The following is a 527619-nucleotide window of genomic DNA, read 5'->3' as shown; positions in this document are numbered from 1 at the left end:
TGATCAGATACTACTGTATGGCCCAAATGTAATTAAAATAAAGACCCTGACACCGCCTGCAGTATAACATATTTTTTACTTAAAGAAAGGTGTCTGCGCTGCCATTTGCTGTATTGTCATCACAATTCTCAGCCAGTGAACTCTTGTCTCTACAAATCCCCCAGCTCTGTCAAATCTGCATTCTAGTCTTTTTATAGCTGTTCAATCAGGAAGGTCTCTCCCCCAGGCGAGCAGGCAGCCTGCTAACGCAAGCAACCCTTGGCGAATGTTTGTCGGAGAACAACGTACGGTGCAGAGTTCAGCGCCTGCTAATTAATTGAGAAACATTTGGGGAGGGAAAGGGCCGTGATTGTGTTTGATAGTGATACCTCTCTTATGTCTGAATATTGCACAGAAAAGGACTTGGGTGTAATCACGCTAAGCGGCTTATTATTATCAGCTTAAGGATATAGGTCAGGTGGCGGATTTTAATTGCCACAGACACTTTCCCACAAGGAGAGAGAGATATACCCACAACACCTTTAAACTGATCTCGCTGCTAAATGTAGGCGCAGCACCTGATATAATGGAATTGCAGAACACGGGGGCGTACCTATCAAATCTTGGACAGAGATAAAGAGGAGAGCGATAAAGTACCAGCCAATCCGCTCATAACTGTAATTTTTCAAGCACAGCCTGTGATGTGACAGTTAGGAGCTAAGCATGGTACTTTGTCTCTCTCCACTTAATCTTTGATACATACAGGGCGCCCCCCAAATTAGGTGAGCGCAAATTTGTAGATCTGATTGCAGTATAAATTTGTTCCCAAAATGTGCAAAATCATGTGCACTGCAGGTGGGGCAGATGTAACGTGCAGAGAGAATTAGATTTGGGTGGGTTATTTTGTTTCTGTGCAGGGTAAATACTGGTTGCATTATTTTTACACTGCAATTTAGATTTCAGTTTGAACGCACCTCACCCAAATTTAACTCTCTGCACCTGTTACATCTGCCCCACCTGCAGTGCACATGGTTTTGCCCATTTTGAGAACAAATTTGTACTGCGATCAGATCTGAATAAGGGTCAGTATCTTAGGAAGGGTATGAGTCATTGGGTTGACCACAGGAAGGTTCATTAGGTCGGCACAAGCATTAGGTCGACATGTGGAAGGCCGACAGTTAAAGGGTCAACATAGGGTTTTCACATTTTTTGTCTTGAATGTCGACATGATCCTCACGGACACTGTATCAGGGCACAGCATCCTCTCACATGGCTCATTGCTCTCGCCATGCTTCGAGCACTGTTCTGTTATCCCTACATGTCCTGGTGGATGGTAGGGCATGAAATACCACCTGTCGGCACATGTCGGCTCAAACAAAACAGAAAAACCCATGTCAACCTTTTGACAGATGAATTTCCCCATGTCGCCTAATGCTTGTGTCAACCTAATGACCCTAATACCATGTTGACTTTTTCAGATGTCGACCTAAGTCCATATCGACCTTCAGTGGTCAACCCAATGCATTGTCAACCTTAGGTGTGTTGACCTAACGACCATATACCCATAGGAAAGTACTTTATAAAAGCTGACTCTATGACAAGACATGCTAAAGTGGTCGCCACATCATTGACTAAAGGCGTCTACACACAAGAGGGATGGACAGAACCCCCCTGCATAAAACATTGTGTGCAGCCAATTGGAATCTGATGAAGGATATTTCTCTGCATGATGGCAGCTTGGCTAGAGGGGGACCCTGTTAGAGTGTAGCGGAGCCACACAGTTAAGTGGAAAAGCCCAGCAGAGAATATCGCCAACATTTAAGAGTGTAGGTGATAGGGATGTGTTATTGATTTAACAGATAGGTGCATAGAGCATGTGAGCAAGGAGGTTAGTCCACACGATTCCAAACTAAAGTATGTTTTATTGAAGATAACAGCACTGTGATGCTCCAAAAACACAGCAACAGGCTTGTCCACATGCATACAGTACCCTTTTATCGAGTCAAGTAAACACTAAGAGACAGCTTGTGACATTTAAGCATTTAAATACATGTTAACAGTAGTGGCCTTAACAGGAGAGGGGGTTTGACTGTGAAGGAAAACATACAATATGTAGTGGGGGGCTTAGGGTTAGGCACTTAGGATAGGAGTATAGGGTTAAGGCCGCCATAAACTTATGTAATTTGGGACAACTTCACCTGATTACAATGGACTGGGCTGAGAAATTGGGTGAAATCTTCCCAAATCCCATCCGATTGAATGCCATGTGCATCGGATTGGAGTCGGATGTTAGGCCTACCTGCATTTCCAACCTTTAACTCTAACGCCATCCCGGAGGTAGGGAACGGGGTTACATGCGATACATCACATGCAAAAGGATCACATGCGATGTATCGCATGCAGTCCTGCCACCCTGGAAGGTCCAAGGGGGATCAGGTTGCCATACACTGTCAGTGTAGTAGTGTACAGCCACCTTTAGACTGCGGGGCAGGAGCATTAGGTTGCAGGTTAGGGTTAAGGGAGGGTTAAGGTTAGGCTGCGGGAAGGGAGGGTTGGGGGGGGTGCATGGGGAAGGTAAGCCTACTTACCAGGATTCCCTCCATCGGCATGCCAGTGTTGGTATTATGACCATTGGCATCTTGTCCGCTGGTCATCCAAATGTATTCCATTTAAACAAATATTATTTAAACATCAGCCAATACCATACCTCCCAACTTCTGGACGGGCCGGGCTGGAACAGGGTGCGGTTTTTCGGGGGCGTGGCCTATCGGGAAGGGGGCGTGGCCTATAATCGCGGCACTGTCGCGAGGCCACGCCCCCGTTTTTTGTCGCTGTGGGGCATGCCAACAAGCTCTATCAGCCCCCCTGCTTGCAAGAATAGATGCTGTGCGCATGCGCACAGCATCTATTCACGGACTACAAGGGGGACTCCCAACTGCCCCCCCCTGCCGGCACTGCCGGCGGCGGGAGGGAAGCGGGAATGTCCCAAAATATCGGGACGTTCCCACGATAAGCGGGACAGTTGGGAGGTATGCAATACTAACCAAGTTGCTTAATAAGTTTCTAATGCATGGTAAACTCAGCATGCTGGGACTTGTGGTGCAGCTCACTAATTAATCTGACACAATGTCTGAAAACTCATAAGCGCATCAGACTCAATGGTTTTAACAAGTTGTTTTGCAGAAATAAACAGAGCGGTTCCAGTGCTCTAATTGAATTATATCCCGCTGAAAGAGTCCGTCCCCAGATACTCATTACATCTGTTTAGCTACACAGGCTGCTTAAACATGTGGACGAATCTATTAATGAACAATTTGTTCCATCGCTTATAGAAACTGAGCGTGTCTCTGCCCATGTCCCGTCTCCCTCCGCACCGAGATTAATGTTCCCGGCTCTAGCCATACACAAGAAAGGTATATACATTACTAGGGGATTCATCGCGCCCTACGGGCGCTCTTCACACCGTCGTAAGGGGCTGCGCCCCCTTAATTTGTGAACATTTGTATATGAGAAAGATGGTTAGAATTGTAGGAAAGATGGCCTGTATTGCAACTTGAGTTATAGGTGAAATGTGTTAAATAGAGAGCATATGATGTGGAAGGGGGTGTGTATTGTTTTGTTTAATTAAAAAGCGGTTACAGAGTAAGATGTACATTGATAGTGTGGATGGTACAGTGACATTTGTGGGTGTGGGGGGGGGGGGGGCTGTGCGTGTTGTTTAGGTGTGTTTGCAATAGTATAGTAGGGTGTTTTTGAGTCAGCGGCTTCCCACTGGCGGAGGTAACGACACAGGAAATCAGGAGGCTGGGTAGTGATAGGGGTGTGTGGGCATAAGGGGGACTAAAGAGGAGGGTGGGAGATACTGTGCAGCTTCTGCCAGTGGGTGAGGGTCCAGCGTGGCAGTACAGGAGTACAGAATGGTGGCCCTGAGTCAGTGTCTCCTCCTACTGGGTGGGAGTTAGGGTGCATGAGAGCAGGAGGCTGGGCTATGAGGCATGATAGGGGCATGTGGCCAAAACAGCATCAGCGACTCCCCAGTGGTGGAAGTTACGGTTCAGGAGAGCAGGAAGCTGGGTAGTGATAGGGGTGTGTGAGTATACGGGGGACTAAAGAGGGGCTTAGGGGTGCCGTGAATTGCGGGAGGGGCGCGGGGGGGGTGCCGTGAATCAAGGGAGGGAGGGGGCGCAGGTGTCCGCGAATCGCGGGAGAGGGCGGGGGTCCACAAAGCGTGGGAAGGTGCGTGAATCGAGGGGGGGTTGCGAATTGCGGGAGGGGGGGTGCGCGGGGGGTCCGATAATTGCGGGGGGGGGGGGCACGGGGCACGATGAATCACCTAGTTGGTTATATATTCTTGTAGAAGGATGGTAGGATGTTGCTGTCATTCAGAATGCATTTACATAAATAGTAATAGTAGCAGTAAAAAATCTGACTTAAAACACCTACAGTAAAACAGAACAGGTATTATATATTATACAAAGAATTGGTTGATGATGTGTAGGTTGACGTGCACATAGTTGTCACTGGAAAAAAATTGCCACAAGAAAAAATCAACACAGAAAGGTCAACACTTGTAAATGTTGACATAAGTGTGGCACTTCATTGGTGTCCATGTCGACACATGAGAATGAATATGAAAACATTCAAAAAAAGAAAAATAAATCTTCAAAAACTCATGTCAACCTTTTTCATTGTCGACCAAAGCTGTGTCAGTGTTTTGCATGTGCCATTTAATCCTGGGGTTGCCGTGAATCGCGCGCAGGGGGGAGGAAGGAGGTGAGGGATGTCCGCGAATCACAGGAGGAGGGGTCGTGGGTGGATGCTGTGAATTGCGGGAGGGGGGGTCGCGGAGGGGTGTGGGTGCCACGATTCGTGGGAGGGGGGGGCGCGGGGGGTTGCAGTGAATCGTGGGAGGGTGGGTCGCGGGGGCGGGGGGTTGCCGCAATGACAGGAGGGGGGGTCGGGGGGGAATCGGTGTAGGGGGGTCGCGGGGGGTGGGGGTACCGCGAACCGCGGGAGGGGGGGCCTGGGGGGTTGGCGTGAATCGTAGGAGGGAGGGTCGCAGGGTGCCGCGAATCGCAGGAGGGGGGGTGTCACGGGGTGGGGCCGCAAATCGCGGGAGTTGCGGGGGGTGCTGCGAATTGCGGGGGGTGTGCTGCGAATCGCGGGAGGGGGGTCGCGGGGGGTGGCGGCAATCGCCACAAGAAAAAATCAACACAGAAAGGTCAACACATGCAAATGTTGACATAAGTGTGGCACTTCATTGGTGTCCATGTCGACACATGAGAATGAATATGAAAACATTCAAAAAGTGAAAAATAAAACTTCCAAAACTCATGTCAACCTTTTTCATTGTCAATCATAGCCATGTCAGTGTTTTGCATGTGCCATTTAATCATGGGGTTGCCGTGAATCGCGAGCGGGGGGGGGGGGAGGAGGTGAGGGATGTCCGCGAATCACGGGAGGAGGGGTCGTGGGTGGATGCCGTGAATTGCGGGAGGGGGGGTCGCGGGGGGTGTCGGTGCCGCGAATCGTGGGGGGGGGGCGCAGGGGGTTGCAGGGAATCGTGGGAGGGTGGGTCGCGGGGGCGGGGGTTGCCGCAATGACCGGAGGGGGGGTCGGGGGGGAATCGGTGTAGGGGGGTCGCGGGGGGTGGGGGTACCGCGAACCGCGGGAGGGGGGGCCTAAGGGGTTGGCGTGAATCGTGGGAGGGAGGGTCGCAGGGTGCCGCGAATCGCAGGAGGGGGGGTGTCACGGGGTGGGGCCGTAAATCGCGGGAGTTGCGGGGGGTGCTGCGAATTGCGGGGGGTGTGCTGCGAATCGCGGGAGGGGGGTCGCGGGGGGTGGCGGCAATCGCCACAAGAAAAAATCAACACAGAAAGGTCAACACATGCAAATGTTGACATAAGTGTGGCACTTCATTGGTGTCCATGTCGACACATGAGAATGAATATGAAAACATTCAAAAAGTGAAAAATAAAACTTCCAAAACTCATGTCAACCTTTTTCATTGTCAATCATAGCCATGTCAGTGTTTTGCATGTGCCATTTAATCGTGGGGTTGCTGTGAATGGGGGGGGGAGAGAGGTGGGGGGCGGGCATCTGCGAATTGCTGGGGGTCGTGGGTGTTATGCGAATCGCGGGGGGGGGGGTACCTCGAATTGCGGGAGGGGGTCGCTGGGGTGCCGCAAATCGCCACAAGAAAAAATGAACACAGAAAGGTCAACACATTAAATGTTGACATAAGTGTGGCACTTCATTGGTGACCATGTTGACACATGAGAATGAATATGAAAACAATCTTAAAATGAAAAATAAATCTTCAAAAACTCATGTCAACCTTTTTCATCGTCGACCATAGCCGTGTCAGTGTTTTGCATGTGCCATTTGATCCTGGGGTTGCTGTGAATCGCGGCGGCTGGGGGGGGGGGGTGGGGTGTCTGCGGGAGGGGGGGTCGCGGGGGTTGCAGCGAATTGTGGGAGGGGGGGTCGCGGGGCCGGGGGGTTTGCGCGAATCACGGGGGGGGTCAGGGGGGGTGCCGGGAATCGCGGGAGGGTCGCGGGGGGTGCAGGGTGGATGGGCGAGGGGGGTCGCGGGGGGGGTGGGGTGCCCCGAATCGCCGGAGGGGGGGGTCGTGGGGGCTGGGGTTGCCGCAAATCGTGGTGGGGTGCCGCGAATTGTGGTAGGGGGGGGTAGGGGGGGCGGGGGTGCGCGCAAATCGTGGGAGGGGTGGTCGCGGGGGGGCTGGGGGCCGCAAATCGCGGGAGGGGGGCGCGGGGGGAGGTTTTTGCTGCGAATCGCGGGAGGGGGGTCGCGGGGGGGTGCCGCGAATCGCGAGAGGGGGGTCGCGGGGGGTGCCGAGAATCGCGGGGTGGGTTGCGCATACCTCCCAACTTTGCCTGAGCTGGAGGCGGGACGTAGCTGTGCGCGCCGTAGACGCGTCGAAAATTTCGAGGGGCGTGACCTAATTTTGGGGGCGTGGCCTATACTCTCGGCTCTCCCGCGAGGCCACGCCCCCATTCTGCCGCTATGGGGGCATGACCCAGAGGCTCTGTGAGCCTCTAGTCATGCCCCCAGCCCCCTGGCTGCGGGAATAGACGCTGTGCGTATGCGCACAGCGTTTATTCCCCGCTGCTTAGCAGCCGACAGGGGGGACTCCCAACAGCCCCCCCTCACCGCGGGACACTGCCGGCCGCGGGAGGGACAGCGGGACAGGCCCTGATAATCGGGACTGTCCCGCTGTAATCGGGACTGTTGGGAGGTATGGTTGCGGGGGGGGTGTGTGCCGCGAATAGCGGGAGGGGGGTCGCGGGGGGGTGCCGCGAATCGCGGGAGGGGGGGTGACGGGGGTGGGGGGGTGACGCGAATCGCGGGAGGGGGGGCGGTTGGGGGGCGCTCACCTGGTGTGTCTGGTGAGTAGCTGTGTCTGAAGGGATGGGAAAGCGCCGGGATGGGGGCAGAGCTACACAGGGGAATGTTGTGTTTTGGTGGCAATGCCAGCAGGATTGTGTCCTCATGGCCACACCCCCTGCCATGCAATGCCAGAATTTCATGCATTGCACAGTGGTGGGCGGGGCTACATTGACACGATTCACGTCATTTGATCCCACGGACCGCCCCAGAGGAGAGGGTGATGAAAAACGGTCAGGATTCTGGGGGGGGGGGGGGTGTATGCGTATGGTTTGCAGCGTTCATACGCAAGCCCTCTGTGCCAACACATTTAGTGACGCAGGCCGTTCGCTGCCTGAGTAACAGGCGGCTGGTGTTTGTGGGTGGCACCCCGGCATTTCTGGGATTGCCGCGTAAAAACACAAGGAGGGAGGGCCACCAATCTCAGCAGCGTCCTGATCTCCCCACAGCCATCACAGCGCTGAGTAGGGGAAGAGGGGGCAGAGCCGAATTTCCCATTAGGCACGTGAGGCACCGGCCTAGGGGCGGCACATGTTTGGGGGCGGCACTTGGATGCCTGTGATAGTACTGTCAGCCCAAAATGTACCAATAACTGCAAAATATCCACTGTACTGTACTATATTCCATCTTAAATAGAGTGTAAATGGATAGGACATGCAGATACTGCCCCTATAAACTGTCCTACTTAGTAAACATTATTGTTGTGCCTAGGGGCGCCCTCATCCCTAAATCCGCCCCTGAGAGGGGGGGTTAATCCATTCAATGGTGAATGAATTAGGGATGGCCATGGACCATCGATGATTCACAATCATCGATGGTTTATGGCCGATGTCGAATAGTTTTGCCATCGATGGGGGAGAACCATATGGTTTCCCACCATCGATGTAAAGCTTAAACTAATAGTTTTGTTTCGTTTTTGCTTTTCCCCTAAAGTGCTGGGACACAGAGCATAGCTCCGCCCCCAACACCCGCAAAGCCCTGCCCTGCATTTTGATTGGCCCAGAGGCCACTCCATCAGAGAAAATGGATGACCATCAATATGCAAAAATATCGATGGTTATCCATTGAATAGTTATACACTATCGATGGCCAGTTGCACTTTTGCCATCGATGGTAACCATCGATTGCAAAGGCAACGATGGCCATCCCTGGAATTAATATGAATGGATTTTCATCTATTGGTACGCCTTCCATTGGCAGGATTTTATTCTGCCGGAGAGGGGCCTAACTGATTGCTGGGCTGAAAAAAGTATCCCATCGATCAGGTCTGAATCAGGCCCATTGTTCCTCTATTTGTCCTCCAAAATCCATTGTCAGTGCTTTCGGATAATGCTGCGTACTGGATACAGTCGCTTCCTGTATCTCACAACAGTAACAGACAGACAGATAAACCACAATCCTGGAGAATCCAGCTTTTCTCTCCTCACCACTGATTGACATCTGGCACTTGCCCTAGTTTCGCCACCTAGTTGCATCAATCAGCGAGGAAAGGGTTCATGACACATTATCCTCTCATCGCCCTAAGGAGAAATGCAATCATCCCCAGCCAAGATCATGTAAAAGGAGGAAGCTGAGCTTATTGACAGGCACTGGCATCTGGCAGCCCATCTAATCAGATCAGCACCGCTGCAGGGACGGGCCGTGGTGGCTCGGAGGACGCGGCACAGCGCACGAACGGTTTCCCATTGAGATTTCCTATCGTGCCTGGGTCCATGGCTTGTGACACGAAGCTGGTAACTACTGTATCACAGAATGCTCAGCTCCCTGCCCATCACGCTAGGGCAGTAATACCAGGGTGCCACAGAATGATCAGCTCCCTGCCCATCACACTCGGGCAGTAATACCAAGGTTACACAGAATGCTCAGCTCCCTGCCCATCACACCAGGGCAGTAATACCAGGGTGCCACAGAATGATCAGCTCTCTGCCCATCACACTAGGGCAGTAATACCATGGTTACACAGAATGATCAGCTCCCTGCCCATTACACTAGGGCAGAAATACCAGGGTGCCACAGAATGCTCATCTCCCTGCCCATCACACTAGGGCAGTAATACCAGGGTGCCACAGAATGATCAGCTCCCTGCCCATCACACTAGGGGAGTAATACCAGGGTGCCACAGAATGATCAGCTCCTTGCCCATCACACCAGGGCACCGGCAGTAATACCAGGGTGACACAGAATGCACAGCTCCCTGCCCATCACACTAGGGCAGTAATACCAGGGAGCCACAGAATGATCAGCTCTCTGCCCATCACACTAGGGCAGTAATACCAAGGTTACACAGAATGCTCAGCTCTCTGCCCATCACACCAGGGCAGTAATACCAAGGTGAAACAGAATGCTCAGCTCCCTGCCCATCACACCAGGGCAGTAAAACCAGGGTGACACAGAATGCTCAGCTCCCTGCCCATCACACCAGGGCAGTAATACCAGGGTGCCACAGAATGCTCGGCTCTCTGCCCATCACACCAGGGCAGTAATACCAGGGTGCCACAGAATGATCAGCTCCCTGCCCATCACACTAGGGGAGTAATACCAGGGTGCCACAGAATGATCAGCTCCCTGCCCATCACACTAGGGCAGTAATACCAAGGTTACACAGAATGCTCAGCTCCCTGCCCATCACACCAGGGCAGTAATACCAAGGTTACACAGAATGCTCAGCTCCCTGCCCATCACACCAGGGCAGTAATACCAGGGTGCCACAGAATGCTCAGCTCCCTGCCCATCACACCAGGGCAGTAATACCAGGGTGACACAGAATGATCAGCTCCTTGCCCATCACACCAGGGCAGTAATACCAGGGTGACACAGAATGCACAGCTCCCTGCCCATCACACTAGGGCAGTAATACCAGGGAGCCACAGAATGATCAGCTCTCTGCCCATCACACTAGGGCAGTAATACCAAGGTTACACAGAATGCTCAGCTCTCTGCCCATCACACCAGGGCAGTAATACCAAGGTGACACAGAATGCTCAGCTCCCTGCCCATCACACCAGGGCAGTAAAACCAGGGTGACACAGAATGCTCAGCTCCCTGCCCATCACACCAGGGCAGTAATTACCAGGGTGCCACAGAATGCTCGGCCCCCTGCCCATCACACCAGGGCAGTAATACCAGGGTGCCACAGAATGCTCGGCTCCCTGCCCATCACACCAGGGCAGTAATACCAGGGTGCCACAGAATGATCAGCTCCCTGACCATCACACTAGGGGAGTAATACCAGGGTGCCACAGACTGATCAGCTCCCTGCCCATCACACTAGGGCAGTAATACCAAGGTTACACAGAATGCTCAGCTCCCTGCCCATCACACCAGGGCAGTAATACCAGGGTGACACAGAATGCACAGCTCACTGCCCATCACACTAGGGTAGTAATACCAGGGAGCCACAGAATGCCCAGCTCCCTGCCCATCACACTAGGGCAGTAATACCAAGGTTACACAGAATGCTCAGCTCCCTGCCCATCACACCAGGGCAGTAATACCAGGGTGACACAGAATGCTCAGCTCTCTGCCCATCACACTAGGGCAGTAATACCAGGGTGCCACAGAATGCTCAGCTCCCTGCCCATCACACCAGGGCAGTAATACCAGGGTGACACAGAATGCTCAGCTCCCTGCCCATCACACCAGGGCAGTAATACCAGGGTACCACAGAATGCTCAGCTCCCTGCCCATCACACTAGGGCAGTAATACCAGGGTGCCACAGAATGCTCGGCTCCCTGCCCATCACACTAGGGCAGTAATACCAGGGTATCGCTGAATGATCAGCTCCCTGCCCATCACACCATGGCAGTAATATCAGGGTGCCACAGAATGCTCAGCTCCCTGCCCATCACACCAGGACAGTAATACCAATGTGCTGCAGAATGCTCAGCTCCCTGCCCATCACACTAGGGCAGTAATACCAAGGTGCCACAGAATGGTCAGCTCACTGCCCATCACACTAGGGCAGTAATACCAAGGTGCCGCAGAATGCTCAGCTCCCTGCCCATCACACCAGGGCAGTAATACCAGGGTGCCACAGAATGCTCAGCTCCCTCCCCTTTTCTGCACGGATTACTAGCTCCCATTCACTATTACAGGACTTTCATCTGGCTGCTTCCATCCTATGGAATGCCCTTCCACCCACAATAAGACTCTCCTCTAGCCTCCAAACTTTCAAGCGTTCCCTGAAAACTCACCTCTTCAGGTAAACCTATTATATTTAAGTACCACACGCATAACCCTCTGAGGCACTTATGTATTATATAGCTTCCCTTCTGAGGCACCACTAATATGGCCACGTAAATAAATATTCCCCCACACACCTCCCAACTTCTCCATTCTCAAAAGAAGAGAGTGTTATATGCAAATTAGTGCATTTCATATGCAAATTAGGCCATCTCCACTTCAAGCTGGGGGGAATCCCAACTGCCACCCCCCCCCCTCCCGCCGTGGGACACTGCCGGCACTGGGCGGCGGGCGAGACCATCCCAAAAAAACAGGATGGTCCAGCAAAAAACGGGACTGTTGGGAGGTATGTAAACACACACACACCAGGCTTGCTTACCCTCCTGGAATGGCCGGGAGGCTCCTGAAAATCAGGCCTCCCAGCCCCCCGGAAAGGTGGCCAAGTCTCCCTCTTGCCGGCCAGAGCCCCTGCACTCCCCTTCCCCGCTGATCGTATTACCGGCATTTACCGCAAATCACGGGTCTGCGGAGAGGGGGCGGCACTAAAATGCCGCAAATAATTTTAGCACCGCCTCCTTCTCCCGGAGCCGCGAATTGCGGTGTTTGCGTGGAGTGGGGGCATGGCTTTGAGTCAGCTGCCTTGTTCCCACCCCCCGACCATGAGATTGGGCTGGCCTCTCCGGGAGAGGCAAATGTAAAAGCCGGCAAGTTAGACAGTTAGTTTCCAGGCTGTCAAAATGAGGGAATAACATAACAGTAATGTCAGTGCTGGTGGCGCAATTGGCTTGAATTGTTCCTTTGGGAACCATCTAATGGCTTCCGGCGAGCAAAACACGTGAATTCCCCCATAGAGGTGAGGTGCAGTATTAGCCTTTTATTATATAGGATTTGTAATCTTTAATTTATCTCTCCTATGTTTTTTTATTGAGATGGGATGACTCCTATTCATATGCATATTCCTGGACATACAGTAGTTCGCCCTGTTTATGAGACCAGTAAACATTGCTGTCAGTATCTATCTTGTCATATCACTTACACTATGGTTACACTGTAAAAGTGATGTCATAGAGACTGCAGCTGGATATGTAGGCAAATGTTTCTTCAACCTCATGTGACCCACTGCTGTTACTGAGCTGCGTTGTATACAGAGGTGGATTCTCCACAAGGAAACCTAGGCCCAGCAGGTCCCATACAGATGTCCTGGCCGTCTAAAACTTTCCCAGAGGACCATTACATGTTATGACATCACACGGACCCGCCTACACTCCCAAAGTCCCTTTGATGTTCTTTGATAGGATAAGCCCGGAGAGGAGACTGTCAGCAGAACTGCGGGGGCAGGGCCTGATATCAGCATAATCAAGCCCTGCCCCATTCCTGCAAATAATGGGATTTGCGGGTCTCTGAGGAGGGGTCAGGGTGATGCCATTTTAGCCCCGCCCCTCCATGAAAAGCCACAAATTGCTGCATTTAAATACCGGGAAGGAGGGTGAATGGGAGGTTTGTCCACCTTTCCGAGGGGGCTGGTAGGGGGACCCTAAGGCAACCCTGATGTGGGCAGGCATCGATGCCGATATAGGCGGTAGAAGCTACCCGGCGGGGTGCTGGCATCGGCAAGTGCATACACACACTTGCCAATGCCGGACATTGGCGGGGGTTATTTTTAGGCGACGGTCATGCTGCGGCTGCATACCCATCATTAACGAGGACTCGGCTGAGGGAGGGGGTCATAAAGGACGCACGGGAGCATGCATCGTTAACGATATGGAGTGTACACACTAGGCAATATTGTAAAGAATATCGCTCAGAAAGCACTTCCTGAGCGATATAGTGAGCGATATCACCTAGTGTGTGTGGGACTTAAATCCACCTCTGATTGTATAGAGGACTGAGACCATTCACTGCGGTCTGTCATCAAGTAATAGTAACAATGGAGGTGATTCACATTCATAAACTCACCATCGGCAATCTTTATGCCCCACACTTTAATAAACTTATCTAAACCTTATATAACTTAACACTAAAAATAACGAGACAGACACAAGTGCTGGCGTTTCAATATGAATGTAAAATTTATTGATTGACAACTATATATATTGATCTATAAAAGGGGTGGCGGCCCTAAAGAACGATCATAGAGAAAAGAGGGGTAAGATGACATCACACCATTCACACATCGTTGGTGTTCAACTCTCCCAACGCACCCACCCGTGCGGATGGTGTAGCCCATCCCCTGTCCAAGGGGCATGGGCTAGTGACGTATCAATGTCGGAAGAGCGCACCCCACTATCCTTATACGACTTCCATTTGAACAAGGACCGTTCTTTACCGCCGCCAAGAAGATAGAAAAATAGGGAGGGAGGGTGGGGAAATCCGGACCAGAGAGGAAGATCACCTGACTTCCTGACTATTCCTAACTATAGGAACTCCTCTCCTGCTTCCTAATTGGCTAATACTGATCATCATAACCCCTAGCAAAAACACACAACCTAAAGTGCAGGCAGCTCAGAATCCTTCGGTAGTTTATGTTACCTCAAGCTTAATCAGCTTTCGGTTTACTTCCGCACGAATGAATATTCGGTCCGGGGACCGATGTTGCTGTTCTGTGCACTTGTATCTGTGAAAATAAGCAGCAGTAGCGGATGGGGCGTGTATTCGGTTGGAGCAGCATCTCAGATTCTTGGCAAGCTACGATCCTCGCAGCTTACCGAGTAAAGTAGAACCAGGCGCAATGTTCCGAGATACAAATATATTTATTTGGTCTATTCTTAATGGCTGGCTGTCACCAGTGGGAACATTTTTGAGCTCCTGAATGATAGTTCTAGAATTTTGCCTTTTACCTAAACAAATCCAACCACTGTCAGATGTTCAGAACGTAATTAAACTGATGAAAATATTGAAATAAATAGAAATCAAAGTCATTATGTAAAATAGCTGAATTATCTCTGTCTGAGGTAGTGTAATGTATGATGTTGTGCCTTGCGGTGCTGGGGTGTAAGAGCCGGGAATAAATCATTAATTAACTCGCTGTGAGTTTTGTTTGTGCTGATTTTTCATTATTTCCGTCTTTGGCAAATTAAGCATTGTCATCAGTCTGCGGATCCTGGGAGAGCGAGGATACAGGTGCGCGCCGTTATCAGATAAAGAACTCAATCACCAGTACAATAACATGACAGGAATACACAATGAGTCATGTGGTGCAAAATCAGGAACTAATTAAGTTATCCAGTTTCATACTTTCAAACATGCTTTATTCCAAGTTATTCCAGCCAGTCAGAGGTCAGGCTATCTTTTGAATTGTCAAATTCTGCCGCCGCTGTCCGCAGTCTCCGCTCACTCAATGCTTCCCCAACACTGCGGACTGCCCGCTCCGCCGCTGCACCCACAGCCCTCCGTTGCTTGATGCTGCCCGGACCCCACACTGCGCAGGTTCCACCTGCCTCCCCCTGTATCCATCCGGGACTGAGGCCACCCTTAGGAGTCGGTGCCCAGCGCGGCCGCTCCTATGGAGCGTCCCTCAAGCTGTACCTGCTCGTGACGCCCGTCCCTCCCTCCTTCCTTCCTCTTCGATGCCAGATCCAGGCAGCCATTGATATTGAATTGGCATCGATGGGTGCTGCATTGAACCACCTGTACGCCCCATCAGAGACATGTGAGATAGTGTATATGATGTAGATGTCTTCACCCCTCCCCCACCCCAGGGCTGCCACTAGGAATTTTGTGCCCCTCCGCCCCAATCTCCCCCCTCCCACATCTCCCCACCTCACTCCCCCTCCCTTCACTTACCGCCCGACTCCTGCTCCCCCCATACCCCCTTGTTGAACGCAGAAGGTCCCAAAGCACAAGCTTCTTCAATGCAGGATGTATGCAGCCAATTAAAATGCAGCACTGGCTGGTGAGCCAATTAGAGCTTGTGTACCGGCAGCCGCTCTGATTGGCTATCAGTGCACGAGCTCTGATTGGCTCAAAAGCCAGTGCAGCATTTTAATTGGCAGCCGGCGTTCTGCATTGAAGAAGCCTGTGCTTTGTTCAGTGCACCAAGCACAGTGGAGGCAAAATGAGCTGCCCGGGCCCTTCAATAGGCCTGGGCCCGGCACAGCTGTACCCACATAGGCGGCCCTGCCCCAACCCATGATGCAGTCCACTGTTAGTGCATATGTCTTGTGTGCTACGGACATTGTCCATCATTGTCTTTCCAATCTCATCCAACAGTAAAGCCCGACACACACCAGAAAATGGGCGGGATGTTGTAACATCTGCTGCCCATTATCGCCCCCCCCCCCTTCGCCGGGCATCGCATTATTAATAACGGCATATGCTGTAACATATGCGGTTATTAACGCAAGGGACAGCTCTTGCGATAAGAGCTGTCCCTTGCGATGAGGTGCCGGCACTGGACTTCCGGGTCTGTGACCCGGGAGTCCATCTGCGCATGCGCAGAGTGACAGCACCGGCCGCAGGGCACGCTGGGAGGGATCCGTGACGGATCCCTCAAACAGCGCTGCGGTAAGAAGCCCATAGGCTTCTGCAGGGAATCGCCAGCTTTTGCTGTCGATTCCCTCCGCAGCGTTGCCACTGCGGAGGGGCCAGAGAGCATACAGAAATGCGGTAAAGACCCAGATAACAGGGTTTTTACCGCATTTCTGCTTTAGAGAATCGCCCCCACAATGTTTTATGAGCCGTATCGCCAGTGTTTCGATCTGATCTCCTGAGCAAACAGTACTGAGCGTACACACTGAAGGATATCGTTAAACAATATTATTTAGTGACATCACCGGACCCTGCTGAACATGCGGCCATTGGCTAAAATCGACCTGATGGTTTGTTAACAATGTGCGAGACTGAGCATCATTATTGATATTTAGCATACACACTAGCGCTCAGAAAAGCCGTTCTGAACGATATCTTTTAAATTCTTGTCTAGTGTGTGTGGGCTTCACTTTTTGTCAGTCTTCCATTTTGACAGGTTTTTTATTAGAATTTGCTTATAGAAGCAAAATCTCATCGATATCGAATGTTAAAGTGCAGATCGAATGCTAAATCGAATGGAAAGCAAAGGCCAAATCGAAAGGGGTTGGAATTGCGGAAATCGAAAGCAAATCGAATCGACAGTAAAATCGATGCGTGTGTACACACCTTAATATGTATTCATTGGTTGTTTTTCGAATATGAAAATTTGTAACATTGTCTCATTGTACTGTATATCATTCTCCTAGATGAGGATCAGCCCCCAGCTCATGAGGGGCACCAGCTACAGAAGTGCGCTACCGCTATCTGGGTGACTCCTAGAGACCACACTGAGCTGCAGGACTTGCAGAACATGACAGAGCACAGACTTCCATGCAGGGATCCACCAGACTGACTGATCCAGGGGATTGTAATCCGGCAACGAGAGTAATTGCAGATACTGGCTTAGCTGTAGCAGCCTTGCTAGATAGACTGGCTTCCTAGGACAATAGAACTGCCAGCCTGGCAACACATGCCCCAGTAAGTACCACGCAGATCAGAAGATGCCCCATCAGAGGCGGAACTAACATTGGTGCAGCAGGTGCAGTGCACTGGGGGCCCGGAGGACTAAGGGGCTCACTGCTGTCTGTGCCACCCTCTGCCTCTCTCTGCCACTGCCATCTTGCCTATTGTGAGCTTCGGTTGGGGTGGAGAAAGGAGCCCAAATTATATTTTTGCACATGGGCGCACCACCCACAAGTTCCGTCACTGTGTCCCATTTGCCTGTACTAGCAGCTACTAGTGCCTGGCTCACAAATGGGTCTCATAATAAATACATTCATTAAAGAAATTGTTTGTTGGTTGAATTCATTTAGATTTCTTTTTTTGTAGTTGTGGAATTGTATGGCATTGCAGGCCACATGTGTTACCCTATAGAAAAAAAATTAAGAAACGCCATTTCTGTAACTCCCTTCCCCAGGCTCAGCCCCCCTCAAAAAAAACAACACTTGAATCTCTATGTAGGCAACCCCAAATCACAAAGAAGCTCATCTCAACCATCTATCAGATATTGCTTTCTTTTAACCAACCCCAAAAGGAAAAACACGAATCTGATTGGGAGGCTGACCTGGGTGAAGAACTCAGCTTAAACACATGGGCTAACATCAGAATGGCTGTTGCAAAAAGCTCTATTTCAACGCGAATTAAAGAAAATGCGCATAAGGTCTATTATAGGTGGTATATGGTACCAACCAAACTGCACTCTATTTACCCCTCTTCCTCTCCCCAATGTTGGAGATCATGCGGTCAAGAAGGATCCTTTCTCCACACGTGGTGGGGCTGTCCAATTATTCAGTCCTCCTGGCGGGAAGCCCATGAGCTAATCAACTCGGTGCTGGACATACAAATACCCACCTCTCCCTCTTTCTCCCTGTTACTAAGACCAATCCCACGCTCCCAACCTGCATCACAAAAACTGATCAACCATATTCTCAACACAACTAAATGCCTGATCGCGAAAAACTGGAAGAGCCCTACAGCTCCTTCCAAATCTACCATAATTAATGCGGTTTGGTCCACCTACAAGGTGGAAAAGATTACCGCATTCTTACATGACTCCACCCCTTCTTTTATTAAAACCTGGTCCCCATGGACAACCTACTTTCAATCTGAACCCCCGTTGACATATCTATAATGTTCTGGATTATTTTTCCTTGAAGCTCACTTGGAGATTGCCGGCTTCCCTTCCCCACCTCCCTCCCCCATCTTCCCCTCTCTTCTTGCTTCTCTCACTCCCCCTTTTATTTCTCCCACCTATACTCCTCCTGGCCCTGCCTCAGGTTCCCTCCCCCCCCCAATTCCCTTTTCCCCTTATTGCCCATGCCCCCCCCCCCCCTCTCCTTCCTAACCATGTTCAACCTTTAGGTCTTTATACGCAAAGAAGTGTATTTAGCTTCTGATAAAAATATATTTTCTCAGACCGCTCTCAAATTTCAACCAGCACCCATTGATATGTAATCTCTGTGTCTGTTATATTGGTTGTAATGTTTGTTTGATTATTGATTTGAAAAACTCAATAAAAAAAAAATTTCAAAAAAAAAAAAAAAAAAAAAAAGAAAAAAAATTAAGAAAACCTCAACAAAACAAAAAAAACACATTAAATGTAATGGGGTGAGAGTTTCAGAAAGTGAGAGATTTTGGGAGAGTTTTCCCATGTTTTTTAAAGCAGCAATCAATTACATGACAAAATCAACCTGGTTTTGCAGTGTTATTGATTGCTGCTTTAAAAAACATGGGAAAACTCTCCCAAAATCTCTCATTTTCTGAAACTCTCACCCTATTACATTTGGCCCATTGTTTTGTTGCTAAGGACATTTGAAGGAATTTTGGGGTTGCTGAATTCAAAAAATTAAATAATACATTTTTTTATTTTATATAATTTTATATAATTTTATATAATATTCTTGAGATAAAGGATAAGGTACCCTCAATTAATGCGCAATTTCGCCATAATGCGTGCAGTTAGGAATCTACGGAACACTCCAGAATGTGATAAATTAGAAAATTCTAGTTGTTTACTCCGCAATCATTCTAGAATATTTACCCTCCATGTATAAGTGATCAGCGACTGTAGAGTGTTTGCGTTTTATTTTTGTTTCCCGTGTATCTAAAAAATCAGCATCACAATGTTTCCCAAAAAAGATTTAATATGATTGGCAATAAAATGAGTGTTGATGATGATCATATTACAAGTTGGGTATTCCTTATCCGGATATCCCAAATCCCAAATTTTGCGAAAAAAGTAAGTTTTTTATTGTTGTCATTCCCAGCCCCACCCCCCTCCCCGTGCCAATTTTTTAATACTTACCTCGTCCCTGGGTGTCCGCGGCGGCCATCAGTATCCCCAGTCCTAAGGATGCATTGCACAGGCACGCCGGTGACATTACTGGTGCACCCACGCAATGCATCCTTGGGACCGGGGATGCCGCTGAAGAGGATTCTGATGTCCGCCGTGGATGCCTGACACACCGTGGAAGTCGGGGGACCATCGCAGCACCACCAGGTAAGTATAAAAAAAATATTCTGAAACCTGCAAAAATTCCTTATCCAAAATTCTCGTGGTCCCGAGCATTTCAAATAAGGGATACTCAACCCGTAATAATAATAATAATATCATCCATCGGACATGCATGCTGTCTCTCTTTGGAAACGTGACTCAGATAAGAGTTGAATTCAGGTAACAGAATTCCCAGATGATTTGCCGCACGGAGACTCGGCATATGTGGGGCCGCAGTATCTGTACGAAGAGGCATCTGGCTATTTCCTCTGCAATCATTTTCCTTTTAATAAAAGGTTGTCTCAATATTTTCACATTTGCACACGACACTGGTGAATCTGAACATAAGGAAACCAAAATGGTAATGTTTTACCCCTCTCTTCTGTCTTGTAGCATCTGGAATAAATGTATATATTATATTTGATGATAGAAATGTTAAAATTAAATCGGTAACAATAAACATTTGAGAAAGTTAAAAAGGTGTAACCAAACATTGCAGCTTTAAGTGGTTTTAGAGCGCTGGAAGATTTTGGCTTGGAGCAAGTTTAGCCATTTGGAAAACGTTTGGAGCTGGGAAACTCTTTTTCAAGTCTATGAATGTTAATCCTACATAGATTTTTGGGTAAAAAAAAAGTGGTTTCTGTTGTTTGACAAAAGTTTGCATCATGGTTGCAGGATTTGGGTAAGTTTAGTGCAGAGCTGGATTAAGAAGGGAGGGGGCACAGTAGATTCTGTACCACGGGCTAAGAAGGCCCTCGAGCCAGAGCTTACGTGCTTAACTGACTCTCCCTCTTGTGCAGCAGCAGAAGTCAGTAACTGGCAGCCTGAATTCAAGCAGGATAGCATGTAAAAGAGTTTTTTTTACATCTTAAAGTGGATGGAAAAGGTGATGTGGGCGCCAGGGGCGGTAGCTGACATAACCGGATGTCAGCTGCCCGACCACTTCCTTCAGAATGTGCACGCACATCTAAGGTTGCTCTGAGAAAAAAAGCAATAAATACTTTAATGGTTTATTTAAGTCAAACTGGAGAAAATATTTTCATAGGCTGTTACGGAGCTGGTAACACGTGCGGTGTAGGTAAAACCAAGCAGGGCAGAATTTCTCTCCATTGTTTCACCTATGTGTCTCAGGTGTAATTTTGAGGGGTGTCACAAGTCCCCAAAGTTGTGTTCAAAAAAGTTGTCACAGGGGCAGTTGCAAGTTACCAGGAAGACCCCCTTGATCCGCCCACAAACAAACATTTTGAGTTGACACTTTTTGAAGTTTCTGTAACACATTAACAAAGAGAGAAAGAATAAAAAGCTTTGGAGACTCTACTGGGCCCTCGTTGCCGGGGACTACAATCTTGAGATGTGCAGTTCAGTTCTACAGAAATCCGAAAACCACCCTAGTTTTTGGATCCAAACTTTACCAATATCCAATCCTGATCTCTCATAAATATCCGATCCAAGCCGAGACCTGGATCGGATCTTTCCGCCGTTTGGAATTTTAATTTTAAATCTGAATTTCAGTTTTTGGATGGCAAAAATTATGTTTCTAAATATTTTTTAAATCTCATTATTTCACAATAAACCACTTGACTTGATACACACAGAGTTGCGTTCATGTGAATAATGTACAAACAAAACAACAATAATTATTATTATTATCATTATTATAATAAAAAATAGTTAAATGCATCAACTTTATTCTTTCACTTTTTTTTTGAAGTGACCATTTAATGAGAGCAGTTGCAGTATTCAGCTACCACCGACCACCCCTTGACCATCCCGCTGTGTATGTAACAGGAGCAGTCAGCCAGGCTGTTGCTGACTGCATAGCTGTAAGCAGGTCATCCTCTGTATGAGGCACAAGCCTGGAACATAGGAGAAGAGCTACAGAAAAAATGCAGGAGGGAAGAGATGGAGTTTGTGAGAGGCAGAGTGAACCAACAATCTTCTTATGAAGCTTCCCACACAAAGCAGGGATTAAACACAGACACCCAGCTCCAAGTAATGCTCTGTTCCTGACCTAGAGGTCACACTTAGGAAAATTACAGCTGATACATTCAAAGCTTTTTCCATTGTGAATCTCTTGGACGTGGATTTGTTAAAAACAAAAAAACAAACAAGCAAATGGGCTTTAATCAGCGCTTTTTTTGCAAGACGTGAAAGAATCAAGGACCATCGCTCAATCCATACGGGACCATGATGTATAAACAATTGAAGAATTATAATGCTAAGTAATCCATTCGCTATACTTCACTGTTGGAAATATTCCTAGGTTGCCAATTATGGTTTTCGGTTCATTTACTTTAATTGCTGGAACCATGGTTTATTGACATGGAATTTGCTGACTACCTCATTAACGGTAAAGGAGATAAGCAGAGACCTGACGGATACAGGACACAGGAGGGAGACCAGGCTTCTGGCGCTGGAGAGTGGACAGAGCGGGGAAATGAGGCCAGGACTGAAGACTGTTTGAAGGGCTTCGTAGGGAGTTGTCCTTGGTGCTGAAACGTTGGTCGCTTGAGTAGAGATAGACGACGCCGGATGCTGGCTTTGAAGTTGGTCTATACTGTATGCTCCCTATAACGTCCTACATACCAACTCTACGATGGTCTCTTGAGTGGTAAGTTGAATCCATTTCCAAAACCCTTGGATAGTTACCGATATTCAAACTGTTCTATAAAAACCAAAGGGTATATCACAATTAAATATAAAAGGACAGAAGAAGGGGACTGGTGTGAAACCAATTATTAGTGTTTTTAGTTTAACTGCTCAACACCGTAAAGGACACATATTTAATGTTTTTTTTTTTAGATTACATTGATGATGATGATAATGATAACAGTATGGGGGCCTTAGATTCATGAGCTCAAATTTAATATCTAATATTGAATATATAATACAGTATGCCAAAATGGAACACTAAATATAATAAGTGTACATCAAATAACTCAGGGTGTGTGAAATCTGTAATTCAAGATAAATGTGTAAGTGATTTGTTTTAGCTAGCATGTACTATGCGAATGGTTCCCAACTACAGTCCTCAACAGTCCACGTTTTAAGGCTGCCCATGATTAGGCACAGGCGACTTAATTAGAACCAATTTCGGCATACCATCTGGGCACAAGCAGGTTAAACCTAAAAGCTGGACTATTGGGGTGCCTTAAGGACCACCACGATTGGGAACCAGTGCAATATGGTGTATAAACTTGCCACTGGGAAGAGCAGTCGAGCTCCTTAACTTTCACCCTAAAAGTTGCAGGATGACATATAAATACAATCAGTGGATGATTACAATGACAGACGTCTAATAAGTATATAACCAAAAAAGTTACTATGAGGAGAGCCTGCAAACCACCATTGGTCAAAGACTTATGTGGGGTACGGACCAGGACGACCCGCTCACGATGCACATTGTAAGCGGGTCGTCAGTGTTTCTTCAGACCCGCTCACGATGATGCGGGGGGGCATGACCCGCTCACGATGTGCACCGTGAGCGGGTCAGATCCGATGGCGACCCGCACCCAGGAGTATGGTCATTTCTAGATCCTACCCGCTGCAGGTAGGATCTGAATAACGACCGTCCGACCAGCGGGACCGCGCATCGGATCGGTATCGGTCCACACCAGGACAGAAAAGGGCCCAATCACCACACAATCTATATCCATTCGGTCGGAATTGGATATAGATTGATGGGATCGGGCCCTAGTCGTCCTGGTGTGTACCCAGCATTAAAGGACCGGTAAGATCTACAGTTCAAAGTTATGAGGGTCATCATGTAACGTTACAACAATATACAGTATGTAACTGTTCCATTGGAAGGTGATGTGATTGGATTAACCAGATAAGGGCAATCTATTGTTCTCTGTAATTTCTGGTTACCGTTAGGTAATAAATGTGCTTGGAGATAGATTGCATGTCATACACGCAACATATCCTTACCCCCAACAGTCACAGGCTTTATCGTAGACATCTTCAGTTCTCAAAATGTTGACAAATAGACTTGTGAGAAATTAAGGCAATTCTTTTCCTTATTGCAATGATAAAGCCGCCTGCTGTGCAATAGTTCGCTGAGGCCAGGGGGGATTGTGAACTTCTCCTTTCAAACTCAGTGACACGAGTGTGACCTTGGTAAGAGATTAGGGGCCTCACCTGGAGTTAGGAGCAAATTTAAAAACCACATTCAAATGTTACAATGTTATTGGGGGTCATCCAGACCTGATCGCAAAACATTTTTGTTAGCACCTGGTCAAAACCATGTTGCACTGCAGGTGGGGCAGATGTAACATGTGCAGAGAGAGTTAGATTTTGGTGAGGTGTGTTGAAACTGATATCTAAATTGCAGTGTAAGAATAAAGCAGTCAGTATTCACTCTGCATAGAAACAAAATTACTCCTCTAAATTTAACTCTCTCTGCACATGTTTAATTTGCCCCACCTGCAGTGCAACATGGTTTTGTCCATTCTCTAAAAAAATGTGCTGCAATCAGGTCTGAATAACCCCCAGTGAGAGGAAGGGGTGTTCCCTGGCTTCGTTCTAAATTTCAGTGTAAAAGGATTAATATTTGTGGGCTACATGCAGAAGCAGCCAGTATCTTCCCTGCATGCGAAAAATAATAAATGCTTTTGCTCCCCCTTGTGCTGCCACATGGTTCATTCCAGGAACAAATCCTCCTATTTTGCTCCCTTTTATATTGGTCCCTAATTATGAATCAGGCCCAAAGTCAGCATCAATCAGCTGCACTCAGATATCAGGAATTAGGCCCATTATTCCATATACAAATGAAATCACAAGTGATTTTAGCTGAGTGTGGATTAGCTCAAAGACAATGGCCCTTATCCTGGTTCACTCGCAAAGGCAAATTCCTTCTCAAATGGACAAAACCATGTGCACTGCAGGTGGGGCAGATGTAACATGAGCAGAGAGAATTAGATTTGGGTGGAGTTTTGCGTCAAAGTGAGATCTTTATTGCAGTGTAAAAATAAAGCAGTCAGTATTTTCCTTGCACAGAAACAAAATAACTCACCCAAATCGAACTCTCTCTGCACACGTTACATCTGCCCCACCTGCAGTGCACATGGTTTTTGTCTTTTTATACACTGGATACAGTATGTAATACAGTAGTAATATTTAACAGTACAGATGGTCTATAGTCTAGGCCAGGCATGTCCAAAGTCAGGCCTGGGGGCCAATTGCAGCCCGTGCCATCATTTCAAGTGGCCCGCAGCCTCCAGCCAGAAGCGGGCAGAGCATCAGATGCAGGATGCACAGGACAGGACACTAAAAGTGGGGTCCCGGTGAGCGCGCCTTTACCTTGCTGTCTGCAGCAGTGAGGAGGTGCCGGCCGCCACAGTGAGATGTGTTTGGCGGCTTTCGGGTGAGTGTGCGTCCAACCCCTGACATTCAGAGAAGGGGGAGCAAGCTACGGGACAGAGTGAATGGGTGCAAAATGGGGAACATACAGTGAATGGGGGGCATACAGTGGAGGAGGGGCAGGCTGGGGGACATACAGAGAAGGATGGTCAGGCAGGGGAATATAATGTGAAGGGGGTAGAGTGGAGGACATACAGTGAATGGGGGCACACAGGGGGACCATTCTGATGTGATTAATGATTCAAAGAATGTCAGGCTGAATGGTCGGCCCCCACACATTTTTACCTCACCAAATCTGGCCCTCGTCGCAAAAAGTTTGGACACCCCTGGTCTAGGCTGTTTCAAACATTTAAATAAGATAAGTGGTCAGGAAAAGGTTAAACGTATCATAATAAATAAATACACAAACAGAATAGAACCAGTACTGCACTTTCTAAGCTCACAATCTCCCACCTCATGTTAAGGCTCCTGTCTCTTCCTCTTGGCAGCTACTCTCTGTTCCAGTGCACCGATTGAGAGCTCAGATCCACACATACAGTAAATGTGGTAGAAGAAGCTGGTACACTGGGCATGTGCAGCAGCTCCGCTCTGTCCCTTACACTGCATGGTGTGGTGGCAGCTCTAGGGATCATATTATATACCAGTGCTATCGTTGTCACAATTGAAGGCACTTGCCCCCTACAATGAGCAGGCCCCCAATTTGCACTTACTACAGAAGGAGTATAGGAGTAAGGAGTATAAGCACCCAGGTTACACCATACACCATATACATCTGATACTGCACTTCTCCATGACATCAGGAAAACTTCTGAAGGCCTATGAGAAATAACATTTGCTTAAAACCACAGAACATTTATAAACAGCCAATCACAACCAGTTCCCAAATGCTGCCCGCTATTACTTCCTTATCAGTGGCGTAACTATAGAGAGTGCAGGGGGTGCAATTGCTATGGGGCCCGGCCCCAGCAGGCTATCCCCTGCACCCCTTGATCTTTTTCTTTTCTGCATTTTTTTTTTAAATATTTCAGCGTGGGCAGTTACTGCGCTGCCCTCTTGTAATACACAATTCAGAGGCGCCGGGGAGCATTGGAGCTCAGGGCCAGGAAGCAGTACATCCTGGCTCCGCCCTGTGGAGCCCGGCGCCGTTCTCTATCATCCAGTAATTGCACTCGCCCTGGCCACAATGAAAATGGCTTTCTCATGCGGATATGGGCTTGTATCATGGCATGTATGTAGGGACGTACCGAAGGGTCTGGGTGTTCCTGGCCAGGTAAATGACTTTGTGCAGCTTTGCGAGTGATTTAAACTCCACCCTAATGGCCATCCGCTGATGTCAACTGCCCGCCCCCTGCATGTGCGTCATGGGAATGTTCAGCGTTTTCATGGGAATGCTCATCGTTCTTGTATACTGGTCTGTGTGCAAATCTCCATTGGACTCTGGAGAACTGCAGAAGTGTGTCTTTATTCACTGCAATCATGCCAACAATGACTGCAGCAGAACTTCCTGTATAACATCACTTCCTGTGCAACAAGGGGATGGCAACGTTGCAACTTCTGCCTATATAATAAAGCATATATCTACTGTACATCCCCGTTTCAGAATAGAGACCAGTAACCAAGGGCCTGATTCAGACCAGGTCATTAGTCATCGGCCAGCCCGGTGTCCGCCCCCGCCCCATCTGGAGAAAAAGGTTCAGCGAGTGTGAAACTCGACAAAACCATTTGCTCCCAGGGTTTGCACATGTGCATAAACGTGCATGCGCAGACCTCCGACCATCGGAACAGGGCAGAATTCGGCCCTTTCTTATCATGTCTGAATTAGGCCCCAAGTGTGTGGGTGTGAGACAGTGTGACAGGTGCCGAATGCAGGGACAGAGAGCAACAAAGAACATAAACAGAATCAATGGAAGATTAAGTAACATAGGGCCTTATCCTGATTCACTCTCAGAGGCAAATTCCTTCTCAAATGGACAAAACCATGCGCACTGCAGGGGGGGGGGGGGGCAGATGTAACATGTGCAGAGAGAATTCAATTTTGTTTCTGTGCAGGGAAAATACTGACTGCTTTATTTCTACACTGCAATATAGATCTCGCTTTGAAGAAAAACCCCACCCAAATCTAGCTCTCTCTGCACATGTTACATCTGCCCCCCCCCCCCCCCCCCCTGCAGTGCATATGGTTTTGTCCATTTGAGAAGGAATTTGCCTCTGAGCATGAACCAGAATAAGGCCCTAGGTTTGTTGGCTCACACACCCCTTATACCATTTTCACATTGCAAAATGCCGGGTCAGCACATTCACTTTAAACCCGGGTTACCCATTATACACAGGCTGGTTGACCTGGGTTACTCGGCAACAACCCAGCAGCAATAACCCAGGTTTAAAGTGCAGTTTGAAAGGGGTATTAGAGGCGGCGGCTGTCACACTCATAAAAAACACTGTCAGATTATTCCAAATGTCTTTTGGGCCCTTTCCAAAATCACTGTAAATACCCATCTCTGTGAAACCCCACAAGGATCTAGACGTGGACAGTCTGCCTCAGGGATAACTGTCTTAAGCAATGGGAAGTTTTCTGGTGAGTGACTTTGAGCCGCAATGTGATGTTCTTCAGAGCATCTATGCATGAGAGACCTTGTGCCATCAAGGCCATGTGGTCTGTGTGCAAATCACCATGGGACTGTGAAGCACTGCATAAGTGTTTCTTTACTCACTGTAATCATGCTAAATAAAGGCTGTTAAACAAGCACTTCCTGTATAAGATGGGGAAGGCAATGATGTCACTTCCACGATCAACATACAGCTCAATGTGGTGACATTGTGGATGTGAGTGCCTATTTGGCACCCCAAGTTGCAACCTTGGGGGGAAGGGGGAGGTTAGGTTAAGGTTATGGGGCAGGGGGGTTAGGTTTAGGTGGCGGGGTACACTATGGAGGTTAGGGTTAGACACTAGCAGGAATGGTTGGGGTCAGGCTGTGGGGGATGATGGTTGGGGTTAGCCTGCAAGTGGAGGGGGTTATTGGGGTAGGGGGAGAGGGTTAAGGGGCAAGAGATAAACTGGAGAAGAGATAAACTGGAGATAAAGTGGAGATAACTTGGAAGAGTTAATGCACCAGCCAATCAGCTGTGTTTGAAATATGACAGTTGGGATCTGATTGGCTGTGCGTTATCTCCTTCCACTTTATCTCCAGTTTATCTCTTCACCAGGCTTAATACATCTGCCCCTTTGTTACTTATGGAGCCCCTGTCTGGATTTTAAGTATCAGTCTTTTGACTGCCGGTATCCCCACTGCCGGGATATCGTAAGCACCCCATCTCAACCTAAAAATGCAATCTCCTTAGAGATGTACGGTCAGGGCCGTATCTAGTGTGGAGCGTGCCACCACACACAGCGCTGCAGGGTAAGGGGGGCACTTGGCAGCACTTGTTAAGTATCTGATTTAATTTTACTTTCACTTGTAAGTCCAGTATATCATGTCTCCTTCCCCCGCCCCTTGCTAATACCTTAACAATATTCATGAGCTTAACTGCAGAGCTCTATGTTATTCAGTCACACTGTCCTTTATTGAATTTCATCATGCTGTCATACCCGAGATTCAAACCCATCGTCTATGGCATGGCAGTCAGACATTCTACTCATGAGCTATCCAACCCTTCATAGAAAGCTAGCGATTTCTAAATTTGAAAAAGTGATCGGCATTTGTAGCTGAGCAGATCTATGTAGTGTGTGCACATGATTGGATGTGTGGCTGCACACTACATAGATCTGCTCAATTGCACTGCTGATTATTTTTTTCCAAAAGTATTATATAGTGCAAATTCTCTTATTGTTTTTATGCAGGGTCAAATGACACAATGAGTAGGGTGTTTTACTGCAATGCAACAGGTTATGGGTTTGAATCCTGGGTATGGGAGCATATTGAAGTATGTTATTTAATAAAGAGCATTGTTAATGTATAATAAAGATGAAAAAGAGCTTTTAGGTTCATCTTTTCTTTCTCCTGATCCGTTATACTGCGTTCCAGTGATCAGTAGCATTTGGCGAAGCAGCCCCCGATAATATGCATGCCCTAGTCACAGTGCCTGTCATCTGCACTGAACAGATGCGGGACTGCGGCGGCATTGTGGCCAGCTGCAGACCCCCACCTACAATCCAGTAGCAGCCGCTGCTGATTAAAATGTATATATACCAGCACAACGTACAATGGGCCTAATTCATATTTGTGCATAGTTCCGACGGGTTACATACAAGTTTGATGGTTGCGGGTCTTTCGATATCACTTGCAGCCCCCTGGGGAGTGGAGCATAGACACCACCTGGCACAGTTCTTCAAAACGGGGGGCATGTTGCCACAGTTATGAAGGCATGATTGGTCCATGAACTGCACCGCCATACTTATTGGACTCTGGTGTCTGGATTTGACAGCAAGCTTGATTGATTGGTACTTTACCTGTCCCCGCTTTATCTCTTTTCAAGATTTGATAAATCTCTCCCAATTTGCACCGATTCAGAGCTCACAGCCCAAATATTTTAATAGACTGGTTTTGGGGAGAGATCTACTGGTCTGTAGTTGCAGGGATGGACCTTGTAGGTCTCAGAACCTCAGTGGATCACATTGCAATATAGACACAGAAAATCTCCACTATCTACACAAGTCTTTATAATCTAAAGGCCCCCATTCACTTGTCCGAGGGAATTGCCAATTGCCTGCCGGCAGGGCCGGATTAACAATGGGCCTGATGGAGCTACAGCTCCAGACCCACTCTACAAATAGTCCCATTTTGTAGCTGAGGGCCAGGGCTTTCCAACTAGCCCAACCCCGTGTCTCTAGCCCCCCGGGAACCGGAGATACCGCCAGGCAAACCTGGAACGTTTTCCCCATAGGATAACATGGGACCCGCTAATTCTGACCTCCACCTGGTTCCAACGGCTGCCAGTTCCCCCTCCGGCATCACAGAAGCTCGAGGTTGATCTCAATTGAACCCAAATCGCTGGGCCTTCAATCTGATACCTGGTCCATATGGGTTCATTGGCTCTAGAGATACGGTGGGTAAACCAATTTTTTTTTTTCATTTCTGAAGTGTAATTTTATGGCTGTTCATGTTGTTTGAGGACAGAGGAACCAAACGGGTTTTACGGGACCAAAATCATTTGAAGCCTACATGTAAATGGGTCAGTTGGTTCCAAAGATATAGCTGGTTGTTTAAAGGGGGACGGGGGTGGTTTTCTCTCCCCTCACATCAGAAAATGCAGGGACTAGGCTGGCGTAAAAGGGGCCAGTCCGGGAATGTCCCTGCATGATCCTGGGACCATATTCCCAGGTAAATCCCTGCATTTTCTGGTATGAAAGGGGTATTATTTCAAATAGCCGGGACATGCAGTGCTCTGAATAAATCCGGGCAGCCCCCTAGTCTCTGCCCGGCTTACAATGGATGTAATTTCTGCCCGGTGGCGGCTGTCCCCCAGTTACCACGAGCGTGTATTCCCCCTTGGCAATGAGCATGTGATCCCACATGGCAATGAGCATGGAACCCCTGGCAATGAACATGGAACCCCTGGCAATGTACAATGACATGTAGGTAAGCAACAATTATGTAGCATCATTTTTAATAGGCATTAGGGTGTTTGGCATAATACGTAATGGAGATTATGGTGTGAGGCTTAACATGTAATAGGCATTATGATGTAAATTTTTAATGCGCGCCTTTGGTGCGCAATGCCCCTATTTATGAAGCATTTTGTGCATTATTGGTCAATCTGTTTGGTATAGTGCAGGCATGTCCAAACTATGGCCCTCCAGCTGTTGTGAAACTACAAGTCCCATCATGCATTGCCACAGTTTTGCTATTAGGGAATGCTAAAACTATGTCAAGGAATGCTGGGAAGTTTAGTTTCACAACAGCTGGAGGACCACTGTTTGGACATTCCTGGTATAGTGTGTATTTCGGCTCAATCCATGTGGCAAAATGTGAATTTTGCCTTAATCTATGTGGCATAGTGTGGATTTTGGCTCAATCAGTGTGAAGTTTGGCTCATTCCATGTGGCATTATGTGTAAGAGGCAAGTAAGGTGGTTACTATTGTGTTGCATGATTTGTATAAGGGGTATATGGTGTGGTAAACTTAGGTGACCACATAAAAGGTGCTGAAATGTTGTCTACCAAGTTTCGGCTTTCAGTATTTTTTTATGACTGGAGTGCCGCCTCACCCCGCAAGTATCTTAGGACATCGGCGTCCTGCGGGTGCACCTGTGGAGGGCACCCACCAATATATCTCCCTCCATTTTTCCTATGCCTTTTCCAGGTATATATAATGATGGCCACGGGGCATGCTGGGAGGGATCCGTGGCGGATCCCTCACACAGCAGCGCTGCGAAGAGAAGCTCATAGGCTTCTATGAGGTTACGCCAGCTATAGCTATAGATGGCGTAACCCCCGCAGCGAAGCCCTACCGGGAGGGGCTTCAGGGAATTTGAAAATGCGGTAAAAACTCAGAAGACACATTTTTTTGTACATCCTGCCCTATTAGTGCAGATGCACCTGTATTATTACCCGATTAATAAACAGCGTCTGATTGGTGGGGTGAATTCATGTAATCATTGAGTATACCTTTAATGTCGGATGTAATTTAACTCTTTGTGTGCCAACATCTCTGCGATAGATATGAAAAATGGACCTTATTCTGCTCCGTTCGCTCGCATGCGAATTCGCATGTGAGCGCGATTTTTTTTGCATTGTGCATGTTCTGGGTGCGTACGGATACGGCGAACAGTTTGTTCACTGGGTGTATGCACCCAGCATGCGGCTGGTGGGCGGGGGGCCAGGTGACACGCCATGGGAACGCCCAGCATTTCATAAGCGTTCCCATGGAAATCGCCAGGTGACGCGGGCGCCAGCGGTGGGTAGCTGACATCACCAGATGTCATCTGCCCTGGGAATGGGTTGCAGCCTGGCCACCATTCGCAAGGTAGGGTTTGGCGTACTCGCAAAGCGGCAAATTCGTAGCCTTGCAAATCAACCAGAAAAACCCCCAATATCCGCTAACATTTGTTATATAAATTCAAATAAAAAATGTGTAAAAGAGATTCTATTTCCTATATACAGTAAGGTAACATTACAGGTCATTATTATGAATACAAATGATTGCTTGCCAATTTTCACACCTATTTTTACAAATTCACTTGGCACTCGGAGGGTTAATGGGCGGTCAGACTGGGAGCCTGGCAGTCCCGCCCCTTACACTCACATACAGTAGGAATTTTGGAGCTATCAGTTGTATTGAGCCCAATGTTGTTTTCACCTTGTTCTTAGATAATCCTGAATGTCGTGTAGATGTTGGATCTGATGTCCTGAATGTAGGCGGTGATAGTCCCCAGCAAATCCTACAGGCTTGTGCTGACCAAGCGCTGAGCACTAAGACGCTTATAATCCATTCACTTAATTGAGGTGTTATGTATTCTGCATCACCCTATGACACTGCCGGCACTGAGGCATCATGGGAGTTTTTAAAGTAAACGTCCACTTGCCGTTTTCTGGGTGTGTCAGAAAAAAATGCAGGCATGCCCAGGCATTTTCGGGGAGGGTGTGTGATGTCAGCGCTGACCACGTCCAGCCTGACTCAGTCGCAGATTAGTGGAAGCCTCAGATGGGAGCGCAATGTTTTTGTTCTGCGCATGCATGTGCTGTGTGCGAGCAGCCACTGTGAATAGTGTTTGCTGGGCGCTCGCACACAACAGAAAGGGTGGGGGGCGTGGGGCGGCTGGCCGGTGGGGTTTCCCATGAAAACGCTGAGCATACTCATGGTAGTGACCCCAGGGCAGGCGACAGGGGGGGTCAATGGGGACAAGTGTGACAGGCCCCAGCAATCTGAAGGGCCCCAGAGCTTCCATGCCCCATCACGGCCACCGTCTGTTCTAGCTGGCCTGTCAGTGACCCTCGCGGCCCGGCCGTCTACTGTGTACCATCTGTGTGTGGCTGAGACTGACTGACTCACTGTGTGCCACTGCTGTCTACTGTGTGTGTGCCCTGCCGTTCGGCACTCAGAGTAATCTACTCTGTGTGCACACGGATTGGGTCTGCAGCCGCACAGTCATACCCGCTGCAGGCACTGTGGCTTCAGTCTCTGGCTTCTGTATTTTATAGTGCATGTGCAGGTCGTCTGTTCCGTGCCTGCTTGTGATGCTCGGCATTCTTTTGTGAAAGTGACAGGCCAGCAGAAGGCAGCAGCCAGGAGCCATGCCAGCAGGACTGAGAACGAGAGAAGTCCGCACCTGAAAGCAGGATCTGGAGCAGCGAAAGGTTAAATGAGGCTCGTGCAGAAGAGGGTTGTGAGGTTTTGGGATTAGGTTGGGCCCCAGAAATATCATTGTACAGGGCCCCAAGATTTCTATTGCCAGCCCTGAGTGACCCGATGACGCGGGTGCGGGGGGCAGGCAGCGGACATCACCGGATGTCCTCGCACTGGGCACACGCAAAGCATGTCTTAGTTTTGCATGTACATTCCACATCATTCGATGGTCTGCGACCATTGAATGATGTGGGTTTGGCCCCGTAGGCTGCAAATGAATGTTTATGCAAAACATCCATTCACAGCCGTGCGGGCAAATTTGCAATGCGAAGGGGGGCGGGGGGAGGCAATGCGAGCGGTGGGTGGCCTTAAAAAGACACGCAGCGCTGTGTGTCAACCAGAATAGGGTCCATTGAGCCTTAATGGAAATATTTCTTGAAAAGGCGTACCCCACTCAAAGTGAGAATACAATAGAAAGTGCATAAAGGTTTCTTTTAACAAAGTGCATACCTCCCAACTGTCCCGCTTATTGCAGGAAGGTCCCGTTTTTTTGGGAGTCCCCCGTCACCTTGAATAGACATTGTGCGCATGCGCACAGCGTCTATTCCTGCAGCCGGAGGGGCTGGGGGCATATCCAGCAGCTCACGGAGCTGCTGGGCATGCCCCCACAGCGGCGCAAACGGGGCATTGCCTCACGGGGGAGCTGCGAGTATAGGCCATGCCCCCTTTTGTTAGGTCACGCCCCTGAAATTTTAGGCATGCCTACGGAGCGCATTCCGCTGTCCCTACTCCTGAAGAAAGAAAGTTGGGAGGTATGAAAGTACCTGGTAGTCCCTTCACCCAAAGTGGTTTTTGGTATGGTAGCGTACCCTAACTCACAAAGAAAGTAGTGATGTTCCTCACATAAAGGTATCTTTAAGTGTTTATAATATAGCGTACCACACTTTCAGAAGGTGTAGTAACTCCTATCTTTTCGTTGTGTTATAATGGGTGAACTCCAAATGTTCCCAAAGGTGTCGATTTTTCACATAAAAACATCTAGAAAATAATATGGGCCTTATTTTGGTTCATTCTTTCTGACAAAATCCTTCTTAGATGGTCAAAACCATGTGCATTGCAGGTGGGGCAGATGTAACATGTGCAGAGGGAATTAGATTTGGGTGGGGTTTTACTCCAAAGTGAGATCTATATTGCAGTGTAAAAATAAAGCAGTCAGTATTTTCCCTGCACAGAAACAAAATTACTCACCCAAATCTAATTCTCTCTGCACATGTTACATCTGCCCCCCCCTGCAGTGCACATGGTTTTGTCCATCTACAGTAAGAAGGATTTTGTCAGAAAGAATGAACCAAAATAAGGCCCATAGTTGTCGTGTTTAAAAATGTATGTATACCAATAAGAGTTCCATAGTTGGAATAAAATGTTCGAAGCGACTGCAATGAATTACAGATGTATCAGATGTAGCATTGTGGAAATTCTTTTTGAAATCCACTAAAAGTAAAAGAAATCCCTACTATTTTTATTTATATACCTGTGTGTAGCGGTACTTTACCTATACTTACCTGATTTTTTGTAAAAAAAAATTTGTATTTATTTTATTCCCAAAAAACATTTTTGTGAAACATTTTTTTCAATCTGATACATCTGTAATTCATTGCATTCGCTTTGAACATTTTATATTCTTTGATTCCAACTATGGAGCTCTTATTTGTATAAATACATTTTAAAAAACTACAACATTGGTATTATAATCTATATTTTTGTTCGGGATGTTCTTTTGTGAAAAATCGACACCTGTGGGAACATTTGGAGTTATAACACAAAGAAACCCAGATAGGAGTTATTGTACTACACCTTCTGAATTGTGAGTATGGTATGCTATATTATAAACACTTAAAGATACCTTTATGTGAGGAACATCACTACTTTCTTTGTAAGTGAGGGTACGCTACCATTCCAAAGGCCTCTGGGTGAATGGACTACCAGGCACTCCATTAAAAGAAACCTTTATGCAGTTTCTATTGAGTATTCTCACTGTGAGTGGGGTACGCCTATTGCAGAACAATTTCCACTAAGGCTCAATATCTCATCTTAATCTTTGCACATTCTAACGAATATACACATTAGAGAAAATATATGGAACAGCGAATGAACCTGATGTTGAAGATTCACCTTTACCACTGAATAAAGATCCATAAGGAATGTACAGTATTTTACTTTAGCCCATTGAGGTGTTATTTGTCCGTTTTTTATTATATTCGGGTTTTCTTTCTGTCTGGGTGGTGGCTATCTGCTCATATTCAATTGTGAGTTCCATGATGAATTAACGCCATAGATCTATATAGACCTATCCCTACAGATGTGTCACATACAGATATGTTTCATCTTCTGTTAAATGGGTATAGATAACCCCCTGTGTGTACCTGGCCTTTACTGCATAGGGCACATTGGGTATGAAATGAGTAGTGTGACTGCAAGATGACACAGCAGTGGGGTTGTACACAGAAAGCTCAGAGCCCCCATTATTCTGACACCTGGCGTCATTGGGTATGAAATGAGTAGTGTGACTGCAAGATGACACAGCAGTGGGGTTGTACACAGAAAGCTCAGAGCCCCCATTATTCTGACACCTGGCGTCATTGGGTATGAAATGAGTAGTGTGACTGCAAGATGACACAGCAGTGGGGTTGTACACAGAAAGCTCAGAGCCCCCATTATTCTGACAAAGAACTGAAGAAGCATTCAGGGCTAGATACATTCTCCCCAAAACATGAGGCTCATGGATGAGGCCAGTGATACGCTGCTGGACATCCCCATCATTAACTAGTCCCCATATCACTCATTAAATATACCTTCACAGGGTTGCAGCAGGGAACCCTACTGGACATGTGATGACATAAAGTGGGGCTGCCGGTACCAGGAAAAATCTGATCCGACGGATCTGTAGGTTGCAGAAGACCGTTCTAGGCACCTTATATGCCAACCTTAGTTGCCACTTGGTAGCGATGGGTACTGCCCCAAAAGCCCTGCACCATGGCTAGCGGCACCCCTGGCCAGGGGAACCCAGCAAAGTCCAACAGATAAGGAAAGCATACTAGCTGTCCACCAACTCTGCTGCACCCTCGTTCAGAACCCCACTTTTCTCTATTTCCTGCCCTTTTACAAATCCGTATGCATTCATGCCTGCATTTCCTTTACCACCTTGCCTGTTGCCTGTTTATTTATTTACAGTTTCTTATATAGCGCAGCATATTCCGTTGCGCTTCACAATTGGAAACAACAGTGCTTAAACAAACTGGGTAGATACAAACCGACATGGAGGTAGGAGGGCCCTGCTCGCAAGCTCACAATCTATAGGGATAATAGGAGGGATACATAAGGATAGGATTCCATAGCATGGCAGTCCCATCAGATTACTAGACAGTCCTGATGGCATGCAATTAGATATGAATGCTACTGGAGGTTGTGTGGGTGTTCCTGAATATGATAGGCTTGCCTGAAGAGGTGAGTTTTCAGGGAACGCTTGAAAGTTTGGAGGCTAGAGGAGAGTCTTAGTGTGCGTGGAAGGGCATTCCATAGGGTGGGTGCTGCCCGACAAAAATCCTGCAAGTGTAAGTGGGAGCGAGTAATGAGTGTGGATGAGAGACGCAGATCTTGTGCAGAGCGGAGAGGATATATTTTGAGATAAGCGAAGAGATATAAGTCGGTGTAGTCAGAGTAATGGCTTTGTATGTAAGTAGAAGTATTTTATATTGAATGCGGTAATATACAGGCAACCAATGGAGGGACTGGCAGAGCAGATCAGCTGACGATGAACGTCTAACCAGGAAGATCAGCCTCGCAGCTGCATTCAAAATGGATTGTAGTGGTGAGAGTCTTTTCTTAGGAAGATCGGTAAGGAGGCCATTGCAATAGTCAAAGCGTGATATAATGAGTGCATGGATTAGAGTTTTTGGTCTTGTGTAAGATATGGATGAATTTTGGATATGTTTTTTAGATGCATGTTACACGATTTAGAGACAGATTGAATGTGAGGAATGAAGGACAGTTCAGAGTCGAGGATGACCCCTAGGCAGCGAGCTTGTGGAGTAGGATTAATTGTTGTGTTTTCAACAGTGATAGAGATCATAGGCGAATCTAGGGGGTGGTCCGGGGGTGCACAGGACCACCCATTAGCTGAGGGATGGGGCTTTCCAACGAGCCCAGTCCCGTGTCTCTAGCCCCCTGGGAACCGGAGATACGACCAGGCAAAGCTGGAACGTTTTCCCTATAGGATAACATGGGACCCGCTAATTCCGACCCCCACCCAGTTCAACGGCTGCCAGTTCCCCCTCCGGCATCACTGAAGCTCGAGGTTGATCTCAAATCCCCAAATCGCTGGGCCTTCAATCTGATACCAATCTGGATCCATATGGGTTAATTGGTTCCAGGGATATTGAGGTTAAACCGTTTTATTTCATTTTTTAAATGTAATTTCATGACTGTTTATGTTCTTTGAGGAGAGATTTCTCTGGAACCAAACAGCCCAGTTTCACGGGACCAAAATCATTCGAAGTCAACTCAAAAGTTCTTCAATATGATACTGGTCTCATGTAATGGGTCAGTTGGTTCCGAAGATATAGCTGGTTGTTTAAAGGGGGGTAGGGAGAGGGGAGTGGTTGTCTCTCCCCCTCACACCCGAAAATGCTGGGACTAGGCTGGTGTATAAGGGGTCAGCCTGGGAATGTCCCTGCATGATCCTGGGACCATATTCCTGGGTTAATCCCTGCATTTTCTGTTGTGAAAGGGCTATTATTTCAAACAGCCGTGACCTGCAGTGCTCTGAATACAGCCGGGCAGCCCCCTGCTCTGTGCCCAGCTGTCAATGACTGTCACCCCTGCAGCTTCCGCTCCAATTCTTCTCCCCGCTTTCACCTCAGCCCGCCCCCCCTTTAATCATGTGGTGCCGGCGCCCAGCATTCTCCCCCGACGTCACGCACAACAACAGCGCGCACAATATTTCAAATGTCCACTCGGCTAGAGGGGACACCAGGAGGGGATTGGGAGCGTGCTCTGCGCTGCGCTCTGCTCCTCTCCCCATAGAAGCAGCTGCACCGCTCTCCATCTATCCCTGCGGCAGCAGCAAAGGCTCATATAAAAATTTACAGTAAGTGGCACTTTTGGGGGCATTGCTTAAGGGACGCTACAAGTGGCGGTATGTGGGGGCATTACGCATAATGTGTGGCTTAATGTGTAAGGGTCATTATGGTGTGCAGCATCATGTGTAAGCGGCATTATATGTGCAGCATCATGTGTAAGGGACATTATGTGTGCAGCATCATGTGTAAGGGGCATTATGTGCGCAGCATCATGTGTAATGGGTACTAAGGTGTGCGGCATCATGTGTAATGGGTACTATGGTGTGCAGCATCATGTGTAATGGGTACTAAGGTGTGCGGCATCATGTGTAATGGGTACTATGGTGTGCGGCATCATGTGTAATGGGTACTATGGTGTGTGGCATCATGTGTAATGGGTACTATGTTTTGCGGCATCATGTATAATGGGTACTATGGTGCCATCAAGCAAGAACCCCCTAGCAATGAGCACGTAGGTAAGCAGCACTTATGTGGCAAATATGTAATGGGCATTACGGTTTGTTATATAGTATGTAATGAGCATCATGATGTGTGGCACAATGTGTAATGGTCATTATGGTGTGTGGCCTTATGTGTAATTGGCATTATGGCGTGTGGCTTTGTGTAATGGGTATTACGGAGTTTGCTAAAATGTGTAATGGGCATTACTATGTATGGTTGAAAGTGTAATTCCACACCACTTTATGTGATGCCACGCCTCCTTCCCATGAGACCACGCCGCGCAAAGGTCCCCCTGCTGTTGTGTCTGGATCTGGGACCACCCATTACGATAATTCTAGATTCGCCTATGATAGAGATATCCGGTTGGTAACTACTCTTGGCTGGTGGGAATAGAATTAATTCAGTTTTGGACATTTGAGTTTGAGGTGGCGATATGACATCCAAGATGAAATGGCAGAAAGACATTCAGAGACACGAGCAATACCGAAGGTGACAATTCCGGGGAGGATAGATAGATTTGAGCGTACAGGTGATACTGAAATCCAAAAGAGTTGATTAGTTTCCCAAGTGAGGAGGTATAGATTGAGAAAAGCAGAGGACCTAAGACTGAGCCTTGTGGTACTCCAACGGACAGAGATAGTGAGGAGGAGGTAGAATCAGAGAAAAGAACACTGAAAGAGCGATTAGATAAGTAGGAAGAGAACCAAGAAAGAGCTGTGTTCTGAAGACCTAGGAATTGTAGTGTTTGTATGAGAAGAGAGTGGTCGACAGTGTCAAAGGCAGCTGAGAGATCCAGAAGATCTGAATGTCTGAATTTCCCCACTGCAAGTACTATGGAGCCTTGCAAATCAAGCATCAATATGATATGATATTTATAGTTGATTATTATTTGAATATTAATAGAAATAGATAATAAAAATCTTGCTAAAAAAAAATCTGTATTCACTATTTTATAGGCAAAATAAACTCAATATACATTATTCATATTCAGTTCAGGCACCGGTGCTTGGTGCCTAAATAATGTTAAAATAACATGTTCTGAATTATTTAATTCATAAATATATATACACACGCATACTGTAGCTCGTCCCTATTAAATATTCAGTCTGTGTATACAGAGCCAAACGATTGAACATTCATTAATATACGTGAAGGAGGTGGTGCGCCCTCCATAATATAGTATTTGATAGTAAAACAAGCTGAGTGAGTTGGCATAAATTGTGTGTATTTGCTTTGTGAATGCCAAAAACAATGTACATTTGCATACAGTAGTTCTGATACTTTTGCCTACCTGCGTCTGAATGGTTGTAACAGGGTTACACAGGATAGGACAACAAGCATTGAGGATGCTCTGGGGGGCTGTACAGGACAATGTGCATGTTTGAACTGAAGCCTCCACATGACACTCCGGGAAGCATCAAAGAAGCGATTATGGCCATCCGGGGCATCCTTAGCCAGAGCCAGGGGTCGTAGTACAATAAGGGATGAGGGATGGAACCACTTCCTCTAGTTGAGGCCATGCTGTATAATAAAGGTGCCAGTAGACTGGGAGAACTATGCAAATACAGTCTCTGGGGGGAGATTCTCTAAACAAGAAATGCGGTAAAAACCCTGTTATCAGGTTTTTACCGCATTTTGGGATGCTGTAAGCATCCCCCGCCGCCGCCGCCGGGTTCAAAATCTGGCGATGCCCCATAGAAGCAAATGGGCTTCTACCGCATCCCTCCGCCGCCCCGCGACGACCCCCCGCCGCCCCGCATTGCCCCCTCACCTGTGTCCGGGCAGCACAGCGCAGTGCTGCCCGGACCTGTGACCTCCTCCCTGCACTGATCCTCTTCCGGGTGCAGGGAGGAGGAGAGCCCGGCGCAGCAGCGCCGGGTGTGTGAGGGAGGGGGGAGCCGCCGGGACCTGCTGGGACCCGGCGACTCTCACCGCAAAGGACAGCTCTTAACGCAAGAGCTGTCCTTTGCCTTAATTATCGCATATGTTACAACATATGCGATAATTAAGTATGCGATGGGCGGCGAAGGGGGGCGGAGATTCTTAGAGAATCTCCCCCTCTAGGAGAGAGCTGTCATACCCTCTAACATCTGAAGAGCAAAACCGGTACAATTCGGAAAGGGGGTGGGGCCAAGGGTAAAGGGGGAGTAGTCGCGCCTTCTTTCTTTTACTTACAATGGGCAGTTGGAGACCCCCCAAAATTGTACAGGCCATTAAAATAGCGAGTCGGTCCTGCTGTAATCGGGACATATCAAATACATTTTAGGCAGCAAATATATTTGGGTACTTTGTTATAATAGAGAGAGAATACAGATACAGCAAACGCAGTACTGTGGCACTAACTCTGGCGTGTGTATACTTGGTATCCAGGATCATTTAGAGACTATTACAAATATATTTAAACAAAATTGGGTGGTAATTACATTTGGATACATTATTAGTTATACACTATGTGGAAGAAAGTCATTGGACACCCTGGTTTAACTCTGAAATAATGGAATCTTCCTGACAAAGTGAATATGGACTCTTCCTACATGTATAAATATGGAAGCAAGCGTCGTAGCAGATTATTTGCTGATAAAATGACGGACAGGAAACGCACTCGGGTATCATGGTCGAGCTGCGGCTCACAAGCCTCTGATCACAAAAAACCAATACACGACAGAGACTTTGTTGGTGTAAGGAGCGGAAAAACTGTACGGTGGAGCAATGGAAACAAGTTCTATGGAGCGATGAATCACGCTTCACATTGTTTCCATCAGATGGGAGAGTGTGGGTATGGCGATTGCCTGGTGGAGGCATCATGTTCTGGGGTTGTTTCTGCTGGCATAATGTGGTCCCACTCGTACAGGTGCATGGGAACATGACATCGGCGATCTACCGAGATATTCTGGATAACTCCATGTTACCTACGTTGTGGCGTTTCTACGATTGTGTGTTCCAGGACGACAATGCGACGTGTCATGTTTCGAGGGCTAAAATGGAGTGGTATGATGACTAGCGTGGCCTGCGCAAAGCCCTGATTTGAACCCCATAGAACATGAGTGCAGGTTGCGGTCGCGATCGTCTCACCCTTCTACACTACCACAGTTGGTGACTGTACTGCAGGGGGAATGGCACAATATCCCACTATGTGTGCTACACGAACTTGTGGAAAGTTTACCAGGACGAGTAGCTGCTGTTATTTCTGCAGAAGGTGGACCTACCCCCTATCGATTGTAAATAACCGCATGGTTTCTGTTGACATGTGGTTGACTGCTGGTAGCTACGCCCCCTCTAGCTGCACTTCCTCTGCCGCCGGCAGCTCCACCCCCTTTTCAGCATACTCTTTCACAGTCCTAGGGCCAGCAGCATCAGGACAGCAGCAGGGAGAATGCCAGCCCTGGTAATGGGGGTGCCAGACATAAAGGTGTGCCTGGGCACACCCACACCTATCCTTAATAGTATTTAGGTACTCTTTACCTAGATGGGCGCCCGTCGCGGTCATCGCGGGTACATTTATGTCTGCCCGCGACGCGACCGACGCGATGCCCGCGATTTCCCATTGAAACCCATGTTAAACATGGAAATCGTGTCGGTCGCGTCGCGGCCGGCCATAAATGTACCCGCGATGCCCGCGACGCGATGCTCCCGATTTACCATAGGAATCAATGTTAAAAGGCGCGATGGACCCGATTTTACTGTTAAATGGCTCAATGGACCCGATTTGGCCATAGGAATCAATGTTAAATGGGCCACAGAGCCCATTAACCCTTAAATGTCCCCCCCCCAATTTTTAACGCCAACCCACGATCCACGCCAACCCGAAGCGTGGCGAGCGCAGCGAGCCCGCGAGGGGCGGCGGTACGCGTCCTCCGACCTTTTCATGCCCTACTATCCACTAGGGCGTGGAGTGAGAATATAATAGTGTGGCGAGCGCAGCGAGCCACCGAGCCCGAAGCGTGGCGAGCGCAGCGAGCCCCGCGAGGGGACGCGGATACCTTCACAGTTATACGCGTCCCCTCGCGGGCTTCACAGGTGTCCGTGGCGACGCCGACACCTGTGAAGCCCGCGAGGGGACGCGTCTACCTGTGAAGGTATCCGCGTCCCCTCGCGGGGCTCGCTGCGCTCGCCACGCTTCGGGCTCGGTGGCTCGCTGCGCTCGCCACACTATTATATTCTCACTCCACGCCCTAGTGGATAGTAGGGCATGAAAAGGTCGGAGGACGCGTACCGCCGCCCCTCGCGGGCTCACTGCGCTCGCCACGCTTCGGGTTGGCGTGGATCGTGGGGTGCCGTTAAAAATTGGGGGGGACATTTAAGGGTCAATTGTGCCTATTTGGGCTCTGTGGCCCATTTAACATTGATTCCTAGGGCCAAATCGGGTCCATTGAGGCATTTAACAGTAAAATCGCGGTCAATCAGCCTTTTTAACATTGTTCCCTATGGGAAAATCGCGGTAATCGCGGTCATCGCGGTCATCGCGGGCATCCCGATTTACCCGCGATGCCCGCGATGACCGCGATGACCGCGATTTTTACCCCCGACGACCGCGATTTCAATCGCTGGCGCCCAACTAAGTAAAGAGTACCAGTATTTATATGTGGCAGAGAACTGGCTGTTTTTCTATGATAGCTTAATATTAATCTGTATATCAAAAAATGTCTCCCTTCAGAATTGGAGACAAAAACTCCTTAAAAATGGCCGCTGTGTTCCATTGAAATCAATGAGTTACAATATCACTATTTATATATAACTAGGTTGACTACACTTATGTTGCGATTTTCTGGGGGAGGATGTGTGGACCGCTGCACGGATGCGGGGGTGCGGTTGTGAGTGCAGATCTGTTTGGTGTCACCCTACCGAAGGGTGACACATGGGTGCGGGTCGCACCCCCCTAGTGATGCAACTGTCTCAAACTTTTGTACCTGTTGACCATAAACACAGTCAACCCTTTATCTTTGACTATATTGACCTTTTGACCATGTCGATCATATGAGGTTGACAACTGACAACTGTCTAAAGCTGGCCATACATCTACAGATCGATTGTCAGATCTGGCTGGTTGGAACAAAATCCTGGTAATGGCAAATGACAGTTGTCCATTAGCTTTAAAATGCTGGAAAACTGCTAAAAACTGTAACTCAGATATTATCAGGTTTTTGTTCCAACCAGCCTAATCTGCCAATCGATCTGTAGATGTATGGCCACCTTTACCAGACTTTGTCTATCCATCTTCTGGAACCCAGTGCACACATTGGAGTTTATTTACTAAGGTGGGAGTTCTATTGAAGATAGGATGTTGCTATAGGCAACCACTCAGAATCTACTTCTTATTTATTTACCACCCTCTAGAAGATAAAATATATAATCTGATTGGCTTGGCCATAGCAACATCCCATCTCTGTGCAATGTGTCTCTACAAGCAGGACAGCCAAGGGGTATGCTGGGCCCCGGTAACATTTGGGGGCGTGGCCTAATCACAGGAGCCGTGTCCACCTTGCGCAATTAGGCCATTCCCCCAAAAACACACTTTAAAGTTGAGGGAGGAGTGTTATTGTCTCCACCCCCCTCAGCCTCAGCAGCACACACCTACAGCATGTGCTTTGCTGACAGCAGGCTCAGCATGAGCTCTCGCGCTGTCATTAAGACGCTCATGCTGAGCCTGCTGTCAGCACAGCACATGCTGTAGGTGTGTGCTGCCCGGGAGGGACGGAGGGGTAAGAGAGGGCGGACCCAGGGCTGTCTTAACAGCAGTGTGGGCCCCTGGGCGAAGCAATGCACTGGGGCCCTTAGCCATTCTCCCCTCCTAGAGGTGCTATCAGCAGCAGCTTAGATGTCCCACGGGTGGCAGGGGGTGCTCTATCTTCCACTCAACATGTAGGACCTGGAGCAGTAACTTCTGCTAATTACTCCTTTACTGCACAGGTGGTGGGAGGGAGAACACTAATGTGTGGAAGGGGGCACTGAGCTGAATGAAGGGTCCCTTGTAAATGACTTCCAGGGAGGTAGGGGGTGTTTTATACGCAGTGGAGGTTTGGATAATGGAGTGGGCTTAATATTCGTCATTTTCCGGTGGAAGGGCAGCTTGTTTGACTGCAGATATCGTCATTATCTGGAAATATATTTCTTAGCCTTCAATAGTATAAAAACCTAGAGTCCCAACTTTCAGGAGGTGCTGGGGACTTGGGGATCAGAGATCAGGAGCCAGAGCAATCCAGTGACAAAAATATAAAACTGTACACCAGACGTTTGGAGTTGGAGCAGGGACCGGCTGCTGGACCGGCTGCTGGAAGGTTGATTTCTGATTCTGGGCATGATAAAGACAAGCCGCTAGTGTCGACAGAAAGGGGAGAGTCCCAGGTTTTGGAATATACTGTCAGAAAAACTCTAAGTCAGAAAGAACCTGATAAATATGACTGGGAAACGCAATTAACAGGTCGGATGTGGACTGCTGCTTTGAAGTTTGAGATCTCCAGTTCCCCAGGGCCGATTTTCAAAATTCTGGTATCCCTGGAAAAAGGGGATCCTCAGCTATCAGGATAGGGCCCCTGAGCAAGTGCCCATTAAGCCCATACGAATATACGGCCCTGGGCGGACCAGTGCCTCCGCCGGGCCCCTCCAGCAAGCCCGGACCTGGGAAGTTAGTACCCGCCCCCTGCTCTCGGCGGCCCTGTTTACAAGAGCTTCGCACAGCAGTCAGCTCTCGTCTGGTAACCCCTCTTGCTCTGTTCATCCCGCTCAGCCCTCCCTGTAAGGCTGTGTAGAATTGGACACAAACATCATTTGTGTCTTGTTCTGAAAGCACTAAACTAATCTGTCCATACTCCATACCAACTGAGCTGTATTGAAAGACTCCTTGGACTAAGGGGGGGTGTCATGAGTTTGCCTTCTGCCTTGTAAAGTAGAGTAATTGACAAGAGGACTTCTGCACTGGATAAGGTTAGGACAACCGCTAGGATCCAATATGCAATACATTCTGCTCATTACTGACAAACGTCTTGTCTCATCTTTAACAGATGTTTAATCTTAAAAAAGTGTCTATTCATGTTTTCAGCCCCAGAAACAAATGAAAAGATAATCTTGACATCTGATTTGAATGAGATTTTTCAGATCACGCTCTGGACTGTTTTCACCCAGCGGTATTATTAACCCTTTTGCCTCCAGCTGCGGAACTGAATTCTTTTACTGTATTTTGTCAATCAACGCTAGGCGGTGACATTTTAAACTGTTTTCCAAAACATTGTGTATTTCTATATTGAGGAGTTGAATGCTATTGAGCTAAATAAAGAGTGGATACATTGCTTCCCGGTTGCAGTTGCTATCTACAGGCACGCAGTAGGTCAAAGTAGGATGCATACGTTATTTTCTACCATTAAAATTTTATATTTACCTTTTTTTCTTTGCAGGTAATACCGTGGTTATAGATTCATGGCCTGTGACGGACTTTAGCTTGACTGTAACAAGCTACAAGACAATGTTTTATCTCTTCACAAATCTTGGAGACTTCTTGTTGCAGAGATCGAGGCTCCAAGGTTCACATCGACTCCAAACACAAAGATCTTCAAGAACGTTTCCCTTTTATGTGGTTGTTTGGTGCTCTCTAATGGGACCACTCATGAAGCCTTTGGGGGTACAGGGCGTGGACTTTACAGTGGGCATTGTCGGCCCGTGGAAATGTGATCCGCTCTTCTCTAAGGCCTTACCGGAATTGGCTGCGCATTTGGCAGTGAGCAAAATCAACAACGACTCCTCACTAGAACTCAACCACAAGCTGGACTACAAAATCCTGGAGGAGAATTGTGAAACCGCTAAAGCATTGGTGGAGTTTGCAGAATTCGATAAACTGTCTTCGGCGTTTATAGGTCCGCAGAACCCGGGTTACTGCGATGCAGCGTCGCTTTTGGGTAAACACTGGAACAAAGCGATATTTTCTTGGGCTTGTGTAAACCATGACTTGGACAATAAAAATAGTTTCCCCACATTTGCCAGAACTTTGCCAACGCCCATCAAAGTTTTGTATCACTTTATGAAGTATTTTAGATGGGCTCATGTTGGGATTGTGTCCTCTAATGAGGATATATGGGTGGAAACAGCACAGAAAGTGGCTAGTGCACTTAGAAATCAAGGACTTCCTATTGGTATAATAACAAATTTGGGCAACGGAGATAAAGGTATGGCAGCTACATTGACTGCTATAAAGGAAACTCATGCTCTCCGAGGTAAGTGGAACTCTTTACATTTAATGGTTGAAAATCTGGGTTAATGCAAAATTATATGAAATAGACATTATTGTTGTTGGATTGCCAATTTTAGTGAGATGTATCAAGCCTTAGAAATATATAAAGTGGAGTAGTTACCCAAAGCAATCACCTCTAAAACTGCCTTGTCCAAATCTCATCCAATACAACCTCCGACCAACCAGTTGACCAGAAATTGGAGTGTGTACGCTTACAAGACCTCTGGTTTCTGAATCCAATCCTGGTCATCCGGTTTTGTCGAAAGATTTTTAAACTTGATGAAAAATATGGAGACCAGATCGCCATTTACCAACCAATAAAGAAGTGTAAACAAAACGTTCTTGAAACTGATTTGTCCAATTATTGACCTGATTCATCCCTGGTCTTCCAAAGTTTGGAAGAGTGTGAATGGGGACTCAAAAAAGTAGTGTCCCCCTATATTTAAAGAACCAGCACTGGACTCTTGGGCCGGTCCTGGTTCCAAAAATATCGGGCAAAAAGGACAAAGGGGTCCCTTGTATTTTTAAAACCTGCACCGGGCTCCACTAGTCAGTAAGGTAATTCCACCGCTGGAGGACACATTTATATTGGTCCCTGTAGTGATGGCATTACCCCCAACCAATCAGCACTGGTCGCGGTCCCTGGGGAGTGGGGTCTACCCAATAATGGATTCCCCCTCCTCCAGGACACTGTGAAAGTAAAGGTTTACCACTCATGCACACTTAAACACTCACATACTCACCTACTGTAAATTCCCACATCACCCTTTGGTCCTCTTCTCTAGTAAAATATATATGGGTACCTGTTTTTTAAAAAATACTCACATATACCCGGTGTAGATTGGTCCTCTTCAGTCCATGTAAGTATCACAGGGTATTAAAAAATGCATGTTACCCATTCCATCCAAACTGAAGAGAGCCCATGTATACACATGGGTTCTCTTCCCCGACTGCCAAGATTATCGTTGGCTTCTTTCACTTGGAGACCCAGGAGCCAATCAGGGAGTGCCATGTATTAGCACTCTCCTGATTGGACTAGCTCCACTGAGCTGTCACTCAAGCGGAGCTCAGCCGATACTATGAGGAGAAATCCCCATACAAAGTATCTGTGGGAACTTTGCGATTAGCGATAACCCACAAGGTCAGTTATTAAGTATTGTGTGTGTCAATGTTGTCACCTGAGCATGTGAACCCCAATTAAAGAACCTTGTACCCTTGCATGCCTTGTTACGATCACTATGCTTCAGGCCAAATTTACCTTTCCTGTTTGGTGTCCACATGGATGGTAAAGTGAAATGGATGATAGGGCAGCCCGTCAACGTCATGGTTAACATTACTGCCTCACAGCACTGAGGTCATGGGTTTGATTCCCACCATGGCCCTAACATTGGCCACACCCCTGCAATGGTTTTTTAGTTGGGAATGTTGGAGGGTATGCCGTGTATGGGCACCTTGACTGTCCAACTTCTAGGTGAATGTACTACCAACTCTAAATCAGACTAATGCCGGTTATAATACTATGTGGTGTTACCAAATAATACAATCAGGGGACCTGGTGGGGGAGTTCACTAATGAAATACAGTAAATACAAAACTACTAGGTATTTGGACATCCTTAAAGAAACATGTTGGTAAAAGCATCTGGGCACATGGTTTTGGGTGGCTACCTACCCCACGCATTTCTCCATGCATCTTGTGAGGAATACTAGTCATACTGTGACATAGTATTGGTCTTACGTCAAAAGTTCCAGATATCCTCCCTCCAGAGTCCAGCCACTGCCTCTTCATTATAATCTGGTCCCTGGAGCTCGACCAACCTCTAATTTGTTGACTGGCAATTTGATATACGGCAAAGCTCGATAACTTCAAAGTCAGCCATAGTCTTCCCGATATCCAGATATTACAGGTTACTCCCTCTGTTGTGATCATCTCAGTGGGCATGGTGGTGGAAATGGGCGTGAGGAATGGTTTGCCATAGCGCTTTAATCCCTGAACATAGATATAATATGAGATCTGTCAAAGCTTAGAGAGCGTTAAATTGGAGAGAGATAATTTAAACCAATCAGCTCCTAACTGCCTTGTTTCAAACACCGAGGTCTACGTACTTAGCCTTGGAGAGAGATAAAGTGGTCAGATTGGCTAGTACTTTATCACCAACAACTTTCTCTATCTCCGACGCTTAGTACATAGAGTCCATTGTGTTTTAACGTGGCAGTTAGTAGCTGACTGGTTGATTGCGTGATACTTTACCTTTCTCCTCTTTATCTCTCCATGGTTTGATAAATATCCCCTTTATGCCCCTACAGGCCTCCATTTAAATAATAATGTCTAGGTTCATTTTAATAAGGGTATCACTATATAAAATGCTAAATCATCAATTTGGAGTGAGATAAAGTGGAGAATTTGCCAAAATCATCTTATTCGCTCCCGTAATTCCAGACTGTGATAGATAAATAACAGTTAATGGTAAATTTACTAAAGCCTCAAAAAGTAAAAAAAAGTGTTGTTGCCCGTAGCAACCAATCTGTCTATTCTTTCTCTATTGCATCTTAGTAAATTATAGACATAATATGATTGGTTGCTATGGGAAACATCACCTCTGTTTCATTTTTAGAAGCTGTCATAAATGTACCCCTTAGAGGCTGATTGGTTGCCTTTGGCAACTGATCCACTTTATCCCTCTCGCTAAGGATAAATACATCTCCCCCTGGGATTTAAATGCCCCCTTTTGGTCCTGGTCACGTTCACGCACATTGTTTTGGTTGTTATTCATGCCGTGAACTTTATATAATTGATAGACTGAAGATCTCTGAGATAGGAAATTCACCGTAACCTTTGGCTGCAAAATGCTTATTTTTCCTACCGATGTCTTTCTCCCATAAATGTCAAATCAGGCAGCAGGTGTGACGCTGGGGCGCTGAACAGCATAAGTACAGGCAAAAATAGAAATCCCTAGATCACCGAAAGTGAAAGGAATCAGTATGTCACTTAAGTGTCAGAAAGAAAATGGACATGACAAATATGACCTGAAGGTTGGCCAATATACCAAGGGACTCATTGTTCGTGCAATTCTATATACTGTATTGACGGATTTTGCAATTACATTATACTGCTTTATTGCATTCAGTGGCGTAACTATCGTCCCGCAGCCCCCGCGATTGCGGGGAGGCGCTGAGGGTATGTGGGCGCCGGGGGGGCTGCGGGATGATAGTTGCCTTCTGCCGCCGGACCGGTGGTTTTATTTGCACCACCGGGTCCCAGCTCTCCCGAGTCCCGGCAGCCGCAGCGCTGTTCTAATACAAAAAGGTGACACTTGGAAAATGGCTGCCCCCATACCGCAGACAGTTTTTCGTCTGTAGTATGGGGGCAGCCATTTTCCAAGTGTCACTTTTTCATTAGCAGCAGTAACGGGAGAGCCGCTCGGGACCCGGCGCAGACGGATGCGGCCAGCCGGCCACGCCGGCCAGAGGTAACACACACACACATACACACAAACACGTCACACATACATACAAACACACACACACACACTCACAGAAACACAACCCCCCCTCCCCACCGCCATACCACGGCTCCCCTCCGCTCCGTTTTTTTTTTACCGGGGGGCGCCTCCTGCATTGTCGGCAGGGGGGCGCCGAAAATCTAGTTACGCCGCTGATTGCATTAACTGTGTACCAAGCAATCAGAAACAAGACTAAAAGTACAAACTGATCAACCCCCAAGTTACAAGGTGTAGCTACCACCTCTCCCTCCCTACCATTTAGTATACAGGCCAATGGACTGTATCAGGGGGACAAAGGAATACCGGATCTTAATGGCAATAGGGATTTTATTAAGGTGCCTACAAGGTAAGATTTTTAAAACGATTTTTTAAATGACCAATCATTTCAAAACTTACCATGTGTGGGCATGATGACGATCCAATGCGGGTTCCCACTGGTCATTCATCAAACCTGATAATACCTTCAGCAGGTGGAAAGTTGAACCCCATATCGTGGAGGATCATGGCCACATCATTCCATGGGTAGGCAAAATCAACGATGTTGACATGTCCGGGAACCACGCATCTTCGCCCGCTGCCACACCTCTTCACCCCACCGCCACTCCTCCGCACCCCGCAGACGTAGGGGCAGACCCCGAACACCCATGAACAATTGGTGTGTGGCCATGATCAGGGGTGTTCTGGATTTCATAGGAAACTGGATAGATTATTTACTTAGTTTCGAAATCTATCAATGTGTGGACACCTTTATACTGCTAGATAAATGACAGAAACTGATTGGTTACTTTGGGCACCTTTTCCACTTTACTTAACGGGGAGAGAGATAAAGTACTGACCCATCAGCTCTGAACGTTCATTTTAAAGGCTGTGCTAGCAAAATTATATTTTTCTCTTTCTACAAGATTTGATAACTATTCCCCTAAGGTTTGCTACATCCACCATTAAGTCATTCAAAAAATGACAGTGAGTGCCAGGCCGTTATAGGTTACAGCTGTGTGTGCTGTTATTAGTTCTCCATTGGAGGAAAAAACCTGATTTCTAGAAGTATTGTGGCTGTACTTGTACGTGTGTCTTATAAATAATCTATAAATACATAAAAGGCTAAATACTCCTCACCGCTAAGGTGAAGTACCCCCAGTGACCACTGGAGGTCACTCCATGGACCAAATTACTCCTTAACAGAAAGAGAAAGCAAAATGATCAAACTTGCTGGATAGACAGAGATTGGAGGTAGGAGCAGATATGGACTAAGCCATCATTTTGACAGGCTTTTAACCAGTCAGTTATAACTAGATATTTATTGTGTAGCAAGTCATTGTAGGTGCCATACGTTCTGCGGGTGAGCACCAAGCCCACTTAGCAAAACATATAAAATACACCTATTCCACACCCCAGATTATATATTAGTGCCCTTCTCAATCCTAAATCAGAATACAAAAACATACTCTTTCTAACCCCCAATTCCTGCAGCCCAACCCTAATACCCCCCCTAATGTGCTATTGTATGAGTAAGCACCTGGATTTTTACTGTGTGAAATACGGACCAGCAGCCCAACCAATGGCTGACTTCCTGATGAGGAAATTCTGTAGGGTGTAATGGATTGTAATAATCTGTGCTCATGTCTACAGTTCAGTTGGATCTCACCGCCTTCAGATAAAAAAGACTTATCGCTAAATATTTTTTGGATCCAGAACCCCCTCTAAATGAGGCTGGGGTTGTGTTGGTACCAGATTAGTAGCCTGGCTTCATCACATTGAGGGTGTGTTATTAGCACTGCTAGAATACCGAGCACCATAGTCTGTCTTCTCTCCAAACCTCCCTCTGGTGGCATGTCAACCTGTAGTGTCCTAGCCTGTACAATCTCTCCACCTGCCCTGGAGTCTGACCTAGCCTATCCACTCTCCTAACCTCCCTCTGGTGGCATGTCAACCTGCAGTGTCCTAGTCTGTATACTCTCCTAACCTCCCTCTAGAGGCATGTCAACCTGTAGTGCCCTAGCCTGTATACTCTCCTAACCTCCCTCTGGTGGCATTTCAACCTGTAGTGCCCTAGCCTGTATACTCTCCTAACCTCCCTCTGGTGGCATGTCAACCTGTAGTGTCCTAGCCTGTACAATATCTCCACCTGCCCTGGAGGCTTATCTAGTGACCTATCATGTCCACTCTCCTAACCTCCCTCTAGAGGCATGTCAACCTGAAGTGCCCTAGCCTGTATACTCTCCTAACCTCCCTCTGGTGGCATTTCAACCTGTAGTGCCCTAGCCTGTATTCTCTCCTAACCTCCCTCTGGTGGCATTTCAACCTGTAGTGCCCTAGCCTGTATTCTCTCCTAACCTCCCTCTGGTGGCATGTCAACCTGTAGTGTCCTAGCCTGTACAATATCTCCACCTGCCCTTATCTAGTGACCTAGCCTATCCACTCTCCTAACCTCCCTCTGGAGGCATGTCAACCTGTAGTGCCCTATCCTATCCACTCTCCTAACCTCTCTCTAGATGCATGTCAACCTGCAGAGTCCTAGCCTGTATACTTTCCTAACCTCCCTCTGGTGGCATGTCAACCTGTAGTACCCTTGCCTGTCCACTCTCTTCACCATACCCGGAAACATATTTAGTGTACTAGTCTGTCCTTTTCTCCCCACCACCATCTGGAGGCATAAATACAGTATCTCTAGTGCCCTAGCCTCTGCACTCTCCCCACCTCACCTGGAGGCATATCTATTGCCCTAGTCTGTCATCTGTCACCACAAACCTCTGGAGTCCTGTCTAAAGTACATGTAGTGCCCTAGCCTGTCCACTCTCCCCACCTGCCCTGGAAACATATCTAGTGTCCTAGCCTGTCCACGCTTCCTACCTCCCTCTGGAGGCATGTCAACCTTTAGTGTCCTAGCCTGTCCACTCTCCCTACCTCCCTCTGGAGGCATGTCAACCTTTAGTGTCCTAGCCTGTGCACTCTCCCCACCTGCCCTGGAAACATATGTAGTGTCCTAGCCTGTGCATTCTCCCCACCTCCCTCTGGAGGCATGTCAACCTTTAATGTCCTAACCTGTGCACTCTCCCCACCTGCCCTGGAGGCTTATGTAGTGTCCTTGCCTGTCCATTTCTCCCCACCACCCTCTGGAGGCATGTGTACAGTATCTCCACTGCTTCGTAAATATACCCCTTATTATCTTTCTTGCCCTTGGATATATCAACAAATCAGCTGACAATAAACAATCATGACTTTATGGGGGAAATTTACTAAAGGAAATTTGTAAAAAAAAATAGGTGTATTTGTATCCAGAAATACACTCATTTTTGACATTTACTATCCCGAGAATACGGCAATTCGTAGTCCTATTGATGTGCTATCAATACGAATACGAATTGCCGCATTTTTGGGATAGTAAATGTCAAAAATAAGTGTATTTCTGGATACAAATACACCTATTTTTTACAAATTTCCTTTAGTAAATTTCCCCCTATATGTTGCGTCTAAGAACTTTTAAAATAAATCTGATTGGGCAGCCCGATTCTCTGAAGGCAGAGTTCCCTTTCATGCATCACCCATTACTGTATTTATTTTTGCCTATCAGTAGCGTGCTCATTCTCCCGCAGAGCTTGCCATTCATTAACCATGTCTGTTATTTTTGTGTTCTAGTCATTATTATGTGCATGCATTCTGTACTGGTTGGAGGGGAAGAACAAGGCACCTTTCTAACAAAAGCACACGAAATGGGACTAACAGATGGAAGATATGTCTTTATACCATACGACACTTTACTTTACAGCCTTCCTTACAAAAACAACTCATTGTCCATCTTTGATAAAAACAGCAAACTGCAAGGGGCCTACGATGCCGTGTTGACCATCACCATGGATTACGAGGAAAAGTCCTTTTATGACGTCTTCAGTGAGTTAAAGGCAAAAGGAGAAATAAAAACTGATCTGGAACCTCATCAAGTAAGTAACCGAAATGTCTTAAGCTGCCCCCTAGTGGACAATGATGATCATAGCACACAGCCAAACCCTTCAACTCTGCATATATGTCATACGCTGAAATGGCTGTTAACGATTATTGCTCATGAAATGATAGCAGGAGGTAGATTTACTAAAGCTTCTAAAACATACAAGTGTTAACATATCTGAATCAGACTCTAGATTTGTTATATATGGGGATGAGATGATTGGATCAGGGACAACAAAGGAATATAACCCAGTACAGAAAGCGCCACCTTACCTTGCCCCGATATTTATAAATGTCCCCTATTGAATGTCTGGCTATCCAGTCTTTTTTTTGGATCAAGTGGCCACAACCAATAAATCTATTTCTACAGGTCTCACCTCTATTTGGAACAATCTACGACTCTATGTACTTATTGGCCAAAGCAATGAGCGCTGCTTGGAAGCAAGGGGTATGGATCTCAGGAACGAACCTTGTGGAATATACCAAAAACCTGGATTACCCTGGATTTACACAGATGCTGTACACGGATGGGAAGGGGAACGGGCTGAGCAACTTTGTGGTCTTAGACACCGATGGGAAAATGAACCAGCTCTTCCCAACCTACTCAGTGGAGATGTCTTCCAGTTTGGTGCGTTTTTTGGGAAAGACCATTCGGTTCCCTGGTGGAACACCCCCTCCTGCAGACTCTAGCTGTTGGTTTGATCCTGACACACTGTGCATAGGAGGTAAGTCATAATGATGACGATGATGAATCATTGGAAAGTTAATGCAATGTTATGAATAGTAACTGAGAAGTTATGTTTTCATATGCGAAATAAATTAAGACACAATTCAAACCCAAGTTACTAAAATATATGGTTTTCATAGCAGTATAATTATTGTGATGATTGTCAGCAAGTATAGCGCACTCGGCATAAGCCTGGTCACCTCGGTTCGCCTGTCGTTCTACCTCATCACGCCTCCTGCTCTGTCCCATCCTCTTTTAAATACATTTTAAAAGATCTTCTTAACTTGTGATACACACAGGATCCTGGGATCCAGTGTGGCCCACACGACAAATTATGCACCCATTTTCTTAATAATTACCCTAAAATGGCTTTTTTCCTTGAGTTTTGTACATGCGCAGTAGGAAAATCACAGGGAAAATGGCGTGGTGGACATTTTCATGGAGACTTGCGCATTAGACTCTATTGTATGAAAAAAACATTTAGGAATTGCAGCCATTTTTAGACAGAGTGCCCTGTTTTCAGGGGCTCAAATGTAATTGAACAAATCTAAGTAATCATAATTAAAATGTTCACTTTTAATACTTTTGATGAGTATACTTTGCAGGCAATGACTGCCTGAGGTCTGGAACCCATGGACATCACCAAATGCTGGGCTTCCAGATGTTTATGTCTTTTTCCACATCACCGATAAACACTAGTGACCAAGTTCTATTGGAAATCAAGTAGGAACGTGCCACCACACCGCTCCACCACACGTTAAAGAAGATGTGGTAGACTTCAGATCATGAGCAACTCTCAAGCCATCTCCATACTTTCTTCTTCCCATTACTCTAGACAGGTTTATATTATTTTTCCTGTCTTAAGGATAGTGAATGGTTTGCACCTTGTGGTGACTCTTCTGTATTTGCTCTCGTGAAGTCTTCTCTTTACAGTAGACTTGGATAATGATTTACCCACCTCCTTCGAATTGTTCTTCAGTTGACTGGATGTTATGTAGGAATTTTCCTTTACCATGGAAAGTATCCTGTGATCATTCAACTCTGTTGTCCACTTGTTGCTGAGCTCACCACAGCATTCTTTTTTCCCCAGAAGATACCAAACTGTTGATGTGGACACTTCCCGCTATCTCTCTGATGGGTTCTGAAGATGTGCAAACAGATTTAAAAAAAAAAAAACCACTCCATATAGCCATAGTTTTAATAAAGTTTTTTTTACAATCTATGACATATCATCATAGCTCACAGAGGTTAAACAGTGATGCCTTAAAGTTGGAAATCGCAATTTCTCCTACAATCAGAGCGGCCAATAAAACAGATAACAGATAACAGCTGGCATACTTGGCATAAAATGTAGATTGTTTGATACAACAAAATGTCCTACAAATTTGGGAGCAGATTCAAAAACATTATACTTCTTATAGCCATGCTTGCAGGAGATCTAATAACATAAGTGATCGCTGTAATCTAAAGATGGGCGGCAGGCGGGTAAGAATTGTGCCGGCCCAATTCTTGATCTTTAGATATTTCACAGTTGTGTGTTGTGCGTTGATGCATCATTAATTAGGGCCAGCTTACATTGCAACCTTCATAGTCTGAGGATGTCACACAATCTGAGTTCGAAGGAGGTTTGTGATGCCGACCGAATTCGAACATTTTTTTAAAGTGCCAATATTTACCATAGCAAAATCCATTGCTCAGACGGGCCCTCTGCGTGATATCTTTTACTATTTTGTCTAGTGTGTATGGGTGTTACTTTAATGATCTAATAGATTGTTTAGTGACAGTTAGCAGGGTCTAAAGCATCTACAGGTGGGACGGTATCCAGACAGTTGGCAATGTCTAGGTCAACAGTCAGTACGTGTTGGTTGACACCAGCGACGGACACGTCGGGCACGCGCATGCATGTGCTGCACATGTGTGCGCTGCCTCTCCCGGCTTGCAGGAAGTGATGCCCCCCTCTCTCCTGGACTACAGTGGCACACAGAGAAAGCCGCCGGACCTGCCGCAAGTTCAATGGATCTCTCTGTGCACCGATCAGGAGGCGGGATGGCAAGAAATTGGCCCACCTGGCCATCAGTCCCTCTGCCATATGCCAGAACTGCCAGATGGTAAGTCCGACCCTGGTTGACACTATATGATTGAAGTACATATGGTTGATGTGGCGAAAAGGTTCACATGGCTATGGTCAATACATGTAAAGGTCGACATTACCTTTTTTCACTATTTCATACTTACCGTTTCAATTGGGAGCGGTATAGTGCACATGGGACATAACCCGCAGTGTGGTGAGTGAAAGATAGGCCCTACACTAATTGGGGGTCCACGTGTTCAGGTGTTGACATTGACACCAAGAAAATTCTATAAACTCATGTCTATATTTCATGTGTTTCCATATAGACCTTTCGCTTGTGTGGACCTTTTGACATTTTGATGTGGATCTATTGACTGATGACCTAGACATTGTCTATGAGATACCTTGTTTCCCCGATAATAAGATACTGTATTATTTTTTTTCAATGCAAAAAACAAGATGGGGCTTATTTTCGGGGTAGGGCTTATTTTAGCCCCTCGGTCCTGCTTTTATCCACCTAATGCCCCTCAATCACCTTCTTTAAGCGCAACTGCTGCTTTCCTTTCCTTCTGCGTTTTTCAGCCACTCAGCTTTCCCGTCGCTCATTCACTCCACTCCCGCCTGTGTACAGATGCTGATCAGTCCTTGAGGTGCGCACAATGCATCCCTGGGACCGCTGATACCAGCCGAGGATTCAGCGGTACCAGCCGCATCCATTTCATGGGGGGGGGAGCTGAAAGCATTGTAGTTTAGCACAGGGACTGGGCAAAATGGGTATTTAGCTAGGGTTTATTTTCTGGGTGGGGCTTATTTTGGACCGTTGTCCAGAAATAAGGGTGGGGCTTATTATTGGGGTGTGTCTTATTATCGGGGAAACACGGTATGCCATAGCCAGGTGGGGCTGCCAGGCAGATGAAGGAAGTGTGCACTCCAGAAATGAGCGCTAGCTTACTGAACACCGGTAGAAGGTCATAGACGGTGTCCTGAAGGCGGATTTTCCACAAGCCACCTAGGTGCCTTCCTAGGGCCCATCGGGTCCCAAGGGGCCCATAAAGATATCCTGGCTGTCCAAAATATTGAACGACTACCGCATGATGTTATGACATCACATGGACCCGTCCACACACCCATAGTCCCTTTTGATGTTCTTTGATAGAATACAAAATACTTGGACACACAAAATGACCTCATCCCCTGTATGTGGGCAGTCGGGTTACTTTAAATGTGACACGGGTATTAGGCTACTTCCAAAACACCTAGACCCTGATTCCGATTTGCACACAATCCCGATGTTCATGCAGCCAAGGTAGTCTATCGATGCCCCCTACAATCAGCAGCAAAGATATAGTGCTATGGATTGTTGGAGGAGGTCCCCAAACCAGTATCTTGCCTGGGACCCCATGAGGTCTAAATCCACCTATGTGGGGACCTGTTACCTAGATATACTTGCATGTGGTTTGCATTAGCTGAGAACATGGGCATAACTACTGAAAGCGCCCAGCAGATGCCCCTTACTTGCCATGCCTAGTCTCTAGGACCTCTTGCATTTGTCCCTGCAAGCTCTTGGTTTTTTCTAGACATGAATGCAAGGGATTAGATGTCCCATCCTAATCAGTGGTGGAACTCCCACACATACTGTATGGCTGCAATTGTAACGATTGCCACCAGGAGCCCATATAAAAGCATAATACACTCGGTGCAATGCATATTAATAGCAGTGCCACCCACAACACATCCTGCTCTGTGTAAAGGCAATGGCCGCACCACCCAAGTTATGGTCCTAGATAATGGTGCAGGCATCCAAATCAAAATCAGTAGGTATTATGCCCAGAAATTGATTAATCAGCCTGTAGAATACTAACAGTAATCCCAAGCACCAAAGCATCAGATACTGATATACAACATCATGGTAAACTGTAGAAACAGATTGAGAAGCATTGAAACACTTTATTCTGCCACTGTCTCAGTCCCAGCTTCCTTTCCATGGACTCTGTAAGCTCTTCTCTTCTTTCTCTTTCATAAACAATATCTTCTTTCTAGTTAATCAATGCCATCTTCTTCAATACTCAATATCACTCTCTCCCAGTCCAGCAACATAAGATTCCTTCCAATCCACCAAAACCATCACCCTCCCTATATCATCTCCCTCACTCCATCATCACCCTCAATCCATCATCTCCCTCACTCCCCGTCATTAGCATTATCTCTTCCCCAGTACACCAACATAATCTCCTCCCCAGTGCTCTATAACCATCTCCTGACCCGTACACCAACTCCATCTTCCTCCCAGTTCAACTTCTTTCTAACAACTTTTTTTAACAATACACCAACACCATTCTACTATTCAGTGTACAAATACCATTTCCATTCCAATCCATTGAACATCATATTCCTCCTTTTACCAACATCACTTCCTCCCAGTTCTCCCCAAAAAAACAACTCCCTTCCAATCCTCTAACACCTTCTACCTGCAAGTCCACCAAGATGAAAGTCGCATGTCCTTCAATACCATCTCCCTACCTTTTGTCACCAACATCAACTTCATTTCAATCCTCCAAAACCATCTCTCTACCAGTCTATAATAGCTGCTCCTTACCAACACACCAATACCATATATCTCCCAGTTGACAATGCCTTCTCCTTCCCAATCCTCCAACATCCTTTCTCTCCCAGCCTACAATATCCTCTACTTCCCAAGTACCAACACCCTCTCTCCAAACCTACAACAGCCTCTACTTCCAAGTGCCAACCCCCCTCTCCCAGTCTACAATACCCTCTCCTTCCCAACCCACCAACTACATCTCTCTCCCAGACTGCAATATCCTCTCCTTCCCAACCCACCAACTACATCTCTCTCCCAGACTGCAATATCCTCTCCTTCCCAACCTGCAAAAAAAATCTTTTTCACAGACACCAATATCCTCTCTTCCAGTCTACAAAACCCTCTCCTTCATAAACCAATAACACCCTCTCTCTCCCAGTCTACAAAACCCTCTCATTTATAACCCACTAACCCCTTCTCTCTCTCTCTCTCTCTCTCTCTCTCTCTCTCTCTCCCAGTCTACAAAACCCTCTCCTTCATAACCCACCAACACCCTCTCTCTCTCCCAGTCTACAAAACCCTCTCCTTCCTAACCCACCAACACCCTCTCTCCCTCTCTCTCTCTCTCCCAATCTACAAAACCCTCTCCTTCCTAACTCACCAGCACCCTCTCTCTCCCAGTCTACAAAACTCTCTTCTTCCTAACCAACCAGCACCCTCTCTCGCTCACTCTCTCTCTTCCAGTCTACAAAACCCTCTCCTTCCTAACCCACCAACACCCTCTCTCTCTCTTTCTCTCTCCCAGTCTACAAACCCTCTCCTTCCTAACCCACCAACACCCTCTCTCTCCCAGTCTAGAAACCCTCTCCTTCCCAACCCACCAGGACCATCTTTCTCCCAGTCTACAATACCCTGTCCTTACCGTATACTAACCTCCTTACTTTCCCAGCCTACCACATCCATCGCACTAAGGCCAATCCATGTACCTTGTAATAAAGATTACTTACAGTATTATGATGAGTAACATCCGCTTACTGTATTAAGTAGTGGAAATTTAACAAGAGGATTATTCCCTATGTATTTGAATAGAGGTTGAGTATCTGTGACAGGCTCACTGACACGGTGTGGTGCAAGATGGCGTACCTTGAGCTGGACCCTCCGGCTTACGATGTTCACCGCTTCTTCCTGGAAGACCTTATATGTTGCTGGCTCCAGCCAGTTAACCACCAGCTGTGCAGCTCTTGTGTCTCCAGGTGCACCATGCACCACCATGCGGCTCCCAGCTCTCTGTATCACGTGCAGGGGTATGGGTCTCGATGTGTGCCTCTCCACTGTTCTCTTCTCCCATTACTCTCTGGGCTGCTCTTCACATATCCAGTACACTGCTCTTTTTCACAGGGAGTTCACAGGGCTTTCTCCTCTCTCTACACTCCCTCTCACACTGCTGCTGGGATCACCTCTGACCTTCCAGTTTCCTGTCTGCAGGGGAGCTGGGACACTAGCTGACTCTGTTAACCCCTCACAGCCCTGCTGACAGGGGAAAGGACCTGTTCTGGCAGCATTAACTGCAATGTTAACAACCTGGGGGTACAGGAATAAAAGGGGTACCCCCTGGGGTGCCACATATCCCGTATCAAAAATGCTCGGGACCAGAAGAATTTTGGAAAACGGATTATTCCGTATTTCAGAACATATTTATATTTCAATGATGTATCTTGCGGTATCTTTATGTTGTACAAACACATGAAACACATGAAATACACACATATATTTTATTTGTGCATAAAACAAGGTTTCAAAACATGAAACAAAGTTTGTGTCCTGAATTTGGGAATTGGGTACTGAATGTAAATGCCAAGCAATCATTCTCTTGCACATATTTTGTGACAATTATATATCATGTCCTCAGTAGTGCTGTTTTTTCTTCACTTTCTGGAATGTATGGTTTTGGGAATAATTTGGATAATGGATATTTGGATAAGGGATACTCAACCTGTACAAGAAGAGATTAAAATGCTAAATACATACTTTACATCAGATACAGTAGCTCAAATCTGTTATCTTGAGCATATAGGATAGGAAATATACTATATTTGTATAGCTTTTGGAAAAAAATCTCTGTCTCCAGCTCCCTCATCCGGAATTGTTGCGGTCAAATTGCATGAATTGCGCTATGAATTGTTTTGTTTTTTCCCGCGAGCCACGTTTTGAGGTTCAATTTGCAACTGACCATTGTGCGCACTTCAATCTCTACACATGGGCAGTCATTCGATAACCAATAGGATTGCAAATTTGCACAGCTGCGATCAACTCTGAATAACCCCCAATATTCCCTACCACATACACACACATTAAGGTTAATTTTGTTGGGAGTCAATTAGTCTACCAGAATATTGTTGGGTTTTTTTTTTTGCATTGGGGAGAACATATAAACGCCACACATTTAGGGTCATGGTGGGAATTTAACAAATGGCCTCAGTGCTGTGAGGCAGCAATGCTAACCATTACATTGTCCATGCTGCCTATTGGTGTCCTCCCCATCAATGGCCTTGTTCTAGTTAACTCTTTCTGACAAAATCCTTCTTAGATGGACAAAACAATGTGCACTGCAGGGGGGTAGATGTAAAATGTGCAGAGAGAATTAGATTTGGGTGGGGTTTTACTTCAAAGTGAGATCTATATTGCTGTGTAAAAATAAAGCAGTCAGTATTTACCCTGCACAGAAACAAAATAACTCACCCAAATCTAACTCTCTCTGCACATTTTACATCTACCCCCCTGCAGTGCACATGGTTTTGTCCATCTAAGCAGGATTTTGTCAGAAAGAGTGAACCAGAATAAGGCCCCATATGCTCAGATGCATTATCAATGGCTTTACAAAGCTTATTACAATCCTAAGAGTTCTGCACTGGAGGTTTCTGTCCTTTGAAGCTTAATAACTACAGGACATACTGTAGAAAATGCTTTGGGAATCTTTTTTTTTTTTTTTATTGACACTAGTCACCATGTATATCGGCCCTTATTCTGGTTCACTCGCAAAGGCAAATTTCTTCTCAAATGGACAAAACCATGTGCACTACAGGGGGGGGGAAGATTTAACATGTGCAGAGAGGATTAGATTTGGATTAGACTTCAAACTTTCAAAGTGAGATCTATATTGCAGTGTCAAAATAAAGGAGTCAGTATTTTCCCTGCACAGAAACAAAATAAGTCACCCAAATCTAATCTCTTTGCACATATTACATCTGACCCCCTCCCCCCTACAGTGCACATGGTTTTGTCCATTTGAGAACTAATTTGCCTTTTCGAGTTAACCAGAATAAGGGCCATTATGTAATGTGTTTTACCATGTTATATATGAAGCACTGTGCACAGTGGTGACGTTGGGTAAATGCATAGTTGAATATATGGACTATGCACTTCTGTTATTTATTCAGGATTTAAAATTAAAAGCAGTTGGCCACCTCTGGCAGTGACTGGCACATAGGGAGTGATGGGTACTCAGTGACCATCTTTGTCCGCATACTCATCTCCATCATTGGCATCTAGCCTCTAGTTGTATGTTGATTGAGTCCTCACTACTTATATAAGCTGTAATGTGTATTGATCTGTGGTGCTCTTTATTTGTACTGTATTTTTGTTATTTATTCAATGTTATGCCAAGCTTTGTCTCCCTGTATTGTTCCTTTGTACGGCGTTGCGAAACACTTGTGGCGCCTTATAAATAAAATTATAATAATAATAATAATGGGTCTGGCAATGCTGGACTTCCGAAGTGGAAAACCAAATTTCCTTTATTGTCTATGAAGGTTATACTCAATGCATATACAGTATGATGTTAAATAAACAGTCAATCTCTATGTCATATTTTGAGATGCATTGTAAAATTTTACATAGATCATATTTTATCCTGAAATTGACATTTCTTATAGGGGAAGCACCTACTTCTTATTGTTAGAAATGCAGTGGTTCAAATGCACATATTGGGGTTTATTCTGGTTGACTGGCAAGGCTGCCACCCACTGCCGCGCCCACATGGCCTATATATATGATACTGTATATAACCATTTCAATAAATATATTTTTTACAAAACAAAAACCAAGTGAAAACGCTTAGGGCGGGATGTTATTGGGTGCGATTTTTTAGAACATGCAATTTTTTAGATCAAAATCACAAGTTTACCAAAAATTGAACATGTAGTGTGCGATTTGTGATAAAAATTGCACGTTTTGCCGTGACCAAAAAAATCGCACTTCTAAAATCTCATCCAGGTGTTTTCTCATTGAAAACATGAAAATCGCAAATGTAGTAGTGTGCGATTAATCGCACCCTAAACATGAACATAAATTGAACGAAAAATAAACCTCCTTCTGGCAGGCTAGATTGACAGAAACACCCACAGATCAGTGATCCCGGTTTCCGAAATACGGGGAAAAAATTGGCAAGGTTCCCCCCGTAGTTAAGAAACCATTGCCGGCTTTTGAACTGGTCCTAGTTACAAAAATACAGGGAACAAAAAAATAGGGGTCCCCCATATTTTGGAACCAGCACAGTGATGCCACAGCCGGGGGAAACTTTTACAAAAGCTCCCTCGGCCAAAACATCACCCTCTCAGCCCTGGACAAGGTCCGTGGGGGGAGCGGGGACTCCCTAATAAAGGGGTCCCTCACCCCCAGGGTTCATCCATCCAGGCCTGAAACCTGGGGCTGTCCCCGGCACCCCTGGGTGGTGGACGCCGGTCTGATTGTTTTGTGTAAAATAAAACAAAAATTATATTGGGTTGTGCTGTGGGACTATAAATTACAGCAAGCCTCCCCTTGGAGTACTTGGAGTACCATAAGTCCCAGCATTCGGTGAGACTTGTGGCTGAGACTTTTGTTTCCAAAGCATGACCAATGTTAAAATATACACACTAGCCACAGAGGTTGATGTTTCCAGCCTAAAACATTGTTGACTTACATCAAGCCTATCGATGTTTAGATGTTTTGTCGTTAAAGGCATTGTACACCTAGGTTTTTGGTAAATAAACATGCTGGTGAGTGGCTGCTTGGGCTGGGCAAGGGGGGCACATGACTGGACTACTCTCCTCTTTCGGGCAACAGACCCTACAGCAGGAAGGGAGCAGATAGTGCCCAACAAGTTTTGAGCTTCCTCTACATAGGTTCTGCAACATGATTTAGGGGCGGATTTATGAACATTATTTTTACTAAAATAATATGAAAAGAGTGTTTCCTGAAAAAACTGCTCCAAACCCTTTAATTTGCATTCTTTCTAGTAAGCAGATCGCACATAGAATGAGAAATGCGACATGACAAAATTTACACACAAAAAAATGTGAAAAAGAAACTGCAGTGAGTCCTGTGATAATAACGCCATCTTCAGCTGGCGCAGCACAGGGCTCACATGCAAATTGGGGTTTCTGCAGAGGCTTTAGTGCAGGGACGGGGTTATTGGGTCGAACACTGAAGGTCGACACATGAGAAAGGTCAACATGGCTAAGGTCAACAGGGTCAAAAGTTTGGGACAAGCATTAGGTTGACAATGGGAAGGTCGACAGTTTGACATGAGTTTTTCACTTTTTATTGTCCCAAATGTTGACATGATGCACCATGTCCGCTCGCCATGCTTCAGGTACTATTTTATGCTCCCTCCGCCCTGGTGGGTGGTAGGGCATGACCTAACAACCGGGGCCACTGTTATCAGCTGTATGGTTTCAATGAACAAACAAGCTGATCAGTGATCACTGTGTAAAAAAAGATTAAAAGAATAAAATAAGTTAAAAATACTCCGATATCATACCTCCCAACTAGTGAAAAGCTAAACCCGGGACCTTTGCACCTGAAATTTGGAGGCGTGGCCTTGCAGGAGCAGCAAGCATAGGCCACGCGCAGGTTTTCTCTGCTGTGGGGGCATGGCCAGCGTCTCTGTGTTATTTTATAGTGGATGCAATATATTTTTGGGTGTAAAACAACTTTTTATTTGGCTAATTGGATACCATTTGTATTGCATATTGAGGTATATTCCATACTTGTTTGTGTATGAATGCTTTCTTAAGTATTCTTTCTATAAAAAAAGAACCTTGTGCACTGGATCCATAGGGCCGTACATGGGTTATATGCAGGGCTATTTTTCAGCAGGCTCCAGCAGGAACTGAGGCCCTTATTCTAGTTCACTCTTTCTGACAAAATATTTCTTAGATGGACAAAACCATGTGCACTGCAGGTGAAACAGGTGTAAAACCCCACCCAAATCTAATTATCTCTGTACAAGTAACACCTGCCTCACCTGCAGGGGGGGCGGTTGTTGGCGGCGGCCCTGAGGAGGTGGGGGGGTGTTGGCAGCAGCCAGGAACGGTAGGGGTGGGGGGGGGGGCAGTGGTGGCTGTGACGGTGATTCTCTGTTCACAGCCACCACCGCATGTCACTGGTAATGAATAGAATGTTATATTTGAGATTATTCTCAATACAGGTATATGTGGGGCTTTCCAGCTAAGGGGATGTTTCAGGTTGGTCCTTCTTTGATGGACAAAACCATATGCACTGCAGGTGGGGTAGATGTAACATGTGCATCGATTGTTAGATTGGGCTGGTTGGAACAAAAAACCTGGTAATGGATGGGTTGGCAGTTTTCCAGCATTTCAAAGCAAATGGTCAACTGTCATTTACTCTCATCCATTACCAGGATTTTGGTCCAAGCAGCCCAATCTGACAATCGATCTGTAGATGTATGGCCAGCTTTAGATTTGTGTGGGGTGTATTCAAACGAATATCTAAATTGCAGTGTATAATAAAGCAGCCAGTGTTTACCCTGCACAGAAACAAAATAACCCCTAAATCTAAAGGTGCGTACACACAGGGGCAAATTTGTACACTATCGCGGGAAATATGGTCGCTAAGCGACCATATTGCCCACGATGGGAGTGTGCACCGGCGATATTTCGCCGGGTGCGCGCTCCCGTTTTTACCCCTGTAGTGATCGCTGGTCGCAGGAACATGCTCCTGCGACCAGCTGATTACCACTGCCGGGCTCTCCCGGCAGTTTCTTTTTCATCAGCGACCATCTCTGGTCGCTGATGAACAGGAGAAACTGAGCAATATATCTCCCCCGTGTGTACGGGGCTTAACTCTCTCTGCACATGTTACATCTGCCCCACCTGCAGTGCACAGGGTTTTGTCCATTAAAGAAGGCGTTTGCTTTTGCAAACCAACCTGAATCACCCGCTTAGATGGAAATCACTTGATATCACCAGTACATATCTGGAAAATAAAAATAAGATAATAAAGACCCTGAATACATTGTAAATACATACATTTATTAAAGGAGGATACCATAAGTATAAGGCCCTGACACACTGCTCAGCACACAGCGCTGACACATGGTTGTGTTCTGGGCGATCTAGCATCACTCAGATGGCTCAGCAAATCTCCCCGTGTGTAGGCCCGTTTACACTGCAATTTAGATTTCAGTTGAAAACAAATCTAGCTCTCTCTCTCTCTCTATAGCTCCCTACATGCGGAGCAATACATTGCTCAGCGTCCCGTTTTCATCAGCCGCCAGAGATGGTCGCTGATAACAAGGAGACTCTGCCGGGGGAAACAGCTGATCACAGGAGCACGCTCCTCCAACCAGCGACCACCCCAGGGCTGGTCACGGGAGCGCGCTCCTGGCAAAAGTTGCCGCATACACACAAGGATATGGTCGCTTAGTGACCATATTCCCTGGCGACATGTGTACAGGGCTTATGTGTTCCATCTGCCCCCCTGCAGTGCAGCAAGGTTTTGCCCAGGTGGACAGCTATTTGCTTTTGTGTTTCACTAGTCTTACAAACAAGAATCAGGCCTGTTGTGCACCGGATCCTTAGGGTAGCACAGGTTATATTGCTGCACTTTTACATAATACCCACAGGAAGCATTATCTTCATTCCAGCGTATCCGGCTGTCTGTATCCTCCCATTCATCCCAACGCCCCATTTCTGGGCTTTACGGCATTTTCCATATATGTACTGAGCACCGGTCATCACCGGTGACGCCAGCAAAAGCTGGTGTTACTCTATAGAAGTGTATGCGTTTTTTTCTGCAGCGGTGCTGCACATTTGAATCCCTCCCTGCAACCCTGTGACCGCTGTGTCACTTTGCGCAAGAGGTTGGAACATCACGCCCTGAATGTGCTTTCTGTGGCAGTTTCTTTGATCCATACAAATCCTTATGAACCGTGGTACTACTGGCTTTGCTTTATTGCAAGTTACTACTGCATGTGAATATGTAGCACTGAACGGGGCCATTTACTACAGATGCACCCCTGCTGCTGTATCTAACCCTCTCTCTGTATTGCAGGCATTGAACCATCTATCGTCATCCTGGTGTTTGGGCTGGTGTTTGCCTTGGCTCTGTGCGGCGTCGCAGTCTCTTATCTCATCAGGTAAATTCATGTGCATCTGTTCTAATGTTCATTATATCCTAAGAAACTAAATAAATATATATGTATATCGGTGAATGCATATCGGTGAAAGTACACGTGCGTATTTTCACCGATATGCATGCCCAGACACGCAACATCTGTTCCCGGACCAAACTCAAATTTGGTAAACCTCAATCACCTATGTGTGCTGATACCACTTCTCCCACATGAGTAGAGAGATCCTCTCTTGCACATGCCCAGTGCAGCCAGCCGGGCAAGGAGACATCACATCTCATCTCAGCTATAAGCTGATGTGCAGTGTGCTCAAGAGGGGATTGGTGGACGGGGAAGTTTTCAGTCCCCCGCTCCGGCAGACAAGATGTTCAATCATCTTGTCGTGTTCCTTCCTGCTTCACCTGTCCCTAGATGTGTGTGTGTGACTGATGTCGCAAGGGCTCATGGGATGGCACCAACGCAGCCACATGGCCTCTAATTCTGGTTGATGGCCATATGTACTAAGCTGTGAAAAGTGAAGAGTAACAGCTGGGGCGTTGGATGGGCACCTCTGGTGGGTGTTTTGCAGTCTGCGGCACATCATCTAGTGATAATCTCTGGGATTTAATTTGTGCTCGTTGTGTAAATGTGCTGCAAATCCCCAAGACATGGACATTAAATTGGTTTTCGGGGGTTCGGAGAAAGGTGAAGGATCTGATGCTTTAGAAATTGCAGACACGACGGCGGTGACAGGGTACGTGTTCCGGTACACATGTCATCATCGCAGCACGCATTCTGATAATACGATAGTCATTGTGCAGTTATTTCCACATCACAACCTTTATGTCTCATGGGAAAGTTAAGCGGGCGGATTTGTCTGCTTTTAATGCTTAAAAGAGAATTGTAGTCCACAAAGATAAAATCTAGAAACAAGATACACAAATAACTACACGGCCATAATATTTCCATCCTGATTACTAGTTGGCTGCAAACCCAAAGGCAAACGGATCTCGTGGATATCTGTGTGCACAGACGGAGAATTAAAGTGTCGGTACTTGTTTCCTAGCACGGCCACAACGATCATGATCGTGGGCATCGTAAGGGAAAATCGGGGGCATCGCGGCCATCGCATGCACTAAAAAATCGGGTGCGATTTCCCCATAGGGAACAATGTTAAATGCCTCAATTTAGCCGCGATGCCCCCGATTTCCCATAGGAAACAATGGTAAATGGGCCAGAAACCCCCAAAAACACCCCTGAACAGTGAAATGTCCCCCCAAAAGTATTTTACGCCACCCCACGATCAACGCGAACCCGAAGCGTGGCGAGCACAGCGAGCCCGCGAGGGGCGGCGGTACGCGTCCTCCAACCTTTTCATAGCCCCACTATCCACGTCGGCGTGGAGTTGAGAATAGAATAGTGTGGCGAGCGTAGCGAGCCACCGAGCCCGAAGCGTGGCGAGCGCAGCGAGCCCCGCGAGGGGACGCGGATACCTGTGAAGCCCGCGAAGGGACGCGTTTACCTGTGAAGGTATCCGCGTCCCCTCGCGGGGCTCGCTACGCTCGCCACGCTTCGGACTCGGTGGCTCGGTGGCTCGCTGCACTATTCTATTCTCAACTCCACGCCGACGTGGATAGTGGGGGTATGAAAAGGTCGGAGGACGCGTACCGCCGCCCCTCGCGGGCTCGCTGCGCTCGCCACGCTTCAGGTTCGCGTTGATCGTGGGGTGGCGTAAAATACTTTTGGGGGGACATTTCACTGTTCAGGGGTGTTTTTGGGCCTTTCTGGCCCATTTACCATTGGTCCCTATGATGATTTGGTGAAATTGAGGCATTTAACATTGTTCCCTATGGGAAATCGGGGGCATCGCGGGTACATTGAGCCATTTAACATTGTTTCCTATGGTGAAATCGTGGGCATCGCGTCTGCACCATTTAAGCCTTTTTTAGCCGCATACGACGCGACCGACACGATTTTGACTGTTTTCAATGCATCTCAATGGGAAAATCGGGGGCATCGCGTCGGTCGCTTCGTATACCACTAAAAATGACACCCGATGCCCGCGATTGTGGCCGTGCTAGGAAACAAGTACCAAAGTGTCATAGGATTGTTGTGGGAGTGTTCTGGACTCCCCTGCTCGTTTGCAGAAGGAGGTTGGTGTCCTTTTCTGATAGGTGCCATTATATAAGGGACAGAATGGAAAGAGTATGGAGGGACCATTGATTTATTGTAGCGCTGTATAAGACACTGTGGTATTCAGGATGCCCGTATGTTCCCACATGTCCTAGTGACATCTCTAGATAAGTGGGGGAACTCTTTCAGTCATCTAGTCTCTTCCAGTGTTGGCATCCATTGTTTCCGCTGAGGGCAGTAGTCCATCTTCATTGCCTTTGCTAACCATTCGTATCATGTATATGGGGAATTGTTTGTATCTGTATTCATAGAAGTATACGAAAACATTGCAGCTAGACGAGACCAGCATGCTGGTACGTTACTTTGTAATGGAGTCTACACAAGATCTATTGTGTAAGATAAGAACCAGATATTGGCCATGGAGCTCACATTCATATATCCATTATATCCGGGAGGGTGCCCGCAGTACATCCATTGGTAATTGGTAATAACTTGGACTTGTAAGAAAGCCTCCAGCTGATTTCTTCTAATGGTTTATGTGCTCTGGATTATCCTCTGCCATTGTCCCGGTATGATCTCATGTTCCGGTACGCTTTCATTTTTTTAGAATGCTCCTGTGCCCTGATATGCTATCATGTCCATGTATGCTCTCGTGTCCTGATAGCTATCATGTCCATGTATGCTCTCGTGTCCTGATATGCTATCATGTCCATGTATGCTCACGTGTCCTGATATGCTATCATGTCCATGTATGCTCACGTGTCCTGATATGCTATCATGTCCATGTATGCTCACGTGTCCTGATATGCTATCATGTCCATGTATGCTCACGTGTCCTGATATGCTATCATGTCCATGTATGCTCTCGTGTCCTGATATGCTATCATGTCCATGTATGCTCACGTGTCCTGATATGCTATCATGTCCATGTATGCTCTCGTGTTCCAGTATTCTCTCATGTCCTGGTATGCTGTATGCTCTCATGTCCCTGTCTTCTCTTGTGATCTGGTATGCTTTTGTGTCCTAGAATGATCTCTTGTCCCATATGCTCTTGTGTCCCGTATGCTCTTGTGTCATGATATGCTCTTGTGTACCGGTGTACTCTTGTTTTCCGGTATGCTCTTTGGTCCCAGTATGCTCTTTTGTCCCGGTATGTTCTTGTGTCCCGGTATGTTCTTGTGTCCCGGTATGCTCTCATGTCCGGGAAAGCTCTCGTATCCGGGTGTCCTAACATGCTCCAGTGTACACTTGTGTACCAGTATGCTTTTGTGTTCCGGTATGCTATTGTGTCCCGGTATACTCTTGTGTCCCGTATGCTCTCGTGTCTGGGAAAGCTCTCGTATCCGGGTATGCTCACATGTTCCAGTGTACTCTTGTGTTTCGGTATGTTCTTATGTTCCCGTATGCTCTTGTGTCTAGTATGCTCTCGTGTCCCGGAGAGCTCTCATGTCCGGGTATGCTCTTGTGTCCCGGTATGCTCAAGTGTCCTGGTATACTCTCATGTCCCTGTATACCCTCATGTTCTGGTATGCTGTCGTGTCCCGCTATACTCTATGTACTGGAATGATATCTTGTCCTGGTATGCATTTGTGTCCCGTAAGCTCTTGTGTCCCGTATGCTCTTGTGTCCTGTATGCTCTTGTGTCCTGTATACTCTTGCATCCTGGTATGCTGTTGTGTCCCGGAAACCTCTCATGTATGGGTATGCTCACGTGTCCCGGTGTACTCTTGTGTACCTCTGTACTCTTGTGTCCCAATATACGGTTGTGTCCAGGTATGCTCACATGTCCCGGTGTACTCTTGTGTTTCGGTATGCTCTTGTGTTCCCGTATGCTGTCGTGTCCGGTATGCTCTCATGTCCCTGTATACTCTCATGTCTGGTACGCTCTCAGGTATGGTATGCTCTTGTGTCCGGTATGCTATCATGTCCCGGAAAGCTCTTTTGCTCAGGTATGCTCACGTGTCCCAGTATGTTCTTATGTTCTGGTATACTCTCATGACCCGGTATGCTTTCGTGTCCCAGTATGCTCAAGTGTCCTGGTATACTCTCATGTTCTGGCATACTGTCATGTCCCGGTATGCTCTCATGTTCTGGTATACTCTCATGTCCCGGTATGCTCTCATGTCCCGTTATGCTCTCATGTTCTGATATGCTCTCATGTTCTGGTATACTCTCATGACCCGGTATGCTCTCATGTTCTGGTATGCTCTCATGTTCTGGTATGCTCTCATGTTCTGGTATACTCTCATGTCCCGGTATGCTCTCATGTCCCGGTATGCTCTCATGTCCCGTTATGCTCTCATGTTCTGGTATACTCTCATGTCCCGGTATACTCTCATGTCCCGTTATGCTCTCATGTTCTGGTATGCTCTCATGTTCTGGTATACTCTCATGTCCCGGTATGCTCTCATGTCCCGGTATGCTCTCATGTCCTGATATGCTCTCATGTTCTGATATGCTCTCATGTTCTGGTATACTCTCATGTCCCGGTATGCTTTCGTGTCCCAGTATGCTCAAGTGTCCTGGTATACTCTCATGTCCCGGTATGCTCTCCATGTCCCGGTATGCTCTCCATGTCCCGGTATGCTCTCACGTCCCGGTATGCTCTCATGTTCTGGTATACTCTCATTTCCCGGTATGCTCTCATGTCCCGGTATGCTCTCATGTTCTGGTATACTCTCATGTCCCGGTATACTCTCATGTCCCGGTATACTCTCATGTCCCGGTATGCTCTCATGTCCCGGTATACTCTCATGTCCCGGTATACTCTCATGTCCCGGTATGCTCTCATGTTCTGGTATACTCTCATGTCCCGGTATGCTCTCATGTCCCGGTATACTCTTATGTCCCGGTATGCTCTCATGTTCTGGTATACTCTCATGTCCCGGTATACTCTCATGTCCCAGTATACTCTCATGTCCCGTTATGCTCTCATGTCCTGGTATACTCTCATGTCCCGGTATGCTCTCATGTCCTGGTATACTCTCATGTCCCGGTATGCTTTCATGTTCCGGTATGCTCTCCATGTCCCGGTATGCTCTCATGTCCCGGTATGCTCTCATGTTCTGTATGCTTTCGTGTCCAGTACCAGAAACTACAGAGCAGTCTCCTCCGCTGGTCTCTAGAGAAGTCAGCAAACGATTAGTTACATGTTAGCAGGATAACAAATGATGTTTTGTATTTCGGGTTGAATCCATCTTGAAGACGAATTAACAATGAAACAAAAAGAAAATGTGCATTTGTTACATCATGTTACTGTGACTGTACGTGTAGGCAATAATGTATATAAAACACTATCATGTATGACATGGATCCTACCGTTTCACTCCAGAAGTCTGCAGATTACCGACATATGTCTCTATGTTGATGTGGTACACTGTATGCAATACACACTGTGGGGCTGATTTGGAGGGGGTCACAGGGGCACCCGCAGCGGCGTCTATTGGTCACGCTACTGTGATGTTACGCTAATGCTACTACAAAGCCGTCCCCTTGTGGGCATCCGTGTGTCTGTGCCAGGACTGAGATGCCCACTGCCAGCATTCTCACATGCAGTAATACCGATGGTGCATCTGTACACGTAACCATCCATCTCACCATCGGAACTTTCGCCTATGGCAGTTACTGTATGGTCTCCATTGTAAGCGGCCAGGTTTCTATACATACAGCCACTTTAACACCCCTACCATAACACGCCCATAACACAGACCATCTCCATCTGTCTGCTGAGCCACCTCCCTGGAATCCCCAATACATTTTCAATGCACTGCTCCCTGTATGTGAATGAAGTATAATATCCGGACACAACCTTGAAGTATGGATGGTGGGCTATAGCAAATCTACTGTGTCTGGCAGTATCAGGCCCTGTGTCTCTGTTTGACCTCAGTCTGTGTAGCAGTATCAGACCCTATTTCTGTCTGACCTCAGTCTGTGTAGCAGTATCAGACCCCGTGTCTCTGTCTGACCTCAGTATGTATAGCAGTATCAGGCCATGTATCTTTGTCTGACCTCAGTCTGTGTAGCAGTATCAGACCCTGTATCTCTGTCTGACCTCCGTCTGTGTAGCAGTATCAGACCCCGTGTCTCTGTCTGACCTCAGTCTGTGTAACGGTATCAGACCCCGTGTCTCTGTCTGACCTCAGTCTGTGTAGCAGTATCAGACCCCATTTCTGTCTGACCTCAGTCTGTGTAGCAGTATCAGACCCCTTGTCTCTGTCTGACCTCAGTCTGTGTAGCAGTATCAGGCCTGGTCTCTGCCTGACCTCCGTCTGTGTAACGGTATCAGACCCCGTGTCTCTGTCTGACCTCAGTCTGTGTAGCAGTATCAGACCCCATTTCTGTCTGACCTCCGTCTGTGTAGCAGTATCAGACCCCTTGTCTCTGTCTGACCTCAGTCTGTGTAGCAGTATCAGACCCCATATCTCTGCCTGACCTCCGTCTGTGTAGCGGTATCAGACCCTGTATCTCTGTCTGACCTCCGTCTGTGTAGCAGTATCAGACCCCATATCTCTGCCTGACCTCTGTCTGTGTATCATTCTCATCTCATTCCAGGCATAGCATCCGTCAGATCCAGCTGGTTAAAGGGCCTAACAGAATATTGCTGTCTCTGGATGACCTGACATTTATAAACCCCAAGCTGAGTATAAAGGTAAGAGCGCAAGGCTTTCATGCCGTCTATCATGTGTTCATTCATTAGCACTTGCTTGGCTTGCTGGCTTACTGTACAGTGAGTGTATTTCCAGTCCCTGTTCCCTGCAGTCAGAGCAAGATATAGTAAATAAACCATACTACACGCAGTGTGCTGTTGAGAGCCCTGATGGGCCTTGGTACTGGGGAGAGGGGGGTTACACTGGCCCTTCCCCCCAAAAAATGCTTGCCAGTATACGTCTGCTGCGTTGAAATAAGAAAATGGGGTGTACGGGTTGCGATCTGGCAACCAGTGCAATCGCTATCCCTCGCACATCATGCAGGGAGAGAGAGGGACGATTACCGCAGCAGCAGCATCTCTCCCCGCTCCCCTTTCTTCACTAACTCTAGCAGCTTCTGCCCGGGCTGCTGTACTGTGACAGCTCAGTGCCCGGGCTTCCTGGCATCTGCTCAAGTCTATACACAGCCTGGCACAGGGTTCAGCTTCTGCTACTGCTGCCCGGGTTAGAGAAAAGTACATTGTTTCCCCCTAGCACACTGAAAGACACTTGTAACCAGATATAAATACTACATGGTAATATAATTCAGATATATTTGCGCAAATAAATTATTAAGCCTCCAAGCCGTTGTCAAGGCTTCTGTGTGTATTGGGGGTCCCTATTGCTATGTCTAGGTGCGGGGGGTGCTAAGATGTCAGGGGTGGAGAGGGAGGCGAGACACTTATGCTTTACCCAGGCCCCTCCAACAAAGCCTGTACCCATGTAGTACCCACCCTCTCCACTCGGCGTCACTATCTCTCATTGTTTCAGGAGGCAGGGGGCTACCAGTCTGCTTTGGGTGCAAGGAGGAAGCACCGGTGCCCTGCCCTAACAATGAGTATGTATAAAAGCAGGGATCTGCTCGATTTCTTCGACAGTGTTTAGGTCAACACATTAAAAAGGTAGCTATGGTCTAGGCAGACATTAAGCAAAAGGTCGACACAAGCAAAATTTCGCCGTGAAAAAATTTCGCCATAAGCAAAAAAAGGACGACAAGTTTTTTTTTTTTTTTTAACCGACTTGTTCTTACTTCACGATCCAAGTGGGCAAAGAGTCAGGTCATAAAAAGCGTGCATGTGTCCACCTATTGACTATTGACCTAATTACTGTCAACCTAATGATCCACATCCATAAAAGCATACTTACTAACTACAGCTCTGTTCTCTAGTGGAACTTCGGGGGTGGAGCAGGACCTCTGACATCATCAAGTCCCGCCCCCACTTTGGCAAAGCACCATGATTTGCAGGCCTGCTGGAGTGGACGGAGCAAAAAATTGTGTGATTCCCCCGTCCCCTCTGGAATGCGAGTGCCCACAATTATCTCTCGATACTGCCCACTTCACTAGATTGCAGGTAGGGTGCGTTAGATAAGCCACCTCTTACTGCATTACCATACGGAGCTATAGCTTGTTACCTCCGAGGAACCCGCAGTGATAGCAAATCCAACTTGCGCTTGGCGACAGCACCTGAATGAGCCTCTCTATACACAAGGCAAATCTCAGCCATTTTCTGTATTCTGCATTTCCGCCGTAAATAGATAAAGGGATCAAACACAGATTACGTGATCATATGTCCTTTTGCATTATGAAGGAATTAAGTCCGCGCTGCATCGGAAATAGCGCTTTATAAGCTGTTTGCCAATATGATTTTTAATCCTAATGGACACTGATGGAGAGTTATGTGATGTATCCCACTTTCCTACAGGACTTTATAATCATACTGATATTGTATAATGGGTCAAATACGGAGGAATGTAAAAATACAAAAGACAGAAAAGGGTACGAGCCAGCGAGTGCTGGAACATGGAAAGTATCATTACGTAAACATTTAAACATTGTTTTAAATGTTTTATATAAAAATATAACGGGAAATGGCAAACTTAGGTTTACGGCTACCAGGCAGGGACAGCATTGCTAAAGCAGTTGTCTAGAACACCAAAATCTGTTAGGATTGGGAATGGGGGGTGCTACTATGGTTGAGGGCAGCGGGAACATCCCCAAAAAAACGGGACATTCCCATGCTAAGCGGGACAGTTGGGAAGTATGCAATGCGGTGCAGTGGACCCCTTTGGCCAGAAGGAGGCTGTGTGGGGTCACATACAGCCTTGTGGCAGGATCAGAACAGGATCTGGCCGCTGCCCACTGGGTTTCAAGTAGCCGCACAGCCGCACCTTGTGAACACACACATTTGAATGTATGTGTTTGTCTTGAAATCCGGTTGTCCCGCCTGTCCAGCCTGCCACATAGGAGCCTTTGTGCAGGTTCCAAGTGGCTTACCGCAATGTGGGGCCCCAGCCTAAGATGTCACCTACACACTTTCACATGAGGAGCTGGAAAGTGGGTATTGGTGGCAGTGTGTGGGGTTGGCGGTGGACCAGTAGGTTGAAGTTTTGTCTAGGGTGGCAAGAAGCCTTACAGGGGCACTGCTGCCAGGGCTTGGTATATAACAGTGGTCACGCAGATTTGTTATAAGGTCACCAGCCCAGGCTGTCATATCCTAGTGCTGCTAGTACTACGCTGCTTGCTCACTGGTGGGTTTTATTTTGCATACTTACCTGAAGAAGCTTGGCAGGGGAGGAGTCAGACCTGCCCCCTCAGTGTTCACCTACAGCTCTGCTCTGGGCAAATATCTGGTACACACGCCCTCCTTCAGCCTCGGAATCAAGGCCACACTGTAAAATGTGCTGCATTTCAGCCTCTGTCTCCAGGGCTGCCGATAGGCAATATGGGAGGGGGCGTGGCCAATGCTGGTAGCTGTGGCGCTGGAGGAGTAACTGCTTCTGCAGCTTGTGGGCTGGGGAGAGAGGCTGCTGCAGAATAAGTCGCTGCTCTCTACAATGGGGAAGGAGCGGTGGGGGCAAGGGTGTAACTACCATAGGTGCAGGGGGAGCAGCTGCTATAGGGCCTACAGCTTAAAGGGGCCCACCCTCTCTATCAAAGTAACATGTGCTATAGACATTTTTCCCCATTGGGTGGTACATGGAGGCCCTTACAAACTTTTGCTATGAAGCCTACACATATACAGTTATGACACTGGGTGTGGGGGGGGGGGTGTCGACGGCAACTGGGCCACACCAACAGGCCTGGGTAAAGAGTCGCGACCCCCCCCCACACACACACACACACACACACCTCTTGGCACCACTGTCTGTCTATGTTTCCCGATGTGTTTTGGTTGTGATTACGCCAACTGAGTGTAAACATATCACTTTCTTCTTAACAGAAACTGAATATCGACAGTATGAGCGACACGAAAAGCGTCTCTGACTGCAAAAGCTTGAGATCCGTAACTCGCTCCGTGTCTACTAAAAGTGTGGGAGCCAACTACGAAAACTCCAACGTGGCTGTTTATGAGGTAAGGTATTGGGGAAAAATATGGTTATGTGCACCTGTCACCTACAGACCATGGAGGCAGCCATTTTGTTCCATGCAGTGATGTCAGAATGGCTTTATCCTCTAGGTGTAGGTGATTAATGCACTTCACGTATAGATACAACGCCATAACACATACGTTGCACAGCCTGAGGCCGCTCATGTCTGATTGGACACAATGTAGATGTGTATTAGACGTATAATGGACACTCACCCCACTGGTCAGCAATATATTTTTGCATAAAAATAATATAAAGGCAATGTCATCAGATTTAATAAGGCTCCCAGGGTACTTGTGATGCTTTGTGGTTACTGTATAGTCTATATATTCCTACGTGAACCAGATTCAATAAAATATTATATTAGTAGAGTAGAGACCTCAGACTGCAGGGGCTCCCACCAGCACATATCGACATGCATATAGGGTTGTATGTAGTACATGTGCTGGCTGCCTTACCCAGGGACCTGCACTCGCTGATGGCGCAACACAGGACACAGAGCTCAGCCTGTGGGGGCAGGCCTATTGATTACAGCTGGCTAATGCTTCCCATACACTTGTGCGATTGCATTCAATGCAATATCGGGTTCGATTTCCTTTGAAGCTCACCTTTCGATAGCCTGTTCCCGGCTATCTCACCCCTGACCACGGCATTTAACTAACCAGTTTGGCCGATCTCCGATGAGGGGGTGGGGCTAAAGTGGCAGAATCGCATCATTTTAGCCCCGCTCCTCGGCAGCGATCGGCAAATCGGGTCATTTTCCATCATGAGGGTGAGGATTAATGTCGTCACAACAAGCCCCGCCCCCCGAAGGCCTGCTGAAAGTCTCCTCTCCGGGCTTCTCCCGGAGAGGAGATTTAAAAAGTCGGCAACCCTGGCATATATACAGGGCCTTATTCTGGTTCACTCCTTCTGGCAAATTCCTTCTTAGATGGACAAAACCATGTGCACTGCAGAGAGAGTTAGATGTGGTGAGTTGTTTTGTTTCTGTGCAGGGTAAATATTGGCTGCTTTATGTTTACACTGCATTATAGATCTCACTTTGAAGTAAAACCCCACCCAAATCTAATTCTCTCTGCACATGTTACATCTGCCCCACCTGCAGTGCACATGGTTTTGTCCATCTAAGAAGGAATTTGCCAGAAGGAGTAAACCAGAATAAGCCCCGCAGTACGTGTATATTGTACACTGTGTCTTCATCTGTAAACCCCTAATGTTACACGCAGGGGATACAATTATTCATTGTCATAGTCATGTTTAGTGTTTTGTCTGCAAGTCCATTCAGATGAACTTCAAAGCCGGTAGATAAAAATGAACCCTTCAAACAATGAAACATCTCGGAGAATTGAGCAGCGCAGTGAAACGTTATACCACACAGACAGGCGCCGCGCCGTCCTTCATATAAAGCAGCGGGGGGTCTGCACAGAAAAGGCGGGAGCCGCAGAAATTAGCCGGGACAGTCTCTTTGGAGGTTTGCAGATAATTTTGCAAACAGCGGGGATTCTCCATAACATTCGCCAAATATTGGATACAAATTATTCAGCGTGTTCACAGGAGTCGCCTTCAAAGGATGGATCCGGCAACAACGGTATTCAGCTATCTAAACAGGGCCTTAAAGGGATATCCAGTCTCTATGTGGTTTATAAACGTCCCATAATGTATTATCCTACATATTAAAGGCTAATCCTGCTCCTCACCTCTATGGGGGAGCATTCAAGTGATTTGCACTCCAGCAGCCACTAGATGCAGCCAGAAGGAGCAATTCAAGTGTTCCTCCAGTCGCAATCGCACAGCCGCCAGCGCTGATATTACTGTTATGTTGTTTCATAATTATTAATGGGCTGGTTACCAATATGTGGAATGCGGTTGATTCATTAATTAACAGTGGGCCTGATTCAGGGCTGTTTGCTAGGCTGAGCAGGTAGAATCGCAGCTGCCCCTAGCCTAAACTGCTGTACCTCCCAACTGTCCCGCTAAATGCAGGTCAGTCCTGTATTTTGGGGACAGTCCAGCATCCCACCTGGGGACCTGCAGTGTCCCACGGTGTGGGGGGGGGGGGGGGGAAGACAGTTGGGAGTCCCTCCTTCCTGCCGCTGGTCTGCGGAGAATAGACATTGTGCGTATGCACATAGCGCCTATTCCAGGAGACAGAAGAGTGGGGGCATGGCCAGCAGCTCACACAGCGGTAGCCATGCCTCCACAGCGGCAGAAAAGGGGGCTTGGTCTTATGGGAGGGCTGTAATTGCATACCACACACCCCTGGTCATGAGACCACACCTCAAATATCGGGTCACTGAAAATTTAGGAGCTATGAGACTGGCTGCACATGACAGTAATAAGGAACATGTGACTTGGAATTGTTTTTACAGGGAGACTGGGTTTGGCTGAAGAAGTTTGAGCCCGGCACCTACCACGAGCTGCGGCAGAGCACGACCAGCACACTGCGTAAGGTGAGAGTCACATGTAGTCAGTTACTGGTGGTTGCTTTGCGTCACTTTAGATGACGTGCCTGGGAAATACTCCACTTCTTGCGCAGATTCAAAAACTCCATCCGCATAACAGTGTCGGCCGTGATTTTTGGTTGTACAGTATGTAGAAATGCCAAACAGCCCCCCTTGTTGTGCCAGCTCCTGTCCTCCTGCACCCACCCGGAGACTGCACTGTTTGATTTGAGATGCAACACTTGTATACCTGTGTGCGACTGAGTCTCCGAATCTGTATAGGAAGACTAACTCAGTCGCACGCAGATATACAAGTGTTGCGTATCAACTAAATTGGTGCAGTCTCTCAGGACCTGGCAGCTTACCCACTCCGGGCGGCTCAGACTGACAAGCAAGCATTTTTATTAATCATAATGACCTGTAATGTTACCTTATATAGGAAGTATAATCTTTTTCTTTTTTTTTACACAACGTTTTTTATTTGAATTTATATAACAAATGTGAGCGACGCTGGGATTTTGGGCGGATATTTTGCACATCTCTCACAGATGTTGGCACTCAAAGTGTTAATGTAAATTAACCATTAACGACTTAAAGTACATAAACCAGAAGGTTTAACCACCGCACTGGAAGGGACCACCAAATAATGATCATATGAATTATAATTGTTCTATGTTTGGAAGAGTTACTGCATGTGAAACCGCTGGCGCTTCTGCTGCTTGCAGATGAAGGACTTGAGGCATGAGAACGTCAATCCTTTTCTGGGGTTCTTCTCCGACTGTGGGATCTTCGCTATCGTGACGGAACATTGCTCCAGAGGGAGTTTGGAGGATCTGCTCAGGAATGAAGATGTCAAACTGGACTGGATGTTTAAATCTTCACTGCTTCTAGATTTGATAAAGGTATTCATGAGACATGTATCGGAGTGCAAGCTCTGCAGCCAAGATCAAGTTCAGTAAGCTGCGGTAAATCTTTGTTTACAGTGGTAGTTAACATGCGCAGTAATTTCGCTTGCCACATTTACGGGTTCTCTCGCTCAACACACCGTTAATTTCAGAAAAGGTTTATCGCGCTGTAATTCTGGCTGATACTGATGGAGGAATATGAGGAAATCAGGGAGCAGAGCAATGGTGATCACCGAACCCCCAACTGCCCCCGCTCGCAGGACACTGTGACCAGAGGGTGGGACAGGGTCCATTTATGTCCTATCCAATGTCTGGTTAAAGAGCACTGCTCATGTCCACAAAATCAGTAGGCGTGGCTTGTGATAGTATCATACTGTATCGTGAAGCCACGCCCCTTTCCTGAGGCCACACCCCCTTCCAGGTGCACCATATTATGGTGTATGTTCTACAATACATTGCTGTTACTATTCTGGTGGCTGCCAATCATAAAGCATATGATCAGCCAGATCGTTTACCACATAACTGACTCTAGGATAACATATAAACGCTAGTTAAAAGCCAGTCAAAATGATGGCTTAGTCCCCGTCTGCTCCTACCTCCAACCTCTGTCTTCACAGCTCCCTCTGTCCATATGCAGGTACAGTACGGATGGCCATCGACCATCTATGATTCAAAATCATCGATGGTTTATGGCCAATGTAGAATAGTTTTGCCATCGATAGAGGAGAACCAGATGATTTCCCTCCTTCGATGTCAAGCATAAACAAATAGATTTTTTGAATTTTTTTCCCCCAAGAGGCCGGGACACAGAGCGTAGCTCCACTCTGACACCCGTGAAGCCCCACCCCCTGTTTTGATTGGCCTACGGGCCAACCAGTCACAGAAAATGGATAACTATCAATAGGTAAAAACATAGATGGTCATCCATTGCATAACATAACACTATCGATGGCCAGTTGCACTATTGCCATCGACGGCAACCTTTGACGGCAATGGCAACGATGGCCATCCCTATATCCAGGAAGTTTGAAACACATCCTTTTGCTTTCACTTTCTGTTAAGGAGTCATTTGGTCCGTGGTGGTCACTCGTGGTCACTGGTGGTACTTCACCTCAAAAAGCTGAGGCTTTAGTCTTTTATACACTGTATAGTGATAATTTACTTAATTTCATATTTTTCTGAATATCACAATAAGAATCTTTTGGCCTAGGGGTGGCATGAAGAAAATTCTGATGCACACAAATTCCATCTGTTTCCAGTTTGTGATTTCCAGCCATGTATTTCTATAATCAGTTTTGTATAACCGGTCCCCTCCCGCATCAGGGCACCAGTCTGGGCGGCACAACTGAAACCTCCGCAGGTTGCTCACTATAACCAGCTCCGGCGCTTACTCTTAAGGTGGCCATACACACGCAGATTTATCTTCAGATCTGGCTGGTTGGAACAAAAACATGGTTATGGATGAAAGCAAATGACAGTTGACCATTTGCTTGGAAATGCTGGAAAACTGACAAACTGTCACTCATCCAATGTTTCTGTTCCAACCAGCCAGATCTGAAGATAAATCTTACTAGTGTATGGGCACCTTTACTTTATGATGTTTGTTTTATCTGTCCTTTTCCTTCACACAGGGCATGAGATACTTACACCACCGAGATTTCCAGCATGGACGTCTGAAATCCCGAAACTGTGTGGTTGATGGTCGATTTGTCCTGAAGATCACGGATTACGGATTTAATGAAATTGTGGAAAACCAAAAAGCTCCGCGACGTTCTCATCCCCCCGGGGGTAATACACAGAAATTAACAGCTGCACATATAATAAAGGTGTACCGGTGGCAATGCTTTCAGCGATGTTACCCATTCCTAATCGCTGCTTTAACTGGATTCCAAATCATTCATGGTCAAAGCCCGATGTCAAAATTTTGCCATCAATGGGAAAGAATGAAATGTTCTCCCACCAACAATGGTATAGAACCATTTAATCGTGTGTGTAGCAGGGTCCTAGCAGTGCACGGATGCAAGCATAGCTCTGCACCTGACACCCACAAAACTCACCCCCAGACTGTGATTGGCCCATGGGCCATTGAGTAAAGAACAGGGAAGACTATTGGTGGTTGAACCCGTAGTCTAAAATAGCATAGTTCGGTACCATCAATGGTCACCCATAGCTTTACCATTAATGGAGAGCACACTGATGGTCATCCCTACCCATGGCTGGTATACAGAGGGGGCCAGGTACCCCTGACTTGAGGCACACCCCTGTAGGCCATGACCACACCCACTTTGTTATGCAGGAGGATGAGTTGACACGTCTGCTACACCGCTCAGGCCATCCCTGCTGGACACCATTGGACGCCGCAGTGCTTAATGCTTTGGTTGCGTGCTGTAGAGCATAAGGGACACAATCCACCCAAGGTATTTTATTGTTCACTTCTAGTTTCCACTGATGGGGAAGACCACTGCACACAAAAAGTAGGCTTGCCTCTTAGGTTGGAAAGTAGCCAGGTGAATGCATGCAGCACCCTGTACGAAATGTCACCTGAACGTCCAACCTCTTGCCACCTTGGAACCACTCCTTTTTATTTTATAGGTCTTTCCAGTTTTTCTAACTTATGATACTTGCCTTTTTTGTGGCTTCAATTTATGGAGTAGAGAACATTGTGACTGTATTTATCACATGTGTCAATAAAGCTTTTTGACATTAGTCAATGAGCACCCACTGTAGAAACGCGTTTCTCTCTGCTAGTTTGTAATTGGAAGGTGTAAAATGCGTCCGAAGCATGACAAGCTTTTCACTTTTGACCTTCCCAGTGGTCGACTTAATGCATGTCAATCTTCATGCGGTTAACCCTATGACCTATACCCTTTTTAACTAGTCCCCGTAGTTACCTGGTGAACAGTAAGGTATCCTCAAAAAACATGAATGGAACCTAATTAATGTCATGTGACTCTTTTATTCAGAATTGTTTTGGACAGCTCCGGAATTACTTCGAGATCAAAATCTGGCCAGAAGAGGAACCTTCAAAGGGGACGTGTTTAGCTTCGCTATTATTTTACAAGAAGTAGTTGTGCGGGGTCCGCCATATTGCATGTCGGGTCTCCCAGCTGAAGGTAAGTCCTGTTGGCGTGACAACATATATACGTAGCTTGGGCACATTATGGCACCTGTACATTGCAGCCCCATCTGTAGCCGTGTTCCACTGGGCACTTTCGGGTCTGTACTTTGGCTTTGATTTTCCTCCAGGGTTCCATAGACTCGTGTGCAAGACCATAGGTGTCCAGTCTGTGTAGCCATAGACCAACCCTTATACCCGATGTTCCTCAATTTTGTGTACAGGCTGCCAATATGTACACCCAAAGGCGTAACTACCATAGGTGCAGGGGGTGCAGCTGCTATGGGGCCCAGAGCTGAGAGGGGCCCACTTTGCCTGTCAAAGTATCATGTGGTGTATACATTTTTCAGCTTTAGGTGATAAATAGGGGCCCTTACAAACTTTTGCTATGGGGCCCACATGTATCTAGTTACGCCAGAGTGTACACCGCTGCAAATGCATTTGTTATGGCTCCAGTGGGGGACTCGTATCATTTCTGGGTGGCAGAGTCACTTGCTGACATTGGCAGCTTCATAGCCTAGAGAATCGCAAATCGCGCATTTCTGTGCAAACATGAATTAGGCCCTTTGTCTTCAGAGAGTGCTACCAAAGTAATTGGGCACCAGCTAAGGGTATGCGCTCCCACGTCGACCTTTTCACATTTCGCCCTTTTCACATGTCGACCTTTTCTACATTGACCTTTTGTACCGTGACAACCTAATGCATGTTGACATTTTCAATGTGGCAACATTTTGACTGTCGACCAATAGTGATCATCCTTTTTACTGTCGACCTAGACACTGTTGACCTAACAACCCATACCCTTAGGCTGGTTTCACACACTCTGGCTCCTGCCGGACGGTGAAATCCCGCACGGCAAGGGAGCCGTGCCGCACACAGTACTTTATCATGGAGGGGATGGCCACAGCCCGGCAGCCGTCCCTTCCAGTGGCGGGATCCGGCTGCAACCGTGCGGCCAGGCCGTGGCCGTCCCGTGTGAATGGACACAATAGTGTCCATTCACAACTAATGTGTGCGGCTCGGCTCCCTGGTCGTGCGGGATTTCACCGTCCGGCAGGAGCCGGAGTGTGTGAAACCGGCCTCAGCTGGTTCCCAGGTTCTAAAAAGCATACCTCCCCTTTTTTGGGATGTCCCGAGTCCCGCCCGGGGCCATCAGTGTCCCGCGTGAGGTTGGCACAGGGTCTATTCCCGGAGGCAGAGGGGCTGGGCTCATGCCATGCACCAACAGTGGTACAAATGGGGCATGGCCTAGTGGGAGTGTCACAAGTATAGACCATGCCCCCTTGTCACTTGGTCACGCCTACAAAATGTTCTGGAGGGTCCCGCTTCCCATCCCTTACATGCTAGGAGCTATGCTAAAAGTCAACAGTCTCAGAATGTAGATATGGGCATTAGGTTGATATGTAAATTTATCAAAATATCAATATGTTTATATTGACGACATCATGTTTACACCAGAATGTTGACAGTACATTTTTGGGTTATTTTTAGGTTTAAGGTTCGGTCTACGGTTAGCACTAAGGTTAGGATTAGGGTGAGGTTTAGGGTCAGAGGATAAGTTTAGTTGAAAGGGTCATTGTACAGAACCATAGAGTTAAATAAAAAAGAATTAGAACGTTTGTATTGTGGTTTATGTTACATTTATGTTTCCCCCTCCCCCAGAAATCATTAGGAAGGTGAAAAAGCCGCCTCCATTATGTCGACCAACTGTGGCCCCCGACCAGGCCCCTCTTGAGTGCATTCAGCTCATGAAACAATGTTGGAGTGAACTAGCGGATAGGAGGCCAACTTTCGATGAGATCTTCGATCAGGTTGGTGATAAATCTTAGGGGGAGATGTATCAAACCTTCTACAGTGGAGAAGTTCCCCATAGCAACCAATCAGATTCGGGCTGATAGCTTCTAGAAGGTCCTAAATGATGAGTAAAATCTGGGGAAGATATGGCATCAGGATTCACTATGGGAAGAAGTCAAGCTGGTAGTTTGATGCTCTGGGCAAAGTTCTGCTGGAAAACCTTGGGTCCTGACATTCATGGGCATGACACTGTGACACATACCACCTATGTAAAGCAGACCAGGTACACCCCTTCATGACAATGGTATTCCCTGATGGCAATAGCCTCTCGGTAGGGTAAAGCACCCTGGCCACAATTTAAACATTGCTCAAGATTGGTTTGAGGAACATCACAAGGAGTTCATAGTGGTGACTTGTCCACCAAATTCTCCAGATCTTAGTCTGATTGAGGATCTGTTGGATGTGTTGGAGTCCTAGCCATGAAGGCCCCACCTCACAACTTACAATACTTTTAGGATCTGCTGCCCACAGTTTGGGCCAGATACCACAGGACACCTTCAGAGTTCTTGTGGAGTCCATGTCCTGGACTCCACTCCCTGGAGAGCCCCGTCAGGGCATGGACTCCACAAGAACTCTGAAGGTGAGGTTTTGTTGGCATTGGAATAGGGGGGAGGGGGCTACACAATATTAGGCATCATCTGTTAATGTTATGGATGATCGTGTATCTAGTGCAGTCTATAAATTGACAGCTAGAGCTGTCATTCCCACCTGTACTCTTTAGAATGTTGACTACTACACTGGAACTTCCTATTTACAAGAACACAGGTACAACAGGTGGAGGGTGATTATGTTCAGAGAAAATTGGTACTTCCTCATCTTTGCGGCCACCAGTTACGTTAGCCACTACTTAAGGATTTAAATTGTCCCCTCGCGGGCTCGCTTTACTCACCACAACTTTACTAAAGGTAATAGATGGTGGCGTGGACCCAGGGTGAAAAAAACGCTCATGGATCACCGTACAGTACAGAAATTCCATAGCCTAAGCAGTGGCCGCAAAGATAAGGAAGTACCAGAAAATCTTTGACTACTTATGAACTGGCCTAACCGGTCCTTGACATCTACCAACAGTCCACGTTTTACAGACCACCCAGCTGGTGCAAAGGTGCAGTCATTACTAACTGTCACATTTTCCAGACCACCTAGTTGGTGCACAGGTGCAGTCATTAATAACTGTCACAGTTTCAAACATGCCGCATTCATTCCTGACACATTATACAGGTCCACAGGTTGCCTGAAATACATGAACTCTTGGTAGCTCTTGAAGGACCAGTTTGGTCACCCCTGGTCTACAGTATGTATCACAAAGGATTATCCATGTAACTTGGACGACATTCACCTCTATCTTGTTTTCAGTTTAAAACCATCAACAAGGGGAAAAAAACTAACATCATAGATTCCATGCTGAGGATGCTGGAGCAGTACTCCAGTAACTTAGAGGACCTCATCCGGGAGAGAACTGAGGAACTAGAGATCGAGAAACAGAAAACAGATAAACTCCTCTCACAGATGCTGCCGCCGTGAGTACAAACTGCCCTGTTATGTTCCCGGACGATGTAACCATCGCTGCATTTTGGCAGATGACAAGTACCGAATTACTGATAATACGCTTGAAATGTTTGTGTGTGATTACTTAGAACTTATATATTGGGGGTTACAAGGAGGCATCTCCACCTAGCCTGCTTACCATACAGTGGGGGAGAAGCATCAAATGTTGGTGAGAGATCATCTAAGGAGATAAAGTACCACCATGTTGACTTTCTTCATTTTGATGCAAGAACGTCAGCATGGTCATGTCGACAGCAATGAAATGATCCGAATGTCATCCAATGTGCTTGTGCATTGTCTGTCCCTAACTCTAACCCCTGAACCTAGGCCTAATGTTGACATTTTGCAGATGTTGACATGACATTAATTTAACCATGTTGGCATCATAACTGCTGACATCCTCGTGTCAACAATGTTAATGTCAACATTGTGACTGCATACCACACTTATCGCGTTGTACACGAGTATGTTTGTGCTTTTCAGGTCTGTTGCGGAAGCCCTTAAAACCGGAGCTACGGTGGAACCGGAATACTTCGACCAGGTTACCATCTACTTCAGTGATATTGTCGGATTCACCACCATATCCGCTCTCAGTGAGCCTATCGAAGTGGTCGACCTTCTCAATGACCTCTACACTTTGTTTGACGCAGTCTTGGGAAACCATGATGTCTATAAAGTAAGATAATAGGGTGATGCCCACTCTACAGCCTGGAGCCAGAGCGTGCAGACTATAATGTAATATCATTGCATTCAGGGCTATTTTTCAGCAGGCTCCAACAGGAACTGAGGCCCTTATTCTAGTTCACTCTTTCTGACAAAATATTTCTTAGATGGACAAAACCATGTGCACTGCAGGTGAGGCAGGTGTAAAACCCCACCCAAATCTAATTATCTCTGCACAAGTAACACCTGCCTCACCTGCAGTGCACATGGTTTTGTCCATCTAAGAAATATTTTGTCAGAAAGAGTGAACTAGAATAAGGGCCTAAGTTCCTGCTGGAGCCTACTGAAAAATAGCCCTGATTGTATTAGACTACAGTATATTACATTGTATTTTTCAGTGCGGTAATGAGCATTCCGTTACCTGGTGCTGGCCTCGCCTTCTTTGCATATGATGTCATCAGCAACCAGAAACTACAGCAGTCACCAGGTCGATGTAGGGGCACTACTTCCACACTACTGGCTGCAGGGTGCCATTCCATGCACCCTGTAAGGCAGAAGTGAGGACAATGGGATAGGCGACGGTGCGCGCACAGAGCCTCTGCACTGCTCGCCCACACCTAGTTACAGCCCTGGTATTTATATTGTCTCCAATAGGAGTCATTGAACTGCTTCAAAATGAAGACTGAGTTATACACAGGGGCGTGACTAGATATTTTTAGGCCCCCTAGCAAAAGTTAGCCCCCCCCCCCCCTTCTTACTTCATCAGAATTTTTTGGCCCATACGGGGTGATTCTAGCCGATCACCGTGGATATGGTTGCTGAGTGGCCGTATCCCCATGTTTATGGGGCAACTGTTGCCGGGAGCGTGACAACCAGCCCTGCAATGGTCGCTGGTTGCGGGAGCATGCTCCTGTGACCAGCGGCTTCCCCCATCGGCTTCCCGTTTTCATCAGACCATTGCTGATGAAAACAGGACACACAGCAATTAGGTCGCTGATTGATATATCGCTGAGTGTTATATTGTTCAGCGACCAATCGCTCTGTGTGTACAGGCCTTTATGTGTTTTCCTTTGTTTCAACAATGTTGTAGCTGTCTACGAAGTAGTGAGAAGGTTTTTTTTTCCCCCTAAATTGGAACATACAGTAGGCATAAGGCAAGGATTTATGGGATTGGGTACAAACCGAAGCGGTCCGGACCCCTGGACGCCAAACCGGACTGGATTTCGGTAACAATCTTAGCCACTGAGGAGATAGTGGAGGGCTTCCCCATTCGGCCAAGTCCAGGGGGTGTCCTGTCTAGGGAAATGTATGCGACGGTCCGGTCCGGAACGATCCGGTTTTTACCCAGTCCTGGGAATGACTGTTATTTCTCCATCACGACTGGTAGAACATTACCAGGACACTATGGCCTGTCTCCTTACAGGTGGAAACAATCGGAGATGCCTATATGGTGGCCTCTGGGCTTCCCAAGAGGAACGGTAACAAGCATGCGGCAGAGGTGGCCAACATGTCCCTAGACATCCTGAGCTCAGTCGGCACCTTCCAGATGAGGCACATGCCCGACGTACCGGTCCGGATCAGGATAGGCTTGCACTCAGGTACAGTATACAGTGGTCTGCTCTCTCGATTGCATTTCTTCTTCACAGATCTGCATCCCGGCACTCCTCCTTGCTCCTTATTAAAAATGTCCCTCACAAAATGGCCAACCCTTACAGCAGACAGTTTTTGAGGATGCTAGAGGAGGTGCCTCCTCTAGCATCCATAAAAATGGCCGGCTGTTAGGAGCAGCCATTTTGTGAGGGACATTTTTCATAAGGAGCCAAGAGGAGCGCCGGGACGCAGACTAGTAGATCTGCAAGTCTCGGCCACAGTCTTAACTGGAGAGAGGGGGCGCCAAAATTTTCCGGCGGGGGGGGGGGGGGGGGTGTCAGGCGAAAAATTTGTTGTTACTCTACAGACAGGTACACACCTTTATAACAGTATATTAGCACATACAATGATTTACTTTCTGTCACTATACACAGGGCCGTGTGTGGCTGGAGTTGTAGGCCTCACTATGCCGCGTTACTGTCTATTTGGAGACACCGTGAATACAGCTTCCCGCATGGAATCCACAGGACTGCGTAAGTCACCACAGCTTTGTCTAGAAATCTAATTCAAATAGTGTTTAGTGAGTTTTATTGATCAACGGCGATCTGTCAGCGATGAAGAGACGAAGATGTAGATAGGACAGTTTAGTCACATTACATCTCTAGCACAGTGATTTTCAACTTTAACTCTTGGCACAGCAAACAATGGGCCTTATTTTGGTTCATTCTTTCTGACAAAATCCTTCTTAGATGGACAAAACCATGTGCACTGCAGGGGGGCAGATGTAACATGTGCAGAGAGAATTAGATTTGGGTGAGTAATTTTGTTTCTGTGCAGGGAAAATACTGACTGCTTTATTTTTACACTGCAATATAGATCTCACTTTGAAGTAAAACCCCACCCAAATCTAATTCTCTCTGCACATGTTACATATGCCCCACCTGCAGTGCACATGGTTTTGCCCATCTAAGAAGGATTTTGTCAGAAAGAATGAACCAAAATAAGGCCCAATATTTTAAATTTGCCAATGCACACCCCCAGTACCTCGCCATTATTAATACGCCCCTGGTTAAGTAGACAACGTGGTCATACACAATAAGAGCGTCTGTTAATGGGTACAGCACACAATCAGGCCCCTGTCTTTAGCTTGCCGCTATCATCTCCTTTAACCTACTCCTAGGATAAAACAGAGATAAAAGTTTTTTATAGAAAATCTGAAATGGCCCAAAAACATTCCTTCATCTGCGGCGGCTCCTTGTTATGGGACTAGCATGGTATTCGGACATACATATATTGTCTCTCTCTCTCTCAGCTTACAGAATCCACGTCAACCAAAGCACAGTGGCCACACTCCGCACTCTGAAAGAGAACTATAAAATACAGCTTAGAGGGAAAACAGAACTAAAGGTAAGTGGCCGATCCCTGCAGTGTGCGATCAGGGAGCGCAGATTTACTTCTGTATTGGCGGAACCGTTCAGTTTATGAAATCATTCCTTACTAGCAGCCACACTGTACGCTGTTAGATATCGCTGTCTTTTAAGGCACCAATACCGATATATTGGATGTAGCCTCGCATGCGATACTTTGGCAAAAACCTGCCGGGCATCCAGGTGGCTAGATGACGAAAAAACATTGTATGCAGTCCTTCTGAATACGATGTACCGTACGCAATGCCATTTACTGCCCAGGGATACAATATATCCTTGTTGCATCGGTGACAATCCAATGCGCATGGGGCAGTGCATTGGATTGCAATCGGAGGTTAGTCCCATAGCACAGCGATGGACTGGGCCGCCGATTCAGCCCTGGCCTTTACCGTACATGTGTGCACGTGCATGCGCGCGCACACATGCACCGTGCATGTGTGCGCTGCCTCTTCCGGCTTGCAGGAGAGAGGGGAATAGCGGCATGTGATGCGCCCCCTCTCTTCTGGACCTCAGAGGTGCACACAGAGAGAGCCGCCACGAGTCCAGCAGCTCTCTCTGTGTGCCGAGCGGGAGGTGGAGCCTCTACCTTGCAAAAAGAAAACGGCCCATCTGTCCATCGGCCCCTCTGGCAAGTGCCAGATGGCCATTCCAGCTCTGCCATACGATATGACACTTTTCACATGATTTATAGTACCGATGCATCAAAATCGTGTAGAAAAGAGCCATATTGTACTAGTGTATGGGGGCCTTTAGATTATGCTGATATTCACACAAGGAGCTCATTTGCGCAGAAAGAGGACGCATTGTGCAGTTGACATTAACCAGGCTGAGCTGCGGGCATGCCATGACATAGTATGTTGCACGCCAGTGGTGCCTTCAGCGGTGCACCACTGGCTCACCATCTACCAGCAGCAAACCCCCCCCCCCCCCGCCGCGCTCATCTGTTCCCCCTCATGCACTCCCCATCACTGCCGCCGGGCACTCCCCGCCGCCGCTGAGTACTCATCTGTTCGTGTATTTAGGCGCCTGAACACACGTGCGCCCTAAGACCCGAGCACGTCCGACCCCCCTGAGCGGCCCTGAACTTTTCCGAGTGGCCACTTGGGGCTACTCTTGCTGCTCCTACTTACTGCAGAAGGTAGTGGCTGCAGCTTAAATGGTGGGTTTTCCTGGGCAGGACAAAACCTGCCCTAATGGGTTTGTCTTGCCCCAGGAAAACCCACCACTCAAGGGGTTAAATCATACCTGCCTACCCTCATGGAGTGCCAGGAGGCTCCTGAAATCCAGGTGCCACTTCTAGCCCCTTGAGTGGATGGTCTGAGGGGGGCCCAATGAAATGCCTCATTGTAGCTCCACCCCCTGCTATACATTGCCTGTAATATCAGTATAGTATAGCAGGGTGTGGCCAGGATAACGCAAACATCACTCTTCCTGTGCTGCCTCCTATCTTGCGCCCCGCCCACACCGACACCCTATATCATACCCTGCTTTAAGGGATAAATGATTCGCAATTTGTACAATTATCGAACGACTGCGCATAGTAGTCACAGTTTGATTGACAGGAAGCCGGGCTTTCTGGGTGAAAACATGGCATTTTCTGGGCGTGTGAAAAATGCAGGTATACCCAGGAGTTTTAGGGGAGGGTCTCTGATGTCATTGCTGACCACTTCCAGTTTGTCTCAGACCTAGGGCCAGATACACTAAGCTTCAAGCTTTAAGCTGCCTGACATGGTTAATTTTGATAAGTTTGTATACAGCTGAGAACCTGTACCTGTATACACCTGAGACCTGTACCTGTATACACCTGAGACCTGTACCTGTATACACCTGAGACCTGTACCTGTATACAGCTGAGAACCTGTACCTGTATACACCTGAGAACCTGTACCTGTATACACCTGAGACCTGTACCTGTATACACCTGAGACCTGTACCTGTATACAGCTGAGAACCTGTACCTGTATACACCTGAGAACCTGTACCTGTATACACCTGAGACCTGTACCTGTATACACCTGAGACCTGTACCTGTATACAGCTGAGAACCTGTACCTGTATACACCTGAGAACCTGTACCTGTATACACCTGAGACCTGTACCTGTATACACCTGAGACCTGTACCTGTATACACCTGAGACCTGTACCTGTATACAGCTGAGAACCTGTACCTGTATACACCTGAGACCTGTACCTGTATACACCCGAGACCTGTACCTGTATACACCCGAGACCTGTACCTGTATACAGCTGAGAACCTGTACCTGTATACAGCTGAGAACCTGTACCTGTATACACCCGAGACCTGTACCTGTATACACCCGAGACCTGTACCTGTATACACCCGAGACCTGTACCTGTATACACCCGAGACCTGTACCTGTATACACCCGAGACCTGTACCTGTATACACCCGAGACCTGTACCTGTATACACCCGAGACCTGTACCTGTATACACCCGAGACCTGTACCTGTATACACCCGAGACCTGTACCTGTATACACCCGAGACCTGTACCTGTATACACCCGAGACCTGTACCTGTATACACCCGAGACCTGTACCTGTATACACCCGAGACCTGTACCTGTATACACCCGAGACCTGTACCTGTATACACCCGAGACCTGTACCTGTATACACCCGAGACCTGTACCTGTATACACCCGAGACCTGTACCTGTATACACCCGAGACGTGTACCTGTATACACCCGAGACGTGTACCTGTATACACCCGAGACGTGTACCTGTATACACCCGAGACGTGTACCTGTATACACCCGAGACGAGTACCTGTATACACCCGAGACGAGTACCTGTATACACCCGAGACCTGTACCTGTATACACCTGAGACCTGTACCTGTCACAGTAACTAACACACTCTCTCTTCTTTAGGGAAAAGGTATAGAAGAAACATTTTGGCTAGTAGGAAAAGATCATTTTACCAAACCGCTACCGATTCCTCCAGATGTAAAGCCGGGGTAGGTATATCTTCCAGCACACCCGCTAAGTCACGGGTCTGTGCATACACCATACGCCGCACTGAATGAGTAACTTGTGCATGGTTCACTATAAAACAAGTAAGGTTAGCTAATGAATTAGGTGTTTATGTAGATAAGAGCCATGGTGTCCATGATGATATAGTATATTAATATAGACACAAAACCTTGTATTGACCTTTTCCTGTGTCCACCATATCCATGACAACATTTTGCGTGTGTAGATCTTTTGTCAATGTTGACATAGACCATGTCGTCCTTTTTCATGTGTCGACATATTGCCATTTGCCTGTCGACCTAATAAACCACACCTGAATCAATGAGAAGGGGCAGTACTGCTATATAATCACTGACAAAGGCAGTACTATTTTAAAATCAATGAGAGGGGGCAGTGCTGCTATATAACCAATGAGAGGGGGCAGTACTACTATACAGTATATTCAATAAGAGGGGGCAGTGCTTCTATATAATCAATGAGAGGGGGCAGTGTTGCTTTATAACCAATGAGAGGGGGCAGTACTGCTATACAGTATATTCAATGAGAGGGGGCAGTGCTTCTATATAATCAATGAGAGGGGGCAGTACAGCTATATAATCCCCGACAGAGGCAGTACTGTTTTATAATCAATGAGAGGGGGCAGTACTGCAATATTATCAATTAGATGGGGCAGTGCTGCTATATAACCTATGAAAGGGGGCAGTACTGCTATATAATCAATGAGACGGGGCAGTACTGCTATATAACCAATGAGAGGGGGCAGTACTGCTATGTAATCAATGAGAGGGGGCAATACTGCTATATACCAATGAGAGGGGACAGTACTGCTATATAATCAATGAGAGGGGCCAGTGCTGCTATATAACCAATAAGAGGGGAGCAGTACTAATATATAACCAATGAGATGGGGCAGTACTGCTATATAATCAATGAGAGTGGCAGTGCTGCTTTATATTCAACAACAGAGGTAGTACTGCTATATAAATAACAAGAGGGGTAGTATTGCTATATAAACAATGATAGGGGCAGTACTGCTATATAATCAATTAAAGGGGGCATTACTGCTATATAATAAATGAAAGGGGGCATTACTGCTATATAATAAATGAGAGGGGGCAGTACTGCTATATATTTAATGAGAGGGGGCAGTATTGCTATATAATCAATGAAAGTGGACAGTACTACTATATAATCAATGAGAGGGGCAGTACTGCTATATAATCAATGAAAGGGGGCATTACTGCTATATAAAAAATGAAAGGGCATTACTGCTATATAATAAATGAGAGGGGGCAGTACTGCTATATGTTCAATGAGAGGGGGCAGTATTGCTATATAATCAATGGAAGGGGACAGTACTACTATATAATCAATGAGAGGGGCAGTGCTGCTATATAATCAATAAGAGGGGGCAGTACTGCTACATAATCAATGAGAGGCGGCAGTACTGCTACATAATCAATGAGAGGGTCCAGTACTGCTATATAACCAATGAGAGGGGGCAGTACTGCTATATAATCAACGAGAGGGGGCAGAATTGATATATAATCAATAAGATGGCGCAGTGCTGCTATATAACCAATGAGAGGGGCAGTACTCCTATATAATCCATGAGAGGGGCAGTGCTGCTTTATAACCAATGAGAGGGGGCAGTACTGCTATATATTCAATGAGAGGGGGCAGTGCTGCTACATAATCAATGAGAGGGGGCAGTACTGCTATATAACCAATAAGAGGGGGCAGTACTGCTATATAACCAATGAGAGGGCAGTGCTGCTATATAATCAATAAGAGGAGCAGTGCTGCTATATAATCAACGAGAGGGGGCAGAATTGATATATAATCAATAAGATGGCGCAGTGCTGCTATATAACCAATGAGAGGGGCAGTACTCCTATATAATCAATGAGAGGGGCAGTGCTGCTTTATAACCAATGAGAGGGGGCAGTACTGCTATATATTCAATGAGAGGGGGCAGTGCTGCTACTTAATCAATGAGAGGGGGCAGTACTGCTATATAACCAATAAGAGGGGGCAGTACTGCTATATAACCAATGAGAGGGCAGTGCTGCTATATAATCAATAAGAGGAGCAGTGCTGCTATATAATCAATGAGAGAGGCAGTACTGCTATACAGTTAATGAGAGAGGCAGTGCTGCTATATAATCAACTAGAGGGGCGGTGCTGCTTTATATTCAACAACAGAGGTAGTACTGCTATATAAATAACAAGAGGGGTAGTATTGCTATATAATCAATGAAAGGGGCAGTACTGCTATATAATCAATGAAAGTGGGCATTACTGCTATATAATAAATGAAGGGGGCATTACTGCTATATAATAAATGAGAGAGGGCAGTACTACTATAAAATCAATGAGGGGGGCAGCACTGCTTTATAATCAACGAGAGGGGCAATGCTGCTGTATAATCAATGAGAGGGGGCAGTGCTGCTTTATATTTAACGACAGAGGTAGTACTGCTATATAAATAACAAGAGGGGTAGTATTGCTATATAATCAATGAGAGGGGGCAGTACTACTATATAATCAATGAGAGGGGACATTACTGCTTTATATTCAATGACAGAGGTAGTACTGCTATATAAATAACAAAAGGGGTAGTACTGCTATATACTAAATGAGAAGCGGCAGTACTGCTATATAATCAATGAGAGGGGGAAGCGCTGCTGTACAATCAATGAGGCAGGCTGTGATGCTATATAATCAATGACAGGAGCAGTACTGTTTTATAAACAGTATACGGAGCGCTGAGGGAGTGCTATTCACCCTGGACCAGACTTGTTGGACGTCTGCTTTGCCTCATGCGCTGCAATTTAATCCAATTCTGGATAAGGATTGGCCACACCTCAGCTAATTTGGCCAGTGGAAAGAGTCCGCAGCACTGCTCTAATATCACAGTTAAACAACCTGTCATACAGCCATGCAGATGAATGCATACCTATATTGATTGTATTGCTGACTGATCTGGTAATCCAAGTTATGACTGCCATCTAGTGGCCGTATGCCCTAAACACAACCTGTCATAGACATTCTAACAATTCTACTTAAGGCTACTTAACTTTTCATTCTTCTCCCACCTCCTCTCCCCACCGTTTCGGCGCTAGCTGCAGTGAATGTTTACTCAGTGCCAGATTAAGCCTTCAGGGGGCCCGGGGCACTTTAGACAGGGGGGCCCCCTTGCACTTGTCATTACTGGCCGCAAACTGCATGGGGAATATTACACTGTCAAAACACAGAGTAAAGGCAGTATAAACTTGGTCAATGGGTAACTTTAGTGGATATATATATATATATATATATATATATATATATATATATATATATATATATATATATATATATATATATACATACATACATACATACATACATACATACACACCACATGAAAAGCCTGTGTTTGTCCCTCTGCACCTTACTCTGTAGGAGACCTCACAGTCCCAGTGCTGCCTCTGATTAAAAACCCTCTCATGACTAGGCTGCTGCTGCTGTTACACATGGGCCTGAGAAGCATGTAATGAGCTCCACCAATCAGAGCACAGCACAAACGTCTCAGCCTCTGCCCTCTGGTGCAAAGTGTCATGGGACTTAGTCAACTCCCAGTAATGCACTGCACACTTGGCTCCCAATGCTCAGCACCATTAATCATTGTCACATTGGCAGATAGGTGAAGCTGTAGCACTACCCCACTCCCATGCACAAAACCTTTAGCTAAAAAAAAAAAAAAAAAAATGTTTTTTTTTTTTAAATACATGCCAACCACAGGGGGGCCCAGGGGCACTGACCCCTTGTGCCCCCATTATAATCCGGCCCTGTGTTTACTCGCTAATAAACAGAGACGTGTGATTATATATAACAGTATTTCTGCATAATACAAGAAAGTTGGCTATCAGCATTCGTCTTGGGCCGTTTGTTCTGCATTTAAAGCACCTGTTTTGGCAAATGTCTGCGCAGCTTATACGCCGTCATAAAAATGTACAATGTATTTTGATTCATGCCTGCGTCTCGGAGGTACGGCTTTTATAGAGCACAATAAATTTTTGTTAATAGGGTTATATCTCAGTGCAAGGAAAACTGCTGGCTGGGCTCTAAAGCAGATAATTGGACGGGAAAAGATGTAAAAAGGAAAACAGAGAGACAAAACGAGGCTACGCAAACACAGCGATCAGCATAATAAGCAGAATGGCTCTATAAGACAGGAATCCTAAAGAACTGCTGTACATGTAAATAATAAAGTGGAAAACATTTCCTTGTTAATACGCCGTCTGAATAATATATCGCTGGTTCGCCGGGCGGCTGCTGAATTTTAAGAGTAAAGTTACCGTAAAAAGTTGCAGTAAAACTTTCTGTTGTAGAGGGTTGTGGGAGACGGCAAATGCTCGTCACGCTGAGATAAAGTCATTTATTTACTGGCAAACTTTGGGCCATGTCTGCTAAGGTGTTGTAGTTAGGGGGAGTCAATCATTTTATGCCGTCAGCATCATTGGGAGCGCCTTAAGTGACTGTGTGACAGCGCCCCTGTATGGTGTGACGCAAGATGGCGTACCTTAATCTGGAGCTGGTGACGGCGGCGGCTTATGGATTCTTCGCGGCTTCTGCTGGAGAACCTGTGGCAGGGAACGGCACAACCCAAGGGACCCACAGAAGACAACGCTAAACATTTAGCAGCAACTGAAATTTATTTAAAGAATACGTAGTGCAATCCTGCTGCTCTTTCCTCACATAACTGCGTAAACAGCACACTTACAATAACGACTGTATGACCAATGACCACCTCAGTCTGTTTCAAGGGTCAGACTGTACTGGTCATGAGCATTCCTACCTACGGTACCGTAACACTAAACACTGGTGCATTAAATGACAGTTCTACATAAAATGACAGTCAACAAAAATATTATAATAAAGACAAGGGTAAAGAGATTTACTTCAAAGACTGGTATTTCAAAACAAGATGACTTTACCGGAGTAATAAAGATTGTCCACAAGATGGCGCCGGGCACCTTATATATGCATACTACACGATAGTCCCTGAGTCGGAGTACAAGGTCCCACGAAGTCAAATCCTCACTCTGAATTAGGCCCTAACAGTGTGCACACTTATCTACATAGACCCACAACAGGGTAACTCACAAAACAATCCTCATGAAAGAGGGGCAGGCAGATTCCCGTTTCATGGGGTAACCTCCTGTACTCAGGTAACAACAGGCTTTGGAAGCTCTATGCAAAATAGGGAGCTTTCACCAAGGGAGTCTCTCAAGGGGCCTCCTTCTCTCCAGGTGCTGGGTAGGGGTGTCCCTGGAACTGGGCCTCAGCTGGGTTCTACGCAGGTTGGCACATGGGTGGGTTAGCCAAGGGGGACTGGGTACCTGTGATTACTGCTGCTGATGCTGGCTCCAGCCAGTAACGATTGCTTCCTCTCAGCAGCTGTCTCTAGCATCCAGGGTCTGTGGGGTCACTGCTCTGCTTTGATGCTTGTCTCTCTCTCTCTCTCTCTTTCCCTTCCAGCCGGGCACTGGCTATCAATCACTGCCTTGGGTCTGTGGCTGTGTGCTGCAGCTCCTCTCTTAGTCTCTCCTGGCTGCTGCACTTCACGCTGCCCAGCTCTGGCTACTGGACACACACTACACAGCGTCTCCTCTCTGGCAGCACGTGTATCTCTTCCCTCTCATGCTGCTGCAGACTTCTCTCTCTCATCAGTTCCTGCAAAGCTGACCTCTGACCTCCTCTTCACGCTCCCTCAGCCAGCTAATCAGGGGGGTGTCAGGTTCTCTGCAGTGGATGTGAGCTGGGTCTGTTAACCCCTCACATCCCTGCAGTGTCTATGAAGTTGCAGTATTTCCTAATAGCAGCATTGGCTGCCATTAAACCTTTTTGAGGGCACAGGGGCACTCAGAGTGGATTGCCACAACTGGTTTCCATGGAGAACTGTTGATAACAAAAAATTTAATTTAACTTTTTTAGATCAGAAATCTGCAATCCATGATTTGGAGATTTTGCAATTTATGCCACGATTGCACAATTTCTCAATCTTAAGGTGGCCATACAGTACACTGCTGCGATGTCTCGCAGCAGTGTCCGGCCAGCTGATACCCCGCGAGTCGTACGGGACCTTTGCCTCCGGTTGGGAGGTCCGAGGTCGGGTGGCTTGAGGGCCGGCAGGTCCGAACACTGACTCGCTGTCCCGTGCGCATCGGACCTAAGGGGACATCAAATTGGGACATTTTGGGACAATTTGACTGCCTGATTTGTTGGAATCGGCTCAAGTTTACGGAGGCCTTAAGAATCTGTGCCCATACACTACAGATATTATTCACTCGTAATTTGCAGAATTTTTTTGATCTTCACATTGGATCTTCAAATCTGAAAATGCCCATACACCACCTGATTGTAATCTCTATAGCAGTGATTGTCAGCAGTGGAAGAATTGTTTGGTTGTGAAAACGGTCGCACAAAAGACCGATCACCACCATACATAAGTAATCGCAAGTTCAGTCCATTGCAGATTGTCCACCATGGTTATCAATCTGCAATGACGACTGCCATCTCTTTAGCAATCGTCAGTTGGTGATACCCATATATCAGCGATGGTTAGGGAAATCATCACAAAATTGTCAAATTGCCCTAAACCATCACTAATTTATGGTCAGTTTAGTCATTACTCACTGACACATTTCCTGGTCACCCACCAGAAGCACAGGTGTAGTCATTACTCACCGACACATTTCCTGGTCACCCAGCAGAAGCACAAGTGTAGTCATTACTCACTGACACATTTCCTGGTCACCCAGCAGAAGCACAGGTGTAGTCATTACTCACTGACACATTTCCTGGTCACCCAGCAGAAGAACAGGTGTAGTCATTACTCACTGACCCATTTCCTGGTCACTCAGCAGAAGCACAGGTGTAGTCATTACTCACTGACCCATTTCCTGGTCACTCAGCAGAAGCACAGGTGTAGTCATTACTCACTGACACATTTCCTGGTTACCTAGGAGAAGTACAGGTGTAGTCATTACTCACTGACACATTTCCTGGTCACCCAGCAGTAGCACAGGTGTAGTTATTACTCACTGACACATTTCCTGGTCACCCAGCAAAAGCACAGGTGCAGCCATTACTCACTGACACATATGCTGGTCACCCAGTAGAGCACAGGTGTAGTCATTTTATTCACTGAGACATTTCCTGGTTACCTAGGAGTACAGGTGTAATTGTTACTCGTTGACACATTTCCTGGTCACCCAACAGGAGCACAGGTGTAGTCATTACTCACTGACACATTTCCTGGTCACCCAGCAGTAGCACAGGTGTAATCATTACTGAGTGACATACCTGGTCACCAAGCAGAAGCACAGGTGTAGTAATTACTCACTGACACATATGCTGGTCACCTGGCAGGAGCACAGGTGTAATCATTACTCACTGACATTTCCTGGTCACCAAGCAGAAGCACAGGTGTAGTCATTACTCACTGACACATATGCTGGTCACCCAGCAGGAGCACAGGCATAGTCATTACTCACTGACACATTTCCTGGTCACCCAGCAGGAGCACAAGTGTAGTCATTACTCGCTGACACATTTCCTGGTTACCTTGCAGGAGCATATGTATAGTCATTACTCACTGACACATTTCCTGGTCACCCAGAGAAGCACAGGTGTATCCATTACTCACTGACACATTTCCTGGTTACCTAGAAGGAATACAGGTGTAGTTATTACTCACTGACACATTTCCTGGTTACCTAGGAGGAGTACAGGTTTAGTCATTACTCACTGACACATTTCCTGGTTACCTAGCAGGAGTACAGGTGTAGACATTACTCACTGACACATTTCCTGGTTACCTAGCAAAGCACAGGTGTAGTCATTATTCGCTGAGACATTTCCTGGTTACCTAGCAGGAGCACAGGTATAGTCATTACTCACTGACACATTTCCTGGTCACCCAGAAGAAGCACAGGTGTAGTCATTACTCACTGACACATTTCCTGGTCACCCCGCGGAGCACAGGTGTAGCTATTACTCACTGACACATTTCCTGGTCACCCAGCGGAGCACAGGTGTAGTCATTACTCACTGACACATTTCCTGGTCACCCAGCGGAGCACAGGGGTAGTCATTACTCACTGACACATTTCCTGGTCACCCAGCGGAGCACAGGTGTAGTCATTACTCACTGGCATTTTAACAGAGCCACATGTAAAGCTAGTTTTTTTACTTTTAATTTTGTGAGGAGACCTGGAAAACATAAACAGTTTGGGGTCCTGAGGAACCTACTGTATGTACTAGATGATTGGCCAGTTTTGATTTCAGTCATTACAATCTGTTATATGAGCAAGGTAATTTCTATCAATCAATTTTATAGTAATAGAAATCAGCTTAAACAATTGGAAGCTTTGCAGAATTCGATCTAACGCAGTAAAGACGGCGCAGATAACGGTCCATTACACTCTGGTCTTCATAAATTCTGTTAATCAAGAAGAATGGAATATAAGCACCTTGAGTCCTGTTGGAGAAAGTGCACTATATAAATGAAACTTACTTACTCATACTTACTGGCATTCAGAGTGGCTCATCCTACTTTTGAAAACTAGTTTCAGGGAGATTATGGTTGGTAATAGAATTTTGCAAAGTGCCCCATTGAGGGTGTGTGTCATGCTCCACCCAAAGGGCGTGTCTAGTTCCATATATGGAAAGATTGTGTAAAGAGATTGTGAACGTGGCACCTAGAAGTGTTGGTGTGTAATTTAAAATGACTTCTATGCAAATGTAGATGAGCCCAAAGCAGTTAGTAGGAGATACTATACTTGGTAAATGCTGGGAAATGGTGCTGATGATTCAATGTAGATGTATCTATCTCTCATTCCTTTTTTTCCTCAAAAATGTAACAGTGTAATGTGGGCTAGGTGACAGGAGGGAGATTGCTAGACTAATGAGGGAGAGAGGGAGATTGCTGCTATGTCATGGAGTCTCCTGCAGAATGCAGGAGGGGAGGTAACTATGATGTAACAGCGTAATTTGGGCTAGGTGACATGAGGGAGATTGCTAGACTAATGAGGGAGAGAGGGAGATTGCTGCTATGTCAGGGAGTCTCCTGCAGAATGCAGGAGGGGAGGTAACTATGATGTAACAGTGTAATGTGGGCTAGGTGACATGAGGGAGATTACTAGAGTAATGAGGTAGAGATGGAGATTGTTGCTATGTCATGGAGTCTCCTGCAGAATGCAGGAGGGGAAGTAACTATAAAGTAACAGTGTAATGTGGGCTAGGTGACATGAGGGAGATTGCTAGACTAATGAGGGAGAGAGGGAGATTGCTGCTATGTCAGGGAGTCTCCTGCAGAATGCAGGAGGGGAGGCAACTATGTACTTACTAATAAAAGGTTAATGCTGCTCCTCACCTCTATTGGGGGAATTCAAGTGTTCTGGCACTAGGTGGCATCCAAGGGACCGAGTCAAGTGTTGCTCCATTACGGCGCGCACAGCAGTTGCCGATTACATTACTGTTATGTTGTTCTGTCATTTTGATGGGCTGGTAACTAGTCTGATATACACCCCAGTATAACAGCTGCCAAATTAGCCGCAAAGGGGAAAACCTTCCTCTCTGTCCCACACGATGCAACTGATGAAAGCTCAACTCATGATGTGTTGAAATGATATACAGAGACTTGTTTTTTGCAGTAGAGACAGTAGGGGGAATTTTACTAAAATACGAGTTCTATTTCAGATAGGATGTTGTTGCTATGGGCAACAAATCAGTTTTAGAAGGTGCTAAATACAAAAGAAGTAGATTCTGATTGGTTGCCAGTCGTAACATCCCGTGAAACAGAACTCTCATCTTAGTAAAATTTCCCCCATTGAGTGCAATCCATTTTAAACAATTCTGATGAAGTTTCCATCACCACCTCAAGGTATAAGTATTACTACTGTACGTCTTGAAATTGTATCTAGAGATCTTTTTTCTTTTTTTTTTGCAATAGAGCCATAGAGTACAATCCCTTTTAATTAATCTTGCTGAATTTTCCATCACCACCTCTAGATGAAAGGAATCCTACATCTTCTATACCCTTACAGACAAGAATCCTTTCCTATGCTGCTAGTGAAACCTACTAATTCTAAACCCTTGTTCTCTGTACATAAATATTAACACTTCCATCATCTTTACTAATAAGGTGGCCTCCAAGTCCTCCAATGTCGTTTTTCCATAGTGCATCCCAGAACTGAGCCCCATAGTCATCCAAATCCTGTCCTCTGATTGGCGTACACACTTAAACTCTCCTCTGGGATTTTCTGTGTTTCTGAACGTGCAGTTTGTTCTACTACCTTAGTGATTTCAGGGACTTTTTTTCATTTTCTGCACTAACATTTAGAGGTGTTTTTGTCTTTATTTAACCCCTTCCTGACGCAGCATGTTTTTGCCTTCCTGACAGAGCCCTTTTTTTCAAATCTGACATGTATCACTTAAGTGGGGATAACTTTTTTTTGCTTTTACTTATCCCAGTGATTTTGAGATTGTTTTCTCGTGACACATTGTACTTCAAGTTAGTGGTAAATTTGGGTCGATACAGTCTCTGTTTTTTTGTGAAAAATACCAAAATGTCGTAAAAAAATGGAAAATTTAGCAATTTTCAAAATGTTAAATTTTCTGCTTGTGAGACAAATAATCATACCACTCAAAATAGTTAATAACTAACATAGACCATATGTCTACTTTATGTTTCCATCATTATTTCAGCCTCCTTTTAATTTTTTTGGACACTAGGAGGCTTAAAATATGAATAGCAAATTCTCAAATTTTCAAGAAAATTTCAAACACTGATTTTTTTAGGGACCAGTTCAGTTCTGATGTGACTTTGAGGGACTTGTATGTGAGACACCCCCATAAATGATGCCATTTCAAAAACTGCACCCCTCACAGTATTCAAAACAGCATTTTGGAAGTTTGTTAACCCTTTAGGTGTTTCACAGGAATTAAAACAAAGTGTAGGTGAAATTTCAAAATTTCATTTTTTTTGCAGATTTGCAATTTTAATACATTTTTCTAAGGAACACAGTAGATTTTACTAGAGAAATGTGACTAAAAATTGATTCCCCCAATTCTTTTGTTTTCATAAATATCCTATATGTGGCCCTAGTGTGCACGTTGACCAAACCACAGGCTTCATAATAGAAGGAGCACCTACTTGATTTTGGAGCCTCTTTTTTATGAGATTATTTTTTAGGCACCATGTAGGTTTCTAGGCACTATAAGATGCTAAAAGTTAGGAACCCTCCCACAAGTGACCCCATTTTGCAAACTACACCCCTCAGGGAATTCATCTAGGGGTATAGTGTACATTTCAAACCCCCAGGGGTTTCACCAATTGTGGTACAACTGGGCAGTGAAAATGAAAAATTATTTTTTTTACACAAAGATGCAGTTCTGGCTCCAAATTTTTCATTTTCACAAGGAATGAAGGAGACAAAGCACCCCAAAATCTGTGCCCCAATTTCTCCCGACTACGGCAATGCCTCACATGTGACCAAAAAATACCATTTGGGTGCATGGCAGGACTCAGAAGGGAAGGAGTGATTTTTGGATTTTGCAGCTCAGATTCTGGTGGAATGTTGGTGGGTGCTATGTCGCATTAGCAAGACCCCCGAAGCACCAATACAGTGAAACCCCCCCACAAGTGACCCCATTTTGCAAACTACACCCCTCAGGGAATTCATCTAGGGGTATAGTGTACATTTCAAACCCCCAGGGGTTTCACCAATTTTGATACAACTGGGCTGTGCAAATGAAAAATTACATTTTTTACACAAAAATGCAGTTCTGGCTCCAAATTTTTCATTTTCACAAGGAATGAAGGAGACAAAGCACCCCAAAATCTGTGCCCCAATTTCTCCCGAGTACGGCAATGCCTCACATGTGACCAAAAAATACCATTTGGGTGCATGGCAGGACTCAGAAGGGAAGGAGTGATTTTTGAATTTTGCAGCTCAGATTCTGGTGGAATGTTGGTGGGTGCTATGTCGCATTAGCAAGACCCCCGTAGCACCAATACAGTGGAACCCCCCCACAAGTGACCCCATTTTGCAAACTACACCCCTCAGGGAATTCATCTAGGGGTATAGTGTACATTTTAAACCCCCAGGGGTTTCACCAATTGTGGTACAACTGGGCAGTGAAAATGAAAAATTAATTTTTTTACACAAAAATGCAGTTCTGGCTCCAAATTTTTCATTTTCACAAGGAATGAAGGAGACAAAGCACCCCAAAATCTGTGCCCCAATTTCTCCCGAGTACGGCAATGCCTCACATGTGACCAAAAAATACCATTTGGGTGCATGGCAGGACTCAGAAGGGAAGGAGTGATTTTTGGATTTTGCAGCTCAGATTCTGGTGGAATGTTGGTGGGTGCTATGTCGCATTAGCAAGACCCCCGAAGCACCAATACAGTGGAAACCCCCCACAAGTGACCCCATTTTGCAAACTACACCCCTCAGGGAATTCATCTAGGGGTATAGTGTACATTTCAAACCCCCAGGGGTTTCACAAATTTTGATACAACTGGGCTGTGCAAATGAAAAATTACATTTTTTACACAAAAATGCAGTTCTGGCTCCAAATTTTTCATTTTCACAAGGAATGAAGGAGACAAAGCACCCCAAAATCTGTGCCCCAATTTCTCCCGAGTACGGCAATGCCTCACATGTGACCAAAAAATACCTTTTGGGTGCAAGGCAGGACTCAGAAGGGAAGGAGTGATTTTTGGATTTTGCAGCTCAGATTCTGGTGGAATGTTGGTGGGTGCTATGTCGCATTAGCAAGACCCCCGAAGCACCAATACAGTGGAACCCCCCCACAAGTGACCCCATTTTGCAAACTACACCCCTCAGGGAATTCATCTAGGGGTATAGTGTACATTTCAAACCCCCAGGGGTTTCACCAATTTTGATACAACTGGGCTGTGCAAATGAAAAATTACATTTTTTACACAAAAATGCAGTTCTGGCTCCAAATTTTTCATTTTCACAAGGAATGAAGGAGACAAAGCACCCCAAAATCTGTGCCCCAATTTCTCCCGAGTACGGCAATGCCTCACATGTGACCAAAAAATACCATTTGGGTGCATGGCAGGACTCAGAAGGGAAGGAGTGATTTTTGGATTTTGCAGCTCAGATTCTGGTGGAATGTTGTGGGTGCTATGTCGCATTAGCAAGACCCCCGAAGCACCAATACAGTGGAACCCCCCCACAAGTGACCCCATTTTGCAAACTACACCCCTCAGGGAATTCATCTAGGGGTATAGTGTACATTTCAAACCCCCAGGGGTTTCACCAATTTTGATACAACTGGGCTGTGCAAATGAAAAATTACATTTTTTACACAAAAATGCAGTTCTGGCTCAAAATTTTGGTACTTATGTAGTATCTGGGCTGCCGATTTCTAAATCGGGTCGAATCGGGCACATCGCATCGCATCGCATGCGACCATCGATGCGATGCGATGCGATGCGATGACCCGATTTTTCCATAGGAATCAATGTTAAAATGGACTGAGTCCATTTTAACATGGAATTCAATGGGAAAAAGGGGTCCTTTTCATACCCCTACTATCCAAGTGGGCATGGAGTTGGATATAAACCTGTGGCGAGCGTAGCGAGCCACCGAGCCCGAAGCGTGGCGAGCGTAGCGAGCCCCGCGAGGGGACACAGAATACCGGCCCCTCGCGGGGCTCGCTTCGCTCGCCACGCTTCGGGCTCGGTGGCTCGCTACGCTCGCCACAGGTTTATATCCAACTCCATGCCCACTTGGATAGTAGGGGTATGAAAAGGACCCCTTTTTCCCATTGAATTCCATGTTAAAATGGACTCAGTCCATTTTAACATTGATTCCTATGGAAAAATCGGGTCATCGCATCCGATGGTCGCATGCGATGCGATGCGATGCGATATCGCATCGCATCGCATCTGATTGTATGCCTTAACTTAAGGCATACAATCAAAAAATCGGCAGCCCAGATACTACATAAGTACCAAAATTTTTCATTTTCACAAGGAATGAAGGAGACAAAGCACCCCAAAATCTGTGCCCCAATTTCTCCCGAGTACGACAATGCCTCATGTGTGACCAAAAAATGGCAGGACTCAGAAGGGAAGGAGTGATATTTGGATTTTGCAGCACAGATTCTGGTGGAATGTTGGTGGGTGCTATGTCGCATTAGCAAGACCCCCGAAGCACCAATACAGTGGAACCCCCCCACAAGTGACCCCATTTTGCAAACTACACCCCTCAGGGAATTCATCTAGGGGTATAGTTTACATTTCAAACCCCCAGGGGTTTCACCAATTTTGATACAACTGGGCTGTGCAAATGAAAAATTACATTTTTTACACAAAAATGTAGTTCTGGCTCAAAATGTTTCATTTTCACAAGGAATGAAGGAGACAAAGCATCCCAAAATCTGTGCCCCAATTTCTCCCGAGTATGGCAATGCCTCATATGTGACCAAAAAATACCAGTTGGGTGCATGGCAGGACTCAGAAGGGAAGGAGTGATTTTTGGATTTTGCAGCTCAGATTCTGGTGGAATGAATGGTGGGTGCTATGTGGCATTAGCAAGACCCCCGAAGCACGGTGAAATGATGAACCTAATAATCCATAGATGTGTGGTATATTTTAAAACACTCCTTTATACATAGGCCGGGTTTGTCGGGGCAAGTTTCACAGTGGAAAATAGTATCCTTTCTTATTCCCTTTTTATAGCAAACTTTGCACCTTCTTTGTGTCCTGCCCTTTCTTGCAGTGGAGGGGATTTCGTTAGGAAAATGCTGCCCTGGTACAATACGGGGGCCAGTACTAGAAGTACTGGGGCCCTCTGCCTGCTGGTTCCCAAATATTAGGCCCTTTATGACTTCCTCTTGAAAGTGCATAAATGTCCCCCTCTGGCTGGTAGAACGGAATAGCACGTAAGCGTTATACAGTGCCATCTGGATGATATACACGGCCAGCTTCTTGTACCAGATTTTTGTTTTCCGCAGGGGACTGTACGGCTTCAGTACCTGATCTGAAAGATCCACTCCGCCCATGTACTTATTGTAATCTAGGATACAATTAGGTTTTGAGGTGTGGGTACTGGTACCTCGTACAGGGATGGAGGTGGTACTGTCTCCATGAATTGTTGTCAGTATAAGGACATCCCTCTTGTCCTTATATTTGACCAACAACATATTTTCGGTGGATTGTGCCCTGCTTTCACCCCTTCTCAGTACTTGGGCAATGTGCGTTTTTGGGAGGCCTCTTTGGTTCTTGCGCACAGTACCGCAAGCTGCTGTACCTCTTGAACCAAGGGCCTTAAACAGGGGGATGCTAGTGTAAAAGTTATCCACATAGAGGTGATAACCTTTATCCAGGAAGGGGTGCACTAAATCCCAGACAATTTTTCCACTAACACCTACGAGGGAGGGGGGGCATTCTGGCGGTTCAATTCTTGAATCCTTCCCTTCATATACCCTAAACCTGTGGGTGTACCCTGAGGTGCTTTCACACAGTTTATACATTTTTATGCCATACCTTGCCCTCTTACTGGGAAGGTACTGGCGGAATTTAACCCTTCCTTTAAAATGTATAAGGGACTCGTCGATACAAATAAATTTTTCAGGGATGTACATCTCTGCAAATTTGGCACTGAAATGATCAATGACCGGCCTGACTATGAATAGCCGGTCAAAGGTGGGATCATCTCTGGGTGGGCACTGTGCATTATCGGTGTAATCTAAAAATTTAAGGGTTGTCTCAAAACGAGTCCGAGTCATGGCCATACGGTAAAATGGGGTGCTGTACAGAACATCTGTACTCCAATATTGCCTAATTTCTGGCTTTTTTACTATGCCCATATGTAACACCAGACCCCAAAACGTCATCATCTCTACCGCATCTACAGGGGTCCACCTAGCAAATGATGACGTGGGGTTTTGAGCAATAAACTGCTGGGCATATAAATTTCTTTGGTCCACCATTAAATTTATAAAATCATCAGAGAAAAATAATTTGAAAAAGTCAATTTCTCTGAGACCTGTTGAATCAAATTGGATTCCTGGGATGGCCAAAAACTCAGGAACCTGGGGCTCAAAATTGTCTGGTGGTGGGGTCCATACGGGATCAATCATTTGGGGGGGGGGTCTCAGCTGCTCTACGGGGGCGTCTTTGAGGGGGTCCCTCATCACTAGAGGAGGAAGAGGAGCTTAAGACGAATCCTTCAAATTCCCCGCTTGCATCACTGGCTGTGTCAGAGTCAGAGGCAAGCATGGCATATGCCTCCTCCGCTGAATACATTCTTCTGGATGACTGGGATGACATTTGGGATGACATTTGGGATGCCATTTTTATTTTTGTGTTTCTGTAAGTGTAATGTTTCAACACGTGTATAGTGTAGGGGGGGTACAAACTTTATTTCAACACGGGGGGTATGTCGTGTGTAGTGTGTATGTAGTGCAGAAAAAAAAAATACTTTATACAGGAATTTGATCCCAATAAAAAAAAAAATTGAAGGGGTTAAAAAAAAAAAAAAAAAAGGTCCTGCGCCAAAAATTGAGCACAGATGTTGGTCAGTAACGTCCGTCACTGAACAGCGCTCAAAGGCAACAGGACACCCACAAAAGCAACGTGGGTGTAAAAACAATAAAAAAATAAATAAACCACAGCACTCTCCAAAAAAAAAACAATTTAAAAAAACTGCAGAAAAAAAATTATATCAACCCTGTGCCAAAAATGCTGTTCAGTGATGTACGTCACTGATCAGCGGCCACAGGACACCCACAAAAGCAACGTGGGTGTAATAAACCACAGCACTCTTCAAAAAAAAAAAAACAATTTAAAAAAAACTGCAGAAAAAAAATTATATCAACCCTGTGCCAAAAATGCTGTTCAGTGATGTACGTCACTGATCAGCGGCCATAGGACACCCACAAAAGCAACGTGGGTGTAATAAACCACAGCACTCTCCAAAAAAAAAACAATTTAAAAAAACTGCAGAAAAAAAATTATATCAACCCTGTGCCAAAAATGCTGTTCAGTGATGTACGTCACTGATCAGCGGCCACAGGACACCCACAAAAGCAACGTGGGTGTAAAAACAAAACCCCACTGCACTCTCCAAAAAAAAAAAAACTGCAGATCAGTGATGCAACACTGATTAGCAGTGAGGGGCAGCAGGCACAAAACTGTGGGTGCAACCTGACAGGGTATATATAAAAAAAAAACCCTGAACCCCCAAAAAGTTGCTGATCAGTTAATTAATTTAAACTGATCAGCACAAAAGGGGGGGCAGCAGGGGGGGCAGCAGTCAGTTGCACAGGCAGCACAACCTTTGGTGCAACTGACAGGTATATATATAAAAAAAAAAAAAAAAAAAAGAGTTGCTGATCAGCACAGATATACTGATCAGCACAAAAGGGGTGCAGCAGACACAAAATATAGCACTCTCTATCACTCTCTATCACTCTCTGTCACTCTCTGTCACTCTCTGTCACTATCTGTCACTATCTCTCACGATCTGTGACTCTATGACACTGCAGCAGCAGCACACAGGAAGTCACAAGATCCAGGAAGCATCCAGCTGCTGGCAGCACGCTACCAGCGGTGATCAGGTAAGTATCAGGCAAGGATCAGGTATGTATATCACGACAGATTGGTCGGTGACCGCTCTGCACGCAATTCCAGACCGGAATGGCGTCTGCAGCGCAGTCACCGTTAGTTTAAATGACGCGCCTTGGCTGTGATTGGTCCGTCGGTCCGACGGACCAATCACAGCCTTGGGGGCAGGTGGGGTGAGGTGGGGTGAGGTGTGGTCATCACCGGTGACCCCCTCATGCCCCCTCACACCCGACGGTGATTGACACCTGTGTTACCGAGCGTCTGATTCGCCGGTAACACAGGAAAACGCTGCGACTGGCTGTTCACATTGAACAGCCAATCACAGCGATCGCCGACGGGGGGGAGGCATCGCCGCCCCCCCTGGGCATGCAGGGACATGTCTGCTGTCAGGGACAGCAGACATGTTTAAACTGTCACCGCGTCTATAGACGCGGGGACAGTTTAAAGTCATGACGTATATATACGTCATGTGTCGGGAAGTACATCCCGGCCATGACGTATATATACGTCAAATGTCGGGAAGGGGTTAATAGATTTTTTCATTTCATGCAAGTCCCGTGAGAAAACTGATGTCAGAGGGGACTCTGATACTGGCATGAGTGGCTCATCCCTATTTATAACTGTATTTATGCATATTTTAGCATTATACTTTCAATCTTTACTGATTTATCTTTGTTAATAAGATTTATGTTTCCATTTTTTTTTTTTTTTGTGGTCCTGGTATTTCCAGAAATCCTTTTTTAGTTCTAACTTCCTTGAAGCACTCTAAACTCTGTCCCCTGCCAGGGTGTCTCTTTGCCCCATGACATCCGTTTTTGCATAGTGTTTCTTTCTGCACTGTGCGTCTGTAAAAGGGGGTGTGGCCTTGTGTAAGGGGCGTGGCCTCACAGGCCAGCCTCTTGTTTTCATCAATCTGGGCTCCGGCAGATGCGGGCTGCTCCCGAAGACTTACCTGACTGCGCTGTCAGCTCCATCACAGTCACAGGAGCCAGGCGCTGTATAAAATGAGCACCTGGCTTTTGGTCCTGAAAATGCATTTTGGCAACACCGGTCGGTGGTTGCAGTTTGTGTTTTTAAGGACTTGTTCGTGGAATTGCAAACAGGTGTCTGCTGTTTACTACCATGTCCGGATTAAGGGCCACATGGGCGGAGGTGTGAGCAGTGATGTGTGGGTGTGGCCAGTACCATGTTGGTGTGCCCAGTGATGTGTGGGAGTGGCCAGTGACATGTGGGCATGTACAGTGTCAGCCCCACTGTCTCCCTAAATAGGTAAAAGCAGAAATGTAAGGTACAGAGCAATAAAAAAAAAAAAAATATTATTTATATGTTGCTGGTCATTTTCCCATCATGATGTTGGGCCTATCTGTGCGGAGGCCTGGAGTTAATCAGGGGTAACATGCTCCCAATCTATTTATTTTCTGGGGCATAGAATTTGAGGAGTAACTAAAAATTGGTGAGACCACAGACAACTAATTGTTAATCATTTAGCAAATTAAGAGGGGAGATTTATCAAATCGAGGCGAGATAAAGTACCAGCTAATCAGCTCCCAACTGCCATTTTTCAAACACAGCCTGTAACATGACAGGAGCTGATTGGCTGGCACTGCAACTCACTCCAAGTTTGGGTACACCCCCCCCCCCCCCCCTAACAAACAACAAAATATTTATGTGTAATAAAAATGGGGTTTGGGGAAAGATACTTACAGTACATTGGAAGAGTCACCTATTCATGTATAAACATTATTGGGGAGATGTACTATTCCTTGAATAGTGATAAAAAGGAGAGAAATAAAGTACCGGTCAATCAGCTCCTAACTGGCATGTTACATGCTGAATTTAAAAATGGCACTTAGGAGCCAATATGCATGCACAGAGCCACACCATCGGTCCCCGGACTGAATTCGGCTCTTAGCGAGTCAATGTGAATCTCCATCCACTTTATCTGTCTCCAAGACTTAGTACATAGACACCTTTATCATTTGTCACAAGTTACCTTGTTCCGGAGACATAATCACTCCACTAACGTCGATTATATATATATATATCTACTACAGGTGTAATGCTCATGGTTTAACAGAGGAGGAAATTGCAGAGTTCAAACGGAGAAAAGCGGAAAAACTGCTTTCTAAAAAGGAATAGAAATGAGGTAGTGGCTCCACTCTAATGACAGACTATGTTGTTGTCCTGTGTGCATGCTGTTGTGGTAATGTATCTTAGCCAGTAACCGGCAGGAGGAACCCCTGAGCTCTCCAGACTACTGGGCTTATTTTATATAACGGGTGTTATGTGTGCAATTAGGGTCTGATTCAGGTTGGATCGTATTTGCTAAGCTGCTAAGGGAAGCTTAGCATATGCGATCATTAGTAATGCAGGAGAAGGTGCACACCACCCCCTGCCTTCATACCACCTCCTGCCTTCATACCACCTCCTGCATGTATACCACCTCCTGCCTGCATACCACCTCCTGCCTGCATACCACCTCGTGCCTGCATACCACCCCCTACCTGCATACTTCCTCCTGCCTGTATACCATCTCCTGCCTGCATACCACCCCCGGCATGCACACCACCTCCTGCCTGCACACCACCTCCTGCCTGCATACCACCCCTCTCTTAGAACTGGCATCACTTAATCCATGTTAGAAATTCTAATCTTTTGTTCCCACAACCAGGTTTACTTCTTGCTTTTTTAATGGGGCCTTGTACCACCTCTAAGCCTAATATGATTCAGATCACAGGGCCACAGCCCATAAGCACTGGTAGCTAGAACTCAAGCAATCCTTGTGTATTCTTGAGAACCCTTCCAGAAATGCTAGGTCATAAATCTGAGGAGCCAAGCCCCACTTCATAACCATGCCCTGTTCTTCTCAGGTGTATTTACTGTACTTTACCGTGTTGTGGTCAGTCAATAAAAAGAAATACCGGCTATAGACTAGAAATTAGGCATGGTTTCTTCACAGCCTGTGGCACTGTTAAGCACCCCTGTATTGTGGTGGTTGCATATGCCAACTCCCAGTTAAAAAAATTCTGACTGAATATAGACCCACCAGTCTGGCTCCATCCTCTGAACCACTCAAGCACTTTACTAAGCACTTGAATGTGGACATTGCATTCTTGATGCCAAGTGGCGTGGACATGGACCTAATCTCATAAGCCTCGCGCACACTGGGTGATTCTAGCGTATATCACTGGGGATATCGCCGCTAAGCGACCAGATCCCTGTAAGTACGTGGGTGACTGTCGCCGGGAGTGCGCTCCCGCAACCGGCCCTGGGGTGGATGCTGGTCGGAGGAGCATGCTCCTGTCATCAGCTGTTTCCCCCTGTCAGAGAGTCTCCTTTTCATCAGTGACCATCTCTGGTCCCTGATGAAGACAGGACACTGAGCAATATATTATATGTGAAGACTTAAGCTCAGGTCCATTGATTATACCACATCTTCTGCTTGGTAACTTCACAAGCCTGTCTAACTAGCCTTTGAGACACACTGAGTATTCCCTCATCCTGTTTACCTGCATCTCCCTTCCAGAGTTTCTGATAAATCTGTGAACATATGGTAACTCTTGGAGCAAACCTGTTGTTTGGCAGATACTACTGTACTCCCAATGTTCCACTCCATTCACAAACCCTGTAGCTTCACTCGTGGTCCAAAGGAACTGCTTACCTGATTGCAGAAAGAAACATATCCTTCATGGAGAGAATATAGTTTTTCCTTGATATACCTGGACCTACTATTTCCACAGCACCCTGCTAAAAAAGGTTACACAAATGGTCTATTGCATCATAGGGAAAGTGCACCCAGCTAACTTAAAAATATCATATTCACAAATAAAAAGAAACTTCTTCCACCACCAACAAATGGAAGAACATAAACACAATGTAAATAATAATAGGTAAGGATGGAAGGAATTTCCAGTACATACAGTAAGATGAATATCACAATCTGTCAGTCCCTAATTAAACTTACAAAACTCCGCCCCTCACACATCGTATGGTCTCTCATCACTAAGAAAAAAACAAATATGACCTACAATTGGAGCACTGCTTATTCAGGCAGGGGCTGGCGGTGGACTCACCAGCCGCTCGAAGGGGATGTGCGCGCACGAGACGCACGCTAATCCCGTTCAACAGGAGCTCCCCTGGTTCCCCGCTGCCCCCATCGCTGTCCCTCCACCTCCCCGCTCCCCCCCTCTAACCCTGCCCATCTCCCTGAAGACAGGAAACTAGAACGCGCATCCCAGTCAGATACTGATACTATACTTCAAGTATCAATCACTTATTTCTTACAGGGGGTTGACTCTCAACTCAACGTCAGGGTTTAATGTGGTCTCAGGCTTAAAAATCAGCCTTACTGTTCACAAATAAATAACTACAAAGTGTAAAACAATATTTTTTTTCCTTTTACAGGGAAGACTGGCAGGAGACCATAAACTGCGAAATTAAATCAATCTTTTGGAAAACAAGGAGGAGTGTGGCCGTATGAACATAAAAGGGATTTGATGAGTTTTGCGATGTCCCTCCTCCTGGACTTGGTGGACATGAATGGCATCATTTGGACAGCTTTACCTATTGAAGGCTATGATCATTGGACTTGGGGCCAAAGAGAGGAATATTGTCACTTGAGAGCGAGATGGGCAAGAATGGTCAAACAATGCTTTCGTAACAGGGCTGGGCCTAGTTACACCTACATAGTTGTGCTGTAGAATGTTCTCTAAGAGTCCATACAGACTACTATAGCATACAGTGGTGCTGCTAAATGAGAAGCTTATATTAATGACTCTTAATTTAAGACTTGAGTAAGATGAACTTCCTCAGAGAAGCAACAGTGACCATGAAACTAATAATCAGGTGTAACTACTAGTTAAATACATGGTAACAGGACTGTTCTAAAGGTTTCAGTAGAATACATTTCCTAGTTTTTACCTCTTTTGGGAGACTGATTTTGTTTATGACTTTGTAATAGCTATATTTTATTACTTGCTGGGTGTAGCCCATAGCCAGTGCCGTGAAACAACAATACTAATCACTTTTGTCATTGTTTAGCCCAAATTATTAATGTAAATTTAAAAGAATTATAACATTATATCCTCAGCCATGCATCATTTATATTCTGTGTCTAAACAAGTGCGGTGTTAAAAATAAAATTTCAAATTTAGTCAAATATGTAGTCCTTAAATTTGGTGAAATAGCTAGATCTGAAAATGCCTGAAATAAAGAGAAAAATATACAGTCGAAAAGATACAATAGAGTTTAAAAAAGGTAATGTGTAAATGATAAATGAAAGAAAAATAATCTATTTTGAAATTTTAATGAGATACTGGACTACAAAAATAAATTGTGTTAACACAAACAATGGTAATACTTCGAGTTTTATCAAATAAAGATAATTAGTTACTGTATATGCAGCATATAATTTAATTGAGGGGTTTATTATTCAGTAAATTATGACCCTTTTGTAATAGCTGGACTGCAGTTATATTATAAAAAAAAGAGGCATTGAAATATATTTTAATATCAATTATATTTTGATTTTAATATACAAATATTACTAAGTTTTATATATAAATATTATGAATTATTTCAAATTTTGTCTTTTAAAAAATGGTCCCTTGTAATAGTTTTAAAAAAATTACAAAATTGTAACATGGTGACTTGTAGAAATAAATAGCAAATTAAGTGATATTTTAGTTTAAAAAAGCTTTTAGTATTTGAAATTGTTTTGATATAAATCTCTGCATCAGAAATTTATACTAAAACATAGTGTATATCAATGTGCGGCACACAAAATGTGTCCAAACTTGAACAAAAAATACTAAGTTGAGATCTACATAAGAAATGTTAAACAATAATAAAATAGATAGTCTTGATAAAAATATAAATAACATACATTTTATTTTTAATTGAGGGTTAATAAATATAAAAACTGAAAAAGTTCATTAAAAAAATCCTGTGATAGCTACAAGTTTTAATTTAAAATGCTTTATTTATTTATTTATTGTAGTCATAATAGAAGTTTTGAAAAAGCAAAACAACATTTTATTAAATACATGTTAAATATTATCCAGGAAATTTGAATCCATATTGAAAGCATCAACAACTTTTATTGTTATTTAAAAGCAATTTGTAAAGCAAATCACTTATTTAAAATTCCAGATACTTGCCTATTGCTGTGTACAGATGTAAATAGGGGTGGTTTACCACCTTAAGTATCTTTGACATTTATAATGGTCAGAATTAGCTATTAACATCATATTGTAAATTATTCTTGCATATTTATAAAATGAATTACAGCATTTTAACATGGAACAAAATAACATTAATTTCTAATCTCTGAAATAATTTCTAATTTGTTGTTTCAGCAAAATACAAAATGTTGCTTTTGTAATGAACAAATTAAAGAAGAGAATTGGTTTAGCTACCTCAACTCAGTAGCATGTAAGATCTGGAAATATAGTTTAAATGTAAACTTTCTTGGCAAAGGTCATTAGCCTCCTACTTAGAAATCTATGCAATATTAGTTTTACTGGTAGCTATTTTCAGTAATATGTTCTTTATAAAAGATATAAATAAGCAGTCACATTTTTTTTAATAATTTAGTTTTACCCCAAATGACAATTTTAATTACATTTTAATTACATTTAATCATTTGATATTAAAATAAAATGATCTGGATTCCAGGTTTTTGTAAACTAATGCTCACCTACTGTATTAACATGTGCTGTAAAATAGTTAGTAGCTTAAGATACTGTACAATATATATTTTAATGTTATATATATATTGTTAATAGTATTATACATTTTTATATGTGCAATATTTTTAGATTTGTAAAATATAATTCTGTAAATAAATATTCTTTGGTAAAATATTTAATTTTTATTCAGTTACAAATGGTCAAATGCTGAGTCTTTATTTAAAATATTGAATAGGTATACTCAAAAAAAGAAACATACACTTATATTTTTGTCAGCATTTATCAATGCACACTTTTTTTAAGGTGGCATTTCAGAAACTCACTTTAAAGCTGAATCAGGTTTTTAGAAGTTAGTTTTAACATTTCATTTTAATAACAAACACTTTGGAGACATTTGAAGGGTTTAAAGGGATATGTCTGTCGTAGTTTAGTGGCATCCCAAATTAAGGGCCTTATTCTGGTCTGTGCGGCCGGAGCCGAATATGCGGCCAGGACCGTGCCTCCTAAACCCTGCCTTCCGTACGGATCGCTCACTCCGTCCGAATGCGGTAAGCCGCTGACCGCACGGAGCACGAGTGGATTTCTCATGTATACACCTCCTCCATCTCTGGGAACCTCCCCCATCATTCGATGGTCGCATACCATCGAATGCAGGACCGAGCGGTCAGGCAGCTCCCGCGAGCTCAGACCACTCGGGCATTTCTCCGTGCAAAAGCAGGGATCTGGGCGGGCAGCTGACATCCGGCAATGTCATATGTCCGCCCCCTACACGTGCGTCACGGCCGCATTACCATACGTACGCCCAGCGTTTTCATGGGAAAGCCCATGAAACGCGGGGCGTATCCATATGTTAATGAGGCCAAACAGCCCTTAACGCCCCTCTCCTCCCCCTGTTCGTAGTGTAAACAATTCATGCGGAATTTGGACGTATGTCCCTTTCGCACATGTGCAGATATGCCTCTGCACATGCGCAGACACAAAACATCGGCGGAACGAACGCACGCGGACATATCCGCACCAACCAGAATAAGGGCCTAAGTTTCAAAATTCACTAATTTGTCATATTTTGTCAAATTGAAATGGTATTAGCACTCACTATGAAAAATGTTTTATGTTTCCTTTATTTTTTACACTGATTTTGCTCATTTAGCTGATTTGTACAGTACACACCTTCAGTATATGGTAGGAGATCAGTGATTGAGACAAGGACACTGAGATTATCTCAATAATTCAGAGGCAGGTTCAGTGATCATCAAGCAGTATGGTTCAGTATAAAAACAGAGACCAACTCAAAGGGTTTAGATTTTAGGAAGGCTGTTTTTGTAGGGATTGGAAAATGTGTAAAAGATTATTTGGCAGAGTGGAGCAACTTGAAAGGTGTGCAGGAGAGGTAGGAAAAAATTGCAATACTAAAGGCAACAGAACTTTGTATCAAAAGGGTTATGAAAAGCACAAGACGAAAACAGCCCAGTCATTGGGTAAAGGAGGCAAAATGTTTTAGGTATATAACCGAAAGGAGAAAAACAAAAAGCAGAATAATAATACTAAAGAGAGAGACTGGGAGTCTTGTTGAGAGAGAAAATGTAATAGCAGATCATCTTAATAATTATTTTTGTTCAATATTCACTACAGAAAGAGAGGAGAAAGGGCCACAGTTACAGAGATATTCATAAAAATGAAATAAGTACATTTATAGAGGAGAAGGTCCTAACAGAACTATCAAAACTAAAAGTGGATTAATCAATTAGGTCATGTGGGATATAGCCAATGATACTTAAAGAGCTTAAAGGTGTGCTGGTAGCACCATTAACAGAATTATTCAACCAGTCACTAGCTGCAGGAGTAATGGAAACGTGTGAATGTCGTACCACTGCACAAAAGTGAAAGCAAGGAAGATGCAGACAACTACTGACCAGTGAGCCTCACATCAGCAGTAGGGAAATTGATGGAAATACTCTTAAAAGAAAGAGTTGTGGATTATTATTTCAAATCAAGCAATTTACAGAATCCAAAATGGTATGTATTTATGTAGGAGATCATGTCACACAAATGTATCAACAAGGTATACATTAGGAGGAGTAAACAAATGATTGATGATCTATGTAGTCTAGAAGAATGGTCAAGAGCATGGCAATCACATTTTCATGTTTAAAAAAAGCAAAATCAGTCACTTGGGTATCAAATATCCAAAGGCTAAATATAGTTATAATGGGCAAGATGTATCAAGCTTCAAAAGTGATAAAATGGAGAGTGATAACCAGCCCATCAGCTCCTACCTGCCATATCGCAGGCTAGGTTTGAAAAATGACAGGTAGGCTCTGATTGGCTGCTTATTTATCACTCTCCATTTTATCCCTTTTTGAATTCTTTGGCAGAGTGGAAGAACTTGAAAGGAGTGCAGGATAAGTGGGAAAAATTTAAAAGTGCAATTCTAAAAGCAACAGAACTTTGTGTCAAAAGAGTTAGGAAAAACACAAGAAAAAGAAAGCCATTGTGGTTTGCAAAAGAAGTAGCAAGTATTGTGAAAGCAAAAAAGTTGGCCTTTAAGAAATTTAAGCAGACGCAGAAGAATGAGGACAAAGAGGTGTATCTTGTTAAACAGAAGGAGACTAAGAAGGTAATCAGATGTGCAAAAGCACAGGCTGAAGAGAAAATGGCCCAGTCAGTGGGTAAAGGGGGGAAAACTTTTTTTAGGTATATAAGTGAAAGGAGAAAAACAAAAAGTGGAATAATTAGACTGAAGACAGAGAGTGGACGTTTTCTTGAGGGGGACAATGTAATAGCAGATAATATTAATAATTATTTCTGCTCAGTATTCACTGCTGAAAGAGAGGGGAAGGGGCCACAGTTAAGTTGCAAGTATAGTCAGAAAACTGAGGGAGAGACAAGTACATTTACAGAGGAGAAGGTCCTCAAAGAACTCTCAAAACTGAAAGTGGATAAATCAATGGGGCCAGATGGGATACATCCAAGGATACTAAAAGAGCTTAAAGGGGAGCTGGTAAAACCAATAACAGAATTATTAAACCAGTCACTAGCTACCGGAGTATTTCCAGAGGACTGGAAAACAGCTAATGCAGTCCCACTGCACAAAAGTGGAAGCAAGGAAGAGGTAAGCAACTATCGACCAGTGAGCCTTACATCAGTAGTAGGGAAATTGATGGAAACACTCTTAAAACAAAGAGTTGTAGAATATCTCAAACCAGCAATTTACAGGATCCAAAACAGCATGGGTTTACTGGGGGAAGATCATGTCAAACAAACCTTATTGACTTTTTTGACTGGGTGACTAAAGTAATAGATCAAGGTGGGGCTGTAGATGTAGCTTATCTAGACTTTAGTAAAGCTTTTGACACTGTCCCACATCGCAGACTGTTAAATAAACTTGAAAGCTTGGGATTGGATTCTAAGATAGTTGAATGGATAAGAGCGTGGTTGCAGGACAGAAAACAGAGAGTTGTAGTAAACGGAGTACAGTCAAAGGAGGGAAAGGTTACAAGTGGAGTACCCCAGGGATCTGTACTTGGACCGGTGCTTTTTAATATCTTTATTGGTGATATTGCAAATGGAATTGAGGGTAAAATGTGCCTTTTTGCAGATGACACAAAGGTATGCAACAGGGTAGACACACCAGGAGGGGTAAAACAAATGATTGAGGATCTAGGCAGATTAGAGAAATGGTCAAGAGAATGGCAACTACAGTTTAATGCCAAAAAATGCAAAATCATGCACTTGGGTCTCAGAAATCCAAAGACTCAATATAGTATAAATGGCACTATAATGGAAACTACAGAGGAAGAGAGGGATCTAGGTGTCACTATTTCAGGGGACTTAAAAGCAGGTAGGCAATGTAACAAAGCAATGAAGAAGGCAAGTCAGATGCTTGGTTGCATAGGGAAAGGTATCAGCAGTAGAAAGAAAGAAGTAATAATGCCACTGTAAAGGTCATTGGTACGACCTCACCTAGAGTATTGTGTTCAGTTCTGGAGGCCATATCTCCAGAAGGATATAAATACATTGGAGAGTGTACAAAGAAGGGCAACTAAAATAGTGCATGGCCTACATCACAAAACGTATCAGGAAAGACTAAAAGATCTTAATATGTATACTTTAGAGCAGAGAAGGGAAAGGGGGGACATGATAGAAACTTTCAAATATATCAAGGGCTTTAACAAGGTACAGGTGGGAGACATTCTTCACAGGAAGAGGAGCAACAGAACACGAGGACATGCACTGAAACTAGAGGGAGGAAGATTCAGAGGAAATCTGTGGAAGAATTACTTCACAGAAAGAGTAGTAGATAAGTGGAATAGCCTCCCAACAGAGGTGGTAGACGCAAATACAGTAGTACAATTTAAACATGCTTGGGATAGGCACATTGATATCCTTACATAAAAATAAGGATCAAATATGGTTTGAGGTAACATGTTTAAAAAAAGGGGCAGACTAGATGGGCCAAGTGGTTCTTATCTGCCGTCAAATTCTATGTTTCTATGTTTCTAAGCTTGATACATCTGGCCTAATGACACTATATTTGAAACTACTGAGGAGGAAAGGGATCTAGGAGTCACTATTCATATGATTTAAAGGCAGGAAAACAATCTAACAAATTAATGAAGAAGGCAAGTCAGATGCTTGGTTGCATAGGGAGAGGAATCAGCAGCAGGAAGAAAGACATAATAATGCCACTGTATAGGTCATTGCTACAACCTCATCTAGATACAGTGTCCAGTTTTGTATAGGTCATTGGTATGGCCTCATCTAGAATCCTGTATCCATTCTGCATACCCAAGGGAACACCCAGCGTTTTCATGGGGATTTCCATAAAACACTGGGGGGTTCCTATGGGTGTTCCCCGTCCACACTGCAGTCCACCCCTGGCCCTCCCTACCCGCTGTGAATGGCCTGTCGAGAGTATGGCATAAACCAGTGATCTGTGTACACTATTAATACAATTCTGTCACTCCCAGTCAGTGGTGTAGCAATAGCTCCGCAGACCCCGCGGTGGCTTGGAGGCGCTTGTTAACTGTAGGCACTGGGGGTCTGCGGGGGCTATTGTTTCTCCATTCCCAGGACCTGCAGTTCTTCCTGTCTGTGATCCCGTGCTGTTCCTGTTGCAAGGCCATTAAAAATGCCCCACACAAAATGGCTGCGCCCTCACAGCAGACAGTTATTCAGGATACTAGGGGAGGCAGAAGCAGCCTAAACAACTGTGTGCTATGAGGAGGCGGAGCTCATTTGAGGAGCTCATTTATCATTTAATACTTGTCTCTAATTCCCTGACCTCTTTACACTGACCACGTCCCCAGTACGGGACATTACCATAAGCCCCACCCCCATCGCACTCCTTTCACATCCCGCCGGTGCCCCCCCCCCCCCTATTTTCTGAAAAATAGTTTGATAGTGTAGCTGCACAGATCCTTATAGCCCACAGTACTGCACCAACCTACCATATACTAGTTATTACACATTACATTCCCACAGCTATTTAACCCTTTGAATGCCAACATCACTGTTAAGGATCTGCAAAATATCTGATTAAAATGCCAGCATCGCTCACACTTGTTATATAGATTCAAATAAAAAATGTTGAGTATATTTCCTATATAAGGCAAACATTACAGGTCATTATAATGAATAAAAATTGGCACTCAAAGGGTTAACAGACGAATACAGTAGTGCAATGGGAAACATTTACAATAGTGTTTGGAAAATAGCACATCAGACACTGATTGACAGATAGATAGATAGATAGATAGATAGATAGATAGATAGATAGATAGATACATACATACATACATACATACATACATATGTATAATCATTTCTGAATGTGTGTTTATATTTATTATTATTATTACACATATCAAGAACATTTCCATCGATATAAAAGGTGAAGTACCACCTGTGACCACTAGAGGCCACTCAACAGACCAAATTAACTCCTTAGTAAGTAAAAGCAAAGTTAAATGTTTCAAACTTGCTGGATATGGAGAGAGGGAGTTGTGAAGACAGAGATTGGGGGTAGGGGGATTACCTGTCAACGGGACAGGCTTGGGTATGGGGGATGAACCGTCAACGGGACTGGCTTGGGTAGGGGGATGAACCGTCAACGGGACAGGCTTGGGTAGGGGGATGAACCGTCAACGGGACAGGCTTGGGTAGGGGGATGAACCGTCAACGGGACAGGCTTGGGTATTAAAGACACAGTTTAATGATACACTGTAGACAACTAAATCATTGGAAAATCATTTAACAAACAGTGCATATAAGCAAAACAAATTTTAGAATCATTTTAAAGAAACATATTCAATATAAACGTTTCAAAAATGTATTAAAGAAAAAAGTTCCCGATAAACGGGATATGAGACGTGGTATAAATGTCTCAGTCTGATGTCCAGGCTTTCATCGTCAGGTCTAAATGTCCACTCTGTGCATCCCGTCCTCCATCTCCTGCCATAGGAAGCCAACATATACAGGCTTCTTGTAGATCATCCTATAAAAACAAACGTTGATCGGTGACTGTTATTGTAAAGACACAAACGTTTGCCATGTACAAGTCATCTCATTATTCCCTGGCCTGCTGAATGATTTCTCCTGGGCTCACAAATATAAGTCAGTGGAGACGGGGCGGGCTTCTGAAGTCATGTGATGACTTCGCGCCCCCCGCACTCTGCATCCCACCCGCATTTGCATGGGAACTCCCAGCATTTTCATGGGGGCTCCTATGAAACGCTGGGCATTCTGATGCCCCAGCGCCACCACCGACTCCCCCTTTACGAGCACCATGCCTACTGTGTAGGGCAGCGAAGGTGCCCGCGCAGAAGCCCTGCACATGCTCATACGCGGGGGACCATTGGAACCCGAATAAGGGCCCGTGTTAGTGGCCCTTACTGAATACATTTATCTTTGGACCAATAACAGCGCTGATGCTGTGGGCGTGACATGACAAGGACGGACCAATAGAGGAAGCCCAGTGCACAGTGATGTGAGATTCCTCCAATGGGGCCACACACCGAGCGATTTTGCCCTATTTTCTAAGTGATCTGACTAGATAGCTTAGAAATTAAGCACACATAGCTGTGTGTGGGGCCCATGGCGATGTGTGGCCCTATGTGTCGCTATCGCTGGGAGATGCAGGTACTACATGCAGTATTAATCTGGTCAGCGCCTGTGTTCTCCCTATTGAGGGAAGAGAAAGATTGCTGTGTGCTGTGTGCTGAGCGCTCTGTGCTGAGAGATCTAGCATTGTACGGATAAATGATAATATCGCTACGTGTGTGTAGGCCCCATGATTGACATGACTTCATTTCTCCTGCTGTAGCATTTCTCTTATTATAATGTTACACTCATTAGTATAATGATATATACAGATGTAGCGGCGCTCATCCAGCACTGGGGCTCGCCAGACCACCCCCACTGACGAGCGGATGCTACATCTGACTGGGACGTGTGAGCGTCCCACACGCACGTGCGTCCCAGTTTCCCTCAGCAGGGGACGGGAACCATGCCCATCTCCGCTTCAGGGAGACGAGTAGGGTTAGGGGGGAGCGGGTAGGTGGGGGACGGCGACGCATGGGGACCCAGGGGGAGCTCTGGTTAAAGGGGATGCACGTGTGTCTCGTGCGCGCGCATCCCCTTCCGGCGGTTGGCGGGAGCTGGCGACTGGCAAAAACCAGCCCCTACAAAGACAACAAGCGCTCCATCTGTACATGTATTTCATACAAGTAGGATACCGGCCCATCAGCGCTGTGTGTGAGAAAACTTGTGTAGCGGCCCCGGCTGCAGCAGATATGGAGATACCATATATACATCACAGCATGTGTGTAAGACAAGAGACCTGAAATCTACCCCAGCGACCAGAGCAGGGAGGACGCGCGTATTGTGCCGGCAACCTACCCTGGAGAGGAGTCTCTGCTGCTCACTTCTTCCATGCTCCCAGAAGAGGCAGTGCTGCTATCAGTGGCCGTTTCCACCAGGTCCGCAAGTTCCGAACAGTAACTTCTGTTATCGGATAGGGTATCCGCTAGTTCCTCGAGCTCAGGATAGTCACTGCTGGTATCCGCCAGGTCCTCGCGCTCAGGACAGTCACTGCTGGTATCCGCCAGGTCCTCGTGCTCAGGACAGTCACTGCTGGTATCTGCCAGGTCCTCGAGCTCAGGACAGTCACTGCTGTTATCGGATAGGTCCTCGCGCTCAGGACAGTCACTGCTGGTATCCGCCAGGTCCTCGAGCTCAGGACAGTCACTGCTGGTATCAGTGGTCTCAATAGTATAATCTGAAAATGAGAGACAGAATCCGATTGGTTGCTATGGGCAACATCACCTCTTTTCATTGTAGTATATGTACCCCGTACTGTGTATGGACTCTATGTAATAGGGTGTGAGTTCTGTGCGGAGGCGCAATCTCCTCTGTAGTGCGTCCGAACAAAGTAACACTAGAATTAGTAATGTGATCAGAAACAAGCAGCCCATACATGACACCTGGGAGACGCTTACCATCAATAGGGAAGTAGGATGCCACCACTTCATGAATAGCTGCTGCCACCGCTGCTGCCACATATGCCTCTCGTGCCAGTTTAGTGTCCAACTTAGCTGACAGTTCTGTCTATATTGTAAATGTCCGCCAATTGTTGTTGGGATTTTGATTGTAGGTAAATCATACCGAACCCGCCAAGATGCTGTACTGGTGGGGCTGGAGATGAATGGTGTCCACCATGAGGGGTAGTGAGTAAGCAATCAGGCAGTGCTGGACTGGGCTGATATGAGAAGCACGGCCATAGGCTGGTACCTGGGGAAGAACCAGGCATCATGGATAAATCAGGGTCAGGTTGAACCACTTATATCTGCCAGGGCCTGACTCCTGACCAATACTTTAACAAACAGAAGATATAAAGTTACTGACTTTTGTAAACTCTTCTCCAGGAGAAGCCTGGATAGGAGACTCTCAGCAGGAGTTTGGGGCGTGGCTTAAGTGTGCCGTCATTAAGCCACGCCCCCATGATGGAAAATAACCCGATTTGCCAATGTCCTCGGAGAGGGAGCGGCTAAAAGGACACTATTATGACACTTTAGCCCCACCCCCTCCATGGAGATCGGCAGATCTGGTTATTTAAGGAGGAAGCCGTGATCGGGGGGGGGGGGGGGGGGATCGGTAGTCAACCAGAAACTGGGAGGGTTGCCCACCTATCCGGGGGGGCGGGAGGGTGACCCGATTTTCAGCCATTCCGGAAGGGTAGGCAGCCCTGATATAAAGGTCATTGATTTTAGCGTTCTCAAACTGGTCTGGCCAACTGAGAGCTACAGTACCACCAATCTGTCCCTGTGTACAATGTAGTGTTGTTACATACATGCCGACTTTGGCATACTCCTTTCCGGGAGAAGCCCGGAGAGGAGTGAAGGGGGCGGGTAGAAGCTTCGTTTTGGGGACGGGCTGAAGCCTCAATTTGCGGGTCCGTGGGTGGGGGAGGGGCTAAAAATGACGCGAAATGCCGCGAATTGCGTCATTTAGCCCCTCCCCTGCCCCGCGGACCCGCAAAAGTAATCGTTTTTAGACAGCGGGGAGAGGGGGAGCCGGGGCTGTAGGGAAATGCGGGAGACTTGCCCCCCTTCCCGGGGGACCGGGAGGGGGACCCGATTTGCGGGACCCTCCCGGCCATTCCGGGAGGGTAGGCAAGTATGTGTTGTTATTCCCACTTGTTTTCTTTATACAAAGGCGCTCGGCATGGCCGAATCAGGGGAGGAGCTATCTGCTCTGGCTGAAGCAACTGTGATAAAGGGCCTAATTCAGAACTGATCCCTGCTATTTTTCCGAGCCCTGTCATCAGCTGCAAATCCATTAGCAAGCCGCTTGGATCAGGGCCTGTGATTACCTGCAAATCCATTTGCAGGCCGCTCAACCTTCACTCTTTCTTGTGTGTGGCTGCGATAGAATCAGGCTGATCGGGGCCAGAGCTGACGTCACATGACTTCCCCTAAAACGCTCGGGCAGGCCTGCGTTTTCCCTGACACTCCAAGAAAACGTGCGGATACCACCCACAAACGCCGGCTTCCTGTCAATCACCTTGCATATGGCCAGCGATAAATAAAAGCAGGACTTTACCGCAGGCTATCAAATCTGCATGTGTGGTGCCCCAGGACTGTGTAAACTCCACACTCCCCATTGCAGGGCGCCAAGGGTTAATATTGCCCCGGGGTTTCGCGCCTCAGAAAATGACTGGCAGGCTCAGATAGGCAGGGATTGGATGGGAAGAGGCCGGAAGAGGAGGAGGGCCAAGTAAGGAGGAAGCGTGAGGCAGAGCGTGGGCTGCGCGGAGGAGAGACTGACCTGGGGTGAAGATGCCGGAGAGTGCGGCGTGTGTCCTTTCCCCCCAGCATTGTGCAGCCCGGAGTGGCAGTGACCCGGGTTGGAGGAGAAGGAGAGCGCGGCGCTGAGGACGGAAGATCCCTGTGAGGTGCGGAGGAAGACTGCGCCGTGTGACGCGTCATCCAGACCCGGCGGCCGGCAGGAAGAAGTGGCGGCACCTGAAGAAAGCCGGTCAAGCTGGCCAGGCTCAAGAGAGGGGACCGGAGGAGCCACCGTGTGCGGCAACGCCACGTCTGTGGCGCCCACACTGGTGTACCGCTGTCCTGAAGAGGACACCGGCTGCGCACAGCAGAGAGTGACGGGCGGGAGCCTGCAACAGTGAGCTGCATACAGGTACCCCCGTTCTGCAGACAGACTTTCCCCTGCCCATCTGTATCCAGCACCTGCCCGTACAAGTTACCACCCCAGGCACTTCCCCTGCACCCAGCGCCTGACATCACAGGCAGCCACCCTGTCCGTTCCCCGGTACTCAGACCCTGACACCTCGGGCAGCTAGCCCAGTTACCCACAGACACCGGCCGGCAGCCATTTCAGGTGTCCACCTGTGCTCGTACCCGGAGGTACTCCATAGCTCCGGCAAGTTAGCCTTAACCAGAGGAGAGAGTTACTAAAGCAGAGTTGTAGGATCCAGCCGACTCACAGCTCCCTGTTAACTATCATTCTCCACTAGTGTGGCAACGCCTGCAACCTTGTGGCCCAACCACGGTATTGCACTACCATAAACTGATTGCTGGACCTCCAGGTTAGAGGACCAATTACCCCACGTGGCAAGTCCCATCAGGAGGACACAGGTCTAGCGCAGCTCATTGCACGCACTGGACGCCTCAAGAGGACAGACATTCCTCAGACCCCTGTGCACAGGTTGACCAGGACTGGGCCCCATGCAAGGTGACGTCACCTCAGTAAATTAGTTACCCTGGTGCACCAGTTAGCCAGATTACTGCCTACTGTTATGGTTATTGTTGTGGTATCTGATGTACGGTTTGATATATGTGTACATGTTGAACGTAGCCTTTAGTGTTAACGGTACCGTGTCGACTCGTTAATCCAGTAGTAACGTTAAAGCGGGGGTGTTTGACCCCGAACCCCGTCACGGTACCTTGAACACGTGGAGTCTGTAGGCCCTAGTGGACACCTGTGTAGCGTGATTAGTTTGTCACACCTTGTTGTCCTATTCGGTGAATACTATTAGTGTTAATTCATAATCGTAACTATGGTTACTTGTTAATATGCTGCTGTGCTGTGAGGGTCAGCGGGCACAAGTTGCCTTTATTTCATAATAAATCTGAGTTGTACCGCAGCAAGTTGTCCCCTCTCATTGAAGTGTCCCTCCCACGTCCACCGGAAGATAGAAGAACGAACGAACCTGAGTCGCCCCTGAAGTATCAAGGTAAGGGGAACCCTTTCCTTCGTGCACCGGCCACCACACATGTGTTCTATAAGCCATATGCATGCATGCGAAAATCACCGGCCTGCAAATTCGCATCTGTGCGATCAGGTCTGAATTAGGCCCAAAGGGCGCATCTGTAGCGCTATTTATCTGTATTAATTTACCTTGACGTTTATGGCTTCTTGTGAGCTGACATCCCCCATCCCAACATCTGCCAAGATGGTGCTTTTCTATAAGCACCATCTTGTGCTTCATATGTTTTACTAGATTATGAGGCCGAGTTAGGAACAGGAGTGGGAGAGCGGCCCGCTTGCTAAGGAGCGGTACTGAATTACCCCCTATGTACATCTATTGCAGTGGGGGGGGGGGGGGACATAAATATCCAGTTCTACACCTCCACTTCCATTTCTTAGTAAACTTGACGCTCGATGTAATACTGAAGGTTGTCAGTAGATGTCAGTAGTTGCTTGTATTTAATAAGCCATTGGCAGGCCCTGGCAGATATAAGTGGTTCATTGGGTGAAATGTAATAGGATGAGAGAATCAGAAAGTGAGAGATTTGATAAGAAATCTCCAGGTTTTTTTAAAGCGGCAATCATTTACATTTCAACATCAAACTGATTTTGCAGTGTAAGTGATTGCCACTTTAAAACAACTGGAGATTTCTTACCAAATATCTTACTTTCTGAATCTCTCATCCTATTACATTTCACCCATTGTTTTTTAATGCAGTTTTTGTCTAAACCCACGTTTGCCCAGAGCCGCTGTCCCTGCCAGTGCCAGGTACTTCCCTGACAAATCAGAGGAGTCTTTAACATTCGCACCCACATTACTTACCAGAGCCCTCTCCTGCGGGTTCCTTAGGCACAAAGCGGGTTTCGCCATCCTCAGATGGTGTAGGAAAATGGGACCAAACTTGGCTTTTTGGGGTTCATGATGTAGGGGTTAGACTGCAGTCTCCATTCACAATAACTGTGGTCTGCTGCTGTAATCAGCCTTCTGCAGATTTCTGTGACCGCTTATGCATTAGGCAGTTCCTAAATGACGGTGATCTTGATAAATAGGCCCCAAAATACATCATATAAATATAACAGAAAGTTTATTTCTCTTACGTTTAACTGAAATTTTCTGCATGAATTCTCCACTTCCAGCTCTTCTGTCCTTTATCTTAAGCTGGGTACATAGGCGCCGAAACCGTGGGTGCTCCAGGGCCGGAGCACCCACGGGCCACGCCAGCGGGGTCCCAGCAGCAGATATGCCGCTGCTAGTTCCCATCTTCCGCAGGGACCCTGCTGCTGACGGCATATCCGCTGCTGGGACCCCGCTGCCAGGATCCCTGCCAGCGAGCAGGGGGGGGGGGGGTCTGTGGGAGCACCCACTGGAAAAAAATTAAATCGGCGCCCCTGGCCGCTGATTCCCGACCAAGGCCATAGAGAACTATCCGGGGCCTGGGTACTTTTCATGGATGCGGCTTAGTTGCAGGAGCAGAGTTGCGGACTTTTAATTTTGCTTCTACAGGAGAAGCCCAGAGAGGAGACTAAATGCTGCAGGCCCGGTGGGCGGGGCCAAGGCAGCAAGCAAAAAGGGGGCGGGGTAAAATGTTGTAAAATTATGTGATTCGTGTAATTTTAGTGCCGCCCCAAAGAGCTGCAAATGACGGAATGTGTTTACGCAGCTCCAGGGGGTGCAGGCGAATGTGGGAGACTTTCCCACCTTCCCTGAGGCCGATATAAGGGCCGTTCCTGTGTTTTATTACTAATCTGTTTTCAATAAAGGGGTATTTGTGGATAGGGATGACCAGGGCATAAAGTGGTCATGCAGAGGTGGGGGAACTCATTTCTCTCTGATACCTAAATACACCCCCTCCCCTCCTCCATTAGGCAGAGACAGGGCCTGTGGTAGGGTTTTGGCATCCCCCTGCAAACTAGAATGCTTTTCTGTGAGGATTACTGTGCAGGGCCAATGTGGAGGTGTAAATGTTCCACCTCACCATTAGAGGTGGTGGAACTCTGTTCCACCCCGTTCCCCCCTCACTTTAACCCCTGGGGATGACCAAATGATGACCAAGGCACTTTATTCCCCTGATGCAGCCTAACCCTCTCTCACCCCGTAACCCTAACCATAAGTCCCCCCTAGTGCCCAAACCTAACTTAGAACTTCTGGTGTAGACCTAGTGATTGTGTAGCTAGACATTGTCTATTGTCTGTGAGTTATAACACACCAGTCACTTCCATGGCCGCAGAGAGCTAGGCCGGGCCCAGGTACTTTTGGAGGTGTGGCCAGGCCCACTTAGGTGCCGGGGTTGCAGTTGCTATGGGGCCCAGAGCAGAAAGGGGCCCGTTTTCTCTGTGTAAATTACAGGTGTCATATAAATTTCTCACCATTGGTTGGTACATGGGGCCCTTGCAAACTTTTGCTATGGGGCCTACAAATATCTAGTGACGCCTCTGGCTCCATCAACATACCCTCCAACAATTTGAAATATAAAATCGGTACAGGCCAGTGGGTGTGGCCATAGATAGAGGGTGTTACCATTTTAAAGGGGGCGTGGTCTGGACCCTTTCACTTTCCACTACCCCAAACTGAAACCGGGCTGACATGACACATTCACACAGGATCAGGAGCGCACACACACTGCATGCCACACGCTGCTCCTTACCTCATATACACCGACCATGCTGCACACGTGTTAGTCAGACACACACTTGTATCACTAGCCTCTGTGTCCTCCCACCCCCAGATCCCTGCTCACCTTGGTCCCCCTGCTTGGCGCCCAGGCCAGGCAGGTACAGGTCTCAGGTCAGGGCTCCAATCCGGGTGTCCCATACCTGTATCTGCCCGTACAGCTTGGAGAGGACGAGCAGGTTCCGCAGCTGCAAAGGGAGAGGGCGCTGGGAGTGGGGAGCGCCTCGCACACGCCGCCCTCCACAGCTGTGATGCCACCAAATCGAAGTCTCTCCCTGAGCAGGGGGAGGCGGGCCTGCCATGTGTCACTGCTGTGCACTCTGGGAGATGTAGACCTGGCTGGCCGCTTCCCCACACTCCCTGGGGAACAGTCAGCAATGTTATGAACTACATCTCCCAGAGACAGATTCCCTCAGCCAGAGCTCTAAAAAAACGGTACAGTTGGAGGGTATGCATCAAATAGAACTGGAGATAGGCCTGGTTATGTACAAAGAACCTGAAACATGTACAGTCTACTCATAAGCTTCCAAATATGTTTGTTGGACCTTTTCCAGTATTGGATGTCCCCTCTCCAGTTACTGTTAAGCTACAATTACCTCATACTATGAAAAGAATTCATCCAGAATTTCACATCTCACAAGTGAAATTATAATCGGCTTCTGCTCCAACCACACTTCCTCCTGTCAGAGTGCAAGGACAAATCGAGTTCATGCGAAGATAAAATCTGGGATTCCTTAACCAAGGAGATATTATTATTATTTCTGTTCAATAAGAAAGGGTACGATGTGGAAGGGAGTTCTTGGGAACCATACGGAAATATTCATTCTCATTATTTCATACATGAATTCTAATAAATATAAGGAGCAGGTGATCCAGGCCTATTAGGACGTCTCTTAAGGAATTGTTCCATTTTAACAGAAGACAAAGGGGTTTATTTACTAAGATGGGAGTTCTATTGAATATTGGATGTTGCCCATAGCAACCAATTAGAATCTACTTCTTCTTTATTTAGAACCTTGGGGAAAGTCGCTGGGCTGAAAATCGCTCACTGCATAGAAACTGGGCGATTATTGTCCGTCTAAGGGATTTTCTTGGGGGTGGGCGGCTTTCCATAGAAGGACGCTATGAAAAGCCATCCACCCTGTCGCCATGACACTCACCATGACTTATATACTCACTTGGTGAGTGATGGGTGAGTATATGTCATGGTGAGTGGCGGGTGAGTATATAAGTCATGGTGAGTGGTGGGTGAGTATATAAGTTATGGTGAGTGGTGGGTGAGTATATAAGTCATGGTGAGTTGCGGGTGAGAATATATGTTATGGTGAGTGGCGGGTGAGTATATAAGTCATGGTGAGTGGCGGGTGAGTATATAAGTCATAGTGAGTGGTGGGTGAGTATATAAGTCATGGTGAGTGGTGGGTGAGTATATAAGTCATGGTGAGTGGAGGGTGAGTATATAAGTCATGGTGAGTGGCGGGTGAGTATATAAGTCATGGTGAGTGGTGGGTTAGTATATATGTCATGGTGAGTGGAGCGTGAGTCTATAAGTCATGGTGAGTGGCGGGTGAGTATATAAGTCATGGTGAGTGGCAGGTGAGTATATAAGTCATGGTGAGTGGCGGGTGATTATATAAGTCATAGTGAGTGGCGGGTGAGTATATAAGTCATGGTGAGTGGCAGGTGAGTATATAAGTCATGGCGAGTGGAGAGTGAGTATATATGTCATGGTGAGTGGCGGGTGAGTATATAAGTCATGGTGAGTGGTGGGTTAGTATATATGTCATGGTGAGTGGAGGGTGAGTATATGTCATGGTGAGTGGTGGGTGAGTATATAAGTCATGTTGAGTGGCGGGTGAGTATATAAGTCATGGTGAGTGGCGGGTGAGTGTATAAGTCATGGTGAGTGGCCGGTGAGTATATAAGTCATGGTGAGTGGCGGTGAGTATATAAGTCATGGTGAGTGGCGGGTGAGTGTATAAGTCATGGTGAGTGGCCGGTGAGTATATAAGTCATGGTGAGTGGTGGGTGAGTATATAAGTCATGGTGAGTGGTGGGTGAGTATATAAGTCATGGTGAGTGGTGGGTGAGTATATAAGTCATGGTGAGTTGCGGGTGAGAATATATGTTATGGTGAGTGGCGGGTGAGTATATAAGTCATGGTGAGTGGCGGGTGGGTATATAAGTCATAGTGAGTGGTGGGTGAGTATATAAGTCATGGTGAGTGGTGGGTGAGTATATAAGTCATGGTGAGTGGAGGGTGAGTATATAAGTCATGGTGAGTGGCGGGTGAGTGTATAAGTCATGGTGAGTGGCGGGTGATTATATAAGTCATGGTGAGTGGCGGGTGAGTATATAAGTCATGGTGAGTGGCAGGTGAGTATATAAGTCGTGGAGAGTGAGTATATATGTCATGGTGAGTGGCGGGTGAGTATATAAGTCATGGTGAGTGGTGGGTTAGTATATATGTCATGGTGAGTGGAGGGTGAGTATATGTCATGGTGAGTGGCGGGTGAGTATATAAGTCATGTTGAGTGGCGGGTGAGTATATAAGTCATGGTGAGTGGCAAGTGATTATATAAGTCATGGCGAGTGGTGGTGAGTATATAAGTCATGGTGAGTGGCGGTGAGAATATAAGTCATGGTGAGTGGCGGGTGAGTGTATAAGTCATGGTGAGTGGCCGGTGAGTATATAAGTCATGGTGAGGGGCAGATGAGTATATAAGTCAAGTTGAGTGGCGAGTGAGTATATAAGTCATGGTGAGTGGCGGGTGAGTATATAAGTCATGGTGAGTGGCGGGTGAGTATATGAGTCATGGTGAGTGGCGGGTGAGTATATAAGTCATGGTGAGTGGCGGGTGTTTTTGTTTTTATTTAGAAGTTATACAAAAAAAGTTTAATGTATTTTTAACATAAAAACAAATAAAGTAATAATTTAACCCTGTGGGACAGAGAGGGTTAATGATATTTGAGCTGTTAATAGATGGCACTGACTTCCTAGCAGCTTCTGTCAATGAAACATTATACAATGAGTGACTTCCTGGGCTAATTACACCTGTAACTATATCATTACACAGGAGGTAACTGACGTCCCTCCTCTGATAATGTTACATACCTTATTGTCACATATTGTTTGCTAAGTTTTAACCTGTCTTTCTAGGAAGCTCGAAGCAGGCGATAACAGGTTTATAACACAGAGCAAGCGTCTAAGGAGAGGAAATCTGGGAATTGTCGAGAGGACCAGCTCATACCATAACTAAAGGCAATCGCATCCAATTTGCCCCATGAGCCGCCCGGCAACTTACCGCGATAAATCACAAAACTCTCAGGGAGCTGTAGATAGGGGGTGGGGGTATTTAAAAAAAAAAACATTCAAAAGAATGGGATGACACTGATTGGCTGAGACCGCCCATTCTTTTGTATTTTTTTTTAAACTTCTGCCTGCCGCCCGCCTTTTGCCATCCACCTCTTGCCATGGGCCACCAATGCAGAGCAGGAAGAGAGCCTCTGCAGCCTGGCGCTCCCCGCTCTTCAGATAGGCTGCTATATATCGTGGGAGCTAAACAGCACCCGCGATCTTGCTGCTGACGGGCTTCACATATGACTTTACTTAGGTGCAGCACATCCTACCTCCGACTCTGGTTCCGATGTGGCAGGATGCGTGTTTAGAAAGTTCAGTAATAGTTCTATTATGTTTGTGTATTTCTTTATAACAGTAGGTTTAACCTTTTTCCGACCACTTATTTTTATTATTTAAATGTACAGTTTGATACAGCCTATACTATATACCAGCTATAGTGTTACATATTAGTACTGTGGGGCAAATTTATTTGTACTTGTGTATTAGCCAGGCGCCTGGTACGTAGTTAGCGTAGCAGTGCTGTCAGAATCAGCGTAGTGTTCCCGCGGCCGCGTAGCCAGTCAGAAGTAGCATAGTGTTGCCACTGCCACCAGCCCAAAGCGTAGCAAGCCCCGCGAGGGGACGCGGTACGCGTCCACCCGACCTTTTCATACCCCCACTATCCACACAAGCTTGGAGTTGATTTTATATAGTGTGGCGAATGCAGCGAGGTAATGGGCACCCGGCTAATACACAAGTACCAATTTATTAAGCTCGGTGAAGTGATAAAGTGTCTGGTTTTTATCACCGGCCAATCAGCTCCTAACTGTTAAGTTACTGGCTTGGTTTGAAATATGACAAGTAGGAGCTGATTGGCCAGTGATAAAAACCAGACATTTTATCACTTCACCGAGCTTAATAAATCTACCCCTGTATTCTATACAGTATACAGTGGATAAAAAGATAAAAAGTTTTGATTCATGTTCGTGGCCAGACTCCCGCACGTGCGCCAGTGTTGCACAGAAGTGGGAGATTGTGGACTGCATTTGGAAAACCCACTCCAGAAATCCTGCGTTTGCCACTGGCCCAGGCTACTTTAGAGCCACAGTCCATCCCTGTTTTATAAACCGTTTGAATAATAGTTTGTCAGCTCCTGTATCCATCATTCATACAATAATTTAGCTCTCACGGGTGGCACTGCCATACCTTTCAGCCTTTTGCCAATCAGCAATGTGGACATATCTGATCAAAGTGAATTTTCACTGCTTCCTAGAAAATACAAATATCCCTGGCACCGCGGTGGGCAGCAATGCGGACCACAGCGGTGAGAGCCTTACCCTTCCTATAGATTAGTGAAGGACTTGCAGCCCAGCACTTTTCCTATGCGTGCAGAGAGGAGCTGGTGGCGTCCCTGTGGTTCTGGTTAGAGATCAGCTATGTGTGTTTCCTGCACGTCTGTCATGTGCTCCGTGTATGTAACATTTTCCCTCCTTCTCCCATGGCTCTCTTGCTACTAATTTTAACACAAGATGGAGTTCCAGAAATGCTTGTGAATGAGACTCGATCTTGCAAGACCTTAAGAAGAAAGAGTGCCCTTGGTGTTAGATATCAGGGCTGTCAGTGGTAATTATACGCTGTCTGCAGAGGCTGATTTATGTGCTCTGAAACCGGTGGGAGACGAGTAGGGGTATCTTTCACAATACATAAACGGAATATTTAAATTTTTTGTGCGAACAGTGACTTTATTATAATTATACACCTTCCAACCATCCTGATTTCAGCAGTATAGTCAGTCCCGCATGCTGCAGGAGGCTCCCATTTTTTCCCAAAATCTCCTGCTGTCTTGCATTGTACTCCGAATCTCCAGAATTCTTCACATTCCGCCAGGGGTGCCACTAAGGAGTTTCTTTGCAAGGACAGTGATTTGCTGTAATCACTGTGATTTGCTGTAGTTGCTCAGGTCAGAAGTCTTTGCTGATTCTCTTTATACAACCTTTTGATAGGAGAGAGACAGCAGATCAGTGATCACACAGGGTCTTTACTATCTGTGCTGGTGTGCACTGACCCATAGCCTGCTGCTGCTGTTAGCTGTAAGAGTTAAGGCCCCCTTACACTTGTCAACTTATTGTCTCAACAAATTGAACCTGATTGACTCGAGATTTATCCTATGTGCAGGAGGTTCAATCTCTTCCAATCTCTTGGTTATACTCAATGGCACAGGATTGTGGATTGTGTCCAACACATCAGGCACATAAGATTTTGTCAGACGGCACATCAGATCTCCTCAGATAAATTGACTCAAATTGTATGAAATCTCACGAAATCTCACAAGTGTAAGGGGCCCTTAAAACATTTTGCTAGTAATCTATCTAATTATTTCATTTGTGATTATGTGTGGAGATCTGGAAAACGTGCACTGTTGGGGGTACTTGAGGACCGAGGTTGAGAACCACTGAGTTAGAGTACCTAGTGTCCATACTAATGCTATAGGGTGGGATGTATTAATATACATTGCCACCCTTCGCTGCCCACCCGTCGCAATGCCAGCGCATATGTACTAACATATGCGGCTGGCATCGCAGTGCGGTAACGGAGACCCCCGCGATACCTGTACTGTGGTGTGCGGGGGGTCTCCGTCTCCTCCCTGCCGTCTGAACTGCCTTCAAGCCGGTGCCTCCTCCTCCCCCCTGCAGCTGGAAGGACGTCCGGCTGCATTGCTAGGGGGAGGAAGGGCTTACCTTCCAGGGTCCAGGAGGACCTGCAAGAAGGTAAGCCCAAGGGAGGGGGAAAGGGGGGGTCAGCGAGGCGGCGGGGTTTTGGCGAGGCGGTGAAAAGAAGCCCATAGGCTTCTATAGGGTATCGCCACCCAAAGGGTGGCAATACCCTGGCCGGCGAAATCGGTGCGGCTGGGTAATAGTTCATAGGAAAATGCGGTAAAACGGGGGTTTTACCGCATTTTCCCCTTAGTACATCCCGCCCATAATGGTATAGAAAACAGCCCATCCAATAAATAAAGGAAATGCCTACAAGTCCAGTGTTCACAAAAATATAACATTTAATAAACCGAAAACAAATATATGCTTAGGGATGAATTCACACAAGGTCAAATTGCATTTGGAGTTGATTGCACAGACATCGCATTAATCATGCATATTGTGCTGAGTGAGTAGAAAATAAATATTGCAGTAAATATAGTTGCAACCAAGAAACCCCAGATTGCATGCAGCAATGTTAGCATCAATACCTGCACAACTTCCCAAAATATAGTGTAAAGCTGGCCATACATCAGAAAGATCGATCTTAAGATCGATTGCGCTCATGATTGTGTACAATTTCCCTTGAAATCCCCAGCAGTCCTTGGTGGTTTTTGGACACACAATCTACACACAATCCATCATACAATCAGTCATACAATCCATCTGCTGCATGATTTTGTACACAAGATGTGCACACAATCTGCATACAATCCATCATACAATCAGTCATACAATCCATCTTATGATTGATTGTATGATTGTGTACACAAGATGTGCACACAATCTGCATACAATCCATCTTACAATCAATTGAGATTGTATGATTGGGTACAATATCTTTCTGATGTATGGCCAGCTTTACTATTGTGATATAGAAATATCTTGCAACAACAAGCATTTAAGCATAGACACACCCTTTAAGCACTGTGGGCCTTATTCTAGTTCACTCTTTATGACAAAATCCTTCTTAGATGGACAAAACCATGTGCACAGCAGGGGGGCAGATGTAAAATGTGCAGAGAGTATTAGATTTGGGTGAGTTATTTTGTTTCTGTGCAGGGTAAATACTGACTGCTTTATTTTTACACTGCAGTATAGATCTCACTTTGAAGTAAAACCCCACCCAAATCTAATTCTCTCTGCACAAGTAACATCTGCCCCCCTGCAGTGCACATGGTTTTGTCCATCTAAGAAGGATTTTGTCAGAAAGAGTGAACTAGAATAAGGCCCTGTGTGACATGCCCCCTTGACGGCATCGGCATGCCACAACTATGGTCATAATGAAGGGGAGATGTTATTATTATCTTTAATTTTATTGTAGTCAAGTGTTCATCGTGCATGAAAATTGCAAAGGTATAAACACACCATAAAAAGGTTTATAAATGGGCAGTATCACAATTATAATATATATACAGTAATAAGAAGTAGCAGTGGCCCAGTGCCCTGTGAGGGTGGACAGAAATGACCAGAGCACCTGAATGTGAGGGTGCACTGTAGACAAGTAAGGAGAGAACCAAGATGGCGGAGTCTAGAGGAGTGGAGTCTAGGAAGTGAACTGGGAAGAGGGAGGAGCAATAGGTGGAATAGGGGTGGGGTTTCTATGAAGGGGCAGATCTTGCAGACGACAACTGTGGTAAACAATTGACAATGACAAATGCTTTGCCTACTAACAACAGAAATCATGTTTCATGTATGTATCTCAATATATATGACCCATAAAATCTTGGCCTTTTCATCGCTGTTTTGGCCCCGTTCATTCTTCCATCAAGACGTCACTTCATTACGGAAAAATAAAAATGAATTAGCAGTCTGGCTTCCTAATAGCAAGGGATTAGAACGCAGACATATTTGTGTAGGACACAGGAACGACGACGTAAATTACTTTCATGGGGAAAAGTCTGTCACTGTATATGCTTGGCCCCTTCTCAGTATATTACATTACGCCATCGGCTAAAGAACGAGAAAACATTTTCCACAAGGCCAGTAAAATACGCTTCATCACAAGATGTTTTATTGTCGCTGACTAAAAAATGGCACACAACAAGGATTTCCTTACTTATTTGTGGCTATCTGCTAATTAGAAAGATACGATCAAATAATAAATGAGTTATAAAGCAAATGCTGGAACTCATCGTGGTTCCCCTGACTATGAGCGCTATTCAATGCCACTGCGAGGATAGCTTCTTTTCGGTGAGGAAATGTCACCCTCGCCATCAAACCCCATCGTCGTATTCAATGTAAGGGATAAGGATCCCCTTAAATAGCTAGGTTCACCGCAAATGCAGCAAGTTTGCTGCATTTTGTGGAAGCCCTGCCATTTTACTGGCCACACTCGCTGTTTCTGTTGTAGCCTTAGGGCGGTATTCAATGAGGCTGATTCGCCAGGTTTTTATGGCGATTTTTTGCTGTTAGGCGAATTTCTGACTAAAACGGTGAATCACCCTATTCAATGACCACATGGCGAATACATTTCAAGGTTTTTTTCGCCATGATTCACCGAGTAGCAATCGCTATCTTTTTATGGTGAAGTGGAAGGTGAACTTTTAAAATAAAGTGTTTTGTTTTTTCCAATTGGTGTAAAAAAATCTGGAATTTTATTCTGAGGGGCATGCTATTTTTATTCATGTGCTGTAAACGCATGAATATATATTTAATTTTAAAAAAATGTTTTTTTATATATATTTTTTTTTTACACAGACCAGCCAGCAGGGGGCCGGAGCCGAGCCGCTCATTAGATATTCATATATTCACTTCACCCGATCATTACATATGCATGATCGGGTGTAGTGAATATACCCGGTCCCCTGCTGGCACCCCCGGGGGGCAGGCTGTGCTGCCTGGCACCCGGGGAGCCCACCTCCCCCCCACAAACGTTCTGGGGCAGGCAGGGAGACTTCCATCTCCCTGCCTGCCACCATCCTCGGGCTCCCTGCGGTGTTCGCCGCAGGAGCTCACATTCGCCGGTCAGGGGCAGCGAGCCCCTGACTCATTGAATACCGGAGCCGGCGAGGCTCCGGAACGCGGCGACCAGTGGCGAATGTGCAGCGAATCCTAAACAGGATTCGCTGCACGTCGCCGGTATTCACATTGAATACCGCCCATAGACTTACTCAGTGCTCCGATGAAAAACAGCCAGCTCCGGGCTGAAGCTGGCATCACACACCATACCTCCTATCAGTCCGTCCCTGCGTCCCACCCGAGGCCAGCAGTGTCGCACAGCAGGGGGGGGGGGCGGCTGTTGTGAACCGTACGCATGCACGATGTGCTTTGACAGTGTACACTCGCTGTTTCCACCTCGCCAAAGGGAACCAGTGAGGTGGAAACGGCGAGTGAAGGGGAGTGCGTTGATGGCAAGCATAACCGAATAGTTTTTTTTTCCATCCCCCAAGGGGCCGGGACATGGAGAATAGCTCCGCCTCTGGCTCTCATAAAGCCCCACCCCCCAGGTTCTGATTGGCCTACAGGCCAATCAGTCAAAGAAAATGGATGACCAGCGATAGGTGAAACCCCGCCCGGCATTCAGTATGACCACTGGAGTAGGAGGACAGGGGGAAGAGGGATGCCGTCCAGTGCGAACATTATTGCTGTAAGCTCATTTTAATTTGCCCTGCCATAGACTACTCTGGGGCCCCTATGCTTGTGGGGCCCCAGACAGTAGTCTACCCAGCCCAGTGGGAAAGACAGCCCTGGTGAATATCTATTGGGAATAATAACTTGTGCCTGGGATGTGGCAAGCTAAGTGAGCCCACGAGGGTAGACATTTATACTGATGGTGGTCACGCTTTGTACTAGTCTTGGATACTTACTGTATGCAGCATTTAAACACCGCAGCTCATATTTGTCTGACTGATTTGCTGCTACGCTTTCAGTTCTTGGTATCTGTTCTGGAATTGTATGTATCACTGTGCATCACTGTGTGCTGAGCGATCTGTGCTAAGCACATACGGTACTCTTTACCTAGCACGGCGCCCACGATTTTGATCGTGGGCATCGCAGGTAAAAAAATCGCGGGCATTGAATGCACTAAAAATCGGGTGCGACGCGACAGACGCGATGCCCACGATTTCCCATAGGGAACAATGTTAAATGTCTCAATTGACCCGATTTTCATGTTCAATGCCTCAATTGACCCGATTTTTCCATAGGAACCAATGTTAAATGGCCCACAGAGGCCAAATAGCCACCCTGAAGTGTGAAATGGCCCCCACAATTGTTAACGCCACCCCACGATCAACGTGAACCTGAAGCGTGGTGAGCGCAGCGAGCCCGCGCGGGGCGACGGTACGCGTCCTACAACCTTTTCATACCCCCACTATCCACGTCGGCGTGGAGTTGAGAATAGAATAGTGTGGCGAGCGCAGCGAGCCACCGAGCCCGAAGCGTGGCGAGCGCAGCGAGCCCCGCGTGGGGACGCGGATACCTTCACAGGTAAACGCGTCCCTTCGCGGGCTTCACAGGTATCAGCGTCCGCTCGCCACGCTTCGGGCTCGGTGGCTCGCCACACTATTCTATTCTCAACTCCACGCCGACGTGGATAGTGTTGGTATGAAAAGGTCGTAGGACGCGTACCGCCGCCGCTCGCCACGCTTCGGGTTCACGATGATCGTGGGGTGGCGTTAACAATTGTGGGGGCCATTTCACACTTCAGGGTGCCTATTTGGCCTCTGTGGGCCATTTAACATTGTTTCCTATGGGAAATCGCGGGCATCGCGTCGGTCGCGTCGCACCCGATTTTTTAGTGCATTCAATGCCCGCGATGGGTGCCGTGCTAGATAAAGAGTACCCACATACTTGCCTACTTTTGAAAACTAGTTTCAGAGAGGTTATAGTTGGTAGTAAAATTGCTGTTATTTCGGGGAGTCTCCTGCAGAATGCAGGAGGGTAGGCAGCTATGGCTAAGCATGATCACCCCTCGCCCGTGTGTACGGGGCTTTACTCTGTATACGTTGATGAATGCTGAGTACAATACAATTCATTCTGCTCACTGTATGCAAACTTTAGTATCACTCATCCTGCTCTCTATGGGGTAAATCCTAGTAATGGCAAGCAATTTGCCAGTGTGAATCATAGGTCGCCCTTTACAGCGTCCGGATTTCATACACAAGCGCTCGCTGCCCCGTAGAGCAGCGCGTAATTTTGTGCAAAGTCGAGCTGAAACCGGCCTGCGATATCTCACACCCTTTGCATATAATAGGATCCACCCCTAAGTTGGATGTAATTTCCAGTGGTTGTGATTATTCTGCTCAGTGCACACTACAAGGTGAACCACATAAAATTCCCATCATCTGTTCTTCATCTAAATAACTGATAAACAATAAGTCAGGTGGCTTATTATATTGTGCATCTTGAACCAGCAGGTGGCGTACAGTGCATCTTGAACCAGCAGGTGGCGTACAGTGCATCTTGAACCAGCAGGTGGCGCACAGTGACTGCCATGAATTGCAGTGGCAAACTTTTAAAGATTAGTCGGGTTACCCAACCCACATCTGAAACCACCACCGGATAGGACAGGTAAGTTTGGTGTATAGAGATGATTACTGACAGCAGAACCGATAGAGGGGCCTTCTGTGCCTGACTGTAGCGTCCTCCCTCCCTCCTTCCCCAGCCACCGTAACACTCTGCCATTCCTTCTCCAGTTGTGACTTTCCTTCACTGGAACCGTATATTACTTTTTGTACAGCTGCTGTGGCCACTCAGATAATGACAGGATGTCTGCTACAGGGCTGACGGGGAAAGGTCATAGAAAAAATTATACGCCATGTGCTATTATGATTTCCCTTTATATTGTGTATGAACCCCCATATATATATAATACATGGAAATTCAATTAATGATGTCACTGCTATGAATTACAGTCTGAGGACTAATATATTACACCCAGGACGGTATGATGATAATAGAATTAATATGAGGGCACACCCTCCCTAAGATTTGGAGGCGGCAGCAACAGGAGGCACTACAGAGTTGCCCATAGCAACCAAGCAGCCTATGGGGTTATTCAATCTATGCCAATATTTCCCGACAGGCGGAATAGCGTCACTCACCTATTCAATTAACGACAACATTGAAGGGCGACAGATCTGACATTTTTTTAAAACCGCGGCTGTTACAACCAATCCAGCCCCAACTTTCTTTTTCAAACACCTCCTGTAACATGGCAGTTAGGGGCTGAATGGCTGGTGGTTTGTTTATCTCTGTCCACTTTATCTCTCTCCAAGGCTTAGTACATACATAGAAGGCTTACTTACTCAGGACCCTATTCTGGTTACGGCGGCCGTGAGTACGTACATTCCGTATCAGCGTACGTTTGCCGTATGCGGCTGTTGAGGTAAAGTCCACCCACAAAACAGCCGCATAAGTACGGGCACAAACACCGACAAAGGGGAGTGGCGTACAATTGAGCGTACGCCAACGTACACGGACGGACCAGCCCTTACACTCCGACAACTGGCGTACAACAGAGCGTACGCCACCGTTTACGGACGTCTCTCGTCTGTCTTCCCGCCGACTTCTTGCGGCGATCTGAGCGTACGCCACCGTTTACGGACCTCTCTCTCTCGTCCATCTTCCCACCGACTTCTTGCGGCTATCTGAGCGTACGCCACCGTGCACGGGCGGCTCGCTATTGTTTTCAATGGAAAACTCAGCTTATGTCACCGCTCGTGAGAGTGAGCGTACGTCCGTGTACGCTGGCATACCCTTCACATATATGGACCTGCAAATCTTGCCTTTCAACTATAATTAAGACAATTAATTAATTATTCTAATTGTTATTCAATTATTGTTTTCTATTAACTCAATTGTCTACCTTAATGAACAGCCTAAAAATAATACATTTTAACCCTCCTTACATGTATATATTTTATGTTCTAAGGTTGCATTTTAATCACTATCTATGTGTCCCCACATTGCAATTTTCTTTTAAATAAAGTTATGGTAGTGTTTGTGTGTATGTACTAAATTATGTTCATAATTAGTGTTTTCCGAATTCCGAATTTTAAACTGCTGTTTAAAGTATATGAAAACACTTTCTGAATGTGTGTAAATGGTTTCCAAATAACTACCTTGGCATATATAAGCAGGTCTTAAAAAGAATCTTAACTAAAATGAAACCAACCTTTACATGTAGAGAAGTGTAGAAAGATAAGCTTCCAATGTGTTTGAGGGCTGTGTGTGGCTTGCAGGTAATGAAATAATGGTTTGGACTTAATAGACTGCAGCATTGCTTATTACATTCAGGTGTATGTGTTTGAGTAGTAATCAGTGTTAATTAGCAGACACAGGCGTCCGCTCTCATGCGGTATCTGTAGGGGTGGTCTGAGGTGGCGGTTGGCGTCCGCCTGTTTTGTGTCCGAAATGAACGGTGCTTTCTCCGATCGGGCGGTAGTAGCAGCGTACATTTTTTGTGCACACCCCCGTGTACGCCCATGTTTATGCCCAGTTTCCCTCATTATTTTGGCCGCTCCCCTCAACACGCCCCTATGCCGCCCACGTACTCTTGCGGACAGGTTTTTTTGCACGGAAAGACCCGTCCGTGAGCATTGTGGAGTCGTCGCATGCGCACATCAAAAAAAAAAACAGGAACGTACGCTTACGGCCCAGCCGCCCGAACCAGAATAACCTCCTCAGTGCTGCGATGAAAAACAGGCAGCTCCGGGCTGAAGCTGGCATCACACACCATACCTCCCAACAGGCCGTTCCCGCGTCCTGCCCGAGGCCAGCAGTGTCCCGCAGCAAGGGTGGGGGGAGGGCTGTTCGGAGTCCCCCCTGTCAGCTGCTGAGCAGAGGGGCTGGGGGCATGCCCCCGCAGTGTCAAAAGAGGCGTGACCTCGCAGAAAGACGCACTTATAGGCCATGCCCCCTTTACAGCTAGCCACACCCCTAATTTCGTGTCCCTCTTCAAAGAGCCTGAGAGTTGGAAGGTACGACACACCCCCCCCCCCAAAGCCATTTTGACATGCGTGCATTTTCTCCGACACTCCCAGCATTATTTTCGCATGTCCAGTGTTTTTCTTGCCACTCCCCCCCCCCCCCCCCAAAAAAAAAGGTTTCCACCCCCACCCTCTTTCAATAACCTTGCGAACGGCCAGTTAACAGAACTACAGTAGTTGCAGGAGTTCATCGCAGGACAGCACCACACATGCGCACTGTGAACCCTACACATGCACAGTGTACTTTGATAAGCTACCCCCCACACACACACACCCCAACCCCCGCAGAAAGGAGAAGACACAGATCTAAGCAGATAAAAATGTGCTTTATTTTTCTTTTTTTGATAAAAAAATTAAATATAAAAAGGATTTGTACAGTGATAAATTAGAAATTTACAAGACATATCATTAAAGACATATACAAAATATAACACCCATATAAAGCAGTGTCTATTTCCAGAGGTTCACACATTCATGTCTAACATGAGTATAGGACTTGTACCTGGAGGCGTTCGTCGACATATCAGTTGTTTCGGCGGCAGGTATTATAAACAGCGCGAGGCGCGTACAAGGCACCGCGCCATTTCAGCAGAAGTAATCAGACTTCCTGAGGTAAATTTACTCAGATGGGAGTTCTAGTGAAGATAGGATGTTGCTACGGGCAACCAATCAGCATCTACTTCTTATTTAGTATCTTCTAGAAGATAATATATAGAATCTGGTTGGTTGCCCATAGCAACATCCCCTCTCCAACAGAACTCCCATCTTAGTAAATGAACCCCAGTGTATCTGCCAGACTTCTAAGGCACAAAATGTTTTCATTATTTTTTTTTATTGTTTCACATTCAGGAGCATATGTATCAAGCCTTGGGTGGGATCTACTAAAGGAATTGTGCACCCAAAAGCCAGTTTTCATATGTACTAAGACCTGGACTCTTCGGTGCAGGGGGTAACCTGGTGCAACCCCAGAGAAACTTTGAGTTTTTTTCTGCATCCTTCCCGAAAGGGATCTAATCAGATCCCTCCCAGCACACCTGCATCCCTCTCCTGTGGCCGCTAATCGAAAGAGCTGTCCATTGTAATGCAAATCGCATAATGTGGGCTCCGGAATATATTCCACCACTGGAAAAGGCCCCCCCCCCCCCAAGACTTCAATGGAGAAAAAAGTAGACCGAGAGAAATTAGCAGCCAGTCAGCTCCTAACTGTCTTTTTAAACACAGCATTTGGGACCTGTTTGGCTGATACTTCATCTCTGTCCACGTTATCTCTACCCATGGTTTAGTAGTCGACCAGCTCCTAATTGTCATTTTTCTATCACAGCCTGTAAAATGGCAGCCAGGAGCTGGTTGGTTGGTTCTTTATTTCCGTCCACTTTAGCTCTCATCGAAACTTAGTACATAGAGCTCTTTCATCTTTCTTCAAGGTATGATACATATCCTCCCATGATACATTTACACGCAGAAAAGACAACACCTATATTAAACAAATTGTGTACATCTATGGTACAATTTTGCAGTTTGTGTAGTCAAATTAAATAAGTACAATTGTTTGTGCTCAACTAAAGATCGCAAGTGACAAATAATTCATGCTTTTATTGAGGCGCCAAGTTCTCATATTTTCATTGCCGATAACGATTTTTATATTTTTCCCCTACTAGCTACTATAAAATAGCACGTCTTTTTATTCACCCCAGCTGCCACTATTATACCGGATGACGCAGGCCTACGCGTATACCGCATCTTGGCTGCTACAACTGATCAGATGTAACACAGCGAATGCCGCTGCTGCTATTAGAAAGTCTATGGGGTCGTGCTCAATTATAAGCTAATGGCGTTGACCTTATATTTGTTAAGAGGGAAAAAAATGCACAAATCCACCCTTATAAAAGACATAGTAAATTGTTCCTTTTTTTTTTTCAAAAACAATTCAACATTCCCATGAACCGGATGATGTCATAATATGCAATTAGTGTCAATCTAGCAAATAAAAGCAATTTGTAGACACGAGCCCTTCGTCATTAAAGCCGCAGAGGGTTTTTCTTGGTCTGGCAACAATTTTTCCCCGAAGCTTACTAGAACTTCAAGGACATATTACGGCAAGGATGAACTGGAGGGACCCACGAAGCAAAACGGTAACAGAAGTTGGCAGTGTGTAACTGGCGGCCATTTTAGGTCTTTGGTTCTGCCATGGCAGACTATTGTACTATTGTTGAACACATAATACCATGTAGTACAAGTTGCTGATATTTCATTAGAGAAGAAACTAGTACAACAAAACAACGAGCTCATCCTACAGTTTTGTAAAAGGGCAGCTGTTGGTTGCGCCTAGCAAAGTCGGCCATTTTGTGGCTTCCTGTAAAGCAGGGAGCACCATAACACCTCAGAAAATGGGCAGAGCTGGTGTACATGATTCCTTCCACTGAGAAGACAGGGCAATCACAGTGTCACCAACAATAGTGTGACCAAGCCACCTGTAATTGCCCTTGCTTCACACTCCAACAAGGTAACAGAAGTAGTCAAGTATGGGCTGGATTGATATATTTGAGAACGTAGCCTATTAATTAACTTTGAACCTGTGACATCATGTTACCGATCCCTACTGAAATTATAGGTTTCCCAAAAATAACACACTTTTAACAGATTAACTGGCCTTTTGGTTACAGATGGATGGATATAGGTTTAAGGTTGATTCGTCTAGGACGTTCCTTCAAATAGCAGGTGTGATATATTATATCAACCCGAAAAACTCATGTCAACTTTTTTTCTTGTTGACCCTTGCCATTTCGGCCTTTGCTTGTGTTGCCCATTTGACTGCGTTGAACATATCCATCAACCTAATGACAGTTGACCCAGATAATTGTCTGTCAGCCATCCCGATACCTCAAATAACGAATAAAGCATAGAGTAGTCTACGACTATGAATAGTGTATGAGCGTTCTCTCTTGTGCGGTGGCGCTGAGCAATGCGTTTTGTGCTAGTGGCAATTATTATTTAAAAACACTCTGTAATCACGCTATATTGTAATCCTTACCGACTTGTTTATTACTAGACTCCATCTACTGATTAACGGCCCAGCTGTCCTCTGAGGAATGCTCTTCCTTAATTCCCTTTATAAAAGGCACATTAATTGGAAAAGACACCTAGGTGAATATGATATAAGAGGTGAATACGTCTTTAGCTACTAAATTCTTTAGCAATAAAAACTGCCAAAGTCTTAAGTTACTCAGTATGGATCACATATCAAAGAATTTTGGTGGGTGGAGGGTTGAGGGGCCCATGCTTCACAAAAGAAGTCTGATTCTTATTTCAAACTACAACCATATATCATCCAAAGCAGGTATACTCATAGCGAGTTGAAAGGTCAGATTCAGTTAAGCTGTGCACCCATTGTGGTCGCTGGGTTCTGCTCATACCCCCGCAGGCTGCCAGCAGAAACCAGCTACTGTGGTTGGAGGTACTGCCCACTTCTCAGGAAAGAAAACTGAACTACAGATGTAACTAGACTCATCGTTGCTGCACCAATCGCCAATTGTCTACTTCGCTCCTGCGGCTCATAGAAAAGCATTGAACGTCAACGTTGCGTGGTGATTCCAAGCCGCAACATACAATCAAGCGGGCCTGAATCGCGGCAAAGATGAGTGCAGCTACATCTGTATCCTCAGGGAGGGTTCCCCAAATTTCAGGAGTCTCTCAGACATTCTAGGTGATTATAAGAAAAAAGGGGGTCTATGAATCTGTTGAGGCAGCGCTGAACTGGTTGCTAGGCTACCAATCTACGCAACCTAGCAACCAAGACTGAATCAGGCCCATAGAGTACTGCATGCATGTACTCATGCTATGCACAGTGCAGTTTAAACTCCATCATATCATTATATTATATATTATAACATTTTAGGGATAAATCTTTAAAACTTTGAACCGTCTTTGGGAATTAAGGAAAGGCTGCTTTTATGCACTAGTTGTTCTTATCTTCAGCCATTTTGAACATTTGAAGAAACTGTAGGTTTGGGTACTTTTCTGTTATACAGCATATGGGCAGCTGTGTTATGGGTGAACTATTTCTGAGAAAGACAGTTGACATTAACGAGGCACGAGGCACCGAGGCGACAAATATTACCATGTAACTGTACCTCATGAATCAGGGGAGACACAGCAAACTTTTAAGAGAGGTAAAGTGGACCAGTTGCCCATAGCAACCAATCACATTATATCTTTCGGTACTTCTTTACTTTCACGGCGCCAGCATGGCGCCGCGCGTCAGAGTCCCCTTGCGGGTCTCGCTTCGCTCGCCCACGCTGCGGGCTCGGTGGCTCGCTACGCTCGCCACGCTAATTAAAATCAACTCCGTGCCAACATGGATAGTGGAGGTATGAACTATCCATGTTGGCATGGCGTTAACTTCGTTTATTTTACTTAGTTTGTGGCGAGCGTAACCCGGAAGTAGCGCGGCGCCATGCTGGAGCCGTGAAAGTAAAGAAGTACCTATCTTTCATTTCATAGACTTTGATGTGGACAATGCCTCCATTTTATCACTCGGTTGGATAGGCCGCCTTCCCGCCAGTACTGGTTCCACTTACAAAATGGCCACCACCACAGTGCACTTTTTTTTTTTCTTCAGCAGCAAAACAAAGATTAGGGTCTAGATAGGGGATCAATTGTTCAACATGATAATACTTTTCTTTTTACCTTATAATTCACAAAGGCAACACATAGAGTATACTTATTCTATATATATACAGAGTCAGGTAGCAAATAGTGCATTGGTTTTTCATTCCTTTTAAATCCATAGGAGCCTATATATTTCTATATATATTTTCACTTTTAGTGCATAATGAACTAAACACAGAGAATTTCATGGAGCAGCTGTTATTGAACCACCTGATATTAAACCTCCTGTTTTTTCGAGAGCTCTTGAACGATCGAGTACTAGAGCAAGTAACATGAATACACAATCCAAAAACAGCAACATGTCTGGACTACATCTCCCATGATGCACCACCAGGAGTCAGAGTGCTAGACCGCAGACATTTCTGTAGCCCTTGAGCTGTGATTTAGTTAAGTAACAACACCCCAAAAAATGAAAATATCTTTTACGACGGACTATAGTCAAAGACTAATTACAGCTTCCAGTGTTCAGCGGCTTCTCTCCTCTTTTTTTACTAAGTTAAACTTATTCAAATGCACCTTGGGCAATGTTTACATAGTGGTGCTACTCTGCCAAACACTGGATGAAATGTGCATGGCGCCTTTGCCCTGCCTTGTCGACGTGTCCCTTTGTTGATTGGTTCTCTCGGGATGCAGCCTTCCAATCGTGTACAAGATTTAAGACTTAACCACAATGTAACCTAAAACATTTGCTTTGATGCAGCACCGATATATCAAACAAAAATGACTCAGGATACGGCTCAGCGTTGACAAATCACACAGAGCTGTAGAAATTGAATTTCCTGAGGCCATTAATTTTTACCTCTTGGTCGGCCTTTAAGTCTTAAACCAAGGACAAAAGGAAACCACCGTTCCTTTCCTCAAATTTCAGTGCACTATTAGATTTCAGAACGTACATCCAAAGGAAGTTTTTAAGGTTAGCCAGCGGTGTGGGGAGACCTACGTCTCCAGTAACAGCAAGTAAACTTGATTTATGACAATGTTCTCTTTCAAAATGAAAGAAGATTCTTTGCAAACCACCAGCTATACCACAGTCTCGTTCCCTTTGCCTGGCTTTACCCATGCATCGGCCCTCTTCTTCCGTTTTACTTTTCCCGAGTTCACTAATCTGTTAGAACACTTCTGCCATGTATGTAAAGTCTTGGCTGACCAGATCCACATGCCAGACGTGATGCCCACCAAAAGGGACATGAAGATCTTGAGCATCTCCACCGCCATGTTGGAGTCATCGCCCGTGTAACGGAAAACAGCCCAGTTGGAGATCTCATAAAAATAGCAAGCTATCACGCAGGTAGCCGGGACAGTGTACAAAACAGAAAAGACCCCGATTTTGACCATTAGTCTTTCTAACTTGTCAGTTTTCGTTCCGTCTTTTTGAAGATTGGACCTAATTTTAAACAGGGCCACAAGGCCAGCAGCTATAAACAGAGTACCAATCACCAGATAGGTGAAGAGCGGTGCAACAACGAAGCCTGTGAGGGCATCAATGTTTTGGTTGCCAACGTAACATAGGCCGGTCAACTCATCGGCATCTACAAGTCTCATGATCAAGATCACAATGGTCTTCACCGCTGGAATGGCCCACGCGGCAATATGGAAATAGGAGCTGTGCATTTCTATAGCCTCGTGTCCCCATTTGAGGCCAGCTGCGAGAAACCAGGTCAATGTCAAAATAACCCACCAGATGGAGCTAGCCATTCCAAAAAAGTACATCAGCAAGAAAATAATGGCACATCCTGTGTTTTTCAGCCCTTCCTGAATAAGAACAGGTTCAGCCGCCTCTTCAAAATCACAGGATATTCTTTCACGGCCCACGATTAGCCTCACAATATAGCCGATGCTGTAAATGTTATAACACATGCTGAGGAAAATGATGGGTCTCTCAGGATAGGAGAATCTGGATGAGTCGATCAAGAACGTCAAGACGGTGAATGCGGTGGATATGAAACACAAACTCGCCCAAACAGTCATCCAGATGTCGGTAAATTCCTTGGATGGTCGATTGTAGAGTCCCGCGTCATAGCCGCACTTCAAGACGCAGTTCATGCTTCTTTTAACCCAAGTGTACTGCTCGGAATTCGGTCCAAATGCGTTGCAGTCTTCTCCAGGCTGAAGGGACGTCTTACTGTGTAGCGGTACGTCTTCATCTCCCGGGCCCTCCATGCACATGTGATTGTGGTCATTTTGGGGAGGGAATTTGCTGCAGTTTAAACTATCTGGCCAAGCAAATCCAAACTCGTTGAGGACAGGTTCACAGCGTCTCTTGACCGAAAGGCACATGCCACCGCAGGGACCAATGGGGATGTTAATCTTCTCCGTGCACATCGGAAAAAACACAGAGCAAAGGAAAAACTAAAAAAAGACAAAAAAAAGTACATTAGCAATACAAACATAATAATAATCAACAAAAACATATACATTAAAAAGAAATATACAAAATCAAGAACACATCTAATATATTACAAGAAAGCATTTGAAAAATAACAAATAATCTTTACTAGTTTTCAAAGATACGTAAATTAGCTATCCAATAATTGATGATTAAATAAAAGAATAGTTCTATCAAATGCTAAATCCAACTTTAATCCGGTATCCAGACAATGCCAAGGTGGAGTCAGATGGTGGACTGTCACTAGATCGACATTCACAAGGTCAATATTGACAAATGCCGACACATGCAAATTGTCGACTTTAAAAAGGTCAGCATGTGAAAAGGTCAACACGGGTTTTTAAAAAAAAAAAAAAAAAGTGTATGAAATTTTTGACTTTTTCATACTTTAACATGCGCGCAGTCTGTGATCGGGAACGGTAAAGTGTGCCGAGCACAGTGGAAGCAGACTGGGGGGGGGGGGGGTAGATTTATTAAGCTCGGTGAAGTGATAAAGTGTCTGGTTTTTATCACCGGACAATCATCTCCTAACTGTGAAGTTACAGGCTTGGTTTGAAAAATTACAGGTAGGAGGTGATTGGCCGGTGATAAAAACCAGACACTTTATCACTTCCCCGAGCTTAATAAATCTGCCCCTGAGGAACTTGGCCCAAACCATGGTGAGTGTATCCAGCCACGCTAGGGGACGCAGTACACTAATTGTGGGTCCAGGTGCTTAGTTGTCGACACTGACACCAAAACAACTTGAAAAACTCTATCATGTGTTGACATTTTTCCATGTCGACGTTTTGCTTGTGTCGTCTATTTGTCAATGTCAATTTTGTGCATTTTGACATATTGCTGCCGACCTGATAACGGTCAACCTATGCCCTATCCCAATGGTTTCCAACATTTTTAGAATCATTGCAACCTAGAGTATCGGAATTATTTTCGTGGCACCCCTAGGCCAAAACTTTCTTGTATTGTACATGTATTAAGTAAATGATGTTTCTAAACCAGCCTTATAATCAGTTATGTGGTGAGGGACAGGATTCCGATGGTCCATATAGTTTATGATGAGAAGCCACTAGCTCTGGTTTTTCCTATTATATTGAGCAGTTATGAATGAGGCCCACAGTCTAGGAACCACTACCCTATACCTTTACTCTGCACTGTGCAAAGCAACATAGTTTAACAAAAGTTCCCAGGCGTGTGAGAGTTCCAAACTTTGCCCGGTAACAGCACCTGGCACCTTTTAAAAAAAAAGAAAAAAAAAACCACTTCTGAACAGTGACATTTTGTTTGGGAAACCTAAATACCCCCACTCTCATTCTTTAAGGGGCGCGATCCGTGGCCAGGATGAAAAGGCTGGGGGGAGACATGTAATACACGGGCTAATGTAAACGAAATACTTTTCTAATCAAGTTTGAGGTAAACACTGGTAAGGGCTCCTGAGTGAGTAACAATGATGTATTTTATATTTTTGTACGACCTTTCAACTTTCACCATTTATCCCTAAACCCTCGCAAAGCCCCTGTGTCTGGCAATCCACTGTATTATAAACTGTTTGTTTTATTTCTGATTAACTGCTGTGAATGATCATGTTTCTTATCAGCAGCCTTCCCACCCATAGGTAAACTGGGATCAGTAGACGGTCTCCATCTGGAGACTTTACTTAACGGACTCTTTGTTTAAATTTCCCTCTCCTTCCAAATCTCGCTTCTCACTTTCTTTTATCCTCCAATTCCATAAGCAATTATCTCAGAGATCTCCCTAATGGGGAATTCAATACGCCCTGTTTCTTTAACAAGCTGAAATTAGCAGGGACTCTAATCAGTCTCCCACAGAAAAAATCTGCAGAAAATGACAAGTAAACAGATCAGCCCTCACATTCCTGCTGTGCAGCCTGTCACTCAGACCTGAAATCCTTATATCAACAATGTGAGCAAAGTGTCAGCGAGAAGCACTGCTCCCAGGCACCATTCCACCACCTCTATGCCAAGGATCTCCCTGCTGCTGCGCCAGTAACTGGCATGACAGGCGGAGAGAGACAACTGCAGGTGGCGCTCAAAAAGTTCCCAAGTATAGACTGCATTTAAGACGTGCACCAAGATAATGCCCAACTACAGGCTGCACAAAGATAATGCCCAACTACAGGCTGCACCAAGATAATGCCCAACCACAGGCTGCACCAAGATAATGCCCAACTACAGGCTGCACCAAGATAATGCCAAACTACAGACTGCACCAAGATAATGCCCAACTACAGGCTGCACCAAGATAATGCCAAACTACAGACTGCACCAAGATCATGCCCAACCACAGGCTGCACCAAGATCATGCCCAACCACAGACTGCACCAAGATAATGCCCAACCACAGGCTGCACCAAGATCATGCCCAACCACAGGCTGCACCAAGATAATGCCCAACCACAGGCTGCACCAAGATAATGCCCAACCACAGGCTGCACCAAGATAATGCCCAACTACAGGCTGCACCAAGATAATGCCCAACTACAGGCTGCACCAAGATAATGCCCAACTACAGGCTGCACCAAGATAATGCCCAACCACAGGCTGCACCAAGATAATGCCCAACCACAGGCTGCACCAAGATAATGCCCAACTACAGACTGCAGCAAGATAATGCCCAACTACAGACTGCACCAAGATAATGCCCAACTACAGACTGCACCAAGATAATGCCCAACTACAGACTGCAGCAAGATAATGCCCAACTACAGACTGCACCAAGATAATGCCCTACCACAGGCTGCACCAAGATAATGCCCAACTACAGACTGCAGCAAGATAATGCCCAACTACAGACTGCACCAAGATAATGCCCAACTACAGGCTGCACCAAGATAATGCCCAACTACAGGCTGCACCAAGATAATGCCCAACTACAGACAGCACCAAGATAATGCCCAACTACAGGCTGCACCAAGATAATGCCCAACCACAGGCTGCACCAAGATAATGCCCAACCACAGGCTGCACCAAGATAATGCCCAACTACAGACTGCACCAAGATAATGCCCAACTACAGACTGCACCAAGATAATGCCCAACTACAGACTGCAGCAAGATAATGCCCAACTACAGACTGCACCAAGATAATGCCCTACCACAGGCTGCACCAAGATCATGCCCAACCACAGGCTGCACCAAGATAATGCCCAACTACAGACTGCACCAAGATAATGCCCAACTACAGGCTGCACCAAGATAATGCCCAACCACAGGCTGCACCAAGATAATGCCCAACCACAGGCTGCACCAAGATCATGCCCAACCACAGGCTGCACCAAGATAATGCCCAACCACAGGCTGCACCAAGATAATGCCCAACCACAGGCTGCACCAAGATAATGCCCAACTACAGACTGCACCAAGATAATGCCCAACTACAGGCTGCACCAAGATAATGCCAAACTACAGACTGCACCAAGATAATGCCCAACCACAGGCTGCACCAAGATCATGCCCAACCACAGGCTGCACCAAGATCATGCCCAACCACAGACTGCACCAAGATAATGCCCAACCACAGGCTGCACCAAGATCATGCCCAACCACAGGCTGCACCAAGATAATGCCCAACCACAGGCTGCACCAAGATAATGCCCAACTACAGGCTGCACCAAGATAATGCCCAACTACAGGCTGCACCAAGATAATGCCCAACCACAGGCTGCACCAAGATAATGCCCAACCACAGGCTGCACCAAGATCATGCCCAACCACAGGCTGCACCAAGATAATGCCCAACCACAGGCTGCACCAAGATAATGCCCAACCACAGGCTGCACCAAGATAATGCCAAACTACAGACTGCACCAAGATAATGCCAAACTACAGGCTGCACCAAGATAATGCCCAACTACAGGCTGCACCAAGATAATGCCCAACTACAGGCTGCACCAAGATAATGCCCAACCACAGGCTGCACCCCGATAATGCCCAACCACAGGCTGCACCAAGATAATGCCCAACCACAGGCTGCACCAAGATAATGCCCAACCACAGACTGCACCAAGATAATGCCCAACCACAGGCTGCACCCCGATAATGCCCAACTACAGACTACACCAAGATAATGCCCAACTACAGACTGCACCAAGTTAATGCCCAACTACAGGCTGCACCCCGATAATGCCCAACTACAGACTACACCAAGATAATGCCCAACTACAGACTACACCAAGATAATGCCCAACTACAGACTACACCAAGATAATGCCCAACTACAGACTACACCAAGATAATGCCCAACTACAGACTACACCAAGATAATGCCCAACTACAGACTACACCAAGATAATGCCCAACTACAGGCTGCACCCCGATAATGCCCAACTACAGACTACACCAAGATAATGCCCAACTACAGACTACACCAAGATAATGCCCAACTACAGACTACACCAAGATAATGCCCAACTACAGGCTGCACCCCGATAATGCCCAACTACAGACTACACCAAGATAATGCCCAACTACAGACTACACCAAGATAATGCCCAACTACAGACTACACCAAGATAATGCCCAACTACAGACTGCACCAAGATAATGCCCAACTACAGGCTGCACCAAGATAATGCCCAACTACAGACTACACCAAGATAATGCCCAACCACAGGCTGCACCAAGATAATGCCCAACTACAGGCTGCACCAAGATAATGCCCAACTACAGACTGCACCAAGATAATGTCCAACCACAGGCTGCACCAAGATAATGCCCAACTACAGACAGCACCAAGATAATGCCCAACTACAGGCTGCACCAAGATAATGCCCAACTACATGCTGCACCAAGATAATGCCCAACTACAGGCTGCACCAAGATAATGCCCAACTACAGACAGCACCAAGATAATGCCCAACCACAGACTGCACCAAGATAATGCCCTACTACAGACAGCACCAAGATAATGCCCAACTACAGACTGCACCAAGATAATGCCCAACTACAGGCTGCACCAAGATAATGCCCAACTACAGGCTGCACCAAGATAATGCCCAACCACAGGCTGCACCAAGATAATGCCCAACTACAGGCTGCACCAAGATAATGCCCAACTACAGACTACACCAAGATAATGCCCAACTACAGACTACACCAAGATAATGCCCAACTACAGGCTGCACCCCGATAATGCCCAACTACAGACTACACCAAGATAATGCCCAACTACAGACTACACCAAGATAATGCCCAACTACAGACTACACCAAGATAATGCCCAACTACAGACTGCACCAAGATAATGCCCAACTACAGACTGCACCAAGATAATGCCCAACTACAGACTGCACCAAGATAATGCCCAACTACAGACTACACCAAGATAATGCCCAACTACAGGCTGCACCAAGATAATGCCCAACTACAGACTACACCAAGATAATGCCCAACCACAGGCTGCACCAAGATAATGCCCAACCACAGACTGCACCAAGATAATGCCCAACCACAGGCTGCACCAAGATAATGCCCAACTACAGACTACACCAAGATAATGCCCAACTACAGACTACACCAAGATAATGCCCAACTATAGGCTGCACCAAGATAATGCCCAACTACAGACTGCACCAAGATAATGCCCAACTACAGGCTGCACCAAGATAATGCCCAACCACAGGCTGCACCAAGATAATGCCCAATCACAGGCTGCACCAAGATAATGCCCAACTACAGGCTGCACCAAGATGATGCCCAACTACAGGCTGCACCAAGATAATGCCCAACTACAGACTGCACCAAGATAATGCCCAACTACCGACTGCACCAAGATAATGCCCAACTACCGACTGCACCAAGATAATGCCCAACTACAGACAGCACCAAGACTTACAGTCTTGCAAATCATTCAACCAGCACTGGCACATATTTCTTTTTTGCACCACGATAATGCCCAACTACAGGCTGCACCGAATGTGCCCAACTACAGACTGCACTGATAGTTCCCAAGTACAGACTGACCTCTGAAAGTGCCCAACTACTGACCGACCTCTATCCAAAATTGACAAACTAAAGATTCACCTCCAAAAGTGCCAACAATGTATTCTGCCCAAATATTTGCCAACTATAGACTGCAATCTGCAAGTGCTCAACTATATATTGCATCCTGAAAGTGCCAATTATAGGTTGCACTGAAGAACCACTCAAGTACTGTATATTCTGTACTCAAAAAACTAACCAAGTATTCAGTATATTGCACTCAAAAAAGTCCCAAGCTGAGATTGTGCCAATAGATAGTGCTCTAAAGTACCCAAGTATAGATTACTCCCAAAAAGTACTCACCTACAAATTGCACTTAGAGACCATCTATAACCTGAACTCTAAAAAGGGGGCACTGACTGAGCCCAACAAATATTCTCCTATATATTCAACTCAAGAGCCCCTGACAATACTTCTCAGCTATAGATAACAAATCTAAACTGTATCACTTTTACGAAAACACCATCTCATATATATATATATATATATATATATATATATATATATATATATATATATATATATATATATATATATATATATATATATATATATATATATATCTATATCTGTGTACTGCCATAATCCACTCATTATTAACATTAATAAATAAAATAATGTACATCGTTTGCAAATGTACAGTGCAACGTAATAGGTATTTATAAAGACAGTGATGCAAATTCACCTGAAACTAATTATTTGCCATTTGGACCCCAGCAATCAGCCACTGCAGCCCTATTATTTACTGTAAACAGTGTCTTACAAAGACCTCAATGCATACACTCATCAGGAGTCAAAATCCGTAGATTGGGCTGTTCTTTGTTTAAGTTAATAAGGAATGTAAATGCTTCTTGCTGGGGACCTCCATCCAGTCCTCTTAAATCCCTTTAAAACTATAAAGCTGCCCAACTTTGACGGAACTTTGCGGAAAGTTGACGCATTTCGAGCAATATCCTTTACAGCGCAGCTGAGCTGTTAAATGAACGATTTGCGATGGAGCATTGTACGGGAATATTCTGAGTTGTTTCCCTATAGATTGTAAGCTTGCAAGCAGGGCCCTCATACCTTTGACTGTCTGTAAATACCCAGTTTGTGGTATCACTGTCTCCTATTGTAAAGCGCAACGGAATCTGCTGCGCTATATAAGACACTGTTAATAAATACATTTAGAAAGCTGAGCAGAACTGGGAGCCTTGCGCCTGGTCCGAAAGTAAGTGAATGTTTGGAATCACTAGACTAAACTTCAGACCAGCGTTAATCATTAACACAAATGACATTCTAGCTAATGGTGGTTTTCTAGAATGACTCGTGACCATTTCCACCAGAAGCGAAAAACAGTTACACTGTATCACACAGACAGTACATATGAATGCACCCCATTGACATAACACTGTGGCAACGGGGGGGAACCGGAATTGTTTTACATATTGGTTATAATCCATATAAGCAGTACAGACAGTGTAATGGTTAGCATTACTGCCTCACAGCGCTGAGGTCATAGGTTCAATCCCTAACTGTGCGGAGTTTGTATATTCTCCCCGTACTTGCATGGGTTTCCTCCGGGTACTCCGGTTTCCTCCCACAATCCAAAAATATACTGGTAGGCTAATTGGCTCCCAACAATTTAACCCTAGAATGTCTGTGTGCATGTACATGTGGTAGGGAAAATAGATTGTAAGCTCCACTGGGGCAGGGACTGATGTGAATGTTCAACTATTCTTTGTACAGCGCTGCGGAATATGTGTGCGCTATATAAGAAACTGTTAATAAGTAAAATAAATAAATATAAGCCACCTATGGCTTACATGGGTCTGCTGCAACCTGTAGTTCCACAAACGTTAACATTTACTAATATAGCGCCAGCATATTCCATTGCGCCGTCCAGTTTTGCTCCGTGGTGGCGACGATGCGCGGTACCCACCTGTAGCTGGCTGGAGCACCCATACTGTATGAGGGGGGTGAAGGTGGTGAGTTGCAGCTCCGCATCAGTCTGCAGTTCGTGCCCAGCCAGATTGGGCATCTTGGTGACATTGTAGCCAAGGTTTTGGCACATGGTGATCTTAATGGGGTCACATCGCCTTTCTTCTTCATCTCCAAAAGAGCAGACCACCTCCAGCAGGCAGCACCACAGAGGTAAGTACGCAATGACCGACCACAGCTTGGCCCTTGGTCCCATCTTCGAACGGTTCCCTTTAAAAACTTCAATCCAGGGCAGCCCGGTTCTCACATGTACAAAGCAACCAGATCAGTCTGACTCTGGAGCTCTCTCCTCTTTAGTTGAGGGGAACGAAAAAAAAAAAAAGATTTAAAAAAAAAAGTTTTTAGAAACTTATTACAAACTTTTTTTTTCTTCTATAAACTCCACTTTGCAGATCTCCGGCCGTTGGGTGTAATCCAGCAAATTACCATGCAAAAGCACAGGGTAAATGATAATTCCCAGGAAGATGTGGTCAGCCTGTCTCCCTGTCTCATCCAGCCTGCTCTCTCTGAGCTGCTCTCTGCTGCTGCTTAACTGTACTGACTGAGGGAGAGAGGAGGAGACCTGGGGAGGGAATAATGGGCAGGCGGCTGCCTCCATCCCACATACAGTATCCATGGAGGCTCAGTTCAGGCAGGTTCTCATGTTTCCTCCTATTCAGCTCACCCTGGGCTCTGTGCTTTATTAACCCTGGCGGTGCCGCAGGGGGAGAGAGTCCCACCCTCCCTGCTCTGTCTCCAGCTTGACCTGAAGGGTTAACGAGGCTTCCTCCGTTGTGCGGGGACTTTCTCTCTGGAGACTTTCACACTGGTATCAGATAAACCACACAGACTGTAATTTAGGGATTCCTCAAGGATTTGGTCTGGTTTAGGTTTGTGTGTGTGTATTTGTCCTGCACTCATGTTACACTGTGTGAAAGGGCTGGCGGCTACTTTTACTTGAGGGTCAAGCCGTTCACACTGCCCCACAGCCCTGAGATTCTGCCTGTTGCCTGGCATCTGGTGCCACTCATACGCTGGGACACGGTTACTAGGTCAACACTGATATTGTCGACAGGGTAGGACAGTCGACACAATCATTAGGTCAACAATGGGAAGTTTGACAGTCAAAAAGTCGACACTTGATATAGTTGAACATGGATACGGTTGACAGGGTTGGTAGGTCGACACATGGATTAGGTCGACAGTCAAAACGTCGACATGAGGTTTTTCGCTTTTTTTTTTAGCCGACATGTGCCGACAGGCCGTATTTCATGCCCTACCATCCACTATGGTGTGGTGGAAGAATGCGATGGGACCCGGTGAAAATCGAGCTTTTGACTGTTGACATTCTCTTTGTCAACCTAAGGCTTGTGTTTGGAAGGTTGTGCAACTCTGTTGACCTCAGCCCTGTCGACCTTCAGTGGTTGACACAATGCATGTGGGCCTAAATAGGGTCAACCCAATGACCCATACCCATACAGTTGCCATTATGAATGTACATCTGCATGATCTAACACCTTGGGGAATGTATAGTAAGAAAGCAAAGACGCGTATAGGCGTAAATGCAGATGTGCGCACGTCTTACACATCCGTCTTCACCGGGAGGGGCAGAGGAATGGAGGGGCTGTCTAAACCCACCCATACACTTGTGCGATTTTGTTTGACATCCAAATCGATCCGATGCGCGGCCATGTGCCCATCAGGTGGGAGTCGGCGGTTGGATGTGATGCACATAATATAGATGGTACGTGCAGCAGTCAGGTGCACATCACGGGTGCTTTTTCCTCCCCTCCTGCATTCTGCAGGAGACTCCCTGAAATAGTAACAATCTCCCTCTCTCCCTGCTGAGTCTACAAATCTCCCCGTTTGAACCTGACCATATTATGCAGCTGTTACATAAAAAAAAAAAAATAATAAATAAAAGATATATACATTCACATGGTATTATCGGTGACATTTCCCTGCATTGGTGACACAGCACAATCATCCCTAGGGCTACATGCATTTTAAATAGGTTTTCTTGTGGCCACTTACAGTATATGACACCACATGTAAAACACAATGCATGAACAAGTCCTGACACGTATAATTGCCTTTTATTTAACAAGTACAGTAGATCTTACTAACTGCTTTGGGGCTCATCTACATTTGGATGTAAGTCATTGTATGACGCGCGTCTAGGTGCCACCGTCATAATCTCCCTGACATTTTTATTCAAACGTAGGCAAGCCTGGTGATACAGATGGACACAATTATCATCTTCAACACCCAGCTGGCCAATATCACATTGTTGAGTTTATGTGAGATAAAGTAGCAACCGCCAGCTCCTAACTGCCATGTTTCAGTTACGAACTGATTGGTTGGTAGTTTATCTCTCTTCACTTAATCACTCTCCAAATTTTAGAACATCTCCCCTTGTTTCTTCTAGTAGTCGGTTGCTAATTTGTGTGCTTTGAGCATCCCTGTATTTTCATTGGCTGCAGGTGTGCTTAGCCTCTACCAAACCGCTTAATGTTTGTTTGTGCTTGAGCAGGCCGCCTTTGCGGTAACCCGGGCACGGGATGTGGCTGTGTCTGTGCTGCTTTTCAGCACCGAGCCCCCAGTATTTACAGAAGAGGGCGGTGTCCCACCATAGGGACCTTCGTAAAACTGTAGCTAGTAGCCAAACTATGCAGGTTCTGGCATTAACATCGCTGCAAGAATTATTAACCCATCCAATGCAATACAGCAAAGTATGAACATTATCCTTCAATTCTAGTATTTTTCGGGGGTTGGCACCTGCGCACTGAATCTTATTGGGCTAGCTGCCGCACTAACGGATGACTGGTCCGTTGGGTTTAGTTTATGGAACAATTGGGTTTTAGTGCTGCGCTCTGCCCTTTCTTATGGTTTGGAAGGAACTTGTTTTTAAATAAAGGAGTTTGTATTTAAATAAAATGAGTTGGAGAGAGATTGTGTTACTCTTTTAAATAAAACAAATCTTTACTGATAATCAAAAGGTGATACTAAGGGTCACACACAATGATACAATTAGCATGTTACAAATAACGAAAAGAAATAATAATGGATGTATTTAGGGTCAGGAACTCTGCAATTTAAACAGAGTTGAGTGTCCTGAGGTGCTTAACGATTACAGTTCTGTATGTTCTCTGCACAAATACAGATCATAAATGTCTGATAAGAATAATATTCAAAAGCAAAATATAAAAGGTAACCAGATTACTGGTTTTTTAGGATTTGATGAAGTTGCTCAATGGAAAAAGCATGTGTGTCACCACGGCGTCCCGTTAAGTGACAAAATTTCAATGTGTACACAGTCCCGTCAGTGGTGATTCTTCAGGTACCTCTTTAACATTGGTGGCCAGTGGTGCCTGGTTTTCGGGGGAAAGTACTCACTTGCCGCCGCAGGTTACCCGGACTCTGGGAGGCTTGTACAGCGGGACCGCTTGCACTCGGGGCTGTGTGTTAGCACGGCTCCCTGTGCTGCGGTGCGCGCGCTGTTGTGTCTCCCTGTCTCGGAGGCTTGCAGGACACTGCCACGGATGCCGTTAGGTTCGTGGCTGCGCCTGCTTCACCTCTCTACGGGCTTCCTGCAGAGGTTTGTTTTCCTCTCCCCGTACTCACCTCTTGATGCTGATGGATTCGGTCCCACGCTGTCACTGACGCGTACAGTCTGGCGCGTGCACCCGCCTGCTGTCAGCGTCTTCTGTTGCGGAGGTCCTGCAGTCTCAGCCTGTCGGGGTAGCTGCTTACGTGTGGATGGGTCAGTAAGTATCCTCCAACGCGTTTCAGCTACCTTGTAGCCTTCTTCTAGGGAGATTCATGCTGTATGTATGTCCATTGAGGGTTTAAATAACCCTCTCATTCCCTTTGCTATCCCACCATTGGTTGTTCGCTTAGGCTGGTGATTGGTTGTCTCTGTGTGACGTTTTCCATCCGCCCATATTTGAAAAAACCTGTTGTTTCTATAGACTAATGTCAGACAGTTTCAATTGAATCTGTCTCCGTTCTTAAGTACAATATTGCTGCAGTAAACAATGTTGTTTATTGCTAATTATGTAATGGTCTGTGTACGATCTTGCAGTGCTAACTTCAAAGGAAGAAAAAACATGCTGTTTGTGCAAACTAGAGTCGGCCCATTTTAAATACATTTGTCACAGTTTCTAGATTAGAGGAAATGCAGAAATGCTAAAAAAAACAATAGTGTTTATTGCTATAGTGGTTTAAACGGGGGTAATTATTTTTTGCTATGTTGGACAAAGCACACTTTATTACTTCTTGCCAACTATAGCTTTGACCTCGTTGTCCAGATTGAGACCTCTGGGTTTTAGTGTTTTCAGGATATACATCCATTTGAGCTCAAGTTTGTTTATTTTCATTTGAAAGTCTCCACCCCGCCAGTTTTGTTCTACTATTTGGATACCTGTGAATTTTAGTGAACTTGGGTCCCCATCATGGTGATCGTTGAAATGTTTAGATAAATTGTGCTCATCATTCCTCTTTTTAATATTACGTAGGTGTTCATTAATCCTGGTTTTTAATAGTCTGGTGGTCCTCCCTACATACTGTTTTTTGCAGCTGCATTCTAGCAAATAGATTACCCCCTTACTGTTGCAAGTTATCATGTTCTTGATGTTAAATGTTTCTTTAGTTTGATTAGACATGAATGTTTTATTCGGTTTCGTGGATTTTACATTTTGGTTTTTGCAGCCTGCACACGTCCCGCAATGGAAAAATCCATTCCCTGGTCGTGTCGTTAGGGTGGTCTGGATTTGTCTTTTGGGTGGAATGTGATTGTTCACTAATTTCTGTCTTATGTCCGGGGCTTTTCTGTATACAATTTTCGGTTGATTGGGCAAGATGTCTGCCAGGGTCTCGTCCTCTAGTAGGAGGGGCCAGTGTTTTTTAAGAATCCTGTGCATTGTGCCTGACTGTTGGGAAAATTGGGTAATGAATGGAACTTCTTGATAGGGGGTATCTGTTTTGTTTTTGTATTTTGGAAGGTCTGTCCTGTCAGTTTTTTGTACTAATTCTAACGTTGTTGCTAGTTGGTCACTGTCATAGTCTTTCTCTCTAAATCTGGTTGTCAGTTCTGCACTCTGTTCTATGAAGTCTCTCTGCATAGAGCAGTTTCTTTTAAGTCTGATGTATTGGCCTTTCGGTATTCCCTGTAGCCACTTGGGGTGGTGCCAGCTACTTGATAAAATAAAGCTGTTCACATCAACAGTTTTTTTGAAAGTTTTTGTGTGTATAGTGGAATTCTCTATAAAGATATTAAGGTCCAAAAATTCTACGCTGAGTTTACTGTACTTTGTAGTGAATATTAGGTTATTGTCGTTTTTGTTCATGCCTGTCAAAAAATGTGTTAGTGAATTTTCGTCCCCTTTCCAAATAAACAAAATGTCGTCAATAAAACGGTTCCAGAGCACGAGATTCGCCCCGGGTCCGCCCCCTCCCCATATGTGATGATCCTCCCACCAACTCATGAAGAGGTTTGCATACCCCGGAGCGAATTTCGTGCCCATTGCGGTCCCCGTGGTCTGTAGGTAGAAGTCGTTCTCGAACCATACGTAGTTGTGCTTTAGGATGAAATTAATACTGTCAAGGATGAATGTGAGTTGTTCTTGTTCTATGGATTGGTCTTTGGACAGGTGATAATAAATGCTGTTTAGTCCTTGGTCATGGTCAATAATGCTATATAGGGAAGTGACATCGGATGTCACCAACCACATGTCATCTTCCCATCCTATGTTCTGTAATAGTTGTAAAATGTGAGTGGTGTCCCTGATGTATGATTTCTGTTTTTGAACATATGGTTGAAGAAAAGTGTCGAGGTATTTTGAGAGGTTGGTGGTTAATGAATTAATTCCTGAAATAATTGGTCTGCCGGGTGGGTTTATCTGGTCTTTGTGAATCTTTGGCAAGTAATAAAACACTGGAATGACTGGATGGGGTGTCTGAATGAATCTTAGTTCTTGCTGATTGATAATTCCTTTTTGGTGTCCTGCTGCGAGGTGTTTGTCTAATTGGTTTTTAAATTTGATCGTTGGGTCTTCTGTTAGTTTAATATAAGTTTTGGTATCGTCAAGTATCCTATGCGCTTCTTTCAGGTAGTCATTTTTGTCCAGTATTACTGTCCCTCCTCCCTTGTCTGCTGGTTTTACAATTATCCCCTTATTATCTTGTAGGTCTTTAAGGGCTTGTTGTTCTTTCTTAGTTAGGTTATTTGTTTTGGGTTTGTCATTTATGTTCTCTATCTCCCTCTCGACCATTTTGATGAAAGCATCTAATTGTGGGCCTTTCATGTGACTTGGATAAAAGTTGGATGGTGGTTTGAGCTCAGTGTGTTTATAGTTATCATTGCCCTTTACTGGTTCGTTTCTTACTGGTGCTGGTACTATATTGGCGAAGTATTTTTTGAGGGTTAATTTTCTTGCGAAATTATGAAGGTCCAAGTATGTTTGAAATTTGTCTATCTTATTTGTGGGTGCGTATTTCAAGCCTTTGTCTAAAAGTTTCAGGTGATTATCTGTTAGTTCGTTCTTACTCAGATTGAAAATCCCCTTACCTAGTTCTGTTGTTGTTGTATTTGTTTTGTTTTTTTGGGGTTTGTCTCCACCTCTACATCCTCTTCTAGTGTTCCTAATTTTCTTTTTCCCGTGTTGTTGGGCTGTCTCTCTGTTATGTTTTTCACTTGTGGGTTTTTCTCTAAAAAAAGAAGGGGAGAGGGGATCGGAATGTTAAAGAGGTACCTGAAGAATCACCACTGACGGGACTGTGTACACATTGAAATTTTGTCACTTAACGGGACGCCGTGGTGACACACATGCTTTTTCCATTGAGCAACTTCATCAAATCCTAAAAAACCAGTAATCTGGTTACCTTTTATATTTTGCTTTTGAATATTATTCTTATCAGACATTTATGATCTGTATTTGTGCAGAGAACATACAGAACTGTAATCGTTAAGCACCTCAGGACACTCAACTCTGTTTAAATTGCAGAGTTCCTGACCCTAAATACATCCATTATTATTTCTTTTCGTTATTTGTAACATGCTAATTGTATCATTGTGTGTGACCCTTAGTATCACCTTTTGATTATCAGTAAAGATTTGTTTTATTTAAAAGAGTAACACAATCTCTCTCCAACTCATTTTATTTAAATACAAACTCCTTTATTTAAAAACAAGTTCCTTCCAAACCATAAGAAAGGGCAGAGCGCAGCACTAAAACCCAATTGTTCCATTATCCTTCAATTAATAGATACGTTTGAATTGTGATCTGTTAATCGCAGAGAGCATGCTTCCCATAGGCCAGGGGTGGCCAAAGCAGTCCTCGGGATCTACCAACGGTCCACATTTCCCTGACCACCTAGCTGGTGCACAGCGGTAGTCATTACTAACTGTCACATTCCCCAGACCACCTAGCTGGTGCACAGCTGTAGTCATTACTAACTGTCACATTTCCCTGACCACCTAGCTGGTGCACAGCTGTAGTCATTACTAACTGTCACATTTCCCTGACCACCTAGCTGGTGCACAGCTGTAGTCATTACTAACTGTCACATGACCCAGATCACCTAGCTAGTGCATAGCTGTAGTCATTACTAACTGTCACATTTTCTAACCTGCTGCATTCATTCGGGTGTCGATCGCATTGTTGACATGACTTAGGTCGGCAGTCATTAGGTCGACACCGTTAGGTCAACAGTCAGCAAGGTCGACAGGGTTCTAGGTCGACATGGGTGAAGGTCGACTGGTGTCTAGGTCGACATGGAACAAGGTTGACATGGGTTAGGTCGACAGGTCGTGAGGTCGACATGGGTTTTTCACTGTTTTTTTACCCAAATGTCGACACAGTCGACATGAACACAGTTGGAAGTCAACCGCAGCCCCTCGCATCGCTCGCTGCACTCACCATGGTGGGGAGGGAGAATAGAGTAGTGTGCCGGGCATAGCAAAGCACCGTGCCCGAAACATGGCAAATGCATCGAGCCATGCAAGGGGACGCGGTACACTGTCCATTTCAACATTCGGGACAAAAAAAATTGTGAGAAACTCATGCCGACCTTTCCATTGTCGACCTAATGCTTGTGCCGACCACCTTCCGACCCTGTTGACCTTAGCCATGTCAACCTAATGCATGTGTCGACCTATGTTGACTCTATGACCCATACCCCATCCGCCCACACTGCAACATGCTACAAGTCACTGCATAAGCACCTCAGATTAGCTGGCAGCGCTGCTTTCCTATGCATGTATTACTGGGCACCGTCATGCCACAACAGACACGCGACATCACAAAATGACACTTCCTGGTCTGCTATGTCATATGCCCAGAATGGAGACACTCCCCGGACATCATGTTCAGCCTCCAGTGATTCCGGGTGACATTCTATGGATTGAGATAATCTGACTTTGGCGATTTATTTCGCAAAAACGGCCGAAATCGCATTTTTTTCCATTTTCGCATATTTAATGAGGTGCGAAAATGTGAAAAAAGTGCGATTTTGGCCAACAAGTTGGACACACTGGAAATGCGATGGCTGCTTTTCGCAGCACATCGTATCCAGATGTTTTCACATTAAAAAGTATACAAATCGCATATTTAATGGTATGCGATTTGTATAAACTGTGTCTATAATTCGCCCAAAAATCAGACCAGGTTCTGATGGGCGAATTAGCCAGAACCCTGCACAGATCGCAATGATCTGTGCAGGGTTCTGGTGTAAAAAAAAGTTTAAACTGTTAAAATAAAAAAAAAAACAGCGCGGGGTCCCCCGCCAGAGCATAACCAGCCCCGGGCTCATTGAGCCGGTGCTGGAGACATAAAATCAGGGTCCCCGACAAATAGGGGTCCCCTTGATTTAATGAAACCAGCACCAGGCTCAAGGTCCGGCGCTGGTTCCCAAAATACGGGGGACAAAGTGACTAGGGGTCCCCCGTATTTTAGGAACCAGCACCAGACCCAACCAGCCAGCAGGGTAATGCCACAGCCGGGGGACAATTATTATATAAGGTCCCGCGGCCAAAGCATTATCCCCCTGGCTGGTCAGCATGGGCAGGGGTCCTGGGAAAGTGGGGACCCCCCAATGAAGGGGTCCCCCCCCCCTCCAGGACTTACCGAGAAAGTCGGCTCCTGATTGGCCGCTAGGCGGCCAATAGAATCATTCGGAGAAAAGGCGCGGAAGATGAACATCTCTGCGCCTCTCCAGTCCGTGAGCGGGTACCAGCCGGGAGCAGCGCGTCTGCCGGAGAAGATGCCGAGGTCGTCGCCGGGGACCAGGTGAGTAGGATTTCCTTCCTTAGGAACCCCTTTTGGACTACTTCGGATCCTGGACCCCGGAGACATCAGCCCTGGATCCCAGGACCCCGGACCAGCCCCGGAACCAGGACCAAGGCCCCGGAACCGGACTCTTCAGCCCTGGAGCCCCGGACCCAGGGACCGACCTACGGGCTCAAGGTAGGTAAGTATCAGTGTGTGTGTTATGTGTGTATGAAACTTTTATTTTTCAGGGTGTCAGTGTGTTTTATTTAACTATTTTTTGTACTGTAGTACTACAAGTGCCAGCGGGCCCTTTAATGCCCCGCATGCTGGGACTTGTGGTTCTCCAAGTCCCAGCATGCGGGGTAGGCTTGCTGGGACTCATAGTTCTACAGTAGAAAACAATAGTTTTTATTCTATTTTTTACACTTTACATCAGCCCGATGCCCACCGCCCAGGGGCATCGGGGACAGCCCCGGACTTTCAGCATGGGCTGGTAAGTCCTGGAGGGGGGGACCCCTTCATTGGGGGGGTCCCCACTTCCCCAGGACCCCTGCCCATGCTGACCAGCCAGGGGGATAATGCTTTGGCCGCGGGACCTTATATAATAAGTGTCCCCCGGCTGTAGCAATACCCTGCTGGCTGGTTGGGTCTGGTGCTGGTTCCTAAATTACGGGGGACCCCTAGTCATTTTGTCCCCCGTATTTTGGGAACCAGTGCCGGACCTTGAGCCTGGTGCACGTTTTATTTAATCAAGAGGACCCCTATTTGTCGGGGACCCTGATTTTATGTCACCAGCACTGGCTCAATGAGCCCGGGGCTGGTTATGCTCTGGCGGGGGACCCCGCGCTGTTTTTTTTTATTTTAAATTGCGATTTCCTGCAAACGTGCGATTTTCAGACCTGAAAATCGCACATTTTCAGGACTAAAGAAATCGCACCAAATCGCACCTATTCGCACTATTTGGCCCGTTTTTCGCATCTCATTAAATATGCGAAAAACGGGCCAATCTTGCGATTTACAAAAGTGCGATATGGTGCGATATAAAAACATGCGCATTTATCTCAATCCATAGAATGTCACCCTCCATCTACCTCTTACCACTGAAACGCACCCTCCAACCATTACAGTGTGAGAGGATTACCACACTCTAGAAGATTAGCGAGAGGGAGGAAATAAAGGGATTATGGGTAGGAGAAAACAAACAATGTCTGCCACACCGAATGCTGATCAACAATTAGCAGCAGCACATAACTGGGAAGTTTCCTATGACAGGAATCATAGCAGCCAATCAGATTCTGTCTATCATTTCTGTGTTGCATCCTAGAAAATGATAGACAATCTGATTGGTTGATATGGGCAACATAACCTCTTTCAATTGTTAGCGTTCCCAAATTTATCCCATATAAAGAAGAAATTATCTGTGGCCTCAGTCAAAGGGGGCGTGCCACTGGTGTAAACCACGCCCCCACTTAACACTATGGGGACATGGCATGTGCTCTGTCAGAAATGGGGTCTATATAATAATTGTGTAAGGTCTGTCCTGTCACCAACATGGGCCTACACCAACAACTCCCATTGCCATGATTGAGATGAGAACCCGAATCAAAGCACTACACACATATTAGCAGGGTGCCCGGCTACGCTACGCTGACAACGTAGCCTAAGGTACGTTGTCAGCGTAGCGAAGCCGGGCGCCTTGCTAATACACAAGTACCGGTTTTTGTTGTTGTTGGGTTGTGGCCAACGCGCTGCCTCGGTGTCATCATTGACTCCTCCCTCTCTTTCACCCCCCACATTCGTGCTCTCTCACAGTCTTGCCGCTTTCACCTACGCAACATCTCAAGCATCAGACCATTCCTCTCTACTGACGCGACCAAAATTCTCATTCACTCTCTTGTCATCTCCCGCCTTGACTACTGCAACATCCTTCTCTCTGGGCTACCTCTCACCCACCTCGCACCTCTCCAATCCATTCTTAACGCTGCTGCTAGGCTCATCTTCCTCTCCCGCCGCTCTACCTCCGCCTCCCCCCTCTGTCTATCTCTTCACTGGCTCCCCATTCCTTTCCGAGTTCTCTTTAAACTCCTCACCACCACCTACAAGGCTCTCTCCTCCTCCACCGCTCCTTACCTCTCTTCACTGATCTCTATCCACACTCCCTCCCGCCACCCATCAGGCTTTCTGATTCCCTTACCTCCTTCAAGCGCTCCCTCAAAACCCACTTTTTTCGACTAGCCTATCCCTCCTCCTAACCTCTTTTGATCCTCCTATCCTGGCTCCGTTCCCCTCCGTTCCTACTTATCCTATTGTTTTTCGTTCGTCCACCCACCTATTTTTAGTATGTTAACTCTTATGAGCAGGGCCCTCCTTCCTCACGTACTCACCCTACCTCTTTACCTCACTTGTCCTCCTGTCCTGTTCTTCTCTTCCTCTACTTCATCTTCAGTCTCCTCGACAATTTTGACACCTACTTCTGAACTGATGCTGATTTTAGTTCTACCAGCTATACCCCTATTTATACTGTATTTTTCAACACACCCTGTACGTTACCTTGTAATTTGTTTTTTGCTTTGTACGGCGCTGCGGACACTTTGCGGCGCCTTATAAATAAACGTACTACTACTACTACTACTACTACTACTGTGGCCACGCCTCCTTAGATTTGGCCACACCTCCTAAGTACCCAGTCCCGTGGCCACTGTTGGGGACCCTGTCTGTATGTGACAATAAATCAGCCATCAGCAGTGTTCTGGTTACAATGGTACCAAGGGCCCCATTCATACCTGATCGCACGGGCGCCAATTAGCACGCCGAGCATTCAGTTAAGGCCCTGCCCCGCTAGAGTGAAATCCCGCTTTGCGAATGAATGTGCCCCCGTTGTATATTCACGGTAATGTCAAGAAATACAATCATTTGTAAATAATAATAACAATTATAATATAATAAATAATATTAATAATATAATGAGGCATGTGTTGATGGTTAAAAAACATTCATTTATAGGGGCCATATATAATAAGAAATGATGAATATATAAGTGCTTTGAGAAATATAAAACAATCAGAAATCTATTGTCCCTGGTCCCAGGAGCTTACAGTCTAGTCTTACAATGTCCGTGCAGTTGCATTGTTTCAGAGGGGCATGTCACAAGTCACCATGGCTTCTACGGTAAACGGTATTCCCGCCTCATTTATCTTCAACCGTGTGAACTAGTCTTAAGGGTAGGTCTGGTAACCCCCACTAAAGAGGTCAAAACAGGCTAATTACCAAACAGCTGTAGCTTCTATTGTACATACCAGAGAAGATGGAGACACAGCGGCCACAAGTAGCAAAGCAGGCGGAAAGTGTTGTAAAAGTGGGACCAACATCCAAAACACATACCAGCTTAACTTGTCACAGATCTGTGCTATACAGTCAAATTGAATGCATTTTGCCTACCATTCGATTCAATCCTGATTCGATCCCAATCGAATTGGGATCAAATCGCAAGCAAAATTGCACCGTGTGTAACCGCTAATAAATAGATGGATTGATATGAGATAGATAGAGAGATAGAAGATAGATATGAGACACGCTTCGATTTTTCCCTTTGTTAGATTAATTTTTGCTTATCGAAGCAAAATCGAATCCGAATGGTTTTTAAGATGCTTTCGTTCTGCATTTGATTCGATGCGCGCTCCCGTTTTCTCTATTTTGAAAAGAAAAATAGACTGTTTACGCAAGGAAATGTCGAATTCGGTCCAGTTAATCGAATGTGTACACTGTGCCTTGAATGTAAATCAAATTCGATATCGAATGCAAAAGTACAGATCTAATGGTAAATTGAATGGAAAGATCTAATGTCAAATGTAATGGAAAATCAAATCGAACATTGAATCTAAAGCAAATCGAAGCGTGTGTACACACCAGCGGATAGATAAATGGATGAATAGATATGAGATGGATAGATAGATGTTGATAGATAGATTAATTAGATAGATAGATAGATAGATAGATAGATAGATAGATATTAGATAGATAGATAGATAGATAGATAGATAGATAGATAGATAGATAGATAGATAGATAGATGTAATAAATAAATAAATAGATGTGGATAGACAGATAGATGTGGATAGATAGATGTGGATAGATAAATAGATAGATAGATAGATAGATAGATATTAGATAGATAGATAGATAGATAGATGTAATAAATAAATAAATAAATAGATGTGGACAGACAGACAGATAGATGTGGATAGATAGATAGATGTGGATAGATAGATAGATATTAGATAGATAGATAGATAGATAGATAGATGTGAATAGATAGATGTGAATAGATAGATAGATATTAGATAGATAGATAGATATTAGATAGATAGATAGATAGATATTAGATAGATATTAGATGGATAGATAGATATTTGATAGATATTAGATAGATAGATGAATAGATAGATAGATATTAGATAGATAGGGATATATATATGTAGATATATAGATAGATATTAGATGGATAGATAGATATTAGATAGATATTAGATGGATAGATAGATATTAGATAGATATTAGATGGATAGATAGATATTAGATGGATAGATAGATATATAGATATTAGATGGATAGATAGATAGATATTAGATTTATATTAGATGGATAGATGGATGGATAGATAGATAGATGGATAGATGAATAGATAGATAGATAGATAGATAGATAGATAGATATTAGATAGATAGGGATATATAGATGTAGATATATAGATAGATAGATAGATAGATATTAGATGGATAGATAGATATTAGATAGATATTAGATGGATAGATAGATATTAGATAGATATTAGATGGATAGATAGATATTAGATAGATATTAGATGGTTAGATGGATGGATAGATAGATAGATGAAGAGATAGATAGATATATATTATACCCCTTTTAGACCAAAACGCCGGGTCGCACCCGGCTTTTTGGACCCTGGTTGAAGCCGGGTGCGACCCGGCGTTTAGGGGCATTTACACCGGACGGGCTTAAACGCCCGCACCCCCCTCCCGCCCCTTCCCGGCACTTGAAGATGACAGCGCAATGTCATCTTCAAGCGCCGATCGACGCCGCCGTACCCGGAACGCTGCTGGGGGCAGCCCAGCACTAAGGTAAGCTGCTAGGCTGCCCCCAGTCCCCACGCGCACCCCCCGCCATTGGACAGGAGGTGAATGGATGCCGCACACAGGCATCCGTTCACCTCCCTCCCCCGCCACCGCTGCTGTCTGCAGAGTATAGCAGACAGCAGCGCCGGCTGTCAGTGTCAGACTGACAATCCGTCCAACCTGCGGACGCTGTGGTCCGCAGGTTGGACGTTCCCCATTCATGTAAATGGGAGCCGGGTCATCCGACCCGGCGTTCCCATTTACACCGCCCTCTACCCAGGTCCTAGCCGTGTTCTACCCAGGTTAGGACCTGGGTAGAAGTCCCGTGTAAAGGGACACGGCGTTAGGGATTTACACCGCCGAAGATCCGGGTCTGACCCGCCGCTGACCCGGATTTTTCAGCGGTGTAAAAGGGGTATTAGATAGATAGGGATATATAGATGTAGATATAAAGATAGATAGATAGATAGATAGATAGGAGCTAGATAGATAGATAGATAGATAGATAGATAGATAGATAGATAGATAGATAATGTTGATTTTATTTATCTTCTGTTCATTCATTTTGCATTGATAAAAAACTTAACACTTCTATTTATATATATACAAAATATCTACAAGCATAACCCTCTGAGGCACTTATGAATTCTATAGCTTCCCTTCTGGACCTGTAACTTGGTGGGGCTGCTATGCTATTACTGGTGCCTGTCCTTGTGTTTCCCTCCTATGTCCCTATAGATTGTAAGCTTGCAGCAGGGCCCTCCTACCTCCAAGTCTGTCTGCTGTTACCCAGTTTGTTGTATCACGGTCTACCATTGTAAAGCGCAATGGAATCTGCTGCGGTATATAAGACACTGTAACGGAATCTGCTGCGGTATATAAGACGCTGTAACGGAATCCGCTGCACTATATAAGACGCTGTAATGGAATCTGCTGCGCTATATAAGACACTGTAACGGAATCTGCTGCTCTATATAAGACGCTGTAACGGAATCTGCTGCGCTATATAAGAAACCGTAAATAAATAAATAAATAAAATACCAAATATTTATATACTTACATGATATAACAGATAAGAGATAATACAGTTATGTGAAGCTACACAGATATTGGGACCACAGAGAGTATTTCTGGCGAATGCTGAGACCTATTTATAGTGACATGTCCCTGTTTGTTGGGAGATGACCCTTGAAGACGCATTGGGCAGCTCAGGTTTTTGTTCCCAGAAGTGACAGACAAGTGTGATCTGAGAGGACAATCACACCCACACAAGGGACAACTGCCCCCCTGCTGTCCTGACCAACCTGCTCCGAGACAGCATGTGGCTCCTGCTTGACGTGTCTTGTGAATCAGCGGCATGCTGGGATGAGCAATGGCTGCACCATTGTATTTACATTCTAGTTACAGTGCAAATGTGCCCAATTATAATTCCAGTGCAATGTCACATATTTGCGCTAAGGATCTAATTACCGGCCATAGCCCGGGCAGCCGGGTCTCTGATACCCCTTTCACATCGCCAACCCAGGTCTTGCACTTTCACATGAACCCTTCTTATAAGCCAGGTCGAATTGCCGGGATGGTCGACCCGGGTTATTAGTGTGATATTTTCACACCGCTCCTGTCCCGGTGTTCAACAACACGTCAGCATCCTGGCAATTACCCAGGTTATTTTGGAAATGTGAAAGGGGTATGACAGATTTTGCCATACACATACAATGCAGCCATATATTGGGCACTACAAGTAACATTTTGGGTATTTATTTCATACTTGGCGACTTTCTGGCTGCCTTTCCCGGGAGAGGACAGCCAGCTCAGTGCCATCGCAGGGAGTGAAAAGTGGCAGTGTGGGGCATGGTTAGAGTGATCATGTCATTTTAGCCCCGCCCCCTCCATGCAATGCCGGTATTTCAGGCATTGCACTGCAGGGAGCGGGGCTAAAATGACACAACCGCGTCATTTGACCCACATCATTTGACCCACGAGGGGCAGTTCATGGGAGACAGAGGGGGCTTCCAATTTTTGGGTCCCTTCCAGGAAATCGCAAACATACCTGCTGTAGTCACCCATTTACGATAGCAGCCGCAGCCCCCATAGGTTTCTTAAGGGACTGCGAATATGGTAGATTTTCTAAGCTCCGGAATGCCAAGCATACAAGAATTTGCCCCTGACATCTAATGCCATCTGAAGATTGCGTTAGCCGCTGAAGCCTATGGCCTACACTTTGCCAGGTGAGGGATCTCCAGTAATGGCCACCGCATGCATGGTCAACTATAGATTTGGGCAGAAAACTATTTCTTACTGCAAGATATAGCAGCCAAAGAACTGGGTCTTAAAACAAGGCCTGTGGTGGGAAACAGCTACTGGATACTCGAGTGGACAGACCTGCTCAACCTCACGGGCAAGCAATAGTGCATCCAATCACAGATCACAGCTCTGAATCAGGGAACAAGTCAGATGACCTCTCAATGACCAGTACCATTGTATGACCTGCAGAAGCTGAGGTCCTGTCCAAATGGCACTGCTATAAGCTGCCCACAGGGTGATCAACACAGGAATTGAACAGTAAATGATTAGAATTGGTTCATGTGGACTGAGGATTCACATACATGGTAGTGAGCACAAAAGCATAGATCCATCGTGCATCGTCAAAACTCTTCAGGCTGGAGGAGGCAACGTTATGGAGATGCAGATCATCAGATTTGGGCTAATATTACCAACAAAACTATATGGACATCGGAATCCCGACTGGCGGTATTTCGACAGGGGGGTGAGTGCATTAAAGCCCCTAGCGCACTTGCCGCATGTTCCATTCTCCCTCTATGGGAGGATGTGGACCCCCACGAGGGAAAATAGCCCCTGTAAGTCGGGCTTTTAAACAGTTGGGACTGACTGTCATCCAGCACCCAGGTAAAGGGATGATTCGGAGTCGAGAGCTAAACAACAAAATGCACTTACTGTGACTTTGCTCCTGAACAAATTATGGTGCTGTACAAGACACGGAAAGCCCATGCATGCAGGGTAAATACTGTCTGCTTCTGCATGCAAATGCAGGGGTAGCTTTATTTGTACACTGTAATGTTAGATATGGGAAAGACACGCCCCTCCCACATCTAAACCTGTCTATACATGTACCAACTTTGCAAACTGTATTGCAGCATGGTCTTGCTAAGGTGCATACCCCTGTTACACTTCCGCAAAAACCTGGGTTTTTGCCTCGTGGACCTGGGTCAGCAGTGACTTAAAAGGGACCAACCCAGGTCCATTTACCTGGGAATCTTACCCAGATCCTGACCAGGGCGGAACACTGGTAGGACCTGGGTAGTGGGTGGTGTAAACGGTCCACACCTGGGTAGTGCTGAAAGGATACCGGAAGCATAGGACACACTTTCTGGAAGTCAGTGTCATATGTTCCACGAGCTGACAGGGCACACAGGCTCTGGGCACCCCTGCTACCTGGCACTCTACAGGTGGACCTGCCCCAGCCCTATCTCACTAGGAAGCAGCGCTGACAGGCAGTAGCTGGACCAAGAGCTTAAAGGAGGAGGGCATGTGACATGCCTCCCACTCCAGTGAATACATTTTTGTTTGAGGGATATATACCCAATTGTTGGGAATTCATGAAAACACTGATTGATTGGCATGATATCACATATGTAGTGACTAGGTGATTCATCGCGCCCTACGGGCGCTCTTCACACCGTCGTAAGGGGCTGCGCCCCCTTAATTTGTGAACGTTTGTATATGAGAAATATGGTTAGAATTGTATGAAAGATGCCTGTATTGCAACTTAGGTGTCCGCGAATCGCGGGAGGGGGGGTCGCGGGGGGTGCCGCGAACTGCAGGAGGGGAGGTTGTGGGGGGGTGGATGCTGCGAATCGCGGGAGGGGAGGGATTGCAGAGAATCGCGGGAGGGGGGTCGCGGGGTGGGTTGCCGCAAATCGCGGGAGGGGGGTTACGGGGACGGGGGTGGCGGCGAATCGTGGTAGGGGGGGTCGCGGGGGGTGTGCTGTGATTCACGGGAGGGGGGGTCACGGGGTGGGGTGCCGAGAATCGCGGGGGGGGTGTGTGTGTGCCGTGAATCGCGGGAGTGGGGGTTGCGGGGGGGTGGGGGGGGGTGTGACGCGAATCGCCACAAGAAAAAATCAACACAGAAAGGTCAACACATGTAAATGTTGACATAAGTGTGGCACTTCATTGGTGTCCATGTCGACACATAAGAATGAATATGAAAACATTAAAAAAATGAAAAAAAAACTTCTAAAACTCATGTCAACCTTTTTCATTGTCGACCATAGCCATGTCAGTGTTTTCCATGTGCAATTTAATTCTGGAGCTGCCGCGAATCGCGGGGGGGTGCCGCGAATTGCGGGAGGGGGGGTCGCGGGGGTGGGTGCCGCAAATCGCGGGAGGGGGGGTTACGGGGCAGGGGTTGCGGCGAATCATGGGAGAGGGGGTCGCGGGGGTGTGCCGTGAATCACGGGAGGGGGGGTCACGGGGTGGGGTGCCGAGAATCGCGGGGGAGGTGTGTGTGTATGTGCCGTGAATCGCGGGAGTGGGGGTTGTGGGGGGGGTGTGACGCAAATCGCCACAAGAAAAAAATCAACACAGAAAGGTCAACACATGTAAATGTTGACATAAGTGTGGCACTTCATTGGTGTCCATGTCGACACATGAGAATGAATATGAAAACATTAAAAAAAATGAAAAAAAAACTTCAAAAACTCATGTCAACCTTTTTCATTGTCGACCATAGCCGTGCCAGTGTTTTGCATGTGCCATTTAATCCTGGGGCTGCCGCGAATCGCGGGGGGTGCCGCGATTTGCGGGAGGGGGGGGGGTTGCGGGGGGTGGGTGCCGCGAATCGCGGGAGAGCGGGGTTCATGGGGGTTCCGGTGGGGGGTTGCCGCGAATTGCGGGAGGGGGGGGTGTCGCGGGGGGGTGCCGGGGTTCCGCGAATCGCCGGAGGGGGGGTTGCGGGGGGTGTGACGCGAATCGCCACAAGAAAAAAATCAACACAGAAAGGTCAACACATGTAAATGTTGACATAAGTGTGGCACTTCATTGGTGTCCATGTCGACACATGAGAATGAATATGAAAATATTCAAAAAATGACAAAAAAACTTCAAAAACTCATGTCAACCTTTTTCATTGTCGACCATAGCCATGTCAGTGTTTTCCATGTGCAATTTAATTCTGGAGCTGCCGCGAATCACGGGGGGGTGCCGCGAATTGCGGGAGGGGGGGTCGCGGGGGTGGGTGCCGCGAATCGCGGGAGGGCGGGGTTCACAGGGGTTCCGGTGGGGGGTTGCCGCGAATTGCGGGAGGAGGGGGGTCACTGGGGGTGCCGTGAATCACGGGAGGGGGGGTCACGGGGTGGGGTGCCGAGAATCGCGGGGGAGGTGTGTGTGTGTGTGCCGTGAATCGCGGGAGTGGGGGTTGTGGGGGGGGTGTGACGCGAATCGCCACAAGAAAAAATCAACACAGAAAGGTCAACACATGTAAATGTTGACATAAGTGTGCCACTTCATTGGTGTCCATGTTGACACATGACAATGAATATGAAAACATTCAAAAAATGAAATAAATCTTCAAAAACTCATGTCAACCTTTTTCATTGTCGACCATAGCCGTGCCAGTGTTTTGCATGTGCCATTTAATCCTGGGGCTGCCGCGAATCGCGGGGGGTGCCGCGATTTGCGGGAGGGGGGGGGTTGCGGGGGGTGGGTACCGCGAATCGTGGGAGAGCGGGGTTCATGGGGGTTCCGGTGGGGGGTTGCCGCGAATTGCGGGAGGGGGGGTCGCGGGGGGGTGCCGCGAATCGCCGGAGGGGGGGTTGCGGGGGGTGTGACGCGAATCGCCACAAGAAAAGAATCAACACAGAAAGGTCAACACATGTAAATGTTGACATAAGTGTGGCACTTCATTGGTGTCCATGTCGACACATGAGAATGAATATGAAAATATTCAAAAAATGACAAAAAAACTTCAAAAACTCATGTCAACCTTTTTCATTGTCGACCATAGCCATGTCAGTGTTTTCCATGTGCAATTTAATTCTGGAGCTGCCGCGAATCACGGGGGGGTGCCGCAAATTGCGGGAGGGGGGGTCGCGGGGGTGGGTGCCGCGAATCGCGGGAGGGCGGGGTTCACAGGGGTTCCGGTGGGGGGTTGCCGCGAATTGCGGGAGGTGGGGGGTCACGGGGGGTGCCGCGAATCGCGGGAGGGGGGGTTGCGGGGGGGTGTGACGCGAATCGCCACAAGAAAAAATCAACACAGAAAGGTCAACACATGTAAATGTTGACATAAGTGTGCCACTTCATTGGTGTCCATGTCGACACATGACAATGAATATGAAAAAATTAAAAATAAATCTTCAAAAACTCATGTCAACCTTTTTCATTGTCGACCATAGCCATGTCAGTGTTTTGCATGTGCCATTTAATCCTGGGGCTGCTGCGAATTGCGGGGGGGGGGTGCCGCGAATCGCGGGAGGGGGGTCGCAGGGGGGGTGCCGCCAATCGTGCAAGGGGGGGTCGCGGGGGGGTTCTTTTTGCCGCGAATCGCGGGAGGGAGGTCGCGGGGGGGGTGTTTTTCCCGCGAATGGGGGGGGGGGTGTGTCACGGGGGAGGGTTTGCCGCGATTCGCGGGAGGGGGGGGTCGCGGGGTGGTGGTTATGCCGCGAATTGCGGGAGGGGTCGTGGGGGGGTCTTTTTGCAGCGAATCGCGGGAGGGGGGTTCGCGGGGGTGTTTTTGCTGCGAATCGCGGTAGGGGGGGTCGCGGGGGAGCGGGTGTTTTTGCAGCGAATCGCGGGAGGGGGGGGCGCGCGGGGGGGGAGGTTTTGCCGCAAATCGCGGGAGGAGGGCGCTCACCTGGTGGCTGTGGAGTAGCAGTGCTGGGCAACATGGGAAGGCAGTGGGTGTCTGGCACTGTCTGTGGGCTCACTGGTAAGGTTCTCTGTCACATACCTCCCAACATGACCCTCTCCTGGAGGGACACAATGCTCTGTTTCTAGACTTCCCCTTAATGTATGATTGCCATCACCTGTTTTAAACAGGTTAATTTCTCAGAAAGGTGTTCAGCACAGATGAAGGCAATCACACATTAAGAGGAAAGTCCAGGAACAGAGCGTTATAGACACAGACACCCACTTTGAGTGACAGATGTAGCCAAATATATAGGAGATGTCAATTCCACTGCGGTGCCTCCACCTAGAGCAGTATACACTAACATGATGGATATGCAACCAGCAGATTGAGTATGGCGCTTAGCTATGATGTCACAACAAAGCGACCCACCTCCAGCCACTGCTGTCAGGCTTGTCAATGACACTTTGTGATGGGGAATTGAGCACCACCAAAGCTCGCCTCAGCACTGACTGTCAAAAAAAACAGTACCTGTTTACCTAAAATACTGTTCTCATTTACTCTGAGGGATAGAAGTATCAAACGTTAGTGAGCGATAAAGTACCAAACAATCAGCTCGGTTTATTGTGCAGGACCTAAAGCTAAACATAAAATTAAATCCAGTCTGTCTGGGCACTAAGCAATCATTATAGAACCCCTCTCTCGGGGTGGTAGGATCTAATGCCCCTACCACAAACACACTCATATATACAGTACAGTCAGTAAGCCAGAAACATGGGACAAACATGTCCAGTGTTGGACTGGGGCTTGGGCCCACCGGGACAAATGCTTTGATAGGAGCCCATGCTTAGGGATGAGGCAAGCCACTACAGAAGCTTGGCTGACCATTAATGGGTGCTCTGAGTCTCTTGATAAATAAATAAATAAAGTAAATACTGTTAACCAGGGTTGCTCACCCTCCTGGATTGGCCGTGAGGCTCCCGGCGGAATTTGGATCATCCTTCCGGCCCCCCCCCGGAAAGGCGGGAAAACCTCCCGGTTTCCCCCCATGCCCGCCCACTCACCCTCGTCCTGTTGTTCAAATACTGTGTTGTCGTGTTTAAATACAGCGATTCATGGTTTTTCAGGAGGGACTGACTAAAATGACATAATTTTAGCCCCACCCCTCATCGGAGACATGCGAATCCCGGTATTTGTTGGACTAGGGGCGGGGCTTGATGATGCCGATATCAGGCCCCCCCCCTTCTCCCCCGGAGTTTGGCTGACAGTCTCCTTTCCGGGCTTCTCCCTGTAAAACTAAAAGCAACCCTGCTGTTATCGCAAGTCTATAGTCTGGAATTTAGGGACAGATTTATTAAGCTTGGAGAAGAGATAAACTGGAGATAAAGCGGAGAAAAGGTAAAAGGAGATAAAGCACCAGCCAATCAACTCCCAACTGTCTTTTTCAAACACAGCTGATTGGCTGGTGCTTTATCTCCTTTTACCTTTTCTCTCTGCAAGCTTAATAAATTTGCCCCTTAATCCATAGAGGAGGATGTGGGGCCTACTGGGGGTTTCTCCTGTATCACTGTAGGCCAGTCTGACCCTGAACCATTTATTATTTTACTAGTGCTTATATCACAGTACTTTATCTCTTTTTACTTGATCTCTCTCTGAGCGTAGACATACTGTACAACAGTACAGAGAGACTTATATTTCTGTAGTCACTGGGTGTTATATAACACCTCTGGTAACACCGACACCCTCTGGCTGACCTGGACTGAGAGCTGTGACTGATCTCGCTTGTTTTAGATGTCAAATTTCGGAGTCCCCTGGAGTGTCTGTCAATCAAGTGATTTTGTGACCTCTTGCTCATCTCTTCTTATCAGGGACACAGATAAGCACTTGGTGCTCAGTCACAACCTAGCACAAGATGAACCACGAACCCCTGATAGAACCTAAATCTCTAAATAGATGACAATCTCTGTATGTAGATGTTTTCTGACCCTAACCATTACTAAGGTGCCCACACACTAGAAAAATCTGCAATCTTAAAATGTGCGCATAAAATGCATTGATTAGGATACATGGTGGTTATTATAAGCTTTATCGCTCTAGTTTTATTGGCTAAAGCAGAGTTTGCCCCACTACTGTCCAGGTTTTAAGGATATCCATGCTTGAGCATAGTTTATTTAGTACCTTCGTCAGTTTGATTTACCATCTGACCTCAAGCATGGGCATTAAAACCTGGACTTTGATGGCGGAGTTGGGGAAACTCTCATCTAAAGCATCATTGTGATTTGGATAATGTTTGTTTGTCATGTTCGACAGCACGGTGGCACAGTGGAAAACACTGTTGAGTTCTTGCTGTGGGCTCTTGGGCACCACACCAACCAGAGAGATATTGTCGTGGCCTGCATGACTGAATAAAGTGTTTTGCTTATGGCTGCACATACTTCCCATAATTTGCAGTCAGACCGGTGGGACAGTTCGCTACCGCAAGGCCACGGCTCGTTTGCGCCGCTGTGGGGGTAATCTCATCCCTAGGAGTTCCTTCATTCTTTGTAAGGAATCGGATATTCATATACCTATCCTAAACATGTTTAAATTGCTCTACTGGCTTAGGAGTACATTTACTAAATCTTTTAAAAATAAAAAGAGGTGATGTTGCCCCATTTTCTAGGATGCAATAGAGAAATGATAGACTTTGGTTGGTTGCTATGGCAACATCACCTCTTTTCATTATTTAGAAGCGTTAGTAAATTTATCCCTTCGCCTCTACCACCTCTGATGGGAGGCTATTCCACTTGTCCACTACCTTTTAGCCATTTTTCCTCAGATTTCCCCTGAACCTCCTTACCCCCCCCCCCCCCGTGTCAGTGCATGTCATCGTGTTCTAATACTTCTCTTAACTCTTGATATATGTGACCAGTGCTACTTTTTTTGGCAGGAACTAGCAGGAACTCAGTTCCTGAACCTCTTATTAATTATGACATCATCAGAAACCCAGTTCCTAAACCTGTCCTGGGCCAAAACGTACTTTCTATAAAATACGTTTTATTTTAAAGCTCTTTTTGAGTGCCTTCTTTTCTGAACTTTTCTGCCGCAGACAAAGAGTAATTGGAGCAAGGTTTTTTTTTTTTTTTCATAATTGTGACAATTTGCATGTTTTTTTTGTAGTATGTGTATGTAGATGTGTTCTAATAGTTGGCCCCCAATTATTATTATTTTTTATTTAAAATATCTTTATTTATATACACCGTAGGAAAGTTTGGCATTGAAAACATTGCAATACAGAATGCATATATGTTGACATAACAATAACAAAGTATAAAACCGATACATTTCTGTATGCATAGCCATAAAAATAAATATCACACTTAGGGCGAGATGTATCAAATGGAAAATGTGGTAAAACCCCGGTTTTACTGCATTTTCCTATGTATCAAAAATGATACCGCAGTGAAGGGTATCGCCACCTTTGGGTGGCGATACCCTATAGAAGCCTATGGGCTTCTTTTCGCCGCCGACGCAAACCCGCCGCCTCGCCGTTCCCCCCCTCTGGCTTACCTTCCTGAAGGGTCCTCCTTCCGGCTGCAGGGGGGAGGAGGAGGCGCCGGGGACAGCTTGCTTAGCTGTTCCCGGCGTGACGCTGCGTGAGGGATGCAGGAGCCGGCTGGGAGGTGACGGAGACCCCCCCGCACACCACATTCCAGGTATCGCGGGGGGCCTCCGTCACCGCACCGCAATGCCAGCCGCATATGTTAGTACATATGCGGCGCCGGCGGCATCACGGCGGGGGCGGCGCAAAGGGCAGCGATGTATTTTAATACATCCCGCCCTTATAACCATAACCATTGGTGTATTTCCTTTATTTTATTACAGTAAAGGGAGGGGGTTGTGATTAACAACCACTGAGACACAAATTTAGTAAAAAAATAAAAATAGAGCTAAAATAATATTGGTTACAGATAAGCACTAATGGGCCCTACACACATAGCGATGTGTGCAGGGCTACCTAGCTATGCTAGGTCGGGCTGTGCTGCGCCGCTATAGCATAGCACACAGAGCTGACAGCCCACACACAGAGCGAGCTGTCAGCTCTGTGTGCTAAGCGAGCGGACAGCACCAGTGTTCTCCGGTGGGAGAACCCTGCTGATGCCGAGATTGATGGACACTGTCCATCAATCTCGGCCAGCGATAAAGACGCGCGGGGACGCGCACTGCTGCCAATATAGCCCCCACACATACACCGATGTGAGGGCATTTGCTAAGCGACTTTGCAAAACTAAGCAAAATCGCTTAGAAAATGCCTTAATATCGGCATGTGTGTAGGCCGTATAAGAGAGGCAATTAAATCATACCATACCAGGAAGTTATCTATGGAAATGGGAGAACCACGGACCCCAGACAATGTGGTACTTGTTGGCCCCAATGATATTTATATGCATAATTAATTAAAAGTTATATTTTAATAATTTAAAAATAAAAATTTGCCCCCCCCCCTCACAAAAAGAGAGCGCCCCCCTGCCAAAAAAAGAGAGCTTTCTTTCTTTCTTCTTGGCCATACTATATCACTCTATAGGGAGCACCTCCACCCATAAATATGGATACAGTGGTATCTTTGATTTTCATACTGTGGAATAAAACACAATAAGATATCAAATAAAAGGCAAATATTCAGTGTTTCTTGTACATAGGCTACACTTTCCCTCCCCTTTCCAACATACAAATGTGTTACATTGCTTGCCTGCCTTTATGTCACCTGAAATAATGACCCGTAGATCCCTCTGCTCCGCAGTAGTTTCCATTATAGTGCCATTAATACTATATATAGTCTTTGGGATTTTTAAGACCCAAGTGCATGATATTTTTTTTTTGCATTAAATTGTAGCTACCACGTTCTTGACCATTCCTCTAGTCTTACTAGATCCTCAATCCTCTGTTTTACCCCTAGCATACCTTTCCTTCAGGAACAAATGAAATACTATCAGTCATGACTGTCATTTATACTGTGCCCCCCAAATGCAAACCCGGACATTTTATTTATTTATTTACAGTTTCTTATATAGCGCAGCAGATTCCGTTACAGTGTCTTATATAGCGCAGCAGATTCCGTTACAGTTTCTTATATAGTGCAGCAGATTCCGTTGCGCTTTACAATAGTAGACAGTGATAAAACAAACTGGGTAACAGACAGACTTGGAGGTTAGAGGGCCCTGCTGCAAGCTTACAGTCTATAGGGACATAACAAAACATACGCATAGTACCGTATTAAACAGAGGTAAAGGCCTCCTCTATGAGCACTGGCGGTGTCACACTGACTGCTTATAGACCAAGGACAGGTGACTACATAGCTAATAGCCATTAGTAAATAACCCCCATAAACCTTACTGAATAAAGAGTGTGGTGTTTTGACTGCACCATTTAGGGAGTGGCCAATTAACGGTTGTAAAGCCATTTAGAACTCTCAGTTCAGTTTAATACAAACAACCTGTTTGTGGTAGTTGATGCCAGTTAATTAATGGGCGCTCAATGGCCATGCGGAACCTGAGATTTTCCTCCATTACCGGGGGGGAGGGGGTCCGCACCCTGTGACACTGACCTCAGTATTCAGTACCTATGTATTGTCAATATCCTTTTAAAGGGACAGATGCGAATGTCCCCGGGGGGAACTTTAACAGAGCACATTACAGCCTCTGTTATGTTGATTTCATTTCTCTTTGAAATTAGAATTTGAAAGCCCGGGCATTTTTTTTTTTTTGTGAATGGGTGCGCATTAAGTGTAAATAACAATCTAGGTAATTCGGGGGTATGGACTGATCTTTTATTATGGAGGTAAGAGGTATTCCTGAAAGGTAAGATAATCAGTGTAATTTGGACACAATGCAGAGACACCTGATAGGGTCACGCGGCATAAAAGCCTTTGATTAACAAGGAGTGGCTCACAGTGGCTCTTTGTGATGGACACTGATACCATCAGCGGCCCGAGAGTTGCAAATCAAAAGGCCAAGTGACATGAGAGATGACAATTTTCTGTACCTTGGAAAAACTCCCAATATCTGTAATGTCCATTGTGACAGAAGTTCAGAAAGTCTGAGCACAGAAGGCAGGAGAAGTGGGCTTTGGACCCAAGCACCAAATGACAGTAGGAATGTTTCCCCCCGCTTGCATTGTCTAATGGTATGGCTGCTCAGTTGGAAACATGTTGGTAGATAGGATTGTGTCCATCTATGAGCAGATATAGGGGCCAATTCAGACCTCGTTTGGGTCCAAGTTTGGCCCCTTGTCTGATGGTGAGGGGTTTGCATGATGTCAGTGCTCGTCCCCTCTTCGGCCATCTCCGGCTGAAATAAAAGTTTTTACTGACTTTTATTCCGAACGGGGGGAAATCATTCGATGGTCAGAAACCATCAAATGAGTTCTGTCCCCTTTGACCGCATGTGGGGGGATGTATTCTCATGCATATCCCCTTGAATGCAAACGATGGGATGCAGGCAGCGGGGGTGGTTATTCGCAGAAATCTCTCCAGTAGATATTACATGGCACCGGTCACCGGACTGGGCCAATCGAATAGGCCCTGGCATTTGTGCACGTGCTCGATGTTTGTCGCGCACGTGCACACGTCGGGCACGTGCATGCATGTGCTGCACATGTGTTCGCTGCCTCTCCCAGCTTGCAGGAGAGAGGGGATTAGGGGCATGTGATGCCCCCCTCTCCTGGACTACAGCAGCACACAGAGAGAGCTGCCGGACCCGCCGCAAGTCCAGTGGCTCTCTCTGTGCGCCGATCAGGAGGCAGGAGGGCAAGAAACCGACGGACTGGCCATATGGCACTTCTAGCAAATGCCAGAGGAGCTGATGGCCAGTCCGGCACTGCCGGGCACTGTCTCGGTAGTAAGGGTCTCCTTCAAGCCTCCAGCTTTGCACTTTGAGTTTGTCTGTAAAGGGGTTCCACTTTGGGTAACCATCAATAACCATGATTAGATAGTCACCCAAAATGTCCGGGACACTCACAATTTCTCGGATTTTCACCGCCAACCCCCGGAAGAGTGGTTGTATGTCCTGCATCCTGCCAACTGCTTAGAGGAGTGAGCAGGATTGGGGAGGGTAATGCCAGGAACTGCGGAAAGGGGCCCCGTACTAGTACGCTGGCTTTCTATGACAAAAAAAGTGCCTGGCCCGCTCCCTTGGTGGCCAGATGCAACTCTACCCCAAGCTCCTCCCTGAGAGGAGTTCAATAAAGTTGGTAAGTATGAATATAACCCACACCTAAAGTACATAGGAGGTTCCGCCTCAGGACCCTACTTGATTCCAAAGTTCTGCTAGCATGAAAGCCATCCATAGCTCTGCAACAGAATAACTGGATGTCGTAATTTGATAATTACCCCTACAAACTCCGGTATGATTCAGTGCTAACCGCTTTAACCACTTTAGGTAACGGCGGAGTTCACAGAGTGGAACCTACTATGAGATGCTCAGTTAAGGTGCATTTGTCCAAAAGTGGACAATTTCCTTGCAAGATCTCTAGGAATTGATGGTAATGGCATTCTAGTATCACAGTGGCTACTTTGAAAACAGAAGTTTCAAACAAAACCCAATCAAGTTACATAATTGTCTATTTCCCTAAACTAACTTACCCCAGCGCTAATGACTTTGTTTTATTCCTCTGGAAGCAAACATTACATTTTACGACTTAATGGAACATTTGCTAATGACATACTTTCTTTATCCCTGTATCCATTCATCTGTCTTTATGGGTTCCCTGATAATTAGAGGAAATGAGATTTCTTTTTTTTTTTTACTTTGGGACAAACCATTTGAACTTAACTGGAGTCACATGACCATAGTATGCGTTGGGTGGTATGAACCATAGTGAGCTTAGGATGCGCATGTGTGGGGTTATCTACCAACAAGAAAAGAGATGGGCTTGAGCATTTCATAATGCAGGTAATTCATATGCAATTAAACAAATGTCGAGATTCATTTGTAATAAGCTTGTAATGTGTTTTATACATGTGCTTGCAGGGCCCTTGTGAGCACAATGACTTCACTTCCTGTGGCCATTTTGAAAGCCTAGATCAATTAAACATTACAGTTTAAACTTCTGTATTAAGATCTTGAGCCATCCGTAATCACATCAGGACTCTGGAGAGCTGCAGAAGTGTGTCTTTACTACCTGTAAGTCAAATTATCTATCTATTTATTTATTATTATTATTTATTAACAGTTTCTTATACAGCGCACACATATTCCGCAGCGCTTTACAGAGAATATTCAAACATTCACATCAGTCCCTGCCGCAGTGGAGCTTACATTCTATATTCCCTACCACATGTACATGCGCACAGAGCCAGATTAAGGTCTAAATGGGCCTGGAGCTGAAAATGATCAAGGGCCTATTATGCGCAATAATAGGGGTTGCGGCCAGCACCTAATAATTTGGGGGGGGGGGGGGGGTGTGACCAGTGTTCTGTTTGGGTGGTCTGCTCATGGTTGTGTCTCTATTTGTGTAAATACTTTCAAATAATTATATATGCCTGGAAAAGGCAGGGGGCTGGCATAAGAAAAATACAGGGAGATATATTAGTGGGTGCAGTCCAAAGGTGCACCCGCAGGACGCCGATGTCCTAAGATACTTGCGGGGTGAGGCGGCACTCCAGTCATAAAAAAAATACTGAAAACCGAAACTTGGTAGACAATATGTCAGCACCTTTTATGTGGTAACCTAAGTTTACCACACCATATACCCCTTATACAAATCATGCAACACAATAGTAACCCCTTATACTGTACTTGCTTCTTACACATTATGCCATATGGAATGAGACAAAATTCACACCGATTGAGCAAAAATTCACACCATGGCACACAGATTGAGTCAAAATTCACATAATGCCACACAGATTAAGGCAAAATTCACATTTTGCCACATGGATTGAGACAAAATACACACTATACCAGGCATGTCCAAACAGTGGCCCTCCAGCAGTTGTGAAACTACATGTCCCAGCATGCCTTGACATAGTTTTAGCATTCCCTAATTGCAAAACTGTGGCAATGCATGATGGGACTTGTAGTTTCACAGCTGGAGGGCCATAGTTTGGACATGCCTGCACTATACCAAACAGATTGAGCAATAATGCACAATATGCTTCATAAATAGGAGCATTGCACGCCAAAGGCGCACATAAAAAATGTACACCATTATGCCCATTACATGTTAAGCCACACACCATAATCTCCATTACATATTATGCCAAACACCATAATGCCTATTAAAAATTATGCTATATAAGTGTTGCTTACCTACATGTTCATTGCCAGGGGTTCCATGTTCATTGCCAGGGGTTCGATGCTCATTGCCAGGGGTTCCATGCTCGTTGCCATGTGGGATTACATGCTCATTGCCAAGGGGGAATACATGCCCGTGGTAACTGGGGAGCAGTCGCCGCAGAAATGACAGCCATTAACAGCCGGGCAGAGAGCAGGGGGCTGCCCGGCTGTATTCAGAGCACTGCATGTCCCGGCTATTTGAAATAATACCCCTTTCATACCAGAAAATGCAGGGAATATGGTCCCAGGATCATGCAGGGACATTCTCGGACTGGCCCCTTTTACACCAGCCTAGTCCCTGCATTTTCTGGTGTGAGGGGGAGAGAAAACCACCCCCGCCCCCCTTTAAACAACCAGCTATATCTTCGGAACCAACTGACCCATTTACATGTAGCCTTCGAATGATTTTGGTCCCGTGAAACTGGGCTGTTTGGTTCCAGAGAAATCTGTCCTCAAACAACATGAACAGCCATGAAATGACATTTCAGAAATGAAAAAAAAAAAAAAAAAAGTTTTACCCGCAATATCTCTAGAACCAATGAACCCATATGGACCAGGTATCAGATTGAAGGCCCAGCGATTTGGGTTCGACTGAAATCAACCTCGAATTTCTGTGATGCCGGAGGGGGAACTGGCAGCCGTTGGAACCGGGTGGAGGTCGAAATTAGCTGGTCCCATGTTATCCTATGGGGAAAAACGTTCCAGGTTTGCCTGGCGGTATCTCAGGTTTCCGGGTGGCTAGCGATGCGGGGCTGGACTCGTTGGAAAGCCCTGACTCTCAGCTACATAGTGGGCCATTTGTTAATCCGGCTCTGCATGCGCACACACAGACATTCTAGGGTTCATTTTTGTTAGGAGCCAATTAACCTAATCGTATATTTTTGGACCGTGGGAGGAAACCGGAGTACCCAGAGGAATCCCACGCAAATACGGGGAGAATATACAAACTCCACACAGTCAGGGCCATAGTGACCCATGACCTCAGCGCTGTGAGGCAGTAATGCTAACCATTACACCATCCGTACTGCCCCAATAATTCTATAACTTCTGATAAAGAACAATCAATATAGATTTATATGTTGTGCTAACCCAGGCTACAACTACCAGCAGTTTTTTGTGTGTGCGTGTGTGTCAGACCATGAATCAATTATTAGCTAGTAGCCATTATATTCAAAGAGAGAGATACAGGGGCAGCCCTGGAGAGTTATGAAGTGGAGAGAGATAAAGGGAAAAACCGTGCTGCGCTGCAGGTGAGGCAGATGTAACATGTGCAGAGAGAGTTAGTTTTGGGTGGGTTGTGTTCGAACTGAAATCTAAACTGCAGTGTAAGAATAAAGCAGCCAGTATTTACCCTGCACAGAAACAAAATAACTCACCCAAATCTAACTCTCTGCACATGTTACATCTGATTAGGAAGACACTGAGATACCTATGGAAAGCTCACACAAGCACAATGAAGGACATACAAACTCCACACAGACAGTTCCCAGGTCAGAATTGAACAGATGCTTCCAGTACTGTACAGCGATTTGATGTAGACTTTCCCACTAGAGACGTTTACAGATCAGCACAGCAGGTCCGAAGCAAAGTGTCTTTCTGAGTCCCCCCTACAGGAAACGAAGTGGGTAGATTTAGGCTAAAACAAGGGGCTGCCCTTCTGTTCTCATGGCTAAACCTGATGTATATAACAAATAAGAGGGAGGATTATGGAAAACCTGCAAGGAATTCCTTTCCGAAGACGACAACCCTTCGCTGGGGCACTGCCAAATCATACCGGTGATCTCAGCTGGAAAAGATGGTAATTGCGCTGACCTGCGTCTAATGCATACTAAAGGATTTAAGAGACTACAAGAGATGCACATGTATAATGGCCCTCTCTGAATAGATCAAAGGACGGCAAATCCAGCCACGGCTCAGGCACAGAGAGCTTGCTAATTAAAATAAATTTTATCTACTTAATTGTTAGCCACTGGTATATTCAGCACACTTCAATGTCATCATGGGCTCACATCTGCATATTAAAAGGAGCCATTCCACTTCTTAGCAGAATGGTTAAATGAAATAATTGGAATTCGTGTAAAACTGATTCCTCATTCAAGAGCTGGGGAACAAAAGTGTTTAGAATTTGGCAGTATAGCTGGATTTGCTGGGTGGCTGTCAGTACACTTCATCTCTGTAGCTTCCTCCATCCCGCCCCACCATGCCAATATCAATGTAGCATTCATTAGCGCAGCGTCTGCCTTGCATATTAAATAGAAGGCAATGTATATGTTTAACAGCGTAAAGACAACGATAATTCACGTGTGATGAAAAGAGTCAATTAGAGGGGATTAGCGGACCACAAAAACCGGGACCGATATTAAATATATCTTTTGCAGTAGTTGGAATAATGCTGGGAAAAGGGTTCACCTGCGGTTTGGTAGCCTTAATTTGGTCTGGTAATAAAAATGAGGTCTGTAATACTGGGGGTTATTCTGGTTGGATCGGTTCTGTCCGCGTTCGGACAGAACGCATTTTTTTCTGCTGCGCATGCGTAACACGCGCAATGCACATGTGCGACGACAGCACACCGCTCGCGGACGCAACTCTCCATTCAAAAAGTCCTGTCCGATCAGAGACTGACAAAGTGGGCGTAATGTGGGCGTGTTTAGGGGGAGGCCAGAAAATAGGGCTGACTGGGCGTACACGGGGGTGTGTACTCAAACTGCACGGAGGTGCATCCGCCTCACTCGGAGAGTCGTCGGGATGCTTATGCCGCAAAACCACCGGACCACCAAAGAGTGCTCCATAGCACTCTTAAAGTGCATACACACTGTACAAATTTTTTGACCAATTTGGTTGAAAGACATTTCCATTGAACCCAGTGTCCTGGACGAAAGATGTTGACAAAAGATATTGTCAACAAACAAACGATGAATGATGAGGCGCATACCCGCCAGTTGTTCATCAAGATTGTTCGTCAACTGTGCATGCAGCTCAATTTGAATATCTTTCAAAAAGAGCCTATAAACTGTAGATCTATCTTCTTTCGTCTGTCGTCAATATATTTCGTCAACATCTTTAGTCCAGGACACTGGGTTCAATGGAAATGTCTTTCAACCAAATTGGTCAAAAAAATTGTACCATCCGCCTGAGTCCGGCCGCAATCGGTTGGCTAATTAACGTGCAACACACCTACAATACTGACACCTGAACGCAATAATAAGCAATGCTGCGGCCAATTTAGTTAAATAGCTCATCTACAGCACTGAAACACATTGGAAGGTTCACTTTCTACACTTTACACCGTTCCAAGGTATTGTGTATTGTTTTGTAGGCCAAATACACATGTTGGAATATGTGGAATTAGGTCTCTTTTAAACATCTACACCCTTAATGCAGAACCATATATGTGAAGCGTATGCCACTATGCTCGGATGTACGCTTCCTCTCACGATCGGGAAAACACGCTCAGTCTCTGAGCAAAAAGGCTGAGAACCGTCAGAGCACGGTAGCGTACGCTCATATGCACGCCACTCCCCATTGTCGGCTTATCCCACCGTCCGTGTGCGGATGTTCTGTGGGCGGACTCACGCTAACCGAAAGAGTGCGTAATCCGTTCGGTCCGTCCGTACGCACACGCGTCCGCCTGATCCAACCAGAATAGGGGCCATTGTGCCACATACAGTACAAGAAGAAGATAATGTCACATGCAAAAAAAAAAAAAAATATATATATATATATTGTGGCAATGAATCACAAACACTGGATAAGATGAAGTATTGGACTTTATTTTTTAGCAGGTTAACAGCATACCAGGTACACATGTGAAGCAAGCATGTTTACAGCTGTGCAGCATACAGGTGTCACACCATAGTTCAAACTCAATGTCTCAGTGGTCCCTACCGTAGCCCACACCCCTGGGCTATCACCTGGGCAGCTGTTCCACCATCAGGAACATAGACCCTCTGGAAACACTTATATCAGGAGAGCACAGGTGTTGCTAATAACCACAACCCTGATCACTACGGTTTTTCTGCTGCTGCTCTAAAACCTGGGCCGGATCCTCCACATTACCTTCATGTGGAGGTATGCTGTCCCTGCCACAATACAAACAATACACTTTTTGCGCTACATAATAGAAAATCCTTGGCAGCTTTATCCACTAGGTTCCCTGTTAGCCAAAACCAAACAGACGATGTACACAACAATAGTAGGTTTGCGCCTTTTGTGTAGCTCGTGTTCAAATCAGAATTATTTCGTTATTTTATAAATCCAATATCACTGTTATACTTTGAAAAACAATAATTCAATGCTGTATATTCCAAATGTACAGATTTATTCCTTATTATTACTATATGGGCATCACGGATGGTGTAATGGTTAGCATTACTGCCTCACAGCACTGAGGTCATGGGTTCTATCCCCACCATGTGTTATATATACGGGGCAGTACGGATGGTGTAATGGTTAGCATTACTGCCTCACAGTGCAGAGGTCATGGGTTCTATCCCCACCATGTGTTATATATATACGGGGCAGTACGGATGGTGTAATGGTTAGCATTACGGCCTCAGAGCGCTGAGGTCATGGGTTCTATCCCCACCATGTGTTATATATACGGGGCAGTACGGACGGTGTAATGGTTAGCATTACTGCCTCACAGCACTGAGGTCATGGGTTCTATCCCCACCATGTGTTATATATAAGGGGCAGTACGGACGGTGTAATGGTTAGCATTACTGCCTCACAGCACTGAGGTCATGGGTTCAATTCCCACCATGGCCCTAACTGTGCAGAGTTTGTATATTCTCCCCGTACTTGTGTGGGTTTCCTCCGGGTACTCCGGTTTCCTCCCACAATCCAAAAATATACTGGTAGGCTAATTGGCTCCCAAAAAATTACCCCTAGAATGTCTGTGTGTGCATGTACATGTGGTAGGGAATATACACTGAAAGCTACACTGGGGCAGGGACTGATGTGAATAGTCAAATATTCTCTGTAAAGCGCTGCAGAATATGTGTGCACTTTATAAGAAACTGCTAATAAATAAATGATAAAATAGATTGTAAGCTTACGAGCAGGGCCCTCCTACTTCTATATCAGTCAGTTACTACACAGTTTGATTTATCACTGCTTCCAATTGTAATGTGCAACGGAATATGCTGCACTGGATTCAGTATTAAATCCCGGCGGTCGGGATCTCAACGATGGAATCCCGACCGCCAAAATCCCGACAAGGGGGGGACGTGGATCGCCCCCCCTTGCAGGCTCGCTACGCTCGGCACACTAATTTATTCTCCCTCCAGGGGTGTCGTGGACACCCCCGGAAGGTGAAAGTGTCTGGATTTCGGCGGTCCGGATTCCAGCGACGGGATTCTGAACGCCGGGATTTACTCTGCATCCCGCTGCAGTATATAAGAAACTGTAAATACATAAATAAAAAATTAAAAGACCTTTTTTAATAAAATCAAAAGTGCAACATGGTTTTCATTTTGACAGAAATTCTTCTCCCCACCTCAGATGGCAAAAAGTAGGCAGCCTCGGACTGGTTCGGCAGGGGACTGGGGGATACATCGATAGGCCCCAGTGAAACTTGCTGGACCAGCACCGCGTCATGACGTAACACGCCAGATCCGCCCCACTTCTGACATCACACACCGGCCCTTAGCCTCCCGGTCCGACACTGAAAGTAGGGGATTAAATAAATTAGAATCACCCCCTAAGTACATGGGCTAGTAACAGGTATTCATACCACTATTATACCATTATAACAAGCTGTCTGTCACAGTCTATCGATAATCGTCTGGCCTGTGCATTCGCAGCGAGGCGATCAGGTCTGAATAACCCTCAATATTCATGGATACATTAATAAAATGCCCCATCCAGCCACAGCCCTGTACCTCTGCAATTATACCAATGTCACATCTTACAAGTTGCAGCTTTTTTATTTTTCAAAAAATATAATTAACGTTCTCCATAATGCAACTTTAATGTAAATCATAGCTCACCAAGGGTCAGATGTACTAAGCTTGAAAAGTGATAAAATGGAGATAAACTCCCAGGAAATCAGCTCATACCTGCCATGTCACAGGCTGTTTGAAAAATGACAGTTAGGGGCTGGTTGGTTGGTGGTTTATCACTCTCCATTTTATCACTTTTTAAGGCTTAAGGCCCATACACACTGGGCAACTTTTAGCTGAAAGCCGCTCAAAACAACCTGTTTAGATGGGACGTTGCCATGGGCAACCAATCAGATGTTATCTATTATATTCTAGAAGGGGCTAAATAAATGTATTGGTTTCCCCTAGCAACATCTCTTCTTCATGTAAAACATGATCCTTTGATAAAGCTGTTCTCCCACAGTGTTCCTGAACAAAACCTTTACTTCATTCCAGTCCAATTGGACTGATCTGGACCAGCCCCAGACGTTTCCAGCATCAGCATCTGCACCTCAGCAGAGGGAGTACCACCAGCTGCCACCTGCACTGCCAAGCTATCCTCCATGGTGGACTGGATTCCAATCGGAGCAGCCTAATACACCCAACAGGCAGCAAACAGGAGAGCGGGTCTGCCTATCCATATATGGTGGACGGTAATAACAACTTACCCATTTAACAAACAATAGGGGCGTAATAGGAACAGACAGTACTTATACCATCTTCTAAACAGGAACTGTGTAGGATTTCAGTTTAATGCATGCATCGCTGTGTCTTATACACTACATGGAAGAAAGTCATGGGACACCACATGTCAACGGAAACCATGCGTTTATTTACAATCAATAGGGGGTAGGTCCACCTTCTGCAGAAATAACAGCAGCTACTCGTCCTGGTAAACTTTCCACAAGTTTGTGTAGCACACATAGGGGCAGATGTATCATAGCAGCGCTTATCGCGCCGCTATGATACTTCCTGCTTCGCCTCAATAGCGAGGCGAAGCAGGAAGGGACATCGACAAGATGTATTAACATCTTGTCTGCCGAAGCGGGGGAGCGTTAACTCCCCCCTTCAGCGATGTCCCTTTCTGGAGATAGCGCATCAGTTAATACTGATGCGCTATCTCCTGTCCCCCGGCCGGCCGCACTGGGCATGCGCGGGATCTCGCTGTTCACGCGAGATCCCCAGCGCAGCCCACAGCTGACAGCAGGGACAGCGCTGTCCCTGCTGTTTAGATAGGGCTTCGCCAGCCTGATGCTGGCGAAGCCAAAACCGGCTTCGTGCGGAACGGTCAGCGATGCTGACCGTTCATACATTCGGCCTGCTATCATTTTGATAGCAGCGCCGATATGGACAGGGGCGCATAGCGCCCCTGTCCATTAACGCATCCCGGCTCCTTCATACATGGGGGAGAAGCGGTATCAGTGCACATAACGTGCGCTAATACCCCTTCTCCCCCATAACGACCGTTGATACATCTGCCCCAGAGTGGGATATTGTACCATTCCCCCTGCAGTACAGTCACCAACTGTGGTAGTGTAGAAGGGGCGAGGCGATCGCAACCGCAACCTGTAAACAATGTGAAGCGCGATTCATCGCTCCATAGAACTTGTTTCCATTGCTCCACGGTCCAGTTTTTTCGCTCCTTACACCAACAAAGTCTCTGTCGTGTATTGGTTTTTATGATCAGAGGCTTGTGAGCCGCAGCTCGACCATGATACCGAGTGCGTTTCCTGTCCGTCATTTTATCAGCAAATGATCTGCTACGACGCTTGCTTCCATATTTATACATGTAGGAAGAGTCCATATTCACTTTGTCAGGAAGATTCCATTATTTCAGAATTAAACCAGGGTGTCCAATGACTTTCTTCCACATAGTGTATAAACACTATTGGTCAATGTTATACGTGTTTTAAATAAAATTTATTGTAAAAGCAGTCCAATTGTTTTAGAGGGTATCCCTGTAAATTACACAAGCGCTGCTATTTACTTATTTTTTCCGTGCCTCCGAAGAGTCAAATACTGTAACTGGTCTCCTATAAATCCTCCAATACAGTGGAAAGAAATCTTGCGCACTGAACATCAGTGGTGGGGTGGAAATAGTAAATGAATGTTTATAGCGAAGTTTTCCTTCTCACATCTGTAACTGTTTGTTAATACAAATGTGAAGCAGCCTGCCCCTAATTGAGGATAAATGTGATTTACCCACAATGATGTTCAATAAACGGGAAAGAATGTTCTTCTAGTACGACTTCTAACCCACATCCAAGACAGTTGCAACGTTAATTGGACTCACAGACGGTGGTGGCGTGTTATCCGTTCTAATCCTTTTGTTATTATTGGTTATTGATGCTGCCATCACAGTATTACAGGACAATGGGCGGAATGTGCTAAAGGAAAAATGCGGTAAAACCTAAATTTTCAGGGGTTTTCCGCATTTTCAAATGTACTACCGCGTTTTCGCTGCCCTTTGGATGGCAATACCCTATAGGCTTCTTATGGCAGCCTGCCACAGATGCCAACCCCTCCTCCGGCATACCTTCCTCCAGAAGCCAGAAGGTAAACTCCTCCCCCTAGCAACACAGCCGGAGGTCCTTCCAGCTGCAGGATGGAGGAGGAGGTGCCGGGGACAGCCTGCCTAGGCTTCCCGGCGTGGGGGGAGTGAGGAGAGCCCAGGGAGGTGCTGCATACAAACGGCAGCTTCCTGTCAGCCAAGTTTGTGAGGGGATTGTGACAAAAAACAAAATTGCTGATTTTTGTTGCTGTTTGGTCTCCTGCATGCGCATTGTGATCTGTATCTGCATGCGCAGTCATTCAGTAATTGATTGCCTTGCGAATCGGCACGTTTTCTGCCTGGAGTATAGTCCCCTCATTCTGCCAGTGTTGTATTGGCCTCTGATCCTTTTTGCCAAATCAGATCTGACCTACGACGCATTCCTCCATGCTGTTACCATAGTAACCATAATAGAGACCCCAGACTTAGAAGCAAATGTATCCTAGATGTGATACGGGAATTTCACCGTAGTAAAATCAGTTACCGGTTTTGGTCTGTGGGTTAGAAGCAAGCACAATGGCCCTCATTTATGGATTAACGCATTTCGCATCTGTGCTGAGCCGCATGTAACTCTGTTTGTGGTGGAATTTCTCAGCCGCCTGGATCGCTGCTCATCTTGAACGTCTTTCTTGCCGCTATCAAAGGCAGTGCGCCTATCCCAAACCTGCTGTTATCACTGTGCACCTTGACAAGTTGGTGATTTCATCCACGTCGACCTTAAGGACCCTGGAGGAGTACATATAGAAATGCCCAAGCAGGAATAGTATCCGCTTTAGTAAACAAGAAACATTCCACGTCTGTACCAGACGGAGCTGAGGGGTGGGGGAGAATCAAGGACGTTTCCTGAAATAGTTGTACAATTAAGACATGCGAAAGTAATTCAACAATGAAACTGATTGTATCTGATATATTACTAAGCACAGCGCTGTATGTGCATCCTATGCTGGGCTGGGACGCTGCAGAATTCCCTATACTGAACGTTTTATGTTTGTGCATATAACTTAAATAAACATATGGTATTACTGGGTACTTAGTTCTTTAATTATAATTATGCAATGTAGGGCGCAATTTAAAATAAACTATTATTTTAAAACAAACACAAAGGACAATTAAATCTCAAGGCCCCCATAAGGAACGAGATTGGACACAAATGTCAGATCTCGACTAGTCGTGCGACGGATTGCATACCTCCCAACAGTCCCGAAAACTGCGGGAATGTCCCGGTTTTCGGGGACATTCCCGCGGCTGGCAGTGTCCCGCAGCGAGGGGTCTCCCAACAGGAGCATGCTCACAGTGTCTATTACCGCAGCCAGGGGGCTGGGGGCATGGCTAGAGGCTCACAGAGCGTAAAAACGGGGACGTGGCCTCGCGGGGGGAGCCACAATTATAGACCACACCCTTTTAATTAGGCCACACCCCTGACATTTTCCCGCCTCCCTGAAAGTTGGGAGGTATGCAGTTGTGTGAGGTCGGCCTTCCCCACAGATCCCAGTTGTCCCGATTCCAGCACAACAGTCCTGCAATTAGCACATTGTCACGCTCTGCCATCCGTGGGGATTCAGTGTTCTGCGGCTGGGGGGGAGGGAGCCCTTGATTACCACTGCTCCACAGTGCAGGGAGTGATCACCGAATCGCGTGTGCATAGCATCTAAACCAGGCATGTCCAAACTGTGGCCCTCCAGCTGTTGTGAAACTACACATCCCAGCATGCCTTGCCATAGTTTTTGCATTCCCTAACAGCAAAACTGTGGCAAGGCATGATGGGACTTGTAGTTTCACAACAGCTGGAGAGCCATAGTTTGGACTTGCCTGATCTAAACAGCACATGGAGGTGAGATGCCCGTAGTACGCATGTGCGACACTGTCCTGCGATAATATCCTGCTACTTCTTTTCATCGCTGGCCGTTTGCAAGGTGATTGACAGACAGCCGGTGTTTATGGGAAGGAACAAGGTTTTCTGGGAGTCACAGGGAGATAGCAGGTGTATCCAAGCATTTTAGGGGAAGTCATGTGACGTCAGCTCCGCCCCCGATCAGCCTGATTCTATAGCAGCCGCTGAGTAAGTCCTGGGCTACGCACAGACTGCACACACTGGGGAATCATTATAAGGTGAAGGGCGTGGCCAGCTGTGTGAGGGGAAGTCATGTGACGTCAGCTCCGCCTCCGATCAGCTTGATTCTATCACAGCCGCTGAGTAAGTCCTGGGCTACGCAGAGACTGCACACACTGGGGAATCATTATATGGTGAGGGGCGTGCCCAGGTGTGTGAGGGGTAGTCATGTGATGTCAGCTCCGCCCCCCATCATCCTGCTTCTATCGCAGCCGCTGAGTAAATCCTGGGATATGCACAGACTGCACACACTGGGGAATCATTACATGGTGAGGGGCGTGGCCAGGTGTGTGAGGGGAAGTCATGTGACGTCAGCTCCGCCCCCCATCATCCTGCTTCTATCGCAGCCGCTGAGTAAATCCTGGGATATGCACAGACTGCACACACTGGGGAATCATTACATGGTGAGCAGCTGTTATCTGGGAGTATCAGGTAATACGCAGGCATGGTCAGGTGTGTGAGGGGAAGTCATGTGACATCAGCTCCGCCGCCGATCAGCCTGTTTCTATCGCAGCCGCTGAGTGAATTAGCATCCCAGTGATCAGATATGAATTGCTAAAGGCCCCCATACACTATCCGATTTTGGGACGATTTCATCCGATTTCGGCACTTTGTTCCGATAATCGGGTGAAATCGGCCCAAAATCGCAGGTGTGTGATATCTGATCCGATGCGCGGTCCCGTGAGCATCGGACCGGATCAGGGAGGTCGGACGGTCAGTACATACGATCATGTCCGACCTCCCTGTATGCATATGCCTGCCCACCTGACAGGCATATGCATGCAGACACCGGAGAAGCAGTGGGGCGGGCAGCGGGTCCCTGAGCACCGGGGAGTGCTGACCTGGCCGGGCGGTGATGTTCATATATATATCAGCAGCGCTGCGGGAGTCGGGAGGGGACGTGGTGCCGGGTGCGGCGAGTGCTGCTGGCTGACCTGGCCGGGCATGTGATAACAAATAGCAGCAGCGGGGACGGGACGCGCAGTGGCGGCTATTAGATTTTCAAAATACCTGTCAAATGACCGGCCGTTCTCTGATTGGCTGAGAGAGCTCGCCGCACCCGGCACCCAGCAGCACTCGCCGCACCCGGCACCCAGCACCACGTCCCCTCCCGACTCCCGCAGCGCTGCTGATATATATGAACATCACCGCCCGGCCAGGTCAGCACTCCCCCGCGCTCAGGGACCCGCTGCCCGCCCCACTGCTCCCCCTGATGAGAGCACCGCCGCCCCCTGCCCCTCACCGCCCGCCCCCTGCGCCCCGACATGTGATAAATCGCTTGCGATTTATCACATGTCAAATTTGGCTCATCAAGTGCCAAATTGTGTGTGAGCCTCCCAGGGAGCTCCCGGGCGGCTCACAGGAGAATTGGGTCCGACTGGTCTTAAGGAAAAGTCGGCCTAATGTATGGGGGCCTTAAGTACTGCACATCAATTTGGAGGTCGCACCACCCTGCAGACTCTGGGTCTAGTGTTCGGCAGTGCAGAGTGCCTCCCCTTCAACAGTGAAAGGCCATTAACAGGACGTCTACTGTTTACACTTTACTAATAAATATACAGATTGCAATAAAAAGAGCTGAAAGGAGATTTAATTGCGCATTTTGTTTACTCGGGCGCTCTGCCATTGACTCTGTTCTGAAGCTTCTGTTCTGTAAGAGTGTTATCTATACAAACTCATGCATGTATGCCCTCATTATGTCAATGCCAGGCACCGGCTTATTTGTATAGTGTCAGTACATGAGTTGTGTACTGGAAATGACAGCACAACATCGGCTACACTTACATGTCTCAGCAATATTCCTTATTCCCATGGGATTTCTCTAATGGAGTTATAAAATATGCAAGTAGCACTATTACTAATTCAGATTTCTATACCTTTTGGGAAATCATCAGCTACCAGGGGGACAAATGATCAATGACTTTTATTGTTATTTGCAGACTCGCGGCGAACCAGTTCTCTCTGTATAGCGGGTACAGAATGTTAGTGTAAAGAACCCGAAAAATAAAAATTCTATATTTATACCCCTTTTACGGTGTAAAAGGGGTAAATCCGTGTCCCTTTATGCGGGACTTCTACCCAGGTCCTGACCAGGGTAGAACATGGGCAGGACCAGGGTAGAGAGCAGTGTAAACGGGCATGCCGGGTCATCCGACCCAGCTCCCGTATACATCAATGGGGGAAGCCCAACCTCCGGAGGGGGAGACACAGCCTCTGCTGCTGTCTGCTGTACTGTGCAGGCAGCAGCGGAGGCAGGGAGGAGGTGAATGGATGCCTGTGTGCGGCTGGAGGGGGGGGGGGGTGCATGGGGGCTGTCCAGCAGCTTGCCCACAGCACGATGATCGGCGGTCCCAACGATGTCCTCTCCAAGCGCCGTCCCCGTTTACACTGTGGACCGGCACCACAGTGTAAATGGTGCAAATCCCAGATACGACCTGGCTTGGAACCATGTTCCAAATACCGGGTCGGATCCAGGACTTGAGTGTAAAAGGGGTATTAGTGTCACAGCTCAAAGGGAAAGAAAAACTGTCACAGCTCAAAGTGAAAGAAAAGCTGTCACAGATCAAAGGGAAGTACATTGCAGAAGACATCATTTTGACGTGCTTTAAACTAGTGTATATATATATATATATATATATATATATATATATATATAAAGACTGGGTGATGCGGCACTCCGCTTGTCTGTGCAGCTGAACGCTAGTGATGCGGTGCCCCCCGTGTTTAGCCCGGCAGGTGTCCGGGATAGATAGGTTCTGGGTGACGGCGGCACTCGATACAAATAAGGGACCAGACAACTGGATCGTGACCCAACGTTTCAAGGCTGGTGCAGCCTCTTTATCAAGGTGCAGTAAGACCTTGATAAAGAGGCTGCACCAGCCTTGAAACGTTGGGTCACGATCCAGTTGTCTGGTCCCTTATTTGTATCGAGTGCCGCCGTCACCCAGAACCTATATATATATATATATATATATATATATATATATATATATATATATGTAAATAACTATTGTTATTAGGCTTCATGTACTATCAGATCTGGTGCCTAGTGGATCCCTGGCATTCCTCCCTGCTGCAGTGTGTTTTCCTAATGGATAAATATTTCCCTTAGTCTGTCCCATTCCTTGTGTATATCATCACACCAGCAGACGTTGGGGATTTCCCATAAAGCAATAGGAAAATAAGTTAGAAAATAATAATCGCTTCCAATTTTTCACGATGCGTGTTGAAGATAAAACAAAGGACGGCCGGTAAGTGTCCCTCGCTACACCAAACACAGGAATGTTCCCATGCATGTATTTAGATGGGCTGATAAAATGGCAATATACTTAAATTACATTTTACACCGCCATTACCTGTTGTTGGAGTTAGGGAAATACCTGCAGATAAAAGAAAGATAATAAAGTACTTAAATTACTTTTGAAATGTTTGCCTCAAGATGGAAAGGATAACTTATTTATAAATGCATTAATAATCATACATATTCAAGGGTAAATGATTAATACAAAATGTTTGTTAGAACCAAAGATGGCCATCGATAGCAATATGGCAAACGACCATCGATGGCCACCCTTTTCATAGCTGGAAGCCAGGTGGTTTCACCTGTTCTTTCACTGACTGGCCCGAGAGGCAAATCAGAACCTGGGGAGCTTCACGGGTGTTGGAGATATGCTTCATGTCACAAGACCTTGTAACCCCCCCTAAAAAAAAATATATATATACTATTGGGGCATGCTGTGGAAACCATTTGGTTCTCTCCTCATCAATTTTAAAAAATACTCACCATCAGAAATGACCGATCTGTGGTTAGGACTCATCGATGTCCGATGGCCAGCCATACTGTAGTTCAGGCGTGTCCAAACTGCGGCCCTCCAGCTGTTTTGAAATTACACATCCCAGCATGCCTTGTCATAATTTCAGCATTCCCTAATAGCAAAACTGTGGAAAGGCATGATGGGACTTGTAGTTCCACAACAGCTGGAGGGCCATAGTTTGGACACGCCTGCTGTAGTTAAAACTGGAGAAGTATTGAAATGAACCATACTAGGAAGCAGCTCCCTGTAAGTAGCTTCAAAAAGCCAAACGCCTGAAATCATCTCTACATCCACCAATCCAATTGTGTGGAATCTGGCCACATGGTCAACATTCAAAATGTTGACATTAGAATGGCGACATTGGTCGACGGTCACAATCGGATATAATCTTATCCAGTGCTGCGGTTCGTTTTCTTCAATAAAAAAGAGCATGACTAATTTTTTTTTTATCTCATTTGGTTCTTTATCTGCTTTTAGGACCTGTGAAAACATGAGGTCATTTTAGGCCAAAAATATGGAAAATTCGGAAGGGTTCCACCAGCTTTCAAGCACCACTGTAATAAGCATAGAAAATATACGCTCAACAGCACATTTATATAATAAATAAAAGATGCAAACAGCGGAAAAGTTCCCAAGTTTTTGTAACAAAAGTGTGACAATGACCTTAACAGTCCTCCACCAGTGCTACTGTGCCAGGCCAGATGACAGTGGCAGGGGGAGATCTTCGCCAGCCCAGCATGGGAAACACTGAATCACGGGCACAGAAAAGAGCAAGGAGCAACAGATTAGCAGCAATGTATTCCTTGCCAGAACGTCTTGCTAAGCAACTGTAAAGCAATGCATGTTGGTTTCTATTCTGCGAGGCAGGACTGACCCCATCACTGTCAAAGGGATCAACCAAGCTGCAATTTGAATAACCATGTGGTCCAGATTGTCTGGCAGAGGAGGTTAATAAGATGCCTCTTTGTGACTCTTCTCCCAATAAAAAATAAAATTATAATTTCCAGTCATTTTCTTTTTCTGGTATCCAGGCAACCTGGACATACTCTTGGCAAGTTGCTGCTGCGGGCAAATACACAACAGTGTGGTTTGTGCATGATAAAATGCTGCAGCCTGAGAGCACGCGGGGCTCATTTACATATATGCTAATTTGGTTCATCAGTGTAAATGGAGACTTCTTTTTTAAATAAAGCCCGAGGATGGTTCTCTGCTGAGCAGCTGCATCTGAGTGTATCAAGCACTGTACAGGTCATTTATGCTATATAATTGCCATCATTAGGTCGGTGCTATGGTGTTTGGTGCCCGCTGCTAAACTTTCAGTAGTAGTGCCACATATTATGCCCACAGTAGTAGTGCCTTCATACATAACACCTATGGTTGTGCCACACAACACCCACAGTAGTAGTGCCCTTCAAAAATAACAACCACAGCAGTGCCATACATAACGCCCATAGTAGTAAGGCTTCTTACATAACACCCACAGTAGTGCCACACAGTAGTAGTGCCTTCATACATAACACCTATGGTAGTGCCACACAACACCCACAGTAGTGGTGCCCTTCAAAAATAACAACCACAGCAGTGCCATACATAACGCCCATAGTAGTAAGGCTTCTTACATAACACCCACAGTAGTGCCACACAACACCCACAGTAGTAGTGACCATCTCTCTTTCTAACCTGTTTATGCTCACTTCTTTCCCTTCTGTGTCACCCCTGTCTGTCTAACCCTCCCCTTTAGAAATGTAAACTCTCAAAAGCAAGGCCCTCTCTCCTCATGTGCCTTTCATAGAATATATAAATCTCTGCCACCCTGATGATTGTTTCAGTGTCCTTTCCCCTGATGCAACTATCCATATTAATCATGTACTTGTCTTGTAATGTAATTCGTTATGTGTTTTTGCTCATAACTATGCTCTGTAAAGCGCTGCGGAATTTGTGTGCGCTATATAAGAAACTGTTAATAAATAAATAAATAATAGTGCCCTTTAAAAATAACAACCACAGTAGTGCCATACATAACGCCCATAGTAGTAAGGCTTCTAAAACAACACCCCCTGTATTAGTGCCTTCTTATATAACACCCACAGTAGTGCCACACAACACCCACAGTAGTAGAGCCCTTCAATAATAACACCCACTGTAGTGCCAAACATAATGCCCATAGTAGTAGTGCCCTTCAATAATAACACCCACTGTAGTGCCATACATAAACGCCCATAGTAGTAAGGCTTCTTACACAACACCCACTGTAGTAGTGCCTTCTTACATAACACCCACAGTAGTGCCACACAACACAGCAGTAGTGCCTTTCTAACATAACACCTGCCAGTAGTGCCCTTCAAAAATAACACCCACAGCAATGCCATACATAACGCTCATAGTAGTAAGGCTACTTACACAACAGCCACTGTAGTATTGCCACACATAACACAGACAGTAATAGTGACACACATAACGCCCACTGTAAAAGTGCCACACATAACACCTACAGTCATAGTGCCACACATAATGCCCACTGTAATAGTGCCAAACATAACGCCCACAGTAATAATGCCACATAAAACACCCAAAGCTATAGTGCCACTAATAACACCCACAGTAATAGTGCCACACATAATGCCCACTGTAATAGTGCCACACAACACCCACAGTAATAGTGCCACACATAACACCCACATTAGTAGTGCCCCTTACACAAACCCCACAGTAGTAGGGCCACACATAATTCCCACAGTAATAGTGCCATACATATTGTCCACAGCAGTAGTGCCACGCATAACAATCACAGTAGTAATGCCACACCTAACGCCTACTGTAGTAGCGCCCTTTACAAAATCACCACAGTAGTAGTGTCACACATACCCCTCACAGCTGTGTTGCCCTTTACACATAACATGGAAGTGAGGGGAGAGAGGGGGCGGTGTGCGATACTTAGACAGGAAAAGCTGCCGGCGCTGCTGTCACAGGAGCAGCTGGGAGGAAGTGCAGCAGAGAGGCAGCCATGCTACACCTTGTTGGTGCAGCTGTCAGTGAAAGCAGTGTAGCAGAGATGGGAGAGCAGAGCACATCTTCAGCCCAGCGCCTGCCTGCTTTGCATACCCTCGATGAGCTGGTAGTGGCGGCTCTGGCCATAATTAAAGTGTAATATCTCCCTTATCACCGCGACCATGCCAATGTTCTGCCAATTAAGCATCACGATCGCACTTAGGATTTAAACGCAAAGCGATTGACAGAAAGGGACCATTTGGGGAAGGTAAAAAGTAGTGGTGGCAGAAAACGCGGTCTTTTGTGATCGTTTTCGAGGCATGTACCTGTTTCTATTTGCTATCCTGTATGCAGAAAACATGGCTCCAGCCTCTCAATCCTTGTACATAATTTATGTGAAGCTTGGCGTTGCAAACGGACGCAGTGGAGCAATTTTGTGCCACTGTATACACGTTCAAGTCGCACTGCGCACGGCCCGTGATAATCTTGCGATGGCGGTTGCAGCGAGATTTTATTCACTTGGTGATTGACAGACAGGGAGTTTGTGGGTGGTAACGGGGGAGTGGCCACTTAAAGGAGTCTCGCAACCATTTAATCATTTACTATCAGATGCATAAAAAGGCTAACCTGTATGAGGTGTGGCATACACTACTGACCAATAGAGGCCACTCCACTGACCAAAATACTCCTTTGTGTGCTAAAAGATGTCATAACAGAAGGTAAAAACTATTTTTGCAGGGACACAGATCTGTTTCAAACTTGCTGGACATGGAGAGAGGGAGCTGTGAAGACAGAGGTTGGAGGTAGGAACAGATAGGGACTGGGGTGGAGAGTTTGTGGGCTAAAAACTGTCACAGCTCAAAGTGAAAGTAAAAAACTGTCACAGCTCAAAGTGAAAGTACATTGCAGAAGCCGTCATTTTGATAGGCTGTCAGTTAGTATTTACAATAATTTGGCTTACATGTGGTAAAAGTAAAAAATAAATAAAAAATTATGTCAACCTTTCTTGTGTCGACCATGTCCATTTCAGCCTTTTGCTTGTGTCAACCTTTTGTACCCATCAACCTTATGTGCTGTTTACCTTTTTCATGTCAACCTGTTGACCCTGCTGGCCTTTTAACCCAGTCCATCTACTTTGTGTCGACCCCATAACTCACACACAAGAATAAGAAATAGACAGATCAGGATTATACCCCTTTCACACCGCACTTGTTAAACGGTATATTGCCGTATTTACCCACTTCAAAACATTTAAGGCTGCAGTGGGGAAAGCGCCAGAGTTGATTACCGGTTAAAAATAACCGGTATTTCAAAACGTTTAAAAAGCAGAGTCCTACACGTTTCAGAGCCGTTTCTTATGCAGTGAGAATGGCTCTGAAACGGTATTTTGTAAAAACAACAGATTACAGACCTGTGATAGGCTGTCCCCTGCATTCTGCCTTGAAACGTGTTCAGGGGATTAAACGGGTTGACTGATGTGAATGGTACTTAAACGGTATTTAAAACGGTAATCTACTGCAATGTGAAGGCTCAGACCCGTTTAAAAATACCGGTTATTAAAACGTTTTGGCAGTGTGAAAGCGGTATCAGCAGCACGCGGGTTACAGGCTCATCTCCCATAAACATTAAGCTTAGTGAATAAAAAATATACTCATAGCGATGGGCACAGATTGTACCCATGTAGTACGGCAGCTCTGATCTCTGGCGCCCGCAGGGAAAGTGTATTAAAACTGTATTGCGCGGTGACAAGTAGGTGTCTTATGGGGGTCGTCTGGTCTCATTCGCTCGGATGTGAATTTGAACCAGATCCTGCCTTGCGAATGGTGGTACGTCAGCCCACCATTCACAATGCGCGTACATATGCACTGGCTGCGAATAGATGTTTTACATAAACATTCATTCGCATGTCAGTGGGAACCTCCCACATCTTTTGATGGTCGGCGACCTTGGAAAGAAGTGGAAGGTCACGCATATGTAAGGTTCTGAGCAACCTTACATACGCGTGTACGCTTGGGGGGGAAGTGGGCGGGCAGTTTGGTCGCCATGGACGCACGCACCAAGCACAATGCAAAAACATCAGCCCCGTGCAAACGCACGCGGGCCTGTGAACAGTCCAGAATAAGGTCCTCAACGCACGCATGCAGAGGGTTTTATGGGCCTGGCGCTGGCTTGTCACTGAAAGCTGTGGTACTCTTTACCTAGCACGGCGCCCACGATCTTGATCGTGGGCATCGTGAGGTAAAAAATCGCGTCGGTCGCGTCGTATGCGGGCTAAAGATGCCCGGACGCGACGCGACCGACGCGATGTCCACGATTTCCCATTGAAAACCATGTTAAACATGGACATCGCGTCGGTCGCGTCGCGGCCGGCCATAAATGTGCACACGATGGCCGCGACGCGATGCCCACGATTTGCCATAGGAATCAATGTTAAAAGGCCCGATGGACACGATTTTCATGTTAAATGGCTGAATGGACCCGATTTTACCATAGGAAACAATGTTAAATGGGCCTTAGAGGCCAAATACTTACCCTGAACTCTGAAATGGCCCCCCCAATTGTTTACGCCACCCCACGATCAACGTCAACCCGAAGCGTGGCGAGCGCAGCGAGCCAGCGAGTGGCGGCGGTACGCGTCCTCCGACCTTTTCATACCCCCACTATCCACGTCGGCGTGGAGTTGAGAATAGAATAGTGTGGCGAGCGCAGCGAGCCCGAAGCGTGGCGAGCCCCGCGAGGGGACGCGGATACCTGTGAAGCCCGCGAGGGGACGCGTATAGCTGTGAAGGTATCCGCGTGCGCTCGCCACACTATTCTATTCTCAACTCCACGCCGACGTGGATAGTGGGGGTATGAAAAGGTCGGAGGACGCGTACCGCTGCGCTCGCCACGCTTCGGGTTGACGTTGATCGTGGGGTGGCGGTAACAATTGGGGGGGCCATTTCCCAGTCAAGGTTGCCTATTTGGCCTCTGTGGCCCATTTAACATTGTTTCCTATGGCCACATCGGGTCCATTGAGGCATTTAACAGTAAAATCGCGTCGGTCGGGCCATTCAACATTGATTGCTATGGGAAATCGGGTACATCGCGTCGCGGGCATCGCGGGTACATTTATGGCCGGCCGCGACGCGACCGACGCGATTTCCATGTTTAACATGGGTTTCAATGGGAAATCGCGGGCATCGCGTCGGTCGCGTCGCGGCCAGACATAAATGTACCCGCGATGCCCGCGATGGGCGCCGTGATAGGTAAAGAGTACCAAAGCTGTTGTGCGCCAGATGTACAGTCGCTCACACGCTGCACACCACGGGGAAACTGCCATAGGGCACCATCATCAGGGCTGGTGCTAGGGTGCGCATACAGTCACTGACGGTGAGTGTCTCAGCCCTTGCAAATTCAGATGCACGGATGTACACCACAGAGGGGCTTTGTAGCGGAGTTAGGATAAAGGAGCAGACTGGTGACAGCCAATAGGCGCTGCTCCGGGAGCTTCTGCGCCCACCCCACCCCTGAATCAGGCCCTTAATACATTAGATGGTGCCAAACTGAGCAATTCAAGTGTTGCACCGTTCGGCTGGGCACAGCCGCTGGCACTGACATGACTGTGCACCCAAGGGAGTCTAGAAGGCAAATGCAGGAGGCAGGTAAGGTGTGCCGACTCCTCTGGTAAGAGCACCAGCCTGGCACCAGGTTACTACAACATTGGCACATACTGCTGGTTTGCTTTGTATAGTTTTTGAGTATAGCATTCATGTTTTTTATTATAATTACTTACTGTTATAATCAGTGCTGTCCCTACATAGCAGTACCAATGATGCTTCAGGGTCTCATAACGATGCTTGTCCAGCTCACGTACATGATAATAACTCACTGTCTGAGCAGCAGATCACAAGATCGCTGAGCTGTCTCGTGATGCTGCTTCCTAGCTGACAGTATACACAGCGCACGCTGTCACCCCTCAGACCATAGAGGGTCACACGCTAATGCTGAGAGATCTCAACATTGGTAAAAGCCTGGGGGCCGGATGTATCAAGCTTCAAAAAGTGATAAAGTGGAGAGTGATAAACAACCAGCCAATCAGCTGTCATTTTTCAAATCCAGCCTGAAACATGACAGCTAGGAGCTGATTGGCTGGCTGTTTATCACTCTCCATTTGATCACTTTTTGAAGCTTGATACATCCGGCCCTAAAGGTGACATGCACTAAGCCATGTAAAGTGATAAAATGGAGAGTGATAAACCACCAACCAATCAGCTCCTTCCTGTCATTTTTCAAACACAGTCTGTGACATGTCAGGTAGGAGCTGATTGGCTGGTTGTTTATCACTCTCCATTTTATCACTTTTCAAGCTTAGCACATCTGGCCTAAGGCCGGTTTCACACACTCCGGCTCCTGCCGGACAGCGAAATCCCGCATGGCCAGGGAGCCGTGCCGCAAACAGTAGTTTATCATGGAGGGGATGGCCACAGCCCGGCAGCCGTCCCTTCCAGTGGTGGGATCCGGCTGCAACGGTGCGGCCAGGCCGTGGCGTGTGAATGGACACAATAGTGTCCATTCACAACTAATGTGTGCGGCACGGCTCCCTGGCCGTGCGGGATTTCACCGTCTGGCAGGAGCCGGAGTGTGTGAAACCAGCCTAAGGGAGCTATTTACTAAGGGGTATGGTTTTATTGGGTCGACCACTGAAGGCTTAGGTCGACACCTGAAATAGGTCAACATGCCTAAGGTCGACATGGGTGGAGTGCCGACACATGCATTAGGTGGATAATGGCTAGTTCGACAGTCAAAAGGTCGAAATGGGGACCACATGTTATGTATTGCATGCGCCCTACCGCCCGTGAAGGTACTGGGCAGCTCGCAAGGGATCAGCTGGCCATATACTGCTGCGACCACAATAGTGTATGGCCAGCTTACAATATGAGTTCTATTAAATATGAGATGTTGCTAAGGGCAATTAATCATATTCAATCTATTCTAGTTGTTCTTGGACAGGGGTAGCCAACTCCAGTCCTCGAGAGCTACCAACAGTTCACGTTTTCCAGCTCACCTTGCAGGTACACAGGTGAACTCACTACTTACTGACACATTTTAAAAAGATCCACAGGTGGAGCTAATTGTTTCACTTGCGATTCTGTGAGGAGATATGGAAAATGTTAACTGTTGGTAGCTCTCGAGGACTGGAGTTGGCTACCCCTGTTCTTGGAGGTGCCAAATAAATCATTAATAAATTCTGATCGGTCGCTATGGCAACATCCCATCAATATAACTCCCATCTTAGTAAATAAACCCCTGTGAGAGGGGGCTGATAAACTATAGAAGTTGCCGTCATTTATCTAGAACAGTTGATTGGTTGATTTTGGCACCTACTCCACTATATGGGTGGCACAGGTTTCTGGGTGCAAACACATGAACCCTGAATTAGCCGGACTGGCACAGGATACAAAACCAGGCTTCCGCAATTGACCACAGCTACAGCTTCAAAAATCCATTCAAACATAATATTGGCCCTTTACAGCTACAGTATCCCCTAGGTAAAAAATAATCGTAATGTGACACCTCCCAGGGCAAACTTTTTTACAGGAACTCTGGTCTGTAATAGAAAACTGGCAATCAGTAAAGTGCACCAACTTTGTGAGAGGGGTGTGTGTGACTGTAGTTTATGATTGGTCCTTTCACACACACCCCTGACACATGTCAGTTTTCCAATGGAGATGTAAAACAGAGGTGGTCCAGGGAATCAGGCACATAGGAAGGTGCAAATTTAAAGAAAAAAAATTGACAACTGAAATTTCACTTTATTTAGCACGGTGGCGCAGTGAATAACATTGCTGTCTCAGAACCCTGAGGTTTCATTTTAACGTCAGAGGTAAAATCCGAACAGTTGGGAGGTATAATAATAATGGTAATGTAACAGGAGTTCTTTCTGAAGATTGGATGTTGCCGATAGCAACCAATTATGTGCACAGCATCTATTTCCCCGCTGCTCTGCTAAGCGGAGCTGTGGGTAGCAGGGGGGACTCCCAACTGCCCCCACCGCGGGACAAAGCCGGGCCTGGGTGGGGTGTGGGACCGACCCCCAAAAATAGAGACAGTTGGGAGGTATGAAAGTGTGAGCTCCACAGCAAAGCATTCGCACAAAACTGGAGTGGCAGCTCCCTGTCTGCCACGTGATGTCACGCAGCCACCGCAGGGGGATCAGCACCCCAAATATCTGTGCATGGCATATATCACTCATATGGGGGAGGGGGGATGAGCACCCCTAATATTTGTGCATGGCATATATCACTCATATATGGGAGGGGGGATGAGCACCCCTAATATCTGTGCTTGGTATATATCACTCATAAGGGAGAGGGGGGGTGAGCACCCCCATTATCTGTGCATGGCATATATGACTCATATGGGGGAGGGGGGATGAGCACCCCCAATACCTGTGCATTGTATATATCAGGTATATATGTGGGTTGAGGGTCACTGGTATATAACAGAGCACACCCATTACACAGTGACAGGTGCCCCTGGATGAGACAGCTGAGTGCCAGTGACTGTATACAGTGTGCTGTCATGTGTGTGTCTGTAACTACCGCCCTCCCATCCGGGATGCACGCCGCGCGCGTCCACGTCCCATCCCGTGCCGTGCGCGCTCCCGGCCTCCCCAGGCCGCCCGGGGCTTTGTACGGGAGTAACCCCGAGCCGCGCTCCCAGCAGCGGGGGAGACCTTTACCCTCCTTCCCCCTCCCCTCTCCTGAGAAGCCGCGTCCCTGCACCGCATCATGGCGGCCCTCAGCAAGTCCGTCCCGCACAGCTGCTATGAGATCGGGCACACCTGGCACCCGTCCTGCTTCACCTCCTACCTGCAGATCACGCAGAGCGCCATGGAGGAGTCCCTGAAGATCTATGCGCCCCTCTACCTGGTGAGACTGCTGGGGGGGAGGAGGAGGAGGGGGCCCGGGAGGGAGGGGCCTGGCTGCTGCTGCCTTCCTGCTTCCCCTCTACACACACTGTAATATATATATATATATATATATATATATATATATATATATATATATATACTGCAGGGCATCCTATACATGTGTGCTGGGACTTGTAGTTCCACAATAATGCCTGGTACTTACCTGTCACCCTATCCTGGGAGTGAGGGCCATAGGGACACTATGCATGTCCCTATTGCCATCTTATGTCATGCTACTACTAGTCTATTGAACTTGAAGGGGGTCTCTTGTCTACCCTCACCTGCCCCTACATTTACCCCGGCCTCATATTCCAGAATCCCTGCTCTGGGAACTCCCATTGCGCAAATGCTGACTTCAGGACGTGCCATAGGCTGTTTCCATATAGATATTTGCGTATGCATATGGTTTGGCCCCGCCACATATACAGTACGACACTGGGGTATATAGATTGCTATCTGTAGAGTGGGCATGTGCATTTCATATGTGTGTGTTGTGCACACGTATGAACGGTGACCCTTCTGCATGCTCCTGGTAAATTAATGTAGGCCTCTGTTACTGGTTCCTGTGATTCTTTTATCCCGATACATTGATCCCAATTCCAGGTGTCACTTGGTCGCAGTTCTTTGTAGGGAACGGGTCATGGTGCTCAGATTAGTAGAGTGCATGCGTTGGATGCATGCTACTGACAGGTCGGAGCTCTCCACCATCTGATTGTGAAGCGCAAGGAAGGGCTTTCATTTTTCTTAGCTAAAGTCCAAAAGTTCATTCTATGGGCCTGATTCAGAGTTGATCGGGGAATTCGCTATTTGAGCGATTCTTGAATGACTGCATATGTGTTTAGATCGTAGCCTGCATGCGCGAGCCAAAACAGGGACAGAAAATGCTTATGGAACATACACGCAAACTGGTTGGAGGTTGGCTGGCAGGAAACGGGCGTTCGTGGGTGGTAATCAGACGTTTTCTGGGAGTGTCAGAAAAAATGCAGGCGTGGCCAAGCATTTTTAGGGAGGGTCTGTGACATCGGCTACAGCGTTGATCAGCCTGTGACTGGCAGGGTCAGACAATTGCTCTGGCTGGGAAAATTATTTGATGGTTCCTGAATTGCGCATGGGTTTGTGGATGTTGCCCTTAGCAACCCATCAGATTTATTTCTTATTTATTTAGCACCATTTAGAAGATATTAGATTCTAATTGGTTGCTATGGGCAACATCCCATCTTCAATAGAACTCCCATTTTAGCAAATTTGCCTTGAAGTGTCTGTATACATGTCGTTGCATCTCACATCTCACTTCGCAGTACATTTAAAAATCAGTTTACCCCTTTAATTCTGTCTTTTAACTTATTAAAAGTCATTTATCACAATGCAATTTGTCTCCAGTATAGAAGCCATAATCGGTGAGTTATTTACATAGGCCACAATGCATTTTATTCTCCAAAAAAATGTCTGTCTCTTGCAGAGCACAGTAATAGAAGCTCACTTTCACACAACTTTATTCAGATACTTCCCATTAGTAAAACGAACAAGCCAGGAATTCTGCTCAACACAGTGTTAGCACACTAACCTGCGCTTTACTGACAGACAGTATTCTGCCTCATGGATGTTAATCTGTCATTGTTACATGTATATTTCACGTGTGCCCCATGTGTGTATTATAACTGTATATCCCATCTGTGTGTGTGTATGTCAGGGTTGCCGACTTTCTTTTCCCGGAGAGGAGAGTTTCAGTAGCCGCTCAGGGGGCGGGGCTTAAGCGTGACATCACTAAGTCCCGCCTCATGCTGGTAAACCAGCGAATTCAGTGATCTCCGTGGAGGGGGGCGGGGCTAAAATTACGCGATTGCGTCGTTTTAGCTCCGCCCCCTCCTCTGAGACCCGAGGATTGCGGCATTTTAATGCCGCGATCCGGGGGACAGCGTGGGTCCCCCCTGAATCCGGGAGGGTTGCCCACCCTTCCGGGGGGCCGGGAGGGGGACCCGATTTTCGGGAGACTCCCGGAAATTCCGGGAGGGTCGGCAACCCTGGTGTATGTTCACATGTGAGAGGTGAGGGACATAAAACTTTGAAACCTTTTTCATTATTTTTCATTTCAAAGCCGCCCAGTGTGTATGCCCTGGTGATGTGCTATGCAAAGCCAGTGTGTATGCACTGAGCGGCTTTCCCCCCAGTGATGAACGCTCTCATCGCTGTTTATACACGCTGGGCATAGTCGCCCAGTGTGTATGGACCTGAACAGTCATTTCTGGTATAGATGAGTATTTATTTTGTACTATTTTAGTGATATGTTAATGCCGATTCGTAGGCCTCAGTAACCCATAATAAGTGCAAGTTCTTCTCTGCACTTGGCCGGAAATGTTATAGTAAAATAGTCCGACCGCGGGAACACTGGTTACTTGTTGGGCAGAGTAGGGAATAGTCAGTAATTACTGAGTACGTTTACTAGAACTTCTATAAAAAAAGGTATGGTGGAGGTGTTTCCATAGCAACCAGTCAGGTTCTAGCTTCTAAACAGTAAAAGGGGAAGTGTTGTGCATAGCTACAAATTATTTATTTATTAACAGTTTCTTATATAGTGCAGCATATTCCGATAGTTATACAACAAACAGGGACTTTACAGACAGTCAAAAGGTATGAGGGCCCTGCTCGCAAGCTTACAATCTATAGGGAAATAGGTATTGATACATAAGGATAGATACTGTTTTCTTTATTGCATCGATTCCATCAGAATGCAAAAATCAGGATTATAGCAACCAGATTTTATTTATCATTTACCTAGTGAAGAAAAAGGGGAGGGGTTGTACATATAAACCAATCAGGTTCTAGCTAACATTTATGTTGTAGAGGGAAATGGGAGGTGTTACGCATAGTAACCAATGAGGCTGTAGCTATTATTTTCCTAGTACATGGAAAGGGGAGGTGTTGTCCATAGCACCAATCAGGTTGTAGATGGCATTTGTCTAGTATAGGGAATGTGATGTCAATCTCAATAAATAGTCATTAGAATCTGGTTGCTATTTGCAAAGCCTTCTTAGGTGAATGATTGTTAGAATTTGGTTGCTATGGGCAATGCATTACCAGATGAATGATCATTAGAATCTGGTTGCTTTGAGCAGTGCCTTCTTAGATGAATAATTTTTAAAATCTGGTTACTATCGGCGATGCCTTCCTAGATGAATGATCTTTAAGGCCCCCATACACTATGCGATTTTGGGCCGTGCGCATCGGACTGGATCAGAAAGTCGGACCTGCATTTTGGTCTGTTCACATTGCTTCAGCAAACCGGCAATATTGCAGGTTCGCTGACGTCATCGTGGGTGGGGGAGCAGGCAGCGCTTAGAGCTGGCGCTGCTCCAAGCACTACCTCCTCCATAGTGTGAACGGGAAACGGGTCTCGACCTGATTAACCCGTTCACACCATAAAGCAACATGGCAACGAACCAGTAAGAACTCTTCTTTTTTTACCGGTTCGTATTGCCATGTTGCTACCGGTTTGCTGCACCCAGTAACCCATCGCATCAGTTACTGGGTCCAACCGGCATGAACCCGGTAATTTGGGTGCGATGTGAAAGGGGTATTAGTAATAACTACAGCTGTGCACCAGCTAGGTGGTCTGGGAAACGTGGACCGTCAGTAGATCTCGAGGACCGGTTTGGCCAGCCCTGCTATAGGTGATGCCTTCCTAGATGAATGGTCATTGGAATCTGGTTGCTGTGGGCGATGCCTTCCTAGATGAATGGTCGTTAGAATCTGGTTTCTATAGGCGATGCCCTCCTAGATGAATGGTCGATAGAATCGGGTTTCTATAGGCGATGTCTTCCTAGATGAATGGTCATTAGAATCTGGTTTCTATAGGCGATGCCTTCCTAGATGAATGGTCATTAGAATCTGGTTTCTATAGGCGATGCCTTCCTAGATGAATGGTCGTTCGAATCTGGTTGCTATGGGCACTGCCTGCACTAATCACTTTTTGAAGCTCTGTAAATCTTCCCCTGAAAGTGATGTGAAGACGCTGTGGAATTGCCGACTGAACAGGGTCCTTGAGAATTTGAAGCCTTATTGTATTTCTCGGTTTTGCATTGCACAATGTGTCACCTTTTTTTGACTGCAATGGATACTCCAGATTGGCACTGAACCAAGATGACTTTTTTGAACAAGTTGCCAATCTCAGTTGTGCTCTGGTTGTGGAGTCATTACGTAACCTCGCTCCTGTGGCCAGAATTTGAACTTAGCTGCTACACTGTTCTCCATGCTATTGGTTTGCTGATTAACAGCTATTAAAATAACTTAAGGCCCCCAAGCACTTATGTGACTTCTAGAGAGAGAAGTCGCATAAGAATTCCCTTGGACCAACCGGGGGTTACCGTGTGTGTGCGTCCTGCCACGTAACCGTGCCGATGGTCACAGCCACATATCGCCTCTAATAAACATTCATTGCTGTCTGCGAATTAAAGGCAGCTCACACCCAGTGTACCTGGCACTCGCAGAATCTGCCTAACCAGGTGCTAAACTGAGGAAAGAACAAGAGGCAGACCCCTGTTATGTGCACCACACAGGACATTGTGCTTGTACTCTTCTCACACACTGTCTCTTCCTGTCACTCTCCCCCTCATGCCTTCCATTGTCCCCCTCTGCCTCCCCCTCCCTGATGCTGACACCCTCTGCCTCTCCCTGTCACCCACTGCTGTATGGCATATTGTGAACTTGGGTTGTGGTGGAGGATGGGACCTAGTGTTTCCGCTAGGCTGTTTTAGCAGGGCGCTGCGCCCTGCCCGATTTTTAAAGGGCAAAATGTGCCCTGCCCCTCTAGCGGTGCCCTGCTAGAACAACCTGCTGCTGATGCGCATGGGGAAGCCTAGAGCCCATGTTGAAGCCCGGCGCTTCCCACTTTGGTGACGTGGCGGACTGGTCCCTGCCCCCTTTGGTGACCTCGTGGACTGGCCTGCCCCCTTTGGTGACCTCGTGGACTGGCCTGCCCACTTTGGTGACCTCGTGGGCTGGGCCCGCCCCCTTTGGTGACCTCGCCCCTTTCTTCCTGCCCAGCCCAGTTCCTAGAAGGAACACTAGGTCCCATGGTCTCACTGCTCACATGTTCCAGCACTGGTGACTGGTGCAAAGAGTATCTCCAAGAGCACACTGGAAACTGTGATGACCGGTGCTGAGGGTAGCACCGGTGCCCACTGGAACCTCTAATGCTGGGTACACACTAGAGCAGGGGTGGGCAACAATCAGCCCTCCAGCTATTGATGAACTACACAACCCATCATGCTTTGCCTTAGTTTTGCTATTTGGCCATGCTGAAACTGATGCAAGGCATGCTGGGATGTGTAGTTCATCAATAGCTGGAGGGCCGCTTTTTGCCCACCCTTAGACTAGAGGATTCCTGCAGTCACAATATACTGTAGCTAACTATATCGGCTGGGCTGCGTGAGAACGATATTGAGCGTACATACTGGACGGGTGACGTCACCCGTCCCCCGCTCCGCACATGCATTCGCTGATGATTGAGCTGTGTGTACAGAGGACAGGGGGGTCGCTAATCACCCGCTGACACTCGTTAGCGATATTGACTGTACACGCTGGACGATATATATGCGATATAGTCAACGATATATCGCCCAGTGTTTACCCAGTTTCCGACCCTGCTGACCTTTGCCATGTCGACCTATATCAGGTGTCATCCTAAGCCCTTTAGTGGTCAACCTAAAACATGCTGACCTTCATGCAGTCGACTCTATGCAGGGTCACCATCAAGGGGGAGCTGTGGGCACAGCTGTCCCAGGCCACTCTAACAGAGAGGGAAGGAGCAGGGACACTCATTCCGCCCACCGCACCTTGCCCCGACTGCCTCTGCTGAGCTGCTGCTGAAGCCCAGTGCTCCCGGAGTGCAGGTTTCTCCTTCACCTATGGATGCCTGGCTGCCATGTATATTGCAGCACTGTCTGGCAAGTAAGCCAATTGGAGCTCGCGTACCAGAAGCTGATTGGCTTACAAGTCTGCGCCATATTTTAAATGGCTGCCAGCATGTGGAGTTGGAGGAGAAGCCTGCACTCGGCGCATATTGGTATTCAGGTGGGGGACGCCATGACCCATACCCGGTGACACGGCTGCCAGCATGTGATGTTCTGACTCGGCACAAGCTCAAACCTCGTCTAAACAGCTGGTAGTTGGGGCATTGACTCATTTGGTTGCAATATATTATGGGGGTCATTCTGGTTGACTCACAATTTTGCAGCTTTTCGAATCCACTAAACGCCACCTGCCGTACGCACGCCGATTTTCCCGCACATATGCGAATGGATGTTTCGCATAAACATCCATTCGCCGACCATCGAATGATTTCTAAAGCGCTTGCGAATTGAAGACACTCTCTGGTGACTCATATTCGGTGGGCCCGCATCACAGACGAATTACCATGGGAACGCCCATGTCATTAGAAATGGACTCCAGGGCTCTGAACGATGACATCAGCATTTGTGAGCCCAAGAAAACTCCAATCAGCAGATTTTTTAAAGTCCCGTGTACCCAATCCCGGGTACGGGACCATTCAAACTGATCGCATCCCGGGTCGATTCCAGAATCTACCCATCCCGAGATGTTCATCCTGGGATATTCTTTCAAGACCCTTTTCACACTGAGCTAAATCCCGGGTTGATGCACGTTCATGTGCAAAAACCTGGGATATTTTTGCAAATGTGTTAGGGGCATATTATTTTAGCCACTTGTGTCACATTCCTTGGTTTTGGAGACCCGCTCCTGTTCCCCATGTCTGGTTACTCGCTGTACTCACCCAGCTCAGCCGATTCCCCCAGTGTACGTTCCTCAAGCTCGAGACTTATATCTACATTCCTCAGAATTTACTTTTTGAGATTGCAAATGATCTCGTTTTTACAATTCAGCCAAATTTTCATTCCTGTCTAAGCTGTAAATGTCCTTTTTAGGTTCGCTTTGTACAATGCTGCCAACTCTTTTCTGGCTGCACAAACCCTTAAATCTGTAACTCATTTTAGTGGGTGTTCTTCCCCTCCCTCTACCCTTTGCTGAAGAAATTGCAGATTACGCTCCATGCGCCACCCTAAAGCCATACCTGAGAGGCCCCAGAATCTGCACCCCATAGGACGCTTATTAGTTTTCTGGTTTTCGATTCTAATTAAGGCCACCCAAGTCCAATTCTCTCTGCACATGTTACATATGCCCCTCCCCTGCCATGCACCATGGTTTTGTCCATTTGAGAAGGAACTTGCCTTTGTGAGTGAACCAGAATAAGGGCCAGTATGTATGTAATGTATGTAGTAAGAAGACACCGCAATGAAACAATGGACTAGGTAGCACACGGACATGTGTGTGGGTAAGTCACGTGGACAGAAGGCAGCATTCGATGGCCCTTCACCCAATATAAGGTCTAGGATACGGTGTCAGAGTAGCTGATGGGATCCGGGAGACCAAGGGCAAAGATAGAGCTAAGGAGATAACAAGAGGAAGCAGGGTCCTGTCTGTAAGAGCTGGCGTAGTAAGCTGGGTGAAGTGATAAAGTGGAAGGTGATAATGCAGCAGCCAATCAGCTCCCAACTAAGTTTTCAAACCCAGCCTGTACCCTGGCTGCTAGGAGCTGATTGGCTGATGCATTATTACTTTCAACTTTATCACTTAACTAGGCTAAATACAACTTTATCACTTCACTAGGCTAAATACATCTGCCCTAAGGTGAGGGATGAACTTCTGGAGGATGCACTTGGCAAAAGAGCACGTGCAGGGAGGAATGGTACCTGGAGATCAAAGGGGAATTCAATTGCCAGCGATTTGTTTGCCCAGCCGTAGTTGGCGGTGGCGGGACCTCATTTAAAATACCCGATATTGTAGTGATAACTTTTAAGCCACATTGATGTGAATTGGGCCTGAGAACCAGGCTTCCGTAGCCGGCATTTAAACGCTGACGCAACGGCAATTGCCCCTTTCACCGGGCAGTTGCATTCCCCACTTAGAAGCAGGGCTGGAAGTCGCTAATAAAACGGTGTGTTGTGAAGGAACATTTTACAATCCCTCTTATGCACCAATAGTTTCTTTCCATGTTTTTCTTGTGCTACTGTACATTTTGTTACATAATTGCACATGGCAACCTACTCATTAATGGAAACAGCAATTATGTTTACAGATTGCCGGAAACCAGTATGTAAGTGATACTTTGCTCCAGAAGTACAGGGCATGCTTCGGCCTGACCTATTGTCCCGTTAAAGTAGGCGCATAATGTGTGTGGTTATTTGGTTTGGAAGATCCATCTTTTGGAAGTTTCATTTCCTCTAGTAGTGTATTAATATTGTACCCCCCGTTACCAAGAGCCCAACATTGGCCAACCGCACTTATTTATTAGGGTTTGGACTCCTGAGTCACTGACTTCTCCCAATTTCCAGTCTGTGTTTTATTTGGATTTAATGGGGCTGCGGAGTCTGACTGCTGGATGGGAGTGCGGCCACACACGCGTCTTTCCAGGATCGTACCTCTGTATCAGCCAGTCTCAACAGGGAAATGGTCTTGATCTATTCTAAAATTGGAGCCTTTTTTGGAAAGTCAGTATTTACTTACATATGATCTAATAGATACAAATCTGCAGTTGCTGGACCATAATTCCTCTTCCAAACAATAATTGATGCTTGTAGCTCGCCCTCTCTACAATGGACGGAATTATCGGTCCAGAGCCGAAAACTTTTGCAACGGACGTAGAATGAGTTTAATATAGCATCAAATATAACCTAGCGTTCTACAAAGACTGTTCAATCACATGCATCAGTCCCTGTGCCTGTTCGGATTATAGACTGTGGGGCATATTGTCAACGTTTACAATGCCAGCATACAGTTTCCCTGTATTCGTTCGCAGTCCTCAAAAAAAGTGAAATGTACTAAGCTATGCCACACAGCAATGCCCCCTGATTCACATTGTGGCACACATATTGGGAATTAATTTGTTTATCCCCGTGGCCACTACTTGATGACTCCTAACCGAACAGTTAAATTGTTGGTCTTTTTTGGCGCGGAGACACATTTCAGTTCGCCCCTACCCCTATTCTGCTGTGTGTGGGGGTGTGCGTGTGTTGGGGGGCACTTTTAATTTAGTGCCCAGCACTTGGGTTGTTTTTAGCTTAATCGGCTAAACTGGGTGTGACAAGCGATAAATAAGACCACAATTAAGTATGTTCCCCCCCCCCCCCCCCCCCTCCCAGATTTTAATTCACTATACATGGGAGAGCGATTAGAAATGTAATTGTCCCCATTCTGCCCAAAATTTATTTGCCACACAGTAGTGCCCCTAATTCACATTAGGCCACACAAAATGCCCAAATCACATGCCACATAGAAGTGCCATAAATCCTGACATATGGGCATGCACAATAGCTGTGACGGATCTTCAGTGATTTACATTAGAGCACTGGTTCTCAAACTAGGTCCTCAGGACCCCACACAGGTCACGTTTTACAGGTCAACCGATAGGTTCACTCATTATTCGTTGACACATTTTTAAAGATCCACAGGTGGAGCTCATTACTTCACTTGTGATTCTGTGAGGAGACCTGCAAAACGGGATACGGTCACTAGGTCTCCAGTAACTAGTATTGGGTCAACACCACTAGGATTGAAATGACTGAAGATCAACATGGGTTAGGTGGACAGCTCGTTAGGTCGACCTGGGGTTTTTCACTTTTTTTTTTAGCCGACATGTGCCGACAGGCGGTATTTCATGCCCTACCATCCACTAGGGCGCGGAGGGAGAATAAAATAGTGTTCCGAGCGTATCGAGGCACCGTGCCCGAAGCATGCCTAGCGCAGCATGCCATGCAAGGGGACACGGTGCTATGCTTCACTGTCCATGTTGACTGTGTCGAAATGGGGGACAAAAAAAGGTGAAAAACCCCATGTTGACCTTTTTGTTGACCTTCCCCATGTCGACCCAATACTTGTGTTGACCTAATGACCTAACCTATGTCGACCTTCATGCATTTTGACTTTCACTCATGTCGACTTTCTATCCAATGATCCCATTCCGGCAAAACATACACTGTGTGAGGACCGACTTTGAGAACATGTGCATTAGGGATTACCTTGGAAACGGGCTGTTGCCGGTGTCTCCTTTACGGTGACTCTTCCTTCATACATGTCAAGAAGATTCCTTATTACCTTCCTATACAGTCATACCGAATCTTAATTTTTGGGGACAGAGAACATCTAGTATTTAATCCTCTACTATACAAACCTATAGAACATTGGTGGCCAAACCCGGGCCTTGCAATTTACCAACAGTCCATGTTTTCCAGGACACCTGTGGATCTGTAGAATGCGTCGGTTAGGAATGAATCCAGCACATGTTTGAATATGTGCCGGTTAGTAATGGCTGCACCTGTGCACCAGCTGGGGGTCTGGACTGGTGGACTATTGGTAGATCTGGGGGACCGATTCGGTCAGCCCTGCTATAGACTGTAACGGCATTTTGGTTTTGGACCGATAAGAACATTACAATCTTTATACCTATAGGGTCCTGGCTTACTTTGGTGTATTTATTCGTATTTTAAATGTTCATATTCAATGACTGGGGAGTAAGAACAGATGGTTAGGATTGCATCAAACATGCACAATAAAAGGAATTGGATTGTACCGTTGGCCAGTGCTGAGAGAGATGAACATTTCCAGGGATGGATGTCAGAAACGTGGGACACTGTGCCAGGAAACTGGGGACAGTTCTGCTGTGATACGTTCTATCCATTTCTTTGCTGATGTAATGTTTCTGTTGTTTGTATTATACCCCTTTATCCAGCAAAATCCTGGGTCAGACTCGTGATTTTTTTTTACCTGGGATTTTTTTAGGTTGCCACTCTCTTGTCTCCGTTTCTACTGCACTGTATTTCCGTTTTTTTCCTGGGTGGGCATAGTTTCCACTGAAAGGGAAAGCAGGACACCGGCAGGTCGGTGGCAGCCAGAGGCACCGGCAAAGGATCTTAAAAGGGGGCCTCTCATTGGATGTTTCCAGCTCTGATTTGTTGGTGAAAAGGAAGGCAGTACCGCGGTGTGGACAGTTTAGCGGGACTGCCTCTTCGGTCTGCTACAGGGGTGTGGTGGAACTACAAGTACCCACTCATCCTGATGGACCCAAGGTACTTACATTGGCTTATACAGCTTGCTGTAGGGGGGGGGGGGGGATGTGCTGTACCTCCAATCTGTGTCACCCCTCTCATCTGCCCCTAGAACAGGCTTGTCCAAACTCTGTCCCTCCAGCTGTTGTGAAACTACAAGTCCCAGCATGCATTGCCACAGTTTTGCTATTGGGGAATGCTAAAACTACGGCAAGGCATGCTGGGATGTGTAGTTTCACAACAGCTGGAGGGCCACAGTTTGGACATGCCTGCCCTAGAATGTAGCCAGTCACCTGCCAGCATTGTGACCCAAGCCGGCTGACAGAACTGCTACCAATAGGGCAGGAATACTCTGTCATGGAACGGAGAACCTGGCCCATTCATTCCCACCTAATGGCAGCAACATGCCTCCATCTTGGGAAGCGAAGGCCACCGACGCCCCCAAGAGGCATCAAACTCGTAATCACTGATAGGCTGATGCCATAGAGCAACCGACTGTACATCAGACATGTAATGCACATGCGCAAAGGAGCAGCGTGTGCGGCAGAAGCTTCGCGACCCGAATCAAGCCCAGTTTGTACCTGTTTTTTCTATCAACTTTGCATCAGCCCCTGGGAATGTAAAACCAACTTTTGTAGCGGGTGATCTGTAGACCTGTTAGTAAACGTGCAATTCAGTCCCTGAGTCACATCATTAATGATGAGTGATTTAATATCGATCAGAAATGGATATTGAGTAAATTTACCGCCAGGGTTATATTGATCAATTATCAGATCTCTATAAAAGTTTATTGCGCAATAAGAAATGCAGCGTCGCAGGCATTTACAATGTGCATGCGGGGACATGGGCCTCGGTACTGTAAAAAGGTCTATAATGGGATCATGTGACTTACGGGATCGGGGCCCAATACAGCTACTGCATCGCCAGACCACATGTGCACGGCAAACCGTAATGGGGAGGGATCCTTTGAATCCCACTCCTGGATAATGTTAATATGCCTAGCACCCTCAAATAACAGTGGGGGTTATTCAGGTTGATTCGCAAGGCTGCGAATTCGCAGCCTTTCGAGTCCACCAAACCCCGCCCGGCGAACGACCGCCCCCCCCCCGCCGCCCCCTCAAAGTGCGGCTTCGCCCGAACAGCTGCAAATGGATGTTTTGCATAAACATCCATTCGCATGGCTCGGGTAACCGCCCACATCTTTCGATGGTCACCGACCATCGAATGATGTTTAGCGTGCACGCATATATAAGTGACTTTTCAGTTACTTACATTTGCGTGCACGCTGGCGTGGATCTGGGCGGGTAGCTGACATCCGGTGATGTCAGCTACCCGCCCCCCACACCCGCGTCACTGCCTCATTACCATGAGAACACCCAGCTTTCTCATGGGAACGCCCATGGAACGCTGGGCATTCCCATATGGTAATGGGGCTCATCTCCGCCCCCCCCCCCCCCCCCACGCACCATACGCCTGCACATGCGCAGATACCCGCCTGCGCAGACACGCAACATCGGTACTGCGTGCGAATGCACGCAGTACTGAATGGATCCGAATCAGGCCCAGTGTTTGCTCCTGGGGCCAAGCTTCGGAATATATCACTTGTTATATATTTAACAGTTTAGCAGCCTCCATAGAAACATAAGGGGCTGGTTTTGCTGTTGATAAAGTGGTCCCTCGTCAGGTATTAAAGAGTTCCTGGTGCAGACATTCATCGGATGCTTAATAGTTGTGAAAATGCCCATTTTCTGAGGGTAGCTCTCAAAATGATTTTAAGAAATATGGCCTTGGGGCATGATTCTGATTCACCTGCAAAATTAAAATTCTTTCTCTACTGGACAAAACCATGTGCACTGCAGGTGGGGCAGATTTAACATGTGCAGAGAGAGTTAGATTTAGGTAGCCTTGCTGTTTGTTCCCTATACGATCAGGATTGAATTGCACGGTACGCAAAACACATTCAATTCAGTGCTGGCTGTTTTTTTGAGGGAATAGCCGCTAATCCACCTGCTTTTGACGGAAACACAGCCAAACCGAAAGGTTTTGGCCATATTTACGGCAATCTCAATTCGACATGAAGAGATGCCAGATTGAGGCAGGGAAGATGGCGCCGGGTGAGCAGCAGCAGCTTACTAGGTGCCGTCCTCCAGTGCGCCGCTGCCCGTACCCACCCACCGCCTCCCATACCTACCCGCCGCACTCACAAGTCTCGCCGTGAGAGCAGCTCATCCGGCCCTGTCCAGGCTCCGTCCCGGCTCCCGCTGCCTCCAGCCGCCGCACTCACCCGGTCTCCGCGTCGCCTGGGCGAGCATCAATCAGCGACTTTGGTTTTGCTAATTTGTTGCTGAAAATAACTAAAAAAAAAAAAAGTTTATTTGGTGATAATAGAGTCTTTATAGTTTGTTACTAATTGGGAACAAAACAAGATTAAAAAAAATAAATAAATAAACAAGTGTGTGATTGGCTATTGCCTTCTAAGTCATTTACAGGAATTACTGTCATTCAGAGAAATACGACTTTCATCACGAGTCACCTTTATTCTGATTGGATGTACCGTAATGAGGTTGCGCTGCTTCCAGGTCATATCGGTCATTTGCAGCGGTTACATGTGATGAATTGGCGCCGTCATCCTGCAAAGCCACCGGCAGACTGGATCCATTATCTGTAAAATCTACTGTAGAATCTTCTAAAAGTTCTGAAAAATAAATATAGACGGGACTTGGGTGGAAGCTGCCAAGTTTTAGTTCCATCTGTGATTCCGTTCACCCCCACCCCCTCCCCAAACATGTAATCCACTGAACGACTGGATTTTTGAACTAAATTCCTGCTGAACGCAAATGTCTAAAGCTGTCATAGGGGACAAAAAACAACTAATGAAAGGAACTTAGAAAGGAACTTTAAATTCCAGCGGGCTTTAACAGTCCTACTTGCGCGGATTGTGTTCTTGACAGCGGATTGCTGGGGCTCCGGAGCGATTCGCCCCATTGCCATTTCTACCTCTCTGGAGACAGGGTACGAATTTCAAGTAGTTGAGAAAGTTGAAGCCGTATTAGTTCTCCTTATTTATTAACAGTGTCTTATATAGCACAGCAGATTCCGTTACAGTGTCTTATATAGCGTAGCAGATTCTGTTACAGTGTCTTATATAGCGCAGCAGATTCCGTTACAGTGTCTTATATAGCACAGCAGATTCCGTTACAGTGTCTTATATAGCGCAGCAGATTCCGTTACAGTGTCTTATATAGCGCAGCAGATTCCGTTACACCGTCTTATATAGCGCAGTAGATTCCGTTACAGTGTCTTATATAGCGCAGCAGATTCCGTTACAGTGTCTTATATAGCGCAGCAGATTCCGTTACAGTGTCTTACATAGCGCAGCAGATTCCGTTAGCGTCTTATATAGCGCAGCAGATTCCGTTACAGTGTCTTATATAGCACAGCAGATTCCGTTACAGTGTCTTATATAGCGCAGCAGATTCTGTTACAGTGTCTTATATAGCGCAGCAGATTCCGTTACAGTGTCTTATATAGCACAGCAGATTCCGTTACAGCGTCTTATATAGCGCAGCAGATTCCGTTACAGTGTCTTATATAGCGCAGCAGATTCCGTTACACCGTCTTATATAGCGCAGTAGATTCCGTTACAGTGTCTTATATAGCGCAGCAGATTCCGTTACAGTGTCTTATATAGCGCAGCAGATTCCGTTAGTGTCTTATATAGCGCAGCAGATTCCGTTACAGTGTCTTACATAGCGCAGCAGATTCCGTTAGCGTCTTATATAGCGCAGCAGATTCCGTTACAGTGTCTTACATAGCGCAGCAGATTCCGTTACAGTGTCTTATATAGCGCAGCAGATTCTGTTACAGTGTCTTATATAGCGCAGCAGATTCCGTTACAGTGTCTTATACTGTATAGCGCAGCAGATTCCGTTACAGTGTCTTATATAGCGCAGCAGATTCTGTTAGTGTCTTATATAGCGCAGCAGATTCCGTTACAGTGTCTTATATAGCGCAGCAGATTCCGTTAGTGTCTTATATAGCGCAGCAGATTCCGTTATATATATAGCGCAGCAGATTCAGTTACAGTGTCTTATATAGCGCAGCAGATTCCGTTACAGTGTCTTATATAGCGCAGCAGATTCCATTACAGTGTCTTATATAGCGCAGCAGATTCCGTAACAGTGTCTTATATAGCGCAGCAGATTCCGTTACAGTGTCTTATATAGCGCAGCAGATTCCGTTACAGTGTCTTATATAGCGCAGCAGATTCCGTTACAGTGTCTTATATATCGCAGCAGATTCCGTTACAGTGTCTTATATAGCGCAGCAGATTCCGTTACAGTGTCTTATATAGCGCAGCAGATTCCGTTACAGTGTCTTATATAGCGCAGCAGATTCCGTTACAGTGTCTTATATAGCGCAGCAGATTCCGTTACAGTGTCTTATATAGAGCAGCAGATTCCGTTACAGCGTCTTATATAGCGCAGCAGATTCCGTTACAGCGTCTTATATAGCGCAGCAGATTCCGTTACAGTGTCTTATATAGCGCAGCAGATTCCGTTACAGTGTCTTATATAGCGCAGCAGATTCCGTTACAGTGTCTTATATAGCGCAGCAGATTCCGTAACAGTGTCTTATATAGCGCAGCAGATTCCGTTACAGTGTCTTATATAGAGCAGCAGATTCCGTTACAGTGTCTTATATAGTGCAGCAGATTCCGTTACAGTGTCTTATATAGCGCAGCAGATTCCGTTACAGTGTCTTATATAGCGCAGCAGATTCCGTTACAGTGTCTTATATAGAGCAGCAGATTCCGTTACAGTGTCTTATATAGCGCAGCAGATTCCGTTACAGTGTCTTATATAGCGCAGCAGATTCCGTTACAGCGTCTTATATAGCGCAGCAGATTCCGTTACAGCGTCTTATATAGCGCAGCAGATTCCGTTACAGCGTCTTATATAGCGCAGCAGATTCCGTTACAGCGTCTTATATAGAGCAGCAGATTCCGTTACAGCGTCTTATATAGCGCAGCAGATTCCGTTACAGTGTCTTATATAGCGCAGCAGATTCCGTTAGTGTCTTATATAGCGCAGCAGATTCTGTTACAGTGTCTTATATAGAGCAGCAGATTCCGTTACAGTGTCTTATATAGTGCAGCAGATTCCGTTACAGTGTCTTATATAGCGCAGCAGATTCCGTTACAGTGTCTTATATAGCGCAGCAGATTCCGTTACAGTGTCTTATATAGAGCAGCAGATTCCGTTAGTGTCTTATATAGCGCAGCAGATACAACAAACTGGGTATTTACAGACAGTCAAAGGTATGAGGGCCCTGCTCGCAAGCTTACAACACATACTTGCTCACAAAATATATAGATTTGGTCTTTACATTCAAGGCATGTACTATGTAGCTATTGCGCATGACTTAGGGCTTGTACATGTGGGTCGTGCGAGGCTCTGACTGGTGAAAGCTTATATTAAACCTTTTACTTGTCCTCCTTTTACTAGAGCATTACTAATGTACTCTGGGCATGTGATTTAGGCAAATACATTCACAGCGGGGAATTTGTACGCAGCCCAATGGCAAATATGAGAAATTGCTGCAGCCACCTGGATTTATATTGAGACGCAAATCCCTGTGTACTAAGATGCAGTAACTATTGCAGCTGTATACTAGCTGATTAGTCTCTAGAACATGGGGCATAATTCTGACCACATCACTGGGCTGCTAATTTTTGGAGCCCTGAGATCAGGTATACACCGCCCAGCCAGAGTGCAATCCCGCCCCGTGCAAGCTTGCGGATTGCTAAACACGGCTTGAGAAAATTAGCAGGATCGCCATCGAATGATTCCGCAGTGTGCGCAGTCTGTGTGTAGTCCAGGACTTACTCAGCGGCTGTGATAGAATTAGGCTGATCGGGGGCAGAGCTGATGTCACATGACTTCCCCTCACACACCTGGGCACGCCTGCGTATAACCTGACACTCCCAGATAACAGCCGCTCACCATGTAATGATTCCCCAGTGTGTGCGTAGTCCAGGACTTACTCAGCGGCTGTGATAGAATCAGGCTGATCGGGGGCGGAGCTAATGTCACATGACTTCCCTTCACACACCTGGCCATGCCTGCGTATAACCTGACACTCCCAGATAACAGCCGCTTACCATGTAATGATTCCCCAGTGTGTACAGTGTGTACGTAGCCCAGGACTTACTCAGCGGCTGTGATAGAATCAGGCTGTTCGGTGGGCAGAGCTGACATCACATGACTTCCCCTCACACACCTGGCCACGCCTGCGTATTACCTGACACTCCCAGATAACAGCTGCTCACCTTATAATGATTCCCCAGTGTGTGCGTAGCCCAGGACTTACTCAGCCGCTGTGATAGAATTAGGCTGATCGGGGGCAGAGCTGAGGTCACATGACTTCCCCTCACACACCTGGCCACGCCCCTCACCATATAATGATTCCCCAGTGTGCGCAGTCTGTGCGTAGTCGAGGACTTACTCAGCGGCTGTGATAGAATCAGGCTGATCGGGGGCGGGGCTGGCGTCACATGACTTCCCTTCACACACCTGGCCACGCCTGCGTATAACCTGACACTCCCAGATAACAGCCGCTCACCATGTAATGATTCCCCAGTGTGTACGTAGCCCAGGACTTACTCAGCGGTTGTGATAGAATCAGGCTGTTCGGTGGGCAGAGCTGACATCACATGACTTCCCCTCACACACCTGGCCACGCCCCTCACCATATAATGATTCCCCAGTGTGTGCAGTCTGTGTGTAGCGGCTGTGATAGAATCAGGCTGATCAGGGGGGCGGAGCTGACATCACATGACTTCCCCTCACACACCTGGCCACGCCTGCGCTTTCCCTGACACTTCCAGAAAATGTCCGGTTCTCACCCACAAACGCTGCTTCCTGTCAATCACCTTGCGATCAAAAAAGTAGCAGGATTTTATTGCAGGACGGCCTCGTCCATGCGTAATTCAGGCCGTACACATGCGCAGTTCATCGAATATCGCCCGGCCTGCAAATTCGCAGCTGTGAAATCAGGTACGAATTAGGCCCATGCACTCCACCTTGTCTTAACTCGCCGCACTCTCCCCGAAACCTCTAATCTTACAAACACCCCCAGAAACTGACCTCTTCCAATTTGCTGGTATCCGGGTAAATGACAAACCCTGTTCTAGGTTGACGATCAATAGACCAGCCCCAAAAGGTCGGCATGTACTGTACAAGAGAAACATTGACACACGGTCGACACAAGCAATTTTGTATACTACATGGGGATGGTTGACACATGAAAAAGTCGGCATGAGCTTTTCACGTTTTTCCCCCACTTTTTTGGACTTCTTCATACTTTACCATCCATGTGGACTCCTCTTCGGAACAGTAAAGTTGCACCAGCGAACACGGTACACTAATTCGGGGGGCATTGCTTAGGTGTCGACGTTGACATTTAAAAAATTTGAAAACCGTATGTTGTCAACCCTTTCCATGTCGACATTTTGCTTGAGTCAGCCAGCATATTATTGGATTGTGGGAGGAAACCGGAGGAAACCCACGAAAGCACAGGGAGAATATACAAACTCCGCACAGTTAGGGTCATGGTGGGAATCGAACCCATGACCTCAGTGCTGTGATGCAACAGTGTTAACCACACCACCCGTACTTCCCATTATACTTATATGTCAACAGAAGGTTCCATAGTGCCATAAGTAGGGGATAGCATACAAGAAATCCTAATTTGGAACATTGGGGTAACGGTTAATGCCCCCCGCAACATAAGGTGTTGACTGACCATACGCATTTGTGAGGCGATCTCTGCATGTCGGAACATCTCACTACAACTTTAATGATCGTTGACAGTAACTGCAACTCAATCCCATTAAGGTTGTAAATCCCGCTCTCCGTGTGGCAGACAATGGGAAAAGCCATACAATCCTCCGTATCAAGTCACCGGTTATGACGGAATCCATAGGAGTTTGAAAATGTGGATCTGGTTGTAAACAAGTTGCAAAACTTTTAGAAGGTGGTTTCAGATCTTTCCAAACTGCGCGGTATTACATATCCAGTCCGATGCCAAGACCGATTTAAAAGTATAACTGCCACGGTCTTTAGCTGATGCATTTGGCACCGTATAAAATATTGCAAACCATTCCAAAATAAGGCCATTTAAAAATAAAAATATAAAGCAGAAAAAAACAAAACAAAAAAGTAAGATAATAAACACTACCAGCAACTTGATAACTGGCAGAACATTCCACAATCATCCTGCATTAAAAAACATTTTTCATTTGGGTTTGGCAGCCGTTCCTGAAGAGGGGGGTACGCAGCCAACGAGACACTGTCCAAAACCATTTGGATGTTTAGTACAAAGCAGGAACGTTATTCGCGGTGCAGAAAGGCTGGGTTTAGTAGGGGGTCTGGAAAGTTTTAAGATGAAGGTATTTGCACTGATTTTTGAACGAAGAGTTTCTCATCCTTCTAGTGTAATTACCCAATTTGTCGGTTATATGGATTGTTATTGAGCCAGTCTTTCAGGCTTATTATATATGCATCACCTGGTAGAGCTTCCAAACGGGCCCAGACATTCTGCTTCTTTCTGTGCTTTTATGTGGATCAGGTGCTACGTCTTTTGGAAGAAGGCTTACTACCCGTGTCACATTTAGGGGCCGATTCAGGGATTGCGTCTGCGCATTCCTGGATTGGGGCAGCGTTAAGGTGCTCGCTTAGCAGCCAATGACTGCTGCTGACATACAGATGGAGTGGCTCCATCCGCCGCCAGCGGAAGGAAAGGGGCGCGCGATCATGAGACGCTTGTGCGCCCCGTTCCGCCGGAGCCCTCGGCCGCTGGTCCCATGCCACTCCCCGCAGCCCCCACCGGCTCCGCCCACACCCTGCCCGTCTCCCTGAAGCGGAGAGGGGCATGTGTGTGAGACTCACGCATCCACGTCAGATGGAGCACCTCTCCGCCAATCTGGCAGTTCCCTGCGCTGGCTGAGCGGCGCGCCATCTGTACAGTGAATGGAACCAATTTGTGTTTCCAAAATTTTTTTTATCCTATCAAAGAACATCATGGGGACTTTGGAGTGGGCAGTTCTCTGTGATGTCATGGCACCATGCTCCTCTGGGAGCGGATAACTTTTTGGGGCCCATTGGTACCTGCTGGGCCCTATGTTGCCTTCTTGAAAAGACTCCTCTGTATGCCTATTATTTCTGTGGGGGAGAACAGAAATACATGAAAAAGTGTGATTTTGGGTACCCAAGCTGCAGTTTCCACATGCACCCAATAGCTTAGATGGACTCAAACGATAGCACTGGCCACCGTACTGCGCTTCCAGGGTCTGTGGCACAAACTACAAGTTTTTTTGCATACAGCCAGATGTGAATTTGCGCTGTCAGCAAATACAGCCGATTTGCACGCCCCCCCCCCCCCCCCAGTCTGATCGCATAGTATCAGACCGTACAAGTAAGACTTGTGTGCCATCTGAACAGCAAAACCACCCATAAATCTGTCTGTGACCTTTGGGGAATTTGTAACGGACGTTGCTGTCAAACAAATGGATTAGAAAATAAATGGCGTTGCACAAAATATGCACAATGTTCCCATAGCAAAGCAAACATGACATTTCCGATCTAAATAGTTCCTCGACCTTATTTATGGAAAATGGCAATAAAATATAACAAGTTGGATATATAATATTGAATCATTTAGACGTGGGGAAGTAGTTACATAGGTATACGGTCATCGACACATATTGGGTCAACATGCATTGTGTCAACCACTGGAGGTTGACACATCAAATAGGCTGACATGGCTAAAGTTGGAAGGGTCGACACAAGCATTATGTCGACAATGGCAAGGTTGACAGTCAAAATTTCGACATGAGGGTCTCATTATTTTTTAAGCCGACATGTGCCGCCAGGCGGTATTTCATGCCCTACCATCCACTCAGGCTTGGAGGGAGAGTAGAATAGTGCGCCAAGCGCATCAGTGCCATGTGCCCGAAGCTATGCGAGGAGACGCGGTACACTTTGATGCAGTCCATGTCGACTATGTCGACATTCGGGACAAAAAAACATTCAAAAAAATCATGTCGACATTGCCATTGTCAACCGAATGCTTGTGTCAACCTTCCAACCTTATTGACCTTAGCCTTTATCGACGTATTTAATGTGCCAACCTAAGCCATGTCGACCTTCAGTGGTCGACACAGTGCATGTCACCTAAACCTGTTAAATAGATGACTGATGCTTTTGCCGAAGTTCATGTTTTACTATCCTGCTTAAAATGAAAATGCTTCAAAATATCATTGCTACCATGTCGTCATTCTCTTGTCAACATGTCTCTGTCGGCATTTTTGCCATCGGAGCACCACTATCGGCCAAACACGCTGAACCCTGGAGGCGAACATAGCGGCAGGCCATCCCGCATTACCCTGTGATGCTCAAAGACTAATAACGGGAATGTGTCAGGAGACTGATAAATTCACAGCGCTCCGAGACTATTAGTTACAGTAAAACAACAGGTCTTGTTTTACACATTCCTACATAGGCATCGCAGGCCGCCGCACAGTGGAAAACTTTATTTAGTTAGTTTATGTTGGATTTAAGCTCAATTCCTGAGATCCACATGGGAGTCGCTGGAACTTTCTTACGGAGTGTACGCAAAGGTCACGCCGTTCACCGCCAGGAATTTATGTGCCATTTCTCTTGTGACTAAAACCAGCCATTTCTTGACTAATGAGGCTGCTAAGAAATTAATGGCTCACCATCAGCTAGGAAAAATAATGTTTCCTGTTAAAGGGAACGTTACTTGTTTGGAGGGCTATATATTCGGCCTTTCTCTTGCTCCATCAGACCAGGGTCATAACATGTTCTAGATGCCTCCTGGGGCAGACTGATGTTCCAGCAGGATAGTTTGACAAAGAAGCACATACACCGGATATAGATGAAGTATTGGTCTTTATTTTGTAGCAGGTAAACAGCATACCAGGTTAACAGCATAGGCAAGGAAGGTTCCAGCATTGCTGCATACAGGTGTCACAGCATAGAACAAACTCTTCAGAAAGCTCCAGTGGTCCCTACTGTAGCCATACCCTGGCCTATCACCTGGGCAGCTAATCCACCGTCAGCAATTACTTCCTGCTCTGGAAAAACACTTTATCAGGAAGCCACAGGTGCTGCTAATCAGCCCAACCTTTATCACATCAGTTTTCCTGCTGCTGCTGTAAAACCTGGACCGGATCCACCACATTACTTTCATGTGTAAAGATGCTGTCCCTGCCACACTAGGTTGGTGCGGTAATAGGGGCACCAGTTATGAGTTTTTTATTCATTTTGCAGCGTGAGATTATTAAAATTATCAGTACTCTTTACCTAGCACGGCGCCCACGATTTTGATCGTGGGCATCGCAGGTAAAAAAATCGCGAGCATCGCGGCCATTGAATGCACTAAAAATCGGGTCCGACGCGATGCCCGCGATTTCCCATAGGGAACAATGTTAAATTTCTCAATTGACCCGATTTTACTGTTCAATGCCTCAATTGACACGATTTTTCCATAGGAAACCATGTTAAATGGCCCACAGAGGCCAAATAGGCACCCTGAAGTGTGAAATGGCCCCCACAATTGTTAACGCCACCCCACGATCAACGTCAACCCGAAGCGTGGCGAGCGCAGCGGTACGCGTCCTACGACCTTTTCATACCCCCACTATCCACGTCGGCGTGGAGTTGAGAATAGAATAGTGTGGCGAGCCCGAAGCGTGGCGAGCGCACGCGGATACCTTCACAGGTAAACGCGTCCCTTCGCGGGCTTCACAGGTATCCTCGTCCCCTCGCGGGGCTCGCTGCGCTCGCCATCGATGACCGCGATGGGCGCCGTGCTAGGTAAAGAGTACCAAATTATCTTCTATAATTTAGTGGTGATAATTTATTAGCATGATTTGTCTACTATATGTACAATGGTAATAGAAATTTCTAGGCCAAGACGACACTGATCATTTTGGCCAGCAATCGTCCTTATGTGACCACAGGTGATTGTCACAAATTCCCATTTCCATCAAGACGTAACAGCCGGCATGATTATGGCAAAGTGGGCACACAGTGCATGGTCTGCGCTGGCCTGGGGCCCTGTCATCCTGCAGCTCTCACCAGCTGTCGGAAGACGGTGCAATACATGTAGCCGGGTCATTTGGATGCGACTCATGCGCAAGTACAGAAGATGAAGGAGGGTGGATTTCATAGGTCAGTGCTTTGTGGTTGCATGCTGAGTGCATGGTAATTAGGCAGGCATTGTGGTTGCTGTTTGTAGGTTTATCCCCACTGGTAGTTACTGACGTATTTACTAGCATTGCTAACCTTTTTGTCAATGGGTCTGACGGTACAAATATTGTTTGGAGTGCCGCCATATGTTATATAAAATGTAAAGGTTTGGGTGACCTGTGAAGAGTTATCAGGATCTGTAGATTGTAAGCTTCTTGGAGCAGGGCCCTCTTCTCTTGCACTTCAATTATAGCGGTCTCCTACACATTGACCGTCTATACCAGCATCTCTTCTCACTTGTAATCATATATCTCTTCCAACAATAACCCACCCCTGGTAGTACGGACACCCCCCCTGCTTCCCTACATTTCCACTGTATTGTGTACTAAGAATTGTGCTGCTCATTGTTACCTGTGCTCTGTTAGTTCTGTGCACCCTGTATTGTTCTAATATGGGCCCTATGTACGGCGCTGCCAACCACTTGTGGCACCGTTATAAATAAATGTAGTAATAATAGGATAGAGGTGGCTACAACACTTCTGGAATTTTATACGGTAAACATGGGCAAAGAGGCACATTTTCAGGGTATGTGTGAAGGTTTGGGGGCCAGAGGCAATTGTTTTGGGGGCAAGCATGTCTGGGAAAGACCTGTATGAGGGTCTGTGAACAGATAATAAGTGGTCTATTTACTAAAGGGCTAATTTTTGATAGATTACAGATTAATTTAAGACTATTTTAACCGATGGTGGATTCCATGGTTTAATAACACATTTATTAACCCAAGTGAATTTGTCAAAATAAGTGTGAAAATTGCCAAGCAGACGTTTTTATTCGTCATTATGACCTGTAATGTTTACCTTTTTATATAGGAAATAATACACACACACACACACACAAAAAAATATTTGAATTTATATAACAAATGTGAGCGGTGCTGTCAATTTTAGTGGATGTTTTGCACATTCTTACAGAGATGTTGGAACTCAAAGGGTTAACGATTTATCTTCATGTTCAAATGTTTTTTAAAGTGTGTTTTAGCCCTAAGAGCTCTCCGATTGTCTTTGGCACATAGCTGGGTAATTGCATTGTTGAGTTATCAGTGGACATAGAGTGCCCATTGGGGAAGCCTAATATATGCCCTTATTCAGATCTGATCGCAGTACAAATTTGTTTGGAAAATGGGCAAAACCATGTGCACTGCAGGTGGGGCAGATGTAACATGTGCAGAGAGAGTTATATTTGGGTGGGGTGTATTGAAACTGAAATCTAAATTAGAGTGTAAAAATAATGCAGCCGTTATTTACCCTGCACAGAAACAAAATAACTCCCCCAAATCTAACTCTCTATGCACATGTTACATCTGCCCCACCTGCAGTGCACATGGTTTTGCCCATTTTCCAAACAAATTTGTACTGTGATCAGATCTGAATAAAGGCCATAATCTCCAAATGCAGGTTACAGATGCCTGTCACTATTCTTAGCAGCAGTAAAAAGTGGAAAGGCAACGCCGCTGGGGACCCGCCCTTAGGCCTTAGGTAGCAGAGGGGTTAGAATTACCCCTAAAATTATCATTTATATTGCCTTTTAGACTGTGTGTGTGTGTATTGCTATCCTGTGATCCTGTGTCAGCATGTTACTGTAAATATGTGATAGAGCCGGAGCGTAGCGGGTTGCTCTAAGCCCCGTTCCTGGACAGGAAATTAAAGTCTCCTCTCAGCGCATCAGGTAAAGCTGCCATGCTTTGTCCTGTCTCATGTAATATCTGCTTATTTTCTCAGTAACCCCACACAAAGCAGACAATGGGATCTTCCTCTCCACCAATCTGTAGAGTGCTAGAGACTGTATGCCAATCAGGAGCTGATTGGCCGGTGATATAGTACCAGGCACCTTATCACTTCTCTTCCCTTATCACTGATTTATACATCTACCCCAAAATCTGTTTCTGCTGTTGTCCTACTTCCAGTTCATTGAGAAGTGCATCCAGTTTAACACCACGCACTAAAACCATTTATCTTGAGTTTTCCTTTAAAAACAGAATTGCCATTTGGTATGATGTGTGTACTTAGAAGTCCAAGATGTTTAATGTTATGTAATCAGTGTAGGAAATGTTTATATACAATCTGTGCTATGTAGCGCGCTGTTTCCTTAGCTAGGGTTACATCCACTGTCATTCATACACGATACGAGTTCACTCATCATGAAATGACTCCATGTTTTTGGTTGTTTGAAGGGTAGGCGGGGTTTTAGGTTGACTCCCATAACAAACCTGATATCGGAGGACGTCTGTTGCCGGGTGAAAGGAATCGGGGGACAAGCCGGGGTCACGACAAGCAGAAACTGTGTGCTGTTTAACAAGCCCGAATCAGAACGCGGGCGATGAGACAGAGACATCGTCATCGGGTAACGGCAGAAGTAACAAGGCGATGTCACATGTACAAATCACAGTAATCAGGCGAAGGAAACGGAAAGCAGCTTGGGTTAAATAGAGCAGAGCTTCCTCTGATTTGGCCACTGATTAGGAAACCGTATAAAGGGCCTGATTCAGACCTGGAGAATTAGCAGCGACCAGCGATTCGATAAACGCCGCCCGGCTAGAATAAAATCCTGCCCTGTGAATTAATGTAGTGATGTGCGTGGCTGCTAATCTGTTCACTGCCGCGCAAATATGTCCAAATCCATTCGTAAGTCGCTCGCTATCGATTGGTCGCAAGCACTGAGCGACTCTTGACTCGGCGAATGCGAAGAAGTCAGCCTGTTCAAGGCTGGATCCGTCTAAACGCACCCTCCCCTAAAACGCTCGGGCACGCCTGTGTTTATTTATAGGTGCGCTTGGATTTTATTTAACATGCACGTGAAACAACAGGGTACAATTTCCGGTCAATCACCTTTGCAAATGGCTAGAATAGGAAAAAGTATGCACCAAATGCCCAAATAATGCCCAAAACACATCCAGTGTCTGTATTACATGCTTACACATATTTCCGCCTTCAGTCAGTTGCTGCAGATAGCCCCATATTTTGCATACAGTTGCTCAGAAAGGATCAGATGCACTAAGCTTCAAATGTGATAAAATGGAGACCGATAAACAGCCAGCCAATCAGCTCCTACCTGCCATGTCACAGGCTGGGTTTAAAAAATGTCAGACAGGAGCTGATTGGCTGGCTGTTTATCACTCTCCATTTTATCACATTTGAAGCTTAGTGCATCCGGCCCAATGTCTGTTGGAGCTAAGACGCCAGCAACTTTTACTACTGCTCTGCACAAGATCTGCGTCACACTTCTGCACGGATCACTAGCTCCCACTCACTATTACAGGACTTTCATCGGGCTGCTCCCATCCTATGGAATGTCCTTCCACGCACAATAAGACTCTCCACTAGCCTCCAAACTTTCCAGCGTTCCCTGAAAACCCACCTCTTCAGGCAAGCCTATCATATTTAAGTTCTACACGCATAACCCTCTGAGGCACTTATGTGTTATATAGCTTCCCTTCTGGACTTGTAACTTGGTGGGACTGCTATGCTATTACTGGTGCCTGTCCTTGTGTTTCCCTCCTATGTCCTAGTTTCCCTTATAATTGTAAAGGGCAATGGAATCTGCTGCGCTATATATGAAACAGTAAAGAAATACAAATAAATAAAATAAATACTGTGATCCAGAGATGGGCCGGAGTCCTGCAGCACACAGATTTCCGATTATCGGGAATCCTCGGCTGTGTATGTTCAGAACGGGTCTGGTAATATCGCCTGTAGCTGTGCCCCCCCCTCTCCCCCTGCATTCCTGGATAGGGCGATGTGTGATCACATATTTTGGGAGAGGAGAGCCAGGGGTCTGTATGTCACCACACAGACTTCCTGGCCTATCAGACTCCTCTTCAAATGGCCAGCTGCGTACGTTGCGGTGCAGGGATCGCAGTCACGTGCAGGAGGTGTCTGCTGATCAGACCGAAATACAATTTACATTTCCGTCCATCTCTAAACCCCCCCCCCTAAAAAAAATGGTCACAATACACCTAAACTTGACTTATTACCTCCCACACCGGTCACTGTCAATCATATGTCCAAATCCTCCTTGCGACCACCTCCGATAATGTTATGCATGCACAGTCAATAATTGCTCAATTGCGCACACGTCCTCCTTCAAATTCAGCCCCTTATACCCTTTTCACATCACTAAAATAACCCGGGTGGCTGACTTAACGACCCGGGTCGAGGTGCTGTGTGAAAGAACCAAAACTTGTAACCCGGGGCGAGCAACCAGGCAGTGCGACCCGAGGTATAATGGATGACCCAGGTTTAGTGTGATAGCATCAAACCTGGGATTGCGATCCTGGTTCCGACTTGTGTCTGAAAGGGGTATTGGTCTTCTGCCACTACAAAAATACTAATATAGTGCAGGGGTCCTCAAACTATATTGCTCTGGGACCCCATCAGACAATGAGTCAGGACCCACAGTTTGAGAATTGCTGATCTAGTGTGTATGGTAGACTGGGTCAGATGTATTAAGCCTGGAAAAGAGATAAGGTGCCCATACACAGTGCAATATTTCTGCGCGTTTTGAACTACATCGCATCACGTGCGTTTCGCATGCGATGCGATCCGAAGCCAGTTGAATAAGCATGGGCTGCACAGACTTTATGCGAACCAGCCAATTGACTTGACAGCATTGACTTGGCGCCCGCCCCTATTTCCCCAATCGGAAATAGCGGCGGAGATTGAATTACCCCCCTATGTCACAGCAAACCTTTTTCCCCATAGGGTGCGAACAGCATGAGACCTACTTGATAACCTAATTCTTTCTGCCCTTTCCATGACCCTCCCTGACTCTATCTCCCAGTTCAGGTCCGTGTACAGATAATGCAGTATAGCTCCAGGTTACATTGTCGGATAAGGAGGGTTGTACCCTATTGATGTAGGCCTGCAGCAGGTCACAAGTCATTATATCAGTGACACCTGGATTGATTTTTCTAATCAACACTTAAACGAGCAAATACCAATTCCAGATATCTGTTGGCATTATTAGCAACATAAACATGACTTTCACTGTCCCACTCAGGGAATTAGCCTGTCCAGCAGCAAAATAAGCCCTGACCCCACTCTTTCCAAACCCCACCCCTTTGCTGGTGATGCCCCGCCCTTTTCGGGTTCGAATAGGGGATGTCCTGCATAATAATGGCAGATGCATCTAATGAAGTTCTTCTGGTCCATTAAGCTTATAGTCTGGAATTTGGCGAGGCAACATGGTTTTTACATGGTCACCAGGAGTTCGCTTCAGGAATCAAAGCAGCGTTACTTACTGATGTGCTGTTTAACCTAGTATGTCATACTGCCCCTTGGCTGCCATGTTAAACCCCCCTTTTCTGTTTATTTTACAGGTAGCCGCAATCCTCCGCAGGAGAAAATTAGATTACTACATCCATAGACTACTGCCGGAACTGCTGCGCTCCACGTCCTTCCTAACTGCTAATGGAAGCCTGTATATTGCCTTCTTCTGTATACTGAGGTCAGTATGTGACGCTCTGCTGGCGGGCTCTGGTCAGTGACTGCCCTTTGGAAGAGCTTTGTGATGAAATAAAGATGTGATAAGTAATGCTGCTTGCTCGCCGGAAAGCGCAACCTTTGTTGGTCCAATGGCCGATATGGGAGACTGTGTAACATTTGTAGGGTCTGCTATAAAATGTAATTTGTCTCTAGACATTGCTCACCACAGGTAGAGGTCAATAGCAGAGTTACCTTATGGACATTCTGTTCTCAATAACTCTTCATCTATATATATATAAGTCTAGTGTCTGTGAGTCTCTGAAACACATCTGCTGGCAGAGCGTGAAACTACATCTCTTTCTCACACATGCACAAACACAGAAGGTAGCATACTAGCTTTCGAAGCTGTTGCTTCGAGCAGGCTTACTAGTGTTCCCATATGTTATAACATATCCTCGCCCTCTACCCTGTAACATATACTCACATCCCTTATGTGACAGATTCCCCCTCAGTAGTAACAATCCCCTCGCCCTTAACACATTTCCCCTCCCATCTGTAACACACACCCTCCCGTTTGTGACACATCCCTCCCTCCCCTTTGTATCACATTCCCCCCTTTCCTCTGTAACACCCCCCATCCCACTGTAACACATATATCCCTTCAGTAGTAAAAATCCCCCACCATATCGCATACTCCGTCAGTAGTAACCATCTCCCCACAGTAAAACATATCCCCTCAGCAGTAACAATATCCCCACTGTAACACATATCCCCTTAGTAGTAGCAATCCCCCCACAGTAAAACATATCCCCTTAGTAATAACAATCCCCCCACAGTAAAACATATCCCCTTAGTAGTAACAATCCCCCCACAGTAAAATTTATCCCCTCAGTAGTAACACAAACCCCCACTGTAACACATATTCCCTTAGTAGTAACTATCCCCCCACAGTAAAACCTATCCCTTCAGGAGTAACACAAACCCCCACAGTAAAACTTACCACCTGTGTAGTAACACAAACCCCCACTGCAACACATATCCCCTTAATAGTAACAATCCTCCCACAGTATAGCTTATCTCCTCAGAAGTAAGAATCCTCCCATCGTATCACAAACCCCCTCAGTAGTAAGAATCTCCCCACAGTAACACATACTTCCTTAGTAGTATCAATCCCCACACAGTAAAACATATCCCCTTAGTAGTAACAATCCCCCTACAGTAAAACATATCCCCTCAGTAGTAACAATCTCCATACTGTAACATATACCAACCCCCCCCCCTCTTCCCGCAGTAACACATACCCCCAGTAGTACCTTTTTCTCCCCACCCTCCATCTCTCCGGTTTCAACCTGAAGCTGGCACCGTGGTTTCTCTAGTCACTTTCATACTGCTAGGGGGTTGGTTGGGCCGAAGCATTGAATGGTTAAACACCAATACAGTATGTGAAATAAGATTATGGTGCCACCAGCATACCCCTAGTAGTGTGTAACCTCCCCAAAAGATGAAATGAGGGATAATCAGCTTTATAGAGGAACTATGGCCATGAATATTACTCACTGGAGTGTTAGGATCGCAGGGCGGTGTGGTCACATGATGTGGTCACATGATGCTGGGACCTGTTGTAGCAGTGACTAGATGAGGTCGCCACACATTGGGGTAAAGTTAATAGCCCCCTAGGAATGGGCAGAACCGCCTTGGTGGTGGCACATTGCGGTAAACTATAGCAACCAATAAACAGCTGGCTTTCATCTGTCTGGCACTGGGTTTCTCCCCAAGTGTCCCCTATGGCAGTAATATTATACATTTTTCTGTGGTAAATTTTACCAATCCAGGAACAAGGATTAGTGAATGCAGCTGATACCTGGGGTTACGTGTCCCGCAGATTCAGTATCTGGGGTGTAATGCAGACTAATAAATGCACGTGTCTGATTGGTTGCTATGGATTATTGCACCGTGCAAGTTTGTTCCAATTAATAACATAGAAATTCCTATAAATCTGTGCAATTTAAACAAGGTAATAGGCCATTTCCCATTGCTGTCTTAAAACCCCCCTGTAAAAGCAGATTTATTTAAAAATCACACCTGGAATCAATTATTCCAAGTACTGCTTGTAATTCTGATTGGAACGGAGCAATCTTAGCCTGCAGATTATATCTTTATTTATATACTGTATGAATAGCAATATTGTCGGAATAATACATTAAGGCCCTTATTCTGGTTCACTCATAAAGGCAAATTCCTTCTCAGATGGACAAAACCATGTGCAGTGCAGGTGGGGCAGATGTAACATGTGCAGAGAGAATTGGATTTGGGTGAGTTATTTTGTTTCTGTGCAGAGTAAACACTGACTGCTTTATTTTTACACTGCAATATAGAACTCACTTGGAAGTAAAGCCCCACCCAAATCTAACTCTCTCTGCACAAGTAACATCTACCCCACCTGCAGTGCAGCATGGTTTTTTCCAATTAATTAGGAATTTGCCTTTGCGAGTGAACCACTTCTGAGACTTGTAGTGCTAAGCACTAAACGCTGCCAACCAGAACAATTATAATTAACTCTGATTTTAAGAGTAAAATAGAGGCGCTTAGCATCACTTTGGCCAAAAATATGGATGCACCTACCACGACCAGGTGACCCCATTAGTTGGGTCAGTACAGAGCATGCCCCAAGGTATCATACTAGTGAGAAGTAGCAGTTAAAATTTCAGATGTATCAAGTTTCAAAAAGTGATCCACTGCAGAGTGATAAACAACCAGCCAATCAGCTCTAGCCAGTCATTTTTCAAACCCAGCCGGTAAAATGACAGGTAGGAGCTGATTGGCTGGTTGTTTATCTCCGCTTTTTCACTTTTTTGAAGATGAATACATCTACCCGAAAGCGTTGAAAGTTGTTACATTAGTAAGAAGTAGCCGTTAAGTGTGTTACATAGGCGGTAGGTAATAATTAGGGTATTTAAAAAGTGTTACATTAGTAAAAATGCAATCTATTGTAGAACTACAAGTCTGAGCCTGCCCTGCGGGTACATCCTGATTCACAGCATACGAAAGTGAAATATGGGACCAGCCGGGAAGCCGCTAGATGTTTGTCTAATAGCGCAGTACTCTAACCATAAACACCCCTAATTGTAACCATCCTTGTCTAATCTAGCAGTAATAGACACAATAAGGAGACGGTGTGTGTGCGGATCAGTATTTCAGCACTCGCTGCTGTGTTCTCCTACACTGCTACAAACAAACAGATGTGCCGGTTATACTAAGCAGGCTCCTCTGAGTCATAACAATCAATTAGCAGATGTGAGGTTACGGGACACGCAGGAGGGACCACATCACGGCTGGGGGGGGGGGGGGGGGGGAGGAGTATCGCATACAAACGCACATGCTTACTACGGGGGTTATATATGATATTATTACACAAGAGGAGAGAGAGAAACTCCAACATGTTTCTACAGCAAAACATTAACAGGGGAGAATATAAAATCGGGGACTTCGGGGGCGGCCGGACGTTTTTCGAGTTTGTGATCTAGTTTGAAAGCTAAAAAGCTATTGTGATCTAACTGGGATGAAGTTTCCCCGATAAACACACCCGGAGTAAAACCTGTGATCCCCTACCATCGGCCACACTGATGAAACCAACCCCCCCCCCCACACACACACACACAGCTTCTCTGCTGCTCCCAGCCACTCCGCTCCTGCCCACCCGCAGCCGTTTTGGAGGATGGGGTTTTTAAAAAAAATAAAAATTATTTGGGAGGACAATCTCCAAGGATTGAAAACATTTCCCAGGATTTGCATCCCTAGATGCGAGCTGCCCTCCACCAGCAGTCCCCGCTAAGCACCTCCGCTGATACTTTCACACTCAGGTGATCAGAATGGTCTTGGGGGAGGGTCTTTGACAACAGCTCGCCCTGTTTCAATCAGACTGAGTGAAAGGGGGATAGCTGATTGTGGAATGTTAGTGTAATGCTACCCATACACTTGTGCGATTGCATTCCACGCGATATTGGGTTTGATTTCCCTCGAAGCTCACCTTTCGATAAATCGCATCGAAAAAGCTTTTTTTTTTTACGTACCATTGTGCGTACAATCATGAGATTTATAGAATGCCCCTTGCGATAAAAAAATCGGGCGGCAACGCATGATCGAATGCAATTGCATCGAATGCTGTAAGAAACACACCAGATTATCGAACAGATCTGCGCACAGCGGGGGGAAGAGGAGAGGCCGGGAAGTGAGCAGAAATCTTCAGGAATCTAATGTGCACAAAACGGCATTCGACCGCACGTACAATTCGATAAATATTATGTGCAGAATATAAGGTCATGAGACACGAGATTTGACCGGCGTGCCCATGCTTCGCATGGTACACAAAATGCACATAGAATCATTATCGAACAGATGTCGTCAAAATCGTATGATTACATGCTATATCTCAGAAGTGTATGGGCAGCATTAGACCCACCATGGCCCATGCTGATTCGGAGGGCAGGTACGTCTCTCTGGGAACACACTATGCAGCATGTTAGATACAGTGCACCGTTATACCATGGGACGTAGTGTTCCTTCTAGGAACAGCGGTGGGCAGGGCGCTGCTGCACGGGGCCAGCGTTAGGGGGCGGACGTCACTGGACCGGGCCCGCCAACGTCACTGTTGTGGGCAGTACCGGGCCAGCCCGGTCCCTAAAGGAGGCGGGCCCGGCCCCTCTGAAGTCTCTGCACTGCTGAGGAAGTACCGGGCGTCGCCATCTACGGCGGCGCTGGGCTTCCCCGGTCACACTGGTGGGGTCGGATTCAGGCTCTTTTAGCAGGGCGCTGCTAGAGGGGCAGGGTGCATTTTGCCCTTTAAAAAATCGTGCAGGGTGCGTCGCCCCTCTAAAACAGCCTGGCGGGAACACTAGGTCATATATTGTGTACAGCGTTGCAATGAGGTGTTACATCATATCATTGTGTTGCGGGGTCACACCATTGGATGGGGGTATATTCAGCTTTAGGGTCTATTTACTAAGCCTTGGAGAGAGATAAAGTGGATGGCGATAAAGTACCATCCAATCATTTCCTAACTAAATGTTCAAACCCAGCCTGTGACATGGCATTTAGGAGCTGATTGACTGGTACTTGATCTCTGGCTTAGACCAAGTGAGCGGAATGCGTGTCCTTATATTAAGGAGTAGCGGAGGAGTAGTGTGCGGTCAGGAATCGGATCCCTCTGTGTCTGACCGCTGAGTGTGTACTGTCTCCACGCTAACGCCTGTAGGATTATTTCCGCTGCTTCGTCCACCCTGGATGTTAAGCAACATGGTTCATCTCCACGGCAATAAACGCAAATGCCTCTCCCCGACCGAATGTCCGGCCCTACATGCGAGTGATCGGAGATGTCTGACTACGGGGTGGGTGGCGACATCATGTGATGTCTGCGTTCTCACGAGGACACCCAGTGTTTTACTGGGCGCACCCACCGTTTTTATGGGCATGCCCAGGAAACATTGGGTGTTCCCATTGGACAACCCCTCCCTACCCATTTCCCTCCCCGCTCTGTGTGAACGCCTTGCCGAAGGCATTCGTACAGTGGATCCGCATATTTTTGACGATACGCGCACGCAGACCCGCAGCATCGGTCCCCGGACCAAATTCGCATTTTAGCGATTGAACCAGAATCACCCCCAAGACTGTTGTTTCCATCACTTATATTCGGGATGTAATAAGGGTGTGTGAGCGGTGGTATTGTGCTCGGCTTGGGGAGAGTCCTTCCATCTGGCTAGCAGGGGGCATTTAGATGGCACTTGGCATCCACAACTACTGCTGCAGTGCCACCGGCAAGCTCCGGATATGGGCACCTCTGTACAGTGCTGAAGAGCCAGGCAGTGATTCTCTTCCTGGTGCCTGATGGCCCCGCCCCCTTGGAATGGCATCATGTGCTCAAGGGTGTGGCTAGTACAGAACACCTTATTAGTATCTTTAGTATTTTCAGACAGAAAAAAGTCTAATTTCTGCACCATTATTAAATTCTAGTTTTAAACATTTGGGATGTTTTGAGTCTTTAATTAAATATCATTAAACTCAAAAATCAAATCAAACTGTTGGCAGAATTTTACAGCTAGTTTTTGCAAAGTGAACAGCTGGCACCGGGCTCTGCTGGGCGCCCGGGGCTATGTTACACATCTGTTTGATGCCTTAATGTAATAACACTAGCGCATTGAAGTGTTGGTGCATGGAAATCTGGCTTGACAGGAGGGAGGTGCTCAATTATCTTTGCACGTAGCTGGCAAAGGGATCCTGGGGTTCGCAGAACCTCTGCGGTAGAACTCGAAATCTGTATTTATTACATTCCACTAAATACAAAATTCTATAGCTTTATTGCTGGTTACAAAAAAAATCTAAATAACTAGATACAAGCCTAAAATAACAGAACAGTAATGTCAGCGCCACCGGCTGTGAGTGCCCGGATGGAGCACTTGATTTGCTCCGCCGTGCACCATCGAATGGCCTCTGGTACGCACAACACTTGAACCCCCCCCCCCATGGAGTTGAGGAGCAGTGTTAGCCTTTTATCATGGACTATGGGCCTGATTCACACGTGCTCTCTGGGATGCGAGTGTTCGGGGCCCAGCGAGAAGAAGGTCGCCACCGCCCCCCTGCCAGTGAAATCCCGCCTTACGAAGGGTTTTGCAGGAGATGCGATCGGATGTGTACTGGTACATAGCCGTCCGTGTGCGGCTACCTACAGGAAAAATCATTTGATTTTCACTTGATTTTTCCTCTTGTCTCTTGTGCTCTCAGCCACCGCATAGCCCAGGACTCACTCGACGGCTGCGAGCAAAACAGCCGCTTCCGGGCAGGCGCTGAAATCATGCGCCGAGCCCTAGCGGAAACTCCCAGCGTTTTGTTGGGCTCACCTGCAGTTTTTTTTTTGCATATTTTTTTTTTTTTTTAAATGCCCGGGATTCACCCTCACACATACACACAAATACACTCCCTGTCAATCCGGCTGCGAGCGGGTTCCAAACAGAAAAAGTTGCCGAATCCACTCGCATGTCCATTGCAGCCCGTGCGCAAGCGCAGTAGCGAATGAGTCTGAATCAGGCCTTCACACACAGTCTGTACAGTATTATTGCACTCAGTAATAGTTTTTAGACAGTTGACTTGATTCTGTTTCACTAAATGTACGTCTTACTCTCTCGCCCCTTCTCAGCCTATTGCTAGCTTAGTAGGGAGTTGGTTCTCAACAAGCTGGTGTTGGGTCAGTGGCAGGCTTGGCCCGCTGTGCAGAAAAGCCATCATGCATAGTCATACATAGGATTGCTCATCATCATTAAAGTTCCCATAGGAGTCTTGCACAGTGGGTTTCTATGGGATACTCTGGTTACAAATCAAGGCTTTATTTTGTTCGCAGCATTTGAGACGTGAGATATAATAAGCCATATCTACTGTCCAACATTGTCTGCTGGAGCCCAGCGCAACGGAGTCTTCCAGATTCCTATATGAAAGTACAAAGGTCCGGGCCTAGCCATGCGTTCCATTGTTCTGATTGAGTACATACTGTACCTCTCCTGCATTGTTCTGTTGTAGATGGACTCATGGGGACAAAACAAGACACACGTGTTTCCCTACTTGCACCAAGTAACCCATTCGTTAAACATTTCATTCCGAATACTTGCCTTCCACCGGCCCCGTCATTTGTGATCGTTCAATTTGGAAAGATTGGCATCCGCTGATAGATTGGCATCCGCTAATAGATGCAGCCCTGAGCATAATCCATATCGGGAGAGCCTGGGAACAGGGGAGCGAGGTCGAGGCTTGGGAAGCGGCTGTAAAATTCTTTAGTAAAGTCTTGTGTAATGAAGGGCAGCTGCGCTGGATTAAGGTTCCCCAGTGCACAGACCTATAGCGTGCTTACCTCCGCACACACAGAGGCTGCAGGACGGCGCTTACACCGCTGGAAATGTCAGGCTTTCTGAAAACATTGCGTCCCGGGGATATCTATCAATTATATCCAACACGATACCCAGCAAACACGACCAACATTCTCTGCCTCATAATGAAATGCAGATGAGAGCAGGGCGCGATTTGGAAAGCGGAGTAAGCCTGTCAGAACGCATGTTTAAAAAAAAAAACAAAAAAAACTTTTTGGGGGATTTTTGTAGGAATCCTTCACTTCGGAGTCTATAATCTGCTACACAAGCGGTTCAGGAAGTCGTGAAGCGGTAATCGAGTCTCCCGCTTGTTAACTGCAGGCAAAGGGTGGACATAGGAACCATTGGTTCCTATATTAACAGGCCTCATCTGTTTACAATATTGTACATGCTGGGTGCGCTAAGGAGGCATTGGGGATGCGGGTTTCCTTAAATTCCTTAATGCACGCAATTATGTAAATGGGTGATTTCCTAGATCTCTGGAGACCAAGCGACTTGCACTATAAGATATAACTAGCCGCGCCTTGTCATTTTCTGCCCCATTAAAGTGAGTCTGATGTCACTGGCCTTGGACTAGACAGAGAATTTCCGGTCACTTATACCCTTTTTCCATCTGCAAGCCGGGTCGCACAAGGGATTTTGTACCCGGCTACAACCTGGGTGCGACCCGGCTTGTAAACCCATTCACACTAGAGTCCCCAACCGGCATAATGCCGGGCGGGTGACGTCATCGGGAGGTGAGGTCGGGTTGGCGCTGGGAGATGAGCATCTCCCAGCGCCGGCTTTTACACTGTAGTGGGGGCAGTGGCGCCGGAACGGGGGGGCGAGGGGGCAGCTTGCCCCCCCCAAAATTACTGAGGCGCTAACAGGCCTGTAAGTGTGGCGGTACGGGGTAGTACGGCGTACCGCTAAGATATATTCTGCCGGTACCCCGTACCGCCATAAAACACTAATACGGAAATGCTACCACTGCGCATGCGCAGGATAGCGTGATAGCGGTCCCGGGAGTCTCCAAAGCCGCGGTAGTCTGACTGACTGCGGCGGCAGAAGAGGAGGAGGAGAACATGGCTGTGACGCCACGCAGCCTGACTCAGGACCGCGGAGGGGAGTCAGCCGTAGCATACTTTGGCAGCAGCCGCAACTGACTCCGGGAGGACGGCGGGACATGTGACAGGGCGCCCAGTGCTGGTAGGCTGGATGGATGCAAATTAATGTAAGTCTCCTCTTACGCTCCTCTGTCTCCTCCCAATGAAGGCTGGGGGCTGCAGCTGCTGCTCAGTCACAGAAGTCTTGTGGGGGCATATGTGTTGCACTGTGGGGTCATATATGGCACTGTGGGGGCATATCTGGCACTGGGGCATTCTTAGCACTATGGGGACATATGTGTGGCACTGTGGGGGCATATCTGGCACTGGGGGCATACCTAACACTGTGGGTTCATATACTGTGGGGGCATACTTAGCACTGTGGGGGCATATGTGTGGCATGTAGGGGCATATGTGTAGCACTGTGGGGGCATATCTGGCACTGGGGGCATACCTAACACTGTGGGTTCATATCTGGCACTGTGGGGCATACTTAGCACTGTGGGGGCATATGTGTGGCATGTAGGGGCATATGTGTAGCACTGTGGGGGCATATCTGGCACTGGGGGCATACCTAACACTGTGGGTTCATATCTGGCACTGTGGGGCATACTTAGCACTGTGGGGGCATATGTGTGGCATGTAGGGGCATATGTGTGGCACTGTGGGGGCATATCTAGCACTGGGGGCATACCTAGCACTGTGGGGGCATATCTGGCACTGTGGGGGCATACTTAGCACTGTGGGGGCATATGTGTGGCATGTAGGGGCATATGTGTGGCACTGTGGGGGCATATCTGGCACTGGGGGCGTCCACAGTGATTGGCGGGCGTGATGCGGGCCGTAGGGAGGGAGACTGGTCGCGTGGATCAGTGCATGGGCGGGAGCCGCGGGAGCATCCTACAACAGCCGCAGCAGCAGCCATCACGCTGTGCTGCCACAACTAAAACTTAAAGGTAAATGCTGCTCCTCTCACCCTCCCTTCCCCAGTGAATGACAGATCCAGGGGTTGTCATTTACCCCTGGATTCACACCCAAACAGGTTTATGTAATTATGTCTGATTATCATAATCAGACATAATCACATAAATCTGTTTGGGGGTGACACTGCCACTTTTTCCACTTTTTAGGAGTAAATGACAACCCCTGGATTAATGTCAGTCCTGGTGTCTCTGGCCACATGTATATGCCGCTGCCCGGTGTATAATGCCCACGTGTATATGCCGCTGCCCGGTGTATAATGCCCACGTGTATATGCCGCTGCCCTGTGTATAATGCCAATGCGTAAATGCCGCTGCCTTGTGTATAATGCCCACGCATATATGCCGCTGCCCTGTGTATAATGCCCATGCATATATGCCGCTGTCCTGTGTATAATGCCCACGTGTATATGCCGCTGCCAGTGTGTATAGTGCCCCGGGGTAACATATAGCAATTTAGGGGGCGCCAAAATGAGATTATATCTTGCCCCCCCCAACCTAAAAACGTTCCAGCGCCCCTGAGTGGGGGGATGGAGGCGGACAGGTGGAATTCGTATGTGAACGCCCCAGCATTTTCTGGGCATCCCCATGCAAACGCAGGCGGGCACCTGCCTTCCGGGGGCAGGCGGCTGACGTCAGAGGATGTCAGCCGCCCGCCCAGTTCTCAGACCGGGAGTGCCACAAGTCTACGTCAGCCCAGACTGATTTTCAAGCACTGTAGAAATCGGGAAGCGGTCATCTATTAGAATGAACTTAGGTCTACAGTCATTAGGTCGACCCACTAGGTCGACTGGCAGGAAGGTCGACCTGACTTAAGGTCGACATGGGCCAAGGTCGACATGACTTAAGATTGAATTTGCATAAAGGTCGACATGAGGAAGGTCGACTGGTCATAAGGTCGACATGGGTTTTTCACTGTTTTTTGAGCCGACATGTGCCGACAGGCGGTATTTCATGCCCTACCATCCACTAGGGCGTGGTGGGAGAATAAAATAGTGTGCCGAGCGCAGCGAGGCACCGTGCCCGAAGCATTGCGAGCGTCCGATTCTCATTGCCAACTGTGTCCATGTCGACTGTGTCGACATTCAGATAAAAAAACTGTGAAAAACCTTCATGCAAATTCGACCTTAAGTCATGTCGACCTTGGCCCATGTCGACCTTAAGTCAGGTCGACCTTCCTGCCAGTCGACCTAGTGGGGTCGACCTAATGAGTGTAGACCTAAGTTCATTCTGACAAATGTACCGATTCCGTAGAAATCATAGGATGGTCGGCGAACATCGAATGGTTTTGGGCCCACGCGCAACCCCGCCAATGGATGTTTATACAAAACATCCATTTGCAGTGCGGCAGGGATATCCGCAAGGCAGCAGGGAGGTGGGCATTCCGCATTAGATGGCTCGCTAAGCAGGGAAGCCAACCAGAATGATCCCCATGGTGCGATTATGTACTGACGATTTTGAATGTATAAATCGGAAGAAAAGATCGCACAGGGTGTATACAGCTTGCAATGCCGTTGTGCGCCCCCGTGGGATAGGCAAGTAAAAATAGACCGTGCATGCCAGCTAGGAGCGGATGTGCTGGTACTTTATCTCTGTCCACTCTCTCCAAGTTCTAAGGACAAGTCAGACCAGTTTGCCCAGAGCCCCTGGCAGCTTCCCAGGAGGCTTACATGCGATCTAGCACTTGATGTGCAATTTGTACATGCAATGAATCGCATGCGATTTATTGCCTGAAGTTCTCCCGGGGAGCTGCGACAGAGGATGGGCAGTGGGGTCCGGCCAGCCAGTGGTGATGGTGGGGGCTGGGCAGCAGGGTCCGTTCGAGTGGCGGCTGGGAGGTTGTTGGAGCTTGTAGCGGCATTTTTCCGGCCGGCAGGATGCGGCTGCTAAATATTTTGAAATTACTGGCTGACCGTTGATTAGCTGATGCTGCACGGGAAAGAGGTCCCAGGATTGGTGGTCGGACGACCAGCAGGTCCGACCACCTGCTCGGGTCCTATGCGCACAGGACCACGCATCAGACCTGAGGGGACATCAAACCGTGCTGATTTGGGACAATTCCCGGCCTGATTCGTCGGAATTGGCCGAAATCGGCTCGGTGTATGGGCACCTTTAGTAAATAGTCCCCTGGGACGCACTAAGCTGCATAGGGACTGACCACATACTGGAACATTTTGTTAAGCATGAAATCTCTTTGGGGGACATGTATCAAACATTGTAAAGAGTACCGCGATGTCGCAATTTTCTGAGTGATGTAGTTAAATGAAGTGACATTGTTCAATAAGTGGCCTGACATCGCTATGTGTGTGTGCCTCATTACCTGTATCATCACAGTTATTGTCTGGAAGCCTATGCAGGAGCGCACACTGTGGTTTTTGCTTTTATATCTCTCCTTATTTACTCTGTGTAATCAAAGAATGCCGCCACATCTATAAACACACCCCCTTCCCCCCGCTTCCTTTGTGCTGGAATAGTGCGATACAGGCCAAAGGATGTAGCACTAGAAATGTACAGTAATTGTCTTGGGTCCAAGCGGTACAGAAACATGTTTACATAGGTCTGTGCATACAAAGAACCATTGTTTCAGGAGAAATGACCTGAATCCCCTACACGACCCAACTAAACCTGTGTTGCATATGGTGTTTAACCCATTCCCTGCAGAGTATGTACCATCTGGGGATGTTTTTCATCATATTGGGTGCAGGGGTAGCGTAGGGGTCCTACAATTGGGCAATGGTAGCTGTATTATGCTGTATATAAGATCTGGTACTTTGGTTATATAATTGTAAATAAATCAATACTGTATGTATTAACTGTGGTTCTCCATTGCAGGAAAATCCTGGGGAGATTCTACTTTTGGACCCCGGGGTTCGGTGCTGCATTGCCGGCTTCATACGTTGCTATATTGATCGAAAGAAAAAGCAGGTAACCATCATCCGAGCTTTCAATATTTAAGATTTCTGGTATATTTAGTACATGATGGAAGTGAGGCGTTGCAGTTTTCAGCAGAGAATATAGTTCAATAAAACCTGTCATAAAACAAGATGCAATTTAAATTGACAAAACTAAAAATATTATGTTTTCTGGGCAGTTAGAGATTAGAGTGTCCCTCGCTCACAGCTCCTTCCTCCCACCGCCACCCATGGTACACAAATGTTCCCAGGGTGTGCCAAAGAGCGACGTTACCCCACAGCAAGATGGGGTCCTCCATGACGGGGACGTTGGGGAGCAGAATAGAGTTCAGACAATCAAACCTGTTCCTAGGTCATTTAAGATACAGCATTCCAAGTTATCACTAATTATGAACTGTGAGAGAAGGAGTGGTGTAGGAGATCAAACAGAAATAGATGGGTGAGAGGAGAGATTGAGATGGTGGAAGTGGGGAGGGAGAGATAAATAGGCGACAGAAACGGGGAGGTACACAGAAAGAGAAATAAGAGATAAGACGAGGGGGACAGAGATGGGGAAAGCTGGAGAGAAGGGGACAGAGATGGGGAAAGCTGGAGGGAGGAGAGAGGGGGACAGAGATGGGTAAAGATGGATAGAGAGGGAAAAGGGGATAGAGATGGGGAAAGGTGGAAGGGGGAGAGAGAGAGGAAAATGGGGGTGGGGGGGGGGCAGAGATGAGAAAAGGTGAAGGAAGGAGAAAGAGGGGGAGAGATGTGTAAAGAGATGGGAAAAAGGTGGAGGGAGGAAAATGGTTTTGGGGAAGAGGAGACCAGAGATGGTAAAGAGGGTAGGTGGAGAGCGCAGAAAACATGGATAAGGGAAGAGGGGGACAGAGATGGGAAAAGGTGGATGGAGGAGAGAGGGGAAAATAATGAGGGGGACAGAGATGGGAAAAGATGGATAGAGAGGGAAAAGGGGATACAGATGGGGAAAGGTGGAGGGAGGAGAGAGAGGAAAATGGGGGGGGGGGGGGGGCACAGATGAGAAAAGGTGAAGGAAGGAGAAAGAGGGGGAGAGATGTGTACAGAGATGGGAAAAAGGTGGAGGGAGGAAAATGGTTTTGGGGAAGAAGAGACCAGAGATGGTAAAGAGGGTAGGTGTAGAGGGCAGAAAACATGGATAGGGGAAGAGGAGGACAGAAATGGGAAAATGTGGATGGAGGAAAACATGGAGGGTGGATTAGGGCGACAAAGATGGGAAAAGAGAGGGAAACAGGAAGGAGGAAGTAGGAGGGCAGAGATGGGGAAGAGGTGGGGGGAGGATAGCGAAAAACAGGGACGGGAAAGAGGGGGACAGAGCTGGGAGAAACCAGAGGAAGGAAGAAATTGTAACACTATACACAACAGGTAGCGACTTGGCGAATGGCGGGTCTGTAATACTAGTAATACTATACTGTAACTACTGTATAATTTTACTGAGGATTCATCACCTTTCATAGAGAATCTGCAAGCTATGCAGCACCTGTAGGGGAAATGCGGGTAATCTTTTACAATGTAATTAATACGTTTGTAAAGTCAAATAATAAATGTGCTTGTGGTCACGGCAGGACATGTAGCGTATCTTAGTGGTTATCTGCGCACTGACAGACAGGAGACCCCGCTCCAGTCGCTGGGGCTGTGACAGAATGTGTCCCCCTAACAGGTGCTCCCTGTAATGTGGGAGCGGTGTCTCATGTAGCCAAGATCAGCTCGCTCAGCGTTTCACAGCTCTTCCCAGTGCACGGGTGTCTCACTGTCAGGGGGAAGTGGGATCAGCGTGGACACTTGAGAGAGACATCTGTTGCCCGTTACCACGCACTGGTAGCATCTGCCGCCGGTTCACCAGCTGTAACAGATAGCTATTTATTGCACAGCGCCGAGTTGTTTATTTGCTCTCGTAATAGTCATTAACTGCTGCAGGATCCTCGCTCAACACTATATAGGACGCTGATCTCACCGCAGCAACAGTCTGTCGCTGAAAGGCTCCGCATACTGAAATATGGCATAAGTTCGACTTAGTGAAAAGGTCAACATTGAATGGTCGACTCATTAAAAAAAAAAAGGTTGATGCAGGTTTTTGGGAGGCATTTTTTGGTCTAATTTTGTACATTTAACCACTCGTGACCCCAGTTAGTGTAACGCGTCCCCATCAAGGCTCGCTTCGCTCCGCATGCTTCGGGCAAGGTGCCTCCGTGCGCACGAAACTAATTCAAATCGATAAGCGAACAGAGAGACACAGGGACCACCAACATTTTAATCTGTTTTTTTTTTTTTTTTGCATACAATTTGTTAATATTGATATTTGACATTATCAGATCGTTTTGGAATAATTAAATAAAAGGTACCGTACATTTCAAATTGTTTATTTCTTTCTGTTGGCCAAGAAAAAGACACAACCTTTTCCTTTTTGTGTCTATGAAATAATGTGCACAGATAGCGGTGGTCCGGTCACTACACTGCAGACGGGCGATAATATAGTCCATGCATGAAATGTATATGAACAAATGAGTCCATCTTCAACTCTTCAACCTTGTCTTGAGTCCCTCGAAACTCCCCCCCCCCCCCCAAACACACACACACACACACACACACACAGTAATGATTGACTTTTCCTGTTATTACCAGCTCTGTCATCTCCTTCCTGGATTTGTTGTTAGATCGGATACATTCACTTTTCCCCCTTTCCCTCTATCTTTCTGGAGTCTCGTACTTCTTCCTCTGGTGACGTCTACTCTTGCCTTACACATCCTCTGTCTCTGTTTACCCCGTTATCACCTCTGTCCCCCATTATATCATGTATATTTTCTTCTGTCACTTTATTCTATGTCCCTCCTGTCCTCTGCTGATCTCATTCCCGTCTTCCAGTTTTGTCTGCGTCCTTTTCTTCCCACCTGTCTCTGCTCAATCTCTCTCATGTCCTCATTCATTTATTCACGTTTTCTCGCTAATTCTACCTGCTTTATAGCCAATGACTCTGCTCTCCCCCAGACTGCGTCCCCCCACTTTATCCCCTTGTGGTTGGAACAGCTGGATGGACTTTGGAAAGCAGGATTTAGAATAGGTCTTGTGGGTTTTTACTGACTAAAAATCATCCTGGAACACTTTAAGATTGACCTTGAGGCTACGATTTCTAGTCCTGCACCTCTGGCTGTGCCAGATATGACCTCGGCACTGGGAAATGCGAGTCTTAGCCTTGTAGACGGCAACGGAGATCAAGTCTTCTGGAAATAAGACCGGCAGGGACTGGGCTGCATTTCTGTGCTCTCCAAGCAAAACATTTGAGTGCAATAAATATCGGAAATGATTCATATCTGAAATGATTCCATTCTGCGCGACTGATCGGTGATATGTCATTGTCGTACAGTGTAATAGGGGTGCAATTGAAGCCATTTTAAAGATATTCATACCAATTCAATACATTAGATTCAACATGTTCATCTGAAAATAGTAGTAAAGCAAAAGATGGAAAATTGTGCACCGATTGGCTAAAATGGGTGGTTTCAAGCATTTCTGAGTTCTAAGAGGGTATTCATAATAATATAGTGTTAGTGTATGATAAATAGACTGCAATGGCACTCGTAGTACAAAAGCAATATACACCAATGACTGACCTCAAAGGAACAGTTGGTAAAAATATAAAAAGTTGCTGATGACACCACCAACATAGGTCTAATCAGGGATCTGCCTACAGATGGGAGGTGGACTGGCTGGCACTGGGGTGTGGCAGCAAAAACCTTGCCCTGAACCCACTCAAAACAGTAGAGCTGGTAGTAGACTTCAGAAGGAAACCATCTGTTATGTCCCGGCTCGTGACCGCCAACTATGTGGTGTCGTTGGTGGACTCCTTCAAGTTCTTGGGTTCTAAGATCTACCGCGAGCTAAAATGGGGGTCCAACTCTGCCACCATGATTGGGAAGGCCCAGCAGAGGCTGTTTTTCCTGAGGCAACTCAGAAAGTTCAATGTTCCTCAGAAGCTGTTGCTCCTCTTCTACTCCGCCATTGACAAGTCAGTTTTAAACTCCTCAATCATAGTCTGGTACGGATCCACCAGTGAGGGGGACAGACGCAGGCTACAAAGGGTGGTGAGGATGGCTGAAAAGATAATCAGTACTTACCTCCCCTCTGTTCAGGACCTGTACTTGTCCAGAGTCAAGAAACGCGATGGCGAAGTTGTAGAAGACCAGCTAGATCCTGGCCATGACTCACTCAAAATGCTTCCATCTGTCAGACTCTTCAGGGCCATTCCTGTAAAGTCAACTAGAAGCTTAAACAGCTTATTTCCTCAAGTGGTCCTCCAACCGAACAAGACTAGCGTGCCCCAAAACCCAAAATAGCTGAACTCTGCTCCCCGTGGTCTATGTATGTTGTATGTCCCCCTTGTCACATTCTCTCCTGGCAGTTTCAATGTTAACTGGGAACAGATTCCTAGTATACAAAAGTGTACCTGGCCAATAAAGCGGATTCTGATTCCTTCTCAGGGATACTCTCAAACAGTTCTGTAGAGATGAATGCCATGGTTGGTCCCTGAGGAAAGAACCACATATCGTTCTGAAACGTCAGAATCATTGGGATTGACTCAGTGGTTTTTGTGTGCCTGATCTTCTGTATAAAGTGGTTGAGGATCAGAAGACACAATTATTTTTTTATTCTTTTATTAGACATGTCACATTTCGCACCTGTCTTCTCTCCAGCACAGGGACTGTGAAAAGAACTGTAGGCGCTGGCGGCTGTTCACGCCTGAATAAAGCAACAATTGAATTGCTCCGTCGAACGCCATCTAGTGGCTGTAAGCACTGGTCACAGTAAAAGCCTTCAGCGTCAAATCTTCAGCTCTAATTCTATAAACTTTTTCTTTAAATAATATCGAAAACCATTATAAACAAGCAGGGGGCCCCCCTTTAATAGCATGTTTATTGCTCTGCTGGAATGTGCTTACCTTCCATACCACTGTTTGAGTTAATATCAATAATGGCCAAAATTACCTTGTTTAAAACATCGTCCATGCATAAGCTATGAACAATGTGCGCTCCCGTGGCCCGTCAAGTGGTTCCCGACAAAACAAATTTTAATCTAGTGTGAAATTGTGTTTAAGACAGACTAGATGGGTCAAGTGGTTCTTATCTGTCGTCACATTCTGTGTCTCTATGTTTAGAAGTGGAAAGTGGAAATCAAAAGCTTTATATGATTTATTAGTTAAAAGCCTTATCAAAATGACGGCTTCTGTAATGTACTTTCACTTGGAGCTGTGACAGGTATTAGCCCACAAACTACCCCCAGTGCCTATCAGACCCCACCTCCAATCTCTGTCTTCACAGCTCCCCCTCTCCATATACAGCAAGTTGGAAACAGATCAGTCCCTGCAAATATTGCTCTCACTTTCTGTTAATGCATCTTTTAGCAAACAATGGACTAATTTGGTCCGTCGAGTGGATCTATTGGTTGTTGGCGGTGCTTCACTTCGTAGAGGTGAGGCGTATTTTGCCTTTTCTAAATATATATGGATTAATATTTGAGCATTCCCTTTATAATGATTGTATATCTCTGTCGGTCTCCTTGATAACAGAAATTATCTATAGACTGTTCCCCTATTACTGCAGTGTCATAGAATTACATCCTAGCCCAACCTATGTGAACAGGATTCTAGACGCGTGTACAATTGTTACGCACCATATGAAAGGACAAGGTCATAGATGGACTCTGTAGCCAAGACATAGTACAATGTTAGCTCTAGGTAATACAAGCAGACCACATGCGATAAGCGATATATACAGTACAGTTGTTTATGAAATCATGTTATTTAACCAAGATAACGCCTAGCGAAGTGAGCAGGAGGCGCACGTTGTAATCAGAGCCGCGGTTGTGTCCTTTTTATCATTGACTTTGTTATAAGAGTATTTACATTTCAGGCCCTGATACGTTTACCCAGCCACTTAGGAAAGTGCAATGGCCCAGATAAAGCTCACCCAGTCTTGTACTAATCTAAGTACAGTGTTATAGTGCTTTTATTACTGATAGTTACAGGAATTCATTGTAAAGCTGTCATAAATTACATTAGTAATGTGTATGCTAGCAGCATTGTCCGATGCAGGCAAAGCACCCTCTTAACACCTGCTAGTAACGATGCGCATGAATTGGTCCTGGAGTACCGAACCAGGCTACCCCTGCAAGTATAGTTTTCATACATTGGGGGCAAGGGTGTAACCACCAGAGGTGCAAGGGGTACAGCTGCTATGGGGCCCAGAGATGAAGGGGGCCCATCTCTACAGTCTAAGTTATATGTGTTATATACATTTATTACCATCAGTTGCTAAATAGGGGGCCCTTACAAAGTTTTGCTATGGGGCCTACAAATGTCTAGTTATGCCCCCTGATTGAGGATTAATACTGTCGATCATTAAGAGCACAGTGATCCCCAAGTCAGCAGCATTATGGGTAACTGATAGTGAGGACGCAGGATATTATAGTTTTTAATAAGCTTGTCCTACACATTACACACATACAGCGGTTTGTGGGATGCATTTGACATATCGGCATTTGGGATGCCGCCGGCAGTTGGAATACTGATGCTGTAATCCTGGCACTGGTCGAACCTCCGACACCGCTCACAATGAGGATGTCAGAATTCCGACTGTTGGTATCCCAAACATAAGAAAGTCTGGGCTGTTAGGGCTATTTCACAGGCCCGGCTCCTGCCAGGCGGCGAAACCCCGCATGGCCAAGAAGCCATGCCGCACTCAGAAGTTTTCAATGGTGGGGATGGCCACAGCCCTGCAGCCGTCCCTTCCAGTGGTGGGATCCGACTGCAACCGGGCAGCCGGGCCGTGGCCGTCCTGTGTGAGTGGACACAATCCTGTCCATTAAAAACTACTGTGTGCGGCACGGTATTTGGCCGTGCGGGGTTTCGCCGCCCGGCAGGAGCCGGAGCATGTGAAATAGCCCTTAGGGTGAGGCTGTGCGGTGGGAGAGTTAAGATAAGGCACAAAAAATGGAGGGTTAGGCATTAATACTATGGACGGTACTTGTGTAGTTTCACGGCGCCACCGCACGCACAGTCTGTGTCTGAAACTTGGCAGCCTGCCAGACGCTCTGTGTTTACTGTGCGCGTGCCGCTCTAGCTGTTCTCAGCGCAGCGCGTGGCTGCTTTCCTTATGTAAGCTACGTTATCAGCATAGCGCTGGGCAGCAGCAGTGCACCCAGCGCTGACAGGTCACTGTAGTACTTGTAGTTCCACAGTGAAATAGGCAGTCCTGCGCACCGCTGACAACCCGGCAATTTAGACGCTAAAGCGTCTAGACTCCCAGAGACTCCCTGAACTGGACACCCCGGCAATTTAGAAGTCTAGATTTAGACGTCTAAATCCAGACTCCCTGCAAACCGCTTAGATGGGGGCATCTAAATTTAGACGCTAAAGCGTCTGAATTTAGTAGGGTCTAGGGGTACACTATTAAACCTGTTCACAATGACACTAGTCGACGTAACAGCTGTCGACCTTGTCAATTCCACAACGCGAAGCGTGGCGAGCACAGCGGTACGCGTCCTACGACCTTTTCATACCCCCACTATCCACGTCGGCGTGGAGTTGATTTTATAAAGTGTGGCGAGCGCAGCGAGGCGAGGGGACGGGGATACCTTCACAGGTATCCCCGTCCCCTCGCGGGCTTCACCGGTATCCGCGTCCCCTCGCGGGGCTCGCCACGCTTCGGGCTCGCGACACTTTATAAAATCAACTCCACGCCGACGTGGATAGTGGGGGTATGAAAAGGTCGTAGGACGTGTACCGCCGCCCCTCGCGGGCTCGCCACGCTTCGGGTTTGCGTGGATAGTGGAATTAACAAAGTCGATAGCTGTTACGTCGACTAGTGTCATTGTGAACAGGTTTAATAGTGTACCCCTAGACCCTACTAAATTCAGACGCTTTAGCATCTAAATTTAGATGCCCCCATCTTAGCAGTTTGCAGGGAGTCTGGATTTAGACGTCTTAATTGCCGGGGTGTCCAGTTCAGGGAGTCTCTGGGTTTAGACGCTTTAGCGGTGCGCAGGACTGCCTATTTCACTGTGGAACTTCAAGTACCACAGTGACCTGTCAGCGCTGGGCAGCGTGCGCTGCTGCTGCCCAGCGCTATGCTGATCACATAACTTACATAAGGAAAGCAGCCACGTGCTGCGCTGAGAACAGCTAGAGCGGCACGCGCACAGTAAACACAGAGTCTGGCATACTGCCAAGTTTCACTGTGCGCGTGGTGGCGCCATGAAACTACACAAGTACCCTATGGACTGTGCAACTGGTGGTTATACACTCATTAGGATTACAGTGTCAAGTTATCGAAGGGAGTTACGGACAGTCTCCAATGATGATTATACATGTGTTTCTTAAGCTCAATCTCTTATATATTTAGCCAGATCTGTCACTCCACCCCTGTGGAGAACGTTCCTGTGTAGAACAGTTTCACTTTCATGTGTCTGACGTTCCACCCCCTTGACATCACCTCCCCCCGCCCAGCCAGGGCTACAGTACACGCCCACCATCCACCATTACTCCACAGCCACCATCCACCATTACTCCTGCACATCCCTACCCTCTGCCAGGACCCCCGCGACCCCCCTCCCGCGATTCGCGGGACCCCCCGCGACCCCCCCTCCCGCGATTTGCGGGACCCCCCCGCGACTCCCGCGATTCGCGGGACCCCCCCTGACCCCCCCTCCCGCGAATCGCGGGACCCCCACGACCCCCCCCTCCCGCGAATCGCGGGACCCCCGCGACCCCCCTCCCGCGATTTGCGGAACCCCCGTGACCCCCCCTCCCGCCATTCGCAGGACCCCGCACCCCCCCCTCCCGCGATTCGCGGGACCCCCGCTTTCCCCCCTCCCGTAATTCGCGGGACCCCCGCGACCCCCCTCCCGCGATTCGCGGGACCCCCGCGACCACCCCGGTATCCGGACTATTGTTAGACAGCACTTACATCGACAGCCATTACATCGACACCATTAGTTCGACACCTCAATAGGTCGACATGGTTTTAGGTCGACATACCATTATGTCGACAGCTCATTAGGTCGACAGCTCATTAGGTCGACAGCTCATTAGGTCGACATGTTTTTAGGTCGACACTGCCATTAGGTCGACAGTGTCTATGTCTACAGTCAAAAGGTCGACATGGGTTTTTACACTGTTTATTGAGCCGACATGTGCCGACAGGCGGTATTTCATGCCCTACTATCCACTAGGGCGTGGTGGGAGAATAAAATAGTGTGCCGAGCGCAGCAAAGCACCGTGCCCGAAGCATAGCGAGCGGCTGCGGTACACTTCAAACTGTGTCCATGGCGACTGTGTCGACATTTCGGCCAAAAAACAGTGAAAAAACCCATGTCGACCTTTTGACTGTCGACATAGACTCTGTCGACCTAATGGCAGTGTCGACCTAAAAACATGTCGACCTAATGAGCTGTCGACCTAATGAGCTGTCGACCTAATGAGCTGTCGACATAATGACATGTCGACCTAATGGTATCACCTAATGGTCCTGCTCTCATGCACCCTAACTCCCACCCAGTCGGAGGAGACACTGACTCCTGTATTTCTGTGCTGCCACGCTGGACCCTCACCCACTGGCAGAAGCTGCACAGTGTCCACCACCCTCTTTAGTCCCCCGTATGCCCACACACCCCTATCACTACCCAGCTTCCTGCTCTCCTGAACCGTAACTTCCACCACTGGGTAATCGCTGACGCTGTGTTGCCCACATACCCCTATCATGCCTCATATCCCAGCCTCCTGCTCTCATGCACCCTAACTCCCACCCAGCAGGAGGAGACACTGACTCAGGGGCACCGTCCTGTACTCCTGTGCTGCCACGCTGGACCCTCACCCACTGCCAGAAGCTGCAATACAGGGCATCTTTCATACAATTCTAACCATATTTCTCACAATACAAATGTTCACAAATTAAGGGGCGTAGCCCCTTACGCCGGTGTGAAGAGCGCCCGTAGGGCGCGATGAATCACCTAGTTGACATATATATGCAGCTCCTTTGGAGTAGTGATTATCATCAGTGCTTCACCGCAAAATAAAGTTCAATTCCCTGTTATAAGTGATTTGTGTGAAGTTTGTATGTTCTCCCCATATATGCATGGATTTGCACCGAGTGATCCAGTTTAACTGGGGGGGATAACATTTTTCTAAATGTATTACCAGCGTACCTAATGTGCACTTAGGACAGCCCGCCAATTAACACTCAGCGCAGTTGTCCCCTTCAATCCCCCCAGTAATTAGCGGCGCAGTCAATGTATGACACAGTCTCCTAGGCATACATCACCCATAAAGCCAGCCCTGGGCTAGCGTTGTTATATTCCCACTGCAGGGACAATTCCAGCCCTGCTGCTGGCTCCAGACTGTGCACGAGATCTCGCACATGCCCAGTGAGCCGGGCCGGGGGAAGAGAGTTTTTTTTTTTTGTCCTAGTGTTTTGTTTGTTCAATTATGTATGTGCTATATATACATGTGCAAGCTATTGCTCTCTGATGTCCTTGATTTCAGACAAGCAGACACACTTAACACATCTTTCAATATACTTAAAAGCAGAGAGACTATTACAGTACATAAAAAAAGTTATTGGATCTGTTGTGATAAGCTTCAGGAACCTTCTATATAAGCACCACTGGTGAACACTCGACTAACTAAATTACTCCTTTGTGTGCTAAAACATGTCATAACAGAAAGTGAAAGCAATTTTTGCAGGAACACTGATCTGTTTCAAACTTGCTGGATATAGACAGAGGGAGCTGTGAAGACAGAGATTGGAGGTAGGCGCAGATAGGGGATGGGGTGGTGAGTTTGCCGGCTATAAAAACTGTCACAGCTCAAAGTTTAACTAAAAACTGTCACAGCTCCAAGTGAAAGTACATCGCAGAAGCCGTCATTTTGACACACTTTTAACTAGTGAATAATAATCAGAAAAGAGAAAATCTTAAACTCTCAATTTCACAATTTTTTTTTTTGGGGGGGGGGGGGGTTCCCAAGATATTGAGTTCTAAAAGGCAGAAATCTGACTAATGTGTTTCTCTACACAAGCTCTCGTGCTTCATCCTGGGACTGATCCTGTACCCCAATGTGTATCCTGCTCATCTTTTCCCGTTTTACAGTGCGCTGATCTTTAATAACCAAATTACGGAACAGAAACTCTCCATTTGGTAACTTGTGGCAGTTGGAGTCTGTTTGGATTCACACATTACGTTAACATTCACACCTCTGATTCCTGATTAGCAGCGGTGTCCTTTTCTTATTTATATCCGTGCTGTGCGAGGGTCAGCCTGTATCCGGCTGTTTCTTGATTTGTTTTTGTTTTTTTAAATTAGTTTAATCCGGAAATTATTACAATGTGTAACATGTAAAGTGCAACGGAATAAGCTGCGCTGTATAAGAAACTGTAAACGGAAGTGAATTCGGTCTCACACCACATAACTGACCTCATGGCCTGTACACCCTGGGTGATCCCCCGCCGATTCCGATATTGGCGACGATGGGGTGCCGGCATCAGCAAATGTGTTCACACTTACCGATGCTGGTTGGCGACAAGCAACGATGGATGGTGGTGGTGGGGTTACAGGCACAGACGACTTCTTAGTGGGTTGTTAAAGACCCTCGGGAGCGGCCCGTCGGCCATAAGGTGCAGCATGCACACTGCACAAAAATAAATGAATTTGCTCATTTTATCGCTCAGGGTGTGCAGGGCTTAATGATGGGATCTTGATGATTGGTTGACACCATTTGGTCCCTGTGCAGACAGTCGACAGACAAAAAGTCTGTCGACTGTCTGCACAGACTCCTGGGTCGAACCTTTTGTGAGTGAAGCTGCTGAACTGCCGAAATCTACAAATTGACACCCAAAAAAACATGTCGACCATTTATTGTGTCTACTGTCTTCGTGTTGATCTTTGGCTTCTGTTGAGCTTTTCCCCCGTGTCGACCTTGTACATGTTGGCCTAAGCACTATCAAGTTGAACCCTATAATGTGCACCCCCATAAGGATGACAACAATGCAAAAACATGTTTCTGGAACTCTAGGGTGCAGTGATTCACGTCTATTTCTCTGTGGGTTTGTGTGCGCCCTGTGCTGATGCCTTGGTACCCTCACTTCTTGCTCTGAGATGTAGATGGGAAGGGGTGGTTTGGAGGACTAAATGATATAGTGTTCATTCTAGCACTCGCCAACCCATGCAGTTCCTCTTCCCTGCCTGGGGTGTCGCTGTCTGCTGTAGTGCTTCTAGCAGTGTGGTCTGTATATCACCACTGATACGCAAACCAGACCTGTGCTAGAAACACCACAGCAGACAGCTACACCCCAGGCAGGGAAGAGGAGCTGCATGGGTTTTCAAAGATGGCGGGTGCTAGAATGAACGCTATAATAGCTAATCAGTAGCCTACAATAGAAGTAGCAGATTCCAGGGCAGTATCTCCTGGTCAGTGGCGTAACAATAGCACCGCAGCCCCCGCGGTTGCGGGAGGCGCAGTGTAAGTGCGGGAACGGGGGGGGGGGGGAGGCTGCGGAGCTATTGTAATAGCGGTGCGGGCAGGAGCTGGGATGCCTGTCAGCGCTGCGCTGGTCCCGGCTTCATTCTGATGATATGAAGAACGGACCATCATAAAATGTCCGCCCCCATATAGCAGACATTTTCTCTATAACTGTCTGCTGTATGGGGGCGGACATTTTGTGATGGTCCGTTCTTCATATCATCAGAATGAAGCCAGGACGGGAGCCGGGACCACTGCAGCGCTGACAGGCATCCCGGCTCCCACCTGCATCGCTGACAGCCGGACTCCAGAGTGTGTAAGTATATATGTGGTGGGGGGGCACCAGAAACCTTTGGTGGGGGGGGGGTGCAGTATTTGAAGTTACGCCACTGCTCCTGGTGATAGTGTTATGGCCCCTACACACGGGGTGATTTCAGGGCATTTTCTAAGCGATTAGTTCTATTGCCGAATGACCTTTATTCATAAAGTGCAGATTATTGGTTTACTGCAGTCGCCGCCGCTCCCCTCCCATTGTGCACCATAGAGATTAGCTAAACCCTAATCTAATGCCATGACCACAACTTTCCATTGCTGACATCAGAGGCTAAATAGATGATTTCTGATCCTCAGCTTTTAATAAATTCATGTTCTTATTTCACATACGTTTCTTTTGGGCAATCAGGGCCTACACCGGCAGAGATTTAGAAGTAAGGCGTTCACTTTCGTTACTGCCCGGTTCAGAATCTGGGGGCCGGTTGCGTCTTTGGTCCTGAACCTGGCAGCGAACAATGCCGGCATGAGAGAACAGAACGTAAGCATCCTTTTTTTATTTATATTTTATATATATTTTATTAAATGCAGCATTTGTTTATCTAAGTCACAGCAGTTTGACTTTATTTGCATTAATGGGTGTGTCAGACAAGCTTGACCAATCACACGCGGCCTTTGGTTGTCATCATCATTATCAGCTTGCAACTTGTACCAGTGTTTCAGCAACCACAATCCAGGTCTCATGAAAGAGGCACATACATTACTTTTTGCCTCTACCTTGTTTGCAGCTCATGTCGGGATGTGCCGGCTGTACTGGCCGCATCTAGGTCCAACTTGTTTGGCAATAAAAAAAATGCCTGTATTGTGAAATAATATGCAAATGTCCTGAGGAATGAACGGTTGTGGTCAAAAACAGCCACAACTTGTACTTTTATATGTAACCCTAAATTATCAAAACCGTTGAGTGGTTTTCCTGTGCTGTATATTAAGTTTGGATCCAGCATACATTATGCAGTCCAACCATAACATTGATGTATAGCCGAGACTGCTCAGCGTTGACTGGGCACAGGAAATATAACTTGCCTGACCAATCCGATCATCGGTTGGTGGTATATGGCAGTGCATGCCCTGCCACGATTGGCTGTTTAGAGCAAATGCATCTTCTCAGGGTGAAGGACCGCAGGTATTGGGCAAATCGTAACAGCGTGGGAGAAGCAGGAAGTGTGGGATTTCCTGCTAGTCTGGGCGAAATTTTAAAGCGGCAATGAAAACCGATTTTGCCATGTAAATGATTGCCACTTTAATATTCTGGCCCGATTCGCATGAAATCCTGCACTTTTGCTTCTCACGGGCTGTTATATTGAGCTCATCGAGATCTATCTCACAGTGGGCGCGATTCAGACCTGCACGTGAGGCAGCATATTTTCGCTGCCTATCGAGCAGGTAAACGCTGCCTCATTGAACGCACACCCCCCCCCCCCTCGCCAAGCAATTCACTGCGCTAGCATGCGATCGGATGCATGCGCTTACATATCCACTTGCATGCGGCCGCACAGGGGAAAAATTGGTTGATGGTCGCACACCATTGAACCATTTTTCTAGCCTTTGATCTGAAAATGAAGTCTATACTTTTTAGATGGCTTTCCGCCAAATTGGGGGCGGGCGCTGATGTTATATGATGTCAACCGCCCGCTCCAAGTAGACATGGACACGCCTATGTTCACAGGTGAAGCGAATTCGTACCTGACTGATCAGGGCTGAATCGCCCCCAGTGTACGGCCTCGCTCTCTGCAATCTGTGTGTCTGTCAGTCTGACAGCATATACCCAGCCATAACACTATATTCCCACTGAATCACTAGCATAGCCAGGCCACTCGGAAGCGTGAGATGATATACTGTATATCCAGTTTACAGCAAGGCCGGTAAATCACCATGGCAGGGTTTATAGTAAATATCCAGGTCTATAGGAGGGTGATGTGCTAACAAATGCACTCGTTAATACAGATTACAAGTGACAGCCGAGTGTCTTGCTTCATCTTGAGAATGTCCTACAAGACTGCAGCTGTCATTGAAGCAATGCCAGGATTAGAGAGGAACTTCATTGGCTTGTAAGCGATATGGAGAAGGGGTCAACAGTGGAGCTACCAAATTTGTTAAAAGATCCTCTGGGAGACTGGAAGGAGCGGACTCCACACTGGGCAAGGCGCTCCGATGGAATGCTCTTCAGAGTTCACGCCTCGCATTGTAAGAGATTAGGGGAAGTTAATATCGCAGATGAGCACTTGTATATATATCTTGGGGTATTTGGATTTTAATTAGTGGTTTTTGAAAGTGTTAGCAGATGGACAACCTTCGTCTAAAGTGCAGTATAATGAACACATCTTAATTGATACATGTTTATGTAGGTATAATCACCGGAACCATATAGTTACCATATTGTAGTGTAGTGTAGTTACTGGTGTTTTTCCGGGACAGTCCTGGTTTATCCTATTGCAAATTCCCAAAATGAAATGAACGCTTTCCTAGAATTCCTGTTGATGAACCAGGTTTACAAAATTGATGGAAATAAATAGTGGTTGTTTTGCCGTATCTGTCACCATACAGAGAAACTTAGGATGGCTTCAAGGGAGTCCAGAGGTTCCAAGCAGTTAGGTAGGCATATTTACTAAAGTGTGGGTTGTGAAAGTGCAGATGTTACCTGTAAAGGTGGCCATACACACGCAGATTTATCTGCAGATCTGTCTGGTTGGAACAAAAACATGGTTATGGATGAGAGCAAATGACAGTTGACCATTTGCTTGGAAATGCTGGAAAACTGACAAACTGTCACTCATCCATAACCATGTTTTTGTTCCAACCAGCCAGATCTGAAGATAAATCTTACTAGTGTATGGGCACCTTTAGAGTTCTATTCGGACTGGTCTAGATGGAGGAACTAGATAGGAAAATTATACACCTTGTTGGTGAGGTTGATTTGTAAGGAGAACCCACTGACGACCCACTGTGGAAAAATCTAGTAATTACCATAGTTATTGCCCGTAATTGTGGAATAGATGAAATACAACATTTGGTCCTATCTCGAACACCCCAAAGGCAGACCTGGGTTTTAGCTGGTAAGATTTGGCCCCTGTGGTTCTTTGGAAGTTCCTACTGCCGCTCCTACAGTATGCTCATTGACATTCTCCACCTTCGTCCTCCTAGCTTGCGTATAGCTACCCCACTATTCAACTATAATTGGTATTTTCTGAGTGTCCTATGTAGTTTATCCGGAGTCCTTGGTCATCCGTGATCGAGAATAGAACTTTCCGACCACACTTGATGGATTTGCAAAATACTGCGGTGAAGGCTTCTTCTCTGAGCCAGGAACCATACACAGAAGCTGTGAGTGGAGGTTCCCTGCTATCGGCGTGACCTCCCCGGCAAGCTGTGCTGATTCTTACAGCTTTAATTTGCTCAACCACTGCACCTTCACAGTCCTAGGCCCACAAGGAATCCCAATCCCCAGGCAGTACCTGCTTCAGTCCAGTCCCAGGACAGCAGCCAAGCAGAATTGATGCCTCCTATATAGCCAATATAACAAACCATTGACCTAAGTTTTTCCTGATTATCAAGAACATAATTGTCCTGGGGTAAGGGCTGCTACTGGCCAAGGGGAAAGGATGGGGTATGATACAGAAACGGATGCTGCGTGTCACCTCCAGTTTGGGGCAATATCGAGGCCAGGATCTCCATCTCCAAAGGGGGATTTCTTTGCCTCTTTGTAGGTGGCCATAATCAATGGGAGCAGCAGTAGTGCACACTCCCGCTACATCTGAATCAGGCCCATCTGCAGTAATAGAGCATCAGAGGGCATCTTTCGCACCTATCCTGTACTAGGTGCCATTGGTACTCCCAGAAGCAGGTGTGTATGTGCTGACATAGCCCGTGGTCGCCTTGACTCGCCCTCACTGAGCGCAGAGTGTGTGAGAGTACTCTTTTGTAGCTCAGGCATAGATATTACTGGGGCGTGTGCTGCTCTGCATGGCCAGTTACTCTGCACAGACAGGCCCGTGTTCCAGTCCACAGCAGTCTCCGATTTACCATGGTTATTGGAACCACTTTCTCTTTTTTTCTGGTTGGTTAAGAAACAACTGAAAATTGTTACACTTGCAATCTATACTAGGCAAGGACCTGTAATAGGATATGTCAGCAAAAAATGTCGTCATGATATCATATTTTATGTAGGTAAACAAATTGTCAACGTGGACCATAACATTATCCACCAAGTACACACTACTTAAATGTTGACATTTAGGGTGACATTCTATGGGATGAGAGTTTTTCGCACGTCAGTTTTTCGCCCATTATCGCACTTTTTTCAAATCGCATTTTTGCCTTGGATTTGCATATTTAATGAGGTGCGTGTTCCGACAAGAAAAGTGCGATTGAGTGTGATAATGGGCACATTTTCGGCATGAAAATGTGCGAATTTGAGCTTATGTGCGATTTTGGGTTTGTATAAAAAAAAATAAAATTGCGTGGGGTCCCCCCTCCTGAGCATAACCAGCCCCAAGCTCATTGAGCCGGACCTGGTTCCAAAAATACGGGGGACAAAAAGCGTAGGGGTCCCCCGTATTTCTGAAACCAGCCCCAGACTCTTGGACCGGTCCTGGTTCCAAAAATACGGGGGACAAAAAAATCTGGGGTCCCCCGTATTTTGAAACTAGCACCGGGCTCCAACAGCCCGCAGTGTCATGCCACAGCCGGGGGACACTTTTTACATAAGGTCCCCCGGCCGTACCATGAGCACCGTGGCTGGTCAGCCTTGGATGGGATACCTGGGGGAGTGGGGACCCCCCCAATAAAGGGCCCCCCCCCCAGGCTTCACCCGTCCAGGGCTGAAGCCCGGAGCGGTCACCGGCATCCCTGGCCAGTGGACGCCGGCCTGATGGGGTTAAATCTTTCAATCCTAACATTGCTTTATACGGGAGGACTACAAGTAACAGCAGACCTCCCCTGCAGGCTGGGACTTGGAGAACCACAAGTCCCAGCATGCGGGGTATTAATGGGCCCGCTGGGACTTGTAGTCCACCTGTAAAAAGAATGTTAAAAGAAAACACACACACAGAAAAGTAAAACTTTATTACATACACACACACACACACACACACACACACACACACACCTCACTTTTACACCCACATACTCACCGATCCAGGGCTGGTCTCCCTTCTACAGAGCCGGCTTCCCCCACAATGATCTGTGCAGGGTTCTGGCCAACTATTCTGCAGCTATTCCGACATTCTGGTCCATCTCCCTGGTTACTTCTCCGGTGCATCCTGCAGTTATTCCGACACTCCGGTCCTGGTTATTCCGCTGGTGCACTCCGCAGCTGTCCCACTGGTCTGATTCCGATTCCGTGATACTTTCTCAGTGCATTCCTTGGCTATTCCGTTAATCTTGATCCGGATCCCTGGCTACCAGCCCGGCGTCCTCAGCGACTAGTCTCCAGCTCCAGTCCTAAAGTCCGCTTCCAATCTTTGTGCAGTCTCCTCGGCAGCTCCGGTCCAGTCGTACATTAAGGCTTCCAGGTTATGACTGACTTTCCAAGTTAAAGGTTACTACCCTAACGACACTGCATGAACAGAAGGTATATACGTCCAGCTACCTTCAAACCCCCTTCTGAAAACTTGTCGGGAGGTCAAGTTGCCAAGCCGGATTCACAGAATCCTTAAACTGTGACACAAGCGTTCTGTTACTCACATCTAAATGCTATGTTATATTAATGCTTTATTATAACCAGAAGTACAGTGCACATAGAGCAGTGTAGTAATAACTTGGCTCCTAAAGGGGTCACACAATCTTAAACCTTGCCCCAGGCATCTGTATCTTCTCCTGTGGCCTAATCATTGTATTTGTAATAATTTGGCATCCGTGCCTTCTTTGATATGAATTTCAGACATTGCGTCCTATCCCCCCCTCGGGCACCAGGGAACGTAATTAGGCAAGTGATCTGGCTCTCCGTTATCTAGAAGGCAGAGACTTCCAGCAATGAGGGTGGAGTGCAGAGTAGTCATCGCAGGAATGTTCCCAAGACGCACATTTCAAGCTAAGCTAAAGGATGAGAAACCAACGGAGAAATCCTGTTCCCGGAGAACATTGAGAACCTCCCGATAGAGGGAGTCGGGGATAATGGGCATTCATCTCCTCCGTGTAGCAAGTGTGACATCTGCGTTATTGGCACGGTATTAATTAGTACTATTATTTATGTGCTCAGTAACAAATAGGTCACTTGTAAACCCTTGTTGGGAGTTTGGATCTTATCACACAAGCACAAGGAGCGCTTGGAAGCCAGATGAAGTATGTCTTCAGGCTTATATTAATACTTGTCAAAAACAAAAGTTAACACGACGCCGTGAATAAGGGACTTACTAGATCACAGGCGTAACGACCTGTAATTGGGTAATAGCTGGTACTTCGCTCTCTGCGCTATATGGCGGGGCTGCGATAACTCCTGGGGGGGCCACTCCTAGTACCTGCCGGGCACTATGCTTTACAAACTACTGTATAGCTGCCCCCAAGGAGACGTACAAGCCAATCAACTTCTCACTGGCATTTATCTAGCACAGAGAAATGGTGGAAGGGGATTGGTTGCTTTGGGAAATTAAATTTTTTAAGCTTTTCTAAAAGAAACATGATTGTTCTAGAATCTCTAAACTGTAATATATCTAGTTGATTCGGACATGTGCGTATTTCGGACAGGAACCGAGTGTTCTTGGCCCCGCCTAGCATACGGGTCGCTCACAGCATCCGAATGCGGTAAGATGCCGAGCGTACAGACCGCGAGTGGATGTTTCATGCAAACACCTCCCCTATCTGTGGGAACCTCCCCCATCCTCCAATGGGCGCCGACCATCGAATGATGGACCGAGCGGTCAGGCAGCTCCGAGTGCTCCAGACCACTCGGACATTTTTCCGTATAAAAGCAGGGATATGGGCGGGCAGCTGGCACCTGGCACCCGGCTATGTCAGCTGTCTGTTCCCTACATGTGTGTCACAGCCACATTACCATACGTATGCCCAGCATTTTCATGGGAACGCCCATGAAACGCGGGGCGTACGCATATGGTAATGAGCCCAAACAGCCCTTCACGCCCCTCTCCACCCCCTGCTCGGATGGTTCTGTACAATCGTTTTCTGCACGGACCTCACTCCGTGTTCGGACGTGCGAAGTGTTCACACATGGGCAGATACACCTCTGCACATGCAAAATACCAAACATCAGCTGTCCGAAGGCACACGGAGCCGTCCGACTCAATCAGAATAAGGGCCATAATACAGTGCATGGAAAAATTGTGACAATTTTCCCAACAACCCCCTTGGTGTCATTTAACGATGTTGTGATGACTAGTGACAAACGTCTGCGCTTTTCATCGCTCGTCTAATAACACTTGGGATGGTGCAATGCTTACTATGTCTCAGCGCAGCCTGCGGACATCCTGAAGCGTACGCAGTGTGCTGTCAATGAGATCTTGATGTATTTTAACCGCAAATCTCCCAGATGCAAACCTTTAGCCGAATAGAGCTCATGGTAGCGATCAGTTCGCTCTCCGGTGAGTTTTTTTTGTAATACTGTAGTCAATGTAACACCGTACTTCCCCACAAGACGGACACCTACTATTTACAGGAAGGGGAGCCATATTCTCCTGAGTTTCGTCATAGAGAGCTGTGGTATAGAAGATTTGCACTAGACAGACCGTCATTAGGCCGATAGGGTCAAAAGACATTCAAAAGGAAAAGACCACATGGTTAAATGCAAAAGTTTTTGTGTGCCGTGTTGTGTTTGAGAACAATCAGTGGAAACGTGTAGCCTCGCAGGCAAGCTTTGCTTGCCACTGGCCACTTTTTCCAATACTAGCCGACGTGCATAGAAAATCGAACAAAAGTTGGAAAAATATAGAAAAAAAAACCCAATTCTAAAAACTTGAGAACTGCGTAATATGTATGCACTATATAAGAAACTGTTAATAAATAAATAAATAATAAAATAATTGCAAACGTCGTCATATTAGGCACTGCAGGCTGATCTTGCAGATTTTGTCCAAACTCTTACTACCTGGAGCATCTCTTACAACTAGCCGCTGCTTTAGTTGTAGTGTTGGTGGCTAACCAGCAGGCATTGCTAGCCTATACATCAGTGATGGGCAACACAATTCACATTACAGTCTATAACAGACGCAAGACAACAGGTAAGAAGGTGCTGGAAGATTGCGTGTGGCAATGTAAGGGGGTTGAGCACTATGAAGCCCCTTGTAGTCTCGCTGCGCTGTCCACAGATTATATTCTGCCTCTATGGGGGGTCATGTACCACCACGAGGGACAATAACTCCTGTCAGTCGGGACCCCAACAGCGGCCGATATATTTAACCATCGGCTAATATTGTCAGAACACACTGAACGCTATCGGCCACCAATACCATTCAGTGATGTCATCGGGACCCACGGAACATACGGGTCACTTCACTATATTGCCAAATTGACCTGCATATTCGGTAGATCTCAATCCTCATTAACAACGCAGGCGTGCTCATTGTTAACGATAACGAGTGTCCACACTAGACAATATTGGTGCCTGGGAGCAGGAGAAAATTCGATGGTGAGTGATTACGAATGGATTTCCCCCTGTGTGAACATATTCACAGCCGTGCTTAAGGGTGGGGGTGGGGGGGGGGTGGTGGCATTGCAGCGTTTACCTGATCGCTTGACTTTGAAGAATCACAGCCCAGCGATCAGGTCTGAGTGACCCCTTAAGCCAAGTTGCTGTGTGGAATTGATGGGAGGCGTAGTTGGCCAGCACCACCTGGTATCCAGACGGCAGTGTATATCCAATACACGTTTGCTATATTACTGGAGCTTAATGTTAGTTGTCAGAGAGTCTAACCTATCCCCGCTGTCTACAAGGACGCCCAGCTGTGCGCGGTATACGTGTTGTGAGACATAACATTGCAATACAAACAATCCCAGCGGTGAATTGCGGCCTGATTATCCACGTCTGGCTATGAAAGCTAATCTGCCCTAACTGCTAGAAGGTGAACTATTGCACCAGTGTCTCCCAGCTGGAAACCAACTGTCAGGAGGAAATTGCTGGGTGGGAAAGATTAACTAAGATTTAAACATCAGCTCTGGGGCTTTGTTATTTCACAGTGACAACTACAGATTCCTATCTCCCATCACTGCGATTTTCAGTTCCTCTTTTTTTTTTGTACTGTATGAAGACGAATCCGTTGATTATTATTGCACATGTACAGAGCGCGGTACAATGTGCACGCTGCGCTTGTGTTAGTTTAGCTGATCGTCATTGTGTGTTACAGTAGAAGTACCCTTCTGTTTTTCTGTGCTGGTTTAGTGCTTTAAAAGTTGGGAGGGGCGACAGGCTGCACTGACCTGTTTGAGTATATGCAGCCTAGCGAACAGGTCTGAATCAGAGCCGTAGTTCTCGATGTACTAAAGTGAACTAGCCTGTTCCCTCAGACTGCAATATCTTTAGAGTCTTCACATTGTCATGGGAAAACCATGGCAACCACAGTCACATGGCACACAATGTAATGAGCAGAGAGGCTTGGGCATTCTCCTCTGCTCTCTATTTTTTTTTTTTCACTGTGAGTCCCCTTACCTCCCTCTTCCATCACATAATGCGCTGATAGCTGTCGGCCTATGTTTGGCAGCCCCATAACTCATCTCTCCAAAATAATTTTGAAAAGAAGATTATGATTTGTAGGAGAAAAATCACTAGCCGAGCATCCTTAAAATGTATGGAACTTGCTTAGAAAAACATTTTTACAGCTTTATTGAAATATGGAGATATATGGTCCATTTGCACTTTTTCTTAAACATGATTCATCTTGGCTACTTTGCAGCGCCCTTAGGAGTAGTTAGGGTGGAGCTCAGGAACACATGTTTGGTAATGAGAGTAATCGTTACCATATGGCAAGTGCCCTCTCCCCTTCTCTGTGCGGCTCGCGACATAGAGGACACCTGTTAGTATGCGGCAACTATTACAACTGATTTGCTCCAAAAATGGAGCACTGCAACACTTTGTACTGAGCATTGTAGTACATAGTGTATATCAATAGGATATTGGAATCCACACTTGAACACTTTTGAGAGCGCTTTTCAGTTAGACTGTTAAAGCAATACCTAAGAGCGCGGTGTTACAGTGGACTGTACTGTTGCGTCTGAGGGTTGTTGCATTGTTCCTCATACCCATTTAAGATCGTATCAGGACACTGGTGCATTCCGGCATTAGTGGCGTGAAAGTTTTGCAGGCGGGAGCAGAGCTGTGGCGCACCATCGGGGAGGGGGATGAAAGCTGTCTTCAAGCACTGCTTCCAGGGTGATTGAGACCTGGGTCGCTTGTGACCAGGGTTGAATTGCGGGTTGCTCAACCCGGAAATGTGGCTGTTGCGCCTTTACACCACAGATCAATCTGGGTTAACCCGGCAATAACCTGGGTTGATTTGGGGATCTAAAAGGGGTATCAGTAAGATCTGGTTGTCGACGAAAAGACACTGATATTCATGCATTGTGTTTTACTCACATGTGGTTCCATATTAAGCAGGGTTGCCTACTTTTGAAAAATCATTTCAGGGAGAAAAGTAACAGCCAGGGGGTGGGCCTTGCGACGCCGGGGGTGGGCCTTGTGATACCAGGGGGCGGGCCTTGTGATGCTTCAAACATGCACATCATATCATGGAATTTCCAGCAATAAGGAACAGAAAGTCAGGTCATTGGATAGTGCTGATACGATTACTTACTACGCAAGCTGCAGTCATAGAAAATCCTTCTTTCCCTGAAACAGCCATTACAGAGTAACTGATGGCCTCTATACAAAGTTCTATTGATGTAACCTTGGATTATATTTATGAAGCATATAGCAACATTGCAAACTGCAGGTAACTGCTACTCCCTATTGTATATGTCATTTATTTATTAATAAATCCCAAACCCCAATTTCGACTGCAGTAAGTGATTTGCACCTGCAAGGTCTCTGCAAGCAGGCAGAAGCCAGGTTCCTGCAATCCATCAGGTCTGTGGGGGTTCAAATCATTTATATCTGACAGGTTGTATCTCCCCTACACCAAAACTTACATTATCAAGCATGAAGTAATACTCAGATGGGGAGGAGGAGGGAGGAAGGTAGACTACTACAAGAGAGGAGGATGAGAGTGAGGAGAGAGGTGAGGGGAAGCATGGGCTGTCTACATGGAACGTAGCATAGAGGAGAGCCAGTGAGGAGAGCCTATGAATACTACTTACACGCAGTTCACTTCTCTCCACAGTCTGGCAGCGTCTTCACTCCCGGCTGATGACCCCTTTCTAGCGCCGCAGTCTGGCAGCGTCTTCACTCCCGGCTGATGACCCATTTCTAGCGCCGCAGTCTGGCAGCGTCTTCACTCTCGGCTGATGACCCCTTTCTAGCGCCGCAGTCTGGCAGCGTCTTCACTATGCTGCCGATGTGCGTCCTCTGCGCTTCTGCGATGTGTACTGCGCATGCGCGATGACGGCACATCGTCATTGCACATGCGCAGTACACATCATGGACACCTGCGCGATGACGCCGCGCCGTCATCGCACATGCGCAATACACACCGCGGAAGCGAAGAGGCAGCTCCGGAAGAAAGGGGGCCCTCTTCCAGGTGTCCGTGAGATGCCCCAAGATTCCGGGGAGTCTCACGGACATTCCGGGAGAGTCGGCAACCCTGATATTAAGTGGCCATAAAATACCTTGGGCCAAATGTAATTTGTGATTTTCTGGCCATTTGTCAGAGAATATGAAGGATAAATCACAAACTTTCTTTCATTCATGGTTCGTGGTTGGCTGTGCACTATATCTGTACTAATTGGACCTGATGAAAAGACCGCACCTGTCTTGAAACTTCGTCTGATGTTTTACTTCTATGCACTAATATCAACTGAACTATTTCAAGTCCGTGGAGTGCCGCCTGTTAATCTCATCGCCCTTCGGGGTTACCGGTGGGTGGTTTGGATATATATATATATTCCCAGGGTAGCCTAGCACAGCCTCCTATAGTGTTGCTGGTTGGGTGCTCGAACTGTTCAAACGATAAACAGTCCCAACGTATGCGCCGCACTCCAAAGATACGTCTCTTAAGTCAAATAAACGAAGTATTTATTTAGCAACGTTTCAATGTCTATGTGACATCGTCATCAGGCTTCAACAACAAGAAATGTGTTACACATACCTTTATAAGAAGACCACAGTGAACATTCAGAGCGTGTGTACTGGAGACCCACCCCTCCGCGCCGACCAGTGACGTCAGCAGCGTCAGGTGGGTCACACAGCAAAGGTGCACCCATCACCAAGGCAACAGACAATAACAATATGGCCGCAGCCGTGTCTTGTCAACATCGTCATGGGAACATTCTGAAAAATAGAAAGATACACATAAGAGAAAACATGCGAAAGCGAATGGTTACATCATACAGAACATATGTCGTGTGCCAGACGCAAGAGCGTCAGAGTGGCCTACAGCAAAACATATGCCGAGCACCAGACGCAAGAGCGTCAGAGTGGCCTGCAGCAGGAGCACGACAACATTATTACATATATCCCACGTACTCACATGAGGACCGAAATACCTGTGTGCTCATTCAATCAATGTGATTGGCTTGTGATTGGCTCTGTGATTGTGCATGTGTGAGAGTAAGAGATGTAGATTTGCTCGCTGCCAACAGATGGCAGTGTTTCGGAGACACAGTCAGACACTAGACATGTATATAGATGAGATTTTATATATATGTGTGTGTGTGTGTGTGTATATATATATATATATATATATATATATATATATATATATATATATATATATATATATATATATATATATATAGTATATTTGTGTGGTATATGTTTCATGTACATTAGCAGCTGTTGTGTTTGTTTTCTGTCTGTAAGGTAATTCTGTAGCTGTTCCTTTGCTCAGGGTATGTACATTGTGTGCCAAATACCTGCGTATCTTTGTGGTATAATGACCCCGTGATTTATCCCATTATGTCCTGTTTATTTAATCTTTGTGCAGCAGGATATGTCATTATGGCTCTATAATTACTGCACTTTCTCATTACTCTAGTTTGAGCTTCAGAGTAGCTTTGTAGCTTCAGCAAAATAAGTTTTATTTATATATATATATATATATATACTAGGTGATTCATCGCGCCCTACGGGCGCTCTTCACACCGTCGTAAGGGGCTGCGCCCCCTTAATTTGTGAACGTTTGTATATGAGAAATATGGTTAGAATTGTATGAAAGATGCCCTGTATTGCAACTTAGGTGTCCGCGAATCGCGGGAGGGGGGGTCGCGGAGGGTGCCGCGAATTGCAGGAGGGGGGGTCGCGGGGGGTGCCGCGAATTGCAGGAGGGGGGGTTGTGGGGGGTGGATGCTGCGAATCGCGGGAGGGGAGGGATTGCAGAGAATCGCGGGAGGGGGGTCGCGGGGTGGGTTGCCGCAAATCGCGGGAGGGGGGTTACGGGGGCGGGGGTTGCGGCGAATCATGGTAGGGGGGGTCGCGGGGGGTGTGCCGTGAATCACGGGAGGGGGGGTGCCGAGAATCGCGGGGGGGGTGTGTGTGTGCCGTGAATCGTGGGAGTGGGGGTTGCGGGGGGGGGGGGGGTGGGGGGGGGTGACGCGAATCGCCACAAGAAAAAATCAACACAGAAAGGTCAACACATGTAAATGTTGACATAAGTGTGGCACTTCATTGGTGTCCATGTCGACACATGAGAATGAATATGAAAACATTAAAAAAATGAAAAAAAAAACTTCAAAAACTCATGTCAACCTTTTTCATTGTCGACCATAGCCATGTCAGTGTTTTCCATGTGCAATTTAATTCTGGAGCTGCCGCGAATCGCGGGAGGGGGGGTCGCGCGGGTGGGTGCCGCGAATCGCGGGAGGGGGGGTTACGGGGCGGGGGTTGCGGCGAATCATGGGAGGGGGGGTCGCGGGGGTGTGCCGTGAATCACGGGAGGGGGAGTTGTGGGGGGGGGGGTGTGACGCAAATCGCCACAAGAAAAAATCAACACAGAAAGGTAAACACATGTAAATGTTGACATAAGTGTGGCACTTCATTGGTGTCCATGTCGACACATGAGAATGAATATGAAAATATTCAAAAAATGAAAAAAAAAACTTCAAAAACTCATGTCAACCTTTTTCATTGTCGACCAGTGTCAGTGTTTTCCATGTGCAATTTAATTCTGGAGCTGCCGCGAATCACGGGGGGTGCCGCGAATTGCGCGGGGGGGGGGGGGGGGGTCGCGGGGTTGGGTGCCGCGAATCGCGGGAGGGCGGGGTTCACAGGGGTTCCGGTGGGGGGTTGCCGCGAATTGCGGGAGGTGGGGGGTCACGGGGGGTGTCGCGAATCGCGGGAGGGGGGGTTGCGGGGGGGTGTGACGCGAATCGCCACAAGAAAAAATCAACACAGAAAGGTCAACACATGTAAATGTTGACATAAGTGTGCCACTTCATTGGTGTCCATGTTGACACATGACAATGAATATGAAAACATTCAAAAAATGAAATAAATCTTCAAAAACTCATGTCAACCTTTTTCATTGTCGACCATAGCCGTGCCAGTGTTTTGCATGTGCCATTTAATCCTGGGGCTGCCGCGAATCGCGGGGGGTGCCGCGATTTGCGGGAGGGGGGGGGGTTGCGGGGGGTGGGTACCGCGAATCGCGGGAGAGCGGGGTTCATGGGGGTTCCGGTGGGGGGTTGCCGCGAATTGCGGGAGGGGGGGGGGGTCGCCGCGAATCGCCGGAGGGGGGGTTGCGGGGGGTGTGACGCGAATCGCCACAAGAAAAGAATCAACACAGAAAGGTCAACACATGTAAATGTTGACATAAGTGTGGCACTTCATTGGTGTCCATGTCGACACATGAGAATGAATATGAAAATATTCAAAAAATGACAAAAAAACTTCAAAAACTCATGTCAACCTTTTTCATTGTCGACCAAAGCCATGTCAGTTTTTTCCATGTGCAATTTAATTCTGGAGCTGCCGCGAATCACGGGGGGTGCCGCGAATTGCGGGAGGGGGGGTCGCGGGGGTGGGTGCCGCGAATCGCGGGAGGGCGGTGTTCACAGGGGTTCCGGTGGGGGGTTGCCGCGAATTGCGGGAGGTGGGGGGTCACGGGGGGTGCCGCGAATCGCGGGAGGGGGGGTTGCGGGGGGGTGTGACGCGAATCGCCACAAGAAAAAATCAACACAGAAAGGTCAACACATGTAAATGTTGACATAAGTGTGCCACTTCATTGGTGTCCATGTCGACACATGACAATGAATATGAAAAAATTAAAAATAAATCTTCAAAAACTCATGTCAACCTTTTTCATTGTCGACGATAGCCATGTCAGTGTTTTGCATGTGCCATTTAATCCTGGGGCTGCTGCGAATTGCGGGGGGGGGGGGGGGGTGCCGCGAATCGCGGGAGGGGGGGTCGCAGGGGGGGTGCCGCCAATCGTGCAAGGGGGGGTCGCGGGGGGGTTCTTTTTGCCGCGAATCGCGGGAGGGAGGGCGCGGGGGGGGTGTTTTTCCCGCGAATCGGGGGGGGGGGGGGGTCGGTCACGGGGGAGGGTTTGCCGCGATTCGCGGGAGGGGGGGTCGCGGGGTGGTGGTTATGCCGCGAATTGCGGGAGGGGTCGTGGGGGGGTTCTTTTTGCAGTGAATCGCGGGAGGTTCTCTGTCACATACCTCCCAACATGACCCTCTCCAGGAGGGACACAATGCTCTGTTTCTAGACTTCCTTAATGTATGATTGCCATCACCTGTTTTAAACAGGTTAATTTCTCAGAAGGGTGTTCAGCACAGATGAAGGCAATCACACATTAAGAGGAAAGTCCAGGAACAGAGCGTTATAGACACAGACACCCACTTTGAGTGACAGATGTAGCCAAATATATAGGAGATATTTCTATATATATGTTACTGAACGATGAAATCTATTAAAAAAATATATATATTCTGTTCGTAGAGCTGTGGACAGTGGCAGCGCCTGTTGTACCCCGCATTATACCCCACTATAGCAAGCTGGGGCAGCAGACGTGCCATATAGAGCTCATTGTGGTTAGGAACCAGTAGGGCTTGTTTGATCTTTGCTGACATTTTGGGGGAGATTGGAATGTTATTATTGCAGATATATTAATGTTTGCTAACACAGACTGCAAGCTTGTACAGCGAGTGAATAGTTTGTTTGTTACCTATAGCAACCAAGGAGACATTTGGCTTTGATCAAATTCTCAAACTCGGTCCTCAGGACCCCACACAGTGCATGTTTTAGAGGTTTCCTCACAAAATTGTAAGTGAAGTAATTGGCTACACCTGTGGCTCTTTTAAAATGTGTCAGTGAGTAATGAGTGCACCTGCCGGGTGACCTGGAAACCGTGAACTGTGTGGGGTTCTGAAAACCGAGTTTGAGAACCACTGGTCTAGGGGAAGCAGGTCTAATAGTTGTTACTGCACTTCCCCTACGTTAAGTCCGCTGTTACAACACACACACGGGCAGATGTACTTAGCCTTGGTGAAAGATAAAGTAGAGAGAGATAAATTACCAACTAAGAAGCTCCAAAGACCGGCTATACAACGAACAACGGCCAGTCATCCTGATGGTCTTGCCAAATTCCTTTCTTTTCAGACTGGACCATGCAGGATTGGACGTACACAATGTAATGAATGACTGAACAATATCTCGTTCCGTCCTTCACTGAACGGTCGGGTGTGCGATATAGTCTTATTGACTGTGCAGCATGGCCGACCAGGTGAGGTTACATGCGAATCGTGGGAGTGCGCAGTTGTACGTACACCCTAGACGAAGTAAACCATATTGTCAGTACGAAACTGAAAATCCATCCTATTGACGCTCTAGTGTGTACACTGCCTGTCATTAAAAAAAAAAAAAAACACAATCTGCAACATGGCAGTTAGGAGCGATTGGATTGGTTGTTTATCTCGCTGCACTTCATCTCTCTCCAAGACTTAGTACATCTGCCTGTTAATTTTATATTTGACTGCCAAAGAGGGGTCCCAAGAAAATGTCAAGCCAAGTAAATAACTGAATAATTCAAAAGAGCGGGAATTATTTAAATGTTGCGTTCACGCAGAGCCATGTTTGTCAGTGCTGCAGAAAGACACAGGCTCTGCACTTTTCTCATCATGCAGAGCGGTCGATGTCCTTTATTGTCCGCACGGTAATGAAGGAGTTAACCGAACAGTTTAGAGAGGGGAAAAATAAAAGCCTTTGAAAATTCTGCATTGAATGGAGAAACCTTTCCTGGAAAAAGCATAAGGTTATGTTTGGTTGACTGACATAAATTGAATACTCTAAGGAGAGTCTCCTCTGATAAGGATTTCCTGGGGTGTGGACATGGCTAAAAACAACAGCGGCACTGTGCAAACAGGGGACAAGGGAAGTTTTACCTCAGAGAATGCCATTAAAGGTCCCTTTTTTTTTGTGTGTGTCTGTGGCGTTTGATAAAGCAATTGTGAGCTATTGTGGAAAGCGAGCGACCGGGGGGCAAATATATATTACAGAGAGCAGGAGTTCTCTCAGATCTAAGCTGTAGCCTACACCACCAGTCTGCGGAATGCCCGCAATAATCCTACTGTTTATATCAAGTTCGCTACCGGGGGGCAAACATTTATTCTATTTATTACCAGTTACTTTTATTGCTTCAGCATATTCCACTGCACTTTACGGTACTTGTTTCCTAGCACGGCCACAATCGCATCCATCGTGCACCTTAAAGTTAAGGTACACGATGGACCCGATTTCCTTTGAAATCAGGTCCATTTTGCCGTCAAAGGGAAAATTGCGGGCATCGCATCGGTCGGGACCATTAACATTGGCCCCGACGCGACCGACGCGATGCCCCCGATTTTGCCATAGGCTTCAATGTTAAAATATTTTTTAACATTGAAATCGGGAGCATCGCGTCGGTCTTGTGCCATTATAATGGCACAAGATGAGATGGACTTGATTAAGTCCATCTGACATAGTAAAAAATGTGAAATGGGCCAATATGACCCATTTCTCATTATATATGGCCCCGTCGTCACCCCATAATTGACGTGAACCCGAAGCGTGGCGAGCGCAGCGAGCCAGCGAGGGGCGGCGGTGCGCGTCCTCCGACCTTTTCATTCCCGTACTATCCACGTCGGCGTGGAGTTGAGAATATATAGTGTGGCGAGCCACCGAGCCCGAAGCGTGGCGAGCGGACGCGTATACCTGTGAAGTTATACGCGTCCCCTCGCGGGGCTTGCTACGCTCGCCACGCTTTGGGCTCGGTGGCTCGCTGCGATCGAAACGATCAAATGGCCAAAGCCTGAGCATGCGCATCTCTCAACCATCGATGGCTAACCATCTTTGGTTTTCTATCAATGGTTTAAATGATCGACTATCAATGAAACAGCCTTGTACCGCTATCACCATGCAAGTTCATGCTTAATATACCAATGAAAATTGCTATTTGTATGGTATACTTTTTCCAAAAACAAAATGAAATAAAAAAATTGTGTTGGATAAGTTTTTAAATAGATGTTCTTGTTCTAAAAAATTTAAATCTTCGAGCATTTTTTGGAGAAAATATTGTTATCCCTACAAGGATGTCATTGATCTAATGGTGTAATATTGATATAAGAACATTATTTTCTGCGGATCTGAAAGTATTATTCTAAGAAGATTCCCACACGGCCATGTTTTCGGACAACAATTAGCTGGCAGGAGCGAGGCGCTCGGTGAGTGCGGTGATTCTAATCCTGCTGTTACATGATGGAGAACAAAGAGCCGGACAGGAAGCGTTTGTTTTGTCATGCGGTGTCACACGTGAAGAACAGCAGACATCATGGGATTTACCCAGTGACAATGTTTTCACAAGCGCTTCGGTTTCAGCAGGCCCAAGACAAAACAACCTTCTCCCGATTTCAGGCATTATTTGTGTCCTGCAGTAATCTGAACGCCCTGGCCGGCTGAATAGGCCCCACTTCTTCATGGCCAATGACGCCTGTTAACAATTAGCTTTATTTTTCTTCCTGGAGTATACATGCTTATGTGCGCAAACATATGTAGCGGAGTCCGCATTAATCCTACTGTACACAAGGAGTAATTGATAAAACCAAATGACTGGCTTTATAGAACTCTGCCGTAATGTAAACAGAGGAAACAGTATGTAAACTTTAAATTACAGAAAGGGAAATGCCTTATCTAGATGACATGGTGTGTTGTGTAAGCTGGTAAATCCGCACTAATGCACATGTCAGAACGAGTGTGGCATGGCGCTCCGAGAGTCGGGTTTCCGATAGTTATTAGTCCAGCATCGGAATCCAGCGGTGCGGACCGACGGGGAGCTCCGTTAGAACGGGCTGCGCCCCCTTCCAACTGCTGACGCAGCCCCTGCAAGCATGAGAGGGACGCCATCTGTACATTACTTAGGATAATGGTCCTATAGACACACCCATATATATGTATGTTTGTATATATATAACAGTTGTATTTATTTGTATGCCACACTTGCTTGTCCTCAAATTCTAAATCTATTCCTATTCCCCGTCCCCTACATAGTTTCCCTGATTATTACCCCTCTCTTCTACCTAATTAGCACCCTTCTGCACAGTTCACACAAAATTTACATGTGTTCTTCCCACAATCCCCTGATAATCTGACTAGTGTTGCTGTGAATGGAGCACAGAGTGCACTTAGCCTAATGTATTGAAACTCCTACCGTCCTGTGTATTGTGTACTTGTAAGTCAGGCCCCTCTTACAGCTTTAGGATGATGGCCCTGCATCCAGTCCCTGCTTCTTGGTCTGTAGTCTTATCCGCAACCTAATGCAGATTTACAGTGTGGGCAGGGCCGGTGCAAGGCATCTAGGCGCCCTAGGCAAACCTACAGGATACCGCCCCCCCCCCCCCCCTCCCCATAGCAAAAAGTATTATATGCTGTACTGTTGGAGACTGCTGACTTACACCAGTCCTCACCAGCAGCTAGAGTGATTTATATATAAATTGTGTCCAGCAGTATAGAGGGGCAGCGGATTGCTGCTGAGTAGCTGGGGGTTGAGGTGGGGGGTCGCAGGGCCGGTGCTATGTTGTCCTCCACATGCCACTCAGACCATACTACAGACCTCCACATGCCAGTTAAACCACAACACAGGGCTCAATATGCTACTTGGACCTTGTCATGTCTACTGCACATGCCTCCACAATTTTTACCTTCCCACAACCAATACTCCCGTCCAACAACAAATACCACATTCCACAAATAATAGAACAGGGAGCCTCCCATAGTCTTACAACAAATAGAACACAAACCCATCCTTCATCCCACCACAAATACAACATGGAACCTCACTTCACCCACAACAAAAACTGGAACTGGTGCCCTTTAAGTAGTATTATGTACAGGATCAAAGTAATGGCAAATATATATATATATATATATATATATATATATATATATATTAATAGTAAATTCTGCTTACTTGCCATGCTTCAGTTTATTTAATCATTAATCTTGCTTCTGAATGTAGCCACTGGCTGTGGATGGTGGGAGGGGAGGCTTGGGCACACATAAGGGGATAGCAAGTGTATGAATGGGGAAAGTAGCAAAGGTGGGGGCGGGAGGGGGGACAGAGGTATAGAATAAGGGGGGGGGGCAGAGGTACAGATGGCATAGAGAGAAGTTGGGGGGAGGTATCATGATACACATATAGAGGCTCAGTTTCAGAACAAAGAAATTCAGAACATACAAAAGATGTGCAGACTATCTAGGAGAGTGAGTAGAGGTATGGCAAATTGGACTGCATAGAAGGGGGATAGGTAAAAGCAGAGGCATAGCTGGGGAAGTTCGTTCTGAACACTCTAGCACAGGAAGCAGGGGGAGGAGCAGAACGGAGTATCTGTAGAAGGACCTTGGGAGTGGACGGGCCAACATGTACAACAGGAGTGAATGCAGAGAGAGAGAGGAACCTGCTGAGCTGCTGGGACTGGAGATTTAGGTGATTCTCCTGTGACTCCAGAGTGGGGAAGGGACACATCCTGCCAGAAAGGACAGCAGAGACCACTAAAGATATCAGGTTACGATCATCAGCTGCAGTACTCCCACTCACTACACCTACCACCTGCCTCTGCAGTCAATCCATTCCCTATTAGCCTTTCTGGCTCATTGCAAAACATCTAACCTCACCTCAAGTAACACTGTCCGCCTCTGAGGGGAGAAAACAGCCCGGGATCTCTCCTGCACTGCTTTAGGTTGTCGCTGCCTGTCAGCTGTTTTACAGGCACACCAAGCAGCAGGGAGAGCACCTGCCCATTGCAGGCTCTGCTCAGCGTGCGTTAATCACTGGCCACCATCCGCCTAAGATTAACGCGGATTGCTGCTGTGTCCTGGGCAGGGGGTGGGGAGGGGGGGGTCATCCGATTCACTCACCGTCACCAAATTGTTTAATAAGTGCTTGATAGTGCACGGCCCTTCCTCCTGCTCTCCTCTGCGGGAACTTTCTTCCTGCTGCTTCTTCCTCCTGCGGCTCACTACCGCCCTCCAGTGGCCGGCGCCCTAGGCAAATGCCTAAACCTGCCTAGTGGTGGCGCCGGCCCTGAGTGTGGGAAGTTGCTATGTCCAGCTTCAGTTCAGTCTGGTTTCTCTATAGGTGTGTATATGAGTGTTGACGCAGTCAGTGTTGCATACTCTGTGTGATGTTGTAGTGGCTCCTGGAATATTATAATATTATGTGTATGGAGTAATTAGACGCTTGTAGATCTGACGTGTGAAGAGAGGGGAGGAAAAACACACACGCTGAATGAGGTCCCTTCATGATCATGAGCCCTGTGATCTGGACTTGGCTGGCAGTGGTGACCTTCTGGCTTCTTGTGTGGTCCGCCACCCCAATGCTTGCTGGTGTCACTGTAACACATCTGTGTGTCCTCACTCAGTGGCAGGTTGTAGCTTCTCACCTTGACCTCCTATGAATGGGGGCTGACGTGTAATAAGAAGCTCTGTGTTCAGCTTGATGCTTTTTTGTGCAATTTTTTTAAAGTATTTATTTTCTAAAAGCCCGTATATTAATACGGTCTTGCTGCCAATTTTGAAGCACAGCGGAATACGCTATATAAGTAAATGTTAATAAATAAGATATTATTCTCTCTCCTCTGGAGACATTGAGCTGCAAAACCGATCAAGTCCCATCCCCTCCCACATCCAATTATTGACGCCCATTTGTCAACAAGTTTTAGCTATTTAAAACTCTGCAAACGGTGCACCAGCCAATCACCTCCCAACTGTCATGTGTTTGAAAAAGGACAGGATCTGATTTGGCCGAAGCACCATTTATAATACGAGGGTGGATCAATAAGTACCTGTGTTCGAAGACAGGTGGCATTGCTGAGGAAAGTTGGTATTACTGTCGTGTACTAACATCTATCAAACAAGGCCATACCAAATTTTAGATTGATTCATGGGTGTTTTTTTTTTCCACCGCAACAATGCACCCTCATCCGGCTCCCTCATCTGGAATTGTTGCGGCCAAATTGCATGAATTGCGCTATGAATTGTTGCCGGATTCACCAAACTGGCCCGACTTAGCTCCCTGTGACTTCTTTCTGTTCCCTAACCTGAAAACGTGGCTCGCGGGGAAAACAAAACAGTTCATAGCGCAATTCGAGCAATTTGGCTGCAACAGTTCCGGATGAGGGAGCTGGTGCATTGTCGTCGAGGGAAGAAATAACGAACCTATGAATCAATCTGAAATTTGGTATGGCGTTGTTGGAAAGATGGTAGTACAGGATCGTATACCAACTTTCCTCAACTTGTCTCAAACACAGGTACTTATTGATCCATCCTCGTACACAATGAGTTTTAAATAGCTAAATCCATACAGTTAAATTACCGGACCACTGTGCAAAACTCTAAACGCACAGGAAAGTGTTTGTCATAGAGGACGTGTTCCAGCACGGTACATATAGACCCCATTTCTAATAATCTGTTATAAAAACAAGTTTTTGGATGTTGCACAATTTTTTATTTTTTTTTGTCATATGGAATCACTTAGTATTTTGGTTTTGATGGGTCTCTTAAGCCGATCAGCGCCCATCCAAACATGTATGATTAATACCGTAATTCCTTCCACATTTATTAGCTGGCTAATGTGCGTTTGACGGGTCGGACATACATTTGTGCTGTGTTGTGTATTTCAGCCGTACATTGTCTCCCCCCCCCCCCCCCCCCGAGCGTCCGCCGTGTCACAAGGTAAAAATAAAGGGAACGATTTTTCACATCTACCTTTTTCCTTTGTGCTGGCCTCTGACTTGCAGCTGTATCCTCCCGGACGGCCAACTCTCTGCCGAAATATCTGTGGGGAACAAACAGTAATGGGAAATAAATGAAGCGCCTGATTTTTTTTCTTAACCCTTTTCAGTCGCACCGAACAATGCTCATTGATAAAGTCCGTGTTTACCTTCCCTGGTCTGGCGATTGTTACCCTTCAGGCTCCGGAAGCCTGTCTTGATTTTCAGGCTAGAACCCTGTTTACTTTGACCTATTGAATGTACGTTTACAAACCTAGCATTATATGGCGAGGGGGAGGCCGTTGTCGCAAAGAATTTGCTTAAATGCTCTGGGGGGCCTGTGGGCGCGAAAGGTGGAATCACAGGAGATGGAATGAACACGGCAGTCTGGGTAATCTGTGCTGGAATGATTTTAGAATATCTTTTTGGATGAGCCTTGCGCCGTGTGCTGGCCGGCGAGTGAGCCTAAAGCACTGGCCATTCTCTGCAGATGTTGGAGCACTTAACAGCCCCCCCCCCGCCCCACCCCCATTGCGCCGTGTTTACTGAATTGGGTTCTAAATGATGGATTGTGTTCCATTTTGATTATTAAGTGTTTTGTTGAAAAATGTGGACACTCTTAGGAACCCATATTTAAACATTGCAGACTGTCCCGAAATATTAGCGTTCGTCATGAACTGTGCTACGGTTCTGCTAATGAGAGAAGCAAAGTATAATCGGATAAAGATAATATACACAAGTGCTTTTAAGTTCTTAACCCTAGGGCACCGGCCTAACATATGGGTCATTGTGGCATTTACCATGAGTTCTCCACGGTCCTCCATTTGTGTTCCATCAGCAAATTAATCCTTAATCACATTTTATAAATCGCCTTGAGTCCTGTTGGAGAAATTGCGCTATATAAATTAAACCTACTTACTATATTATTCATTTTTACAAGTTCCCCATTTGTTGCTTTAACAGTAATATACTGTACAGATGGGGGGATTTAGCCTTCTAAAGAGGATAAGTGGAGGTGTTGTCCATGGCAACCTTTATCTAGCTATCCTGTTATCTGGCACCTTCTAGAAAAGAACAGCTAGAATGTGATTGGTTATGAGCACATTCTATAAACTGGCAGCTGGAATCTGATTGGTCACATTTTATAAACTGCTTACAAGGAGCGGGAGGGTGGTTATCTACGCATCAAGTACATTGTGTGGATCTAGCGGCTGCACTTATCGGGAGACCAGTCGGATGGTGTTGGTTAATATGAGCAAACAATTGGATAGTGCTGCGCTATCCAATTGTTTGCACATTTTATGAACTGACAGCTGGAATCTGATTGGCTACTAGCACATTCTATAAACTGACAGCTGGAATCTGATTGGATGATAGCACATTCCATAAACTGTCAGCTGGAATCTGACCTTGGACCAGTTGCTTTAAGAGACAAAAAAGGACTTTTTCAGACATTTCATATTCTTTGCCTGGTAGCGGAAATCCCTTACGGCGGTGTTTGTAGAGACAAGGAGAGTAGTAGTGGTGCCATTTATCATGTTGTCTGTTCTGGTACACCTGCTTTGAATAGGAAGATCTACTCTTTACATTTCTGTGTCTGTCGTGGCTGTATAACACGCATGAGTATGAGATGTCGCATGCGCCAACACTGACTAGGATGAAAGTGAGTGACCTGACCCTCTAGCAGCGGTGGGTAATGAGTGGCCCTTCGGCCGCTGTTGGGAGTGTCAGGAATAACGCTGGTGCGCCCAGGCGGTTTCAAGGAGTATCTGTGATTCAAGCTCCGGCCTCCATCAGCCGATTCTGTAACAGAGTTGTGGAAGAGTTAGACTTAAGGCCCACATACACTAGTGAGATTTGGTCCGATTTGACCTGATTCCGATGGATCGACACGATAAATCGGACCAAATGTTTGACATCCCGTCCGACCCGATGCAAGGTCCCGTGTGCATCAGATCAGAGTCGGAGGTGGCTGCACATAAGATAAAGCTTATGTGCAGCATGGAGCCAGGCGGATGGACACAGAGAGGCGGGCAGGGGTCGCCACAGGCTGTGAGGGGATACAGAGAGGCGGACGGGGCAAATTGAAAAAAATCAAAAAACATACAAATGAATGGGCAGCCACTGATTGGCTGAGAATTCTCTCAGCCAATCAGCAGCTGCCCAAATGTCAGGCTGCTGATTGGCTGAGAGAATTCTCAGCCAATCAGTGGCTGCCCATTCATTTGTATGGGTTTTTTTTTTTTTTGCAGATCGGCTCCCAGCTTTCCGCGAACCCCCGGCCCAGCTCCCTCTGCCTGCAGCTCCCCGGGATTTGCATGTGATAAATCAGATCTGGACAAGTCAGCCCAATGTATGGGGTTCCTTCACTCACATTTGCACAGACTGGGAAAACCATACCATGGGGAGAGAATTGCGTATGGATTTGCAGCAGTTGGCGTCCATTTGCAATTCTCTCACAGACATGCAATCGGCGGGTTCTCACTCTGCCTGGGCAGCAGCTCAACACTCGCAGTCATCTGATTCAAGTCTGAATCAGGCCCTTAGATGCTGTGAGTTCTGATATCGACGAGGTCGGAAGTTCGACACAAGCATTAGGTCGACAGTGGGGGTTGGGACCATTTGGTCTACAGCATTATGATCAACATCATTAGGTCGACATGGGAAAAGGTCGACATGGTTCTAGGTCGAAAGGTCATTAGTTTGACAGGTCATTAGTTCGACATTGTCTAGGTCGACAGTCAAAAGGTCGGCATGGGGTTTTTCGCTGTTTTTTTATCTGAATGTCAACACAGTCGACATGGACACAGTTTAAAGTGCACCGCATCGCTCGCTATGTGTCGGGCACACTATTGTGTTCTCCCACCACGCCCTAGTGGATAGTAGGGCATGAAATACCAGCTGTTGGCACATGTCGGCTCAAAAAACAGAGAGAAAACCCCATGTCGACCTTTTGACTGTCGACCTAGATAATATCGAACTAATGACCTGTCAAACGAACGACCTGTCGAAGACAGTGACACCCCAGGCAGGGAAGAGGAACTGCATGGGTTTTCAAAGATGGCGGGTGCAAGAATGAACACCATGTATGTATGTGAGATTTTAATGCTGTCCCTTCCCAGTGTATGCTGTGGTCATTGTCATCGATGCCTCTATATAAAGGTTTTCATTTCTGCTTTTGTTTTTTAGGAGGGGACTTCTGACGATTTATATGGCCAATCAGGTAAGAAATAATTACACATTGTTTTTTTTGGGGGGGGGGGGGGGGGGGACGACATGTTATTTATTACAATGAGCAGGTTTGGGTCCTGAGATAATGGGCCTTATTCTAGTTCACTCTTTCTGACAAATTCCTTCTTAGATGGACAAAACCACGTGCACTGCAGGTGGGGCAGATGTAACTTGTGCAGAGAGAGTTAGATTTGGGCGGGGTTTTACTTCAAAGCGAGATCTATATTGCAGTGTAAAAATAAAGCAGCCAGTATTTACCCTGCACAGAAACAAAATAACTCACCCAAATCTAACTCTCTCTGCACATTTTACATCTGCCCCCCCTGCAGTGCACATGGTTTTGTCCATCTAAGAAGGATTTTGTCAGAAGGAGTGAACTAGAATAAGGCCCTGTGTTCTGAATACTTTGTGAGTGCCACAGTGCTGTGGATGTTTGGTATGTGCATACAGTATGTTGCCGTAGATGGAAGTGACTAATCTGGCGGTTGCGTTCCGTTCTCAGAACACGGAGGGGTAAATGTATGAAGCTTGGAGAAGTGGTATCTATCTGCATAAACAACGTTATGTGCAAGGTGATCATGCACCAGCCAATCCGCTCCAATATGTAAATTGACAGTTATAGGTGCTGATTGGCTGGAACATTATCACCTTGCACATAAGGTTTTTTTATGGGGATAGATACCACAGGGGAAATGTAATAGGTTGAGAGAATCAGAAAGTGAGAGATTTGGTAAGAAATCGCCAGGGTTTTTTTTTTTTTTTAAAGCGGCAATCCTTTACACAGCAAGACCAGTTTGAATTTTCAGTGAAAATGATTGCCGCTTTAAAAAAACAAACCTGGAGATTTCTTACCAAATCTCTCACTTTCTGAATCTCTCCTCCTTTTAAATTTCACCCCACTTTTCCAAGTTTCATACATTTACCCCACAGTGCCAAAGCCAGCGGTGAGGTCCGAATGTTAGTAAGAAACACAGGTCATATGTACTGGCACTTCTGTATGTTTTTGGTGGATGAATACACAGCACAGATCTTTTACATTATTTCCTGAATCAGGAACGAGACCTTTAGGGTGAAATTCATTAAGCATCGGAAATTTTGTGGCGGTTTCACATCCACCTAATTTAATGTTCCAATACCCACTGCAAAACATTTGCTTTACCCCAAAATAATCCATCCCCATTTCCGATCAATATAATTATCAAAGCCGCCATATTTACCAGGTGGTTTGTGTCTTTCAAAATGTAAATGTAAAATTGTAATGTGTATTGAACTGTGGCGCTCTTTATTGGAACTAATACTGTTTGTCTCCCTGTACTGTTTCTTTGTACGGCGCTGCAAAACACTTGTGGCGCCTTATAAATAAAATTATAATAATAATAACTGTCGCAAATCCGCATATAAAATCTCTTAAAAATATAAAAAGTTATTGTTTTTCAGTGTGCATAAAGCATGTTTGTGACCGGATCGGGGGTTGGTAACAGAAGGTGGATTCAATTTTGAAGCTCAAAATAATCTTTAGTAAATACTGATTTTGATAGTTATCCTGTTTTCCGTGTGTGTGTGTGTGTGTGTGTGTGTGTATACTCTGGGCGGTATTCAATGAGGCTGATTTGCCATGTTTTTATGGCGATTTTGTTCTGTAAGGCGAATTTTTGACTAAAACGGTGAATGTTTTTTTCGCCATGATTCACAGAGTAGCAATCGCTATCTTTTTATGGTGAAGTGGAAGGTGAACTTTTAAAATAAAGTGTTATTTTTTTTACATTTGGTGTAAAAAAATCAGGAATTTTATTCTGAGGAGGGGCATGCTATTTTTATTCATGTGCTGTAAGCACATGAATATATATTTAATTTAAAAAAAATATATATATATATATATATTTTTTTTTTTTACACAGACCAGCCAGCAAGGGGCCGAGAGCCGAGCCGCTCATTAGATATTCATATATTCACTGCACCCGATCATTACATATGCATGATCGGGTGTAGTGAATATACCCGGTCCCCTGCTGGCACCCCTGGGGGGCAGCCTGTGCTGCCTGGCACCCGGGGAGCCCACCTCCCCCCCCCACAAACGTTCTGGGGCAGGCAGGGAGACTTCCATCTCCCTGCCTGCCACCGTCCTCAGGCTCCCGGTCAGGGGCAGCGAGCCCCTGACTCGTTGAATACTGGAGCCGGCGAGGCTCTGGAACGCGGTGACCAGTGGCGAATGTGCAGCGAATCCTAAACAGGATTCGCTGCACATCGCCAAAATGCTCATTGAATACTGCCCTCTTTTTCCAAGACTCTGAGAATTGCGCCACCTAGTAATTATTGCACTTAAGGTATTGGAACAGGGCATTGAGATTTACTAAACATATTTAAAGTTTTGAGGTTTAGCTAGGTGGCTCTGACTCAAAGATGTACGGAAATGGCACCCAAGCTGCAATTTATTATTATTATTATTATTGTTGTTTACTTAAATGGCGCCACAAGCGTTCCGCAGCGCCTGACAATACATAGATGAGCAAAAATACAAGAAACCAGTGATTGATAGTACAAATACAGTACAAATTAGGATAAGTCCATGGTAAATAAAAAACAGACACTGACGCTATTTTAACAGTCGCAAAGATATACAATATTCTTAGAGAAGCACATAAGGAGGGAGGGCCCTGCTTGTGAGAGCTTACAATCTAAATGTATTGCTAAAACATGCAAATGTCAAGTATGCAATCCTTTTACCATTTTCGCTTCCATCTTTTTGTTGTGTCAACTTTTTTCACATGTCGACGATGTGCCGACTGTGACCATTGCGGAAAGTGCGAAATGCGACGTACATGTACTGTACTCCATAGTGTACATTGCATCTGTCGCGTACATGTGTAATAACTGGTTCTCCAGTTCTGCAGCGTATTTGTAATTACAGACATAAGTAACCAACATAATACAGCATCACGTAGGCCCTGTGTTCAGTGAGTCATCCTCATCACTCATCATCTGTACTCCCTGTAAGACAAAACCTGTTTCCCTTGTAGGATTCTCAAAGGAGATTTGCACCTTTCTTCCATTTTTGCTGTGATTGCAAACAAAAGAACCCTCACAAGTTTGTAGATACTTTCTTTCTCCTCCAAAGCTGCAGCATTTTCTGTGGTTGCTATGGGAAACAGTCACCTTTGTCATCATACGTCCGAATGTTTTGGTATGACCAGCCGGACCTGTTGTTTATTGACATTACTTAGCAATTTAAAAGTTGTCCATCACAGGGATGACAAATAACCGGGGTCTAATTGCTCCTATCCGTTGTAGAATCTTGCAAAATGAGTTGTAGCTCAAGGCAGCACAAAACATTCAGACATTATTATAACAAACACAGCGATGCAATAATCAGACTCACGTTTTCCGTGCAACTTTTAAAACCTCCAGCACTCGGGACAATTTCATTTTATGGGATAGTTCTTTTATACAGATGTTATACATAGATGTTATACATGGATTATTCTTATTTCCAAATTAAAGACAAAAATCAAACACAGAGTAACAGGCTGTTTGCAGTCCTAATGAATGATGATTTTTTTTTTTAAATCAACATTTATCACAGTAATAGAACTTCTGTTATCTGCTGCAATATATCTCAGCAGTATTGCTAGGTCTTCTGAGGGTTATACCCCTTTTACACCAAGGAATAACCCCGGTTGGACCCAGGTCAGCGTTGGTGTAAAAAGGGCCAACCCAGGTCCAGTAACACTGGTCTCCTACCCAGGTCCTGACCAGGGTTGAACACTGGTTGGACCTGGGCTGTGGGTCGTGGGCGGTGTAAATGGTCCTAACCCAGGTTGGGACATCCGGGTAGTGCTGCCAGAAGTGCTGGACGCCTTTCCACAGTGCGCTGCAGTGGCAAAAGACAGCAGTCAGGAAGGATATGGGCAGTGCACACAGAAATCATAATTGGATGCAGTATAATTTATATTATTTTTTTGGGGGGGGGGAGGGGGGCTGGGAGGGAGCACATGGGAGATTCGGTCTGATGCTGCAGGAGAAGGGGCTGGGGAGAGCACATGGGAGATGCTGCACTTTTATACCGCTATGTGAGCTTGAGCACTGAATAAAACTTTTTGAAAAATATTTTACAAGATAGACAAACCAACATTTTTCAATGCTAACTTGTCGTGTCTTTTAATTTTTATTTTAAATCATTGAGGGAAGGTTGGCTGGCAGTTTATTAGTCCTAAAATGGACATTTTTAATGTCATCCATAGGGAAAAGCAGTGCTGACCCAGTTTCAGTGTAAACGGCGCAGACCTGGGTCACAGTGCTGTGTAAATGGGATATGAAGCTGGGTCCAACCCTGGAAACTCCTGTGTTCAAAGACCAGGGTCCGACCAGGGATTTTGGTGTAAAAGGGGTATTAGTTAGCACCATGGTGATTGCTGCCCGGACGGGTGGCGGACAGTTTCCTGACAGTCGGGATCCCGACAGTCATTACCCCAACGCTCGGTGTCCCGATGGCCACCGGCTATTCTCCCTCGTGGGGGTCCACGACCCCCCATAGAGGGAGAATAGAATAGGTAGCGAGCCACCGTGCCCGCAGTGTGGTGAGTGCAGTGAGCCCGCATTGGGCTTTGTTGCGCTTGCCCCGCTGCCTGAATCCGGCCAGTCGTGATCCCGACATCAGGCTAATGACTGTGGGGATCCCGACTGTCGGGACCATATACCACACCTGCCCAGGCTGCAATGGTCAAAAAGTACATGGTCAAAAAATAAAGGCTCATTTGTACACATGCATTTTTCTTTTCTGATGTCATGATGATGTCACGCTCCTTCATTACTTCGTTAGCTTGTTCATTTTACAGGTCACTTTTTGAACGTTGAAGGTCCAGTGAAAGAAGTTATGGGTGTAGATGTGAAGGTTTGCACCGAAGCTGAATGACCAGGCTTCATGTTGCAGACTGCAATACTGTAGATACATAGGGGGTTATTCTGGTTTTTATTGTTCGCTCACGTGCGAATTTGCATGGGAGCGTGATGTTTATTATCTGCACATGTGCATTTCTGCGCCGGGTGTGAGAGGCCGCGCCAGGCGCACGCACTCACCATTGCGGCCGAGGGGCATCAGACGGCGACAGAGAGTCACCCCCATGGGAATGGCCAGCGTTTAATGGACGTTCCAATGAAAATTCTGGGCGTTCCCATGGAAATCACCCTGTGAGGTGGGTGCTGGGGGCAGGCAGCTGACATCACCAGTGATGTCAGCTGCCATCACCAGTGATGTCAGCTGCCATCACCAGTGATGTCAGCTGCCCTCCATTTTCCCCTTAGGAATACAAGCAAAACTACAACACCTTAGAGTGTCTTCGTTTTGCGTTTACCCTCCACATCATTTGATGGTTGGCGAATGAGCTGGGTGTTTCCCAATAGGCTGCAAATGGAGGTTAATGTTGCCGAATTCCTTCTGAGAATTGGGGCGGTGGCAGGTGGGCGAAAAATGACACGCAGCGTTGCAAATGTGAGAATTCCCTCTTAGAACCACTGCAATTCTGATGACACATGGGGCTCCTCTATTTCAGAGTTGATGCATATGCTGAGAGTGAGGCTCACTCATTCTGAGCAGTGAAATAGCAATGACATCATGGGTCCTGCCAACAGTATACAATTCTTGTTTTGTCCTGTATAGGACAACTGAGTCCAAATGGTATTCATTCATTTTAGATTTGTGTATCATGGCATTTATGTGTCATTCACATTGCCTGTGACTGTTCACAGAAAAGTATGCAGAAAGTGCAGTGTGGCCCTACAGGGCTTTCAGGGCCATTAGATTTTTAAAATACTGGTTAGCAATATTGTCAGGAAATAGTGTCAGTGTGTCATTGCTCAGGAGCCCCGAGTGTCGTTGTGCCGTTGCTCAGGAGCCCCGAGTGTCGTTGTGCTGTTGCTCAGGAGCCCCGAGTGTCGTTGTGCCGTTGCTCAGGAGCCCCGAGTGTCGTTGTGCCGTTGCTCAGAAGCCCCGGGTGTCGTTGTGCTGTTGCTCAGGAGCCCTGCGTGTCGTTGTGCTGTTGCTCAGGAGCCCCGAGTGTTGGTGTGCCGTAGCTCGTGAACCCCGAGTGTCGTTGTGCCGTTGCTCGGGAGCCCCGAGTGTCGGTGTGCCATTGCTCGTGAACCCCGAGTGTCGGTGTGCCATTGCTCGTGAACCCCGAGTGTCGTTGTGCCGTTGCTCGTGAACCCCGAGTGTCATTGTGCCGTTGCTCGGGAGCCCTGAGTGTCGGTGTGCCGTTGCTCGGGAGCCCTGAGTGTCGGTGTGCCGTTGCTCAGGAGCCCCGAGTGTCGTTGTGCCGTAGCTCGTGAACCCCGAGTGTTGTTGGGCCGTTGCTCAGGAGCCCCGAGTGTTGTGTCGTAGCTCGTGAACCCAGGGTGTCCTTGTGCCGTTGCTCTGGAGCCCCGAGTGTCGGTGTGCCATAGCTCGTGAACCCCGAGTGTCGTTGTGCCATTGCTCGGTAGCCCAGAGTGTCGTTGTGCCACTGCTCGGTAGCCCAGAGTGTCGTTGTGCCATTGCTCAGGAGCCCCGAGTGTCGGTGTGCAGTAGCTCGTGAACCCAGAGTGTCATTGTGCCGTAGCTCGTGAACCCCGAGTGTCGCTGTGTTGTTGCTTAGGAGCTCCAAATGTCGCTGTGCCGTTGCTTGGGAGCTCCGAGTGTCGTTGTGCCGTCGCTCGGGAGCCCTGAGTGTCAGCATGCCATTGCTTTGGGACCCCAAGTGTCTGTATGTTGTTGTGTCATTGATGGCGACCCTGAGTGTCCGTGTGTAAATAATGTCTCCTCATTACATTGCATTGCAGAGGTACTCATAGTAACCGTGATAGGATACAGTCAGTAATTGAAGTTAATGCAACTTTCCAGACAGTGGGCCTCCGGTTCCAGACAACAATTCTCTGGATTAAAGCTCTCATACCTGTAATCTAGCAATCGAGGATATGGCAGAACACGGTAAAACAAATGAAAGGAAATAAAAGTACAACCAGTACCCGGGGAACAGCAGTAATATTACCTCATGCATATTTTCCATGCCTTTAGCAGCAACTTATTATATTTGCTTAAACATAGAGGACAAATATTTATCCCCTGCAACTTTTTGCTTTTCAATTAGAAAAACATTGAAGACTATCACGGCTTATAGTTTGTTGCTCCGAAGTTGCCAATAATTACTGCCTCACAGCACTGAGGTCATGGGTTCAATGCCCACCACGGCCCTAACTGTGTGGAGTTTGTATATTCTCCCCGTGCTTGCGTGGGTTTCCTCCAGGTACTCTGGTTCCTCCCACAATCCAAAAATATACTGGTAGGCCAATTCACTTCCAACTAAAATTATCCCTAGAATGTCTGTGTGCGTGTGTATGTGGTAGGGAATATAGATTGTAAACTCCACTGGGGCAGGGACTGATGTGATGCTGCCCATACATATGTGAGATATTGCATGCAATCATTCGATTTCTGGCCCATAAATCGAATGATTGCATGCATTTTTAAGCTGTCATTCGATGCGATGCGCATATTATGAGCTGCACATAATATTTACCGAATTGCATGAGCAATTGCATGTGGTTTTTAACCACATGTGATTGCTCAAATGCAATTAGCAGTGGGTTTGGGGAGCGAGGCCATGGTGGGGACTGGAGCTGCCAGCAGCGGAGGATGAGCAGGACTGAAGCGCTGACTGGGAGCGGGTACCTGAGCGCTGGCGGGTGTGGAGCTGGAGACCAGAGCACTTGGGACCGGCGGTGGGAGGGGTGGCGTGCCGGCTGTGTAGCGGGGACCGGAGAGGTGGAGCTTTCAGGCGGCAGGACTCGGCAGCGGCAACAGATGACTTTGAAACACTGGATGGCCCCTCTTCAGACAAGACTTTCATATTCCGTAACCCCACATAACCTCCAGTAGCATTCATATCTGATTGCATCCCATCAGGACTGTCTTGTAATCCGGTGGGACTGCCATGCTATGGAATCCTATCCTCATGTATCCCTCCTATTATCCCTATTGTGTGTAAGCTTGCGAGCAGGGCCCTCCTACCTCTGTGCCAGTTTTTTTTCTACCCAGTTTGTTTAATCACTGTTGTTTCCAATTGTAAAGTGCAACGGAATTTGCTGTGCTATATACGAAACTGTAAATAAATAAAATAATCTTATTCGTATACATAAATCCATTCATTATTTAAATTTTCTCCAACATACAAGTTTTGCATCGCTCACAGAGCGTCCCTTATAAAAAAAAGTTCCAGCCTTTGGGGTCACGGCCATTACCAATGCCCATACATCACCAAAATGACAGATTTTCCATTTGGAGTCCATGTGAGCGACTTGCTAAAGTCCTTTCTTGTAACTCATACAACAATGAAGGGGGGATCCTGGAGGCCGCAGTTTGCGGCCTGACATGGCTAATTGGTTTTAGCATCCCGGCCCCAGGAAACTTCATCCATCACTTTAGAACAGGAAGTTTGGCAGAAGGCAGGGGAAACATTCAGTACTTTGTTTCTGCCTGTTATACAGCACTGCTCTTCCATTTAGCCCTCCAAGAGGTAAAAAGTCCCCTCTGGGTTTACGTTACCCATTCAGCACCGTTGGCAAGGAGTCCGCGCCCAGGCATCTGATGCTGTAACTTAGCCTGTGCCTGCTCCCTCTGATCTGCACCAACATCTGATTGCTTCATTAACATTCCTGTCCACCCTCGGATAACTTGGATTTGTTTGCTTGTACTTCCTTCCTGCGATTCAGTGTAGTGCTTTACCTTTCTTCCTGCCGTCTTAGCCACCCATTGCCAGTGCGATTTCTGTTTTATGCAAGGTGATGTAGATATGATTATCATAACTCAGTACGGATGGTGTAATGGTTAGCATCACTGCCTCACAGCGCTGAGGTCATGGGTTCAGTTCTCACCATGGCCCTAACTTTGCGGAGTTTGTATATTCCCCCCGTGCTTGCGTGGGTTTCCTCCGGGTACTCCGGTTTCTTCCCACAATCCAAATATATACTGGAAGGTTAACTGGTTCCCAACAAAATTAACCCCCAAATGCCTGTGTGTGCGCGTACATGTGGTAGGAAATATAGATCGTAAGCTCCACTGGGGCAGGGACTGATGTGATAGACGCGATAACAAACACTGACCTCTGCAGGTTAAATGATGTTACTGCACTCTTTAAAAAAAAAAAAAATCAAAAATCGACAGGGCAGTAACATGTTCTTCTGTAATGAAATGAGAAACTTCGGGTGTAGGCCCTTTTACAGAACTTGTTTTTAAAATAGTACATTGATGACAAAACCCCCATTATCGAATTTATTGATCACTTTTCGCTGGGGTGTGGATCATGAGATACAGTCAAGACGTCGACAAGTAAAAAAGGTGAACAGGCTTTATGTCGACTTTGATAAAAGGTCGACATGAAAATGTTCAAGACAGTACAATGGCGACATGAGTTTTTTTGGTGTCTATGTTGAAATCCGCCAACATGCACACCGTATCAGTGTACCGCTTCCCCTCCCATGGCCCGCTGCGATCGCCATGCTCCGAATGTGGTGTCTTGCTACGCCGGGCACACTATCCAATTCTCCCTCCTATGCCCACTTGGATCATCATGTAAATCAGTTAAAAAAAAAAAAAAATATATATATATATATATATACAGTGTGAACCATCTTCATGTCAATCTTTTGATCGTGTGGACCAAAAGCCTGTCGGTTTTTTTTTTTAATGTTTCGACATATTGGCGGACCAATGTCTGTGCCGGTGGCCATTCGTGCCCAAACAGACCAACACTTGAATTTCTGCCAGCGAGCAAAACACTTGAATTCCTCCCGTAGAAGGGAGGAGCTGCCTTTGCCTTTTATTTATATAGTATTGTCCTTTAAATGCTAGCGCTGTGGTCCGAATCTCCGGCAGTTTGAAATCTGAGCCCCATTTCGCATCTTTTCGTGGTTTGGTATCCGGATTTCAAATCAGAACTATACATGAATTCAGCTGGAAAACAAAAAAAAACTTGATGGCGGTTTTATAAGTCCAAAACAGAAGGAAAAAATTGGTCACAAAAGACATAGCTCCACCATCTGTGCGCAGCTTCTGTTCTAGACCTAGTGCTGGTGAGGTCGGTACTTTTTAAACATATATTTGAATAAGTAATTCAAACTTCCAACAGCCATTCGCAGAAAATTCCATATGAGAGATTTCTCGAGGCTTGCAATAAAGATATAAAAGCAAAAACCCAAATATCCGCTCAGTTCCAGATTCTCTACAAGACGCTTGGTTTATCCTCCCTTGCTTAGCGCGGTGCTAGTAAGTCAGGCTTTGTCTATTGTGACAGGCAGATGCCCCCAGGGAGGTAGACCTCTCCCTCCGTCTCCCTCTGCCCGTCTCCACAGACGTCTTGTTTTTACAGTCCTAAAATACACATTAATATTAGATTACCCATAAATAATCCTCCATTAACATTAATATTTTGAGGGAAAGATCCGCGGGCACAGAGCAGCGATTCACAAGGCATTAGTTACCGCCTGAGACTGCAGACACTTGTCCCGTTCCACAGCCGCTGTTTGTATGACACAGGCACAAAAGGATAGCTGCACCCCTATACGTTTAGTGTGCCCCAGCTCTCAATGCCGATCATTAGGATTCCATATGTACACAAAGACGCCATTGTCTGCCCAGTAGAATGGGGAATGTTATGAGCCTTTTCAATTGATCCTGCAAGGGACTGCAACAAACCTTCCGTTATTTCTGCACTGACCACTTCTGAGACTTTAGCTCTCGTATTGATTGGGTGGGTGGTCTGCCCCGGGGGGACGTCAGGTACTACAATTGCCTGACTCATTTAATATCCATTAGATTGTTGAACATTGCCGGCGTGTATAGAGATCGCGCTGTTTATTCACCGTTTCGTTCTAGCTCTTGGATTGTACAAGGTAAAGGAGTAGGCCGGTGGTTTCCAAATGTTCTTGAATCACCGCACCGGTTGTTTCAGCCAAAACTTACTAAAATATATATATATAGAAAAAAATATTGTTGTGCACATATTTTATGATTGGCAGGCACCAATTTTGGTTTAGGGGGGAATTCAGTCTCTTTTTCCGACTGTCTGAACTTTTCCGACTGTCTGAACTTTTCCGACTGTCTGAACTTTTTCCGACTGTCGGAACCTCGGACAATTCGACCAAAGCTATTCCATCTCTGTCTTTTGGAAAACACGTCAATCGGCGGGAGGTACATTTGCCATAAAAGAAAGCCACAGAAAATAAACAATTCAAACACTTTGATTGGTAGTCGCTGAAATTTTTGGGGGCAAGCACCTTAAATGATATGTTGTAAAAAAATAAATAAATATAGATTTTATACATATTTAGTGCCGCCTCATCCTGCGGTATGTAGAGCGGCTGGGCAGCTCTCCACTCTCTCTACTGCCGCCATCCCCCGTCCCTCATGTGATGTCATACGTTTATGGGCAGGGGTGGCAATGAGTCTTGCTCGGCCGCTATCCACTGTGGCAGGAACTGCTGTGAATAACTCAGTGATAGCGAAAACCTAAAAAAAATGTGGGTCCCTTCACTTACAAAAATCGGGGTCCTACCTGACCTTTTCTGGGTCCCAATGGAATAAATCCCCCCCCCCCCCCCCCCTTCCCCAGCATTGCACATTCGGAAGCCTCCTATCCTTCACCTGGCATATACCCAGAGCCAGATTAAGGTCTAAATGGGGCCTGGAGCTGAAAATGATCAAGGGCCTATTATGCGCAATAATAGGGGTTGTGGCCAGCACCTACTAATGTGGGGGGCGTGACCAGTGTTCTGTTTGGGTGGTCTGCTCATGGGTGTGTCTCTATTTGTGTAAATACTTTCAACTAATTATATATGCCTGGAAAAGGCAGGGGGCTGGCATAAGAAAAATGCAGGGAGCTATATTGGCGGGTGCCCTCCAAAGGTGCAGCAAGCCTTGACATAGTTTTAGCATTCCCTAATTGCAAAACTGTGGCAATGCATGATGGGACTTGTAGTTTCACAGCTGGAGGGCCATAGTTTGGACATGCCTGCACTATACCAAACAGATTGAGCAATAATGCACAATATGGCGCACATTAAAAATTTACACCATAATCTCCATTACGTATTATGCCAAACACCATAATGCCTATTAAAAATGATGCTACATAAGTGTTGCTTACCTACATGTTCATTGCCAGGGGTTCTATGTTCATTGCCAGTGGTTCCATGCTCATTGCCAGGGGTTCCGTGCTCGTTGCCATGTGGGATTACATGCTCATTGCCAAGGGGGAATACATGCTCGTGGTAACTGGGGGATAGTCGCCGCCGGGCAGAAATGACAGCCATTAACAGCCGGGCAGAGAGCAGGGGGCTGCCTGGCTGTATTCAGAGCACTGCATGTCCCGGCTATTTGAAATAATACCCCTTTCATACCAGAAAATGCAGGAAATAGGGTCCCAGGATCATGCAGGGACATTCTCGGACTGGCCCTTTTTACACCAGCCTAGTCCCTGCATTTTCTGGTGTGAGGGGGAAAGAAAACCACCCCCGCCCCCCTTTAAACAACCAGCTATATCTTCGGAACCAACTGACCCATTTACATGTAGCCTTCGAATGATTTTGGTCCCGTGAAACTGGGCCGTTTGGTTCTAGAGAAATCTGTCCTCAAACAACATGAACAGCCATGAAATTACATTTCAGAAATGAAAAAAAAAAAAAAGTTTTACCTGCAATATCTCTAGAACCAATGAACCATATGGGCCAGGTATCAGATTGAAGGCCCAGCGATTTGGGTTCGACTGAGATCAACCTCGAGTTTCTGTGATGCAGTAGGGGGAACTGGCAGCCGTTGGAATCGGGTGGAGGTCGGAATTAGCGGGTCCCATGTTATCCTATGGGGAAAACGTTCCAGGTTTGCCTGGCTGTATCTCCGGTTCCCGGGGGGCTAGCGACGCGTGGCTGGTCTCGTTGGAAAGCCCTGACCCTCAGCTACAAAATTTGGAGAGTGGGCCTGGAGCTATAGCTCCATCAGGCCCATTGTTAATCCGGCTCCGCATATACCCTGAGCTGAGGGCGGGCCAGAGTCCATTTTTTTCTGATAGGCAAACATGGATTTGGGCGCCTCTCACTGTGGCTATTGTTGGTCGGAGGGGGAGAGTATAAACTGGCCCACAAACATAAAGCAAGATAGACATATAGTAGAAAAAAAAATTCATCTTTAAATAGGGACAGTGAAAAAAATTCTGGGCATGGCTGTGTAGGGGAAGGGACGGGGCCACATAATAGTACTAATTCACATTACACCACCCATTAGTGCCACTTATTGCCTGCTATAGCCACTTGGACACACTGTGCCAGGATTTCGCATACTATAATGCCCTATATTGCCCATTACGCCACACACCGTTATGACCATTACGCATTATGCCACACACACTGTTATGCCCATTACGCCACAAAGTGATGCCCATTACGCATTATGCCACACCCTTATACCCATTCCAAAACATGCCACACACCATAATGCCCAGTACATATTGTGCCACACACCGTAATGCCCCAGTACTCTTATACATACTGTAATATATATTGCACCATCTCTGAAAGGGGGCACCCAGCCTTCCCCTGGGACCCTTACTTATGAAAACACAAGTGCTGCATATACTACAGCAGCCAGGAGTGCAGACTCACTTATCCAGTCTGGCCAGCAGGTTCTCCTCTGTGTCATTGCTCCAGGCTCTTCTTCACTCACATGGAGGAGTTGGTGCCTCCAGCCAGCCTCTGAAATTAGTAGTTGGGGTATGCCAGCAGAGCGGGGTGTGGCAGGTGGTGTGCAGCGGCGGGCAGCGGGTGACCCTAACCCCGGCGCTGATAAGAGAACAGGGCTCGAGGGAGGTGCACGGTCGCAGTGAGAGATGCTGACAGGCCCACGCCATCACACAGATGTCAGCGGCATCACAATATGCCGCATTCTCTGGGTACAGGATGGCTACAGTACTGCTGCTGCCCTCCCCGGCTCCCGCCCTGCTCCCTGCGGGTCACACTGGTACTGCTGCTGATCTCCGGCACCGGGCGGCCAATCCGGACGAAGCGCGTCCCGGGGGACCCGCCCCTTTAAAAAAATTGAGTCCCTGGTCTTTGATTTGGGGTTAAAATATATTTTCGAACTCTGATAACTGAAATATTCGTGTAAATTACGGCGTAATATGTGAGCTCCTATGCAAATAACAGACTAATTGTTAAATCATAATAAACACGTGTTTTTCCTCTTACTAAGACCTAGGCCATCGTTCCGTGTTTGTTTATGCAGATTCGCCCCTTGGTGAAATGACATGAACTCATTTATTGTCTCTTCTATGTCACCAATTGCCCCCACATGGCCTATCGGTACTATAACCTGACGGAGAAATATTGCAAAAATCTGGCCCTTAGAGATGTTTCCCTCCCAGTACAAACTTATCGCTTCATTTCACTGGAGTAATGTATCCTTATCCCCCGGTTGAAATATGGTTTCCAGATGATTAAGTACTAAACCCTCTATACCTTTCAGCCTAATGAGAAGCAGGAACACAGCATTTGTCAGGTCCAGATGATAAATGAGATTTTTTTTGTTTTGTTTACAGCTTATTTTCTCGATGTCCTTACAAAGACGTTTGATTTGTTACTTTACTTGGGATTATCCTACAATAATCGGTAGGTGCTGATAAATTGGTGCAGAAATGTTTCATAGGGGCTAATTCATCTCCGTTAGCTGGTCTGCCGACCGGCGTTTGTGTGTGGCACCCTGGGATTTTTAGGACTGCAGCGGAAAGACGCAGAAGGCTCCCTGACGTCGGCAGCGGCACAGATTACCCCAAGGCCATCGCAGTGCCGAGTAAGTGTAGGTTTACACGGCCGCTGCACACGAGGGGTGGGGAAGTCAACATGTGCACTCCCCATGCTTCGGGCACGGTGCCTCCCTGCGCTCGGCACACTATTTTATTCTCCCACCGCGCCCTAGTGGATGGTAGGGCATGAAATACCGCCTGTCGGCTCAAAAAACTGAAAAAAACCCCATGTCGCCCTAATGACCCCTGTCGACCTAACCCATGTCGACCTAAAGTCTTGTCGACCTTACTACATGTGGACCTAAACTCATGTCGACCTAGTGGTGTCGACCTACTGACTGTCTAACAACTTGCTGGTGACCCAATGACCGTATCCCTACTCTGGTGGGGAGGTGGCTAACGGATCGCTGGGCTGCAAACAGTAGCAGTCCAGCAATCAGGTCTGAATTAGGCCCCTGGCACAGGTAACATAAAAAGTCCTGCATTTGTGCAACATCATTGGGGGCAGGGAAGGAGGCAGCGGTGGAACTGGCGTTGCTCCAAGCCCCGCCTCCTTCATCAGAGTGAATGGGAACTTGGTCGCTCAACCCAGTTAACCCGTTCACACTGCACAGCAACCCGGCAATGAAACGATAAGAACCCTACTTTTTTACTGGTTTGAAATGCCGGGGTGATGGACCCGGTAAGCCCTTACCCATCACACCTATTACCGGGTTGAAACAGCAACAAACCGGCATGAACCTGGTAATTAGGTGCAATCTGAAAGGGGTATAACTCACTGTAGGCTAGATGTATGAAGCAGTAATAAGGGAGAAGTGAGCCAGAGGAGATGGGGCCCATGGCAACCAATCAGCGCTGAAGTAACATCTATAATTTGCATAATATAAAATGATACAGAGCAGCTGATTGGTTGCCATGGGCCAATTGTCCTCTGGCTCAATTCTTCTCCCTTATCACATACATCTTCATACATCTACCCCTGTATCTTTTACATATCAGATACTAGAATAGTTTAAAATAATGCATCAGTGGAAGTGCCGACACAGTTAATGAAAAGAGAGGGGTATGAAATGTCGACATTCAGAAAATTAAAACCAGAAGGTCAACAATGGTCAGCAACGTAATTGTTCATGTTGACATAGCAGTTTTACAGTGTTTGAGACCTATCCCTAACATTAAACCGAACACTGACATGGACTGTTGACCGAGTCGACATATCCATGTTGACATTTTCGCGTTTCATCATTCTGGTGTTGACGTCTGAAATTCATCCGGTACTTCTTTACTTTCACGGCGCCAGCATGGCGCCGCGCGTCAGAGTCCCCTTGCGGGGCTCGCTTCGCTCGCCCACGCTGCGGGCTCGGTGGCTCGCTACGCTCGCCACGCTAATTAAAATCAACTCCATGCCAACATGGATAGTGGAGGTATGAACTATCCATGTTGGCATGGCGTTAACTTCGTTTATTTTACTTAGTTTGTGGCGAGCGTAACCCGGAAGTAGCGCGGCGCCATGCTGGCGCCGTGAAAGTAAAGTAGTACCGTTCATCCTTGTTCAGTGGTGAACGATCTACAATTGAGTCATTTCCGGGCACCTACTGGGAACTCTCACTCAAATGTAGGTGATTTTGGGGGACTGCAAAACCTGAAGGGAGAGTTCTAGTATTCAGTGTCCCACTGCGCTGCCAGCTAGTTCCTATGGCCAGCTTTGCCCCAATACATTGCTGGGATTACTTCAGATCCCAGCATTCCCTCCCACTGACCTGCTGTAAAGCATGCTTGGACTTGTAGTTTCATTACAACTGGAGAGGCAAGGGCTGGCCATGTCTGAACTACAGCATCGCATGACTTCCTTGGGTATCACTGTAGTAGGAAATATAGATGACAGGTTGTACTGGGCCTTGGTCAAGGTCTGATCGGAAGTATTCTCTGGCAAACACTGTGTGATATACAGCATTTAATAAATTACTTTGAATGATTCTAGAACAGGCCTAAGCAACCTGTGGCTAGCCAGCGGTTGTGAAACTACACATCCCACTATGCCACAGTATTGCTATGAGGGAATGCTAAAACTGTGGCAAGGCATGCTGGGATGTTTAGTTTCAACCAACTGGGGAGCCGCAGATTGACCAGGCCTGTTCTAGCGGTTGGCCCAGTAAATCGGTAATCACTGACAGTGAGTGCTGTAGTTTTGTTTTTGTTTTTTATAATTTTTTTTTTTAGTTAACACTGATTAAAAAAAAAAAAAAAAAGACCTGAAATCCACAGGGTGTGTTTGTTTTTCGGGAGATCACTCCGTTATTTTGGAAGTCTCGCAGACATTCCAGGAGATACTGCAAGCAACTCCTGAATTGCATGTCATATAGTGCTATAGACTGTGTCATGTTTTTATAAGCCCGATTCCGCACTCATTGTAAAGGTTCGTAAATCGCTATTAGGCGATTGTCGCACTTCCGTGCATGCAGAGCACATATCTCAAACTGCGGTCTCACCCCGTAAGGGGGGCGGTGTTTGGAGGGACCGGTCCGGATGGGTGATGTCAAATGCAGCCGATGCGAGCCTGAAAATGGCGGCACGGTGTCTACCATTGCAGCCAGAGGATTAGGATAGAAATTTTAACTGCATCATATTTTGGTGATGCGATTGCCATTACATGGCAATCGCATCCCGGGCAGGGACTTGACATGCTGGGTGGCCGTGCCCTGTGCCAGGCAGCCCCCAGCGTGTGAAGGACCGCAGTCGCAGGTTTGCTTTTTAAGCAAAACTGCATCATGTTGAATTAGGCCCTATATACAATTTGTGTCATATGGGCCTGATTTGGAGCTGAGCGCAAAATCTTTCTCAAGGGGGCCAAACCATCTGCAGAGAGAGTTAGATTTGGGTGGAGCGTATTCAAATAAAAAATAAAAATTACAGTGTAAAAATAGCGCAGCCCGTATCTACCCTGCACAGAAACAATATAACTCACCCAAATCTAACTCTCTTCACATGTTAAATCTTATTTAGCGATCAAATCTAACTCAGGCTCCTTATGCGTACAGCATATGGATTCTACCTGTCCTCCTTCTCTCGCCTTCCTGACCCTCAGCTGAATCTGTTGCTGGATTAGATTAGTTTTGCGTCTGTTAGCAATTTCACAGCCAAGAATGGATTACAATGCTCCTATTTAAAGAAGCAATAAAACCGCACTCACGCTCGTTACTTAATTATCCCGAAACGCTAATCAAATAGGAAATCTAACTACGTTTAGATTGCATCTAATTTTTTCACAGCGATGGCTTCTTGTTTTGCCGTTGCAGATGTTAGAGGGGGCTGTACGAGTAGCCCACAGGTCTGACAGCCCCTCAGTAACAGCTGTCGCTACACTTACATTTCAGACTATCCCGGATTTCAAAACAGGACTGAAGATCTTCCGCACTGGATTGGAGAAGCCATTAAATGGATATATAAATGAATTACTTTCAATAAACTTGGACAGCATAGTCGCGCAGATGTATATAGAACTAGTGTAGATTCAGCCCCTGTGGCTGGTGATCTTTCCAAAGCCAGTCCGATTGGATGGTTGGATCTGACCTGATGCACGGCATTTGTGCAATCGAAGAGCTGATATCTTGCATCTGGCTTCTTTCATAGAGTCCGGAGCCCCGCCCACCAGACAGAGCTGTGGCCAATGATGGTGGTGGTGGGCATGGCAGCAAAGGCTACAGATAGAGTACATGGTGTGAAACATTTTGTAAGCATGGGACAGAGGAGGACGTGAGAGGCGTCACCAGCACGGATCACTCAACAACACCTTAAGTAACACCCCCCCCAAACCAATAGAACAGCAACCCCAGTATCCCCCCTGTAGAACAGCATCACTTCCAGTACGCCCCCCTAGTAAAACAGCATCAATTCCAGTACCCCCAGTAGAATAGCAGCACTTCCAGTCCCCCCCCCCCAAGTAGAGCAGCAGCATTTCCAGTACCCCCCCCCCCCCACACAGTATAGCAGCATCACTTCCAGCACCCTCCAGTAGAACCACAGCACTTCCAGTCCCCCCCCCCCCGTAGAACGCAAGCACTTCCAGTCCAGTCCCCCCTCTCCAGTAGAGCAGCAGCACTTCCACTGCCCCCCCAAAGTAAACAGCATCACTTCTAGTACCCCCCCCCCTCCAGTAGGACAGCAGCACTTCCACTCCCCCCCCCCAAGTAGAGCAGCATCACTTCCAGTACCCCCCCCCAGTAGAACAGCATCACTTCAAGTACCCCCCCCCCCCCAGTAGAACAGCAGCACTTCCAGTCCCCCAAGTAGAGCAGCATCACTTCCAGCAGCCCCCAGTAGAACAGCATCACTTCAAGTACCCCCCCAGTAGACTAGCAGCACTTCCAGTCCCCCCAAGTAGAGCAGCGGCACTTCCAGTCCCCCCCCCCCAGTAGAACAGCGGCACTTCCACAATGCCCCGTCCGTCTCCTCCATGTTGACCATGTCCATGTCAACATTTTGACCATGAGGCCCCTTTTTATGTGTTGACCTTTTGACTGTGAACCAAGACACTGTGGAGCTAATGCCGGCATCCCTACGATTGTGCATATTCCCCCCTTACCCTGCTGTGTACTGCAGCGGCGCAGAGTGCAGGAGACAATACTACCTTATTTGATTCATGCAATGGATAGACTTGGGTGTAAATATATCCGAGTTGGAGCAGTGCGCACACAACCATGAGCGGACGCAGCGTCTAGAAACTGTTTTGTAACACAGAGGCGCACAGGCGCACAACCCCCCTGTGTGTCCAACCACTGATGCAGCTTACCAGAGCCGCAGGCCGGGGATCGGAAACATGCACTGGATTGAAGTTTCTTTTAATTTTGTGGCAAAATCGTTTGATACTGCCAGTCCCAATCCCTAACAGGGAGTACAAACTCCGCACAGCTAGGACCATGGTGGGAATGGAACCCATGACCTCAGCGCTGTGAGATATTGCTAACCATTACACCATCCGTGCTACTTATGTGGTCATGCCAGCTACACTGTATTATTGCAGGCTCCTTGCTAGGAGTACCTTTAATGGTGGGCGATAGTGATGTACAGGGCCGCGCATCGATGGCGCTATGGCCTCTACACATGGGGTGATTAGAGGGCAATTTCGAAGTGATCTTACTAGATTGCTTCGAAAATGCCTCTACATATCGCTGAACAGCGCTGTGTGCCGAGCAATCTGAGTGCTCTACATTGCCCAGATCGCTCAGCAGTTTCGCTCCGTGTGTAGGCCCTTTAGGTCTCCACTGCAAAGGCATTCTTCGAATGAACTACAAATAACCGCCACAAGCACATATGTATATTGCTTATCGGACATGATATGATAAAACTAAATCACGTGCAGACCACACTTGGTGTTTGGCGTCTTGAAGCCCCACAACAGTTTGTTATGGTGCTTCTTGATGGTAAAAAAAAAAAAAGGTACTCTTTACCTAGAACGGCGACCATCGCGACCATCGCATGCACTAAAAAACGGGTGCGATGCCCGCGATTTCCCATAGGGATCAATGTTAAAAGTGTGATTGGACGCGATTTTAGTGTTCAATGGCTCAATGGCCACGATTTTTCCATAGGAAACAATGTTAAATGGGCCACAGAGCCCAAATAGTCACCCTAAAGTCAGAAATGGCCCCCACAATTGTTAACGCCACCCCACGATCAACGTCAACCCGAAGCGTGGCGAGCGGCGGCGGTACGCGTCCTCCGACCTTTTCATACCCCCACTATCCACGTCGGCGTGGAGTTGAGAATAGAATAGTGTGGCGAGCCCGAAGCGTGGCGAGCGCACACGGATACCTTCACAGGTAAACGCGTCCCTTCGCGGGCTTCACAGGTATCCGCGTCCACTCGCGGGGCTCGGTGGCTCGCTGCGCTCGCCACACTATTCTATTCTCAACTCCACGCCGACGTGGATAGTGGGGGTATGAAAAGGTCGGAGGACGCGTACCACCGCCCCTCGCGGGCTCGCTGCGCTCGCCACGCTTCGGGTTCACGTTGATCGTGGGGTGGCGTTAAAAATTGTGGGGGCCATTTAAGACTTCAGGGGGACTATTAGGGCTCTGTGGCCCATTTAACATTGTTTCCTATGGAAAAATCGCGGGCATTGAGGCATTTAACACTAAAATCGCGTCCAATCACACTTTGAACATTGATCCCTATGGGAAAATCGCGGGCATTGCGTCGCACCCGTTTTTTTAGTGCATGCGATGCCCGCGATTTTTTACCCCCGATGACCGTGATGGACATCGTGGGCGCCGTTCTAGGTAAAGAGTACCAAAAAAAACAATGCCCAGAATCCTTACAGCAAAACTTTGAATTTAATATTTTTACTTTCCCCTGTTGTAGTCATCACATATAATGTAACTCGTGGCCTGGAGCGCTGCTCGCTTTAATTGCATCCATCTGATGATTTCCATGGACGTTCCTCCAGCGAGGACAGAACATAATCTATTTCCCTCTTTTTCTGTTTGGATCGGTGTCAGTTAGGAGCTTTGAAGTTCAAGTCCTGATTGACGTGGTGTTTGTAGCTGGCAATATCCCCTCGCGGACCAGCATAACCTCTCACGAAAGTGTCACGGATGTTTTACACCAATTTCTCTGAAATTTATTTTGTAAATATTATCTTTGTGCACAAACAGGATGTAGATCAGGAAAGTAATGAGCACGCACATATATACAAACATACATACCCCAGGAAACAATAGCATATCTAAACTCAAAGACTACTAAAAGGTCATCCGTAAACCGTGGTTTACGGAGCACAAACTGTTCAGTAATATTGACCCTCTGACGTGTTGTACAGAATACCTTAAACTGTGCCGAAATGTTTACAAAAATCATTAGTTCCTGGAGCAAATTGGTGGCGGGGCAAACGTTTTGTCGATCAACAAGAGCGAGGACCTTTACTGAAGTCCGAATTTGTGCACCAGTTCAGACCAGAATTCACGAAATCGAACAAAAACACGGAAACACTGTTGCACACAATGGCCCATATTCAATCCCAGCCGAAATTTTTAGGCAAGGGAAAAATGTGCCTTTTTCGTGCATTTTTGGGGGGCAAATTCGATTCGCCTATTCAATCCCAGTGCTAATTTTTCACCTAGACAACAAAAATCCAGATTGCCACGAATACATGTGGTTTTGGAGAATTTTCGGCCGTTTTCGCCCATGCCATTCCCCCCACACAAAAAAAAAAAAAAAAAAATGTGCCACTGGCTGCTTCTGTTAAACTAATCCCAGCCGCATCACTTGCGGAGGTATGTTATGTACTGAGAGGACATGCGTGTCAGGCAAGTGTCTCAGAAACTGTTATTCGCTGTATTCTGCAGCTGTGCATACAGCCCACCACTCCACCATTCTCAACCTAATTTTAAATAAGCTCATCCATGTCTCCTGAATGGACTGTAGGTCCTTACTGCAGAAAGAGGTTTGCTGACCATTTCTTTGTGACATGGGAGAGCTACATTGACCCTACCTTTGCTTAAAGAGCAGGTTTGGAACTTTTTTCCAGGGTACACTTTGGTACGAGACCCTTCTATGTACTCAGCCCCCCCCCCCCCCCCCCCATTTCCTTTCCCGCTGCTCATACTTCAGATTTGCCAATGATCCCCCCCTTCTGACTGCCTACTGCCCACTCTGCCTCTAACCCTGCCTCTGTTGAGGTGATCCACAAGACGCATCCGCGATGGCTTGGTCATTGACTGTTTCATGGAAAGATCGGTCCATCAACAAACTGAACGATCCTTCCGCACTAGTAACCTCCTTCAGTGTACGTGTGCATGGTGCGGCATATGCGCTGTCTGCAATTTATTTTTATGGCACATTGCGAGTTTTCAGATGTTTATGGAATCTGTCTGTTTTCTCACTTACGATTGACCTGGAATTAGGACCAACTACCTTTGTGTATATAGTGATTGCTGGGTCTGAGGGCCTCAAGCTTCACTCTGGATGCACGTTGCGCTTATAATAATAATTCTATTTTTACAGTGTTCTTTCTCCAGTAGGACTCAAGGCACTTAGTATATAGAATGAGCACTTGTTAGTGCACATGTGGTACCGACGGGATGAGGCGGGGAGGGGCGTGTATTTTGGGCGGGCAGCGTCTCTTACTGAGCCAACCTGATCTAGGGCCATTGTCTTCAGATATTTTTGGCCTGTGCTTATTACTTAGCACCTGGTCATCAGATGGACTGAAAGCATAGCATGTTTGTATGTAGTTGGCCAGTGGTTATCACCATACTATGTGGCTCCCATGAACAAGGACAGAAAGACTCAGCCGCTCACCCCCTTTCTCCTCCACTTCTAAACCAATCATCAAAGATCTGACTATGACATGATTTATTCTGATCGGTACTGAAACATTTACATAGAGATCTCTGGATATTTACAGTAACTTTTTCTTTAGAAGTCACACAGCATTTTATATTCTGTGGTGCTTTAAGATGAGGTTAGACAAATGTTATTGTTTAAAGTGTGAATCACTCTCCTGGTTTTTCTGGGAGCTTTCCGCCGGTTTCTCTGCAGCCATAAATCATCCGTCTTCCACTGGAGACTATTCCCAATGACATCATCGCATGTGTCAACACCTCAGGACACGAAGAGTCTTCGGTTGTTCTCGGAGAGCACATGTTGCGCTCTGCACAGTGACATCACACAGCAACGCTGTCACTTAGGTCATCCTTACAGTTTTATAGCTCCATTTGGAATCATGCGTTTGCAACTTGCCGTTTCCATTCTGGGCTGCGTGCCTTTTGTAAATATTGTAGTCTTGCCTTATGTAGGTTGTGAGAATCTTCTGCAAGGAAGACATAAATACGGGGATATACAGATATGTTCTGCTCTGCTGTAGAGGCAATGCGACTAGGATGCACCAGGAGACTCTGCTGGGTAATGTGATTTGTGACACTTGGATATCTGTGTGCGACTGAGTCTCTGAGTCTTACTCTATGTACAGCCCCAGTGTCCTACAGTATATCATATTTATTAGCACAGTCTCCCTGTGCATCCTAGTCACATTGCATTGCGACTAAGATGCACTTCTGGCGCAAAAAAGACTCCCGACGTTAGCAGAGCTACACTGGACCTGGCGTCCCAGGCACGGCAGGGATCTCACGCTGCAGGGCATATTGAGGCTGGATGGTATGATGACGCGTCTGTATTATCTTAATATTAAATTCTTGGTTCAGACCTTGAAGACCACAAGAGAATGCACTATTTATTTATTACCAGTTTATTTATATAGCACACACATATTCCGCCGCGCTGTACAGAAAATATTAGAACTTTCACATCAGTCCCTGCCTGAGTGGAGCTTACAATCAATATTCCCTACCACATGTACATATACACTTACATTCTATGGTTAAGTTTATTGGGAGCCAATTAACCTACCAGTATATTTTTTGGATTGTGGGAGGCAACCCACGCAAGCATGGGGAGAATGCACAAACTCCACACAGTTAGGGCCAAGGTGGGAATCAAACCCATGACCTCACTGCTGTGAGGCGGTAATGCTAACCATTACACCATCCGCACCGTTCAGTTTCTGACTGTGAGTCGGGGGCGGGGCTGATCTATGAATGACCACTCAGCCTGTAAAAGGGGTGGGGCTTCCTATTCCCATCTCTATCGCACAGTGTTAAGGCCCCCGATTGCATGCGATTCCCCCAGCAAATCCCTGCTGAGGAGCTGCCACAGGATAAGACAAATCCTTGTTGCAACCATAATGATCTCTGGATCCGCTCTGATGCGCACAGGACCACGCATAGCTATGGAAGCGGCGGCAAATGACAAAAGATATGACACGTTTTACACAATCTATCTGGCTGCTGAGTTGAAATCGTGTGAAAAAGGGCAATATCGTACTAGTGCATTTTTGGGGGCAGTAGCAGCATCCCTGAAAATGATGGGTATACAGCTCCCCCCCCCCCCCCCCAAAAAAAAATAAATATATATATATATTCAGCTTCTGTAACGATTGTGGAATTTCTGAAGACTGGTAAAACATCTCTCGTTCAAAAAATGTGCTTTCCCCAGCACTGAAAGCACCAGGCGGCTGCTACAGGAACAATGTACACTCCGGGGATTCAGAGAATTCATATTTTACACTTCACGTTGCTGTTTGTCTTCATTTAATAGAGAAGTTCTGCATGATTCATGCTATAGGCGCCTGGATCAGTTGTTCCCGGGATAGTTCACAGCCTGATCTAGGAGACCTCAGTTCTCATAGTTTGTTAGTTTAAGGTGTATTTATGTCAATTAAAATGAAATATGGACCTTTCCTGGAGCTTTCTCAACAATCCGAGAGGTACAATTACAAATGAGCATACCTGAAGTTTCCGACTTGCCGGCTTCAGAGGGAATTCGGTCTCCCTGTCATCCTGCCCGCAGGCACGCATAGCCGAGATGGAGGTAACGCTAATTATACCGCGCTGATTGGTGCTCTTAAGACAGGGATATCGAGTGGCAGAACTATTATTACCAACGGCGACTACATTTATTCCGTGTTTATTTTGAAAAGGATGGAACGTATTGAATGGAGTAAAGGCAGGATGGCCGTCCGTGCCACGAAACCGCATCGCCGGTAAATTGAGACCTCTACGCGATTTCAGGAGAGAGAACTTGTAATTGATTCCTATGTCTCTTCCCCATGTGTTTCCAATTCATCTTTTAATCGGGAGATGGAAGTGATTAGCCTGACATCTGAAACTGAAGTAGCAATGAGGAATTATCACAAACAAGACGCAAATTATCCCGTGATTAGAGCTGGGTGGTCTCCCCCCAAAAACAGCCCCGAGTGAGCGCAGTGAGAGCCGGCACATTTAGCCCCTGTGTCTAAGTAGGTTCCTCATCCGACTATGATTTCCCCACTCGTGGTGTCAGTCCAGGACTGGACCCGTCCACAGTAAGGCGACGTGATCGGATTCCCCATGGGTGACATTCGTGATCTGAGACAGAGCAGATGTATAGTCTTTTTGATAGTAGGTGGGCACCCGATGGAGACTTTAAATTTCATTGACACATTTTTGGACTTCCTGTTCATTCAGAGACATAATGGGGTCACGGGCTGGAAACAATGTTAATATTTGAAATATAATAATGGACTGAAAATAAGAATAGATTCCAAATACACACAAAGCTGCACATCAAATCTGGGCATGGTTTTATAGACTAGTAATCCCGCTCAAAGCAAATGCTTCAAAAACTAGGTTGAACTTGATGGACTAACTTTTTTCAACCTTAATTACTATGTATGTTATGTTACCTTGTGATTGCCTCTGTGTTTGTGCATGTGTGAGAGAGAAAGAGATGTCGTTTCACTCGCTGCCAACAGATGGCAGTGTTTCGCAAATGGACACACAACATATATATATATATATATATATATATATATATATAGATGATATAACGGCTATCTACTCCTCACCTCTATGAGGTGACTTACCGCCAGTGACCACTAGAGGCCACTTGACATACTAAGATGTCATAAAAGACAGTGATAGCAATTCTTGCAGGGACATGCGCACAATATAAAAACAGACACCCCAAAAACATTGACTAAAGGTCGACATAGCAAGAGTCGACGTATGAAAAGGTTTGCAGGAGTCTTAGATATGGGAACCATAGATGTGTCCAGCTGGACGAAGAAGACAATGTCCGACGTCCTCACCTGTCCACCCTTTCCTCTGTGTCTCCCAGCTTACCTAGTCCTTCACGCCCAAGTCCTCTGTCTGCAGTTCAGTCTGTAATTTGTATGGGGTTTCCTGTGCTCACCCTTTTTGCTGTTTAAGGTCACATGGGTTGAAACCAAAATGCCAAGAGGTCTCTACGTCATTACTAATGGAGCGGTTCTCAGACGGAATCAATGATAGGCAGCTTATTACTCGCTATCTGCGGAATGTAATACAGATGTACTTAGTCCTGTGTATTTCAACCTAGGAAGACGAGCAATGTCTCAAGTAACTGCATTAATTGGTATGTTATGCTTAAAGCCCCTCACCCTGCCACTGGAGGGTTACAGTGCTGCGCGTTTCTTCTTTTATGCACTTTTTGAGAAGAGTTTGTCCCTGCAACTAGTATGATGGTGTTCTTTGGATATAGATACAGCCCCAGCCAATCAGCTGCTGGTTTACAAGGGGGTTTCAGGAGCTGATTGGTTGTTACTTTATCGCTTTACCTCTCTCCAAGACTTGATACATTTCCCCCTAAAAAAAAAGAGGAGGGATCCCTAATCACGCGCACCTCTCTGTTATGTGTTACTGCTGATTCTTGATCAGAGAGTGGGTTAATTCAGACCTGATTGCTGCTGTGCACTTTGATCATATAGTCGCCGCCCAGATATAGTGAAATCTCGTTCTATGCTGCACAGTCTTGTGAAAATACCGCTGATCGGCGGCCAGCTGCAAATCCATTCGCAACTCACTCACCATTGAAACATAATTTCCTATTCTGTGCAAGCGTGCGTAACGCTGACCCTATAAAAACTCTGCGACAGACACAGGCTGATCGAGGCCAGAGCTGATGTCACACACCGTTCCTGAACACGCCTGCTTTTTTTTTCTGACACGCCCAGAAAACGGTCGGTTACCACCCATAAACGCCGGCTTCTTGTCGGTCAAGTTGCAAAGGGTTTGCAGAAAAGCAGCTGCTGAATTTTGCAGCTGTATATCCTTGCGATGATCCGTACGCTTGCGCAGTTGTTTGATAATTGAATTCCTCGAATTCGCACAAAAGCCATCAGCTCTGTATAACCCCCAGAAATCGGTGGCTGAAAATGTGGCTCTGACATATCGGCCTTTATTGTGGTTCACTCACAAAGGCAAATTCCTTCTCAAATGGACAAAACCATGTGCACTGCAGGTGGGGCAGATGTAACTTGTGCAGAGAGATTTAGATTTGGGTGAGTTTTTTTTGTTTCTGTGCAGGGAAAATACTGGCTGATTTATTTTTACACTGCAATATAGATCTCGATTTGAAGTGAAACCCCACCCAAATCTAATTCTCTCTGCACATGTTACATCTGCCCCACCTGCAGTGCACATGGTTTTGTCCATTTGAGCAGGAATTTGCCTTTGTGAGTGAACCAGAATAAGGGCCATCATGTATTGGATTTGCCATGGTCGGTCCAACAATGTGGAGGGCCTCGAAGACCACCTCACTGTAAGTGGTGCACATGGGGTACCCTCCACGTGGTCATATGTTCGGCCACTGCTCTGTGCCACCCCTGTTATTATTAAGAAGCTGATGACGTCCTAAGCACTAGTGTCCCCGCTGCCTGTCCCTTAGAAGTCCCCTTTTTCTAATGAAATCATTGTATTATTAAATGCATGCAGTAAAACCGCGTAATAGCATGAAAATCGCTGATTAAACAAAAGACGTCTTTACTTTCTAGAAACGTGCATTCTAAAGGGCCCTGGAAGAACAGCAGTGCACTCATTAGTATTAGGAACACAGTTAATTAGCACGGCTTTAATAACCTGCCCAAAGCTAATAAATCCTCTAACTCCGCATTTGGTGGAGTCACCTCAACCTCTGCCTTTGTTGCTTTAACTAGAGGAGACTGGTTCTGGTTTTATGCTCCATAATGCAGCCTACAATGCAGGACGTTCTGCGTATGAGACCGGCGTTGTTAAAGTGCCGGGTTTATTAGGTGAGCACAATGCTGGGCATTGTGCTCACTCAGAAAATCATTAGGGGCTCCGAACTGTGTAGCTGGGTAACGCCCTAGTCCGAGCCATTTACACATATAGCTGCTGGGATAAAGGCGTGCATGTCATTATTTCCTATGGGCCCTATATTGTTTCGTATACTCACAGAGACAGGATTTTTGGGGGGGGATATATATATATATATATATATATATCCATGTGTTTGGCACACATACACACACACACTCTCTTACCTGCAGCAGTATGTTGTAGATTGGGAGAAGAACAGGCACGATATTGCTAAACCCCACCCCCTAGTTGCAAAGTGCCACAATTCGCTGGTCTGTCACGAGCGTGCTGGGCCAAAGTGATGCATTTCCATTAGAATTGCATCATATTGGAACCACCCCCACCTAGAGAATTTTGTGTGGAACGCATATTATTCTAAAAATTTTATTGTTTTTGCAGTCCGCAAATGTGAAATTCTGACCCTTCCACAGCTCTGTGATTGATACAGGCTGATCGAGGCCGGAGCTGATGTCACAGACCCTCCCATATTCCTGACATCTGGTTACCACCCTTAAACACCGGCTTCCTGTCCGTCTAATTGCGAAAGTATTGGGATTAGATAATTTCACTATTTGGGCTCGGGCATGCGCACTACGTCACTCGACAATTGATAGAATTGCAAAATTTGCACAACACGATGAGGTCTGAATAACCCCATTATACAGGAGAACATTCTCATATGGAGGCATATTTGCAGCCTTGCGAGTCCTTCAGACGCTGGCTGCCGAATGCCGGTAGGCCTGCCCCCCTTCACATGCCACGTACGTTCGCATGGTCTGCGAATTGATGTTTAACATAAACATCCATTTGCAGGCTGTGGGGAACACCTACGTCATTCGACTACCGTCAAACGATGTGTGAGGTGCGCGCATATCTAAGCTTACTATCAGGTACCCTTAGATTTGCGTACACATTTGAGAGGAAGTAGGCGGGCATCTGCCATCCAGTGATGTCAGCTACCCAACCCGGCACCTATGGGTGATTTCCACGTCCACCCCGTGCCCCCTGCCCGCACTGTTGGGTGCGTTCACCCGGCGAACATCCTGCTGAACATGATCCATTACGGTGGGTACTAGGGATGCCAATCCCGGGGCATTTTTTTCAATCCCAGGAATCGTGATTGAAAAATGCTTAATATTGGGATTCCTGGGATTTCAGGATTGGCATCCCTAAAAGAAAATGCCTTTTCCCCATATTAACTTACTTGGGGATCGGGGCAGGCAGCAATGGTGTGGCGGAGCCTCCAGGTGGAGGCAGTCGGCCGTGTGTGATGCCGGATGGCGCAGGTGCTTGTGTGCCACCGGGAGCAGTCGGTTGGGCGGCAGAGGGTTCCGGCGGTGGAGGTGCAGCCTGCTCAGTGTGACTTATGACCAATTGCCACTGCACAGGCCACACTCCGGGTCGGGAACAAGCCAGGTAGTGTCTCAGCGGGTGGTCAGACGCTGACCGGCATTAGACTACCCGAAATTGGGTACTCCAATCCCAGGATTGAAATCCCAGATATTTTGTGGCCAAATCCCGGGATCCTGGTGCCCATAGTCCTCACCGTAATGGTTCATTACAGACTGAGGCCTGCTTATTCCTACAGAGCAGAATACTGATTTATCTATCCGATCAGCGTTACACTTCAGGCTTGTGTAATAGATTCCTCTCTGCTACTTGTCTGTCTCCAGGCTACTGTACCGTTCCCTCGCTTCCTTGTACACTGTAAGATGTTATCTCCCGTACAGTGGAACTTCCGCAAAGCTGGCAGAGTCATTAATCAACTGTGGCTTCAAGGTGTAAAGTCTCCCGGGGCATCATGTTAGCAGTGTATGTATTGTTCCGGACATGCCAGCAGCTAGTTATGTGGTTACAGCTTAACGAGACAAAGCTAGGAGTCTCTTATTGTCTACTGCCAGATACATTCTGTCTAGCTGTAGGTGATGTCATACTGCCGCAGTCCGTGTTATGTCATAGTTATTATTATTATTATTATTATTATGATGAATAATAACAACAACATCATTTCTTTATATAGCACCAGCATATACCAATGCGTTTCACAAATGGGAACACATTAATAATACTGTACTGGGGATCTCAGACAGACATAGGGGGGAGAGGGCCCTGCTCGTAGACTTGCAATCTATACATCAGCGGTTCCCAAACTCTGTGCCTAGGCACCCTGGGGTGCCACGAGGCTGTTGCAGGGGTATCTCGGGTTGGTGGTCCAGAACCAAATCAAATTATGTATGGTCAAAGTGATAGGCAAGGATGATAGGTAGTTTAGTATAGGTTACAGTACATAGCCCTTTCCCAGCTCTAGCATGATCTGTAACAGCAAGTCGTGTGAGTGTATTCAGTTCTATTGCAACAAGATACAGAATTAAAATCTGAATATATTAAATAAAGCATCATTCAATGTCTTTACATTCACCATCACTTTACAAAAACCAAAGAGAAAGCATAGCAATCTCTCCCTATCTGTACTGCAGTGTACGGAGAGCCCGGGGCAGCCCAACAGCTCCCGGAATGTTGGGCACACCCACAAAGTGATAAAAATTGGGGTGGGCATTGAAGCCACACCCTTCCCATGAAGCCACACCCCTTTAGAGTCTTTGTGCTTTAAACTCCCATATGTTGGGAGTGGGACGTTATGATATACTCTAGTCCCTGTAATAATAATGGGAAAGTGACTGTGCTTGGTCTACTATTGTTTTCCATATTTACCTGTCCCTTACTGGTTAATTTGCAGGATTTTACAGATTTTATTTTGCAATTGATTGAACAATGTGATATATCTGGTTTTCTATATTTTAGCCAGTGTTTCCTGCGTGGTTCTAGCTAGGTATAAAATCTAGTTGGGAAACAGAGTATCTCCTGTGGGTATAAATTATGGGGGTTTCTCTGGTTGATTCGCAAGGCTGCAAATTCGCAGCCTTGAAAGTCCACCAAACCCCGCCCTGCGAATGATTGACTGGTGCCACCCATTCGCTCACAGGGGCCTGCGAATGGATGTTACACAATAACATCCATCCACAGGGCAGGGGGAACCTCCCACATCTTTCGGGGTGTGTGTGTGTGTGTGTCGGTGAGGGGGGGGGAGTGAATTATTTTGCCCAGGTCCCCGCTGTAATGTTAAGACAGCCCTGTTCGTACCTGATGTTCTTTTCAAGAGAACAACATAGTATACCTGATTGTCTTCCCAGGCCATCTTCTCTGTCTGGTTTTTTGACCATATATAGTCCAAGGGAGTGGGTGGACTCGATGGTTGGACTCGGCTTACTTTTGCCCTAGATTTGCGGTTTCTGCAATCACAGAAGACTCCATTGCATGTAACTCTGCTCCTGAGCATTAGAGAAATACGTTGGTTGTCCGCTAATTAAGAAATGTTCGTGTTTGGAACTTGTAAACCCTAAGTCCCTGTTTCCGTGATCATTACCAAACCCATCGCTTGAGCGGTTCGGGTTAATGTTTATCTAGCAGACGTTTTCCCGTAAAAGCCACCAAGGATGAGTGCGGAGGGACCTGCCGACACTGAGAACATCCATTTATGTTGGCTGTCTGCACAAGAGCATTTTTCTTCTCTGAATTCGCTGATGGAAAACCGGGATGAAGAAATGCAGCCCATCTGTGTTGGATTTAAAGTGAAATTATTATCATGGGGCCCAAACTTTGTATTACACAAGACCTATTCTTAGCCGTGTATAGATCCAGCGCTGTGTCTTCCAAATATGTTACGCTGTAAATACTACGGAACACGGCCCGCTAAGTGCCATTGGGGAATCACTTCTGGCTCTTGTGTACTTTCCCATGTAAGAGGACTTGGTCTCGTAAAATCTCTATTTTGATGAACGCTCAGACTCTGCAAGATTACACTAAGGGGTACATTTACTGAAGTGCGGATGTTACCCATAGCAACCATCACATTATGTCTATCATTCTCTAAGATGCAATAGAGAAATGAGGGGTAGATGTATGAAGCAGTGATGAGGGAGAAGTGAGCCAGAGGAGAAGTGGCCCATGGCAACCAATCAGCTGCTCTGTATCATTTTATATTATGCAAATTATAGAAGTTACTCCAGTGCTGATTGGTTGCCATGGGCCACTCCTCTTCTGGCTCGCTTCTCCCTTATCACTGCTTCATACATCTACCCTAGATAGACAGAATCTGATTGGTTGCTATGGGCAACACGCACACTTATTACTTTTAGACGCTTCAGTAAATTTTCCCCTACGTTTCGCATGCATCGGAAATCCGTGGATTTTCTTTTGAGCCGGGTTTGTTTCCGTGTCCCTCCGTAAAATCCATTTGTGTATTGCAGAGCAACTTGGCACACAAATGGATTTTAAATGAACTTTAATATCCCTAGCTATTTGCAGTGACTCTGATTGGTTGGGACAAATTGTCCTTCATCTGTATAGTGTCATGCGGTATTTAATGATGGAGAAAGGGACCACCTTGCATCATAGAAGTGATTCAGACCCCCCCCCCCCCCTTCCCCCTCTGCAGTCTCCCTGTATGTAAACTTTTATTTTGTCCTGCTCATGACCATAGGACGAATCATGTTCCAACTTTTGTTATTCTACTTCGTAATGCATTTTTCTTTTTAGCTATTTCAATGGTGCATTCAACTGTGTCGTCTTATTGGTAATAACCAATGATTTATGATTGGAAAAGTACATTCAGTGCAAACATTTATACAGACATAGAAGTTGCTGGCAGTTAAGAACCACTCGGCCCATCTAGTCTGTCCGTGAACAGGGATGGGAATCTTTGGCCGTCCAGCTGTTGTTGAGCTACGCATCCCAGCATGCCCTGCAACAGTTTCAGCATTGCCAAATAGCAGGGCATGCTGGGATGCCTAGTTCAACAACAGCTGGATGGCCAACGGTTCACAATGTACAATGTGATGTACACAAACACAAGTACATGCTAGGGTTCATTATTTCGGAAGATGGATCTTGCCTATTTTTGCACTGCCCACGCAAACAAGCTGAATGGGCATTTGATGACAATGGGGTACTCGCACTAAGGCTAAATTTACCGAGGGTGCGATGAAGTACAAGGCTTTGCAGAGAAATTAATCACTTATGTACGGCCGTTGCAAATGCATATTCTAATGATGATGTCTGTGAGACCAAGATTGGGGGGGGGGGGGGGGGGGGGGATGGGACCTTTGTGCAATAGATAACAGCTATCCCACACCTCCCAAGTTCAGTATCAGCAAAGTAGGTGTGGCCTAGTGTTGCAACTTTCTACTTTTGATACTTTGGGGGCATGTGCAGCTCCTCACCATGGGACACTGCTAACTGTGTGTGGGACATTGTCCAATTAGTGAGATTGTCCCGCTGCAATCTGGACAGTAGGGATTTATGCCTATCTATGTGTACCAATGCCTACCTCCGTATAGAGTGTAAGCCTGCGCCCCCTGTCTCTACGTCTGTTATTACCCAAACCTTTTTTCTCACCACTGTTTACAATTGTTTTGTTTTATGTCCTCACTGTTTCAAATTGTTTCACTTCAGAATTTGCTGCGCTATCTAAGAAACTGTTAATAAAAAAAATAACTGCAAAAGCATGTATACCGTATGAAGCCTATTTATAACCATGATTCATTGCGTTGTTACTCAGGTATGTTATGAGGCCGGGTGAAGCCCTTGAACTTTTTCAGCACAGCGAGGGGGAGACCTGATAAAGAGACACCCACACCGGGAAGGCGGCACGTGCGTTCTTTGAGCCAGTCCTGCCTCCTGGAATACATGCCGTAATACATGTCGTTCTTCTTTATAAATACTAGTTACCAGCGACCAACATAACAACAATAATGTCACCGGCTGTGTGCGCCCGGTCAAAGAAACACTTAAATTGCTTTGTCGGGTGTTATCTAGTATATTTTTGGATTGTGGGAGGAAACCGGAGTGCCCGAAGGAAACCCACGCAAGCACGGGGAGAATATACAAACTCTGCACAGTTAGGGCCATGGTGGGAATAGAACCCATGACCTCAGTGCTGTGAGGCGGTAATGCTAACCATTACACCATCCGTACTGCCCGTATATATACCACATGGTGGGAATAGAACCCATGACCTCAGTGCTGTGAGGCGGTAATGCTAACCATTACACCATCCGTACTGCCCGTATATATACCACATGGTGGGGATAGAACCCATGACCTCAGTGCAGTGAGGCAGTAATGCTAACCATTACACCATCCGTACTGACACCTAAGCCATGAAAATCGGGGTCTGGAGAGGGGAGGTCGTCATCCTTAAGGCTAATAACACTTTTTTTGTTTGAGCGGCCTGGGGATAAGCGGTGAGCGCTGCTGCGTGCTCCCAAATCATCGCCGGGGGAAGCCGTTCATCTGCTGGTATTACCAGCAGATGAGTGGCTTTGTGGATAGCTTTGTATAGCGCTGCACTATGCAATGCCATCCTCCCTCCGGTGACAGTGCCAGGCAGGGGGAAAGCAGCTCAGTGTGTGGCTTCCCCTCCCCCCCCAGCTATGACAGCGATCATCGCTGTCTATACATGCTGGGCAAAAACGCAGTGTGTGTGGACCTTTACTGAGGTCAGAAGATTGGTGCTGGAACATTGAAGGGGTCTGGAATCCGGGGTGGGTGTGTGTGTGTGTTAGGTTTATGCAGTGGGATGCGCGGGGGTTAGGGTCATTCTGCTTGGGGGGGGGGGGGGTAGGGCTATGCTGCTACAATAATGGGTAGGTGGAGAAGGTGTAGAAGGTCAAGGTGCGTATGGAGCCCCTGTCAGGATTCTCCGTAATGAGATACCGGGGTCGGACTTTTGACCGTGGACATCCTCACTGCTGGGAGGAACCAACGTTTAGGAAATCTAAAGTAGGAAGGGAATGGTAGTTTTGAGTTCTGAGTTGTAGATAGCTCTTACCCCGTAACTTTTCTCTTTAGGCGAAGTTGATACCACATAACATATATCCAGCTGTGTGATTGATTATTGTAATAGCTGACAAAGAAAGTGGAATGGGGGGCGTTCGCTGTGACGCCAGAGCCATCTTTAATGAGTATGGGAACTTACACCCTGTAAGTGGCCGAGGCCCGTCTGCTTTTGCCGCCACTCCAAATGACCTCCCCACACAGTCCCTTCCTGTAATTCTCTTTTCGAGTACATACTCACTGCGCGCGGCTATGGTAATGGACTTTGACGCACGTTTGGTGCAAATAAAACAGACACATAGCCAGAGGATAATCGCTCAACTGCGAAAACCTTGGCCTAGGGTTCAATTATGAATTAAGCCCGGGGAACGGACGCTTAGTTATGAGGCTGCTAATTGTTCTTGTTTAAGAACAGTATTGGTTTTACCTGTACAAATGTGAGTAGTTAGGAAGACTGTGATGTGGGTGGTTTGTGGATCAGTGAGGCGGCCTCTGTGTCCTGATTTGTCATTTGGAAATTTTGGGAAGTGTTGTGTAAACAGCTTGAACAGAACAACCCCAAATATATGATATGTGCCAGGATTGGAGGTATTTGTGTTCCCAGACTTTTTCTTTGGGTTGGCTTTACGGGGTGGTTTTATGGAATTGCTACACCAGACTGGAATAAGGTTCACTGGTTACCGATCTGGCACTGGTTTAGCTGGGTGCCAAGCTGTGACCAGATGTGCTGGTTCTCCGGGCTAGAACTGATATTGCTGGTAACTGACCTGGAACCAGTATGGAACACACCAGGATTGCTGACTGACTAGAGCTTATCACTTAGCCAACAAGGCTGGAACTGGTATTGCTTTGTTCAGTAGTGCTGCAGGACAGATTAGAACTGGTAACTGAACTGACCGGGCTGGAACCGGTATTGCTGGGAGCAGTAGTTTTACAAGATGTCAGTATAACTGAAGCTAGATATGGGATATAACGGATATAGACCAGGAGCCAGGAGAGCGATGTTGCACTAACAACCTGTTAGCAGTTTAAGAAGCACTTTTATAGGGGCTTCTGAGCTGTGAGTTAAGGCTGGAGTCATGTGTCCTGGACTAAGCCCATTATTGGCTAAGGTGTGATCACATGACACTTACCAATATGGCGGCGCCCAGTAACCGGAGCCAGCGGGAAACAATGCTTGGTCCACATGAAGCATCTCTGCAGAACTCTGAAGAGGCGTCCGGACCAGCAGAGAGGTAGTTGGTGGGGAGCAGGGACTTGACAATGAGCACAATTGTTTGTCTTTAAGTGTATGTCACGTTCACAATGCCGGCATGGAAAAAATGTCAACATAATTAATCTTGACACCTACAAAATGTTGACTTTGGCAGACAATTGGGAAAATGTTGACATTTCCATTAATGGGAGACTTATGTAAAAAAAATAAAAAATAAAGATATTGTCTACATTTTCAACCACAGAAATGTCGTCATGGTTGATGTCGACATTATGATCAAGTCAACATCACAGCCCTTTTGACATTATCCTTTCAACCTCATTAATGACAACATAAAGTTAATACATTGTTCGGGTCACTGACTTGTTCCTTCATTATTATTTATACCCTACTTATATGGAGAAGGGAAGCGATGTTTTTGGAGTAATAATTCCTTATGCCGTGGTGGTGCGTATGTACTTACATCCTAATAAATATGTCCGTCCGCTGACAAGCAAATAAAGTATAAAATTTTGATTCTCGTACAACAAAAAGAGTTCCCGTCATTGTAATATACGTAATTTGATTTTCCCTATTTTTGTCTGTTAATGAGTACAATCAGATCCGTTATCGGTGTTGTATCGCACAATGCCGCTAACTACTTTTAGTACGAATGCTGAGCAGAATAATGTCGCCTTGTGCTTCATTTGTTTCCTATGTAAGGAAGTGGAACACAGTATATAAATGACTTGGCACCTCGAGAGCCAAAGGCCAACCAGGGCTTTTCCCAGCGGCTTTCTGCAGACGTGGGTAACCTTAGCCGCAGTGTGTATGCTGTTTGTCACATTTCGGAGAGAGAGACGTTTGCACGCTCTGCGAGCTGTGTAAACAGCAGTCTCTTACAACCTTCTCTTTTTATATATAGTTTGCAATTAAACAAGCGGTTAGGTTAGTCTCTCACTTTGAGTTACTATGGTATTTTATGTCGCGCTTGATTTGTGGTTCCTAGAAAATATGGCTGGCTGCTCCGTCCACTCTTGGCGAAGGAAAACAGATTTTGCTTTGTGTTCTGGCTGACTTCATTTTATTCAATTACTTATGTTTTTATTTCCTCATTTTTTGGCACTATAATATAATTGATTTATAATGGCGCAATTATAATTCAGCAACTCGGTCAGTTTTCTGTCCCTCGCTTTCAGTAAAATGTAAATTCATTCCAACTCTACAGATCAAAATAATTCCTTGTTTTAAAGTCACTTGTGCTTGACATCTTTAATTGTTTTCCCCATGAACCCCCCTCAACCCCGCCCCATTTCCCCCTCCTCCCACTCTCACTCTCTCTCGCCCTTTCCACAACGGTGGGCTGTCCAACTGGCAGCCTGTATGTTTGCTGTCACCCTGCAAAGCATTTCTGGATCTCCCGAAAGCTCCAGAGTGATTGTAGTATGATAGTAATTATTTAGTGCTATTTACAGTATATTTAGTTGGAACAAGGATAAAACCCTGTTACTGGAAATTCTTGGACTATTATAGTCATTTTTACTTTACCACCTACTCATACCACCTGTTGGGCAACTGCCCTGATGGTTGGCAGAGCGTGCTCCTTGTACAACCTGTTGGTCATCTGCCCTGATGGTTTTTCCTAGCATGCTTCTTGTACCGCCTGTTGGACATTGCCCTGATGGTTGGCAGAACATACTCCCTCGTACCACCTGTTGGTCATCTGCCCTGATGGTTTTTCCTAGCATGCTTCTTGTACCGCCTGTTGGACATTGTCGGCAGAACATACTCCCCGTACCACCTGTTGGTCATCTGTCCTGATGGTTTTCAGAGCATGCTCCCCCATACCACCTGTTGGACATTGCCCTGATGTTTGGCAGAGCATAATGCTCGTACCACCTGTTGATCATCTGCCCAGATGGTTTTTCATGGCATACTCCTTGTACCACCGGTTGGACATTTGCCCTGATGGTTGGCAGAGTATACTCCTCATTCCACCTGTTGATCATCTGCCCTGACGGTTTTTCATAGCATGCTGCTTGTACCATCTGAGAAAGCCGCCGAGTTCTGACACAGGCGGAGAAACGCGTTTTTGGTGAGAGCCTCTGCTACTAGATCCCGCGGATCATGCACTCTATAAAGCTGGTACACGGAAAATGTTCTGAGGATTGCCCACAGCAATATAATTGCATTTTGGAAATCATCCGGAGTACTTCTGGTAATTATTGGAGTGACGGACCCAATAAAACATCCTGACCGCTAAATTGGATTACAACTATGCGGGACTGGTAACTCTATTATTGCCACTGCCTCTTGAGGAACCTTTCTTACAACTAACAGCCTCATATATCTATTTAACCACTGAGCCGCTATTAGCCTCCATATATAGATTTTTATTATATGTTTTATGTTGTATGTCTTGTCTGTTTATTCATTGTGGACTTTGAAAGTTGTAATTTAATATGAATTATGCTTTTTTAATAAATGTATTGATACTCAGATTGTGTGAATAACTTTCTGAACAGGACTGCACTTCTTAAAGTGGTAGCTGCAATTTTTTGTTGCTGCCACAATCCCTATTCTGTTGGACATTCGCCCTGATGGTTGTCAGAGCATGCTGCTCGTACCACCTGTTGGTCATCTGCCCTGATGGTTTTCAGAGCAAGCTCTCCATACCACCTGTTGGACATTTGCCTTGATGGTTGGCAGAGCATGCTCCCCGTACCACCTATTGGACATTTGCCTGGATGGTTGGCAGCATGCTCCTTGTACCACCTGTTGATCATCTGCCTTGATGGTATCCAGAGCATGCTCCTTGTACCACCTGTTGGTCATATTTCCTGATGGATGATAGACCATGCTCCCTATACCACCTATTGATCATCTGCCCTGATGGTTGGCAAATCGTGTTCCTCGCACCACCTGTTAGTCTTCTGCACTGATGGTTAGCAGAGCCTGTTCCTCATACCATCTTTTGGTCTTATGACCCGATGGTAGGCAGAGATTGCTTTCTGTACTACCCGTGGTTTTCTGCCCTCATAGTTGGCAGAGTGTGTTCCCTGAACCCCTTGTTGGTCATCTGGCCTGATGGTTGGCAGAGCATGCACCATGTGCTACCTTTTGGTCATCTACTCTGATGGTTGACAGAACGTGCTTGAACTTGCCACTCACCCTATAAAGCGGGTTAGTGATTATACACCATGCTATGGTACAAGCTTGTTGGCCATATTTCAAACTGAAGCAAACTGGGAATATGGTCATCATATATTAAAAATACTTAATGCTGTTCATATAAAGCCAGCAAGCCCCCCACCCCCACACACACACCCACACCCAACCACACCAACTCTCTGGTGGTTTCATGAGACTTTGGGAAGTAATTATAGATTATTAGCGGCCCTGAAGAAACAAACCAAGGAATATTTACTTCCTTTTGGTGATGCACTGAGTGTTGCTTCGTTGGGAAAAAATTGTGTCCCTACCAGAGCTGCTGTCCATTTCTATTTTCTCATGGTAAATTAATGGCTAGAGTAAACCGTGTCATAGGCACCAGGCAAGTTACATCCCACCTGTTGATGGTGTGCAAGATGCAGTAGTCCCCATAATCCCTGTTTGTGATTGGACTCTTGTAGCGGTACCCTTACTTTGCTCTTCATCTTAATAATCGCTGACTTGCCCAGTGATCTGATCCTCCAAAGCCAATGCCTAATGTGACTTATACAGCAGTTCTATGACGTTTCACCCTCCTGATTTAGATGTATAATCCCCTACTCTGATCTGTATGAGGACATTGATGAAGTGTAAAGTTGTCCCCTTCACAGGATTCCCTAAATCTTTAAGTAACAAACCCTTGGTGCATATATCTCTTAATCCTTCTTGTACATTTCATGTAGATCAAAAGGTTGAACAATTGCCTGAAGTCCACCATTCTCTATTAGACAATGCCCAGATTATGCTCACTGAGACGTGGAGTAGCGTCTTACTGAGCAGAGACACTTCTAGTATAACCGAGAGGGGAACCACGTATACACAATAAGTCATGTGAGCCGTGGGTAATCCTTCTTGGGATCTGATTGTAACACGTGGGAAAGTCCCCGAAGGACACTATGTATAAAGGTAGCTCAGCAGGAGATCATGTCGTACTCGATGCCGTATACATCTCTATGCGTGACATGAAGTAGCCAACACGGGATCACACGTCTATAACAGGAATCAAATATAAGGGCAGGTCGGTTTTCTTCATTAATCGGAATCTGTCAACAAGCAGCAATGGGGCTCTCCGGCCGTGTTTGGGATAGGAACGAGCCCTTCTCATTTCCCACCTGGGCCTTCCTTCCAGGACAAGATACGCTGCAACGTTCTCTAAAGTTAATATTTGGGTTTGTCCGCTTTGTGTGACCTATAAGTAATGAATAATCCTGGTATGCGTGGGGTTAGGGGTGTAACGCCGTTAAAGAGAAGTCTAGTCATTATTTGCCAATGTGCGTGGAGGGCTTCTGATGGGCGAAACTTAAATATTGACCTTTCTTTAAAAACAGTCATTTGTGCTATTATTTATGGACTCGTTGTATTGTTCTCTGCTGAAAGTGTGGACATTTCTGAGAAATAATTTTCTTTGAACACTTAGAAGCTGATTGTGACGTGGTAGCAAACCAAATTTGGCACCTGGGCACACTATGCTTCAATGCGAGGGGGGGGGGGGGGGATACATGCCTTATGTTTGCATGCAGGGTAAATACTGGCTTTTTCTGCATGTAGCCCACTCATGCTGGACAGAAGTCTTACACAGCAATTTAGAGTTGCATTCAGACACGCCCCCTCTACCCTTATCACGCTGCACATATCTGCTCCATCTACAGTTCAACGCGGTTTGCCCAGGGATCGTAATTGACACCCAAAAAAGTGAAAACCTAGGTTGACATTTTCACGTGTCATCTTTTCTGTGTTGACGGCTTTCTTGAGAACATCGCCGGTTCAAGTACTACTGTGACTGTCTATCATAGTGAACAGGAAAATGGCTCCTAACCGAACGTCCCCACTGTGTGTGTATATAGCGGATATGGCGTACACTGACACCTTACAACATACTGTATGTATCCAATATCTGCATTCATAGCCGTTCTGCCGCCTCGGAGATCTGGCAGCTGAAGAACACATTGGTGCGAGTGTAATTTGTTTTTACAAACATGTGATGTGAACAGCTTTACAGCTTACATGTGTATCTTTATACAGAATATTAATGCATTCATCACTTTCCAAACTGTTTAATAGCTTGTGTGCATAATAAAAGGACTCTCGCAGCAAAGTATGGCGCAGTCATTGTGTCTACACAATCTACCATAAATATTTGTGTGGCAGCAGTGCGCATTAATAACACAGATCTACACATACACACGCACGTTTTTTGGCGTCAACACCAGAGAAAGTGTACCGCTTCCCTTTGATCGGTTGTTCGGCTCGCCATGCTTCGTGTCCAGAGCCTTGATCCACTACTGTATTCTCTCCCACAAGAACATGTTCGTGGTTTTGGATCTGCTCGTTTTTTTTCAGAACTTTTTTTTTTTAAACTCTGGAATTATGGAGTTCCAGGGGGGAGGAGCTTAGATTCTAAAGTTACAATATTTTAAGTGCCAAGCTCCAACCCAATCTGCAATACCATGGTCCATTGTCCCCCCAACCTACTTAAGAGAAAATGATTCAATGGTGACCCAAAATTCTATTTTGTATCAAATATCTCACTATTTTTGGATCCCTCCTAAATCTTGACTCTCAGAACAGCTTCTTTTGGCTAATTGGTACCATTAGTGGGTCGGGACCGAACAAGACATGGGAGTATTTGACCTATGATAACTAAGAGAGGTAAACTGTACCAAGAGATGGATGGTTCCAGCGTTTGGCCGAAAGTGTCAAACAGTTGTAACACCTGTGACACCCCCTTGAGTAGTTGAACGGGGAAATCTTGTGTGGTTCCCAGTCCAGTAGGTACAACTGAAAAGAAAGCAAAAGCTCAGCTGCTTAAATCCCGTTAAGCGGAACCATCGCTGGTAAACACAGAATGAGACCCCTTTGGCTTTTCCATGCACCAGACTGCGTCCACGTGATACCAGGGCGCGGTGGAAGCACAGTAAAGACTTCTCTTAGTTCTCTGTTTTCTGAGTGGACATACTGTATTGAGTTCAGATCTCTCTTTTATCAAGAGATAAATTAAGTTATCCTACATTTGACCTGGCCATCCACTATTTCATATACCAAAAGGATTGGACCAGCAGAGATCATTTCATTTCCACCCAGGTTTACCGTACAGACAACCAGAAAACATCAGAATCAGAATCATCTTTATTGGCCAGGTATGCTTGGAATTTTTTGTGGTAACAGTGCAGCATCAGGCATGGAACACAAGGGTGGTGGGAAGAGAGGCATAAACATACATCACATACATTTCACATATATCTAGAACAGTTCGAGTTAGTATTTGGTACGTTCAATACTGTTTAGTTGGTGGACAGCTATTGGGAAGAAGCCTTTTTGTAATTCTTGTCGTCTTTGCTGGGATGGACCTAAAACGTCTGCCTGACGGAAAGGGTTCAAACAGGTTGTGGCCAGGGTGTAGCTTGTCCGCCAAGATCTTTCCTGCACGCTTATTGACCCTGGCTAGGTGTAGTTCTTGGACAGTGGGGAGCTCCGCCCCAATGATCTTTTCTGCCATCCTCACCACTCTTTGCAACTTTTTCGTCTGTCATTCTCGTTTGCTCCTCCGAACCAGATTGTGATCGAGGAGCAAAGGACAGGATCTGCTACTATTGCACCATTCAACTGGATATCGCCCACCTGGTAATATATTGCTGCTCTATATTAGAGACATCCCTCCCAGTGCATAAATATCCAGATATAGGAGTATAAAAGGGTCTTAAAGGGTACTCACCCATTTTTAATTTTATCTATATACATATTATATTTGTCCAATTTCATATGTATGTTCCTAATTTTATTTTATAAAATTTCGAAATTGAAAGAAACCGTCATTTCTGACTCATTTGAGAAACAAAGCCAGCGCTGGTTATCCTTTTGTTTATCCTGTTCCAACTCATGTTGGCAAGGCTGACGAGAAGGCTCCAGATCCTCTGAAGGGCCGTATTTTGCTCCTTGGTTAATAACAGGGCTTTGGGAAAAGCCGGTGTGTGGCCAGCCTAGGACGTTGTAACGGAACAGACTGACCAGGAAGCCGTTGGTACAGTAGATGAGTCCATTTACCCTGCCCATAATCCAGATCCCCCGGATCCTAGGTACTGTGCACTCACTTCCTTGGCACTATCAAAAGACAAACAAAATACTTTTAACCCCAGTTAACTCCGAGTCCAGTTTATTGCAAGTGAATTAATTAAGGACCTCAGTAACAGTAACACATGCTGTTCTAATGAGTAACACTGGATGAAAAGTGAATCCGTCAGTTAGTGGAGTTCTAACAACTGATTGGACGATATTTGTTTAGAAAAGCTCTTAACCAAAGCAATGACACGTGCAGCGCATAGTCGATGTAACCCAGAGTTATCCAGCAATCAGGGATGCCCCTAATGAGTTTAGATCCCGAAGGCAGCACACGCCTTCCATGAGCTACCAGAATGGAGTGTACTGTTTACATTTTTAATGAATTCTTGATAATTAGTAACACATGCCCATCTTGTTCCGATTGTGATTTTATTAGGACACTCCCTGGAACCTTGTATTTAATTGTAGCTACTGAGTGGTGGTACGTGGACCACTAAGCACATCATAAATCAGTTTCAGAGTCTCGGAGAACAATGCCATTTAAAATAAAGAAAAAGTTTTCCGAATGTGTTTCTTTCTAATTACTTGCAACTTGTGACCAGTAGCTTGTGGGGACATCTGTGTTGTGTACAGCGCTCAGTGATTCCAGAACACTGCTGGTTTCAATATACATGTCTCTACTACAGTATTTACTAACGTTTATTTGTTCACGATTGTAATGTTTTCATCATAGGAGAAGATTGATGCTTCTAATTTACTGTAAAACAGCCGGCAGGATTGCGTGTGTATTTTATAGACTTAAAAGTATACAAAATTAGGTACTTGTGTACAATCACGGCTCCCACGATGTCCATCGCATGGTAAAAAATCGCATCGCATGCGATTTTTAACAGAAATGCATCCAAATGCATTGAAATTAGTATCAAACATGTTCAATGGCCCGAAATGTCATTTTTCAGGCTGTACCACCCCCACTATCAACGCGAACCCGAAGCGTGGCGAGCGGCGCCGGTACTCGTCCTACGACCTTTTCATACCCCCACTATCCAAGTCGGCATGGAGTTGAGAATAGAAAGTGTGGCGAGCGCAGCGAGCCACCGAGCCCGAAGCATGGCGAGCGCACACGGATACCTTCACAGGTATACGCGTCCCCTCGTGGGCTTCACAGGTGTCTGTGTCCCCTCGCAGGGCACGCTGCGCTCACCACGCTTCGGGCTCGGTGGCTCGCTGCGCTCGCCACACTTTCTATTCTCAAATCCACTCCGACGTGGATAGTGGGACGCGTACCGCCCGCCCCTCGTGGGCTCGCTGCGCTCGCCACGCTTTCGGGTTCGCGTTGATAGTGGGGGTGGTACAGCCTGAAAAATGACAGTTGGGGGCAATTTAACATGTTTGATACAAATTTCAATGCATTTGGATGCATTTCTGTTAAAAATCGCATGCGATCAAATCGCATGCGATGCTATTGCATGCGTTTTTAAAAAATTGCATAAAAACGGCAAAAATCGCATGCCATCGCATGGCACTACATATGGCATGCGATGGGAGCCGTGAAAGTACACAGGTACCCAAAATTATTATTTACGTGACTCCGTCGCACGTCAGATTGATCACTAATGGGATACACTGCGAATTGGGCCTGATCGACCCAAAATCGCGTGTGTATGACATCGGACTGGAGTCGGAGTATGGACCTGCAGAACATAAGATAAATTACATCATCAGCGGTACATCGTGGGAGCATTTTAGCACCTGCGATATATTGTGTCCGATTCTGTCCGTAGGTGTGTGCCCGCGGCGCTGCACACACCTTTCTGCATGTCTGGTCAGACGGACAGGAGATTAAAGAAAAAAAAAAAGAATGAGCTTTCTCAGCCAGTGTCCACCCATTTATTTAGTTTTTTTTTTTTTTTTTAATCCGCTGTACCTTGCCGCTGCTGCAGTTCCCCGGGAGATTTATGGCATGTACAAAATGACACAGCAACTGCCAAATCGTATGTGAGCCTCCAGGGAAGCTGCCAGGTGGCTCACGGGGAATTGGATGTGACTTCGCTCCTCGGAGAAGTCGCATAGTGTATGGGGGGCCTTCCCTCCGGTGCGAATGAATGAACGCTTATACCACAATCGCCTGGTGATTGCACTTTAGGCTCCAATGTTGGGGAGTCTAAGCACTAGCGCAAAGCTAGTCTTGAGCTGTACCCCCCCCCCCCCCCCCCCCCCAGGTCAATGTCATAGGATTGGCATGGACAAAAAACTCAAAAAAATCCACATGGCTTTGCCAGTCGACATATGAAAATGTTTTTCTTCATTTTATTTCTTCATTATTTAAAGCTTTTTCACACTTCCTACGCTTGTTGACCTTTTCCTTGTTGACTGGTTGTGTGTATTGACATTGTCCAGTGTCGACCTTTTGGTGTCAACCCTATGATCCAAACCACAAGCTTATTTATGCACAATTTGAGCAGACAAGTTGCCCGGGACCTGTCGCGGTGGGAGGAGTTATTGGCTGCAACTTCGGCTACCGCTTATGTGTATGTTAGTACCTGTTGCTTGAATGTTTAATTATGAGTTTATGTATATTTTACACCTCTGCATTGTAAAGCCCATGAAGTAGACCGTACATACGTTGTTTTATCAGCCCCAGTACACGTTCGCACAGCTGCCTCGTCCTCCGCGCCTCCTTTGTTTGCATACCAGCAACGCGGTCACTTGGAAGCTTAAGATTGTCAATTAGTGAATAACTCCAGGTGGCCTCCTGTAGCCATGTTCTCCCTCCCGGCCATTGTGCCTCGAGCCTTGTAGGTTTAATCTTCTTAGCAACACTCCGCACATGAAGAGTGGAGGTCCCATCTAGAAATCCTTGGAGCTCGGTTTACAAGTGCTCGAAATTTGCTTTATATCTTGAATGGAATTGACATCTGGCGGTAACTGTGGTGCAGGATAGGGAATTAAAAGTGATCTCTAACTAGTCAAGGTGAAAGGGGCTTTTTACACCCCAGTGGGTTTCTATAGGCACAAAGGGAGCTGAGACGTACTCACCGAGCACTCTATTTGAGTGAAACATCCTTAAAGTGTTTGGTGGGGAGAGTGGATAAAGGAAACCAGTTCTGATGTACATGAAAGGTTGCCGGAGCCATTCATAGAATAGAATAGAATCACGTCTTAGACAGACCTACCGCTCCATACTGTGGTCCGGGCCGGGCACATAGCTAGATCACTTGCCGTCCATTGATCTGATTACCAGCAGGCGTTAGAGAGGGATCTCTCAATATATCGCTTATTCTGTGTTCAGAGCGGAATAGCGATGGTTTGTTCAATACACCCTCCGCAGCGCAAATTCCCTCACTAGCATGCGAGGGGATGGTTACTCGCCAAAGTCATTTGCTCTGGAATATTGCGCATTCGCAAACCCCAACCATCAGGGACGGGGCTGAGGTTGTCCCATTTGTTTGGTGGAATTTGGTGGAATGTGGACACATCTGTATATCTGCAGTCCAAAATCTGCTGTTGACTTGTACCCCTTTCAGACATAAGCCAAACCCCCTGGTCATTTGCATCGACCCAGGTCTGGATCAGGTTTACAGTCCCGAATTGGTGCTCCTTCAATCAACCAGGGTTGTTCCTTGCTCTTGCAACCCGGGTCAGTGAGTGTGTAGAAGTTACGGACCAGTTATGAATGAACGGTGGCGTTCCTAAAATAAATTTATTGGAAATGGGGGGGGGGGGGGGGGGATTATAGATAGGATCCAATTGGTTGCCCATAGCAACATCATATGTGAAATAGAAATCCCATCTTAGTCAATTTCCCCCCATTATGTTACCCATTTATAAAACCAATACTAGGTTATATCTGGTTACTTGTTACAATAACAAGTCATTTGTCATAAATGTTTTATAGATGTCTCACTGAGGATTATTGTGTAGTTGATGTATTATAACATTAATTGTCTATCATCTGGTCAGATAAGGCTTTATGCCATTGTTTAGCGTCAACCCCAGTATCAACGCCACCCCAAAGTGTGGCGAGCGGCGGCGGAACGCATCCTCCGACCTTTTCATACCCCCACTATACACATCGGCGTGGACTTGATTTCATATAGTGTGGCGAACGCAGCTGGAATACATGTAAAAAAATCCTCGTCCCCTCGCGGGGCTCGCCACACTATATAAAATCAACTCCATGCCGACGTGTATAGTGGGGGTATGAAAAGGTCGGAGGACGCGTTCCGCTGAGCTCGCCACGCTTCGGGGTGGCGTGGATAGTGCTGGTGTTTTAGGAACACTTTTAGTCTGCTTTTATCAGTTATCCATTCTCATTTTTTCCGATTTAATTGAATTGATTGTTTTTATTTTTTAAAAGCTTTCATGCTGCTCTTCAGCTTTATGGGTGGGGGGGGGGGGGGGTTTACAAGTGTTTTGTGTGCCAGTGACCACTACATGAAGTGTTGACGTTACTGTTATGATGTGTCATTATTCTGATGGGCTGGTAACTAGTTAACAATTTCATTTACTTGTGTAACCATTTCATTTCCGCAGGTTGGCGAAATTCAGAAAATGATTTTGTTTTAAAAATCACAGCAGCTATTTTACCCGATGCCTTTCGCAATATTAGATAAATATAATCATTTTGAGGAAAAAATATGTATTTCGTGTTTATTTACTAAGATGGGAGTTTTATTGAAGATTGGATGTTGCTACGGGCAACCAATCAGTTATTTCTATTATCTTCTAGAAGGTGCAAAATAAATAAATAAGTAGATTCTGATCATCTTCAATAGAACTCCTATCTTAGAATATAAACCCCTTTGAGGTCAGGAACTGACGCATACAGAAATTATCATCCATAGTCTCATCATTATCATCCCCATTTATAAATGCGGCACCAGAAGTCCGTTCTAAATGATAAAAATACAATGGCGCATTATCAGTATTGTTCTTGTGTTGTTACGTTAGTTCATGAGAAATATTCCTGGTTTATTTCTTATTGTGTTTTTTTTTTTTTTTTTTTATGCAGGCCTCGGAGACATTATTCCGCATGGGGGTGACCAGAGGTTATTTAAAGCCCATTAGACATGGAGAGGTAAGCATTATATAATTTATTAAAATTATTACCATATCAATAAAATTGTATTATTTAAGTCTGGTTTATATTTTAAGTCTTTGTTCAATCTGTCTCCAAATCATGTTACATGCATCTAAAAAACATATCCATAATATTGTACGACCGTATCTCACACAAAACACTGCTAAATCCCCTTATCCATGCACTCATTATATCCCGCATTGAATATTGCAATAGTCTCGTATCTGGTCTTCTGAAGAACAGACTCTCGCACTGCAATCTGTATCTCCAATGCGGCTGCGAGGCTGAACATCCAAGCAAGACGCTCATCGTCTGCTGATCCGCTCTGCCAGTCCCTCCATTGGTTGCTTGTATCTTACCGTATTCAATATAAAACACTTCTACTCGCATATAAAGCTATTACCCATACTGCACCAGCATATATCTCTGCACTTATCACAAAATATCTCCCATCTCGACCACTGCGCTCTGCACAAGATCTTTGTCTCTCTTCTGCACGGATCACTAGCTCCCATTCACTATTACAGATCTTTCATCTGGCTGCTTCCACCCTATGGAATGCCCTTCCATGCACAATAAGACTCTCCTCTAGCCTCCAAACTTTCAAGCGTTCCCCTGAAAACTCACCTCTACAGGCAAGCCTATCATATTTATATACCGCACACATAACCCTCTGAGGCACTTTATGTATTATATAGCTTCCCTTCTGGACTTGCAACTTGGTGGGACTGCTATGCTATTACTGATGCCTGTCCTTGTGTTTCCCTCCTATATCCCTATAGACTGTAAGCTTGCAGCAGGGCCCTCCTACCTCCAAGTCTGTCTGTCGTTACCCAGTTTGTTTTATCTCTGTCTACTATTGTAAAGTGCAACCGAATCTGCTGCGCTATATAAGACACTGTAACGGAATCTGCTCTGCGCTATATAAGACACTGTAACGGAATCTGCTGCGCTATATAAAACACTGTAATGGAATCTGCTGCGCTATATAAGACACTGTAACGGAATCTGCTGCGCTATATAAGACACTGTAACGGAATCTGCTGCGCTATATAAGACACTGTAACGGAATCTGCTGCGCTATATAAGACGCTGTAACGGAATCTGCTGCGCTATATAAGACGCTGTAACGGAATCTGCTGCGCTATATAAGACACTGTAACGGAATCTGCTGCGCTATATAAGAAACTGTAAATATATAAATAAATAAAATTCACAAATAATAATGTAAAGTTGCCCATAGGTGTGCACATGATCCGACACTGGTGCTGCTCTTTTACTTCCCCCTGCCGGGTCACGATTGTCCTCCCCGATCCGTGCTCTGAGACTAAAGGTCCCCATACATTAGGCCAGGAATGGGGAACCTTCCGCCCTCCAGCTGTTTTTGAACTACACACCCCAGCATGCCTTGAAACAGGTTTAGCATCACCAAATAGAAAAACTGTAGCAGGACATGCTGGGATGTGTAGTTCAACAACAGCTAGAGGGACGGAGGTTCCCCATTCCTACATTAGGCCGACTTCTCAGAAGGACAAATCGGACCTAATTTCCCCTGAGCTCCCCGGTAGCTGCCCGGGAGAGCTCACTACGATTTGGCAGTTGATGTGCCATTTTTTACATGGGATAAATTGCCTGCGATTTATCCCATGTAATTCCCGGGGAGCTGCGGGTCCAGGAGATCCGGACTGGGGGTGCTGCGTTGCACGGGGCGGGCAGTCCGCAGTGTCTGGGAAGCGATGAGCTGACACTGCGGACAGCGGCGGCAGAGCGTGATTTTTTTTATTTTGTAAATGGCCTGCCCCTGATTGGCTGAGAGAGCTCTGTCTCTCAGCCAATCAGCGGTGAGACAGCGAGACCGCTGATTGGCTGAGAGAGAACACTCTCAGCCAATCAGTGGCAGGCCTCTCTTTTAAAAAAAAAAAAAATCACGTTCTGCCGCTGCTGTCCGCAGTGTCCACTCAGCTAAAAAGCACCCGCAATGTGCAAGTGTGGGTCAGGTTTTCAAAAGTTTGGCTGGAGAATAACAACAGGCAAGTGCGTCCTTATAGCTAATGCTCACTATTAATGCATTAATCAGTCGAGGATTATTTGAGAACAGATACATTAAACAGGAGAAATTTATGAGGCGTGACGTTTAACCATGCGCTTGATACAGGTGTGTCCGTGGTACACCTAGCCTCCCTTCGCCTAGCCTTACATAGCCCTCTAGTCACACCAGTCCATGGCATTAATCTGCAGCACCGGGGGGTCTTTTTTTTCTTTTAGACTGTTCTGCATAAGAAAATGAACGTCACAGCGGTTTTCTGGAAAACATTGTATTGTAGCATTTCATATGCAGATACAGCTGCATTTAGAGCACACACTGAATATAGACATGTTGCATATCATTTTAATCAGTAGAAGCTGCTTGTACACCACTTGTATTGCATGGAGGATAAATGTATGTGGACACATCTGTACGCAAAATGTCAGTACAACAGTTGCCACGACAATTGTGCCAAGCACGGCACAAAATAGTAAGAATGCTACGGTCCCGGGTAGGGGTGGGGCTTGTGTACGCTTAACACCTGCTCATTGATTAATGCTCACAATAAGACACCCAATCAAAGCAGCTTATTTGCTGCTGGCTTTCCGCATATAGTAAAATCATCCCCGTCGATGCATTTGTTTCACAGCATCACTGTCTCTTTTTTTGTTTTTCTTTAAAGACGTTCCGCCTTTGATCCTACATTCAGTGTACATAATATTAATGGAAACCAATAAGCTGCTTCCCACTGGCGATGCGATCTTATCTCCCTGTTTACACATAGCGTAATCACTATTGTGGCTGAGGTTCTGACATTGGAGTACATAAAGCCAGTGCCAAGAATCAATTATCTCAGCCAGGTTGGCAAGAGCTCCAGTACGGTTTCCTCTTTAACCACAAAGAGAGGATTATGCGGAGCATCATGAAGACTGGATTGTTTGATGGTCGCTGTAGGATTCACATGAAAGAGACAGTGTTTAGTGTTACAAGTACAGTGCCACTTGAGCTGCGCTTTCTGTTGGAGACCTAATTATTGTATCAGACATTGAAATGATAGTCTTTAATAACGGCATCTGACATTTCAGGAATTTTAAAGACTCGGGGGGGGGGATTTACCGCTCCTGTAACCCTTCCTGAGCAGAATACGCATTTTAAATCTAGTAAAAGGTTTATATGGACAGAAAATTCTCTTTTGCTCCATGGGCGAATTAGAGGGCGTCTGTTACTTAGGGGCTGTTGCAGGCTAGGTAGCAATATGGAAAATCGTTAAAAGAAAAATAAGTGCACACAAGAATAGTGTACTTCAGCAGAGCTGTATACATCTGGAGATGCGTATACCTAAGTCGGGCCGAGTCACTGTCATCAACATATACTCAACCTACCCTGTAGCTGTTGCCTCCACACAATTATTCTGTATAAGGAGTTTTCAGGCTACATCCACAAGACTTTCCTCTAGTCTCCGAACCTTCAAGTGTTCAGCAGAGTTGTGTACATCTGTAGATGCATACACCTAAGTCGTGCCAAGTCCTGATCTACATCAGGTACTCAACCTACCCTGTAGCTGTTGCCTCCACACAATTGTTCTGTATAAGGAGTTTTCAGGCTATACCCACAAGACTTTCCTCTAGTCTCCGAACCTTCAAGTGCTCAGCAGAGTTGTATACATCTGGAGATGCATACACCTAAGTCGTGCCAAGTCATAATCCATATCAGGTTACTCAACCTACCCTGTAGCTGTTGCCTCCACACAATTATTCTGTATAAGGAGTTTTCAGGCTATATCCACCAGACTTTCCTCTAGTCTCCGAACCTTCAAGTGTTCGTCAGAGTTGTCCACATCTGGAGATGCATACACCTAAGTCGTGCCAAGTCATAATCCACATCAGGTAACTCAACCTACCCTGTAGCTGTTGCCTCCACACAATTATTCTGTATAAGGAGTTTTCAGGCTACATCCACAAGACTTTCCTCTAGTCTGCGAACCTTCAAGTGTTCCGCAGAGTTTTGTACATCTGGAGATGCATACACCTAAGTCGTGCCAAGTCATAATCCACATCAGGTAACTCAACCTACCCTGTAGCTGTTGCCTCCACACAATTTTTCTGTATAAGGAGTTTTCAGGCTATACGCACAAGACTTTCCTCTAGTCTAGTCAGCTTATCAAATTCCAGAATCACCCATGTAACTACCGTATGATTTCCTGCATCCCATCTATACAGTCCAAACATAACGTGACATATTTTCTACACTCAGAAACCCATTGACCCTACACTAAAGGTGCATACACACTGCACCATCGTCCAGTGTGTACGAGCAATATATCTGTGAACAGCATCGTTCACAGATTTATCTCGTCGGCTATGCAACACAGCTGATTCCCGATATATCTAGAGATATATCAGCTCATCGTGCTGTGTGTACGGGCGATCCGCCGATCGCCCGTACAGCCACAACAGGAGCCGACAATGATTGACGGCTCATTGGGCAGGAGCATGCAAATGAACCTGCCCACTTGTGATGTCCGTTCCGACGGATCGGGCAGTGTGAATAGAGAACACGCTGCCCAATCCGACTGTAGATATTTCTGCAGATAAGTTGAGCCGCAGATAGATCTATTAGTGTGTACCCAGCATAACGTTCCTGTTTGACTGGATAACATAGCCCACTACAATCCTATGCAGTATGGCAGGTCCAATATTAAATATACAGACTGGGCAGACATCTGTACATTTTATTATACGTGTATTACAGACCCTACGGACGGAATTGCTGCCTTTCACCCTCTTGGAACCTGATGTTGTCTATGTTTAGTTTGGCCCCACGACTTCCAGTGTATATGTGTTTTCGGTGAGAATAACCAGAAAGATCCGTAAAGCATGGAGGCCTAAGACCACAATGTTATTTGTGGAAGGGGAACCTCTCTAGTGAAAGGTTACTTGGCCTTGGCCTGCTCTAGAAAAACACACATTAAATCCCTCCAGGATGCCGTCTTGTTATGAGTAATCAGCATAGGCTTACAGGTCACAGGTACTTGCGTGCGGATAGCTGTTATTTCTCCGTCTGAAATTATTTTACCGTTTTGTCGTATGAGCTCGTTCCCAAAGTAACTTTAATATCACACAGTTTTCAAGAATGTAGAACTGGTGCTAGCGGTTTTTAAATGGTTCTCGGAAAAAATACTTTGCAAAGCTCTCTCTCAATGAGTGATGTCACGCAGTGATGTCACGCAGAATGTGCTGTAGTCTTCGTCATTCCAGGCTTTCGAGGAGAACAGGATAATTGGCTATGGACTCTCCACACAATAATTGAGCGCTGATCTACAGTAGTTAATTTATTTCAATCTGCTGCTGTTACTATAAGGCAGGGGTGGGGAACCTTCTGAGGTCCGAGGGCAATTTTCAATGAGGCATAATGACTTAAAAAAAAAACACTTACAAATCATCCCGCGGCAGCCGTCCCACGCTCCGGCAGGTTACGAGTCTGTGTGGTCCGGCGGCTGTGCAGGGAGTCTCATACAGGCGAATTTTGCCTGTATTTGACTCGCTGTACAGCCATCGGGAGTGTGGGCGGGCCGCACACACCGGCTCCGTGGGCCGTATACAGCCCATGGGCCGGAGGTTCCCCACCGCTGCTATAAGGGATACAGGCCCTTTAAATCCAAAGAAGAAAGTTAACAAATGAAATGGCACTGTTTGGAATAATAATTGTTTTACTTAATTCACAAGATGAAAATACTGTATACACACACAGTAAAATCATAAAAAACGCATAGTATTGGCCAATATCAATGACAAAATAATCACTAAAAATGTATCATAATAACAACCAAATTAATAGACTGTCGTTGTAGGTGTATCCATATGTAAGCATGTCACTGCATTTAGTTGTTAGTGAATATACCGTCTGTATTAGTACTTGAGTGCGCCACAGTGTTAGGTTATTTTAAACCAGCTGTTAAGGTCCCCATACACGCTGCGTTATGGGCGTACGTTTTGTACTTAAATAGTACGCATCGCATCGCATGCCTTGTGCATGCATTGTGCATGCGATGCGATGAAAAGCTAGTACAAAAAGTATGTGCAGCACATACTTTTTGTACTGTACAATGAGATGCGCGGGAGCGCGCATCTCAAAGTACAAAACGGACCGCCGGCGAACGGAGCGTGTATGGGGACCTTTAGAGTTAGAAGCATTCAGGTAGAAAGCGCTTATTATCACTTGTGTGCGCACTCTTGACAGAACAGTGAATCAGACCTCCAAACAGTCCCCCAATAAACGTGTTAGGAAGCGGTTCTATACTTATGGTTTAGCAGTTAGTCCTAGGGTCTGGTCAGTGTCGCCAGCTGCTGGTGCTTCCCGAGCGCAGTCTTCTTACCGGTCCCAGCGATCAACGAGGCCAATACCTCACTCTAGTCTCCGTCCTTGACGCGTTTCTCCGACTTTTAGTTACCCTCAGCGGCTTCCTCAGAAGGTAGCCTTACTGAAGGTAGCCTTTTGAGGAACCAGCGCTGGTTTAAAATAAGCTAACGTTGTTACGGATTCAAGTACTAATATAGACGGTATATTTACCAACAACTAAATGCAGGGACATGCTTACCTCTAGATACACCTACAACGGCACGCTATTAAATTGGTTGTTATTATGATACATTTTGTGTGATTAGTTTGTAATTGATATTGTCCAATACTATGTATTATTTATTGGTTATACGCACAGTAAACCCATAAATAATACACAGTATTGGCCAATATCAGGACACGTGTCCCTGAAGACTGGTTATGCCTGTAATGGCGTAGGACCTTTAATATAGGACTGTGTCAACTTTTTGTGTTGGTTTGACTTTTAGTCCGTGTCAACCTTTTCCGCATCCACATTTTGTCAATATCAACCTTTTTCTATGTCAGCATTTTTGCCTTTTTGTGTTGACCTTCTGACTGTTGTCCTAGGCACGTGTAGACTGGTTACCCATACAGGTTAGCAGATTATTATACACATTATTATAATCCTAATGGCAGAACATCTGTAACCGGGATTTGACTAGACAATGCCTCTTTGGAACGATGGCCCACATAGTAATGGTCTACAATGTCGTCATTTCACAGCTGAGATTCGTTATAAGGTCATTGTGTCGGAGCATAATTAGTGGACATATCACTGCGTCATCAAAGTGGCATTGCCCTCTGCTTATTAAGCTGCAGCGCCCGGTGCCACCCAGAGTCACAATGATTGAGTTGCCGTCTTTTTATATAAATATGATTTCAGTTCTCACGGCTGCTGGTACTGATACCATAACGGAGTCACTGTATTGTAGGTTAGATATGACTGCGTAGGTGGCGTTGGGCGTTGTCTGATAGTAACCAATACCCCATCTAGAAACATAAATTAGCATCTGTCCGCAGCAGTGAGTAATATGTTGGATCATGGTCCGCAATTCTTTATTTTGTTTTCATTGCTAGGAAACCTTTGCTATGGCAGGTTTACTTGTCAACAAGACTATTTACTGCGTCTTTGGCGTTTTAGAAAGTCGAAGTATTTACCTCACTTCTTGTATTTATCAGCTTCTTTGGCATATGCGATAGAACATTCCCCTATTCCCTGTCTGCACCTTTCTCAGACATTCGCTTATTTATATAGCTACGTAGTTACTGGGAATAGATTCCTTTCCCACGTATAGGCAGATGCTGGGGGGACAGCTAGGTCCAGATTATAATTCCCAATGTCCTCATTAGACGCTTTCCCAGCCATACTGTTTGTCTCTACCAAGACCTCGTTCAGGATCAGCCTAGATAGGAGCAAACTTTTATAAATGATCCTGGATGCTCTCTCGTTACCGCTCCATAGGATGGAAAAACGAGAATCCATGGTTCGTTCCATGAGAGTTCTTATGCCACAGATCTGGCTCCTGTGTCAGGCTGAACGCCTGCAACTGTTGGGCTGAATGCAAAAAATAAATTGTATATAATCTTACATTTTACAAGTGTACGGACAAGTAATGCCAGCGCACTATAACCTGTGCCTCTCCTGGCTTGGTATCGCCGCACACGGGGGCTGTGCCGTGATGAGAGGTTATAGGAGACACATTGGCTGGACTGAGATCTTACATAGTTTGGTGTTGAGGAAACCTAATGACCCGTGTTATTGCGTGCATGGTGTTATTTTCGTAAGGTTACATATTTCTCTTGATTTTATCAATTTACTGAGATGTAGCCACAATGTAACATGAGTTTATGGGCATAAATTGTAGTAGTAAGCAAAGGCAGACCTCAAAGCTCTTCTGTTCCGAAATCCTGCCATGCCACTCTCCCCAGTCCTGCCATGCCACTCTTTTTTTAAGGTGAGCCTGTGTCATACATATGGATGACCGCCGGACAGGATGCCGGCATTTAGAATACCGATTTTGGTATTATGTTGTAGGGATTCCTGAGAGGGACAGGCAAGTATACTTACCTTTTCCCTGTTCCCTTAACTTTAACCCTCCATCCTGCAGCCTAACCCTCACCGCTAGTGCCTAACCATCCTACCCAGCCGCCTAACCCTAACTTTCCTTCTAAGTGCCTAATCCTAACCTCCTCCCATAGAGGCTATGGTGGACATTCCTCCTCCCATAGAGACTGTTGTGGACATTTCTCTTCCCATAGAGGCTATGGTGGACATGTCCTCCTCCCATAGAGGCTATGCTCTTGTCATCTCCCGCCTTGACTACTGCAACATCCTTCTCTCTGGGCTACCTCTCACCCGCCTCGCACCTCTCCAATCCATTCTTAACGCTGCTGCTAGGCTCATCTTCCTCTCCCGCCGCTCTACCTCCGCCTCCCCCCTCTGTCTATCTCTTCACTGGCTCCCCATTCCTTTCCGAGTTCTCTTTAAACTCCGCACCACCACCTACAAGGCTCTCTCCTCCTCCACCGCTCCTTACCTCTCTTCACTGATCTCTATCCACACTCCCTCCCGTCCTCTTCGCTCCATCGCTGACCGCCGACTGACCTCTCACCTAATCACCTCCTCCCACTCCCGTGTCCAAGACTTCTCTCGCGCTGCCCCCCTGCACTGGAACAACCTCCCGCCACCCATCAGGCTTTCTGATTCCCTTACCTCCTTCAAGCGCTCCCTCAAAACCCACTTTTTTCGACTAGCCTATCCCTCCTCCTAACCTCTTTTGATCCTCCTATCCTGCCTCCGTTCCCCTCCGTTCCTACTTATCCTATTGTTTTTCGTTCGTCCACCCACCTATTTTTAGTATGTTAACTCTTATGAGTAGGGTCCACCTTCCTCACGTACTCACCCTACCTCTTTACCTCACCTGTGCTCCTGTCCTGTTCTTCCCTTCCTCTACTTCATCTTCAGTCTCCTCGACAATTTTGACACCTACTTCTGAACTAATGCTGATTTTAGTTCTACCAGCTATACCCCTATTTATACTGTATTTTTCAACACACCCTGTACATTACCTTGTAATTAGTTTTTTGTTTGCTACTGTATGTACGGCGCCTTTTCCACCTCCCATAGAGGCTATGGTGGACATTCCTCCTCCCATAGAGGCTATGGTGGACATTTTCTCCTCCCATAGAGGCTATGGTGGACATTTTCACCTCCCATAGAGGCTATGGTGGACATTTCCACCTCCCATAGAGGCTATTGTGGACATTCCTCCTCCCATAGAGACTGTTGTGGACATTTCTCTTCCCATAGAGGCTATGGTGGACATGTCCTCCTCCCATAGAGGCTATGGTGGACATGTCCTCCTCCCATAGAGGCTATGGTGGACATGTCCTCCTCCCATAGAGGCTATGGTGGACATGTCCTCCTCCCATAGAGGCTATGGTGGACATGTCCTCCTCCCATAGAGGCTATGGTGGACATGTCCTCCTCCCATTGAGGCAATGGTGGACATGTCCTCCTCCCATTGAGGCTATGGTGGACATGTCCTCCTCCCATAGAGGCTATGGTGGACATGTCCTCCTCCCATAGAGGCTATGGTGGACATGTCCTCCTCCCATAGAGGCTATGGTGGACATTTCCACCTTCCATATAGGCTATGGTGGGCATTTCCTCCTCCCATAGATGCTATGGTGGACATTTCCACCTCCCATAGAGGCTATGGTGGACATTTCCACCTCCCATAGAGGCTATGGTGGACATTCCTCCTCCCATAGAGGCTATGGTGGGCATTCCCCCTCCCATAGAGGCTATGGTGGACATTTCCTCCTCCCATAGAGGCTATGGTGGACATTTCCTCCTCCCAAAGAGGCTATGGTGGGCATTTCCTCCTTCCATAGAGGCTGTTGTGGACATTAATAATTCTCTACACACTACAGTAGATCTTCCTTAATTAGTAAATATAAAACCAGCACATCCATATGACCTGAAGTATGCTCAGGCAATAAAATCCATTCCTTACTTCCTGTTACGACCCAAGCAGAAGCAATCCGTCACATCAACCGGTTTACGCTTGTCCTATTGATTTGCTTTTTAAACAACAGGGAAACCACAATATTGCGGATCGTCCTGGGAAAACTGTGTCATAGGTCTCCCATATGCCTCACACAAAACCCCAGTAGTAACATAACATCTTGGGGGTGGTTTACAGGCCCCCTGGGGTAGCGACCACGCGGAAGGAAACCAGAATTAAGCTTGAGTAAATAGACAGATTTTCAGGTCTGTAAAAGAGAGTTTAGCTCACAAACTAATACCACAGCACTTTACTTTCACAGGAAAACCCAGATTAATACCTGCTGCTCAGCGTTTCGTGTAAAACAATGCAGGCACTGAATTCCAATTCCAAACGTGCTCCTTTATGTGCGGGAGCTGTGAAACTATTTCAGAAATGCTTATTAGCTCACGTAATGAGTATAAAGTCATTCCGAGGCGCGGACCTTGAAATTAGGCCCACAAAACCTTACCGAGGCCAGTGATATAGCCTGAGAGATCCGTGCAAGAGAGAGGTTTCTGCTGGGGCTATTATTTTAGGACGCCCAGAATTAATATTAATGGCCACGCTTATTTATTACGGTCCTGTGCCTGTGCTTTAATCAAGGAAGTACGTTTAGTCCGCTCGCATGGGACTGCGTTACCAAAAAAAAAGTGTCAAATATTTTGCGTATTCTCACTGTCTCTGATTCAGATGTGTTTGGTTTGAGCATTAGAATCATGGAAGCAGCAGCTATGCACTAATATGTCAGTGCAGCAGGAGGAGTCTGATATAAGTGGACGCCTCCTTTGTGATCCAAGCTGTGGCACCATTGGTCAACTACGGGTCTCCTGCAGCCAGCGCAGATAGTAGTTGCCTACCTCAGAAGGGTCCTCTGGAGAGGAAATGCTGCATCCCAATTCGATGGGCGATGCCAGTGCCGGCCTGTCACGAGACCCAGCCCCCAAAGTGCCCTGTTTCTTTGGTCTGCGTCTTTTGGGAAGGGCTTAATATGTGTCCTTTAGTCCCGCTCCCTCTATATGCTTTGAGATCCCCCTGTTAATCACCCTATCCTGCCTGCTTCACTATGAAGTGGGTGGTATGTGAGAGGTACAGCTACTCCTCCATGGGTGCAAGGGACAGCCCAAAAACAATCTGCGTTCAAGTCTCCTGACACTTGCGAGAGAGTAAACAAGTGTGCCGCAGATCTTCTGACGGAGATCCTGGGCCCCAAAACTGAGGAGAGAACAAGTCCACAGGGAATAGCCATGACTGGGAAATCAAATCATTACCTCATTGCTTTGAGTCAGCAATGTTAACCACTATGCCAAGCATGCTGCCATGTATATTGGGCCTTATTCTGGTCAGTGCGCTTGCATGCGACCTAGATGTTTTGCATCACCCAGCGTTTTCATGGGTGTTCCCATGGAAATCGCCCGGTGACGTGAGAGCCAGGGCCCGGTAGCTGACATCACCGGACGTCAGCTGCCCGCCCACTTATTTCAGAATGCCCATGCACAAATAACGTTACCTCAGACCAACCTTAGATGTGCGTGTGCCTTCCCTATTTTTATTTTAATTACAAAACTTATTTTTTTATAGTTTAGCACTGTTTCAGCACTTACAGATTTGCTTATTTTACCTTCGATGTATGTTCTTATTTAAGTTGTACCCCTGCCACCATGAAAGCATTTTCTATCACTTCAGTGTATCACATGGGTTGCCGCCCAATTACCTATTTCACCCATTACATTCCACCATTTATATATATATATATATATATCTGCTCCTGGCTTAGTGTGGGAAAGTGTCCCCACCAAATGCATGAAGTTATTCTTGGCACAAGCCGTACCCTGTGCCCTCTTTCCAAAAGTTATATGCAGTATTGGCCATTGTCCTTATATGCTCTCAGCCTTTAATTCATAGGGGACATTTCATTTCCGCCTTTTCACATGCAGGGTTTTTTTTTTGGCTTCAAGTTATTTTGTTTGTCAGATTTTTGTCCCCATTTTTCTCACCTTTGTTACTTGCCCAGGGAACTTGTTGGGTGGGACCTATTCAAGTATTTTTATGCAGTATTTTCGATTGTGAGAAATTAGTTTCTTGTGACCTTAAAAACGGCTTGCAGTATTAGCGGCAGTAAGATTTAAGGGGAAAAAGTGCTTACAATATTCTCAAATCTTACTGTGAGCCAGAAGTATAATGATTTTTTTATTATTATTATTTTTTTTAAATTCCTCTCTAGCTCCTTGGCCTTAATGCCGGAGGGTGTGAGAAGCCCGAGGTGCGGGAGTTTGTACAGAAATGGCCGTATTTCTAAAGCCGCAATCATTCACAAGGCAAAACCTTATAAATGATTTCCCACTTTTTAAATATGGCCCTACTCGGACAAACTGTCACACCTCCGGCTTCTCGAACCCTATTACATTGACCATCTTGTGTGGCAACTAAGTTGTTAAAGATGCCGCAGAATATTGCTTAGTTAAATATTTATTTCAGCGGCTGTTATCGACTGGTGTTTTTGCATCAAAAAACACACGGATATGCCCTATATGACGTTGGGGCAGATGTATTAAGCCTTAACAAGAGATAAATGCAAGGGTGATAAAGGGCCAGATGTATCAAGCTTTAAAAAGTGATCAAGTGGAGAGTGATAAACAGCCAACCAATCAGCTCGTACCTGCCATGTTACAGGCTGGGTTTGAAAAATGGCCGGTGGGAGCTGACTGGCTGGTTGTTTATCAATTTCCGCTTTTTGAAGCTTGATACATCCGGCCCAAAGAGAGCTAAACATCCAGCCAATCACCTGCTAACTGCCATGTTACAGCCTCAGTAAGGAGCTGATTGGCTGGGCGTTTATCTCTCTTTATCACCCTTGCATTTATCTCTTGTTAAGGCTTAATACATCTGCCCCATTGTGACTTATTGTCTGCTATACAGTATGGTCTACAGGTGTGTAGAATACACTTACTGTATTCTTCAAATCACTCCAAATAACTCACTTTAGCGCTCCACAGACTTTGCCTCTTAGCAGCACATAAAACATTTGTACTATGGGCCTGATTCGGAGGGTGCGTATTTTGGTGGACCCCCACCTGATATCTTATGCAAAGACCGCTGCAAAGTGTTCTCATGTTGTACAGCATCCAAATGTGCAAGGCCAGGAATGGCCACTATCCGCATCTGTAGATGCTGTAATAACACTTGGTACTTTTTTCGCCATCGAAACTAGCACCAGCCAAAAGAGTCCTCCTAAATATAGCATACAAAGTGAGCGATTAATGGTCTCTGTATGCAGACACTTCAGCGATGCTCCCAACTGCGTCTTTGTGTATACTGTGTGTAATGCATGCAGTAGCAAAATATCGATCAAGGCTATGAATATCGGCATTGCCGGCGTTCCTGAGTCAGGTTCTATATGGGGATGAGGGTGCAGAATTGAGGGGAGAGTGCACAGCGGGACCCTATTTTGCATATGATGGGTCTTCTTGATAATGGACATGGTGGAAGCAGAAGAAACCTACGATCTGCAAATCCACAGTGGCCACTCCTGTCTTTTAAATATTTAGGGGTTGAGCTCCTAAAATCGATAACTGTGTAGCCCTATTTACCGTATGTCTCAAATTTATTATGGGACTTGTATTAATTACACATGTCCCGTTTATGCCCTTTTCAAGGGTCATTTCTTTTGTATCTGACTCTTTTATCCTTTCTCTGCCTCTCTGGCCTCTCTAGAAACTCCTCCCTCCCCTTCTCTGCCTCTCTGGCCTCTCTAGAAACTCCTCCCTCCCCTTCTCCGCCTCTCTGGCTTCTCTAGAAACTCCTCCCTCCCCTTCTCTGCCTCTCTGGCCTCTCTAGAAACTCCTCCCTCCGCTTCTCCGCCTCTCTGGCCTCTCTAGAAACTCCTCCCTCCCCTTCTCCACCTCTCTGGCCTCTCTAGAAACTCCTCCCTCCCCTTCTCCCTCCTCCTTTTAACTAAAAATCCAGTCACTAAATTATTGTCACTAGTTAAAAACCTGTCAAAATGTCAGCTTCTGCAATGTACTATCACTTTGAGCTGTGACAGATTTTACTTTCTCTGTATTATTTTATTTCACTTTATTATATTTATTTATTTCACTTTGAGCTGTGACAGGTTTTAGCCCACAAACTCTCCCCCCGTCCCTTTGAAAATTGCTCTCAGTAATTGGCTTCCTTCGAGTGGCCTCTGGTGGTTAGTGGCAGTACTTCGCCTCATAGAGGTGAGGAGTAGTTAGCCATCCTCTGGTTGCAGTGGCAAAGATGGTTTTAAAGCAGAGGGATGAGATGGCCCCCTCTTACAGAAGTAACGCTGCATCTCTGGTTTCTGTCACTTTTCGCCTGTGCGCGACGCTGCGATAACCAGAACGACCACACGTGGATAATTACTGAAATTGCTGAACAAGCATCTGCAGAGCAGGAACCCGTGCCCTTATTCAGATTGCTTAGTTCATACGCGAATTCGGGCAGCGTACCGATGTTGTGTGTATATGCATGCGTATACCCATTTCTGAGCATGTCTGTATGCAGGGAGCGTGAGAACTCGGCGAGAAAACCGGTCGCCGAGTGCTCGCTCCTGGCCTTCCCCTCCAGAGGGGAGTTGCGGCCTGGGATTCAGTATTAAATCCCGGCGTTCAGAATACCGACGCTGGAATCCCGATCACCAAAATCCCGACAAGGGGGGGACGTGGATTGCCCCCCCTTGCGGGACCATCGAATGATGGGGGTGGTTCCCATAGGCATTCGAATAGATGTTCACATAAAACATTCGGCGGAGGCACGGGCGATCCATTTGCTAGGCGGGGCTTGGTATTTTCGATTCGCCCCAAGCACGCGTCGGAGCAAAGCGATCTGATTAATGGCCCCTGTGTGTTCCCTTAATTCATAAATTGCATTAAGAGCCAAGCACCAACATGGACCTATGGAAACGACTCTTAGAAAATCAATAAGCGTTTTACAATAATATCATTTTAATTAATTTCCCCTTTTAAATCCAAATGCTTTTTTTGAAGCAGGTTTTCCGTTTTCTTAAACGTCCCCCTTTAAACCGAGTGATATAGAAGCACCTGCGCCTACCGTGACCAGCCGTGCCCTGCACAGAACACAATCTGTTCCCTCTTACATTGTGCTGTCTGTTTGTTTCTATTGGAATTACAGCTCTGTTTCTTTATTCCCAGTTTCAGTTTATCTGTGCTAAAATATTTTCCAAATATTGTCTTGGAAGTGTTCACCGCCACTCCCGTCTCGAATTCCCTGGCCCCGCTCCCAGGACATACACTAAAACAAGAATATAAGTTTCTGCGTTCCTCATAAAAAACTAAATCTAATGTTGGCTTCCTATCCTCCGATATGTTCCAGAGGCATTTACAGTAATTGCATTTCGCCGATATTGCGCAGTCCACCTGCAGATGTGTTGGAATATTGTTCCGTCCTTCTCTGTTACAGCAAAATATCATTATTATATCTGTTGGTATCAGAGTCTTTGGACCGGCTTCCTTTCCCTGCTTAGAAGACTGAGATAACTTCACAACAAATTTAATAAAAACATCATTCGGAGCCTAGAGAGCAGGTCAACGCTGTCTCGCTGAACGCACGCCCCCGCCACCCAAATCCCCTTGAGTGCGGATTTGTAAGCTTACACATCCGCACGCAAGTGCCCGCACAGAGGAATGATCATTCAACGGTTGTCCACCATCAAATGACTTTTCCTCCTTTCGCAGCTGAAAGGTAGCCCAGGACTTACTTTACGGCTGAACGCTGTTGTACAAATTGGTGGTGGCCGCTGACTTCACCCGCTCCAAGCAGGCAGTGGAAAGGACTTGCAGACCCTTTCCCACTAGTCATCCAACCCAGCATAAACTCGGGCGGGTGACGTCATTGGGAGGCGGGGCCGGCTGCTTCTGCATTGCAACGAATGGGACCCGGGATGCATTGACCCAGGGTACCCGTTTCCATTGTCCCTGGACCCTGGAGCATTCCTGGTCCAACCCAGGTAACTACCCGGGTTGGAGTCCCGTGTTATTCGACCCGTGCTTTCTCATTTGGAGCGTTTTCACTAGCAAAAAACCCAGGTCGATGCGCATTGGTTATTTTTACTAGTGGAAATGTTAAATTGTGTCTTAGATTGGCGCAGTCCACACTAGAAGGATGTATTTAAATATAAAAATGCAATTTATTGATAAAATGGATACACACAACACAACGGGTGAAAAAAACGAAATTACAAGCACATGATTAAGCACATGTTACATCCCTTCATACTCTTAATTCATCAGATCATGGACAATTCATATGATTAAATTTTCCTCTCACCAATTCCTGGTGCTGCGGTGGGCTTAGCCTTTTGAAGGCAAAAGGTCCTGCGGCCACACCGCAGGTAGCTTAGTTCCTTCAAATTAAAGTGCAACGTGCTTCAGTCCAGAGGATGTCCAAAAAGATCGACCGGGATAAAGTGTCAAGTGCCAAAGTGCTATTGTTCCAAAAAGTGCCAAGTGTTAGCAGCAGTAATGAGCAGCCACGACAGCCGCTGCAGCAACGCGTTTCGGGGATGACGCTGTCCCCTTTTTCAAGCTGAGTAATGTACAAGCTGCTAAATGGCCATTTAAATACCATACCATATTCTGCATCCACCAATGACTTACACGCTGTTTTCGCGCCATGCATCCCGCAGTGAACAGCATTTCCTGTTTGCGTTCCAGCAAGACAGGAAGACGGTATCGCCGCTGGATATTCATTAGCCGGAAGTGACATAGACGTCCAGCGTCACATCCCGGCTATGCGTTCCAAAGACCCGGAAGTATGCATTCCATCATACATGGGACGTAGTTCTTAATAACTTGCGTGTCAGCAGTACTTCCTGTTTGCGTTCCACTTCGGGAGGTGTTTATTCGGCCTTCATTCTATGCTTTCTTTAGTGTGTTCACATCATATCCGAACACCATGGTGAAAGGATTTCTGGGGGGTGACTCTCCTCATACCTTCTATGCAGTACTTCTTTCCTGCAGAGTCCAGCCCTATTTTACCGAGAGAGTCACTCCCCTTTTTTTTATTGGATTCCTTTCTTTCTTTTTTGGATGAGCAGCAGTATGGTACATAAAAAACATAAAAGATATATAATTAATATAACAAGTAGACACATGAACAGTATAAATAAAATAAAAGGGGACAATTAATCTAAAAACCACTTAAGTTCAAAATCTGCATTTAAACCATTTGGAACAAGAGTATCTAAATTAAAAATCCACCTCATTTCTGATTTTGCTAGTTGGGTGTCAAGATCCCTTGACCTCCAATTAGTCTTTATCTGTTGTAGACCAAAAAATCTTTTTATAGACCCTTCACATCTGTTATGCACCTTTTTGAAATGATCCGAGAGTGGATGGGTCATGCATCCCTTTCTAATATTGTATACATGCTCGGCTAATCTTAATTTGAGGCTCCTAGTAGTTTTGCCTACATATATGAGCCCACAATCACATTCGAGCATGTATACAACATTCCTAGAGTTACACGTGGCCAATCTAAGATGGCCAATCTAAGACACAATTTTGTATTCTTGTCCATTTTTGGAGGAGGTGTACCTCCATTTGGTGTCTTTAGGGCTGCACCCACCTAGTTAAATTGCGCTCATCCCCACCACTATACATTCTGTTTTGCATTGTTCGATTTTCTTACACCATTGATAGTGGTTTGAGCTGCAAGGATGTTTGCATATAGGGAAAATAGAAAAAACCCCAGAGACATCTTTTCAATGGGGTCATTGAATCCTACATTAGATACAGAGAATGACCCATGTGATATGCTTAAAAACTTGGAAAAGTTATTATTAAAAGAAAACAGGTTATGGTGGGAGGTGACCACCTTAGAACATTATTTAGTTAATAATATAGTCCCCAAAGGTCTAAGACTGGAAAAAATACCCTCTTTCAACTCCACTAGAGAGGAATTTCTAATGGAGTGGAATAAAATCATCCACAATTGTTCGAAAGCCCTCACCAATCTAATCATAGAGGAAAGAAGGAAGGAACTAACGGACACGAACAAAGAGATAGATAAGTTAAAAACAGTAATAGAACCCCATTCTGAACTCGAAGAGGTAAAAAGAAGGGAAAAGGAGATACTAAATAAATTAGAAAAAAATTCAAAAGAACTGCAGGATAGAAAAAAGAAAAAATTTCAAAGGGATCTAAACTTAGAAAAAGAACCAGTCACCCACTCAGATCTAGCCCCATTGAGTATCAACTCCACTCTCCCAAAACACCATATAAAAAGAAGTTGGAAAAACAAATCGAAAAAAACATCAGATAGGAATTTCCATGGTAATTGGAGGAATAGGGATCAACCATGGAATCTTAAAGATTCTAGGCAAAGGAATTATACCCAAAGACGAAATGCAGGTCATTCTAATGAAGAACCTAATTACCCATCCACATCAAGGAGAGAAATGAGGGAACCAAATAGAACCCCTCTGAGATTAACCAACAGATTTGAGACCCTCAGGAGAGAAGAAAGGGACGAACGTCCTTTTTTAGAAGTGAACAGAAACATACCGAGGAGGGAATAATTAAAAATAAAAAAACACGGAGGGGCAAAAGGGGAGGAAAACCCCATTCCAAAAATGTGGTACCCTCGGTTGGTCCACCACCCCCTATGATAAATGAAACAGGAAAAATCTTCAATCTTAGTAGTGTTGAATTGACCAATGAGGAAATAAAAGTCCTAAGTAAGGGATTAAAGTTTGCCCCCACCTCTAAGGTAAATCCATTTGAGTTATATGTTGATGTACAAAAATTTGTTAGAAAAATCAGCATTAAAAAGTTCTTTTTAAACAAAGAAAATGAAGTTTCAGATAATGTTTCTAAAGACCCCATTGAAGAAAGACCCAAAAATAACACTAATTTAAAGTGCAAATCTAAGTTTTATCCCAAACATGTCCAACAAGGCAATATAGAATGTTTTAACTCCTTGGTTTGTAAAGAAATAAGAAAGATAGAACCATGTAGGAAAAAAAATATAAGTAAAAAGGAATGGAAAGCCTTGGAAAATTTAAAAAGGAATGAGACGCTGGTTATAAAGCCAGCGGATAAAGGGGGAGGGGTGGTGGTTATGGATAAAAATGATTATGTTATGGAAATTGAAAGTCAATTAAGTGATGGGACGACGTATAAAAAATTGCGGAGTGATCCGACTGCATCGATTGTCCAAAAGTTAAAAGACTTGAGTATGGGAGCCATGGAAAAGGGCCTCATCTGTAGAGAGGAGTATGATTTTGTTAATGTGACTAATCCCACCACACCAACCATATATATCTTACCAAAGATACATAAAAATCCATTAAAACCCCCTGGAAGACCGATAGTCACTGGTACGGGAAGTATCACATCTAATCTATCAGCCTTGGTAGATTTTTACTTACAACCGCTGGTAAAAAATACTCGCTTCTATCTAAAAGATACAGGAGATATTTTAAGAAAATTACAAGATCTCAGATGGGACAATGAGGCTATATTGATTAGTGCTGATGTCAGCACTTTATATACCATAATCAATTGGGAAAATGGAAAGGAAGCTATAAAATATTTTCTCAATACCAGTGAATATACAGAGGATTTAAAGGAATTCCTTATAGAATCTATTCATTTTATCCTACACAATAATTATTTTTATTTTAACGGTTGCTTTTATCTACAGATCAGGGGTACCGCCATGGGCACTAGGTTTGCCCCAAGTTATGCCAACCTGTTCATGGCATACTGGGAATTTATTACCATCCAGGACAGGTTGGACAGTGGGGCAAACCTAGTAGCCTGGTGGCGGTTCATTGATGACATTTTATTCATTTGGCATGGAGAGGAGGAGACTCTTAACCATTTTTGCACTTTTTTAAACACTAATGATTTTAACATCAGGTTGACATTTAATATCAGCAAAAATGAATTGACTTTTTTGGATCTTAAAATCACTGTTTCGGAGGGAGAAATACACACCCAAACATATCGTAAAGAAACAGACTCCAATTCTTATATTGAAGTAAATAGCGAGCACCACACAAGATGGTTGGAGAACATACCTCTTGGTCAGTATAAGAGAATAAAGAGAAACTGTTCTCGTATTGATGTACTAGAAGAACAGTTTCAAGAACTGGATCAGAGGTTTGTACAAAAAGGTTATGATCCAAAGAAACTAAAAGAGTCGAGAGAGAAAGTGGATCTTGTCAGTAGAGCAGATTTGATAAGAGAGAAAGAGAGACCAGAACAAAATAATAACTTTGCAGAATGGGCCTTCTTTTCGCAATATGGGGCACACCATAAAAAGGTTGAAAAGGTGATAAAAAGAAATTGGCGAATATTGCTGGATGACCCAGTATTGGGCAAAATAATACCAAAGAAACCTCATTTCATATACAGGAAGGCGCCTTCTCTCAAGGACCACCTAGTTAGAAGCGCACTTATGGATAAAAACATCACCAGTGAAAGAAATAAAGGATTCCATAGGTGTGGTGTATGTGTTACGTGTAGAGCTACATATTATAAAAATAATGAGAGAAAAGTACAGACCCTTGAAATCAAGGGTAAGTGCTATAAAATCAATCAATTAATCACGTGTAACTCTAGGAATGTTGTATACATGCTCGAATGTGATTGTGGGCTCATATATGTAGGCAAAACTACTAGGAGCCTCAAATTAAGATTAGCCGAGCATGTATACAATATTAGAAAGGGATGCATGACCCATCCACTCTCGGATCATTTCAAAAAGGTGCATAACAGATGTGAAGGGTCTATAAAAAGATTTTTTGGTCTACAACAGATAAAGACTAATTGGAGGTCAAGGGATCTTGACACCCAACTAGCAAAATCAGAAATGAGGTGGATTTTTAATTTAGATACTCTTGTTCCAAATGGTTTAAATGCAGATTTTGAACTTAAGTGGTTTTTAGATTAATTGTCCCCTTTTATTTTATTTATACTGTTCATGTGTCTACTTGTTATATTAATTATATATCTTTTATGTTTTTTATGTACCATACTGCTGCTCATCCAAAAAAGAAAGAAAGGAATCCAATAAAAAAAAGGGGAGTGACTCTCTCGGTAAAATAGGGCTGGACTCTGCAGGAAAGAAGTACTGCATAGAAGGTATGAGGAGAGTCACCCCCCAGAAATCCTTTCACCATGGTGTTCGGATATGATGTGAACACACTAAAGAAAGCATAGAATGAAGGCCGAATGAACACCTCCCGAAGTGGAACGCAAACAGGAAGTACTGCTGACACGCAAGTTATTAAGAACTACGTCCCATGTATGATGGAATGCATACTTCCGGGTCTTTGGAACGCATAGCCGGGATGTGACGCTGGACGTCTATGTCACTTCCGGCTAATGAATATCCAGCGGCGATACCGTCTTCCTGTCTTGCTGGAACGCAAACAGGAAATGCTGTTCACTGCGGGATGCATGGCGCGAAAACAGCGTGTAAGTCATTGGTGGATGCAGAATATGGTATGGTATTTAAATGGCCATTTAGCAGCTTGTACATTACTCAGCTTGAAAAAGGGGACAGCGTCATCCCCGAAACGCGTTGCTGCAGCGGCTGTCGTGGCTGCTCATTACTGCTGCTAACACTTGGCACTTTTTGGAACAATAGCACTTTGGCACTTGACACTTTATCCCGGTCGATCTTTTTGGACATCCTCTGGACTGAAGCACGTTGCACTTTAATTTGAAGGAACTAAGCTACCTGCGGTGTGGCCGCAGGACCTTTTGCCTTCAAAAGGCTAAGCCCACCGCAGCACCAGGAATTGGTGAGAGGAAAATTTAATCATATGAATTGTCCATGATCTGATGAATTAAGAGTATGAAGGGATGTAACATGTGCTTAATCATGTGCTTGTAATTTCGTTTTTTTCACCCGTTGTGTTGTGTGTATCCATTTTATCAATAAATTGCATTTTTATATTTAAATACATCCTTCTAGTGTGGACTGCGCCAATCTAAGACACAATTTTGTATTCTTGTCCATTTTTGGAGGAGGTGTACCTCCATTTGGTGTCTTTAGGGCTGCACCCACCTAGTTAAATTGCGCTCATCCCCACCACTATACATTCTGTTTTGCACTAGTGGAAATGTTGTTTAAGATGCATCTTTTGGCAGAAAAGATCCCCGGTTCTAGCAGAGCCTCTCGCGACCTGATGCACCAAGAGGGGCTGTTCCGCTTTTGCTTTGCCATTCCACACTGTGTTTATAACGTTTGCAGAGTTTCTAGTCAATAAATACAGCTGAGGGGGGCAAGGGTCAGTTTATACTTTGTGGTCTGGTTGGGGTAGGACCGTGAACCGATAGGGCCAAATTCCGCTGGCAAATTATCTAAATTCCATGGCTAAATCCACAATGTAGTGAATATTTTGTGGAAGAGTTTTGTTAACCATACATTTCTCCCTAGGTATAACACATTTGGTGTTTATTTGTTATTTCTAGTGTAAGATGTATGTTTGACAGCATCACATTTCAGTAAAATAAAAAACAAAAATAATATAGAGGATAAAAACATTATCGTATTATCCCAATGTAGTCATCGAGCTATTTCTATCAGTGTTTCAGTTCTCATTCGACAGACATTTACTTATACTGTACGTTATAAGATCTGTACACCTAAACAAACGCACATTCCAGAACTGTTTGAGGGCAATGACCAGTGGTGGCTCCAGAGGAGGGGCTACAGCACAGCCTAAAATTCAACTAAGAGAGCCACACCCACTGCCATTGAGTCACTTAGGTTAAAGGGAAAGAAGAAAAATGGGTGGGTAGAGCGAAAAGATGTACTGTAGCTGTCTAGGATTGGAAGGGGTAGGCAAATATGAACAGGTACGTTTTGAGGGAGCTCTTGAAAGATTGGAGGTTGGGTTGAGGATGGTCAAGTGGTGGAAAGAGTTCCAAAAGTGCGGGAAAGCTTTTGGGAGGAGGGTCTGGGAGGCGATAAGAGGAGAAAAAGGTGAGGGTGTATTTCTTGGCAAGGACAGAGCTGTAGATGAAGGAGATAGGGCCTTATTTTGGTTCACTCTTTCTGACAAAATCCTTCTTAGATGGACAAAACCATGTGCACTGCAGGGGGGCAGATGTAACATGTGCAGAGAGAATTAGATTTGGGTGAGTAATTTTGTTTCTGTGCAGGGAAAATACTGGCTGATTTATTTTTACACTTCAATATAGATCTCACTTTGAAGTAAAACCCCACCCAAATCTAACTCTCTCTGCACATTTTGCATATGCTCCCCTGCAGTGCACATGGTTTTGTCCATCTAAGAAGGATTTTGTCAGAAAGAGTGAACCAAAATAAGGCCCATAATGAGGAGCCAATCGAAGGCTTTGGAGAATAACACTAAGGAAACAGAGGCCAGAAACCAAGAATAATCACACTGCCTCCCCCAGGGCATAATGCAGCAGGGACTTACTTGTGAATGGATGTACAGAGAGGATGGACATGGACCATGGTCTTGGCAACACAAGGGAGAGAAAATTCTGCATTGTGGCAATTTTGTGAAGGAAGAGTATGAAGTATTGTATATGATCTGCACTGGAGGCTGGAGACCATGATGACCCCTAGGCAGTACACGTGGTGTACAGAGCAAAATGCTACAAGATAAACTTAATGGAATATGGCTGGGAACCAGGGTTGTGGGGAAGCTATAACGTCAGTTTTGGATATGTTGAGCTTAAGGTAGCATCTAGTCGTCCAAGTGGTGGCTGCAGGGAGAAAGGCAGATTTGGTAAAGGTGAGAGGTTTGGTGAGGGGAAATAATGAGCTCAGCATAGAGTGTTATTGGAAGCTGAAAGGGCAGGATGATTTGGCCAAGAACAGAGCCTGAGATCCTGACCTATAACTAGAGAGGAGGGTGTTGAGCAGCGGGGAAACAGATGCTGCAAGACTATTAAAGAGTTGGAAGGTTAAGCAGAAAAAGATGGCACGTGAAGGCCAAGGGAATGAAGGGTGTCCAGGAGGAATGGGTGGTGGTCAAGTGTGTATCAAGAGGCCAAGAAGAATGAAGACTGGACCCTTCAATGTTTATAGATAATTTAGTTACAGTATATTAGTGAGTGAGGTCTCAGTGCAGGGAAGAGTGTGGGAACACCCGAGTATAAAGGGTCAAGGAGAGCATAAACAAGGGGGGAACAGTGTTCAACGTTTGTGAACTAAGTTTTTCAAGTAATGGCGAGCAATGATACGGTGGTGGGGGCGAAGGACAGGTTGTATAGAGCGATGGTGTGGTGGCAAGTGTCAGATAGTTGAAGAGGGTGGGGAGGGGATGAATAAGAGGACCTGTGAATCCATGTGAGAATGGACATTGGTGGGGGTGGGAAAAGGGTGGGAGGGAAACATAAGGAGCCTTAAAGTTAGAAGCAAAGACATGAGCATAGGGATACAAGTTGCTGTGACTTGATGGTGGAAAAGTGAAGCCTTGGATGGTTGGACTGGGGGGAGAAGTAAGACTGATACGCGGGAGAGGCCAGCATAATAAGAAGCGGTGACTGATGTGGATAAAGAGGCTCTCTGCAGTAATATATAATGTGTACTACACATACAGTGTATGATATTAGTACGTTATAAGGGAATTACCTTGACAGATTTACTCAGTGGAAAGTATTCTTTATTATTTCTGTTTTCTCCTTTGCTGGACACGTCTAATGTGTTCCATCCCCCTAGAATCTTTTTGTTACCATCCTCCTCTTTAGCCCTGTGACACATTGTAGACCTTGTAACACATTGTTTCCTGCAGCGGGCTGTGTCTCCCTCCGCAACACCCGATACTTCCTTCTCTCTTCATTGTTCTCCGTGTAATCTCTTTGACACGGAGGTCGTTGCCTGTAGCAATGCAAGTTTTACTTTCCAGTCTTTCACTCTGCACATAGTTTCTGTCATGTTTCCTACGGCACCAGGCCATTGCCAATGTCTGAGCCATCATAGCATAGATCACAGTCTGATATGTACTTACCGCTTCCTACTTACCTCTGTATTCTGTGGCACATCCAGCCCAACATTTCTGTTGACTAATTCACAGTGGGATGGCTTCAGACCCGCTCGTAGCGGACTATATTTAGGGTATTGGAGCAGGGGAACATAGAGATGGCCATTGAGCATCGATGATTAGAAATCTTCGATGGATTATGGCCAATGTTGAATAGTTTTGCCATTGATAGGTGAGAAGATGGTTTCCCACCATCGATGTCAAGCGAAAGTTTAGTTTTTGCTTTTTCCCCAAGGAGCCGGGACACAGAGCTTAACTCCGCCCCCGACACCCGTGAAGCCCTGCCCCTGCATTTTGATTGGCCCACACACCAGTCAATGAAAATGGATGACCATCTATATGTAAAAACATCGATGGTCATCCATTGAGGATTTCTACACTATCAAGTTGCACTTTTCCCATCGATGGCAAAGGCAACGATGGACATCCCTGAGGGAACACTCATTGTTTTACGGGTGTCCCGATGGAAATGCTGGACGTTCCTCTGGCAACGTAAATGAGCCGATGCCTGCTTTGGGGCAGGCAGCTGATGTCACATGATGTATATGTAAATGAGTTCAGCATTCACCATGTTGATGTGGGCATAATGGCAAGCGTGAGTAGGACGGTCCAGTAGGACAGTTGAGTGGAATGGTATATGTATATATACTTGTAATCTACCATCCAGTTGCTCTGACACAAGCTGTACAGTAGTAATGTGTGTCTGTCCCGCATCACTGCTACAGAACTAAATATACTGACAGCATCGGATCAGGGAAACATCTGCAAACTGGCATCATTATCATAAAACGTACGTGAGCGATTCCAACGATAACAGGCGGTTATTAACGTGTCATCCCATCCAATAGTTTAGACGTTGGTTTTGTTGCAGTGTTATCAGGTAGAGACAGGTGACATCCATCAAGGGATAATATTAATTGATGTGTAAGCGGACTCGGGCCAGTATCATGTTCCCTATGGTCTCCTGCTCCCTCTGTAGTGAGATGGGATAGCTTGGAAATCTGTGCTCCGACACCACGGACAGATCCGCTTACAACTCCCCCAGTTCCTGTCAATTGTCCTCTTTCTACTCCCAGCGACATGAATTGGAAAGTCCGTAGGGCTCGGATTTAACCTAACAGAGATTAGAAAAGGATGCCTGAGAGCTGGAAGATCTGATTTCACTCAGTCCACATAGTGTATCGCGCCCCCCCACCCACCCACCCCCTTCTCTTTCCAAATGATAGGTTCACATACACTGATGAGGCACATTGTAGCCTAGAAGACAGAGGCTGCATACAGTCCATTAAAACGTCACTGTCAGAGGTTATGGGGCTGGCGAAAGACATCGGAGGCCCACTACAGGTGTTTGCTGGTGGATCGGACTGCCCTGAATGACGTCCGGTGCTTCTGAAATAACTTTACTTGGTTGTTATTATTATTATTATTTTTTATTTTTATTTTTTAATATTTTTTTTTTTTTTTAACTTTATGGCAAGTTAACATTTTGCTCTCCTCCGAGCACCAATAAAGAGGGTTATACTGGATTGTTAGTGGGGGAATTCGGAGGCCAGGCGATTATCGATGAGGCCGTCCTGCGATAAAAGGCTGCTACTTTTTTCATCGCTGGCTATTGCCAAGTTGATTGACAGGAAGCCGGCGTTTGGGGTTGTAACAGTAAGTTTTCTGGGAGTGTCAGGGAAACGCAGGTGTGGCCATGCGTTGGAAGGGAAGGAGCATGACATCAGCTGCGGCCCCCGATCTGACTGCCTCTATCGCAGCCACTAAGTCCTGGGCTACTCACAGACTGCGCACACTGGGGAATCATTACATGGTGAGGGGCGTGCCCAGGTGTGTGAGGGGAAGTCATGTGATGTCAGCTCCGCCTCTGATCTGACTGCCTCTATCGCAGCCGCTAAGTAAGTCCTGGGCTACTTACAGACTGCGCACATTGGCAAATCATTCCAAGGTGGGCTGCATACGGATGTATTTGCAGCAAATTGCAATCCAGCTACAGATGGATTCTATCACCAATCGTCGCTGCTTGCCATCCACCAGAAGGGGGCGCACACGCACAAGATGCTCGCTCGCCCTGTTCTGGTGGAGCCTGTCACTCCCCGTGGCTCCCCTATAGCTGCCTACATCCTGCACTAACCCTGCCCATCTCCCTGAAGCGGAGTGTGAAGGGGACTCGCGTGCGTGTGTCGCATGTCCCCATCAGATGCAGCACCTCTCCACCAGCCTGCAGCAGCTCAGGGAATTGGTGATCCCCTGAGCTGGCTGAGAGTCGCTACATCTGTCATTTTCGCAAGCCGTACTACGTAATTTACAGGCTTGCACAGGTCGGGATTTTACTCTGGCTGGGCAGTAGTTAACTGATTGCAGATCTCTTCAAATTATCAGCCCAGCGATCAGGTTTGAATAACCCCCAAAGTTTGATCTGATCTATTAAGGGCAGCGGAGTCCACATTAAATAAAGCACATTTCCGGTTCTTTGTTCGACCCTTCTGTAATCTCCGCGGCACGACGGACTGCTGCAAAGCCAACAGGCCGCAAAATGTTTATTTCTACACACCTTGAAAACTTGGCCGAGTAGAAAGGAACCATCATTTTTGGTGTCCCCGCCCCCCCTCATTCTTTCTTACAGGAAGAGAGAATTCACAGGAACCAGATCCGAAATATAATTATGCACAAGCCCTTCAGTTATAAAGAGTCTCCTGCTGGCGGATGAGAGAAGAAGAGTTTAACTTTAATGACTTTGCTGAGATATTTCTTGGTGACAGCTCCGCTGTATGTGCGCCTCACAGACCCGTTTACTGGATCCCGCTTGTGTAATTGCATCATTAGCTGTGGTATCTTCTCCCTCCATGACCAAACACATTAATACTATTGGGAAATACAAACACGAGGCTAAAGGGCACCCGGTCTCTTCCTGCAGTCACTGTGCCGTGGAACTCAGCCTAGGGAGGGCCCAAACTCCAGCCCCAGGCCTCACTGACTCTGCCCAGGCCTCAGTGACTCTCTCTCCCCCATCCCCCACCAACTCCAGCCCCAGGCCTCACGGACTCTGCCCAGGCCTCAGCGACTCTCTCTTCCCCCTCCCACCATCGCCACCACCACCATCACCCACCCTACCCACGGCTCTCCCTACAGGAAGATTAATGATGGCGCCGCAATGGCTGCCTAGGAACAGTGCACTCAGCCAAATGTATCCCGTGTCTTCTATGTGATAACTGTGCTGTCTCTGCTCACACTGTTACCTCGTGCTGTGCTCATACTATTACCCACCTGGCTGCTGCAAAGACCAGTGGCACTGCTGATGGCTGCCTAGGCGCTGTGCAGCTCGGCCGGTGTGTGTTCTCTGTGTGATAAACTGTACTGACCCTGCTTATATTGTTACCCACCTGGCTGCTGCATCGACCAGTGGCGCCACTGATGGCTGCCTAGGCGCTGCGCAGCTTGGCGGGCATGTGCCCCCCGCATGTAATGTCTTAATATAACATATGTAATGTTCCCCCCTCCCCTTCATCCCTGCTTGATGCTGCACTGTAATCCACAAAAAATTCCTAGTTTGCGCCAGCATACATGGCCAATAAAGTTTATTCTATTCTATAAGGAAGTGACCAGGAGCCCAATGATCACAACATAACCCTGAATTACACATGAAATTTTAAATATATATATCTATATCTCAAACTACTCCTCACCTCTATGAGGTGCAGTACCGCCATTGGCCACTAGAGGTCGTTCGTCGGACCGCTCAAACTGAACGTACATTGCAGAAGCCGTCATTTTGACTGGCTTTTAACTAGTAAGTAAAGACCTGTGGTGTCTCGGTGGCTATTTTAGCAGCTGTTACATTTAATTTGTTTCTTTAATTTCGCTGGTCACAAATGACAACAAAAACAGTTCACTCGTGCTAATCTATGTTGAAGCTTAGCGGAGAGCTCCGCCTAACACCGCCTTGGTTCTGTGCGCTAGTGTTACCAGCAGGGCTGCAGTCCTCCCATCCAGCCTCTCATCTGCGCTGTTACAGGCAGTCCTGCTCCCAGCAGGCAGTGAGTGGCGTGTTTGATGTCCCTCCCTACAACATGTATAGAACATAGTTGGGGGTCAGCTCCATGCTGTTACAGGCATTATGTTATCCCCTGCAAGAACAGTGGTCCTTCTGTGCCGTACTTTAACATACTGCAACATTTTGGAATATTTTTTGCAGCAATGCAGTGTAACGGTTTACGTATTTATGCGGCATTTGTGTAGGTTCAGAATCTAGGTTCCGGCTAAGCATTGTTATAGTCCTGATTTGAATGAGCCATTTATATTTTACAGCAGCAAGTTATCTGTATTAACTAGTAATTAACTCTGTGAGCATGTCGGCAAATGTAGATGCTTAACCTAAGTGCGGGTAGAACCTGGTGTTCAACACTCAGGCCAGGCAACTGGGATCATGTGAAGTCCAATGGTGGCAACTGGAATCATAGCGTGATCTGGGATTCCTCAAAGACTGCTTTTGTGGACACCATGCTAGTTCCAGAATTGAACGTCATTGATTTGCTTTGATCTTCATTTGGCGGTTATGAATGAAGAACATCCCTGAGCCAGACCGTGCAACATATTGATGCCACAATGGTTGTGGTCACATGGTTGGGTCTACTGCTACTAAAGTTTACTCCTAGTAAAGACATTCCTACTTTATGATTGGTTACATCCCTTCATGCTGCAAGATTCTACCTGGGTTGTCTCATTTGTGATGTGCAGGCTGGTCTGTATCTCTGTGCTGAAATACAGACCAGAGTGTGCATTAGAAGCACTACAGCTGAAAGCGACACCACAGGCGGTAGAGAGTAACTGCATGGTTTTGGAAGCGTGAGCTTTGCTCCCGCCACACTGTCTATGTGCTTTCTGTTTGTTTTGTTGCTTATTATGAAGTTGGTACTTCTACCGTAGAGTTTATTTATTTTCTAGTACAGTTTTGCTACCATAGAATTCTGTTGGGTAAGAAAGAGGTTTTGCTGCCCATCTAGTACCCGGTCCTACTTTTTGATCAACTGCTGTATCTAAAGAGCATCTGGTAGGTAGGATACAGTGGACTGAAATCAGCCGGTTAGAGGATATCCCACCAGGGTCAACAGGAAAATCCTCACTGGTCTAATCCAAGGCAAAAGGAAACCCATATCTATTAGAAATCACACAAATCAATGAATTGTGTTGATGAAAGGAAATGTAGTGAAAGCGTGACCTTTTTGCGCAAAGTGTTATATAGTTCCGGCGGGAGCACGTTAATCATGGTTTTGTGTATAATGTAAGGTATTACTATTACTAGATCTCTGAGACAGGTGCTGCGTCCTTCCACATCCACCTGGTAACCTCCTCAGTGAGCCCGACAACAAACCACAGAACTGTTTTCATTCATTGGGCGTTGGGTGGTAATTCCATACCCTCCTTTGTGAGAGCCAGGTGTGCTGGGCATGGTCTCCGTCTCCACCCCCTTTTTTGTTCTTTATCGACTATGACCAGAGCTTCAATTAGAAGCGCACACAAACATTTAATGATCATTTACAGAAATATATAAATGGACCCCCTTACTAAATGCAGTATTGCAATGCGTGTTGTGTGCCGCTTTTTCTGCATATGCGTTGGTGCTTATGGGGAAGTCTATGGATATGTGGGGAAAGACACGGCGGTTTTGCAAAGCTTGGTATTTCCTGATGGATGCACCTGGGGCCTTCCTTGATGTACCTGGTTTGGTAGTATGACCGTGCTTATGTATGCCACCACATTCCTTACCTCTTCCAGGGAAATACCCACTGAGAGAATGAGATGTCTAGAACCGCTCTACAAGGTCCTCACCTGCAGTAAAGCATTCTGTTCTCATGTAGAGTGCTATATGCGCACAGGTACTTTATTCAGATGGACAGGTTACAGGAGAAAGCAGCGGTGGAGAGTGATATCTGGAACCTGGCTGAGATTTACCCCCCCACACACATGCGTCCACCTGGGCGAAAAGTCATTAGATGGGCAGTACGGACGGTGTAGTGGTTAGCATTACTGCCTCACAGCATTGAGGTCCTGCGTTCTATTTCCACCATGGCTCTAACTGTGCGGAGTTTGTATATTCTCCCCGCAATTGTGTGGGTTTACTCTGGGTACTCCGGTTTCCTCCCACATTCCAAAAGTATACTGGTAGGCTAATTGGCTCCCAACAAATTAATCCTAGAATGTCTGTGTGGGCGTGTACATGTGGTAGGGAATATAGATTGTAAGCTCCACTGGGGCAGGGACTGATGTGAATGTTCAACTATACTCTGTACAGCGCTGCGGAATATGTGTGCGCTATATAAGAAACTGTTAATAAATAAATAAATTAGATGGATTTCGACCATCGGATGATTTTCCTGCAGCACGTAGATAAAAATCAGTCTAAACTGACTGTTATCTTGGCCAGAGATGGCCAAAAAGGGGGCGGGCACTGAAGTCATGTGATGTCAGGTGACCACCCCCGAACAGGCATCAGCCCACCTGCATTCCCATTGGGACGCACAGCGTTTTAATGGAGAATTCCCAAAAAACACTGGCCGTTCCACTGCACCAGCCCCCTCTCCGCCCCCCTTCCATTCTCTGCCCATGCAAATGCTTCGGCGAGTGTGATACTCTCAATGTTGGAGTCCCCAATTTCCATCCGGGATGTGCCACTCTGCTTTTGTTAGGTCAGCAATCCAGGTTACCCCATACTTACCTACTTTCCGGGAGGGTAGGCAACCCTGGGTGACCCCTTACCAATATCTATAGATTTGTCACTTCTAGAGCTGTAAGTACCCACTAACGTGACCCCCCCGCGCATGTAGCTGTCATGGAGAAAGTGTGTTACAGTCAGAACGGGTCAAAAAACTTTCATGAATCTGACTGTCGGGACGTCCCAACAGTCGGATTCGGGATTGAATACCCCGATATGAGTAGCAATTCAACATGATTAGTCCTTAAGTTTTACTTATAGTGTGTCCGTTGCCTTCCCAAAGTTGGGTCTGGAGCAGTATTAGAGGCAGATGTATTAAGCCAGATATAGTGATAAAGTGGAAGGAAGGTGATAACACACCTGCCAATCAGCTCATCATGGTCATTTTTCAAACCCAGCCTGTAACTTCACAGTTAGAAGCTGAGCTAAACTTCCACTTCCTCACTTCACCGGGCTTAATACATCCGCCCCTTAGTAAAAATGCAGCTCATACAGTACTTAGCCAGTGCTTAACCCTTTCAGCGCCAACATCTCTGTGAGAGATGTGCAAAATATCTGCTTAAAATCCCAGCGTCGCTCACATTTGTTATATAAATTCAAATGAAAAATGTGTAAAAAAAAAAAAGATTATGGGCGGTATTCAATGTGGATTTTGGCGATGTGCAGCGAATCCTGTTTAGGATTTGCTGCACATTCGCCACTGGTCGCCGCGTTCCGGCTCCGGTATTCAACGAGTCAGGGGCTCGCTGCCCCTGACCAGCGAATTTGAGCACCTGCGGCGAACGCCGCAGGGAGCCTGAGGACGGTGGCAGGCAGGGAGATGGAAGTCTCCCTGCCTGCCCCAGAACGTTTGTGGGGGGGAGGTGGGCTCCCCGGGAGCCAGGCAGCACAGGCTGCCCCCCGGGGGTGCCAGCAGGGGACCGGGTATATTCACTACACCCGATCATGAACATGTAATGATCGGGTGAAGTGAATATATGAATATCTAATGAGCCGCTCGGCTCCGGCCCCCTGCTGGCTGGTCTGTGTAAAAAAAAAAAATTTTTTTTTAAATTAAATATATATTCATGTGCTTACAGCACATGAATAAAAATAGCATGCCCCTCCTCAGAATAAAATTCCAGATTTTTTGACACCAATTGTAAAAAACAAAACACTTTTATTTTAAAAATTCACATTCCACTTCACCATAAAAAGATAGCGATTGCTACTCGGTGAATCATGGCGAAAAAAACCTTGAAATGTATTCGCCATCTGGTCATTGAATAGGGTGATTCACCGTTTTAGTCAGAAATTCGCCTTACAGCACAAAATCGCCAAAAAAACCTGGCGAATCAGCCTCATTGAATACCGCCCTATATTTCCTACTGTATATAAGGTAAATATTACAGGTCAATATGATGAATAAAAATGTTTGCTTGCCAATTTTCACACCTCCTGTATTTTGACAAATTCACTTGGCACTCAAAGGGTTAGTGAAATTCTGGACAAGAAGTGCATACGTAGACTCTGGTTTCTTTGTGAACTGATAGATGCATTTTGGTTCCGTACATGGCATACCTGCCAAAAAATCATTCAGGTGACAGGTAGAGTGTCACCGTTATCTCTCCTCTGCAGCAAGCAGGTCAGATTAAATCTGAGCTGGTTCTATCAGTAAAGGCTGGGAAAGCCTGGTTGGAACATTTGTAAAATCAATTTTTTTTCTTCTTAACTGTAAAGACTGCAGTCAGAAATGTGCAGGAGAGTCCCAGCATCCTTTGCAAGCACAGGACCAAAACTGACGTTCCAGATAAAGGGTGACATGAAATCAATATATTATAAGGCACTTGTGTGCATGGAATTTACCTGGTGGTATTATGAGAGTTCTCTGTAATTACATTTTTTAAGTGCAAAGAACCCTTAAAGACCAAGGCTTTTAATTTCACAAGATCTATCAATAGCACCTCTAGGGCCCCCAGCAAATCAGCATTAAATAACGGTAAGTGGTAAGGTGAGCTTCAAAGGACGCGCGGACTGAGGTTTTTGTTCAGCCGCCTGGCAGTGAAACAGTTAAGCCATTCTTTGAAAATCTATTACTGGCCGCGGGAACAAAGCCTATAAATTAGCCCAACATAGATGTTATACCACGTTCGCTATCAGTCTTGTGACTTGCCACTGAAAGGTCCTATTAACATTTCCATTTGGTGCCGTGCCAAGAATGAATCTTTAAACAATTGATAATGAAACCTTTTAGCTATTTAATGTCTGCCAACAAAACTTTTATGTAGCGTCTACATTTCGAGCGCGGTGGTGAAAAAAAGGTAAATTTACTGGACGTACTGTTCCCGAATTAGGGAGAATGAAAGTTATCCGTGAAGCTTTTCATTAGATTTATATGGCCGGAACTTTAAGCAGGAAAACCCATTAAAAATAAAAAAATGTTTTAACGTAAATCACTGTGGCAAGGTATAAACAGTTTCCCCCTTTTTTTCTTTTCCTTCTTCTGACTGCTTATGAATGATTTATGTTTCTTGACTACCATGGACACCACAGTCGCATACACATGACACCTGATTTATGAAGCAGGGAAGCTTTGGGACATTCTTCCGAGCTCTGTCTGCAGTGAAAAGATCTCTCAAAGCCTAAGGCAGTGGTTCCCAAACTTTTTGTATAACGGCACCCTAGAGTATCAGAAATCTTTTGCACGGCACCCCTAGGCCCAAAACTTGTTATAGACATATTCTGAAGTAAATATAAAATGACATAAGTTGGGCTCATATGCCATCCTTAGGTTCAGTGATGAGGTGAGGGACACATAGCTTATAATTGGCACTGGTTTTGTCTGTTACATTGACCATAAATAATTTGAATTGGTCCTCAACCACCAACCCAGGGCACCCCTGCAAGTATTTCAAGGGACCCCATGGTGCCACAGCACACAGGGGAAGATTTATTAAGCTTGGAGAAGAGATAAACTGGAGATAAAGTGCAGCCAATCAACTCCCAACTGTCTTTTTCAAACACAGCTGATTGGCTGGTGCTTTATCTCCTTTTACCTTTTCTCCGCTTTATCTCCAGTTTATCTCTTCTCCCAGCTTAATAAATCTGCCCCTCAGTTTGGGAACCACTGCCCTAAAGAGTATATTCCTCTTGCTTTATTACAACATGGCAATGGCCAAATATTCTCTATGAAGCACTGCAGAATATGCGTGCACTATATAAATAACTGGTAACAGATAATAATACATAAATGAATATAAGCAGCAAATGCTTATATAAACCACAGATATGAATTTTAGGCAGACAATTGTTTGACGCGTTTCTCTATGACGCATGCAGTTTCATCTGAAGCCTGCTCACACCCATATTCACGTTACTGACACAGATGGTCGCTCTCGCTCTCTACGCTGGGAATGTTATGGGACAGTGGGCACTGATAGTGGGAACTTTGTAGTACAGGAGTTATTTCAGTAGATAGTAGATCATCTCTTTCTAGACGTAGAGCATTGCGTGTTATTTAAACGGAGGTCGTAGGTCTTTCCGAAGCACTGTGTATTTATTAAACTATGTCTTGATAAGAATAGTAATTAATGCTCCTGACATCAGCTTCGGTACATTAAAGAAAGGTTAAGGTTGCTATTGACTTCACAGTAACTTGGTCTTGCATGAAGATAGTGGACCTGTTGTTGTATAGTAACTATCACTTCCAGCACATGGCTACACAGCGAATATTGTGTTATTGTCATGTATAGAGGTCGTTGTCCTCTTCTCTCCTCCTCTTCCTCCAATTCTTTTTCCATTCCCAAGTTCTTTCCAATCGTCTTCTTCCCTGAAGTCTCCTCTTTCTATCTCTTTCTCCCCCTCTCTCTTTTCATCCTCCACCTTCGTCCCCCCTCTGTCTATCCCTTTCTCACTCTTTCTTTGCCACCTCTCTCTCTTTCCCCCTCCCTTCCTCTCTCTCTTTTCTCTCTCTCTTCACCCCGAGTGACGGCTATTCGTTCCAACGAACTCTTGAGTTGGATGCAAATCCAAGGGGGCCATTTATCATTTAACATTTTTGGCTGAATCCCTGTTAGCTGCAAATATTAAGTATCACCTGAATGTATCATGGAGGGACCGCAGCAAGAATCTCCGATCCCTGCTGTGATCCCTCCCGGCCACATCCCCTATAAGTTACTATGGGGGATGTGAAGCTGCCTGATGTATCAACACCGGGCAGCATCACTTCAGGTCCTCTTTGTGCAGGATGATACATCCCTGCAATAGGATCGCATACTACAATGCGATCCTGGACGGTAGTATTCCACCCAGGCAATCCTTGATAAATGGGCCCCCAAATGCAAACAGGTCTGGCGGTCATCTGCAGCCTAGACATGCGGTGTATTAGGCAGTAGAAGACTGCTCAGGGGCGGCACCATGTATGCGCACACGGACGGAGAAAGCACAGATGGATTGACACTCTTTGCATGACGGCAGCTGTCATGTGTGCGCACAGAACAGTCCTCATCACTGTCACTGTATACAGTGTCAATGATAACGACTTAACATAAACCAGGTGTAGTTGCAGCTCAGACAATGCGCACTGATACGTGAATACGCAGTTACTTGCGCTGCACATGTGCGTCCCTCCCTGCCTGGTATATGTAGACACGCACAGTGCAGGTGTTATGCACCCAGCTAATCCCGAGCCTGTCAGTCTGCACAGGTTGTATGCACTAAGTCTTCTTGCTCACTTCTTATGTAATGTAATATATAGATCGAAAAACCTTTCCAAACACAGGAAGAATTGGGATCTCGGGTCCAGATGTGTGTAAGGGACTTGACTTTGGGAATGCTGGACATCTAGCCGGACGGACAGCAACCTGCGCAGCTGTTAGCAATAATAGCCTGCGTCGGGCACCTGCTGTAACCCCGAGCTTGCCCTCGCCCTCATTCTGCAAGCAGGCTCTCTACAAGATGTCTCTCCTTATTTAAAGGGTGTGCAGCTTATGTAAATAGCTTGTGGTTTTCTGCACCCTAAAAGAGTGGGGTCTATTGGGAAATGTCATGGGGACAGGCGGATGGATCTGGAAGTGGCCAAATCTGTTTTCCATTTAGGAACATCGGCAGGGATTTTAATTTGTATGCCCCCAACTGTCACATTTTGCCTTTTGATCCTACCTGCCGTATTAAAAGAAAAGGGAACATCGATCTCCCGGGTTTAATATACAGAGCATAATGACTGTATGTGTAACTGACGTCATTGTAATAGTTAATGGTTTATTATGATCCTAATCTGTGCTTGGTTACTAGCCGGAGTGTTGTCATATTTGACACCTCATGTTGGCACGACACCCCGGCATCAGAGCGTCATTACATCTCATCCCGTGCACAACAACAGGTGCGCGTTGTTCCCGTTGCCGTAGCGCTTCATCCTGCAATTATAGTGAATGGAATATTGTTTTGCAATTAGCACTTTGCAGCCTTTGATAATTAAAGCTATTGGGTATAAATAGTTTAGCACGGGATTTGCCCTCCATGTTACATAAGCCTGCCTGAGGGATTCTGGGTATGGAATCCGGAGCATCCTATAATGCTGATAATTCCTAAGGAAGGTGCAGAATCTCCTGTTCATTTCCAAGTACTGTGCTGGCTGGAAAAGGCCAAAGTGTTCCCCTGGTGCCAAATGCACAATCCACTGTATACAGTAAGTGTGGGAGCTACTGTCAGGAAGCCACTTACTGTACGCACCAGTAACTGGGAAGAAAAAACATAGTCTTATATGTCCTGCACACAGGGGGATTTGCTGATGCAGGATCGCTTAGCGCACAGCGATGTTCCCGGTGAGCGATCTTTCAGGGACAGTGTTCTTCGGAGAGAACACTGGCCCTGACCGGCGATTTAGCTAGATTTATCCAGAATGCTAGATATTAATCACCAGGCAATAGCGATGCGAGGGGCTGTGGGTTACAGGCAGCCTAGGAAGCCAGATTCACTACCTTATTCTAATGCGTTGGTCCGTGTGTCTGCCACATCCTAGGTGATCTGTCAGAAACAGGCTTCATTGCACACACTGAGCTTATGATAAGAACCCACTACACTCAGAATCACGTGTCATTGCATTGTCACCACCGAGATCACTGAAAGACCGATCCATCCAAGTTCCGTAGTTCAGACATACTGTATGCAAAACTAAATTTACTAAACATAAATTGCATCTTTGTATACGCTGTATGCATCAACTTGGCAATTACGTCCGTCCACGGAGATCCGTCCATCTCCAAACTAGCGAAGAGCCTTCTCTTACATCCACTGGTAAAATTCCAATTCCTGGGGGTTGCCAAGCACAGTGCAAGGCCACTATGCCCACTGGGTCTCTTTCCGCGATGCAAACGCAAAACATAAGTGCTCGGACATAACCGGCTGTGCAGCCTAGCTGCAAAGCCAGATGCAGGCCTGACATTTTTTGAGTCCCCATATTTGCAGATCTGCGGGGCTAACTGAATTAGCGCCAATGATTGGTCATTTTGCCCATGGGATTTGGAACGGCAATGACATTGTATGCATTGGTTTCGCTCTTCTCTGGCGGATTGTGGAATTTTGCGCCACCTTGAGATTTTACATGTGAGAGGTTGGTGCGCATCTGATCAGTTTCACGTAAAACCTCTACCTAGTAATTCCATGCGCAATTCAGCCTGCCCGGTTCTTCCCTTCCTCTACTTCATCTTCAGTCTCCTCGACAATTTCCACACCTACTTCAGAACTGAGGCTGATTTTAGTTCTACCAGCTATACCCCTATTTGTGCTGTATTTTATCAACACACCCTGTACGTTACCTTGTAATTTGTTTTTTGTTTGCTATGTACGGCGCTGCGGACACTTTGTGGCACCTTATAAATAAAGGTACTACTACTACTAATTCTGGAACAGTTTCTGAACAAAACTACAGTAAATAGGGTAAAAAAAAAAGTTGTAAAGCATTATTGAAATTCTTCTATTTAGCCGATAACACAAAAACACACACAAACCAAGTATTGGGGTTTATTCAGACCTGATCGCAAGCCCTACGATTCCACAAGGCAGACGATTGTTGAATTGTATGCATGTGGATTGTAGTGTGCATACACAAGGCCAATCGGCTGAAAAAAATAAATTATGCACCTTTTCTGATTGCTAGCCATTCGCAAGTTGATTGACAGGAAGCCAACGTTTATGGGTGTCCCGCTGCCATTTCCTGGAAGTGTCGGAGTAGGTTCTGCTTCACGCACAGACTGCACACACTGGGATAATCATTTTCTGAGTGGGTTGCGAATGTATTTGCAGCTAGTCACTGGCCGGAGATTTTCGGAAGCCATTCACAGACTTGCACTGTGCGGGATTTCACCCTGGCGGCAGTGGCTGTCTGATCACAGGGCTCTGCTAAGTCTCCCGGCTGCGATCAGGACTAAATAATCCTCATTGTCTCTTACACATACTGTACTTTACAACTGCTGCCCAGCTCTGACCCTTCGAGCAACACTGCGCCAACGCCCCAGCTGTAACCTGTTCTATGGAGCTGCCTTGGAGCAGCATGGGCCAGCCTGCATTTCTCTTCTCCCTGCCTGGAGACGAATAATGTACAAAGCACAACCGCTGACACTCGACCTGACCACATTGTGTCCCCGTATTCCCCATTTACATACCAATTATGGCTCTGTGGAAATGAGTCGTCAACTTTGGCTTAACGCCATAGATTATTTCTGTCAGGCCCATGACAATTAGCCCAGTTTTCCTATAGGCCGTGACTAATGACATCTTATATATAAGGAAAGGGCAAACATTTCACTCTGCGAGTGCCAGGCCGTTGTGAGGGATTACATGCGACAGTGGGGCTCCACTCCACTGGTAATCTTCTGCACAACGTGACCGTACTGGCTCACCCTGCTGGGAGGCTGCTTGTTCTTCACAGTGGGAGTGGGGACTACGCGCTGGTATTTAAACGTGACCGTGGTGACCTTTGCTTTGATTGAGAAGTGTTTTGGAAGTGCCCCAGGAAGCGCTGGCCTCCTTGGCATTAAACTTTCAGCATTTGAAAAGTGAGGTTGAAAACAGCCGTGGTCTGAAGTTTAAAGGTCATGACCTTCACATGTATTATGATGACATAGATGTATATGCGCCGAGTTCTTTATTATCGGCATTTATTTACGAGAACAAGCTCTCTGCTGCTTCCTTTTGCCAGTGTCCTTTAAAACGAACAGATATATAAAGTAGGAATATTAAAACAGGGACAACCGCAAACAGTGGATTTTGTTGACTTTGTCAACTAGTATTCATTATAAAATATAATTTGGTCTGATATTCAGGCATTCATGTGAAAGAAGACTCGCCTCACATACACAAACATGCCAACTTTATTCCATTATGTGCAGAAGACTCTCCCCGACTCCAGCTAAGGAAGAGATGCCTCCTGGATCCCACCCTTTTCTCTAGCAAAACGCGTAAACGATAGATTTTGTTGCTGTTAGCTGTGAATAATTTGGCCATAGCATTACGAGGTGCTGCATTGCGGCGTTACGCATCAGTGGGAGGGCCACGATGGTGCAGATTGCTTCACCCCGCCCACCACACTTGCTGTTTGAACCTTCCCTCTGTGTTTCTAACGTAGTGTGATGTCAAGTTGTATTGTGTGCAGTTGTCGCATCTATGGTCAGGTACACACCTGAGCTATGGCCAATTTGCACCAAATGTCTGCAAAAATGTTCACGTGCTGCCGGGTGACAGTGACATTATTTTTCTTACATTCCCACCTGCCGTCTTCACTCCATAAATGCACTTCACCCATCCTGCCTACTCTTTATTTCCTCCAATACCTACTTCCAAGACTTTGTCCGTGGTGCTCCCAATCTCTTGATTTCTTTCCCTCTCCCAATCAGACTCTCCACCTCTCTACAAAACTTTAAATGGGTTCTCAAGACCTACTTCATTAATCCCATCCTAACCTTCTGTGTATACAGTACTCACTTCTACCCCTTCTGTGTCATTGTCTGTCTGCCCCACCCTAACAATTACTTCTGTGCCCTGTCCCCTGATGCAATTGTCTTTATTTACCACGTACTTGTCCTATACTTCCTTGTACTGTAAGTCCATTGTTTTCCTGTTTTTGCTCATTTATGTATTGTTAGGCGCTGCAGAACCCTTGTGGCACAATAAACAATGATAGGATGAAGTCAGTTACTCTTCCAGTGCAACTGTGAAAACCTGCCCAGCACCACGGGTTTACAGCAATTTTTATTTATTTTTTTTATTATTTTTTTTAGGCTTGTTATTGAGCTCACACCCTGTTTTCGCTTTAACGTGCCGTAATGAGAACACGTGTTTTTCCATTGGTTTTCCAGATGAAGGTGCAGAAAGACGTCCTCGGGATAAGCCCTTAATTCCGCTCATTTGCACCTGCAAGACTTCATTTCCCCCATCAGTTTATGGATACGCTGAGATTCGATGACAATAATAATGTAATTAAATGGCTCTGAGAACGGCGGACGCATCCCACGGAGATCTCTTTAGGGTTTCTAAATGCGGAAAATGTAAGCCTCAGAATTACCCTCTTGTCTTCTGCTGACAGTTGTGATACGTCTAAGCTTGATTGTAGCCAGCACATGCCACTTCCAGTCATTTCCTAACTGAGCACCGGTCCCAATAATCTCTTGTTTAATATCACGCGCTAATCTTCCTTTTTATCCCACCTGCCTACAGATTGCTTAAGCTTTTGCTTTTTTTTTCTGGCAGCGCTGCCAGAGTTGCCTGCAGCTGCCTGGGCAGAGGTGTGGCGCTGCCTAGTACCTGACAAATTGTTTTATTATTCTTTCCTAAAACATGTCAAAGTAAAATCTGGGGGAAGCGTCTGTGCGTTGCTTCTTGGTGTGTTTATTTAGAGTGACAGTAGAGAACATCTTCACCGACTTGTAGCTTTGTGACTGGAGGGCAAATAAACCAAAGGGTTCTATATTGGAAAGTATTCACAGCGCTTCACTTTTTCCACATTTTGTTATGTTACACCCATATTCCAAAAAGGAACCATAATGACAACAGGAACAAAAATTTTTGGGGAATTTTTTTCAAATTTATTAGGAATTAAAAACTAAGAAATCACATGCACATAAATATTCACAGCCTTTGCTATAAAGCTCAAAATTGAGCTCAGGTGCATCCTGTTTCCACTGATCATCCTTGGGATGTTCCTACAGCCTAATTGGAGTCCACCTGTGGTAAATTCAGTTGATTGGACATGATCTGGAAAGGCGCACACCTGTCTATAGAAGGTCCCACACCTGACCGTGCACTTCAGAGCACAAACCAAGCATGGCGTCAAAGGAATTGTCTGTAGACCTCCGAGACAGGATTGTCTCGTGGCACAAATCTGGGGAAGGTTACAGAAAAATATCTGCTGCTTTGAAGGTCCCAATGGGCACAGTGGCCTTCATCATCCTTCAATGGAAGAAGTTTGGAACCACCAGGACTCATCCTAGAGCTAGCTGGCCGTCTAAACTGAGCAATCGGAGGGAGAAGAGCCCTAGTCAGGGAGGTAATCAAGAACCCGATGGTCATTCTGTCAGGGCTACAGCATTCCTCTGTGGAGAGAGGAGAACCTTCCAGAAGGACAACCATCTCTGCAGCAATCCAACAATAAGGCCTGTATGGTACAGTGGCCAGACGGAAGCCACTCCTTAGTAAAAAGCACATGGCAGCCCATCTGGAGTTTGCCATGGACTCAGACCATGAGAAACAAAATTATTTGGTCTGGTGAGACAAAGATTGAACTCTTTGGCGTGAATGCCAGGCATCATGTTTAAAGGAAACCAGCCACCGCTCAATACCATCCCTACAGTGAAGGATGGTGGTGGTGGTGGTGGCAGCGTCATGCTGTGGGGATGTTTTTCAGCAGCATGACCTGGAAGACTAGTCAGAATAGAGGGAAAGATTAATGCAGCAATGTACAGAGATATCCTGGATGAAAACGTGCTCCAGAGCGCTCGTGACCTCAGACTTGGGTGACAGTTCATCTTTCAGCAGGACCCTAAGAACACAGCCAAGATGTCAAAGCTGTGGCTTCAGGACAACTCTATGTATGTACTTGAGTGGCCCAGCCAGAGCCAAGACTTCCCTCATTTGGGATGCCGACGTCGGTGTTTTGGTCACCGTCATCCTCAACGTCGGTCATCGATGTGTACCCCTTGTTGAGTTACTGTTGCCTTTAGTATTCCTATCAACTCACAAACCTTTATAATAGTGATTATGGTGTTCCATGAGAACACTGTGGAATTAAATTATGCTTCTGGGTCCTTTATTCTGGGATAGTAAAACAATCTGTGTGCACTACATATGCAAAAATATATGTCCACATGTATTATCAGTATAGCTGTCCTGGTTGTGCAGATTAGGACTTCAGCTAAATTACAGAAATAAGGACACGCACAGTCCATAAAATGTAAGGCTCAGCTGTGTGGAGTCTGTATATTCTCTTTGTGCTTGTGTGGGTTTCCTCCAGGCACACCAGTTTTCTTTCACAATCTAAAAATATATCTAAAAGTATACTGATAACTGCAGTAAAGTCCGTTCAGGTTTACCATGTAGCTGATCTAAACACCACATCACCCTACGCATTTCACATGGAACCTCTGTTGAATCGATTAGTTTGTAGTTTTCAACCGCCAGTGGGACAGATGGATTAAGCCTGGTGAAGTGATAAAGTGGAAGATGCTAATGCAGCAGCCAATCAGCTCCTAACTGTAAAGTTACAGGCTGGGTTTGGAAAAGGACAAGAGCTGATTGGCTGGTGCGGTCTGACCTTGCACTTTATCACTTCACCTGGCTTAATACATCAACCCAAGGTTTTGGGTAGAGTTATGCTGTAAGTGGTTTGCAATGATTTTCATAGAAATAACATTATTCGATGGTTGCCGAGCAACCGTGGATCTGCGTCGGTGGGCAGCTGACATCCAGTGATGTCAGCTGGCCACCCCCCCCCCCCCCGCACCCACATCATCAGCCCATTCGCATGAGAACGCCCATGAACCGCTAGGCATTCCCATATACTAACGGAGCGTTCGCCGCCCCACTCCCCTCCGCTCGCAAGGATGGTGTATTCACCCAGCAAACAGTTTGTTTGCCGTGGCCCCACGCACCGTGCGCATGCACATGCGCAAGTAGAAAACATCGGCCCCCTGTGCACACGCGCGGCCATGCGAACGGACCTGAATGAGATCCACAGTACAGGAAGCTTTGGCAATTTCGCAAGGGGAAAGATACTGGTCTAAGATTTCTCGAGTGCGTACAAAATAATAATAGCATCTCATAAATCTCTTCCTCTTGTATCTCTTACAAACTTCAAGAGTATCCAGTAGATCAGAGAAGCCGGAGGACTTTACAAAATGCATTGCCACGGAACAGTGTTAAGTAGCTGACGGTAATGACCAAATTGCGCGTCTACATTAATAGATTAATAGACGCAGCACTTTCAGCGCCAAAGTGCATAGAACGTCTTGTATTCCGCAAAAGACACCCAACCCAGCCTGAGATAAAGGCGATCATTGGCTGCTGCATTCCGCTGTCTCCGCGCTCTCTCTCTCTCCTGTGTTCTAAGCAAATCTGCCCTGGGATCATTTCTGACATTGCAGAGGAAGGTATCCGGTTCTAGTCCCGCTAGAACCCAGTCATTCTGCACAACCTTTAGTTAATTATCTTTTTTTTTTTTGTTAATTATTTCACCTTGATTTTATATTGGAACCTATTATTTCCAGGCTAAAATAAAAACACCGCTAATGAAAGTTCCTTCATTTTACTGTCTACGTTTGGCCGCTTCCTGGTTTTTGTATGTTTTTCATTGACTCCGTTATTTATTAACCAAACAAACGTGATTGAGCTGTAAATTGTAACATAAATATTCCAGGCTTAATTAGGGCAGCTGGTATAATAAATGACCTTTACAATATAAAGCTATATATTGTGTATATAGCTGTTGCTTGGATAAGCATAAACCGCTACGTGGGGAATTGCAGCCGTGTGCATTTTTTTTTTTTAAGTAACGCACCCCTGTCCTGTTGCTCTGGTGGCCTCTTTTCTGCTGGATCCTGCCAGTACCTTAAGGCCCCCATACACCAGAGCAAGATTGTACCCAAGCGTACAATCTCGAGGGGTTGTACGGCGGATTGTATGCACATGGCGTGCACACAATCCTGCAATGCGCAGTCCCACGGGTTGAATGGTTGGTCCTCTAATCAGACGTGCTGCACATCTGATCAGTCGTGATTGGGAGCAGATTGTATGTGGTTCTAAGCACATGCAAACGGTCGTTCGATGGCTCATACGACCGGCGTCATTTGAGTGACAGTTTTCAGGCAGTTAAGGTGCATCGATTGTGAGATGACCGGTCGTATGCAGCAGATGGATTGTACGCTGGATTGTGTGCACATTGTGTGTCCAAAAACCACCAATTCATGAGTCCAGTACTGTCGGGGAGTTGAAGGGAAATCTGGACACAATCATGATTGTGAGCAAGTCGTACAAAGACGTGTCGGCTGTGCCATAGCGTTCACCTCTGCATTGGCCCCACTGACTTCCATCCAGGGATACACTATGTATAGTTGCCAAGCGGTGATCTCTCGGAGGTGGGGGTGTGGTATAATGAATCTCGTCCTATTGATACCACTTCAAGTGGCATTTGTAGGGTTCCTGGCATTACCTTGGTGTGGGTGGGGACAGTTATGCAAATCAAGTTTCAATCAAGCCAATGTGTCGCCCACCGTGGAGGCACCAGTGCTTAGCCTCTTCATTCCATCAGAAATAGTGATGTCGCTGAGGTATTTTATTCCTCGTGCCTCAATGTTATCACACGGTATTAGCAAATCAATAGCTGCAATATAGGTGACATGCATTAGGTTGACATGTTCAAAGGGTTGACACAAGCAAAAGGTCCACATGGAAAAAGGTTGATATGAGTTTTTCATGATATTTTCTCAAAAACCGACATGTCCATACTTTATCATCCCGGTGGGCATAGTGGGAGAGTATAATAATGTGATTATACGTCTCCATGTCAAAAACAATTCTACATAGGCACCCCTTAAAAATTTCAAAATCTTATGTCAACCTTTCCCATGTGGATTTTTTGCTTGTGTCAACCTTTTGAACACGTGCTGAGAGATGGGCAGGGGATGCTGCGAGCCAGTGGGGTGATGCCGAAAGGTGGTCGGGGGGTGCCGGGCAGCGGGCAAATTAAGAAAACAAAAAAAAATCTTTACAAATGAATGGGAAGCCACTGATTGGCTGAGAGCTCTTTCGGCCAATCAACGGCTGCCCAAATGGGAGGCTGTTGATTGGCTGAGAGAGCGCTCATCCAATCATTGGCTTCCCGTTCATTTGTATGGGGTTTTTTTGCAGCTCGGCACCCGGCTCCCCCAGCCCGGCTCTCTGCAAACCACCCACACTGTTCCCTCCGCCTGCAGCTCACTGGGAGTTGCATATGATATATCGCATGCAAAACTGTGGCACATCAAGTGCCTAATCGGATTTGAGCCCTCTCGGGGAGCTGCTGGGGAAAACGGATCCGAACCATTTAGAACCATTGCACTAGTGTACAGTAGTTACAGTAGTTATGATGTCTGCTTCTTTCCCACCAGTCAGTGCTGTACGTAGCTTATTGAAAACATGGGAAATGCTGCAGCTACGTACAAAAGAATATGTCGAAATGTCTTCTCTGTGTACGTTTCCTTCTGCTTTCTCCCGAAGCCATGACTCTTAGCTTCTCTCGCATGCGTCGGGCTGAGAGAACTCATTGTCTTATATTTCACATGGCTTGCAGATAAAAGGAGAATCTCTGGCACCTCAGCTCCCTCCAGCCTCCTAACCTTTATGGCTCCAGCTTCTTCCTTTCAAGACATACTTGTTATCTTATCCTCGCTATGTGCTGGCCTCTATTCCTCCACAAAAATGGCTGCTATTTCTGACCCCGCGTACACTTTCATGTGTGTGAAAGTTCAGGTTGTGCACTGATACTGGAGAAATGAAAGGTCTGCTGGACGTAGGTTTCTCACTTTGAAGCCAGTTTCCTCCTTTGGCTATCAAGAGAGGGGACCAGGCTTCGTGTATAGCCTGCAACACATACAGGCGATTTCACATAGAGTATTGGATATTGCAGACTTTTTCTCTGGCTGGCAGGGTTCCTGGAGTGGTACCCGGCTCTCAGTATTGCTGCAGCGTTCTTTAAATCCTCCTGGTGGCCCAGGACAATGATGTACATGCTGGTACTGGTGGCCCTGTCCCTGGGTTCGATATCATACACTTATAGGGCGGAGGTGGCACACGGCGACACTGCACCCTGTGCCAGCACACCCCTAGAGCACATAATGTCGCACTGTGGGGATGGGGCCACCACCTCCTAGACATACAACACTGAGGGGTAAATTTTACTAAGATGGGCGTTCTATTGAAGATGGGATTTTGGCCAAAGCTACCAATATGCTGATACTGAAGAAAGACGAAGTAACTATGGCTGAACTCAGCGTTTTGACGCGTTTTGCTCCTTCCATCACAGTGACGCGTTTTGCATCTGCATGTTCTGGGTTGGGCAGGATTCTGTGAAGCGTATTGTGACGAAGTCCTAGGCGACTACACAGAGCTCCTCACAGTGTCTTGCTGCCGAAATTTCTTTATGGTTTTCTATGAATGCATTAATGCTAATTCATCCTTTTGTACTGTACCTACTATTTGTAAGTCCTTGTGGTCAATGCCATATAATAAGTATATATTTTGTGATTTACAGATTATTACTTAAATGAGTTCTTAATACATCACTCACCTCCGTGTGCAGTATATTTCCGGTCAACAATATATCCTATCTGTCTGTAACACGTATTATAACCTGTATTCCGGTTGTTTTACACTGTTTTTGGTAGCGGCCGTTATGAGAATTCATTTTAAACTGTGTACCAGGGCCCAAACAGAAAAACGGCAGCAGCTCATCGTTACTTGATTGGCTGCATTTCAGGAATAATTGTTTGGCTTTCAAAATGGCTGCCTTACCTGTGAGCAACTATGGGTTTTCCATCTTCTAGGTGACATCAAAGTAATCATTTCAGCCCACACTCCTTTGGGATGTTTTTGAGGTTCACCGATCCCCCCAGTATTCTGTACCAGTTACTCTCAATAGACAGAGTATAACACCGAGAGAAAAAAGTACCGTGGCACTCCAGCTGTTTTTGAACTACTCATCCCAGCAGGCCCTCCAACAGTTTTAGAAGTAAAATTGTTGCAGGGCATGCTGGGATGTTTATTTCAACAACAGCTGGAGTGCCAATGTTCTTCATCACTGTACTAGTCTAACATAATGGCTAGTTCCTGAGGCCAACCATTTAGAAGCAGATAATTTTTTTGCCTTGGGAATCAGACCCTCTTCCCCATATGTCCTTAGTATAGCATAGGAAATTTCAACAACGTAAGTGCAGGTCTAGCCATCGGCATTTTATCCACCGATGATCACCGTTGATGTTACCATTCATTGATAACATCAATGGTATGACCCCATCCATTAGGGAACAGTCAATGGCTTCACCCACAAATGACCATCCTTGCTTTACTATGGAATGGGCTGCGGGACAGTCAGCAACTGAGGGCGCGGCTTCACAGGTGTTTGGCGGCGCTATTCTACATGTCCCCCCCAAAAAATGAAAACAGTCTGCCTGTTCTTTACCATCGATGGCAGAACGAATCAACATTGGCCATAGACCATCAATGATTTTAGCTCATTGATGGTCAACGCACATCCCTAAATAAGTGTCTCTTGGTCCTTCTCACGCACTAATCTGACGGCCAAGTCCTTCGTATGTTTCCGGCCACCGTCCCCGCTTACGTTGCTCTGCAGGTGTCAGATGTGTCCTGTTTATGCATGTACGTGTATACTACTCAGTGTTCATTCTAGCTCCCGCTATTTTTTAAAACCCCTGCAGTTCCTGTTGCCTGCCTGGGGTGTCGCTGTGTGCTGTGGTGTTTCTATCACAGGTCTGGTTTGCATATTAGTGCTGATCTACAGACCACACTGTGCGAGAAGGATTACAGCAGACAGCGACACCCCAGGCAGGGTAGAGGAACTGCAGTGGTTTTCAAAGTTAGCGGATGCTAGAATGAACACTACTACTAACATCTTTGTAGAGCATGTTAGGATCACTTTAACAAATGTGTGTCGTTTGTATATTATTTATGTGTCTTTTATTTATTTATTGCTTCTTGTAGGTCCTTTTGTTTTGCATCACAGCTGCGCTCTACATGTTCTTTTTCAGGTAGGTCCAGTTCATCTTTTGTTTTTTTTGTCTTGCTTTGTGGAATTCCGGCCTCGTCTAGGGAAACGGCGGAACCAATGTTTTCAATTAGTGCTATGTTATTCGGGAAATTGAAAGTAGATGCCCTTTGTAACGCAATGTTATTATTTGGTTCGCAAAGCAAATGCTGTAATAGTAAGGAGGAACCTTCCGCATTTAACAGCTGTAAAGGAAAGTGTGTACAGTTCCCCAGGCAGCATAAAAGCGGCCATTTTGTTAGTTAACCAGCATTCAAATAAACCTATCCATCTTGATGTTATAACTGGAGACAGGTTTTAGGGCGTCTGTGGCAATATTTAGATGTTGCTACGGGCAACCAAACAGATTCTATCTATTATTTTCTAGAATTTACTAAATAAATAAAAAGTAGATTCTGATTGGTTGCCAATAGCAACATCCCATCTGAAATAGAATGCCCGTCTTAGTAAATTTCACTCAAAGGGGTTAATTTAGCTTCTATAAATAAAAAGTAGGGATGTTGCTCCTAACAACCGATTAGATTCTGTATCATTTCTCTATTGCATCCTTAAAAAATTATAGATGCAATCTTATTGGTTGCTACGAGCAACATCACCACATTTCAGTTTTAGAAGCTTTAGTTAATTTACTATTAATTGACTGTAAATCGGATGCATCTCCAAAGCCCAAGTACTGGATCCAGTCAGTCAGAACCACAGCCCAGTGCTCATAATATAGCACGTATATTAATGAATGGGTCACCTGATTTACCCCCAAAAAACAACTGGGCAAAACCATGCTGTACTGCAGGTGGGGCAGATGTAACCAGTGCAGAGTTGGGTGCGGGGTGTTTATACTGAAATTTAAACAGCCGTGTAAAAATAAACTCCAGTGTTTGTGGGCTACATGCAAAAGCAGCTATTATTTACCTTGCACAGAAAAAAAATAATGCTCTCCCGTCCGCCCCACCTGCAACACAGCAAGGTGTAGCCCAATCGCTTGCTTTGGTTTACTTGCAAACATGAATCAGGCCGAGTTTAATAATACTTCTTCTTGAGTAGTACGAGATCACCACCAAAGTATTATCTTCCAAGAGCGACCAAGTTCTGATGCAGTTTTTTAAAAAGGGTAAAGAGTACAACCGCGACGACCTCAAGTACAAACCAATAGAAGAATTTTTACCCAGATCATAGGTAAAACGGAAGTCTCTTGAGAGAGCCCTTTTGATCCTGGCCGTAAGCCTGTTATTACCCACCAGAATAATAATCACAGTATATACTATACTGACTGTTACCCCCTTCACTGTTTGTTTAAATTCTCCGGAGATATTATCCCATCTGCATTTCTCTCATTCTTGGAATAGTCATCTGTGTTCCCCAAGTAATTTAAAATTCCTTAACCGCCGCAGCCGCTTCCAACTCTGCTATTCAAACTTAATTTGGTATTCGTGAACAACTATTTCCATAGATTACCCCCCCCCCCCCCCCCCCCCCCCATCACCAGCCTCCCACATGTACAGAGATATTACTGCTTTCCGGACAGCCAGGGTCAGTGTAATACATCATTGCTACTCAAGTATTTTACATTGCCCCTGGTTAGAACCCCATAATCTGATGCCATGAAACAGCCCACGGTTGCTATCAAGAGCCTCAAGTAGTAAATTGATGCAAAATATGAAAGAATTTACTGCCATCATATATTACAGGAATAGTAGGGAAGCATGTTTTTTTGATCTGGGCATTATACAGGGTAGGGTGACCAACTCATCCCTTTAATCCGGGACACACATTAATTACACAGGTTCTGTGGCAGTTTAAAACCAGGTGAAATGGAGTCTTGAGGTGTGGCAGTTTAAAACCAGGTGAAAGCCAGCCCCAGAACCTGTGTAATTAATATGTGTCCCGGATTAAAGGGATTAGTTGGTCACCCTAATACAGGAGTACACGGGGGGCGAGCTGGTTGGTCTAGCCTATAGCTTTATAAAGATAATTGCAGTGTCACACAGTATAATTCACAACTTTAGAGACCAAAAAATTAAAGAACACATTTATTTATTTATCGCCACTCGTGGAGGTAGATTTTCCTGCCTAAGGCCCAGCAGGTCCAAAGGGGCACGATAAAGATATCCCATTCCCACGGGAGCATTTGTGTGACATCACGACATCACATGGACCTGCTCACATTCCCAAAGTCCATTTGATGATGATAGGATAAAAAAATGTTTGGCCACACAACATGATCTCATCCACTGTTTTTTTTTTCTTATGCCTGTTCCGTATTTGTTTGTGTATTTGAATACTATTTGTACCTGAACAGTTGCTTTTAATTCTGAGTATTGGATGTGACAGAGCCAGCAGGAACATACCTGGCAGGGATATAGGCCAGCAGGGAGCGGTTGCATTGAATCCAGGCCAGGTACAGGTGTAGTCAAGTCTAAAGGCAGCCTGATTGCAGACACCTGTCAGTTATTTTTAAACTGCTTTCAGAGACGAGAGACAGAGCTCCTGATGCTGGAATCTCATCCGATGCATGATACTTGTCACATCGGCTATAAGGGGTGTTATTAATCCAGAACTCAAACATTAATAACAATCTGACCTCGCACCCTAGTATCAGAGCTGTAGAGATCCAAGGTCCGGACCATTGCCCTCCATGAGTTGACCTCTAATACCCCCTTTACACCAAAATCCTGGATCTGACTCGGTATTTGGAACATGGTTCCGAGCGAGGTCGGATCCGGGATTTTGGTCCGTTTACACCATGAGATGACATAATCTTCAAGCGCCAGAATCACCGGGCCCCGGACCGCCACGCTGGGGTCAAGCCCAGCACCAAGGTAAGGTGCTGGGCTGCCCCCAGCCTCCGTGCACCCCCCCAGCTCCCGTCTGTGAGGTGAATGGATGCCGCACACAGGCATCCATTCATCTCCTCCCTTCCTCTGCTGCTGTCTGCACAGTACAGCAAACAGCAACGCAGGCTGTGTTCCCCACCCCCCGCCCAATCTCCATGTGACCGTAGGACACGGCGGATTGAAGGTTGGGCTTTCCCCATTGCTGTAAATGGGTGCACGTGTTCTACCCTGGTCAGGACCTGGGTAGAAGTCCCATGTAAAGGGACACGGGTTAACCCCTTTTACACGACCGCTGACCCGGGTCCAGGAGGGAGAAACCCAGGTTTTTGCAGCAGTGTATACAAATACAGTGATGTGATGAATACAAATGTTTGCTTGGCAATTTTCACACCTATATTGACAAATTGACTTGGCACTCAAAGGGTTAATCTCCAGCTAATACATAAATAGATCTGCGACATCTTTAAATATATTTTGGGTTTTCTACCAGAAGGCAACATGAACGTTAATTTAATTCATTTCGAATCATCCGCCTTATCAATCAGGGTTCATTCACTACAACAAGCCCTACTCCACCTGCATACTGTACATACCTGCATGTGGGCCGACATGTTTGGCCGAGGTTTGGGAGTGCAATTAGTATCTGAGACCGGCCACATTATGATATGAGATCCTGGGGAACGTGAGACATCTGGGGAAGCTTAGCTTACGATTGCAGGATATAAGCAATTACTTAAAGCTGAACTACCTCCTAGGACAATATTTTCCTAAGGTTCCCTGTCCTCCCACACCACTCCGGCGGCTGTGTCAGGCCTACAATGTGCTGGAAAAGTCATTTGGAGAAACAATTTAAATTAGTGTCTGCTAGAAGGGGCCCAATCAGAAGCCTTATTAGTTTCTTGGTTGTGGTTAGTGATCGATCCTCCGACTCACTTTCCCAGGCCCCCTGTTCTCGGATAAGTCCCGGCAGAACAGCTGCACAAAGCCTGCTCCAACTGATAAGAGCGCGCACCCTAGAATGGTCTCAGGTTGTAGTGAGGTGGGAATTAGTGATGAGTATAATGTAACGGTCAATGTCGGCTATATTATATGGTAGCAATTTAAATTAATTCCGTTGAAAACAAGTGGGTATAATATGCTCAGGGCTGCTGGATATAAGTTGCTGGACTCTGGTTTGGTATAAAGGGAACGGATTGGTATAATATTCTGGGTATAATAGGTATTATATACTGGACACTGTATAATATATAGGAGACTGATAAGTATAATATGCTGGGCACTGAGAGTTATGATATGAGGGGCATGGATAGGTACACTATGCTGGCCACTGATAGGTATAATGTGCTGGTCACTGATAGGTACAATAGTACTGATAGTATAATACTGTATACTGGACAGGTGTAATATGCTTTACACAATGATAGCTATAATATTGGAGACACTGACAGGTATACTATGCTGGACACTGATAGCTATAATATGTTGCAGACTAAGAGGTATGTATACTGGACACTGATATGCTGGACACTGTTAGGTATGCTATGCTGGTTAATGACAGTATAATACCGTATACACTTTCAGGAATAATATGCTTTACACTGATAGGTGTATAAGGGACCCTTATCAGTGTAATATGTGTTATACTGGTATGCTATGCTGGTCACTTATTGGTATACTATGCTGGGCACTGATAGGTATGATATGATGGGCACTGATAGGTATGATATGTTGGGCAGTGATAGGTATGATATGTTGGGCAGTGATAGGTATGATATGTTGGGCACTGATAGGTATGATATGTTGGGCAGTGATAGGTATGATATGTTGGGCAGTGATAGGTATGATATGTTGGGCACTGATAGGTATGTTATGCTCAGCACTGATAGGTATGATATGATGGACACTGATAACTATAGTATGCTGGACAGTGATACGTATGTTATGCTCAGCACTAATAGGTATGATATGATGGACACTGATAACTATAGTATGCTGGGCAGTGATACGTATGTTATGCTCAGCACTGATACGTATGATATGTTGGGCACTGATAGGTATGATATGATGGGCACTGATATGTTGGGCACTGATAGGTACAGTATGATATGATAACAAAAGCACCGGTAACAAAAAAAAATGATATTATATGGAACTATTATATAACTGGACGGTTTAGGTTTCTTTACGGTTAGCGCAGTAAAGGTATGGAACTGGTGGTGTTGGCAGACACAATAAACACATTTACGCTGCGACAAGTATTTATTGGCTAACAACATTTATGGTTATAACCATCACAATACGGTTTTGTGGAGGGATTAGGGGGCACATTAACGTAAACAGAATCCTTAATCCTAAAGTAGAATACATTTTTTTTAAAAGTTGAACGCGATGGACGTACGTCTTTATTCAGCCTTACTTACTATGTTACAATGTATTATTGGGCACGTAAATATTCAGATTCCAATTTAGACCCCAAGATTGTAAGTTCTTGGGACCCCCCAACTATTCTCCTTTTCCAGGTCACCCAGCAGGAGCACAGGTGCACTTACTGACACATTTTATAAGACCCACAGGTGGAGCTAATTATTTCCCTTTTGAATCTCTGAGGAGACCTGACAAACATGAACTGTTTGGGGTCGTTAGGTCAGAGTTTGTGAACTTATGTTCTAGATCAGGGGTGGCCAAACCAGTCCTCCAGATCTACCAACGGTCCACGTTTTCCAGACCACCTAGCTGGTGCACAGGTGTAGATCTCGAGGACAGGCTTGGCCACCCCTGTTCTAGATCATGACTACATCCTCTCAGCGTGCTTTTTGAGTCTTGTTAGGAGGGATATCAGTAAAATGAACCAAGTTAACCTGCTCAGACCTATTGGAGGCATTTAAATTGCTCTTCAGCCCGGCTGCCACTAGATGGTGCCCAATAGATCATTTGAGTGGTTGCTCTGTTTGGGCACACATGCAGCCGGGTCGGACGCACTTCCGTTCCATCTGAAATGTGCAAAAACCCATTTGAGCGCCCTAACCAAGACTTTAGACTGGTGCGCACACCAGACATGTGCGCCCAACAGAGCAGGAAATTGAATAACTCACAAAACAGTTGAGTCACAAAAATGGTGGTAGAGGTTATACAAGGAAACGTTCAGGCCGGTGGGTACCGGAGTACACTCACACAGGACAAGAATGGCAAGTGACATCTGGTTCTACCTTTTCCAGCTCTCAGCGCAGGTTTGGTGCCACATGCCGGCCTCAGAGAGAGCAGCCAGGCAGGAAGGTGTTTACCTGCGAGGTGAGTCTGAGAGATGCTTTTAAAGTCTAAAATTTCAGGCGCCTCTCACACAAGCCGTCCCCGTAGGAAGGAAAGGCCAATCTCCTCCCTTTGTGTCGTTTCCTCCTGTCAATCACAAAGCCTCTTTGTCCCAACACGGCATTGATGTGCCTAGCCATTTATCATACCCCTGTCATCCTGAGAAGCAGAATAATAGCAGGGAAACGTTTCTTGTTCTCAGGCCTGAGAGTACGTAGCTGGTGGCATTGTGAGGTGGCTGTGTCTCCCAGCTGCCCTGGGAAGCGCTCTGCCTCCTCTCTCCATCAGTAACAATGCAGGGTATTACAGGCATCGCTCTGTATGCTGACATACTACGGCTGATATTACAGGTCAGACGCAGGGAAAGCAATTGAGCCTCACTCATTTGGTTTCTGCTATTGATCTCCAAACAAAAGGCAGGGGATGGCGGCGCAGAGTGTTTCCTGCACCGCGCCATGTCTGTGGGCCTGATTCAGAGATGTATGCTGGTCTGATCATTTACACAGTGTTACTGCGCCTGCTTCTTAGTGACGCTCGTGGACAGGATTAGGACACCGACTGATTGACAGATAGAGGGGACTAATTCAGACCTGCGAATACACAGGCTGGGCATGCTTACAGCCCATAGCACGCATGAGACGTCCTGCGATAAAATCCCGCTCCTATTTTTTTTATCGCTGGCCGTACGCAAGGTGATTGACAGGAAGCCAGTATTTGGGGTGGTAACCGGACGTATTCTGGGAGTGTCAGTGAAAACGCAGGCGTGCCCAGGCGTTTGGAGGGAGGGTGTAGGACGTCAGCCCCAGCGCCGATCAGCCTGTTTCTATCACAGTCACCGTGTAGGTCCTGGGCTATGCACAGACTGCACACAGTGGGGAATCATTATATGGTGAGGGGTGTGCCCAGGTGTGTGAGGGGAAATCATGTGACATCAGCTCCGCCCCCGATCGGCCTGTTTCTATCGCAGCCACCGAGTAAGTCCTGGGCTGCACACACTGGGGAATCATTATATGGTGAGGGGCGTGGCCAGGTGTGTGAGGGGAAGTCATGTGACATCAGCTCCGCTCCCGATCAGTCTGATTCTATCACAGCCGCTGAGTAAGTCCTGGACTACGCACAGACTGCACACACTGGGGAATCATTATATGGTGAGGGGCGTGCCCAGGTGTGTGAGGGGAAGTCATGTGACGTCAGCTCCGCCCCCGATCGGCCTGTTTCTATCGCAGCCACTGAGTAAGTCCTGGGCTGCACACACTGGGGAATCATTATATGGTGAGGGGCGTGGCCAGGTGTGTGAGGGGAAGTCATGTGACATCAGCTCCACTCCCGATCAGTCTGATTCTATCACAGCCGCTGAGTAAGTCCTGGACTACGCACAGACTGCACACACTGGGGAATCATTATATTGTGAGGGGCGTGCCCAGGTGTGTGAGGGGAAGTCATGTGACGTCAGCTCCGCCCCCGATCGGCCTGTTTCTATCGCAGCCACCGAGTAAGTCCTGGGCTGCACACACTGGGGAATCATTATATGGTGAGGGGCGTGGCCAGGTGTGTGAGGGGAAGTCATGTGACATCATCTCCGCTCCCGATCAGTCTGATTCTATCACAGCCGCTGAGTAAGTCCTGGACTACGCACAGACTGCACACACTGGGGAATCATTATATGGTGAGGGGCGTGCCCAGGTGTTTGAGGGGAAGTCATGTGACATCAGCTCCGCCCCCGATCAGTCTGATTCTATCACAGCCGCTGAGTAAGTCCTGGACTACGCACAGACTGCACACACTGGGGAATCATTATATTGTGAGGGGCGTGCCCAGGTGTGTGAGGGGAAGTCATGTGACGTCAGCTCCGCCCCCGATCGGCCTGTTTCTATCGCAGCCACCGAGTAAGTCCTGGGCTGCACACACTGGGGAATCATTATATGGTGAGGGGCGTGGCCAGGTGTGTGAGGGGAAGTCATGTGACATCATCTCCGCTCCCGATCAGTCTGATTCTATCACAGCCGCTGAGTAAGTCCTGGACTACGCACAGACTGCACACACTGGGGAATCATTATATGGTGAGGGGCGTGCCCAGGTGTTTGAGGGGAAGTCATGTGACATCAGCTCCGCCCCCGATCGGCCTGTTTCTATCGCAGCCACTGAGTAAGTCCTGGGCTACACACAGACTGCACACACTGGGGAATCATTATATGGTGAGGGCCGTGGCCAGGTGTGTGAGTGGAAGTCATGTGACATCAGCTCCGCCCCCGATCAGCCTGATTCTATCACAGCTGCTGAGTAAGTCCTGGGCTACACACAGACTGCACACACTGGGGAATCATTTTATGGTGAACGGTGTGCGGATGGAGTTGCAGCTCATCGCAGGCCTGCAGTATTTTTGCAATCCCTGCTAAGCAATTTGCAGGCTTGCATGGGGAAGGAGCTCACTCTGGCGGAGCGGAGTATACCTGATCTCAGGGCTTCAAAAATTGGCAGCCCAACACAGGTCTGAATTAGTCCCAGGGACTGTCTGTGGGTGTTAGTGACAGGCAGTTATAAGAATGGGGCTTGTTGTAACCACTGTGTAGGCATGTCAGTTCCCGTGATTGAATTTCTCCAGGCTTCATTGAGTTTGTGCTGGTGATTTCTAAATAGCTTTATTGACAGGAACATGTCTCCTGATGACAGTGGATGCCGCCATTTTATGGGCTGATCCAATATCATTAAAAAAGAGTTTTGTACCATTGCGCTAATATCTTTAGCAGCTCACACTGGAATCCAATATCGGTTAGAATGCTGCCTATTGCTTCACTATAAACTTTCCAGGTACATTTATAAAATGGAGCCAAGCCCACCCTGGCTCAGAGCGGGGGTCCCGGGACCTCACGAGATCCCGCCGTCGGATATCGTGAGATCCGGACCCTATATATATGCAGGTGGCCAGCACCATTTCTCACTCCAGTTTAGGAGAGGAGAGAGGAAGAGTGTGCTGTGCTGTTGTGTCCTGCGAAGTCCAGTGATACTGCTGTATAAATACAGTCCAGAGATACTGCTGCAGTTCCAGTCCAGTGGTACTGCCGTTAAAGTCCATTGGTACTGCCATAAAGTCCAGTCCAGTGATACTGCTGCATAAGTTCAGTCCAGTGATACTGCCATTAAAGTCCATTGGTACTGCAGTTAAAGTCCATTGATACTGGCGTTAAAGTCCAGTGGTACTGATGCATAAGTCCAGTGGTACTGCCATTAAAGTCCATTGATACTGGCGTTAAAGTCCAGTGGTACTGATGCATAAGTCAAGTCCAGTCCAGTGGTACTGCCATTAAAAGTCCAGTGATACTGCCATAGAAGTCCAATGGTACTGTCCAGTGGTACTGCCTTTAAAGTCCATTGGTACTGCAGTTAAAGTCCAATGATACTGCCCATAAAGTCCAGTGATACTGCTGCAGTTTCAGTCCAGTCCACTGATACTGCCATTAAAGTCCAGTGGTACTGCCGTTAAAGTCCAACGATACTGCCATTAAAGTCCAGTGAATCTGCTTTAGTTCCAGTCCAGTGATAGTGCTATATAAGTCCAGTCCAGTGATACTTCCATTAAAGTCCAGTGGTACTGCAGTCATAGGCCAGTGATAGTGCTATATAAGTCCAGTCCAATGATTCTGCTGCATGAGTCCAGTCCAGTGATAGTGCTATATAAGTCCAGTCCACTGATACTGCTGCATGAGTCCAGTCCAGTGATTTGGAGGATAAAAGAGTGAAAGAACAAGAACCACTTCCTCCTAGTGCTGAAGCTGCTGCCACTAGTCATGACATAGAACAGCGGTACTGCCGTTAAACTCCATTGGTGCTGCTGCACAAGTCCAGTCTATTGGTACTGCCATTAAAGTCCAGCGATACTGCTGCAGTTCCAGTCCAGTGATAGTGCTATATAAGTTTAGTCCAGACCAGTGATAGTGCTATATAAGTCCAGTCCACTGATACTGCTGCATAAGTCCAGCCGTCCAGTGATGCCCCACGAAAGATAATGGAGAACCACTTCCTCCTAGTGCTGAAGCTGCTGCCACTAGTCATGACATAGAACATGAAATGCCATCGACGTCCTCTGCCAAGGCCGATGCCCAATGTCATCGTAGAGGGCATGTGAAATCCAAAATGCCACAGTTCAACAACACGAAGGAAAAAATAAATGTAAATAGTTTCAGGAGAAACGTAACCTTGCCAATATGCCATTTATGACACGGAGTGCCAAGGAACGGCTAATACCCTGGCCTCTGTTTATGACTAGTGGTTTAGCTTCACACAATGATCTAAACCCTCCTACCCCCCCCCCCCCCCTCTTTTTTTTGCCATTATGTGCTCTTTGGGGCCTAGTTTTTCAAACTGCCATCCTGTCTGCAGCTGCAGTGCCACTCCTACTGTAGATGGGCCATGTGTTTGTGCCGCCCACTTGTGTTGCTTAGCATAGTCATCCAGCTATCCATCCAGATATCATTGTGCAAAACAAAAAATTCTGAGATTTTAGCAGTTTTGGTACTTGTTTCCTAGCACGGCCACAATCGTGAGTAATCGTGTCCCTTAATTAAGGGACACGATTACCCACGATGGACCCGATTTCTTTTGAAATCAGGTCCATTTTGCCGGCTAGGATAAAATATCGGGGGCATCGCGTCGGTCGGGACCATTAACATTGGTCCCGACGCGACCGACGCGATGCCCCCGATATTTCCATAGACTTCAATGTTAAAAAATATTTTAACATTGAAATCTTGTCGGGAAAGGTAAAATATCGGGGGCATCGCGTCGGTCGGGACCATTAACATTGGTCCCGACGCGATGCGACGCGATGCCCCCGATTTTTGCATAGGATTCAATGTTAAAAAATTTTTTAACATTGAAATGGTGTAAAAATGTCAAAAAATGTGAAATGGGTCCATATGACCCATTTCACATTATAGATGTCCCCGTCGTCGCCCCACGATAGACGCCAACCTGAAGCGTGGCGAGCGCAGCGAGCCCGCGAGGGGCGGCGGTACGCGTCCTCCGACCTTTTCATGCCCTACTATCCACTAGGGTGTGGAGTGAGAATAGAATAGTGTGGCGAGCGCAGCGAGCCACCGAGCCCGAAGCGTGGCGAGCGCAGCGAGCCCCGCGAGGGGACGCGGATACCTTCACAGTTATACGCGTCCCCTTGCGGGCTTCACAGGTGTCCGTGGCGACGCGGACACCTGTGAAGCCCGCGAAGGGACGCGTTTACCTGTGAAGGTATCCGCGTCCCCTCGCGGGGCTCGCTGCGCTCGCCACGCTTCGGGCTCGGTGGCTCGCTGCGCTCGCCACACTATTCTATTCTCACTCCACGCCCTAGTGGATAGTAGGGCATGAAAAGGTCGGAGGACGCGTACCGCCGCCCCTCGCGGGCTCGCTGCGCTCGCCACGCTTCAGGTTGGCGTCTATCGTGGCCTGGGGTTAACGCGCTTAAATTTGGGGGGGTTGGGAATTTTTTTCATTGAATCCAATGTAAAATTAGGTCCCAGGGACCCAATTTACATTGGATTCAATGAAAAAAATCGGGTGAAAAATCGGTCGGTCGCGTCGATCGCATCGCATGCGACCAAATCGCATGCGATGCGATCGACCCGATTTTTCCGACACGACCACCCCGATCTGAATCGGTGTGGCCGTGCTAGGAAACAAGTACCGCAGTTTTTTATGGTTTTTAAAAAGAAAATTCAGATCCCAAAAAAATGAAACATGAACAGGATTGTGGTTTGGAGAAGAGCCAGATCCAAAACATGGCCCGAGATACGGACCCAAAACACACACAATTCGAAACACGAATGTGTAAGAGGACATTCAAGGAGAGGGGTCAACTATTCTTGATGCCTCATACTGTACATCAATAATACGGGGTATGTTATAATAGATCAGGTCTGGCGACCTATGTGTTGCCAGCTGTTTTTAAACTACACATCCCAGCATGCCCTGCCACAGTTTTAGCCGTCCCTAAAAGCAATATTGTGGCAAGGCATGATGGGATGTGTACTTTCACAGCAGTTGGAGAGACGCAGGTTGGTTAGGCCTCAAATAGATCTAAACATATTAGATAGACAACCAAGAGGCTCAAAATTGAAACAGCGAAAAGGTTGACGGTGTCTAAGGTCAAAATGGTCGACACAAAAAGAAAATTTGGGGCCAAATTTTGTCCATGTCACAGTCCATGACCATGATTAGTAGACTCTCGCCGGCTTCCTTCGCTCCCCACACTTTGGACTCACCACAGGTTACTGTTTCCAGTCATAGTTCATATAGGTGGTAAATGAAGCAACGGTGTAAACAAAAAACATTAAAAAATCCCCAAAAAACTTGTCATGTTGATTTTTTTAACCTATCAACTATTTGTTGTCCTTTTGACCTTGTTGCATATTGACCATAAGTGTGTTGACATTTTAATTGTCTAATGTAGGGTACACACCAGAACGATTTGGCCCCAATCCACCCAATTTTGATACAATCTCAACCGATTGTATGTAAATTGGGCATGTTTTGGGCCAAATCCAATTCCGATCCGAATAGGATCTGTAAACGACCATTCAGTTTGTTACAGGTCGTGTTCGGATCGGATTAAGATGGTATACAGATCGTCTGCTCCAACAGATCGTGAGCCGATCGTACGATCGTCTTACGATCTGCTCATGATCTGCATCATTCTGGTGTGTACCCAGCATTACTAGAACACTGTCTATCCATACATCGGAGCCCAGATATACTAGGTTGGATATTGGTTCAAGCCACAAAATGGCTTCCCTTACTGTGAGCGTCACCTAGGCTGAGCTTCTTTACCGTTATATATCTTTTGTGTTTCACAAATTTTGGATATTTTATTTCATTTTATCCCCGTCTTTTTCCATCAGTTCTAAAAGCCAGACGTATCCCATATCGCTCCGCCATTGGGTTATGTGTGTGTTAACAGCTAAAACTATGATTTTTCCAAGCCTGTCATTATGGAGTGTGAGGAAAGGTGGGCGAGAGGTGCAGAACACAGCGTTTGTGTGAGACGTGGGCCCTGGCTGTATAATCCTATCATCTGGGGTTCCACAGTTGCTTCTTTGTGCTTGGAATGATTTAAGATGTTAAACAGACTCCTGAGAGCACCCTCACTAATTCTAGGGGATTTGTATGTTTCCATCTGGAGCCTACGGTTCCCCAAACTTCATCTAGTGACATGTTGCAGCGTACTGTACGTCCAATAATGCATTTATAGGATGGTAGATTCATAGAGCCAAGCAACACATACAGTTATTACAATAAACAAACCTTGCATATTTTGGTTTCTGAGTCTATAAGGCGTTTTACTTACGGCAAGTGTATGTATCTCCCATAGATGGCTCACTTCAGTACTGGGAGAGACCCTCTGCTCGTTCCGAGCTGGTTGTTGCTTCTGTTATTCTAAATTCAAGTGTGCAACATTTTAACACCCGAGGACCGGTTTGACTTGACCATAGTCAGGCAAAAGAGGGAATCATCCCCCACACCTCACATCGTAAAACCTGATTCTAAGGTGGTGGAGCGATGTTTTCCTTTGCACGAGCTTCTCAGTCATGATTTTGTTCGTACACAGTTGCAGCACATATGTAGGCAAATGGTAATAGTGGCATTCGCAGGCGGTAACTCAGTGATAACAGGAGAATGGCTAAAAGTTGGGGTGTCGAAGAGCGCAGTTACGTGCAGAGACGAGCATCCGTTCACATTTTGTGGGATATCATGTTCAGATGGAGAAGTACTGTATACAGGGTGGTCCATTTGTTTTGAAACACCCTTTTAAAAAGGAGATATTACTACAGTGTCTACACATTTAACATGGAGTGGGGAAAGTCGGACATCTGGGTGCAACTATAAGTTTAGTTTAAAGGTAATTTTTTAAGTGGGAAGCTCAGACTAATGCAGAATTTCATAAGAAAAACAATGGATTTCTTAGTTTTCGCGTATCTTTAATTATTCTTAAGTTTTGCTACACAATTTTTTTTAAAATTTATGGTACTTGTATACTATCACGGCTCCCATCGCATGCCATATGTAGTGGCATGCGATGCGATTTTTACGAGTTTTTTATGCATTTGTTGTAAAAATCGCATGCGATGGCATGCGATTTTTACAACAAATGCATAAAAAACTCGCGATGGCATGCGATTTGGATCACAAATGCATCCAAATGCATTTAAATTAGTAGCAAACATGTAAAATGCCCCCAAATGTCTTTTTTCACACTGTACCACCCCCACTATCAACGTCAACCCGAAGCGTAGCGAGCCCGCGAGGCGCGGCAGTACGCGTCCTACGACCTTTTCATACCCCCACTATCCACGTCGGCGTGGAGTTGAGAATAGAAAGTGTGGCGAGCCCCGCGAGGGGACGCGGACACCTGTGAAGCCCGCGAGGGGACGCGGATACCTGTGAAGGTATCCGCGTCCCCACGCGGGGCTCGCTGCGCTCGCCACGCTTCGGGCTCGGTGGCTCGCTGCGCTCGCCACACTTTCTATACTCAACTCCACGCCGACGTGGATAGTGGGGGTATGAAAAGGTCGTAGGACCCGTACCGCCGCCGCTCGCCACGCTTCGGGTTGGCGTTCATAGTGTGGGTGCTACAGTAACAAATGCCCTTTGGGGTGCATTTAACATGATTTTAACACATGTCAATCATTATTGTGAAAAATGGCATCGCATCTCATCGCATGCGATGCAATGCGATTTTTTCATATATGATGCACATCGTGGGAGCCGTGATACTACACAAGTACCAAATTTATTAACAGTTTCTTATATAGCGCACACATATTCCGCAGCGCTTTACTGAGAATATTTTAACACTCACATCTGTCCCTGCCCCAGTGGAGCTTAAAATCTATGTTCCCTACCACATATAAAGGCACATACATTCATTCTAGGGTTAATTTTGTTCAGAGCCAATTATCCTACCAGTATATTTTTGGGTCCTTGTGTAGTTTTGTGGTGCCACCTTACACTACGCTGTCAGCGTAGGCCAACGGCAGCCTAGCTTAGTCAGCATAAGGTCCCTGCGGCAGCCCTGCGTAGTGTCCACATCAGGCAGCGTAGTCACCGTACTGTCCCGCGAGCTGCAGCTCTGTCCGTGGCAAGCCTAGTGCACGCCTCTCACACAGCGCCATTAACCGCCATATCCCCTGCACTGGCGGGTGCTGGCGGAGAGGTGCTTCATCTGCCTCAGACGCACAAGCATCTCATACGCAGGTGCGTCTCAATAAATTGTGTGTCAGGGTTCGCAACCCTGCCGTGTCTGCTTCAGGGACGGTCAGGGTTAGGGGTTCGGAAGCATGTGCGTCTCATGCACAAAGGGGGGAGGGTGTGCGGGGGCAAGTGCGTCTCATGCACAATAAAGGAGGCATTTGCCAGTGCTCCATGTTACATCCTGGCAAATGCCTCCATTTCAAACCCCCACTATCCACGTCAGCCCGAAGCGTGGCAAGCACACGCGGTACATGTCCTCCCGACCTGTTCATATCTCCACTATCCACGACGGCATGGAATTGATTTTCTAAAGTGTGGAGAGCCCAAAGCGTGGCAAGCGGATGTGGAAAATGTGCCCAAAGTGTGGCGAGCGGGCACTTTGGGCCCGTTTTCTGCTGCCCCTCGCGGGGCTTGCTGCGCTCACCACGATTCGGGCCCAGTGGCGAGCACAAAGTCAACTCCACGCCAACGTGTATAATCGGGGTATGAACAGGTCGGGAGGATGCGTACCTGCGTGCGCTCGCCACGTTTCCGGCTCACGTGGATAGTGGGGGTGTTTCAGGAACACATTCACACCTATCATGTCAGGCAGGTTAAAAATGGTCAATGGTTCCCACACAATGTAATAAGCGCTGACACAATGCTGACTGACTACGCTAACTGTGTAACGCTGACTGATTACGCTAACTGTGTAAGCTCTGGTTAGGCGCGAACATACACACAGTCACAGGCACAAGCTGACTACGCTGGCTGCGGGAACACGATGCTGATGCTGACAGGGACACTACGCTGACTACGTCAGTGGCGCCGTGAAACTACACAAGTACCTCTTTTTGGAATGTGGGAGGAAACTGGAGTAAACCCATGCAAGCACGGGGAGAAAATACAAACTCCGCAGTTAGGGGCATGGTGGGAATCTAACCCATGTCCTCAGCGCTGTGAGGCAGTAATGCTAACCATTACACTGTCCATGCTGTCCATGGCAGCATATTACAATTGAAGGGGCTTTGAACCTTGGCCTCCGTAATTGCAGATGATACCAAATTTAATGCTGGGCTACAAGTAACATCTGCAATTTTTATCTTCTGGGGGTACTAGGAGTCGATGGCCCACTCGTGTCTCATTGCTGACCCCATGGCCAAGTCTCTACCCGTCACCTGGGGTTTGAAACACCACCACTGGATGCAATATGACTGGACATCTGTAGCCTGGTCCAACGAGTAGAGGTCCCAACCAATTTGGGCAGGTGGACTATTACATATGCAGTGAACCCCCATGAAGCTATGAGCCACCGCCGCCCTGGACTGCACCTTGTTGTGGTAACAAAATACAGTCCATGATTGATGACGATGTGGGGTGTTTTCAACTGGCACACATTAGGTCCCCTGATACATCTTCAGTTATTGCTGATCGGTGGATGCTACTTAACATGCCTGCAGATCATTCAATCGTGTCATGCCTTCAGCGCCACTCCACCAGGTCTGTAGCCACCAGATTATGGTTGGAGGATCATTCCTGTGAATTAGCTCTGGATTTAATTCCAAGAGAACACATGTGGTTTGCAGTTCATTGATACATTTGGTATCCCAGCGGTGGGGATGCTGACGGTCACAAGACCAACCCTGGCGTCCCTATACGGAGAATCCCAAAAGGGTTTCGTAAGTGACCTATCTCCCCCCTACCCCCCAAACCTTCTGTGTTTGCAGCCTAACCCTCCCCACATAGCCTAACCCTATCCCTCTCAGCTAGTGCTTAACCTTAACCCCTGTACACCGCCGCCTAAACATTTTCCCAACAGCCTAACTCTACCCCTTCCCGTTAGTGCCTAACCCCCATTTCCTGCTTCCTAAATCTTTCGGGGTGCCGGCTGTCAGGATTACAGCGTTGGCATCCTCAAACATGTCAAAGTTCCAATGCTGGTGTTCTTACGGAAGTCGGGATTCCGGGCACCTGGACATGTATAAGCTAATAAACTGAAGCCATCTTGAGGGAAAACATTTTAAAGCTAATCCAATTAGGATAGCCGCCGATTAAATATGTGGGTTTTACCCATGAAACCAGATCTAGTCCCCTGGCAAACAAACCCTACGGCTGATTGGATTCCCACCGCAATGTAAAATATCTGCTGTTTATATCCTGATTTAGAGCGGAGACTCATCGATTAACTTCTCAATTCACCGGGAACTAGAGATACTGCTGAGCGAGGCCTCCAGTTCTTAGTTCATTTATAATACGCTTTCCCAAGCTTATTAATTCAGTCCACAAAATGGCTGCCTCAGGCCACAGGTACTCTGTCAATTAATCTGAGAAGGGTTTCCGTACAACGGGAGAAAGCTGAGCGAGTGTAAGATGGATGTTTCTGTCAGATCTACACTGTGTGCTCATGAATAAGATCGTACGAGGGAAGTGAGGAGGAGAATACATAGCTCTCAGGTCTGTTCGGCGCGGCCTCGGAACCTGATCCGTAGTGTCAGCCGCTATGCTCCTGACAGTGACGGATTGTGACGGCTGTTACTGAGCAGTAAATCAAGAGTCATTTTCCTTATGTTACATATGAAATTACATTTCACATGTTTCACATTTTTCTCACAAAGCCCTGAAATCTGTTGGCCTTACGTGCCCTTACTCACTCATAGATATTAGGAGCTGGGCTTTTTTCTAAGCACGGCTCGGTTGGGGAGTAATCTAAAAAAAAAAAAAATTCCAAAAAGTTTCAGTGGAAATTTCAGTTCAGTTTCAGTTTTTAAAGTACTAACCGGCCCGGCGAGCTTTTCAGATCTCGGTGTAGACGGGGTGCCAGAGCAAAATGAACGATATTAGGAAGAATCTGATTTTCTCTGGAGGTTTAATTATTATTTTATTTTTTTTAAAGCGTGATTTCTATAGTGAACCGAAATCGGCCCCTGCCCCGATGGTCAGGGTTTGTGCATGCACATTTTTGCGCATGTGCAAACCCCAACTGCGAACGACCTTGGCAATTCACACTGTCGCCAGACCATTTGCAATGGGGTGGGATGGGGGTGGTTGCGGCGCTGGCACATGGGAACGCTCAACGTTTCATACGCGTCCCCATGAAAACGCTAGGCTTTCCATGCAAATGCGGGTGGCACGTGCAAATATAAGTCAGTCTCCACTGACTCCATATATTCAGGCCCATGAGAAGTCATTCGATGGTCGCCGACCAATCAATGATTTCTCCTGCTGCCTGCACATGCGAGGGGATGAGTTTTCATAAGGGATATGGCGGCGGGGCGGTGCGGTGCTTGCGGTTTTGCGGTGAGGCGGCATCATAAGGACTGCAATCTTCGCAGCTTACAGAATAAACCCGAATCAGGCCCATTGTCTCTTACGCAGTTGAATAGGATAAACCCAGGTGCGCATGAGATCTTACGGTGCGCAGGAGATCCTACCGAACGGCACATGGCCATTAATTGAGTTCCTCCCTTCGCGATAGACAAGAATAGAATAACTGTTTAAAAAAAAGTATTTGTAGTCATTTTATTATCAGGGTTTAAATTTCTAGACCTATGGGTCATTTGTTATGTGTGTGTTTTAGGATCACCCTGCCCTTATGCTGAAGACGCCACAAGTGCTGGACTCCGCAGAGTTCCGTACGTTGTAGGCCTGATGTGGAGTTGGGCATATCTTGGCATTCTTTGCTCCAATGACACGAGCACGATATGAAGTATCGTAGGTATCTGGAGATGTCTCCGTCTCTGCAGGGATAGCATATGTGCCTGAAATGGTCGTCCGCTTATATCTGCACCTGCCCTATTCTAGATACAAAAGATATGCCTCCTAACTTGCATATGGCTGCTCACATACTTATCTGACAGGTAGATTTATGAAGAAGCGCTGTGGGGCATATGCGTTATCCCCGCACGCTAAAGCAGGGGATAACGCTTCACTTAATTTATGACACCCGCGATGTGGGTGTGTAACGCTCGGCGCTATGGGGGAGGAGGGGTAACGTATATACTTTAGGGGGACGTGGGCGCCTGCCTCATACCTTATTTATCAACATCCTTTGTGGCCACGCGCTGCTGCTTTTAGCTCTTGTACATAGCGCCGGATTTTTCTGGCGCTGTGTAGTAGTTTAAACGGAGGGTTTTTTTTTTTTGTTCATTAAAAAAACTTTATTGGTCCTCTGCCCGGCTGACAGAGGTTTCTCTCCCCGGCGCCTGCTGGTCCCCGCCGTGCGACGGATGTATCTGCGCATGCGCCGGGTACACATTGCCTGACAATGTAACCGGCGCATGCGCAGTACTCGGGAGAGGGGGGAGCGCACAAACGTTATGGGAGGAAGCGTATCCCCGGCAGGAGGGGATAGCGCACTCCCATAACGTACAGTCCAGCATTGATAGATTAGGGCGATAGACAGGTTCTCTTCACCACGATAAAGTGGTGAAGCGAACCTGCGCCCTTAAGGAACCTTAGGGCAATATTAATAAATCTACCCCTGAATGAGACATGTTTTCACAACTCCAACTCTACGCTGTGCAGAGGCGTGCTTTCATGTCTACAATATATCCTAGCTGCTGACTTTGTACGGCTTCTCTCCAGATCCCTATGGGAAAGGACCCAACAGCACTACAGTGGGGCGGCGCATTTCGCAACTGACGCGTTTCACAAAACAAGAGGATGAAATGCTTTCTATTGATGAAGTTTACCAAGCATTCAATGAATGTGTTCAACAAGTTCTCGAAACGGCCGTTAAGATTTTAAACTTTTATAAATACATTGTCAAACAGCAATATAGCTTGTGGGGTAGTGTCCCTTTAATACTGTGCTTTTCGTGTAACACAGAAAGTTCATAGATATAGGATTTTGGTGTGGAATGCTAGATCTGGTGTTTTCTGCGCTCTGGGGAGTTACTGCAGCATATGTTTCTGTTACGTTATATGGTTACGGCATGCATTTATAAACCAGGTGGGAGCTGACAGACGCGAGTGATATATCGCTATAGTTTCTTTCACTGCCATTTACCAATCGCCTTTAAAATCTTTGATAAACATATCCGTGGCCAGTGCAAACACAGTGTCAGTGTCAGGCATCTGCCTGAAAATCTGTTTACATATTTCTTATGACAAAAGCAAGGCTTGTGTGCACAGCAGGAGCGGACAGGAGCATCCGTCACTAGGCTTCTGCAGATCTATGAATGGATTGTTACTAGACATTAGGCCTCGTTCACACATATAATATCAAGTAGATAAAACACATCAAAGCTAACTTGCGAGTTAGATGCTGTTTATTGGAGCATTTTAAAGCTTTTTCTAATACTATTTAAAAACACATGTGAAACGGTTCCCATCATATCAAGCATGATATGGTACGTGACAGCAAAGTTCTCCCCTGCGCTAGTAACATGATACCGATTTGTTGCTTGTGTTGGAGATCAATCATGCAAGCAACTGCGGAGTCTTCCTATCTGGGAGAGTTCCCGATGGCAATGTGCAACTGACCTCTGTCGACCGGTGAGGCAGCTAGGCTCTCGTCAATAAGCCCTGCCTTCTAGCGGCATAGTCCCATAAATTACGGATCTGTAATGAAGGGGCAAAGATCATGTGTTTTTCTGAGAATCGTCTCATTGCGCCACCGTCAAGTTTTCTGGGAAGTCTCGAGAGGGAGACTTACTCTTCCGGGAGCCCATGGAACGCTTCAGAAATTCTGGTCTCTTCCAGACTTTGCCGAGAGATGAAAAGCATTTATTCTAGATTGGCATAAAATTGGTCCAAGCACAGTTCTTTTCAGTAGTCCAAAAAGGGTCATCACACCGGCAATGAGATGGCCTAAACCTTGGAGTAAGATAAAGTGCCAACCAATCAGATTCTAGACTATACGTTTTCAAACACATTGTGCTAATGGCGGTTAGAGTGATTGGGTACACTTTATCTCTCTTCAAGGTATGAAACATCTGCCCCAGTGCTGATGCTTCGATGGAGTCTAGAGTTCTACCTCTCCAGTTATTCACCACATTTAAAGACCCTTCTGCTTTAGAGCTCGTTGCTTTCATTTAATTGAAGATATAACAATACTTGGGTTGAGGGTACGTAGACTTCTGTGCCATTGTAGGACAAATAAGACACTTGGACACTTCTCTCACAACTCTCCACACACAATTCTACGTTCATGCCAAATTACACCCATACTAAGAATAATTGCTTCAGAAACCAAGGAAACATTAAAACATTAATGTAGGGTACACACCAGAACGATTTGGCCTCAAAACACCCAATTTAGATACAATCTCGACCAAATATGTATGTAAATCAGGCATGTTTTTGGCCATTTCAGATCCGATTCCGATCCGTAGCGCAGTCCCGCGGGTCGTTTGGTAGGATTTGAAAACAATACCTTCTACTGGGTACCAATCGGGATCGGATCGGGAGCAGATTGTATGCAGATCGTGTGCTTCAACAGATCGCTAGACGATCGTACGATCGTCTTACGATCTGCTCCCATTCTCAATCGTTCTGATGTGTACCATGCATAACAAGGCCGGCTGTGAAAGTCAACCAAGTGGTCCATAATCGATTCATCATAGACTGAGGGACTTAATGAAAGTTAGAAATCCTACGTACTAAATTTTAATACCAACTACAGCTACAAATCCGTATTATTGGTTGAATCCATCTGGGATTTCTATTGGATTCTAATATCCTACTATTTCATTGGATGAAATGGCAGAGGTCCATCTTTATTGAATCTCTGCTCTAGGAGGCCATTCTCTTATTGGCCAGATCTTGGCAGGGGTCTAGCCAGTGGTTGAGTTAGACCTAACTTGACCGCGAGAAATTCATTTATGTTTAGGCTTCCCAATGTTGGGACGGCCGACGGGGTTCTCGTGCCGTGCACATGATTTTCTGCAAGCGCTCCACTCACCACAGTGGGGGGTCGAGAGGCAATCCCCCCTCCATATAACTTTCATTTCATTAAGCTTGTCTTGGTTTCTATCACTTTCTCAAATATATCTCCAACATTCTTTACATTACCCAGTAAGTGAAAAGGATATTGGGGAAAACAGCGGGCTATTTCGTCGTAACTTTCCATTGGCATAAAGCATAGGCCCCTTCATGCAGGGGGATTACAATTTCTTCTATTATGAAATACAAGAACATAAAATAAATATTTTAAAACACTTTGGTCCAAGATTTTTTTTCTTTTTTTAAATGTTTTCCAAAGCAATCTAAGGAGAAATCAGCCCAGTGATCTCATTCCACTTTTAATCTCATGTATGTTTTTGATCCCCAAGTAAGAAAAAGCAGACGTTCCATGTAGATGGAATTATGGGCTGTAATAATGTTATAGCTGTGTGGGTACAGCTGGTGGAGACCGGCTCCCAGCAAGAAGCATAAACATTGGCAGGGTCTGTTCTTTAATGGAAAACTGGTTACGATCCGCACAATCCTGACACTTAAATCCTTTAACCGCTACAGGGCTGGAGGGATTTTGCCGCTATAAGCAGATGTCACTGTTTGGGAACTGGTCCCTTTAAGTGATCGAAGACGCAAAATTGAAGAGTAAACGGGTATGGTTCATTGGATAGACACCAGTTAGGTCATGGGTCTTCAAACTGTGGCCCTCCAGGTGTTGTGAAACTACAAATCCCAGCATGCCTTGCCACAGTTTTGCTATAAGGGAGTGTTAAAACTGTGGCAAGGCATGCTGGGATTTGCAGTTTCATAACATCTGGAGGGCCACAGTTTGAAGACCCATGAGTTAGGTCAACATGACTGAAGGTTGATATGCAGGAAGGTGGACATGGGTTAGGTCAACAGGGTCATAAGGTCGACAGTAAAAAGGTCGACATGGGGTTTTATGTTATTTTTTTTACCGGGATGTCGACACTGTCGACATGGACGCTGAAACGTAACACTGTGTCCCCTCGCATGGCTTGCTGCGCTCGACATGCTTCAGGCACGGGGCCTCGTACCTTCACCTACGCTCGGAACACTATTTTATTCTCCCACCACGCGCTAGTGGACGGTAGGCATAAAATGCCGCCTGTCAGCACATGTCGGCTCAGAAAAAAAGTGAAAAACCCCATGTCGACCTTCCTGCATGTAGACATTCAGTCATAGCGACCTAGGGTTGTCGGCCTAATGCTTGTAGACCTAGTGACCGTATCCCGAGCAAACATGACAATGGAGAACCTTTGGAGCTCCAGTTGTTTTTGAACTCCACATCCCAGCATGCCCTGCAATAGTTTTAGCACGGTTATTTTTTTTTTTGGCAGGTGAAAAATAAATCGCTGACAGTGCTGGCTATGGGGGCTAATTGGATTGCACTTTGGGATCAATGATCCCTGGCTAACTGAATTCTCTCCTAGCCCAAAATATGAAAATAAAAGATATTTTATCCTTAGTTGATTTCTTAGTTATTTTATAGCCTGTGAGAAATGGGAAAATCAGCATATAACGGCATAACCAACCCGGTTTTGCTGTGTAAATGATTGCTGCTTTACAAATCCACCCAGATTCACTCAAAATCCAGCACTTCCTGCATCTTGCGGGCTGTTACGTTTAGGCCCTTATTCTGGTTCACTCGCAAAGGCAAATTTCTTCTGAAATGGACAAAACCATGTAAACTCCAGGTGGGGCAGATGTGCAGAGAGAGTTAGATTTGGGTGGGGATTGTACTTCCAAACTGATATCTATATTGCAGTGTAAAAATAAAGCAGCCAATATTTACTCTGCACAGAAACAAAAAACACTCAACCAAATCTAAATCTCTCTTCACATATTACATCATAGTTGCCGACTTTTTAGCTGCCCTCTCTGGGAGAGGGCAGCCAGCTCAGTAAAGCAGGGGGGCGGGGCCACCCCCGGGAGGGGAAAAGGGGTTGTTCAGGGCGGAGCAACATGGCTGGCTGCCCTATTAGGGAAGTGTCATAGTGATCTAATAATTTTAGCTGTATTTCAGGCATTGTACGGCGGGGGCGGGGCTAAAAAGCAGCGATTGCGTCATTTAACCCGGGGACGCCCCGCCGGGTGGGGGTGTCTGCTGGTGATGGAGGGCAATGTGGGAGGGTTGCCCCCCTTTCCGGGGAGCAGGGAGGGGGACCCAATTTCCTGGACCCTCTCGGCCATTCCAGGAGGGTAGGCAACCCTGTTACATCTGCTCACCTTGCAGTGCACATGGTTTTGTCCATTTGAGAAGGAATTTGCCTTTGCGAGTGAATCAGAATAAGGACCTTATGCTGTGTACATAGATCGCATAGGGTTTTTACCTTGCGCTCCCAGGACAGCACAAATAGAAAATCAGATAGAGTAGCAATGACTATATAGTGGAAAGGCAGATAGCATGAATTGTATGTAAATAGCACATGAGTTAGCAAGTGGAATAGCAAAGGAATCTCACCATGTGTACACACCATTAGTCCGTTGTGTCCTTTAGAGGTTCTGATAAAAATGATGGATATTGCAAAAATAGCCGACCCCCCCAACCAGATGTTCTGAGGGTTTAAACTAGTACTCTATAAAGTATTTATCGTAACCCAAGAAATGCGTATTAAATATCCTATTTGTCTACTCCTGAATTCCTGTCCTCTCCTCCCGCTCTCAGACCCTGTTCCACATCGCCAGTGACGGTGCTCAGTGTACATTGCACTGTAAGGACGTTGGCGTGTGCGGCAGGAATGATCTCTTTTTTTAAAACATTTTATTTACTTTAAGTTTATTTTTTGTTGCCATTAGTAACATTTTCATTTGACGAAAGTGTTGCTTGAGCTACGGAACGCCGCTGACGCAGAGCGCGTCTGTTGTAATAGCCGTACTTTTATTTCTTTTGTTATTATCGTTACTGTAAACCACCTACATAAATAGACGGTAATAAATAACAGCGTTGGCTGAGTTTGTCTTTCACCTGGTCTTTGTGCTGCGTTGACACATGGTGGAACACAGTTCCTCACACCTCCCGTGCATTCCAGCAGCGTATACGCAGCATCAGGCCCCGCCTCAGGATGTTCCTATGGCGCAGACCGCTTTGTTGTGTTTGCTCGCTATGTAAAGAGAACGTCTTTTTTCCAAATCGCGGCAGGTCCATTGTCAATAATTGTCATTCTTTGTGCTCTGTGATGGTACCTTGAAGTGTTTTGCTTGGCTGTGTTGACACAAGCTTAATCCGGCTAGCGTGTGAATTATACGCTGCCTGCCCCGACAGGAATTCACAACATACCTCGTCTGCGAGACTGAGGACTAAATGGTCCGATTCAGACCCTTTCGTTATGGGCCGAATAAGTCCACATCCGCGATGTTCGGGAGCAAATGGCTTTGGAGAGTTTCACACTCGTGTAAGGGGAGGGCCGGAGGCGGTAGAAGGGGGAATGCCCAGTGTTATATGGTTGTCCCCATAAATACATTAGGCGTTCCCCTGCTAACGCAAGTGTGGCGATGCCTGTCTGGGGCAGCCGGCTGACGTCACATGACGGAGATTCAATCGGCCTACTTAAGCAAGTTATCGAATACGTGGTAGCACTTCCTTTAGGGCAGGCATGTCCAACGTTGGCCCTCCAGATGTTGTGAAACTACACATCCCAGCATGCTTTGCAATAGTTTTAGAATTCTCTAATAGCAAAACTGTGGCAAAGCATGCTGGGATGTGTAGTTTCACAACATCTGGAGGGCCAACGTTGGACATGCCTGCTTTAGGGTATTAAACATTAAGGGGGAGGTTGATCAATCTTTTTTAAAGAGAACAAGTGGGGGTGTTTACCAGAGCGACCAACCAGAGTCTAGCTTATTGTTTTATAGAATGCACTGCAAGTTATAGCTACAATCTGATTGGCTGACCTGGGCAGCACCTGCCCATGTCCTCTTTAGAAGGCTTGATAAATGTCCCCCTAAATATGCTCACTGCAAACTCATGGTTAGTACAAGATTCCCGCCGATGGACACTTCATTGAGGACCACCGCCCGCTCACCTTATGAAAATATTTTAGTTGTTGGAGGATGGTGAACTAAAGTGTCATAAATTATATATAGATGTGAGGACAGTTATGTTCCCTGAGAAATCATCCGGATGTTGCTCATGGCATAATGCCATATTTCGGTGAAACTCTGTCCCACGCCCCAGAGTCACGCATTATGATTAATAGATAGCTCTGTTATCAGCAGTTTACATTTGATGGTAACTGTTAACACTTTTACCTTTAGACAGTCGCTCACTTTGTGATGATAAAGAAAAAACAATAACAGGTGAGTTATGGGAGAGAGCAGTAACGTTAGAATTTCCATGATGGTTCAATAGGTAATGAATGCTTTGTATATCTGAGAGATGCTTCGTTGGTTTTCTCTTAAGGGCAATGAAAATGGTTCATCATTTTATGGAATTGTAATTAAATGAGCCTCTGAATGTATAATATACGGATGTGTACTTTTATCATGTTTGCATCATGTGACTCCTGTGCTGCGTATATTTTTCTTCTGTTTTGCTCCTTTTTCCTGGATTTTGATACTTTTCCCCCTTTTCTATCGAAGTCCTGGATCTGAACCAGGATTAGAGCACAGTTCCAAATTGGGTCAAACCAAGGACAGACCCCTTCCCACCACAGTGCCGATCCGGTTATTCCCGGGTCTTGAAGATTTCCTCTCCTTGTGCCCATAAAGAAGCGGGTATGGTATAACTCACCGACTGTCGTTTCTGGGGGGAACCCACAAGGGAAAGTAGCCCGTGTAAGTCGTGATTCTGACTGTCGGGCTTCTGGCAGTCGGGATTCTGATGTCGGAGAAACGACCGTCTGAATCTCGACTGGTAGCGAATCATCTGGCACCCAAAACAGCTACCCCCTTGCTGTGAGCTGGTGTCGGGTTGGGCGACCCTGGTTATCCGTTTACTCTTGCAGGGTAAAACTCTGCTATCTTCCAGGGTTGGATACTTGGCTCACAAGACCTAGGTGGACGCTTTTCGACTGAGCAAAATTATGGGCACCCCCCCTGCATTTGCCAATGGAGCAGCTGATTGGTCTACCATGGGAAACTACTCCATTATTTTCACTGCTTCGTAAATAGATCCCAAAAGTATAACCAATCAGCTCCAAACTGCCATTGTTTTACACAACTGTAGCTTAGCAGTTAGGAGCTTAGTACATACACCCCAAAAAGTTAATTGGGAATCTGTATTTTTGCACCTTATATTTGTTATAAAAAAATATAAACAAACCGAAAGTTTGAATATTACTATGGCTTAAAGAATGGGTGTCGAGGATACGTATTGTCCGAGTAATTGCACATATTGACAATTAGTGCATTTAATTCAATTGTTCCTCTCAGTCACTATGACATCTGTCACCAGAAGAATGTCCCATTTCCTGAACACCATTTGCTGCCAGAGATAGGGGCTGAGTGTGCACAGGGAAATAGACGGCTATTCATCTGCTGAATTGTGATTTATAGCACTCGGCCGGCCCGATATGAATCATTTCCTTGTTCTTAAATTCTAGGGATAAGAGACAGATGTTCGTAACTACATTATAGTCTGCTCTGACAGCGATACGAAGAAATCAGGTTTTGTGTTTCTGTGCTCTGTAACGTCTGCCGTCATGTGAGTTGTAGTTCTAAGTCATAGGTCACCCTTCTCCGAAATAGCAAAATAATGTTATTTAACTGTTATGTGCCGTCCGTTACATAGAATCAAATACATTTACCTAGTTCAAAACAGGAGAAATATCAAATGGTTAATTTGGAATAGTGTTTTTTTTTCCATCTATTTTGATTATTACTATATACAGTATATATATATATATATATATATATATATATATATACACATATACATATACACACACATATATATATATATATATATATATATATATATATATATATATATCTTTGGCGCAGACACAAGCAGTGGCACTCCCAGGGGTTTTTATGAGTGTACCGACGTTTCGGGGCTCTAAGACCCCGTTTTCAAGGTGAAAAACATACAACAAGTGCAATAAAGAAGTCCTACCTTAAATACACTATGTAGGAGCGGTGCGAGTGGGAGTCCGTCCGTGGCGGCATTCAGCTGGCTTCTGGGCTGGGGGGATTTACCAGAAATCCCCGCAGCCCGGAAGCCAGCTGAACGCTAGGCCTAGCGTCATTCAAGCGAGTGAGACTGACGGAGAGGAGAGTGTAACCGCTCCGACAAGCAGTGGAATACTGCGTCCTATGCGGTTCTGATACCACCTCATTTGGTATGTGACATTTTACTGTCTAAACCGTGGAGATTGTTTTAAAGAATAAATCTTTTATACGTGGATAACTGTACTATGGAGCGCTTCTTTCTAGACATATATATATATACTAGGTGATTCATCGCGCCCTACGGGCGCTCTTCACACCGTCGTAAGGGGCTGTGCCCCCTTAATTTGTGAACATTTGTATATGAGAAAGATGGTTAGAATTGTATGAAAGATGCCTGTATTGCAACTTGAGTTATAGGTGAAATGTGTTAAATAGAGAGCATATGATGTGGAAGGGGTGTGTATTGTTTTGTTTAATTAAAAAGCGGTTACAGAATAAGATGTACATTGATAGTGTGGATGGTACAGTGACATTTGTGGGTGTGGGGGGGGGGCTGTGTGTGCGTGTTGTTTAGGTGTGTGTGTGCAATAGTATAGTAGGGTGTTTTTGAGTCAGCGGCTCCCCACTGGCGGAGGTCACGACACAGGAAAACAGGAGGCTGGGTAGTGATAGGGGTGTGTGGGCATAAGGGGGACTAAAGAGGAGGATGGGAGATACTCTGCAGCTTCTGCCAGTGGGTGAGGGTCCAGTGTGGCAGCACAGGAGTACAGGACGGTGGCCCTGAGTCAGTGTCTCCTCCTACTGGGTGGGAGTTAGGGTGCATGAGAGCAGGAGGCTGGGCTATGAGGCATGATAGGGGTATGTGGGCAACACACGTCAGCGACTCCCCAGTGGTGGAAGTTACGGTTCAGGAGAGCAGGAAGCTGGGTAGTGATAGGGGTGTGTGCGTATACGAGGGACTAAAGAGGGGCTAGGGGTGCCGTGAATTGCGGGAGGGGAGCGGGGGTGCCGTAAATAAAGGGAGGGGGCGCAGGTGTCCGCGAATCGTGGGAGAGGGCGGGGGTCAGCAAAGCGTGGGACGGTGCGTGAATCGCGCGAGGGGGGGGGGGTTGCGAATTGCGGGAGGGGGTGTGTGCGGGGGGTGAAGTGAATCGTGGAAGGGGGGGTGCGCGGGGGGTCCGCGAATTGCCGGAGGGGGGGCACGGGGCGCGATGAATCACCTAGTTGGTTATATATTCTTGTAGAAGGATGGTAGGCTGTTGCTGTCATTCAGAATGCATTTACATAAACAGTAATAGTAGCAGTAAAAGATCTGACTTAAAACACCTACAGTAAAACAGAACAGGTGTTGTATATTATACAACGTCTTGGTTGATGATGTCTAGGTTGACGTGCACAAAGTTGTCACTGGAAAAAAATTGCCACAAGAAAAAATCAACACAGAAAGGTCAACACATGTAAATGTTGACATAAGTGTGGCACTTCTTTGGTGTCCATGTCGACACATGAGAATGAATATGAAAACATTCAAAAAAAAGAAAAAAAATCTTCAAAAACTCATGTCAACATTTTTCATTGTCGACCATAGCCGTGTCAGTGTTTTGCATGTGCCATTTAATCCTGGGGTTGCCGTGAATCGCGCGGGGGGGGGGAGCAGGTGAGGAGTGTCCGCGAATCACGGGAGGAGGGGTCGTGGGTGGATGCCGCGAATTACGGGAGGGGGAGGGTCACGGGGGGGGGTGTGGGTGCCGCGAATCGTGGGAAGGGGGGGCGGGGGGTTGGCACGAATCGTGGGAGGGGGGGTCGCGGGGTGCTGCGAATCGCAGGAGGGGGGGTGTCACGGGGTGGGGCCGCGAATCGCGGGGGGTGCCGCGAATTGCGGGGGTGTGCTGCGAATCGCGGGAGGGGGGTCGCGGGGGGGTGGCGGGAATCGCCACAAGAAAAAATCAACACAGACATTTCAACACATGTAAATGTTGACATAAGTGTGGCACTTCATTGGTGTCCATGTCGACACATGAGAATGAATATGAAAACATTCAAAAAGTGAAAAATAAATCTTCAAAAACTCATGTCAACCTTTTTCATTGTCGACCATAGCCATGTCAGTGTTTTGCATGTGCCATTTAATCGTGGGGTTGCTGTAAATGGGGGGGTGGGGGGTGCCGCGAATTGCGGGAGGTGGGGTCGTGGGGGGGGGGGGTTTGACGCGAATCGCGGGGGGGTACTGCGAATTGCAGGAGGGGGTCGCTGGGGTGCCGCAAATCGCCACAAGAAAAAATCAACACAGAAAGGTCAACACATTAAATGTTGACATAAGTGTGGCACTTCATTGGTGACCATGTTGACACATGAGAATAAATATGAAAACAATCTTAAAATGAAAAATAAATCTTCAAAAACTCATGTCAACCTTTTTCATCGTCGACCATAGCCGTGTCAGTGTTTTGCATGTGCCATTTGATCCTGGAGTTTGCTGTGAATCACGGCGGCTGGGGGGTGGGGGGTGTCCGCGGGATGGGGGGTCGCGGGGGGGGGTTGTGTGCCATGAATTGCGGGAGGGGGGGTCGCAGGGGTGGGTGCTGCGAATTTCGGGAGGGGGGGGGGCGCGGGGGTTGCAGCGAATCATGGGAGGGGGGGGTCAGGGGGGGTGCCGGGAATCGCGGGTGGTCATGTAGCCAAGTCAGGCACACCTGGAGTAAAACTAAACCTACAGGAATTCCGATGTTAGTGGACAGTGGATGGTCAGTGAGAGAGACCGGTGTAGACAGCAGCAGGCTCGGGCGGTGGAGGAGGTGGGCAGTGAGTGAGGTGCAGGAGAGAGTAAGGAAGGGGCCCCTTTAGAGCCGCAATCTGACCACATTTGTTATTAAACCGCATATCCTCTACCCCCTCTATTCTATGGCATATCTTGCTTCCCTGACCCACATTGTGTAGTGGTTGGACCCCTTTTTGGGCCCCCAATGGACCCTGCTCTTCCCACTACACAACTGTCAGTCTGTGGCTTCCTGCTGCCTCCATTCCCCTCCTCACATCATGTCACTTCCCCTGTCACATACAGCCCTGTCCTCACTGACACATCACTCATCTCCTGATATACTCTGTGCTGCTGGGGATCCTGCTACTGCCACTATATAACTCTGTCTGTAGCTTCCTGCTGTCTCCATTCCCCTCCTCATATTATGTCACTGCCCCTGTCACATGTAACCCTGTCCTCACTGACACATCACTCATCTCCTGATATACTCTGTGCTGCTAGGTATCCTGCTCCTCCCACGATATAACTCCCAGTCTGTGGCTTCCTGCTGCCTCCATTCCCCTCCTCACATCATGTCACTGCCCCTGTCACATGCAGCCCTGTCCTCACTGACACATCACTTATATCCTGATATACTCTGTGCTGCTGAGGACCCTGCTCCTCCCACTATATAACGCTCAGCCTGTGGCTTCCTGCTGCCCCCATTCCCCTCCTCACATCATGTTACTGCCCCTGTCACATGCAGCCCTGTCCTCACTGACACATCACTCTTCTCCTGATATACTCTGTGCTGCTGGGGACCCTGCTCTTCCCACTATATAACTCTCAGTCTGTGGCTTCCTGATGCCTCCATTCCCCTCCTCACATCCTGTCACTGCCCCTGTCACATGCAGCCCTGTCCTCACTGACACGTCACTCATCTCCTGATATACTCTGTGCTGCTGGGGACCCGGCTCCTCCCACTATATAACTCTCAGTCTGTGGCTTCCTGCTGCCCCCATTACCCTCCTCACATTATGTCACTGCCCCTGTCACATGCAGCCCTGTCCTCACTGACACATCACTCATCTCCTAATATACTCTGTTCTGCTGAGGACCCTGCTCCTCCCACTATATAACTCGCAGTCTGTGGCTTCCTGCTGCCTCCATTCCCCTCCTCACATCATGTACTGCCCCTGTCACATGCAGTCCTCATCACTGATATATCATGCATGTCCTGATTAAGGGAGGTATGTAATCCCGGATCACGGCTATCGATCCCTCCCATCAGACGTGATCCAGGCCCGTTTACGTTTTGCCCGACGACAATTCGGCAGGCCAGATTCAATATCCCGCCTGCCGAACAGCGAAAAAGTGGGCATTTCTACGCAAACGACCGTGGATTGTCGATCTGCAGCCACGATCGCGACAATCCACGGCCATTATTGGCAGAACGGACCCGACAGCTTCTAAAGTCGGATTCGTTCTCCCGCTGTCGTTAAAGACAACATTGAATAGGGAGCTGCCGCTATTTCCCCCGTCGGAAATAACGGCGGAGCGTTGCATACTCCCCCCCATGGTCTGTGCTGCTGCCCCACCCCTAGATGGAGATGTACATTAAATAGAGACTCATACCAAGTAAAAGAACTCTGTAGACTGGGTACCACACAATATCTATATACAAAAGCCAAAGGCTTTTTTTCAACCATCCAACCCCAGGACCCTAAACCAGCTTTTACCATAAGTTGACAATGTAATGAAGTCTGCTTTGCAGACACAGACATTTCCTGGTGTTTACATATATATATATATATATATATATATATATATATATATATATATTTTGTCCAAAAATATGGGCCCACCAAATGCGACCACGTAACCTCATCTGGTTGGTCCCTAACACCAAGGTTAAAGGTTCAACTGTGTTGGATCCTGGCATTTAAATACTGGGTCATATGACACGGGTCCAAGTAACAGACACGCCCCTCTGTCTAAAATTTTAAGGGCCGGTAGCATCAAAATGTGATGTGATCTTTAGTGCCACTTTCAAGTTCCACACTTTTAGGGTAGTCTCTGGCCACTACCTAGTGCCAGAGTACAGGCTCACATCCCATACTCCTCATGCCGAACACTCAACTTTAGTACCGATCTACGCAGCACAGGTGTCAGGCTCAGCAAATCCCAAATCCCCTTGCACTCTGCGTCTTGGTTCTTGGTCCAGCCAGTCCTTAAGTACGGATCCAATCCCACATGTATGTGTGTATGCGGAAAGCACTAAATTGGGCAACATTCTTCTCTGATTTTCTCATGCATTTTTGCCATTTAAGGTGCGTACACACAGTAGGATCCCCGCGACCGCCTATTTTGCCAGTCACGGGAACCCAGCACGGTGGCGTCATCATTAAGTGCATACATCGAAAACAGAGCGGGTCATTACCGGCCGTCGGCAGGTGCGTACACACTGGGCAATTTAATGAGCAATATCGCTCCCAAGGACTAAAATGATCGATATCGCTCATTTTATCACCCAGTGTGGAAAAATGACCCCCATAAATTACCCCTATAAAAGGATTTGTGCACCTTATACGGACAGTTGCTTGGAGCCATTGTATATTAAACGCCAGCTGCCTTTTGTTTTAAGTAACTGAGATTTAACAGAATCTGCTAACTTGTTTGTACAGGACAGAAGTAGCAGCACTCTCTGTCCCCCCCCCCCCCCTCCCTCCCGCTCTCTCCCCTGCTATCTTATTCAAAGCTTTCACTGCCAGTGTTAATATTCCTGGCTTTAAAAGTGTTATCAATGTCAAGAGACTCTCTGGTGTCTGGATAAGGTGTCTGGATAACGTTGATAGGCTGCACTGACAACTCACAGTAGAGCATGTTCCATGTCTAGGCTTTTGCAACAGATTTCATCAACTTCTATGGTGATGAAAGAAAAACAATGCATCTCTGATGGTAAAAGCTGAGTTCAATATAAATATATATTACCGTTACCTGGTACTTGGACCGTCTGCTTACGCTCTAAAGTACGTTACTGCCAGAAAAAGCCTTTGCAGTCTGCGTAGAGGTGCGCCTGTCACTGGGGTAGGAGCAGACAGCCAGCGGATGATTTGTACAATGTGAGGGAGACATTAGCCATTAACCACCTACTATCACGTGTGTCAGAACACTCAAATATTGACAATTACCACACCAGCTCTGTCTTCACACATCGGTGGTACACGCAGAGACACAGGGAAATGGGTTATTTTTAAACTTGGCTGACGGGAAATAACTTGCAGGGATAAGTGTTCTAAATCATTATGTCTGTTTTATTACTCTTCAAGACAGTTCGGTTTGTATTGCAAGTCAGTGGTGACTCAATATTCGCTGTAAAGCACTGCGTGATATCCAGGTGGTTAACAGTACGGTGGTTGGGACTACCGTACTGGTAGGTTGGTAGTGGCGGGATGCTCCCATTTTTTTTAGCTAGCCTCCCGCACCCCTGGAAAGAGCTGACAAATCTCCCGCATTCTGCCCACGCCTTAGTGAAGCGGGCAGGATGGAGATGATGTAGAGGTAATCACCAGCATTGGTGTGTAGAGGGGCTAAAGTAGCACGTATAACATCATTTTAGCCCAGCCCTCTTCCCACATGGGGGCTGTTTCCTGGGGTGAGGGCGGAGCTTGATGATGTCAGTGCTCAGTCCACTCCCCCAAAGTTCCCTGCAGCATTGCCTCTCTGGGTGTCTCCCGACGAGGCGCATTAAAAATAGGTAAGCATGTTTAATGGTTAGCATTACTGCCTCCTGGGTTCGATCCCTACCATGGCTTTAACGGTGTGGAGTTTGTATATTCTCCCCATGCTTGCGTGGATTTCCTCCGTGTACTCCGGTTTCCTCCCACAATCCAAAAATATGCTTTTTAATTGGTTCCCAACAAAAGATCATGCTAATCTGGCGCAGCGACGTGCGCAGCTCAAAGGCCGCGACTGTTAATGTGACACTGTCAGCAGCCATTACTTTCTTGCCTAATTCACTCACATGTCAGACTCCCAAGGAATGGCGCAGAACCACATTAGGTGTGAACAGACCCTGCAGGTATTTGCTGCGCATTTCAGGTACAGAGCACACCGGCCAAATCTGCCTGTTAAACGGTTTATTATTATATAACAGCCGCTATTAACCAGGTTTATAGGTGCAGCGTTTTTCCTGTCTGCCGAATGACCTCATTATTGGAAACACACTTTGATTCTCATCTGGCAGCGTTACACGCTCTAATTCTAGATACTAATTAAGCCTTCTAGAGTGTCAAGTTGCCTGGACCTGGGCGATGATTTATGGTGCTGCCGTACGGTCAGAAAATCATTGTTTAGCCGATACGTACACACAGATCTCCTTTGTACAGATGGTTTAACATCTTCATTTTGGCTGAATATTAAAGCTCGTCACAGTTTAGCGCTTTCGCATATGGTGTAATGAAGAATGATCTCTTCCACATTGACTACATTCTTCCGCTTTTTTATTTGTACGATCGACATTGCGTTTTATCGCTGAAATAGCAAGAATATATTTGGTGTTATAATTGCGGTGTATGTAGAACAAGCACACATGGAGATTTGTATGATTATCCTGTGATAGTTACTGTTTGCCTTTATGATGATCATCAGGGCTTTATACTGATAAAATCTTGCATTGTTATGAAATATCCATTGTAAGGGGTCGCACTGTACAGCAGGTTATGATTGCAGCACTTCTGGGTGGAATGTTAATAATAGGTAGCAGTAACTAGGACCGTAATATCACCCCTTATATGGTGGTAAGACACAGGCTGGATTCAGTTTGGGTGAGTGGCAAAGTTGGTTTAGAGCCAAATGATTGGGCCAACCAGTGGAGAACCTTCCATCAGTGGTGTAAGGGAGGTGCTGCGGCATGTGACGCACATCAGTGCTGTAAGGGAGGTGCTGGGGCATGTGACTCACACCAGTGCTGTAAGGGAGGAGCTGGGGCATGTGCCGGCCATCAGTGGTGTAAGGGAGGTGCTGCGGCATGTGACGCACATCAGTGCTGTAAGGGAGGTGCTGGGACATGTGACGCCCATCAGTGCTGTAAGGGAGGTGCTGGGGCATGTGACGCACATCTGTGGTGTAAGGGAGGAGCTGGGGCATGTGACTCACATCAGTGCTGTAAGGGAGGTGCTGCGGCATGTGACTCACATCAGTGCTGTAAGGGAGGTGCTGCGGCATGTGACGCACATCAGTGCTGTAAGGGAGGTGCTGGGGCGTGTGACGCACATCAGTGCTGTAAGGGAGGTGCTGGGGCATGTGACGCCCATCAGTGCTGTAAGGGAGGAGCTGGGGCATGTGACGCACATCAGTGCTGTAAGGGAGGTGCCGGGGCATGTGACGCACATCAGTGGTGTAAGGGAGGTGCTGGGGCATGTGACGCACATCAGTGCTGTAAGGGAGGTGCTGGGGCATGTGACGCCCATCAGTGCTGTAAGGGAGGTGCTGCCTGGGCATGTGACGCACATCAGTGCTGTAAGGGAGGTGCTGGGGTATGTGACGCACATCAGTGGTGTAAGGGAGGTGCTGCAGCATGTGACGCCCATCAGTGCTGTAAGGGAGGTGCTGGGGCATGTGACGCACATCAGTGCTGTAAGGGAGGTGCTGGGGCATGTGACGCCCATCAGTGCTGTAAGGGAGGTGCTGCCTGGGCATGTGACGCACATCAGTGCTGTAAGGGAGGTGCTGGGGCATGTGACGCCCATCAGTGCTGTAAGGGAGGTGCTGCTGGGGCATGTGACGCCCATCAGTGCTGTAAGGGAGGTGCTGCTGGGGCATGTGACGCCCATCAGTGCTGTAAGGGAGGTGCTGCTGGGGCATGTGACGCACATCAGTGCTGTAAGGGAGGTGCTGGGGCATGTGACGCACATCAGTGCTGTAAGGGAGGTGCTGGGGCATGTGACGCCCATCAGTGCTGTAAGGGAGGTGCTGCTGGGGCATGTGACGCCCATCAGTGCTGTAAGGGAGGAGCTGGGGCATGTGACGCACATCAGTGGTGTAAGGGAGGTGCTGGGGTATGTGACGCACATCAGTGGTGTAAGGGAGGTGCTGTGGCATGTGACGCACATCAGTGCAGTAAGGGAGGTGCTGTGGCATGTGACGCCCATCAGTGCTGTAAGGGAGGTGCTGCTGGGGCATGTGACGCACATCAGTGCTGTAAGGGAGGTGCCGGGGCATGTGACGCACATCAGTGCTGTAAGGGAGGTGCTGGGGCATGTGACGGACATCAGTGCTGTAAGGGAGGTGCTGGGGCATGTGACGCACATCAGTGGTGTAAGGGAGGAGCTGGGGCATGTGACACACATCAGTGCTGTAAGGGAGGTGCTGGGGTATGTGACGCACATAGAATAGAATCCCTTTATTCGTCTCACAATGGAGAAATTTCAGTGTTACAGCAAGGTTCAAGTACAGATAAGAGTAGTAGCATAATAATAAGAACACACATAATAAGATAAGATCCAAACAATATAACTCAAGAATCTAGGAACATGCAGGCCTTCTTCAGACCATGACAGTTGTACATTCTAATTGCAGCCGGAAGGAACGATCTGCGATATCTCTCCGTTGAGCATCGAGGGTGAAGCAACCTATCACTGAAAGTGCTACACAGATCTGTCAAAACATCAGTGCTATAAGGGAGGTGCTGGGGCATGTGACGCCCATCAGTGCTGTAAGGGAGGTGCTGGGGTATGTGACGCACATCAGTGGTGTAAGGGAGGTGCTGCGGCATGTGACGCACATCAGTGCTGTAAGGGAGGTGCTGGGGCATGTGACGCACATCAGTGCTGTAAGGGAGGTGCTGCGGCATGTGGCGCACATCAGTGGTGTAAGGGAGGTGCTGGGGCATGTGACCCCCATCAGTGGTGTAAGGGAGGTGCTGGGGCATGTGACGCACATCAGTGCTGCAAGGGAGGAGCTGGGGCATGTGACGCACATCAGTGCTGTAAGGGAGGAGCTGGGGCATGTGACGCACATCAGTGCTGTTAGGGAGGAGCTGGGGCATGTGACGCACATCAGTGCTGTAAGGGAGGAGCTGGGGCATGTGACGCACATCAGTGCTGTAAGGGAGGTGCTGGGGCATGTGACGCACATCAGTGCTGTAAGGGAGGAGCTGGGGCATGTGACGCACATCAGTGCTGTAAGGGAGGAGCTGGGGCATGTGACGCACATCAGTGGTGTAAGGGAGGTGCTGCGGCATGTGACGGACATCAGTGCTGTAAGGGAGGAGCTGGGGCATGTGATGCCCATCAGTGAATTAAGGAAGGTCCTGGGACTGGCACTTCAGTGCTGGTCCCAGGGATTGGCTGTTCATGTCATGAGGCTCCTCCCTAAGGCCCCATGATTCCCATTAGATACACCCACTTTATTGGTCGTCCAGGAGACTAACTGAAAATCAGGAATGTTCTGGACCTTCTGAGAGAATACTGTAGGCAAGTATGCTCTAAGTATGCTTCCTCTCTATGCCACCAGTAAGATGTCACCATCACTACCATGTTGGCCTTTCAGTCTTGAGCAGCACCTCCTTCGGCCATACCTGCCCCCCCATCTAGCTGGCTGCTCCTAACTCCTACCCCTTTGCCCATGGCGCGGATGTGCCCCGATACAGCCCGAACTCCGGTAAAATGTAAATCACGGTTAAGCAGATCGCGGCACCTGATTTTAAGGGGACCCAAAAAAACCCCTGCATGAGCTCATACGTTGTAGATTATCCGTATTTCAGCAATAAAACAAACCAGGCCATTGTGTAATAAGTGTACATATACATACTTTCAGCAGCGTGCAGCTTGAAGCCATTACATGGTAAACACACACGGCACAGGAATTTATTGAACGTATGGAATTGGTTAATGCCTCGAAAAAATACACAATCCTAACGTGTTTAAAACAGTTTGGAAGCCGGCCTGCTCCAGGTCAGGGGATTGTTATAAGAAGCGACTACTTTACAGAACATGTAAATCTGCAGAGTGAAAGTGTCACGTTTCCCTCGTCTCCCGCTGCCATGAATTTGTTCATGGACTCTGCTTTCACTGCCCAAGCACCTCACTGTCATCCCCATAACAAATCCCCACAGCCGATAGTGAGAGCTGCTAATACATCTGCAGTATGTTCCCCTAAAAAAGTCAAAGGGGTATCCTAAAGCTTGTAAAAATGTACATGGATGCTGTTTCCCATAGCAACCATGCAGATTCTGTCTTATCGTTTCTATATTGCATCCTAGATAATGATTGAATCTGGAGGTAAACACGTACGTCAGGCTGGTTTAATGTTCTGGTTTTGCATTGTGGAGAGGCATGCAGGCCATAAGGAACTGCAAGAAAACCTCTACCCCCAGGGTCATGCACCAGAAACTGGTGGACGAGTTGAACGATTTCTACTGCCAAGTCGAAAAGACAGCTCCCTGTACTAGCGTTTGCCCGGGTCCATGCAGATCTGATACCCCATCCCCTAATTCTGGCAATCATTCCCAGGCATTACAGATAGGGCAGGGGGAGGTAGAGGTAATGTTCGGGAACGCTATTACCAGGAAAGCTCTGGGCCCAGACGGCGGGTCTCCATCTGCGCTGAATATCTGCGTTGCTCAGCTTGCTCCCATATTCACCAGGATTTGTAACACTTCACTGGAGTAGTTCAAGGTCCCCGCCTGCTTCGAACATTCCACAATTGTCCCGGTCCCCAAGAATTCAACTATCAAGACCCCAGATGACTACAAGCCGATTGCTCTGACGTCTGTGGTCATGAAAGTGTTTGAGCGCCTGGTGCTGATCCACCTGAAAGAAATAGCTTGCCTTCATCTGGATCCTTTACAGTTCCACTACGGGGCAAATAGGAGTGTTGGGGATGCAGTCATCACGGGACTGCACCGTATTCTGCAGCATGTGGACCTTCTGGGCACCTATGTGTGTGTCCTATGTTTCCACTTCAACATAATTGTTCCTAGCATCCTGCTACTTAAACTACTCCATTTAAGGGTTCCAAAATCCACTTGTCCGACAGGAATCCGAAATCTCCTCATAAGGGGAATCTCCGTTTTCAAATATGTGTCCTGTTTAATGATCTACTGGAACTGCTTCAGGTACCTTCAGGGCCATCTCCGTGCATGGGCGCAATGGGCAGCTGCCCAAGGGCCCCACAGTTGTAGGGTCCTTCGACCTGGGGCAGATTGGGTTGTGGGCACCTGCCTCCTGAGCTTCTTGGGAGGCAGGAGAGATTGCTGCCTAGTTGCTTTGATTGTGAATCACAAACAGCGCAACTAAGCAGCATCCTCTTCCTGCTTCCCAGCCTTCAGCCAGACAGCATGCTGATTCGTGGGTGGCTGGAGCTATTCACCAATCAGAGTCCAGCATTATCTACCTGCCTCCCATCCTGCAGCCAAACAGCGAAGGGCTTTCAGCATACTGATTGCTGGTTGGCTGGAACTATCCACCAATCAGAGTGCTGACAGCCGCTCTCTGAATCAAAACAAGTGGAGAGATGGCGCAGGACCACAGGATGGCGGTGTGGAGGGGCCCCAAAAGCATTGCTGTGCTTGAATTTAAGTCGGCCCTGGGTACCTTTGGGTTCTGGTCATGATGGGGTTTTGAAAGTCAGTCTTGACCGTGATTCACCATCTTACAGGCAGCCAGTAACGGGTGTTATGTGCCTGGTTGATACATAGCCTGGCAATTACAGTTTGCGCCACCTGCAAGCATTGCAGAGTACAGACATCCGCCTACTGCTCTGTGTCTTCCCTGAGAGATTGTTCTGCAGCTGGAACGTCCCAGGCTTTCCTAATAATCAGTATACAATCCGTGTTCCCAGAATCACCGGGAGCCTATCACTTGTATCAGATGAACACGTGAGGTCATAGTTTACCCAGATGAAGCGGAACTAGACACAGAACAGGGAAGTCGCAGCGAGACGAGAAGTCTGTCTACACATATTTCCAGTGTCAGGCACTTAAAACTTTTCAGAAACCAGATATTGTAAAAATAGTCCAAGACTAGTGTTAACAACACTTGTGGGCAGGTGAGAAACATGAGCCCTGTGTGACTGAGCACAGACCCAGTGTGACTCCGCTGCAGACAGGCACGAGCAGAGTATAAAGAGGTGTTTGCATGTTACTATTCCATAGCTCCAGTTTCCTGTAAAATGACCGCTCTGATATTAACAGGACATGCAGTCAGGATGTAAGGCACAGTGCTGACCACTGCAGCTGTAGCTCTGTGCCAGGTGAATGGAGACATCTAGTGGCAGGTGGAAGGATTGCAGCACACAAAAAAATATGGGAAGCACTCATTCGTAGAATGGAATATTATTTATTAACAGCATATAGCACATTGGTATTTTGCATCACTTTACAGAGAATATTTAGGTATCCATGAGGCAGAGTTTTCAATATGCATTCCCTATCACACACGTAATTTTTGTGTGTCTGAATCTAGATATATACCCCTTTCAGATCGCACCTAATTACCAGGTTTATGCAGGTATGTTGCCGTTCTGACCCGGTAATAGCTGCGATCAGAAAGGGCTTACTGGGTCCAGCAAAGCGGCAGAATCCCAGCATTACAAAATAAAGCAGGGTTCTTACCGGTTCGTTGACGGGTTGCTGTGCAGTGTGAACGGAATAATAAGGTCGAGCGACCCAGTTCCTGTTCACACTTTTGGAGGAGGCACTGCTTGGAGCTGCCTCCGCCCCGCCCCCTCATGATGTCAGCGACCCGGCAATATTTCAGAGTTGCTGAAGAGGCCAGAGAAAGCAAATTGCTGGGTTGCTTCTGGATGGAACCGTTTCCAAGGCTTGGTGCATTTTGCGATTTGAAAGCGTTACCAGCCTACCAAGTATGTTTTGGAATTGTGGGAGGGGAATCCAAAAGAAACCCACACAGACACGGGGAGAACATACAAACTGCACAGATAGAGCATCGGTGGGACTTGAACCCAAGACCTCAGTGCTGTTTGGCAGCAATGCTAAATGTAAAAATACATAAATCTGTCAGAGCTTTCATAGAGGCAGCTACTGTATCACTTTGTTTATAGCCTCCAGCCTGAACAGGCCTTATTTGGAATCTCTGTCCCTGCGCCTAAATATATTCTGGGCCACCAGTTTGGGGTTTGGTTTGTGGGTATGGTGCATTCATTTGGCCCTTTTAGGGGTTGCCGTAGTCTAACAATATAGATGTGCAAGGTGGTGATACAGTCCTCCCGCTCCTGTCCTGGCTGGTTATGGTATAGTGGATCGAAGTGGTCTAGAACAACAATGTTATGACTGACCAGCCGCAGTTGAACCTGTCAAGTGATACGCCTGAAGATAGTCGATCGTCAGTTACGGAAGTTAGACACCAGTGTTAGAGCGATGGTCACATGGGTGACATGACATTTTTCACGTTTTTTTTGTGCTGAATGTATACAGTACATTGGTGTGTTTGTAGGGTGAGCTTCCGTTCAATGTGGTGTGCCAATCACCCCGATGACATATTCCCGTCTTCATTTATTTGCTTGCACACCTCTGGCGCAAATTGTCTTCACTTGACCGCTTTCCGGGGTGCGCCGTGACCGTTGCAGAAAAATAAATGTCCTTCTATGTATCTTACTTGTCTACTCTGCGACAATCCCTCTCAGCGAGTACTCCAGTACCAATTGACTGCCCTCCTGCCCATTTCCCTGAAGGAGTGGGCAGAGTAGGTCCCACGCCGCAATCCGTAACAATAGCTTTATCATGGACTGTGCCGTGGATTACAGCAGGGGTGGGGGGTCAAAATTGTGTGAATCTGAATGCCATGCTCCCTACATTTACCAGTCAGACCCCTCCCATGTCCCGGATCCTTTGGAGAAGAGGTCCATACTGTAAGGAAGTATGGATCAATGGAGAGTGATAAACAGCCAGCCAATCAGCTCATACCTGTCATTTTTCAAACACCGCCTGTAACAGGGCAAGTAGGAGCTGATTGGCCGGCTGTTTATCACTCTCCGTTTCATTACTTTTTGAAGCTTTTTTTACATCTGGCCTAAATCTGGTTGTATGAAGGTAACCTTGGAAAGGGGCGTGTGATAATCTTGGCCGTTCCTATAACCACCTGCTTGCTTAGCGGTTATCTCGGTAATATAACACTTGTCTTTGTGACACACTCCCTCCCTCTCTCACGCTTTTACCTAACCTCCAGCATCATGTATAAGAAGATTTAGGTATTTGCACACAGGGTTTATATATACTGTGTGTGTGTTAGTTCAGGCACTAGCACCTTTGTATTCTAATCCTCGCATTGCCTGCCAAATCCAGAGGAAATCACAGCAGGCTAGCGGAGGTCTGTGCCCCAAGGATTCGGAGAGCTGAGTGAAGTGTAACATACACTGTGCACGTATCAGTGTAATGTACCTGACACAGAGGTAACACGAGACCGTCCTTCCAATCTCCTGCTCCTGAGTGGATTTACCACCAACACCTGCCGTCTAATCTCTTACAGGGTCTGGTTCATGCAGCGTTAAAGGATGAATATAGACATGCAGGGCACAGATTGGGAATACTGTCAGATCTGTGGTGTGTTAACCCTTATCATGTAAACAGATCGGCCCATGCATAAATGTACCTATATATCCAGATGTGGTTCTTGTGCCTCTGTGGGAGGTGGCGTGAGGAGACACGAGGCATGGCTGTAGACTGAGGCGTACCTGGCCTGCTCGTACTGTATGTCATTCATACTGAAGTGTAGCATAATGAGACGCACATACAGCAGTGCCCTTACACAAGCGTATCCTACAGTAGACATCGAGCCGCGGTTATCTTTGTTGCCTTTGCACCGCAGCGACCTCAGTGCGCCGTTTGCCGAGAATAGGACACGTGCTTCCCATTCTCGTCGAACATACTGTATACTCACTCACTTATCCCAATAGCCCCGTTATAAATAACGTAATGAGACGCACGTCTATGCAATAGTATTTTCTGAGAAAAATGTCCATCTAACATACTGAACAGTACAGTACTGTACAGCAAAGTAGTTCTTGCGCTATAGCGCATTTCAATGGACACTTCACACATGCTCTATGCGGATTCTTTCGCCATAGCTTTGCATTGGACATCTGACACCTGCAGTGGTGATTCTGAAAGGGACATCTGGTGGATGATCTTTGGTATTGCACTCATCTGGTAACGCCATACACCATGCTGTGTGACTTATTGTGCTGCCATGCAACTTGGGCATGTTGTGGTGAGTTGACGAGACAAACGCCATAGGCAGGCTAGATGACAGTGTCGCCATCTGTACGCCGCCAGTAGCTCTATCACACTGGGTTATACAGTCATCGACATTCACAATTTCAACACCGGAATGTCGACAGTCAAGATGTTGACAATGGTTAAAAACCATAAATGTTGAACTAGATAATGTTGACATGGACAGAATATTGACATTATGTAAATTTCAACCATTAGCTACCACTAGGGTTAGGTTTAGGAGTTCGGGATAGACTTTCCATAATACCACATTGTCAACGTTCTGACCACAACGGCATTGAGCGAGCCGGTTCCCGTTCACACTTTTGGAGGAGGCAGTGCTTGGAGCAGCGTCATTAAAGTGTCGATTAACATTAAAAGCTCTTGAAATAAATGCACTCATTACCTATGCATGTACATTGGCATGTATTCAATGCCGGTGCGAGCGGCCGGCGAGGGGGTTAAACTGCAAGGATCACAGAAAACCAGTGATCCTCGCAGTTTAACCCCCGCGCCGGCCGCTCGCACTATGCAACGTTCCGGGGGAATCCTCGCGAGGATTCCCCTAAACTGCGAGAGCCGCGGCTAGTGCAGCAAACTCGCTGTAATTAGCCTCGATTCTCGCAGCTTTTGGAGGCACATACGCAAATTCCCCCTCGCTCAAAAAACGGAGCGAGTGGGAATTTGCGTATGAGGGGGGTCAGTTGAATACTGACAGGGTGAGCGGTGACTGCGAGCAAAAAGTCCTGCTCGCAGTCACCGCTCGCCCACGGCATTGAATATATGCCAATTGTCTTTACTCTTGCTAGGCCACTTGTGTAAGCTACTGTCTCTGTTATCATGTACGCTACTGTCTCTGTTATCAGCCATTTCAGATGCTGAGGAGCAGAGAGATCTAAATTAATTACAGTTCTGATAAGTTCTGGGAAACTTGTAGATTTAATTACGTACATTTACAGTTTTATACAAGGCAGGTGGTGTTTAGGTGTAGAATCTAAGTTTTATGTGATTTTACTAAGATTGTCAGTGCAAATAAATCACCTTTCTGTTGTTGCAGGTGTAAGGACGGACTCCAGGGATTTGCCTTTTCAGCCCTAAAGTAAGTACAGCTCTGATATACTAAATGTTCTGTGATGTCATTGATTGCCAACATTTTAATGGTATTTTCCTGGACGCCTGGTTTAAATAGTAAAATTTGAAAAAACAAATGTTGACCAAGAATATGTGATATACTAGAATAAATTTTGGATGTCAGCTGATAAGGTATGGGTAAAAACCAGAACCGGAGCCCAATATGCACAAGTGAAAAGGCGACTGAGGGAGCTCAATCTGCCGTACTTCATGTTATTTCCATCAAGACTGAAGGTGATTGTGGACGGGGAATCCAAATTTTTCGCCAATCCGAGGGAAGCATCTGCATGGTTGGACACCACAAGACCGGCCAGGCGGGCTGTGCTGGATGATTCATAAACTGCCGGCTGTTCATCATTAGATACCCTAAAAGAAAATGTTGCTGCTGGGACTATATATACTGGACTATATGTAGGGATCGGGAGCCTGGCGCCTGCGCCACAACAGAAACATCCGTATGACAACTGAGCGTATGTATATATGCGAGCGGGTACTGAATGCTCACTGTTCCTGATAGTCATTGTATACTTTGCCCACCGTTTACCGTTTGTGTTCATTTAAAACTGTTAACACCTAAAAAAGGGGTGGATAGGCTTCTCCTATCCACATAAGGGGGTTTTTGTTAGTTAGGGATCCAAGTATGTCACAGTTTCGAGCGACATGCAGGGTGGGGGGTGGTTGGGATAGATGCAAGTTACTTTCAATGCATCATGTGTGTTTTTTCTTTTTTCTATTTATGTTCTTTTATTGTCCTTTTTCTATTTTCTTTTATCTCTCTTTTCTCAAAATATTGCATATATCTACAGCTAGTGGGGTGACACTATGCTACACACAGAGGTGGCAGGCGGGGGACTGCTCTTGTGCAGGTGATTACTATGTGAATATGGCTACTCAGTTAAAATATGGCTCCTAATTTAGTTAAAATTACATCCTGGAATGTCCGGGGTCTTAATGACAAAGTTAAGCGCACACTGGTGCTTAATCAAATCCGTAAATACAAGTCTGACATCATTTGCCTGATGGAGACACACTTGACTGGCACCAAGGTCATGTCCCTAAAAAGACCGTGGATAGGCTGGCTTTACCACTCCTCTCATACACCTTCATCTAGGGGGGTGGCAATACTTGTACGCAGGAATGTCCCTTTTAAGGTGGAGAGAGTGAAGACTGATAAATGGGGTAGATATGTGTTGATGCTCTGTACTGTTCACTCCACTCCCCTACTTCTACTGGCTATATATATCCCCCCCCCCCCCTATTCGGCTGAAGTCCTTAAACAGGCCGCAGAGTTTGTCGCTGAATTCCCAGAGGTGCCCATCATTAGTGTGGGCAACTACAATAATGTGTTAGACCCTACCTTAGACACGCACCGCGCATCGGGGACCTCGGGGAGAGCTGGTCATAGACAGTTCAGTGCACTGACAGTGGGTATGGGACTAGTAGACGCTTGGCGACATAAACACCCCACCACCAGGCAGTTTTCCTGCTTTTCCCCCACCCACTCCACATTCTCTAGAATTGATCTGGCCCTGGTGTCCCGAACCCTTCTCCCTAAAATTCACTCCATTACATATGAATCCAGAGGCATATCAGATCATTCACCTTTAACTCTTGACGTACAGATGGGTGGAGATAGGGGTCAGTCTTTTTGGAAACTGAACAAGTTCTGGCTGGTGGGTATGGGTGAGGGGGTGGAACTAGTGTCCTCTTGGAAGGAATTCATGGAGCTGAATAAAGATACCGCTTCAGTCACGGTAGTATGGGACGCCTTTAAATCTCATGTTAGAGGCTCACTAATCCAAAAGATAGTATCCCTTAAAAAAACCTATAAAAAGACAGAGGACGAACTGGAATTTGCCTGCCGACAGCTTGAGGCTGCATATTTGGAAGATGGCCTTGACTCATCTAGACGAGAGTGGCTATTGGCCCAAGAGGCATGGTTGGAATGCCTCGGGGACAAGGCCAAATACAAACTTCTATATACTAAACACTCCCAATATGCCTTTGGGGATAGGCCTGGCAGCTACTTGGCCCGGCTGGCAGATTCAGAGAGAAACAGCAACACCATATGCGAGATCCTTTCCCCACAGGGAGTTGCCCACACTGGAACTCAGGAGATTGCCGGCCAATTTGTAAAATATTATCAAACCCTGTATAGCTCTAAACTGATTCATGACACACCTGCCATACAGCACTATTTGGACCAAATTGCTATGCCTACATTGACCCCTGCAGATAAGGAGACCTTGGACTTGCCCCTTACAGTGGAGGAGGTGGAGATGGCCATCAGGGCCTTCCCGGCTGGTAAAGCACCAGGCCTGGATGGTCTTCCTATAGATTTGTATAAAAAGCACATTTCCTTCTATGAACCTACTCTTTTAAAACTATATAATGAGCTGTTTTCCCATGGTTCCCTGCCTCACTCTATGATGGAGGCGGCTATAGTGGTTTTGCTAAAACCAGATAAGAACCCATGCCTTGTAGAATCTTATAGGCCAATATCCCTCCTACCAATTGACATTAAAATCCTTGCTAAAATCCTGTCGCTCCGCCTCAACACCGTGATCACTAAGATTATACACCCCGACCAGACCGGCTTTATGCCGGGCAAGTCGACTATGATCAATTTGCGTAGGCTGTTTACCCATTTGCAGAACCCCCGCGGAGACGCAGATACTTCCATAGTGGCCTCGCTAGATGCCGCTAAGGCGTTTGACTCAATTGAGTGGGAATTCCTTTGGCTCACCCTGGCCAAAGTTGGTGTTGGCCCTGCCTTCATCAAGTGGGTTCGCCTGCTTTATGCCTCTCCGCGGGCCAGGGTTTCTGTAAATGGGTATATGTCGTCTTCATTTGAGTTAGGCAGGGGTACCCGGCAGGGGTGCCCACTGTCACCCACCCTATTCGCCATCGCAATAGAGCCCCTGGCCTGCCTGATACGAGATTCAACAGTGATCGCGGGGTTTGGGGTGGGGCACCTAGAGGAAAAAATAGCGCTGTATGCAGACGACATTTTACTGTTTATTTCCAACTACGCTGCCTCCATGCCCCCACTTTTAGATATTATCAATATGTTTGGTACGTACTCTGGCCTCACTATAAACTGGGACAAGTCCTGTGTGCTCCCATTTAGAGGCGATACCCCCGAGACCCCTGACATCGCGCTTCCACTGAAATGGGTAAACTCTTTTAAGTACCTAGGGATTTATATATCCAATGTCCCATCCCAATATATCCCGTTAAATATTCAACCACAGCTAGCATACCTAAAATCCGGGGTTTCGGTGTGGGGCAAGCTGCCCTTGACAGTTTCCGGGAGAATAAGTCTTATTAAAATGACAACCCAGCCTAAGCTCCTATACGTACTACATGCCCCGACGTATATACCTCTACAGACATTTAGAAAAATAGATGGCCTACTTTCCTCTATTATCTGGGCGGGTAAAAGGGCCCGCATCAAACTATACACTCTAACGCGGACCCGAGAGGATGGGGGCATGGCAGTCCCTTCTTTCCGGCTATATTACCTAGCGGCACAATTGGCACATCTCCTGAACTGGGTTGGTGAGGGTACCACAGCTGGGCTCCCCTCATTGCTGGTTACACAAAACCTTCCCGGACTGAACCCACTACATGTCCTACTAAGCGACAACGTTAAATTAATAGACATGCCACTGTTTAAGCAAGCGGTTATGATATGGCGACAGTCTAATCGCTTATTATCGGCGACCGGGATAGACCCAGACACCCCCCTAGATGGCACCAGAGCCCTCCCCGAGCTGCTGGGGCTCCAACTCCGTGAATTCTGGGCCACATGGGGGGTTACTACAATTGGCCAAATCTACTCTGATAACCTACTTAAATCATTCCAGCAGATAAGGGATGAATACCAGGTGCCCAATGTGCACTTTTTTCGCTACCTCCAACTCCGCCATGCATGTCAGGCGCAGTTCCCCGTGAGCCCCCCGGAACTCAGACCCTCACCGGTTAAAAATCTGCTGGTGTCTGGTGGGCCCTCCCGGGCTGTCTCTAGGTTTTACGCAGCCATTCTGACAGCACACCATGCCCCCGGTCTGCCTCATTTGAAGGCCAAGTGGGAGCTGGAAGTCGGTCCGATATCAGAGGAGGACTGGGAGTCGGCCCTGGGGAGTCCACGCATATCAACCACATCCTCCAGGTACCAGCAGATCCAACTATACATATTACACAGGGTATACCTGACCCCCACTAGGCTATGTAGAATGGGAGGTAGAAACGACTCTATATGTCCCAAATGCAAGTCGCATGAAGGTTCATTCTGGCATTTATTGTGGAGCTGCCCAGTACTGTCTACTTTTTGGCAAGAAATAATCACTTCAATGGTTTCCACAGGCATCCCCCGTGACGTTTTCACCCCGAGGTTTTGCATCCTGTCATTTATGGATATAGATAGCCTTGATAAGAATATGATGAGATACGCGGTCAATCTCTGTACTTTGGCCAAAGTGTGTGTGGCTAGAAAATGGATGGCCCCAGAGGGCCCCACGAAGAGGGAATGGCTCTCCCTAACCAATTCAGTGGTCAGGCATGAAAAATTTGTATATGCTTCCAGAACTTCTGAAAGAAAATACCACAAAATATGGGACCCATGGATAGACTCACCTCTTATGCAACCTACTGTCTAGGCAGTAATGTACATAATCATTGTTTAACTGCGGCCCGACCGGGAGGGGGGGAGATGGCTGGGGTGGAGCGGGGGGGAAACTCAGGCCCAGGTGCACTACCTCAATTGCACACAACCAAAAAATGAAGCCACACTGTCCGGGATTTATTTTAGTTTTTCTCCTTTGTTATTTTTATTTACTCTTCACTGTGTATACTATAATTAACAACAGGTCTCCTTAGTCAAAAGGACTGCCAGTTTAGTATACCTGTACACATAACTACTGGCAACAAATGTAATTTCAAGCCAAGCTGCCTCTACGTATTCTTGTGTTGTTGACAATCTGAAGCGGAAAGTACTCCACCAATATATGCTGTAATTTTCTAGTGTTCTCAAACTTCTTCTTTCTTTTGTTTTTATGTCACTGTTTTGCTGTTGTATATAAGTTGTAAACTGCAATGAAAAATCAAATAAAAATCATTGAATTTAAAAAAAAAACCAGAACCGGACAGCACCCTGGAACGCCGGACCGGACAGGTTCATTCATCAATATCTGTGATACTGGAGCTTGTAGTGTCGGGTCCGGGAGGTGCATTGTTAGGGGGGTGTCCCATCCGGTGGGGTTGCTGTGACACCTGTCGCCAGGGAGATGAGAAGGTGGAGAATAAAGCAGGCAGCTGCTTGGTCTGGGGGTGTAATAAAAACCGGAACGGTCCGGACCATATGAGGAGGCTGTAATCTGACCCTTCCCCATGTCTTTGGTGAAAGCCATCTCTGGCACCTCCCCGGACCAGACACTACAAGCTCCGGAATACAGAGTTTGATAGTCCGGTCCGGCGTACTGGGGTCTGTTCCGGTTCCGGTTTTCAGTTAGTCCCTATTTATAAGACCTGCAGGATTTAAATCGCATATGTTTTATTGTGTTATATATACAGTTAGGGTGACCAACTCATCCCTTTAATCCGGGACACATATTAATTACACAGGTTCTGTGGCAGTTTAAAACCAGGTGAAATGGTCTTGAGGTGTGGCAGTTTAAAACCAGGTGAAAGCCAGCCACAGAACCTGTGTAATTAATATGTGTCCCGGATTAAAGGGATGAGTTGGTCACCCTATATAAAGTACACATTTGAATATGGGCTCCTTCCAATTTAAATATTTAGTTTTAAGATGAATATAGGGCCTAATTCATATTTGTATGGAAACTTGATGCTGAGGTGTTTTAGGGGGCGGTCTCCAGCGCCGTTCCTCAAGACAAGGGCGCGACACCTCTATTTTGAACACATGACGAGTCCAGGTTCTGCGCAGACATCCCGGACCTGGGTGTCCGAATCGGACAGCCAGCCTGAACGTGATTCAACTAACGCAGACTGTGCCGGTGCCTGAAACCATCGGGGATTGATTGGTTGCGGTGGTGATCCGGATCTTGGAAATGCAGATACGAGGCGTCCCGTTAGTGAATGATTCCATACTGTCTGATATATGTGAATTAACACCAACAATACCTTTAGAAACCTTTCCATTCATCACTTTGATTTAGAACCACAGCTTGTGCACTTGGGTTGGAGAAACCGTTTCCAAGCAACCCAAACTTAATCTCAACAACATTCCCAGTAGCCCTCGTGTTCCTGGCGCTGGGTGGAAAGTGCTGTTCTCAGTAATATGATTAGTGGATATTTTCCATGGAATATTTGCAATGCCCAAAAAGTCGTTGGTCCTAAACGTTTTAATTCCGTGTTCTGTAAACATGTCACTCATTAAGTGGTTCCCAAGAGGTGTAATATATTTCTGCAACATAAATAAAGTTCAATAACAAACCATCATGGATAAGTTGCAGAGCATTAGGGTTGGTATATGATAGGAAAGTGTTGTGATGAGAACATTGCACTGCATGTACAGTTTGGCGGTGAAAGAGGCGGGTAAGGGGTCAGTTCCGCCCTCCCTTCTAGAAGGCGCTAAATAAGAAGTAGATTCTGTTTGGTTGCCATAGTAACAGCCCATCTGAAATAGAACTCCCATCTTGGTATATTTCCCCCATTGTCTGGTGGCAGAAGAGAGATTCAGAGGATTGCACACACCCTTCTGCTAAAGGATAGGTTCTTAATCTCTGTCATCGGGACCACAAATAGATCACGCTTTCCAGGTCACCTAGCAGGTACGCAGGTGTTGTCATTACTCACTGGCACATTTTATGACGATCCACAGGTTGAGATAATTATTTCACTGACTTGGAAAACAAACTTGTTTGGTTCCTGAGGACTGAGTTTGAGAACTTATGTCCTAAAGAAAGAAGGTACTGTATGCATTAGAGATGTGCAGGCTCTGATTTACTCTGATTTCAAAGCAGGATCTTATTGGCTATCAACTGTCAACAACGGTCATGTGATTTGGGATAGCCAATAAGATCCTGCTTTGAAATCAGAGTAAATCAGAGCCTGCACATCTCTAGTATGCATACACCCCTCCCCTGAAGAGGTGGAGGACTGCATACACCCCTCCCCTGAAGAGACGCAGAGCACTGCATACAATCCTCCCCTATTGCAAGAAGATATAGAGGACCGCAAAAGCCCCTCCCCTGAAGAGATAAGATACACTGAATTCCTTCCTGCCCTGAAAAAACAGATACAGGAGACTTCAAAAGTCAACCACCCCCACAAAAAGCCACGATGGAGAGTACTGCATAACCCCCATTCATGAAGAGACAAAATACAGAGCACTGCAAAAGCCCCACCCATGAGGAGACAAGATACAGAGCACTGCAAGAACCCCACCCCTGAGGAGACAAGATACAGAGCACTGCAAGAACCCCACCCATGAGGAGACAAGATACAGAGCACTGCAAGAACCCCACCCCTGAGGAGACAAGAGACAAGCTTCTGTATGATTCAGAAATTGTATCTGACTTACGAAACAAGTCACAGGCCATCTATGTACAAAACAGAATTTTGGTTCATTTGGAATAATTTAGGGGAAAAGTACCTGCCGCTCCTAATGCACTAAAATAGCGCCAATAATTATCCATTTGTATAAGAAAATAAATACGCTTTATGTGAGACTACTCCTGTACTTGGGGGGAAAACAAATATTGTAGTATTTATATCTTTCTATTCCTTTTGCCCTTTCTGCCCAGATTCATTGTGGGTAAAGAAGAAATCCCGGCTCACTCGTTATTGCCTGAGGCCATCTATCCCAAAACTGGGACGAAGAGCAAAGAGCGGACGGAGACATCTCGGCGGTTTAATATATTTTCCTTAATAAGGAAACTTATGGACTCGATGTAAGTACAGGCGGCGCTTTTCTTCCACCTCCTTCTTATCATGAGAAAACAATTGTAGGAAATACCAAACACCAGCCAAAGTCATGTCCATAAGTAATGGAAACGTATGATAAAGCTTATCTTCCCAGTGCGTGTTGCACAACATGCTCATAAACTAATATACTATATGCCAGTGTCTTTCATAAGCTCAGAAATATGGTTTGAATTTTGTTCAGTCTAAGTTTTGCTGCAGTATAAAACAATCTCTCTTTTTTTTTGGTTTTCTTTTCTTTTTTTATAACCGAGAAATCATTTCATTTGAGCTCAGATATATTTTAGGTTACTGTACCTGTACTCTGGCACAAATAGCTATTATTGGATATTATTTTGGCCACAAAAGAAAAAAAAAATCCCATTGTCCTATGGGTCCCCTCTGTGTCACTACAGTGCAAGTAAGCGCAATGGAATGCTGCACTATATAAGAGACTGTAAAATAAATAAATACAGATAGAGCCATCCTCAGGATTAAGTGAGCCAGAGCTGTCGGCCTTAATCCTATGCTAACCCCTACTGTATTGTTCTATGTGTATTGTACTGGAGATGAGAACAATAGACCTTGGTGAGCCATGACTCACCATGGCTATCCAGAGATGGCTAGTTGATGAAGGCTCCATCTGTGTATACAGAAATGTCCTCATTCACTGACGTTGTCTGATATTTGACAACATATACTGATGCCATAAATATGGCATCATTGTCTAAGAAATATTTTGTGGGCACTTAGCTCAGGGGTTGGTTACGTGCTAGACTGCAGCTGCTGCGGAACTACACTTCCCAACATGCCCCACCGCAGATTTGCTGTCCGGGCATGCTGAAACTGTGACAGGGCATCCTGGGATGTGTGGTTCCACAGCAGCTGGAGTGGCGGACATTACCTACCTCTGATTTACACCTAAAGTATACACAGTTAAAATCATTACGGGGGAAATCATTTAACGCAGTGTTTTGCCAAAACCCACTTGCAGGCCAGCCTTTATGGATATCTGTGGTTGAGGACAGATGACTTCATTATTCAAGTCAGCTGTTTTGATTTAACCATCTGTGCTCGAGCAGTTATATTTGTAAAATCTAGACTGTAAGGGGATTTTAATGATGGAGTTTGGGAATTTGGGTTTAACCCTACTGGTTTCATGTGTGCGTATTGTAAGTAATAGGTTGGTGGTATACAGGCCCTATAAGGATGATGTAAGCGGTATACCATGTGCAATTGATGCAGAAATGGCAGCTTGCGGACTAGTTATATATATATAACGGTCGAAGGATTGGGTTTTGCTGGGGCAGGACAAACCTACCAGGGCAGGTTTATCCTGCCCCAGCAAAACCCACCACAGATCCTAGGAAGCCCCCCCCTCCCCCCCCCTCCCTCACCTCCACTTCGCTCCCCTCTGCTCTGGCGTTAGTACGCCGGAGCTCCCCTGCCGCCGCTTCTCCCTGCCGCCTGTCAGTCATCACAGCGGCAAGCTTGGGGATGTTTCGTGGCGGCTCGGGAGGACTTGGGCGCCTGAACTCTCCCGAGTCCCCCTGAGCCGCGCCGACCATCCCCGACCATCTACCTGCCCCAGCAAAACCCACCACAGATCGTAGGAAGCTGCCGCCCCCCACCTCCGCTCCGGCGTTAGTATGCCAGAGCTCCCCTGCCGCCGCTTCTCCCAGTGATCACAGCGGCAGGCTCGGGGATGTTTTGCGGCGGTTCAGGAGGACTCGGGCACCTGAACTCTCATGAGTCCTCCCGAGGCGCGCCGACCATCCCCGAGCCTGCCGCCTACATCACTTATGCAAATGGCGGCTGGCAGCTCCAGCGTACGATCGCCGGAGCGGAGGGGGTGAGTGGGGGGTAGGGGGTCTAACAGGAGGGGGGGGGGGGACCCCCAAAGGTAGTGCGCTAGTGGTGCTCCGCTGGAGGCACCACTGGCGCGCACCTAATGCAAAGTGGTATGCCCGGAAATTTTCCGGGACAGCCCGCTGCGGCAGCGCAGCAGAGCCCAGGAAATTTCCGGGCATACCACCCAAGGGGTTAATGGTGCTGTCCTGGTTAAATAAAGGAAGACAGTTGTACAAAGAATTTTGTGTTCTGGATACACAATGGGGTCATTCTGGTCTGATAGGCCCGTTGCAAATTCGCAATGGGGACCAATGTTGATGGCCTGCGTATGCATAATAAAGTAACACTGCTTTGCGAGCCAACCAGAATTATGGCCTATTTCCCAGGTCTGCTCCGTGGAACGCACTGCTGACCCCAGTGTGTGCGATGATTGGCCGCATGTTTATAACACAACTAGACGTGGATCACACACACACCTCTCTTTCAGGTTCTGTACTAGCTATAGATCTCGGCCCAGCATTTCTGTTGGACCCGGTCAGACGGTTTATGTTTATGCATCTGATACACACATACATTTGTATTTACGCTGTGCATATTTCTGCCTGATTTACGTCTCTCTCGCGCAGATGCAAGCACGGGCCAAGGCATAGATGTTGCAAACACTACGGAGACAACTGCATCTCTTACTGCATTAAGGTGAGTTGACGATGTCCAAACATCCGCGGATCGGCCTGCAGCGAGTAATTGCAGCCTGATGTGCGGGCACGCGGCCAGGGATGGCAGGCCTGTTTCTTTGAAGACCCTCACTATGAGTACGCGAGCCAGCCTTTTCATGTTATCCCCAAATCCCGGGCCAGACATCTCCTCCAACAACATGAATATCATCCACGTTAATTGGGATGAGACGTTTAATCAATCAAATTAGTGAGTAATGCTGATGACTTGCCCTGGACTGTGGAACTCGCTCGCTGCTGTCTGCAATTTCACGTACAAATATTCTAATGCCTGTGAACCAGGCAGGGCTTGGACCTCTGTGGCTGTGGTTAGGTACGGCCTTGTCAGTGCGTCCAACCCCTGGATGCGGCCCACTATCGGAAAGCACAAATGTTCTGGGAGATGATCAACCTTGTAAAGATCCCACGACATTGAAATCTACTTGTATAATGTGAGCTGCCAAGTAACATAACAGTGCGGGTCCACCGAGGTTGGGGAGAGATGATCACCCAGCGTTGGCTCCTGAGGTTTCAGCAATATCATGGTTCCAGCTGGTGAGATGGACATTCAAGATCATTCCCTCCCAGCCTGGAGCTGCAGAGCGTTTCCCTGCAGATATAGGAGTATTAGGGGTGACATTGATTATATGAAGCCAGCCTACTCCTCAGCACCTTACAGATAAGGGGGGCTGCTGCTGGCATATGCTTGCACTGGTGATGAAGCCCTGGTACAAAACCCGGTAGTTATTTAGTTAACCCGACTCGAGTCTGCTACAGTACGTACAGTACTTGGACCACACTTTATACTCGCTCACTTATCTCCATACTGTAGCCCCTATGTTACAGTAACTAGCGTAATGAGACGCACGTACAGCAGTGCCCTTACACAAGTAAAATCTATGTTGTCGCTAGCTCCATAGATGTGGGGTCCCATGAAGCCCTGGTTCAACCCCAGTAGTCAATTCGTTAACCTGAGTCTGGCCTGTACTGTACTTCGACCATACTGTATACTCGCTCACTTCTCCCCATAGCCCCAGTTTTCAATAGCGTAATAAGATCAGACTTGCCGACTTTTTCATTCTCCTCTCCGGGAGAAGCCTGAAGAGGAGACCAGACTGCAGCATGTCAGGGGGCGGGATGAGGTGGACGTCCCCAAGCCCCGCCCCCATAGCAGACAAAGGAGTAAATTTGCGGGTCCGCGAATTGGAGGCGGGGCTAAAATGCCGCAAAATGATGCAATTCGTGTCATTTTAGCCCCGCCCCTCACCGCGAAAATCATTATGTAGCGCAGCAGGGAAGGGGGGCTGCGGGGACAGTGTGGCTGATGCGGGAGACTTGCCCACCATCCCGGGGGGGCCGGGAGGGGGACCTGAATTCCGGGAGCCTCCCGGCCATTTCGGGAGGGTAGGCAAGCCTGAATAAGATGCACGTAAAGCAGTGCCCATTTTAGTACAATACATGCGTAACCTATGCAATAGTATTTTCTGGGGAAAATGTCAGTACTGTAAAGTAGTTCTTGCGCTACAGTGCACTTCAATGGAGACTTCGCACAAATGCTGATTCTTTCGCTACAGTGTTGAATTCGACATCTCACGCATGCTCAGCGGTGATTTTAAAAAGCGACATCTGGTGGATGATTGCTGGTATTGCACTCGCCAGGAACGCCATACCCCATGCTCTGCGACTTATTGCACCAACGTGCGCCCAGGCATGCTGTGAGCGCGTTATCTGGAAAAACGCCATAGGCAGGCTAGGTGAGGGTGGCTCCATCTGTACATCAATGTCTTCCTCACTGACATCCTTATTGTTGTATTGTGATGTCTGGCATACGCTGTAATCTCAGGTCAATCATATAACACTCTCTACCAGTCTGACGATAATATACCCCAGTGTGTATGTGTGATAGGAACGTATACAGTAGCTCGTAAGCTCCACTGGGGTAAGGACTGATGTAAATAGCCAAGTATATAATGTAAAGCGCCACGGAATATGCCACACCCCCCCCCCCAGCCCCCCCCCGCCCTGCCTTTCCCCTCCGCTTCTGGTCTGTGGCTGGGACATGCAGATCTACTAGTCTGCGCCCTGGCGCTCCTCCTGGCTCCTCATGAAAAATGGCCTTCACAAAATGGCTGCCCTTAACAGCAGACCTTTTTTAAGGATGCTAGAGGAGGCCAACGCCGCCTCTTCTAGCATCCTCAAAAACTGTCTGCTGTAAGGGGGCGGCCATTTTGTGAGGGACATTTTTCTTAAGGAGCCAGGAGGAGCGCCAGGATGCAGACTATTTAGATCTGCGGGTCCGGATACGGCGGCAGCGTAACAATAGCCCCCGGTGCCCACACTTACTCAGAGCCTCCCAGCCGTCACGGGGTCTGCGGCGCTATTGTTACGCCACTGTATATAAGCAGCTGTTAATAAATAAATAATAGATTGTAGTTACATTGCATAGTCTACATTAGGGATGCAGTCAATTTACCGACAATCAAAATATCCAAAACCATTAGCAGACAGTCAAAATACCGACACGTTACAAATGCCGACATTCGTTATGCCGCCATGGTCAAAAATGCAGACATTTAAACTGTCGACATATCAAAAAGTCGACATGCATTTTTCATGATATTTTTCTGTGAAACTGGCTTGATCATACTTTACCATCCAATTGGGCATATAGTCAGATTATAATCGTGTGCCGAGCGCAGCGAGGTACTGTGCCCGAAGCATGGCGAGCGCAGTGGTACACTTATACGGTGTCCGTGTAGACATAGGCAACCCATGTCAACATTTTAAATCTCAGCATTTTGGTTATGTCGGCATTTTGAACATGTCGGTATGTTGACTTTCTGCCAATGGTTGTTGGTATTTTTAATGTCAGGAAACTATATTGACCGCCTACATTAGACTGTGTGTATGTGTGTATTTACTGTATATGTCACTCTACTGCCATCTAGTGATGGTGAAGTGGTTTGCACAGGTATGCTTGTATGTAGCAAACATTTATAGATGTATTGGTACTTGTGTATTATCATGGCGCCCGCGAAATCGGCCGCAAATTGCATGCAAAAATCGGATGCGATTTAGCGGCCGATTTCCTGCCGCTTTGCATGGTATTCCATCCTTGCACACCCCCACTATCCTAGTTAGCTCGGAGCATGGCGAGCGGATGCGGTACGCGTCCTCCCGACCTGTTCATACCCCCACTATCCACGTCGGCGTGGAGTAGATCCTCTAAAGAGTGGCGAGCGCAGCGAGGCGAGCGGACGTGGAAAACGATCCCGAAGCGTGGCGAGCACAGCGGAATGCACGTCAAGCAATCCGTGTCCCCTCGCAGGGCTCGATGCGCTCGCCACACTTCGGGATCGTTTTCCGCGTTCCCTCGCGGGGCTCGCCACGCTTCAGGCTCGTTTTATAAGATCAACTCCACGCCGACGTGGATAGTGGGGGTATGAACAGGTCCAGAGGACGCGTCGCCACGCTTCGGCCTGACTTGGATTGTGGGGGTGTGTTCTTTCAGTGTTGTCATCAGTTGTGAAGCGCAACGGAATCTGTAAATAAATAATAATAATAATGTCCCAGGAGATGGGGGGGGGGGGGGGTGTTGTTGGGGGTTTGGTACAGCCACAGTTTGTCCAACACATTTCACATGAAATTCCTCAACTTAAAACTACATTTTTCATTGTGGGAGGAGCTTTCCTTAAAAGGTTTGATTATCTCATTGTCAATAAATAATTGTTTTCTTTTTTACATTAGTATATTGCTGATGCATTGCACAAAACGTACCGAGCAACCGTTTACATTGTATTTGTTTGTTTCCCAGGGGTTCATCCGAATGTTCAGCGTTGGCTACTTGATCCAGTGCTGCCTCCGCGTTCCGTCTACGTTCAGACACCTGTTTACAAAACCTTCCCGGTTACTGTCTCTGTTTTACAACAAGGAGAACTTCCAGCTGGGGGCTTTCCTGGGCTCGTTCGTCAGTATTTACAAGGTGAGGGTCTGCAGCCACACACCTTTGCAGGCAAATACCTATGCGAGTGCGTAAAGCAATGTTCAGCAAACTGTTGGTCGGATTCCAACTTGTTTGCGCACGGGGAAAAAAAACATTCAATTTTGAAAGGCTGTTTAATTAAATAGCCTTTTTGTGCACCAAAAGATTGTGACTGAAGCGTAGAATGAATGGGTTTTCTACCCAAGCGCAACGGAATTTTGAGGGGTTTTTAGAGACTTCTGTGGGGACTCACTTGCGGGTTAAACAGTGCTAATTAAATACCCCCCATGTGGTAATGTGCTAATTAAATACCCCCCTTTTTCAATACTTTCATACAGTTTACTAACTTGTGTTCAAGATAATCAGTTTTATAAAAACTATACATTCATTTTACATTTACAGGTAGTCCCCCGTATCTGGAGATCTCTTATCCAAAATACCCCCCCCCCCCCCCCATGCCCCTTTTTTCATACTTACCAAGTCCGATGTCCACAGTGGCCTTCAGGAGCTTCTTCAGTGGTTCCAGAAGTGCATTGCATCGGGGACGTCACCGGTGTGCCTGCAAACTCGCACAATGCACCCCTGGGACTGCTGAAGAAGATCCTGAAGGATGCCGTGGGACCATCAGGGGGACCAGGTAAGTATGTTAATAAAAAAAATTCCAAAAACCGAAAAATCCCTTATCCGGAATGCTCGTGGTCCGGTGTCAACCTGTATTTATATTTTTTTATACTAAACTCTTAAAATAATCTATGGGGCATATTCAATTATGTGTGGGTAAAGCTCCCTGTTTAATGCCCAGAGATACTCAGTTTATTGTCTGTTTCCCCGAACAGTAAATTCGCAGGTAGCGCGCACTAACCCATAGATTCTGGGTTTCCCGGTGCATTGGGTCCTGGAAGGTATATTTCAAAGCAGATTTTCCCTCGCAACTCCTGAGACTGAAAGGAAAAACATCTGCGTTAAGTGCACACTCTGAGTCTTAACGAGCGGGGATGCGGCGCTGATTAAATGGGTTCAGGCAGAAAATTAGCTGTGGGGTAATCCCATGTGGCAGATTGTATCCATTGTAGAATCTGGATTTTCATGTTTCACTAATTCAAAATCCAACTCAAATGCTTAGCTCTCTTTTCTGTTAAGTTTATTTCGTAATTTGTGTTTCTTAAATGTAATGTACTGTTGGGAGAAAAGTGCTATATAAATAAATGCATTATATTCTTACTGTTTATTATTATTATGTACTTTAAGTATAAAGTCATTATTATATTTATTTATATTATTTATTATCATATATTATTATTTCTATGACCTTGTTGAAGGTCATATATGGTATGTTTCCTCCTGTGTCCTATCGGTCTCCTCCTGGCACTCCCCACAATTACGGTGCAGTGTGCGAAATCATTTTGAAAGTTTAAAAGTAAAAAATAGTAGTATTTGAAATATTTAAATAGCCCTCTGTCGTTTCATTATTTCTGTTCACCATGATGCTGCCGTGTTAGTAAACACTTATGTTCCCGTTTATTAATTCAGGGTACCAGCTGCTTCTTGCGATGGGTGCGCAACCTGGACGATGAGCTGCATGCTCTTGTAGCGGGTAAGCCGCGCTGTATTGCGATGCGTTGTTACTTTTATGTTGTGTTACGCTGGTCACTGTGCGGCCTTACCCCCCGGTCCATGCATCTGTATTACTTCTGCAAAGTTTATTGTAATTGCCTTTGATAACATGGGTTCCAGAGACCGCAGAAGATTACTGGAACCTGCTCGCTGGAGATTACATCCTAGAGGGGTTGTTGGTGGACACTTAAAGGCTCAGAGTTGGGGCTTGTAGAGGCTGAAGGGGTGGGAGGTCTGAGGGAAGGGATGTATTATGAGGTCACATCTGAAGGCTGGGAAGTTGGGAGAGTCTGCTATAGTGTGGGAGAGCATCCCAGGGAACAGACACAGCACGAGAGGAGTGATGGAATTGGCCACGGGAAAAGGTAAAAAAAGGTGGAGGAAGAGTACAGTAGTCTAATAGTAATGTAATCCATTATATATAGAGTTTGGGGAAATGCAATTAGTCTTGCCCAGTGTGCACATAGGCAGAACTTATGGTAGTCTCAGACTTCAGGGATTATTGTTACAGTTTTAGATAACTCTTAGTAACTAAAGTTCTTATGCCTTTGTCTGTGTTTAGGGTTTCTGGCTGGGATCTCCATGATGTTTTACAAAAGCACCACAATCTCCATGTATCTGGCATCCAAATTGGTAGAGGTGAGTGCGGAATTGCTGCATCTGGAGGGTGCAAGCGGCTTATGCCCATATACCGTGATGATAATAGCGGATGCTCCTTTTGCTAGAGATGTTTCCTTTCTGACTGTTGCTTCAGTCGCACCAAATAGTGTCTCCATTGCTTGGGGGACATCAGACAACCAGTAAGTGAGGACACACCTGCAGCTGAATACAGATCAGAGCAGCCTTGTGAAGCCGTTTGGTCACATTGCAACTAATACACATATGCAAGCACATAACACAGCACGGACGGTGTAATGGTTAGCATTACTGCCTCACATCGCTGAGGTCTTGGGTTCCATCCCCACCATGGCCCTAACTGTGTGGAGTTTGTATATTCTCCCCGTGCTTGGGTGGGTTTTCCCCGGGTACTCTGGTTCCTCCCACACTCCAAGTATATTGGTAGGTTATAATTATGCAGCTCTTGTCCTGGCTCACACTGTGTTGGGGGATTTGTCTGTCTTACTTCTAGCACCTGCTGTGTACAATGCTAGGGAACAAGCTGAGCTGCAATAAGCCAGTTACCATACATTTTATTGGGTCTTATGGTCCCTACACACTGGGCAATTTCAGGGCATTTTCTAAGTATATGACTTTATCTGACTAGATCACATAGAAAATTACTATGGCCTCCTACAGACGGAGCGCTGAGATGTTGGCCCATAGCAACCGTTCTATCAAATGATAGCTACTGTAGAATGTGATTGGCTGCTACAAGGAACACCGTCACTTGTAATTATTGCGATGTTTGGTACATCTCCCCCATAGAGAATAAGCCTGCGAGCAGGGCCCTCTTATCTCTGGCAGCTGTGTGTGGCTGTTATATATCATAGACCATGAGCCTGACATGGTGGGTAAAAGGGAGGCCTGGTGTATAAAAGGGCAATGCTTAAATTGGCAGATACTCCGTTTTGCTATTCTCTGGGTCAATACATCTAGAATTTGTAAAAGGAACAGTATGTGTGTGTGTGTGTGTGTGTGTGTGTGTATATATATATATAACTAAGATGCAACTACTGTTCTGCTTAATGATGTCACTATATGATATGTAGTCGTGGACTAGTGATGTCATCACCTCACATAATGTCATTGGGTAGTATTCAATGCGGCCGGCGAGGGGGTTAATCTGCGAGGATTGCAGAAAACCAGCGATCCTCGCTGTTTAACCCCCTCGCCAGCCACTCACCCTATTCAACATTCTGGGGAAATCCTCGCAGTCACAGGACGGCGAGAATTCCCCAAAACAACGAGACCTGCGGCTAATGCAGAAAACCCACTGTATTTAGCCGCGAGTCTCGCTGCTTCTGGAGCCGCATACGCCAATTCCCCCTCGCTCAAAAAACGGAGCAAGGGGGAATTGGCGTATGAGTGCGTTGAATGAATACTGAAGCCCTGCTCGTTGTCGCCGCTCGCTCACGGCATTGAATAGGCCCCATTGAGTACTGAGGTAATAACATATTATATATTATGGTTATCACAGTGACATTTATTACATCTATCTGTTGTTACAGACCATGTACTTCAAAGGAATAGAAGCAGGGCGGTTTCCGTATTTCCCGCACGCGGATAGCATCATCTATGCAGTGTCCACCGCCGTCTGTTTCCACGCAGTAAGTAGTGTCATGTAATCTCAGCCAGAGATGTGCGTGGGGCACATATGAACCCATGATTGCCATCGATGGCAAGAGTGCAATTGGCTATCGATAGTGTTAAACTATGCAATGGATGACCTTCAATGTTTTTACCTATCGATGGTCATCGCTCTTCTTCTTTTTTTCTTTTTTAATGATTGTCCAGCGGGCCAATCAAAACAGGGGGGTGGGGCTTCACAGGTGTCGGAGCTATGCTCCGTGTCCTGGCACTCTGGAAAAAAGACAACAGCAAAACATCGGTTTTGCGGTGCCATCGATGGAAGCAAACCATCTTGTTCGCCCCCCATCAATGGCAAAAGTATTCAACGTCAGCCATAAACCATGGATGATTTAGATCAATTACAAGCGATATGAATCATCGATGGTTGATGGCCATTCCGAAGTGTAACAGGAGTATCTGTCAGTGATGAGTTTCCTGTTTTGTGATAGAACCAGTGTTTTTGCCCAATACAGGATTATGCGTTCCCACCATCTAATGTAAAGTTACTATTATACTGCACCTGGTTTTCCCAAACTTATATTTGTGCACATTAACATGAGAGTATCCCCTGTAACTTAAAAATTGACACTGTGACTGCGCTGTACTGTGCCTGATTTACCAGGTTATAGTGCCATCTAGTGGCTGGATTATGGTCATGACACCTAATAATTATTCTGTTCTAACCTATGACTATACTGTTCCACAATGCAATGCCGTTCTAATCACCAGTACAGCCAGTACACTTCTGTGTCCGAGAGCTTCTCTGTCAGACTCCCGGGGTTATTTTTTATTAAATGTGGACTTGTATCGATTTTAGATAAATTACGAGCGATATTAATCGGTGTTGGGTTTCCATGGCTACAACACACGTTTACTAACATCTAAAAATGAATATAAAAATTAATCTCGCCAGCAAATGTGCATTTTAGCCATGGAAGCCCAACATCGATGAAGATCATTCTGAAATCGAACAAAATCGACTCTAAGGCTTACAAAACCTGAGGAAAACAATCAAGGGGGCCATTTACTATTACAGATTTATGGCTGATTCCCACAAATATTAAGTATCCCCCGAATGTAAGGGGTGTGGTACAGGGGTCCGACAGTCGGGATCCCAACTGGCCGGACCCAGACAGCATGGTGAATGCAACTAAGCCCCTTGCGGGCTCGCTGCGCTCGCCACGCTGATTCTATTCTACCTCTATGGGGGTCGTGGACCCCCACGAGGGAAAATAGCGGGTGGCCGTCGGGAACCCGGCTGTCTGTGTTTTGACAGTTTGGATCCCGACGTCGGGTGAATGTTGGGACCCCGTCCGGCACCCAATGTAAGGTGGAGGGTCCGTAGCAGGAATCTCCGATCCCTCCTGCTTCATTCACGGTCTCTATGGGGGATGAGATACATCGGGCAGCATCAGGTCACGGAGTTAACCCCTTTCTGGGATGGCGGTAGCTCATGAGCACTATGGGCTACAGACTACACTGCCTGCGGGGCAGCGCTGACAGCATCGGGTAGCCTGGGCTCAGCGCTAACCTCATTGTTAAATGTTAGAACTTTTGAAGGTCTCACACCTGCCATCACTGGCTACATGGACGTGGAGCAAAACAGGTGGTTCCAGTAATGCTGTGCCCATTCCTCACTCAGACACAGAGTGGGTGGAGCTACATCTCTGTCCAACAGAGAGTGGGCGGAGCTATGTCTCCGGTCTAATGGTCAGCTGTGTTAGACACCCATGCAGCGCACTTTGACGAACCCGGGATCTGGAATAGAATAGAAGTGTTGGTGGGGGTTAGCATCTGCTGAGCTGCAGGGGACCCTTTCAGTTCGCCCAATGGGGACGGTTCAAAAAGAAAATAGCTTTTTGCCTGAATGATCCTTTTACCAGGCTAAGATAACGTTCATTCATTCTGTGTTTGTACCGTAGGCTGTTCTGGAAGTCCATAATTTAAGACCCTCTTACTGGAAATTTCTGTTGAGACTAACGAAGGGCCGGTAAGATAAATCTCTCATCTTTTTACCGTAGAATTGATAATTCTAATGCAACGTGTTAAATGTGCTGTATTACAGTAGTTTCTCTATATGATAGTAGGTTTTAATTAAGAACAACTGAAAAGTATGTAGAAATATTGGGCTACATTCATGGACGGATGCAGCAGTGATGTTCTTGCATGTTTGAAAACTGTGCAAGATCTGTACGGCGCATGTGTTGGGTCCTGCGTCCTCGTACATTGGGCGGCTGCAGACGTCAGGGGTGTGACCATCTGCAGCCGCTAAGGGGCAGAGTCAGGAGGCGTTTCACAAAACAAAGGTGTAGGAGTGCCAAGGTCACAGAAGCAGCCAGGAGGTGTCTGTATACAACAATGTCTCCTACCGCATTAGCATAATGTAGCACAGCAGGTGCCTTTAAAGGCACAGCAGCTGCATCCGTCCATGATTCTGGACCGTTTTCAGGCATATGGTTGCAGTGAGGAACTCCAGGCAGAGGAGCCATGTGGTGCAGGAGCTCTAAGGACCTAATTATAATTGTTGATCCGCTCTTTTCGCCGACAGGTTTGCGCTGATGAACCGGAAAGCGCTGGACGTCTTTGGTTCCGAAGCCTCCAAGAACTTCAAAGATTTTATCCCCGGACTGGACCCAAGATACACAGTGGTGAAGCCAGATTTACCGATACACTTCTCCTGAGCCCCGCTCACCTCTTCCCACGACAAAATGTGAAAATCAAGTGTCCCCAATTGGACGCAGTCCCAGGAGGTGCGGGAGCTTTGTAAACCTCTGTCCAGTATTAACTAATTCTAGCTGACAATACAGGTTGATTCGTGCAGATCGTTAGCTGCTCGATAGATTAATGGATGATCCCTACATAGATTTAAAATAGGGACAGTAGGCGTATTGCTATCGTCCCTTTTATAGTCCGACAACTTGCTGCAAGTAGTCCTTTATAATTGCCTACAATAAATATATCTAGCTCATATCATTGATTGTATTTAAAACAAACTAACACCAATTACAGGGGTCTATGTACTAAGTCACGGAGAGTGATAAAGTGGACGGGATAAAGTACCCACCGACCTGTCCCTAACTGCAATTTTCCAAACACGTCTAACATGACAGTTGGGGGCTCATTAGTTGGGTACTTTATCTCTCGGCGCTTCGACTCTCTCCAAGGATTAGTATCGCCCCCTAAATGTCTTAAATTCCCACTGAGATGCTGTGCGAACTCCTTGATAAGGCGTAGGGATCTTGTGCTTGTTGGCTGCCTGCTCCCGTGATGTGGACCAATGCCGTTATCGGTTGCTGATGATGTCAGCCTTGACTCTGTTTGACGTTGGGCCTTCATGTTTTGACGCAATCTCCGGCGTAGTGTTCGTGGCAAACATTTGAAAAAAAAAATAACATTTTAAAGGGCCACATTCTTTTGTTTTTTTTTACTTAACAATACCTTTCTATAACTTACCCCTTGGTGTCAGATGTGTAGTTTAGCTGGCGTTATAGAGATGAATTTATGGTTTTCCAATGGGCAACAGGAATGGAGTAAGTACCGTCACATTAAAAAAGATCAGTTAAATACATGAGTAAGACATAAATAGCCGGCTTATTATTAATTCACCAAAGTAGAAAAATGATAGGAATCTCAAAAACACTAAAAATAAAATCCTGGTTGAACACAGAGCTCGTTAGGGAGGGCCAAGGAGCGTGACCCTTCTATCCTGGGTGGTGATTACTGAGACCGAAGAGGCCCTGTGCATACATAGCTAAGCTTGGGATACCTTTTGGAGAGGCGGAGCCAGGGATGTTGCTGCGAAATGTTTCAGCCACACCCCCTGTAACTCCCCAAAACCATCTCTCAGTCATTGTGGTCCTCACAAGAATATATGTAGGTGAGGAGGTGACTACATTACAGTGTTTTGTCTTTTGTCCCCCGGAGCTCTGTCTGACTGCACTGTTTCCATTGTCAGCGGTAATGACTCCAGTCGCGTTTGTTTTAGCATTTTAGATACAATGCATGTGGCCATCTTCTACGTTCATGGTAACGGTGTCTGCGCATCTATGTCTCATAGTTGTTTTTTTCGTGTGAGAGTCATTTGTAAAAACCTGTCCTTCGTAAAAGAAAAACTCCTTTTTATTATTTTTTATAATAGGATTATTTTCTCCACACTTCGGGGCACCTGCTCATACCACTGCCTATGTCCCAGCAGGCCTGGGCTGGCATCTCGGCATGTGCCAGAAGGACTGTAGTGTGTGGGTGTACCGTGGGGCTGTGTCTGGGCTAACCGGCCTTTGTTAGAATGGGTCAGATGGCCTCAGCCAGCCTCTGTGCCTAATTTGAATAATATATTCATGGACTGATCCATTACACACTCTGTTCTTGGTCTCCACTGGTTGCTGATGGTACCTTCTCCTATGGCTCTGTCTGAATAATGGGGTACCATCGTGCCCGGGAGAGGGCACCTTTCTTTTCTGGATCTCTGGTGGAGTCTGTAGGTTGGTTTAGAATTGTTGCACTCCAGTTGGATTTATTGTTTCGGTGATGTTCTAAAAAGCTGCGCTACAGTTCTGTCTTACACAAGAAATAGTCCCACATTCAGTGTATGTAAATAAAACGCATATAACAAACATATAGAAAATGTATCAGGGCCCCCAGCAGCACAGAGTATATCAGGAGATGTGTAATGTGTCAGTGAGGACATGGCTGTGACACGATGTGTGGAGGGAATTCGGGGCAACAGGAAGCCACTGACTGAGAGTTATATAGTGGGAGGAACAAAGTCCTCAGCAGCACAGTGTAGTCACATGATGCTCCCTTCAGACTAGAACAGAAGAATTTTTACCACCGGCAGATTTTTGCAGCATCTTGCTTGAAGACCCCTAGTTCATTTGACTTTCAACCTAAAACACACACCCATCTCACTTTGCATATTGCAGTGTCTTACTGTAGGTACAATCTATACAAATATAATAAATATGAAATAAATCAATGTCATAAAAAAAGGCACATTCGCAACACTTGGTTAATAATTTACCCCCAGCAAATTAAAGATTAAATACAGTATATAAGCATGGTTTCCCTTAAAAAGTCTATTTTATTGTAATTCCCATTTCCTTAAACATATATTTGAGGGTTTGGGTTTCAGAACTCCAGTAAATCCACATGATGAATCTTTCCAGGGGCCCGGGGTCCCACTATGAATGTACAGTTATAAACCTTCCGACAGTCGGAGCTGTAGACCGGCATGTTCCTATGATTTTCTAGAAAACAGACAGAAAACTTTTTGTGTCTTTTTAGGGACGGTCAGAGAAGCAATTCTCTGGGAATGTTATTGAGAGGATTTGTAACACTTCACTAGAAGGTGGATGTGTCTGGTATCATTTAAATATTGTTGGTATAGTTTATCCATCTTTAAATGTCTTAGAAATGGGCCATGCGAGCACCACTGTAATTCCCATTGAATCTCTCCAGACTCATGGCTATAAGATCTGACCATAGCAGAGACTACAGCCACTCTCCCATCACTGTATTGGGGGCATAACATGCACTGGACCCCCAATCCCCCTAGTACGCTCTATGTTTACTTCTTGTATGTCCTGATTTGCTGCAGCAACTCCACCGTTGCTGTTGGGCGGTACAAAAGAGATCCACAGTTTTGACAAACCAATTTCTCATGTTCGGGGACTTGATATAGAAATGTATAAATGGCTTGTGTGTTATGTTATGGGCCGATTCATTTACACACAAGGAGATTTGCGGCATAACCCTGTTCTCCTTGCCCCTCTGTGGCCAGGAATGGGCCTCAGAGAAACAAGCCCCTATGCCCTTCCGGCAGCACCGTACATGTAATGAAATCTGCCCCTTAGTGCCCATTTAACCATTAGCCACGGTGTTCATTACATTAATCCGATCTATAGTATAGGTATCTCATGGACTAAGAGGTCCAATATGTATAAAAATATATTTCCTTTAGATTATTGCTGAGGCATATTTCATTAATATAACAGAAAGATTAGGTGAATAACTTATGTACCAGAGGAATTAATATATGTTTTGGTGAATTCTTATCATTGCCCAAAAATGTTTGGTGTTGAATCCTTTCCATTTGTATCAAGAACATGTGATGTCATGCAACCTCAGTTTCACTTCTGACCTGTTTGCTATGTGGAAGTTTCAGACTTATATTAGTTTACATTTTGTTTTTACTGTGTCTTGTACTACGGGTGGTGGCGTACTCGCAGGAGAAGCCACTGTAGCAGGCCTCGGAATTTTATATTCCTTTCCCACGTCTTGACAGCAACATAACCGTTTTTTGGGGACTCTCTCATATACAGACCGTTTTGCCTACAAGTGTTTTTGGTACTGTAGCTGTCATTGGATATGGCGAAACGCGTGGCGGTGCCCGTTTCAGATATTCTCCTGGGGCCCAGGAGTTTTTAACTACCGTACTCCGCTTCTTACTGTTCCTGTTTTAAAAACAGAATTGCGACCAACATTTGTTTCGCAGGGAATTCTATGGCTGTGTTTTTTTTTCTGTTTTTTTTTTTAAATTATTATAAGTCTTTATTTATACATGGTACCATCTCATTGTCAGTCTTATTGTTTCTCTAGCATACCGTGGTTAATGACAGCTGGGATCTTTGACATACATGTTGCATTTGGTAAATGATCTGGTAAATTTGGACTACTAATAGTAAACTGACGATACTTCGGCCGACGTAATTTGGTCCGGAATCGGCAGGAAACGAAAAGAACAAATTGTTACTAAAAAAAATGTGTTAAAAATGTCAATAAATGATCTGAGTACAAATACATTTGATACCTGGTGTTTTTGGTCTGTTATTTATTTTAATATGGGTTTAAAAATAAAAATAATTTCATCCCACGGGTAATTGCTGTGATATTCAGGGACATGGCTCAATGGAAAAGGGTCACTATGAAAATCTCAGGTCCAGTGAACCGGGAATCCTACCCGGGAAGTGACCACAGTTGGACCTTCGTTATGGAGCAGGATAAACGGGTAAATAACCTGGGTCCCATTTTACAGCATGGGGATTGGTTAAAAAAAAACAGAATGGTGTCTGTGACCACTGCCACCGGTGATAGAGAGATTACAGCCCCAATGGATGGTCTGGGCCGTTACTGTTTTTACCTTGACCTGTTTCATACAGGGAGGATGTAATCTCTTCCTGCCCATCTCCGCATGACATCCTCCCTGACGGAACACCTTCCCGCCCCGGTTGCCTGTCCAGTCTGTCACTATGGGTATGGACTATTCCACTTTGGACCCAATCATAGGGATCTGTTTTTTCCGGCATTTGGAGATGATGTGGAAGCCGCCTTGTGAAAGAGGTCTGTCACGGGTCTGAGCCAGTTGGATCCATGTACCTAATCTTAGATGGGACCTGGAATTTATGCCCATTTTACACCAGGGCGCACTGGGTTTTTGGACCTGGCATTTGACCCCTTTTACACCGCATCCCCTCCCAGTATAATGCCGTGTGCCAACACAAATCTAGCACCTGGGAAAGCTGCTGGGCAGCCTCCATGCCCCCACCTCCTCCCCGGCTCCGCTGCTGTCTGCATAGTACAGAAGGCAGCAGCGGCGGCTGTACGCGCCTCCTGCCCAACCTCCAGACTGACTGCAGGGTGCTGCGGTCGAGAGGTATGGGCTCCCTCATTGGTGGAAATGGGTCCTGGGTCGGATGACATGGGTTGCCTGTTTACACTGCCCCTGAACCCGGTTGATTTGCCGGGTGACAGGACACAGGTTGCTATCCCCCTCCCCATTTACACCAAGCACTCATCTAGAACATTCTCCTTCCCCTAAAGCAGGCTGGCTTACTGTTACTCAGTTGCCTCCAGATACAGATGGGTCCTTATTCACGTAATGTTTTTGCGCTATATTGGGTCGCCAGTTTGAGATTTTTGCACTGGTGTATTTTTTGCACCCCAGCCGCGCACACAGTGTAGTGCAGTGTACTGGGATCTTAGAACGTGTACTTAGTGTATCGGATTAGCGTCCTACTATAGAACGCATAGACAGTCACGTACAGCGTACGCGCACCTTGTGCTTTTATCGCATTATTATTCACAAGAAATTTACCCTCACACCCAAGTAGCCGTACCCTCTTTGGCAATTGGGTAGTGCCAAGCCTTGGTACAGAGGCACGTCAGCGTTAGGACATACCGGGTCTGAGTTATAGGTGCGCAAAGCCACAACTGCACCCTGTTAGCGAATCTATAACGAACACACAGTCTACACCTACCCTATGGCAGGTGTCATCTCACCATATTACCATGGCCGCCTATGTCAGTGCAACTGCGCCTTTACTCGAGAAAATTTAATTCATTCCCCCCCTCCCCCCCCCCCCAGCACACAGCAATAGACAAGGAAAACAGGCCTGCATCCTACAAGATAATGGTATGCAGAGATCTCCGAGTTCCAGAGATAGGGAGCAGCATGTGAAAAGTCTTGGAGATAGGAGTGGAAGGTAGTATCTGGCTAGCTATCACCATATCACCTCCCAAAAATGCCCACTAACATTCCAGTCTCTGGGTGCAGTTTTGATCTGCGTCTAACAGTCAAGTCACGTACAGACCCACTATGAGGGAGATTTCTTACCTTATGGTGACCAATCAGATTCAAGCTAACATTTTAAATAATGTACTAACTGATAGCTTGAATAGATCCAGCACTTAACCTGGGAGCTGCAAACTGCAGAATATTGTATTTGTCCCTGTGTTTTTTTTTTCTGAAATGCTGCATACTCACAATAGTCCACTAGGTGGCGATATATGCACACATATATTCTAGTTTATTTACTAATAATATAATCATATTGTTGTTGGCAGGTGTATACGAGTCTGTGGAACACAATGCACACTACAGCTGCCTACATTTTTCTAAACTATATCAAATAAAAGACAGACACTAAAGGTGGGCACTAGACACCTAATGGATTATCCAGCTATGTATGAACGGAATGCAAAAACAAAAAATGTTTAAAAAAATGTAATGGAGGTTTATTGAGCCCTCTGCCCCCATACACACAAAAAAAATCCCTTTTTTTTTTTTTTTTAATCGTTCTTTGCAACTGACCTGTCTATAATATCCGTAGCCAGTGCCAATCATTCAGCCAGTGCGGAAATCCTCTGTGATTGGCTGTCCATGGACTGATGGAGAAGGGCAATTTATAATGGGTGTTAAAGAGCAGAGGCGGAACTACCATTTGTACAGTAGCTGGAGGACTAAGAGACCCACTGCTGCCCCTGTCACTAAGGTGGCCAATCTCGGGATCAGGATTGGCGGAATACCGAGATTTGGCCATGAAATCGCCAGGATTTGAATATCGGGATTGGATCTTTTAATTCAGTGATTTTGGCATTGGCCTGCGTGTGCACACTCTAATGCCGAGCAGCTGCTGCCCGGCTGCTCCTGTCCCCGACTGTAGCAGTTCTGCGCTGCACGACATGATGTCAGAGGTCATGCTGACATCATGGATAATAGGGTGGCTCAATCCTGGGTATCCCAGGAATTCTGAGATTGAGCAATTTTTATTCCGAACATTGGGATTAGTATCCTTACCTGTCACCCTGTTTCTCCAGGTCACACTCTACAATTTATTGCATGTATATCACCGGGAGCTGGCAGCATCAGGGGGCGGGCAGGGGTGGTCTGCGCGGGGCAGTAAGTCATCGGGTCCATGTGGCAGCTGGGAACTAAGCAGCGCTATTTGGGAAGCACTGCTGAATTTGAAAAAAACTGGCCGGATGCTGATTGGCTGACTCTCAGCTAATCAGTGTCCGGCCAGTGTTTTCAAATTCAGCAGCGCTTCCCATGCCGCCGCCTGGCAAATAGAGTGCAGCAGTGACCCAGCTGCCCATCCCGTGCCTAGCGGACCCTGCTGCCAAGACCCCGCTGATGCACAAAATGCTCTGTTCCTGGGCTTCCCTGGTAATGTATGATTGCCAGCACCTGTGGGGAGCTAGGTAATTGATAAGAAAGGTGTCACCACAGGTGATGGCAATCATACATTACCAGGGGAGTCCAGGAACAGAGCATTTTCTCCCTGAAGGAGAGGATCAGGTAGGCAACCCTGGACTAAAGCAATTATATTCTAGACTGGCAACCGGTAAGCTTCCATTGGAAATGCTATAGAATATTGCGGCATATTTTAAAGACAAACTGTTAATTAATATGACAGACCTTTCCCCGTACTTACTAGCACCTAGTTCATCACTTGGACACAAGCAGAAAGTATCTCATTTAGAAATACCTCTACCATAGATGTAACATCCCCCCAGCAATATACACAGCGTGTCTGTATATTACTCACACATGCATTATGCACATAAAGGATGAACGTATTCTGTATCTACAGTATGTAAGTAACAAGTGGGTGACTAATGACATAGGGGTAAGGTAATAAGACCTCTCACGTGTTCTACCACCACCAGGCCAGAGCAGGTAGACCGCTGCTTCCCCTTATGTCCATTAGACTTTCCTCATATCGCTCATACTACCCCAACATCAACTGTAGATGGCCGGTATGGTGGATACATGGTCACACATTGCGCGAGGTAGTGATTTTGCACCTACAGGGCAGAGCTGGAATTCATCACCTTTTCAAGGTGCACGGTGATAACGTTATATCATGTAAACAGTTCTGGGCTTGGTGTATGTCCTGTGGTGGACATGCTTGGCCGGCCGGATCGCTGCTCATCTTGAAGGTCCATTCTGCCATTATGAAAGGAGTGAGCCTCAGGAGACTTGGGGAGAGGGTGGCCCACACGGGTCTTGCCCAAACCCCCACAAACATTGACACTACAATGCCCTTCTCTGATATGTGTTATTTCCATGCGTCTGAGTGCACAAGTACTGAGATGCCCACACACACACAGGGAGCCCCCTCACAAGAACCTGTTCCCAGGAGACATCTGTGTTTTTTCTGCACACATTACTCAGCGGTGCTGATGATGGGACCGCTCTGTGTTGTACGCACTTTTCATACAGAGCCAGAACTATTGAAGTGGAGCTGGCTGCGGGAGGTGAGTACTTGGGGGATACTGTGTATTATGTTGGTGAACATACAGGGCCTGAAAAAGCTAAATCTTTTTCTAACGGACAAAACCCATGCTGCGCTGCAGGTGGGGCAGATGTAACCTATGGGGGAAGCGGTGTTCAAACTGGAATCTAAATTGCAGTATAAAAATGAAGCAGCCGGTATTTTCTCTGCACAGATACAAAATAGCACCTCTATCTCTATGTGCGCGTGTTACATCTGCCCCACCTGCGGCGCAGCACGGTTTTGCCCATTAGAGATTTTGAGTCGGGCCCATAATGCAATGCGGAGTCTGTGTTTTTGGAGTACAGGCAATTAATTATAATCATACTTGCCTACTTTTGAAAACTAGTTTGAGGGAGATTAGAATTGGTAGGAGAATTTTGCACAGCGCCCCATTGAGGGGGCATGTAATGCTCCACCTAAAGGGCGTGTCTAGTTCCAAATATTGAGAGATTGGGAAAAGAGATTGTCAAAGAGGCACCTAGAAGCGTGGGTGTGTACTGCTGCATCTGAGAGAAATCTTTTAAAATGACTTATATCCAAATGTAGATGAGCCCAAAGCAGTTAGTAAGAGCTACTATACTTGGTAAAGTGCTGGGAAATGGTGCTGATGATTCAATGTAAATGTATCTGTCTCTCATTCCTTTTTTCCCAAAAAAAATGTAACCATGTAATGTGGGCTAGGTGAAATGAGGGAGATTGGTAGACTAATGAGGGAGAGAGGGAGATTGCTGCTATTTCAGGGAGTCTCCTGCAGAATGCAGGAGGGTAGGCAACTATGATTATAATTATGTTGAACCCAGTTATGAAGGATCCACTTCTACCGTTATCCGACAACAGTGTGCAATAAAGTTTATTGCGGCCCGTGCATTTGGCCAATGGTATAATTGGATACTTCTGAGAAAGATCTTGTGGATCCTTTGATAGATAAAACAAGAACTAGGATGAGTCACTGGCCCGGTGCTTGATGAATATTTACGCCGTGTATGTCACACGCTGGTCTGAAGATACACTCACCGTTCTCCTGTGTTTCCTTTGATAAATATAATGTCACACAACATACTCTCACAGTGGAAGGAAATATTTCCCAGCTCCAGCTATGACCTTTGCATAGGAAACAAAGGCAATCGCACCCAGGAGAATACAGCGACAGGCGTGCCAATATCCTAAAAGGGGTGAATATTTTAATAATTCATGGGGAATAACGAGGCAAGAACATTTACAACCTTTAACGACGTGACTAAGAAACAAGACGGAGGCACGAGCAATGCAATACACCGCGGGCCGGGGATCTTCTGTAAAACCGCATTTATGAATTTCAGGCTCTGTAGTTTAATGTCTGACATTTCAGGCTTCGTAAAGCACATTTGCCTTATTGCAAGCCATTGGCTGGCATTTATCATTCTTACAGTCCATGGAAACGTGGCTTCAAATGCCAGGAGTAAATGTCTTCTCGTCGTACAGTATTGAACCGCATGGGGATGATCTAATCAGTGTCCATAATGGCCAGATACCAAATAAAGTAGTTCCGGTTGAAAATGGAGCGATTCCTCAGATGTCTATCCGGGCTAAGACATTTGCTGGGATCAATGTACTGTACTTCTATGATGCAATCCTCACAGAGCCGTAACTAGACTTTATGGTGCCCTTGTCAGAAAGAGGATTGGCGCATGACCTTCTGGGGAAAGGGCGCACACACACACATTTATAGAACACTGCATGAAAATTAATGCAATGTCTGACTGCAATGCAACAGGTAATGCGTTTGAATCCCATGTATTTGACATCTTTATATGTAATAAAGCACAGTGTGACTGAATAACAGAGAGCTCTCAAGTTGTGCTAATGAATGTTGTTTAGATATTAGTGATGGGAAGGAGACAGGGGAGATCAGAAGATGTCGGGCTTCAATAAGAAAGGAATCAACAAGTGACAGTAATGAAAACAGATCATTTGTAAGTGTTGCCAACGGCCAGTGTCCCTACCCAGTCCTCAGGCTTGCCTCGCGGCTAGTCCAATGGCCTGATTCTGGTTCTCTCGCAAAAGCAAATTCTCTAATGGACAAAAGCATGCTGCCCTGCAGGTGGGGCAGATGTAAAATGTGCAGAGAGTTAGATTCGGGTGGGGTTTGTACTTCAAACTGATATATAGTCTACAGTGTGGAGTCTAGAGATCAGTTTGAAGTACAAACCCCACCCAAATATAACTCTCTCTGCACATATTACATCTGCCCCATCTGCAGTGCAGCATGGTTTTGTCCATTAGAGAGAGAATTTGCTTTTGCAGGTGAACCAGAATTAGGCCTCAAGTCCATTAAATTTCTGGAGAGCTGTCCCCAGGGGTCCTACCAAGCTCACTGTTAGAGTATGAATGGAAGCAAATGCCTGGATGAGCCCCACTTCACGGGAGATAACTCTATAAAATAATTGGATGTGCGAAAGAACAGTACAGGCTCTGCCGGGGTCTACGGGGGCCTCATTTAGAGGTGGGGGCATTTGTGCATGGAAAATAAAATTTGTAAGTTAACAAAGACATTATGAGCCCAAATGTTGCATTGGATGCATCTCAATGTGTGCCCTGAACATTAGTAGCATTTGCACCTGGTCTTACAAGTACATGTGATAAATCGGTACCTACCACCATCTCATTGGGTCTGGTGGCCCGGCCCTTGCATCCGCTTGCCCAGCAGGCTGCTTGGTGGCTTTGTCCTGTCTGACGCCAGTCACCGTCCGTGTACTGCAGTACTGTAACCTCGCTGGTCACCCAGACATTGTTTTACTTGTAGAGTGCTTTGTATATTAAGGTGCACAGAATATAATGATGTAATAAAGTATCTTACAACAAGAGACAATATTGTGTTGGAAGTTATTATTCACCCATTTATTAGTATTAATGACTTTCTAATAAATACAAAGGTGGCATTTTCAGTCTTAATAGTGATGGAAGCCAAACACAGAAACAAAGAATAATTGAATTAACTACAAACATCTGCTGTTTACTTATTTATAAATCATGTGGAAATATCAGATAAGTGAAGTGAACAGGTGGCGGTGACTTCATATATATATGGCAGTAACATGAGCGAAAGTACTGTCAGCTGAAGGGGGAATACACAATCAGGACTGGCCAACTAGAGGCGCTGGTGCCATTGCCATCCACTGTGTATTGTTATCTTCACCCTCCGTGTTAGGCAAGGTGAAGATATTAGCCACCGATACAGCCATTTGGGATAACTCTGCTGCAGGTCTGCCATCCTGTCACAAATTCACCTCAGACTGATTCTGCCAGTGAGCGGGAATACTATCTGTGAGTGAGTACGCAAATAACGTATCTCTGACTGACTACGTTAATTCTGAAACCACAGTTACGCATACACCACTAGAATTACCGTATTAAGTAATGAAATCGCATCGCACGCATCGCAATGCCACTATAACGCAACATGCGATGCAATGCGATTTCACTACGTTACCGTACGTAACAAAACTGATAATACACAAGTACCAGGTTACATTGTTATTATTTATTGCCAGTTTCTTATATAGCGCACACATATTCCGCAGCGCTGTAAAGAGAATATTTGGCCATTCACATCAGTCCCTGCCCTGTAGAGCTTACAATCCATGGGCCTGATTCAGACCAGTTCGCTAGGCTGCATATACTCGCAGCCTAAGGAACAGGTCCGTCCTGCTGAACGCCTGGGTTGCTGTGCAGTAATATCAGCCGGCATGCCTTACGTCCAATACAGACTAAGCGATAATATAAATAATATCGCTTAGTGTGTGCGCTAATTATAATCAAGGATGCGCACTTCTGCGGGTCATTGATGATGCCCTCCATTATCATGCAGGTACAGATGATGGAGCACATGATTAACGAGGGCCATGCTGCAGAATACAGCATGGCCCCCCTCCCCCGGCTGTCACTCCCTACCATCGGCATGCCCCCTCCTGTTATGGTGCTCTATCTATCCATACATACATACATCTATGCCCTCTCCTGTCCGCACATCTTTACCCCCAAATGGGGCTCTGCCTGTCAGCTGTCTGTCTATGCCCCTTTCGCCTGTTCGTCTATATCCCTCCCATCTATGTCCCCTCCCTTCTGTCCATCTGTGCCCCCCTCCCATTCATCCATCTGATTATTCATCCTCCAGCCTGTCCATCTATGCCCCTATATGGTGCTCCGTCTGTTCGTCCATGTCTCTGTCCGTTCTTCCATCCATCTATGCCCTCTCCTGTCCATCCATCTATGCCCCTATATCGTGCTCTGTCTGTTCGTCCATGTCTCTGTCCGTTCTTCCATCCATCTATGCCCTCTCCTGTCCATCCGTCTATAGCCCCATATGGTGCTCCGTCTGTTCGTCCATGTCTCTGTCTGTTCTTCCATCCATCTATGCCCTCTCCTGTCCATCCGTCTATAGCCCCATATGGTGCTCCGTCTGTTCGTCCATGTCTCTGTCTGTTCTTCCATCCATCTATGCCCTCTCCTGTCCATCCGTCTATAGCCCCATATGGTGCTCCGTCTGTTCGTCCATGTCTCTGTCCGTTCTTCCATCCATCTATGCCCTCTCCTGTCCATCCGTCTATAGCCCCATATGGTGCTCCGTCTGTTCGTCCATGTCTCTGTCCGTTCTTCCATCCATCTATGCCCTCTCCTGTCCATCCGTCTATAGCCCCATATGGTGCTCTATCAGTCCATTTGTCTGTCTATGCCTCCTCACATCTGTCCATATATGCTTCCATTCGTCCATCCATCTGTTCATCTATTCCCTGCCCGTTCATCTATCCGTCAATGCTGCCAATGTCCGTCTATGCCCCCCTATGGCGCGCTGTCTGTCCACTAATGTCCCCGTCTATGCAGCCCTGTTCTATGCTGTAGTCAGGTCGTATCTCTCCTGCTCACTTCTTCTCCCTCTCTCTATCTCTTTCTCTATCTCTCTTGTTCCTCTCTTTCTCTCTCTTCCTGACACTGTCTTTCTCTTTCTCTCATTCCTTATTTTTCCATGAAAACCCTCTCTAACTCAGTCCTCTCTCGTTATCCCCCTGAAACCCTCTTTCTCTCTCACTCCCCTCTCTCTCCTGCCCCTAAATGGCATTGTAGTGACAATGGCTGGGGAGGCTCCTTCAATATTTTGCTATTGAGCCCACAAAGATCTAGTCACGCCCCTGGATCTGGCCCTACTTTAATCCGGAGGAATTGGTCAGGCAGCTGACATCTGGCGATATCAGCTGCCCACAATCGCGTCATCGGCCCATTAGCATGAGAACACCATGTTTGCCGTCGCCGCGCACACCCGGCGTGTGCACATGCGCAGAAATGACCCTGTGTATGCGCATACGCAACCATCGATACCCTTGCGAAGATTCTGGGCTGATATGTGTGAGCTGACAACAGGGCCGGGGCCACCACTAGGCAAATCTAGGCATTTGCCTAGGGCGCCAGCCACTGGAGGGCGGCACTTCACCTCTCGCATGGAGGCTGCAGGGGTGTCCGTGCCGGGTACCTGCAGCGCTGTGTGATCTGGCGGCGGGGTCCCTGCAGTGATGCACGCTATCCGGCAGCCAGGAGGCGGCGCGGGAAGCTTTACCCTTGTCCCTTGCTGCAACTAGGCAACTAAGGGGTGATTCAACACCGCTCGCTTAACATTGTTCGTTCGCTGCTTAATGAGTGGCTTAATGCCAACCACCACCCGGCTGAATGCCCCCCTTTCCTTTTCTGCTGCCGAATCCCCTCGGTAACATGATGGGGGGTGTACGCGAACACACCCCCTCGCTTGCGGCCAAAGGGGAGAGAAATCATTAGATGTTCGCAACCATCAAATTATTCCCCCTTCTGCTACATGCGAGGTGATGTGTTCATGTACACATTCACTCACATGGGGATTCGGCAGTTGGGGGGCGTTTTGACCGAGCGATGTTTATGGGTTCGCCGGGCAGCAAATGTACGCTACCTAGCAAGCCAACTTGAATCAGGCCCCTTGTTTTCTTGGGTTGGTTTTGTCATGGCCCAAGTGATAATTATCTCTAGCACAACGCCTGACCACCAGGTAGCTAAGGCAGACACATGGAACATCTCGCCCTGTTCCTGCTATAGTAAGTGGGGCTGCATCACCTGGGAGAGGAAGGTTCTCACCCGGAGAAGGGAGAGATTCTTTACAGTAAGGCAGCGGTGGGCAACCTCCGGCCCGCGGGCCGTATATATGGCCCCCGCAGCTGGTCTGTCTGGCCTGCCCGGTGGCTGCGGAGGGAGTTAAGTACAGGGGAAATCTCGCGAGAGCTACTGACCTCTCGCGAGATTTCCCCTATGCTTGACTCCCTGCACAGCCGTCCGACCACACAGACCCGCAATTCTTAAACTGCGGCAGCCGCCGGAGCGTGGGATGGCTGCCGCAGGTGAACTTGTAAGTGTTTTTTTTTTTATTTATGGCTCGCGAGGCATTTTTGCCTATACAAACGGCCCTTGTCCCCAAAAAGGTTACCCACCCCTGCAGTAAGGGCAGGTAAGATATGGAACGCTCTGCCAGAGAAGGGTGTGATAGCAGATGCTATTGATATGTTTAATAAAAGTCATTCTAAACTGACTTATTTCCTTTGGTGTCTGCCAGAGAGGGGACGGGCACTGACGTCATGTGACATCAGCCACCTGCCCCGGCAACCATCGGCCCGCCTACGTACGCAGGGGGCCACCCATAAACTGCTGACCACTCCCCTGATGCCTCCTCGTTTCCTCACCTACCTGTACAAATGCCCAGCATTCGTACATCGGCCCTGCACATATGAACAAATACACGCTTGCGCATGCGCAGAGCCGCACCATCGTTCCCCAATGAGAATACTCCAGGGACCGGTTTAAGCTGAATCTGGCCGTAGGTGACTAATGTGAATGACTGTTGTGTTGTATAAATAACATAATAATAATTCTTTCCCCTGCAGATTATAATATCACACGTGCAGGACCCTCTGCCTTTCCCTACATAGTTATGGAATGTATATACTGGGCCTTATTCAGATCTGAGCTCAGTACAAATTTGTTTGGAAAATGGGCAAAACCATGTGCACTGCAGGTGGGGCAGATGTAACATGTGCAGAGAGGGTTCAATTTGGGTGGGGTGTCCTGAAACTGAAATCTAAATTGCAGTGTAAAAATAATGCAGCAGTATTTACCCTGCACAGAAACAAAATAACACACAAATCTAACTCTCTCTGCACATGTTACATCTGCCCCACCTGCAGTGCACATGGTTTTGCCCATTTTCCAAATAAATTTGTACTGAGCTCAGATCTGAATAAGGCCCACTGTCTGTACTCATTTATGTTGATGCCCATTACCCCCGTACAGTATATGGTGCTACGGAAGCCTTTTGGAACCTTACAAACAATAATACATTTATTTTGAGACAAACAAATAGAACTGCGCTGTGCATCAGTATCAGCTGTTTTTATTTAGTTAATCATCAAATGTGACACCATATTACAAGAATCCCAAATATATATATCCCAACATTTTAGCGAGAAAAATCAGGACAGAAATAGAGCCATGAGAATAATGTTATAGGCAAGATAATAACTAACCCAACGGTGGACGTGATTCTAAAAAGTGTATTATAGCGACTTGGGGCGGGATGTAATGGCGCCTGAGTACAGCGGCCGCGCGGGATGCTAGCCAAACACAGACTTTTTTTTAAAGGGGCAATCCCTTACGAGGAAAAACCGTGCCTTGTAAGGGATTGCCCCTTTAAAATAAATGTCCGGCATCCCACGCGGCATTACATCCCGCCATTGGTCTGTCTTCTATATTCACCCCCCCCCCCCATCGTATATCAAGCACGTTTTATAATACAGACAATAATAATAATTTTATGTATTATGACAAATATGAAGCTAATAACAAGCAATAGGGCATGCTGAGTGTTGTAGTCCCACCCATCTCATTATTACCATTAGTCTTGGACTGCAATTCACAGCATCAGCTTTAAAGGGGAGGTCTATCAAACCTTTGATAGAAATAAAATTGGTTCTGTCATTTATCTAGCGTATTCTACAAAATTACAGAAGCTGAATTATACCGCTGTCAGATCGCAAAAATGGGTCGACCGGGGTTTAACCTGGGTTGACCGAATTATTCAGTTTGGTGTTTTCAACCCGGGTTATTGCTGCGGTCTAATATAAATGGGTAGCTTCTACACCAGGCATGTCCAAACTGGGGTGGTGGGTGGGAGGTCTTGTCAACCTTTCCAGGTGGGAAGGGGGGGGGGGGCTAGGAGGTGGACCCAATTTTCTGGAGGCTCCCAGCCATTCCGGGAGAGTAGGCATGTATGTTCTACACTTTATCTCTCTCAAAGGTTTCATACGTCTCCCCATAAAAGACAACATCCCTTTCACCCATTGCAGATGTCACAGCCACTGGAGTCCAGTGTGTACAGTAATAGGGATCACATTGGCAGATATTGCAGCCAATCAAAGCTATCGGTACAAAGGGAAATTAACATAACTTGCACAGCAATCAGCTGTAGCTTCACCCACTGCTTCACCCACTGCTTCCTTCCATTGGCTACATAGTGTATACTATACCACCTATCTGAGGTGACCTCTCAGAGCTCCTGAACACCCCAGAAATACCATTACAACCTCTCCCTATACATAATGCAACGCATAGGGGCTCAGTAAAGGTGGCCGTGAAGGCATGTAAGTGTGTCATCTTTGGAGTCAGAGCATAAAAGGACAGACACCCAGCCTCATAATCCAGATATATCCCCACATTTTCACAGGATAAATTGCCGGGCAACCGGATCTGTTTCTTGTCATGTACCACCGTATACCGGTCGCACAGCCCCTTACACAAAGCCCAGGACTTGTCATTATTACCAATAAGTGACTGCGCTCCGTTCCGGTCTATGCTGGGATAGCTCAACCCTACACTCCACCACCCGCCATTACCGACCGTCATATCCAAGTAATGTCGCCCTGAGGGAAAGCTTGTGGCGCTTAACACCTGGTTATAAAGCTGAAATCTCCCTGGTAGACCATCATTATACATGTCATAAGGCGACCAGCTTGCTTGATTAGTATTATATATACTTATACGATTGGCAGCTGTGTGTGTATCCAGGATTATATTTCCCTGATCCTGCGCATTGAGCCCTATATTTATACCTGTTATAATATCTGATTCTGCATTACCCTCTGGGATTACACCCGGTGCTATGTCTGTAGGCTCCGGAACACTGTTTCCTTTCTTTACCGCTGTGATTACACCAGATTCTGTATTACCTGCCGGGTCTATATCCTGCAGGCTGTCAGATTCCTGCACATAGATCCCGTTCTTTATAAGAGTTATTATATCATATAATGTGTGTAATGTCTCTGAAATGTGACCCGAATCCAGCTCGTTTTCAACATGGACCTGGTTATCATGTCTGTCTCTGTCCTCAGCATCACACCAGTCACCTATGTCCGGTTCCTGTAAGAGAGTCACTGGGTCAGATATGTTACACAGCTCCTCAATGTGACGCATCGTCCCGGACAGCTCGTCCTTCTTTATTTCCAGCTGCTGGATCAGATCGGAGACTATGAGTGAAACGCGCTGTTCTTGCTTGGAGACTTCACTCAAGACTCTCTTCTCTAAGTCTTTCAGCTGTCTCCTGATGTCTCTAAACAGGGCAGTGACTGTCTCTTTAACACCAGCTCCTTTTTCCTGATCATCTCTCCTGCGCTCCTGCAGCCTCTGGACTCTTTTCTCAGCCTCCTCTCTCTTTAGTGCCAGTTTCTGCAGAGAATTCCTCAGCTTCTCTTTCTTCTTCACAGAGGCCACATCCAGCAACTCCACATGGTGTCCCCGGTGTTCTCCGGCCAAACTGCAGGACACACAGATACAGGCAGCATCCTCAGTGCAGTAATACTCCAGGACCTTCTTATGGACGGAGCATTTCCTGTTCTCCAGGGAGGTGGTGGGATCGGATAAGATGTGTTCTGCTGACTTGCTGTGTACTCTCAGGTGTTTGTCACACAGATGAGCCTCACACATCAGACAGGACTTAGCAGCAGGTACAGGAGAGTGAATACAATAGGTGCAGAAGATTCCAGATTCGTCCTGCTCTGGCTGAGTAGAGTGGAAACTCTGCACTATGTTACACAGAGTTATGTTCCCCTGCAGCGCAGGACGCTCCTGACACTCTGCTCTGCAGTCAGGACAGCTATAAACTCCAGAACCCTCCTGGGCATCCAATACTTTCTCAATACAGACCCGGCAGAAGTTGTGGCCACATCTCAGAGTCACTGGATCTGTGTAAATGCTCAGGCAGATGGAACAGTCCAGCTCCTTTCTCAGATTAGCAGCAGACGCCATCACTGCAGCAGGTGGGAGAAATGAAAGTCAAAGTCTCTGTGAATCAGGAAACACAGAAGGCGGGGCGGGTGCGGCCTCTCAGATTACAGCTGTGGGCTCAGTTTACTGAGGGACATACACACAGGAACGCTGCACTTACTCTGCAGTTAGTGAAGGACATTTAACCTCATACCTCCCAACTGTCACGATTCCGTCGGGACAGTCCCGATTTTCGGGTCCTGTCCCGACGTCCCACCCGCGGCAGGCATTGTCCCGCTGCGGGGGGTGGCAGTTGGGAGACCCCCCAATGTAGTAGAATAGACGCTGTGCGCATGCGCACAGCGTCTATTCTCGTATAAAAATGAGGTCGCGGCTAATTAGCATAAGCCGCGCCCTCATTTGCATACGCCACGCCCCCTTTTCGGGCGCTCGCGCGGTGAAGCCGCGCGAGTGTCCCTATTTCTTCATATGAAAAGTTGGGAGGTATGTAACCTGCTCAGCACCAGTTACATTTAGGGGCTGATTTATCAGCAAGTTTATCATATGCAACAGGTTTTAAAACTTGTAATTGGTGTTCCAGATAACCAGCTCCCAACCATACTTGCCTACTTTGTGGCTGCCCTCTCCAGGAGAGGGCATCCAGCTTCAGCGGGGGGGAAGGAGGGTGTCAGTGAGATAAAGTGGGATAGAGAGAATTGAGAGAGAAAGGGTGGCAGGGAGAGATGGGGAGAGAAAGAGAGGGTGTCAGGGAGAGAAAGGGTGAAAGAGGGTGTCAGGGAGAGAAAGAGGTAGAGGCAGGGAGTGACAAAGAGGGGAGATATTAGGGTGTCAGGGAAAGAAAGGGGAAGAGAAGGTGTCAGGGAGAGACGGAGTGAGAGGGAGTCGGAGAGAAAGAGGGAGAGACAGAATGAGAGGAGTGAGAGAGGGTATCAGGGAGAGAGAGAATATTAGAGAGAGAGAGGGTGTCATGGAAAAGAAAGGGGAGAGAGACAATAAAAGAGAGGAAGTCAGGGAGAGAAAGGAGGTGAGAGAGAAATGGGAGAGAGGATGGATGTCATGGAAAGAATGGGGGAGAGAAAAGTAGAGGGGGTGTCAGAAAGAGAAAGGGCGTCAGGGAGAGAAAGGAAGAGAGACACAGGGAACAAGAGGTATCATGAAGAGAAAGGGGGAGAGATGCAGTGAGACGGTGGGTGGCAGGGAGAAAAAGGGAGAGAGACAGCGCCATGTAGGGACTGTCAGAGGGAAAGAGAGAGAGGAGAAGTGTGGGGAGGAGAGAAATAGAGGAGAAAGAGTAAGGGAAGAGGAAAAGAGGACAGGGAGGCAAAGATAGTGAGGGGGAGCGACAAAGAAGGGAAGAGGAGGCTCAGAGGGGGGGAATCAGAGGAGGAAAAGGGGAGCTTAGGAGAGAATGTGGCAGAGCAGGTCTGCTTTACACTCTCCCTGGCATGGGTCGGTGGGATAGGATTGCACTGCTGGATAGGAGGGTTAGAATACAGGAGGGGAGGGTTAGGGTGAGGTTGCAGGAGAGGAGGGTTAGACACTTGGGTGCTGGACACGGTCCCGACATTCATTTACCCGACGTCGGGATCCCGACTGTCAAAACGCAGACAGACAGGCGCGCGAGGGCCACCCGCTATTTTCCCTCATGGGGGTCCACGACCCCCATAGATGGAGAATAGAATAGGTGGTGAGCGTAGCGAGCCACCTTGCCCGCAGCGTGGCGAGCGCAGCGTGGCGAGCGCAGCGAGCCCGCAAGGGGCTTTGTTGCGCTCACCATGCTGTCTAGGTCCGGCCAGTCAGGATCCTATACCACACCCTAGACACTTAAGGCTGCAAGAGAAGAGAAGAGTTATACTGCAGGAGGGGAGTTCAGACATAAGCTGGGAGGGGAGGGTTAGGCTTTTGGAGGCTAGGGGGTCTAGTATATGAAGGGTCTAGTTAGAAAGAGCCAGCTTTAAATTAATAACAGCATTATACCGGCAATACGCTGAAGGAAACCAGAAGGCAACCAACAAACCAACATTACTACAGAAGGACCGCATTACAACCACTGAACTCAGGATCATAATGTGGCCTCTCTTCACCTTTACCATGAGAACACCTGGACCATGCCCACCATCCCTATGGCTGACAACACCAGGGCTGTTCCTAAGCCTAGCCCTCATGGTATCAGGGAGCTGTGGGGGAAAGCACCAGGGTCAGGCTACGTAGGAACAATTCCAGTATACTTGAAAGTGCTCCCCACTTTCTCACACCCACCCGTTCTGCTCCCATGAGACCAGGAAATTTATGACTTTATCAAAATAATGATTCACAGATTTTTCCCACTTTTGTGATCCCTGCAAACAGGGGCTGGCTGGCAACTTTTAGCCTGGGGGGCAAGTCCAGAGCACTGGCCCATAAGTAACAGTGCATCATTAGAATGGAGGTTTTTCGTTAAAAATATAACGACACCACAGGCTTCTGCCCCTGTATAAAAAACAGGACACCACAGGCTGCTCCCCCTGTATAATATAATAAAAGTAATGCCATTACACATAAATTATTATACAGGGGGAGCAGCCTGTGGTGTCATGGCATTATTATTATTATACAGGGGGAGCAGCCTGTGGTGTCATGGCATTATTATTATACAGGGGGAGCAGCCTGTGGTGTCGTCATGGCATTATGCCATGACACCACAGGCTGCTCCCCCTGTATAATAATAATGCCATGACACCAAAGGCTGCTCCCCCTGTATAATATAAAAGTAATGCCATGACACCACAGGCTGCTCCCCCTGTTTAATATAAAAGTAATGCCATGACACCTGTGAAATCGGCCACCGTGAAACCCAAGTACCCAAAATTTTATTGAAAAATTCCTAAATAAATATATAGATAGCTAACTTCCTAAGTGCCCTTTGTAGGCATACTTAGGAATACTTTTTTTATCCTTAACAGGATCAGTATGCAGGCAGACAGATAGTGAATTATTATGCAAGCCACATGTTCAGGTTATTGGCAGAGTGTCTATAAGTACGTGCAGTGTGGTTGTCAGACCTCACACTTAGAAGATATAACCAAATGAAGGGTTTATTCAAGTGGCAGGCTTGTAGGTTACAACAGTACTTTAGTAGTTAACTTCAAGCGGTAATACAAACTGGTACATTGGGAACGACAGTCTCTGGTTGTTACTTAGCTGTAGCGTTTTGGCGCGTGCAGGGTCAATGACAGTTTGCTGGTTTACGCTGCGGTATCTCTCCCAGTCTCGCTGCTGCCAATGATGACTGATCTCCCTGTGCAAAAGGTCACGCTGGTAACGGGATTACAGCGGGGACTTGCTCCTATGCGCTCCGGTGCACGTGGAGCTACAAACAGCATGGACGGAGTCACATACGCTCTGAGGCACACACTACGCGGGGACTTCCTCACAGGAAAGGGGACGCTGCCAGCAGGGTCAGGGGTCTCTGCCCTGCTATTCGCTTAAGCGAGCTGTCACTCAGGGTGACGCCTAGCTGCGTTGGCTGCAAGGGGACAAGGCAGACTGTAAGCCTTACACTAAACAGTGTATGGAGACAGGCGCTGAGCGCTGCAATCTAACACTCCCCCTCGCTCAAGGCTGTCTTCGGCTACATAAAAGAACTTAATACAATTCTCTGTCCTTTTGTGATACCTGTAACCGAAAATATGGTTAGAGAGAAAAGACATTCTGTTCACTTGCAATGTATTCAACATCGATGGACTTGTTCTCCACTAGTTCTCTGATGAAGTGGTGTCTTATCGCGATGTGCTTCGACCTTCCATGGTGCTTGGTAGTACAGGAAAGATCTATTGCTCCCCTGTTGTCACATGCGATACTGATAGTCTCTTCTTCATAAAGTAGACCTAACTCACACAAAGTCTCTTTGATCCAGAGTGCTTCTTTTGATGTCTCTGTAAGAGCCATGTATTCGGCCTCAGTTGTTGAGAGAGCAACTGTTGGTTGTTTTCTACTCGCCCAACTAACTGCTGCTCCGGCCAGTGTGAACAGGTAACCGGTGTGGGAACGACGATCATCTTCATCTGCTCCCCAGTCGGCATCGCAGAAGACTTTCAAATTTGAATTGCTTGTCTTGGCGAATTTTAACTTCAAAGAACTTGTACCTTTTAGGTATCTCAGAATCCTCTTCACCGCAATCCAATGTTGTCTTCCAGGATTTATTGCAAATTGGCTCACCCGACTGACTGCATGAGTGATGTCTGGACGGGTTCCAATACTTGCATACATAAGACTTCCAACCACGTTCTTGTAAGGAACATCTTGCATTTCCTCTGCTTCTTCTTGTGTGGTTGGTGACATACCTTTTGTAATCTTGATGCTTTTGTCAATTGGTGTATTCACTGACTTGGAGTCTGCCATCCCATACTTCAAGATTGTTGCCTCGATGTACATTTATTGGTCGACTGTGACTGTTCCCTTTTGCAAGTTTTGAACAATTCTCATGCCCAACAGATGATTGGCTGGACCTAAGTCTTTCAACTTGAATCTCTGTTTCAGTTGATCTCTTACACTTGTGATGTGATCTTCGTGACCTGCTATAAGTATATCATCCACATAGACTGCTATGATGAACAACTTTTCTCCCAGAGTTTTGTGATAAAGGCAGTGGTCAGTCTCTGATCTAATAAAATTCATTTCAAGTAGTACTGTGTCCAACTTTATGTACCAGCAACGACCACTCTGCTTTAGGCCATATATGGATTTCTTCAGAAGACACACTTTTTCTGTCTGAAGTTCATTCTCATCATAATGATCTGGTGATTCCATATAGATTTCTTCAAGTAGCTCTCCATTTAGGAACGCTGAGTCGAAGTCTAGTTGGTATAGCAGTAAGTCTTGTAAGGTGGCGACTGCAATTACTAACCTGAGAGTGTTATACCTCGCAACAGGTGAGTATATCTCCCCATAGTCAATTCCGGATCTCTGTGTGTATCCCTTAGCAACAAGACGGGCTTTGTAACGGGCAACTTCTCCGTCTGAATTTAACTTCTTGCAGAAGACCCACTTGTTCTTGACTGTCTTGCGGTTGCTTGGCCTATCTACTATGGTCCAAGTATCGTTCTCTCTCAGTGCTGATAGCTCTGTGTCTATTGCAGATTTCCATTTCGCCCAATCACTGCACGCTTTCGCTTCTTGAATACTCTGAGGTTCACTGAAAGCAATATTCGCATATTCTTCCTCATATCTCCTGGCTGGTATGCCCTTGTTTCTTCTTACAGAAGCTCTATTAGTTGGTTCGCTTCCTTCTTCAGTATTTTCTGTTGCAGGTATGCTCTCTATTTCACATACCTCTACTAGTGCTTGCTTTTCTTGCTCTTTTGCTTTTGTGGGTGATGCTGTTTCTTGAAATATCACATCTCTTGATTTTAGAAGACGTCTGTTCTCTGCATCCCAGAGCCTGTACCCTTTGCTCTCCTCACAATAGCCTAGCAATATGCACTGTCTTGATTTTGGGTCAAGTTTCTTCCTTTTCTCCTTTGGTATATGCGCATAAGCTCTGCTCCCAAAGACGCGGAGGTGACTGATGTCTGGCTTCTTCCCAGACCAGGCCTCTAAGGGAGTTTTTCCCTTCACTGTCACTGTAGGTGTTCTGTTTTTCAGGTATACTGCAGTAGATACAGCTTCTGCCCAAAAACTCTTCTCCAGGCCAGCATCGTTCACCATCGCTCGTGCTCTTTCAACGATTGTTCGGTTCGCCCTTTCACTTACGCCATTCTGTTCAGGCGTGTAGGCCATCGTCAGCTGATGCTTTATGCCATGTTTTCTGAGAAAGTCGGTTAGAACTTCATTTTCGTACTCTCCCCCATTGTCGGACCTCAGGACCTTTAGCTTAATACCCGTCTGAGTTTCCACTAGGTTCTTGTACTCCACAATTTTCTTGACCACCTCACTTTTCTTCCTTATGAAGTATACGTGTGTCATTCTTGTGGCGTCATCGATGAGAGTCATGAAGTATTTGTAACCACTGGATGACTCCTCTTCCATTGGTCCGCACACATCTGTGTGCACCAGAGCTAATTGTGTTTCTGCTCTGCCTGCTGACTTGGGAAATGGGTTGCGGGTCTGCTTGCCTTTTATGCAACTCTCGCACACAGGTCTTCCGGTGTCCTTCACTGTGATTCCTGTTGCCATTCCATCAGCTAATTTCTGGACATTGTCATATCCTAAGTGTCCCAAACGTCTGTGCCAGAGTTCCATCGACTCATTTTCAGCAGAGGCTGCCAAAGCTACACATTCCTCTGTGTCCAGGACGTATAGTTGGTTGCATCGGGTTGCTGAAGCAATTACAGTCCCTCTTTCATTATGCACCATACACTTGCCCTTTGCAAACTGGACTCTGTAGCCTTTTGCCTCGAGTACGCTGATAGCGATGAGGTTACTTCCCAATTCTGGTACATACAGGACGTCTTGGATATCTGTGACTACTGTCTGTCCCTCAATTCTTAGTCTCACTGTGATTGTCCCAACATTTGAAGCAGTAAGGACCTTTTCACCAATCCCGGTAACTGTTGTGGGGTTACACTGTGTTAAAGAATTGAACCACTCCTTGTTGCAGCTGAAGTGTCTAGAGGCTCCCGAGTCCATGTACCAGAGATCCCTCCTTGGCTTGTCTGTTACATTCAGTGCTGACTCGTTCTTCTTATCATGCCGCTTGTGCATGCCACTAGTGTTCTTCAGCCTGCATTCTGAAGCCTTGTGCCCTACTTTGTGGCACACATAACATTTGAATGTGCATTTCTTGGGTTTCGCACCCTTTGCTACTAAGGCAGAACCCTCAGCTATGGCATCCTTGTGGATTCTCTCTTGGAACTGTAGTAGTTTGGCTCTCACAACTTCAGTTGTAAGCTTGGTTTCATTTGACTCTAGTGCGACAACTAGGAAGTCAAATTCTTCTGTCAAGTTCTGCAGCATTACCATCGCCACTTCTTCCTCATCCACTTTTGCTCCTACACATGCCAATTGCTGAGCTATCGATAGTATCTTATCAATATAATCGTTCATGTCCTTGCATGCATTCAGCTTTGTTCCATACAGTGTGCGTCTCAGACTTATCCTTCTCATTAAGCCTTTATTCTCATAAGCACCTTGTAGAGTTGTCCACATGTCCTTAGCGGACTCCTTCCCACAGATAGTAGAATAAACATGCTGCTCCACAGCCAGGCCTATTGTGCCAATGGCCTTGTCTACCTCTTCTGGGTTTGGACTATCTCCTGGGGCTATTGTGACTTTCCATAGCTTCTCCCTCTTAAGCTGCATTTCCATAGCGAACTTCCATGTAGTATAATTCTCTGAGCCTTTGAGCTTTGGAAAGTTCATGCTATGCCCTGTACTGTGCATTCTCGTTAACTCTCCCACAAATGGCAATTTTGAAATAATTCCTTTGTGTTCTTTTATGTACTGCGCTAGCACTTTGTCTTCAGGGGGTTAATCTTCGCGCACGTGACGTGCTGGGCCCATAACCTATTGGCAGAGTGTCTATAAGTACGTGCAGTGTGGTTGTCAGACCTCACACTTAGAAGATATAACCAAATGAAGGGTTTATTCAAGTGGCAGGCTTGTAGGTTACAACAGTACTTTAGTAGTTAACTTCAAGCGGTAATACAAACTGGTACATTGGGAACGACAGTCTCTGGTTGTTACTTAGCTGTAGCGTTTTGGCGCGTGCAGGGTCAATGACAGTTTGCTGGTTTACGCTGCGGTATCTCTCCCAGTCTCGCTGCTGCCAATGATGACTGATCTCCCTGTGCAAAAGGTCACGCTGGTAACGGGATTACAGCGGGGACTTGCTCCTATGCGCTCCGGTGCACGTGGAGCTACAAACAGCATGGACGGAGTCACATACGCTCTGAGGCACACACTACGCGGGGACTTCCTCACAGGAAAGGGGACGCTGCCAGCAGGGTCAGGGGTCTCTGCCCTGCTATTCGCTTAAGCGAGCTGTCACTCAGGGTGACGCCTAGCTGCGTTGGCTGCAAGGGGACAAGGCAGACTGTAAGCCTTACACTAAACAGTGTATGGAGACAGGCGCTGAGCGCTGCAATCTAACACAGGTGACAGTCATAGAGTGACAGTCGGGGCTCGGGGGTGAAGTGAGAGAGGAATTCAAGAAAGCAGCCCAGGCATAGTGGGTGGGGGAGAGGTGTTGGTTACACTTACAGTCACTGCCGCACTCGTCCTCCTGCTGCCTGGCTCTCCTGGTCCCGCTGACTGACACTGCTGCTGCTGCACGGCTCCCTCTCTGCTGCCTCTCTCTGCCTTAAACTCTGGGGCCAGACACTCCCACTGCCCGGCTCTCCTGGTCCAGGTCCTGCTCACTGACACTGCCGCTGCGCACTTCTCCCTCTCTGCTGCGGCTGCCTCTTCAACCCTGGGCACTCCTGCTCAGGCTGCCGCAGCCAGAGATAATCGTCTCCGCTGCCCCCGCGTCCTGGCTGCTTCCCACACAACCCGCGGTGGCCGGCATTTAGATATCATGACGCCGGAGTCCGGACATAAATACGTCATGACGTCGCGCCTGCAACTCTGGGGAACAGGCGGCCGGCCCGGGCCCTCCTCCACGTAGCTGTGGAGGTCGGCGGCCATGTTCCTGTAGCCACAGCCCGCAGACATGTTAAAAGACTACAGGAACATGGCCGCCGGCAGTGTAAGCATAGGTAAGGCGGACGCGGCCCGCAGCAGTCCAGTCAGAGCGGCCTGGGTGGCACATGGCACTCTGCCCCCCGGCCCAGCCCGCCCCTGCCTGCACAGGTGTTTTTATAATGTCCTTTTTTCCCCTGACAACAGTGTACTTCTAGCCCACCATGTGCTATTTGTGTAATGTGTACCTCCACTGATTGCACACCCTGCCAGCAGTAACCGTGCACCACAGCTGATTGCACCCGCTCTCCCATATCTGCATTGGGTCCTTGTACAGCCCAACATGGCTGTCTCATCTGGTATATGTGGATGGAATAAAAAAAAACACGGATGGACGGTGACCTACCTACATGTCACGGTAGGTAAGTATGTGTATGAATGGGTTCTGAGCATAATAAAGTTCTTCTTTAATGGTATGTGTGTTTTTATTTAACTATTTGTACTGCTGTGGGACTACAAGTCCAAGCGGGCCCTTTAATGCCCCGCATGCTGGGACTTGTGGTTCTCCAAGTACCTGCATGCAGTGCAGGCTTGCTGAGACTCATAGTTCCACAATAATACACAATAGTTAGCTCTATTTTTTACACAATCATCAGCTCGGTGCCCAATGCCCAGGGGCACCGAGGACAGGCCCAGGCTTCAGTCTGGGCCGGTAAATTCTGGAGAACCCCTTCATTGGGGGGTCCCCACTTCCCCAGGATCCCTGCCCAGACTGACCAGTCAGGGGGTGAATGTCTTGGCCGGGGGGGGGGAACTTATATAAAAAGTTTCCCCCCGGCTGTGGCATTACCCTTTTGGCTGGTTGGGCCTGGTGCTGGTTCCTGAAATACAATTGACCGTTAGTAGTTTTTTCCCCCGTATTTTGGAAACCGTGGGCCTGGTGCTGGTTTTAAAAAATATGGTGAACCCCTATTTGGTTTTTTCCCTGATTTTTTAACCCCAGGATGGCTCTTTAAGCCTGGGGCTGGCTATGGTTATTTTTTCTATTTTTTTTACACTGCAGCCTGCACGGATCTGACTGATCCATGAAGGCTGCCAACTCGTATTTGTATTTAGTGGCCTTATATACGGCCGCTAAATATGAATTCGTATCAGCCAGAATACAACAGGCTACGCCGACTGAGTCGTATTCGTATTCTTAGTAAATTTTCCCCCTTGAGTCCTGTTGGAGAAAGTGCGCTACAGTATATAAATAAAATGTACATACTAGGGAATGTATAGGGTTAGTCACTTGGGGCTGGGTTAAGTTCAGGCTACTGAAGGGAAGCTTAGGGCTAGGCTGCAAGAGAGGAAGGTAAGTTTTCAAGATTCCAACCTTGTTTAAAGTTGTTAGGAGATGTGGTGTAAGAATTTTCCTCTTATTACTGAGTTGAAGACATACAGGGGGATGAGGAAAGATTGGGTTATCTAGAAGAGGGATCATCTGAGAAAGACGATGAAATTTGTAGGTTTTCAGGGTTATCCAGAGTATCAATAAAGGGTTTACACTTTTTAAGGAGTGGTTCTGGGTCACATCATATTTAGCATTAAAGAGCGTTTTTCAAAGAGCACCAATTGAAATATTTTACTTCGTAATTCGGTTATAGTAGGTGACGTATGGGAAATTCAATGGATTAATATAATTTTCTTTGCCATGGTAAAAATTATCGTAAGTAGAGGTATCATGTGTTTACATCTGAATGTAGATATCCACTTATCGAAATTTAGGCATAGACAGATTTGAGGGTCTAAAGGGAAGACATAGCAAGCATCTTATTCACATAATTCATAACTTTGCGCCAAAATTTAAGGATCTTTGAGCAAGACCAGAAACAGTTCCACTTTAGAAACTAGGGACTCAAAAGTAATTATGCCTCTGTACAAAGCATTAGTTAGACCGCACCTCGAATATTGAGTACAATTCTGGGCCCCACACTATAAAAAGAACATCATAGAATTTGAAAAAATCCAAAAAAGAGCAACAAAGCTTATTAGGGGAATGGAGAATTTAAGCAGGGCCGTTTCTAGAGGCGGACAAGCCGTGCAGCAGCCCGGGGAGCCACACGACTTGTCCGCCTCTGTTAAACAGCTGGGGCGCCCGGCAGCTCCCCCCAACGCTGCCGCTGCCTCCCTTCCTCCCCCTCTCCCCGTCCGCCAGGACTGCCACAGGCATAGAGCTGATTTCCCAGGGAAAGGGGAGTGCATCACGCATCTCTCCTTCCCCTCACTCACTGTGTCACCGGGCTGTCAGCCCATCAGAGCTTGCAGGCCAGCAGCCAATCAGAAGGTATGAATGGGGGGCAAAATTTTATTTCTTTGCCGTGGGAGCTAAATTGTTTAATTGTCTAGAAATGGCCCTGAAGGAGATATTAAAAACATAAAGTGGAATAGTGGTGCTTGAAGGTGCTTTAAGAGCCGGGCAGCGGGGTCAGTTTGGCGAATGTGCAGTGTCCCTGCGGCAGATGGGAACTAGTAGCACTACTAGTTCCCATCCGCCGCAAGCCCCCGCCGCTGACTTCCGATCTGCCACAGGGACCCCGCCGCACACTGCCCATTCACCGAACGGACCTTGCTGCCTCCCCAGCAAAGCATGGACCCAGCTGCCCGGATCCCCACACGCTGGCCAGGTACCAGGGGAGGGGGAAACCGGTGTGGGATCCAAAATACCGGTTCAGACCCGCTCACACACTGCAAAAATAACAGGTCTGAACCATGAATGTCTTTCTTTTTAGCCATTTTTAATTACCGGTTTTCTTGAACCGGTAATTTAAAATTGGCGCTTTCACACTGCAGCTATAACCATTTTGAAACGGTTTATAATCTGCAAATTACCGGGTTATAGCAGCGGCGTGAAAGGGGTATAACAGTGCAGTGTTTGCAGCTACGGCAAACAGACTGTTCGGCGGGTACATGCACCCAAGACAGTGGGCGTGAGGGGATAGTCGTCCCCATGGGAACGGCCAGTGTTTCATGGGCAAACACTTGGCGTTCCCATGGAAATCACCCCATGATGTGGGTGTTGGGGACAGGCAGCTGCCCGCCCACTTTCCCCTGAGAGTCACTTTAGATATGCGTGCACTCACTACATCTTTCGATGTCGGCCAATTTGCAGCCGTGCGAGTCAACCAGAATAAGGTCCTATGTGTAAAGGGCACTTACTGTGGTCATTTTGAGTAAGGGGTACTACAGCTGTGGGCATTATGTGATAAGCGGAAATACTCCTGTACACATTATGGGCATGATTCTGGTTCACTTGCAAAAGCAAATTCTCTCTCTAATGAACAAAACCATGTGCACTGCTGGTGGGGCAGATGTATCATGGTTTTGCCCATTAGAGAGAGAATTTGCTTTTGCGAGTAAACCAGAATCAATCCCTATGTGGAAAGGAAACTACTACTGTGTATAAGTGACACTGCAGTGTGGTAAAACATGTACAAGACTACTATGTAGCGTAACTTGAATAAGGGCACTACTTTGTGTCATAATATGAATAAGAAGAACTACTATGTGGTCTAATAGCAATCAATGGCACTCACATTAGGTGTAATGTGAAAATGACTGTGCTACTGTGTGGCATAATTTGAATTGGGGGTTACTTTGTGTGATCACTCCCCGTGCTTGTGATACCACTGCCCCTTTCAAAAGTAGAGGAAGGAGAATACAAATTTATAGATTGCAGGGGGTGCGGAAAACCCCCGGCACTGTCCCGGGTTCCGTCTAATATAATGAATGGGGGCAACCTCTCCAGTACCATTCCATGAAAAACATGTGACAATACATAGGTCACATGTCACATGCAAGATAACTTAATGGGGGTGATAAATTATGCTTAATTGAATACCCCCTAACTCATACCCTATCCCTTTCTCTATATACTTCTGGAATATATATATATTATATATACATACATACACATACATATACGCGGTCTGTGATCCTTGAACCTTTTGTCCATTATCCCCTTGTATGGCGCTACAGAAGCCTTGTGGCGTTTTATAAACAATAACACATTTACTGCGCATTGGCATAAGATGTTTTTATTTTACTAATCTTTAAATGTAATTACAAAAATCCTTGATATACATCCCAACATTTTAGGCAGAAAAATCAGGACAAAAATAAGGAAACGTAAAAAAAAAAAAACCATGAAAATGATCTCTGAGAAAAGATATTCACTAACCCAACTCAGAAATGATTCCGAAAGGGTATTCTAGTGATTTGTCCATCCTCTGTGTTACACACACTTCTATAATAGAGAAGAATTATACTCTGTGATTATGACGAATAAGGATAAGCAATGGGGCCTGCTGGGAGGTGTAATCAAATTCAGATGTGGCTGATAGGTCGTCAATCAAACGGTCAACAGGCAATACGTCGATCACTAATGATCGACAGGCAAAAGGCCGACACATGAATAAAGGTCAACATTGACAAAGGGTCGACACGGGAAAGCTTGACCTTAAAAAAGGTCCACATGAATGCTTTGTGATAAAAAAAAAAAAAGACTTGTTCGTACTTTACCATCCCAGTGGGCATAGAGGGAGAATAAAATAGTGTGCCAACACGACGAGGCCCCGTGCCCAAAGCATGTCCATGTCAACATCAAAAAATGTAAATACTCATGTCGACCTTTGCCATGTCAGCCTTTTCAGGTCCACCCTATGACCCATACCCATCCAATCCATCCCAAATTATTTGCAGCACAGAAGTGCTAAGGGGAGATACATCCTGCATTTAGATAGACATAAAGTGGTTCAGCTTCTAACTGCCATTTATCTAGAACAACCTGTAAAATGATTGAATCTGGTTGGCTGCTGTGGGCAACTTCTCCAAAAGATTACGGGCCAGATGTATCAAGCTTCAAAATTGATAAAGTGAGGAGTGATAAACAGCCAGCCAATCAGCTCCTGCCTGACATGTTACAGGCTGGGTTTGACAAATGAAAGGTAGGAGCTGATTGGCTGGTTGTTTATCACTCTCCACTTTATCACTTTTTGAAGCTTGATACATCTGGCCCTACACCCCTTCTACCTATCAGAGAACCCCTTGTTGTCACCACTTTCAGGGGGTGGGTTTCTTTCGATTATTTGCCACAGCTATTGACCGTCCCAGATATTTGAGTGCACCCTCTCCCTATACAGTATGCAACATATAGGGGCTCAGTGAAGGTGACAGAGAAGGTGTGTAAGTGCCTCATTGGAACCAGAGCATAAAAGGACATCTGTCCGGCCTCATAGTCCAGATATATCCCCACATTTTTACAGGAAGTGCTGCCAGGTAACCGGATGTGTTTCCCGTCATGTGTCAGTGAATACTGGTTGGAAAGCCCCTTACACAAAGCCCAGGACTTGTCATTATAACCAATGTGTGACTGGTCTCCTCTCCGGTCTATACTGGGATAGCACAACCCAACACTCCACCACCCGCCATCACTGACCGTCATATCCAGGTAATGTCGCCCTGAGGAAAAGCTTGTGGTGCTTAGAACCTGGTTATAATGCTGGAATCTCCCTGGTGTTTTTGACTGACGCCGGATTGTATATGACCATCTTGCAATACATATTTGCGAACTAATTTCTGTCAAATGTATATTATTACCAGCTGTGTTTGCATCCAGTAATATAATGTTAGGTTCCTGGAAATATAGCCCTATTTTTAAACCTGTCATCATGTCAGATTGTGTGTTTAGACCCAGTGCTATGTCTGTAGGCTCAGGAACATTTTCCTTTACAGCTGTAATTACATCAGATTCTGTATTAGACGCTGGGTTTCCACCCAGAGTCTTTTCAGTAGCATCTAGAACATGGTTTCCCTTCCCTAAAGACGTGACTAGACCAGATTCTGCATCACCTGCTGGGCTTACATCCTGTGTGTGGTCAGTAGATTCCTGCACATAGATCCCGTTCTTTATACCAGTTATTATATCATATAATGTGTGTAATGTCTCTGAGATGTGACCTGAATCCAGCTCGTTTTCAACATGGACCTGGTTATCATGTCTGTCTCTGTCCTCAGCATCACACCAGTCACCTATGTCCGGTTCCTGTAAGACAGTCACTGGGTCAGATATGTTACACAGCTCCTCAATGTGACGCATCTTCCCGGACAGCTCGTCCTTCTTTATTTCCAGCTGCTGGATCAGATCGGAGACTGAGAGTAAAACGCGCTGTTCCTGCCTGGAGATCTCACTCAGGACTCTCTTCTCCAGGTCTTTCAGCTGTCTCCTGATGTCTCTAAACAGGGCAGTGACTGTCTCTTTAACACCAGCTGCTTTTTCCTGATCACCCATCCTGCGCTCCTGCAGTCTCTGGACTCTTTTCTCAGCCTCCTCTCTCTTTATTGCCAGTTTCTGCAGAACATTCTTCAGCTTCTCCTTCTTCTTCACAGAGGCCACATCCAGCAACTCCACATGGTGTCCCCGGTGTTCTCCAGCCAAACTGCAGGACACACAGATACAGGCAGCATCCTCAGTGCAGTAATACTCCAGGACCTTCTTATGGACGGAGCATTTCCTATTCTCCAGGGCAGTGGTGGGATCGGATAAGATGTGTTCTGCTGACTTGCTGTGTACTCGCAGGTGTTTGTCACACAGATGAGCCTCACACATCAGACAGGACTTAGCAGCAGGTACAGGAGAGTCCACACAATAGGTGCAGAAGATTCCAGTCTCGTCCTGCTCTGGCCGAGTAGACCGGAAACTCTGCAATATGTTACACAGAGTTATGTTCCCCTGCATCGCAGGACGCTCCTGACACTCTGCTCTGCAGTCAGGGCAGCTATAAACTCCAGAACCCTCCTGGGCATCCAACACTTTCTCAATACAGACCCGGCAGAAGTTGTGGCCACATCTCAGGGTCACTGGATCTGTATAAATGCTCAGGCAGATGGAACAGTCCAGCTCCTTTCTCAGATCAGCAGCAGACGCCATCACTGCAGCAGGAGGGAGAAATGAAAGTGAAAGTCTCTGAGAATCAGGAACTACAGAGGTCAAGGCAGATGTGTCCTCTCAGATTACAGCTAGTTATACTGAGGGACATACCCACAGGAACTCTGCAGTCAGTGAACCTCATTTAAAATGCACAGCACCAGTTATCTAGATTGCAGTCAGCTGCGTAATAGGTTTATTAACCCTTTCCACACCTCTTCTCTGAGTTAAAATAACATTTTATAAGGAATACATTATACATTACTAGTAAGCCCTGCTTGAAGCAAAATCTACCTTGTGATTGCCTCTGTGTTTGTGCATGTGTGACAGAGAGATGTAGTTTCACTTGCTGCCAACAGATGGCAGTGTTTCAGAGACACACAAACGGACACTAGACATATATATATATATATATATACTAGGTGATTCATCGCGCCCTACGGGCGCTCTTCACACCGTCGTAAGGGGCTTCGCCCCCTTAATTTGTGAATGTTTGTATTGTGAGAAATATGGTTAGAATTGTATGAAAGATGCCTGTATTGCAACTTGAGTTATAGGTGAAATGTGTTAAATAGAGAGCATATGAGCGACTCCCCAGCATACTTGCCTACTTTTATCTTCACCTTTCCGGGAGAAGCCCGTAGAGGCAACACATAAAGGGGGGCGGGAGCAAGGCTGACATCACTTGGCCCCGCCCCCCATGACGGAAACCTCCGTGATTCGCGGGCCGTGAGGGAGGGGGCGTGGCTTAAATGACGCGAAATGACGCGAAATGCCGCAATCGCGTCATTTAAGCCCCGCCCCCTCCCCGCGGACCCGCGATTTCAGGTAATTTTAACCAGCGGGCAAGGATGGAGCGGGGCAAATCCCAGAATGCGGGAGACTTGCCCACCTTTCCGGGGGGTCGGGAGAAGGACCCGATTTCCGGGAGGCTCCCGGCCATTCCGGGAGGGTAGGCAAGCCTGCTCCCCAGTGGTGGAAGTTACGGTTTAGGAGAGCAGGAGGCTGGATAGTGATAGGGGTGTGTGGGCATACGGGGGACTAAAGAGGAGGGTGGGGGACGCTGTGCTGCTTCTGCCAGTGGGTGAGGGTCCAGCGTGGCAGCACAGGAGTACAGGACGGTGGCCCTGAGTCAGTGTCTCCTCCTACTGGGTGGGAGTTAGGGTGCATGAGAGCAGGAGGCTGGGTGGTAAAGCATGATAGGGGAATGTGGGCAACACAGGGTGAGCGGCTTCCCACTGGTGGAAATTACGGGGCAGGAGAACAGGAGGCAGGGCAGTGATAGAGGTTTGTGGGCATGAGGGGTAGTAAAGGTTTTTGTCTGTTGCAGAGTAGGGATGGGCATTGGTGCAGACGCCATCGATGGTTGGCATTGATGGCGATTTTGCACCCTGCCATCGATAGTAGTAACATATTACTTGGATAACCATCAATTGTTGTAGCTATCGATGGTCATCCATTATATCTGACTCAATAGGCCGTGGGTCAGAACTTGGTGGCGGGACTTCGGGGTGTGGGTAGTGTGTAGCTATGCTCAGTGTCCCGGCACCTTAAAAAAATGTGAAACTTGATCGGTTCTCCTTTGCCATCGTTGTAGGGAAACCATCTGGTCCTCCCACATTGATGGCAAAAGTATTCAACATCGGCCATAAACCATCTATTATTTGAAATCATTGATGGTCGATGGGCATCCCTAGAACTGGAGGAGGGTGGGGGACAGTATGCAGCTCCCGGCAGTGGGTGAGCGTCTACTCCCAATGAGAGCAGGAGGCTGTATAATAGTGGTATGTGGGCAAGACATTGATAAAAGTTGTGGCGCTGGTGCAGAGGATCGTGGGGACACTTCTGGCAGTGGGGGAACCTGCAGTGCGGCAGCCAGGGCCAGATTTCCCACCTGCTTGTGGCAGTACAGGATCCCCCATTGTCACAGGGGTGTCGTGAAATGCGGGAGCGGGGTCGCGGGGGTCCACTGGGGGGTGGGATTGCCGGAAGAGGGTCAGGGGGGTCTGCAAATTGGGGGAGGGGGGTGTGCGGGGATCCGCGATTAGCGGGAGGGGGCGGGGGTCCGCAAATCGTGGGGAGGGGGCGCGGTGGGGGGCTTGAATTGTGGGAAGGGGGGTCCGCAAATTGCGGGAGGGGGGTTGTCGGGGTGAGTGAATTGCGGGAGGGGGGGTTGTGGCGGTCCATGAAATGTGGGAGGGGCGCGGGGGGTGCAGTGAATCAATGGAGGGGGGGCGCAGGGGGGTGGTGCGGGGGTCCGCGAATCGCGGGAGGGGGCATGAATCGCGGGAGGGGGGTCATGGGGGGCTGCGAATCGCAGGAGGGGGGTGTGGGGGGTGCCTTGAATTGCGTTAGGGGGGCGTGAGTCGTGGGAGGGGGGGTCCGCGAATCACGGGAGGGGGTCTGCAAATTGCGGGAGGGGGCGCTGGAGGGCGTGTGAATCGCGGAGGGATCCGCGAATCGCGGGAGGGTCTCGGGAGGTGCCGAGGGGGTCCGCAAATCGCGGGAGGGGGGCACTACGGGGGGTTCCGTGAATCGCGGGAGGGGGCGGGGGTCCATAAATCGCGGGGAGGGGGGGTGCGAATTGCGGGAGGGGGGATCGCAAATCACAGGAGGGGGTGCTGTGAATCGCGGGAGGGGGCGGTGGTCCGCAAATCGCGGGAGGGGGGGTCGCGGGGGAGGGGGTTCTCAGGGGTCCCGCGAATCGCGGGAGGGGGGGAGTCGCGGGGGTCCTGCGAATCACGAGAGGGGGTCGCGGGGGGGGGGGTTGCTGGCAGAGGGTAGTGGGGTGCGGGAGTGATGGTGGATGGTGGCTGTGGAGTAATGGTGGATGGTGGGCGTGTACTGCAGCCCTGGCTGGGCGGGGGGAGGTGATGTCAAGGGGGTGGAACGTTATACACATGAAAACGTTATACACATAAAATACTGGTCTTTCCCCTAGGGGGAGGGGCAGGTTTGTGTATGCTGCTGGGCGGGAACGTTAGCTACACAGGGGATGAGTGACAGATCTGGCTAAATATATAAGATATATATATATATATATATATATATATATATCCAGAATGAGGCTGTCAGTCAGTATAGCTTATGGTGCCCATACACTAGGGTGACATTGCATACAATCCATCAATTTCAACCGCATCGATAAATCGCATGAATGTATGCACATCGAATGTGATCGCAAGATATTATGGGGCAGATGTATTAAGCCTGGAGAAGAGATAAACTGGAGATAAAGTGGAGATAACTTGGAAGAGTTAACGCACCAGCCAATCAGCTGTGTTTGAAATATGACAGTTGGGATCTGATTGGCTGGTGCGTTATCTCCTTCCACTTTATCTTCAGTTTATCTCTTCACCAGGCTTAATAAATCTGCCCATATGTGCGATCGCATGTGTTTCTTAAACACATGTTTATCGCAATGTGATGTGCGATCTGTCAGTTTATAAACCTCCAGATAGCACAGCCCTCATTACATCACCCGATTTCAGGTCGCAAGAGGCATGTGATAAATCGTATGATGTATGCACATCAAATGCACAAAAAACACTTTCGATGCGATTTCATGCATGGGGAGCTTCAAGGGAAATCACAGCACAATATTGCACCGTACTCAATCCCCCTGGTGTATGGGCACCATTAGATGCGGACCAGAACCTCCCCCTCTTCCGCTCCCAGGCCACCCTGACTTTGGAGAAGGTGCAGTGGGTCCCCAAGATGTAATCGTAGCTCATGTCTGGGACCAGAGGCAGAATTAGTGATGGTGCAGCCGGTGCATTGCGCTGGAAACCTTGGGGGATCAAAGCGACAATGAGTCAGTCCCTGCTTGGACCATCGATGATAGTTTTGCCATCGATGGAGGAGAACCAGATGGATTCCCACCATTGATGTCACAGCAAAACTAGTTTTTTTTTCTTTTTTCCCTAAGGTGCCAGGACATAGAAACAGAATTTGATGGCAGATAAGAACCACTTGGCCCATCTAGTCTGCCCCTTTTTAAAACATGTTACCTCAAACCATATTTGATCCTAATTTCTTTGTAAGGATATCAATATGCCTATCCCAAGCATGTATAAATTGTACTACTGTATATGCCTCTACCACCTCTGATGGGAGGCTATTCCACTTATCTACTACTCTTTCTGTGAAGTAATTCTTCCTTACAATTCCCCTGAATCTTCCTCCCTCTAGTTTCATTGCATGTCCTTGTGTTCTGTTGCTCCTCTTCCTGTGCAGAATGTCTCCCACCTGTACCTTCCCCCCCCCCCGTGTCAGTGCATGTCCTCGTGTTCTGCTGCTTCTCTTCCTGTGAAGAATGTCTCCCACCTGTACCTTCCTCCCCCCAGTGTCAGTGCATGTCCTCGTGTTCTGCTGCTCCTCTTCCTGTGAAGAATGTCTCCCACCTGTACCTTCCTCCCCCCAGTGTCAGTGCATGTCCTCGTGTTCTGCTGCTCTTCTTCCTGTGAAGAATGTCTCCCACCTGTACCTTCCTCCCCCCAGTGTCAGTGCATGTCCTCGTGTTCTGCTGCTCCTCTTCCTGTGAAGAATGTCTACCACCTGTACCTTGTTTTAACCCGATATATTTAAATGTTTCTATCATGTCCCCTCTTTCCCTTCTCTGCTCTAAAGTATACATATTAAGATCTTTTAGTCTTTCCTGGTACGTTTTGTGATGTAGGCCATGCACCATTTTAGACAATGGGAAGTGACAGAAATATTATATGGCGCTGTGCTGCCCTGTTGTAACAACTCACGTAAGTGTCACCCACACTTAAATTACTATACAAACAAAAAGAGATGTGAAGTTGGTATACAATGAGGCGCAGAAGATACTTAGAAATATAGCAAGGTGTGGTCTTCCTTTTGCTAGTAGTATTCTTTTTTCAGTGGTCTTGGGGTCGTATTTTTGCCCGATGTCAATATTGATCCCAAAAAAGCAGAAACAAATAAAAAAGTTTTTACAATGTGTACAGTGTCTGAATAAATTATTCCTTTAGAATATAGGTGTATATTAAAGAGCAGAGTGACGTATGCGTACCAAACTCACGTTTGTATACGTCAGTGTAAAACTTATAAAGGTATCTTTCTTGGTGGTGTTCCGAAATATATTTGCTTGAAGCAGAAGATTTTTTTTTTTTTCAAGGTGTGCTCGGAAAAAAGGAAACACAAAGTGCAAATGTGTAGATCTGTTGTGTGACAGCAGGTTGTGCAAGGTTGTGTGTGAGGGGCTCAATTAGCGTACCTCACTCACCCAAAAGTGAAGGATAAAACATGCATAAAGGTTTCTTTAACTGAAAGGCGGGCGTACCCCAACTCACGATATTCAAGATGTTATCCAGGCACATAAAGGTATCTTTTCTCTCCTCAAGAAGTTATACAGGTGTTTCTCGATTTATCTCGGAGAAAAGGTTTGATAAACCAAATATCAGAAATTCATCATAACTACACAATTTTAGCTTAGAGTAAGGAATAGCAATTTGTAGTGGGCGTACCCAGACTCACACTTCGTGTGCTGGGTAGTCCACTTATAAAGGTTTCTTTCAGTTCACCAGGGTATAGGACTGTTAAACTCTATCACCGTGTATCATCCAGGGAACATATAAAAAAGAAAAGTATATCCCCAATGTAGATACCGCCTCAATACATGTGAGTATAAATTCAACCAAGGGTACTATGCGTACCTTACTCACCACTTAAGGTGGTGACACCAAGCCTGTAGCGGTTTCTTTTTATATTTCCAAAGTGACAAATGCCAATAGACAATGTTTTTTTATAAAAGTATGAAAAAAGCTTTTAATCCAGTATGTCCAAAGAGAACAGGAAGGCCCACCACGGGCTCAAAAAGTTAAAAACAATCCAATATAACACCAAAACGGTGTAAAAACACAATTTAAAAACAAAACAGAGCTAAGTCTGATACATACATCCGGGGGAGTTTTTTGGTGGCTGTTCACTCCTCTCCAATATCATCAACGCGTTTCGGTCGTGGACCTTTCTCAAGATATCATTTTTGTTGGGGCACTGGAAATTATGTAAAGTCATTTCCAGGGGCGTAACTTGAACACAGTGGGCCCCATAGCAAAATCTTGAAAGCCCACCCCCCCACCCCCATTAGTGTCAGGCAGTGAGAGAGTCAGGGATAGATTGTCAGAGAAAGGAAGTGTCAGGGATAGAGAGCGTGAGAGAGAGTGTGCCAGGGTACAGAGAGCAGGAGAAAGTATCAGAGAGAGAAAGAGCATCTGGGAGAAACAGAGAGCAGGAGAATGTGTCCATGAATTAGGGGGGGTGAGAGTCAGGGAGAGAGAGCAGAGAGGGTTGGAAAGAGCATCATGGAGAGAGAAATACCATGTCAGAGAGATAAATAGAGAGAGGGGAGCAAGAAATAGTGGGATACAGAGGGGAAAAAACAGGGGTGGGGGGTCATCCAGCACATGAAGGAGGGACCAGGTGGGGGGATACACAAGACAGACAGTTTTTGGGGGAAGGGGGGAGCAGGCTGACATGCTGGAGAGCAGGGAGGTGGAGCAGGCTGTCACACTGGAGATGGAGGGGGGCAGGCTGCTCACGCAGCAGAGCAGGCCATTACACAGGAGAGCAGGCTGTCACACTGGAGTTCAGGAGGGGGGGGGGGCAGGCTGTCACACAAGAGAGCAGGGGGTAGCAGGCTGTCACGCAGTAGAGCAGGGGGTAGCAGGCTGTCACGCAGGAGAGCAGGGAGGGCAGGCTGTCACGCAGGAGAGCAGGGGTGGAAGCAGACTGTCATGCTGGAGAGCAGGTGGGGAGCAGGCTGGCTCCTCCACCATGACCCGCTGAGCCTACCCCCGCATCCCACCACCTGCCCGACCTCCTTTACCTGGTTGATCACAGGCAGCTTCGGAATTTCAAGTAAGGGACCACGCGGCACAGGCTTCTTCTGCAGGGGTCCACACCTCTGCGGCGTTACAGCTCTGCGGCACCCTGCACAGAGGTAACTGCTGGGACTGTGTGTGACGTGCGTGCAGGCCCAGGGATGACTGCCAGCTAGCGCCAAAGAGAATAGAGAAGGCAGCTGCAGCGCCCTCTAGAGTCTGGTGCTCATGCTGCCGAGTGCCCTGCATCCTGTCCCGTCCCTTCTCTACCAGCTGTCACTAAAGACACATTCTGCTCATCACAGCAGCGCCGCAGTTTCAATTTAAAAAAATTGAATAATTCAAACGGGTGCAGGGGATTGCCTGCTGGGCCCTCGGGCCCCCCCAAGCCCTCGGGCCCCATAGCAATTGCATCCCCTGCACCCTCCATCGTTACGCCACTGGTCATTTCTAATTTATGAGAAATAAATGGAGGTAGGTAGGGCAACGCGAAAGACTCAATCTGTCAATGCCCCTGATTCAGCAGTCAATGCTAGTATCACAACATAAGGGAATGGGGATGTGTTAGGCTAAGAGTTTTATTAAGAATTAACTTTATTATTATCTCTAAAATACTGTAGGTACTAGACAGACATATATATTAAACACACAAAAGTTAAATATAAATCAAAAACACTTGTTACGTTGATATGCCGCAAATATAGGGTTCTAAGTGGTTCTGCCTCCAATCGCTAATATTAAGTTATACCCCTTTCTGAAAAACCCGGGTTTTTCTTATGTCTGAAAGGGTCAACCCGGGTGTTAAAACCCAGGTCTCTGACCCTTCTTTTTACCTGGGTTGAGGACCTGGGATTTAAGACCCGGGTTGACCCTTTCAGACATAAGAAAAACCCGGGTTTTTCAGCAAATGACTGGGTAGAACTTTTGGAAAGAAATAATATTGAAGGCGCTTGACTCCGATGATAATGGATTCGATGGGGGAAAAAATACAGGACAAATAGTCAGTGGATTCTTGTTCAGAACCGTAACTTTGTCAATCCGTAAGACAAGTAATAAAGATGCGTACTTTTTACTCACAATTGGAGTGGTATGTGTACTCCTATCTGGGTTTCTTTATGACAGGACATATGATTGAAGTTTGTCCCTGTCAAGGTGTCCCTCGTTGTGAGTATCATGCAAATTCAATGGAAAAAAGAAGAACCATGAGTGAATGGTCGCTATTACAAATCGGATGAAGGATAGCGGGAACCAATAATGCGTACCCGACTTACTCAGAAACATATATTCATGTGTGCATAAAGGTTTCTTTTATATGGGATCACCAAAGTTTGTGAGGATCTGCCAATAATATGTATGCGTACCGTACTTACGGTGCATAACACGGTGGTACTCCTATCTGGGTTTCTTTTTAAAACGATCCCCTCTATGTATTTTTGGCAGCAGACTTTTGATCTCAAGCAGTGCATGCAAACAAAGGATGGAGACCGTCTTAATGTAGAATAGTGCTTTTATTGCTAAAAAAGCCAATTTGAGCACAGTTGAAAAGAATAAAATGAAATACCTGAAAGATGTCCTTATGGCAATAAGGACATAAAGAATAATGGGGCTCAGTCACTCTGCTATCCAACGCGTTTCGACAGACTCAGCTGTCTTTTTCAAGGCTACAGAGTGACTGACGCTGTGCCTGGTTTTATACTGTACTAGGTGAATAGCTTGATGACGCACTTCCGGTATGGACATAGTGCGTGAATTTAGTAATTCAACATAAGTTATGCTTAGCCTTTTAGGTTGATTAGTGTAGCGCTAATACAAGGAATCCACCAAGTTTATTTGTGTTCCCTTTAGCGCTCTGAATCTATTAAAACAGACACCGCCGTCTATTACTTCCGGTCTATGAGACGCAAGGAAGTGACGCGCGGCACCTGTATGGACCGCAAGTTCCGTCTTAAAATACCGGAACTGACATAACGCTGTCTTTATGGAACGCAGGCTTCCTTTCTATTGGAACGCAAACCTGTTTGTATTAGCGGGTTGCTTTGTATACGTTCCGCTTCCAGTCTTTACGTTTGTTTATAAGAAAGCACAGATTGGAAAACCTATTAAGGTGGTGCTTACTAAACCTTTTTCTGCTGTAAACATAACACATTTGGAAGGTGCATACGTTATCATGATGCGCTAATTAAGTGCATTTGATTAAAATTAACAATTTAATCTAAAGTGCATCAAGTGTTAAAAATTCATCTTAATATTAAAACATAATAAGATAAAAATAGCTTTCACCTAGTATGTATAGCTCCTTACAGGATATATGGTGCATTAAAAACAGTTAGAAAGTTTTATTAAGCATACAATATCAAAGTAAAAAGGTCATAAAAGATAAAAGATAAAAAGACTGTTGCCCTATAAAATCTAAGATAAAAACCATTTTAATTCAAATTCATGATTAAGACCATTTGGTGACAGTGAGTTAAGGTCATAAATCCAGCGCATCTCTTTTTTTGCCAACTGGATATCTCTGTTTTTATGACGCCAATCTGTTTTGACCCACTCTAATGCCCAAAAACCAGTCAGATGTTTTCAAGAGCTTTCATGTTTATCTCTAAAATGTAATGAGAATGGATGGTCCGGGAAACCCTTTTTAATGTTTCTTACATGCTCCGAAAGGCGGGTTTTAAGGCTTCTGGTAGTCTTGCCTACATACAGCTTATCACATGAACACCTAATTGCATAAATAACATAGGTGGAATTGCATGTGACAAACTGCTTGTATTTAAAAACCCGGTCATTCAATTTGACTTCTGCATATTTATTGCAAGGAGCGGGGCATACCTTGCACATGGAGCAGTCACCGCAACGGTAAAAGCCCTTGTTACGGATAAAACCACCTGCTGGTTTTTCTATGTAGGCACTAGAGACCAATTGGTCCCTAAGGTTCGGGGCCCTTCTATATATAAATTTGGGCCTCTCTGGCAATATATTGGTCAGAATAGGGTCTTTTAGAAGTAGATCCCAATTCCTTTTAAAAATGGTTTCCACTGATTTGTGGTATCCAGTATATTGAGTGTTAAACGCCAGTTGATGCTTATCAGCATTTGTACTAGAGGGTTGTGGTCTGGTTTCTAAAAGTGTCTCCCGTTCCACTTTTTTAGTTTCTTCTAGAGCTTTGTTGAGTAGGGCTGGTTTATATCCCTTTCTCAAGAATTTGTTGGTCATTACATCCGCGTTACCCTCAAAATCATTGGTCTTAGAACAGTTCCTTTTCAATCTGATGTATTGTCCCTTAGGAACATTGGTAAGCCAACTATTTAGATGGTTACTACTGGGATCTATATAGGTATTTGAGTCAGATGGTTTGGTATAATTGGTGGTTTCAAGTTTGTTATTATCTATATAGATCCTGAGATCCAGAAAATTCACCTCTTTTTTATTTATGTTAAATGTAAGATGGATATTGAGAGTATTGGAGTTAAGAAACTCACAGAAATTACTAAGGAGATCCATATCCATATGGCGTGGTGATATGGATCTCCTTAGTAATTTCATAGACCGGAAGTAATAGACGGCGGTGTCTGTTTTAATAGATTCAGAGCGCTAAAGGGAAACGCGTTGGATAGCAGAGTGACTGAGCCCCATTATTCTTTATGTCCTTATTGCCATAAGGACATCTTTCAGGTATTTCATTTTATTCTTTTCCACTGTGCTCAAATTGGCTTTTTTAGCAATAAAAGCACTATTCTACATTAAGACGGTCTCCATCCTTTGTTTGCATGCACTGCTTGAGATCAAAAGTCTGCTGCCAAAAATACATAGAGGGGATCGTTTTAAAAAGAAACCCAGATAGGAGTACCACCGTGTTATGCACCGTAAGTACGGTACGCATACATATTATTGGCAGATCCTCACAAACTTTGGTGATCCCATATAAAAGAAACCTTTATGCACACATGAATATATGTTTCTGAGTAAGTCGGGTACGCATTATTGGTTCCCGCTATCCTTCATCCGATTTGTAATAGCGACCATTCACTCATGGTTCTTCTTTTTTCCATTGAATTTGCATGATACTCACAACGAGGGACACCTTGACAGGGACAAACTTCAATCATATGTCCTGTCATAAAGAAACCCAGATAGGAGTACACATACCACTCCAATTGTGAGTAAAAAGTACGCATCTTTATTACTTGTCTTACGGATTGACAAAGTTACGGTTCTGAACAAGAATCCACTGACTATTTGTCCTGTATTTTTTCCCCCATCGAATCCATTATCATCGGAGTCAAGCGCCTTCAATATTATTTCTTTCCAAAATTGACCAAAGGAGAAAAAAACTGCAGTGAATCTCCATCAATATTGTGGCAGCAGGGACTCCGTGACTGCGCCTTGGGACTTTTCTATACCTTTTTTCGACTGGGTAGAACTGCTTCACCCGGTAATTTGCTGCTGTAAGTGTGAAAGGGTGCAGGCTGCACCCGGGAAAATGACCCAGCAGTCAAAATGCAGGGTAATTCCCGGGTAGTATGTCCAAAAGGGGTATTATTAGCTAGAGCAGTGGTTCCCAAATTTTTTTGAATCACGGCACCCTAGAGTATCAGAGTATTTTTCAGGGCACCCCTAGGCCAAAAGTTTGTTACCAAGAATACAAAATAATAATAATTAAATTAAATAAGTTGTGCTTAAATGTTATCCTTAGGTCCAGTTATGTGGTGAGGAACATGATTCACTTCTGTTTATCCACGTATTTTATAACTGAAAGCCACAAGCACTGATTTTGCCCATTACATTGACCATAAACAATTTGAATTGGTTCTGGACCACCAACCTGAGGCACCCCTGCATGTGCTCCGAGCAGTGGTGTAGCTAGGTGCCACGGTGCCCGGAGCAAGGGCATGTTTCGCGCCCCCTCCCAATTTGTACACAAATATATATATATATATATATAGATATAGATAGATATATACGCATGTGTATATATATATATATATATATATATACACACACACACACACACACATATGTATGTATGTGTGTATATCTATATCTATATTATATATATATATATATATATATATATATATATATATATATATACACAGTGTGTGACAGGATGAGTGCAGGGCTTTCATTTTCGGCTTTGGGGGGGGGGGGGTGGAACAGGGGCGGATTGGGATGGAAAACCAGCCCGGGAAATTTATGAAAGGAGCCCTAATGGGGGTGGAGTCTGCTGAGGGTGTGGGGTCTGTGAAAGGGGGCAGGATGCCTACTTATAGAGTACTTTTCCAAGTTGCAGCCTTTCTTGCAACTTTCGCAGCAGTTGCATCTGCAACTTTAAGCTAATGCAGTTACACTGCCCATGGCCATGCACCAAATATATAAGGAGGAAAATACAAACACGTTTGCACCCGATATGTGTTCGGGGAGGGGGGGGGGGGAGTGTGTGTGTGCGCAGAAAGAAGGGAGAAAGACTGGTGGTCCCTCCGCCTGCAGCCTGCCCAAAACCCTATCCCTCCCTGCTAGTGTTTAAAAATAACCCCGCTGCCTAAACCTAGCCCCCGCCCCGTAGGCTAACCCAAGCTTCCCCCTCCGCAGACTAAACCCCCTTCCCTGACTGCCTGCTACTGCTCCCCGCAAACTCACCAATCAGGATGCTAGCTGTTAGGATTCCATTGTTAGCATCCTGATCCGTTTTGAGGTCATGGCACTAGCCCCTGCTCATGCAGTTTGGATGCCTGTGTCGGCATACTGAACGCTGGCATCCTGACTGGTGGGATGCTGACCACATCCCATGATAATTGAGGACCTCAATCACTGTTTAAAGTCCTAAACTGCAGCATTGAATCACAGTATTAAGAGCAGGCCATGCCCTATATACTAAAGTATACATTGAATCAGTGCTGCAGCAGAAAAGCAAAGTTTTTCAATAGTAAATGCTATTACCTGTGCAGGGTGCTGACCCCCTGTAGGGTAAGGGAGCAGGGGCAGGGGGGCTCCTCCAACTTGCTGACTTTGTCTTCAATCTTTGCTGGGACTGGGGTGCATAATGCTGCTAGTTGGCAGGCTCTGTACTCACACACGTGGCTGTGGAAGACCAGCCAGCAAGGGGTCCTCTAAGGGGCAGCTGAGCAGCAACCGCAGAGGAGTTCTCTGCACATTTCATAAGTGATCTCCAGTCACTGTTGGTTCTCAGCAGGCCCCCACATCTCCCCCCACAGAGTGCACATACTGGTTATCTGACACTCCTGGATATCGGAGGTCGGAGGCTGTCAGGAGTCGGACTCTCTAGTCCACACAGTGACAGCCGCTCCGCCCCCTCCCTGCACACACACTATCTCCAGTCCTAACAGCTCAGGGGCCCTTATTCTGGTTGGTGCGGTCGAGCCGCATATGCGGCTCCGACCGCACCAGACGAATCCCCGCCTACAAGACGGATCGGCACGGCCGTCCGTACACGGACGGCTGCCGATCCGCATGAAAATGGTGGAGGCGTACGCCTCCACCATAGTGGGAGCTGCCCCCTGCATTCGATGGTCGTCGACCATCGAAGGCAGGTCCGCACGCCGCGGCAGCTCCCGCAAGCTGAGACCACACGGACAATCGTCCGTGTGGTAGCTTGTATGGGGGCTGAAAGCTGACATCCGGCGACGTCAGCTTTCCGCCCCCATGAGTTGCGTCATGGCCTCATTACCATGCGTACGCCCCGCGTTTGCATGGGAACGCCCATGAAACGCGGGGCGTATACATAGGGAAATGAGGGCATGAAGCCCCTCACGCCCCTATACGCCCCCTTTGCGGCGTACAAACGTTATGTGCGGCGAATTCGCCTGCACATGCGCAGATTGACCTCTGCGCATGTGCAGACGGAAAACATCGGCGGTACGGCCGCACGCGGGCCGTACCGCACGAACCAGAATAAGGGCCAGGGTCACAGCCACAAGCAGAGCACTGAGTTACTCTATTACAGCAGGTGTGACAGAGACAATTAAGCAGACGCCCCTTCAAGGCTAAAAGTCGGGAGTGAAATCATATGTTTGGAGCAGCCTCTGCCACAAGAATTACCGGCCCCAGACACTGAAACTTTAACAGCCTGTGGGCATATGGCACCCTGCCTCCCTGCCCCCCCCGTTCCAGTACGCCAATGCTGCAGCTGTGTGCTGCGGAGTTCCTGCATCCTGCCCCTGCCTTCTCTGTGGCCAGCTCGACTTTCACGCAGCCTGGCCCCAGGATGTAGAGATAATGGCAGCCATCTGATCAGCGGCAGAGAGGAGACTCCCCCACTGCCACTGATCAGATGGAATTGTTCCAGGCCACTATCTCTATATCCTGGGGCCGGGCTGCATGAAATTCGCGCTGGCCACAGAGAAGCAGCATAACATGAAGAACCTCCTTCATAACGATGGAGCGCCCCAGCAGCACTTTACCTGCTGCCATGGAGGCTCTCTCTCTCAGTGACTGGAGCACGCAGCTGGAGGCCGAATCACTGACTGTGGGGGCGGCGGCCTTCCTCAGTCGCATACCCTTGGAGGCTGGAGCCGCTTTTGATGCTCTGTCAGAGCTGATGTTCTCTGCGGCGTCAGAGGGGGGGGTTTGGGTTGATTGCCGGAGTGACACCACAGGGAGCGGGCGAGTAGGGCGAGGGGGAGCCGGTGGCAGGATGCAGGGCTCTGGCGCCAGGTGATAATCCTGCGCCTGGAGCTTGTGCTCCACCGGCTCCACCCTAGCTACGCCTCTGGCTCCGAGGCACCCCAGGGAGCCACGGCACACAGTTTGGGAACCACTGAGCTAGAGAAAGTTTTTTCTCATAGGTGCCTGGTTCAGCCTAGACTGAGGAATGTAACAAATGTAACAAATCAGTTTTCCACAAGGTATGAATAACAAATGTATCAAACAGTAACTACCACAGAGTTTATTGTGAAGAAACACTGTGTCTGATGAGAGATAAACCTCCAGCCTGTTGTTTGAATTTAATGAGGCAAAGAAAATATATAATTTAGATGTGTTTATTAGAGCAATAATTAAGCACAAAGTATACTTTAACCCTATGTGATGCGGTATCTACAGTTGACTATGTTTAGTTCAAGTGAGACAGTTATAAATTAATGTAAAATATGCCATTGTTTTGTTCCGCAGCAGAGGATAATCAAATAATTTATATGAAAACCATTTTTAAAGAATCTTGCTGCAGGTACAGGTATATAAAACTTGAATTATTCTGAAATCATAAAGTAAGGGTTGCTCTTCCTCCTCCCCTCAAGACGGAAAAGAAAAAGAAAAAAAGGAGGCCGGAGTGAGAAAAAAGGAGAAGAAAAGAGAGAGTGGGAGAGAGAGAGAGAGAGAGAGAGAGAGAGTACGGGAGAGAGATAAAGTATAGGTTGAAATATCCCTGTTGGTCCTGGATGTGTGTTTTCTATCCTACTTTATATACCTAGTCAAATACCCTTAATAAGACTTGCCGGCTTCCACTGTCAATCAGTGGGATTCTGAGGTATTGTGGGAAAACACATTTTATTTAGGATTGGGGGATATGAAAGAAAAAAACCTCCTGTTCTTCCATAATAGAGCTGCTACTGCCCAACTATATATACCTGTAACAAAAAGTAGGGGATTAGCATTCCATCTAAGAGAGGTCATCCTTCTCAATTATCATGCAAGTCCCACAATTTGTCAGCTGCTATCAAAATAATTTGGTGGGCTCTTATAGGTATTGTGGGGGAGTGTGCTCTATTTGCAGGGGGAATTATTAGGAGGAAAGGTATGAAAAACTGCTGTCCCTCTGGTCTGGCTGCCCCCCTGAATAGAGGAATCTCCAGTGCAGGGTTGGATTGCACAGATCAGGGTGGATGAGTGTTTCCAAATAGCAAAGCTTAAATAGTGCAGGTACAGTACAGCCCTTTTGGTGGTCAAATGTGCTCTGCTGTCCTCCACATACAACAATGTCGTAGTGGTGGGGGATGAGCGGGATGCAGAGAGACTGCATCTGGACTGCGACGCACACCTTGAGAAAGCCTCTTCCGGTGAAACGATCGTCAGTGAAGTCCAGATGCAGTCTCTCTGCAAAATTCATATAATGCCACACAGATTAAGCCAAAATTCACAATATGCTTCAGGGACATTAACCATAATGTCATTACTTGTTAAGCCACACATCATAATGTCCATAACATATTATGCCAAACACCATAATGCCTATTAAAAATTATGCTACATAAGTGATGCTTACCTACATGCTCATTGCCAAGGGTTCCATGCTCATTGCCAGGGGTTCCATGTTCATTGCCAAGGGGGAATACATGCTCATGGTTACTGGGGGCAGCCGCCCCTGGGCAGAAGTGACAGCCATTAACAGCCGGGCAGAGTTTGGGAGGCTGCCCAGCTGTATTGAGAGCACTGCAGGTCCCGGCTATTTGAAATAATATCCCTTTCACACCAGAAAATGCAGGGATTTACCTGGGAATATAGTACCAGGATCATTCCCGGGTTGGCCCCTTTCACACCAGCCTAGTCCCTGCATTTTCTGGTGTGAAGTGGAGCGAAAACCACCCCCCTGTCCCCCACCCCTTTAACCGGCTATATTGTTGAACCGACTATATCTTTGGAACCAACTGACCCATTTACATGAGACCAGTGTTATATTGAAGAACTTTTGAGTGGCTTTTGAATGATCTTGGTCCTGTGAAACTGGTCCGTTTGGTTCCAGAGTAATCTGCCCTCAAAGAACATGAAGAGCCATGAAATTACATTTCAGAAATAAAACAATTGAAGGCCAAGCGATTTGGATTAGAAAGAGATCAACCACGAACTTCTGTGATGCCAGCGGGAGAACTGGCAGCCATCGGAAACGGGTGGGGGTCGGAATTAGCGGGTCCCATGTTATCCTATGGGGAAAACGTTGGTATCTCCGGGGGGGATAGCGACACAAGGCTGGACTCATTGGTTGCCCTGGTCCTCACCTACAAAATGAGCTATGTCTAAAATGACAGGGGGGGGGGGGGCACGTGCCCGGGTGCCCCTTCCCCTGAATCCGCCCATGTATTTAGTCCTTGGATTTTTGAGACCCAAGTGCATGATTTAGCATTTTTTGGCATTAACTTGTAGTTGCCATGTTCTTGACCATTCCTCTATTCTACCTAGATCATCAATCATTTGTTTTACCCCTCCTGGTGTGTCTACCCTGTTGCATAACTTTGTGTTATCAGCAAAAAGGCACATTTTACCCTCAATTCCATTTGCAATATCGCCAATAAAGATATTAAAAAGCACCGGTCCAAGTACAGATCCCTGGAGTACTCCATCCCAGACACTGTCTACTGTTACTGGATGTGATCTCTCATCACTGATCGGTCTACTGTTACTGGATGGGATCTCTCATCACTGATCTGTGTACTGTTACTGGATGGGATCTCTCATCACTGATCGGTGTACTGTTACTGGATGGGATCTCTCATCACTGATCGGTCTACTGTTACTGGATGGGATCTCCCATCACTGATCGGTCTACTGTTACTGGATGTGATCTCCCATCACTGATCGGTGTACTGTTACTGGATGGGATCTCTCATCACTGATCGGTGTACTGTTACTGGATGGGATCTCTCATCACTGATCGATGTACTGTTACTGGATGTGATCTCCCATCACTGATCGTGTACTATTACTGGATGGGATCTCCCATCACTGATCGGTGTACTGTTACTGGATGGGATCTCCCATCACTGATCGGTGTACTGTTACTGGATGTGATCTCCCATCACTGATCGTGTACTATTACTGGATGGGATCTCCCATCACTGATCGGTGTACTGTTACTGGATGTGATTTCCCATCACTGATCGGTGTACTGTTACTGGATGTGATCTCCCATCACTGATCGGTGTACTGTTACTGGATGTGATCTCTCATCACTGATCGTGTACTGTTACTGGATGTGATTTCCCATCACTGATCGGTGTACTGTTACTGGATGGGATCTCCCATCACTGATCGGTGTACTGTTACTGGATGTGATCTCCCATCACTGATCATGTACTATTACTGGATGGGATCTCCCATCACTGATCGGTGTACTGTTACTGGATGGGATCTCCCATCCCTGATCGGTGTACTGTTACTGGATGTGATCTCCCATCACTGATCGTGTACTATTACTGGATGGGATCTCTCATCACTGATCGGTGTACTGTTACTGGATGGGATCTCTCATCACTGATCGTGTACTATTACTGGATGGGATCTCTCATCACTGATCGGTCTACTGTTACTGGATGTGATCTCTCATCACTGATCGGTGTACTGTTACTGGATGGGATCTCCCATCACTGATCGGTCTACTGTTACTGGATGGGATCTCCCATCACTGATCGTGTACCGTTACTGGATGTGACCTCTCATCACTGATCGGTGTACTGTTACTGGATGTGATTTCCCATCACTGATCGGTGTACTGTTACTGGATGGGATCTCCCATCACTGATCGGTGTACTGTTACTGGATGTGATCTCCCATCACTGATCATGTACTATTACTGGATGGGATCTCCCATCACTGATCGGTGTACTGTTACTGGATGGGATCTCCCAACACTGATCGGTGTACTGTTACTGGATGTGATCTCCCATCACTGATCGTGTACTATTACTGGATGGGATCTCTCATCACTAATCGGTGTACTGTTACTGGATGGGATCTCTCATCACTGATCGTGTACTGTTACTGGATGGGATCTCTCATCACTGATCGGTCTACTGTTACTGGATGTGATCTCTCATCACTGATCGGTGTACTGTTACTGGATGGGATCTCTCATCACTGATCGGTGTACTGTTACTGGATGTGATCTCCCATCACTGATCGGTGTACTGTTACTGGATGTGATCTCCAATCACTGATCGGTGTACTGTTACTGGATGGGATCTCCCATCACTGATCGGTCTACTGTTACTGGATGGGATCTCCCATCACTGATCGTGTACTGTTACTGGATGTGATCTCTCATCACTGATCGGTTTACTGTTACTGGATGTGATCTCCAATCACTGATCGGTGTACTGTTACTGGATGGGATCTCTCATCACTGATCGGTGTACTGTTACTGGATGTGATCTCCAATCACTGATCGGTGTACTGTTACTGGATGGGATCTCCCATCACTGATCGGTGTACTGTTACTGGATGTGATTTCCCATCACTGATAGGTGTACTGTTACTGGATGGGATCTCTCATCACTGATCGGTGTACTGTTACTGGATGTGATCTCTCATCACTGATCGGTGTACTGTTACTGGATGGGATCTCCCATCACTGATCGGTGTACTGTTACTGGATGTGATCTCCCATCACTGATCGTGTACTGTTACTGATGTGATCTCTCATCACTGATCGGTGTACTGTTACTGGATGTGATCTGTCATCACTGATCGGTGTACTGTTACTGGATGTGATCTCCAATCACTGATAGGTGTACTGTTACTGGATGTGATCTGTCATCACTGATCGGTGTACTGTTACTGGATGTGATCTCCCATCACTGATCGGTCTACTGTTACTGGATGGGATCTCTCATCACTGATCGGTCTACTGTTACTGGATGTGATCTCTCATCACTGATCGGTCTACTGTTACTGGATGGGATCTCTCATCACTGATCGGTGTACTGTTTCTGGATGGGATCTCTCATCACTGATCAGTGTACTGTTACTGGATGGGATCTCTCATCACTGATCGGTGTACTGTTACTGATGTGATCTCTCATCACTGATCGGTCTACTGTTACTGGATGAGATCTCCCATCACTGATCGGTGTACTGTTACTGGATGTGATCTCCAATCACTGATCGGTGTACTGTTACTGGATGGGATCTCCCATCACTGATCAGTGTACTGTTACTGGATGGGATCTCTCATCACTGATCGGTGTACTGTTACTGGATGTGATCTCTCATCACTGATCGGTGTACTGTTACTGGATGGGATCTCTCATCACTGATCGGCTTACTGTTACTGGATGTGATTTCCCATCCCTGATCGATGTACTGTTACTGGATGGGATCTCTCATCACTGATCGGTGTACTGTTACTGGATGGGATCTCTCATCACTGATCGGCTTACTGTTACTGGATGTGATTTCCCATCACTGATCGATGTACTGTTACTGGATGGGATCTCTCATGACTGATCGGTGTACTGTTACTGGATGGGATCTCCCATCACTGATCGGTGTACTGTTACTGGATGTGATCTCCCATCACTGATCGTGTACTATTACTGGATGGGATCTCTCATCACTGATCGGTGTACTGTTACTGATGTGATCTCTCATCACTGATTGGTGTACTGTTACTGGATGGGATCTCTCATCACTGATCGGTGTACTGTTGCTGGATGGGATCTCTCATTACTGGTCGGTGTACTGTTACTGGATCGGATCTCTCATCACTGATCGGTGTACTGTTACTGGATGGGATCTCTCATCACTGATCGGTGTACTGTTACTGGATGGGATCTCTCATCACTGATCGGTGTACTGTTACTGGATGGGATCTCTCATCACTGATCGGTGTACTGTTACTGGATGTGATGTGTCTGTATACTCAGTAACCCGCAGAAGTGCCTCAGCTGACCTACCCAGAGCTGTTGTTGACTCTAGACAAGTGTTAGCATGCTGGATTGTGGGGGGATTAGTGAGTAATACATGGCTGGAAATACACAGCTGTTATACAGCCGTTACACCTTAAGCTGGAATCTATGTGCTGGATATATACTGTATGTATCTGAGAAATGCCCAAATGGTCACATCACGTAGATCTGTGGTACGTGTGACCTCAGTTACACCCTCAACCAATTCCACATCAAATAGAGTGTTTTGAGCATTTAATGATAATTGAGGTTGCTTTGTATCTGTAGACATTACGAGATACACGCCAAGCATCTGAAGTCACAATGACGTACTGTACATGATACAAAACGTTTGACAGACAGGAATCTCCGCTGACTGATAAATGGCACATAAACCCTATATGCCGAATTATTAAATACTTGTTTAATGGTAACATCGAGAGATGTTTATGTAGGTAACTTAGTCGGTGAAGTTAAAACGTTATTCTGTCAAATTTAAGCAATTTTTTTTATTCCTTTGCAGATTATAAAATTTATATATTTTTGAAAAGAATTCTAAAACTGACCAAAACTAAATGACTATAACAGAAAAGGTATCGGCGCTTAACCCCCAAAAAACACCCTGTCATTAATAAAAATAATGTGGTATAGACTGTATACACTGCTGCGTATGTATACTCTTTAACTGTATATACAATTCCGCAGCAGATTCCAACAGCGTATATAGCACGAAAAGCCTATTTCCCCAAGATGCAAGACGCAAAACAAAAAATCACATATAGCGCGCTAGAAACCATGTATAGAATATAAAATATAAATGTATTATATTAGAACTCACCGGCCAGTGATGTAAACACAATATTACACTCTATTCATAAAAATTAAAATGATATTAATCTAACGTAGATTCAATATCCAGACATAAATATTAGAGAAATAAGCCAGAATTTTTTTGGCACACCTGGATCTTAATACATGTCCCAGCAATTGTATGTAAGGGCTGTTGTTATTTCCAATAGTGTATCATCCCTCCAAAAGGTAGATAGGATGAAGTTTTTAGAGTCCACTCAGATACAAAGGCTCTCTTGATTAAAGGTGCCCATACACTAGTAAGATTTATCTTCAGATCTGGCTGGTTGGAACAAAAACATGGTTATGGATGAGTGACAGTTTGTCAGTTTTCCAGCATTTCCAAGCAAATGGTCAACTGTCATTTGCTCTCATCCATAACCATGTTTTTGTTCCAACCAGACAGATCTGCAGATAAATCTGCGTGTGTATGGCCACCTTTAGTCTGGCCAGACATAGTATAAAAAATAAAAAAATAGGAACGTCCTCCCTGTACCTGTGATTGTGAGCCGGATTGTGGGTTTCTTGTGGCTGTCTTAGCAATAGTCCAGCTCTGTGTATTTTTAGAAGCCCGGGCTCCTTGTTCCGACAAGGAATGGAATAGTCACCGGATAGGTTTGCTGTATACAGGTAAAAACAGTAGGACGTCCAATACTCCTCAGATATTGAGCTCAAGCCGCCGAGTCCCCAAGGAGGCCGGGACATTTACTAAGATGAGAGTCCTATTGAAGGTGATATGTTGCCCATAATAACCAATCAGATTCTGTCTATTATCTTCTAGAAGGTTCGAAATAAGTAAAAAGTAGAATCGGATCGGTTGCTAGACAGCCCAATGGAACTGCCCGTCATGCGGGTGACTGGCAGGTAAGGCTTCCAATAGGAAGTCACTACCAGTCACGGTGTGACCAGTGCAATCATCCGCCACTGGTAGTAACAGTTAAGGATGGCCATCGCTGCCTTTGCCATCTATGGTTGCCATCAATTGCAAAAAGTGCAACTGACCATCGATAGTGTATAAATATTCAATGGACGACCATCGATGTTTTTATATATCGATGGTCATCCATTTTCTTTGATTGATTGGCCTGTAAGCCAATCAAAATGCGGGGGTGGGGCTTCGTGGGTACAAGGGGGCGGAGCTATGCTCCGTGTCCCGACATCTTGGGGAAAACGCAAAAACGAAACTATTCGTTTAAGCTTGACATCGATGGTGGGAAACCATCTGGTTCTCCCTCATCAATGGCAAAACTATTCAACATCGGCCATAAACCATCGATGATTTCTAATCATCGATGGTCTATGGCCATCCCTAGTAGCAGTTTCAGGCGTGAGTCTGCAAGGTAACGCATGACGGTCATTTATAGGTGAGAACACACCAGGACGTTTCCTTTCATATGATTCTGTATTATAAAACCCCAGCAGAATGATTAAAGTCATGAGTAGAGACAGGATTTTATGCAATATAAAAAGCTTGAAATATGCATGCAAATATGCATGAAAAATACTTAAAATATGCATGAAAAGTGTTAAAATATGCTACATTAAATAATAAAAAAAGTAATTTTTAACTTATTTATTTAAAAATCAGCATCCTATTAGTTGCAAATAAACCTCAAAAATAGGCCCACAGCATCTGCAGATGTCTAGTGCTGTACACAGGATTTTTTTTCTTCCTGGCTGCTACAGCAGACTGCAGCATCCTAGGCTCTTCTGTTATCAACTACACAAACCCTCATCTCCAGCACCGATGGATCAAATGTCAGCATAGCATGTGAAAGCGGTGCAGTGGAAGGCTTCCTCCCTGCGCCGCATACTCACTGTCACCCGGAGTTTCCTCTGTGCCGCGTGATGTCACAATCCTTCCACCCACCTCCTCTGCTGCAGAAGTCTCTCTCTTGGCGCAAAGTCCCAGGCCAGGCAAAAAGTTCAGGAGCTTTGTGGCATAACCCACCCCGACTGACTTTTATAACAATAGATTGGCAGCCTAGAGCAATGTCCCCCACACTGCGCACATATTGGCCCGGCCTGCACACTCTACCACTACCTGGCCAGCAGGATGGCAAATCAGTGCTGTGATTCGTGGGTGGAATGGTGGTGGGTCCTAAAATATGCACCATCACTAGATTTTAGGTAAAATATGCAATAACAAGTGAGAATGGGCAAAATATGTGAATGCATATGCAAATATGCAAATGCATATAATCCTGTCTCTAGTCATGAGTGATGGAATGTTACCACACCGAGGACACATTCCGGGCACCTGATACACAAACCAAGCAGAGCGCTGATGTAATACGGCCCGAGCTTGTCAATCTTGTGGTTCCAGTCATTCGAGCGTATGACAAATGCAGCAAATTCCAAGCATTATAATGAAATATCAACACCCTCCCCGGCTTCCAGAGGAATGTATGTATGTGGTGCGCACACATGAGGTAAAGGCTGCGTGTAACCAGCAGAGTGCATGTCGCTTCATGCCCGACTAGACCAAATATATCTGCTGAACGTCTTCTACACATCCCCTGTCCAGCTGGCGAGAGACGGAGGTTATTAATCCATCGAAAGAACTGATCCCCCTCAGCTCTTCTGGGGGCAGATGTATCAAAGCTTAGCCCGATTCAGGCCTACTCGGTTGGCTGTGAGAATTCAGAAGAACAGGAACAGGAAAACGTAAAGTATTTTCCCCATACTTGCCTACCCTCCCGGAATGGCCGGGAGGGTCCCACAAATCGGGTCCCCCTCTCGGCCCCCCAGGAAGGTGGGCAAGTCTTCTGCATTTTTGCTACAGCCCCGGCTCCCCCCATCCTCGCGGTATAAAACCCCGAATTTCGCGGGTCCTCGGGGAGGGGGCGGGGCTAAAATGACGCGATTCGCGTCATTTCGTGTCATTTTAGCCCCTCCCACCGTCCACGGACCCGCAAAGTGTTGCAACTGCCAGTCATGGGGGCGGGGATTAGTGATGTCACTCTGCCCCGCTCCCAAAACGTAGCCTCTTCCCGCCCCCCCCCCCTCTCTCACTTCTCTCCGGGCTTCTCCCGGAGAGGAGTTTTAAGAAGTCGGCAACTATGGTTTTCCCCCTGCTCGCAGCGCTGAGTAGGCCTTGGGTAAAATGAGGCCGCTGCTGATGTCAGCAGCCCTCCCGCCGAACACTACCATAAAATGCCAGCGTTACTCCCCCAAACGCCTGTCAATCACCCTGCGATCGGCCAGCGGAGGTTTAAAGACATCCAGAAAACATGACCTGTTGGTATCATGTGAGGAAAGGGCCTGAGATCTCTCAGTGGGGGCCAGATGCACTAAGTTTCAAAAGTGATAAAATGGAGAGTAATAAACAGCCAGCCAATCAGCTCCTGCCTGACATTTTTCAAACACAGTCTGTGACATGGCAGGTAGTTGCTGATTGGCTGTCTGTTTATAATTCTCCATTTTATCACTTTTGAAGCTTAGTGCATCTGGCCCCCTGTCTTCCTACAAGCTCCTCCTCTCCTGCTAGGTTTGCTGAAGCTAGATACAGGGTGTGAGAGGACTGTTATACTCGCATCCGAGAGATCAGGTCAGCACCACCCGCTGCCCTGCTGAAGTGTGGTACTTGCCGAAGGCGTTCGCACAGGAAACTGCACATGCGCCCCGTTCTGTCATGGGTGTAACGCTTCAAGACCTAAAGGGGCACCTGCATGTATAGCAGCATCTGGTTCACAGAAGGATCCAAGTGTGAGCGCTGCTCTGCCAGTGCATAACTCCCAACTTTGCCGGACCAGGAGGCGGAACAATGCTGATCCGAAATTTTCGGGGGTGGGGGCCTAATTTAGGGGGCGTGGCCTATATGCACAGCTCTTCTGCGAGGCCACGCCTCCATTTTGCCGCTATGGGGGCATGACCCAGAGGCTCTGTGAGCCTCTAGCCATGCCCCGAGCCCCCTGGCTGCGGGAATAGACGCTGTGCGCATGCGCACAGCGTTTATTCCCCACTGCTTAGCAGCCGACAGGGGGGACTCCCAACAGCCCCCCTCACCGCGGGACACTGCCGGCCGCAGGAGGGAGAGCGGGACAGGCCCTGATAATCGGGACTGTCCCGCTAAAATCGGGACTGTTGGGAGGTATGAAGTGGAGCTCTGCAGCGCACCTGCTGTTGCTACAGTGTTAATCGGCCCTGTCCCGCGGCTGCTAGAGTGTGAGATGGGGCGCAGATTGATGCCGCAGAAAGCTGAATCTTGTGAGTCTGACCCAGAAACACCAGCCGTCGTCACACCGAATGCCTCTGCCATTTGATTAGTGAGAGCACCAGGTACTAACCCAGCACGAAACTAACGTCCAGGGATAGCAGCAAGGCCAGATTAACAATGAGGTAGAAGGTAATACAGCTCCAGGCCTCCACAGAAAAATAGGCCCATAATTCTGGCAGCATGAGGATTACCAACTGTACAGTTGGCCACCCAATAAAAACAGGAGACATCAATCTGAGGCGGTTTTTCAGAACTGATCTCTGTTGTGTGAATTCATGAGCTGGATGATTATGGAATGACTTCGCATGCTTACAAGTCACAGTATGCAGGCGCCATTCCAAACAGCAACATTTTTTTGGCGCAAATTGCCCGCTGTTTGACTGACAGGAAGTCAGTGTTTGGGGTGTAACCGCCAGAGAGTGTCAGGGAAAACGCAGGCGTGCTCAGGTGTTTTCAGGTAAGGTGCACAATGTCAGCTGATCCTCGACCTGTGGGGTTACCACCTGTCTGGGATTACTCCGGACAGTCCGGAAATGAAGCCCGATGCCCGGAATCCGGACAGGTGGTGTTCCTGGACTATACAATGTCCGGGAACAGGACAGGAGGGTGAGACCCGCTTTGTGCGTGTGCCGCCGGGAAAGAGATAACACGTCCCGAGGAGAGAGAGGGTTCAGTGCAATGAGAGACATACAGCAGGGGTCCGGGAGCCGAGAGCCGCTCATTACATATTCATATATTCACTGTTCCCGATCATTACCTCATGCACGATCGGAAGCAGTGCTAGCGGCTCCCTACCCGGTCCCCTGCTAGCTCTCCCGGGGGGCAGCTTGTGCTGCCTGGGTCCCGGGGAGCTCTCCTACCCCCCACATACATTCTGGGGCAGGCAGGGAGAATTCCATCGCCCTGCCTTCCGCTGTCCCCCGGCTCCCTGCGCCCTCCGCCGCAGGGGTTAACATTCGCCGTCAGGGGCAGCGACAGTGTTACAAGTAAGGGGGTACGGCGTGGTACGGAGTACCTGTAAGAAATATGTTGCAGGTACGCAGTACCACTTACCCCTGATCCACTGTCATTTCTATTTTCATTTTAAGTCTAAATATAATGCATCCACAGCCCGCCCACCCAGTGTTATGATTGGTGCTGTATGCAGCTACCGGCTACTGCTGATTTAGCCTGTCACACTGACAGGCATCAGCAGCGCAGACAGCATGAAGAGCAGGCTCCACTATTGTAAGCACAAGCTGCCTGGCTCTCCCCCAAGCAAGAGCCAACCCACCCCCAGTCATTCCCTGTTTCTCATTCCCTGTCTCCTGTGTCCACGCCTCTATTGTCAGTTAGTCACTCCTCTAGCTTTGTGTGACCACGCCCCCTAATGACACATGACCATGCCCATTTTTGGTGGAGGCTATCAGTACCACCAAGATAAAAATTCTACTTGCACCACTGGGCAGCGAGCCCCTGTGGCATTGAATAGTGTGTCAGCGAGGGCTGGCAGCTAAGGCTCCAGCCCTCCGGAACACAGTGACTGTGCAGCAAATCCTAAACAGGATTCGCTGCACATCGCGATTATAGTCATTGAATACTGCCCAGAGAAGGAGCGGTCAGAGACGTAGGAAGATAGCCTGGAGAGAACAGTATCACGCAGTCCAAAGGAATGAACCATTTGGAGAAGGAGAGGGTGGTCCACAGCATCAAAAGCAGCAGAGAGTTCAAGAAGAATAAGGAGAGAGCAGTGGCCTTTAGATTTGGCAATTTCATGCAATTTAAATAGAAAAGAATACATTTTTGCCCATTTCCATTGGATTTTAGTAATAAGTAATGGCATATTTTAATTTTGCCGATTGTATCAATACGGCATGCTAGGATTTGTAGTTCAGAAGACACAAAATAATCGTGAGGGTGAAAGACGATCAGGTCATGTGACAGAACCTCCTGCATGGAAATAAGCCCCAGGACTGTCCTTAGCGCACGTCTGCTGTCAGAGGTAATGATCGTTTGGACAGGAGACAGCAAAAGACCTCTAAATATTGGAGTCATTACCTGCAATCTGTAGAACCTTCCAATTAGCACACTGCGATGGCCTGAGGCAGATCCCAGCCATTAAGGCAGAGATTCTAATGAGGAACCCAGCTCAAAAGAGGTAGAACGTGTGTGATCATTTCTCTTTTGAAAATGTAATGCCCTGAAATTGACAGTAATGCCAGGAAATACACACAGACAGTAATGCCGGGAGATACGGAGTCTGCTCAATGGAGAGTCTCCAGTTCTGATCAAAGGAGAACTGCATTCAAATCTAATCAATGCCTAGCAGCCTGCAGCTCCAGCTGCAGAGGGACTACATGGCCCAGCATGCCCCTGCCAAATGCAGCTCCAGAGTGACGACTACATCCCCCAGAATGTGCGTAACTGGCCATTTACTGGGAGTGTCAGAGAAAACGCAGGTGTGCCCAAGCGTTTTCAGGGAGGGTGTGTGATGTCAGCGAAGGCCTCATTCTGTTGTTTCTGGGTGACGGAAAGACTGCACAGACTGGGAAAATCATTCGACGGTGGGACGGATTATCACTCCAGCAGGGCGGCAGCTAACGGCAATTTCGCTCTACAATTTCGCAGAGCAGCGATTAGTTCTGAATAAGGCCCTATATGCTCTGCAAGCACAGAGACAGCTGCATAAGTACTACATGGCCCAGCATTACCTGCCAGCTAACAGCCCCATCCATGGAGTGACTATAGGCCTTGCAAGCTGACAGAGGCAGCTGCAGAAGTACTACATGACCCAGCATTAGCTACTAGCCAGCATCTCCATCTGTAGAAGGACTACATGCACCAGCATGCTCTGCAACTCCACAGGGGCAGCTGTGGAAGGGCCCCAGGCGAGGGGGGGTGGGGGCGCTCCGGTGCCCACCGGGGGGGGGGGGGGGGGGGGCGGGGGCCTGAAGGGTACCTGCTGCGCCGTCTGGCGGTTTACTGTTTAAACTTGACCCTCCCCCTCCAGTCCTGACTCCTCCCCTTTCCATTCCTGACTCCTCCCCTTCCCATTCCTGACTCCTCCCATTGTAAGACTGCCCCCCCCAACTAATAATAATAAAAAAAAGAAAAAAAAAACAATAATAAATGTCAAAGAAAAAAACCCTGCATGGGGGGCTCTGCATTGCAAACACACTGTATGTGCAGCCGGACACACCAGCTGCCGGACAGTGCACACGCAAGGGAGTGCTGCAGACAGGGGCGTAGGGAGGGTGGAGCCGGTGGAGCACAAGCTCAAATGGTGCCGGAGCTCGTGCAGCCGCTCCACCGCTCCCTCCCTCGCCCGTTCCCTGAGACCAATGGCGTAACTACACTAAGGCAGCCACCGCTACCGCTTGGGGGAGCGAGTGGCAGCGCTGTCTGTGCGGCCAGTGGTTTCAAACCCAGCATCGCTTCCCACGCCACTGCCCGGCGGATAGCGCTAGTTATTTTCTAATCACTGCAGGGACCCAGCCGCCGCCAGCTTAATACACAGTGCCGCAGGTACCCCCGCAGCACGGACCCCCTTGTCCGCTCCTGCCAGCTCCAATCTCTGCACCTCCTCTCACCTCCATCCGGGGGGCGGCAGTTCGCCCTCCAGTGGCCGGCGCCCTAGGCAAATGCCTAGAGCTGCCTAATGGTGGCGCCAGCCCTGGTGGAAGGACTACATGGCCCAAAGTGTTCTACCAGCTCACAGCTTTAGCATAACAAAAACATACTTTTATTGTATGTAAAACCATATTCTATACATTAAACATAAGTTGTGTTTAATTGTCAGGCGGTTCTAAAGTATTACCCCTTTTATCCCGCACAAATGAGCCAGGTATGACCTGGGTCACTATGCAGTGTGAACGGGCTTTTTGAAGAATCCCTGATCCGGCAGCTACCCGGCAAACTGACCCGGGTTAAAAGAAGGGTTTTACCCAGATTGGACCTGGGTTGCTAGGCAGTGTAAACGGGTAACAACCTGGGTCGAGTGGCCCAAGTCCCGTTCACACTACAGGGAGGAAGCAGCGTCAGCTCCAAGCTCTAACTTCTCTGCACCACCCCCCGCGCGATGTTCGGCGACGCCCTGCCCT

At 46.4% G+C, this 527619-nt stretch overlaps 6 protein-coding genes and 1 long non-coding RNA gene across 8 annotated transcripts in view; 3 read left to right on the top strand and 4 right to left on the bottom strand.

Moving 5' to 3' along the window:
* The window catches only part of LOC146058144 (antizyme inhibitor 2-like), a 126335-nt gene extending 65218 nt beyond the window's left edge, over positions 1 to 61117 (bottom strand). Inside the window, exon 1 of the mRNA XM_083170180.1 lies at positions 60936 to 61117. The gene's annotated coding sequence lies outside the window, so the exon portion shown is untranslated. The remainder of the gene's footprint in view (positions 1 to 60935) is intronic.
* On the top strand, positions 21621 to 119168 carry LOC146058143 (retinal guanylyl cyclase 2-like). Of its 2 annotated transcripts, XM_083170178.1 has the most exons (20): positions 21621 to 22180; positions 46180 to 46992; positions 54147 to 54448; positions 54823 to 55177; positions 68127 to 68211; positions 74869 to 74965; positions 78224 to 78355; positions 80741 to 80821; positions 81538 to 81714; positions 83349 to 83505; positions 84681 to 84830; positions 86495 to 86643; positions 88040 to 88203; positions 88715 to 88907; positions 90318 to 90492; positions 90919 to 91017; positions 91797 to 91891; positions 94808 to 94893; positions 114626 to 114717; positions 116976 to 119168. In XM_083170178.1, exons 2-19 carry the CDS (start codon positions 46248 to 46250, stop codon positions 114708 to 114710), a joined length of 3327 nt encoding a protein of 1108 aa, XP_083026304.1. In that variant the 5' UTR covers positions 21621 to 22180; positions 46180 to 46247; the 3' UTR covers positions 114711 to 114717; positions 116976 to 119168. The 2 variants fall into 2 exon arrangements, with proteins under 2 accessions (XP_083026304.1, XP_083026305.1); XM_083170179.1 differs by lacking the exon at positions 114626 to 114717.
* A 28866-nt stretch (positions 119169 to 148034) lies between these two features.
* Positions 148035 to 163646, bottom strand: FZD4 (frizzled class receptor 4). Its single transcript, XM_083170177.1, has 2 exons — positions 162698 to 163646; positions 148035 to 154744 (listed from the first exon to the last, which is right to left on the bottom strand). Exons 1-2 carry the CDS (start codon positions 162950 to 162952, stop codon positions 153416 to 153418), a joined length of 1584 nt encoding a protein of 527 aa, XP_083026303.1. The 5' UTR covers positions 162953 to 163646; the 3' UTR covers positions 148035 to 153415.
* A 28364-nt stretch (positions 163647 to 192010) lies between these two features.
* Positions 192011 to 208608, top strand: LOC146058141 (uncharacterized). Its single transcript, XR_014469822.1, has 3 exons — positions 192011 to 192160; positions 199693 to 199889; positions 208187 to 208608. It is a non-coding gene; the product is annotated as an uncharacterized LOC146058141 (long non-coding RNA).
* Positions 208609 to 217300: 8692 nt separating this feature from the next.
* On the top strand, positions 217301 to 467877 carry TMEM135 (transmembrane protein 135). The gene is made up of 15 exons (XM_083170175.1): positions 217301 to 217611; positions 246416 to 246543; positions 259326 to 259418; positions 298722 to 298755; positions 347679 to 347744; positions 397151 to 397197; positions 442624 to 442665; positions 450467 to 450613; positions 453101 to 453170; positions 457002 to 457169; positions 458700 to 458763; positions 459346 to 459422; positions 460952 to 461050; positions 462995 to 463062; positions 463621 to 467877. Exons 1-15 carry the CDS (start codon positions 217471 to 217473, stop codon positions 463751 to 463753), a joined length of 1377 nt encoding a protein of 458 aa, XP_083026301.1. The 5' UTR covers positions 217301 to 217470; the 3' UTR covers positions 463754 to 467877.
* An 11674-nt stretch (positions 467878 to 479551) lies between these two features.
* LOC146058139 (E3 ubiquitin/ISG15 ligase TRIM25-like) lies at positions 479552 to 482574 on the bottom strand. The gene has a single exon (XM_083170174.1). The coding sequence runs from the start codon at positions 482471 to 482473 to the stop codon at positions 480680 to 480682; it is 1794 nt and encodes a 597-aa protein (XP_083026300.1). The 5' UTR covers positions 482474 to 482574; the 3' UTR covers positions 479552 to 480679.
* A 12536-nt stretch (positions 482575 to 495110) lies between these two features.
* Positions 495111 to 498086, bottom strand: LOC146058138 (E3 ubiquitin/ISG15 ligase TRIM25-like). The gene has a single exon (XM_083170173.1). The coding sequence runs from the start codon at positions 498015 to 498017 to the stop codon at positions 496173 to 496175; it is 1845 nt and encodes a 614-aa protein (XP_083026299.1). The 5' UTR covers positions 498018 to 498086; the 3' UTR covers positions 495111 to 496172.
* Between the last annotated feature and the right edge of the window lie 29533 nt (positions 498087 to 527619).

The sequence above is a fragment of the Crinia signifera genome, chromosome 2 (assembly GCF_055691185.1).
Source record: "Crinia signifera chromosome 2, ASM5569118v1, whole genome shotgun sequence".
NCBI lineage: Eukaryota > Metazoa > Chordata > Amphibia > Anura > Myobatrachidae > Crinia > Crinia signifera.
Note: the sequence above shows the minus strand (reverse complement) of the source record. Positions and strands in the feature narration are given on the sequence as shown.

Coding starts and splice junctions, on each gene's coding strand:
- LOC146058143 (XM_083170178.1), top strand. CDS start 46,248: ATGTTTTATCTCTTCACAAATCTTGGAGACTTCTTGTTGCAGAGATCG. Junction 78,356..80,740: donor CCAACGTGGCTGTTTATGAG/GTAAGGTATTGG, acceptor TTGTTTTTACAG/GGAGACTGGGTTTGGCTGAA. Junction 86,644..88,039: donor TCGATGAGATCTTCGATCAG/GTTGGTGATAAA, acceptor TCTTGTTTTCAG/TTTAAAACCATCAACAAGGG.
- FZD4 (XM_083170177.1), bottom strand. CDS start 162,952: ATGGGACCAAGGGCCAAGCTGTGGTCGGTCATTGCGTACTTACCTCTG. Junction 154,745..162,697: donor GGTGCTCCAGCCAGCTACAG/GTGGGTACCGCG, acceptor GTCTTTTTTTAG/TTTTTCCTTTGCTCTGTGTT.
- TMEM135 (XM_083170175.1), top strand. CDS start 217,471: ATGGCGGCCCTCAGCAAGTCCGTCCCGCACAGCTGCTATGAGATCGGG. Junction 298,756..347,678: donor CGATTTATATGGCCAATCAG/GTAAGAAATAAT, acceptor TTTTTTATGCAG/GCCTCGGAGACATTATTCCG. Junction 463,063..463,620: donor TTGAGACTAACGAAGGGCCG/GTAAGATAAATC, acceptor TTTCGCCGACAG/GTTTGCGCTGATGAACCGGA.
- LOC146058139 (XM_083170174.1), bottom strand. CDS start 482,473: ATGGCGTCTGCTGCTAATCTGAGAAAGGAGCTGGACTGTTCCATCTGC.
- LOC146058138 (XM_083170173.1), bottom strand. CDS start 498,017: ATGGCGTCTGCTGCTGATCTGAGAAAGGAGCTGGACTGTTCCATCTGC.